The sequence below is a fragment of the Plasmodium coatneyi genome, chromosome 10 (genome assembly GCF_001680005.1).
Source record: "Plasmodium coatneyi strain Hackeri chromosome 10, complete sequence".
NCBI classification, from domain to species: Eukaryota; Apicomplexa; class Aconoidasida; order Haemosporida; family Plasmodiidae; genus Plasmodium; species Plasmodium coatneyi.
In genome coordinates this window covers 591,964-1,149,743 of record NC_033565.1, presented here as the reverse complement: position 1 = coordinate 1,149,743, position 557,780 = coordinate 591,964, and the positions used below count along the sequence as shown (strand labels likewise).

The following is a 557,780-nucleotide window of genomic DNA, read 5'->3' as shown; positions in this document are numbered from 1 at the left end:
TACGTTAATATATAAAAAGTGATATGCATGGTGAGGGAAGGGGTTCATATAATCTCGTGCACATTCCACATGTAAGAAATGAGTTTACACTATATTTATCAGGGAGAAAATAAGAACGAAAGGAAGAATTATTATTATTGAACAATTATGGAGGAAAAAGGCGGTAGCGTCTACTACACAGAAAATGTTATTATGAGGATTCGTAACATTTCTTCTTCTCTTTTTCACACATATAATGAATGTAATGTTTCTCCATTATTTATGTATGTATGACTTATTTGTATATATGTGCACGCTCCACTTATTGAATGATAAGGAATATGCACATTTGGAAGGGGAAAAAATACACCGTGCATAAACTGTACTGTGTGTGAGAACAAATTTCAATAATCGTTTTAAATATCAAGGAGCGAGATATTAATATTGGATACTGAAATTTTTATTCAGGTAAAATTACACCCCTCCTACGAACATAGTAGGAAGAAGTGCTTAGTGAGCAATATAACGTTAGGAATAGGAATATATCGTTTAATAATCAAGTAAATGTATAAAGAAGTAACGTATATGGAAAAATTTTAATTTCTCTCACCTCCCATTATTCTATTATTTCATTTTCATTTTACTTGCACCGTTGTTCCTTTTACATCTTCTCTTTTTTTTTTTTTTTTTTCATTAAAAATACATGTTTTAACATTGATACGCAGATGTTTTAACTTTGATATACATATGTGATAACTTTTATATACACAGAGATGTGTGTGTATTTAATTTGTTATGGTTGCTCTCAGAAGAAATTGGAACAATGTGTATTGTTCGAAAGAGGAAGAAGTGAAAAATTTTTAGCGCGGACATTTTGTACTTTCCTCCCTTTTTTTTTTTGTGTTATAATCCTTGTTAAAGAGACGAAATTCTAATATGTATGGTTTGTTCATGATGTATGAACACATATATGGAGAAAGCACATTTTATACATAAATTTAATATATAGAGGAAACACACCTATACACCATGTCAGAAACTGCACCAGTAGCACCAGCAGGAACGGGAACATCATACCTACATGTACATTCATTTCTTCGTAATGTACACATATACGTATTGAAGGAATCCTTATTTATGCATGTTCTAATAAAAATAAAAGTGTGCATGGAAAGAACACATATGCATGTACATTCCATGCCCAACCACCGACATTTACAGAAAGCGAACTTAGAGACGTTGGAGTCAAAGTTCCGTTTCTATGGAGGATTCAAGAGAGGGTCAAAGAGGTGCTCCTACACTGGGGAAGATGGGGGAACCGAAGAACCCGAAAAGGCAAAGACCAAATTAAAGTCATGCACTGGAATTGAAGATAAGGCCGATGAAATTACCAATGTATTGTGTTACGTAACTCAGAGGAAGGAGGAAGAGGAGGAGGATGAATCATTCCGTAATTCCTGGTGCCCTTTCCTGTATTATTGGTTAGGGGACCAAGTATGGAATAAAATAGGGGAAGGAAGTGTGAATGATGGTTCTAAATTTTTGAGTGCTATGGAATGTATATATCAAGCACTTTCAGAATTCCGTGTTGAAGGCAATTGTGAACTTTTATACGCCGACAATAATAGCATCACCAAGAATATCTTTGATCAAAGAAAAATTGTCCACGGCATCTCTAATGACTATGAAACTATAAAGCAGAAACTAGAGGGCTCCGACAACTCCTGTGATGAAACATATTTCAAACACTTGAATGACGCTCTTATAGCATTTCAAGCGGTAACTGATGATTGTAAGGAAAAAATGAATAAATATTGCCAAGAATTCAAGGGCAAATATGAAACGGGCAGCAACAATAATCAGAACCCACTGACTCTAACATATACACCACCACAAACATCTGGACAGGAAGTTAAAGTTTACAAGAACGTTACCGTAGAACTAAAATATACAGCAGATTATACAGCTGCTGCTGCTACGAAGAAAGCTAGCCGTAAAGCACCAACACAGGACAGTGACGCACGTCACCAAAAGGGTCCTCCTCCTCCTCATTATGCTGCTACACTTAACCAGGTCAGTGCAACATCAACAATAATAATAGAAAATAAATCCTCCCACTTTTTATTTCTAGTGTGAATATACATACATACAAACATATTATGTTCATGTAATACTTAAGGTGTACAATGAGGATGGAAGGGTCTAAGGGAGGAGGGGTTTAGAAGGAGTGGGAGTTAGAAGGAAGCGATCTAAGGAGGAGGAAGGACGGGGTCTACGGAAGGAAGGAGTCTAAGGAAGGAGGGTCTAGGAAGGAGGAGGAAAATGGTCTAAGGAGGAAGGAAGGAAAAATAGGAGAAAGGAGAACATGGAGAAATGAACATGGAAGGAGGTTTCCTCCCTTCCTTTCCCTCCTTAGACCTTTCTTTTTTTCTTTCTTTAGAGTGAATGAATACACACGCACATTTCTATTGTGTTCGTGGAATATTCAATGTGCACTAATTAGGGGAAGGGTTAAAAATAAAAAGAGTACTCGTGTGGTCATATATGTATATATTCCACTAATTATATTTTTGTAGGATCCAATATTAGGGAGTTTGCCCTCAAAAGGAGTGTACGGGGACTTCGACACTCAGGAGGGGATATACGGTAGTAGTTCTCATGTGAGCGCAATAAGGAATAGTCTGCAAGGAGTATTACAGGAGCATCTAGATAATGATAAATGTTTGAATAGAATTTTAGGCGCATGGTATTATGTAAACAAAGGAATGAACCCAAGTTTTAGTTGGTCCTATAAGGAACGTTGTGAATATTTTTATTATTGGCTGGGGGATATTATAGCTGGGAAGCTGCAGGTTCCTACTTCATTTAAGGATATTATGGATAAAATATACACAGAATTAGACAAACTGAGTGCTGATGATAAGTGCAAACTTATTTACAATAGTATTAGTAAAGACCAATTCGAGCAAATGAAAAAATTGTACAGCCACAGTCAGGACTACTCAACTATTAAACAACGGCTACAGAATAATGGATCCCGTTGTACTGAGGAACTGAAGAAATATATGGAGGACATCTTTAAAACTTATAATAACGTACATCAGAAATGTCAGAATAAACAGGGTGATGACTACTGCCAAAACTTTGAACAGAAGTATAAAGATTCTTGTAGTAAGGAGTTAGCACAATTATCATGTTCCAACGGAATAACTGCGGCAGCCACCGCAGCTGTCTCTTCCATATTAGGAATAGCAGCATTACCAACAATGGCATTCCTTTCATACAAGGTAATTATCACAATTACCATTACAATATACAGCATAAATAATAGTACTTTTCTTCATATTTAACTTTTTCATTTAAAATGCAAATATAAAATAAGCTGTACATTATATAAATATATATATATGTGCTAATTATACATATATATATATAGGTATGTCTATATATATGTATGTCTACATACATATTTTCCACACTAGCAACCTCCCCTTCCCTTCCATACATCTCCTTCGTAGTATAATTTTTTACCTTCTGGGATAAAAAACACCTTCTTTGGACGAGGAACGAGCAACAATAGAAATAGAACGTCTACCATCCACAACCACAAATTAAGCACGTCCTTATCAGACGGTGGCTCAACATACGGTTCAACAACAACAGAAGACACTTCCACAATAGGAGACTTGTCAACAACAACAATAGACAATTCTACCATATATAATGGTAGGCCAACATCCAGAAGGACAAATAGTGGAAGGAATAGTAACAGGCAAGAACAAAGACAAAGGAAACAAAGAAATATTGGTTATCAAAACATGTAGCACCTCGAATGTAACACATTTGGAATGTAACACCATTGAATGTAACATTAAATGAATGTTTCCCTTCAGAGGGAGCATAAATAATCGCATAGTTTATACAGTGTAAGAAGGAAAATGACATTCTTCCTTCTTATTTACACCTTTTTATCTTTTTTTCCTTCTTTTCATTGTACTAAAGTATTCATTCTAATATGTAACATCAATATAAGTTCAAACAGAAAAAAATTTTCCACTTCATTTTGATTTGTTGGGATAATTTTTTTATTGAAGAAGATCCCAAATATGTTTATTAAAATTTTTTGTTATAGGTTTCTTTTCCTTCATAAAATTTCTTTCAACTTATTAATTTTCTCTTTCCTAATTCCAATTGTGGACATTTGAAAAAAAATGCTCCTCCAAATTTCCCGAGGGTTCGCGAAGGTGCACAAAAAAGAAGAAAAATTGTCCAAAAAAAGAAAAAAATTGCCCTAATATAAATTTTGTCACTCAGAAAAAATTGCACAAAAAAAAAAAATGCCCTAATATATTTGTCCAATAAAAAGAATTGCCCTAATATAAATTTTGTCACACAGAAAAAAATTCGTCCAAAAAAAAACAGAAATTGCCCTAATATAAATTTGTCACACAGAAAAAATTGCAAAAAAAAAGAAAAGAATTGTACAAAAAAAAAAGAATGCCCTAATATAAATTTGTCACATAGAGAAAATTCCGGACAAAAATAATACGAGCCAAGGAGGCAGAAATAATGAGAGCATAGAATAGCCAAAAAGGCGGGCGAACTATTGCGGACACTCCCAGTGTGGAACACTTCCTGAATGTCCATAGTTGGACCTTAGAAAGGAAAAATTATTAAAAGAAGAAAAAAAAAATTATGAAGGTAAAAATTTATAACGACATAAATAAACATTTTAAATCCTCCATAGAAGAATTTACCAGGAGGTCAAAATGAAATAAATAATTTTCTTTGCCCATATTAATTGCACATGGACATGTAAACACTTCCATACAATACACAAAACAAAACAAAAAAAGAAATAGAAAAAAAAATAAAATAGAAATATCATCCTGTTTCTGGGTTGTATGATCTGTGCGTGGTGTTATTTATTGCTCCGTCCGTGGTGGGGGGAGAAACGTTACATTCATTCCATGTTACATCACATACGACAATGTGACGAGTTACATACGTTGATAAGCAATATTGTTCCTATGTTGCCCATTCCTTCTATTATTTGCTTTTCTCCGTCCAGATGGTGGTGATCTATCATATATGGTAGAATTGTCCGTCGAATCTGTTGTGGAATGCACTGTTGAAACATCTGTAGAATCGTTCATCAATGAATCAAAGTCGCGCTCAACTGTTCTTCTTCTTCTATTGCTTTTACTGTTGGTGCTACTGCCTCCAAAGAAGTTTTTTAGTCCAGGAGGTAGAAGATTATACTAATAAAGGAGAAGGTGGGTATAAGGGAAGGAATATATACATATATATATATATACATGCACGCAGTCTATTCTATATATTTATTTGAAATAATAATACAGAATAGGGGGTATTATTATTTATATATTCAATTATAACTGTTGCACTTACCTTATATAGATAGAAAGCAAGTGCTGGTAATCCTACTGTGGCCGCTACGCCTCCAATAGCAGAGGGTATAATAGTGGTGGTATCCACTGCGGGGGAGCTAATAGCACTTGGAGAACTAAGTTTCTGTACACCACTTTGGTGTCCTGTACTACCAGGACCAGGGGGAGGTGGACCTTGGGGTTTGTTTCCACCTTGTTGTGGTGGTCCTTGTGGTTTTCCTGGAGGAGGTGGACCTTGTGGTCTGTTCCTACCTTCTTCACCTAGAGGAGCTAAAAAAGATAATAGTAAATAATGTGTATAAAATATAATGAAGAAAATATTATGAATCTCGGGATGAGACAATGGTGGGAGTGTGGTCGAAGGTCGTAGGGGTGTTAGGTACAAGTGTACCCTATTTAGGGAAGATCTCTTATAGTAGACATTTTATGAATTAACAACTTCTTGTCCTTCCTTCCTGACCCTTATATATGGGGGAATTGATTACCTTCACTTGATACACGTATTGAATCTGGGGAATCCTTAGCAGTTCTAGCTACTCCCCCATCTGATGCTGTTAGATTTTCCTGTGAAGTTGATGGTCGTGCTGGTTCTGGTGCTAGAGGTGGAGTGCACGTTTGTTTTGGTAGTTCCTTCGGTTTCGAGAATTCCCCCTCCTTCCCTTTTTCTTCTTTAAATTTATTACAATATGGTTCTCCCTGAGTGGTATGGCATTCTGTATTTACCGTTGTATATGTTGATTCAGCTTTGCTGTAGGCGTCGTCACATGTTTTATTTTTACAATAATCATTACACTCATTCTTCCCTTCTAATTTCTTATAATTACAGTAGTAGTCGAATAGTATCTTAGCCTGTGGGAACCTTTCTTTGGTAATGTTATCGTACAAATTGGTGCACTTACATGTGCCCGTGGAATCTTTCAGCTTCTTATAAATTTCCGGAATAACCATTGATCGAGAGTCTCCTAATTTATCTCCTAACCAATAATAAAAGAATTTACAACGGTCATAATAGGACGGTTCACCCTGTCCTCCTTTCGTACATGCGTAATCGTAGTTTCTTACAATTCCATCGGCCAAGGTTACATCATTCTTCCACGATGTTAATGTTGTTTCCACTTCTCTCCTTAAGTCTTCTTTACAGTACTCCCCCCTGCGGTCTCCTTTACAATAATTCCTTTCATTGAACCTAGCGTATTCTTCCTCCGAAGGCAATGTAACAGAACTTGCAACCTACAAAATGTGCAATTGGGTGGAAGTGGAATGTATGTACTTCCATACATGTGTACTTCCATGTACATTTCGTACATGTTTCTTCTATTACATTTTTTTTCTTATTACATTTTTCTTATTTCATTGTGCTCACATAGAAAAAATGTTGTTGTATTTCATTCTGCTCACATATAGAAAAAATGTATTTCGAATGGAATGGAAGAAGAAGGAAAGAGAAGTAATGACTAACCTGTGCTATCACCTGTGTTGCTTTTGTTGGTGTTGATGCTGCAGGATATTTCACTGATACTTCGTTGGCAGCAGCATGGCAGTCTAATTTTTCTGGTTTCTCATATTCCTTTTTCTTTTTTGTGGTCTCATTGAATTCTTTACAATATTGATATCCGCCAGCAGTTGGGCAATATGAACTCAATTGCGAATATGCTCTTTGGGCTGTGTTATACAAGGTGTCACATTTATCATTAGTGCAATAATTGCGACACCATCCGTTATCCCTCAGTAGCATCTTATAGTTATAGTTGTAATCAAATAACTCCTTAGCCTGTTTGAACCTGTCCTTGTTAAGACCTTCGTACAAATTGGTGCACGAACATCTAGGACCGAATTTCTCGAGCTTCCCATAAATCTTCTTCATAATCGGTGAGAAATTGTTCCCTGTCTGAAATTGCTCCTTTACTTTGTCACCTAACCAATAATAAAAGAAATAAGGAAGATCCTCATCGCCCAAAGTAGGCAACCACTCCCCCCTTCCTCTGTTACATGCGTGACAATAGTTACTTGCAATTTTATTGGCCAGGTCTTCATTATGTATATTGTACGTTCCTAATGATGTTTTCACATCATCCTCCAGAACAGTAAGTTTCCCCCTCCCTCCCCTCGGAACATACACCTCCCTCCTTTTCCCGCATCGAATTTAGAATATATTTCTTCTGAGGGTAATTTAAATGAACCTGGACCCTACAAAAAAGTAATTGACAAAGAGAATGGAACATGTGTAAAAAATGGGTGTTCTTTCCATATGTGTTCCTTCCTATATTATTATTTCAGTTTGTACAAAGTAATCTATTTATAATATTGAATTCATAATATTTATATATTTCAAATAAGAAAACTCACTCCACCTACCGGTTTCTCTGCCATACTTCTTTCCTTGTGGTAATACTTTGTGGTTTGGGTGATAATTTGTGTGGTATGGATAATAATGTTGTTCTTATTTCAAAGTTACATATATATATGCATGTGCATTGTTCTACGTTGTATTATATACATACATTTCCTTTTCTTCCTTAAACCCCCCTTTGGGAAGTGTGTTCTTGTGTATAGTACTTCCTTCTTCTCCACTTATACTTCTATTTACATATTATATATATATATATGTGTAATATTTATTCCTTCCTTGCCTTCCTTCCTTTTCTTTAAGTACTTATTATTTTTTTTTTATCTAAAGTATAATGTACTGTGAACCTAAACTATACATACGTACACATTTTACTTATATGTTCGTTATATGCGCTTTACATGTGTGAAGTATATTAATTTATTGAATGTATACACAGAATAAGAAGGCGGAAGTAAACGAAAAGAAGATGATAATGATGTTTGGTGATGATGATGCTAAGTTGGCAAGTTTGTAAGTTAGAGAAATCAGGAATGTGCGCGTTCTGTGTTATGTGTGTGTGTGCCGTACCTTTCCTTTATTTATTATTACTTTTGCTTTTTTGGATAAGGAAAACTTTCACATATTTCTACTACTTATTATGTGCTAAATTATTATAAGCAAAGTTAATTAAAATTTATTAACATATGTATAGTACACCTCACATAAGGAGTATTATCCGCCTCCTATTTACGAATTTACACATCCATAAATATATAGTGGGAAGCATGTATTTATAGAATACATGAAGACTATATAACATACCTAGAGCTGAATTAATTTACATAAAAGGGCAGAGGGAAAACGTACTAGTCCTTGTAGAACTATATTCCAGTACACCCCAGTTATCTATTTATAACAGCTAAGTAATAGTAACTTCCTTCCTTAGCTAACATTTTTTTTCATTTTCTCTTCTTTTCTTTTTTTCTTTTTTCCTTCTATATTCTAGACCTTTTCCTCAGGTCTTAGGACTCAGGGATTAGGGTTTGTGCTTCAGAGTTTGTGATTCAGGGTTCAGGATTTAGTTTGAAGGGTTCAGTTTTGACTGTTTAGTGTTTAGGTTTTAGGGTTTAGGGCTTAGGGTTCAGGTTATAGGGTTTAGGACTTAATGTTTCGGGCTTTAGGTTTTAGGGTCCAGTATTTAGGGTTTATGTATTAGGGTTTAGCGTTCAGATTTTAGGATTTAAGCTTCAGGGCTTAGGATTTATGTTTTAGGGTTTATTGTTCAGGGTTTAGGGTGAGCATGTAAGGCTTAATGTTCAATTTTCAGGCTTAGCGCTTAGGCTTCAGGATTAATGATTCAGGGTGTACAGTTTAGGGCTCAGGGTTTAGGTTTAAATGTTTAGGGTTTGGGGTCTAGTTTTTAGGACTGAGTATTTAGGGCATGGGGATTAGGTTTTAGGGTTTAGGGTTCAGGGTTTTAGGGTTTAGGGTTCAGGGCTTAAGGTTTAGGGTGTACGGTTTCAGGGTTCAGCCTTCTAGGTTCAGATTTTCTGGGTTTAGGGTGTAGGCTTTTGGGGTCTAAGGTTTAGTATTTAGGGTCTTGGGCTTAGGATCTAGGCTTTTGAGTTTAGGCTTTAGGGTTTAGAGTTCAGGGTTTAGGATTTAGTGTTTCGGGTATAGGATTTTGAAATTTAAATTTCGGGGTTTATAGTTTAGGGTTGGAGCTGTAATTTTTAGGGTTCAGAGGTCAGTTTTTTTGGTTCATAGTTTATGTTTCGAGGTATAGTTTTGAGGGTTCAGTATTCAGCGTTCAGATTTCGGGTTTCAAGTTTTAGTTTTCCGAATTCAGCATTTAGGTTTAAGGATATAGTATTTTAAGTTTCAGTTTTCATGTGGGAAATGTTCGCTACTGAGGATGCTCTCCCTAAGGAAGAAATTTAGATGTTAATGTTCCTAAGGAATGTTTTCTTAAGGTAGGTGTTACTAGGTAATATGTTCCTAAGGAACAGGTTCCAAGTTCAGATTCCGGGTTTAGGGAGGAGGACATTGTTCCTAAGGAGGATGTTCCTAAGAAACAGGTTCTAAATTCAGATTTCAGTTTTAGGGAAAAAGACTTTGTTCCTAAGGAATGTGTTAATATGGAATATGTTCCAAGTACATGTTTAGGGTTTAGGGAGGATGACATTATTCCTGAGGAAGGTTTTCCTAGGGAAGAGCTTCAACGTTCGTGGTTTAAGGTTTAGGGTTTAGGATCTAGGGTTTAGGGTGCAGGGTTTATGATTCAGGGTGTAGGGTTTGAGGGTTCAGGTTTTGAGTGTTTAGGGTTTAGGGTTCAAGGTTCAGGTTTTAGGGTTTGGGTTTCAGGGTTTATGGTCTAAGATTTAGGGTCTAGATTTTAGGGTCTAGGTTTTAGAGTCTAGAATTTAGTATCTAGGGTTTGGGGTCTATGGTTTAAGGTCTAGGGATTTGGTTATAGAGTTGTGGGTTTAGGCTTTTAGGGTTCAGGGTTCAGTGTTTAGGATTTAAGCTTCAGGGTTAAGCGTTTAGTGTTCAAGGTTTATGGTTCAAGGTTCAGGTTTTGGGGTTTAGGTTTAGGGGTTTATGGTCTATGATTTTGGTTCTAGATTTTAGTGTGTAGGGTTTAATGTGTAATTTTTAGGATCTAGGATTTAGGTTCTAGGGTTTTGGGTATGGGGTTTAGCTTTTGGGGTTTAGGTTTAGGGTTCAGATTTTAGGATTTAGGCTTGAGGGTTAAGTGTTTATGCTTGAGGGTTAAGTGTTTATGCTTGAGGGTTAAGTGTTTAGGGTTCAGCGTTTAGGGTTTAAAGCTCAGAGGTTAGGGTTCTGGGTTTATGGTTTAGGGTTCAGGCGCATTATTTAGGGTTTTGTCGTTTTATAAGGTGTGGGAAGTATTAAAATGGAAGGAAGGGGGTATTAGGGTTTAGGGTTCAGGGTTTAGGTTTTAGGGAAGAGTAATGCAAGGAAAGGAAATCTATGGAAGGAGGTAGGTTCTAATGAGTAGGAAGGAAGGGAATGTTCTAAATAGGGGGAAGGAAGGGTCGAAGGAGGATAGGATGGAAGGTCTATGGACGAGGAGAGGAAGGAAGTTCTAGTGAGGAGGAGAGCAAGGAGGGTCTTAGACGTGGAAGAATGGAGTCTTAGGGAGGGAACAAAAGGAGGTATGAGGATGAAGGAATATTGTTGGGGTGGTGGTTGGTGGAAGGAATGGAAGGGATCTCTCGAAGAAGGAAGTTTTAAAATGAAGGAAGAATTAAAAGGAAAGAAGGAATAAGAAGGAATAAGGAGGAATGAAGGAAGGAAGGTTTCAGGTTTAAGGAAGGGAAGGTTTAAGCTTTAAAGAAGGAAGTTTTATGGATTAGAATAAGGAAGGTTTAAGGTGAAAGAGAAGGAAGTTTTAGGATGAAGAAGAACGAAGTTCTAAGTGTTAAAAAAAAAGGAGGTTTTAATAAGGAACCTTTAAGGAAGGAAAAAAAAAGAAGGATGGTTTAAGTGGTGAAGAAGGAGGAGTGAAGGAGGAAAAGTAAGGAAGAGATATTTGTATATAAGGTGTAACGCGAATTAGGAAGGGTGATAGCTTACTTAGGGTGAAGGTGCATTTAATGTAGATGAAATATTCTTTATATATTTAAGGGAATGGAAGAAAAAATAAAGGGGGAGTGGAACATTTAGAATACCAAATTATAATTTTTTTCGTTAAGCCAAAATTGTGCCATTGAAGAAAAAAGTTGTTCAGTGTGTGCATTCATAATCATGAAAGGGAGGGGGGAACTATTTTAATGTTGTTGTTTAATATATATGAGAATATATAAAGAACACTTCTTTTTATAACATAAATTTCATTACATATACAGAAAATTGTATACATAGGAAAAGTGGCACCAGCAGGAAGGAGAGTGGCAAGAATGTTAATGGTAACGTCCCGTTCAGCATGACTACATCAGTGTGTGAATATTACTTTATTCATAGTGTGTAATATAATGATGAAATAACACATGTGGTCATATAGGGGAAAATATATATATACTCATATAATTCACCTATTAAATTTTCAGGGAGCACGTACAGATGCGTTACCTTCGGAAGAAAGGTACGGGGTGTTCAAGGACAGTAAGGAGGTAACATGCAAGGAGAAGTCCAGTAATCCGGAATGTGATCAAGCACTAATAGCAAATGTGCAAAGAGCATTACGGGGCAACGGAATTAATGATGGTGATGTAAACATAGCCAAGGAAATAGTTAGCAACTGCAATTACGCTTGTACAAAGGAGGAGACAGACACCAGTGGTCAGTGGTGTTATTGGTTTTATTATTGGTTAGGCAATACAGTAAAAGGGAAATTAGTTAATACTTTAAGTGACACACCTGATAAGGTCATGAAGGCAATTTACCAGGAGCTGCAGGGAGAATGCGCATGTAATAATGAATGCACCAATTTTTACGATGACAATATTAGTTGGCAAATTTTTGACGAGAGTAAGAAATTATTTGATTATGAATATAACATTAATTTTTGGAAGGAGGACACAGCGAGTTGTAAGGAACATTCCTCTAATTCCAATTATACCACACTCCGGAAGGAAGCTGTAGAAGCATATGAACTACTATGTGATATGTGTGATGGCAGCACTGATAAGTACTGTAAAAAATTTATAGGGAAGAATGGGAAAGGTAATGAATGTCAACAAGGGAAAACGAAAAACCTACCAGAATTAACGTGCAGTAATGGAGAGCAGGGGCCACGGGAAGACGAGGACGAAGACGAACTTGCGGAAAGTGATGATGAACACGGGGAACAGGGACCTAAACCTCCATTAATGTCGGAAGAAGTAGGGGCACGCACTGTTACTTCCTATGTGGAATGAATGACATAACAGTATATATATATATATATATATATATATAATACCTCACATGTAATATTATGGGAACTGTATGGAAGTATACATGGGGAAACATATATATTTGCGCTAATTACATTTATAGGTAGATTACCTGGAAAATTTGCCGTCAAGGCAAGTTTACGAAATTCTTGATCTCCAAGGTATCGTACCCAAAAATAACGATATCTTCAGCCCAATAAAAAATAGTCTACAGAGTATACAGACAGAGTACCCACATTTAAGTGGTTGTATAGATAAAATTGCAGGTGCATGGTACTATATAACTGCCATAATGAGCAAGAACGATTCATCCTACAATGATCGCTGTGATTATTTTTACTATTGGCTGGGATCTACAGTGTCGGGCGCTTTGGCGGACACTAATTCATTGCAAGATGTTATGAGTAAAATTTACGTTCAGTTGCAGGAAGTTCGTGCTACGAATCCATGTGAAAAAATTAAAATTCCCGTTGATGGCGTAAATTTAATACAAAGGAGAAAAATCTTCGACTATTATCACGACTTTAATGAATTACAAATATTGTTACAGAGTAGTGGGTCTGAGTGTAGTAGGAAATACGAAAATTATCTGCAGGGCATTAGTGCAGCATATACAGCTGTAGAAAACGACTACGGCGGGGGCCCCGATGGTTACTGGCACAAATTCTGGAGCAAGAATAAGAGTGTTATTAGTAATAAACTGTCGCAATTAACCTGCAATCCAAAAAAACCTTCTGTTGGAGATGACTTCGACCTTGGCGATGCCGATTTAGTGGATGGTGTCTCTGGTGGAGAAGAAAAAGGAGGGAGTGACGGTGGTGGTAGTCACAAAAAAGAAGGGGAAGAAGAGTCTGGTGCTAGCACCATCGCTCCTGCTACCATATCTGGTGCATTAGCTGCAGTAGGACTTCCTGCATTGGCTTACTTTTTTTACAAGTACAAACCTTTTTTCTTGAGGAAGCATAACCACTCTGGAAATGGAAGAAGCAGAAGAAAAAGATCAACTTTCAGACATGATTTGAACACCTTCTCAAACGGCGGCGACGACGATATCTCAACAACGGAATATTCGTCCGAATATTCTATTCCATATACATCATCATCGTCTAGATGAAGGAATAAGCGCACTTTTTGAATAAGAAGAAAAAAAAAAGAAAGGGTTAAAAAAAAAAAAAAAATAAAGTAAGAAAAAATGCAAAAAAAGGGTACATAGGTATAATGTATCGGAAGGAGGAAGTGGGAAGATTGCTTCCCTTTCTTTCTTCTTTTTTTTTTCTTAAAGAAATGCAGCGTATAAGAAGGAAGGTTGTTTTATCTCTATTCTTCTTTTTTGAGTACCTTATCGATATCATCTTATTTTGGGTCCCTTTTTACTATTTGCTGAAGCTCCTGTTCTTCGTCTACCTGTACATGCCCCAAGTGAGGGGTGCGGAAACTGTCTACAATTATATCATACGTCCCATCCTGCTGAAGCATGAGAAGACGATAGACGATACGGTGCAGAAGATTAGCCAGAAGGCTACCAGCCACCTTACGCAGATCACGGGAAACCTAACCGAGAAGCTCGTCCATGACGGGATTCGCCGGCGAAACATCTGAACAGGGCAGGAGGATAGCGCTGCGGAGCAGCCACCATTGCAACAACCATCATCGGAACAGTTATAAATGGGGACTCCCCCGCTTGGTCACCATCGATGTGTGAATAAACAGGCACCTATATGAGCATCGCAAACGCAGCATTTATTGGCCACTTTGCGACGGCAATTTTTTTTCATCACCCAAATGACGCTATTTTCGATTGAGCCCACCGGTGTATCGGTGGCAAGATGAAGAACGGTGCGATGTTATGCGACATCCCTCCTCAGGGGCGTGTTAACACAGATAGGTGGTCTCCCCCTCCACCTCGGGGTTGAAACACCCCACCTCTTAACCCCTCAACGCATGTCTCACCCTACGTGCGTCACACATTTTGAAGATTTTAAAATGGGGGGAATGTCTTTCCACATGAGGAGAAGCATGCACACAAACATGTTTTTTTTTTTTTGACACGTATTTTTTGTTGGCCTTGTGCCCCGAGCGCAGGCTAAGTTATTACCACCCTCCTTCCAGCATATAGTGTTCGTCTCCTTCTGCTTCGTCTTCTTCTTTTTTTTTTTTTTTTTGGTTAAGAATATTTCCACAGTTAGGTGTTACCCTTTTTAAATTTGATCTGTCATGCAGACATACATGTGCGCATGCGAAAAGGGGAGGGTACAGCTTGGTAGAGACCAGGCAAGTTGCATGGGTGTTCGTTCCCCCACCTACCCTTGCGCATAAAAGGGCACAGTTCCTTCCATTGGGGGAGTATCTATTATCTGGGGGAAATCACTGAAGAGGGGGTGCCCATGCCCATCGGAAACTCAATGAGAAGGAGTTGGGGGGAGGTGGTGAATTCTATTCATTATATGTCTGCATGATTGGGGGAGAAGCATGAAGCTTAATGTGTGTGTCCAACCCCCGCCCCACATATGAATTATGTTCTCGCCCCTTCCCTTATGGGAACCTCATATTTACCATCTAAGGAAAGATTAGTATATGAATTATTGGAGTATATTTCTTTAAAAGTAGGTGCACACCTAATTTACATATTTCCATGGAAAAAAAGTGTAGGAGAAAATTTTCTAAGGGGAGTAATTCTGCCCATAAGGTTCATATAGAAAGCTCTGTGTTGGAGGGACAATGTAATAGGTGTTCGTTAAGAGGAAATGGGACAATAGACGTCCATTGGAGGGGGGGAATGCGCTGTAATATATTTTCTCCTTAGGGAAAGATGATGGACGGGGGAGGTGGGCGCACATAAATCCATGGGGAAGTAATATAACAGAAGGGGCGGGGAAGCTTTCCCCCCCCCCTAATGTACACATAGTTCACAACGTTGTTGTGTATGTATGAATAAAATACTTATAACATACCCATCGGAGAGATTGGAAGAGAAGGTGTGAAGTGAATTCTGAAATGTGCACATAGATTAAGAAAAGGAAAAGTAGAGAAGAGGAACGCAGATAGTATAATATATTTGTTCTGTTTAAGTTACCTGTAGTGTAATTATGAAGGAAGAAGGAATGAAGGAAGATGGAGATAGGAAGGAAGGGGATGGGTGCAAAATTATTATAACAAACCGATCATACAGGGATGGAATAGGAGAAGGGGCTACTGCATAACAAATTTCAGCAGGTGTGCACACCAAATTTTCACTTTTAAACAGAAACAGAATTTTCACTCTCTCTCTTTTGAACAAAAAAAATATGAGCATATATATTTGTACTGCACTCCTCTTATTTATTCTGTAAATGTGCACTCTTCCCTGAGCATATAGACGAATGTGCATATTGTACGAAAAGGGAGAAGGGTATAGGGAAGTGTGTGCTCCTTCTTTTTTTGGATTGAATTATGCAATAGGTGCATGTATTAACAATTTTTCAATTAACTCCCCTTTAAACATAACAATAAAGCATAAAAGTATGTGGTACATGTGAAAAATTTTTTGTCAAATAGAAAAAAGAGGTGTGCTTATATATACATAATAAGAGAGAAGTGTACATAATAATGGAATACTCCAAATGAACACATACACACAACGTGCACAAAGATATATAATACATAGATACAAATTGAACATGAGAAGTTTGACTCCTTCGATCCATTATTTTCTTATTCTTTGCTTGTTCGTTCATTCGTACGGCCGTTCATATTCTTACCTTAAATTATATATACGTGCACATATGTAATGACTTTGATGTGTATACGTAGTGTATATTATCGTATTCCTTTGAAGAAAGTTAAAGGATTATGCATCTTTATTATGAAAGGAGGGAGGAGTAGTAAAAATTTGGTATATATAACCCTTAACATTCAGCCCCTCTTGGAATATATAATGTGAAAAATCTCACACACATACATACATTTCTTATGAATAAGTAGAAGGCAACTTTCAGTAGAAATTTATTATATACAAAACGAATGTATACATAAACAATGAGTCCAGGGGTAAGGAACAACACTGAAGGGACCTGTTGCTTCCCTTCCTTCCACGAACCATCACCCCTAACACAACCTTCCTTCTTTCTCCCAACATGAACAATTATATATGATGTATATATAATAATTTGTGAATAGTGCAATAAATTATAAATTAGGAATATATATAGAAGCATCCATTTTTTACACATGTTCCATTCTTCCCCAATTATGTTTATAGGGTCCAGGTTCATTTAAATTACCTTCAGTAAAAATATACCATGAGCTAGACAGCGGAGGAATAGGAAGAAGTTGTAAACTCGGGGAGAACTGGGAGAACCTTGGGAATTTAAAACAGAAGGTTGAAGGATCATTAAAGATGTACAGTATATACGATAGAGACCTGGCCAATAAAATTGCAAGTAGCTACTGTGTAGCATGTAACAGTACAGGGGGAGGGGAGTTCGCTTCTTTGCCGGATGATGAACGTTTTACCTTATTTTATTATTGGTTAGGAACTAAAGTAAAGGATAAATTTCCGACAGGAAGCACTTTCTTAATGGTCGTAAAAAGAATTTACGATGAACTCGGGAATTTTGATTCTACATGTAGGTGCAAGAACTTGTACGTGGGTATTACCAATGAACGTTTTGGGCAGGGCAAAATACTATTCGACTACTACTATGACTATAATAAAATACATGGTAACGAGGACTATAGTAATTATCCATGCAATACAGAATACGAGCAGTCCTTAAGGAGAGCCCAAACAGCATATAAAGCATTAAGTCAAGCTTGCCCCAGAACTGCCGAAGAACCATATTGTGAAACATTTAGAGCGAACTTTCAGAAGGACGACGGCAGGGGGGAATTCGCGAAACCGAAGGAACTAACATGCCCTAAACCAACATCACCTTCAAGAACTGACACAGGTAAGAAAAATAAAGGAGATGGAAGGGGTCTAAGGAGGGAAGGAAGGAGAGGGGTGGATGTTGGATTTCGCATTTAGGGTTAGAAGGAAGGGTCTAAGGAAGGAAGTAAGGAGAGGGGTGGATGTTGGATTTCGCATTTAGGGTTAGAAGGAAGGGTCTAAGGAGAGAAAGAACGGGACTAAGGAGGAGGAAGGAAAGGAAAAAGGGTTAGTGGAAGGACGATCTAAGAAAGCAGGGTCTAAGGAAGGAAGGGAGTATTGATACCTGATAAATTCAGGTGTAAACCTTTGCTTATTACACTAAAGCAACACCTCTCTCTTTTTTTTACTTCAATTTTATATGTACAGCAGAAGGTGCTCAAAACCAAGGGAAAAAGGCCGAAGGTGCTCAGAACCAAGGAAAAAAAACAGAGGGAACACCTAACCAAGGAAAAAAAGCTGAAGGAACCCCTAACCAAGGAAAGAAAGCAGAAGGAACTCCTAATCAAGGAAAAAAAGCAGAAGGTCCTCAGGGTCCAGGAGGGGGAGGAACATCAGAAATCCAGCAGCAGCAGCAGCAACAACAACAACAACAACAACAACAACAACAGCAACAACCACAACCTCCACCATTACTAGCATCAGGAGGGGAAACTGACATCCCCATCATTCCTTCCGCTGTTGGTGGTGCAGCAGCAATAGGATTACCAGCACTTGCTTTCTATCTATATAAGGTAAGTAAAGTAATAGCACCATCATAAAACACCTACCACCCCTAACAACCTACCTATCAACTAACAATCATAAGACCCTTTTCTTTTCTTTTCTTTTTCTTCTTAGTATACTTCTATATTTTCTGACTTACGTAACACTTTTGGAGGTAGCAACAGAAATAGAAGGAAAAAAAGATCATTGGTACGCAGGTTAAAGAAGGAGAATGAATATTATTCCTCAGCGCACAACTCAACAACAGTAGATTCAGAACCTGACTTAATGGAGGAGGAGGAAGATGATGATGATACTAACACAGAATATTCTGTTCCTTATGTTAGATAAGTTCCTCATTTTTTTAACAAAAAAAAAAAAAAAAAAATGAAGAAAGAAAGAAAAGGGAATAAAAAAATAATGAAGGGAGAGAACACAATAAGCTGGAAATGAGAACATGCTGCTGATAATGTTCCATCCACGTAAGGTAGTAGAAGCAACACCTAAGAAACAAACTATATGAGCAGTCCCATCAGAGAAATTGCTTAGTTGCCAAAATGTGAATGCTAATCCTTTGGCAACAATGGTGTGTTTTTGAGGAATGTGTGCGAAATGTAAGAGAAAAGAAAATGTGCCTGTGTATCTGTGTATGATAAAGGAATTGTATATATTTAGGATCATCATTTATTACAAAATGTTTGACATAAGTATATAGTCATATAAGTAGAAATAAAATATGGAAATAATATTTGATTTTTTTCATTATGAAACGATGTATATACTGTGCTACAGCATTTGTACTATTTGCTATTTATTTTTCCTTCTGCTTCCCAAAAATTAATGATTTTGTACATTCCAGTATGCTTCTCCTTTCATTTTTCCATTCTTCCTTTTTAAAAGAAAAAAATTCTCTAAAAGAAAAAAAAAAAGTTTTCTAATCTCTTTTTCTTTCTTTTTATATATTCTCTTCTTTAAAAAGAAGAAAAAGAACAAAAAAAAGAAATTGGCCAAAGAAGAGAAAAAAAGGTTTAAAAAAGAAAAAAAATTTTTTAGAAAAAAAGAAGGAAAAAAAGAAAAAAAAGAAAAGAGAAAATAAAGAAGAAAAGAATGAAGGAACGTAATCCCTTTCCTTCTTCCTTCTTTAGAAAGAATGAAGTGCATAAAGGAAAATGCAAAAAAAAGAGGGAGTACATAGGTAGAATGTATACGAAAAGGAAGGAGGCAATGGTTGTGTTTTCTCTCTCTTTTTCTTTTCTTCTTAGGAAAGTGCAATGCATAAAGGAAGGAGAAGGGAAAATTGTTTTATTTATTTTCTTAATGAAAAAAAGAAAAATTTTAAAAAAAAGGAAAAAAAAGGAAATAAAAGGAAAAGAAGGAAATAAAAAAAAAAAAGGAGAAAATATATTTTTCGCAAAAAGAAAAAAAAGAAAAAAAAGAAAAGAAAAAGAAAAGAGGATTAAAGGGCAAATAAAAGGGAGGAAGATAGGAAAGGGCGCATGCGCAGAATTTTTCTTTTTTTGTTGAACAACTCACACTAATATATAAGAGCAAATTCATATAGGAATATGCTCATTAGGGAATAAGTTGCGTTAAGTCTAAGTGTAAAATTTCCATATAAAATGAGAAAAGAAGAATAAGTAGTGTGACCAAAGGGGAAATATATATATATATATATATATATATAATGTACAATGAAGTTCTGTAGAAATATATGAAAGAAAAGAATGAAGGAAAAATGAATGAATGAAAGAATTCCCCACATATACTACTTCCTGGAAGTGAGCAAGTCAATCCATCGAAGAATAACATTATAGGTGGAAAAAATGTGCTGCACGCAGTATTTGAGGAAGTACTACGTCCTAATTCGTTGAATAACGTAATTATTGAATAATGTGGTAAAAAATGGCTGAAGATGAAGTATTCGGTCCGTTAATGGAAAAATGGCTGGAGGAAAATAAATATGTAAAGGGAAGCAGGGGCGCAGGGGAGGTAATACAATATAACATAGATTATATGTAAAGTACTAATATGTCCTTGCGCTGAATTATATTTCTTTCCCTAAATAATCATGAATATATCATATATAGGAAACATATATGACTATATTATTCTAATTCACAGACAAAATTAATGACTGAAATACCAAAGTGGACTGATGAAATGCTAGGAAAAATGGCAAAAAAGGAAGAAGGTGAAGGGAAAACTTATGAAGATGAATGTGAAAGAGTGAATGTAGGAACAAAAAGTATGACAAATGAGGAAAAGCAAGCATGCGCGTTTATTTTAAAAAGTTTGGTTAAAATAATAACAAGAAGTCCTGGTCCATGTGATAAAAAGAGTACTGATGACAAAATAAAGGATTATGTGTATTGTGCTGTGCTCAGTATGTGGTTATATAAGTATAGGGAAGTATATTGTGAAAAAGCTGATAATGTTATGAACAGTGCACTTGCTGCAATGAAAAGCATGGGAAGCCAATTTCGTTCAGGAGGAAAGTGTGAAGAATGCGAGTATGAAAAGTTAGAACTTATGATGGTAAAAAAAGGAATGCCCATGTTAGGGTATATTAAGCAAACTATGGAGGCGAATGACACAATTATGACATTAATAAATAATATACCAAAACCAGAAAAACCATGTCCAAAACAGCAACAACAGAACAATGTTGTATCGCAATTAAGTCACTCAGGTAGTAGTGCTGGTAGCGGAATGAGCGCAGGGAGTGGACATCCACCAACAACACGGATTCCAGCACAACGTCCGCCAAAGAGCAGGCAGAACACAATGGCACAAACAGCATCATCCAACGGAGAGGAAATTTGGAAGCAAATACAACAACAATGGTTCCAGAATATAAGGAGATTTCCCCATTTGGAGGGCGTTATGAATGTAGGATGGTGTAATTGGGAGTGTGTAATGGAAGTAGTTTGAGTATGTATATGTGTAGTACTCTTTCTAAGTATATACATGTACTACTTGTAGATTTATATGTTCATTACTGGAACGCATTGTAGGATAAAATATGGGGTAGAATGCAAGAAATATTTATTAATCTTATGAAAACTCTTAAGGGTGAGCAACCCGGAATAGCAACTAACTGTGAAACGGGAATGGATAAGGATGGACAAGATTATGAAGTTTGGGGCAGTGAAGAAAAGGAGCTATGCAAAGCGATGTTAAAAGTGATGTTGTACACCAATGGACTAACGCAGAATTTTGCAGTAAGGAATAAGGTCGATGGTGAGGATATAGTAGACACTTATTTAAGATGTTTAGTAGGGACGACAGTATTAGTAGATTTATATGGAGAGCACTGCCTGTTTAATAAAGTTATTGAGCATGTGTCAGGAATGGTAGGGGGAACGGTGAAGGACTTGCACCAGAGGCAAATGACGGATGAAGAATGCAGTAGGTTCAGTGTACAGAATGCACAAATAGGAGGAAAATTAATTAGTAAGACTATTGGAGATTGGATAGAAACAGGGAGATGGAAGATAAACGGGAAAGTAGATAAGTATGGTTTGGTTATGAAGGACGCGAAAAGTTGTAACGGTAGTGAAGCAAGTGAAAGAGCCAGGAAGGAAACAAGAGGAGAGAACATCAAGAAGGAACGGGAAGACATACAAGAAAAAGTAAGCGGAATAAAGGAAATAATGAAGAAAGGAGAAACATTATCCAAGGAAGCTGCAGACCAAGTAGTGAAGAAAATGGATCCTAATGATAGTGAGGATGAAATGAGGAGAAAACTGGAAAGTGAAATTCAAAGCAGAGTGAAGGAAGATAAAGCAGAAACTCAGAAGGCAGCACTATCGAGTAATCCAAAGCAGGTAGGTAAGTAATATTATTAAAAGTATTATATAAGAAAAGAAAGAAATGCAGAAAGGAATAAAGGAAAAAGATAAAAAAAATGGGAAAGTAGAATGGAAAAAGAGAAGAATGAAATGGAAGGACAGAATAAAAAAAATAGAAAAAAAAAAGTGGAATGTAGAAGAAGAAGGAATCTATCCTACAGTCCATATCTTCACTCACTGTTTTCTTCCTGTCTTCCTCCGTTCTTATAGGTGAAGACTGTAAGGGAAGGAGTGGCTTATGTGAGAAGGCAAAGTGTGTAATAGGGAAATGGAAGACAAACGGACGAGGGAAAAATGAGGTGGGAGGAATTAATACTTACCACGGATGCTTGAGCATATAGTATAGACATGGAAGAATGTATATATATTCAGGGGAAGAATACACTATGGTTTTGTGTTGACAATGAATGTATGTACATTTCCCTTTTTCCCGCTCTCTACTTGTAGGATGAATTATGGGGTGACATTAGCAGGAGCGCCACAAATATGTTTACTGAAATATCTAAAAGTGGCACAAATATTCCAACTTACTGCACTGATTCAAATCCAAGTAGTAGAAGAGTTACTGCCCCAGAAAAAAAGGCATGTCAATATATTAATTCAGGATTAGAGCACATATACAAACTTCAAGAGGAAGATGAGGACAAAGAACACAAGAAAGACAACAGAGCGTTTAAACAAACTATGTTATGTTTCGTTTTGAACGTTTATGCAGATATGCTGAAAAAGGAGGTGAAATCCCCCTGTGAGGTGAGTGAGCAAACAATACAACAAGCATTTAAGGAAGGAATTAATAAGAAGGGTGAATGGTGTAAGGATAATTGTGTTAAGTGTGAAAGGTATGAAAAATATACAGAGTGCCAAATAAACAGTGGGAAGATAGGAGACAAATTAAAAACAATGATCGGGGAGGATACCAACGTAAAAGAAACTCTAAATACTATAAGTTCCATAAATAACTTATGTCACCGTTCACAATGTGTAATAACACAATGGACCAGAGACAAAAGGGATGAGAGGAGCAAAACAATGGGTCAAGGGAAGGGGACTGCTTGGGAGGTTTGGAAAGGATTCATACTTTGGCATGAAAATCTAATTGTATAGCATTGAAATTGGACGATTATATATATATTTTTTCACAGGAAGAAAATGGAAAAATTTTCCATATAAGTACTATTTATATTTTTATGTGTTCCCCTCCTTTTTTCTTACTTCTGTAGAGGGAAAGTTGGGACGACATAAAATTAAGGATCAACCCATTTGCCACCGCCATGCTTCAGACAGAACCAAGTGTTGACGCTTTATGCAAAAAAGTTCAAAATGGAAACGAGGAAGCGTGCAAGCAAATTGTTGCAGGACTAAAACATGTATACAGCACTCAAGGGAAAAAAAACGGTGAAACGAATGCAAAGGAAAATAATAGACTATTTAAACAAACTATGTCATGTTTTATATTAAATGTGTATGCAGAACTCATTAAGGAAAAATGTCAGAACATAAAAAATGACATGCAGGAGTTCTTTAATGTAAGAACAGATCTTCATACAACTGAATGTAAAGGGGGAGATACATGTAATCAATGTAAGTGGGAAGAATGTAAAAATATAAAGGTTGGGAATGGAGAGTTGTGGGGAAGAATAAAAGGGGAGCTCCAGAACAATGGCCAAATAACACAAGCTCTAGAGAAGATATGTCCGAAAAATACAGATGCTGCAGGGAACAGTACCCAGGACACAACTCAAAGAGTCCATATACCCTCCGCAGCTCCTGCTTCTGCAGCTGCGGGACCGGTGGCCACCAAAACATCTCCGGAACCGAATACAAAAACGACTGAAAGTACTTTGGGAACGAAGGATGATGTAACTTCACAAGGTAAGAAAGCGAAGGATGCTGATGGTCCCGTGGGTCCACCTCTCGATGAAGACATAAGTGTCCTGCACACGCGCACTAGTGAGGACGAGCAGGAAGATGTGTGGATTAAGATGAACTCAGGTGGATCACGTGTTTCTGTTGTTACCACCATTACTGCTACCCCTGTAGATCCAGAAGTTCCGAACTCTGTGAAAGGCCCGGAGGGGCAAGGTCCAAATGGACAAGCTAGTCCCATTCCTACTAATCAAGCTCCAGGTATGAATAATAAGGGTGGGAATAAAGAAAAAAGAAAGGAAGAAAGAAAGGAAGTGTTCGCTCCCTTTCTCCCCTTCCTTGCTTCTCCTTCCTTCACCTCCTTCCACCTTCCGAAGCAAGTGTGCACCCTTTGGGTGTACACAAAAGAAAAAAAAAAAGAAAAAGAAGAAAAAAATTAAAAAAAGAAAAAAAGAAAAAAGGAAAAAAATGGAAGGAATGAAGATGTTCCTTCTTAACGCGGGAAGGAAAAAAAAAATAATTAATATTAGAAAAAAAAAAAGAATAAAAAAAGTTTTAGGGTTCCGGATTTAGGGATCCGGGTTTAGCGTTCCGGGTTTAGGAATAGTGCTACAGGGTGTGAGAGTAGTGTTCAGAGTTTATGGTTCCGTATTTAGAAATAGTGGTCCAGGGTATGGGAATTGAGGTTAAGAGTATGGAAGTGTTTAGGGTATTGGAGTAGGGTTCAGGGTATCAGAACAACAATGTGGCCTGGTGTTTAGCTGTTTTAGGGTGTATGAACAGCCACGTGGCCTGGTTTTCAGCTGTTTTAGGGCATATTAAGAATAATGTGGCCTGCTACTTAGCTGATTAGGGAAGGGGAACGAGAGAAGGAAAAAAAAGAAAGGAATGAAGGAAGGAAAGGAAGAAACAATGGACGAAAGAGAAAGGAAAAAGTAAAAAATATTACAAAGTGATAGAAGTGTAAAAAGGAAGTGTACAAAAAATTTAGGACGCGTAAAAAAAAGTTACAAAGTGAAACAAGTGTAAAAAGGAAGTGCAAAAAATAAAAAATTAGGACGTGTAAAAAAAATTACAAAGTGAAAGAAGTATAAAAATTAGAAAACGAAAGAGGTATAAGAAGTAAAAAATTAGGAAATAATAAATTACGAAGTAAAAAATTAAAAAGCGAAAAATTTTTAAAATTAAAAATTAAAAAATGAAATAAGGAAGTGTGTACAAAGGTACATATAATATTCAGGATGTCCCTACTTTCGATCATACTGGAACTACCTTCTTCACGTACTTTTCAGGTGCAAGCGATGAGAAGAGTACTAAGGTAGATACTAAAGCAGGCGAACCAGGTACTCAAGGTAGTCCAGGTGGTAGTCATACTAGTAATGATAGTGGTGCACCAGGTGGTGTTGTACCTGGCGTTCCAGGTGCTGGTTTAGGTGATAGTGAAGCAGCAGCACCTGGTCCAGGGGGTCCTCATCCACCACCAGGACAGCAACCAGCACCACAAGGTCCACCTCCCCCAGGGAAACCACAAGGACCACCAGCATCATCATCAACGCAGCCACCAATACCATTACCACCAGATGGAGCTGGTGTTTTAGGAACAAAGGGTGGACAAGGGAAGGGTGCCCCAGGCACCCATCTTTTTCCTCTTCCTGTCCCACTTGTCAACGAAATTGACCATCTCTTCTCTCCATACCTTCCTACAATTCCCGTCTTCATTGGTACATCTATCATAAGTTATCTCCTTTGGAAGGTAAAAAATAAATAAAAATAAAAAAGAATTAATATTAGAAGAAAAAGGGAAAAAATAAAAGAAAACGAAAGAAAGGAGGAACAGAAAGTAAAGAAAGGAAAGAAAGAAAAAAAAGAAAGGAAAAAAAGAAAGAAACAAGGAAAGAATGAATGAAAGAAAGGAAGGAAATAGTGTATGAGGGTGTAGAGGTGGAGGGTGCAGGATTTCACACTTTAGGGATGTGTGTGTAGGATTTCACATTTTAGGGGTGTTTGTAGGATTTCGCATTTAAGGGTGTTTGTATAGGATTTGGCACTTTAGAGTGTGTGTGTAGGATTTCGCATTTTAGGGTGTGTTTGTATAGGATTTTTCATTTTAGGGTGGGTATGTGTAGGATTTCGCAATTTAGGGGGTGTGTATGTAGGATTTTGCATTTTAGGGTGGATATGTGTAGGATTTCGCATTTTAGGGGGTGTGTATGTAGGATTTCACAACTTAGGGTGTGTATGTAGGATTTCGCATTTTAGGGGTGTCTGTGTAGGATTTTGCATTTTGGGGATATGTGTGTATAGGATTTAGCTTTTTAGGGTGTATGTGTAGGATTTCAGACTTGGGTTTGAAGTTGTGATTACTGTTGCATGAACAAAACATTTCACACCCCTATTAAAAAAATTTTTTCTGTCTTTTTTTGCAGTATTTTGCACTAGGTAAAAAACGACGACGTCATAGAAGAGCTCATCAAATTCCTGGTTCTCCCTCCTTGGAAGAACAACTCCTTGATCACGTGGACGACCAGGCAGATGGTCCACATGAATATACCTTAGTAAAAAAACGCAGACAACCAAGATCTGTTCCAACGGGAAGAACGAAGAGGCCAAAAAAACAGGGCGTTGGTCATCCTGTTGGTCGTCCTGGTATCGGTCACCGCACCATTATTGATATTCATTTAGAAGTCTTAAACGAATGTCAAAAAGGGGACCTGCATTCGACAAAGGAAGACTTCCTCACCATTCTTGTTGATGAATTTATGGGAAGCGAATTTATGGAAGAAGAAAAGGTTCAAGGTTCAGATTCCACGTTTAGGGTTGATGTTCCTGAGGAACGGGTTCCAAGTTCAGATTCCGAATTCAGGGTTCATGTTTCTAAGGAAGATTTTCCAAGTTCAGGTTTCGGGTTTAGGGAAAGAAGACTTTGTTCCTGAGGAAGAAATTCCTATGGAACAGGTTCGAAGTTCAGGTTCCGCGTTTAGCGACGAACACTTTGTTCCTAAGGAAGAGGTTCGAAGTACAGATTCCAGGTTTAGGGAAAGAAGACTTTCTTCCTAAGGAAGATGTTATTAAGGAACAGGTTCCAAGTTCAGATTCCGGGTTTAGGGGAAGAAGACTTTGTTCCTAAGGAAGGTGTTCCTAGGGATGATGTTCCTAAAGTGAAAGTTCCAAGTTCAGATTCCGGGTATAGAGTTTAAGGAGGAACATGTTTCTTAGGAAGAAAGAATTTGTAGCCAAATTGTGGATGCTTATTTTGGGTTTGGTGTTTGAGGAATGTGTGATATGGAAGAAAATATGTGTAATAAAGAATTGTATTGGGGCAGCCTGTTACAAAATATCTGACATAGGCATAGTGGCATATAGGTAGAAATAACATATGCGAATACTATTTCACCTCCTTCCATTAAGCGATACACACTATGTATTATAGTGTCCATATTACCTCTCTAATTTTTTTTTTTTTCTTTGTATTGTGCTAATGTGTTCATGCTTATGTGCAATTCATATAAGCTAAAAAAATCTTCTCAGTTCATTGATTTGTTGGCAAACTTTTGACTTTATTCCTATTTCCTTGCAACTTCTTTACTGAAGATGCAAAATGTTTATTTCCTTTTTTTATAAACTTTTATCCCTAAAATTTTTATTTTAATTTTTTTTTTTTCGTGTATAAATATTTTTATCTTAATAATTTGTTTTTTGTCTTTCCTAATTCCAATTAAGGATGTTAGGAATGTGTTTCAAAAATTGTGCGCGAGCGTTCGCGGAGGTTCGCAAAGATGTTCGCCCACCTTTCTTCTTCTTTTATGTTATACACATCTTTTAGATGTGCAGTTCACATATGAAGCAGGAATAATGATGTTTACATGAATAGAGGAAGAAAGTTACGTCTTCAGCTTTATTTTACTATAATTTATGTATAATATTAGCCGAATAAAAAAAAAACTGACCCCAATATAAATTTGTCACAGAAAAAGTTGTTAAAAAAGAAATGCCCTAATATAAATTTTGTCACAGAAAAAGTTGTTAAAAAAGAAATGCCCTATATAAATTTGTCACAGAAAAAGTTGTTAAAAAAGAAATGCCCTAATATAAATTTGTCACAGAGAAAAAATTGCAAAAAAAGGAAAATTGTCCAAAAAAAAAAAAAGAAATTGCCCTAATATAAGTTTTGTCACACAGAAAAAATTGCACCAAAAAAAAAACAGTGTAAGCCAAACCCCCTTTTTTTTTTGGTTGTGCTTCCGTCCCCACTTTTATTGTGTGTGTGTACTCTTCCCCATTCTTTTTTTTTTTTTTAAATTTTAGAAGGGTAGACGGATCTATTTTTTTTTTTCATTTTCTACTTTTTTTTTTAGTATTATTAATTAATTCAATTTAATTTTTTTTTTTTTTCTTTCTCTTCCTTTTTTTTTTTTTTCCTTTATTTTCCCTCTTCCTCTTTTTCCTTTTTTTCCCTTCTTCTTTTTTAAAAGAAAGAAATTATCTAACATATGGGACAGAATATTCAGATGGGTCCGTTATTGGACCTGTTGTGGAACCAATGGTTGTTGAATATTCGGTAGAATCGCCATCAAAATCATTAAATTCTCTTCTAATGGATCCTACTCTTTTTCTTCTGCCCCCTCCCCCAGAGTGGTTATGCTTTCCAAAGAAAAGTGGTTTATACTAAAAAAAAAAAAAAAAAAAGTGGGTCGAAGGTGGTAGGAACGTTGTTAGGTGGTAAGTGTTGTTATAGTGTTATTGTGGTTGTTAGTGGTAGGTGGTAAATGGTTGGTGGTACTTACCTTATATAGATAGAAAGCAAGTGCCGGTAATGCTATTGTTGCAGCGGCAGCACCACCACCAATACCAATATTGGTGGTACTGTTCATTCCTTTAGAGGAAGCAGGAGCAGCTAGAAGTGTTGGGTCCTGTGATGGTTGAACCTGTGCTCCATTACCACCTTCGGGAGATGGTCCCTCTTTTGTGGGTAATGCGCGTGCTGCTTCCGCTTCACCCTCTGGCCCTGCGTCCCCCTTCTCTTTTGCTGCTGCTTCGTCTTTAGGACCTTCTTCACTTTCTGTAAGTGAAGAGTTGAACAGTAATAAATGTGCACAATATAATGAAGAATCCTTACAACCTGAAAATGTTGTTTTCATAACGAGAGTGTCGTTTCTTCCCTATAGTATGGGACCACCCGTTCGTTCATTTACTGAAGTAACTTTTTAAGAGGAGGTAATGGGAGGGTGTAAAGGCAGAGTAACTATATATAGCAGGTGGTTTAAAAAGGATGTTCAGAGGTGGAGGGTTCAAGTAGGAGGGGAAGGAGTGTAAAGGAGTAACTTCAGGAGTTATTTTATTAAGGTGTGTATATAGTTTTTTTACTCTATAACATACTTACCTGCCCTACTTCCTCCATGTGATTCACCTGGTTCACCTGGTCCAGGTCTAGATTCTGGGGGATCTGGAATTCTTGCAAGTTGTGCAGGTGGTGTAGTGCATGGTAGTGGTTGTGGTGAGTTATATTGCTCCTCCTTATTATGGGTTGCGGTAAATTTGGTACAATATTCATATCCGCCAGCAGTTCCGCAATATGTACTTAACTCCGAATGTGCTGTTGACGCTTCGTTGTAGACGGTAGTGCAATTTTGTCCTTTACAATAATCACTACAATCGTCTTTACTGCCTAAGTATTTATAGTTATAGTACCAATCGAATACCTTCTTAGCCTTTTCGAAATGTTCCTTGCTAATACCAGAGTACAAATTGGTGCATTTATTACTACATGTACTCCAGAAGTTCGGTTTCTGCAGCTTCTCATAAATTCTCCTCATAACCGATGAAAACTCCCAATCCTCAGACAATTTGTCTTTTATTTGGTCACCAATCCAAAAGTACAGAAAATGGCAAAGATTATAATATTCCCGGTTGCCTGTGTTCTTCGTACATGTGTAAGAGCAATTATCTGCAATTCTATTTGCTAAGTTCGTATCTTTATTTTTGTATACACTAAGAGCGTTCCACACATTTGTCCTTACATCCTGCTTACAGTACTGCTCCCACCCAGTGCCCTTTTCACAGTAATTCTTCTCTCTATCGAAATCATCATATACTACTTTTGAGGGTAATGGAAGTGAACCGCCTGCTTTCTCCTAAAAAAAAATATATAGAATTGATAACAGGCAGGGAAGGAAGTGGAATATTGAAGTGTTTCCCCATATATGTGTGTACATTTCCTTCACATATGTACTTCCATGTGCTTCCATACATGTTCCTTCTAATATATTATGTGCACAGAAAATGTTGTATTTATTGTGCTCATATATTTCGAGTGGAAGTAGTAATGACTAACCAGTGGAGCTCCTGGTGATGATGTTGATGATTCTACAGCTTCTGGTCGTACTGCTGCTGCCGTGGCAGGTTTGCATGTCAATTTCTGCGGTTGCCTATATTCCCCCCTCTCCCCTTTTTGGTTGTTAAATTTGGGACAATATTGATCTCCGGACACTCCTTTGCAAGCTCCCTCTACCTGTGTATATGTTGACCTAGCTTTCTCGAAGGGGGTGTTACATTTGCCACTACGGTAATATTTATCACAGTCTTCACGCCTCAATATAGTCCTATAGTCATAGTACCAATCAAATAATATTTTAGCCTTCTCGAAAAGGGTTTCGCTAATATAAGGGTATATATGAGTGCAGTCGCACTTATACTCCGGTTTCTGTAGTTCATCGTAAATTGCCTTCATAACCATTGTGAAAGAGACTTGCGTCCTCGATGCTTCACTTCTTATTTTATCACCCAACCAATAATAAAAAAAATAACAACGATCATTATCGCCCAAAGGATCTTCCGCCTCCCCACGCGTCCCGCCACATGCATAACACCAATTTCCTGGAATTTTACTGACTACATCCCAATTTTGCCCACTGTATGGAAATAATGATATTTTAAGTTGTCCTCCCAGTTCATCAGCGTTCCACCTTCTCCTCCCTCGGAACATACACCTCCCTTCTCTTCCTTCTTCGAACTTAGTGTATATCTCCTGTGAGGGCAATGTACCTGAACTTCCACCCTCCTAAAAGTTTAATAAACAAAAAATAGAACATGTTTAGTTGGGTGTTTCTATATACCTTTATATTCTTCTTATATTACGTTTGGAGTATTGTGTGTTCATCATACTTATATATTTCCTAAATAAGGGAACTAACCAACCTGTGCTGGTTTTGCCATCCTTTCCTATGGTATATTTTTATTATATAATGGATTTGTGTTAGAAGGCGTGTTCTTCTCCTACTCATACAAAATGCATATTTATGAATTTTGCCTGCTTCCTCCACAGGAATTATAATTAGCAGAGAAATATCAAATTTTCATTTTCCCCCTTTTAAGAATGTGCATTCCTTAACTCCAGAAACCTTGGTGATACACTATATACGTATCTGTTGAATCATCATAGGCTTATATAGTTAAGTTAAAAAAAAGTATGTAAAAATATAAAGAAATTACCAAAGTAAAAGGGAAAAAAAAAAAAAAGAAAAAAAAAAAATATCAAATTAATAAAAATTTGTTTATGTATATGCACTTTATTCCACACACACAGACTACACTACACTAACGCCACCCAGTACGATATACCCTATTTAAAACTGTATATATAATTATTCCTAACATGTCAGTACTACACAATGTATTTATTCTTCTCTTCCCTTCCATCTAATATTTTTCTTTTATTGATACAAATGTTGCCTTTAAAGAAAGAAAAAATTTTCATTAGGAATATATTAATATTCCTCTTTTCCCTTTCCCTTTCATTAACTATACCAAAAATGTTTTATTTACATTATTAGGTGCACACGTTACCTTATTTAAGCTATCCGTCCCTGAATTCGCATTACACCCTACACACTAATTTTTCATTCTCTTTCATTCTCTTTCATTTCTTCCATTCTTCCCTTTCTTTCATTTTTTTCCTTTCCTTTCCTTTCTTTTTCTTCCTTTCTTTTCTTTCTCTTCTTTCTTTCATCTTCCATCTTTCTCCTTTACTTTTCTTTTTCTCTTAATGAACCTACTTCAAATACCATACATCCCTCAGGGCATAAGGTTTACGGTTCCAGGTTTAGGGTTTAGGCTTTAGGGTTCAGGGTTTAGGATTTAGGTTTTAGTGTTTAGGATTTAGAGTTCAGGGTTTAGGGTTTAGGGTTCAGAAATTTAGGGTTCAGGATTTAGGGTTTTATCCTTTATGGTTTAATGTTTAGGGTTTTAGGGTTTAGTGCTTAGGGTTTAGGTTTTTAGGGTTACTGGTTTATGGTTCAGGGTTTATTGTTTTTTGGGTTTAGGGTTTTACAGTTCAGGGTTACCTTTTTAGTGTTTATTCTTAGCATATAGATCTAGTGTAGGGAGGGGAGTGCCTGATGAAGGAAGTGGTTGGCATAATGGAAGATTGTTAGTGTTGTTAGGTGGGTGGTAGGTGGGTTGTTAAGTGGGTGGTAGGTGGGTTGTTAGGTTGTTAGGGGTGATAGGTGGAAAGTAGGTCTAAGGAAAGAAGGAATAAGATGGACGAAAGAAGGAATAAAAAGGAAAGAATGAATGAAGGAAAGAAAGGAAAAGAATGAAAGAAGGAATAAGAAGGAAAGAGGTAAAGTTAGGATGAATGAGGCCCATGTAAGCTTAAAAGTACAACATGAGTTGAAGGAGGGAGGGATGTAGTTCCCATAATGGAATGTACAGGTCACACATATATATAAAAATATGCAGGTTGTGCATGTTAGGATGGAAGGAAAAGGAAGGGAAAGTGTGGGTAAAAAAAAAAAAAGATGAACTTGAATGTGCACTAAAAGGGAGAGGGGAGCTTATATAATATGATATACACACCGGATGTTTCAATAAGTTCATTTGTGGTGTAATCATCAAAAAAGGCATAAAAGTAAGAGAAGAAATTATAATTATGTCGTGTTCATGAATGCAAGAGGAGAATGTGTGTATTGCACCATATTCTTATGCGCAATTTTGCATAATTCAGTAATGTAATAAATATGAACGTAGTAAAGGGGGGGGAGGGGAGGAGGGTAGAGCTCGTTCTTTACTTTTTTTACTTTGTTACCTTTCTCTGTGTGTTCATTGCCATTTTCACTTTAATTATGTGCATGATAATTCACAAAATGTATACGGTGGATTATCATTGTTTGAAAAATTAAACATTGTGTACTGTGAGGGAAGGGAAGAATAAAAATTTCAATACCTACACATTTCATAATCATCATAAATCCATTAGAACCTTGATACGTATTTCCAAACTACATGAACACATAAACACATGAGCACATGAACACTATCTTTAACATAAATTAATTATATATACGAAGGATATACACATCTTAACAATGGTAAAAAAGAATAATACAAAGTTCATTCCATTATTAAAAAATGTGTATATATACAGAAAGTAGTATATGTGTATGTGTACACACACATAATGTTCCGCATGTATACCATATAATAATAGTGTAAATGTATGGATATATATGCATATATTTCAATTCTATATATTTTGTTTAGGGGAAGGAAGAGGAAGATACAGTTACATTACCCTCAAAAGAAATATATGCTGAACTCGAAAATGGAAGAAAAAGTTGTACACTCAAGAAAACATCGTGGAAACACGGTTCGGCGGAAGCGGATATAAAATTGTCATTGTCAGGGTATGGTGGGGATAATTGGACTTGGATCGATAAAATTGTGAAGAACTACTGTTTAGCATGTAAGGGGACTGGGAACGAAGGGTTCGGTTCTTTGCCGGATGATGAACGTTTTGCCTTATTTTATTTTTGGTTAGGGGATAAAGTAAGAAATGAAACATGGATAGGGAACATTTTCTCACCGGTTATGACGAAAATTTATGATAAGCTGAAGGAAATCGATCCTGAATGTAAGTGTACTAATAAATATCCTAATATTTTGAAGGATCGTTTCGGAGAGGCTAAAATATTATTTGATTGGTACTATAACTATAATAAGCTAGTGAAGAATAGAAACAAGTGTAATGATTATTGCAATAATAATGAAAAATGTAATGCCCCCTTCGAGAAAGCCCTAACAATATATACAACAGTTAGTGATTATTGCGGAACAAGAGACGGAGATTCCTATTGTCCCAAATTTAAGCGGGAGGAAGGGGGGAGGGGGGAATATAAACAACCCAAAAAATTAGAATGCCCTCCTGCAGCAAAACCACAGGTTGCTTGTACTTCCCCTTCTTCCATTCAAAATATATAAGCACAATGAGTACAACATTCTCTGTGTGCAGTGAAGTGAAAATATGAAATCACATATAGAAAGCACCCATTTATACGAAATTTATTCTTTGCTTATTTATATTTTTATAGGTCACAGACACAAGTAAATTACCTTCACAGAAAATATACGATGACTTAGACAAAGGAGTAGGGCAAACAAGTTGTGAACTCAACGGAAGCAAATGGAACAACAGTAGTAAACTGGAAGAGGATGTGAAAACATCATTAGGATTGTACCATATTAAAGAAGAAAACTTGGCCAACAGAATCGTAAGGAATTACTGTGTAGCATGTAGGGGGACAGGGAGGGAAGAGTTCGCTACTTTGTCCAGTAGTGACCGTTATAGTTTTTTTTTTTATTGGTTAGGTGATAAAATAAATAAGGAAGAATCTAAGGGAGGAAGCAAGCTCTCAATGGTTATGGGGCCAATTTATGATAAGCTGAAGGATTCCATGTATAAATGTACGTGTAATAATATATATGAAGGTATGAACAAAGACAAGTTCGAGAAAGCTAAAATACTATTTGATTGGTACTGTAACTATAGTAAACTACACAATAACGAGGAATGTAGTAAATATTGCAGTAGTGGAAAATGTGAGGACTCCTTCACGGCAGCCAAATCAACATATGAAGGGTTAAATTCAACTTGCTATAGCACTTCCGGAGAACCATATTGTGACAAATTTAAGGGAAAATCTAAGGAGGAATATAAGGAGCCGCAAAAATTAGAACATAAATGTACTTCAGCTCCTGCACCACCACCTCCTCCGGAACCAGCACGACCGGCATCTCAAGAGGAAAGTCGAACAGCATCGAGTACAACGTTACATAGGAGTGACGATAATGAAACTACTGTAGTAAGGGGATCTATATCAGGTAAAGAAGTAAAGTGTTCCTATGTAGAAGTGAATTCATACATTCCATACCTAAGAAAACTCCCCTCCTAAAAGAACTCCCTCCCAATCACGGTACATGGTACATGGTAAACACATGTACCAGTACACCATTGTACCATCCATCCTGGGTTGATAATGTTTTTCATTAAATTTTACATATTTCTTATTACTTATTTTTCATATTCAGTAGGTGACAAAGGTCCAGAACAACAACAACAACAACAACAACAACAACAACAACAACAACAACAACAACAACAGCAGCAGCAGCAGCAACCTCAACCTCCACAATTACCACCACCGGCCGGTGGACCACCATCACCAAGAGTAGGAGCAGCTGCTCCTGTGTCCTCTGAAGGAATGGACAGTACCACCACCACCACTACTATTGGTGGTGCTGCTGCTGGCGCAGCAGTAGCATTACCGGCACTTGCTTTCTATCTATATAAGGTAAGTACACTTAACACAGGAAATATGTATAATAACACTTATTAATTTTGCTGTCTATGTAAAAAAAGAGTGCATAGAATAAATGTAAAAAATGGAATGTAGGAAACAAATGGAATGTGTAAAAAAAAATGGAATGTAAAAAAAGAAAAATGGAATGCTAAATTAAAATGAATGTTTGAAGTGGGCAGTAATGTACATATAAATATTCTGCGCACACATACGTGCTCATCTCCTCATTTTTTTCCTTTTTTAGTATACGTCCTTATTTTCCGACTTACGTAACACCCTCTTTGGAGGAGGAGGAAGGAACAACAGCAGGAACAATAAAAGTAGAAGAAAAAAAAGATCATTAGTACGAAACTTGAATATGGAAAATGAAGATAGTTCTACATTGGACTCAACAGCATATTCAAATTCAGAACCTGACTTAACAGCAACGGATCCTTCAGAATATTCCGTTCCATATATTAGATAAGTTCCCTTCCTCAGTATCCTTCTTTTTTAAAGAAAGAAGGAAAGGGAATAAAAAAATAATGGAGAAAAGGAACAGAATAACCTGGAAATGAGAACATGCTACTGATAATGTTCCATCCACGGAAGGTAGTAGAAGCAACACGTAAGCAACAAACTATATGAACAGTCCCATAAGAAAAATCGTTTAGCTGCCAAATTGTGGATGCTAATCCTTGCATTGTTGTTTGAAGAATGTGTGCGAAATGGAAAAGATTCTTCATGATAAAGAATCGTATGCTTAGATCATTTATTACAAAACACACTTTGACATATTCGTTATAAGGGCATATAAATAGAACTGTAATGCGACAATAATATTTGATTTTTTTCATTATGAAATGATGTATATACTGTGCTACAGAATTTATACTATTTGTTATTTTTTCCTTTTCCTATTTTTTCTTCCTTCTGCTTCCCAAACGTTAATGATTTTGTACATTTCAGTATGCTTCCTTTTCTTTCTTTCTTTTTCATTCTTCCATACTTTTTAAAAGAAAAAATTCTCCAAAAAAAAAAGAAAAAAAGTCTTTTAATCCCTTTTTTTCTTTTATATATATTCTCTTCTCAAAAGAAGAAGAGAAAGAATAAAAAAAAGAAATAGGCTAAAGAAGAGAAAAAAAGGTTTAAAAAAGAAAAAAAAAATTTTTAGAAAAAAAGGAAGGAAAAAAAGAAAACAAAGCAGAAAAGAATGAAGGAACGTAATTCCTTCCCTCCTTCTTCGTTCTTTCTTCTTTTAGGAAGAATGTAGTGCATAAAGGAAAATGCAAAAAAAAGGGGAGTACATAGGTAGAATGTATACGAAAAGGAAGGAGGCAATGGTTGTGTTTTTTCTCTCTTTTTCTTTTCTTTTTAGGAAAGTGCAATGTATAAAGGAAGGAGAAGGGAAAAATTTTAAAAAAAAGGAAAAGAAGGATATAAAAAAAAAAAAAAGAAAAAAAAATATATTTTTCGCAAAAAAAAAAAGAACAGAAAAGGAAAGCGGATTAAAGGGCAAAAAAAAGGGAGGAAGATAGGAAAGGGCTCATGCGCAGAATTTTTCTTTTTTTTTTTTGTTCACAGATGTAAAAACAAAGTAAGGAAGAAGGAATAACTGTGGACAGGGAAGAAAGAATGTTAAAAGGAACTTTCCGTGGACGAATTAATGGAGCTTCCATTAGTACGTAGTACTCCAATGTAACAATGAATCATATAGTGCGGATGTAAGGATCACCATGGCGGATTATTTTGGTTATATACTAAGAAAATGGTTCCTGGACGGAGGAAAATATGAACAGGGAAACTATTGGGTAAGGGACATTATAAATAAAGGAAAAAAGAAATAGGGTGTGAGCAAGAATAAATGGAAACAAACTATAAGTGAATGATTAAAAGAAGTATATATAAGAATAATATGCACTTTCTCTTTATTTCTTGCCGTTTGAAAGATATATAAGTAAAATAATGTTAAACGCACTTATAACTCATACAAAGGGTAGAATAATGAAGTAGCCAATATATGTGTGCATTCCCCGTTTTACACTGTAGGGTGGAATATGGAAGGATCTGGAAAAACAGTTTGACGAATTAATGAAACGCCTAGAAGGGGATACTTCAGAAATAGCATCCCTTTGTACTGAAGTAGACAATAGCAGGAATAGATGGGAAACAGTTAGGAAAGAATTGTGCAAATCTTTAGTGAGAATAAAATTCTTCATGAATGGAATTAAGGGAAAGGGGAAAGAAGTAGATGGGAAGGCGGAAATAGAGAACCTCGGAGAAGTGCAATCTTATTTCAGGTGTATAATAGGGAATATGGTTATGGTAAAGTTATATGAAGGACACTGTGACTTAAATAGAATAGCTAAATGGATAATGGAACCAGCAAGGGTAAGTTTAGAAGCACGTCAATTAATAGGAGCACATGAGAAGTGTAAAGATCTACCGTTCAGTGGAATGAAAATAGGTGCTAATTTTATAGGAAATAAAGTGAAAGAATGGATAGAAGAAAAGAAGAATAGACTTCACTGGTGGAAGATTATAATGCAAAATAAAGAGTGCCAACAGGGAAGGCAGGAAGATGGTAGAAAAGGTATGGTCGAATTATTAGGGAGGAAGGATGAAAGTGAGTTACAGGAGCTTACGGATGATGCAGCGAATTTACCAAGTAATAAGTTAGAAGAAGTATTACAAAAAGTAGGAGAAAGAATAAGAAAAAAAAAGGATCCCTCCGGGTGTATTCAACCGAAAAGCAACGGATTTGTGAATGGAGAGGAGTGTAAGGGAATTTTTTCCTTCCGTTGTTCAAGTGGGAACAACGCGGACAACATGTATTTATATGTGCACTTTGGGTTTATATAACTGAATATTCTTAGGAAAGTATAGTAAGTATATATAATATGCATATGTTTAATATGCCACATTCCCATGCAGTTCTTATTGAAGAATGGTTTACAGCATTTTCTAAGAATGTGTCCGATGCGGACAAAATGAATTATAACGAGTGGGAAACTCTAGATGCCCTATGCAATGACCTAGATAGTAACCTTGCACAGGGAATGAATAAATATAAAACCTTCTGCGAAGTCTTGGTGAGGAATATAATGTTAGTGACAGAAATAGAAAAACAGTATAAGGGAAATAAGACAGGTTGTAAGGACAGTGTAAAAGGTATTCCTTTATGTGAACTCTTAAGAGTGTGGATGTACTATATGAATGCTTTTTGCGTTCCTAGGAAGGTTATAGAACATGCCATTCAGGGGGTGAAAGAAGTAAGGCAGGACATGGATAATGATGGGAACTATGCGGAATGTTCTTATGATGGTGTACTTAACATTCCTGAGCGAAAAGGAAATGATATGGGAGATGAATTGTACGAACTATTTGACACAACTATTATGCTTAATAAAATAATAGCATTAACTAAAGGGAAATGGTGCGAAGGGGGTCAATGGAAATACATGGGAAGGGCACCTGGGGGTCCGAAGCCTGCACGTGACGACAATGGGGCGGGTGACAGTACAGTTTTAAATAATACAGAATTTACCACATTAAAAAGAACTATTGAAAAAATTGAGGAAGAAGTAAAGAAGGAACAGGAAGAAGAACAGAAATTCTTGGAACAGGTCATTGAAAAAGTCCTACCACAACCCCAACAACCACCCCCACCTGCACCACCACCAAGGAGACCATCCACACCAAGGCAGGGACCAGCAGCTGCTGCCTGTGCCGGCAAGAATCCCTTCTGTGCACGTGTAAAGTGTGTAACAGAACACTGGGGAAAAGACAGACATCGCCAGGATCAGACGGATAAAAAGCATATCGTAAGAAATAACATTGTTCACTGAAGTTTAGGGATATTCTAATGAATAGTATGTCTTATATATAATGAAAAAGAAGAAGAAACGAGCATGAACCTTATGTGTGTACAAATTGTATATATATACGTACTCTATTCTTCCTTTTTTTGGCACAGGAAACATTTTGGGATAAGGACATCCAAAAGAGAGTGGGACAACTATCTGCGGCTATGACTAATGGGGAGGAGACAGAAGAAGAATGTAAGGGTCTTCAAGAAGATAATGATAAAAAGGATGGTGTAAATAGTAAAGTGTGTAATTATATTGTAAAGGGGTTAAAAAAAATATATGGTGTTCAAACTACAGGTAGGAGTGCGATGGATAGGAATAATAGACTATTTGATCAAACCATGTACTGCCTGATGCTAAATGTATATGGTGAACTCCTTAAAGAAAAATCCTGTATAACGGGGGACACTGTGGAGCAGGCCTTCTCTGTCAAGATGGATCTTCATAAAGATGATGCATGCAAGGAGACTCCATGTAATAAATGCGAATGGGACGCTTGTACAGGTGACACTGTTTATGGTAAAAGTCTACGGGGCGAATTGAAAACAAAGCTCCTACATAATCCAAAAATAAAGGATACTCTGGATAAAATATGCCCGAAGGTTACACAACCGACGGCTGAACAGGAACCTATTACAAAGACAGCAGAAAGTGCTCAAAATCAAGGGGTAAGTGAAGGTTCCTCAGTTAAACCTGCTCCAGAAGAAGCAGCTGCCGCAGCACCTAAAGCAGAACCGTCTCAACCGGACCCAGCAGCAACATCACCTTCCCCGAAGACTCGAACAGCAGAAGTAGCAGGCAGAGCGGAAAAAGATACAGAAGAAACAGGTAAGAAAGGGAATGATGCTAATGAATCTGATCTTCCACCAGATAAAATTGATCTTCCATTGGACGACATACCGGAGGGAGCCAGTCGTGGTCCGCTTGATGAGGAAGAAACGAAGTACAACAAAGGTAAATTTTCAGTCCCAGGAGGGAAAGCGGCCGACGTTAGCATAAACTTCATCTCCACATCCACAACTGCAGGTCCAGGTACAAATGGTAAAACTTCAGGTCCTGAAGGTAGTCTAGCAGACTCCCATACCCCCAGCACAGAAACAGACACAGAAACACATGCATCTTCCAGCTCGAGTTCATCTAGTTCAAGTTCAGGAAGTTCTTCCAGTAATTCCAACTCCAGTCCTACTACTCCAGATGTTGGTGCTGGTGGTTCTGGGAGTGGAGGAGGTGGTGGTGCTGCTGCTGGTCCCCAGGGTCCAGATGGCAGTCCAACTGGTTCCCAACGTGATCCAGGTACACCTGCTGTTCCAGGGGTAGGTGGTGTCCCAGGTGGTCCAGATAAGCCCGGTGTTGGCGGAGGAGGTGATGGTGTTGATCGAACGGCAGGACAAGCACCTGGTCAGGGTCCAGGTCCAGGACAACAACCTCCCCCTCCTTCACGAGGTAAAACATCAAGTGATCCACGAACACCAACAGGACCACTATTACCTAAGGGTGCCTCAGCAGCATCAGTTGTTCCTGCCCGAGTTCATAACAAGATAGACAACCTTTCTGATCTCCTTACCCCATACCTTCCTTTGGCTCCTGTGTTCCTTGGTACTTCTGTCATAAGTTATCTCCTTTGGAAGGTAAGTAAAAAAAAACACCAATATAAGAAAAAAGAAAAAAAAAAAGAAAAAAAAGAAAAAAAAGAAAAAAAAGAAAAAAAAGAAAAAAAGAAAAAAAAGAAAAAAAAGAAAAAAAAGAAAAAAAAGAAAAAAAAGAAAAAAGAATATAGGTGAATGAATCAGTTGGGGGTGGTGTGGAATTTCGCATTTAAGGGTGTGTGTAGGATTTTCGCATTTTAGGGTGTGTGTAGGATTTCGCATTTTAGGGGTGTGTGTGTAGGATTTCGCATTTAAGGGTGTATGTGTAGGATTTCGCATTTTAGGGTGTATGTAGGATTTTGCATTTTAAGGGTGTGCGTATGTAGGATTTTGCATTTTAAGGGTGTGCGTATGTAGGATTTTGCATTTTAAGGGTGTGTGTAGGATTTCGCATTTTAGGGCTTGAAGTAGTAATTACTATTAAGTGAAGAAAAATTCGCATCCCTATTACAGAAACATTTTTTTCCCTTTTTTTTTTTTTTTTTTTTTTTTTTTTTTTGCAGTATTTGTTCCTCGGTAAAAAAAGGAAACGTCACCGAAGAGCTCATCAAGTATCTGGTCCTCCATCATCGGAGGAACAGGTCATGGACCATATGGACCAGGCAGATGGTCCACATGCATATACTTTAGTAAAGGAACGAAAACAACCAAGATCTGCTACAACGAGAACGAGGAGACCAGAAAAGCGTTCTGGTCGCCTCATGATTATTGATATTCATTTAGAAGTCTTAGACGAATGTCAAAAAGGGGACCTGCATTCGACGACGAAAAACTTTTTTGAAATTTTGGTTCAAGAATTTATGGGAAGCGAATTTATAAAAGAGGAAAAGGTCCCTAAGGAAGATGTTCCTAGGGAAGAAGTTCCAAGTTCAGGTTCCGCGTTTAGGGAGGAAGACTTTGTTCCTAAGGATGATGTTCTTTATGAACAGATTCCGAGTTCAGATTCAGCATTTAGGGAGGAAGACCTTCTTCCTAAGGAACAGGTTCCATGTTGAGGGTTCAGGGTTTAAGGAGGAAGACTTTGTTCCTAAGGAATGTGTTCCTAAGGAAGATGTTCCAAGTTCATATTCCGCGTTTAGGGAGGAACATTTTGTTCCTAGGTGAAATTTTTCTAAGGAAGATGTTCCAAGTTCAGATTCTGGGTTTAAGGTTGGTATTCCTGAGGATGATGTTCCTAGGAAGGAAAAAGTTCCTAAGGAACAGGTTCCAAGTTCAAATTCCGAGTTTAGGGAGGAAGACTTTGTTCCTAAGGAAGATGTTCCAAATTCAGATTTCAGGTTTAGGGAGTAGTATAAATATTTTTCTTTTCTTTTTTTCGTTATTTGTTTTTTCTTCTTTTCTCTTTTTTTTTTTTTTTTTTTTTTCGTTTTGTATGAAAGTGTTTACATGTTCCTATGTAATCAATATAAGCCGGGAAAAAAAAAAATTGTTCCCACTTTATTTTGATTTGTTTGGTAAAATTTTCTTTATTGATGAATTAAAATGATTATTAAATTTTTTTACAAAAGTTCTTTGTAATTTTTTCCGTCCTTTTTTTTAAGTCCAATATTGGATGCTTAGAAAGCGTTCCTAGTTTCGCGGGTTCGCGAAGGTGCGCAAAAAAAAAAGTAGTGTTCTTACAAAAAAAAAATAAATTGTACAATTACAATTTTTACCATGTTACACATGTGTGTGTATGCGAAAAGAAAATTAAAATTATATAAGGACAAATTGGCACATTCAACAAAAAAAAAAAGAAAGAAAAAAAAAAAAAATTAAATTAATTCATAATATTAAAAAAAAAAAAGAATTAAAAAAATATCCATCTATCCCCCTCTAAAAATTAAAAAAAAAAAAAAAGAAATTGCCCTAATATAAATTTGTCACAAAGAATTGTAAGTATAATATTAGTCAAAATAAATTGTTGAAGTTGTCAAAAAAAGAAAAAATGCCCTAATATAAAAATTTCACGAGAATATTAACAAATAAAAATTATCCAAAAGAAAATTGTCCAAAGAAAAAATGCCCCAATAAATTTGTCAAAAAAAAAGAATTGCCCTAATAATTTTGTCACAGAAGAAAATTGCGAAAAAAAAGAAATGCCCCAATTTGTCACAGAAAAAATTGCGCAAAAAAAAAAAAAAAAAATTGCGAAAAAAAGAATTGTCCAAAGAAAAAAGAAATGCCCTAATATAAATTTTGTCACAGGGAAAATTGCAAAAAAAGAAATTGTCCAAAAAAAGAAGGAATGCCCTAATATAAATTTGTCACAGGTAAAATTGGGAACAGGAGTTCTCCAAAGAAGTTGCCAAAAAAATTGCCCTAATATAAATTTGTCACACAGAAAAAAATTGCAAAAAAAAAAAAAGAAGCAGTGTAAGCCAAGCCCCCTTCTTTTTTTTTTTGTGGTTGCTGCTCCTTATTTGGTTGCTTCCTTATTTGGGTTGTTGTGCTTCCGCCCCCTTTTTTATTGTGTGTACACTTTCCCATTTTTTTTTTTTTTAAATTTTAGAAGGGTAGACGGAATTATTTTTTTTCTTTCTTTTTTTCTTTTTTAATATTATGAATTAATTCAATTTAATTCAATTCAATTTTTTCTTCTTTTTTTTTCCTACATCTTTTTTTCGTTTTCTTTCCTCTTTTTTTTCTTTCTTTCCTTTCTTTCCTTTCTTTCCTTTCTTTCCTTTCTTTCCCTTCTTCTTCTTTAAAAGAAAGAAATTATCTAATATATGGGACAGAATATTCAGATGGGTCCGTTATTGAACCTGTTGTGGAACCAATGGTTGTTGAATATTCTGTTGTTAAGGTGTCTTCGTCGTCAGATAATGGTGTGCTTATTCTTTGTCTGAGGGTGGACCTTTTTTTCCTTTTATTGTTATTTCTGCTGCTGCCTCCAAAGAAGATGTTTTTTATCCCAGGAGGTAGAAGATTATACTAAAATAAGAGGGAAGGTATAAGGGAAGAAATATATACATATATATATATACATGCACGCAGTCTATTCTATATATTCATTTGAAATAATAATACACAATAGGGGGCATTATTATTTATATATTCAATTATAACTGTTGCACTTACCTTATATAGAAACAGAGCAAGTGCTGGTAATGCTACTCCTGCAACTCCAGCAGCAGCACCACCACCAATACCAATATTGGTGCTGTCCATGCCAGCAGAGCCTGGACCAGCTAGAGTTATTTGCTGGGTCGGTTCTTGCGGTCTTCCTGGGGGAGGTGGTCCCTGTGGTCTGTTACCACCCTGTTGTGGTGGTCCTTGAGGTTTTCCTGGAGGAGGTGGACCTTGTGGTCTGTTCCTACCTTCTTCACCTAGAGGAGCTAAAAAAGATAATAGTAAATAATGTGTATAAAATATAATGAAGAAAATATTACCAACGTAGGATGGATAGTACGATGGTATGCTGGTACGATTGTGTACCATGTACCATTTCTTTAAAAAATGTTCGTAGGAAGTGTTATATGTGAAGAACTCCCTGTCCTTACATGGGAATTTTTTACTCTTTTACCTGGTACAATTACCAAATCTTCCGGATCCTGAGCACTCCTACCGGATGCTCCCGATGATGCTGTTGTTAGACTCCCCCCTGGTGTTGCTGGTCCCGCTGGTTCCGGAGGAGGTGGTGGTACAGTGCACTTTAATTGTTGCGGTTTCGCGAATTCCCCTTCCTGCTTCCCCTTTTCCTCGTCAAATTTTTTACAATATGCTTCTCCGCCAGTGGTATGGCAAGTTTTACTTAACTCGTTATAGGTCGATTGGGCTTTTTGCAAGGAACTCTGGTATTCTGCTCTACTGCAATATTTCTTACACTCCAGGTCCTTCTGTATTTTATTATAGTCATAATAATAGTCAAATAGTATTTTAGCCTGTTGGAACCTGTCTTCGGTAATACTAGGGTATATCTTAGTACACTTACATGTATGATCGAATTCTGTCAGTTTATGATAAATTGCATTCACAACTGGTGAAAACTGCGAATCCGTACGCAATTTTCCCTTTATTACTCTATCCCCTAACCAATAATATAGAAATTTGCAAGGATCAAAGTGGGGTGACTTCTCCGTGTCCACATTACATGCATAGGTGTAGTTCCTTACAATTCCATCGGCCTCGATCTTATGAGTATTCTGCCACGATGTTAATGCTGCTTCTACTTTTCCCTTTAAATCTTGGTTACAGTCGCTTTTCCCACGGCTTTCTGTACAATGATTTCTCCCATCGAAATCATTGTATATTTGTTGTGAGGGTAACTTAACTGAACCTGCCTGCTGGTCCTATAAAAATATATATAGAATTGGTAACAGGAAGGGAAGGAATAGTAAAATATGTATGTATATAAGTAAGTGTTTTTCCCATATGTACGTTCCTTCTATATTCTCCATATATTGTATATGGAATATTGTATTTATAATATTTATATATATTTTGAATGGAAGGAAAGGAATGCATAACCAACCTGTAGTTCTAGTTCTGCTGGTGCTTCTGCCGCTTTGGAAGCAACAGGTTTTGCTGCAGAGCAGTCTAATGGTTGTGGCTGCTGATATTCGCCCTTATTCGGGTTCGCATTAAATTTTTCACAATATGGTTCTCCGCCACTGCTTCCGCAAGTTGAAATCAACTGCTGATATGCTTCTTGAGCTACTTTGTGGGCGGTAGTATAAGTTCCATTTTTACTCCAATAATTGTGACACTCCTCGCTGCTTCGTATTTTTTTATAGTTATAGTACCAATTGAATACCTTCTTAGCCTTTTCGAATCTGTCTTCGCTAATATAAGGGTATATATGAGTGCACGGCCATGGAAAATTGAATTTCTGCAGTTCATCGTAAATTGCCTTCATAACCAATCTGAAAGAGACTTCCGTCCTGGATGTTTCACTTCTTATTTTATCACCTAACCAATAATAGAAGAAATAACAGCGATCATCATCGCCCAAAGTATCCAACGATCCTCCCCCACGCGTCTCGCCACATGCATAACACCAATTTCCTGGAATTTTATTGACTACATCCCACTTTTGCCCACTGTATGGCGATAATGATAATTTCAATTGTTCTTCCAGATCAGTGGGGGTCTTCTGTTTTTCCCCCACTCGGAACATACACCTTTTTCCTACTACTCCTTTGTTTAACGCATCGTATATTTCTTGTGAAGGTAACTCATCCATACTTGCTACCTGCTAAAAGTACAATAAACAAAAAGTAGAACATGTGTAGATAGATATGAATATATTATCATGTGTACATTTCTTATATATTTTTATTACGTTACGTATACAGTATTGTATTTATAATATTTATAATATTTCAAATAAGGGAAGTAACCAACCTGTGCTGGTGGTTTTGCCATCCTTCCCTATGGTATATTCTTATTATATAATGGATTTATGTTAGAAGGTGTGTTCTTCTTCTACTCATACAAAATGCATATTTAAGAATTTTACCAACCCCATAGCAGTTATAATTAGTAGATAAGTATAAAATTTTCTACTTTTCCCCTTTTAAGAAGTGCGTAACCTTTAACTTCTTCAAAGGAATGCTATAATACATTATACGTATCTATTGAATGAGCATATATAGTTTAGTGCAAAAATATATACAAATATTATGAAATCACAAAGTAAAGGAAAAAAAAATCAAATTTTTCTTGTATTCTTTATTCACACACTACCCTATTGCACTTTGTATATTACTATTCGCAATGATTCACTACTACACTATGTACCTCCCTCCCTTCCATGTATTATTTTTTTCTTATTGGCACAATTTTTGCCTTAAAAGAAAAAACAATTTTCATTAGGAATATATTAATATTCCTTCTTTTTCCTTTAACCTTTGTTAAATGTACCATAAATATTTCATTTACATTATTGCGTGCCCACTTTCCCTTATTTGAGCTATCCTTTCCTTGAATGCACATTACACCTCATATATTAATTTCTTTTTCATCTTTGTTTCCCTTCTTTTCTTTCTTTTTTTTCTTTCTTTTTCTATTCCCCCTCTCCAATTTCCTTTTTTTCTAATACCTTCCTTTCTCTCTTTCTTTTTTTCCTTTCCTTTCTCTCTCTCTCCTTTTTTCACTTGTTCTTTTCCTTTTCTTTTAATTAATATACTACAAATAGCACACATCCCTCAAAGATTAGGGTTCCAGATTTAAAGCTCACGAATTCATGCTTCATAATTTAACGTTGAAGACTTAGAGCTCAGGGTTTAGGTTTCACGGTCTAGGGTCCAGGGTTCATGGGCTCCCGTTCATGGGTTCATGGGTTCATGGGTTCATGGGTTCAGTGTTCAAGATTTAGGGTTTACTGTTCAGTGATCAAGATTTAGGGTTTAGGGTTCAGGTGTTTAGGATTGACGAGTTAGGTTTCAGGGTTTTTGGTGTGGTAGGTGTGTTGTTAGGGCGGTGGAAGGAATGAGGAGTGTATGTTCCCCCTTGGGGGGGAAGTACACCCGAAGGGTGTATAAAAAAAAAAAAAATATATTATATTGAAATTACCTTTTTTTTTTTTTTTTTTTCTTTTTAGGTGGGGATGACGACCCACCACCACCAAAACCTAAACCAAACCCGAATCCAAATCAAGCCGGTATTAGTGGTTCTTTTAGTGATGCCGATTTAGCAGATGGTGTCTCTGGTGGAGAAGGAATGGGAGGGAGTGACGGTGGTGGTAGTCACAGAAAAGAAGGGGAAGAAGCTAATGGTCTTAGTAGTATTGTCCCTGGTGCTGTGTCTGGTGGAGCATTAGCTGCAATAGGATTACCAACAATTGCAGCTTTCTTTTTTTACAAGTATAAATCACACCTCTTCTTCCTTAAGGGGAATAACCACTCTGGAAAGGGAAGAAGCAGAAGAGAAAGGTCCCTTAGGAGAAAATTTAATGAGTTTGAGGGGGACGACGACGACAATTCTTCTACAGAATATTCGTCCGAATATTCCATCCCATATACCTCATCATCATCCAGATGAAGAAGTATAGGGATCTAAGGAAGGAAGCGTCTAAGGAGGAGGAAGGGAAGGAAAGGAAGGGTCCAAGGATGAGGAGGAAGGAGGTCTTAGGAAGGGGTCTATGGATGGAACGTGTCTAAGGAAGGAGGATGTCTAAGGAGGAAATGTCTAAGGAGGAAATGTCTAAGGAGGAAATGTCTAAGGAGGAAATGTCTAAGGAGGAAATGTCTAAGGAGGAAATGTCTAAGGAGGAAATGTCTAAGGAGGAAATGTCTAAGGAGGAAATGTCTAAGGAAGTACGGAAAGGAAGGGTCTAAGGAGGAGGAAGGAAGTAGGTCTAAGGAGGAAGGAAAGGGGTCTAAGGGAGGAGGATAGTAAAGCAACGCTCTAAGGAAGTAAAAGGAACAAAATTCCTTCCTTCTGGAGGAAAGGAACAACAATTCCTTCCTTCTTGAAGGAAGGAACAATACCTTTCGACCAAGGGGACAAGAACATTACCCTTCCCCCCAATGGAGGAACAATACCTTCCCAAAAAGGAGGAACCTTCCCAAGGGGAAAGGAAGGGAACAAGTCGTCTTTGAGGAAGTAAACATTACCTTCCTAAATGGGAAGGAAAAGAATGGAATACACCTTCCCTCTCCTCCTTGAATGAAGGAAGGGGGAAAGGGGGAGTCATGAACACCGAATAAATATAAAAAAGGCAAAAATCAAAAAAGGAGGGTACTAATTTATAGGGACACAAGTACATATTTCTGTTCATACCACACGGCAGCAGAACTGAATAAGTGAAATTCACTTCATACATTTCCCCTTTATAAGTGTATATGCAATAGGAAATATTTATAAGCACTTAAGGACGGTGGAAAAAAAAAGTTGAGTGCTTAATATAAAATAGGTATATGCACTATATAAGAAAGCTCCCATAGAAATTTTAAGTGTAAAACATTTTTTTCTAATCCAAAGAACATAATTCTAAATTCTTCCCTTTTTTAAGGTGAAGAATAATATGTTAAAGGGAAATGAACAAATCACAGCAATAGAAAGTAATATAACAATGAAAGCAACGCACACCATTAATAATAATATAAGAAAAAAGGAAGGAAAAAAGGGAAGTAATAATAAAGGAAATGTGTGCGTGCACACCAACAGAAACAGAATTTTCACTCTCTCTCTTTAACAGGAAATATGAGTATATATATTTGTATTGCACTCCTCTTATTTATTCTGTAAATGTGCACTCTTCCCTGGGCACATAGCACAGAATGTGCACATATTCCGGAAAAGGAAGAAGGGTATAGGGAGAGAGTGTGATCCTTTTTTTTTGTTTGAATTATGCAATATGCATATTAACAATTTTTCAATTAACTCCTCTTTAAACATAACAATAAAACATAAAAGGTATGTAGTACATGTGAAAATTTTCGTCAAAAAAAAAAAAAAGGTGTCCTTATATACACATAATAAGAGAGAAGTGTACATAATAATGGAATACTCCAAATGAACAAGCATGCACACAATGCACAAAGAAATATAATACATGAATAAGGAATACATAAGGAACTTAACCTCCCTCCATTATTTCTTCGTTCCTTGTTCATTTATTCCTATCCTTGCATGAACTACATACATAAAATAATTTTGATTTACATATGTACATGTGTGTGTGGCATACTATTATTATTCAAAAATTAAGGTATATGTTTATTTGCTTAAAACAAAGAAGGAAATAAAAATCCAATAATCAAGCATAAGCACTATAGAGCGGGCGAAAAATCTTACATGTGTGTTCTGCATAAGCATATGTAACAACACATCTTAATATAAATTTATTGTATACAATAGAACACAGAACAATGGCACAGGCAAAACTAACGGTTAACACTTCTTATTTGAAATATTGATATCCATGTTATATATATAGTGCTCTATGCATAATATAATAAAATTATAAGGGAACACAGGAATATATATATATTCTGCTCTTTTCCAATTATAACCTGCAGGAGAAAGAAATGGGAAAGTGGCCATCAAAAGCATTGTATAGTAAATTCAATGCAGGAAATGGTGAACATGATTGTGATCATCCACAGAAGGACAGCGTAAAGGATGAAATAGAGAGTATACTGAGTGATCATGACTATGATGAGGGGGAGGATGCAGGGAAGATTGTAGCAGCGTGGTGTCTTGTAAATAAAGGGACCACAGAGAGGGATCCATACCATGCGGGACGTTTCAATTTTTTCTACTTCTGGCTGCGATCTACGTTGTTGGAACATGGAGTAAGTACTAGTAAAATTCCTGACCTTATAGAACAGATTTATACTAAAGTGAGGGAATTGTATGTGGGTCAGGAATGCGAAACTATATACACTACTAATGATGAAATCGACTTCAGTAAAAGGAAAACAGTATACGAATACTCTGCAGACTACCCAACTATAAGGGGGCAGGTACCGTCTAATGAGACTACCTGTGATAAAACGTATTACCAACAGCTCCAGGGCATTGTTTCAACATATAACAGTATACATGCAGGATGTAAGGAAGGTAATACAGGAAGGGATGTTGCATATTGTACCGAATTTGCAAAAATGTTTAAGGATGAAAGTAATCCGAAACCATCGGAAGTGAAATGTACGAAAGTGGCGGACACGGAACCTACAGAACAGAGGGAGCACCAGGATCCTATCCCTCTCCTTACCGATACCGACGACGAGGTGGATATAGAGGAAACAGTAAAAATTATTTTCTTCTGTGTTTCGCTATTAAATAAATTAGAATGTCTGTACACATATAATATTTTGTTCCATAGTGTAACGAATTGGGAGGTTCGCATACATAGGAATATACCTCTTTTTCCATAATTACTATTTTTGTAGGACCCAATTTTAAGTAAGGTACCATCGTACTTATCCTATTATCAAAGGTTGAATAAAGCAAATAATCAATGTTATGAGCTTTCAAATCTAGATGTAGAAGAAGGAATAAGGAAAAATTTAATAAGTCAACTAAATCAATATGACACAAGTGGGAAATGTGCAAGAAAGATTGTAAAATCATGGTGTTATGTGGATAACATGAAGAAGGGCACAGACCCTAATGATGAATATTGTTATTTCTTGTACTGGTGGATAGGGAAGAAGTTATTAGATATTCCGATAGATGATGAATCACTCCCAGGTGTTATGGAAAAAATTTACAAAGAATTAGGGCAGCTGAAGAAGTATAATAACTGTGACAATATATACAAGGACAGTAATATTGTAAAAAGTCACTTCAAGGATGCAAAAGTAGTATATGATTATTTCACAGACTACGGAACCTTGCAACAGCAGTTACAGCAAAATAGTTCTTCCTGTGAGCAGGGGTATAAAGATCATATGGAAGCCATTGATAAAGCATGTACTGCAGTTAATGCACAATGTCAAGATAAGAATGATGGTAGTGATCCCTATTGTACCTGGTTTAATGGGAAAAATAAGGTGAATGGGGAAAAGGGGTATTACTGCGGCAGCAAACTGAAAGGACTGGAATGTAATACAGGAACTGCACCAGTAGATACAGTAGACAAATTACATAGAGATACCTATGTGGCGAGCAGATTACCGGAGGAACCACCTCGTCCAACAGGCGAAATCTCCCCTTCTGGAACCAACAACAGCATTACTACCACCTCCGTGTCCACTATTCTTCCCATGACGGGACTTGCATTCGCTTCCTTCCTTTTATATAAAGTAATAATAGCCACTATAGTAGCAACTGCACTTACAACTAAAGAAAAATTGTGTGTTCACATATAAATAATATAATTGATGAAATATTATTTCTATATGAGTAATAAAAAATATAAAAGAAGATTCTGCTGTGTGTGCATAAAATACTTATTCTTTCATTCCTTCCCTTCCCCTCCTTTTCCTCCCTTCTCTTTTCTTTTTCTTTTTTTTTTTCAATTTCTTTTTTTTTTTTCCCTTCTTCTCTTCCGTTTAGTACAATCTCCTACCTTCCTGGTTTCTTAATAAATTTGGAGGTAGGAGCAGAAGAGGAAGGTCAACTGTGCCCAATTTCGATACACTCCCAGAAGACACCTCAACAATAGGAGGTGACACTTTTACCGAATACTCCACAGACAATTCAATAGCAGGAGATGGTTCTACCACAGTATATTCTTCTGCTCCATATACCACTACTCGTTCTAAAGCAGCAAAGAATAGTGGACCACAACGAAGAAACGAAGGAAGGAGGAAGAATATACGTTATCAGAACATGTAAAACACATTAGAATGTAACACATTGAAAGAATAAATGTCTTACCTTCCGTTAATTGTAAACAGTGTGAATTGTCTACCTCTCCCTGTCCATCAGGAAATATAAATGATCACTGCGCGAAGTCCGCACACAGTTTATATGTGCAGTGTACGGAAGGATATTTCTTTCGTATTTTGCTCTATTCTGCTTTATTTTGCTTAATTCTTCTTTTTTTTCATTAATTTTTTTACTTCTTACTACCTTCTTACATTTGTGTATGCTTTTGAATGACTCTGCATGGAAGAGGGAAAGAATATACTCCCAACGCAGGGCACACCAAAGAAAAAAAAGGACAAAAAGTTAAGGGCGCAAAAGGTAAAAAAGTAAAAGAAAAGAAAGGGAATAAAAAAAATAATGGAGGAAGGGAACACAATAAGCTGGAAATGAGAACATGCTACTGATAATGTTTCATCCACGGAAGGTGGAAGGAACACCTAAGCAACAACTATATGTACAGTCCCACAAGAAAAATCGTCTAACACGGAAGTTGTGGATTCTAATCCCTTGGCAACAATGGTATTGGTCTGTTGTTTGAGGAATGTATGTGCGAAATGGAAGAAAATGTTCATGATAAAGATGTATATTTGGATTATTGATTACAAAACACACTTTGACATAATTGTTATGTGGACATATAAATAGAACTGTATTGCGACAATAATATTTGATTTTTTTCATTATGAAACGATGTATATATTGTGCTACAGCATTTGTATTACTTCCTATTTTTTCCCTTTTCCTATTTTTTTCTTCCTCCTGCTTCCCAAATGTTAATGATTTTGTACATTCCAGTAGGCTTCTCCTTTCTTTTTTTAAATTTCCTTTTTGCTTTTTTTTTTTCATTCTTACTTTTTAAAAGAAAAAAGAAGTCCTCTAAATAAAAGAAAGTTTTCTAATCTCCTTTTTTCCTTTTATATATTCTCTTCTTAAAAGAAGAAGAAAAAAAGGACATAAGAAAAAAAAAAAAGAAATAGGCTAAAGAAGAGAAAAAAAGGTTTAAAAAAGAAAAAAAATTTTTTTAGAAAAAAAGAAGGAAAATAAAGAAAGAAAAGAAGAAAAGGACGACGGAAGGTGAGTAATTCCTTCCCTCCTCCTTCCTTCTTTCTTCTTTTAGGAAGAATGTAATGCATAAAGTAAAATTCAAAAAAAAAGGGGGTACATAGGTAGAATGTATACGATAAGGAAGGAGGCAATGGTTGTGTTTTCTTTCTCTTTTTCTTTTCTTCTTAGGAAAGTGCAATGCATAAAGGAAGAAGGGAAAATTGTTTTCTTTTTCAAAGGGAAAAGAAAAATTTAGAAAAAAAGGAAAAGAAGGAAATAAAAAAAAAAAAAAAGGAAAATATCTTTTCCGCAAAAAGAAAAAAAGAAAAGAAAAAGAAAGAAAAAAAAGAAAAGAAAAGAGGATTAAAGGGCAAAAAAAAGGGAGGAAGATAGCAAAGGGCGCATGCGCAGAATTTTTCTGTTTTCGTCTTTCCCTAAAGAAAAAAATAAAAAAACAAGAACAAAAAAAAAGGAAGAAAGAATAAAAAAAGAACAAAAAAAAAAAAAGAGAAAACAGGAGAATAATGAATGGAATTAGAAGAAAAAGGGGGGTTTAAAAAAGAAGAAAAATGTTTAAAGAGGAAAAAGAAAAATTTCAAAGAAAAAAGCAGGAAGAAAAACTAGGAGGAAAGGAACCATAAAAGGGGAAAAAGACGACAAATGTGAATAAAGGACGATTATAGAGAAGGAAATGGAAGGACGGAAGAATTGAAAGAAGGAAAAAAATATGGAAAAAGAAGGAAAAGAAGCGAAAGTAAAAAATGAAAAATTGCGCACATAGTACTTCCTGGAAGTGAGCAAGTCAGTCAATCAAAGATTAACATTATAGGTGGAAAAAATGTGCTGCATGCAGAATTTGACGCAGTGCTATTCCTTATTTATTGATAAGTGAACCAATTTCTTTGAATAAGTTGTGGTAAAAAAAATGTCTTCCACGAAAGGTGAAGATCAAGATAAGGTTTTTGGCCCGTTAAAGAAGGAATGGTTGGAGAAGAAAGGATTTAAGGGGAACGAAGGCGTGGGTGAGGTAATATAATATGATCTCCGTGTAACATATGAATGTGTTACTGTCCTGAGTTATGTTATTTAATTGTAATAAAAAATGCATAATGTACAGGGAGAACATATGTGAATATATGATTCTAATTTATAGACGCAGCTGTACCAGGAAATAGGAAAGTGGATTAATGTTATTTTAGGGGAAATGATAAAGGAGGAGAAGGATATTGATGAAACCTATAAGGAACAGTGCGAAAAAATGAATAAAGGAACAAAGAACATGACGGAAGAAGAAAAGAAAATTTGCGCGTTCATTTTGGCGAACCTGCTGAAAATATGGACAATGGACAAAACAGAAAAAGGGGAAGAGGAAATTGATAAAAGAATAAAAGAACACTTGTATTGTGCAATGCTCAATATGTGGTTACATGAATACCAAAATGTAAACTGTGAAGCACAAAATATTATGAACAGTGCTTACGGTGCAATGAATTATTTGTGCCAGCAGTTGGGTATAGAAGGCAAATGTAAGAATTGTGAGTATAAACAATTAGAGCCTATGATGATAAGGGAGAAAATACCAATGCTAGGAGTTATTCGTGGTGGTATGAAAAATAAAGGGAAAATTATGGGAGTAGTATTTGATGCAGAAAAGAAAAAGGATTGTCCAAAGCCGAACACCGATCCATCAACAGCACAACCTCCAAAGGTAACAGGAGCAACAGCAGCGGATGGGGAGACGACAGTCCCCGTCCCCGTCACCACTTCCACCACGGCAGCCACTGCAAAACCATATCAATTCCTAACCAAGCTATTAGAACTGTGGATACGAGCACGCGGTGTGGAGAAAGTGGACCAATTTGGGGTAAGGAACTTTAAATCTTTGAGGGAAGTAGTTGCATAATAATAATATGGGGAAAAAATATAAAAAGGATTCTAAGGAAGGAAAAGTCTAACGAAGGAAGAAGAAGGATGTGTCTTAGGAGGAAGGAAAGGAAGGTCTAATTAAAGGAAGGAAGAGTATAAGGAGGCTGAAGGAAGGAGGGTCTAATGGAAGGAAAGGAGGTCTAAAGAGAAGGAAGGAAAGTGGACAAGGGGGGGAGGGAAACCGGGCAAGGGGGAACCTCAAAGTGCACCTGAAGGGTGTATTTAAAAAAAAAAAAAAAAAAAAAAAAAAAAAAGGAAGGTGTTTGAGCAGGAATGATTAGAGGGTCGTGGTTTAGGGGAGGAAAACTATATATATAGCATACATATATATATATGTGTACTTACGTTAATTCACTCTTATAGGACCTTATATGGAAAGAGTTATATGATGTATTCAATGATATGATGTTAAATATAGAGGGGGATGCAGAGGATGAAAAGGAAATGTGTGAAAGTGGTTATAGTAGTCTGCGAGGTAGAGATCCAGGGAGCGGCAAATGGCATTATAGTAAAGAGGAAGCAAAATTGTGCAAAATTTTATTAAGATTACATTTCTGGATCGATGGATTAAAGCAGGATGCCGTATTTGTAGAGAAGAAGCCCGAAGATGGGTACTACCACTGGGTAAAAAGAGAAGATGGAGGAGGAAAGAACAGAAGAGAGAAGGAGTTACAGTCCTATTTAAGATGTTTAGTTGGAAAGGTCACCATGGTACGAATGTTAGGACAACATTGTAAGTTAGGGGAAGTAGCTCATTTTATTAAGGACGGTGTGAAGAATATGAGGAAAGAACACAAAGTTAAGGGGAAAGACAGAATATGTGACGAAATAGATAGTGAAAGTGTAGGTGTAGGTGGAAAATTAATATGGGACGAGCTAATCCGAAGGTTAAATAATTATGAGAGGAAGGAGGAAAATACTAAAATGGATTTAAAGAAAGTAGTGGCAGGGAAAACTACACTGCACGAAAGAAAGAGGGAAGGGAAGAACAGGAAAAATTGTCCGGCGCAAGAAAAAAAAGAGAAAATTGACAAAGACACCTTAGCAGACTTAGAAATAAAACTCCCCCCAGGGAAGGATGGACTAGACATAGGGGAAGACAGTCTACCTTCAGGGAAGGAAGCCTTAGGGAAAGTATTGAATAAAGTATTGAAGGAAGCAGTAACGGAAGCAAAGGAGGGCACCGATGACACTGAACTTGTACTGAAGATAATGGCATCATTGGAGAAAAAACTCCAACAACATATAGGAGATTTTCAAAAGAAGAAGGCAACACTAGCAGCACCTAACACAGGTAAGTAATATTATTAAAAGTATTATATAAAAGAGAACGAAAGAGAAAAGAAAAAATTTAAAGAATTTGAAAAAAAAAAAGGAAACAGAAGAAAAAGAAAGAGGAGTTCTGAGTAAGGGGGAGCTTGAAGGAAGGGTTCAAAGAGAAGGGCTTAAAAGGAGAAAGGGTGAAGGAAAGGACAAGGGGGACAACCCAACAAGGGGAAACCGGACAAGGGGAAACGGGACAAGGGGTGAACTGGACAAGGAGGATGAACTGGACAAGGAGGATGAACTGGACTAGGGGGAATGAACTGGACAAGGGGGTGAAGTGGACAAGGGGGTGAAGTGGACAAGGGGGTGAAGTGGACAAGGGGGTGAAGTGGACAAGGGGGTGAAGTGGACAAGGGGGTGAAGTGGACAAGGGGGTGAAGTGGACAAGGGGGTGAAGTGGACAAGGGGGTGAAGTGGACAAGGGGGTGAAGTGGACAAGGGGGTGAAGTGGACAAGGGGGTGAAGTGGACAAGGGGGAAATTGGACAAGGGGGTGAACCGGAACAAGGGGGTGAACTGGACTAGGGGGTGAACTGGACAAGGGGGTGAACTGGACAAGGGGAAACTGGATAATGGAGTGAACTGGACAAGGGGAAACTGGATAATGGAGTGAACTGGACAAGAGAGTGAACTGGACAAGAGAGTGAACTGGACAAGAGAGTGAACTGGACAAGAGAGTGAACTGGACAATGGGTCCAACCGGACAAGGGGTCCAACAGGACAGGGGGGAAAAACCTGACAAGGGGGAAGAAGTCGATGAAGGGAAATCTGTTGAGGGGACAGACGAATGATAAGATGGATGGGGGAGTGTTATGGGCCATATTCCATTATCCTCCTGAAGGGAGGATATAAAAAAAAGTAAGAAAGAAAATGGAAGAAAGAAGTAGAGAAAGGACTAAAGGAAAGAGTGATAAAAAGAAGGGGGAAAAGGAAGATAGAAAAGAGACGAATGAAAAGGAGGGAAAATGAAAAAAAGGGGGATGTAGAAGAAAGGAATGAATCTACCTTTCCTACTATTCATGTCTTCACTCACTGTTTCTTCCCTTTTCTTTCTTTGTAGATGACGACTGTAAGGGGAAAGCTGACTTATGTCCGCGTGTAAAATGTGTAGCAAAAACGTGGACAAAAATCAGGGAGGGGAGCAGCAAATTCGGGGAACGCTGGGTAAAGATTCGTACTATTCATTCTGGTCAAAAGGATCATAATGAATAATGCACCATTCCTGTACTGGCGCCAATATTTGTGTACACATATTGTGCATATACTTAGTATATGTATATGTTCCTTGCTTTCTCCTTTTTTTAGCCAAGCACATTTTGGGATCATGACGTCGCGAAGGAATTGGAGAGATTGTCTGAGGCTATGACTAATAATACTGGGGACACTGATAATCTATGCGAAGAACTTAATGGAAAAGGAAAGACATCGACGGAGGCAGAGAAAAAAGCATGCCAATACATCACTAAAGCTTTACAGCATATATATACCACTCAGGAAGATAAGGATGATGAGAACGTAGCGCGCAGGAAAAGTAACCGACCATTTAAACAAACTATGTCATGCGCTGCATTAAATCTATACGCAGATATGCTTATAAAGAAGACAGAGGGTCAGCCGTGCCCCATCACAGAGGATAAAATAAGAAAAATGTTTGGGGAAGGAAATGGAAAGCAGGGTGATTGGTGTACGGGTAGGGAAGGTGAAGACATGAAATGTGATCTGTGTGAAAGGAAACCTAACTTAAATTGTGAAATAGAGTATAAAGGGAACGGCTACGAAACCAAAGATAAGGTAGAGAGGAAGGTGAATGACCTGCTCCAGAAGGACACCAACATAACGAATACCTTGACTGACATAAGTAATGCAACTACCTTATGTCAACAAGCAAATTGTGTAGCGACTAATTGGTTTATAGACAGAAAGGGGTACACGAGCAAACAAAACTGGGTAAATGAACAATATATTATTCTCTACAGTTTGGGTTCCTGTAATAAATAGTACATCCTTTATATATAATACAGAAAGAAAAGGGGGCAACTGTGAAACTTATGCGCATGTCTATAAAATGCACACATATATCTTCCTTCCCTCTTCCTTCATTTCTGCAGTGCAACTTCTGGGAGTGGGACGTCAAGAAGGAATTGGAAAGACTATCTGAAGCTATGTTTAGTAATAATGAGGGGGAAGCTCATAATTTATGTGAGAAAATTAATGGGGCATCCAGTACCGTGACGGAAGCAGAAAAAGCAGCGTGCAACGTTATTGTTAAAGGATTAAAACATATATATGAAACTAAGACAGTAGAAGTAAACGAAAAGATAAAGGACAGGGCAAAGGAGGAGAAGAAGCATAAGAATAACAGACAGCTTTATCAAACTATGTCATGCATTTTTCTGAACGCTTATGCAGATAAATTAGAACAACTGTCGCCTTGTCCCATCGGGAAGGATATAATAAAAGAAGCGTTTAAAGAAGGAAAAGGAAAGATGAGTGAATGGTGTACGGAGCCGCCATGTGTTGAGTGCAAAAGGGATGATAGTTATAAAAGTTGCCCATTAAACGTGGAAGGAAGTCTATGGACAGATAAAAAAAAAAACAATGTAACGTGCGATAAGAACGGAAATAATATGAAGAAAGAAGTGGATAAAATGCTGGAGGACGATCTAAAAATAACACAAACTTTCACTACCATAAATAATGCAACTACTTTATGTGATCGTGTGAAATGTATCTACCATAGGTGGGGAGAAAACCGAAAAGTCGGGGAACAGAAACAGGACCCGGTAAGAATCACTATTGTGTGCTGTTCCCAAAAACAAAGGAATCGATAGTGTGCATATATTATACGCCCTTATATTGGGGAAGTGCAACCTCATGTTGTGTATATATATAGTGTATATAAATATATGATATCTATATGTATATATGTTCTATCTTTTTCTTGTATATAGGAGAAGTTTTGGGATCCCGACGTTAAAACTTTATTAGTTAAATTGTCTACTGCTATAACCAAAACAAATGGAACGGCCGAAAGTTTATGTGAGAACATTAAGGATGGAAGTAGTACAATTTCAGGACCAAACAAAGAAGAATGCCAATATATTGTTCGGAGTTTAAAACATATATATCAAATTGAAAAAGGACAGGTAACACAACAAGATATAGAAAGAAGAGGGGCAAAGAACGAAGCGCAAAGGGAGAAGGAGGACAACCTCATATTCCACCGAACTTTCTCTTGTATCTTATTGAATATATTCGCAGATGAGATGAAAAAGAAATGTCCCAACGTAAAGGAAGAAGAAATAATAGAAATGTTTAAGACAGGGAATACAAAGAAGGATACTTGGTGTTTGGATAAAGATAAGGTTAATGGTGATTGTGTACAGTGTGATAGGTATGATAGTTATACAACTTGCAAAATAAACGTACAAACAGACGGGGACACAATAGGGAACAGAATGAAAACAATGCTCCAGCAGAATGGCCAAATAATGGGGACAATAACTACTGCATGTCCAACCAAACCAGCATCAACACAATCTCAACCAGCAACAACACCAGCATCATCAATAGAAAGTCGAGCTAGGTCTGAATCATCAGGTGCGTCAGAACCAGCAAAGTCCCCACCAGCACCAGCATCTGCACCAGTGGAACCTTCTCAAGACAGTCCAACTCCCTCAGTTCAGCCAGGTAAGACAGGAACTGTAGATTGTAAGGGTGGAGTAGTGCAAGGTGGTGAAAACGCAACTCTTCAGTGTCTTGGTGTGGACGATGATATCAGTACTCCAAAATGTCTCGGTGAAAATTGTGACCATAACGATGATGTCCTGAAAAAGGGTACTTTTTCCGATACTGGTGTCGCTGCAACGGTCACTACTACTAAAATTACTTTTACCAATGCAGGTCCTGACCCTAACCTTGCAGACAGTGATCAACCTAGAAAGACTGTGGATGTGTTACAACCTGTAACTCCTGTTCCTACCCCTCCTCCTGCCAACACCCCCGATGGTAGTGGAGCAGGTGCTGCTGCATCTGCTGGTAGTGCAAGTGAAGCTTCTGGTCCAGGTGCTAACGCAGCTGGTACTGGTGATCAGAAGGATAATAAAGATACTCTTGACCCCAGTTCCAGCTCCTCTGCTCCTACTGCTCCTGGTCCTTTACCAGGTGCAGGAGTTGCCCCAGGGGTAGCAGTTCGTCCGAATTTAGGAGGAAGTGCCAATACTCAAAATCCAACTTCATCAGGAGGTGGAAGCGGAGGTAAATCTGTTCCAGAAGTACGGAAGGTTGTAAAGGTAGTGAGTGTAAAGAAGAAAGGAATTATTCCTTCTGATTTTACCCTATACCTTCCTTCAATCCCAGTTATAATCGGTATTTCTGTTACGAGCTACCTCCTTTGGAAGGTAAAGAAAAAAAAAAAAAAAAGGGAAAAAAGAAAAAAAAGAAGGAAAAAAAAAAGGAAGAAGGAAAAAAAGTAAGAAAAAAAAGAAGGAAAAAAAAAAGGAAGAAGGAAAAAAAGTAAGAAAAAAAAAAAGGAAAAAAAAAAGGAAAAAAAAAAAGGAGAACAAAAAGGAGAAAAAAAATGAAAAAAAAAAAAAAAAAAGAACACACGCGCCTCCTACCCCTTCCTTTTTCACCTTAGATGCACATATTGCTCTTATATTATAATAGCTATTATAATCATAATATTAGCATTTTACACCTGAAAAATTACTTTTTACCCCTTTCTTTTTTTCTTTCCCTTTTTTTTTTTTTTCCCATAGTATTTTGCCTTGCCTCATAAAAGAAAACGTTACAAAAGAGCACATAAAGTACGTGGACCTCCATCCTTAGAAGAACAAATTATGGACCATGGTATGGACAACTCTGGTCTACATGAATATATCTTAGTAAAGGAACGCAGACAACCAAGATCAACACCACAGAAAAGAAGGAAACAAGTTGGTATGCGTGGTGTAGGTCATCGCACTATTATTGATATTCATTTAGAAGTCTTAGACGAATGTCAAAAGGGGGATTTACATTCCACGAAGGAAGACTTTTTTGAAATATTGGTTCAAGAATTCATTGGATCGGAATTTATAAAAGAGGAGAAGGTTCCTAAGGAACAATTTTCTATGGTTGATGTTCATAAGGAACAGGTTCCAAGTTCAGATTCCGGGTTTTAGGGTGTAATAAATATTTTTCTTTTTTTTTTTTCGTTTTGTGTATTAAATTGTTTACGTATTCATGTGTAAGAAATATATGTGAAAGTGAAAAATTTTTTTGTGTTATAGATTTTTACTTTCATAAATTTTCTTCCTAAGATTTTTTTTTTCGTGCATAAATATTTTTTTTATCGTAATAATTTTTTTTTTTTTTCTTCCTTTTAAGTTCTAATTATGGACATATTTGAAAAAAGTGTTTCAAAAATTGTGCGCGAGGGTTCGCGAAGGTGCGCAAAAAAAAAAAAGTAGTCCGCCCCCGCCTTCTTTTATGTTACACATCTTTTAGATGCATGCAGTTCATATAATAAAGTGCAAAATTACACAATGTCTTCACAGAAGAGAAAGGGGAAAGCTGCGTCCATTCCTTGTATGCTTATTGTAATTTAGGTATAATATTAGTCAAAAAAAAAAAAAAAATGCCCCAATAAATTTGTCACACAAAAAATTGCACGAAAGAAAAAAAAATTGTCCAAAAAAGAAAAAAGTGCCCTAATACAAATTTGTCACACAGAAAAAATTGCAAAAGAAAGAAAATTTCCAAGAAATTGTCCAAAAAAAGAATTGCCCTAATATAAATTTGTCACAGAGAAAAATTGCACAAAAAAAAGAAAAATGTCTTAATATAAATTTGTCAAAAAAAGAGGAAAGGAACCATGTTTTTGTTCGCGCATCCGAATTGTTTACACTGTTGAACTGTACCGCATATATTTTTTTTTACGAACACACCTATGGAAAAAAAAAAAAAGAAGGACGAGAGAATTAAGCAACGTAATAGAATTCAAATCCAGTAAGATAGAATAAAAAGGTTCAGTGGAATATTTTTCTTATGTAATTTTGCAAAAGTTAAAATTTTCCTTTGTATAATTTATTCTTAGGTTTTCTTAACAAATGTGGCGTTCGTAGTCTCTCTTTACAATGTTATTAAAGTAGCTTTAATAAATGGTTCATATTATAAGTTCACTCTTATGCATAAAGTAAGGGGGGGTCACTTGGAGGGGAAAATAATGGAGTAAGAATTACTTATGCCCATACGGAATGAAATATACACTATTTGCCTCTGTTGCACATTACTCCTATAGCATGTGTTCACAAAGGTGGGGCATATTTCGAGGTTTCGCTTATATACAGTGCTATGGAAGTGAACATGGAATTTATATCAAGTTAATTGTTTATAACAGTGTAGGAGCTCACACAAAGTGTAATAATAAGAGGAACAAAGGAAAAATAAATAGCAAGCTCGCCGTATAGAGCATACCACAGCACCATCTCCTTCCCTGAACTTACCATCCTTCCATCCCAACGTACCATCTTCCTTTCCCTATGTACTCAATAATTACTACATTTCTATTTATACGTAAAATATACATTTATATAACCGAGGACTAATTTAAAAAGTATTTAATAAAGGAAAGAGCGGTAAATACATAAATGGACGGAGGAAAAATTATATGAATTAACTATTATAGGGCAAAGTATAAATAAGGATTATAGAAAATGGTCACAAATGAGCGCCAGCCCATGGAGCAGGATCCATGTAATGAGGTAAGGAAAATAAGAGCATGGGCAGAATATCATATCTGGCGGAAGGTAAAAATGAAAAATTAAGGATGTATAGAATGATGCATACTATTTCTCATGTTCTTAGGGAAAATGTTTGGAAAAGTTAAATTCAACAATGATGTTCACTACACTGGAATATGGAGGAGGAAGCGGAAATAATTGTAATAATAAACGCACAGAAATGATAGAAGTACAGGTATGAGGTGCATTAAAAACATATGGGGATCTTGCAGGTTATAAGGATAGGATTCTGAATGCTTTGTGTAGAGTGAGTTCATTGTCTATAGGGGGAACATGGAGCCACTAGTCTCTTCTGTTATATATTCTATATTATTGGCTGGGAGATATAATAGCAGTGATAGGAGCGGAGGTAACAACCCTATCCCACCACCATCACAACTGTTGGAACAATTAGGTCTAAGTGCAGTGGCTACGGGAAGAGCAGTAAGTCCAAATACCATGGGGACAGAGTCACATGGTCTGGCACGAAGTCAAGATGAACCAGATTCCATGTGGGGCGCGACGAACAGCATCCCTACCATTCCAGTCGTATCTGCAACCCTACCCACAATAGCAGGAATTGGTGCCATTGTTTTCTTTTTATATAAGGTACAATTTCCCTTATTAAGCGGCAAAAAATTTGTGTATATAATTTATAGGACACATACTCATATTTTCCCCCCTTTATATATTTTTTCCACGTAAATATAGAATGGCTACTCATATGCCCTTGTACACATGTATTACATGCTCCTGTATTTCCTCTTTTTCCTTTCCTCAGTATACCCCATTATTCTCTAAGGGAGGTAAATCCTCTAAAAGAAGAAGAAGATCAGTTACACGTAACCTGAATATGCAAGCTGAAGATTATACCGAATATTATACAGAAAATGTCTTAACAGCAGTAACTTCCACAGAAGTTTACGCAGAATATTCAGCAGGAGCTCCAACGGAATCTTCAATAGAACCTTCAACAGAACATTCAGGGGATGACTCAACCGAATACTTGGAGGAAGTTTCAACAGTAGCTGATTCCACAATAGGTTCTATGGAAGAAGTTAATTCTACTATATATGGTAGACAACACATAAGAGGGCAAAATACGCCGCATCACCGGAACAATATAGGTTACCAACGTATTTAACATCGCAATGAAACAAATTGGAATGTACCACATGTAGAATGTAACATTAAATGAATGAATGTCCCCCCCTTTTTAGAGGAGCAATAAATGACCGAACAGTTTATACAGTGTAAGGAAAAAAGTGACACTTTCTTTTTTTTCCTTCTTATTTTATTTTTTCTTTCTTTTTCTTATATTTGTATGTATGAGTAATTATGCATTGAGGAAGGATACTCCCCACGGGGCGCAAAAAAAAAGAAAAAGGGAAGTACTAACCTTCTCGAAAAAGTATTCATATATAAAAGAAGAAAAAGAAATAGTAATTTCTCTGTAAAAAAGGTCGCGTGCAGATAAAATCAAATAAAAATTAGTGTTCAATAGTGTTATGCTTGTCCAAATCACATCCGATGGATATAAAGTAATTGCCAAATGAAGGCAAAACTGAAGAGAAGGGGATGAATGCCCATTTTTACAGGTGGCTCTAATGGTACAGTTAAAAACAGAAGTTAGAAAAGTTCCCCCTCCCCCTCTTTTTTGAAGATCACTATTGTATTAAGTATATACATTCCTTTGACAAGCTCCCTTGAGGAGCTTTCTCCTTGAACTTTTATACGAAATCGCATTTCCTTTATTTTTTTTTGTCCTCTTTTTGTCACTTTATTTTTTTATTTTATGATGAACTGAAATTTTTTTTTTTTTTTCTTTTCTTTTTAAATGTGCCCGTTTTTGTCCTCATAACTTCGTTCTTTCGTATACACACACATGTGTGACATGGTAAGAAATTTGTGTAATTGTACCAAAGTTCCTTTTTTTTTTTTTTTTTTTTTGTAAGAACACTCTCTTTTTTTTTTTGCGGAGGAGGAGAAGCATGCATTGTGATACATGTGATGTACTGTTGGGCGCTATAAATGGACAACTTTGCGCGCAAAAAAAATCAGTGTAAGCCAAGCCCCTCCTTTTTATTTTGGTAGTAAGCCCCTTATTTGGGTTGTTGTTGTGCTTTCCCCTTGGTTGTTCCCCCCTTTTTTTATTGTGTACTTCCCTTTTTATTGCGTGTGTACACTTGCCCCATTCTTTTTTTTTTTAATTTTAGAGTGATAGACGGATATTTTTTTTTTTCTTCCTTTTTTTTCTTTTCTACATTTTTGTGTTTGAATAAGCATATAAGGAAAGAATACTCCCAACGCGGATGCGGAAAAAGGTCCTGACATTTTAGAAAAAATACTTGTGTATTTAAAGAAAAGAGGAAAAAAAAATTATAAAGGTAGAAAGTTGTAACAAAAAAAATTAATGAACATATTTTGGATCGTCAATAAAAAAATTTACCAAACAAGTCAAAATGAAGGGAAAATTTTTTTTTTCCCGCCTTGATGTTAATTACACATGAACGTAAACAATTTAATACAAAAAAAAAAAGAAAAAGAAAAATATTTACTACAGCATAAACCGTGAACTTGGAACCTCTTCCCTAGGAACACTTTCCTTAGGAATATCTTCCTTAAGAACATCTTCCTTAGAAACTTCTTCCTTGGGAACAAAGTCTTCCTCGCTAAACGTTAAACATGAACATTGAACCTGTTCCTCAGATGCATCTTCCTTAGGGACATTAACCCTAAACCCGGAATCTGAACTTGGAACCTATTCCTTAGGAACACGAACCATAGAAACTTGTTCCTCCGGAACATTTTCTTCTTTCGTGAATTCGCATCGCATAAATTCTTGAACCAAAATTTCAAGAAAGTCCTCCTTCGTCGAATGCATGTCCCCTTTTTGACATTCGTCTAAGACTTCTAAATGAATATCAATAATCATGCGGTGACCAGCACAACGACGATCAGCACCACGTTTTTTTGGCCTCTTCGTTCTTCCATCTTTGGGTGCAGATCTCGGTTGTTTTCGTTCCTTTACTAAGGTATATTCACGTGGACCATCCTGGTCGTCCACATGATGGAGTTGTTCTTCTAAGGAAGGTAGACCACGTACTTGATGAGCTCTTCTGTAACGTTTTCTTTTGCCAGGCAATCCAAAGTACTGAACGATAGAGAAAAGAGGAAAGATAGAAAATGTTTTTTTAAAAGGGTCGAAATATTCTTTTAAAAAAAATAACTACTACCTTCAACCTAAGTGCGAAATCCTACACACTTTTTTTTTTTTTTTTTTTTCACTTTTTTTATTTTATTTTTTTTTTTCATCTTTTTTTTTTCCTCCTTTTTTTACCTTCCAGAGTAAGTAGGTCGTAATTGAAATACCAATGAAGACAGGGGCCAAAGGAAGGTATGGAGTAAGATCAGAAGGGTCAATTCCTCCTTCCCTTACGCTCCTTCTACCATGTGGTCTAATTCTTGGTGGTGCTGTTGGACTTCTTCGTGAATGAACTGCTGGTGTTAGTTGAAGTACTGATGATGTCACTTGTTGTGGTGGCCCTTGTGGTTTCCCTGGTGGTGGTGGACCTTGGGGTTTGTTACCACCTTGTTGTGGTGGCCCTTGTGGTTTCCCTGGTGGGGGTGGACCTTGGGGTTTATTACCACCTTGTTGTGGTGGTCCTTGAGGTTTACCGGCAGGTGGTGGTTCCTGTGGTCCCGGTCTGGGACTACCAGTGTTTTGATTACCAGCTGCACCTGAACCGGTACCAGAAGAACCTGGATTCCAGGTTCCTGTAGAACCGGAACCAGAGGAACCAGGATTCCAAGTTCCCGTAGAACCTGGTCCAGAGGAACCAGGTTTCCAGGTTCCAGTACTACCAGGTCCAGAAGAACCTAAGAAAGAAGTAAGAAAAAGGGGTGGTTAAACTTATCTTTCTTCCTTCTTTTTTTTTTTTTTTTATGTGCACCTTCCGGTGCATACACTTCCTTATTTTACTTTTTTATTTTTTCTTTTCTAATTTTTTCACTTTCTAATTTTTTGTACGTCCGAATTTTTTTACGTCATAATTTTTAGATGCATCCTTATACGCAGCGCACATTTGGACAGGAAGTGTTCACTCCTTTTTTTTTATTATTATTACCTGCAGCTCCAGGAGTTGCACTTATGGAAGCAGAACCACCTGCTTCACCTAAGAAGTATGTAAGGAAGGAAAGAAGGACGGTTAAGTTTATCTTCTTCTTTCTTTTTCTTTTCTTTTCTTCTTTTTTTTCTTTTCTTTTGTGTACACCCTTCGCGTGCACACTTAGACGGGGAGTGTTCATTCTTTAATTGTACTTACCTCCTTTAGTTTGAGAGGGACCTAGGGATCCTGATGGTGTTTGAGTGTCTGTTCCTGTGCTTGGAGTTTGAGCTTGGGGACCCTTAGTTATACCTGGATCTGCAGTAACAGAAGTAGTGATTGTGTTTATGTCAATATGAGCCCGCTCAGTACCTGCCTGACCAAGTGGACCGGTCCCCCTATTGGCTTCGTTCTTATCGTCCACATTGTCCTTAGATACTGGGAGATCATTATCAATAAATTTCAGACATTCGTCAGCAGCATTTATACCACCATCTACTTCATTCCCATTACACTTTGTACTTTCGGACTTACCTTTCCCTGCTTTTTCTTCTTCTGTATCATTCGGACTCTTTACAACTGACTCATTTGGTGATTCAGCCCTTCCAACTGATTCTGGTGTTCTTGGTGCTGCTGGTGATCTGCTTCCACCACTGGAGGATGATACTCCTGTATTCTGGTCATTAGCGGCTTGGGTGGGTGGTTTCGGACATATCTGTTCTAGAGTTTTTTTTATTTTGTCATCATTGTCAAGCATTCCGTCCACTTTGGTCTTTACGTCCTCTTCTTTAGTCTTTTGGCCTACTTTACAATCTTTTAAGTTAGGTACCCTTTCACATTTTTCACATTTCATGTCTTCACCCGTATTATCCACACACCAGCCATCCTTCTTTGTATTACCATTGTCAAACATTTTATGTATTTCAGCTTCCTCCACGTCTGGACAAGTTGTTCTTATTTTATCTGCGTATGCGTTTAATAAGACACATAACATAGTTCGCTCGAATATTTGGTTGTCCACAGCATTCTGCGGAAGCTGGGGTTTCCCCTTTGGAATTTTATATATATGTTTTAACCCTTTCACAATATATTCACAAGCTTTTCTATTTTCTTCTTCATGCTGTGTATCCTTCTTTCCTCCTTGCCCAATGCCTTTGCATAGATCACGGTCGTCCGCTGTGCTCCCTTTGGTCATAGCACTGGACAGTTCGTCTAATCTCCTTTTAAAATCACCCCAATATCCACCATTCATATTCTAAAAGAGGAAGGAACATATATGTATATTCAGTAGAGACATATATGGTTAGTTGTCACCATGCTCGTTAATAAAGAAAAGGTGCAGTGCTCATTAAAGTTCACATAACTGTAGTGCATAATGCTATAACTTACCCAATCCGTTGGATTGTTCTCTTGACGTTCCCTGCTGGGGAACCACTTCGTTGTTACACAGTGTACGCGTTCACATAAAGTAGTTGCATTATTTATGGTAGTGAACGTTTTTTGTATGTCGTTATTCTTTTCGAGTAAGTCATCCAACTTCACTTTTATATTTTTATTGTATGATAGGCACTTTGTACTTTTTTCTTTATCAAACAGGTCTTCCTTCACGCTCAGTGCGCAACTTAGATTAGGTTCCCTTGTGCAAGTAGCACAATTATTATTCAGATTAGTCTTCTTATCCTTACACCAAGTTTCCATCTGTGTATTTCCTTTACTAAACATATCTTTTATTTTTTCTTCTGTGATAGGACAGATGAGTCCTGCCGATTTCTTTATAAGCATATCTGCGTACGCATTCAAGAATAGACAGTACAGGGTTTGTTCTGTTAATCTATTATTTTTCGCTTTTGGTATGTTCTTCTCTGTTTCACTCACTTGATGTTCATAAATGCCCTTTAAACCTGCAGTAATAAGCTTGCAGGCCTCTTTTTCTGCAGCACTCCATGCAGTTCCATTCCCATCAGCGGTTTCGCACAGTGAACTAATGTCTTCGCTCCCTGTCATCATTTTTCCAGATATTTCTTTCAGTCTATTTATGGCGTCCTTATCCCAAAATGTACACTGCGTACCAAAGGGAAGGAAAAAGGAAAGGAGGAAGGAAGAAATGGAACATATATATGTAACCCTCATGTATATATATAAAGGGTTTGTCGTTGTTATTCAGATTTTTAATTATGTATTGACAATACTGCTCTTTCCAGTGACGTTAATAACAGCGGAAGGTGTTGTTTCCCTTACCCAGTTTTGCATTTCATTTCCATTTCTGTCATTAAACCAATTAGTCGCTACACAATTTGCACGTTCACATAAAGTACTTGCATTACTTATGGCAGTCAAGGTATTCGTTATGTTGGTGTCGTTCTTGAGCAGGTCACTCACTTTCTCTTCTACCTTATCTTTGGTTTCGTAGCCTTTCCCACTATACTGTACTTCACAATCGAAGTTAGCTTTCCTTTCACACTTAACACATTCCAAGTTACTACCAGTTTTCTCATCCTTACACCATTCACCCTTCTTTCCATTTCCTTTACTAAACATTTCTTGTATTTTGTCTTCTGTGACGGGGCAAGCATGCCCCTGTGTTTTCTCTATAAGCATATCTGAATAAAGATTTAATGCTACGCATGACATAGTTTGATAAAATGGTCTATTACTCTTCGCTTGTTCTGTATTTTTATTCTCCTTAACCACCTCAGTTTCGTATATATGTTTTAATCCTGCAGTAATATATGAACATGCCTCCTTATTTGCACTGCTCATGCCAGCACATTCCTTGGCAACCTCCTCTTTCTTCTGGAGCATGTCTTTAGAGAGTCTTCCCAGTTCATTCTTCACATCATAACCCCAAAATGTGTTTGACTAAAAAAAAGAGAAAGCAAGGAACATATATATCTACTAAGTATATGCACAATATGTGTATACAAATATTGGCGCCAGTACAGGAATGGTGCATTATTCATTATGCTCCTTTTGACCAGAATGAATAGTATGAATTTTTACCCAGCGGTCCCCGTATATTAGTCCATTTATCTCCCTGACTTTTCTCCACGTTTCTGCTACACATTTTACGCGTTCGCATAAGTTACTTGCAGTAGTTATGGTAGTGAAAGTTTGTTTTATTTGGTCACTCTTCTCCTGGAATATCGTCTTTATTTTGTCCCCTATCACTGCTTCGGCTATTTTACACTTCGAATAGTCCTTTATATCACAGACCTCACAATTATTACCCACAGGGCACGCATTTTGCTTAATTTGTCCTATAGATTCAAAGGCCCTGTTTATGCCCTTATCTATAGGACAGGGTAGTTGTTTCGCCTCTTCCTTTAACTTCTGTGTGAACATATTTAATGCGACACATGCCATAGCCTGTTTAAACTGTTGATTATCCTTGGCCTTCTGTTGTGCGTCCTTTTCTGTGCTACTTAAATCACCCTTATCTATTTCAATACCATAAGTATACTTTAAACCAGCAGCAACAAACTTACATGTTTCCTTCTCTGCTCCGTTCAATGTATTACCTGTCCCTGCAGCGTTATTACAGTACTTGTCAACATAATTGTGCTTGTTAGGTATTTTATCAAGGAAGTTTCTCCATTGAGTTTCGACGTCAGTTTTAATTCTATCCTGTGAATACAACAGATGGATGAACATATATATATAGAGCCCCAGCGCACATAAAATTTGTGCTCACTCTTCCTGCTGTTGCATATATGCTATAGTACTTATTGTATTGTTCTTCATTATTGTACACAATGATGTTTCTTACCCAGGTTTTGTTACTATCATCATTTCTATTTGTGAACCATTTATCTGTTACAATCTTTACAAGATCGCAGGGATCATTACTCTTTGCAGCAGCTGCCGTTTTCTCCTGATACCTTTTCTCCAAGGATTCCATTATCTTCAGCACAAGGTTAGGGTCATCTTCGCCCTTCCCTCCAGCTCCTTTTACTGCTTTCTCCAAAACGTTAGTCAACTCCTCTTTTGGAAAACTTTTATTGTCATCCTCTAGGGACAGGTCTTTACTATCGTCGTTGGAGACTGTTATTTCTAAATTCTGTAAGGTTGTGTGGTCAATACTTTCTTCCCCTCCGTTTGGGCAAATTTCCTCGTTTTGTACTTGGTTCCTTATTTTGTGCAGTTTGCTCCCTTTTTTTTTTACTTCCGATAACCCAACACCTTGTTTGTCTTGAATAGTAAAATTATCTATCCATTCTTTAATTTCATCCCACATGAACATTTTCCCCAATTTTAAACTCCGGAAATCCACATCACTACAGAGTTGATTCCCACCCGAAATTTTCATCTTCTCCCTCATATCTTCTCTACGCTTCTTAACTGTTTCTGATACTTCCTTTAACTTACAATGCTTACCTAACATGTTTAATATAGTAACCTTACCGATTAAACATCTATAATAAGAGTGCAGTTCATTTTCTTCCGTTTTTTTTTCCTTCTTTTCTCTTTTTTCCTTCTCTTCTCTTTTTTCCCATTTGAAGGACCCAATGCCGTAGTTGTTCCCTTCCCATGTTTGAACAAATCCATCCATCCAAAGAAATATTCTTGCTAGAAGTTTGCATAACTCTTGACTTTTAGTGTCCAAGCCCTTCAACGTGGAACACATTTCTTTATCCTCCGTTCCATCCACCTCTATATTATACATCATGTCTCTCCAGAAATCCTTCAACTCACCCCATAGAAGTTTCTATAAGAGTCAATTAACGTAATTAAACATATATATATGTCTGATATATATAGTTTTCCTCCCCTAACGACGACCCTCCAAACCATCCTGCTCAAACACCTCCCTTTTTTTTTTTTTTTTCTTCTTTTATACACCCTTCGAGTGTAATTTCCCCCCTGGGGAGACTAACTAGCAGGCCATATTATGGGGTCATTAACCTACAAAGACCCTACCCCTACACCCTAAACCCTTCATTCTAACACCCCTAACAACCTTCCTTCTAACACCCCTAACAACCTTCCTTCTAACACCCCAAACAACCTTCCATTCTACCACCCCTAACAACCTTCCATTCTACCACCCCTAACAACCTTCCATTCTACCACCCCTAACATCATCGTCCCTCCTTACATCCCCTTTAGACCCGTCTTCCCTCGTGAGATCTTCTTCCTTCCCTTCTTCCTTAGACCTTCTTTCTTTCCTCCTCGTTAGACCCTCCTTTCCTTCCCTCCTTAGACCCTTCTTCCTTCTAACACTAAATGCGAAATCCAACATCCACCCCCCTTCCCTTCCTTCCTTAGAGATCCTCCCTTAGGGACTACCTTTCCCTAGACCTTCCTTCCTTAGAACTCCTTTCCTCCTCATCCTTAGACCTCCTTTCTTCCTTCTAAGGAAGTTTTCCTTCCTCCCCCCTTCTAAGGAAGGTTACTTCCTTTCCAACCTCCATAGTAAACTCCCCCTTCCATTATATATATATTTTTTCGTATATATTATTATTCTACTAATCCCCTCACACATTTAATGAGTTCACTTACATCAAAGTTGCCCAACTTGGACTGATCCATTCCCTTTGCGATCATCCATTTTGTTATTAATTTGGATAGAAAGCGGAAATCCCTTTCGGTCATTTTCTTCCCCTGTGCTCCCTCCCCCATCTGCCCAGAATTACGTGCACTCGCCATGCTCACTATAACTACCACTATTATTGTTCGAAAGACCTAATGTTCATAGAACATTGTTTTGTTCTGTTCTGCTGTTCTGCTCAAGGGAATGTACAATCTTCCTTTCCTCCCTTCCCTTCCTATGTACAATTGCATTCTTCTTCTGAAAAAAAGGACGAAGAAAGGAAGGAAAGGAATTACCCACCTTTTTTCTCTTTTCTATTTTTCCTTTTCCAAGAAAAGATTCCTTTCTTCCCCTTCCCCTTCTCCTTCCTCCATACACTGCATTCTTTTAAGAAAAAAGCGGTGTTCTTTATACATCTCTCATTTTCTAAGGAATCAAAAAAAAAAAAAAAGAATAATCTTCCTTCTCTTTCTTCCTTATACACTTGCATTCTTCGCAAAAAAAGAAGAAAGAGTAAAGAATAACCGAAACCTTCGTCCCTTATTCTCCCCAATTTTTTCTTCCCCCCCTTTTTTTCTCTTTCTTCTGAAAAAAAAAGAGGGAGGTATTATCCACTTCTTCTTTTTTCTTTTTTTTCCTTTTCCTTTTTCTTTTTTTCCATAACTTCCATTTTATTTCTTTAAAAAAAAAAAAGGTGATCGAGAAACCTTTTCCTGTTTCCTTCTGCTTCCATACCATGCATTCTTATTAAAAAAAAATAAAGAAGGGAGAAAAGAAGTGAGCGAAGCAACCTTCCCTACTCCTTCCTTCCTTACATACTCTTACATTCTTTCTGAAAGAAGAAGGAAGAAAACATTATTCCTATACATTCTTTGCCTTTTTTTTTAAAAAAAAAAAGAGCGAAGAAAGAGGAAAGGAAGGTGAATAAATTTCTTTCTTCTCTCCAAATTTTTCTTTTTTTTTTCCTTTTTAAACCTTTTTTTCTCTTTTTTAGCCTATTTCCTTTTTTTTCTTCTTCTTCTTTTTAAAGAAGAGAATATATAAAAAGAAAGAAAAAATGATAAGAAAACCTTTTTTTTTCTTTTAAAAAGTGGAAGAATGAAAATGAAAGAAAGAGGAGGAATGGAAAAAAAGAAAGGAGAAGCATAGTGGAATGTACAAAATCATTAACTTTAGGAAGCAGGATGAAGAAAAAAATAGGAAAAGGGAAAAAATAGGAAGTAATACAAATGCTGTAGCACAGTGTATACATCGTTTCATAATGAAAAAAAACAAATATTATTGTTGCATTACAGTTCTATGTATATGCTTTTATAAGGGTTATGTGAAAGTGTGTTTTGTAATGAATGATGATCTAAATATATACAATTTCCTTTATCACACACACAGACACATACGCGTTTTCTCTTCCATTTCTCAGTGTTCAACGACCAACGCAAGGATTACCATCCACAATTTTATGGCTAAACGATTTCTCCTATGGGACTGCTCATATAGTTGTTGCTTAGGTGTTGCTTCTACTACCTTAGGTGGATGGAACATTATCACCAGCATTTTACATTTCCAGCTTATTCTGTTCCTTTTCTCCCTTATTTTTTTATTCCCATTACATTCTTTCCTTCTTTTTTTTTCCCTTCTTCTTTTAGAATGAGAGGAACTTATCTAATGTACGGGACAGAATATAACGTAGAATGTTCTGTAGTATCATCATCGTCCTCCTCTTCCGTTAATTCAGGTTCTGAATCTACTGTTGTTGAGTCAAATGGAGAAGAATCATCTTCATTTTCCATATTTACCCTGCGTACTAATGATCTTTTTATTCTTCTACTTTTATTGTTGCTCCTTCCTCCCCCTCCTCCTCCAAAGAAGGTGTCACGTAAGTCGGAAAATATAGAAGTATACTAAAAAGAAAGGATAGGACAAGTGTAAAAATGTGTGCGCAGAATATATATATGTCAACATTACTGCTCATTTTAAGCATTCATTTTTTACATATTGAATTTTTTTTACATTCCATTTTTTTTTTTTTCTACATTCATTGTAACGTTCATTTTTTTACATTCCATTTTTGTTTACATTTATTTTATGCATTCACTTTAACATTTATTCTACGCGCTCTTTTTTTTACATAGACAGCAAATATTAATAAGTGTTATTATACATATTTCTTCTGTTAAGTGTACTTACTTTATATAGATAGAAAGCAAGTGCTGGTAATCCTATTGCTGCTGCACCAGCAGCAGCACCACCACCAATAGTGGTACTGTCCATTCCTTCAGAGGAAACAAGAGCAGCTGGCGATACTGCCGTCCCTGCTGGTGGTACCTCAGGTTTTTTTGGAGGGGCCACTGGAACTTTTTTCTCTGGAACAACTTCCTTTGGTGCTTCAGGAACTTTAGCAGGTGGTGCTTCTTCCTTTTTTCCTTGGTTAGGAGTACTTTCAGCTTTTTTTCCTTGATTTTGTGCACCTTCTGCTTTCTTTCCTTGGTTTTGAGCACCTTCAGCTTTCTGTTCTGAGCCATCTCGAAAGAAAGAGGAGAAATATAGACATCGTGCAATCTTCCATTTTTTTGCTTTTCTTTTCTTTTTTTTTCCTTTCTTCTTTTCTTTTCTTTCCTTCTTTCATTTCTTTCTTCCTCTTATCTTTTTTTTTTTTTTTTTTATACACCCTTCGGGTGTACTTCCCCCCCAAGGGGGAACATACGCCCCTTAGGTCTTTCCTTCACCTCCTTCCTTCCACCCTACACCCTTAACAACCTTCCCTTCCACCTACCACATCTAACAACCTTCCTTCCCTCCTTAGACCATTTCCTTCCACATATCACCCCTAACAACCTTCCTTTCACCCTACCACCCTAACAAACTTCCTTCCACCAACCACCCACCTACCAACACCTAATAACCCACCTACCACCAACCTCCCCTAACAAACTTCCTTCCACTTTCCACGTAACACAACCTTCCTTCCACCAAACAATCTTCATTGTACTACCCCTAACAACAGTCATTCTATGCCCCCTAACAACCTTGCACCTACCGCCTTTACTCTTTGTCCCTCCCCACCTCCTCCTTTTTTGTGTAATAGTATATATATTTCTAAAGTATACATTTGGGTTATAGATATTATTTGTTATTATACATATTTGTTAGTATGTGTTCCCTTCACTTTCCTCTCTTTCCTTTCTTCTATTTTATTTGTCTTACCTGCTTCCTCCTCGTCACATTGCGCTTTACGTCCGAGTTCCTCAGGGCATGTTAATGGCTGCGGGGGCCCATATTCCTTCTCCTCCAGTTTTTTTTTTTTAAATTCTTCACAATAGTTATCATTGCCAGTGGTTTCGCAAGTTCCACTTAAGGTTTTATATGTTGTTTTCGCTGTACATAAGGACTTCTTGTAATCTGCACTGTTGCAATATTTAGTAAGCTCATCGCTGTCGCTTCTTTCCATTCTTCTATAGTCGTAATAATAGTCGAATAGTATTTTAGCCTGTGGGAACCTCTCTTTGGTAATATTAGGATACAAATTATCGCACTCACACGCAGGGTTGGAGGCCTTCAGCTTCTTATAAATTTCCGGCATAACCATTGAGCGAGAGCCTCCTAATTTATATCCTAACCAATAATAGAAAAAATAACAGCGATCACTATCGGACAGATTATCCATCCAATCCTCTCTTCCTCCTCCGTTACATGCATAACAACCGTTATCTGCAATTTTACTGGCTAAATGTTGAATATCTGGGTATGACCATAATGAACTTTTCACCTCCTGCTCCAGGGTATTACGTTTCCCCTGATCCCCCGCGGATCTACAACCTTTTATTCCATTTTCGAATTCATTATATATTTCTTTTGAAGGTATTTTAAATGAAGCTGAACTACCTTGCTTCCCCTACAAAAAATATATAGAATTGACGCAAAACATATATATATGTATGTACTCCTAACACTTTACATCATTGTACTATGCACGTAAAATATTATGCACACATAATATGTAACCGTTTATTTTAGACGAGGAAAGGAACAACAGATCTCTTTAGTGTGTTCCTTACCCTTCCACTCATGGTTTTATGTATACATTCGCCTGTACAGAATCAAATTTCTATTGAAGTTGCCTTCTACTTCCTTTCTTATTTATTCATAAGGAATGTATGTGTGTGAAATTTTTCACATTATATATATTCCAAGTTGGGGAGTCCCTCAATGGGAGGTATATATATATATCAAAATTTTATTACACTTCTTTTTTCTTAATTTTGTGAATTTCTTCACTTCTAATTATGATTACACACACTACATAAGTACGTGTTAAATCATTAGGAACATTTAATTAAGGTAAGAACAGGTATGAACGGGCGTACGAATGAACGAACAAGTAAAGAATAAGAAAATAATGGATCGAAGGAATCAAACTCCTCTTTATGTTCAATCTGTGTATCTATGTATTATATTTTTGTGCACATTCTGTGTGCATTGTGTATATGCTTGTTCATTTGGAGCATTCCATTATTATGTACACTTCTCTCTAATTATGTGCATATAAGCACACCTTTTTTCTATTTGACGAAAAAATTTTCACATGTACTACATACTTTTATGTTTTATTGTTATGTTTAAAGGGGAGAGTTAATTGAAAATTGTTAATACATGCACGTATTGCATATTTCAATCCAAAAAAAAAAGGAGCACACTCTTCCACACGTCCCTTATTTATACACTGTACTATTGTATGGTGCAAGAATGTTCGGAATATGACGTTAATATTTACACGCTCTATCTACTTTACATATATATAATAATATGATTTCCTTCGCTTTTTTTTTTCATAAAGAAGACTTTCACATATTTCTACTACTTATTACGTGCCCAATTCTCACAAGAAAAGTTAAATAAAAATTGTTGACATATATATAGTGCACCTCACATAGGGAACATTCTCCCATGTTCATTACGAAGGTGCACACTTATGAATATGTAGTAAAAGGAGCGTGTATTCCTGGAATACAAGAACAATGAATATAATATACCAACAGTTAGAATTCATTATACATCAAAAAAGAGAACCGCACGAGTCCCACTAATAGCATTCCACAGTACACCCTCTATCACCTATAGTCGCTAATAATAACTTCTTTCTAATTTTATTCCTATTCTTCTATTCCTCCTTTCTTTCTTCTCAGAGAAATATCACGAATAACTCCTTCATACTGAAAAACATACATTATAGACTATTTGAGTTACTTCACACTCACCCTCTAATACACATTACACTTTATACATTAGTGTACTAATCTTTTTTTTCCCTTATAATAAGAACATTATATAAATAACTTCCCTATACTAAGAATATGTATCATGCTACTGGAGCTTTTTTCTCTCCCTTTTTTACTTTGTACAATACATTCCTCGCATTAATGTGCCTTATTTTTTTTTTTATAATATAAAAGAACCCTTCGAGCTAACACTTTATTCACCTCAACTTATATATCTTCTCGCCTAGGGTTCAGCGCTAAGGGCTTAGGCTTTAGAGTTTAGGGTTCTAGGTTTACTGTTCAGGTTTAGGGCTCAGCTTTCAGGGGTTAGCTTTCAGGGTATAGGGTTTAGCGTTTAGGGTTCAGGTATCAAGGCTTCAGGGTTTAGAGTTCAAGGCTTAGGGTTCAGCGTTCAGGGTTGAGGGTTTAATGTTCAAAATTCTCGTTTTGCGTTTAATGATTGAGTGGTTTAGTGTTTGGGTTTCAGATTCTAACTTTCAGAGGAGCGTAATACCTTTTTGGATGTTCATAATATTCTGTAGTTAATGAAGACCCCAGTCCTAAGGCTTCTTCCTAGGAATGCATTCCTTGATGACAAGACAATATTCCTAGAAAGAAAAAGTTAAAACCAAAACCCTAAATCCCGAACCAAGATCCCTGAATCCTCAATACTAAAATATGAACCCCAAACTCTAAACCTTAAATCATGAGCCCTAAAACCTGAACACTATACCCTAAACCCTGAAACATACATCCTTAAATCCGAACCCTAAACCATGAACACTAAGCCCTGAACACTAAATCCTCAAACCTGAAATCATAAAAGCTGAAAATTAAACCCTGAAACCAAAACCCTGAACCGTGAACTATCAACTGTTAACCCAAAACCATTAACTCTAAACTGTGAGCCCTAAATCGTGAACCCTAAACAGTGAACCCTAAACGGTTAACCCTAAAAGGAGAACACTAAACATTGAATCCTAAACCGTGAACCTTAAACCGTGAACCCATAAAGCCCTGAATGCATAAAGCCGTGAACCCATAACCCCCTGAACCCATAAATGCCTGAACCCATAAACCCCTGAACCCATAAACCCATGAACCATAAATCTTAAACCCTAAAAAGTATACCTAAAAACCTGATTCCTACATCCTGAAAACCTAAACCCTAAACCCAAAAACCTGAGCCCAAAACTAGAAACTCTGAAACATAATCCCTAAAACCTAAACACAAAGATCTAAAGCCCGAACCCTAAACCCTAAACCTATAAACCTGATTCCTAAAACCTTGAAAACCTAAACCCTGAACCCTTAACTCTAAACCATTAATCCATGTACCCTAAACCCTGAACCATAAACCTTGAATGATGTGAACTACTGAAAAAATTATAAAACACTTTTAAACATTAGAACGTTTAAAGAATGGAATAGTGGAATGCTTATTAGTCGTGTAAGGTCCCTCCGATACTGTAAGTCATTTTAACCCCCAATTGTTTAAATTTGATTAACCTCTGCTAACCTTTCTGAAGCTTACTAGTAGTGTAAAATAAAAGGAAAAAGTTCAAAAGGAGCGTTTGCATTAATATATAAGAGGTAGTATGCATTATTGGGAGAAGTAACTCAAATAATCTGGTGCACATTGCACATATAAGGAATGAGTTACAGCACACTTATCAAGGAGCAAAGAAGAACGAAAGGAAGAATTATTATTATTGAAGGACCATGAAAGGGAAGGGAGGAGATGTTTTGTAATATATTGTTATAAGGATTCATGCATTTTAATCTTCACACATGTAAATAATGTATGTTTCTCCATTATTTATGTATCAGTTATTTGTAGAAGTGGTACCTCCTTTATGGAATTATAATGAATACGCAAAATTGGAAGAAGAAAAGGTGCTCCATATATAAATTTTACTATATGTGTTAACAAGTTTTAATAATCATCTTTAGAGTGTAATGGAAGCTTAAATTATTAGGGTATGTTAATATTTTTTAGTAAAGTAATTGTACCCTCGTACACATAGTAGCAGCAACTGGCGAACTATAACATCATTTTTCGAGCAGTCCCATATACAGAATACAATAATGCAAAATACAATAATGTGCAGTGTAGTAGTAAGGTGGCCACGACATATAAGGAGGGGGAAAAAAAAAGAAAAATGTAGAAAGAGTGCATATATCACAGGAACTCTGCGATTTCATTCCTTTTCTTTCCTTAGACTGCTGTTATGAAGAATTTATTCATATTTTCAATTTAATTATATATATGCAAGGACATAATACGTGTAAGGTATTGCCATTATTACCATATGGAAAAGAAGAATAAATAATATGTGTATATATACATTTATTTTAAGGGAAGGAAAAAAGAATTAAGTGAACAACATCGATGCACAATATATAATGATCCTAAAATGTGCCAAAATTTCGCACCTATTTATTCTGTACGAACCTATATGAACAACATCTCTAAATTTAATTCCATTATATATACATAAGAACACACACGGAGAAATGGCAAAACCTGCACAGGGAACATCACACCTAAAGGTATGTTCTCTATGTTTAAAAATGGATACATGAATATTGTACAAATAATAATTTATGAACATAGTGTAATAGAAATAAGAATAAAAGTACAGAAATGAACATATGTGTATACATTCTATGCGGAACCACCACATTTACAGAAAGGGGACTTACAAATGTTAGGTTCGAGAAGACTTTTCTATAAGAACATCGATGGAGACGCCGCTGCGGGCGTCGAAGTGAAGGTCGATTACTGTAAACTTATTGATGCTGATGGGGACCAAAAAAAAGTGCAAGTGGAGACCAAATTAAATTCATGTACTGAAATTGCAACGTCTGTTGAGAAGATTCTGGGGGGTCTATGTTATGTGACCTCAAAAAAGAAAGCAGAACAGGCACTGGCACAAGCAACCCAGGCGGGACCATTGGGGACGGGGGGTCCCCCCCCCCCGGCCCGTTGGACCAGACGAGGTGTTAGGGGAGGACGAGGATGACAAACGTCTGTATGAGGCACTTTGTAATTTTTTATATTTTTGGCTTGGGAATGAAGTATGGGGTAAGGGGGAAAGTATGGATGGTACGAAATTTTTAAAAGCCATGCAATGCATTTATAAAGCACTTCCACAATTCGATGTTGAGAACAATTGTACACTTCCATACGCCGACACCAACACCGACACAAGCACTACTCACTTGAACAAACAGCTTTTTGAGCACCGTAAAACGGTGTTTGACTTCACCTTCGACTACAAAGGTATAAAAGACAAACTGAAGCAATTTGACAACTCCTGTGATGAGGACTATTATAAACACCTACAATCAGCCGTTACAGCATTTAAAGAGGTACTTCATGATTGTAATGGCAAAGGTCCCAAAGGGGACAACAACAAATGGGACAAAGATCCCTATTGTATGGAATTCAAAAATAAGTACGATTTAAGCAGAAGTAATAATCAAAACCCACTCACCTTAACAAATGGCGGATCAGAAGAAAGAATTGAACAAAGAACCTCACAAAAAGTTACAGTTTATAGCAACGTTAATTTAGAACTGAAATATGGACCAAGAACGAGTGCAGCAATTCCCGCTGCTGCTTCTGCTGGTACTCTAATAGGAATGTCACTTGTAACCTTCCTCTTATATAAAGTAATTCCCATTATAGTATATGTGTCCATAATAGCACTCTACTCGTATTTAAGTTCTCATTTAGAAGTACATATATAAAATAAGTTCCTTCCCATATATTTTTTGTGCCCCCTTCCTCCGTTCCCTTCTCTTACCCTCTTTCTTTCTTTTTTTTCTTCAGTACACTTCCTTATTTTCTGGATTACGTAATTCTTCTTCTTCTTTTTTTGGAGGAGGAGGAAGAAGCAACAGTGGAGGAGGTGGAAGGAACAATAGAAGCAGCAGGAAAAGAAGATCAGCTGCAAAGAACTGGAACACATTAACAGCAGACACATCCACACTATATTCAACAACGGACGACTCTTCCACACTTTATTCAACATACTTATCCACAACAGATGCATCTACTATATATAATAGTGAACAACCTAGGAGAAGAACAAATAATAAACAACAACAACAACAACAACAACAACAACAACAACAACAACAACAGCGGCAACGGAGGCAAGAACAGAACCAACAACAGAAACAACAAGGAAGACCAAGACAAAAACAACAGAGACAAACAAAAATAGGTTATCACAGTACGGAACATGGAATGTAATGTTCCCCTCTATTTATCATAAATAACATGTAATGTTCCTTCCCCAGCAGGAACTATATAATAACTTACAATGTGTGTGTACGTTATCAGCATCAAATAATTATGCAAATGTGCCCAAAAAAGAAGGGGAAAAATTTTGATACATGCGTATATGAACTGATATATGAAAATTACCACAGGAACAATGCAATGCATAAAAAAAAAATTTTTATAAATGTGCACATGAATAACATTTAATATTAAATGAAAGAGGAAGGAGAGCAGTGGAAGTATAGTAGTAGGAGCGAAGGAAATATGTGAAAGGGATACCACAAGAAAAAAATACTAGCATTCAAGGGGAAGAAGCAACCAAATAAGGGCTTTGGTACGGGCAGTGTTAAAGCCAGGGAAATCGTTACATGTACAAAAGTGGACGAGCCAGCGCAACAATTAGAACAGCAACAATTGTGTAAAAATTCGTATGAGCCGAACAATCGTTTAACAGTTAAGTTGTGGATGCTTATTTTAGCTTTGTTGTTTGAGGAATGTGAATGGGAAGAAAACTTTGAACCTAAGGAGTAGGTTCCATGTTCAGATTCCGCGTTTACAGAAGGAAGACCTTGTTCCTAGGGAAGAGGTTCCTAAGGAACAGGTTCCAAGTTCAGATTCCGGGTTTAGGGAGGAAGAATTCGTTATTAAGGAAGATGTTCCTAAGTAAGGTGTTCCTAGTTCAGTGTTAGGGTTTAGGAAGGAAGACTTTGTTCCTAGTGTTGATATTCCTAAGGAACAGGTTCCAGGTTTAGGTTTGGCGTTTAGGGAAGAAAATTTTGTTCCTAAGGAAGATGTTCCTAAGGGAGAGGTTCCTAGGGTCGATGTTTGTAAGGAACAGGTTTCTTGTTCAGATTCGGGGTTTAGGGAGGAAGACATTTTTTTTGATGAAGAGTTTGATCCTAAGGAACAGGTCCTTACGGAACAGATTCCATGTGCAGATTCCGGGTTTAGGATTGATGTTCCTAAGGAACATCTTCCTTAAGTACCTTTTCCTTAAGAAGAAGCAATTTGTAGCGAAATTGTGGATGCTAATCCTTGGATTAGTATTTGAGGAGTGTGAAATGGAAGAAAATGTTCATGACAAAGAATTGCATTTAGATCATTTATTACAAAATACACTTTGACATAACCGTGATAGGGCCATATAAATAGAAGTCACATATTGGAATAATATTCCACTTTCCTCCCATTCAGCGATATATATAATGTCATATATCGTCTATACTACATTTTATTCTTTTCTCTTTTTTCCTTTCCCCTTTTTGAAGTGTATTTCTTAATTCCTCCTTTGCTTGATTCAGAAACGTCTGTTCTTCAGGTCCACCACAGCTGCAATAGCGGTCATGATAATTCCACAGAAGGAAATTTGAATAGATGGGGACGCGCACAAGTTCTCGAAAACAAGTTTGTAGTTCCGGTTCTGCCTGCGATGTGGGAAGTAGATGAGTGCTTGTGTTGGAGTGTGGTTGATGTGGTTGTGGTTGGGGTGCGGGGAACCATGATAAGTGCGGCAAAGAGTATCGCCATGTACGATGGCGTTGGTGGTACAGCTTGAGTAGAGGTATTGGTATCCCCTGGGAGGTGCTTGTATCGCACTTACAATTTATAACTGGAGGTGTAGTAGCTCTCCCCAGGTTGCAAAAAGGAAAAGCCATTCTGACAGACGACCTTAAAAGGGTGGTATCGATAACGACTCAGACAAAGCACGTCATGCTTCTGTATGGTGAACTCCTTCTGGAGTTTGCGCGGGGTCCATGTTTTTTTCTTCTTATTTATTTCGCACTCTATGGATTCTTCCTCCACCGTTTTAACATAATCCCGGTGTGCTTCTTTTTCTTCTTTGTTTTCTTTTACGAATGGCAGGGGGTTCCGTTTTCCCGTGAGGAGGACCATCCTTGTGGGGCCCGCGGCGAGAGAGGGTAAAGCTAACTTGCCGTTGCGGCCACATCACAACAGTGTTTCCCCCAGTGGGAATGCTCACTCCCTCTTGAAGTCACGTGTATGGGGGGGTAGCGCGGTTAGCATGCACCAAAAATTGTAAAAAATCGGCAACGCAGTTTTAATTCTCGGAAAAATTGGTAACTCCTGCCACGCTTCTTCGCGCGCGGGAAACACACCGAACAGTGCCAGGAAAAAGAGAGGTTGAGACCAACTGCCGAGTAGGGTTAAAACCGCGCAAGGTGGAAGAAAAAAAAAAAAAAAATAAATATAAAAAAAAAAAATTAATAAATAAAAAAAAAATAAATAAATATATATTAAAAAAAAAAAAAAAAAAAAAAAAAAAAAAGGGAATGGGGTGACCACGCCTATGAGCCGCTATTCAGTTGATAGGGGTGCCCCAAAATATAGCTATGTAACTGCTGGGTGAACGGACACAAATTGGTATACACATCTTCCTCAGGGACGCGAAAAACGGCAGAAAAGCCCAAATCATATGTTAAGATAAATGGTGGAATTGAACTCCGTGTCGCACCTTTTAAAGACGATGGAGATATCGTACCCCCCCGCATGGTCCGACTTCTTCAGCTCCTCTTCTGAGGAAAATCTACGCAAAGGAATGTCTGTGTCGTTCTTGATGGCAGGATTTAGTGGCTGTGGCTGGCTCTCAGTAATGTTCGTAACTTTTATTTCATCAAACAGCTTGGGATTTTCTCTAACAAGGGAATGCACAAATGACTCATTTTGATATTTTTTGATAAGTGGTCTGTGCTTAATAATTTCATAAAAGTTCCCTTCCTGTTTTACAATATCATGTATTTTTTTTTTTTCATTTTCAAATATGATAACATTATTTTCTTCTATGATTTTTTGATTTTCCTTTTCGTATTTTTTAATGTATGCTTCGATTATTTTTCTCTTTTTTTCGTCCGCTTCGTTTGTTAACAGGTAGATGATGTCTTCAATTTGCTCCAAGTAGTTATTGTACAGGGGGGTACTTTCAAAGTTGTGTCTTTTTTTGTTAAAAATTTCGGTCAATTGGGATCGGATGTTTTTTTGATTGGAGTAGATTCTCTCTTCGATGTCAAAGGGAGTCACATTTTTTTTTGACACACCTATTTTGCAACGTGGGCAATGTTGCTTGCTATGCTGGCTGAGGTGGTTCTCCAGACATTCTCCGCAGATCTTATGTTTACAAATGTCAAAGTAGAACAGCTTTTTTTCGCTCCTCGTGCACACGTCGTCTAGGCAGCTGCTGCATTTGTATTCATCCATCGGGGGGGGGCGTTTCTACGTGGCGATGTGTTAGAGTAGCGATGCGTGTGTGGGCTCCTACACGTTTGTGCTCGTTGGACGAGGCGAGCGGGGCATCCGGTTCGGTTCTTTCCCGAAAACTGGTCCACTCCTCCTACTTTTCACGACTTCACCAAGCCGTACGCACCTTCTGAAATTACTGCTACGGATGAGTAGCTGCTTTGTATGAACATACCAAACTATCTTGCAAAATTTTCATTTTTGGGAAAAAGAAATTGGCCAAAAAATTTAAAAGCATGTATATTCAATCCCACTGATTACGGCTAATCCCACAGGGGGCGTGTAGGAGGAAGAACTGCAAAAGGATTACTCCCTCCACTTAACATTTTGCTCCTGATATTCGCAAGTGGGTGAGAAATTCCATTCGGAAAATTTGTTCATGTGAGTGCGAACATTTGTGCAGTCGAATGTTATAATTGTTTAAAACGTCGATACAAAAAAAAATTGATCAGTTTTGCATCGGCCTGAACGTTCGCTCGCTGATAGCGCCTTTCGTAAGCCTTCTCCAAGGGGGTTACTCTTTTTTCGACACTTTTCTCAAATTTTCGCCTCCCTTACATGCCATTTTGTTAATTTAAGAAATGCCACAGCTTAGCTGTGAAATGAATTATTTTCCTCTTTTATCCATTTTTTTTTTTTTTTTTTTAATCATCTCATGTGCAATTGGTCAACACCTGTGTATGTTCGCCACATTTAACGGCAACACCTTTTTGATCGTTTTCAACCGAGCTGCACAACTTTGAATGTTCCTTTTTTTTTCTGTCTGTTGTCGTTCTCTCAATTGATTGGATTCGTGATTACCTTCTGTAGGGTCTGTTCTGTCTCCCATTGAGGTGAATATTCCCCCCCCCCCCCCCCACAGAAGGTACATTGTACACCATTGGTTAATCCCCAACATTACCGTTTCAGTGGAAACAAACGGAGGAATACATTTTGGAGAAGTCTTCCCCTCCCTTTCGAGTTATGCCCATTTGGCGAAAAATGTCCTCTACAACTGGATGCCAATGTAGGAGACGCACGTAAAATGAATGTTTTGCCTTTTATTTTAGCGATGGGAGAAGTAGACTTCTGTGGCTTATCCGTAGCTGCCTTTTTTTTTTTTTTGTTCATTGCCCTATCCTTAACTTTAATAATCCGTTTGGGAAAAAATTAGTTAACAGTACACACATACGGGAGGATTTTTTTTTTTTTTTTTTTTTTTTTTTTTTAAATGACTCGCCAAATCGTACATTTTTGTATGAACAGTTCATGCGATATTTTGAATTGCTAGGAGGTTCCCTTCTCGATCTAGAGACAAAAAGAAGTCTTTCTCACATGTAAACAGAGCAACTGGGTAACGGTTTTGGTTTTTCTCCTTATCGCACATCGTATATAAGGGTTTCCCTTACCCCCTTTACATGTTCGTTCTTACAGTTTGCATACAAAAGCGCAGCTGCACAGGTAGGTAGCCATTTGTCCGTTTTTCTTTTTCTTTTTTTTTTTTTTTTTCTTGTTCATATTTTTCACAGCGCACATGTGAAATGCGTTTTAGTTTGGCTACCTTGTGACGGTGATTTGTCCATTCCGTCAGTACTCATTACCATTTACTGTCCCCACTCCCAACTTTGTGGAGGCAAAAGCTTTAACAATATTTTTTTATGTTTTCTCCCCTGATGTTGCCATAATGTGATACTTTTTTTTTTTCCTCCTGGAAACTGTGCAAGCGAAAAAATAAGGCTTCCCGCTTTGCGATAAAAATGTAGGATTACTTCGATTCAGTTGCTTTTTCTTTTAATACCAGGACAGATTAGAAGTTTTGTGCGTCTCTGGCAATTTTTTACAGTTTCCACATTCATTTTGTTCGCCATCGGAGAGCACCACTTCCGACGCGGCGTCATGTGGATTGTCCCACCCGATAGCACTTGCGTTAAATCGGTGTACGCTATTGTATTTTTTGTTTCATTACTTTCTTATTTTTTTATTTTTTTTTCGAACCACCCCTGCTGCCTATGCGCTGGAATTCCCCTTTTTGGACGTGCTGCCCTTTCGCGAAAGACGTCTGAGTGAGGCAAAAATTCCCCCCCTTCACAATACAAAATGGACAGACTGACCCAGCTAAATGAGTACGCTAAAATTTCCCAAGTTGGTGCAGATGAAAGGCGACGAGAAGAGAGGCGCAGTGGAAAGAAACACGACGCAGAGTACTCCGAGAAGGAAAGGCATTATTCAAAGGTGAAAGAAAAAAATGCCTTCATATTGCCGTCAAACCATGTGGAAGAGAGAGGCGCATCCAGAAAGTTATACCCGTGCAGGGAGAGCAAAAATGAATACCAGACACAGAGAGTACGGAAAGCAAATGAATACCACGACTTCGGGAATGAAGTACCTTCCTCCAGCTTGAGCTTAACGCCAAAAGGTGACAAATCTGTGAACCACCCGTATTATGAAATGAAGAGGAGGAACACCAAAAACACCCTAAACTATTATCTCGAACAAGTTCGTATATGCAAAAGGTGTTACATGAACGAGTTGCATGAAAGGAAGAGAAGGACTGCAGTTTATACGTTAGAATTTAATAACTTGGTCGACTGTGAACCTTTGAGTGGACATCATTCAGTGAAGAAGAATGCCACCCTTGCGCGTGACTTGAAACGCAAGAGTAAGTATCGTGAGGAGCTCTCTGCTGGGGAGGGAAACAAACGAGCAATGATCGTGGAGAAGCTGCCAGAACAAATCCCGCAGAAGAAAAATTTGTTCCAATTTTTGAACTCCATTTTTAGCGTGAATTAGACATGGTCCAAGTGGATGGGATGGGAGGAATGTGTCGTCTGCTGGGTAGGAGCGTGGCCGCATTGGGGGGGTAAGGAATAGGGCTATGGCTAATGGGAGGGTACCTTTTTTTTTTTTTTTTTTTCTTCCCCATTCTGATGTGACAACCTGTTGGTAAATAATTTACAACTATGTGGTTAGAGGGGCATATCGGCGTCGCATTGTTACCAGGATTTGTCTTTAAGTTGATGTGTTCTGAAGGGCGGGCAAAATGGCACATGCGTCGTCGATGGCACTATAATTGCAGCGCTTCTCCTCACAAGTGTGCCCCTACATACATTTCCTCTATATGGATACTCGTCTGCATAGGGACCACTGCGCTGATATGTCTGCCTGGTTTTAAAAGTGCGCCCACTCTTTCCCGACTGCCCCTTTTTGTGCCCCCGTCCCCGTGTCGATTTTTTACTCATGCACGGGGTAAACATTTGGGGGACAAAAAAAAAAAAAAAAAAAAGGGGCACATAATTATGCCTTCCACTGCTTTTCTTGGCATTTTTTGTACCCTCCCCTTGATATGAGAATTTTTTTTTTTTTTTGTCACCTGGGTGAGGTAGCGTTTGGCTTGGCACTTTTTTGGTTTCACTTTTTTGATGTCCCTTTTGATGACACATTTTTGTACCTCCTTGTTTTGTACTACCCATTTTTGTGCCCCCTCGGGAGGGCAATTTTTTATTCCAATTTGCCTCGCCTGCCCCGTCTTCCCCAGTTTCTTGCGTATTTCCTTTTAGTGGCAGAGCGGGCTTGCGCTGGTGCAAGCCTGTTCACCTGTCCAACTTGCTTTAACTTGTGGCCGAGCGGGGTTGACCCCTCACCAGGTCAAAATTTGCATTTAAAAAGAAAGAATCATTCCGAGGGATGACCTTTAGAGAGCTGTCCCTATGAGCGGAATAAGGGCGCTGTACCTTTTTGCCCCTGTGGCAGAGGGAGGGGAGCATGCCTTGATTTATGAGAGGCACTTTCCCAACATGGAGGTGTACGCGAGATGTGTGCAGGTTAGAGAAGGAGAAAAAAAAGAAGCAAAGAAGGTGGAAAAAGAAAGGACTGGCGTGAAAATGCTCACCTTCGTGTGTATCGATTGTCCACCCCCTCTTCGCAGACACACAATTACGTGAATGTTTCCAAACTGAGGAAAGTGGAAGAACTACTTAAAGAGCAGATAATAAGAAGAAGCTTCCAAGTGGTAGACACGCACTCCGAGTTTGTCCAACTGAACAGAACAATATGTTGTTATTCCGTACGGGTGAAGAATAAAGTTGTTTTCCCCTTCTTGTTGATGAGAAGGAACAGCTTCCTTTTGATAGTCCTTCTACTGATGGAAGGTGAGAACAGTGAAAGTCCCCAGGTGGAGGCTGCAAATAATGCCAATAAGCTACTCTACTACAACTTTATGCAAGATTTTTTAACCTACATGGAAGGTAAGATGGTCAAGCGGGGTTCTTGCCTATTCACCCATTACAGACAAGGGAGCCACAACAAGGTAGTAGTCCTGCAAAAGATTCGCACCATGGGGGATGCATACATAACGTCCACCATTCCATTTGGCAGACATATCCGACAGGGAAGCTCTCCCTTTATATATTATCTAGAAGGAGATATGTACAAAAGGGGGGACGTTTTGCAGAGTAGCTTCTTCCCCTTTTACAACTTCTTAATGTTGGCAAACAGGGATAAGAGTGTTCACCTGGGGGAAGATGCACCAACTGTGTGCAGTAGTTATTTGCCACAGGGGAGGGTCCAATTTACCTTCCCGAGTCAGCAAAGCGAGAGCGATAAGGACAGCATATTTAGCAACGATGATTTGGAAGACGCAAACAGTTCAATGGGGACACTGGAAAACCTCCCCTCCGCATTTGCCAAAAGGAAGGAAGCAAATGATGTTCTATACGTAAATGCCAAGCCTGCTTTTGTATCACCCACAAAAGGGACTCGCACGAACAGGAAGACAAGAGAGACCTTCTTCAAGCTACTTGTAAAATTCTACACCTTGGCCAGGAGGGACAACCTTGCCATGGGGGAGACTCCACTTCCACCCAATGCAGACTACCACTTATATCTTTTCTTCTTATACAATTACTGCACCCGTTTGGGGAAGCACCAACAAATCCCCATCGAAAACCACTTTGCTGAAAATGAGAGCGTGAAGATTAGCAGGGGGAATATTCAGACCTACGTCCCGGTTTATGTCCACGAGTAATGAGGCCATCATCGAACAGATAGAGTTTCCTCTCCACAAATGAGTACGCTCGTTGAAGAGTGGGCCAATTTGGAAGAGACACATTTGCTATGTGTACCGTTCTTAACTCCCCTCCCAGGAGAAGCAAGCGGGCACCCACTCACCTGCTCATTAGGGAGGAGCTCACCGGTTTTGTAACAAGTTTGGAAAATCGGAGCGCGGAAGTGAAGGTTGGAATGCGTTCTGCGTGTGTCCGTTACTGAGTAAGCGTGTTTATGCTTGTCCGTTAACGCCACTCCCCCCTTTGCAGGGCGAAATAATACTGCAGTGCGACGACGAGCGGTACTTGGACGTTGACCTGACGCTCGAGCTGGACGACCATGTCTGCGATCTGTACGCAGCAGATTTTGCCAACGTGGAGAAGAGGTACTCAATGAGAGGGGAACGAATAAAGGGAAGAGTTACCAACTGTTTCGTGTGCACTCAATGAAGTTGCCTCTGAATCGCGTGCAACGGCATACACCCGCGTGAATGTACCCTCCACTCATTGCACACCCGTTTTGCGTCGATCAGGGGGAAGACCCTACACATCCAAGTGGCTACCAAACATACGAGCAACAAAGTGCTCACGTACTACTTCAGGGATGTACCTTCTCCCCTTATCGGTAAGTGCACAGTAAAAATCGGGCCGAACCAGCTAACACGATAATGATGCGTTCCGATTGTACTTAGAAGAAGACGCAACGCATTAGTGATAACACAATTCGAACCCCCCTCAGGTTCCTACACCCTTAAAAGGGCCAGCGACAAATGCGCACAAGTAGACCTTGCCCTGCAATGGAATAAGAACGCGCCTTCCATAAGTCTTGACAAGAAAATAACGGAGCCCTTTTTTGTGCGACTACCCTTTCACGGCGAAATTGTTGGACACAGTTTGAAATGCAATTTGGTAAGGATCGCCAGATGGGGGTATACACATGGCAAAGTGCCACAATGAAAAAAAAAAAAAAACACACACACACAAATCAACATATCAACAAATCAGCAACAAAAAAAATTGCAGTGAAAGAACAGCTTGAATGCAGACGGCACGCGCCAAATGATTCATTTTCTTTTCTTTTTTTTAATTCCTCCTCCTTCCTACTTAGGGAAAGATAAAAATTGAGGGCAGGCAGGAAATAAAGTGGACGCTTCTTGACCTTCCGAGTAATCTCCTCCGCGAGGGGAAAAAAAAAAAAAATAAACATAATGCAAAACAAAGGGATGGGCTCAAAGTGACTACCTCTACATGGAGGTTGTTGCCATTCCGTTTCGTTGCTCATGCATGTAGTCACTTTCTCCTTTATTATTTTATTTTATTTTTTTTACAAACTTCGTTGCAGGAGAATCCCGCGCATGCCTGTCTGGAACGGTCCAAATGAGCCATACGGGTAAAAATATTTCTTTTCCAAAAGTGCACTGTAAGAGGAGGTGGCCAACCTTGGGAAGTAGCCCCTTTTGGAGTTTCCTCACGGGAATTTGCGCAGAGAGGAGTTTCCTTATGTTTCCTTAATTTGTTCTGTCCTATGTAGAGGAGCGGCCTACATGTAGCTTATGCTTACGTTTGCGTGTACTGCCTTTTTTTACTTTGCTTGTTCGTGTAATTTTTTCCATGTTCGATTTTTTTTTTTTTTCAGACGTGGGGGCAAAACAGCTAGCTGCGGAAGTGCACCTGTTATCCAAGTGTTCTTACTCCAAAACGGCGGTGATCACTATGAGCGAGGAGATACACCCAGAGCAGTTCTTCCACGCAAGGGGGTTGAAGTTGCTCAGTTCCTAGATTACTGACACCTTCGCCTATTAGCAAATTAGCAGTTCACGTATTTGCGCATTTTCCCAAACTTTACGTGCCGGTTGAAATTTTTTAAAAAGTGATTTAAGTAAACGTCCTGCGGAGGGGGGGGAGGTATACAAGTGTGTGAAACATGCCAGTGGGTGACATCATACGGTGTACAACCCTCTCTGGAGAATGGAGCAAAGGGCCCTTCCTTTATGAACCATTTCAATGGTACTCACCGAGTAGGCCGTGTTTGCGCAGGACAAAATGACCTTGTACAGACGTTCGCTTTTGATGTTAATAATTTTTTTTATCAGAATTTCAGACAAGATTTTGTAGAGGGCGTCATTTTCTGTGTGCTTCTCCGCTTTGGAGTACCCGTATTTGTTTCTGGTGACCCTTCCGTTTTTGCATCCCTGCAGTGGGTGTGTGATCAACATGTGGTGAGGCGCAACTGTTGTTATGTTTGGCTAGGGCGTGTTGGGGGAGGGTAACAATCCGCATAACCGCATAACCACATAACCGCATAACCGGTGGCCCCCCTGGGTGGCGTTTCCCTTTACCTGAACAACTTGAAAAATTGTGAGGGCGTAGAACAAGTCGGCCACGTTGTTCACGTCGAGGCGCACCAGGCTGTTCGCCCAGAGCGGCAGGGCTTGGAGGCTCTCCTTCAGTATGCGCTCTTCCGCTTCAGTCAGCTGCAGGGGGGAGAGCGGCATGTGTGCAGTGGGCGAAATGACGGATGAGTAGAGTTAGCCACGTTTGCAGTGTACGAACCTGGACCTGCCACAGGTGAGAAAATATGTGGGCGAAATAGGTTCCATCCGTGAGGTTGAACTTCACGTCCGGCTTGGATTTAATGAACTCGTTTATGTCATCCATCGTGACGGATCCTGGCTCGTCTCCATAATTTCGATAAAACAGGAAGTTCAGGTTAGAGTCGTCGAAGTGACGCTCCCACTGGTGCGGTAGCGGGTGCACATCTTGTTCCTGCATGTCCCGTTGCCCATTCCTTCGGATTAACCGTTCCACGAGCGCCTGCTGCTCCGGGGTCACATTCTGCGCATTATACTTGTGGACGTTTTTCTCTCGATCCGCTTGGAAGTTCACCCGTTTGATAAACTCAATTTCAGCTGGGCTCTTTTCACACGCAAAGGGGAAGACAGAGAGAAGTTTCAATTCGATGAGGAGAACGATGTGCTTGATGGTGTCCACCAGATCCATGAAGGTCTTCTCGGATGGGTGCAAGTCATAGTCGTGACTTACAACTAACATTTCATCGTCCAGCTTCAGCTTCTTTAGGTTCCAGTTGGCGTCACAGTTGAAGGGGGCCAAGGGTTGGTTCCTCTCCCCAGCCGGTTCGACCTGCCTGTGCAGATTTGCACTTGTGTCTATGATCATTTCGTTGTTGTCGTTTCCACTTGCATTTCCATTTTCGTCTTTTTTTTTTTTTTTTTTTTTAATCCATTTTTTCCCGCTACACCCCGATAGGACATAACTCGGGGGAGAGATTCCACCCCCTGAATGTTCTCCCTCCGTTTCCCCCTTGTGGTCATAAATTTCCAGCGTCGCTTTGTGTGCATCCACATCGAATTTTGTGCCAAACTGTTTACTTATAGCGTAAAACGATTTTAGCAGAGGGACGAAGTTGGCGTCCCCCCTTGGTGTGTCCTTTAGGACTTGCTCAAAAATGTAGTGGAACAATTTGGAGGAATAGGGCCTATCCAAAAAGGTGTAAAAATGGATGAGTTGCGTAAGGTGATACAGCGTCTGGGCATTCCTCAAGTGGCCATATGCCTGATGGCCGCACGCGTAAAGCAGAAGGAGCAGCAACTCTGCGTCGATCATTTTATATTTTCTAAAGGATAAAGATAAGGAGGTAATATCGTCTGAGTGTATCTGGATGAAATTCACATGTGTGTCCTTCGACTGGGACTCATCTACCACCGGTTCTTCTACAGGAGAAGAGTCCGACCGAGTGACAAGAAGGGTCCATTTATTACTGTGTGTGATCAAATGAGTTAAATACTTGTAAAACTTACTCACGTAATAATAGTTGAAAATGTTAAAGTGCATGAGGAAGTCCAGAAAGCGTGTCACCTGATGGACAGTCCTGATTTTGTGCATGTCAAGACATACCTCTCTACATACTAGTTTGCAAAAGTAGGGGTGGTAATAATTTAACTTCTTCACCTGCTCTGTTAGTAGTAACACGTCGTTTATGTTGTACAGGTCTCTTTTTTTTATGACAATTTCGATGAAGTGGGAAAGGACAGGAGAGAGCAAGTGGATGTCCACACGATTCTTGGAACAGAACTCAAACAACTCCAACTCATTGTAGTTTTTTACCATTTGAAGGAGACCATATTGTGGCAGATTATTTTTAAACGCGGGGTTTGTATTTTTGTAAATCTCAAAAAAAGGAAAATCATGGTTGCTTAAGTTCCCTTTTTTTTTTCTCCTGCTCTTGTCTATTTTATGTTTGTAGTACTTACACAGGTTGTTTTTCTTCTCTACCTCATAGCTGTTCACAAAAAATCTATTATACTCAAGTTTCTTTCCATTCAATTCTTTAAACTTCGTTTTGTGGTTTACGAAGCGGATTTTCTTCCCAATTTTCTCATTTTCCCGCTTTATTTCGTTCAGGAAGGCCTTGTACCGCTCCATTATGTGGACGCCTCCCCAGGCAGTAGGCAGTGAGCCGTAACTGGTGTGGTATGCAGCACAGTGTAACTCTTCACGTCACTATGTGGAGAACCATCACAGGGAGGATGTTTCCCCTGGATCTACCACGGGGAGTTCCAATATCTCAGCGCGCATGTAGGGCATCCTTTCCGTTAAGGGGGATTTTTTTTTTTTTCCTTTTGGCATCCCATGATCAGATCACTTGGCAATTTTATTCACCTTGTTGCGCACCGCGAGATATTCTCTAACCCGGCGCTTGTGGTTCCCCCTACCTGTGGCAGAAAGGAAAAATGAACCAAAGGAGACGACCACACAGAAGGCCCTTCACCCCTGTAGCATCGAACTTGTGATCGCCCCTCCGATGAGTAAGCGACCTCTCCGGTACGGAAGCAAAAATTCGATCACACTGGAAGAATCACACCCACGTCAGGAGGGAAAAAGAGAGAAAACAATGGATCAAAAAAAAAAAAAAAAAAATCACTCTGCTGGTTCCGTACACCCTCCGCATAACTCAAATGCTGCTTTTCCTCGACGTCCGTTTTTCCGCCTTTTTTTTTTCTTTTTCTTTCCGTCCCTTTTGATGACAACGCATTAGACTTTTAAGGCTGATCTCAGCTAGCCATTTGGAATGAAAAAAAAAAAAAAAAGTGCACACAAAAGGGGACTAATTTATACACCCGTGAGTCAGGTAAAAGAAAGTGTAACGAATCAAACGGAGGGACAAAGGAAAGTCAGCGTTGACCTACCAATTGGAGAATATTCCCCCCGGCGGAGGAGCAAACACCTTTTTTGAAACCGTTCGAATGCGTTTATTTCCCATTTGTGGGCGGGCTTCACCATCGGCAGCGGTTGACGCGGTTACCAGTCTGCCCATCACCATACCAAGGAGCAGCAACGAGGGGGACGTGCTCCATTTCGTTTGTTTAGCCTATTGCACTCAGTTTGAGAGCATCATGTTTGTTCTCCCCCCGTTGCCTACACATAATCACTCTGTCAGGGAGGGAAGGTAAATCGACTGAGGTGACCTCATTTGTGTGAAGAAACCTATGCAACTTATACAAACATCGGTGTTGCCCCTCCACTGTCTTAAGAATGGTGCCCCCTTAGGGTGATCAAACATTCGCACCTAGAGGGTCCGCGAAACGTTTCGCACGTTCTACACGGACGGTCGAGAAAGTCACTAGATCACAGCTCCTACCATGCAGCGCACCCTGCCGCGTGTGCGTCGTTAATCGTTTCGCCTAAGAATAGGACACCTAAGTGCGGCATGCTCCCTCAGTTGACCGTCGCCGTTGGTTTTAATCGACTTACGAGGAGAAACTAAACGCGCGTTCGTGTTCGCGTGCACACATGTAGGTACATGCACAGTGCAGCGTTGCGAACTAGTCGAAGTATCACCCGTTCTTTAAGTCACCCTTCCAGAAGGGAGTTCCTCTTACGTCATGCGGATGGATGTATCCCCCCCTGTCGCAGCAAGCATACACAGGTATACGTTGGTACGTACGCATGCTCATTAACATGACCGCACTTCCATGTCCATTCTGCTGAGGGGCAGGGGACATCCTTTTTTATTCTCCCTTCATATTTTTTCATGTCTGTGACGAACCATCAGCTTAAATGTGCAGCATGCAATCATTTTAAATCATGACTGCGTTTTTTTTTTTTTTTTTTAAACTGTCCGGTCATACAATGGGTTACATTTGGGGACGCCTTCCTTGGGGAAAACCGTTCTGTTTTTTTTTTTTTTTTTTTTTTTTTCTGTTTAGAAGGCACTTGTAATTTTGTTTCGTCCCGCCGTCCCCATCGCGGTGACTCGTCCACCGGTCAATGGTCATTTCCCATTTGTCATTGGTCACTGGTAGCTCGTCGCTGACCACTCGAATTTGTTAACTCCGTCATCCAGTCCTTTCGCCGCTCTGCTGCTTCGTTTTTTTTTTTCCCCTCTATGTATACAATACATATGCCGCACCAGCGCGAAAGCTGTTTTTTTTTTTTTTTATAAGAACGAAAAAAAGGAAAAAAAAAACGCTGAACCGTTTCAAGCCCATGTTTACGTAGCTGACGTATGCTCGTTGCCCGTCCCGGGTTTATATCTTCACTCTGCGTTTAATTCTTCCTTTGCATTAATGCTGACATGCATGTTCGCACTAGCATTCGCGTTCGCATTTTTCTTTGCGCTCTTCTGGTTTATCGATTTTCCCATTTGTTTTAGCCTTACCCCTTCGTTCGCTTACCCGTTCGTTCTTTTTTCTTTGCGTATTTTCCCTCCCCACCCCCATATTAGCGTTTTTTCTGAGCAGCACGTATGATGGACCAATGCCATTGAGCCACCTCCCGTTCATTTATTCAGATAAAAACGCTAATGCGTATGCATCATGTATGTCCCCCCACCACATGTGAACAGATTTGTGCCCTCCTTCATTGAGGATTATTTTATTATTTTTTTTTTTTTTTTCAAAATTTCTTTCTTTTTTTTTATTTTTTTGTACCCCCACCAATTTCCCACCGTGAGCTTTGCAAAAGTTTCCTTTCCATTCATATAGAAGATTAGGCATCCCAAAATGAATGATAGCTAGTACGTGTTCGCGCTTCATTGTACCTCTCTTGCGCTAAATTGAGGGGTGCCACTCGGGCGGTGCATGCACGTGATGGTGTCGGCTCCCTCTTTTGTGTGTTGCATGACGCACGTCTCATGTGGTGTCCTTTTATGCGTGGTCTTATATGTGGCTTACACCTCAGTGCATGAGCCATCCCTCCCCCGCCTCATTGGGACAGCTGACTCGTCACAGATGTATAGGGCTTCCTGAATCACACCACTCCCAATGTACTTCCCCCTTCCTCATCATTTTTGCTTCACCTCTACCCCCCCCTTCACAGTGATAGTTTATTTAAAATTTTACTAATTGGAGACAGTGGCGTTGGGAAGTCTTGTTTGCTCCTTCGTTTTGCCGTAATGCCCGAGTGTCAAGAGAGAGCAATCTGAATATGCCCAGGCGCATGGGCGTGCTTACCTCATTTCTCGTGCATAGTTACACCCCTGTGAGAGGCATCCACATTGGGCCTCCTCACTTCCCCTCCTATGCAAAGAGCAAAAGGGGCAGATAAAAATATACCTAATTAATCGTTTCGAAAGAGAGAATGGCCAAACAAACGTTGCACCGAATTTTGTCGTGGTGTGGAACCGCATGGCTTGTTGAAAAATTGGTAATGACGTAATAACAACGCTGCTTCTTTTTCCCCCCTTGCAGGATGATACCTACACGGACAGTTACATCAGCACAATCGGAGTGGACTTTAAAATAAAGACGATAGAAATTGAGGACAAAATTATAAAACTGCAAATAGTGAGTTAACATTTGGCTAGCCACCCCTTTGCGCCAAGGCCATATCCAAAGTCGCTACCACCATAAAATCACTTATGTAACGATTTCTTTTTTCCCTAACAACTACAGTGGGACACAGCTGGACAAGAGCGATTCAGGACGATCACGTCTTCCTATTATAGGGGAGCCCAAGGTACCACTCATTTTTTAAAAATACTATGTTGTGCAGATGTTGCCGCGCAAATGGTGCACCTCCTGGACGCTGAGAGGTGTGTTCCTGCAGACAATTACATAGGCAAAACCAGATACACACGTACCGCCAACTACACCTTCCCCCCCAATTACAGGTATCATCATAGTGTACGACGTGACCGACCGGGACAGCTTCAACAATGTGAAAAATTGGATAATCGAGATAGAAAAGTAAGTCCAAGGGGAGTGCTTCTTTACCAGTATATCCATCTGCGCGGATGTTTTCGCTCCATTTCCACGCGTATCCACTTACGTGCCGACCTACCGTTTCTTTCCCCCTCGCAGGTACGCATCGGAGGACGTGCAGAAGATCCTCATAGGAAACAAAATTGATTTAAAGAACGACCGCAATGTGAGTTACGAAGAAGGAAAAGAGCTAGCTGACAGCTGCAACATTCAGTTTTTGGAGACTTCAGCCAAAATAGCCCACAACGTGGAACAAGCCTTTAAAACCATGGCGCATGAAATAAAAAATAAATCTCAGCTGGAGAACCAGCAAAAGGGAAGGGCCAACATTAATTTGAACGCCAAGCCGATAAAGGATAACAAAAAGAAGTGCTGCTGAAGTGGGGACCATAAAAGTGCGCGCTGTGCAGTATATTATGTATAGTGTGTAATGTGCACGTGGGTCCGATGGGTTCCAGCGGGAATGGAAAAGTGGACATGCAAGAAGGATCGGTTAACATTCAAATGTAAATCGTTGAATGATGCGCCTTCGTCGAGTCTTCCGTCTTCACTTCGCCTACGTCACCAGGTTATGCTTCGTTCTGCTGCGTCTCGCCGGGTTTTTCCCCCCCTTTTTTTTTCCAAGTCATGTATTGCGTGGACCCCAAGGAATGGTACAGAAGATCAGACTCCATTGCCCCTCCTTTTCACGTTTGCAAAAGATTTTTATATGTTTTAAAAAATGGAGCTCGGCAGGAGCAAATATATATGCCGATATGACGCTGCGCAGTATGTGCATCAAAACATGTCCATGTGAGATGGCCCACGGTTGTACACACGTAAGTGCCCTCGTACATAGCCAATTCGGGCACCTGCACGTGCTAAAGTGCAGTAATTATGAGGATAGTTTTTTTTCTTTTCCTAACCTAATGATTCACTAATTTAAAATTTTTGTTTATCAATCATTTTTTTTTTTTTTTTTTTTTTTTTTTTTTGCATCACCCCATCTTCCCCTTCATGTTTTATGTTCACCATTTTATTTACTATATTTATTTATTATATTTATTTATTTTATTTCTTTTTTGCCTAATAAGCTTTTCATTTTTTCCTGTCTTGGTACTCACCACGCTGTATTTATTTGTGCCAGTTGTTCTTTGTTCACCTGTATGTGGGCCTACACATGGGAAACACATGGGCTTGCACATTTTTGTGTGCATTCCTGTGCCCGGGCGCACCTGGGCAGTGCGGGGGGTACAAAACACTCATGTGCATATTTCTGCACGGACAAATTATATTTTCCAAATACTTTTTTGCGTTTGAAGAATTGTGAAATGTGTGAACCGCCCCGGGGGGGAGCGATGGCCAACGGTTTGACGTCTACCCCATGAGAGGTTCCAGGTCCTCGTTGTAACTGAGAATGCTGTAAAGAGGGATATTCAGTTTCTGCTCAAACAAATCTTTGAAATACACCTTTTCATTGTGCTCATTCAGTTCGTACTCATTTCGGTTAAGTAAAACGATGAAAGCGACAACCTTCAAGTTGGGGTATGACTTTAGCTTGTTCATTATCTCCGTCAAGGCAGTGCCACAGGTAAAGACGTCGTCAATTATGATTACCTTTTTTTCGCTTTTGTCTTCCTTCGCATTGTGTACATCGCCATTAACTTCTTCGTCCAAGTTCCCCACAATGAGCGTCTTGTCACCATAATCTTTTTTTTCCTTTCTATCGTACAGGTAAAAAACATTTGAAAATTTATTTGACTGGAATAAGAAGTGGCTAGTTAGGGTTGCTATTGGAATGCCCTTATAAGATGCCCCCAACAAATAATCAAAGGGAATTTTTTCCTTTAAAATTAAATGAGAAATTAAAAACGAAATAATGTGTGCAGAAACGATGTTATTTAATACTCCACTTGAAAAAAAATATTTTGATTTTCTCTTTGATTTTAAAATAAAATCACCAAATTTTATGGCCTTATATTTTAACAAAGCTGTGATCAGCAATTTTTTCATTTCCTTCACGTGACAGCTGTCCACGTCATCTTTTTCCAGTTCGATGCATTCTCGAAGCTGGACATATTTTTTGTGTAAATCTTCATCACTGGGATAGTTCGTTTGGTTAATACTTTTCTCTCCTTCCATTTTGTTGAGTATTTTCCAGACAACAAAAAAAAGTTACTTTACCTATATCTTCAATTTGAACGACTGGGGCTGATATGCCAGGGGAGGGGGGTGAATCACTTGGTGTATTTTTCTAAATGCGAGGAAAAAAAAGGGTTGGCACAAGGTAACCCTTATCGGAATATACAAACAAATAATCGAATGAACAGCTTGCAAAAACGCCTGCTCTCCTTGGTCAAAAAAATCTATGAAAAAATCTGTGCTTGCAGCTGCTAATAAACAGAGTATTTCCTCTGAATCTATCTATATCTAGGTACACTCTTCTGTATGTTCCTCGTGGCCACGCGTTTATTTACGCCCGTTTTCCTTCTGCTTTTTCTACACCATCTGGAAGTGGAAGAAAAGCAACCCTTTGAGGAAGATCCACCGCTCGTAAATGTTATCTTCTATAAATGTATATTATATATATGTTTTTTTTTTATGACTTGTTCATATTTTTTTAAACCTTTTGGCTAGATTTTTTTTTTTTTTTTTTTTAACTGTTCATATTTTTTTTAATTTTTTGGTTAGATTTTTTTTTTTCAAACGGGGGGCACAGTATCACTCTAACATGAGATAAGCGCGGTAACAACACCCATCAGAGTTAGGAATCGGGTATCGATATGGGGGGTGGATATGCGTGAATACGCCGCAAGTACGTATACGAGTAGCGGGTTGTCGGGCAGGTCTGTTCCCTTTCTCTGCAGTTTCAGCTGCCGAGTTGCCGTTCTGCACAGGCATACGCGCATGCACGCGACGGGAAACCAAAAAAAATAACTTGGGCAAGAAGTTGATGCAGAGTGGCAAAAAAAAAAAAAAAAAAAAACTACAAATTGTCCACGAACTGCGGGGGAGGGCCAACGCGCCAATTCGCAGAACCTAAATGAGCGGTTCAGCCAAAAGGTTGGTTGGGGGGCGTATTCCACAGTGAGAGATCCACGAGTCTGCACCCCCGCGCCATGCTCTACCAACAAAACGTTTCCGACACGTTCATGCTTAATGCGACTTTTATAGCCTGCTCCACGGACTTCTTACGTGCAACAAAATTACAAAGGATGCTTTTATCCAAATGGTGATCTTCACAAGTTGACATGCGCTTTATCAGTTCAACCCATTCGCTTACGTCTCCGGGGTTATTTTGTGTTGACAAGTGGGAAGGGGAAGTCGTGCTGTTCCGAGTTGGCTCCTCCTGCACTGTACTTGTGCGCAAATGCAAATCGTCCAAAAGGTCTTCCTCCATTAGGATGGAATAATTTTTCGTTATCGCATAAAGGATAACTTGCATTAATTGTGTGTCACTTGCTGTGTTCAGTATGAGGCGGTGAAGTGGGGTTCCACTTCCGACCAGTCTTTGTACAATTCGCATATCTTTCCTGCTCCTATGGTGACGTAAAACTATTTTGTGTTTAAGTAAAAGGAAAAGCAGCAAGGGGTTCGTATACGTTGTGGCGGGACGGTCAAACTCGGAGAGGCAGATTTGTTCAACTTGTTCTGCATACACTTTTAACAAATTTCCTACAAAATGCTTATCATCATTTTTGTTAAAAAATATATTTTTTATTTTTTTATTTTTCCTCGCCATGTTGCGAAAGCAAAGTAGACACACGTAAATGAGTAGACTCCTTTCGTCGTTCATAAAAGTCCACCTCTTCAACGTGGTGCTCGCAATATCCACAAGGATTCGCGCAATAGGGTTGCCTTTCATAGAATGGTAATTCATCTCATTTTTTCCTTTTTGCAAAAGTGAATATAAATAGAGAAGACTGTGCATGATTAGTGAGTACACGTGCTTCCTCCGCATGCTGTCCACATGTGTGCAAATATAAGTCCTACTTAGCACCATCAGTTTGTTCATTACATCATTCGAATTTTTAAAAAAATATATATTTCTTTTTTTTTTTTTTCCCACTTCATTCAGGTGCAAATGCGTTAAGGCGGTTTTAAAAAACAACATAAAAAAGTTGTTATCCCCTCTGTGAACAATCCCCCCATTTGACAGCAACAAATTTGTAAAGAGGTTCCTCAAGAGGATAGTTCTCCTTTTAAAGTTGTTTCCGCTATAGAGGTAGACCTTCATCAATTCTTCGCAATTGAAGCCGCTCATTTTTTCCTTCACCGTGTGGGTTATTTTGCTGCACAAGGAATGATTTTTTTGCCTGACCATGTTCATACAAAACTTTGCTTTTTTTTTCTGTCCAGCTAGTCTGTTCATATATTTGTAACTTTTGAGCAGAAAAAAATTATCCACGTTGTTCCAGTTTAGCCCTTTTAAAATTGTCAAAATTGCTACGTTTAAAAGTTGCAAATTGGTCTTACGTGATGGTAACGCATTTTGTTGTCCGTTTGACTTAACGTTGTTTTGTTGTTCATCGATTTGGTCGTTCGTATTGCAGGATGGGAGCTCATCCACATTGTTCCCCTTGTTTGTTACTCCATTTGTTATGTCCACAGTCTTCGGTACAACGTAACGGTTGTCTTCACGTGGGGAGTTTAACATGCTTAGCAGCTTCAGAGGAGGGATTAAAAATTGAGGGGTGACTTGTTCAGGCCGACACGTTGAAAAAAATTTGACCAAGAACTCACTTAACGCTTCGGTCAAGGGGTCGTCTTTTATTTTATTTTTCAAAACTTGTATGTAGAGGATCACAACATAAGCACATACGTTCTGAGCACACACGTCGGATAATACGCCCGCATTTTTTAAAGAAATATATCTTCTGCATTTGTGGAGAGCAGAGGTGTACAACGTGGTTAGGAAATTGCTACATATATCTGCGTCTCTGACAACGCTTACAATCTTGTGGGTGTAAAAAAAGTGAAGATTCGTAAGGTCACTCTTGAGGAGTACATCCCTGTACAGTTTTGTCAATTTTAAAAAGTCATCTTTTTTTTTTAAAAATGCGTAATCATACTGAGTCAGGTGGTGAAGAAAAATTGCCATGGGAATGACCTCCTTTTTGTAGAAACTTACCCACGTGCGCTGCTTGTTGATGAAGACAGTGGACTCGGGCCCATAATCGGCTGGGGAAAATGCACTCCTGTTCTCGTTGGGCGTGTTATCACACGGGCCGTTCTTCCAACTACTTATGCTTAGCTGGACCGGCTCCTTACGCATCGGTAAGTTGCTTTCTCCTCCCTCCTCTCCATTCCCGTGCAGCCAAACTCGATTTGCAAAGCAACTTAGGGGCGTCTCTCTTCGACGGGCAGCACGCTTACTAATTCTATACAATGCATAAAGCGTCAACATGTTACTCCTGTTTTTGTGTCGTTTCCTATTTGCATAGAGGGCGCTACGGAATGCGGGGCTTGTTAGGAGCATATTCTTTTGCGAAACAGTATCAGCGTTGAAGCTTTCCTTTTTTTTGTTCACAGATAGGGAGACACATTCCCCGGGGTTACATGCCTGTGGTCTGCAGTCATCTCTCCAGAACAAGCTTGCGTATCGTAGGATCCTTTCAACAAAGTGATTGTCCTTCACGTCGTTCCTGTTCAGCACATACAAGTAAGTCAGAATGTCTTTCAAACTGATGAGTGGCAATTTTTTTTTCTCCTTTTTGTGCACATCGAACAGGTTAACATGTTTTAATTTCGTTTTTTTTTTCTTCTTCTTCCGGTTTATGAGCAAGTCTTCCCCTTTCTTTGTCAACTTGTCAATTGTCTTTGTCACAAGGGAGGAGTACGCATGCATGAACTTGACGCTGTATAATTCCCACTTTTCGAGGGCCAAAGCAGCTAGCGAAAAATATTTTATATTTTTATTTTTTTTCATGTCCATGCATTGGAAAATTTTACGAATGAGTAATTCCATAAGGGCATTGTCCTTCACAGAGAAGTATGAGTAAACGAAAGCGATCCTGTTTAGTGTGTTCAGGTCATCTTCACAATGCATGTGCGTTTTCACATTTCTCCATAACGTTATGAGGAGATTTCTCATCAAGCTGTTATCCACCGGCATATCACTTTGGTACGTCTCCCCCTTATTCGGGGGGGTCACAAAAAACCCATCGTCAACAACGTAAAATAACCTTAAGTACCATTCATAGTTAGAAGGGTTATCCTTTCCGTAAATTTGTTTTACTACTTGGATGAAGAAGTACTGGTAGAGGTTGTAAATAATTAAACTCACCTGTCGGCTGTTCATATAACTGTGTGTGCGTTGTAATTCCTTCATCATTTTTAGGATTGCGTGGTTGTGGTTTTCCTCGTGGTATATATTCATTAGGCTGGCTCTAAGATAGGTGTTGCAAATGTCTTTGTTCCTCCCCAAATGGACGATGCTGCTCAGCGCGGTCGCGTTCTTGAGGTCTTTCTCTCTCCTGTCTTGCCGGATTGTTCCGCGCGGGAAGAATCGGAACGCCTCCTCAGCAGTGCTGTTTTTCACAGTAGTGCTGTTCTCCCCAATTGGGAGCAATTCACCAATTGGGTCGTCTTCCCCAATTGTTGCTTCCCCATTGGGGGTAATCTCTCCCCAGGGAAGCTGTGCCTGCCCCGAGGGAGGAAGAGCCCCCCTTAGCAGCGAAACGCTCCCCCTTTGCGCAGATTGCACTTCCCCATGTTTAAGGTGGCAAATGAAGTGAAACTGGGAAGAAGGCACATCCTTCAGCTTCCTCCTCTTTATTATATTAAAGCTTCTTTCCTCATCCGCCTTTTTCTTCTTCTCGAACACATAGTTGATATGTTTCGCCGTTTTGGAGCTTAGCTTCTTCTGTTTCTTTGTTCCACCTACTCGGCTGCTTATTACAAAAGCTCGGTGAAATTGGTCACCCCTTTTTTTTACCTGACCGGCAATGACACCTCGTTGCAGAAGGGGACACAACGGGTGATACGCCGCCATAAAAAGGAAAAAAAAAAGTATACCTTCAATTTGGCTGATTATTTCTCACCTTGCTTTTAACAATACAGGGGTGTATGCTTCAGCGGAAGGGGTGCCAAGCACTTGCAGACTGTTCGTGCTTCCACGCCATTCTGGCTGTTTCAGGTGTGAACCTACACCCGCAAAAAAAGCGTGCCGATGGACAGGTCAGTCAGGTCAGGTTAGTTGCTTTCCATTTGCTTCATAAAGGGGGAATGATCGCGTCAAACAACATACCACAACATAACATTCCGTTGTGCCGCTTTTGCGAGGCAAACGGGGGAGCGGAGCGAAAATGCAACTACGCCAGAACAAGGCCGCTCACCGGTCGTTGTACTTCCCCACTGTAGATGTTTAAAAAAAATGGTGAACCGTTTTGACGCGCTTCTTCCCACCCCTATGTGACTAGAACAAGCGGCACACCGGAATGCCCACCATTTTGGCAAAACCGGAGTGACATAAAAAAAAAATGCACAACAACTTCAAAAAAACAACAAATGAATGTAAGAAAAAGCATCTTAAATTATTTAATACTGCATAGCAGCATCGTCCGGAGGAACCATCACAAGAGCTACCACAAGAAATGCAGCCACCACGGCAGCCTCAACGAGATGGAAAAAAACAGCAAAATGAAAAACGTGAGGCCCAACTATTTTGTGTGCATCCCCCTGTCAGGGAACAAAGCCTTAGTGGAAGAATTGCTCAAAGTGCAAAACCACGTCGCTTCGAAATTTGAAATTCTCAAAGAATGTGCAATTGAAAGAAACAAGTTTCACATATCTCTCCTCATTTTACACGTGAAGAAGTCCCAAATGGAGTCCTCCAAGGAGGCCTTCCACGAAGCCATGGAAAAAATTAAAAAGCTCAATCATCAAGCCATTTCGTTCGACACATTGGAAACGTTTCGGAACGACGTTTTGTATGCAGGGCTGCAGGAGGACAGCCGGAAGTATATAGTGAATATGACAGCTCTCCTGAGGGACTCCTTCGCCAAGAGGGACATACACATCTTCAGCAACCACAAGGGTAAGGAGGAAGCCCGGGAGAAGAAGCGCCCAAGCGGCGCAATCGAAAAAAGTGTAACGAACCCAACCGACAAAGGTGCAGCCCCCCCCAGCACACACCAATGCGCAGACAAAGAACAAATAACCCCCCACGTGACCATCATGAAAAACTCCTACCTGAGAAAAATATACGCCAACAGGAAGCCCCAGATTTTCCCCGACTATTACGCCGACTTCAACTTGTCCAAACTGCAAAATGAGCGGGTCGTTCCCAATAAAATACAGTTCCTCGAAATGGACACAGACTCGGCAACTTCGTACTATAGAGTCATCGCTGAATGTGACCTTCCTTGAGTTGGTAGGCACTCCTCCAGTGGGGAGTATGCGTTTAAACTTTTGCAACTATGGCAGCTAGCCATTTGTCCGTTTTTTTTTTTTTTTTTTTTTTTCCTGTTCATAATTTTTTTTTGTTCATATTTTTTTTTTTTGCGTGTGCAAATTTGCACACATGGAACAGTGGTGGTTAGTGTTTTGCTCTACATGTTTGAAGGGACCCCAAATGGTTGTCCAACTGGTGGAGTGAACATGCCATTGTAATGTTCCTCCACTTGGGGAATGACAAAAGGGGCACCAATCGATGTTTCCCACATGTGATTGACCGAAAGAAGGGAAAGGAACAGCTAGGGACGTCTTCTTATATGTGAAGAAGCAACTTTGGGGAAGAGCCTATGATGTGAGGGTGCACCGTGTTGTGTACGTACAATCCGCTCGAGAGGCACTCACCTGTTCATGTATTTATGATGAAAGCAATAACTACTTATTTTTCACACATTTTTTCTTTCTGACAGTTTTTCCTCCATTCCGTGTTGTGATTTATTCAAGGGAGTGTTTCCACCGCGTTAAGTCTTTTCCTTCACGTTGCAGTCACTCCGTGCATGTCATTGCTTCCGTTTGGTTGCCTTTTCCCCCTGGCTGATCAGATTAGCGACTCCCCCCTCAATTGTGTTTGTTTTACCGTCCGCCCCGTGATCACAATGCTGCGTAGGCTCCTCCGCATTGCAGTACTGCTGCCCCTGTTGGGCGCCCAAGTGCGCAGCGAAAACGACATCTCCGTGAAGGGCAGCCTAACCGTGGCGAACCTCAAAATTTCCTCCAAAGGTAACAAAGAAAATGGCATCCTTTTCCAGAGTAAAGAAGTAGAATACAAGATGGGGCTGAACCCGTTAGGGCAGTTTATAATAAGTAGGAAAAACAAGCCAATCATAAGTATCGATGAGCACGATAATATGAACCTCCTAAACCAGGACCTAGTTGTGAAGGCATTAACCATCGATGGAACATTTAAGGTGCGCCATGTAAACCAATTCCAAATGATTGTGCACGAGACGTTCAGTAGCAGTGAAAGTACCAACGGGTGGTCAGGTGATAACTTTAACAACTTCACGTCTATATGTGGTGGAGTCAATTTGTTAGGTGGCTATGGAAAGCTCTCGAAGGGTAGGATTCGCAAAACGTTTGTGAATATCCCAAGTCATACGCAGATTCGAATTAAGGCAAACTTCCATTTCATTGATGAGTGGAATTTTCATACGGCTTATTTAAAAGTTGGAAGGGATGATCAGGAGGATCTTTTCTACGTCTGGACAGATAGCCATTCCCAGGTTGGTCTGGAAAATGCAGTGAACATTTGTGGCAGTGCCACTGGTGAGTCGAAATTCAGCTCCGTGATAGATGTGGTTATACCCCACAACTCGAGCAAACTCATTGTGGAGTTTGGCACCACCATTCAGGTCGATGACCCGAAAAGCGTTTCCTGGGGCGTCTCCAACTTTCAGCTGTTCATCGTGTGAAGGGTGCGAATATATATATATATATATGTATGTGTGTGTCCCCGTTAAGACGTGATGTGTTAATACGTGTGATGGTGGTTTCAGCTGGGGAGTACGCCCCCCGTGCGCATCTACACGTGTGTGCGCTTCTCCCCGTGCAGTTTGAACTCAAACCGGGCAAACTGCCCAAATGCTTGTAAAGACGGTTTACCAAAAAAAAAAAAAAAAGTCCGGTGGAGGCAACGAAATTGGAACCAAGGTGGTGGTTCACAGTGGCAACGAACTCAAAGTGGCACCTCAAATGGGGGAAGCCTTTTTAAAAATTCAATTAAAAAAAAAATGCTTTTCTCTTCGGTTACCCACCCACCCCGCAGGGTCACAAAAAAAAAAGGAACAAATGGCACATGTGTATTTGTCACTACAAACGAAAAAAGAACGAACACACATGGAGAGTGTGTATATATGGGGTGCTAATTCAGGGGCTCTATTTTGAGTTTCTTGTTTCCAGCTCGTAGTCTCGATCCGACATCTTCTCCTGCGAAGGGGTGGTGCAAAGAACAAATGGGGGAGGTATGCATCCAGATAATGGGGAACAAACCAATTCGACGTTAGCCTTCTGTTCGTCCCACCTAATGGATGAACTTACCGTCCAGCACGAGGACCACCCTGCCAAGGGAAACCGGGTCGGTGAGCTCAATCCTCTTCCAAGCCTCATAAATGGCGGAGGCCAAAATAGCAACGAGCGTCATCGTGGCCGTGTTGTAAATAGCCTGAGACTTCCCTGGAACATTTCTTAAAACGACTAACACCTCACTGGTGCAGATGGTTAAGAGACATTTCCTCGTTGCTTTCCTTAAGTCCAATAAGGTTAGTGACTGAGGTAAATAATTCTTATCGCTTGACGAAATAAGTTGCAAAAAATTTACCCACATATCTTCTTCTCTCTTCCATAACCTCACGTTTAACTCGATTGTATTTTTGTTACTAAATTCGAGGAGCACTTGTAGGGAGGATAAAGGGGTCCCCATCTGGCAGGAGAATAACCATGGGGTTAGCAAGTTTTCTTCGTTCTCTATTTGCTGGTGTATTTTTTTTTCCACTTTGTTTTCTCTTCCCTCCCGGTCGATGGTTATGTCTGTTACTTCTAGTTTGTCTAGCAGGACGACCACTTGTCTCTCCAATTTCATCAGCCTCTTCTCCAGGCGGTACTTGTCTGCGGGTGGTAAAACAGTGGTTAATCGGTGGTTACGCAACGGTTACACGACCGTGTGGATATGCAACCGTGTGTGCCCTCCCCTCTCTAACAGTACCTTTTTCCGAGTTTTGAAGCTTATCATTTAGTTCCTTCACGATGGTGAGCAACGGGTCATACTTGGTGACGATAAAGGTCTGCAGATCGCTACTGAAAATGGCGGCATTCTGGTTCGTCGTCATTTTGGGGAGGTTCTGTTGCGGGGTGAAGCGGTAAGGAAACCTTTGATCTTCAATCTGTGCGTGTATTTTCTGTGCCTTCCCTCCCCTGTTTAATCGCTCTGCAAGGGGGGTGGAGGAGGGAAGTGTTCACCCCCGTGTGTGCGATGGTGAGCGGTTGACCTGTCCTTGGGTCCGTCCAGCGATCTGTCCACTCAGTTAGAGACCGCCCAACCGCACACCGTCACGATACAACGCCGCTATCGCGATTGCATGCACAGACAAATCCGCGTGGGAAAAATGCTGCGCGAATAAATTACACTGCGTTGCTGAGAAGCGGCAAGTTTGGAAAAAGGAAAACCAAAAAAATAACCAAAAAAATAACCAAAAAAAATAAAAATAAATAATAGTCACCTGTTTATTCATTTTTTTTTTTTTTTTTTGGTGGAGAAAATTCCACCCGTTCGCATATTTTCAGGCGTGGAGGGAAAAGCATACACAGACGCGAAATGGCTTTTTGCAACGCAGCACATGGGGTGGGCGCCTAACCGGAAGGCCAAATGCACTGCAGCGGGCACGCTGAGGTGACAGCACCGTGACTCCTTCCAACGGGGGGAAACAAAAGTAGCCTCTCTCCCTCCCCGTTTTAGGGGAATCCCCAAGGGAGGTTATTTCCTACCAATGTATGTTCGCTTCACCAAGTGTATAATACACTGTTGACTTGGTGTGAAAAAAAAAAAAAAATAAAATAAATAAAGTAGAAAAGAATAACTTGTATGCAGGGGGTGACGTTCTGTTCGCTCGTTCTTGTAGGTCAACTTTTGTCGCCTTTTCCTTTGCCCCTCATTTTGCTTTCATAAATTGAGGCAAAAGCACAGGCTGTTTTTTTTTTTTTTTTTTTTTTTTTTACCGAAATGGTAATTATTTTTATGTGCTAGCTTTGTAGATACTTCCTTAGTTGTTTAAGGGAGTTCCTACCCAAGGAGGCTGTCATCCGGACGGGGAATACCTCCACTCGGTGGGCTCACAGGTCGTGAATGAGCCGCTCCGGGGGGGTATGTCTCCACCAGGGGGAAGAGCCAAAAACGGAAAGGAAAAAAAAAGCAATAAATGAAACGCAGCGAAATAAAGCGCAATATCCTATAGCAGAGTAAATAACCCCAGCTGCACTGGAGGGGAAGTCTCCTCTGCAGGACCGTGCGACCAATGCAGTGTCTGCTCCAGGGATGATCCACGTTTATCTTCTCCTCGGCGCAGAATAAGGGCCACACGGGTCAGAAGTTGGTAGAGCGTCCACCTATGACCACAAAGGTAGGGAAGAGCGTTCTCATCGGACAGCAGCTTAGCCCTGCACACCGCATATAACCGCACCGCATCTGATTGCACCGCGTTGCCCCCCCAGAAGCACCATGATTAACCTGCAAGTGCACCAACTGCGAAGCCCCAGCGAGGTGGACCACTGCGAGTGCGGCAACCTGCTGCACGAAAAGAGCCTAGAATTTGTCCTAGTGAAAAATAAAAACCTAAGCATATATACCTACCAAAAGGAGAGAAAAAAAAATCACCTTATATACGAGACAAAGCTAAACGCACCAGTTGTGAAGCTCCTAATATTAAAGAATGTCTTTCTGCGAAAAAACAAGGAAAGAATTAGTGGTGTTTTGCTTGTATATAAGGGGATGCATTTCGTCCTCTACCGATTCAACCGTCATTTGAATACCCTTGTGGTTGTTTTAAAACACAGCTTTATAAAGAAGGTAAACTTTCAGTCGCTTTTTTACTCATTACCGGTTTCTGTTAATTATGTGCACAAGTATGATAAGGGGGGAGGCAGCGCCGCGGGGAGGAGAATCCGCATCGGCGGAAGGAAATCCGTCATGGGCATCACCAGGAGGAGGAAATTCAAATTGTCCTCCAAACGGATGAAAGGGTGTATTCCAGGATTACGCCAAGGAGGGGAACTCCCCCAGCAAGTAGTGCCCACGAAAAAGCGAAAGGGAAAAGGAACAGGTCGAAGGAGGAAGGCAGCTCCGGTTGGAAAGCCCACCAAATCGGAACTCAACTCACAAAACGGTATTAACGACGAAACATATTTTAACCCTTACGGTGAGAGGGGAAGAAGTGACGACATGGAAGACCCTTTTTGGCTAGATCGACCCGTTCCAGAGGACATCAACATTGGGGATACTTATAAGCAGACCCTCCGAATTGGCCAAAATGGACAAGCCAAAAGGAGGAAGCGAAGTTTGAATTTTTGCGAATTCGTTGTTTCCTTCTCGAGTGACTTCAAAACGATTTACTTCCTTTTCTACTCATCGAGGAGACGGAGGAAAAATGGTTTGGACCCGACTTGTGCTGGAGAGATGAAGACGATCTACTTTGGGAAGGGCCTCTACCTGTTTAACGTTATGAAAGTTAACCTGCAGGACCTCTATCGGCATTTTATTTTTATTAAAAAGATTTTTTTCCATGGCGGGAATATCCACGTGTTGCTGCAGAATGAGCCGGTAAGTCTTCACGGCGCGTCTGTAACTGTGCTACTCACCATTCCACCTTGTCACTATACCCTATCACTATACCTTATTTGTGCCCACCCCTGCAGGTCAACGTGGGACACGCCACACTGGAAGAACTGAGCCTGAAGATGCTAATCCTACGGCAGGAGGATCACAAGTTTGACGCGAACAAGCTGATCAAGGGGTTCCCAAACGGTACTGTAGACCTCCTGCGGGTGAAGGAGCTCCTAATATGTCTCTGCCAGGATTATATCTACCTACTAAACATGAAAAAAAACCAAAAGGTAATTTATATTTTTAAAAAAAGTGGTTACACCAATGGGGTTCTTCACTCGCAAAGGAAGGAAACTCTGTTCTGTGATTGCACAGATTTTAATGTGCGCTTCAAACAGAGTAGTAGCAACATGTGTTACAAGAAGGGGAAGCTTTTTATACTGACCAGGAGGTGTGTCCTGGAAGGGACCCTATCAAGGGATCATAACAATTTGGTGAATCTGATAAAATGGAGGAAGGTTCACACGTTCAAGTATGATTTAGCTAAGTTCTCTGTTTATTTCTTTGGAGGGAGAGTCCACTTTGTGTGCTGCTACAATGGGCTCTGTGGTAGAGCCGACGTGGATTTGCTCGTGAGGAAAAGGCGGGGAAGACCCACCAGGGGTGAACCCATCAGAGGATCCTCGAGGAAGAGAAAGGCAGCTCCCCCTGCACATGCAATGAAGAGGAAGAAGTGTGATGAGGGATCCCATATCAGGGACGTGCCACCCGATATGGACGTTCTGTCTACAAATGAAGATCCCCTAATTGCGCCTTCCCCCGTTCTAACCAATCGTGGAAACCCACCACGAGGGGCCAAGAAGGAACGACCGAATGACAACTTCCTAATGGACCTCCTAACCTACCTGAACAAAAACCCAACGGTGAACGAACACACGAAAGGACTCAACCACAGCAAGTACGACTTCCTATTTCAAAAATATAAAAAAAAAATAAAAATTTTGGAAGGAAATTATTCCTTGATAAATGCCCAAGGGGGGGTCGAGTACGTACCTTCCCTTTTCATCCTTAAGAGAAGGAAGAAAAAAAAGCGGGAAAAAAAAATGGGAACCCACCTCCCCCAAGGAAATAACCCCCCAAAAAAAGAAGTAATAACCATAGTGGATAAAATATGCTCCAAAGGGATGCTGACAGATTTGGTTAAATCGAATGAGGAACCCAACCTAATCAACAACAGCGGCTACTTCGCCCTTATAGGGAATAAAAAATTTAGCAGCATTCAGAAAATTTTCTTCAAAGTTCCTTTTACAACTCTCTTAAATGTGTCCTTCGGAGGAATCTGTGTAAAGAGTGTGTGTGCCAGTGAGGGAGGAAGAAGGAACAGCATCCGTCAGTATGTTATGATTAACCTAGAAGAATGGAAACCCGAGGAGGGTGAAGACAATGGACTGATAAGGAGGAGCCTCCTCCTATGCGTAGACAACCTTAACGCATGGAGACAGAAAAAGGGGACAATCACAAAAATGACTCCTTCGAATGGGAACAAGGAACTACCAGTGGATGAACCAACAAGTAATGGGTTGCACTCGTCTGACGTGGGGGACAACCCAAGGGGATCCCTACTTTGCAATCATCGGGCCAAAGTTATATATACGCTAAGGGGAGACAGTCTGCAGGGGCAACCATTCGACCACGTGGAGTTCCCTCCAACGGGCACCGCCAAGGCGAACGCCTTTCTTGCCTTTTTTAGATCCTACCCGTTTGTTCATTACAGCAATAGGGATGTGAAAAGATACCTGGAGGAGGGGGGTTCCAACCGTGGGGCGGACCATTCCGTTGGCCGAGTAGACGAATCGGATGAAAGGATCAGCAGTCACATCGAAGCTGAATTAAAAGAAAAGTACGTGCAGTTTTTCCTCATGGAGAGAGAAAAAAATACTCACTTAAGTATGGAAGGGAATTGCATAGCTCTGTTAAGGTTTAAGTCTTTACTAGTGCAGGTTTGCCAGAAACAGATCAACGTGTCTCTTTACGCCAACACGTGCATGGTGCTTCGCAACATCTGTTTGGAGGACGCCGTGGTGGAGTGCAAGCTGGTGAGGAAGTTTTTAATTCTTCGACACGAAAGTGGTAGCTGCTCTGTGTACACCTTCCACATAGACGCAGTGACAGACCTGTTGCTGCGGGTGGGTGAAGTCACGTCGTTACTTAACATGTGTCTGTTACGTTGTCTAGATGTGGACAGTGGGGAACAGGAAATTAACCTCCTCCAGTTTGCAACTACCGTCATGGAGGGAGAACCTTCCCCCTGGAATTGCACCAACATAAAGGAGCAAGACCTGCTTTCCATTTTTCTGACCCAAACGCCAGACCTGTTTTGCGAAGTTGTAAAAAGGATGGGTGACTCAAACGTAGGAGAAATTATCTCCTTCTACACCCAGTTGGACAACGTCCGCTGTATTTCCACGGTGAAGAGGAGAACCCAGAGTCTTCTCGCTTTTCTGGATGACTCCAACTGCACCCTGCGTATTTTCCACCTGGAGAAGAGACGCACCCTTTTTATTAGCAACGCTTTGTTAGATGTGCCCAAGTATCTGTACAACGCGAAACGCTACAAACGTCACAAACGTTACAAACGTCACAAACGCGAGAAAATAAAAACAGAGGAGGGAGAGGTGCCCCCCGGGGAACTCCTCCTCGACACGTATAAACTGGAGGAGGTAATAAATGTGCTCCTCTTCCCACTAGGCCCCAACTACGTCTTAATCGTTTTCCTAACGGGGAGACCCATCCTGATCTACAAAAGCGTTCGCGAGGTGAGAAACGTAATCAGATTGAAGTTCCAGGTGGTCACACACAGGTATACACAACCCCTACTCAGTAACGTTCATTTTGTGAAGGACCCCAATGGTGGAAACGCACAAGTTGTCACCATTTCGCGTGATAAGGAAGAGATGAACAACGGTTTCTTCCTCCACATTGATGGGAAAAACAAGGGAAGGACTAAAGAGGACAGAGTAGGACTTCAAATGAAGGAGAAAAAGAAGAAGAAAAAAAAACTATCCAATTGCATAGTAGGTTATCCCCATGTGGACATCTCCAAGGTGGACTTAAGTCACGTGACTGGCAATCAGCAAGAGCAGCTTTATCAGAAGGTCCGTTCGTACAACGCATCCTTCCCCCCTTTACTATTGTCCAATTGTAGGGGGAAGCTATTTGTTCACCGCTGCGGTGGGGAGGGCGAAATCGCACCGGAGGGACAACCCAAGGGTATGGTAAAAATTGACGGTAATGCGTTCCTCAGGGTTGAACCAACGGGCCTTCGCATCGTTACAATTGGGGAAGAAGAAAAAGTATGTGCAGCAGGTTCGGAACGACCTGGCCTAAATGACCTCCTTCAGCGCGAATCACAGTTAAACCGTGACGTTGCGCAGACGCTAAGTGGGGCTTCTCCCCCTTTGGAGGTGATCTGCCACCACAGCAACGTCGACAAGGTACAAGTACAGAAGGAGGTGTTCCTTGTGAGAAGACCCCCTCCGAATAAACTCTCCTTCAACGACGACTTCGTCTCGAAGCTCTTTTTGTCCTACCCGTACGTTTGTAAGATTGCCGTTTCGCAGTTTGAGTACTTTCTGAAGAGGGGGAAACGACACCAAAAAAAGGGGGCGAACAAACCAACGGAAGACACGGAGCAAGACAATCACCCAGTTGCACCTAACCAACAGGGCGAACCCACCGAAACGGACCCACCCTTGCACAGCACCACCCGCGGAAAGATCATCTGTGCCGTGGTCCGAATGAAATATGAGGAATACCACTGCCTGAAGAAGCTACAAAAAAGGAGACTAAATTTGCAAAAAGACGAATTGCGAAATAACGTTGCATATGCAGGGGAGGAAGAAGTGCAGTGCGTGCCAAATGTGCACTTGCAGGACAGCATTAACAACCAGTACACGCACAAGCTGAAGGGGTTCCTCTGCGGAAACGACAACGAAAACGGGGAGGACGTAACGACAAAGAAAGACGAGCAGATGATCAGGAAGAACAACAAACTGATTTGCTCTGCGAAAACGAATGCAAAGTTTAGTAAGTTACTCCTCCTACACGAGTGTAATAAAAAACGAATCTATGGATACTACACCTTTGAGCACAGTGAGGAAGTGCACTGTGTTTCCTTCGGGTGTCTCCACGGAAAGGAGTACATTTACGTGAGCACCAGCTTAAATATTGGTGAGAGGGTCGAAACGCAGGGGAACATCTACGTGTTTGACTTAAGCGGCGTGTTCGTGCGGGTGGGGGAGGATCCCATCGGGGAGAATCCCAACAGGGAAAATCCTACCAGGGAAGGAGAAGCAACAACGGAAGGAAATGAAGAGGGCGAATACCCCCCCATTGGGAAGAGCAAAAAAGGAAAGCTATCCCTATACATGAAAAAGACGTATAACAGCTCAGTGACGCAGATCCACCCGTTCTACATGCACAGCGAGGGTTTCCCAAATGGGGGGTTGGATAGTGCCCTCCAAAGCGTCATCCTCAGTAATGGGGGTGACACGAACCATTATGGTAAGTACGGGGAATTACTCTCACCAGCAGAGGGGGAAGTGCCCTATCCCCACGGTAATAGGATTATAACAACGGGAAGGACGAACCGAAAAAGCAGACATGTCGACCCAAACGTACACTGCAACATCCTGCACTGCATGAACTCGAAGCTTTTTATTCATGAGGTGAATCAAAACGACTTTACCAAAGGTGCCTTCCTGGACAACAATTTCTACATCAGTGATGTAAAAGTCGTAAAAAATTTTTTCATCATAGCAGATCTGTATAGAGGTATATTCATAGACATGTATAAATATGAGCAACAGTACGATAGTAGAAGTATCATCCCTATAGCGAAGCCTTTTTTTAGCGCAAATTTAAATGTCCTCTGTTGTCAATACATCGTTTTGGACTCTTCCATGTGTATCCTCGCCATGGATGTCTACAACAACGTTCTCATCTTTTCGTTCAGGAATTACCAATCTGTGGATACTTTATACATTTTTAATTTTTTCAATTTTTGTAGAAGAATACTTAAATTTGTGAATGCTGTGCATCCAGATCGGAGGTCCAACTCTGCTCTGTCCATTTCGAACGACGGATCTATGCATTTGTTTCACCCGGTTGGAAGCAAATCGTTTACCTTCCTGAGGGAAACTTACAAATTGGTTAGGACGTCCCTCTTTCCCCACTTGGCTGTCAATACACACGCGGATTTGACCCCTGATGTTTTCACCCAGTCGGTCAGACTTAACCTCCACAGGAAAACCGACTCCTTCTCGATCAAAAACGTCCTCTTCGATGACATGTTACGGTATGAGGAACTACTACGATGCAGCTACTGAGACGGATGCACACCTACCCTTTTTGACCCGCCCCAATGGGCTATATCACGATTACACCCAAACGTGTATACACATGCATATACATTTCCCCCCTTCAGGCAACTCCCCTTTTACTCCGCCCAAGTGCTTCACGAATTATTCCTCAAAAGGGCCAACCTCCTGGACCACATAACGATAGTAATGCCAACTGCACGGGTGACTCCTTCCCCATCGTAGAGGAGCAGCCACCGCAACAACCACGCGTTCATTCCCACGGATGCATGAGATGCGTATTTATGCCATGCATCTTTTTTCCCATTTCGCAGGGGGAACTCCTAATCGAGCTGAGTTCCTTGAACGAACGGTAATCCTCCTCACGCGCAAGGTGATCTGAAGAGGACAAGCCAACCTTTTCCATATGGGAGCCGCAACAGCATGTGCACCGTGGCACGCAAACCATTCGTAGTTTATTCGTAGACCATTTGGGGGGTCTCCTTCCCCCCGCATGGCATATCAGTTTTCCTTTTTTTTTTTTTTTTTTTTTCAACGATAACTAGCCACCTTGCGCAACACGCATTGACGCCCTGTCGTTAAGCTTTTCCCCCGTTTGACCACTTAAATGAGTTGCAAAAACGTAGACCCGTAGGACGAGCGAGAAATGTCACTTTGGTTGAATGTGTTGTGGATGGTCAGTTGGGAAAACTGATCGGTGAGGGCAGGCGCACAGAACACATGTTCCTATGTTGCTACGTACCTGTGTTTACGCGTGTGTGAAGCATGAAAAAAAAAAAAAAAAAAAAAAAAAAGGGCACTGCAGCGATGCTCTGCAGGGAGATATGCAAAAGGATCGTCAACGATACCCCTTTACAATTCGTACGTTTTAACATATGAAAGGAAAAAAATAAATAAAAAATAAAACACGTTTCTATTGAAGGAGAAATATCACACATACTGGCAAAAAGCAACTTCCTCTCAGGAATGCTTCACCTTCGCGCAAACGGACGTGCGTAAAAATGAATCCCCCTACACACGCATCCACTGATATACTTCGATTGACGCACTTACCCGTTTAGTACTTCTTCGCCAAGCGGGCACAGGTCTCCAAAGATACCTTGATCATACTTTCAAGTCTCTCTGGATGGAGGTTGTTGTCAAAGTCCCCTTCGTCCCACTTCAATGGGCATCCATCGACGATGAAAATGCCGCCTGTTTTTACCTTTCGTAGAGTACCCATAACCATTAACGTGGCTACTTCCATTTCGACAACAGCAACATTAGCCTTTGAATAATCCTCCAGTCTTGTGGGTATGATCTTGTGTGGGTAGTACATGTCAGAGGATAAACTAATTCCGTTAAAAACGGGGACCTTCAATTCTTGGGCAACTTTATTTAACGTGTCGTAAACTTCAAAATCGGCCACAGCTGGGAAATCGGAGTAGATCATAAGGTGAGATACTCTGTCCTCCCTTACGGCTGCATTACATATACAAATATCTCCTCTCTTCATTAGACCTGGTTGGAGAGAACCACAGGAACCAGCACGAATGATTACCTTTGCTCCGTTATTCATCAGCTCCTCAAAACAGATGGCACATCCTGCTGAACCCACTCCGTGACTCACACAGAGGAACTTCTGCCCTTTGTATGTACATTCAACACTTTTGTATTCTCTGTTATATGCCAAATCTACATACGAGTCACATAACATCTTCACCTTGTCCACTCGACCTGGGTCCCCTACGACCAGCACAACGGGGGTCGTCTGTGATGGGGTCAGCTTAATATGCCTTTGCATTTCTTCCTTCATTGTGTGGGCTAATTGGTCAGAAAAAAAAAATTTTCTTCGAAGGGGTGGCTATTCGCAGTAACGGGGGGGAACTCCGTCGGTAGGCAGGTTTGCCGGTTTGCAGGTTTATAGATGAACAGCTTTTTAGCTTTACAGTTTTTGCAGGTTCACTTTTGCACTTGTGTGGTGTTACTCCGGTGGGGCTCACGTCAATTGTGAAAATGAAAGCCAAACGACAAACGTATAGAGAGAGATTCTTAATGAGAGTGTTGTTGCAAAAAAGAAAAGAAAAATGTTTCAAGTGAAGTAAAAAGAGAATTGTAATAAAATGTGATTCAAAAAATTCTCGGTAAAATGCTTCACAAAATAATGCTTGGCGAAAGTGTGCTCGAAAAAAAAAAGAAGCCACCAATTTTGTGCTACTTACCACCGCGGTGAAAAACGCACCTCACCAAAATTGCAAAATATCGTCGGCACCATCCCACTAACAGCAGCTGCACCGGGGGAGTCGGTTGTCAAAGGGGGCATATACATACAAGTGCCTCCACCCGACATCCACAAAAAAAGGAGCACTCCCCACACACACGAGAAGTGCTACATCGTCCCCATCAACTGCACTCACGGCGACGTTGTGCCGATCCAAACATAAACCACAAAGTTGAGTTTTTTAAAAAAAAAAAAAAAAAAAATGCAAAATAGGTATGCACAAATAAGTGTGCTGCTTTGTTACATATGCTCAAAGTGGTTAAGGCTGGTAAAAAGGGGGCATACATTTCGACGCGGCGTCGTTTCTCAAAAAAAAAAAAAAAAATGGTATGCTAAGCCCCCGGTGCATAATGCACAATGCACCATGGCTATATTCCTCGTTGTCACATAACACGCATATCCGCAGAGGTGCCTCTCCCCGAGTAGGAAAAATGATCCCATTAAACCATCTTCAGCGAACTATGGTATATGTCCCCCCATGAAGGTGCTTCCCCCTCACGGTCACTTCCTCATGAGCAGGTTGTCAGTTGCTATTAACCCCAAGTGGGCCCTCAGCTGCTGAACGCCAAAATTCTTCAAACTGGATACATTAAATAAGTAGCTATTTATTTTCATGTCGTAGGGGGTCGTCTCCTTTTGGATACTTAACCCCTGCTTGTGCGTGCGCTCGTTAAAGCATTTGACTTTCTTCCTGTAATCGTCAATCACGGAGAGGACTTTAAACATGAGCTTGTGCAGCTCGTGTGCCTGTTCAGTTGTAAGGATGGAATGGTTGGAATGGTATAAGGTGAAAGCACGTTTTTACAGTTACATATAGGAAGTGTGTATACTTATACGAAAAAACATTCAAACGTCGCCGATGGGTGGAAGCGCTGAAAAGGTGAGAAAAGGCAAGCAGAGTTATATTACTACTCCCTTTTCACTTGACATACCTTAAGCCTATCCACCTTGGTGACGACAATTTGGAAAGGCACCCCCTTCGTTATTAGCATGTCCAGTAGGACAAAATCATGTGGAGTGAAAAACTCTGTGCATTCGATCAAGCATAAAGCGCGCTTCAAGTTGACCGCCCTCTTCAAATACTCCTCGATAAGGATGGACCAGTTGTCACGCATGTCCTTAGAAACCTTGGCGAACCCATAGCCAGGTAAGTCCACGATGGAGAGGTGATTTAGAAGGTTGAAAATGAACAAATGCCGGGTACGCCCCTGCGTGGAGGAAAATGGGGGATTTGCACACATAAAAAAAAAAAAAAAAAAAAAAAAAGGGGGTGCATACTCCAACACATCTTCATCACAAATGTTTACGTCCGCTTGGGAGCAGCTGGGACGCATAGATGGGGAGGATACTCCTGGTGGAGAGGAAGGATGGTTCTATTCAGTTCAACATCAACGGGTGAGTTTTGCATATGCCTGTGACGGGTGAATAAAATGTGCACCCCCACTTTGCATGTTTTTTTTTTGGTGTAAAATTACCGGCGTCTTTGAGGCCTGCGCGACTTCCCTATTGTTCAGCAGGGCGTTGATTAAACTCGATTTGCCGACGTTGGACCGTCCGAATATGGCTATCTGCAGTTTGGAAATTCAAAGGGGGAAAAGGGGTCCTTTTGCCGCGAGGTTAGTTTGTGCATGGTGATGAGTTTTTTTTTTTTTTTTTTCTTTTTTTTTTTTTTCCCTTTTTGGCTACCTGCGGGATGGCTGACGGCTTATACTTATGAATTGTTTGGGCTACATAAACTGGGTAGGCAATAATTTTCGAGTTGAAAATCGAGTTGCACTTTTTAATCTGCATTGGGGGGGAATTGGGTCAAGTGGCTAACTGTGATTTGTTCGTTCAGGTGCGGGTTGCTACCACTGCGGCGAAGACGTTCTCTATGGGTCGCTTTTTCCGAGTGCAACTTGTCACGTGGTGACCATGGGGGCAAGTTCGATGCGCCACAGATTGCATTTTTTTGCGAAAAAAAAGAAAAGGGAAAACGAAAAAGAAATCGCCATTCGCGCACATCACACATCAGGTTTAAGCACACTTTCGTAAGACACCATTTAGGCACATCTTATGTAAAAAATGGGATAAATTAAGCTGTTCTATGCTCTCCCCATTTGGACAAGCAAAATTTCCACGCCATCATGCGGCCGCACTTGGATGTGCTCGTTGGTATCCGCACGCACGTACATGTTTCTCATCGGTCAGCCAAAAGGGAAGCTCTTCCTCGTTTAAAAAGTTGATATTAAGGAATGGCTTTGCCAAGTACGGTGTTCCTGGTGCTGTCCAGGGGAAAACGGTGAACAGTCAAGGATGTAGAGGAGGAAGGACACAACATGCAAGGAACTATGAAAGCTCGCACTGATATGTGTATGCCTCACTATGTGCATAAATGCCTCCGCATTTTTCGCTCAGCCTCCTACGCGTAGGAGTTTACACAAATGCGCTTCTACGCAATTCCACCCATTTGAACTCATTTCCACCTACGTGCGTCTTCCTTGAAGAGGGATCGCGCAGCCGTCCTTATCATTTTAACAACGTCGGTGTTCCATCGGTAGGGGAAATATGCTCACGTGGTGGAAAAAAAAAAAGGCCATACCAATCCCGCAAGACTCACGCACAAGTGGAGCAATGACAACAGAAAGCGCGGCACGGGCACTTAAAAAAGGAGCAAAAGAAACCTACAACACATTGTTGGCAACTCCGAAAAAAAAAAAAAAAAAAAAAAAAATACTAATAAAATTACATGTATGCAGTTAAAATTTGACCAAGCGGTTTCACGCTATATTTACAGCACAAAACGGCGTGGATTTTTTTTTTTTTTTTTTTCCTTTTTTTACCTTGCCGTTCATACAAAAAAAAAAAAAAAAAAAAGAATTACCTTTCCGTAAAAATGGTAACATGGCGTTTTTCCGCTTTAAAGGAGTTAAATAAAAAACATTGCAGGTCCACTTGGTTGAAGTTTGTAAATTTGGGAGAGAGCATACAGTTATTGGATAAGCTATCAGCCAAGCAGGCAGCAACCGTGCAAACGAGTAGAGATAGTTACCGATACAGTTATAGGATAACAACGCGAAGTCGTGCGAGAGGGCTGGGAAAATGAAGCCAAGGTGAATGTCCAGGGGACGCGTAAAACACCATATTGAGGGAACGCTCGAGGGTGGCACGTTGAAGCGAGTTGCTAAGTTGGTTTCGCACTATAAATTGGTTTACTTCAAATTGGCTAGCTGCTTGGAACCACGCAAACAGATCCGCCAATTTAAAAAATCATCGAAAAAGGGAGAAAACGTAGTGAAGAAAAAAGGGCAGGAGAACACTCATCCGTGATCCCAAACGCGCTGCAAGCAGCTCACCCATTTTGGAGCTGAAGAGAAACAAAAAAAGACCCACGGGAAATAAATAAACTGAAATATCCGACACGTAGATCCCTGCACGTATATATATAGATCGTGCAATTTGAACTGAGCAGATACCCATTTTATAGGGCCCCCCGTGTTGTCAGACTTTTCTCCTCAGTACAAACGTTTCTAATGATGGAAAATGCGTGCAGTTGCAACAACTTTAAGAGGATACATTTGAGTTTTTCTTTTTTCATAGTGGGATAGGGGGAACGCACACATCGTCTGACGATATTTGCTTCCTTTGCCCCGTTTGCCCAGTTTGCCCATTTTTTCCTCCCAGGTTGAACCATTTCCTTTTATTTATTTTTTTAATAACGGGGGTGTTTAAAAATGTTACCCTTTAGGCCCCTTAGCCAGTTCGTTTTTCAGTTCCTGATCATAACGTCGACTGCTTTGGGCAAGGCCTTCATACAGGTAGGACAGACGCCATTGCGGGGGAGGGGACTCCCTAGCTCACTCAACCATGTGGGCATACATTGCACATTTGTCACACCGTGCATGTGTGCACTCGGCGATTGAATTTTCCCCGCTTAAGTTATTTCCCTTGTTGCCATTTATAACCCCCCTACAGGCGTACAAGGAAATTATAAAAAACAAGAATACGCACTTTATCAAGGAAAAGTACAGCACGTGCATGAACGTGGAGGAGGCGCTGAATATCCTGAACGTGGATAAGAGCAAAATTTGCAAAAATTTAACAAGAGAGGAATTGAATGCCCTGCGGGAGGAGATTCACAACAGACACATGATACTGAGCAAGTTGAATGAGAAGAGCGGGCCGTATAATGGCTCTGCCTACATTCAGAAGAAGGCAGAAATTGCCAGGGACGTGTTGCTGCAGAGTTTGAAGCAGCAGTGATCGTGCGTGGGTTTGTGCACATGCGCAGCCGTGCGTGCGTTTATAATGCCAGTTTGCACACCTTTTTGGCATTCCATTTTTTTCCCCCCCCCAAGTTTACTATCTTATCGCTATCATTATCGATATCGTTGTCGCTTTGTTTCTTCCCCCTCTTTGTCCCATTTTTTCACCATTCGAGCAGTTTTTCTTTTTTTTTTTTTTTTTTTTTTGTGTCCCCTCCGCAGATATGTACACACACATGCACACTTACTACATGTGTGTAATCCCCGGGCGTGTATGCCCCCCCCAACTTTTTTTTTTTTAATTAAATCCGTGTAGGAATTTGTGGTTAAGTTGTAGTTTGCCGAGCAGTTATCACCAATTTGTTTTTTATTCGTTGATCGGTTGAATCCTACTACGTTTGGAAAATTGTTGCGCGTTAAATGTAGCAGCGTGCTGTCATATGTGCAACGTTGCAAGGATTGTTCAGGTGTGAGCATGATTGACTGACTTAATTTTACGCCTTTTTTTTTTTTAAACATGTAGCATTCAGCGTACTGACCAGCGCAATGCCTGCTTATCAGCTGACGGGCCCCTTGCTGCGAATCTTCCGTGTGGGTTCCTCAAGTGGAGTGGTCGGTCCATTTTTCCGCTTCTTCAAATAACTGGCAAAAGTAATGGTGGGAATTTTCTTCACAATGGAAGCGTTTTCCTTTCCCTTGGGATATTTTGACATGAACATGTTCAGGTCGAAATTGCGTTTACATCCGTTACTGTTTATAAATCGAACTCTCCCAAAGATGTTTTTCTCGTTCCAACTTTGGTCATGGACTCCCATGATAGACCACATGATGGAAACGTACCCACTGGGCGTCTTCCCATCAATCGACAATTCGTTATTTAACTGCAAGGCGTATTTTAACGCAGTCTGCGAATTAGCTGACCAGTTCAGAATTTTTTTCGCCCAGTAAACTTTTAAAAATTCATGCATTATTCCTTCATTGGTAAGTTGTAGTTGGCAACAATTCCACATGTCACTATGCGTCTTGGCACTCCTGAAGTCTTCATAGTCGTACAAATACTCCCTCTTATCTGCGTCGTGTTTTTTCAAACTTTCCTTTGCCCAGTCTTTTCCACCTTCGAAGTTGTCATAATTTTTGTTATAGTAGCAGTAATTGTCGGCCAATTCTTTGCGCATGATAAAATCGTCGCTGAAGGATTCTTTTCCGCTTACTGCATTTATGGACGGGTTGCTGTACGCGTGTTTGTGCACCTCCAGGACGCACCTACAGGGGGGAAAAACGTAAAACATGAAACGTAAAACATAAAACGGGTGACAAATCTGCTTGTAAAACAAGCAATCGAATGGGCTACACGGCACCAGCGCAGCAGATCGTACAGTCCACTTGCTGGGCACTCCACGCTGCTTCCACGCCGCTTCCGCGCCGTTTCCACGTTGCACCCGTGCCCGTTTTGTTTTCCGTACCTCTGGGCAGATATGACCCCCAAGTTAACATACGGCAGCAACACACTGCCGGCGTCGCTGTTGGGGTCGTTCCTCTTCACGTTGTACTTATCCAACACCTTCCTACAAAAATCGCTGAGCAATTCCTGTGCCTTTTTTTCCGTGAGGACAAAATTGGGAACCTCCGCACAAGTGTTGGACACGCTGAGTTTGCTCATCACCTCGTCTATGTCAAACGGGTCCGGGAATTTTAAATTCTGCTCAAAAGGTTCTATCGATACGTATTCAGTTAGGAAGGTTGGTAGGAGAGCCTGTATCTTTGGCTTGATTGTCCTCACTGAGCATTCCTCTACTTTGGAGGTGACCCACATGGGGACAATATTGTGTGAATCTACTTGGAACATTTTAACCTTCCTCTTGTTACACAAATGAGACAGCGACTTAATGAATGCCTTCTCCTCATTCAACACATGCAGATCACACGTGATTACTTTTACTTGATGCGTTTTTATGAATTCACTAAACTCATCTATCATGTAGAGAGGTAAGAGGTAGAAGGGGATGTTCACTTGCTTCAGTGCATGCTCTAAATTCTTTAGAACCTTCAACTTTGTGTGAATAAATCGGTTCGTTACTTTTTCTTTCCTGTTTAGACATGTGCAGGCGATGAGGGCGAACCCCTTCTTTTTGGCCATCTCATATGCGTATGTCAGTGACCAGTTGTCGTTCACGCGGAAGTCCCTCGTTAGCAACAGGAGTAGAGTGTCCTTCTTCTCATTCACTGGGTTCGGAAGGTTAGATGTTGCATTGGTAGCATCTGTTCCTTCCCCTTTGATGCTACACTTCGGTCCTACTACTGCACCTCCTCCATCGTCACCGGTAGAACCCCTCGGGTTGGCGGCATCTGCCCCTCCACTGCTTTCAGTCCCGCTTTCAAAGGAGGTCAAGCACCGTACCCTCTTCACCAAAATTGTCATTTTTTTCTCTCGCGATGTTTCATATGGGTTCCTTTTCCGTTTGTCTTCACTCCCCCTCAGATGCACAGATGGTAAACTCGTTTTGCTTCTGCATCCGTGGAGAGTCCATGGGGGCACCTTCTTTAGTGAGGCGCACTTTCCGCGGTTCAACGAGAGGGTGCTCGCGGGGCCACTTTGCCGGAGGTGCGGCGCGACGGTTGGTGCATAATGCAGTGTTGATTTGGGTGCAGATTTTTGTGCCAATTTTGAGGTCAATTTTGGGGCCCATTTTGATGTCGATCTTGGAGCAGAATTGGGCGAGAAGCCTACTGAGCTGTTTGGGGGGCCACCGCGGCTTTGCGTTAACCCGTTTGGGGTGCACGTCGAGCCATTTTTACTTCCTAGGGAGGCATCCTTGCCACTAACTGGGTCACTCCTACCTGTCACTTCTCCCTTTTTGCCCCCCGTTTCTTGCATCAGTTTGGTTAGTTTTTCTGGCTTTGACCTTTCCTCCCCATTTGATGTTTCCTCCTTGTTCGTGTCCATTTTAGACGCAGGTCCTTCTCCGGCTATCCATAGCGGGTCATCACTTGGCGCTTTCTTCACGAAGGCCTCTTCATCCAGATTTGCACTTTTGCTGTCTGGTCGCTCAGGTCGATTCATTTTTGCATTCTCTGTGTTCGTCTTTCCTTCGTCGACGTCACTTGTTCGGTTCTTCAGCACATCTTCTGTTTTTTTTTTTTCTTTCTCTTCCGTGATTGTTATATTACCTGTTGGCACTTCTTGTTGGAGGGGTTGTTTCTTTTGGTGCGTTTCACCATGGGGGTCAGTTGGACATCCTTCACTGTGCACGTTTGGTTCTTTGTTCCGTTCACTGACCAGCAGGGTTCCCTTCCCTTGGTCGTTCATAATCCCCCCTGGTTGGTTCATTTTGTTTTCCCTTCCGTGTAGGATGGTCAGATAGCGCTGCTTTCACCAAAAAGTTCCTTCACTTTTATCTCACAGGGTAAACTTCCCCTAGTGCCTGCACATGCACGGGCTCACTCCTGTGGTTAACAAATCCTCTAGTTAACTGGTACACCACTTGGTTGTGCCTCACAGATGCTATCATACAACGGGAAGAAAACTCCTCCTCACACGTGAGAGCAACCACACACAAAAGGAAAGGGGGTAAAGGTGCTTCCTGACAAGGGGAAATATTGTTCTGTTAAAAATGTGCAGACAGTAGGCTCATCATCGTGAGAGCCACCCTTCTCTCCGTTTGTATGCCTTTCGTGTGGCTCCCTTTTTGCTAACCAATTTGAAAAGAGCGTTCTTACACTTGCACACCAGCTTGGGGATTATTCCCTTTCTCATTTCAAACACACGCGGTAGGTATCAATTTAAAAGAAAAAAATAAAATAAAATAAAATAAAATAAAATAAAATAATAGTAAGCAAGTATGCACAGGAACAGGAAGGAGGGTGAAGGAAAAGGTGAACAGGTCAGAGGAAATAAAGTTGGCAAAATTGCCCTTCCATACTGAACCAGTAATTATCGCAACAGGAAAAAAAAAAAATGTGTGAATCGTTTGGGGCGACCTTTTTCCCCATTCAACTTGTTCCGTTTTTATCAGGATCCCCCAGGGAGTATGACACCTCATTGTGCACATTCCACGGAGCAACTCGGGTGAACAAGAAATTCGGTGAACAGAAAATAGGGCGAACAACTGGAGGGGGCAAAAAGAGAGCAAAAAAAAAAAAATGCGGCGAATGGAAGGGAAAGCAGTCGAAGTGAGGCACGACTTCACAGCTTTGCAAATTCACCTCTGTTTGCTCCTCAACCGCCCGAACGAAGGTCGCCAAGCTTTGCTAATCTTATAGAACGCTAACCGGCGTCCTAATCCATCCCAACACACTACCCAATTGACTACACAATGTGAGAGATCACAGGATAATTTTCTTTTTTTTTTTTTTTTCACAACAAAAAGAAGGGAACGCTGCAACGTAGCGTGTTGCTATGTAAGCAGTGAAGAGGTGGTCATAGTAACCATGGGACCATCCGGGAACGGACCCCACACAGGTGGAAGGTCTACTATGATCATGGGAAGGAACGCTCATATAATGCCGCCCCTGGACCTTTGCGCAGTTCGGCTAAGTGAGGCAATCAGGGTAACCTAGTCAACCGATACAATAGAGGTGGACAAAATGGACACACCCGGGGAGAGGGCCGATCTGCCAAGTGTCATGAAGGAAGAGCCCCTTCCGTTAGGGAAGACTACAAATTAGACACCCCCTTGAAGAGGTCCACCGTGAGAACATTATAACAACCCTACATGTGATGGAAGGTAGGAGGAGCCGCCCGCATTTCACTTCTCATAAATGGGGAATGGATGTGGACGCATAACAGCTCGTTTGAGTTGCCCCACCCAGCTAGCATTAAAAAGAAGTGGCGAAATGGATGCATCCAAACGGAGGCACACTTTGTCTGGTCAACAGTGTGACAAATGCCCCACTTTTTTTTTTTTATATACGTGTGTAAGTATGTCCTTCAACGTTAGCTTTGTCATCGTTTGTTTGGTATGCACCGAGTTGGGTTGATGAGGAAAAAAATCACCTGACTTGTCAGGTAAAATGGGGGATGGTCAGGTGAAGGGCAAAAAAGGTTGACCACCTTCAAGCGGACCTTTAATTACAGCAGCTCCACATCCACAGAGGAGTACATACAATGGGGTGTATCCTGTAAAAGTAAATTTTCCCTGTGGGAATGTGTTCCCCTGTAGAGCCTTTTTTAACCCCATCCACCCATCCGTTACGTGTTGCTGCCCTGTATATACACCTGTCGAGTTACCCTTCCAAAGCCAACCAACCGGGATATGCATACACAGGTGAGCTTTTTTTGTTTCACCTGGTCTATCTGAGTGAGGTTTACCTAAATTGCCGATCTTCACATGGTTTGCGCGTTGAGTTGGGGTCTGCCTGTGTGCTCACGACATCGAAAGGTACGGCCTACTCCGTTTCGTTTTGTTTCCTTTTATTAATTTATTTTATTTATTTTTTTTTTTTTTTTGAAAGACGCATAGGAATATGGTCCCTCCACGAAAGAGCACGCACGACTTGCGCTTCTCTGCCGTTCATTCGCGTATTCTATCCTTCGATAGGGGTTTCCTTTTCTTTCTTCTCGCGAAGAACATTTTCTTTTTTCCAACTAAGGTGGTATCCCTGCGGAACGACCTCGATTGGGAAGGAAGGAGTGTGTAAGGAACGGATCGGAGCGAAAGAGGGGGACAAAAAAAATAATGACACGCCCTGCTGACCCGTTGACGGTGCACGCGTAGTGGCAGCCAAGAGGTACAATCACCCACGTGTATACAACTGCATGCAATCGTAGTCACAAAAAAAAGCAGTTACAGTTACACACACAACTGCACAATATATATATATATATATATAGTATAGGTGCCCCGTTAGCAAAATGGCTGCTCTGGGTTCGCTGGTCGGCCTCCTCCTATGGGTGTGCATAGCGTGCAGGGGGGCACGTGCATTTTACTTTAACGTGGAAAATGAGCTAATATCCAAGGACACCAATATGAAGCAGTGCTATCTGGAGCACTTTGTTCATTTCAAAGGGGAAGTTGTGCAGGTATGTCTGGACAAGGTACCCTCCGGTGTAGTGAATAAATACAACATCCTGATTAGCTCCTACGGGGAAGACAAGAAGTGGAACCTGCAAAGCAAAGTCCTCGATAGTTATACGTCAAAGCTGCTCAGATATTTCTACAGTTTCACAAATGACGAACAGCTAGTCGTCGTCTTCTGCTTCAACAAAAGTCTCTCAAACCAACCATACGAATGTTTCAGAAGCATCACTAACGATTTAAAGACGTTGCAAACAGACAAGATACAAATAGATTTGCGCATGTTCGAACCGTCCTCCTTCAGTGACTACGCACTGAACTCCTTCGACCTCTTCGGCGTGGGTCACTTCCTAATTTGCGGCGTCAACAATAAGCGTAACTCCAGACCGAATGTAGGGTTGCTCGTCATCTGCCATGCCAGCTCCGATGGGGGATTCACCTGGGGGTAAGCAGCAACCAGACGGTAGCCAGTGCTGCGTAGACTGTGCCACACTTAACCGTTACTTGATCCACGTTACTCATTCCACCGTTACTTGTTCCACCGTTACTTGTTCCACCGTTACTTGATCCACGTTACTTGTTCCACGTTACTTGTTCCCCCCCTCTCATTTGCAACCACGTTGTGTTTTTCCCAGGAAGAGGCTCCACTTCTACCACCCCAACATGGACAAGCACACGACGTATGAAAGTCTCGTGCCGAAGATCAGCGGAAACGAAATCGGCTTCCAGTATCTGGCCTCCAAGGTATCCCTCACAAAGTACTTTAAGTGCTACTACAAGAAGGATCACGACTTTGAGTGCCAAGACGTTAACCTGGTGAGGGAACAAAGTTACCTTTGGGACATTGCCAAACTTAGGGGTTACTACATTTCCCCCTTGTCTGACGGGAAGGTTCCTCCGTGCACATTATACTACATGTATAATAACACCTACTTGATGCCGTTGGAAGTGCCAAAAAGTATTGGAACAGAGTACCACCGAGGAAAGCTGTTCCAACTGGACAGTAAGAGGTTGATCTATAACTATGCTAATGAGAAGGAAACCTACACGTATGTGTTGTCCCACACGGGGACAGTCAAGAACTGCACCCTCATGTATATAAAAAGGGACTACATGAATGCAGGATTTGTGAAACGAGGCAACAATTACTACTGTGATGTAAACTACGACGACTTAACCGTCGAAGGGGAGGACCGATTCTTCACCGTCAGCATATACAACGGAGTCAGACAAGACATACGAAAATGCTTCTACCTGAAATACGACAACATGTTAGAACCCGTAAATATAGTGCACAAAATAGATAGCGTCTATGAGTACAGCAACTTTTCCCTCTACACTTTATTCATCAAAAAGGATATAGAAAAATATTTTCTAAAAGATATGACCCTGCAATGCTACCTAGGAGAAGACTTCTACCTCTCTCTAAACATTAACTTTAAGAGAAATTTCATTTTAGACAACACAGATGTGAACCAATCTGTTGTAAACCTCTACCCAAACAATATTATATACTTTAAACTACCAGATGCACGCTCTCAAAACCTGATCAGAACCGTTTCTTTCCCTCCTAACACTAGATACATTAAGGTAGACGACTTCTACTACATTTTTAAGCTTCCTTCTTTTATTCCCGCCCAGTCTTCTACACAGATGCTTTTCCTTAGTAACAATGGGTCACAGAAAACGCAGAACAAAAGTGTGACTTTCCATGCAGGGGGGGTACAAGAACAAATCTTGGGGGTGGACTTTTCTAGGAAAACTAAAGTCTGTGCATATGCCGGGGTTGACAGTAACTGCGATAAGGTAAAGGTTAGGGGGAATAAAGTTACCGTCACTGTTAACATGGGGGTGGCAACTGAACAAGCAACTACGCAAATCACCCTGGGTCTCATCTGCCCCGTTAACAAGAAAAACAAGAACACCTGCTTCAACGAAATTTACGATAAAAAGAAAAAAGTTTTCATTCGGGATCACCTAAAAGACAGCAAGGGCTTCCTCACCATATATCCGAAAACCTACGTCCACATGCCCACCCCAGGGGACGAAGTCTTCGAGGAGTCCATTCTCGTCTTGACGCCTCAGTTTATCGACCTCTACAATAGCAACCCATCCAAGTATAACAACTCCTTCCTCTGCAAGTGCTACGCGAATAATAGGGCTTATGAAGTCACCTTCAGCTTCGCCTAACCTGAGGTGTGCCGACCAAGGGGGAATTGCCTCACGCGCAATCCACGCCGTAAAAATTTTTTTTTTTTTTTCTACACACATGGAAAGTGTACTTACACGCCACTTTTTCGTGTCACCCAGAACAGGTCCCAACACACACGCGAGAGGCAACTTCGCGGGACGCCCGTAATTTCGCCTCCATAGCAATTTAATCACCACGTAAGATGAACGGACAATCGAACGGGCGAGCTTCCACCACTGAGCTTTGCCGAGCAGGTTTGCTGGCTTGTGGAAAATATCACCGTGTGGATTTGCCGAGGTGGCTAATTAATCCTAAGGGGAGATCTCCCCTGTAAATTCATCACCCACCGAATGGGAACCAACTTCGCATTCACAAATAAGTTTTAACGGGGAAAACAATAGCTATGCTCCCGATCCGCGTTTACAAAAAAAAAAAAAAAAAAATACACTATACGTGTGCACGCCTAGGCCTACACAACAATATGTGCAACTATTTGCATGTAGCACTCTGCCGTGCAAGGGCACTTCTCTTTCCTTGGTAGACTTATTTTTATATGCTTATGGGGGCGCACAGAAGGCGCAGCGAACACATTTAAAAGGGAAAAAAAAAAAAAAAAAAAAATTAACTTCATCAATGGGGGGGATTTACTATTAAACTAAGAGTGGTTGCTCATCGCCCGTGCGGACTTTCACAAACGGGGTCGACTGGTCAGTTGGAGTGTCTCCCTAGAAATAACAGTAGCAAATTTGGTGGGTGCACGTCGACCGGGGGGGCAGTGTGCCACCTCACGCAGCGGGGTAGATACGACTCCGTTCGGCACGCATCTGGTTCACCATGTTGCCCCCTCAACAGGAGCAGAGCGCGCCCGGGCTGTGGTCCTCGCCAGACAACTTCACCTTGGATTGCTGCACCCCCAGTGAGGAGACGTTCTTCTTCTTTTTCTTTTTAATCAGCTCCTCAGTTATCATCGTAAAAGCCAACTCAACATTCGTAGCGTCTTTGGCAGACGTTTCTATAAAAGGAATACCTAACTCCTTCGCTTTGTTTTCTCCTTCCGTGGTGGTGATCTCCATTTCGTCTTTGCAGTCTGACTTATTTCCAACGAGCAGTTTGCACGTCTCCTCAGTTGTGTATTTGTTTATTTCGTTTATCCATTCCTTTATGTGAAGGAAGGAGTTCCTATCGGTCGTGTCGTAAATTATTATTATTCCATCGGCTCCTCTATAATAAGCTGACGTGATGGTCCTGAAACGCTCCTGTCCCGCTGTGTCCCATATTTGTAGCTTTACCATTTTATCTCCCACTTTTATTCTCCTAAAACGGAAGTCCACTCCGATCGTGGTTATGTAGCTTTCTGTGAAGTGGTCATCTGAAAAGCGTAACAGGATACATGACTTCCCCACCCCACTGTCTCCAATGAGAATTATCTTATACAGGTAGTCGTAGTCCCGTGACCTGTGCTCGTTCATCTTGTTCCTCTTTTGGGGGGGTAACTGCTTGATTGAAAATGGCACGGCGTACCAGGGGGGGAGTATATACCCACGTTATGTGCACGTATGCTCGTCCTCCCCTGGCCACTTCACCGTTTTACCGCTAACACAACTGAGTGGTTTGCGTAACACATCCTTCCGCCGATGAGCGCTTCTTCGTCGAGCCTCAACGTTGCAAATAATCACGGCAGGGGTTCTTCCTTTGGTGAAAAGTGGAGCAGGATGACTAGCTTAAGCGACAAAAAAAAACGTGCACGCTGTTGGTATAATGCGCGCGTTGAACGAGTATGCTACACTTGGTGTTGCTTCCCTTTTACTACTTCACCCTTGTGTGTTTTTTTTTTTTTTTTTTTTTTTTACATGAACCGTTCAGGCAAAATTGCGCCGAAGCCGGTTTGAGAAAGACTGAACAAGGCGCAATTTTGCCTGAACGGTTCATGTAAAAAAAAAAAAAAAAAAAAAAAAAAGTACAATGCAATGGAGCGATGAAGGAAATACCTGCACGCGAAGTTGCGCACCATTCGCATGTCACTCTGCAAAAATAACATGTTATATTTTTGTGCCCAACTGGGATTGTGGAAAATGCTCAGGGGTTCCTTCCCTTTTTCGTCCGCTTATCCATTTGACCACTCTCACACGACGTGACCTCCCTTTTATGAAGTCACCCAAGTAGGCAAAACCCCTACTCTACAAGAAGCCTGTCAACCCAATTGGGAAGATAAAAAGGGGTAGCCCCCATTTACACCAAATAGGATAGGTACCAAGTACAATTACCCCCTCGTAAGGGAAAGCTTAACTCTGCGTCGCCGAAGGGGATAGGTGATGCTACACGTTGTGAAGTAGTTAGGGGGATGCCCCATGGAAGGGCAAGCAAATGAAGAAACAAATGCAAGGCGAACGTATGTACCCATGTGGACCCGACCCCATCACGCAGAAACCTCCGCAACGTAAAAAATGGAGAGAGGACATTTTTACTTAAAAGAACAACTGGAGAATGACCAGTTTAACAGGAGCATACAAGAGGAGTACAAGCAAAGGTTTGGAATAGCTACTAAAAATGATGACCATGTGGAGGAGACCTTGGTGGATGCTCCTTCCAGAAGGGGTGCCCCCACCGAAGCGAAGAAACCACCCCTGCAGAAGTACGTTTCCCCATTTATCGACTTAGGAAAAAGATTCTACTCCTCTCTGACGTTGTTCTACGAACCCAAGTTAATCCACTTGTCCATTTTGTTAACGACCCTGTGGGCTTTTAAAAGCATTAAGTGCATTAACCAGTTGCTTATCCATAAGTATGCCGACCTGCACTATCAAATAACTCGTCCCGACTCACTCAGGAGTAGGTACAAAGCATTCAAGGTGTTAGCCCTAGGGGGGTCTGTTCTCCCTGGATGCTTTATCGGTTTTAGTCTGTATGATTTCTACTGGGGAAGGACCAACTCGGTTCTCATTCCAAAAAACGAGGGGTCCTCCCCGGGGAAGAATGCTTCTCCTCTTATCCCATACACCCTACGGAGGGACATATCGAGAAAGGTTAGTCTGGGCGCATCAACGCATCGAAGCATGACGTGAATACACGTAGGCATAGGCCCAGTTAGAGACACACGTGCAAACGTGTATACACCCTTGTCTGTTCCCCCACCGTTTGCAGATGCGCCTGCTGAAGGAGAAAACCCTCTTCTTCGCGAAGGACCTGGCCGAGAATAACAACTTGAAAAGGTTATCCAAGGAATACCACAGAAGCCTCGACCGGCGTCTGCATGGCCTCAGCGTAAAGAAGGACCCGATGGAATAACCTGCTCCCTGTGACACAGTATCACACCAACAGGATGACACATCTATACGTCTATACTTTTTTTGTTTCATGTGGTTGCACTTTTTTCGTTGTCCATGCCCCGTTTGATATCCTTTGCCATTTGTTTTAGATGCTCCGTTCCGGAGAGCTGTGCCCCTAAAAGGGAGGAAAAGTGGGCGTCGATAAAAAGACGCTCATATGCCAGAGGTGTCACCACGACGCCTACTACAACTGCTTCTACTGATACTACTTCTGCGTGTTTATTCCTTTTATGGTCACCTACCCAAGTGGGAAGAAAAGTTATACGGCTGAGACGGGACAACACGACTGCCCTTCCGGTAGATGCAGTCGAAGTCCCCAACTCGGTCCGTCTCCGGTAAGTTGTACCCCTCTAAGTTAATTAAACTCATCAGCTCATCCAGCATGTTAAACTTAAGTGTGTAATCTTCCTTCGTGTTGGCCGAGAGAGAAGGAGAGGAGTTCACCTCGATGAGCCATGGCTTTAAATTGCTATCGATGAGGATATCGAATCCGTACAGCTCAAAGCAGTGTCTGTCATTTATTATAATTTTGTGAACCGCTAGAAACGACTGAATTATGCAGTTTTCTATGTCCCTGATTAACGTGCCGATTCGGTCACTTCCATATCGACTAATCAGGTAGAGAAATAACTCTCTCACGAACCATTTACCTCCCACGGTGTCATCATACCCTTCTGCATTTTTTTGTATAGACACATTCGTTAAGTGCATCGTAATATCGGTCATGTTGTTTTTTTCGTTTTTAAAATAAGTGTGTGAAAATCTAGCGAAGCCACTCCTGTAGAGGTATATGGTCAGGGGGGAGTAGGACACGATCAGCACGTAGAGGCGGATATCAAACTTCTTGCCACCGATGAGGAGCGGGTTCGGGATATACTCCTGCACGATGTACTGCTCTGGGCGGTCTCCTCGGTCTGCTTCTTTGTCTGCTTCTGTTGGCTTATCCACTTCGGCAACTTTGCTTCTGTGAGGGTCTTTTCCCCGATCGGGTGATCTTCCCACTTCGAATGCTTTGTTTCGGTCCACGTCTTTCCCCCTACCGACGCTCCAACTCTTTATCTGGGATATTTTGTTGAACAGGAAGATCCCCTTGCCCTGGGACTTCCCAATCGGCTTCATAATCCACGTGCGGTTGCCCCGTCGCTTGTATTCCTCGAGGAACAATTTGTATTCAAGTGGAAGGACGAACGTTACGGGGGTTATGTCTATCAGTTTTAGCTCTTCCTCATTTTTCACCTTCTCATTTTGCTTCTTCAGCCTCTTCATGTTTTTCGCCAGCAGGTCCTTCCGGGTTAGCTGCAACGGAGGCGTGAAAAGGAAAACAATAGGGTGATTGCGCCAAATGATGGTATTACGTGAAACAATGCAGTAACACACGACACACAGGCCTACTACGATCATGGAGTGGACACTTAAACTAGCTAGTTGCAACAACGCATGTAGTAGACGCCCCACCTCGTAGTAGTTCCTAAAATGGTTGACGTATTGATTGTTCCTCAGGGATAGCGTGTCGTACACCTCGTTTATCCAGTCCTTCTCCGACCAGCACATGTTCCAGTCGGTTTCGCTGTTGGGGGGGAAGGCAAAGTGGACAGATATATAATGCAGTTGCCCTTGGGGGGGAAGAGAAGAGCTACACGAAGCGGCGTTGTTGGTAAAGCGGCACTCCCTTACTGCGTGGTGAGCTCCCATTTTCTATGCAGGAACAAATCGTAGATTGTGTTACGAAAGTCGGTTCGGAACTTTATCACCCTGAGGGGGGGGGAACGTCGTAGTGGAAGCGGGACAACATCGTGGAGGGTCTACCAGCTGGGCTGGACACGCATTTACGTGCATTGAACCAAAGGGGTGGTAGACAAAACTGCTGTGTGCACATTGCACATGCAGACAGGTCTGGCAGAGATGGCTTGTCAGTACTTGTTCGATGGAAACAACTCACGGAAGTGCACAGACATTTTGCGTTTCCCCGGATGGTCTGGTTCAGGCGCAGCGGAAGGGATGTTACGAATGGGAAAGAATTTAAAAAAAAAAAAAAAAATCCTTCTACATTTTGTGGGCACACATTGGACGCTTATACAAAGGGGGGACACTACAGTTGGTGATGCCTTTCCCACGTGGAAGGATTCCTGACAGATGGAAGTCGGCACAATAGTTTCCGTTTCGCCACTCCACCGCAAAAAAGACGGAAGGGCTCCCCCCCTCAGCACAGCACACACGCACGCGGGAATGCCCAACGTGCAGCGTAGCTTTGCTAAATCATGGAACTAATTCAACGCGTCATATCATTCTTCCTATTCCTGCCTTGTAATGACACAAAAAAAAAAAAAAAGGCTCCTCTAAAAAAAGGCGATAAAACGCTATTGCGATATATGCCGCCCTGAAGGTCGGCTTAAATGGCCATCTGACTGACGAAGCGCGAAACGGTGTTCCTCTCTGCCGTGTGATTGTTCTGCAGGAAGCAGAGCAGGTACAGGAAAAACTTGGCCCTAGTAATGCCTACATAAAAGATTTTCCTCTCCTCAATTATGTCCCTATTATTTTCCGCCGTCTGGGGAATTTCCCCTTCCATAGCGTTTACAATGAAGACCACCTTCCACTCCAACCCCTTCGACTTGTGTATCGTCGTCAGGGTTACCTTCTCTACCAACATCCTGTCGTGTATGTCATTTTTAAAATCGTTTAGAAAGGAAATCAGACAGTCTGAACATTTCTCATTTATCTCATTCGGCTTGTATTCCATTGTCATTTCTAAGAGGACAAATATGTTCTGCATTTCCTGTTCGGCAAGGTCTTCCTCGCTCAGTCCGAAGTACGTGCGGAGGTCCTGCTTGATCTTTAGTTCGTTCACGAGGTCGGCGTGGCCCGCATCCCTCTCACCCGTGCACTCGTCGAAGGAGCGCTTCCTCCGTTCATACTGCTGATCCGGTTGGTCCGGTTGGTTCGGTTGTTCCATCTGGCCGCCCCGTCTTCGTCTTATCCTTCTGAGAGTCCTGTTCACGAAACCCGTTTTGTTCAGCATTTCCATCACCAGGCTATACACAGAGTTAGCCTTTGATGCGAATTTTAAAAAATAATTTACGCAAAAAAAAAAGTCTAAAATTTTTTTTATTTCCTCTTCTGTGAATATGTCTAACTGGTGGATCTCGTTTCCGTCCAATTGATTCCTCTTCCAGAGGATGTACCAGTGGCTGATCCTCTCGATACGGTTAAAAAGGGAGGGGCTGCTTTCCTCATATGGGTCTGTCCCCCCCGTGTCGGTTGACGATACTTCTGCATCTTCCGCTCTACGGCCAACGTTGCTGCTTTCCAGCTTTTCCAATATGCCCCTAACCGCCTTGTCATTTTTTATAATTTTAAAGGCCTTCTTCAATATGATGTCGTCGTCCACGTTGAGGAGGAATCTGAGAACGGTTATCAGTTCTACGATTTCCTTCGACCCGAAGAAGGACTTCTTCTTGTTCAGCTCTTTGATTGGTATTTTGAACGTGTCTGGGGTTACGTCCGTCCAAGGGTGGTCTCCCCCGGGTGAAACACATCCTGCCGCATGCATCTCAACCTTGCTCATTTCGTGAAAGAATTTGACGGCCCTCCTCCTCACATCCACGCTGTGCATGCACTTGAGGGTCTCCTTCAGCGTCCTGTTCGTCCTGGACAGAATGACAAAATCGCCAAACTTGTAGCTGTACTTTTTTTTTAAAAAAATTATTTGGCATAGGATAAAGGACACCTGGTCATTGTTCGTTCTGAACGCATGAAAGTTCACCTTCTCTCCCTGCACATTATTCGTCTGTAGCTGCTTTTCTATTCTACAACTGGCATTATGCAGGATGAGGTTGCAGGAAACTCGTACGATTTCTTTGGTGCTTCTAAAATTTGTACCCAGTTTGAACAGCAGGCAGTTGTGTTCTTTTATGATTCTGTCGAACACGTTAATGTGGGCACCCCTGAAGGAGTAAATGGATTGGTCGTCGTCCCCGATGACGGTGAGGCCCCTATCTGGTTCGTAAGAACCACTGGAATGCTTTTCCCCGTTGGGATGGTTTTCCCTGTGTGATGACCCGATCCCCGTCGAGTATCCGTCACAATTTGCATTCGCAAAAAACTGCAGAATGTTAAACTGCGTTGTGTTGATATCCTGGAACTCGTCACAAAACATGTAGTTCCATTCGGCCAGTATCCTATCCCGAATATGCAGATCCCCCTTCATCAGTCTGTACGTCTCGATAAGCAAATCATCGAAGTCGTAGTAGATATGTTTGGCACTTTGCAGGATCCTTTTGTACTCCTCGTAGAATTTTTCCTCCACAGGGTTCATCTCCACCTTCAGGCTGTACAGTTCCACGTATTTGAAAAGTTTTATTTTTTTTTTCAAAAATAATATGTGTTTTTTTTTCAGTATACTTGGTATGTCTGCATGCTCGAAGCGGTCCTTCTGCCCGTTCGCGTGGTTGACGTGGTACAGGTAGTTGTAAAAGTGGTCCCCATCCTCATCGTCACGATCGTCCTCCTCACCGTTGTCATCGTCACCTTCTTCGTTTTCCGCCTCGTCCTCGATCTCCTGCGCGTCCCTCTTACTGAACCCTTCCTTCAAGGTGTTTAGAAAGTTCAACAAATCGAATGACCCTTTCTGGTCATCCCCTGTGTCTTTGCCTGACCCAAAACAATTCCCTCCAACACCCTGTGTGGATTTCCCCTTCAGGAAAGACGCGTAAAAATTACTAAAGGCTAATTTAATAACATTTGAACTGATAAAATCGGTTAATATTTTAAAGGGCCCCTTATACTTGAACAGGAGATACCTACAGAAGGAGTGAATCGTTCCTATAAACATGACTGTGTGTAGAACCTTCAGCTTAGTCCTACTGTGGATGTTGCTACTCGTGTCACACTTCTTCCTAGACGTTTCGTCGGTGAAGAGTTTGCACCTTACATCTGCGTCTAAAAATAGGTCTATCAAGCAGTTCACCTTTTTTGTAATTTTTTCCTTCAAATCGTTGGCTGCATAATTCGTGAACGTTATACACACAACAGATTTCTTCTTTTCGATGATGCTCCTGATAATGCGTGCCGTCAGCGTAGACGTTTTGCCTGACCCTGGACAGGCAATAATGCATAAATTCCTATTCAGGGGAACCTGCACTATTTTTATTTGTTCTGTAGATAAGTTGCTGTAGAGGATGCTATTAAACATGCTTTCGCTGCTCCATGACTTATCCTTGATTAGACTGAGGCGTGCATTTGGCGCATTCGGCGAATTCGTTGCATCCAGCCGATCGTCACTCGTGTCACCATCACTTCCCTTGCGGCGTTTCATTTCAACAATCTTTTGGAACTCTCCCCTATGCATTTTTCCCCCCCTAGCACGTCTACTTGGGCGTTCACCAATGTGTCCCCCGTGGCAGTTGCTTCACCTGCGCCGTCGCACAGTTCTGCTTTCCACGGGGTATTCACACCTGGGAAGGTTCTCACAGGAGAAGGCCTCCTCTTAAAAAATCCACACACCGTAATCATATCACGCCATCTGGCTATCTGCTCACGCTGGTTCAGTCAAGCTGAGCAAAAAATGGGGCAGAAAAAAAAAAAAAAACTCCAGTGCGGCAATTAAGCTTGTAAATTTATGCCAATTAAAAAAAAAAAAAAAAAAAGCCTTTAACCCCATTTGGGGAAAATAAACACCTCTTCATAGGTAACACACACTGACATTGCAGATTCGTTTCGCCCCCCGCTCATTCGTCACTCTTCCCCAATGGAGTATGCACCATGTGCAAATGTCTCATTTTACGCGAAGTGCATGGGTGTCCCATTCGACATGTTCTTACACTTGGCAGGGTTGCCAACTTGCAGCGAACAACGCACGCACAACAGCGGCCAAAAAAAAAAAAAAAAAAAAAAAAAAAACGACGTAAAAGAGTAACGGGTCCTCCTCGGCGTGTAAACTGTGCATCCTCCGCAAATTTACGTAGGACCATTCGAAGGCAGAACGTTACGGTATTTCCCTTTTCCAGGCGTGAGAGAGTATTCCTACCGGAACGCCATCCAAATTGACACCTTTTTTTTGCCACAAGAAAAAATAACATGATGGGAAGGTATGTCCTCCTCCACTTGCACACAAAAGGAGTAACCAAAAAGGGGGAGCCTCCAAATTTTTGGTTGAACAAGTTAGTTTTATTACACCGATGATCCATGTGTGATCGATCACCCCCTTTACATAGCAGATGATAACGTCCTATCGGAGTGGAACATTCACGTCGTTTTTTTGTTCCTTTCCGTGCCTCAGTTTTTTTAAAAAGTGGTGAAGCTTCCCTCCCTGTCTGATGAGGTCACCCCAAAGGTTACCCACCTTTTGGCAGCCTTAATTTTTGCCTCTTAATTTTTCCAAACGGGGAGATACGAACATCCCCGGTGGCCACAACATGGGAATTGTTTCGAATTTGTTCCGCTGAGAGATGGTGTAAGAAGGGATCCCCTTAGGATCTTGCACCCCAAGTGGTGCTTATGCCATAAAGACACGCGCGTGGGGTAGTGCCCCGCAGCCACGCTGTGAAAAGAGGTGAGCAGTAATTCTCCCCGATAAGTATGCACTTATATGAGTATCCATCCAGTGGCTGATCATGCAGGCCGCGGCACAAGATCCACCAGCTGACACTATTCCAGACGCTAAAATGGTAATACGAGGTCGGATGAAAAATTGAGTGGTATCAAGGTACACGTGAATGTCATATGACACGACCTAATATTTCCCTTTCCTTTTTGCGTCTCCTTTTCGTCAAATATAAAAGCGCCCTCTGTGCATGCACGTTACCCCATGGGCACAAAAGGAGAGCAAAATGCATGCTTTTCTTTGTTCCTCCAATGCTTGCTAAGCGTCCCCTCCCCGAAGCTTAGTGCTAGTTATAATTTTCCCTTTTGTAAAATTCCTACCGGTAATTTTGCCCATACGGAAAACTTAACTCGCAATGCTTTAGCTAGCTATTTTTGCAAAAAAAAAAAAAAAAAAAAAAAAGCCTTAACGGCAAGGTTATTTTTGCGCCAAAATGGGAACATAGCGATATATAATATACTGTTTGCATTGTATTGTACTTTTTTTTTTTTTTTTTTTTTTTTTTTTTCTCTTTCTGTTCATACAGCTTTGTCATTTCGGTCGTCTCGTTTATTTTTTGTTATTCTGGCGTCCGTCCTTGGCATGCATACCTTACAAACATATCGTTTGTACAGCTACAGATGGAGTTACTAATGGTTACTTTCTTTTTGCAACTGTTTGGCAACTCTTTTCTAGTACATTATTTGCCTTGCCGTATGGCATATTTTCCTCCCCTCCTTGATGCGTATAAGCAGGAGGGAAGCCCTCATGCGGCAACGTTACAACCAATGTTACCTTCTCAGCATGGTAGCATAGCAATATTGCAACCGTTTTTATGGTACCCCTTTTGAGCAGGGAACATGATTAGAACTGTTCCCAACAGGATGATTTTATCCATCACAGGGGGGTTACGCTAATGGGATGGAGGGGATCCACAGAATGGCAGCCTTGATCAGTTAGCGACTTTTTTTTTTTCCGTCCAAGGAGGAGCCGTATATTATCTCATTGTGGCATAAAGAACGATACGCTTGGAAGTAGCTATATACCCCCGTTGCACATCCACAGGGTACAATTTTGTACATATGCTGGACTGTAAGCTATTTTTTTTCTCCTCCATGTGGCACGATAAAAGCCGTTTGGAGGACACGTGATGTATGCCGCCGCTTTAAGTTTTACGCCAACAGTTGTGGTTTTCATAACCGTTGCGTAGGTTATTTTTTTGTTTTACAATTTTGCTATTATTATTTTATTTTTTTTTTGCGTACTTGCCTGTTCATCCGTTAAGCACGCACGCGCGGAGGTAGAACAAACCACCTTGTGAGACCTTTAGAACGAAAACGTTTGGGAAGGAATAACAGATCACAACTGGTTTTGCTGCTGTGCAGGAAGAAGTGACGACCGGTGGTGCTCACTGTCGAATACGTGACAGTAGCGAATTGATTTCGCTTCTCCAAAAAGAGTGCCAACGTGTTGGTGAAAAGATATACCCCGTATATGTATCTGCTTATCTACACATCTGCCCACCTGCAAAAACCATGTACCACAGTGGCAACAGCGTCATGCCTGGAAGTGCCCCTCTGTGCAACGTAAACGGCGCGCCAATCTACATGACCGGCGTAAAGATACGGACCTTCTCCCCCGTCTGGAATGGCAACTACACAAACATGAATATAAGTGCGAACAAAATAAGGAAAAATGTCAACGGGTACTTAAGTCCGGTTGTTCATTTTTTGGGTCAAAGGAGATTTCAAAGTGGAGCTAAACGAATTGGCAAGAAGGAGTATGTAAGAAGTACGGGGCAACCGAACAGGTTGAAGCTGCTCAAGCAGTACAGGTGCGTTGCGAAGGGGTTCCCCTGCTCCGAGCATAGCGGCGGTATAAACAACTGTCCAGTCAGCTCTCCAATCAGCTGTCCAGGTGGAGGTCGAGGAGGTAGTCGAAGTGATGATCGAGGTGGCCGTCTGAACAGCTGCCCACCTGCCGATTTAAGTTCCAACCCGAGTTGCGACCCCGAGGAACCAGAATGGCAAATAGTTTCGTACAATCACCCTCCCCAAGACACCAACCCGCCGGTAAGTAGCCGTTTGTCAGACAAAACCAAGCACAACTACAAGGCGGCAGGATACTTTATAGTGATGACCGAAGTGGAGCAGAACCCTGCAAATAACGCCAACCAGGAAACAAACCGACGAAACATCAATGTGAAAATATTGCTGGGTTATGACCCTCTGAAGAAGCAGCAGAACAAGGAGCCCTTACAAACGGATGCGGGATCACGAATGAAGGGTGAACTAAGCGTTCCTGGAGGGAAGAGAGATCGAGGGGAATACAACCCCGTGGTGACTGCCTACAGGGAATTCAGCGAAGAGACCCTTTATCTGTATAACATGTTCGTGTCGTACTTTAGCCACTTGCATTACGTCATGAAGGGGATCACCCCGGGGGGGGAACCGACCCAAGGGGGGGTGAAATCCCAAACGGAGGGACACGCCCCAATGGAGGGTGACCCGTATGAACTGTTCCTACAGAGGAACTTCCTAAATGACATAACCCAAATGAGCATCCAACAAAAGATGAATGCAATAAACGTGCACATCAACAATTTTATGCTGTACTTTAAGGAGGCGTGTCTAAATATAAAAGAGAACCACGAGACCATGTACCGGTGTTCCTACCCCCCGTCCTACCATCAGAGGAGGAGTGCCATGTTGGAGCAGATCCACAAGGAGATCAGTTTATTTTCCTCGATAGAGGATGACGAGGTTAGCAATTTTAAGCTCTACTACCCGCAAGGGAAATACTGCCTCTTTTTTTACAACGTAATTCAACACCACTGTAAGAATATGCTAGACTATTTGAGAAATTACTTCTGGCATAATTACATGACCTTTTTTAATATCCTGTTGAGTGAAAATATGCACTTCTTAATTAGATGCAGAGCGAACAGTAAAACGGATTATGAAACGTACTTATTTGATTCCACAGAAATAAGGAAAAGAATTGATCCCGATTTTTACTACAACTTAATGCACGTAAGGAACTTGATCCCATCCAAATATGAGAAAAATAAAAAGGATACTTTTTATGGAGAAGGAACTAGCCAAAAGGGGGAAGCAGATAACCAGATAGATACTGGCTATATGAACGACATGACTTGGCTGGACCTTTCCGACATGCTTCTGTACTTTCTAAGACACTGCAACCACGTACCGATTGTGCGTCATGTGTGGAACCTTTTTGATGAGATCATGCGAAAGGGGGGTAACCCTGTTTGTCTTCCCCCGGATGAACACCACAGAGAGGACAACCAAAAAGATGCACCCCCGTCGAAGTTCATTCTAGTCGATAAAGGTTCCCTAAAACTACACAGATGCGTTGCCGCGAATGTGTGGCACCTCTACAAAGACATACACACCAGACTACGCATGCTAATCCAGCAGGAGAAGTACGAAGCCTTTTGGGCTCTGTTCTTTTCTCCTTTTAATACGAAATTAACTGAGCATAATGTGGGTACCCTGAGCAAGACCTGCAACGCCCCCTATAGGAAGTTTCTCAGGTGCTTGGTCACCAGCCGCGACTTTTGGGTCTTCCTCTTTCTGAACCTGGTGGGGACCATTCCGACAAGGTAGCAACAGCGTAGCAGCGCAACAGCATAACAGCATAATGGCGTTTTAATAACTCTATGTGGGATCAAAGGGCGGAACCCCCCTGGGAGAGCTCACTACCCCGTCCACATGATCACGACGCGATGTCGCCTAATCATTGCCTCACCACACCCCTGTTAGTTCACTCAGCTTTTTGATATTTTTTTTTTTTTTTTTTTTTTTTTTTCGTGATAATTCCATTTGACTCCACACCAATGATGATGATTTCCCCCCCATTTGTGTAACAACTAAACTTACTGATTGTAACTTTTTTTTTTTTTTTTTTTAAAATTTTTGTGTAAACGGGGGATGGTATTACCACCTATACGGGTGGTCCCTGCCCCCTTTTCGTGTAGACCCGTTGGTCAAATAATGTTAAAGGTGAAAAAAAACCTCTTGCGGGGTCTCCAATTTTGTTCCGCGTGGTGTTTATTTAGGTCGAGGGGGTACACAGATCAGGCAGAACTGCTCAGTGGGGAACTCAGTGCACTTTTTCTTCGTCGTACTTGGCACCTAAAACACTCTCCCCTTCTACTTGCGATGCTTTTTTTTTCTCCATCCCATTTTGGTGGCCAAACAACCATAATGGAGGAAGTGACGACAGGGTTAGAGCTCCCTCTTTGACCCTTCCCCTCAGGTGTGCATCGTGGAAGCGGTAAAGCGGTAGAACGGTAACGTGGTAACGCGGCAGAGTAAGCGATGGCGGAGGGTGACCCGATGAAGCGCCAAAATGAAACTTGCAAGGGGGGTACTCCTCCTATGGCGCATATATATGATGACGTACCTGCAGGAGTCCATCCTCTGCTACAGGCAGAAGGGAAACTGTAGCATAAATTTAAGTCGAGGGACCCCTAGGAGAGAACAACTTGCCTATGTTAGAAGTTCAGTGGGGCGGAGTCCAAGGCAGTGCTTTAGTAACAGCTGCCTCTCCCCAAGTAGGATACACAAAAGAACGACAAGTCAATTGAGTAGCCTTTTCGGAGGTGACGTCTCACCACCAGTAGGCTTCCTTCACGTGAGTGATAAGACCAGAAGAGGACTCCCTCATGGGAAGAGAAAAAAATATATACATCCCTTTTCCTGTAGGGAGAATCGCAGCTCTGCCGTTTATATTGCCAAGCTGAATGGGGAGGGACAGGAGGAACACCCTAGGGAGAGTGATCACAGTGGACATGCCCCCCTACTGCACCTCACCCAAGTGGGCGACTTTTCCTTTTTCTACGGAACTGGAAGTAGGCAAAATTGCTATTCGACGTATGAACAGATTGTGCACTACATTGAGCAGCACGGAGGGGAATTCTCCTCGTGTAGCAGCCCCCCCAGTGAAGCTACTCATTCAGAGGGAAGTACCAAGAAGACCATTATCGACCAGAATTACACTCTCATCAGAGGAAGAGTGGAACAGAAAGTGAAGCAATCGAAAAGGATTTTCCTTCGCCTCAGACAAGAAGGGGGAGTTTATCTCACCTGTGTGTATGAAAAAAAAGGAAGAAGCACCGAATGGGAGGATCCTCTGCACAGCTATATAAAAAAGATACGGAACGAAAGTGTGGTAGACATTGTTGGACATGTGAAGGTACATGGGGATTTAAGCACAAGTGGGGTTCCCTTTTTGGAGAGCATACTGAATGAAAAGTGCATAGAGATCGTCGTGAGGAGCATCCAATGTATTTCGGAAGCGTTTGATGATGTGCCTGTTATGGTGAACGAGGGCAGGGCGTTCTGGGCGGCGCAAAAATGTGGCGTCATCGTCAGTGATGGTAATAAACATGATGGTAATAAACATGATGGTAATGAACATGATGGTAATAAACATGATGGTGCTAATAAACATGATGGTAATAAACATGATGATGATGGTAGTACCGATGGTGTTGCTCGCCGACCCACTAAACTAAACACCAGCGAAGTCATCCTGAAGCTGCAACACCCCAGCCTCCACCACAGACACCCCATGAACCACCTCGTGTTTCAAATGAAGAACCGAATTGCACAACAGTTAAGGGAGATGCTTCGGCGGGATGGATACACAGAGGTGTTCACGTCGAAGTTGGTTGACCTCGGTGGAGAACACACTGCAGGTGATGCAGGTGATGCAGGTGTTGCAGTGGGCACCACTTCCGCTTCGGTGGATGGCCGCCCCGGTTGCCAATTGAACGGGTCGGAAGGAGGTTCCAGGTGCTACAAAATCGAGGGGGAAAAAGTGATACTAGCACAGAGTCCCCAATTCTACAAACAAATGTTAATAAACGCCGACTTTGAGCGAATCTACGAGATGAACTACTCCTACAGGAATGAAAAGTTTAACACGTCAAGGCATCTGAATGAGTTCCTTTCGCTAGACATAGAGAGAGTCCTCTACCAGAATTACTACGAAATAATTATCCCCATGTATAATCTGTTAAAGCGGCTAAATGGGTATATGCTTAACACCTTTGGGGAGGAGTTAAGTTTAATTAGCTCCTTTTTTGGAGGTTACCATTTAGAACCTAGCAAATTTCCCGACGTTCCTTTTGTGCTCTCCTTTTGCGAGGCAAAAGACATACTACACAAATATTACTCAAGAGACCTGAATGCTACTACTGGTTGCTCTCCCCTTGACATGCAGGAAGGAGGGAGGAAGAAGTCACACGTAGGAGGTAACTTTGCCAAGGAGGGTGTAAGAATTCTCACCAATGAGGAAAAGGAAGAATTAAAGAAAAGACTATCATTTGAAGCACCCCCTGGTGACATGCTACACAACGTGTACTTTAATCAGAAGGTGGAAAACACGTACCGTATATACCAGGGAGGTGTCCCCATCGACGGGAAGTCATCATCAGGACAAGCGAACCAACAGGAGGAGAATGTTTACGCCTTCCTAAACAGGTTCGACCGGGATGAGCTCTACAAGAGGGTACTCCTCTTTCTTAACCGCCTGTATGAGGGAGGTACCACGGCAAATGCGCCAGTTGGCACAGATGGACAGGTCGAATGTAAATACTCCATGCTGAATCTGCTACGCAAGAACCCACATGAAGAAGGAGACGAAGTGTATGTAACCGAATCGGCACATAGCGCAGCGTTAAAGGAAAAGTACCTGCACTCTCCCGACTTCACCAACGAAGAACTACAGTTCCTACACCAGTTTCTGAAAAAAAACTTTGACGTCGACCTGTTCATAATAGATCAGTACCCATGGCACCTCAGACCATACTACACAGCACACAACCTCTACGACATGAGGTTTACGAACAGCTTCGACTTTTTCTACAAGGGAGTCGAAATCATTTCCGGCAGTCAGCGAATCAACCACTTACCTATTCTCCTATTCAAAGTAGTGAACACCTGTGGGTCCGTAGAGAATCCACAAGGAAAATTCTCCTGTGCATTACCCGTCACGGAAAAGACCAACTTTTCCCTCTCGGATTACCTCAAGAAGTGTGAAGATTTAATAGACAGCAACTCCACTTTAAGTAAATACATAAATTCGTTTCGTTTTGGTTCGAAGCCCCATGGGGGCTTGGCGCTCGGCTTCGAACGGTACCTGCTTGCTGCGCTCAACCTGGGGAATGTGAAGCGCGCCGTTTTTTGTGAATAACCGGGGGGATCACTATGAACAGGTGCAATTGTAGCGCCCAACCCCACGTACTTATTTTCATACCCCTAAAGGAACGCCTTTTTATTTTTCTCCTTTTTACCCATCCGAACAGTTTAACGGATTCCATTCGTTTAGCCTCCACTGGTTCAATTGGCCTTGCTCGTTCAGGCAAACCAGGGTGGTACCTACTTGAGGGTGTTGAGTCACAAACGTGGAAAAGCCTTCCACCTTCCATGTTCTCACCTCTATCCAGCCAAATGAAAGCATCCCCTATTAATATAGCCTTTTTGGAGGCAGATGCCTCGTACGAGGGGACCCAAAGCGGTGAATTAACCCAATGAAGGTAAAGCTCCAATTATCGGCTACTTCAAAACAAGGGGATGAACCTACGAATGGTTGTAGTATGGGAAAAGTGCCCACTATAAATGCATATGCAAAAAAAAAAAAAAAAAGAAAAAAAAAATGGGGCGAAATGGTCAAATGCGAAAGATGCGCAACTTTTACCAAGTGGCAGTTAAAAAGGATAAGTTTTTTTTCTTTTACCTTTATTACGCTTTTACAATTCATAGAAAGGGTAAAAATGAATTCATATTTTTTTTTCTCTTTCCCTGTTGAGAAAAAATGTTTGTTTGCCGTGACCAGGGATCGAACCAGGGACCTTCAGATCTTCAGTCTGACGCTCTCCCAACTGAGCTATCACGGCTGATACTTAGCCTTCTTCTCGCTCACGCCTAGTAAGAGGTGCTTCTCCCGATCACGGCGTACCGCTTAGTAGAAACCCCAATTGCAGCGCGCAAAACGCCCCTCTGCCGATTCGGAGTGAATCCCCAAATGGGGCATAAAACTCCCCCACGGTATGCCACTTTTGCGAAATTGAATTGATGTTCCTTCAGCACGTTTGTTCCCGCCGACGATACACTACCAGGCAATACTCAAAAAAAAAAAAAAAACTTTTACTTCCTTAGCGTAGCCAGTAGCACACGCTTAACATTCTCATCAGTGCCATAGGAAAGTTGAAAAGAAAAAATAACGACGATGTTGTTCCGGCGGAGTTGCGCCAACAAGCGGTATATAGCTACATACCAAAAGTCGCGTAATTTCCCCACCTCAGGGGTAGCGCTAAAAACTTACGACGGTTGCGTCACTTCGCAGCTTCACAACAATGCTAACTGATGGGCCATCCGCCTATACGTATATTATCTTTAAACGTCTACCTCCGCGAGGTAACCCTTCGGGGGCAGGTTACGTATGTAGGTATGTCGGTAGGTTGGTAGGAAGTCAAAAAAAAAAAAAAAAAAAAAAAAATATTCCCCCTAACATTTTCACCTGAACATGTTCAGGTGAAAAGGGTAAACAAATTCATCTCTGTTGATGCTCTCCGTTTTGTTTCTTCATAAAATAATTCAGTTCCTTCGGGAAGGTCTTTCACACAGGTGTGTACATGGCACAAAAGGATATTCTTAACCCACCGATGGGTGGGGGATATCACTCTCCCTTGGTCAACCCTGTCCATATAATTTAAAAAAAAAACTTGCCACAACTGTGCTCGTCCATGGAAATTAAAAAAAAAAAAAAATACACTTTATATGTACATGTTAACAGGAGAAAAGTCCGTCGGGTGTCCACACAGCAACTTCTCTCCAGGACCGTTAAAGAGAGGCCTTCCAAAGGAATAAAATGAGAAATAATATTGGGTAGGCAATTACTCACTTTTCCTATGTTAGTATATAAACTTCCATGCCTTTTTCACAACGCAGAAGATGTCCTCCAGGATGTTTTTAACTATATATCCCCTGCGATGTTAAAGGGGGGATGTGCATGCAAGTTGGGAAATATGCCCACGCATATGCTTGCTGGTTAAACAAAAACTCCTGCCGTTTACACTACTCTGAAATGGACCTCCCCTTCTACTCACAAATATTCCACTGGGTGGTAGGGCATAGATTTGAATGCACAAAACTGAGTTATGGCGTACAGCCCGATGTACGAAACGGACGTAAATTGCGTACCTGCGGGAGGGGAAAAAAAAAAAAAAAAAACACAAAGGGTGCAGAGAAAAACGCACACAACACAGACTGTTCAGGGCAAAATAAAGGTCAAACAGTGGACAACAAAATGGGGGAGACACCCTGGGATGGGTGCTGCTTCCATGATGTAATGCTCATGATAGGCTCATTACTGAAAAGGCTGATATTCTCGTTGTCCTTCATGTGCGGGTTGTCTAGGCATACATAAAGGGAAAACAACGCTATGGGGTGGGGAGGAAGAAAAGGCACACAAATGTACTTACTCCTACTCACGTAAGGTAGCAGTGGAAATGCTAATCATAGAAAAAATAAAATAAGCTTTTGAAGGGTACCCGTTAAAAAGGTGAGGAACACCACAATAAGGAAAAGGTAGCACTGAGAAGGGGTGGTGGTGGAAGTCGAATCATGTGAGGGTGGTGAAAAACAGGCACCAACGTAACATTCACTCTATATATAGTACATCTCATACATAGTTCTACATTCCCGCGGGTAGGAACACACCAGGAAGATGTCCAGCACCGAGATCGTGACCGTCCCTGTCACCAGCGATACGTCAATTAAGTCCTTAAAGGAAAAAGGGTACATCTCGACTTTGGCATAAATGTAGGTTCCACTTTTTCTTCTCAGGATAGTTAGGGACAGCAGACAGAGGAGGAAAGATGCCACTGCGAGGATCTGCAGCAGGTCTGTCATGCGGAAAAGAGGAAGCGGCAGCATAGTGAATTGATGGACGCACCCAACATACATGTAGGAGGTTTATGCAAACCAACGTACGAATGCCCCACATGGGAACGACACGTCAAATGGGCCATTTTTGTGCACACCTCTGTTGACAAAAAAGGTCCGATCGAAGTACATGGTTAACACAGTTAGCGAGAGCAAAGCGAAGGAGACAAGGAAGGTGGCCCACAGGATCCCCTTGCAGACGCTTTGTAGCCGAATAAGGGGTGACCCCTTATCATATTGCAGCGAATTGACAATGGAGTCTTTGGCCTTCTTAAACAAATACATGATTCCAAACAGCGGTGTTGGAGTTCTTTGGAGGGGGAAAATAAAAACGATGATACGAACGCAGTGGGGCGAACGACCGAGTGGGTAAACTGCACTAGCGGGGTGACAATGGTGAACTGATTAAAAATTTAAGACAAGGGTGCATGGCACGTGAAATGGTTAGTGTTGTGTGAAAACAACTGCACGCTGGCAAACGGTTCACATAGGACGCCAGGGACTTCAAACACAAGTGCATGTAGACTCATAAGTAGACATATGCTACCTTGGGTACATGTACATACACACCTTCGAGGGGGACAACATAACAGGGCAAGAAGGCCCCCCAAAAAACACATACGAATAAGCATAAAAGCAGAGGCATACACACATGCGCCAGTGACGAAAAAATAAAAAAAAGGGGCCTAAGTTTTTAGGTACTCCTTTAATTTTTTAATTAAAACAAATGATGGTGCAGCTAGCGAAATGTTTTAATTCCGGCTGCTGCCATGTTTTTTTTTTTTTTTTTTTTTTTTTTCCCATTTTCACCTGAACGGTTCAGAAGATTTTTCTGCAAAATGGGGGAGGAAAAAAAACGCTGGCTAGCGAAGTGGATGACCAAAATGGATAGCCACATTGTGGAATGCTCCTCAATTGCCTGCATGTTTGTCCAACTTCAGGACCGTCCCGTCCTGTTTGCTTATGAGCGCCACGCTCGTCATGTTTACGAAAATCCCGTGGTCTACAACGCCCGTGGTCTGCAAAGAGTGAAACGGTGAACAGGTGAAATGGTCAAACGGTCAAGTGATTAAGTGGTTAAGTGGTTAATCAAATGGCCACACAAAACGGCGCGCTCACCATCTTTATCCTGTTGCATGTGTCCAGCAAATCCTCGATCGGATTGGCGAAGTAAAAGTCGACGATGAAGTTCTTGTTGTCCGTTATGTACACCTCCCCATTCTTCTCCCGCAACTTATACTTGCAATTTTGGAGGGAAGAAATTTGGAGCAAATTCTGAATAATCTTCTCATGTCCAAAGGAGAGGATTTCAATTGGCACTGGTCCCTTCGTGCCCAGGCCATTCGTGCAGAGTTTGGATTCGTCCACAATCTGCGCAGGGGGAGAAAACAAAAAATAAAAAAGGGATGCAAAATCGGATTGCCCATCGAGCGTAACTGGGATACACCACGTGGGCACTTTTCAAAGAAAGACGAGCCTCCCTGTACGCTTTCACATCGTCCACTGGTGTTCGCTCCTTACAATTATAAGGAAGGATGCACAGGAGGCAACCAACTTCTCCCTCACGAGGGCTCCACCTCGACCTTTGACCAAATTCAGGTCCATGTCAATTTCGTCTGCACCATCTATGGCTATGTCTATGTGGGAATTTTTTCTCAGCGTCGTCAGGGGGATGCCTAAATTCTTGGCCTGCGTGGGATCAGGTTGGAATATATGGTATAGGAAAGTTCAGACGTGGACACGAGCACTTAGTGTTCGTTTGGGAAGGAGGATAAGTAGGCCCTCACGTGTAGAAACTTTTTCCCTTGGTAAGGCATTGTTCCCTTGTGCTAACCTTTATCTCCGTGTCGATACTGGTGGGGATACACACCACATTCTTGATCTTCCCATTTCTCATTAAATTCTCGATCCTCTCCAGTACATAAAATACAGTGGTACCAGTCCCAAGCCCGATGGTCATATTAGACTGGACGTAATCGTCGACCGCTTTGTAGGCCTGGGGGTGGAGTGCAAGTAAAGGGAAGGTATAGGTTTTACACGGCCATAGCAGAGAAGAAACTCATAAATAAACACTCCGGTAGGTACGCTAATGCATCAGCTCGTTGGTTTCCACCCTTCTGCAGAATGTACTTTCCGCACAGATAATTTCGGACAAAAAGGAGGAGAAATTTAAACAGAAGGAGGTGGTCTCGGCTTCTTCCACCAAGGCACAACTTTAACGCCCTGCACAAACAAACACACGTTAGCTGAGTAGTGAAGACTTACCACGCGCCTTTTTAGGTTGTCCATTGGTCCGCTCATCGATGGTAACGGTTAAGAAGGGGAGGAAACGGATACCGAAACGGACGACAAAACGGAGGAGGGGAATAACTGCCCGGCGTGAGCTTCACAGTTGAGGCCAAACAACTCTAAGCAGTTTAGATTGCCCCTCTTGTGAAGCGCTCCTCCCAACTTATGATAGGCAGTTAATCCGGTTCGTTACAGAAATGGAAACATATATATTTGCAACCCCCCGGAGAGACATAAAAAATTGGTTAACAAAAAAAAAAAAAAAAAGAACAAACAAATAAACAAATGAACAAACTATTCAGAACAAAGAACAAACTAGGTACTCCGTTTCACACTCCCCATGATGGTTCACATAGGTAGGCATGTAACAATGTATGGCAGAATAGGAGGTCAGAAGAAAAAAAGAAAAAAGCAACACTAAGTAGTGGGTTATACATTTATACGTGTTCGGTAAAATTCTGCCTCTTCTACATAGAGGGGCCGGGGGTGAATCAACTATAATATGAACTCCGCGAGGGGCAACCAGCAGATACCCATTCGCATATCTTCATATCTACCCATCTATCTGTATAGCTGCAATTTTCCACGTCCCTGCCTGGGCATACACGGGGAAGGGATAATGTATACACTTGGATGGAGAAGGGGCGTGATGTAGTAACAGTGAGTAGAAAAAAAAAGGAAGCAGCGGGAGGAAAAAAAAAAAAAAAAGATGCAATACGACACGATAAGATCATAAACGAAACGAGGCATCCACAAGGAGCAGAAACAAATTCAAAGAAAGGAAACGGGAAAAAAAAAAAAAAAAAAAAAAAGCACCGGCACTCGTGCACCACATGACAACTGATTTTTTTTTTTTTTTTTTTAATTCGCGGCAGAACGGAAAGAAGAAGCCAAATAGCCGCAACACCAGGTGGGACAACTATTTCGTTGTAAACGTTGGGGGGACATCCAAACTGCGATGTCTTGCGTGGAGGAGTCGTTTCTTCTCACCACTCGTGGGACAATTCGAATACGCCAAGTTGGCAAGGTCACCTAATATGTGCACAGAATATATCTCCAAAAGGGGAAAAAAAAGAAATCCCAGACGAAGGGAAGAAAGCCAAACAAAGCAGCCACAACTAAGAGAGCAACCTTACAGGAAAGCGCAAAGTCTACTCAAGTTTAGAAAAATTTAAAGAGACACGCACAATGGGATAATGCTTGAGAAGAGGTGGAAACAACGGGGGAAAGTGCTCTCCTTCACACAGTCTGAATTGGGATGGGCGGGACAAAAACGGGGCAAACTTTTTATGATGTTGGAAGAATGAGTTACCCTCCCACCAACGTAGGGACATACAAGGAGGGGGGTAAAACCGACTACTACATTTTTAACCAGACAAGGGAGAGCAACCCTGCATGTAATTTTTTTTTTTTCTTTTTCTGTACCATGTCGGAGGGGCCATTTCGCGCACACAAAGACAGAGGGGAGGCAACCCTCCCCCCCAAACTAGCCCTCAACAGCGTGAAAGTTTGAAAAAATCATTTTATAGTCATACCAGGAGATGTACTTTTTTTCCATAGGACATGTACATATCGGGGGGGAGCCAAATGGGTATCCCCCTCACACCTTTTCTACGAACGATGAATGTGCATTTTTTAAAAAAAAAAAAAAAAAACGCGACGAACTGGTATGTATACGCGCGTTATTAATTTTGCGTCCCCTATAATTGTCTCCTCTTCCGCATTGTTATTTGTATGGTAAATGGAGACGACGCCACGTGGAGGAGCATCCTACTGTCGAAGTTAAAAAGATATTTCCCCCAGTGAGGAGGCACTACACAATTACCGTCTCAAAATAATTGCGCGTTAATTGGAGAGGTGTAGGAAGTACCATCCCCCCAAAAGTGAATCCCCCGAACATGCACGATGGAGGAAGTCAACCACCCCCCCTGGGAAGCTGCCTTCTGGAAAAACTTCTTCACTAAAAAGAGACACCCCCAAAATGGTCTACAAAGCGACTCCTCCGTGGAGATTAAACAGCCCGCTACTCTACAACTGAAAAATGTCCTCATTAACCATTGCACAATCAGTGGAGACCTCCCACTGGACGAGTTAAGTTGTGTCCACCTAGGGAAAGACGTGGTCATCCAGAAGGGGAAGGAAACATATATAGGAAACTTTAAAGGTAGAAATGTGGATGGGTTTGGAAAAATAACCACACAGCAACTTGTGTATGAAGGGCGCATACGAAATGGTGAGAAATGTGGTCAGGGAAAAGGAACTTTCTTTTTGGGTCCTTCCGTTGGTGATGCTCAATCCAGCGTAGTGATCTACAAGGGGGAGTGGAAACGAAACAAGCGTAACGGCTACGGAGTTATGTTAATAAGGAAGCATGTAAATCACCCCACTGTGAAGACATACGAAGGTTGGTGGAGACAAGACGGGAGGCACTTCTACGGTGTCCAACGGTATGTGAATGCCGTTTATTGTGGCTTCTGGGCGAGGAACAAAAAGTGCGGGTTTGGGAAAATGTGTTGGTTTGCAAAATGTAGGGAACGCACTAAACCATGTGACGACATCACCTCTAGGAGGTCTCCCCCCAAAAAAGGCAGCACACCCAAGAAGATCATACAAAACGTATACATGGGGGAATGGCAGAACGACGAAATGCACGGGTACGGAACGTACTTCTGGTTCGTTAAACGCACAAATAGGAAGAATACCCCCTATCAAAGTGAACGATACGATAAGTATGAAGGCTACTGGCAAAGGGGCGAAAGAAATGGGTTCGGCATTTTCCATCACACATGTGGAGATACCTATTGGGGTTACTGGAAAGACAACAAAAAACATGGACAAGGGTATCTCCTAAAAATAAATGGCACAGTTTACAAAAGCAACTACCTCCATGGGGAAGTCACAGCTCAGGTAGAGCTCAACCAGACCTACGTAATGAATCACTTGTATACGAATTCCATCTGCCAGGTCGTCAACTTAGGGACTCTCCTCCAGGAAGATCCCAACTTAACCAACAGGGATATAAAACATTTTTACAAAATTGTGTATGACCATTTTGACCTCCTAATGAAGGTATATGGTTTGTACTGGCGGAAGGAAAACCGCATAGCAGGGGGGAAGAAGAGGGACAAAAGAAGTATTATCAAGGAGACTGCCCGTCCCCCCATCGGGAGCTTCAAACTTAAGAACCTCTGGCTCATGTTCTACGATGCGAAGATTATCCACAGCAGCTTCCCCCTTAGCTCACTAAACAGGTTAGTAAAGGACGACACGTCCATAGGTGAACACGTAGATTTGGGTAGTCTCCTTTGTGATAATTACAGCTGGGTGGATGATAATACACCACTGAATGAAGAAGAAATGGTCAGGAGCTTCTTCCAGTCTGGCCACTTATTAACCGAGCACTTTTGTGGGACACATGACGCACCAAGTGGGGCAATCCATCCTGTGAACACCCCGCCATACGGAACTAACAACCCCATGGCGCACGTCCTTTTCAACAAAGACCTCTTCATGGTGAGAGGCTTTGCAAAGTTTTACAAAAAACAGTGGAAGAAGCAGCGGTGTTATCATATGAAGGAAGCAAAACTCCTGTTAAAAAAAATTAGCCTTTTCCTTTTTACAAATAAAAGTAGACACAACAACGGCTATCTGTTCTACGTCCTGTTTAGTGTGTTCCACTCTGCCTTCCCTGTCTGGTATGCGTTAGCGCGCATGAATGGGGCGTGCCCGGTTGGCCGCACAGGAGGGGCAAGACAGAATGGCAATATGGGAAGCCATCGAAGTGGTGACTCATGTGTGGATGCCAGTAGGAGTGTCCACTTGAAGAGACACCTTGCCCTGCTAAACCTAGGCAGATATAACATTCACGATGAAAGGAGGAAAATCTCCTTTAACTCCTTCGTGTATACATTCGTACGCGTGTCGTTGCACCTAAGAGATCTTCGAGGCGAGCACCACACGCGCGTCATGCTCAGCCTACTTAATGCGCTGAAAGGGTGTGTGCGCAATGTGGACGGGCAGAAACCACACCCCCACAGCGGTAACATCAAGGGGGGTTTAAAAAAGAGGAAGAGAAGAACGAAGCGGCCTCCCAACAAGTGTGAAAAAAAGGCAGAGGAGGAGAAGTGGGCCGTAAATGGGAGAAAGGCCAAAACTGAGAACCGTGAAAATGGTGTCTGTCCCAAAAAATACACGCATCCTGCGGGTCGCCAAGGATTAGCCCCCAGTCAAGCGGGCGAAACGCGGCAGGGGGGAGGAAATTTCCACGAAAAAAAAAAAGTGAAAAAAGTGAAGAACGCTACGAAAAGGGCGAATGCCTTGCCCAACTGCGCCATCTGCTGCCACCGTGGCGCACCGCCAATCAAACCAAATGAGAAAAATAAAAACGGTTCCCACCCGACCGGCAAAGAAGGCCTTACCGTGTTAGTGAACATACTGGACAACTTCGTCTACTACTTCATTTTATACTACCTTCTGTTCAACTCAACGGAAGAGCGTTTTTCACTCCTCAGTGCAAAATTAAATGTGTCCCTACGGCTGGGAGATGTGCTAAAATTTTTACTAAAGTTGAAGCTAACAAGGAAGGATGAGACAACTGGGGGGGACGCAAACAGTATCAATTTGGGCCCGCACCACCACTGCGATGACTACCGGCCAGTTGGCAGGGGGCGAACAAAAATTAAGGCGAAAAAGTGGAAACCCTTGCACATCCTGAATTGCGCAGATAAAAAGGGAGAAAAAGAAGGAACAACACTTCCTAAGCGGCAGACGAATAATAACCACTATAGCGAGGGGGGACATACAAAGTCAACCGCAAAGAGGAATAGCTACATTGCACACACAGCTAGCCATTTACAGTATATGCGCAAGAAAAAAAAAAAAAAAAAAAAAATCCCAATTTCACCTGAACCGTTCAGGCAAAAACGACAACAAGAAGAAGAAAGTCTTAAAAAAATTCTCGCGTATGTTCTGCTTATCCTTCGTCCAAGTGTTGGCAATCTTTGCAAAAACGTTCAACACACCAAACTTGCATTTAACAAATGAGTCTAATTTGCAATTGTGTCTCCCCCGGCCAAACGAAAGGGAAAAAATCGACAAACACCGCTTGCAAAATAATGCGCTACGCTACATTGTCCTATTAAATGAGGAGAAAAAAAAAATTCTGAACAAGTTTGCCACATGCGCAAAGCGGAAAAGTTACTCAGAGGAACTTCTCCCCAATCGGAGAAATGGCGAGACAAAGGAAGAAGCACCCTGCCTTGTGCACACCAAGGGGTATAAGAACAAACTGCTGAACGAACTGAGCGAACTGATGAAACAACTTGAAGTGGAAAATTTGGAACAAGTCGGAAACACTTCACCCCCTTCTGTGCAACATGAAAAGGAAAAAAAAAGAAACAAGAAGGGGGGAAGAAAAGATGAAAAGAAAGGTCCAAAGAGGATCCATTCGGATGTGGAGGAATGCCCCCAGGTGATGTCGCATGAGGGGGGACACGCACATGTGCGCATAAAACGAAAGAGCCAAGTTGAAGTGGCATTGCATCGATTGAGGAAGCGGTTCGCTCACTCCCGGAAGAACTACATGAATGTTCTCGATTACTATAACACGTGCGTAACTCCCTACGAATTGGGTTTGTTTTTTTTAAGATTCGTTCGAGTGGTAAAGCGGAAAAGGGAGATCAACAGTTCGTACAGCGACGTGCTGTTCTTTTTCGTTTTCCACGTTTTGCTCCGAAGGACCTTCCGACTGGCGCGGCAGGCGGGCGCTCACCCGTGAGGTGCTCATAAAAAAAATTAAATTAAATAGAGTAAAATGAAAAATAAAAACTTAAAAATACAGCATGCAAAGTGAGAAATAAAACTGCTGGTCAATCTCATTTTGAATGAGACGGCCTCGGTTGAGCAACTTCGCGCCGTCTTTTTTTTCACTGTTCCTTTGTATGTATAGCTGGGCCGTTGAACGGCATGACAACGCAAACGCGCCAATGTGGCGCAACTCAGGGAAAAAAAAGTAGTGACACAGGGGTGGCATGATAACGCAGTGAACGTCTGCTCACTCTGTGGGGGAGGAGGAAGTAATCGCAGCGCAGGGCTACATAATAAACAAGTGGGTATCAAACCGGAGTCCCTTACAAATGCATGCGCATGCACACATGCATATCTACAAAGGTGCATACAGCTAGCCAAAAAAAAAAAAAAAAAAAAAAAAACAAAAAAAAAATAGTGAGTCAAACTACGGGTTAACTTTTGGCTGGTCGTGTATCCCAAGATGGGATTGCTTCCTTTCACCGCTCGACGGATACGATGGAGATGGCGGTACTTCACCATCAGAAAACACCGTTCTGCACAATTTAATTAAATTATTTACGCCAAGAAGGATGTCCAAGTTCAGTCTCTCACGTTTCATTTCTTCACATATACTTGGAGACACCGTGTTGTCAAAGGAGTAGGTAAAATCAATCCACTTTACGTCACACGTCTGCGGGTTGCTTCTGTCATATATAATTAACAGGGAAGTCGAGCAGAATGAATAAACATGTTGTTCTTCTAGCCACACTTTCAGGCTTATCAATTTGGGGAGAACAATCGAAACGATGCTTTTGAAAAAATAGCTCAGTGCGTACACCACGTGCTCTTCCCTTAGGTGGAGTCCGACGTCTCTGCTGATTTGCAGCTTGTTGTCGACGCGGTCGTAGCAGTGGTCGATGCTGGGGGGGGTTCTCGCCCCGTCGTGCTGCAAATGGTTGTGCTGGTTGTGCTGGTGGTCCTGCTTGCCGTAGCAACCCGCACCACCATGGGCCAGCGATCCATACTTTGCCACAGAGTCCACGTAGAATTGCCGCACCCCTTGGTCCGTCAACACGTCCTGTTGCTCCACCCCGCATACTAGCGCGCATATACGAAATCCCAACCTCCTCTGTGTCGTTATGCGTGCAGTAATTTCTTGCTTCCACGATTTTAAGAGGCAATAAATTTCATGATTATCGTAGTTGAAAAATACAGGGGGTAAGTTCATGTCCCTGGCAGATAGATGTATAATGTGCTCGTCACTTGTATTTAGGTGTGCACTTCGTATGTCTTTTTTCATCCTCGACCACCTCTTCACGTATTTTTCCTTTTCGCTCCACGGGATCGAGTCGCTCTCTTCCTTCAGTCTTTCACTAAACTGCATGTCATTATCCTTCAGTGTGTTGTAACCTAGCTTTAGGTCAAGCACGTTCTGGTTTCGGGGGTTAATCGTGTGGCAAATTTTTTTCAATTTCAGCGCTAAGTGGACTGTGCGTTCGGGGGGGTCTCCACTTGGAGTCCCTTCGGCTGCCTTCACGAGGTCGCTCAACTTTCCGACCCTCCACTTTTCGGCTTCTTTAACAGGAATATCTTTTCTCATCACTATGTCGTCACGTTTACCGTTAAGGGGTGGCTCTTCTTCATGCGGCTTGTTTCTCCTTCCCTCCAGTACGCAGTCCGCATCGGAGCCTGCACTTTGGCTCCCACTTTTTATTTTGTGGGTCTCCCCCAAATAGGAGGACGCCTCTTTCCCCTCACATCTATACACAGGTACTATGTTGTAAAACTTTGGAATGAGCTTCTGTCTGACCAAAAAGGCCAAGACACGGTGTTCGCCCAGCGCACTGGTGTTTCTGTTTTTCGTGTAATGACCGTTTCTCCCTTGCAGGTGGTGACAAGATATGATATCGCTTCCTACGTATGCAGGAGAGTCTGCACTGAGAGGAAATCTTGTCTTTCCTTCCTCTACTGGACGTTTATGTTCATCCAGGTTCTGCACAGCGTAGTGGCTACTACTTCGTATTGTTCCATTTGTGTCCTCCTCCCCTCGACGTGGAGACTTCAACGTTGAGTTGGGTTTGTCCAGCTGGGGATTATCACAGGGGGGTCGTTCCACTTCGGGGCTTTCCTCTACGTAGTTTTCCCTAAAATGATCCCCGTTCGTATTTGCACTTGTGGTGGGGATACTTGTACTGGTCGCTGTACAGTTGGGAGGATGCTCCATCGCATCGTGCATTTGGCCCCCTTGAAGGGTTCCCTTGCACGGGCTGCTTCGGGGTGGCCTGTTCCGGGTTGCACTCATCACCTTCTCGTTCATAAGGTAGAAGTAGGCCATGGCGCTCTTCATGCTGGTGTGCAGCTCCCCGAGGCGATAACGTTTGCCACGATCATCACGTTCGCAACGCTTGTCGAGCCCCTCGGGGGCCCTCCTGAACTGCCCACGCAGTTGGTCATACGCCGTAAAGGCATTCATGTAGAATTTTGCCTCCCCGTTCTTAAAAAAGGGAACTAGTTTATAAATGTATTTGGATTTCTCCCCCGTCAACATGACGGAGGTGCCAGTCAACTTCTGGTTGGCCATGTTGTGCAACACTTGATCTGACTCCCTCTCACTGGCCTGTTCGTACGTACATTTTTTTTTTTTTTTTTTTTTTTTCCTTCTCCATCCATAATGTTCCAAGGTAGTACCGATCGTGCGAGCAGCTTGGTTGTTGCTGGGGGAAATGTTTTCCAGTGTGGTTCCAAAGTTTACCCCTTGGGCAACATCCTCCTCACCTTCCCCACAGCTGTCATCCTCTGCATCCGAGTTTTCAAAGTTGGTGTAATCCGTGTCATTCCAACTGCTACTACTGTGACCATCTCCTTCGTTAGCTCCCCCTTCCCTTATGTGATGGAAAATTTTCAAGGCTTTAAAATGGGGGCAATTCTCATCATGTCTAAGTAGACCGTTAAGACTACGTTTTGTGTCTCTCTCCCCGTTGGTGCGATTCCATTGGGGCTGTTCACATGTGCGGTTACTCCTTCTGTTGTTTTCCTCCTCACAGCACTTTGGTAACTCTCCTTGATGGGGTCTGCCGTAAAGGTTTGCACATCCTGGACAGTTCCCCCCTTCCAAGTTAGCAACGACCATTTGTCCATTTAGACGACTACTCATATTTCCATCCATTTTGTTATACTTTCCATTCGAGGGATGCTTAGTGAATGCACCTCCCTCCATGGGATACTTATCACGCGTGGAATGCTCTGCAATTACTTCTTCCTCGCCGTGACCCAAATAAGTTGCACTGGTTCCCTTCCTGACAGGGTACCCTTCTGCAATGTCACAGCTTTTATTTTCTTTGAAGCTCCTCTGACGGGGGCACTCCAAATGGAGGTCTCCGTCTAGCGATATCTCCCGGGTTTCCCCTCCCATTGGGACTAACTACCCACTCGATAGGGGGACATACACATCGTCGTATGCACGTGGGCATGCGGGTTGACCCGCCTTCTCCCTCCCTTGAACGATTCAAATGGGTACAAAAAAAAGAAGAAAGAAAGAAGAAAACTTTAAAGCGTTTCTCCTTTTGTCTACAATCACGTGGCCTATCCTCCAAAATTCTTCCTGCAAATCATCCTGAGATGACACCTTGGACAAGCGCAAATAAACTTCACACCGTAAGGCAGTTCTGTGCCGCCTTGCTCAAATGTTCACATAAAAAAAAAAAGTGGTAGACGGGGTGATCATCGTATGGTTACTTAAAAGGGATGCATCTCTATATGACCAACGCACTTTGAGTCGCAGTGTCTGTTCACATGTATGACCCCACCCGTGCAGGAGAGCTGACCGTTTGGCAATTCTCGGTTGGCCCAAAGCGTACGCATTAAGGAGGGGGATCCATTCACTTCTTCCTTTTCGTCGTGGTGTCAAACGGTCAGGCAGATGGTGTGTCGCTTTTAACGACTTAACAGATGCTAACTGCGGAAAGGGAATCCACAATGGGCAAAATAAGTATACTCATTAAAAAGCGGCAGAAGAGGTGGAGGAAGGGCTGCCGCCAAACTGATAATTGCCTTAAAATAAAAACGCAAACATTTCGATGAAATCGTAAATGGGAAAGAAGTCGACGCGCACGGTAGGAAAGATGATCGATCTCAGTTAGAACTTCACGGCGGATGGTAAATTCATTTGTGGGATGAAAAAAATAAAGTAAAACAGCACAACGTAAAATAAAATGAAGAAAAATAAAATGAAGCTAAAAAAAATAACACTTCACTTACGTTCTACATATGCCGGGGGCAGGAGAAGGCCACCGCGCAGACGCAAAAGTCCGTGGGCAGTATGCCTCAAGGATGGCCACCTCCTTTATAATGCCCGCAAAAGTCGGTCGCTAATTTTTTTTCCTAGAAATATAAACACGCGGTGCGCTACCCCCCAGCTGGAGTAATAAATAAAAATGGGGTTAATGGAGAACCGCCCGATGGGGGAAAAAAAATATAAAAAAAAAAACATCAAAATTAAGAAGCAAAATAACCAAATGACGCAACGGCGAAGCGCGAAACGAACTTAGTCACCACGACTTCGCGCAAGCTGGTCCATTACCAAGGGAAGGGAAAAAGGTCCCCACGCACTTGCTTCAACATTTTTCCCCCAATGGGGATAGGCCCTTTCCAGGGAAGGAGACACAGCCAAGTACTTTCGCATGCCATCTCTCAGAAGGAGAAAAAAAGAAAAAGAGGTTACATCCTAGTGTAGTACTTCACAGTACGAAGGAACCCTCGGAAGGAATCCCAATTGAGCCAAACAGAGCAAGGGACAATTTATTACAACCTTCGTACCACCCCAATCTGCGCACCTGCACAACTGAACAGAAGTATGCTCCCCCAATGTGAATGAAGCTCACGATGCCTTTTTTAAGTGACGTTCCTTTATATGCGTATCCGCCTTGTTTACTGTTTCGTGTTTTCCTCACTCTGTTACCACCCCCCCTGAGGCTGCGGCAATGCTGTTAGTTTAGCCGAAGGGGGTGCACTACTTGTCTGCGCATTTATTGTCAAATGGGGGAAGATCTCCGTTAGCACGCAATTGGGTAAGCCGTACATTGGCGCTGTAGCTGAGCAGTAATTTTAGCAGTTGTTGCGCGCCGCGAGACGGAGCGGAAGAGAACTGAACCGAAGGTGTTCTTTAACCCCGCACCCATACCCAGTGGTGACAAAGGAAGTCCATTATTATCACTACCGTTCCGCTGTTGAGCCAAACCAAATGAAGAAAGACAACAGCGCCGTACAGACAAGGGGAAAATCCCCAGACAAGACGCATATAGAAAAGTACCATGCAAACCCATTCACAAACTCGAAAGAAGATTACTACAATGAAAAAATATTGCGAATAATATGTACCATACTGTTGCGTAAAAATATAAAAAGAGCTGACTGTGTAGTGTTAGATTTGCTGTTTAATTTTTTTGTAAAAATGGTTAAAACGATCGGAATGAATTGCAGGAAGTTCTCTTCCCTCAGAGGAAGTGTTGTTGTGAATTACATCGACATAAAGCATTGCATCAAATTGGCCTTAAATAATTTGTACGGGGAAATTTACATGGTGAGCAATTTTAATGACCTCTTTGAAAAATCCCCATATGAGGTTGAAGAAGAGGAGGATGATGCTGTTAAAAAAAAAAATCATAATTATATAAACGTTTTGCAGAACTCGTACTTATACTACAAGCAACTGTGTATGAAGCAGAGAGAAAACAATGACTCGATAGAAAACTTGGATGGTACCAACCCTTTGGACAGCCTGCACAACATGACCAACTTGAACTATCTAAACATTGGGAACAACTCCTCATCAAATGAAAATGTAAACGTTTTATTTTTAAATGAAAATATCGATATCGAAAAGTACAAGGAAATTATGAAATTGAAGAAAAAATATGTGCATGATCATATGCCCATTATTCCACTGTCCCTAAATCGGAAAGAAAAAAAAACGGGACTTTACAATGACAAGGCGGATTATTACGTGGACTTATCATCTTCCTATAGCTCCTCCGCCAAGTCGTCCATGTCTTCTTCATCCGAATCGTCTCATCCCTGCAGTGATGATTCGGACTTCTTTCACCACATGAACGAAAACGGCTGCGACGGAAAGAAACTTGAGAGTGAAACAAAGGAAGACATGGGACAGGAGAAAATGCAGGTGTTGAGTCTCCTGCCCAAGTTGAGGGACATATATATGCAGAACGCAGAGCGAAAGCGCCAAGGGGGGGACCCACAGGCCCCTGCAGAGTGCTTGTTTAATTCGTTGAATATTTTTGAGGCCCCAGATGGGGGCGACCGTTAGCCCGTTACAACGGTATCCTTTTTTTTTTGTTCTTTTTTTTTTTTTTTTTTAATTTGTCGAAAATAGCTAGCTGACTAGCCATTACACCAATTTGGAGTAACCTCCCGTGTGGGCATTTCAGACCTGCCATTTGGCACGTAGACAGTAGCGGTTAATTCCGCCCTGTGTGTGCATTGAACCCCGTTTTACGCCGCCTGATGAAATTGCAAAAAGGTTGATAATCGCCTGAACAGCGTGAAAAAAAAAAAAAAAAAAAATCACCGTTCAGGTAAAATTAAAACTACAGTTATGCCATTCGACGCTTGAAAAATGTGCATCGATTTTATGGCATGCTTGATGCGCTGATTCTGAGAAGTGGGGCGATCACGGAAGCGCCGTAAAACAGGCCACCAGGGTACTGCATCAGTACTCGCGCTGTGCATGTGATGATGGACGGGTAACACTTTCACACATGACTTTATAAATATGCAATGGGCAACGCAAAAATGAAAGCTAAACCTCAACAACTTCTTTCTACCCTTGGGGCGAAACGGGAGGGATAGTCTATGGCGCCCAAATTGGGGCACCTCCAAATGGTTAAAACAAGTAAACGAATAATGCTTAAAATGCATAAACGAATAAATACACGCACGAGTGCATGAATGTAGGTAGGTTATGTACGCCCCCAGGAGTGTGTCCGGGCAGACGAGGAAGAAAAGTGTCCCCTCCCCACCTTATTTCACCCAAATGGCCAATGCGGCATGTCAAACATGTGGTCCATTTGGTTCAGGTTGCCATTAAAACTTTTGCTCCTGTTCTTCATTTTTTTTTTTTTTTTTTTTTTGCTATGCTCGGAAAGGGCGCGGTTATCACCCCTCCCAAGTGTGTCTATGTTGTCGCTGGAAAATGGAATTGAGCGATTCCGGCGGACAGAACTATGGAGGCGGACAGAACTATGGAGGCGGACAGAACTATGGAGGCGGACCAAATTGATGGGGAACCCCAAATTGAGGCGGCGAGCTGAACTGCTGCGGGGTATATTGTTTCCACGTGGACGAGACCAAGGGGCTCTGGTTATACACATACGGATTGGCATAATGCTGAAAGGAGTGATGAGGGGTGTTCTTCAGCTCGAAAGCCCACTTGATGGTTAGCGCCGTGGAGTGATTTTCAATAGGCTGATCCGACATGGCTACTTTGGCAAACTCCGCATTGACTCTATACGAATATTGAACAAAGGCAATATTTTTAAAAGGCACATACCTTACATATTCAATGTTTCCAAAGTTGCTAAACTCATCATATAAAATCTTTTCGATTAAGTGAACTTGCTCGAAATTATCGATGTGAATGCTTCCAATGAAGAGGGTTCTGCATTCGCTGTTAAAATTCCCTACCCCACCCATGTCTTCTTTGAAGGTACTGAATTTTTCCCGTCCAAAAATATCGATGGTTTGTTCAAACTGTAGTTCATCATTTTCGTTTGGAATTCTGTGTCTGTAGAGACAGTTATGCCCATAAGCACAACAACCGCGTGCAAAATAAATGCAAAAAAATTGTTTGCTTGTCAAATTCTTATCTGCCTTTGTGTATCCTGAGTCGGTGGATGGATTGCATTTGAACCTTGCCACAAAGCGTTGTACACCACTGCTACTGCCAGTACTGCTGCCTTTGTCGAATTTGTCCGGCACGTACTTTCCGAACCAGATGTTGTACTGGTCATTGCCTTCTAAGTATTCCACTTTGTTCAGCTCCTCTTGGGTCACTTGCAATTTGGCTGGCCGCTTCAGGATTTCTTTTACCTTATCGTTCTTCTTCATTAGTTGGATGCTTTTTTCCAGTAGGGAGGAGAACTCATAGGGCTTCCCCCCCATGTCCTTTTCCATCCCACGGTTGTAGTCCTGGCACATACCATAGTAATTGTAATTGTACTGGTAGTAGTAGTAATTGTTGTAGTTTACATGGTTCGTGTTTGTTGTGTAGGTTGCGTACGTTGTGTACGTCGCGTTTGGCGCGTTCACCATGTTGATCATTCCTGGGGGCGCCATCGGTGGGACTGTCGTGGCAGGGGGCATGCCCGCCCCACCGGCGTAGCCACAGCCGTACATGTCGTAGTAACCATTGAAGTTAATCCAGTTCTGCGGAAAGCAGCTTCCACCATTAGCATTATTGTATGCCCCTTGCGGGTTACATTTATTTCCCGCGCCCTCGCTCTTCCCCTTCTGCGCCCCGTTAACACAGTCGTGTGATTCCTTATTGTGATGGTGCTTATAGTCGCCTCCACTCAGGCGGGTGTCATTCTTCGGTGCACTCTTCTCCTCTGCTTTCTTTGTCGTCTCTCCTGAGTTACTTCTCATCTGTTGTTCTCTCCCCTTCTTTGCTTCTCCTACTTGTGGCGCTTCATTCGGCGCACCCCTTTCCACGGTGCGTCTATCGGCATTCCTGTTAGGATTACTGCTCCCATTTTGCAGGACCCCATGTGGGGTCTCTCCGGACGTGTCCTCTCGGCTACAGTGATCCCTTCCTTTCACCTTGCTTACTTCTTCGCTATCTCTTTCCTCTGCCTTCAGAGGGTTAGACGGGGCCGCAGCCTCATCTGAGTCTTTTTCCGCTAATCTGGTACCCTTCGCATCACCATTGGCTTCCTCCCCGGTTACTCTATTAGCTTTTAGTGCATTGGTTAACTGGTCAGAGGGAACCTCAGTGGTGTTCTTTTCCTTCCCCTTGCACACGTTCTCATTTTGTGTCCCTTTGTCAGGGATTACTTCACTTTTCGCTTCCACCCCTTCAGCACATCTCTCGCTTATGTCCTTCTGGTTGGCCTTGACATCGTCCCCTAGTGACTGCCCCCCTTGGTTGGCCACTTCTGCGGCTTCTTCATTCTTTTTCAATCCAGGTACTTCCCCTCTTCTCGCGTTAACTTTTTTTTTTCTTTTCTCATCATCGTCCTCTGCTTGGACTATATTAAAAAATCGTTTCACGCTCATCTTCAGCTGGTGAATGCATCGAGGGCGATGGGGGGAAGAGACACATGGAACGATGGCATATGGACAGGAGAAGCCGCGGGGAATTTGTAGCGACGTTGCGAAATTCCTTTGAAGCTTCGGCAGGATCACCTTGTGGTCATTTTTTTCCCCTTTTGTGTGGGTACCCACGGGGCATTGCTTCACTTCTTCACATCGCTGCTTTTCACAGGTTGGCGCGCCCTGCAGGGAAGTAGCGAAATGTGCCCCACCGTGTAGGTCACTGCCTCTAACGGAAGCTTGCGGTAACTTTTCTTTTTCTTTCTTCCCGCCCTCTTGTGAAAATTTCAGAAATTGGGAAGTGGGAGGAAGAGGAAAAAATAAATCGTCACGGGGTACCTTCTGTTGACGGGGAACCGTACGAGTTCACTATTTTTTTTTTTTTTTTAACCTTTTTTTTTTTTGGCACATTATACAGAAGGAAAAAAAAATAAAATGACAAAAAAAAAATACAACAAAATACAGCAGAAGAAAAGGTGCTTTCACTCCACTGCCAGCGGAGCTGCTTCCCGGAAGTGAAACTCCTCTTTTTACACAATTTTGTTACAGATGGATCTTTTAGGACCGCATTGATGAGGCTACGCGCCATTCATCAAGTGGCAAATTCAGATCATACAGAAAAAAAGAAAAAAAAAATTTTTTTTAAAAAGTACAAAAAAAATGGGGACCCACATGACGTTATATTAAATAGGACAGAGTGGGGGGAAATTCTTGGAAGGGAACAAACCCCTCCCTATGAAAAAAAAGAAAAGAAAAGAAATTTCCCAAAGGGGGAAGAAGGGCCCCCCCCCTGAGGCATATACTTTGTGTCTCCCCTCCGTTTTGGGATACCAAGAGTTCTCTATCAAACAGGGGGAAACTCCCCATGTGAATGGAATACGTGTGTGGGTGGAGGGGGTATGCGCATGGCGAGGGTAGCATAAGGTCAATTGTCTTATATGTACACTTGGTGCAGCGCATCGGCAAGGGCGAAAACGGAATGGCTATCACCTCTGCGTGCCTGTCTGCCTGACACGCTAAAAGGCAACTCTCCCCTTGACGTAAAAGTAGTAGTAGAGCATTCCCAGGAACATCCCCGTGAGGTGTGCCACGTGGCCTGCCGAGAGGGGGGAAGGGAAAAAAAAGGGCATGTTGATGAAGGAACATATATGTGCAATGTAAAGCGTGCACGCGTTCTCAGATGAGATGCCGAACCTGTGTTGTCGTTCTTGTCCGTAAGCACGCAGTAGACCTCGTTTGCACAATACAGGGAAGTGAACAGGGCCTGCGGAGGGGAAAACGTGGCAAGGAGGAATGGAAAAAGGTAAGCGAAGGCAAAAAAGGCAGAGTGGTTCAATGAATGAACGAACGGCAAACAGGACGAATTAAGCGCGGCGGCACAGCTTCGCTACGTCTGAGCATACCAGGGGAAGCCCTAACACCCCGTAGAGATAAATGCTGCTGCTAGGGAACATGAGCGTATACGTCGTAAGAATGGAACTGATGCTACCGCTTGCCCCCAGGACGCAAACATTTCCATAGGAAGAGGAACGCCCACTCTTATGGTAACAAATCTGTACATACGAAGATATCATCCCACTAATAAAATAAGTTAAAAAAAAATTCCTCGAATTAATAATCATCTCGAAGGACCTCCCAATGTAGAAGAGCGAAATGGTATTCAGAAGAAGGGACTGCACAGTGTTGTGGCTGATGAGGTTGGTTATGAGTGTGTAGAGTTTCTTCTCCCTCAGCTGTTGCGGCCCACAGCAAAAGTGGTTATACATAAATTCTGTGGTTAGGAAGTTGAACAGCCCAAAGGGGAAGGACTGACCGGACGATGCATTCTTAACCCCGAAGGGGGTATACACATTCGAACTGGGATAGTAAAACCCTCGGGGCATTGAAACATAGTTGTATGTATCCCCAGGCTTCGCACTCATCCATAGGAGGAAGACCAAAAGGTGCAATGACATCAACGTGTACGTCACAGGTGCTCTCCTATAATGGTAATGAATTAGATTTCTATAGTATGGTATGTTTGCGTCCCGATAAAAGTGCTTCAGGTTTTTTAAAAAGAATTTTCCTTCAAGGGAAATTTTGTGCAGGGCAGTTTTTACGTGTCTTCCATCAAATGCTACGTTTTTCATTAACATCCCCTTTAAGAAGTGAGGGGCAATTCGTTTTCTAATTTTCGTTCTTTCGTCTCTCCACATGGATAATGTGTCCTGATATTTCATTCTTACCTCTTCATACTTGACACGCAATTCTTCAAATGTCCTTTTTACCATTTTCCCCATCTCCTTTTCTTTCTTGTGGGCATGTTCCATCGTTAGGTCGTTCCATTTGGGAAACATATTGCGCAGCGGGATGCCCCGCATAGTGCCTAAAATGGATTGACTCCTCTTCTTCTCCTTAATAGGTTGCTTATGCGAATACCTGGAGAAGCCCCGAGCCCAGTGGCCGCACTGGGACAAGTACCTCTCCACCTTTTTCATCTACACGCGGGGCTGCCAGGGCACGCTCTATTAAGCAGTATCACACTGGGTCATGGTGGTTCATGCCTACTGGGGTGGTAAATCACTCTTCTCCTGCCAACGCCGCGCATCAGGGGGAAATACTACACACGTACGTACTGCTGTTGTTCCTACCTTGTGACATTTCCGTTGTTCGAAGGGGGACCAAATTGGATAATTTATTTTTTCCACCTGTGCGCACAGCTTTTTTCTGACGGCCCTTTTGGAGAAGGTTTTTTTTTTTTTTTTTTTTTTTTTTAATGTTGACTAGTGTTGATCATTTTATTGTGTATTATTTATTTTTTTTATTATATAGGCTACTATGATATGTAATTGTTTTGATCATTTTATTGTTGTATTATATTATTTATTTTATTTTTTTTTTTCTCCTATCTTGCGCGGTTTTAACCCCGTGCTCACCAGTTGGTCAACCTCTTTTTCTTGGCAAGTTCAGCGTTTCCCGTCCGCAGAAATGGCGTGACAGAAAACTTACCAATTTTGCCGAGGCATAGAAACCGCAATACCAAGGCTTAGAAATCGCCTAACCGAGGTCTAAAAACCGCCTTTTCCAGGGTTTTTACAATTTTGTAGTGTACCACCCCTGGAGGGTTATTTCCCTCATGAAATTATTCAAACATACAAATGTAGGGAAAAAAAGAGTGAAATATTAAAAAAAGAAAGAAATGGGCAGTAGGAAAAATGAGGTGAAAGGATTAAGGGGGAAATGTCATTCCATTCTGTTTCTTTCCCCATACACAAACTGTATGAAGTACACTGTATATATATATATACTTTGTGGTTACTTATGTCCCTTGGGGGGACCTCATGCAGCTCACATACGGCCATAACTTATATTTCCCTGATGACCCGTTGCATCATTTGTTCTTGCTCGTGTTCTTCCTCTGGGTTGTCTTGTAGAATGCCCTGTGTATCCAGCAGAACGTACTGCAGAATCATTCTCTCCTGGACCTATTGTAGAAGTTTCTGTGGAATAATCTGTTAAAGTATCTTCTGTGGAAACATGCAAGTTGTTTCCGGTGGATCTCTTTCTTCTTCTTCGTCCATTGGAGCTGTTACCGAACCAAGAGGATAATGGCGTGTACTGAGAAGGAAGAAAGGGTGGGTTAAAAAGTTGAAGGGTTAGAAGGAAAAGGAAGGGACTGGTCTAAGGAAGGAAGGGTCTAAAAAAGAAAGGATGGTCTAAGGAGAATGAAGGTTGTTAGTGGGTGGCAGGTGGAAGGAAGGTTGTTCGTGGTGGAAGGTTGCAGGTGGGTTGTTAGGGTTGGTAGGGTTGCTAGGGGTGGTAGGGTGGAAGGAATGTGTAGAGAAGGAAGGTGTAAAGAAGGAAGTTGTAAAGAAGAAAAGGTGTAAAGAAGAAAGGTTGTTATATGGGTGGTAGGTAGAAAGAAGGTTGTGTTACGGGTGGTAGGAAGGAAAGAAAGGATGTGTTAGGGGTGGAAGGAAGGTTGTTAAATGATTCAATTTTTTTATTTTTTAAATTTTGGAATTTTTGGGTGCTTACTTTGTATAATAAGAAAGGGGCACCTATGGTTGCTAAGGTACCAAAGATGGAAGAAATGGAAGAAGTGGTGGTTGCTTTATTTAAGATTTCTTCTGCAGTAGAGGCCGCTGCGGCAGCTTCAAGCTGGTGATGTCTTGTTATTAGTTCCGCCATCATTTGGTGGAGATTAGCTGTTTCACAATGTAAAGCGTAGGTTTTCTCAAAGTCTGTACAATATGGTTTCCCCTTATGCTCACTAGCCCCTTCTCCTCTGCATACCTTTTCCATAGCTTTACATGCTGAAGAAACTGTTTCCCAATAGGTGGACCATTCTTTCGCACAGGTGGTACCACTGTACGTATTTAGTAACCTCGGTAGTTCCTTATAATCGTGGTAAAAATCGAATATGATTTTCATGTTGCGAAAAATGGTGTGGTCCTCAAGATCTTTGTACTTAAATTCACACTTCTTTCCACCACTACTGATAAAAGATTCCAGCGTTTCGGAAATTTTATCCAAAAGGCTTGACAATGGTTTAACACCTAAGTCGTTCCAGTATTTATGGCCGAACCAATAATAAAAGAAATAGCAAGGGGAATCCCCGTAATCCGGTTTCCCATTCTGCATACATGCGTATACGTAGGCGTTCGCGATTTTTGCAGCGTTCGCAATAATTTTCGTACAATCCTGGAAGCTGCTCCTTAATTCAGCCGTCAATTGTGTACCTTCGGTACCCCCGTCGACCTGCATCCCTGCAGCAGTGTCGAAATTTGTATAGAAGGTGTTATATATGGATAACTTCTCAGTAATTGATACTGATGAACACGTCTGGGGGAGTGGGTGTTATGTGTGTGCAACATAAATATATATGTTATACATACACATATATATATGTAAATATATGTATTACACATACATATATAAGGAGTTGTATGTATATTCTTTTTTTTCCTTCTTTATTAGACCTCCTTTCCTTCCTGCTCCTTAGACCCTTCCTTTCCTTCCTTAGAACATCCTTTCCTTCCTTCCACCTACCACTCCAACACCATCTTTCTTTCACCACTCTAACAACCATTCCTTCCACCCTACCACCGATCATCCTACCACCTAACAACCCACCTATCACCAGCCCTAACACAACATTCCTTCCACCCTACCACCTAACAACCTTCCCTTCCAGCAACCACCCCTAACAACTTTTCTTCCTTAATATTATTCCTTAATATTCTTTTTCTTACCATTGGTCCTCCTGGTGCTATTGGTGCGGTTTCGGACATGGTTAATATGTATGGGCTTCTATATATGTGTGTATAATGTGAAATTTATATTAAAAACTTTACTCTATCTATTTGAAAAAATAGGGGGAAGTTTATGTATGCAAGGAATTGTGCCCCGTCCGACAGTGTTTCTTGATGAATATGAAGTTCTTTGTTTCTGTGAACAGTACACATTCCTTCTAATTTTTTCCAAAAGTAACAGAAAGCAGATTGTGCATACATATATACATCAAAGTCATTATATATGTGCGATCAATACTAAGAACAAATGTATTGAGTAAACATAATAAGAAAAAAAAAAAAGAAATGGTTAAGTTTCTTATATATATTCCATACATATATCAATTATATTATTCAAATGTGTAAAACTACTTCAGAACCCTGCTATTACTATACACATTCTTCCTCTAATGTACACAATAAGGCGGGGGCGGGGAGAGCATCATTTTTTCTTTTTTTGGAGTAAGAAAAATTTGAGCATGTATTCTATTCATTTTATGTTCTACTATTGTTAAAAAAAAAATTATTAATAATTTTTAACGTGCACATCTATCGTATACATTTCACGTACATGCATATGTTCACAGGAGCACACTCTTCCTTCCCTCCTCCCCCCTTCCCTCACCATATGTGTACATGTGTACATTGTGCACATGATTTTATTCATATGTAATAGGTAGACTATGCACGAACTCATAAAATAAATGAAAATTACATAATAAAATGAATTACATGAGTGTTATTTGTGTGAAGAAAAGAAAAATTTTCACACATTCCTTATATAATAACACATTTTTTTACACCATACCTACCACTCCCCTCCTCCATTCTTTTATTCAGGACTTCGCAGTAGTAATAAAAGTTCCTTCTACTTTTTTTTTCACTTTTCTTTTCTTATTTCATTTCTTTTCTCTTTTCTTTTCTCCCTTTACTTCATTTCTTTACTTATTTCTTTTTCCTTATAATTATGATACAAATACCTTATGCATATGGGGTAGATGTGTACACCATGTTACCTGAGATTTTTTTTCACTCCTTTACTTCATATTATATTTTAATTATTAATGCTACCCTACTTTTTCTATCTTCTTTTTTTTTTTTTTTTGCATCGTTAAAAGTGTTTGCGAGTATATGGTTTTTATTTAGTACGCATTGGGAATAAGGTTTCCAGAATTTTTAAGGGATTGGGAAAGTTCTAAATGATTCAGTGTTCTTTACTTTCGCGTGTATATTATTTCACTTTATATATATAGAATGTTATATATGTGTATGGTCAGAGTCCTCCATACAGATATTTGTTACAATATATGGTGATGGGTTACAAATAAAATGACTGTGACTCCTATAACCACACATACATATATGTACCCCTTTTTCTTCTTCTTTTTTCCCCTTTAGCTCAAGTATATATAACATAATACAAGTTTAAGGGAGATGTAAAAGGGAGGAGAGCGGCACTTTAGGTGGTTTTGTATTATTATGACCTGAGTTCTATATTTTATACTGTTGAACTAATATAATTCCTTCATATTTATGCACATAGTACCCACAGTATCACAGGATATTGTATATGTATGACTGTATTAAAAGCTTATTATGGAGTATTTACTATAAAAAGAGGAAAATGCTTATGCAGGTGTCCTTTTTTTTTATATGTTAGGGTGTAATTCTCTTTATATTTCCTTTTAATTAACCTATTCCCGTGATTATTTCGCTCTTGTATTTTTCTGTACATCCCATGTGTAAATATTTTTGCGCCTTATCTGTATGGACACGTGTAGAATTCTTACTTTACAGTATAGTACTATTTCATTATGCACGTGTAACCGTTTCCGCGTTCAGTACGTATATAGTCCCTATATTCCTATGCAGTAAATAGATGCTGCCTTCTGTTCAGATTCGGAGATAGTGAATAGTACGGTAGCCCATATATATAATGCTCCCCACCTACTGTAGGAGTATTAAGCAGCACCGTACCCTTTACTCACAGTATTGCTTACTCAAAGGACGAACATTAAATTTAACAGTTAACCAGTACATAAGAATTTGGTCTATTATACAGCGCCCTCATGGAGTACATGTAATATCCTATATTGCATGAATGTCCGCTGCATTCTACGTCCTTCTAAGGGTTATACGCGTACATATTAAATGGGAATACAGGACAAATGCGTAGTGAATTCTTATTGGGCACCCACAAATATGCAATATAAGCGTTCCATCTATGAGTTATCATGGTTCTTAATGAATGGTGCAGAATTTGACTTCCATATAACATACTGAGAATCATAGGAACAGACACTGCCACACCCAAATTAGTGCTCATAAGCACTTTTACTGTGGTCCGTATAAGCAATTTTTATTCGTAAAACACGGACATCATCTATGCCACTGGATGTCTCCGTCCAAATTCGGTTCAGCTACCGGAAAATGTACTTCCTTCCCATCCTTGAAGGGGGAAGCGTTGAACATGGCAATAGACACATGGACCATTTATTGTCCCCCACAATATTCATAAGTGTAGAATACCTGAGGGGGGTTTCACATAAGAATTTAGAACAGTAGTTCCACGTAACACTAATTTATAAGGAATTATATAAATTACTACTTTGTAACAATTAATTTATGGGCTTCCTATCCTTTGGTAGCTTATTACTAATAAATTTCCCCAAGGAATATATGCGAACAAATTTTTACGTAACAATTTTAAAGGGGAAACATTTTCTATACTAATTTATCCTTAATAATTTCATTGTTCCACTTTATGCCAGGAATTCTATATAGGGCCTAATATAGGCAGATGCACAGTAACAGTTGTTTCCCATGGAATTCGAGCAACAGATCTTATAAAAAATTCCGCTTAACATTCGTTCAGTAGATATTACGAACAACTTCTTTGTTCTTCGAATTCTTCTAATAGTGTTTTCTAAAGTTGAATGGAAGTAGCAGTAGGGGGTCAGTGCAGTGGGTTCCTTCTCTTCACTGTATTAGTAACACTAATGTATTAATAGTTCTACTGTCCTCAGTAACTATGCTGTCTTTACTATCACTATTGCTCTTAGTAGCACCAACAGGGGAGAATGAGTAAAATTGAAGTAGAGGTCATTCATTTTTCCTCATTCCCTTCCTTCCCTAACCACCTTATTTTCTTTTCTTCTCTTCATTCTTCTTTTATACTTTATTTCCTTTCTTTTTCCTTCTTTTCATTCTTCCTTTCCTCTTTCTACTTCTCTTTTTCCTTGCTTCTTTTTTTTTTTTTTTAACGGGAAGAATGCAAGTGTATTTAAGGAAGGAAAGAGAAAGAGGAATTACCCACCTCTCACTCTCTCTTTTTTTTCTTTAATTTTTTATTTTCTATTCTTTTCCTTCAATTTCCTTTTCGTTCTTTTTTCTTTTTTTTCTTCTGTTTTTTTTATTTTTCTTTTTCCTTCTCTTTTTTATTTCCTTTCTACTATTTACTTCTTGCTTTCTACATTTTTACTTTTTCCTTTTTAAAAGAAAAAATTTTCCAAGGAAAAAAATTTTTCTAATCTTTTTTTCTTTTATATATTCTCTTTTTAAATATAGAAAAATAAGAAAAAAAAAAAAAAAAAGAAAGAAAGAAAAAGGAAAAAGGAAGGCGGGTAATTCCCTCTCTTCTTTCTTCTTCCTTTTTTTCATTAGAAGAAGGCAGTGTATAGGGAAGGGTATAAGGGAGAATGATTACACGCAGAAAAATTTGGCTTTAGCCTTTTTTAAGAAGAAAAGAAAAAGAAAAAGAGAAAAATTTAGGGAAAAAGAAAAGGAAGGTTAAAAAAAGAAGAAGATAAGGTAGGTAATTCCTACCTCGTTTTTCTTCAGAAAAGTGCAATGTATGTAAAGAAGAAAGGTTTAAGAAAGAAGAAAAAGAAGAAGGAACGTGTAAAGAAGGAAGGTTTATGTAGGAAGAAAAAGAACAAGGAAGGTATAAAGAAGGAAAGTTTAAGGAGAAAAAGTAAAGAAAAAAGAAGGTGAATAATTTTTTCTTTCTTTTAGAAGGGTAGTAGTGCACAGATAGAATGTATAAGAGAGGTTGGATTATATCTTCCTCCCTTTTTTTTTAAAAAAAAAGAGGCAATGAATGTATGGAAATATTATTTTCTTCTCTCCTTTTCGTCATAAAGAATGCATATTATGATAGAGGGAAGGAAGATTATTCTTTTTGTAAGGAAAAAGGAAAAATTAAGAAAAAAAAGAAATAAAAGGAGGGAAGGTGGATAATTCCTTTCCTCTCTTTTTCTTAAAAGAGAACGAGGAAATAAAAAAGAAAGTGGGAAAAATAGGAAGGTAGGTAATTCCTCCCTTTCTTCTTCTCCCTTCTCTGTTCTTTCTTTTTCTTTTTTTCAGAAGGAAAGTGTTGTACAGGAAAACGGGAAAAGAAGGCGCATGCGCAGAATTTTTCTTTTTTTGTTGAACAACTCACACTAATTTGAAACGAACACATATAAAAGAACATTACCTCATGGGGGAAGAACATTGTGTTAAGCCTAAGTGTAAATGTTGTATAATAAAACAGAAAAGGGATACTGTGTTGCATGACGACGAAAGGAACGGAATAATGTCCTGCATGACGAAAAAAGAAGAATAATGTGCTATGCCTAAGAAATGTATATAAAATAGGTATAATGTTCTTTTAAAGATGAATAAAGAAAGAGAAAAAGGAAAGGAGAAAAAAACGAAAATGAAAAATTCCTCACATACTAGTTCTGGAAGGAATAAGTCAAGAAAGGAATACTATAGATTGAAGAAAATGTGTTGCATATAATATCTGATGTGGTATTATTTCTAATTAGTAAATAACGCAGAGAATAAGTAGTGGTTAAAAAAAAAATGGCTCCATCGAAGAAGAGTGAAGATAAAGATAAGATATTTGGCCCATTAAGGGATAGGTGGCTGAAAGAAGTAGGGTCTGAGTGGAGCGAGGGCGTAGCAAAGGTACAATAATATGGTGTAAGCTATATGTAAAACATGAGTAAGTTCTCATATAGATTATGTTGTTTTTCCTTAATAACAGTAATTATATATTACACACAGAACATATATGAATATATTATTCTAATTTGCAGACAAAATTATTCCTAAAAATAAGGAATTGGATCAATGAAATGCTAAAGGAAATGACAAAGAAGGATGATGAGGAGGTAATTGCTCAAACATGGTGCGATATGATTACAATAGATGATAAAAAATTGACGCTTGAAGAAATGGAAGTATGTAAGTTCATTGTAAGAAATTTACTGAAAATAAAGACAACAGACAGAGGGAAAAAGCTGAGGAAACAAGTTGATATAGAAATGGAAGAGCACGTGTATTGTACGATGGTAAAAATGTGGTCATTTTTATACTTATCTGAGCATTGTGATAAAGGGGATGTTATACACAAGGCATTTGGTACAATGAAAAATGTGGGCACAGTACTTAGTGGGGGGGTGATGCATAAGGAATGCGATTATAATGAAGTGATGGAACATATGAAAGTATTGGGGCAGCCCATGTTACAACATATTCGAAGTGGTATAATGCACAATAGGGTAATTATGGGAATAATAAATAATGGAAAAGAGAAGAAGAATTGTGGGGAAGGAAATAAGAATGCTGTGTCAACAGTGTATAATTCGAACAGTGAAAGTATAAGGAGTATGGCGAGTGGACGTCCACCACGAACACGTGTTCCAACAACAAAACAGATTCGGCAACGTCCTCTACAGAGCAGACAGGGCATCATGGAACAAGGAGACCCATCCAACGGAGAGGAAATTTGGAAGCAAGTACAGCAACAATGGTTCCAGAATATAAGGAGGTACCCCCATTTGAAGGAAGTTATAAATGTAAGGAAATTAACTTAGGGTTGTGGAATAAGGAATGTATGAACAGATATATACGCAGTACTCCTGTGTACAATATATATATGGAATGTATGTGAACAAATATATTGGTTCTTTCCACGAATTATAGAAAAGAATATGGGGTAGAATGGAAGAAATATTTAATAACCTCATTTTAACTCTAAAAAATGAACAGCCGGATATAAAAGTTCACTGTGAAAAAGGAATGAATAGTAACTACGAAAATATAGAACCGTGGAATAATGAAGAGAAAGAGTTATGCAGGAATATGATGTCAGTAATGTTATATACAAATGGGTTGACGCAAAATTTAACAGTAAGAAATAAGGTCGACGGTGAGGATATAGTGGACACGTACCTTCGGTGTGTAGTGGGAAATGCAGTATTAGTAGAATTATATGGAAGCAACTGCCGCTTTGAAAAGGTACTTCCACATGTGTCAGGAATGGTAGGAGGAATGGTGGATGCCCACTTAAGGGATAAAACGGATGAAAAGTGTAGTGCATTCAATCGTGAAGATGCAAGAATAGGAGGAAAACTAATTAGTCAAACCATAAAGGAATGGATAGACGAAGGAGGGTGGAAGAGTGATAAGAACGTGCGGAATTACACTGCAATAGAGAAACAAGGGGAAAATTGTAATGGGCAGGAAACAAGTGGAAAAGGCAGAAAGGAAACAGAAGGGGAGGACGAAAATGAGGAAGGGAAGGACATAGAAGAAAAAGTAAGCGGATTAAAGGATATAATGGATGCAGGAAAAACAGTATCTCAGGAAGGAGCAGACGAAGTAGTGAAGAAAATGGATCCTAATGATAGTGAGGATGAAATGAGAAGAAAACTGGAAAGTGAAATTCAAAGCAGAGTGAAGGAAGAGAAAGCAGAAGCTCAGAAGGCAGCACTATCGAGTAATCCAAAGCAGGTAGGTAAGTAATATTATTAAAAGTATTATATAAGAAAAGAAGGAAAGAGAAAGGAAAAAAAAAGGACGAAAGAAAAGGAAAGAAAGAAATACAGGAAGGAATAAAGGAAAGAGTTAAAAAAAATGGGAAAAGGAAGAAAAGGAAAGAAAAAAGGGGAATGTAAAAGAAAGGAATGAATCTACCGCTACTCATTAGTGTCTTCACTCACTGCTTCCTTCCTCTTCCTTCCTTCTTATTAGGTGATGACTGCAAGGAGGAAAACTTATGTAAACGAGCGAACTGTGTAACAACACAATGGTTTAAGATTCGAAAAGATGCAAGCATAGGAAATCAGAACTGGGTAATTGAGAAACAATATATTATCCATTGTAATTAACGGCACCACTATAAGGAAGAATAGTATTCCTTCTACATAAGTGCAAGGTGGGGGGGGTACGAAATCACAAGGACGAACCCTTTGTGTACATGGAGTGTACACATATATATTCAATTTTCCGTTCCCTTTTGTGCAGTGTAACTTTTGGGATTATGATGTCAATAATAGACTGAAGCAATTATCTAGTGATATGACTAATGGAAATGGGAGCGATGATAACCTATGCAAAAAAGTTAATAGAGAAGGGAAGGTCGCGACGGAAGCAGAGAAAACGGCTTGCCAATATATTACGAAAGGTTTAAAGCATATATACGAAGTTCAGGTGGATTCGGAGAATCGAAATCAAGATCAAGCAAGAAGTAATAGACCATTTTATCAAACTATGGCATGCGTCCTACTGAACACCTATGCTGACAAATTTAAAGAAAAGAATCCTACTTGTATCACGGAATATACTATAAAGAAGGCATTTGAAATCGGAAATTCAAAGATGAGCGCATGGTGTGTGGATACTAATGGTAAGAGTAATGATTGTGTTACTTGCACAAGGGACACGAGCTATGTAAATTGCACACTAAGCGTGGACAATTCTCTATGGACAACAACTAAAAGCACAGGTGGAACATGTAAAAAAGACGGAAATAATATAAAGGAAGAAATGGATGGTCTGTTCCAGAACAATACCGAAATAACAGCATCTCTAACTAGCATAAATAATAACTTCTGCACACGCATAAAATGTGTAGCAGAGAAGTGGAGGTGGCATAGGGAGAAAAAGGGAAATGCATACCCAGACTGGGTAAAGATCATTATTGCTAATTGCAGTTAGCAGTACAATGAATAATGCGCCATTGTTCTACGGACGCAGGAAGATGAGCTCAAATATTGTGCATATACTTAGTATATATATATGTTCCATGCTTTCTCCATATTAGCTGAGTAAATTCTGGGAACCTGACGTCAAGAATGAATTAGGAAGACTCTCTAAGGATATAGTTGATAAAAATAAAGCCACAGACGTCGATGGTCTGTGTGAGAACATTAAAAATGTACATAATGGAATGGAAGAATCAAACAAAGCAGCATGTAATTACATTGTTAAGGGTTTAGAACATATATATAAAATTACAAAGGGGAAGGACAGCAGCGACCACGAGATGGTTCTGGACAACCAAATATTCCATCGAACTATGTCTTGCGCCTTATTAAATGCATTTGCGGATAAATTAGAGCAGCTGAAACCTTGTTCCCCCAAGGCAGGCGTGGAACACGCATTTAATGCCGGAAAAAGTCTCTTTAATCAACTATGTACACAGAAGAATGACGCTAATTGTGTTGAGTGCACAAGGGAACATAACTTTAAAGGTTGTGAAATAGTCGATACGACGAAGAAGAATAGGAAAGATAAGGTAGAGGAGAAGGTGAATGAACTGCTCGGGAAGGATGACAACATAAAAAAAACTCTGTCTACTATAAGTTCTCTAAATAAAACCTTATGTAAACGTGCACAGTGCGTAGCACATACATGGAGAGAGATAAGAAAAACTTCTGAGGGAAAATATCCAGAGTGGGTAAGGAGGAATGATTCCTACTACAGTTAACGACAGTTCAGAGAGAGGAGTGCGTCCTACGCATATGTTTCGGAAATAGGACCATAAACCTTGCGTGTATGCACTGATTACATATCTATTTCTTCCTTTTCATCCATGATTAGAATACTATGTGGGGGAATCAGGATATCGGACGCCTACTGAGTGACCTGTCTAATGCTATGAACAACAAGGACGCAACCATAGATAATCACTGTGAAAACATTAACGGGACAGATGGTACAGTCTATAAGGAAGCAAATAGAAAAGCATGTCAATTCATTGTTAAGGGATTAAAAAATATATATAAAATTGGGACAACAGAGGGTGATAATAACCCTGAGGAGAACAAACAATTTAATCAAACTATATCCTGTTTCTTACTAAATGTGTATGCCGATATATTGGAAAATCAGAATCCATGTAAACCGAAGGAAGGTGTGAATAAAGCCTTCAGTTTCACTTCACAAATTAAGGAAGGAACAAAGTGCGAGGATGATCCTACTTGTTTTGAATGCACAAGAGATACCAGTTTTAAAGACTGCAAAATAAACGTAAAAACAGACAGACAAACAATAGCGCAGAGAATGAAAGGAATGCTGAACAGTGATGGTGGAATAAAGACAACTCTGCAGGATCTATGCCCGAAACCACCATCTGAACTTCGTGAACGATCTGAAGAGGTCCAAGAACAAGTCCCGGTACCAGCACCATCAGCAACAGATCCAGATAATAGTCCGGCAACAGTACCTAAAACAGCAGAAAATGGGCAAGGTAAGTGTACAGGAAGGGACAGCCTTGATGGAGGTGTAAAACTTTGTGCTTCAGTTCCTATTGGTGTTAAGGATACTAGGCCTGCAAGCGTTGATATCAGTACTCCTGCTGTAGCGCGAAGTGATGATAACGATCTTCCTCCAGGTGTTGATATCTCCATATTCAAGGACAGCAGAATAACTCTGGACCAACCTCCTTTAGACCCTTCTTCAGGTGTTAGTGCAGCTGTCGACACCCAAACGCCAACCACAGGAACAGACACTCAAACTCCATCCGGTTCCGCAATTCCCACTCAGCCAGGTAATCACACTATAAAAGAAGGAACAACATGCTTTGGAAGTGTGTGCACCATAGCAGGGGTGAACATACAACATCTTATATAATATCATTCATAATCATATTAAAAACACACACCCTTCTTTCCTTACTAACCCTTTAGGTACAGTTGGTCCTACGAGTGACAAGGGTGATCCAGGTGTCCCTGGGCGTGCTACTCTTAGTTCAGGTGGTGGTAATCCCGGTGGCCCTAGTCAACTTGATGCTGGTCCAGGTGGAGGTGATGCTCCTGCCTCCGTCGGTCCCTCTACTCAACCTTCCCCTGCAAAACCGGACCCCGCCCGTTCTGGCCTCCCTCCTAGTTCCGATCCAGTTCAGGGGGCTAGTGCCTCAGGTGGAAGATTAGGTAGGAAGGGGGGAGGAGGAGGTAAAGGTGCTTTAAAATCACCCCAGGTTGTAGGAGTAGGGAATGTGTTGAAGGAAAGGGTTGACCTCCTTACCCCATACCTTCCTGTAATCCCTGTCTTCATTGGTATTTCTGCTATGACCTACCTACTTTGGAAGGTAAGAAAAGAAGAAGGAAAAAATATGCTCTACGCAAAAGAAAAAAAAAAAAGAAGGAAAGAAAAAAAACGAAGGAAGAAAGAAAGAAAAGAAAGAGAAAGAAAGCAAAAAAAAAAAAAAAAAAAAAAAAAAAGAGGAAAGAAAAGACAAAAAATATAATAAAATAAAAATAAAGGTGAATGAGTGCCTGTAGGATTTCGCATTTAGCGTGGTACGTGGTTAGGATGTAGCATTTCGCATTTTAGGAGTGTTTGTGTAGGATTTCGCATTTTATGGGTGTATGTGTAGGATTTCTCATTTTAGGGGTGTAGGATTTAACACTTAAGGATGTGTAGGATTTAACACTTAAGGATGTGTAGGATTTCACACTTATGGTGTAAGGCGCTGCATTTAGGGGTGTACGTGTAGGATTTCGCATTTTAGGTTGCACATTTCGCACTTAGCTTAAAAGTAGTAGTTATTGTTCGTAAAAACAATACTCACCTTTTTAAAAAAACTTTTTTTTTTTTTTTTTTTTTTTTTTTTTTTTTTACCTTCTGCTTTAAGTATTTTACCCGCGGTAAGCGAAGACGACGTCATAGAAGAGAGGAACACTTAACCTCTTACCCCTTGGAAGAACAATTCCTTGATCATGTGGATGACCAGGATGATGGTCCACATGAATATACGTTAATAAAGAAACGCAGACAACCAAGATCTACTCCAACGGGAAGAACGAAGAGGCCAGAAAAGCGTGCTGGTCGCCGTGGTGTGGGTCGCCGCATGATTATTGATATTCATTTAGAAGTCTTAGACGAATGTCAAAGGGGGGACACACAATTGGCCCAGAATGACTTTTTTGAAATTTTGGTTCGAGAATTCATGGGAATCGAATTTATAAAGGAGAAAAACGTTCCTAATGTTAATGTTCCAAATGAAGAGGTTCCAAGTTCAGATTCCGAGTTTAGGGTTTAGGGTTTAGGGTTTAGGGTTTAGGGTTTAGGGTTTAGGGTTTAGGGTTTAGGGTTTAGGGTGTAGCAAATATTTTTTTTTTTTTTTTGTTTTGTTTTGTTTTGTATGAAGGTGTGCACGTTCATGTGTAATCAATATAAGTCTGAAAAGAAAATTTTTCCCCCGTTCATGGACATGTTGGGAAATTCTTTTTACTAAGAATTCAAAATGTTTATTAAATTTTTTTACAAGCTTCTATTTTTGTAATATTTTTCACCTTCAAAATTTTTTTTTCTTTTTTCCCTTTTACGTTACTATATGTTTTTCAGTATTATGGCATATTTTTTCGACTCGCACATAAATATAGAGGTGGTCCACAGTTCGCATTTTCATGATTCTGTTCTATTCTACTCTTCGGCCATCTCCCCTTATTTTTTTGTTTGCCCTCAGTGGGTCAGCGCATCCACACTTTGAATAAAACAACACACACACGTACTTCCAAATTTGCGAACATTCATTTTGTTTAATAATGATATTTTTTTTTTCCCCCTTTGTGGACAGCGCAGGGGGGGCCACCTTCCCCTATGGACTGTAACTTATGTATTATCGTGGCGTACTTTTATACCAAGGCCCTTTTACCTTTTTCCTTTCTATTGATTTTCTTCTGACAAGACATTTAGCACTTTTTCTCTGAACAGTAAGTCTGTAATCCCACCCACATTCGCGCTTCACATTTTATTCTGGAATTTTAACTCATTTACTGAATGTATGGTGCTCAGGGGCGGAAAGGAAGCCGCGTGCTTATTCTCAATACAACTGCATGCAGCTTCTCTTGAAAGGAACATCCTCGTTCTCGCGAGATCTTAGAACAAACACGCCGTTCCAAATAAGCCACTTTCGCAGGAAGATGTAGGAGGGGTATTGTACATACATATAATATACGCGTTCAGCGGCAGGAAGGAAGACCAGTTCAGGCAGTGCACTATATAATTGATCTGCGCAGGGATAGGTCTTTCTCGTATTTCGTATAGGCTCATTACTACGCCTCATTTGTATGGTATATTCGTGCAGGGTACTTTTTGCCTATGACATATATGCTATCTCCACTCCGCGCAACTGTTTTAACAAGGGAAAAACAGCCCTTTTAATAGAGCGTGCTATCGTGGAAACCAAGAAAAAAAAAAAAAAAAAAAATGTCCTTTCCGGAAGTCCCACTACGCGGCAAAAACGTTAAAAAGATGCTCCCTATGGGAAGGTTTGTTTTTACACCTTCATCTGCTGCGCTTTTGTTCAAAGCCAAAACCATAACGACTGTCCGTGCGATTACACCCACCAGCTGGGAAACTTCCACGGGGATGAAAGAGCCCACATGGCAGAGCACACTGGTCTAGGGGGGAAGTCAAAAAGGAAGGAAAGCCAAGAGGAAGGGGAACCCGTGCCGCCATCCCTTATTGACATTCTGTAAAATAAGAAAGAGGCCTTTCCTTTCTTCTTCCTATCCGTAAGGCCCTACTGAGAAAAAAAACAAAAAAAAAAAAAAAATCCAGTTGGATGGAATCCCCAAAGAGAGGTGAAAAGAAACCCAAGGGTACATACATTTTTGTATGCTTTTGAAAGTGAGAGAAAATGTGAAGCCCCTAACTCCTCAGAAACGCAAGATGAATAGTGTGAGCATAAAGGACGTCAGGGATTATTTCTCCGTAAGGTTAAGTCTCTTCACAGTTTTCAAATGTGGGCACGGAAGTGATGTCCAAGGGAGGAGCAAGCGGCGTAGTCATGGGGCAAAGGACCGAGCCGTCTCCCCCGGAGAAGCGGCCTCTTCCCCCCCAGGTGAAGACGCAAACGATAAAGCAAAGAACATCGCTATCACGGTCAGTGCCCTGAACGGGGAGGACAAAATGGTGTTGCTCCGCAAAATGAAGAGGCTGGAAAAATTCAAGTACCTCCAGAGGAAGAGGAAAAAGAAGCATCTGAGTATGCCATTGGATGGCAAGGAAAGAATCCGTCCAGGAAGGGGGAACTCAAAAAGGAGAGTGCCCCCCATTCAGTCGAAAGGAGCTACCGCCAGAGTGCGGGCAGGGTTAACAAGTGGTGCAGGCTCCAAGTCAAATCAAAATAGAAGAAGGGAACCTCGAGATAGTAAGTATGTGAACGAGGAGAAAATCCTGAGTGATGAATTTGAAGTCATTTGCTATTTTCTTATGGACAAGGAGTTTTATAGCCACCCAGTCAGCGTCAGGTGTGCAGCCCCCGGCAGGAGGAAAAGCCACCGTGCCAGACAGCTTAGTGACAAAAGTGTGAACCATTTGGGGGAGGACTTGAGAAGATGCACACGCATAAAAAAGGATGAGTGCCAAAATTATGATGATCGAATTGCAGAGGATATGGCGCAGATGTTGCTCACGCAGGATAGGAACAGTTTCGCGTTAGGGAAGAGAGAGACAGGGGAAGGTGAACAACTTTGTGAAAATCCAATGGGGTGTAATAATCTGTCCAGTGGAGGAGAGCCACCCGCAGGTGCCTCTGTTAAGTGTGACAGTAGCCGTGATAACCACTCTGATGACTCCCCGGAGGAGGACTCTACGATGATTCCCAGAAACAGAAAAGCCAAGGCCATACGAAGGAACCTGTACACAATCAATCGAACCGTCAATTATCCTATTAGGCACTCCCAGCTGAGTCCAGACAGCTACGTATTTTTTCTAATCCAGCATAGGAAAAAAAAATATCAGAAGTTTTACTCCTACTGTAGGGTGTTCTCCCCCAGTGGAGTTATTAAACAGGGATTGCAAATTAAGAAGTTGTACCATCTGGGAAGGAAGGAAAAAGTTCAGGACGTCATTACCTCTGTGTTGAGGAAGAAAATTGCTCATGTGGATGATAACAATTCTAGGAGGGGTACTTCCTACCAGGGTATAATTTCCTTTTTGCAAGAGAACAGTGTTTACCGTGATTTGTTGTGTTTGTATCGTCGCCCCCGAAATGGAAGTGTGCACATGAGGAGGAGGCAGGTCAGTGGGGGGGTCCTCAGTGGAACATCCTCAGAAAGGGGTAGTCATCACAGTATACTCCCCTTAAGAGAGGAAAAAAAGCAGAGAAATATTTTTAAACGTGTGTACGAGGGTGATGGGATGGGTGACCAGGACGGCATACTGATAGGTACTACCTCCCCGCGTAGTGCCAAACGACACGACCAGTCCATATGCCCTACAGGAGGAGGAAACTCTCCTCCTCGACAGCGAAGTGTCAGCTTTTACCAGTCGATGAAACAGTGTAGTCGCATTGAACGTTACGTGTGTTCGGTGAGGAAAATTTTTTTTGGATGGGGTGTCCCAGTGGAGAATTACGCCCGTGTATGGGGGACACCCATGCAGAAACAACAACGGAAACACAACGGTTATGTTTCCCCCCGTGTGACCAACCTTGGGGAGAAAAAAAAAAAAAACAATTATGACAAGTCAGGTGAAACGATTGCAGAGGAAGTTGCGCCAGTACGAAGGGAAATTGTTTTGGATGGGGAGAAGGACACGTTATGAATGTGGCAAACCTGGTCATCTCCTTGAGGAGACCATACCGAAACGGAGCCGTGTGGCGTCATCCTTGAGACGAATATCAGAAATGTACAACCAGTGGAAGACAAAGGAGGAGAGGCACATTGCCGGGTTCCTTTTTTTCCACTTTTCTTTTTTTAACAAACGTTGCGTATACTATGGCGACAAGGGGGGTATGGACGATCAGGGGGGAAGCGATCTGGGGGAGCCGTGCCCGATCAGTTGCCGCCGCGATAATCGTGATGACCGCGATTATGGAAGTAGCTGGTTTTTCAACTCTTTCGACTATGTAGGGGAGGTGGATGGCGCGCCGGGGGAGGGAACCAGTTCAGTCGTGCGGGACTTCCTGAAAAGAGTGAAGAGGCCTCTCAGGGGGGAAAAGGTGACACTACAAGAGAACGAAATCTTGGATGTGGGATCAGTCGAGGAGAAACCCACGGGGAAGGAAAAAAAGCGAAACGACATATTCGAGCATATGAATAGGTATGCAAGTCGCATCAGCAAGAACATCCACCTGGCGAACAGAAGCAGATACGATGATTACCCGTTTGACTTTTCCCCCCAGAAAGGGGAGGGCGCATGGCATGGTACAGCCGACGCAGCTCCAGCGATGGAAGAAATAAAAACGATAAACACCATTTTGAACATACCAGTGATTAAGCTAAATGAGGCGGAGAAAAGGTGCCTGTGGAAGTTCCGCCTGCAGCTAGTTAACAGGGAAGAAGCTTTGGGGAAGTTTGTCAAGAGCGTCAATTGGGACAATCAGCAAGAGAAGGATGAAGCCACGGAGTTACTAAACTATTGGTCCAAGCCATCTTTGGAAAACTGCCTTGAGTTGTTGAACACCCACCTACAGCGCACAGTAATTAAGAAATACGTGATGCAGATAATTGCACAGGCGAAAAAGGATCAACTGAAATTGTACCTGTTCCAGCTGGTACAGAGTCTTCGAGTTTTTAACCACCAGCCAATTGATGATCTGTTTATTGACACCTTAATTAACAAGTGCATTACGTCGAAGAAGCTGTCCATTTTTCTCCACTGGTTTTTGTTAAGCGAGACCAAGGACAAGTGCAAAGGAAACCTCTACATACACATTCATAAGCTGTTCATTACCAAGTTAATGACGTCTAACTTGAGGAAGAAGAGAAAGATTCTGTCTATTCTGAAAAACCAAAACCGATTTAGGAACCAATTGCTGTACCTCACGAAAATTGCAAAGAGCAAATCCGACCGGATCTATAACAAAACGAAGAAGCTCAGGCAGTTCCTCTTTTGCTACCGACAAAACTACGGCTGCGTTGTGATTAAAGACTTCATAAAGAATAACATCTTCGTGTCGGACAATGAGGTGTATGACTTTATCTCTCCCCGGGGTGTACCCCAGGGGGCAGCCACGGAAGGAGTACAAGTGAAAGAATCGGTAACAGAAAGAGAAACAGAAGAAGACCACGTTGCGACGCAACATGTGAACGAGGAAGACGCGAAAAATGACGCCGCCGCTGATGCCGACTCCGATTCAGTGCACCACCAGAGCGATGTGTGCAACTCCGTGTACTACCTAAACGGCGAGCTCAGCATCCATGCCGACCCGGAGGCAGACGCATACTGCTTCCAGTACGATCCCGGGGGTGCACAAACCACGGAAGAGGCACTTCCCCCCGCGCACAGATCAACCTCGGATGTCAGCACAGAGGACAGAAAAACAGTCAACTACATAGACGACTCCAAAGGGGCCCCTATCGAGAGAAACAAAGATACCTCCTTCTTCTCCAACCTCCTGCAGCTAAATGACAACTTTGACTTCTTCCTGAGCGCAACGTACAGCGACGAGGACAATAATATCGACATTCTGGATGATTCCATAAGTCTCGTCAGGAAGCAGAAGATAAAGAGAATCAGAGCTCCGCTAATTTTACCCATCGATCCAGACATAGAATTCTTGAGCTTCCTACCTGAACAGTCATACGTTTTGCGATCCTCTCTCTACCCAATTGTAATAGCTTGCCTGGTCAGAAAAAAAATAAAATTGGCACATGAGCATTTCCACAATTTGATAATAAATGAGCAAAAATATTTGAAAAAAAATGTCAAGAAAAAAAAAAACTATTCCATGTATTATTCGTTCAATTCTAAGTTTTTAAAATCTCTGTATAGCTCCTTTGACTGTGCGTCTGATTTTGAGCGTCATTACAGAAAAGTGAAGTGGAAAGGCAAGAACATTTTTTATAATGGCAGGAAGGTGGAGAAAGTGGGGTTCCAAAAATGGGTCCCCCGTAATGGTGAAGAGTCTCCAAGGGCAGAGTCCCCAATTTCGGGACCCCCCAACGCAGGAGTGGTGATCCACCACAAGACGGAAAGTACCTCACACAGTAAACAGCGCGTAAAGAAATACAACGAAATTTACGAACTCTCCATTAAAAAATACATTTACAAAGCGGGAGATGACTTGAGACAAGACCATCTGGTCATACAGATAATATGCATCATTGACAACATATGGAAACGATATGGACTGGATTTGAAGTTAACTCTTTACAAAGTTCTTGCCCTCTCCACAGATGATGGTTTTATCGAGTTTGTTAACTACGCAGAATCTATATCTTCTATTAAAAAGAATTATAAAGGAGAAATTAGACAATACTTTATGGAGAATGCCACCGATCCGAAGTCTCCCCTCGGATTTGATGCCACCATTTTGGAAAACTTCATCTCCAGTTGTGCAGGATATAGTGTTATCACTTACTTACTTGGAATAGGAGATCGACATTTAGACAACCTCATGGTTTCACGAGATGGATGCTTCTTCCACATTGACTTTGGGTACATATTCGGGGAAGACCCCAAGCCGTTTTCTCCACCCATGAAATTGTGCAAAGAAATGATCGAGGCCATGGGTGGAGCACATAGTGTCGGTTATGAACAGTTTTTGAAAAAGTGCTGTCTGGCATATAAGTACCTGCGCTACCACTCCAAGTTAATCATTAGCCTGCTAGACTGCATGTGCGAATCCGGATTGAAGGACATGAAAATGAGCCCCGAGTTGTGCGTGCTCAAGGTTCAGGAAAAGTTCAGACTGGATTTAAACGACGAGGCCGCGGAGGTCTACTTCCTAAGTGTCATCAACACCTCCGTTAAGACGCTTTTCCCCGTCGTGGTGGACAAGCTACACGAGTGGGCCCTCAACTGGAAGTGACAGCGGAGAAGCAGCTCGCCTTACTGCTGCAATTGCTTACTCCCTTTTGTACGTTCCACGGGCGTGTGCTCCTCTTTTTTTGTCATTTTTAAGGTAGGTTGATCCTTCTGCGGCTTTGCCCCGTTTGGCCGCCTCACCGCGCTGCCACCGCGCGAATGCTTTTTTTTTTTAAGTTTCATCTACACAAACACATCCATGTACATGTGTAGTAAAAATGAAAATTTACCTCCCCGCATAAGCGTGGTAGACGGATATAAAAACCCCCTTTAAAACCAAGGTAATTTGTCCCTAACCAAAAAAGTGCCTATAACTGTGTACAGAGTGGTGATACATAGCGCTAATTTTATGAAAGGAAGTTCACCATTAAGAGAAAAAATATGAAAAGTGTGATGGGTATGCGCAGAACTTGTAACAGCATGGTTACTTATGCAACTCTTTTTTTTTTTTTCCCTCATAACCCCCTACTCGTGCACATTTGGATGTTACCATTTTGACGCACCTTTTTTTTTCATGCTCATAGTAGCAATAGTGAAGGGGGGTCGCCCCACTTAGCAAAACAAAACAACATGATAAAGCCTGATACAGAAGAGTGTAAGCAGGATTACCAATGTGGTGTTGTCTTCCCAGCCGCATCCTGCCACAGGGGGGGAAGACAAACCCCTGCACACACTAAAGTGTGTAGGCTTCTTAAGCAGGTCAGCCATTTTTACAAACATTGCAGCTGTAGGAAGTGGGAATTAAAAAAAAAAAAAAAAAAAAAAAAAAAAAGCTAACCTGTTCAGGCAAAAACGAATTTGGCAGTGTTGCATTTTAGCTCGAAGGTGAAATACGAAAGAAGGAAGAACAAAAGTACGAACATTTTGGAACGCACACATTCACACATCCATGCTGCATAAGCATTATGCATCAATTTGGCAGTCTTCCTTCCCTGTTACTATCGCAAAAATGTAGAAACTGTGCAGTGGGAAGTTAAAGGGTAGCTAAACTGAGTCAGAACAAAGGTTGAAACAGTGCAGAAATCACGGTGTGTGCAACTTGGACAAAAAAAATATGTGCACACTTTTACCTTGCCATTCTGAACAAAAAAAAAAAAAAAAAAAAAAACTTGTACAGCCATTAATATTAGAAAAGTTAAAGCCACAGCAAGGTGATAAAAACACACCACTTTGGGAACTTTTCATTTTGAAATTATTCACCCTAACTGTGCATAATTATGCACACAAGGATTAACGTGGAAATTTGTTTCCCTGTCTACATAAGCATGTTCATGTCTACATGTAGGTATACCCGTTTGATGGCAGAAGCTCGTACGTTGTACCGCGGAAGGAGTTTTTAATTTTTACTTTGCTTTGTTTCTGTTTTATTTTTTTTGCTTTATTTTTGTTTTATTTTTTTTGCAATGTCTGAGGGGGGACAGAAAGGAGTAATAATCGGCGAAGAGGCCAAATGACCAGCGGGTAAAATTGCGGAGGCGAGTCACCAACAAAGCCCCTGCGATCACCCACGTCACGTGCCGTGCTGTGCCACGTGGCTTCACCTTTTCTCTTTTTCAAAGGGGACGTAACAAAAAAATTCCGTCCAAAATTTTGCCCTCATTTGTTCTAAATTTGTTGTCTAAATTTGTTCATCTAAATTCATCCGTCTAAATTTGCCGTCCATTTTGCTGCCCCTTTCACGCCGAATAAAAACGCAGAACTAACATTTCTGCTAAAAAATAAGAAAAAATGTTGGCAAAATAAAAAGGAAGAAGCCCTCCAGCATGTAGAAACGTGCACACCGTACATGAAAAAACTACTTCGACCTACGTTGTCCAGTGCGCGCAACGTGAGGGGCATTTGTTTGTAAATCTCACGCGTAGAAAAGGGAGGTGCACGTTCTTAGTAGAAACGGACAAAGCGAAACCCCCTTTGCGCGTCTTTGTTTTTCAAATTGTTTTGCGATACTTAAGTGCGCCTACCCCTACCCACACTTGTTTGTGCGAATCCGCAGCGTAGGAAGCCCTTCCCCCGTCTGTGTGATTGCATGCACATTGCGTCGCCCCATTTGCCCACATGCATTGTGCGTAATTCCCTGTTTCGCCTAGAATCGCTGCCCATTTTGAACTCCCAGCGGAGTTCCCCCGACCGTATGCGTAGCATTCTCGCTCCAAATTAAAAAAAGGCAGGAAGAAATCCCCCCAAAAAAAGTTAAAAAAGACAGAAAGATAGGCAGCCTCAAGCGCCTTCTTCGTCAGATTCCTACCTGCCGCTTCGCTCATCATAAACGGAGCCACAGCAAGAATTAGAAAATAGAAGTGAAAAAGGTCGCAGAAAGGATACCCCCTCGAAATACCCTCCCACGGCACATCAAAATGAACTCCCTAAAGTAATAATCAAAGAGATGTACGAAAGGCGCTGCGGTGAATTCGCTGCAAATCAGCGGCGTAGACAACATCTTTCAATTATACCTCCCTTCTCATTTTAAAATAACTCGTTGTGGCCGCTTCAAATTTGTTTCACCCCCTTGTTTCTCCCCTTTAAAAGGAAAAAGAAGCAAGACATCCTCTGGGGAAAAAAATGGAGAAACGTAAGTTCAGAAAAAATTACCAAAGCGGGTTCAATTGTGCATTAGTTGTTATCACCCAATAGGTTGTACACCTTTCAATATGTTCCCCTACCTCTTTCCTCGCTGTAATAATGGGTGCTGCTGGGAACGTTAATATGGGAAGTGCTTGATTCACCCTTGGATGCTCCACCCATGACTATTCCTCCGTCATCCACGCAGCTTATACAGCAAAAGGCAATTAAGGAAGAAATGAACAAACAGCTGAAGGCCTCTCTGGAGAAGCAGTAAGCGAGACCCTGCCAAGGGGGCACAAAAAAAAAAAAGACACGACAGCACAGGAAGGGGAAAACCCCCTAGTTGGCGCATCCATCAGAGGATAATCATATATGTAGTTACGTCCTTTGTTTGAAATGGTCCATTCCCCCTCCTTGCTTCTCATCTCTGTTGCACTTCATTGCTACGCTTTGGAGGCTATCCCATTGTGTTTCCCCTTTGTCTTCACCTCAGAAAGCAGGAAGAGGAGGAGAAAGAGTGCACCTTCAAGCCACAAACCCTGTGGAACCAGAGCTTTAAGAAAACAATTTCCTTCGTGGACGAATTTTTCGTCAAGTTGAAGCCGTACATAGAGCAGCAGCAAGGTGATTACCTCAGTTGCGCGAGTGCATGTCCCCCCGGGAGTGGCACATTTATGCCCACGTCTGCTCCTGAACCCTAAACCTGCCCACTGTGCCCACTTCTGATCACCCCCGTAGCCTACCTGAACCAGCTGAAGGAGCTCGATCGGGACGACGAAATATTCGCGCAAAAAATTAAGGTAAGCCAAAAGAACACACGCACAAATATGGACGTGTGTATTTTTGCATGTGCGCCATTTCATACCTATTAACCGTTTCCCCCTACATAGGAAGAACTGAGAAGCATGTTGGCCAAAGCAGTGGACAAAGAAATAATGGAATCCATCATCGAAGGATATAAGGGAGTACGCACCAGAGGAATCAACAAAGTGAAAAGGGAAAGACTAGATATCCTGTCTAAAATGATAAAACTAGAGAGAGCATACAACTGTTTCATGGCCAAAGAAAATGTTGACAAGAAAGACTTAGGAGAGTGTGGGTTCGACTGTGACTTGGCAGCAAAGTTAAGAAATGATATTCTCAAAAATTCCCTGTGTCCAAATTCGCTGAGAGATTTTGCTAGAATACGATTGGAGATTAATCAAGTGCTAGAAGAGGAGCTTCACAAGAGGGAAAATGAAAAGGATAATTTGACCTACTCTACTGGAGGAGATAATAATGAATTATCTAGGAGTGAAGAAGATTACACGGGTCGGTACACCGCCTTTGTTAACAGCTCGGGGGAGACTTCCCAGGAGAGTCTCACCAACACGAGTGACAATAGGGTGGCAGATGATGGAGCTATGCTTATGGGGGAGTCGTACGAAGGGAACTACGAGGGGAATGCACACGCGGGGGGCAAAGCGACTAGGTTGCAGGATGGTCGTCTGGAGGCATATGTCGGGGGTAACTCCAGTGGAAACTTGGATGGTGCCTTCCGTGGCAACTTCGCTGGGCCAACCCCCCAGGAATGGAGGTCAGTACCACATGTCCCCCCTTCAGATAGGTGCCAAGTGGTGACGCCCACCAGGAATGTCCCCAATGGCGGTTCTGCCTTTTATCAGGATGGACAAATGGAGGAGGCGCGGATAGGAAGCCACGAACCACAGGGAGCGACGTATGAATACTCCCCCCCAATGGAATACATTAACTACACAATGAATACTGTGGACACTAAGCAAAGGAACAACAAAAATGTCTACCTCAATAGTAACTACACGGCAATTTTAAAAAACGAAGACGCACACAAATACGTCTCGTCGCTCCAAAAGGATTTGAGTTCAGTCAATGTGATAATAATGAATAATAATGCAGCGAAGAGCGTCATCAGTAGTGGGGGTGCTACGATGCAGAGTGGCGCCTACTATGGGAGGGACAAGCCAACCTATATGGATCCAAACAATATTAATAGGCCACGCAATTTTGACCAAGTGCAGCAGGGAAGAGGTAGTGTGCCCCAAGTGTTAACCCACAAAGGGGAGTTCCCCACTCCAAGTAGCAGGGATGGAAGAAATGCCCAACATGCGGGGGAAAGCCCTGAAAGGAAGAACACCAGGTATGTGGACAAGAACACTTACGTAATAAGGAATGGCAACAACTTTTACGACGTCGATGGGATGAAGAATAAAAAGGAGGAAGTTTTCCACCAAATGAACCCTTTTTTCCGAAACGAGCTGGTCAATATTCCGCGGGAGGATGTCGTTCCGGTTGGAGTTACGGGGGGAACAACTACCCTCGGCACGTCTGCGCATTTTGGGGGTAACTCTCCCACCCAGGGGGTAGACCCCGGCAAGCCCCTACTTCGAAAGATAATGGACAAGTTTGCCATTTTGTAGGAGCGTTCCCGCAGGGGTGTGTGGGGAAAGTTACCACCACCAGGTTATTGCTCCCCCCCCGTTGCGTGCATCCATCTCTCCATCTGCGTTACACCCAACGTTGCGTCTTTAATTTTTGTGCCCCGTTCGTTACGTTTGTGTGAACAAAAAAAAAAAAAAAAAAAAAAAAAAATTAATTAAATTAAATTAAATTAAAAAGGGGTAATCTCAGGGCTGGGGATGCGTCCATACCTGATTGCACCTCACTCACGTTTGAACTCCTCAAAGAGGAGATTCCGTCTCGGCCGCTTGGGCTCCTCGGAGCATATGGGGTAGTCAAGAACGTTAAAGTTGTTGACTCGAAAAAATTTGCGCCTCTTAATCATCTGCAGCAGGGGGACATTGATGTAGACAATGTAGACGTAGCAGAGGAAGAGGAGAAAGAACAGGAGGTAGGGATCCGTCTGCAGGTGGACATTTTTCTTTTTAAAAAAATTTCCTTTTATGGAAAAAATGCTGCTTCCCACATGGACAAAGCACATGAACACGAGGTCTATCCCCAGATATTTGCAGAAAAGTATAATATAAAGGTTGAACCACTTGGCGCTTTTGGACGTCTGGCTGAACTCGAGTTGGATGTTCTTGGACTTGTTGGTGCACTCGGTGGCGAGCTCGTAGGTGTCCGTCTGGGGGAGGGAGCAGGGTGGAATGGACAAGGGTGTAGAATCAATTAACATGCAGAACTAACGCACCAGTTCGCGCAGTGGGTGACTTACCAAAATTTGCCTTACGCCTCCATCCCGCGGTTCCATAGGCCCCCCGAACGAAATGCACCTTGATAGCAGCACCGACACGAGGGGAATTATACAAATGTTCACAACTTGTCGCACCAGGTAGAGCGTAACCCGGTTGGGAAGACGAAAAATAATTTCAAAGTAGAAAAAAAAAAACTGATTTAATGCAGTCAGAACAATTTGGCAGATGAGGGGATACTTGCCGAACTTTTCCATCGTCTTTTTAAATCCACGTACCCAGAAGAAGTTAAAGTTAATGTAGAATAGAATGAGGAGGGTAATAATTTGAGACATCTCTGTGAAGAAGAGGTCCAGGAAGGTTATGTCAAGGGAGCTGTACAAATAGTAAAGTAGAAAGAGGAAGATCCACCTCACGTCGAACCATGTGTTCTTTGGCTTGAAAAAATAGATGTCGTCAAATGAGAGAAACAAAATTTCTATCCTCTTCGATGCGGCCAGTAACATGAAGGTTAGGAAGATTATCGATATATTGATCCCTAGGAAGAAGGAAAACTTGGAATAGAAGTTATTCCCCACGGGCACTAAAATGTAGAAGACGTTCCTCTTCACCAGCTTGACTAGGTAGGAGTAGTTCTTCGCTATGTCCTTTATATGCATGCCGATGATGTTCGAGAAAGTTACGAAGAGGAGCATGTCCAGGAGGAAGCAACACAGCACGACGAGGTAGGTGCACCGGATGACGTTGATGCCGAGCCTGCGGGGGGGAAAACGGAAAGGAGGATAATCAGAAACGAGGTGAAGCTGATTGAAGGGGATTATTTTTGGTGCCCTTCTTTCCCCCATTCGTTGTGCACACCAACCTGAGCCCCTTGGAGGTGTAGAAGTACATCCCGGAGTGCAGTGACATGCTGATGGTGCAGTGCATCATGCAGGCAATCCAGACCTCGTGGTTGAGCAGCACCCCCCTGACTTTGTCCCAGGTGAAGTCGACGAGGAGAAACTCCAGCAGCGTGAAATCACGCATCGTAATTATGAAGGCGGCGAACACCAGTATCAGGATGGACAGGTGGATCTTCAGGACTTTGTGTGAAGTCTTATACTTGGAGAAGGTGTTGTAAAGGATGAGGAGGAGGAAGGAGAGGAGCACCGTGGTGTATGCAAACTTCTCGCTTTTCGGTTCGGCGTACTTGCTCAGCAGCGTGTCATAAATTTTGGTGCCCTGCAGGGGAAGGGTGGGAGGAAGTTTCATGCGGGGTGAAGAAGTCACTTCAAAGCAGTTTCAATCATTGTATGGACTATCGCAGTTGTCTCTTTTTCTCATCGGCGGTACCCCCCAACACACGCACCAACTTAATCCGGTTGAGTTCACACACAGAAGTAGCCTCATTATAGTAGCAGATGTTACGAGCGAAGTCACAAATGCTGCGGCTGCCGTTGAACTTGGAGCATATTTTTGTGTCGACGTTGCGGTAAACCCAGGGATTATTAGGGGTAAGGTAAAAGGAAAAATAAATAACCTGCAAACATATAATGTCAACACAGTTGATAATGGAGAGGAGGTACGAAATGAGGAGAATAATTCCGATGGGAAGGTGGTAATAATCGAAGGAGACAAAGAAAGACATGCATCCATCCAAGAATAAGCGACCACAGTTTATTTCTTGTAACAAAAAAGGAAGTGATAAAATCATATACGTAAAAAATAGAGGAAAAACAATGGCCAACGTTCTATATTGAAGAAACAAAGCTAATGAACACGGGAAAGTGGACAAAGAATACGAAACACAATGAATGAGAAAAGTGGTTATATCAAAGTTATGAAAAGAATTGAGCTTTCTATAAATCCATGGTAACATATACAAATTACAATTCTTCAGGTGTTCAATATTTTGGAAGACACTAGAGATGAGTATGATATCATTGTAAGACACACCCATGCTGATCAGATGGTAGAAAAAGTTGTCCCTCTGTGGATCCTCTAAAAGAGCTTCAGAGTTTTTCATAACCTTCTCCATTGATGGCTTCTCAAAATATATTTTGTAATCACATAACGCCTTCAAGTTTGAATACGCTTGGTATTTTATTTGATAATTTTTTAGCATATTGAGAAGCTTCAATCTCTGCTTCTCCTTTTCACCCTTCATATCGATACAGGCGTTCCACATATTCCATTCGTTCAACTTTAACTTTAACTTTTCCTGCTTGTCTTGTTTTTCCATTTGAATGAGCTCTGCATTTTCGTACGCCTTTAGGAAGAGCGAATATCTGATTTTCTTTTGGTCATTTTTGTTTTCCTTCACACACCGGATTACGCTTTCGTAGGTGCTTTTCGTGCGCGTCGCTAAGGGAGTCCGGCACATAGACTTGGTTCTCTGCACTGCCACATTTCGTCCGTCCTCCATGGTGGAAAGTATAAACGGGGTGGAGAAGGAGGTTTGTTATGGGGAGGTTACAACTTGACACACACCTACTCTACACAATAGAGCTGATTTGCAATATCTATGGTGAAGGAGTCAATCCCCATTGGCAGAAACGTTGCCTCTCCGGGGTGAAAAAAAATGCTGTGCACTTAGAAGAAAGGGTGACCTGTTTGCTAGACCGGGTAAGCACATCCACACCTTCGCGTGCATGAATCCTACACTCCGGATCGAGGGAACACCATGACTACAACGGAAGGGAGAATTACCCAAGGCGCAAAATCATCCCAGGTAAGGTGAAAGCCGTCGCGTCCCCCTTCAAAAATGCGATGCGAGATTTAAATTGGGAAAGTTCCGTCCGATACATTCACGCTCGACCCAGATCAGCTCAATTCAATTCGGCAAGTCATTAACTGCGCCCGCAGGTGTGTGTACGAAAGGAGTGCAAAATGCGGACACCGCGGAGGGATGAGAAAAAAAAAAAAAAAAAAAAAAAAAATGATGTCCACATTGTAGAGGCCAAATGGCGAAGGAGCAATGACGGGGAAAAGGCGGGGGAGGGAAGGAAATCCCGGGGAATTGATAGGCCTAGGCAGAGCACATTAATAGGCATACGCGGTGAATACTTATCGGGATGCGTCCCTCGGTCTATTTCAGGACCTGGAAGGGTTCTCACAAGTGAGTAGCTAATTCGTTTTTAAATCCGATTTTGCTTTATTTATCTCTTTCTATATTATTTATTTTTTATTATTATTTTTTTTTTTTTTCTATTTCATGGTGACAATAGAGCTTGTCGCACATTATAAAATCAGAATTCCCATTTCCCCGCTCTTACTTTGATGGTGCCTATTTGCGAATGAAGCAAGGCAGGAAAGGTCCCCGAGTTGGCCCCCCCGCCTTGTATTACGTTCATCCATTGGAGCTATTGTCAGATTGTCCAGGTGTGTGTTGGTGTCCCTGTCCATCTCCACGTGCACACAAGTACAACCGCGACAACAACATCGGAAGGAAAGATTAAGCATCAAGCGAAGCGACTTCTTAATCAGAATGAACAAAAATAAAAGAGACATATGTCTGTCCGCAATTAGTTCCTCCTTTTCCTCACTGCAACGCTGCACACATGTTTGCACGGCATGTATCCACGAGATTGGCTCAAATTGGTCCGTTCAGTCCGCTCGGCTCTGCTCAGCAATGCCCCCACATGTGTGCATTCGCAGACGGGGGTGTATCACCAGTTAGTGAATGGCAAGAAGGACAAATAGGGTGTACATCCCTACTACGAATAGTTGTCCGTACAAATCATTATATGCAAGTTGAGAGATTACCTGCGAATTCTACATTTAGCGTTTCCACCGCCACCCTCCTCACTTCAGCATTTCGTCGTGCTTTTTGCTACTCATTTTTTATTTTTTTTTTCCGACTTTTCCTGACTTCCCATTTTAGTAATTTTTTTTTTTTTTTTTTTTTTTTTTTTTTTTTTTTTAAAAATACAGATCAAGTCATACAAAACATAGCTGGTCTTTTTTTTTTTTTTTTTTTTTTTTTTTTGGCTCAGTTTGGACTGCGACTAACGCATGTGTGTATGCCTGCGTCAGTGGACAAGTTATTAAAAAAAAAAAAAAAAAGATTTTGTAAAACGAACTGGTAAAGCAACCCCGCAGAGAAAACATCCAGACACTGCTTTTATGCGATACACTTAAGCGAACAATCTACGCAGTCCCACTCCTCAAGGAGGCACATAGCTAAACCCGTTTTGGTGAGTCCACTTGACCGACGTTGACACTCTATTTGGACATAGAAGGTGAGAAAATCAGCGCGCAAACTAGCGCTACAGAGGACATGTCGTGCGTACGTGTTCCTATACCTGTATTCGTTTGCATGCACGTGCCTATCACCCGTGCAACATGCTCCATGTGTCAGATCGGCGAAGCGGACGAGTCTACAAACTGTCTAGCAAAAAAGCAAAGAACAAATAATACAAAAATAAAAAACAAAGAACAGGAAAACGTGCGACTAGCTTCAAATCTGTGTAGCTCACATTTGAAACACTCCACTTGTTGCAACAACGGCTTGGCTGGAGAGAGGCTGAGAGGATTATGCCACACTTTTGTATGTGCAGAGTTGGTAGCTAGCTAATTGGAACCTTTACCTGACCTGTGGGGGTGAAATGAGGGAAAAAAAAAAAATAATAATATAAGAAATACAGAAAAAATACGAAAAAAAAAAGCACACACTTTATGTTTGACAAACGTGGCAACCAGCGCTCACGAAACTCAACTTCGCTCTTCACCCAAAAGAAAAATGCAGGAAAACGTAATGACAAAAATAAATGATGCCAAGTCGTGCCTAATGGGCTTCTTGGGCAGCACTAAAGCGACAAATGTTCTACAGGAGGAGTCTGGCCAGAAAAACATGAACAAATCGAAAGAGGATGTAGAAAGAGCGGAGGTGAGTAGCTTGAGTGGAAAGGTCCAAGAGGATTCGTTATCTGCTCACCAAGATTCGGATGTTTTAAAAAAAAGGAAAACCGGGACTGTTCTGAGCAGACGAAGTGACAACTGCGAGACATGCATAGGGGAAAGGTAAAAAAAAGGGCAACATATAAAAAAAAAAAAGAAAAAAAAAGAACAGATTAGCGGGGGAATTCACCGAATGAGTGGTTAGCAATTCCAGGGCGTTTCGTTTTCGTCTCTGCTCTGTTCATAGCAGCTGAAAAAACAGCATCGGCTGCTTCGACTCTTTCGCAGCAAGGAAGAAGATAGTATTGCAGCGTCCACCGGAGGGAATGAAGACGCAGGAAAGCAAGTAAGCAAAAAGTACATTCCTCACTATCTCCACCATGTGCATAAATTTATATTTTATCACGCCACCTCTTTGTGTCGTGTGTTCGTCTGTTCTACCCCCACATGTATGCTCAAGCAGAAAAGAAAAAAAAAATCATGCGTCTTTTTCCCCTCTAGGTATGCGAAACGGACGCAAAGGAAAAGGATGATTTGGGAAAGGAATGCTCTACATCGGAAAAAAAAATAAGTATACATTTGATGGGTGAGGCAGGGAAGCTGCTTTAACACAAGGGAGAAATGTTGTGTAATGGTTGCAACTAATCTCCCTGTTCCTGTCACAATTTTGTAAACCACCCCTCCTACTTTTCTACCCCCTCTACACACACGCAGAACGAAACAACCTCTCGGACGTACAATACATGGAAAGTCTGAAATGCGAAATTGTTGAAAAACAAGACGGACAGCCTATCCAAAAATATGAGTAATGATCGCTCAAAATGTTTCATTGACACAGCGCACTGCTTCGGCACACGAAGTGGCACTTAGCTTGTACATCACTTTTTTACACCCCTATGTTTGCACAGGAGCAAGCTGAACCCAGTGGCCCCTGAGTTCAAGCCGCAGAACTCGCTCTACGTGTATCAAAAGATGCAGCAGTGAGTGGAATGCCGGAGGGGCATCGAAGCGTTGCATCACGCTGCGACCGGAAAGTTCCAGCGAACGCAAGACAACTGATCCTGCACATCAAATCACCCCTTTCTCAGACACACAACGAAAAATCTAGTAATGCTGATAAAATCCTTCGGGTACCAGGGCATCAAGATGGAAAAAATTTCGGGGGAATACTGCAAGAAGTACAACGCCCTCCTCAATCTGAGGCACGCAGGATTTACCAACATTTACAATATGGTCAGGAGCCTGGACCACTGCTTGATTTGTGAGGAGGTGGAAAAAACAGCAGATAAAGCAGCGAACACATCGACGGGAAAATGTGAGGAGCCGCATGACAAGGAGTCCACCCCAAATGAACCAAAGGAAACAAATCACGACTCAGAAAAGAACCTAATCATAAAATATAAAACGCCAAAAATGAACGAAGACAAACAATTTTTTCTAAAAGTCATTCTAGGCACGATAGGAGAATGCACCAACTACAATTCTAACTTAACGGAGGAAGAAACACCAGCGAGTTGTAGTGTCTCCTTGACGAAGCTGCAGCAGGAGGTGAAGAAGCTCTTCGGGTCGTCTTTCAATTTAAAAATATTGCAAACCAGATGTGGAATAGACAAACTTCAAGCCTTCCTAGAAGAGGTCCAAGAAATAGAAATAATATCACTTCCTAATGATGTGAAACTTAGAATTACTCCACTAACTTATAGTCATAAGATTCCGGATCTGAAGTCGATAAGGTCGTTACCGAGCAATGAGTTCAAAGTTAGTGCACCCTCCAAAATGGGTAGCAAAAAAGTTCCCGTCTCGACACATTTCAATGATCAGGATTTTAGGTCGAATTCATTTAACGGGGGGGACAATAGTATCCTTAGTGCACTAAACAGCAGGGGAAGAGGATCCCTTAGCAATGCACATCTGGGGAGTGTACTCACTGCGAACAATGACGCTAAGAAGAAAAAATTTAATTCCAATGGGAGTTTTATTTTGCCGACTTCCAAGTCGCATGAGCGTATCTGGAAGGGTGTTAGCGGTGGGAGTATACATCGAAGTGGTAGCAGCCTGGTTAATGGCGTATTTTCTAACAACGTGCTTGGTGACGGCGACGGCGATGGGGACAGTGAGTCGGCCCTCCAAATGAAGGGGAGTTTTTCCCAGGAACCCTGCACCAATTTGATATGCAAACTTAACAGACAGAGTAGCCATGACAACTCGTGCATGTACTCCAGCGACTGGGTAGGCATCCAGGGACAGAAGCATCATTCAAAGGAGTACTCAAAGGGGAGTCATAATCTGAGTCAACACCACAGTCGTAACTTGAGCCACCACCCAAGCCACAACCAGGAACAACACCCCTTCATCAAAATGCTAACGAAGGCACAACTACATATTCTGCTGTACCAGCTGGTAGTTGTCCTCACGCAGAGGCAGAAGATGGAGTGGGAAGACATAGTAAAAATAAAGGAGGAATTGCTCCACCAGGGTCAGTCTTCCTACCTGCGTGTGCCATAACGAAGGGGAAGCACCCTCACATGGAGAACATATTGGGTGGCATGATTATCCATCTATAACAACCCGTGGAATGATTTCGCTTCATCTACGTCGTGCACTTCTTCTTATCACCTTTTCCACCTCCCCAACCTGCAGGTAGTAGCAAGACATACGAAAATGAGAACTTGGGAAGGAGCGAACTGGAGGTCAGCAGGGATGAAGTGCATGTTAATAAAGTAGAGGTAGATGGTGACAGTGCAAAGGAGAGTAGCATTGCAAAGGAAGCACCGAATGCAGTCCAAACTGGGGATGACAAAGTAGAAGAGCAACAAAACAACTCAACCACGAACACGTCCGATTTTGTGCATGAAATTTTCATCACACAAGAAACGGCCAAGCAGAGCATATCGGACAAGACACCATCTGGCGAATATTCGAAGGACCCACTATCGAGTTCGCTTGAGAAGGGCACAACCGAAGATGCATCTCAAAACATCATCGGCGTGTTTGTTTCCTCCATTAAGAGTGAATGGAACAAGGCCTACTCGGAGCAGTACCCGTTGAGCTTCTACCTAAACCACTACAAGGCAAAGAAGCTGAGGAGACTTCTGGAGGAAATTCCGAACCTTGTTATTGCCGGGTGTAGTAGGAGCATACAGGTCTTCACCCTAGATACTGCTCAGTATTTTTATGACAATTTTTCTTCCGAGGAGCTTTCTAGTTTGAAGCCGTTCGCCCGGTCCAAGTTCACCCCGATGAGTGCCTCACACTACTTCAAGGACGCTACGTATAAGGTGCGTTACTAACGTTAGCAATGTTAGAAGCGATAGCACCGGTAGTGGTGCCCCCGTTTACAGTAGCAGTGACCGATTTGGCAACCCGCCGCCAATCTACACATGCCGTATCGTATATGATGATTTTCACCCCCACTTTGCAGGACGTCGCTGAGGAATTCGCCAGAGGGGACTGCTCAAAGATGATGAAGGTGCTAGGACTGGATCATCTGAAGCCCCCACGCTCAACCGTCAGCAAGAGCTATGAAAAAATTATGAGCAAGTCCAGGAAAAACCGCAGCAGTAACCGCATGGACAGTTACATTCACTACAGCAACAAAAATTTCGGGCGCCCCCATGGGGGAGGTTCATTTGTGAGCAGTGAAGGGGGTCCCTTCCTTCAGGGTGTACCATTCGTGCAGAGCAGTGGAGAGCAGACCAACCTAGAAATGCTACGGTACCACCTGCACAAGCTTCTCTACAACCTAGTAATCCACGTTTGCAAAAATCAGAACGCGCTATACCTAGCATATAAGAAAAGTGGAGTTATCCTGAGCGAGTATGAAATGAACAAACAGATGTGTGGCCCGATCTACTACTCCTCCGACTTAACGTATGAAGATTTCATAACAGACAGACAAAGTTTATTTGAAAAGGAACAGGTAGCCAAGACACTCTTCCTCCTCTCTCAACATGGGATCTATGGAATCAAATTCATACATCTAACTAATGAGTGGTACAAGCTGTACAGGTGCGAGTTACGGCCCCTCATGCGTATATGTGAATACAGTGAAATCGGGAAGATGATCTGTAGCATGCCTAATGTGCTTGTCGTAGGAGAGGGGTTCGACACGAAGTACATTCCCAGCATGGACCTCGACGGGGAGGTACTCTACACACGGCTACGAAACGGTGGATCCGGACAGGCCATCACATCGATCAACACGTCCGCTACCATTTACATGCTCATTTGAATGCCCCCCCATCATCGCCCCTTTTGCAGCGAAACCAGTTGGACGAATTTTCCCCCGGCAGCCTCGCCAAAATGATCTCCAACAGTAATGTCCAGACGTTCCACCGCATCAACACATCTGTGCATTCCCCCTTTGGAAACATTCCTGAGGAACTACGTGCAACCCATTTTGTATTCCTCCCCCCCACACCTTCGTAGATTTCCCGCAAAACCTCCCCGCTGCCTTCCCAAGAAGATCGCATGCCGGAGAACCCACTCAGACGCATAAGAGTGGGCCCTATGAAAGCATCATGGAGGTCCTATTCCCAAATATAACATCCCAGAGGAGTAGGAACTTACAAAAAAGCCACAGCGGAACTGTTCCCTTTTTTAGGAACAACATCGGCAGCTATGGAAAGGACACGTCTTCCTTCTTCGGCGCGTCCAGCAACTGCGCATCCAAGGGGGACATAAATATAAGTAGCTTATTCAGAAATTTGTAACGCCGCGCGTTTGCCGCTACTTATGCGTGACGTCCACCGGGACAAGTTCACCTCTTTTCTCTTTTGCGCCGGCCCGAACAACTCCACCCTTACGTAGTACGTAGTATAGTCTGTGGGAAAGCACATCCCAGTACGCTAACAGAGGGTATCAACGCGAAAGCGAAAGAACGGGGTGACGTGCAGGGGTGGAGGTCGACCCGGAGGGGGACCCCTCCCAACTCTTCGATATCCAACGAGGGATGGCCACACATGGGTGAAGTCCATTTTTGCCATTTCGATGCGCACTTTAACCTCCTAAAATAAAATTAGAAAATTTTCGCAAAAAAAAAAACTCAAATTTTTGCCAAACATCACGTTAGACGATAACATGTCTAAGTGCAGCTAACCTTACTCCCTGCTCTCTTACCTGCATTACTTTTCACATAGTTGTAAAATCTCTGCATGTGTGGGGTCACATCTCAGGATTGCATTCCTGTTTAGGTAACCCTCCAACGGGTTGTCCACCCGTATCGCACTACTCGGCACACATTCTGGAAAAAGAAATGTTCTAGTCATCTGGTCGTACAGTTGTCCCTGTCTAATCACATGGACAACCTGCCCATTCCCCTGCGCGCACGATCGGTATAAGACATAAATGAAAAAATTACCTGAAAAATGGCTCAATATTGCCTCAATTGACTTACCCAAAAATGTGCGGTAACGCATTTTCCCTTTGACGTGACAATTCACCACCGAGCGGTGAACCCTGGTCCCACAAATACACATGCGCTCAGGTGTCTGTGTTATTTTTTTCTTTTTTTATAAATCGAAAAATTTAACAAAAAAAAGGGAAATAAATCATAGCACTGGCGGAAAAAAAAAAAAAAAAAAAAAAAGGAGGCAGGAGAGGAAGAAAGGAAAGAGGAGGAAAGGGGGGACGGTAAATGCATTCTTGGCGGACTACACATGTGTGTTTAAACGGGGGGGCATACACACACGCTACATACAAGCGTGCGTAGGTGTGTGTGCGCATACATACTTATATTCATACGCATATTTATACTCATACTTGTGTTCGCATCGGCTGAGGTTGCGGTTCCGAGTCGGAAACGCAAACGGGAGGAACGCGCCACGACAAATCTGAGGGGCGCGTCATTGGTGGAGACTCATCCTTCCATTAGCGATGCCATGCTGGTGGGAAAACATCGCTACGCTAACGATGCAACTACAAGGCTAAGCCTGCGAGTCGACAAGTTCCTGCTTCTTGGAGGAGTAGTTCCGGGACAACTTGGACTTGGACTGGAAACTGGCGCCAGGTCCACTTCCCTTGGCGTCACTTATTTTGCTTCCCCGTCTGCTCTCATCCCCGGAAATTCCTGCGTGGCTTGTTTGGTTAGAAGAGCTGTCCATTCTGCTGGTTCCCTTGTGGACACTATACTGTTGGGAGCTACTATTCACGCTGTCCTTATCGTCGTAGTCCTGAGACCCCTGGTAACTTCTGCTGTCATTTGAGCTGAAGGAACTTTCCTCCTCATCGTCTTCGTTATCCCCAGAGTACAGGAAGGGCTTCGACGCCTGAGTCCCTTGTCTGCTCTTGGCATAATTCGCTTTGGACGTTTTTCTCTTCCTCTCGTCTTCTGCCACCATATAGTCTGATGCATTCAGCATGACATCGAAGGCACCCAAAGAACGGCCAATAATTACACACACTATGGCAACGTATCCTAAAAAGGAAGGTGCATTGTACGTCATCCCGATAAGGAAAACTAACACTATAGAAATTATTTCTAGAAATCTCCATGGGCCTTGTCCTGTTCTTCTAACCAACCTATTAGAAATGACATTTTTTATAAACGGCAAAGTACCTACAGTTATTAAACAACCCCACATCTGCCAAGTATGCAAGGACATAATGTTGTATGGCATGTGTCCAAAAACGGCCCATTCTCCAGACAGCACAATCAGTATAGGTAGGAGTAGAACTCCTAAAAGGTGCTGGTTGTTGTGTAATGTATTCCCTTTGCCATCTACAAGGTGCATTATTTTCTGCATGAAGCCTGCTCTGAAGATAGCTGAAAATAGGGCATATAATAGAGCCCACACTATTACTCCTTTCCCTGTAGTCTTCGAATCGAAACAGCCAATTACAAAGGCCGCTAGGAGGAATACTATGGACTTCCACCTTAGAGGCATGTACTCCTCCCCGCATCCAACAAAACGAGTGAGGTGGTGAAACACTACCGTAAAACTAACAAGCACTGGGTAGGACGCTATACAAGGGGTTTTGAATAGCAAATAATTAGACAACACTAACATTAGACAATAGAAAATGGACGGGACAAATAACACCTTGAGCATATTCTCATTTATTTCCACTTTTGGAAAGTAAGCAAACTTAGGAAACTCCTTTCCTAACTCCCCACATACATAGGCAACCAACAACCCCTGCGCTAATTGCCACCAAGTCACAAAAATGGGGAAAGGAATCACATCTAGGAACAGGCGGTACATAACGAATACGTTACACAGGGTTAGACCTACAAACAAAATTTCCGCCGTGATCAACTCCGGGTCTTTAAAATATCTTTCGATATCGTTCCATTCTGGCAGCTGTAACTTTTCCATTTTGCACTTCTCGGGGGGTGGAAGGGGAAAAACACTGTGCGTGTCTATGTCTGTATCTGTGTGTATGCGCGGCGAGGCAAAACCGGTTTACACTACGTGCTGCGTTTCACCTGTCTGTTCGCTTCAGTTTCGCGCTTTTGCGCTGTTCCACTTGTCTGCGCCTTCCACGGTTTACTCCCTTTTGGCGGGTTTCAACTAAAATAATTAGTTGCCAATGTCTACAGGGGGAGAGGAGAATTCAGTGTGTCGTTGGGGATGTGCACTCAAATGGGTCACGCGTTTGGGCGGTCACCCTTTTCGCTTTCACTTTCGCCTTTCTTTTTTTTTTCTTTTTGGATGTCTTTTGGACATCTTTTGCTTTTCCTTTTCCGGATGCTTACCGTTTCACAATGGTGCACACACGAACGTACAACAAAATAAAATCGTGTTCGCTTCCGCTTCTGGACACGCTCTGCACGTGCGGTGGCCTTTGGCTGTACAATTATTTTTTTAATTCACTGGCGTGTGTGAATGGGAGGTGTTTCGCGCGGATGAATGGATGCGCGATGAGGGGTGTGCAAATGGAAAGTATACATATGCGAGGTGAACATATGAAAATTGTGCACGTGTGAAACATACACATGCGAATGCGTCCCCACGATGCGCTGGCGATGCTCACTGCGCCTTCACTTACGTGTACGCGTGTGCCAGTGCATGCGTATGCATACGGATGTGCGCGGAACTCTCGGGAACACTGCGAATATGCTAGTCTTTAAAAACGAAAAAATAAAATTTACAAGAAAAGAAAAAAAAAGACGAAAAGAATGAAAAAAAGGAAGGAAAAAGGAAGAACCAAAAAAAAAAAAAAAAGAGGAAAATAAGGAAAAAAAAAAAAAAACTAAAATAAAATGAAATAATTTTTTGTGTCCGCAAAAGCACGCAAGAAAGCTAAACATGGATGCATACACATGAACAAATTACATGTGCGTTGAATTTTTTTTTTTTTTTTTTTTTTTTTTTCAATTCCAGTTCGCTTGTGTTATCTTCACGCGTTTTTTTGTTTCTTTATCTGTCTGTTTGTTTGTTTTATCCTTTTTGCCAATTTGTCTGGTTTGTCTGTTTTGTAAGTATTGCCTATTTAGATTTTTTTGTTTCTTTTGCTTTGCTTCTTTTTTTTTTTTTTTTTGCTTCTTTCCGTTGATGCGTTCACGCGTTTCCACTTTCTATGTTTCACTTTCTGTGTTCCACTTTCTATGTTCCATTTTCTATGTTCCGTTTTATACTTTTGCTTTTCCGAACGGCGTAGAATTATTTTCCGCTCGCTTCGCATTCGCGCGCATTCCTTTTCCGTGCTATAGCTGGTTACTTTTTCGTATTGCCTGTTCATATATTTTTTTTTTTTTTAACACGCCAAATAAAGCCAAAAGTTAGAGATTTTAGCTGTCTGTTTCTTTCTTTTTTTTTTTTTTTTTTATTGCTTGTTCATATTTTTTTTAATCCATAATTTGTAGTTTGTGTGTGTATTTTTGTTGCACGAGTGGCTTTTTCTAGCTTTTTACAGTTGGAACGCTTTTTTTTTTCTTTTTTTTTTTTTCAGAATTTCCTTCCACTGGTGTTTTTCCATTTGTCCTTTTTAACTTTAACGTGCGAAGTGCTCCACAAAAACGGTGGAGCATATTCTACACCAGCATGCAGTGGTGGCCAATGAGTGAGTGATTACAATTGCTGTGGCACCTGCGCAAACACACAGGGGTGTATGCAACTTGTACGCACATGTGCACGTGTGGGGTACGTTAAAATGCACGCACGTATCCCTGCGCATTGGTGGCGAACGAGCAGAGGTTATTTTGCTTCATTTTGCTTTGTTCTGCTTTACTTTTGATCTATTCTTTTCCTGCTTGTTTTTGTTTCCGCATAAGAAGAAATCTGTGCAGTGAAAAAACACGAATGAACGGGAATAAAAATTTCTGAACGACTGGCGTGAAAAATAGACGCCTCAAGAGCTTGCCACTAGGGGCCGTGAAATCGCTCTATCAATCCCTCTCAACACGGCTGAATCGGGGAGGTGCACCAATGCGTGGAAATATGTAGAATTATAAGGACACGTCGCACATCGGTGTGCAACTTCCAATATCAGAAGGGGAAAAAAAAAGCCGAATAACTGCTTTCACGGGAGGTACCATTTATGGTACCTAGTTCCATGTGTGACCATATTTCTACCCGTTGACGCCTTCCTACAAATTGGTATGTACTCTGCAATTGTGCCTGCATGTAGGAGTACCTGCGCACCCATGTGACGAGTCCCCTTTGCTCAATCCGCGTTGTGCAACGTGGTGCTGCACAGACTCGCTCCTTTATCAGTTCGAAGGATGAGCGGGAAAAGGAAAAATGAAAAAAAAAAAAAAAAAAAAAAATGTAGCCCCAGGAGGATGGTCGCATGTTGGCATGTTCATACATTTCACGTGCATTGGCATGTGTTTCCTCTACTCATATGCACTATTTTTTGCGTAATGCTGAAAAGGATTAATCCCGTAAGAATTAACTAGGCACTAAAAGAAACTTTCCACACAGGACAAAGAAAAACTAAGCAACAACATGTTTGGGAAATCAAAAAATGTTAACCCACATGTGTGGCAATTGCAGCCTGTATAAATGAGAAAACGCACAAAGTGGAGTGGACATGATGAGTGCACGGATGGATGAACCAGATGCAGTTTTCTATGCAGAGGAACTCTGTGGTGTGCTCTGCTAAGGGAAGGAAAACTGCCCATATTGGAACTGTCCTGTAATCATTAAAGAGCGTAACATGCGTGTGAATCCGTTTCGTCTCAGAATGGGGAGCAAGTGTGTGTGCCCCTCCAACAACACTGTGCCTGCGTCTGCGCCTGCACATGGAGCAGGGTGCACATCTTTAAGAGGGACAAATAGCTCAACAAAGTGGGGGCTCACATTTGAGCAAAAAATGTCATCCCTTCACCCTAGGTGAGCATAATATTTCATAGAAAAGGAAGAAGGGGGGATGTCTCATTCAAATTATAAGGTCAAAGGGATAAAGGTGAAACAGAGTTTTTTTCATTTTTGCTCCTGTTAAAGGAGTTCCATACGGGGTTGTTAAAAAAAAGAAAAAAAAAAAACTTGACCACCCTGTGTATTCTACATATTATACACTATGGGCGTGGAGCCACACTTAACGTGACCAAAGGGGGGAGTCACTGGACACGCTAAAAAAAAACATTGATCCTAAATACTTAACATTAAAATGTTCTTTCCAAATGGAGATGAGGGGTGTGTTGCTTCTGTACGAGGGTTCCCCACGGATAACCACCTCATGTTTGGTTCTTCCTCAACTTCTCAAACTCGGTGGGTGTGTGACATTTCATAGAGAAAGCGTGTATGTTGGGCAATTCATCCTTTATAACATCGTTAACAATTCTATGTCTGTCCAGCAACCTCTTACTGTCGAAGTTACTAGACACTATGACTGCATCGAAGGCTGTTCCGCAGCCACAGGATTTATCCACCAACTCGAGGAAGGTGGGCTTCAAGGCTGAGCTTAACTTCTCTTCGATCACCTTCTGTACGCTCATTTTGAAAACGCTCAAAAACATTAGTTTTGTATTGGAGGGGAAGAAGTGTCAAAGCAGTAAACAAGTTGGTTGCTACGCGCGGGGGGGGAAGAAGCAAAATGTCGCCACGGCAATGATGGGGAAAGGGGAAGGATAAAAAGAAAAAAAAAAAAAAAGAAAAAAATTTATTTGAGGCAATCTGACACCGTCGATGTAGTGTACTTGCCGCTTCTTTAAATGGTGCCCTTCGCAAAGGATGTTAATCTGAAAATTGGCTGAGTTACTTTTTCTCCGAGGGGAGTACTAAGTATACATACGTACATATAATACGGCATGTGACCAACAATTTATAGGAATGTCGCGAAAGAAGTCACGGGGCACAGAGCCAAACGGTGGATTTATCCGTGCGCAAAAAAAGTTGCCTCTCGCCCCCTCAATGTTGCATTAACAGAGGGGCAAACCTTAACACACAGGATCCAAGTAAAAATTTAAATGAGCCTCAATTTTTTTTTTTTTTTTTGCACGATGAGTGGGATGTGTTTGCGGGACCTCAAAAATGGTTTGAGAATAAAAAAAAGGGGGAAGGACAAAATTAGCGAAAAAAAAAGAAGGTAAGAAAAAAAAGTGAAGGAAAAGTAGGAAGATCCTTCTTTGATAACGCGCAAAACCTGCGGAGAGAGCCGCCCATTCTCAAAAGAGGGGGGAAGCCAAACCAACTTGGGAACAAAATTTGTCCCTCTTTTAAGCTACTTTTTGGCCATGGAAACCCTATATATTTCGCTCACCCCCCAAGCGGACAAAACAGATAAAGCAGGACGGGAGGCAAATCAAGATTATTAAAAGAAAAAAAAAAAAAGAGAGAAAAAAAAAAGAGAAAGAAGGGTGGAAAAAGAAGAGAAAAAATGTCACTTTGTTTCTTACACTGTATATAGAAACTGTGTGCGGACTTTGCGCGATGTTATTTATTGTTCCTTGAAAGGAAGGAAGGGAACATTGCATGTTCTATTCAATGTTCCATGCTCTGGTAACCAATATTCTTTTTCTTCTGCACATTCCTTGTTCTTCTAGAATGAGTAGTATACGGGGCAGAATATAATGTAGAATCGTCCATTGTGGAAGTGTCTGTTGTGGAGTCATTTGTTGTTATTGAGCCTAATGATGAATCGTCCTTTATTGTACGGAAATTGTGTTCGGCAAATCTTCTCCTTCTACTGTTGCTTTTCCTTTTATTATTATTGTTGTTCCACCCAAGGAATTTTTTTATCCCAGAAGGTAAAAGATCATACTACGAAGGAAAAAAAGAAGGAAAGTATGGAAAGGGAAGGAAGGGTCTAAGAGAACTGGAAGGAAGGAAAGGAAGGTCTAAGGTGGACGGAAGGAAGATTCTTAGGGTGGTTGGTGTAAGGAAGGTTGTTAAGGGTGGTGGACATAAAAATATGTGTAGTACATATATATATTTCAAATACATAATGGTAATAATTATTACTTTCAATAGTTATTACTTACTTTATATAAAAAGAATGAGGCGGCAGCAGCCATTCCAATTGTAGCGAGTGTGCCCGATACAGCGGGGGTGATGTTACTCCCAGATGGGGAGGTTATGGCCCCGTATGCTGCGGACGCAGCTTCAACTTGAGATGGAACATTTATAGTACAGTCTTCCCCTAACAGTTCCTTATATTTGTCGTCACTGAAGATTTCTCTAAGGTCATCACAATACTTCTTGCCTTTCCCTTTATCACGGGTACATTCTAATACCATATTTGTGTATGCTCCACAAATGTCATCCAGGTGACCGTCAACATCATCTTTACAGGAAATATCGGATTGTAATTTCCCTTTTATAGTTTCATAATCCTGTTGATACTCATATACTCTCTTCACTCGGTTGAAATTGGTATCGTCCATGCCGTCGTATATATTCGTACAGGTAAAATTCGTTGAAGATGTTCCTACATTCTGGTAAATCCTTTTCATAACTTCTGGAAATTCATTATCACGGACGGTCTCCAATATTTTGTCCCCAACCCAAAAATAAAGAAAGTTGCAATATTCACCGTTTCTTCCTCCTTCTTCTACCTTCTCGTGCACGCAGCATACTACTTCCGCAGCTTGTTGCGCATACTTTTCAATATCCCTACTTCCCTCTGATTTTTCATCCACCTTCGGGGGCCACAGACTACTCCCATTACAATTAGCCACGGCTTCCTCAAATTTCCTATAGTGCTCTTTGCTTGTGAGTAAATCATCCAATTTGCAGTCCTATAAACATAATTAAGGAAGAAATACATATATTTTCCCATGTAATTTTACAACTTCCCTATTGCAACACACATACATAATTGTGCACATGTACAACAGGGACATATATGTGTTCATTTTGAACGGGGATGTTGTTCCCTTCCTTAGACAACCTTCCTTTCCTTCCTCCTCCTTAAACCCTTCCTTCGACCCCCCCTTTAGTTCTTTCCTTAGACCCTCTTAGATCTCCTTATTCCTTCCTTCCTCCTTGGACCCTTCCTTAGAACCTACTTCCTTACTTAGACACTCCTTTTCTCCTTAGACCCTTCCTTTCCTTCCTTCCCCCTTAGACATTCCTTTCACTTTCCTCCTCCTTAGTCCCTCCTTCCTTCCTTAGATTCTCCATTCCTTCACTTCCTTCCTCCTTAGACCATCCCTTCCCTTCCTCCATTAGACCTCCTTTCCTTCCTTCCTTAGATCCTGCTCAGAATCTTTTGTTCCTTCTTCCTCCTTAGTTCCTTCCTTCCTTAGACCCGTCCTTTCCTTGCTCCGTCCTTAGACCTTTTCCTTTCCTTCTTCCTTCCTTAGACCCTCCTTCCTTGCGCAAATAGTGCCGGTTCCTTTGACCTAAATTACCTTCTACATGTAGAGTGAACAAGTTCCATACCGCACATAAATGATACAAACTTATTCATAATGCACACAGAGGGAGGACACAGAAATGGTGCACAGGAAGGAAGGGAGGAAGGAAGCCTTCCTAAGGGGAAGGCTAGAAATAGGAAGAAAAGTTCCATAAGGACAATGAATGTGGATGTTGCTCATTTTCCCTGTCTGCTTATAGGGGAAACAATTTTTTTTTCCTTTGCCATTTTTTTCGTACCTGCTTGGAGACTCCTAATCCAGAAGAGGGATCTTCACACTCCTCCTCGCGCGCTGTAGTGCATGTTAATTTCAGAGAGTCCCACGGTTTCCACGTACTCTTATCCCAGTGATTCTTAGTAAATTCTTTACAATATGTATTCCTAGGTGTCCTACAATGATTACATAAATCTGAATATGTTTTTTGAATTTCAGTAAGATTTTTTGTGTCATACTTCTTCTGGAGGAGATCATTCTTACACTCCGGTTTACTCTGTAGAGCTTTAATGTTATATTCGTAATCAGAAAATTTTTTAACCAATTCACAGAAATCTTTGGTAATATTACGGTATATATTACCGCACTTCCTTATATAGCCACTCTTCCCAAATGGGTATTCCCACAATCTATCATAAATAGAGTTCATGGTATCCCGAAAATCTGCACCAGGATACATTTTTTCTTTTACTTGAGTACATATCCAAAAGTACAGGAAGTGACAAGGTTTATAATAACCTGGGAGGCCGCTCCTCTTCTGTGTACATGCATAATAATAGTTGCTCACAATTTTATTGGCTAACTCATCATTAACTATTCCCCCTACACCTAATGCCCCTTGCATTTTCTTCACTGCTCTCTGGTTGCATTCTGGTCTCGTATGGTGCCCTGTACAATCATTCCTTTCGTTGAATTCAGCATATACTTCCTCTGATGGTAATTTATCTGGACCTGCACCCTACAAAAAAGTAATTGACAAGAAATGGAGCATGTGTAAAAAATGGGTGCTTTCTACATGTGTGTACGTTCCTTCCTATATTATTATTTACTGCACTATGCACAAATTATTATATATACATCATATATATAAGTGTCCATGTTGCAGAAGGAAGGAAGGTTGTGTTAGGTGTGGAAGGAGGAGGAAGGGAAGCAACAATCCCTTCAGTGTTATTACTTACCCCTGGACTCATTGTATGTATCTATATTCTTGTATATAGTAAATTTCTATGGAAGTTTTTTCCTACTTATGCATAAAGGTCGTACATATGTGAGATTCTTCACTTTATATATATTCCAAGTTGGGAAGTTCCTCAGTGGGAGGTATATATATATCAAACTTTTTACACTTCTTCTTTCTTAAAAATACGTATTGCTTAATTGTTCAAAGAACGATAATATACACTACATACACACACATACACATCAAAATCATTACATATGTGCACATATATAATTAAAGGACCAAAAAATACATATGAGAAACGTATATGTATATATAGGTATATAAGTATGATATTATTCCCCACTCCTAATAAGAATTTTAATATGTGCATCATGAATTTATTCTCAATTGTTATTATTAAAAGAAGGGCTTGTTATTAAGGAACTGTTAATACATATATGTAGTGCAGTTCATATGTACGGAGTACCTATTCCTGCTAAGAAATGTGCACACATATATGAATATGTAGTAAGTGGAGCGTGTATTCATGGAATACATGTAGAGTATATAATGTGCCAAGAGTTGAATTAATTACACTCAAGAAAGGAGGACCACACGTGTCCTCAGAATATTATACTGCAGTACACTTTCTATCACTTATAGTCGCTAATAATAACTTTCTTCTGTTTTTTCCTTTTTTTCTATTCCTTCTTTCTTTCTTCTCATAGGTATATTACGAATAAAATCTTATTACTGAAAAACATACATTCTGTACTATTCGATCTACTTCATTCTCTCTCTTTTTGATACACATTATACTTTACATATTATTGTGCTACCCCTTTCTTTCCCGTCTGATAAGCACATTACATAAATAACTCCCCCCTATACTAAGAATATGTATTCTATTACTGCAGTACTTTTCTCTAGATTTTTTACTCTACACTAAACATTCCACGCATTAATGTGCCTTATTATCTTCCTTTAACATTAATGAAGGTTTTGAGCGAACAATTTATTCCTTTTAATTTATATATATTCTAGTTTAGGTTTAGGTTAGAGCGCTTACGGTTCAGGGTTAGGAATGTAGCGTTAGGTATTTAGGCTTAGGGAATTAGAGTTCAGAGTTTAGGGTTTAGGTTTCAGGTTTTAGGGTTAAGGGTCCTTGGGATTCAGCGTTTAGGGTTTAGGGTTCAGGTTTTAGGGTTCAGCATTTAGGATTTATGTTTCAGGTTTTAGGATTTCAGAGTTTAGATTCACGGTTTAGTGTTCAGAGTTTAGGCTTTAGGAGTTTATGAGTTCAGGATTTAGTGTTCGGAACTTAGGATTCAGGGTGTGGAATTCGGTGTTTCGGGGTCATGTTTTGGCGTTTGAGGGTTTAGATTTTAATTATAGATTTTAGGGTTTTAGATTTAAGAGTTGGGGACCTCCGTTTTCAGGATTTAGGGTTCAGGATTATGTGTTTACGATATAGGTTTTAGTATGTAGGTTTTTGAGTTTAGGATTTATGAGCTAATGGTTGAATATTCAGGACATTAGGATTCAGGGGTTACGTTTTTGGTTTTGAGTTTCAGCACTTAACGTTTTAGTCTTCAGTGCATAAGGTTTAGGGTTTCACGATTTAGACTTAAGGTGTGAGGGTTTAGTGTTCAGGTTTTAGCATTTAGACTTAGTGTTTCAGGGTTTAGGTTTTTAGGGTTTTGGAATGAGATTTTTAGGTTTGGGGTTCAGGCTTTAGATCTTTGTGTTTAGGTTTTAGGGATTATGCTTAAGAGTTTCAGATTTTGGGCTCAGGTTTTGGGGTTCAGAGTTTAGTTTTCAAGGTTTAGTGTTTAAATATTTATGGTTTACTTTTTAGAGTTTAGGGTTTAGGGTTTACGGTTTAGGGTTCAGGGTTTAGGGTTTAGGGTTTAGGGTTCAGGGTTCAGGTATTAGGGTTCATAGGTTTAAGGGTTCAGGGATTTATAGGTTCACGGCTTAGGGTTAAAGGTTTAAGTTTCAGGGTTTAACCTTCAGGCTCTAGGGTTCAGAGTTTAGGGTTCAGGCTATTGGCTTCAGGCTTTAGTGTTCAAGTTTTAATTTTCCGTGTTTAAGGTTCAGGGTCTAATGTTCAGGGTTTAGGTTTTAGCTTTTAGGGTTCAGGGTTGAGGGTTTAGGTTTCAGGTTTTATGTTTTCAGAGTTTTATTTTCACGGTTTAGAGTTTAGGGTTAAAGGGTTTAGGGCTTAGGGTTTAGGGTTAAGTGTTTAAGCTTTACTTTTAGGCTTTAATACTTATGGGTGACGTTTCACACTTTAGGTTTTACGTTTTATTCCTAAACTACTAGGCTTTAGATTTTAGGGTCCCCTTTTGCGAGACCTAGGGTTCGACGTCTTAGAACTAAGACCTATCTAGTAGGAATATATTGGATGCTGATGCATTTAGGAATGTTTCTCTTAGGAAGAGAATACATAGGATTATTTCGCTAAAGCGTATATACACACAACTCGGGACGTGCAATCCGGAAATCCAAAAAGGTGAATACTAAAACGGGAACACTAAACCTTTAACGCTGAACGCCCCATCCTATACCACTGAGCTCTAAGACCCTGAACCCTAAATCCTAAGCCCTAAATTCATTAAACCTAAACATTAAACTCTAAACCGTGAAACTTAAACTCTGAAACTCTAAAACCTGAAACCTAAACCAAAAACCCTGAACATTAAACCCTAAACCCAGAACCCTAGACCCTGAACCATACACCTTGAAAACTAAACCTTGAACCCTAAAGTCTGAAGCCGAAACTTTGAAACTTAAACCGTGAACCCTAGACCCTGAACCTTAAACCCTGAAACCTAAACCTTGAACCCTAAGCCGTGAACCTATAAATCCCTGAACCCTGGACCCATAAATCTCTGAAGCTAAAATCCCCTGAAACCATAAACCCCTGGACCCTAAATCCTAAACTGTAAAAAGTAAACCTTAAAGATTTAAACACTAAACCCTGAAAACTAAACTCTGAACACCAAAACCTGAGCCTAAAATGCGAAATTCTGAAGCATAATCCCTAAAACCTAAACACAAAGATCTAAAGCCTGAACCCTAAACCTAAAAATCTCATTCCTAAACCCTAAAAACCTAAACCCTAAAAACCTAAACCCTAAAAACCTAAACCCTGAAACGCTAAGTCTAAATGCAAAAACCTGAACCCTTAACTCTAAACCATTAATCCATGTACCCTAAACCCTGAACCATAAACCTTGAATGATGTGAACTACTGAAAAAATTATAAAACACTTTTAAACATTATAACGTCCAGAGAATGAAATAGTGGAATGTTTGTTAGTCGTGTAAGGTGCGTCCGATACTGTAAGTGATTTTAACCCTCGAATTGTTTAAGCTTGATTAACCTCTGCTAACCTTTCTGAAGCTTCCTGGTAGTGTAAAATAAATGGAAAAAGATGGAAAGGGCGTTTACATTAATGTATAAAAATAATATTCATTTTTGTGTATATGGCTCAAGGAATCTGGTGCACATATAAGTGAGATACGATATACTTATCGGAGGAGAGAAATGAAAAAGGAGGAATTATTATTATTGAACAATTATGGAAGAGAAGGGGTAATGTGTACTGGAAAGAAAAGGTTTATTATGAGGATTCGTAATATTTCTCCTTCTCTTCTTCACACATGTAATTAAAGTAATTTTTTTCATTATTTATATATGACTTATTGTATATATGTGCACGCTCGACTTATTGAATAATAAGGAATATACACATTTGGACGAAGAAAAGGTGATCCATACATAAAGTCCACTATATGTATAATGAATTTTTAATAGTCATCTTTAAGGTGTAAACGATGTTTAAATTAATAGTGGATGTTTGCATTTTTCGTTAGGGAGAGTTGTACTCTTATATGCAAAGTAAGGGGAACGTGCACACCGAAGCATAATTTTTCAAACAGTCCCATATACAGAGTGCAATAACACAGAGTGCAGTAATGATGTGTAGGAGCGTGTAGCGTAGCAGGTGGTCCATCATATAAAGCGAAAAAGAAAAAAAGAGTGCATATATCACAGGAACTCTGCGATTTCATTTCTTTTCTTTCCTTACACTGCTGTTATGAATAATTTATTCATATTTTCAATTTAATTATATATGTGCAAGAACTTAATACATGTAATGTGTTGTCATTAGTACCCTAAGAAAAAGAAGAATAAATAATATGTATACACTTATTAAAGAGGAATCCATGATATTATATACAACTATTAAGGGAATATAAATGTACAACATGCACGTCCAGGGTACAATCATCCTGAACAGTTTGCAAACCATATATATATTTATGTACATTCTAAATGTATACATGTATACATATGTGTGTTCTACGTATATATATATATATCTATATATATGTATTGTTACTATAAGTACACATTTTATAGCACAAAATTCACATTATATACACATATACACACACAAACTCACATTATATACATATATACATTACATATATATACATAGAAGAAACACACAAACACATTAACAATGTCAGGAGGGAAATTATACCTACAGGTTAGTGCTTACTTTATTTAGAATGTACATTTCCATAAATATATGTCTGTGCGAGAATAATAATGCATGCATATTTTAATAGAAATGAAAATAAAAAGTAAAAGTATAAAAATGAACATATTTGTAAACACATGTACATTTTATACTTCCCTATGTTTATAGAAAGGGGATCTGCAGTTCTTATATTCAAGAACAAAGTTCTATATGCACGTCGATGGGGTCGACGGTGCGGGGGGAGTCCCCACAACGGCTAGCACTTACTGTAAACTTATTAGTGAGTGGACAGGGGTAAAAGAAAACGTGAAGACTCAACTGCAAGGATGTACTGAAATTGGATCTAATGCTGAGAAGATCGCAGATGGTCTATGTTATGTCTCTTACAAGAAGAAGACGGAAGCAGCACAGGCACAAACAAACCGGTCACAGGAACTAGTGCCTGGGCGTCCCCCCCGGCCCGTCGTACCAGGCGGAACGGACGAAGAGTCGGCCGAGTCAGAGGAAATGGACAAATTGTTCAATAAATTTCTTTGTCATTTTCTCTATTATTGGTTAGGGGATATCGTATGGAAAAGTAACGGGGGTGGGAAAAGTGTGAATGATGGTCCTACTTTTTTGAACGTTATGAAAAAAATTTATGGCGCACTTCCACTATTCGATGTTAAGGACAATTGCACACTCCTATACGGGGACAAAGACGAAGACGTTACTCACTTGATCAAGGACCTCTTTGGTCACCGAAAAACAGTGTTTGACTTTTCCTTTGATTATAAAGGAATAAAGCAAAAATTGAAAGACTATGACAACTCCTGTGATAAAGACTACTACGACCACCTAAACCAATCTAAAACAGCATTTCAAGATGTATTTACTGATTGTCAAAACAAATGGGACAAAGATCCATATTGTATGGAATTCAAGGACAAATATGATATTAGCAATAATCAGAACCCCCTAAAATTAACGAATGGTGGATCACCTACTTCAGAGCAGGGAACTACAGGGACTACTCAAGTTTATAAGGACGTTAAGTTAGAATTAAAATATGCATCTAAAGCAAGTAGCTCAGCACTTCCCGCTGCTGCTTCTGCTGGTACTCTAATAGGAATGTCACTTGTAACCTTCTTTTTATATAAAGTAATTCCTACTATAGTAGAAGTGTTCATAATATCACTCTACTGATATTTAAGTTCTCATTTAGAAGTGTATATAAAATAAGTTCCTTCCCATATATATTTTGTACCCCCTTCAACACTATTTTTTTTCTTTTCTTCCTTTACCTTTCCATTCCCCCTCCTTCGTAGTACGGTCTCTTCCCATCATGGATAAGCAACAATTTTTTTGGAGGAGGACGAGGAGGAGGGAGCACCTCCGGTAGAAGCAGTAATAGAAAAAAAAGAACATCAGGTACAAGGAACTGGGATACATTAACGAACGATTCTGCGGACCTTTCGACAACATATTCAACAATAGCTGAATCTTCAACAGATGAATCTACTATATATGGCGCACGACGACCCACAAGAGGAAGGGGAATAACGAATAATGGAAGACAGCAACGAAGGAAGAACATTAGTTACCAAAACATGTAACAACACATTGTGTGGAATGTAACGCATTGTATATAACATTGAATGTAGTGTTTCCCCCATCAGAGCAAGCATAAATTAACGCAGAGCTTATGCAGTGTAAGGAGCAAAATGACCTTTCTTCTTTCTCTTTTCTTCGTTCTTTTTTTTTTTTTTTTGTAACTTCTCATGAACTGAACCCCTTTCTCTAAATCTTCCCAAATTTTCAATTCTTCAACTTTCAATTTTCACCTTTAAAAAGGGAGTTTGCATATTTTCTATACTTACAAGGTGGTGAGGGAGCTACACCCACCTTTTATTTTGTGTGTGTACTCTTCCTATTTTCTTTTTTTTTTTTTTTTAATTTTTAGAAGGGTAGACGGATATATATATTTTTTTTTAATATTATGAATTAGTTCAATTTAATTTTTTCCTTTTTTTTGTTGAATGTGCCAGTTTGTCCTCATAATATTGATTCTTTCTCATACAAACACATGTAACATGGTAAAAAATTTGTGTAATTGTGTACACAGTTCCTTTCTTTTTTTTTTTTTTTTTTGTAAGAATACACTTTTTTTTTAAGACACTTCTTTTTTTTTTTGCGGAAAACAGCACATATATGTGACGCTTCGCTAAGTTGACCTTACGCAAAAAAAAAGCAGTACGCCAAGTCCACTCTTTTTTTGACAGTAAAAAGCCCCTTCTTTTTTATTTGGGTTGTTCCTTATTTGGTTGTTGTTGTTGCTTTCCTCCCCTTCTTTATTGTGTGCTTCTCCTTTTATTGTATGTGCATACCAATCCCTTGGCAAGAATGGTGGTGTGCTTGAGGAATGTGTGTGAACGGGAAGAGGAAATGTGTATGTGTGTGTGTAATAAAAGAAATTGTATATTTAGATCATTTATTACAAAACACTTTGACATGATTGTTATAAGGGCATATAAATAGAAATAACATATGATAACAACATTCTTCTTTCTTCCATTATGCGATATGCATAATTTCTTACAACATTTGTACTATTTGCTACTTTTTTTTCTTTTTTTTTTTGTATTGTATGAAAGTGTTTACACGTTTATGTGTAAATCAATATAAGCCCAAGCAATTTTTTACATCATTTTGACCTTTTGGTAAATTTTTTTTACTGAATATCCAAGAAGTTTATTAATTTTTTTGTTATAGGTTTTTCCTTTTATAATTTTTTTCCTTCTCTTTTTTTTTTTTAAAATGCATAAATACTTTTTTTTGAGAACGTCCCTGCTTTCTTTTTTTCCTTTTCTCCTTGCCTCTTGTAGGAATTATCTTTCCCCGACCAGCTATTTGAACATACAAATGGAAGAACAAAAGTAAGAAATGACAGAAAATAAAAAAAAATAAATAAAAGAGAAGAACAAAAAAGAAAAAAAAAAGAAAGAAAGGGGGTTAGTAGGAGGATGAAAAGTGTAATGGTATTAGAATGAAGGATTCGGAGTGGTAGAATGAAGGATTCGGAGTGGTAGAATGAAGGATTCGGAGTGGTAGAATGAAGGATTCGGAGTGGTAGAATGAAGGATTAGGAGTGGTAGAATGAAGGATTAGGAGTGGTAGAATGAAGGATTAGGAGTAGTAGAATGAAAGGTTACGGGGTGGTAGAATGAAAGGTTACGGGGTGGTAGAATGAAAGGTTACGGGGTGGTAGAATGAAAGGTTACGGGGTGGTAGAATGAAAGGTTACGGGGTGGTAGAATGAAAGGTTACGGGGTGGTAGAATGAAAGGTTACGGGGTGGTAGAATGAAAAGTTACGGGGTGGTAGAATGAAAGGTTACGGGGTGGTAGAATGAAAGGTTACGAGGTGGTAGAATGAAAGGTTACGGGGTGGTAGAATGAGAGTTTAGGGGTGGTAGAATGAGAGTTTAGGGGTGGTAGAATGAGAGTTTAGGGGTGGTAGAATGAAAGGTTACGGGGTGGTAGAATGAGAGTTTAGGGGTGGTAGAATGAAAGGTTAAGGGTGTAGGGCTAGGGTCATCCTACGTTAAGGAACAGCAATATGGCCTGCTACTTTATTATTTAGGGGGTTGTAGACCCGAAGGGTGTATAGAAAAAAAGAGGAAAAAAAGAAAAATAGCAGAAAAAGAAAGAAAAAAGATAAAAAAAAAAATATTACAACAGGAAGAAGAATGAAATCATTGCCGAATGGAGGAATAGCAAAACGGACAAGCCATATTCTAAATAAAGGAAAAAACAAAATAAGGCGAGCGTAGTATTACATCACTGCGCTAAAACACAAAATGAGGGTGCCGCGGAAAAAAAAAAAAAAAAGAGGGTTCAAAATGGAACATCTGTTTTAATAGTTCAAAGTTCTTCCTTTTTGTTTGTCATGCCCTTTTAAAAAATGATATGTTGTTTTAAAAGAAAGAAAAAAAAAAAAAAGGCAGCTCCTTATATACCTAAGCGTGTTCATCTTGCTGCAAAGGGTTAGTACCTTTGATGACCCATTTACCTCCTTCACATGGATTAAAAATTTAAGTACACATACGGTGCGGGAGTACTAGGATAATTTTTTTGGCATTCTCCTCAGTGGGGGGTTAAACAAATTTTCTGTTCACTGTCCTGCCATTGGTGCTCGTTCCCTCCGGCTGCACATAAAACAACTGTATTGTTATTTACACAAATGTGTGTGGTGGCTTTTCAAACACGTTCCAAATGGTGCTACCTTAAATATTGCTCGAATATTTCCAAACCTGGTGGAGGAAAAAAAAAAAACAATCCGTTTTGTGCCGACGAGTTGTATGAAATGAAATTACACACCTTGGTCAAATTCATCCTAGTGATCTGTTCCCCTCTTTTGCCCCAACACCAATGCTACAGAAGTAGCAAAACCTTCCAACTGCTTGTTCCTAAGGGGGAGAAAGGAAAAAAATCCACCTCTTTTGTGCACCTCCCCACACAAAGACATGATTCGTTCGATAAGCAAACTTTCAAATTAAAAGGAACACATTCATCATCCATGTAGGGGTGACGTGATTTGGTGCATCCAACAAAATGGTGCATTAAAGGTATAGAAGAAAAGGGTTGGCACACAACTGAATATTCGCGTAAAAATAAGATTGTCCCTTTGTGCGACCTTTCCACATAGCCCCCTTCACAGCGGGGTTGCGTTTTTCCCATAGGTTTTTGTCCCAGATGGAGCTGTGGAGGGGCATCTGAACGGAGAAACACATTTGAAAAGGCGCTGCTAACGAGGTGGTAAGTTTTAATTATGTTTCATGAGTGTGCACATGCGCATCTACGTGGTTTGCGCGAGTTTCCTGCCCACGCACGGGGGGAAAAATCTTTTCATGGTTTATACAATGGACAAGTGCACTGGTGGTGGCGGCACAGCGGCGGCGGAAGTTACACACGTGATAATTAAACTGGGTTAGTATAGATAAACGTTCGGAGGGGGACCCTAATTTGAAAGGCGCTGTTTGATTGGGCACTCCCGCCGGGTTGGGGATGGCCTCTTTTTTTTTTTTTTCTAATTTTCCATTTCACGAGTATAAAGCAGTGCATCCCCTAGTGTGTCCACACGGGCTGCCATCTGCACCGCCACCACGGAACATTCACATATACACTAAAAAACAAGGCTCTTCCAAGCGGTTAACAGGTCCGTCACCAAAGTTTTGACCGCTATTGCTGGACCTTCTTGGGCGCGGGCTTGCGGTGGCGCTTGCGATGCTCGTCGTCACTGGAACCCTTCAGTTTGGACAGCGAAAAGGGGTAGGACTTCAACTTACTGTTGATCTTCTTCCCTAATTCATTCCACTGCTTTTTAGAGCTGGCATACCTGAACCGATTCATAAATATTTTCAAATAATTGATGGCTTGAAAGGCGAGAGATGGTGAATACAAAAAGTTACTGCCCCGCTCAGTTAGATACTTAATATGCTTGGAAGGAGCCGTTTGCAATAATTTGCTAATCTCCTTCTGAGACCTTAACCTGAAGGAACACACAGATCTGACGTCTCTCACTTTTTTCAAGTTCAAAAAGAAAGGGATGATATCCAGCAATTCTGTGTCATTTAAATCCCCTTGCCATTTTTTTATGGGGAAATAATTCTCGGGGTATTTCAAACCAGATACATTAGAATCATCAATTAGCACCATTTTGGAGATTTCCTTTTTTATGCATTGCAAGTTTTTTATATAAATTTTCTGGCTCACTTCAAAGCAGTCTTCTCTGTAAAATTTCTTATCTATGTAGTGATCTACATCTATTATGTTGAGCACTGTATCGGCGTAGGACTTAATAGAGGTAGTAAAAATAACTATTTCGAAATAAGGGTTTAAAATGGAGAAGAAGAGGTCTATGTATGGCCTCTTACAAACATATAGGGAGAAATACCTCCCGTTTATTAACACATCTACCTCCTTCTGGTGACTAAACTTTTTTTTTTTTGTACAATAAATGAGTGTTTCATCTAGATCCAATACTAGAGTCATACTTGGACAGATCTTCCTCTTCCTATAGGTTCTAAAGTGCAGCTTTTCCCTCAGGATAAGGGTTCCAAACACGTACCTGAGGGCATCCTTTATTTTTAGCCATATGTTTACGTAAAATGTTAGCTTGCTTAAGAGATGAGAGATACATCGTCTTATTCTTCTCCTTTTCATGCTGGTACTAATCTATGGTGTAGGGTGCAACATGGGCACTTCATTTTACGCGCCTGCGCGGGGCAGCGGCTGGGAGAGATGGCCTGATCGAGACGCTGTCTCGCACTGTGCAGATATATGCTACCTCTCCTCCAGTGGGAACCTTTCCAGTTGTTGATTCCGAACGTGGCCGTATTTTCTGCCTTTTCTGAAATAACTCCTTTTGGGCATTCGGAGGACCCCCTCTCACTCGCCGACAGGTTAGATGCTTCGTTGGGGTTACGTTGGTCCAACTTTCCACCGCGTACCTACAGATTCACGTGCAACACTCGCTGCTAGTGTGGGCCCTATTAAAGTTGCACTTCACCTGGTTCCCACTTTTTTAGGCACTTCCTTGGGGTAACTTCAAACTGGTAATTCTTTCAATCAGGGATGCGCGGATCACCTGCTGCTAGGTAGGGGGACCAACTGGGGCCCACAATTCCTTCCTCCTGTTTTAAGATCGCCGCGAAGCAATTCCTTTGCGAAGCGGTTGCCTTTGCGGCACGGGTGTGTACTCCACGCGCGGACGCAAGAGCTGCCAAACAGCTGAGCGGAACGTAGGCACAAACAAATAGCTAGAACAAAGGGGCCTCCCTTCCTAAGTTATCCGTTCTTCACCTTTCTGGTAGAAGGTTAACGAGGTCAGGTTGACTTGGTCGCGCGTCGATGCCGTTTGGGGGTTGCCGTACTTTAGCGTTTTTGCTCGGTTTTTTTTCTTTTCCTCTTTTTTATGCTTTTACACTTTTCACTTTTTGCTGACGCGCTGGAGGAGCTCCCTTTTAATATCTTTTGCAATTTTCGGGGATGGCAAAAATATGGCATTGCACAAAATTGGGCTAGCAGGCACCCTGCGGGGAAAAACATTTTACGTACGCGGGGCAGGGCGACGGCGCACCGTTCACATTCAACGCAGTAGGCCTTCTGCAGCTTCATCCTTGCGAGGCGATCAACGCAGTACTCATCATCGCCAGGTCACGCACAGCACTACTCATGTGTATTTATATGTGCCTACGCGAACACACACCTTTGGAAGAGCTAAGCAATTTGACTGTTCATTCCCCCAATCAGGGCACCATAAGGTGATACCAGTTTTGACCCCTCATGTTGTGAACATGAAAAAAATATATAAATAAATAAAAAGAATAAACACCTATCCTTTTGGTTCATTTTTTTTTTCTTCTTCTCCTTCAAATTATTGAGAAGGCCAAATGCCATAAGAAGATTATTTATTTTTTTTCTTTTCTCCCCTTTTCCACTCCCCAAGAAAATGCCCCACCTCCCTGTGCCACATCGAATCATTCGTGTAGCTGTAGGGTGGCACACTGGATTGGTTAAGAAGAGGTAGGAAGTTTGCCTTCGCAGACGTAACCGAACGTGGCTTTGAATATCCGGATGCACCCCAACTTGATATACACCAAGGGGATTACCCTTTTGGGAAGATCTCCTTTCCCTTCCGTCACGAACTTCCCGTTTGTGCCAGACTGGACAAACTGTTTGCCTCTCGACTGTCATCTGGCTGCGCTTCTTTCGCTTGCATATTTTTAACCTGTCCATTTTTGCTTGCTCGGCGGTGGAGAAGAGGCAGCCCTGCAGATGTGCCGCCGTCCCATGTTCCACCCGTCTGATGTGTCACCTCGCCAAATGAATTTCCAACTCACCGCAGAGATGCACCCCGCACAGCTCCAACCCGTTTCCTACGTTCCCGAATGACTGCTGAATGAGCAACTGCTTCCACAGTTAAACTGATAACGCAACAGGGAAAGGCCAAAGAGGTTTCCTACAACATCGCTGTGCATATGTGGACCCCCTTGTGTCCGCACCTAAGATGAGTGGCATGTTAAATCGGGTGAGTCTCTCCCTTCTGCGTTCATATTCGTACCACTTCATACGGTCAACGGTGCAAACAGGTACTAGCAGTCGTAGTGTTGGAAAAATCAGGGACACACCCCAACAAGGTGCAGCACCGACGGTTTTTTCCCCTTCACCTGTTGTTTGACCAAACAGATGTATGCACACAACCCTCATCACACGAACAGCTTCAACTATGAATACATTACAAGTTGGTCTCCTCCTCCTTATTTGTCCCCATGCTATGTGCCTTCCGTTCGTTCCTCGCCTAACATAGTAGAGGAACATCGATGCAGTGCACATAAAGATGCACTGAATAAACAGGCCCGTAAAAAATTACAGCCACCATTCCCCCACGTGAAAAAAAAAAAAAAATGAAGCACGCACAATTGTGGCATGTACTTGTGCAGAACGAACAAATTTAGGGGCGCTCGTGTGGGAGAACAGAGAAAGTATGCTCTCGCGCAGGAGGCAGTACCTTCACGATGATGTAGGTATGTTTCTTTTTTTTTTTTTTTTTTTTTTTTTTGCTGCTTTATTTTGCCAAGCCGCGAACGAAGTTACATCCACTTTTGGGATGATTCCCTTGTAGGATTGCACAGTCGGCCAGTTCGTCGTTTTACTTTGCAGAGGCACCCAGTTGCCTGTTACCCGGTTGGCCGCCTCACAGCAGAATGAAAAGACTCCCCATAAGGAGCCTCCGGGCGAGGCTCGTTCAGTACCCTGCCAGCAGGGTCCATTTGACCAAGTGTAGTTTCTCCAGCAGTAATAATTACGAGCCGTTCGCGAAGTGGAAAGATAAAGGGGATGTGTTCGGTACTCAACACGCCAACGCCGCGGGTGAAAACGCCCCATTTAGCAACGCCCCTTTTGACAGCGTCGAGTTTGACGACAACGTGGCCACGAGCCTCACCTTCGACATCAGCGTAGACGAGGAGAAGTGGAAGGACCAGGAGGAAATGGAGTACCAAAGGTTTATGAGCAGTGTGGGGACAGAACCTGCACACTCCCTTGGGAGTGCAACAGTGGGGAATACCGATGTGGAGCTCCTAAAAGGGCTGCTCAACAATGTGGAAAAAGGCGCCAAGTCCGTAGCGGACGCGGTGACCCTGGTGAATAATAAAAGAAACATCCTTCTCAACTTGGAAGAGAGACACGCAAACAGCTTCTTCAACCAAGTGGGTGAGCACGTCCAGCAGATAGACAGAGACAGTCTGATCGATCTGATAACGGGACTGAGCCAACTAAACATGAAAAACAGGATCCGTGATTTGTGTTACGAGATTGGTAAGATGCTCAAGGGGGGAGAGATATCCACAGATCAACAGGAGAACCTACTCGAAACCAAACTTTGTCTGCACTGTGTAACCGTGTTGAATAAGCACTCTCTTTATTTCTCCGAGTTCTACGATTATATGGCTTCCAAAGTGGGGCACCTCGACACAGATGCACTGGTGTCATTTGCAGAGGAGTGTTACAAGCACAGCTTGAGGACGAAGCATTATCTGGACAAACTAGTTCCCGTGTGTGTAGCAAAGGTGGGAGAGTTCAACATGGACCAGCTAAAGAGTCTGTTCCACTCCTTCCATCGGTTCTGCAAGGAATACTCCACTTTCTACGATAGCACTTTAGATGCAGTGGTGAACGATGTCCCCCACTTCGACTTGCCCTTTTGCCAACTCGTACTGAAGGTCGCCACGAATTTTAAACACTCCGAAAGGTACGTCAGTTTGATTAACTTAGTAAGTTCCCATTTAAGTTTGCAGGTGAAGCGACTGGACTGTGAGCAGGTGGGTTTGGAGAGCAATCAGGGGGGGGAATCTTTACTGCTTAACCAGACAGTCCCATCAACGCAGCAACATAGTGGTTTTTCCAACGTGGATGTTGGTGTGATGCCAACGGGGGACAGATCAGAGACACCACTTCATCACCACGTGTGCAAAAAAACCAAAGCGGTCAGCCAAATAGCGAAATGCTTGAAGTACATGGAATACAACAAAAAAAACGGAGGGCAGGTAAAAGAAGCAGTGAACGACATCTGTGAGTTACTACAGAGGAGCAGTCAACTGATTGGCCTCCTAGACGTAGAAGATGTGGTGCACGCAATAAACTGCTTCTCCTCGTATAACAAACGAATCGTCCTGTATAACAACTTCCTAGATGTGCTATGCGAACGGTCGAACGATCTCCTTCATGCGAAAAACATTTCCCTATGGATACACCCCATCATAAGTTTGGCCAAAATTTCTTGGTTCCACAAAAACTACATACAAAATGTCTTCGACTATGTGAAGGACACCTACGTCCTCAGTCGATTGAGTGTCTTCCAAATTTTGAAGGTCCTATCCTCCATCGTGAAAATGAATGTGTACGATGAGCACGTATACAAAGTACTCATCGAACAGGTTTACAAAGAGTGGGATATAATAAAAGGAAAAATGGTCGACGTGGCCACCTTTCTGTGGTCCTGTGCTTATGTGAACATCATTTTTAAGCCCCTCTTTGATAGCTCCTACAAGTTACTTCTAGGCTCCTTAGAAAAAGAATCTCTCAGTGCAGACAATCATATGATGAGTAGGAATTGCCTCGTTAACATCACCTGGTCGTACATTGTAGCGAACTATCATAAAACCAATGAGAATTTTCACCACATTTTAAATGCCACCTTTGTGGGAAGAGACCCAGATGATTCGCAAGCTTTTAAGAGACTCCACCAAATTGCCGATGCATGTTTTACAGAGATACCCCACTGTTTAGTCAACGTAGATGCAGTGGATTGTATGTACAAATACTGCATGCATGACAAGTGCAAAACACTGAGGAACGATTTTAGCATTTACAAGAAGGAAAAGGACGCCTTGAAGATGAGGAACAGAATATTAAATGAACTAACACACATGCTAAAATCTTTTGAAGTTTCCTATGAACTCTACTTTGAACCTTATGACAACTCTCCCTACATGATTGATATTCTTCTGAATGAGGAGATGAAGATAGGCATTTGTGTCTTTGGGAAGGAACATCTGATGCGCACTTTAGAAACAGCTAGCTGGGATCACATGAACAGTGGCTTCGTCTCCCTACAGATGCGCGTCCTCCACGCGCACGGCTGGAAGGTGAGTTGCTCAGGGTAGGATACCTCACCCGTCTGTACACACCACTGATCCCACACCACCTGCGCATATTCCCACCCACTGCTAATTGCAAACCCTTACTTGTCACCCCTGCAGATCATCCCCATCAACGGCGGCCAGTGGCTTCAGATGAACTCCGAGCAGAAGAAGACCCTCCTGCGCGAAAACTTCCAGCGTTATTCGATACTCATATGAAGGGGCGGAATCAGCTACTCAATGCGGAGACCCCTGCGACTGACACTATGGCACATTCTTCCATGTATCCCCCCATGTGTCTGCATTATTTTCACGACTCCCTTCCCATCTTCCTTCCTCCCAAGGTGAAAAACTCAGTCACCTCACAAAACAGCAATTTTGAGTGTTTACGTGAAGTGTGGCTACACCTTACGTCAAGTAGGCTTGAACAAAGAAAAAAAAATCACTTTTTACCTGCACATGTTCGTACAACTTGTGCGGCTATTTGTCAAAAAATTTGCCACGTCGTTATTTTTTCGATGTCCCTTTAGACAGTCGTGCATTCTTCGGGTGGTCCTTAGCACACCTTTTTAATCTGTCCCCTCAAAATGGGGTTTTTCCCCGAAAAGTTTCTCTCATCACTCAATTCGGGAGGCATTTCGTTAAAGCCGTTTCTATGTGCAGCCAACCATATATGGTGTGCACATTTGGCGGGGTTCGCGCGAGGAGCGTTTTCCCTTTTTACGTAAATATGGTTAACCAATAAATTGGCATACCTTTTGGAATTGCAAAGGGGAGGGGTAGTTACTGTTTATGTACACACGTGGAAAAGAGGAAAAAAAATTAAAGTAAAAATAAAGAAAAGGAAAAAGTAATGAAAAAGAAAAAGTAATGAAAAAACTGAAATGAAGTAAAATAAAGCTAAAAGTTGAGGTGGATCCGCGAGGCAACTGGGGTTAAAGCATACATGCTTCTCATTCGCGTAAACACAAATTGCGCTCCTCTTCTGGCGTTGTGTTGGTCTGCAGCCACTTCGTGACAAAAGCGAGACAACATCCGTTCTTCTTCCTTTCCAGTTTGGCTTTCTCTAATCCCCCCGTCGCTCGCTTTCTTATTATCGCATAATCACCCTACGCGCGGGTACATATACATACGGCATACACAAATGTGGACGTACACATATGTGTCCTCTTCGCGATGGGGCAGGTTCTTCCTTTTCCGGGGACCACGTAAACAGCTTTACAAACGTCTTCCTCTTCTTCCGGACTTTTTCCTTGTGGAATCGGTAGGGATTGGAGTCACATCTTCTATTCTGCCTATTTTTAATCCAGAACGGGCTAGTGCTCTGCAGGGGTGGCAAAAGGTAAAAATACACATGTGCGTAATGTGCTGGTAAGCACTTCTCTCATTATAACGTACATCCGTTCTCTATATATGTATATATATATTTTTTTTTTTGAGGGGGGGTCCTCCCCTTTTCTTACCTTAGGGCTGACTGTGCACCTGGACCTGGGGTCTTCGACTTGGTACCTCCTGAGGCTCTTAACTTGATGTGAATGGCTGAGACTCCCAATTCTTTAAGTCGAACTGCCACATCCTGTGCTGCCATCATGGCTGCGTACGGGCTGGACTCGTCTCTGTCAGCCTTGACTTTCATTCCACCTGTGGAAGTATTCAAATGGACGGGGGTAAAAATGAGGTAAAAGCGGTTAAAGGGTTAACAGGGCGGGGGGGTTGCGACCAAATAGGAGAGCCTCCCTGTAGTGACATCACTACCCCCCGTTTGCAACATCTCCGCGATGTGGAAGCAGGAAGAACGGTACAGGGCACGTGCACAGTTGCTACACTTCGCGGGGATGTTGAGAACAGGGGTGATGGTGCTGTTTATCCCCCTTCGCGCGTGCATATATACATATGTATGTATTTTTTTTTTCGGTGTTTTTTTTTTTTTGCGTTCCAACTAACCTGTAATCCTGACGAGGGTTTCCCTTCCACTTAAATCAGTGACGTGGATAAAGGTATCATTGAAGGAGGCAAATATGTGCGCGACGCCAAAAACCAATTCTCCTTCCTTGGGCTGAGGGCCGGAAACAATGGCCGTTTCCGGTTGGGGGGTTTTCACCTTTTTGGATGCCATCTTGTAGTGAAAATTGAAGCGTATAGCTAGTCGCTGCGACAGTCGTATATAGTAAAAGTTTGCTCTAGTGCGAAATGATAAAGAGTGGATCCCTCTTTCTTGTTTTACAAAGTTGAAAAACGCCGCACGGGGAGGTACTTATAACGCCTCTGGCTTGGAGTTATTTTATTGTATTCCTTTGTTGGAAATTTTTTTTTTTTTTAAATCCTCAGCGTGGCATTATCAAGTTGGCTTCAATTTTTCTTTTTGTTGATTTATTTTACTTCAGTGGGTGGAGTTAAAAAAAAAAAAAAAAATTCTCTGCAAAAAGGGGAGTCGTAGTCGTATCATGTCGAGTCGCGTATCGTGTCATGTCATGTAGGGTTTGCCAATATAATTGCGAAGAGCGCTCTTCAAATAATATACTATGCTGTTGCGGGAGCAATTTTTCTTCCCTCAGTATTTTTTTTTTTTTTATGCCCCTCCCAAAATGCTAGAGTTTGCTTTACCTTCGGGAGGGAACAATGCGCCTACGGGTCCCTCTTATGTGAATGTTCCGTTCATACACTAACGCACGAATGGGGTCGTATTGCAAACAAGCACTGTTCACTTTTTCCTTTCTGTTCCGCCAAAAGGGGGGTAAAAAAATACAATCACCATTCCTCGACCCGCCATTAATAACCCATATGATATTGTGAAGCACCTTCGGATTTCCCTAAAAGGCCAAGTGTACCGGGTTGAGGGGGGTTGGTAACATCTTTGTAGATTACCTACGGTCCCCACTTTTACAGTGTCGCGGTTCCACTCACGCCAAAAGGGCCCCTTGCAAGAGAAGGAGCTAACATGTCGTGTCGCGGAAAAAAAATTAGCAACCTTTTTTGTGTACCTTTGCGCCTGGTGCACTGCGGATGGGTCCAAACGGTTAACAATTATATGTATCCCCACGCACCCTCTTACAAAGTACCTACTACGAATTATACCATTTTGCCACGTTTGCCCCGCGAGAAATAATCACCGCCGTGTAGCAAGTTTTTTTTTTTTTTTTCCCCAACTGCATATACCCACAGTAAAAAAGGGTAACCACCAATTCTTTTAAAAAAGTAACTTTAACTATTCGTTTTTTTTTTTTTTTTTTTTGTGAAGATACCCACCTTGCCAGTTTTTTTTTCAAAAAGATATACCTCATTGGGATATATTGGAGTTCGCAATTTCCTGCTCCTCCATTTTAAACTTTATTTTTCCCAGTTTGCACAAAAAAAAAACCTCTTTAATCACCTCACAAGGAAGTAAAGGCGGGGGAAGCACACCCCAAGGCCTGCAGTGTGAATTTTTAAGTAGCACCTCAACGGAACGACAGATTTGCCACCACAACGTATGCAAAGCAACGGAGTGCGGGGCATCAAAAAAATGGAAATAACACAATGGACCTATATAGCTCCATATATTTGGCTAAGTATGTAGTTTGCTTCTTCGTCCTTTCGTTTATTAATATTAAAGAATGGCAGAAGTGGAAAAAGAAAAAAAAAAATAAAGAACAGCAAAGGAGAGTAGAACAGCTGAGAATGCGCCGTTGGGGGGGATCGGCTTAAAATGAGAGTACAAAAAAAAAAAGAAGCAACAAAGAGACAAAAAAAAGTACTGTAAAAGGAACGAACCAGTTAACGACTGTAAGAAGCTCAACTAAGTTGGCCCCGGAGCAGCAGTGGAAAACGGAAAGCATATTTACGAGTATACCCTCCTCACATGCAACGTCGGGTAAGCGTAATCTTCGCACCTGTACAGTTAAAATGTCCTTGCAAGTTTGCTTTCCGTTATTGTCTTGTCCTACCATTTTTTGACTTTGTAAAAATGCACACAGATGATTAAATGGTGACGAATCACCGTACCCTCCGTTCGCGTTGTCGCTTCGCAGTGATTGCACCCCTCCCATGCGCACACGTGTGTTGAGGCGGGTAAAGCTGTACCGATATAACGCTTCGGTTATTTTTTCGGTAGAGGGTCCACTTTGCAAGTTAGTCCTCGCGGGGAAAAATCCTCTGAACGACGCCACAGGGGTGAGTCCTCAGGCCACCATTCCAGGGATGAGGAAGAGGAAAACTACGCGAGACATTTGCGGATCGGTTGAATGAGCAAGCGTTGTACGCACACTCCCCAAAGGGTTACCTTAATTTTTCTTTTTTTTCCCCAAACGGAAGTAGACAATTATTGCTTCCCCATCGCACCACTCCATTTTGTACCATTTAAATTTTCTTGTAAGGACTTCATTCTCCAGCAACACATGTAGAGTGTTATTTATCCACCTGTAGAGTAGTACCCCAGAGTGAGCACATAGAAGAAGACAATCACTGGTACCGACTCGAATATGAATTCCGTCCTTTTCCTTCTCTATCTGAGTGTCCTTTTAAAAATAGAAAGCAAAAGGGTCTGTAAAAAGGTCCTCAAAGGGAAGGTCACACATCGGGGGGGACCCTTCTTTGTGCGAACCAAGTCATTTTGTGTGATAAGAGTGAAAAGAAACAAAATGGCGTTGCACACCGTTGGTGATGAGGCAAACCCGAGTGAGCTAAGTATCCTCAAGGAAGAACCTCCCACAATTGGTACAAATGAAGCATCCGAGGTAGGTAACTTCCCAAATGAGGGGACCCCCCCAAATCGCCCCAAACTGACGAACATCCTTCTCATCGTTGACTACGACGGCACGAACTATAGCGGCTGGACGGGCATTGAAAACTGTAGCGATATCTACCTACGCGCAACGAGGAATTACAAAAATGGAACGACTGAAAAGAGGAAGGCGCCAACGGGGGACTCAAAATGTGATACAGTACAGAACACCATCTTAAATTGCTTGTTGCAAATTCATGGGTATGGATATGAAATGAAGAAACAGGAAGGGGAGGTGAAGTCCAATTTGAAGGCCTTTGAATTTATAGGGGTAAGTAGAACTGACAAGGGAGTCCACGCGAAGGAATATGTGTGTCAGTATGTGTCTTATGAGAGGCCCCCCCCGTGTGATGGTAACTTGCATAAGGTCAAAATGGCACTAAATGGATTGCTAAATAAGGACATAAGAATCCTGGGCGTTTTAAATGCACCCTTCCCTGACTTCAATGTAAGGTTTAATAATTTGGGAAAAATCTACACGTACAATTTTGACGTTCGAGTTCCGAGTCAGCCTTTGGAGAGGAACTACGCATGGCAGCTGTATGATGACCCGAGGTTTGCATTTCTCCTTCGGGGGAGTGCGAAAAAAAAAAAAAAAAAAAAAAAAAGAACAACTGGAGGAACCCACCTGTGAAGAAACCATTCGTGAAGAGGTCATCTCTGACGATCTCCACTGTGGGGGAGAAGCGGCCGAACCGCCGACCCAACTGTCAACCGAATTACCAACCCAACCGGACGTCTCACACTGCCTGCACATAATCAACCGCCAGGGGGGAAGCAACCCAACCATCCCCTTTGACATGGAGAAAATCAAGGAGTGCTGCAAGCTGTTCATAGGACACCACAACTTTGAATTCTTTCGCGGAACGTTGAAGGGGACGGAGAAGCAAAAGAAAGTGGACCCATTTTGCAACATCTACTTTTTAGAGTTGCACGAATTAAGGAGTAACATTTACCAGTTTGTTATTCAGGGAGATAGGTTCCTCTATCACATGATTAGGATAATCGTCGGGACTCTGCTTCAGGTCGGAGTCGGACTGTTGGAGTACGAGGACGTACGGGATGCCCTTCATTTTAGCAAGCCACTGAAGGTGAAGCTCTGCGCCCCCGCACAGGGCCTCTGCTTGACCAAAATTTTGTTCCCCCCTAATATTCAGGGGGATATTTCCGCGGCGTTGCTGTCGTGATAGGGGAGGGCTTGCAAGCACGCATATACTTATGTGTTCACCTATCCGATGTAACATCAATTCTTACACGTTTCCTTTTTTGCGAATGTGTGCCTATTTGGCGTGATATGTTTTTTTGTTTGTTTGTTTGTTCATTTGACGGGGGAGACCACGTCACTTTATCATTCGAGGCGTGCGTGTGTCTCTCCCCCTTCCCTCCAACATGAAACTACACCCAGTTGTAACAAAAAAAAAAATTGGGGAAAAATGTAGGCAGGAAAAATAGCCAGCAAAAAATGGAGTGCTCCTTCCCCGAGGACGCAACGCATACGTCGAAACCGAAGGACCCTTATTCATCAGTGGGACGCCTCCCCATACAAGTGCACACATGCTTTGCCCCACTTAGAGCTCATTCCGACTAACCTTCCGGTCCAGCATGGAGGAGGCATAACCCTTTGACTTCAATCCCCCCTCATCAGAGGAGTAGTCCTCCCCACTTGTGTACTTCCTACCAAACATATTAAACGAAGTGTACTGTTTATGTGTTCTAACGCGGGTGCCTTTTTCAGCATACCGACCTCCATCCTCACTCTCCCCATCACTAGAACCAACCGTGTGGTCACTAAGACTCTGTCCAGTGTGCATCCAACTTGAGGGATACCTCAAAACATTATACTTTGCCAAAAACTGTTCAAAGGTTTTAAGAGTTAAGTTCTTTACTCCTCCTTTTATGCTGTTCAGTAGGTTACAAATTTGGTGTATGCATGTACCATTGTAGTAAATGAGAATAGTAGGCAGCTTCGCCTCGGGGTAATTTTCCACAATTCGATTGTATACACCCTTGGTGAACTTTACGTATTTGTGTTTTCTGGCCAACTGACACAGTATGTTGTTGATCACTTTGCATGCTACAACGTTGTCTGAGTAGAGATGGATGACGACGTGCGTTCCCTCTGTTCCGTCTGCAACTGCTGCTTCTTCCTCCTCTTCTAAATCCTCATCCCCCCGTGTGCTTTCCAGCGACCGGCCGCCATGTTCACCCAGGGGGTTCCTCTTACTGGCTTCATTAACTTCGGTTAGAAAATTATCCTTGGAAATTTCGTACACTTCTCCAAACACATCCAGCGCCTTACTTCTGTTTATTTCTTTTATCCGATTCGCTTTGTGCTTTTCGATGATTTTCAGGTACTCCTCGTCGACGCAGTTCTCCTCCAACAACGTCAGTTCGTGCAGGTTCTTTTTCTCCAAAGGGTTGATTCCCTCGAGTTTTTCCAAGTTCCTCAGGTATATTTCTTCCTCCTTCACCTCCTTCTCCAGTGGGGGCAAATTTCCATACTTCCTTTGCAGGTCGTCCCACTCGGTTGTTTCCCCCGTCGGGTTCGTGGTCGACATGGTTCCCCACGGGGGCTTAGCCAAAAGGGGGGGCACGCTCGGCCTAGGTAAGTACTGCCAAAAGGTAAATATATATATAGCTATATGTACGTGCTTGGATGCACCAACTGCGCCACGCAGAGCATCTCCCGACCTCACTTTATCTCTTCAGGAAAATGAGACGGTTGGGAATTACCCATTCGTTTTGGTACACCGCGATGGGGGAAAAAAAAAAAAAAAAGAAACAGTAAAAAAACACTAACCAAACAGTAACGGAATGCACGAACATATCCTGCGGCGTCACCGCAAGTTCACTTGCTAAGGAAGTACAAACCCGAAAGGGAAACAAATCCACAGGTCGGTGCAGCGCGCGCGCGTTGTAACCCCTCACACAATGCTGCACTATGCAACGCAGTAAAAATATGAGCACAAAAATTACAGGGGTCATAATGTCCCAAAGTGCTATTTGATCACAGATGGGCAGCGAATTCACATATCAACTTTTTAAATTCATCTTCATTAATTTACCAAATGGGGAAAAAAAAAAAAAAAAAAATCCGCAGGGGGGAAAATCCGACTGGCGAAGGGTAACCTTCATCACATGACGCATGAGAATGAAAGGACCACCTATGTGCTGCACGAGTGGGTTGCCACATTTTGTTCGCACCTCTTGGCGCTTTATTATTTCCCCACCCACCCCCTCCAGGAAGCACTTCCCCCGTTCTATGCGTCCAAGTGGCCTTTGGCATGGTGCGACCCTACGCAATGCACCGTCATTTGGGGAAAGGAGGAAGAAGGGAGGATAATCAAAGAGGGAAGGAAAGGATATCTAAGGAAGGATGAAAAAGTCTTCTCCCGCGCCGTCCTTCGGGTGGTCGCACACCCCCTAGTTCAGCCAATCTCCTTTGTTCTCCCCACTGTCAAGGCTTCCTCGTTCAACCGAACCCAGACAACGTGCGAACGTGTAACCTCATGAATAAGGACACACACGTATGTACTCACGCATGTATTGGAACGCCGTGCCGCCCTCCTTTGAGCAACCACGGGAAGCGTCCCCAAAAGATGATGAGACTTAAAGTGAACTCCATGCCGACCGCCCCTTGGAGTACGTACACCTCTTCTTCCCTTTTTTAAAAGGACAAAATATGCTTCCGGAAAACCACGTCACTGTAGACGTGCGTTACATTATTCCTTCAATCGTCTAGTAAATGCCACACGTTCATTGGTAAATTTTTGTAAAAAAAAAAAAAAGAAATTTCCCCAAAGAGGAAATTAACACGTTCACATTTTGTCTGTCCCGCATCATCCAAAGTGATTGTCTTGTCGGTGTGCTCATCCATTTCCGTTTGAGAAAATTGACTGCTTCTTTGCGCAACTTCGCTTCGCCCCACATAACGAAAAAGAAACCCAAATAGAAAAAATGGACGTCACTTCCACCCTGCTAGACAAAAGCGACCATGTCGCAGGGGACCCATCTGAGGTCGTCCCGGGGGAAAAGAAGTTTTTCTTCTCATCAATTGGTAATGCCACTGGGTTGTCCAACCGTTCCCGCGCGTCATACATAGGGGATCCGCTATTAGCAACTCTCGCATTCGGTAGATCCCGCCCCTCTGGGTGACCATAAAAATGGTGACCCCTTCTCCTCCTTCAGGTAAAGCTCATTTGATAAACGTTCTCTACGGGATTGGCTATACAATACAAATTGCTATGCTACCCTACATGGTGAGTAAGCATGTGCTTCCTTGAAAGGAAAAGCGGCCTCACGTGTCACTAGATCAATCCAGCTCCCCCACCCCCCTTAGTATACAAACGCACATCTGCACATATTCACCCGCTCTACACAACTACACGTAGTTGATCAGCTCCAACGCCGGCATAGAACACAATGGATACCTCTTGACCCTTTTTTCCCTACTCCAGTTTTTGGGGTCCATGTTTTTTGGGAGGCTCGCTGATATGTTAAAATGAGGGCCCGTTGGAACGTCTACCCATCCACACATACACACCGTGCATACGTGCATACATACTTCCGCACACGACCCGTGGCACCCCTCACCATGTGTTGCCTCCCCTTCCTTCCGCAGATGGGGCGTGAAGAAATCCTTTTACTTGTCCCTTTGCTCCTCCAGCCTGATGTACCTCATGGTGAGGGTCGCGCACAACCGCCATTGGGTTCTGTCCCACAGGGAAACCGCACCTGTATGTCTGTCATGAAATTTACGCACATTTTGTTCTTCTTGATCATCCCCCCTCGGCAGCTCCCCGCATGCAGGGACACCTGGACGTACTACGTGAGTTTCCTTCCCTCCTTCTTCATGCAAGCTTTCCAAGCCTCCTCCCTGCTTGTGTGCCTCAAGACAGACAGCGAAAACAGGACGGCCGCCATCGGGTACCTGAACCTCAGTTACGGCATGGGTATCATCCTAGGCAGTCTCATCGCCGGTTTTATGGTAAATTTTGTGGGTCCAAGAGGCAACCTGTTCATCGCACTGGCATCACAAATAGCAGCATTGTATGTAGCCAAAACGTTGAGTGAGGATCCAAAGCTCTTAAAACCAGTCAACCTAGGAGAAATAAAAATAAAAGAAATACTCACTAGCATACAAAAGGAATATATACGTATCTTAAATCTTTTCCGGAAGACCTATGGAATGTGTTTGCTAATTCTCTTTGGCTTGCTTCCAATTCTAATGACAAAGTTTGCCTTTGCTCCTGTCGTGGTAGATATGTTTAAGCTAACTCCATCACACACATCCTACCTAATGACGTATGCAGGACTGCTAACCATTATTGCAGAGGGAGTGTTCGCACCTTATTTAAGCTCCATCCTAGGAGATATGACCTGCTGCAAGTTTTCTATACCTTTAACGTTAGCTGGATTTCTGTCACTTTCTTTATGTGGGGCAAATGAATACCTCGTCCTTATTTTCATGTCCATTCCTCTTTGTGGAGGTGCCCTGCTATACATATGCGGCACTAGTCAAATGACAAAGCGGGTAGAAGAATCCGAATTGGGAACTGCCATTGGGTTGAACACGTCCATTTTTTACGCGGTCACCATAGTGGCTCCGTATTTGGCCTTCAAGTCGTACATCGCGTTGGGCTTAGGGCTCTACTGGTAAAGGCTAACAAAATATGAAAATAAAGGGGGGAACATTATATATATTTTTTCCTTTACCTTTCCTTGTTTGTTTCCATTCATGATGCTACCCCCTTTCCTCAGGTTACTCTGCGCCTTCATCTGCCTAGTCATCACCACGTACATTTTCGCCCTGGACAAATCCACACTGCAAATTTTTAAGGAGGACACTGACAGCCTGGAAACCATGTATTCCAGCGTCAAGGTGGCCTAGTAAAAAAAAGGACATGATCATCAAATCAGCGTACGTGTGAATATCCACTTGCCGCTTCGCACAACTCACCTTGTTAACTGTTTTTGCACAAACACATTTGTGGCTCCCAACCATTTGCACGAAGAGTATATATGACAATTTTTTTTAAAATACTGAACGAATTGTTTTTTTTTGTTTCTTTTTGCTTCTCCATGTGGAATGCAAAAAAATGTCCTCCTCATAAACGAATAAAGAGTTTTGTCTTAATAAAAAGCGGTTTCAAAGGTATGTCCTTGTATAAATTAAAAAAATAGTGACACAGTTGACAAATGAGCAAATAAGTGCACATGTCTGCGGCTGATTGGATACGCTTAGCCACACGCATACGGGTTCCCCCTTCTACACGGAAGAAGGACGAAAAAAAAAAAAAAAAAAATAATAACAGAGAAAGGCAGACACGCCGGTGCAGCCCCCACGAGAGCATTTTGTCATTGAGGCTTTACCCCTAGATGGTGGGCCCTAAAGTTGTATATCCCTGCTCTGTTCACGAAGCAGCAAATCGAAACGCCATCCACACCGATAACCGGGCCTACTCCTCGTACGACTCGACCGTATCCCCCGGGAGAAAATCCACGAAGTCCTCAAAGCCCATGCCGCACTCTTCGCCCTGTTTAACTTGCTCCTTCTCCTCCTTGCCAATCTTAAGAGATACAATCTTTCCAATGTGGATAACTTGGTCGTTCCTCAAAATTCTCACATTGTTCTGATTGTTAACGGTTCCACTGTTGACCACACACCCGGCCACCTTGCCCAGTTTAGACACATTAAAAACTTTTAAAATGGTTGCTTTCCCTTTGTATGTGCCTTTCGGCTTGGAACTCAGTTTCTCCTTCATTACCTTTTCCACCTGGTCAATCAGATCGTACAAAACATTCACATAAATAATTCGGCTGCTGGATTTTGCAGCGTTCAACAGATGTTTTACATTTTTGGGGCAACTTTTTGAAAGCTTAACGTTAAACCCAATAATAATGGCGTCGAAACTTTGAGCATAAGTAATGTCACTGGCGGTTATGTCTCCGATGCTGGAGTAGACAATTTTGTTTCTAACTCGGTGCAGTGTATCCATGACCTCTAACTTTTGGAGGCAATTTTTTAAAACATCAATCGTCCCCTGTTTATCACATTTGACGAAGTAATTCACATACACTGTTTTGAGGTCTTTTTCTCGAAAAGTGTTATCCTCCCTTTCGTTGTTGCTTTCTTCTGTGGGGGTCTCTCCAGGGTTATCTTCCATTTGGGGGGAGTCTCCCTCCGTTGTGTTTTTTTCAAACCCTGGGTTGTTTTGACCATCCTTTTTTGGTTCCTCATGGGGGGTAGTAACGGCGTCCTCCTTAATGATGTACTCCCGGTAGCGATCCAGGCTTCCTTCCTCCGGCCCGTAGTTAAACCCCCGCATTTGTGAAGTCAGCAATTCACTCCTGTGGTGCTGCGCAATTTCTTCCGCGACTGCCTCATTCTGTACGACATAAAATCTGTCTCCTGCAACAGGCACGGAATTCTTCTCATAACCTACCACCATGACCGGGTCGGAGGCGCATGCAAAGTTTACCTTCTTGTTCAGGTGATCCTTCATCATTTTCACCTTTCCGTAGGATGATCCTGTGTAGAAATAATCATTCACTCGGAGGGTTCCACTCTGGACCAAATTAATGGACACGATTCCATTTTTATCAACGTAAGAATCTAGGATAACTCCCTGGCCATTTTTATTCTCCTCTAATGGTAACTCCAAAAATGCGGACTCTAAATATACTGCATCTACTAGCTTATCCATGGTATCAGCATTGAAAATCGAACAAGGAACCACCTGCACATCTCCACCATTCATTTCGGTATATATTTCATGATACACTAGGTCGTTAACAATTCTATCCACCGATACGTTAGGCAAGTCCATCTTCGTAACTGCGATTACAATTCGGATGTTATGCTCTTTAATCAGCTTTATACATTCCACTGTCTGTTCTTGTATTCCTTCCTCTCCGGAAATTACTAAAATGCTCAGGTCTGATATCTTCACTCCTCTGCTTCGAATGGGCATAAAAGCTTCATGTCCTGGCGTATCAATCAGTGTAAATGTGAAATCATTGTTTTTCGACTTCACTTTGAAGGCTCTTATATTTTGGGTTATGAGTCCCTTTTCCTTGTCCCTCTCCTTCGTTTTACATATATAATCGAAGAGCGACGTTTTTCCGTGGTTGATGTGCCCGATGAAGGTAACCACAATGTTTCGCTTTTTACTTTTCTCGGTTGGTTCCTCCGTGGGGGAAGCAATACGTGGTTTGTTTGCCACACGGCTATTGTTTATCCCCACTTTGATTTCCCCATTGGAGTTTGCCTTCACACCGTTTTGAACTTCCTCCTTTTCGTTGTTGTTTTCCTTCCCGGGGGAGCTTTCCAGAGTAACTCCCACGTTGTCTCCACCGCTGCTTTCCACCGTTGGGCAAACATCTTGGGTAATTGCTTCCACCTTTTGGGCGTCTTCCACTAGGTCGCCCCCACCAACGTCGATGACACAGCTGACGTTAAAATGATCACTCGCTTTTTTCATCTGATCCGCACTGAGTGGATGCCCCGAATGGTACTCCCTACTCTCGTTAATTATAAAAAATTTTTTCAACGAGGATAAAGATATTTTTGTAATTTTCGCAAAAACGGACAAGCTTGCATTTTCGGGCACCCGGCACACCTTCGTGGATGCTTTATCCTTATGGAGTGCCTCTTTGTTTTTTTTTAAAAAAGGGTACCCACGGGGGGGGGTGCTCCTCTGTTCATCACGAGTTTTATCCGTATGATGTCCCTCCTTTGATGGACTTGTTCTACTTCTCCTCTTCCTGTGGTCTGCTGCATCCCCACCGGAGGGATCCTCCAACGGGATACTCCCCCCTTCATTCACTAATAGGTCCGCCCCTGCTTGATTCACTAATGCGTCACCTCCTACCTGATTCACTTCCCCTTCATGTGGAAGCCCCTCCGACAGGGAGTCAAAATAGGCAAGCACTTTACCAAACGTCTTGGACTCCTCCGGGATGGTTAATATAAAATTGGACTTAAAGTTTTCATCCGGCTTCTCATAAATTTCGACGTCTATAATATCCCATATTTTAAACAGCTGTGTGAATTGTGTCCTTTTTAATAAGTCGTTCCACCTGTGGTTATGTCTCCCCGTCTGCTTCTCCCCCACAGGTGGTACAAATGGGGGAAACAATTTCGACCTGTGCAGATACCCAGTGCTGCCATTTTTCAGAACCTTAACAAATATGTACGCCTCGCACAACTTGGTGATCAACCCCTTTGACGTGTCTCCTTTTTTCAACTCCACATCTGGATTGTATTTAATTATGTTCCCTAAGTAGTACAATTTTTTTTTTGTATTTATTCCTAAAACTTTTACGAAAATTTTCTGCTTCAGTTTGAAGTACTCATTTAGATCTGCCACATCGTCTCCAAAGTTACATCTCTTTTTAAACAGCATTCCAAAAAGGTTTGTATTTTTTATTTTCACTAGAACTGCATTCGGACTGACTGAGTATACTTCCCCTTCGAAGGTTTTCCCGATGTTGTCTTCACTGGGCGTGTCTCCCTCGGGGGTTCTCAATTTAGAATGGCTCTCCTTTAGGAGGGGGTATCTGTATGCATCGGTTGTGCCGCTCTTTTGTTGGTTGTCTTTGTAACTTGCCCCCTTTTCGTTTCCCCTCTTTTGGTAATACGACGCTGGTACGGTTTGTCCATGTACGCCGTGGGCACTCGCACGATCAGTGGTGTGCACCGGTTCATTCTTAATCCTTTGGTTACTCCTCACTGGGTTGGTGCTTCTTCTAAACGAATCATCTTTCATTGCCTCCGTCGGATCACTGGTCTCACCACGTATTACCTTATTGCCAAGCTTTGTCACGCCTTTCGCCCGCTTCGCATCCTTTTTCTCCAAAGAGGTGTCCACCCCAGTGAACTGCTCTCCATGATCGTTTGGCAAATTTTCTTTTTTTTTTTTTTCGTCTTTCACTTTGGCGTACTTCCTCTTTTTGTTGTTTTCCCCCTGGGGAGTTATTACTTCGGCATCTGTAACGCTTTCACTTTTAACTACTCCTCCGTCCCCAGTGGGATTTGCTTCCTCCTTGCTGTTGCGCTCGACTTTTTTTGGAGGTCTTGCACAGATGGCGGAATTCCGTCCCTTGGCCTTTCGCCCAGTGGGTGGGTATTCACTATAGTCACTCCTAAACAGGAACAGGTATGTATTTTTTTTTTTTCTCACACTTCCCCAGTTGGTGTTCCCGATCTGCCACTTCGCCTGTGTCACCGCTACTCTTTCGCTAAAACTACGTGCCGTATTCCAACCACGGGATTTACTCCGCCCCGATGGGGAACCCAAGAGGTCAACTCTCCCAAGTATATCCCCATAAGAAATGCTAACCGTCCTTTTAGCTGCCAAGAAATTATTCCTACCATCGTAGTTCCCTCGAACGAGGGAACTTTTCCTTTGTCTTAATTGCACACATGGGTTAAATACCCGAGTGTTGACTCTTCCCGTGGGTAACTTATAAGCGTAGCAGCAGTTGGGGTTCACGCACAGAGAGCTATATAGTAATATGAGCAATATGGTTGGTGCAAGCAACCAGCCGCCGAACATCACTGAGTGGTGGGCGGTCAGAGGACGGACAAACCTTGTCGGATTATCATTCCAGGTTTTCCGGGTTTCCTCTAACGGTTAACTTTTGTGGGGGTACCTTCCGCTGCTAATTTCTCTCGTCGCACCGTGTGCTCACATCTTCCTCCCGAGTGGCTTCAGAATGACCTCGAGGACTGGAAGACTGTCCCGGCATTTTCCCACACGTGCCGGAGTGCTTACTCTTAAGCTTAAGCAAAGCAGGGTCTTCGCTGTGCAAACATGCTACACGCAAGTGTACACGCCAAAAGATAAAGAAAAAAATTAAGAAAAAAAAGGGAACACTCGACTGATGCGTAACAGCCCACGCGCTACGTCCTCCGCGAGTGCATGCCAATTTGTCGGCATTTTAACGGCCACCTATTTTAGCAGTTTATATGCCCATTCTTTTGCCGATTTGCTTGACGATTGAGTGCAATTTTTGCGCTACGCTGTACACGGGCCAACTCAACCTGCGCACTTCTCGGGGGAACAGAATAACCAAAACGGCGTAGTTTAAAAAAAAAAAAAAAAACGGAAAAACGGAATACCCATCAAAATGGAGAAGTAACCAACCAGAAAATGTAACCCCCGTGGGGCGGAAAAAAAAAAAATTTCCAAATTGTGGAACTACCTTTTTACGACGCGGCTGCTAAAATTTGCCTACACCCTGATGTGAAAATCTACCGGGTGGGGTGGGAATGCCGAACTGATCGACCAAGCGTTCGACCGGACAAATGTAAATCACCTCAAATTGATTACGTACTTTGTAGCTTCGTTTATACCTTTGCGTTATAGTTTTCCCGGGCGCACTTGAGAAAGTGATGAGGGTGTACCCATTTGTCAGACCGCACAGGCATAGGGTACTCCCTACTATGCGCTTGCAATAATTCTTACACGGAAAAGAGAAATGCAGACACGATGACCCAGGACCAACTTGGTAAGAATTAGGAAACCTGCCCTGTGGCACACTGAACTGCTGGCTACTACTTTGGGAACACCCGGGGAATGATCAAAAACATTGTTTTACAGCCAAAACGTGGTGAATTTCACGAAGTCCCAAAAAAGGAAAAAAAGGAAAAAATAAAATAAAAAAACGCAAGTCTTCAAAAGTGACACACTTTTTTTTTTTTCATTTTAAGCGTAAATACGTTTAACACCCCATCATAGGAAAATATTTTCACCATCCTAGGAACCCCATATGTTTCTTTTATGGCATTATTGTGTTCCCCCTTTTTTTACAGCAAGAAAAAAAAAAATAAAAATAATATGGATTGAATGCTTCAGGTCGGGAAGCGCAGCGCATTTGTTGTCGCAAGGCGATGTAGGCAGGGAAAAGTAAAGGAAAAAAGAAACGGAAAAAAAAAATAATGGGGAAAAACGAAAAAGTATACAAACGCCAACTCGGCGAATGCGCGCATTGGCTGACTGAATTTTCGCAGCGTGTGCCGTGCAGGCTTAATTAACCGCGTGAGGAACGGTAATCGGGCAACGGGCGCCCTGTAAATATGCGCGCGAAAGGTACGCATAATGGGGCCTAATGAGCGTACTCATATGTATGGTATATATATAATTGTATAGGAATTTTTGAACGCGTGCTCCTCTCTCCTTGCCCCGGGGATTTAAAGGTGCCAAGAATATGGATAATTAATTTTTTTTTTTTAAAAAAGCGAAATAAAAACCGCAAATTGGTATATGAAGCGTTAAGTGCGGCCAATTGCTCAAAGGGTTTTTTCTTCCCATTTCCGGCTTTCTATTTTCCCTGCTGATTTGTTGTCGGCTTGTCGTTGGCTTTCTGTTGATTTTATCTTATGCTGCGTTCTTTTCAGCCTGCTTGTCCCCGGAGTGATCTTGGCGCGACGCTTAGCGTAGAGTTGCTGCAATTTCGGCACAGCATCGACGGACCGTTCACCCTAATTTTCCCTTTTTTTTATTTCCGTTTTTTCCCGTTACCCGCGTCCCGCACTTGGTGAAATTATTGCATTCCCCTGTCGTTCACACTCTGCAGTTTTTTTTTTTTTTTTCCTTTTTTTTTTCTTTGCGTGACGTTTGCCTTACACGCCGATATTTTTTTTTTAATTAAAAATATCACATTGTAGGAACGAGGGGGGCGCAACAAGACCGTGCGTGGACCAGCCTCATTATGCAGGCATGTCACCAGCAGCTGTTGTGTTGGTCTCCAGCGAACACAGAGGGGGAAGTCTCCCCTCCATCAGTTGCGGAATCACCAAACGGTGTTAGCAACATAAGTAAGGAGTACACGCGGATATAAGGGGAGTCTGCTACGTCTCCCCCCACTGTCATTGTCTACAAAGTTAAAGGAGCCTTCCTGGATAGTTTTTACACAGAGGTTGAGATGCCTAAGTGGGGAAAAACATGAGAAGAGCGGCACAAGAATAGAAATTCGGAATATACCAAAGCGGATTGAAGCGAAGCTCAGCGAAATAAAACCGTCCGGGTGTGGCCGACGCCCCAGACGAAGCGTCCAAACGGGGATATGTCACCTCACGTGAACCGTAACCTGCGAGCAGAAGGAGAACTCGTTTCGAAATGACAACACAGCAGTTACTGTAGAGGCGTGTTATTTGTGAGTTTTTCACCTTTCTGGGGGGGCGGGTTTCATCCTGAGATATCCTCCCATCTGTTATATTATCCGATCTATTTTTCCGCCTACTTCCTTTTTTTTTCCTTCCAATTTTGAACAAAATGGAGTCCCCAGTTACGTCGAATTCGCCCAGCAAAAGCTTAACCCTTGATAAGATCCAAGTTTTGAATTTGTTTAAGCTGTTTGATAATCTGCCCTTCGACCCAAAGAGCGAAAATGAGACATGGTGAGTGCATCGAGCGAAATTGCGTGAGCGTTATTTTTTGTCGCTAAGGAGGTAGTCCATGTGCATTTTGTTTTATTATTTTGTTCTATTATTTTTATTATATTATTTTTTTTTTCCCACCCCACCGCGCAGGTATATCGTGAACAAAGAATTCATAGACAGCCTGAAGAACTACGAAGAAGGGAAGGCCAGTCGGTACCAAACTCTGATCAACAACAAAATATTTGTGGAGGACGCCAGTAACGTTACCACCAGGACCAGGCTCCTAAAGGATTACGAAAATGGCAACGGAGTCAACTTCCTCCTCTATCCGGAGAAGGCCATAGAAGTGTTGGAAAAGCATTTTCACTTTAACCTAAAAATCCCCAGGGCGGTTTACCCCTATAAGGTTCCCAAGAGGGAGAGGATAATTTATAAGGTTGACATCCAGCCACTGAAAATTGTGGTGTACTCAAAAAACCCGAACGAGTTCAGCAGCCCGTCCAAGATGAAGATCGTCGTCCTGCGGAACGACACGGTGGAGGACGTCCTGAAGGAGGTAATATGCCCGCTTTAGCGGTGAACCAAAAGAACGGTCGACCAGAAGGGTGCCCAACGGGAAGAGTACCCCCGTTTGTACCCGCTTCACTACACACCTGCTTCTTTCCCCCACGCAGATCATCACCGACTTCAACCCGGCGTGCTTCAAGAAGAACCTATTCTACGCAGAAGAAATGAGCGGCAAGAGGGAGTACAACTGGGAGCGTCTGTACCTGCACGATTCGACGGAGTATCCCCTGAAGAAAAAGATCCACGAATATGACATCGATGAGAGGACCTGTTTGTTAATAACAAATGAGCGAGCGGACATAAAATGTCTGACGAATGAGAGTGACTATGGGTATACACGGCGGGAGGCGAGTTTTAGGAGGTCGGAGAAGGAGGAGGATTGTATGAGGGGCTACTCCAGTGGACGCACCGGAGGGTACGGTAGTACTACCCACGCCCAGGGATACACACACGGATATTCCCAAGAAAGCATGGTCAAGCAGATAGGCTATATATTCGAGCACGGGGGGGACCGAGGTTTGATCAACCTGGGGAATACCTGCTTCTTGAATTCCTCCCTGCAGTGCCTTGCGAAGATAAAAAAATTTTCCAATTATTTCCTAAGTGGAACGTTTTGGAATCACATAAACTACTCGAACCCAGTGGGTCAAAATGGACGACTAGCCAAAGCGTACTACGAAACGTTGCTTGAGCTTTGGAAGATAGGTAAGAGAAGCGAACCGTACGCACCAAAGGCATTAAAACAAGCCATAAGTGAAAAGAGGGATGAGTTCTACGGGTACCAACAACACGATTCACAAGAATTGTTAGCCTTCCTTTTGGATGGGCTCCATGAAGATTTGAACCTAATACAGAAGAAGCCCTACTACGAGGAAAAACTACAAGGAGGGTTAGACAAACTGGATATTGACGTAGCGGAAGCATCTTGGAATAGACACAAAGAAATTAACAACTCTATCATAGTGGACCTGTTCCAGGGACAGTACAGATCTCGCTTACAATGCCCCAAGTGTAAAAAAGTTAGCATAGCATTCGACCCGTTTATGTATTTGTCAGTCCCCTTACCTCCCAAAAAGAACCACCGCATTTGGTTTCACGTTATCCTAAATAGGGACGTACCAATTGGCATGAGATTTTCCTGCTCCTTCAGTGGTTCACAGGAGGTACTAAAATTGAAAATTTTCTTTCTCACGATAATAAAAAATTTAAAAGTGAAAAGGAAAAATATCCTACTTCATAATAAGTGTATAATAAAAAATAGCAAAGAGACTTCCCATGAGGGAAGAAGTAACCACGCCAATGTACCTATGTCCAGTAGCAGTGGTAGCAGCTGTGGTGGTGGGACGGGAGACACCACCAGCAGTAGTGCCTTCAATTTTCATTACAAATATTTGGATGACAAAAATGAATTCTACGAAGATAATGAGGACAACTGCACTAATGCGGATATTGCGAATTACGTGAGGGCTATAAAAAATAAAAGTAAAATAACAAGCACGTTGAAGGAACAAGATATCTCCACCGTCCATGAAAGCATCTGTGCCATGTGTAACATTCAATCTATTGAAGAATTAGACATTAATAATTTGAGCTTTCTTTCTACAAAATTTAAAAATCTTGCTTGTAATCAATTTTTTCAAGTCTTAAATAATTCTGATTTTGTTACCGAACCGCATACAAGAAATGGAAAAGGCATCAGCCACATTTTTGTTTTTATCCTCCCCAAGTTATATTCCCACCTGATCGATAAAAACATGGATGCCAATGTTGCTGATGAAAATTTGGAGGTGCTTACCAACTCCACCGTCACCACAAACAACACCAGTCTCAGGGATGAAGAGATGAACGTAAAGAACGAAACGAATAGTATTAATAATAATAATAGTACGGTTGAGAAGAAATCCTTGAAAGAGAAGAACAACCACTCTAGCAAGATTCTTAAAAAGAGGAAGGGTCTGCTCGGTTCCCCCAACAGTAATGGTAGCCCTATTCGCAAGGGAGAGAAAATGCACCCTTTCGGAGCCGAGGAGGACGAAGACGACGAGGTCACTTCGGGCACTGCACCCCCAGGGGGATTGAATGGTAACTCTGGCGGAAATGCTAACAGCAGCGGAGGAGAACCCTACGACGAAGCAATGGAAGAGTCAAACGATGTTAACACGCAGGAGAGTTGCTCAGAGGTAGCCCTACATGATTCCCCTGGAATGAACAGAAGCAGAACGAACTGCGAGCAACACATATCCTACAATGAACTCCTTAGAGATCGAATTATGTTTACCCAAGATGTATACAACCTGCACGACAAGTACTTCTCCCTCCTAATTGTACCCCTATGCAAAGATGAGCAGCTTTTTTACAAAATGAAAAATAATGACTTGCCCCTCCTGTTTAATGTCCCTTTCAATTTTACCCTCAATGACCTGTACGGCAAGGTAGAAAATGCCTACCGGAAGGGACCTGCGGGGAGTACGGTACCCAGGGGAACTACCAACACTTCCAATAGGAACAGTAATCAAGCAGACTACAACAATCCTTATGGAGAACTCTACGCACATAACGGTAATGCAAAAATTGGAGGAGAGGAGGAAAGTGCAAAGAAGGATAGCATGTCCAGTAGCGACGTGGCGAATAAGGCCGTCACAAGTGAGTACGACCGGCTGTTGGAGGAACAGGGAGACCCAAGGGATGTTCACGGGGGGGACAACTGTGTCAGCAAGTTCACTCTGCATCTGCCCTGCTACAACCTGAAGGAGGAGTGGACGCCCAAGGATAACCTCGGGCTCGAGCTCAAAAGAGACGAAACCTACCTCTCAGATTACATAAAAAATTCAGAAGAAAAGCGACTCATAATTATACACCTTAACAGCGTGGACATAGATTATGAGTTGTCCCTGGACATAAAAACCATCACCTTTGTGGACTTGGAGGAACGATACGGCATTGATACCTGTTTGAAATTATTCTCAGAGGAGGAGCACCTGGACGAGAATAACACCTGGTACTGTGGTAATTGCAAGCTCCACGTACAAGCTTATAAAAAGCTGGACCTTTTCCGAATGCCAATTATCCTCATTCTACACTTAAAAAGATTTAACAACACGAATAGGTGGCTGAGGACAAAGATTGATTCCTATGTCTACTACCCTCATAAAGAAAATGAGTACTTAAATATGACCCCCTACATCCTGGAGGACGGTTTAAAACACATGACAAAAATGGATCCTCATTACTCTCCTTTGTATGAGCTAATTGGGGTTAACTGCCACACGGGTGGTCTCTGTGGGGGCCACTACTTCGCCTACGTCAAGCTCAATGGCCAGTGGTACAACTTCAATGATACCTTCGTAACCATCATTGAGGAATCGCAGGTTAATACGAAAAATGCCTACCTGCTGTTTTACCAGCTGCATACTCACAAGAACGAGACCTTCACGGGCGTGGCGGAGCAGAGGAACTTGGCCGAGGAGGAGGCCATTCGTATGGCCAACGCGAGTTACTACAATTAGGCGGTAAAGCGGCCAAGTGGAGTCATTCATCCCATTTGTGAGCTCACGAACGGAGACAACCGCCTCACTTCAGCAACGTAGCGCCACCTCCCCAAGTGTGTGAAGACCCTTTTTTAAAATTTTGAATTTCCGCACGAGAGGAAACCCGAATGATAAACCAGAGTAGGGGCATCCCCTATTTTTGACACTGCTGACAAGGGTCTTCCAATGCCCCCTTAATGTGGGACCACCTTCCCTTGCGTTTCCTTCCGCAGTGTTCCCCTCCCTGCGTTCGCCGCTTCTCCTTTTAATTAAACACTTTCTACATTCACCAAATAGGGGTTGCCGGTCCATTTCATTGGCACTCTGTAAAGTGCTCCCCGCAGGGAATTCACCCCCGACTGCCCGAACCAATCTTGTATCATTTTCAACCATTTGCCGCGTCAGTTTTGCACCACACGCATTAACCCTACTTTAAATTAATTGTTTGCACGTAACAAGAAAAAAAAAAAAAAAAAAAAAAGAAGAAGCGTCTCTAATTTCTCCGTTCCTGTTGGCCGTTTTCACCTTACTTATGTCTTATGTATGTAGGCGGGTATTAACGCCGCCGAACTTTACCGCTTTTTTTTTTTTTTTTTTAACGCATCCCGCATATCGCTTCACTTTTTTAAAGAGAATGACCCCACGCTGTGCACCTTCATATTTAATCCCCATTTCATTTTTTTTCTTTTTTTTTTCACTCCTTTTTGTTCCAACCCCTCATGTGTTAAAATCAACTCAGTTTGTCAAGGTAGCCATTTTGCACTTTGGTTCCTTAAGTTGGGAAACCCCCCAGTAGGCAATCAATCAATCGTATAGGAGCGTTTTTCCCCTTGCAGCTGGCATGGGTGGATGCCTTTACAGTACGTCCGCTTATACGCTGTGTCACCGTTCGTGCGAAATTGTACCAAGGCGTCATCCCACGTTGGAGCTCCACACAGGGTTATTCCCGCGTATTTCTCTGTACGGAATGCACATATGAAACAAATGCACATAGAAACAAATGCACATATGGAACAAATACACATGTTCTCCGTTTTGTGTGCCTTAGATATTGCACTTATCCAGGTGACTTTATGCTACGGATGAATAATTAATAATATGACATTTAGAGTGTTTTTTTTCTCAAAAATGTTTCAGATTCCATTTATATAAAGATATGTTTCACAAAAGAAATGTATTCAGTATAACATAGTTTAGGGTTTTTATCTGCTATCATGTCAAATTTTATTTTCTTTATTAAGAAATAAATCAGGGCTAATATGGAAGCTGCACCTAAGATTTGGGCTACTAATACATGGAATGTACCATATACAATTAATAAGGAAGGATATGTTGTGAAAGCTTCTGTTGCATATGCTATTGCTGGCACTATTGTTACTATCAATTTAATTAGGACAGGGGAAAATATAAAAAGCCCATATCTTCTGAGCACTTTTTTTATAAACAGCTTTTTAGTCATATTCGGATCCTTTTTAAGGTTATATAAATATGATAAATACTTGAATGTTTTCTTCTCACCATATTTGTCTATTTTTTTCAAAAGTTCCAAAATACGAGTTTTAATTTTTTTTTTTTTTGTGGATTGTATATTGCTACTTGAAGCAGAATGTTCTTTCAAGGTTTTACTTGTTGATTTCGTTCCATTATTATTACATTTTTCTTCACTACTTGAATCAGAACCAGAAGGCACTTGTTCATGCTCTGCTGTTTTCGACTTTTCTTCTGGATTATTGGTTAGTAGACGTTTATTTATTGAGTTTGCAGCATGGACCAATGTGCACTGCATCCCCCGGGGATTATCATGATTACACTGAAAAAGAAAAAATGGATATTTATATTATGAGCAATAGTGCTATTCATTTAAATGTAGAGGTGCAATTTTATTGTTAAAACTAAACTAAGCACAACATAGAAGAAATAAATATTTAATATTTTTTTATATTATACCACGTCATTGTAACACCGGCGTCTTATAATGAAAATGATGTATATACAAATTTTGATAATAATGAGAAATTTATTTTTTTTCATTTATATGGGGTTGTTTTGTTCCTTTGTAATAATTCCATCTCCTTTGACAAAAGAGAAAGTCATCCATATTTTTTCTGTTATACAATCATTAGAAAAATGGATTCTTTGAATTCATTATTTTTTTTTTGATATCTTCATTCTTTCCTAATTTTTGTACATTTTAAATACATGAGAAACATTGTATATAAGTAGAATGAATCATTTCAAATGATAAGCATTAGATATAAAAAAAATAGTAGGTTATTTAGTGTTCTGCATAATATGTCATTATTATGTATAAAAATACGTTTGTCAAAAAAAAAAAAGTCTTTATTATATGGGTTCATGAGAAATAATCATACTTCACTATTAATTTTTTTTTTTACTATGGTACAGATTAATTACAACTTTTTTAAACTATGCACTTTTAATATGGGCTATCGCGAAGTGCATAATATTAAATTACGTTGATATAGGAATGTTTAACACTTCAAGAATAATTCTTGCGGGGAGAAGGAAGCGGCTTCCCCCTTTTTTTTTCTTTCGGATTTTTCTCATATACACTATATATTCGTTGTAAAAAAAAGAAACGTCCTTCTTTTGCTTTAATGGCAATATTTTCGCTTTTTTTCTTTTTTTATTTGATTTTTCCTTATGTGCTGCTCATGCTAGAAAGAAGCAACGTTTTTTTTTTTTTTCATGGCGAACTTTTCGTTTTTCTTTTTTCTACTCTTTTTTTTTTGCTTTTTTTCTTCCTCCCAAAAAATTCTTCATTCCTCTTTTTTTTCTTTGTTCTTTTTTTTGTTCTTTTTTTTCTCCTCTTTTTCGTTTGCTTCCTTTTTTTCCTTAAAAAAAAAAAAACCATCCTTTAATGAAGCTAAATACCAGGCCATATTGCTGCTACATAACCTAGAAAAAAACCTGTTCCAATACCCTTAACCCTAATCTCACACCCCTAACAACCTTTCCTTCCACCCACCTAACAACGCACCTACCACCCAACCACCTAACAACGCACCTACCACCTAACAACCCACTTACCACGTAACAACCCACTTACCACCTAACAACCCACTTACCACCTAACAACCCACTTACCACCTAACAACCCACTTACCACCTAACAACCCACTTACCACCAACCATCTAATAATCTTCCACCAACCACCTAACAACCCACTTACCACCAACCATCTAATAATCTTCCACCAACCATCTAATAATCTTCCACCAACCACCTAACAACCCACCTACAACCCTACCACTTAGCAACCTTCCTTCCACCCTACCACCCCTAACAACCCACCTTCCACCTGCCACCACCCTAACACAACCTTCCTCGCTACCACTCCTAACACCCAAATCTGCACCCCGCTGCACACCTTCCTCCCTTCCTTCAATTTTTTTTTTTTTTTTTTCTTCTTTTTTTCTTTTAAATACATGAATATTATTTTTTTTAAGGAAGGGTAAGTACTGCTTTCCCTTCTTTCTTCTTCAATTTTACGTATAATATGGGCCGAAAAAAATTAGCAAAGGAAAGGAACAAAGGGAAGGAAAAGTGTCATTTTGCTACATTCCGTTTCCGCACTGTATGAACCCTATGATTATTTATACTCCTCCCTCCCCCTTCAGGAGGGGGCGGGGAGGGACACACTGTTCTAATGTTACATACAACGGTGCACTACATACGGTACACTACACATGCGATGTATTACATACGATGGTAAGCTATATTCCTGTGCTGATCTATATTATTTGTTCGCTGATTTTTATCTAGATGATGATGATGTAGTGTATGGGATGGAATATTCGGACGAATTGGTTCCTGCTGTTAAATTTGTTCTTGAATATTCTGTAGAAGTGACATCGTAGTCGTCATCATCAAACCCATAATATTCTCTCCTAAGGGACCTTTTTTTTCTGTTGTTCCTAGAGCGCTTATGCTTCTGAAAGAAAAGGTGTGATTTATACCAAAAAAAAAAAAATGAAAAAGAGGTGTTATGGTGTTATTGTGGTGTTAGAAGGGAAGGTTGTTAGGTGGTATATGGATTGATAGGTGTGGAAGGTTGTTAGGAGGGTGGTAGGTGGGTTGTTAGGAGGGTGGTAGGTGGGTTGTTAGGAGGGTGGTAGGTGGGTTGTTAGGAGGGTGGTAGGTGGGTTGTTAGGAGGGTGGTAGGTGGGTTGTTAGGAGGGTGGTAGGTGGGTTGTTAGGAGGGTGGTAGGTGGGTTGTTAGGAGGGTGGTAGGTGGGTTGTTAGGAGGGTGGTAGGTGGGTTGTTAGGAGGGTGGTAGGTGGGTTGTTAGGAGGGTGGTAGGTGGGTTGTTAGGAGGGTGGTAGGTGGGTTGTTAGGAGGGTGGTAGGTGGGTTGTTAGGAGGGTGGTAGGTGGGTTGTTAGGAGGGTGGTAGGTGGGTTGTTAGGAGGGTGGTAGGTGGGTTGTTAGGAGGGTGGTAGGTGGGTTGTTAGGAGGGTGGTAGGTGGGTTGTTAGGAGGGTGGTAGGTGGGTTGTTAGGAGGGTGGTAGGTGGGTTGTTAGGAGGGTGGTAGGTGGGTTGTTAGGAGGGTGGTAGGTGGGTTGTTAGGAGGGTGGTAGGTGGGTTGTTAGGAGGGTGGTAGGTGGGTTGTTAGGAGGGTGGTAGGTGGGTTGTTAGGAGGGTGGTAGGTGGGTTGTTAGGAGGGTATTGTGATTGTTTTTTTTTGTGTTTTTACCTTGTAAAGGAAGAAAGCGGACAAAGCTGCTGGTAGGGCCAATGCTCCTGCAAGAGCAGGAATGGCTGTCGTAGGAACAGACAGAGCAGAAGCTAGGGTGGCAGCAATTCCTTCACCATTGGGATAGTATCCAGCTACTGGTGATGCTTGTGCTAGTGCTTGTGGTTGTGATGGATTAGATCCCCGTATTTTTTTTTGAACTTCCTTCTCTAAATTCTTTATTGCCGAATCTATGTCTCTACTCTCATTTGTGGCTGGCGCAAGTGCTGCTTCAAATTCGTCCGGTGATAAGGTGTACATAGAATCATCATTATTTGTTAGTATTTCCAATGGATCCAAGTTATTATTTTTTTCCAGTCCTAAGAACTTTGCCATACATTCCAAGTTCTTATTGAACTGCTCCTTTTGAATCTGCTCCTGTTTTTCCTTCTTACAATACTTTTCACTCACCGCCATCACACTTCCTATTCTTCTAATTGCACCTCCTCCATTTTCTTGCGCCCTTGCCTTCGCCCTATCTTCTTCAGCCCATTTTCTAATTTTACCCGCAACAATTGCTTTACCGATAATTAAATCCGTGGTGGTAATGTTTTTACATCTATCACACGTTGCACCCATACTTTTATATTTTTCTTTTACTTGGCCCATTTCATTCTCTGAGTCCCTAATAATATGTTCGAACCTACAATGATCTCGGTAAACCTCGAATGCCGTGAGGGCGCCGATGACACACCTTCTATACGATTCTGCTTCACCAATTATCTGCTCAACAGTTCCGCTTCCTAAAGGTTTCTGCGTGCTGTGCGGCTGTATTCCATTCATGAAGTACAATATTTCTGCCATACCTTTACACATTTCTTTCATATCATTTTCCTGCGTTTTATCGTTATTCTCCTGAGTCCACGTGACTCCACCACAGAATGTACATACTTCTTTCCCTCCCACTGGAGTCAACCTTTTGACCAAAGCATCATATGTTCCTTTGAAATCAGCCCATAATTTCTCCTACAAAAGGTATATAAAGAGGTTAGACATACATAAGAATGAATACATAAGGAATTACTGCAATGTGTACCACATCTTTATACCAATGGTTACTGTGCGGTGAAACACATATATATTTATATATATTTGCCCTCTTTAGCTATGCTCCTTTTTTCTTTATATTTCCTTACGTGAACCTTCCCCTTCTCAAGTTTCCCAGGATTATTTTTTAACCAATCCTCTAGCCATTTCTTCCACATTTTTCCGTCAGAATCTGCCATGATGCTACGTTTACATTACAACATACTTCTCTTCCTTTAATTTTCGTTCTTTCTTCTCTTCTTTACACCTTAAACCTTCCTTCCTTACACTTTTTCTTTAAACTTTTTTTTCGTTTTTTAAACATTCCTTCTTTACACTTTTAATCCTTCCTTCTTAAACTTCCTTCTTTACAACTTAAACCTCCTCTTCTTTACACCCTTAAACCTTCCTTTTCTTTACACAGTTTCGTCTTCTTTTTTTCTTCCTTAAACCTTCCTTCTTTTTTCTTTCTTTGTAACACTATTTATTCAATGAATGAAAATCAACCATGGAATATTCATTCAAAGGAAAAAACAAAATCGTTTTCCTATTTAGGTAATAATAATACATCATTAACTACTACGCACGTATTGCGTACACAGAACCTACACATTTTCCTTCTTTACTTTCTTTTTCCTCAATTCCCTTTCTCTTTTTTTTTTTCCTTTTTTTTTTTTTTATTATTTTTCTTCCTCTTTCTTCTTTTAATACACCTTACTCGTGTGCACCCCCCTAAACAACTAAGTAGCAGGCCACATTGTTGAACCTAAACCATGAACCTACTTTCACACGCTGAACCTCAATCCCCCTCACACCAAACCCCCACAATCACCTGCCACAATTACACCACACTTAACCCCTCACTCACTATCATTTTTTTCATTCCTTTTCCTTCATTCTCATTCCTTCCACACATTTCCCTTCACTTCATACACTTCCTCCCGCCTTCTTTCTTCCTTCTCTCCTTTTCTTTACACCTTTTCTTCTTTTTCCTTCTTCCTTAAACCTTCCTTTTTTTCCTTCCTATTCCTTTTTTATTTATTATTTCCCTTCTTCCTTTTCTTTTCTTTTCTTTTCTTTTCATTATACCTCCCCTTATATCTTCATACCCTTTCTCCCATAGGTACACATTACTGCACACTTCCCCCAACATTCTTCATTCCTTCTTTTTTTGTTTTTATCTTCTTTTTTTTTATTTTCTTTTTTTTTATTTTCTTTTTTTCTTCCTTCCTTTTTCTTTTTTCCTTCTTTTTCTTCTTTTGTTCTCCTTTTTCTTTTTTTTCACTTCTTTCTTTTAACAGTATAAGAAACGAAAAGAAAAAAAGAAAAGAGAAGGAAGAAAAAAGAAAAAAAGAAGAAGAAGAAAGGAAGGGTAGAAACATATGTATCACCCATGCATTTTTTCTGCGTATGTATAAACGTGCATCTTGAATGTGCAGTTTGAACAACAGAAATGATGAATATATATTTTTATTTTTTTTTTCCCCGTCCTTTTAAAAAATATTATAAAAGGATATATTAGTGTATGTATATATACATATATATATATAAATATGGACATATACATATATGTAGTTATATATATCTATGTATATGTGTGTATTGTATATACCATTCTAATGTTCTATATATATAATCTACATTAGTAAATATAGTTATTACACTGTACAGGAAATATGCAACAGTCGTTGCAATTCCCACACTACCTAGTGTACCCAATATAGCAGCAGCAGGGGCGGTGGAGGTGTTGTTGTTGTTGGTTGGACAATCTGAGGTGTATTTTAATTTGCACTTTAATTGTGATGGTGATAGAATGGAGGTGGTGCCACGACCTAACAACCTTTCTTCCACCTACCACCTAACAACCCACATTCCACCTAACAACCCACATTCCACCTAACAACCTTCTTTCCACCCTACCACCCCTAACAACCCACCTACCACCAACCATCTAATAATCTTCCACCAACCATCTAATAATCTTCCACCAACCATCTAATAATCTTCCACCAACCATCTAATAATCTTCCACCAACCACCTAACAACCCACCTACAACCCTACCACTTAGCAACCTTCCTTCCACCCTACCACCCACTTAACAACCTTACTTCCAACCTACCACCCCTAACAACCCTTCCCTTCATCTACAACCTAACAACCTTCCTTTCCTTCCACCCTTAACACCATCCTTCCACCTACCACCAACCACCCATCTAACAAGCTTCCTTCCAACTACCAACCCTAACACAACCTTCCCTTCCATCTACCACCCCTAACACAAACTTCCCTTCCACCTACCACCACCCTAACAAACCTTCCTTCCACCAGCCATCCCTAAATAACCTTCCTTGCTACCACTCCTAACAACCCACCTTCCACCTCGTCCACCACCAAGGAGACCATGAGCACCATCATCACCATCAACATCGCCAACAAAACTAGTTGTTCCTGCCTCAGTTGTTAGAAAGATTGACAACCTTCCTGACCTCCTTACCCCATATCTTCCTACCATTCCTGTGTTCCTTGGTCTTTCTGCTATGAGTTATCTCCTCTGGAAGGTAAAAAGAACATTAATATAGAAGAACACATTTTAACAAAAGAAAGAAAAAAAAAAGAAGGAAAGGAAAGGAAAAGAAAAGAAAAGAAACATTACCTTCCTAAGTTGAAGGAAGGTATTTCCCTGAAGAGGGGGGAGGAAAGGAATGGAAGAACATTCCCTCTCCCTTCAGAAGGAAAAGGAACATTACCTTCTTGGGGGGGAACGGTACACTCTTAGGGGAAGAAACAACATCACCTTCCTAAGGGAAGAAAAGGAAGGTGTATGATCCTGAAGGGAAGGAGAGGGAACAACAATTCCTTCTCCTTCAAAAGAAAGGGAAAGAAGGGAAGGAACAGCTTCCTTCCTGAAAGAAAAGAAAGGAAGAAAAGGAATGGAACATTACCTTCCTGAAAGAAGAACGGGAAAGAACAACTTTCCTAATGGGAAGAAAAGGAAAGGGAACAACCTTCCCTGAAAGAAAGGAAGGGAAAGGAAGGAATGGAAACAACATTCCTGACCTTTCAGAAGGAAGGGAACAACCTTCCTATAGGGGGAGGGGAAGAAATAAACCTTCCTAAGAGAAAGGAAGAAACAACTTCCTTCCTCCTTAAGAGGGGAAGGAACAACATTCCCTCCTTGAGGAAGGTACGGAACAATACTTTCCCTGAAGCAAGAGAACATTACTTTCCTAAGGAGGAAATGAAAAAAGATACTTTCCTGAAGAAGGGAGAGAGCAATTCCACCTTAGGGGAAGTTGTTCCTTTCCTTCAGGGAAGCATGCAACCCATTTATATAATGTTCTTTTCCTCCCTTTATTCTAAATTAGAGAAGGTTCGTTATTATACTTTACATTAATTATAAATTCCATTCTTTAGTTAAGTAGCACATTATTTAAGGTGAAAATTCTCTTTCATTAAAAAACAGAAAAAAAAAAAAGGGGGGTTTCACACTTACAACTTGCACACTTACAACTTATAATTTCCAACATTTATGATTTTGATTTGGATTTGTATTTGGACTAGGATTTTGTATTTGTATTTGGATTTTGGTTTTTATTTGTATTTTTTTGGATTAAACTTTGATTTTTTGATTATGATCTTGATTCTTTTGATTACAACTTTGATTACAACTTTGACCTTTTGATATTCTTTTTCCATGCTATATAATAATAAAATGCTAATAAAGCAATTAATAGGGCGACTAATAGGAAGAGCCCCACAGGTATGAGAGTTACGAGTTCCATTTTTTAAGGTGTCCGAATAACCGAAGGTGGTGGAAGTAACAGCTACCTTCAGTTTGGGGAACTTTTATGGCAGGGTAAACCAAAACTTGAAAAATATATAGCTAGAAAATAAAGGCTCAGCATCACTAATATAACAAATAACAAGGTCCAATGTCTATTTTTACGGCACGTTAATTTTTTCCATAATATTTGGAGGTGGTCCTTTAAGGTGTTATTTTTCTCCTTTAGGGTGTTATTTTTTTTTATTATTCCTCTTCCTTCTTCTTCTATAAGGTAAATTACGTGAACTTATTCCTAAATTTGATTTTTTATGTGGTTTATTTGGAATAGCAGTGTTCCTAAGGGGGTCTTTATAACTTTTATAATAAAATGGGCTATGTTCTTGTGTTTCTATACTACTTGTACTTGTTAATGATGCTCCTGTAGAGCTTGCATCTGACGAATCACATTGGGCGCTTGTTGTTGTACTTTTTCCCTATGGGGTTGCGTGCACCATGACTTAACATAAGTAAAAAAAAAAGGGGTAAATGGAATGTGTTCATTTAGAATTTATATAATGCGCAATTTTTACAATAAAAAAAGTGAAAATTTCCCTTTTTCAGCAGAAAAAAAAAAAAAAATTTTAATCATAATGAATGTGCGTCAAATTTTAAAAAAAATGTAACAGTAGCTCCTATCTTACATGGTGGTGGTCGTGGTTGGAACGTTGCGCCCAGAAGTAGAGTATCAAGCTGAGTGTAAAAATTTTCGCAAGGAATGTCATTTTTTGTTTTTGCTTCCTCTTTTTTTTTAATTTTTTTGTTTTCTTTTTTTTTCCCTTTCTCTTTTAATGTAAAAAAAAAAGATGTTTAAAGTGAAAATTTTTTTTTCTTATGTGCATTAATATGTTACGTGATTATTTCCTTTTTTTAATGTGAAAAGTTTATTAAGTCATTTTAAGGCGCTTATGTGCGATTCGCGCGCTGCGCTCTAAACACTGCGCTCTTCTTCTTTTCAATTTTTAGGGTGTGTGTGTGTACATACATATTTTAAAATAAAAAAGTTAATATGAACAATAATGCATATAAAAATACATGTTAATTTAAAATAATGAAAAACTATTTCATTTTATTACCTATTATATGAGTTAGTATTAAGTTAATGTGTTCAGTATTCGGAACTGAAATAATGTGCATTTTTCTATTATATGCCGCGACCCGTTCCTTCTTTTAACGGTGTAATAAGAGGAGCGGATTGCATGTCTTAAGCATTAAAATTTATATATGCACTGCACATATATATATATTTATGTGCCATAGTATATGTGTGCAGTGCATATGTGCATGTTTATGAGCTCAAATTTTTTGCTCCTCTCCTATTTTACTTATAAAGGGTGAATGAAAAGCAGTTAAAGAAAAAAAACTGTTAGAAGAGAAGGAATGATGTTAGTTTCTTTTTTGCACGTGCTCGAAGGGTGTGGAATTTTTTTTTTTTCCTTTTTTTCTTTCCTTTTTTTTCTTTCCTTCCCTTTTTTTAATAAAAAGCATAAAATTAATAACAATAAACAGGTCAAAAATTTTTTTTACAGTGGTGTCAACAATTTCTATTATCTCAGACGTAGTTAGGGTAGTGCCAGATGCACCAAACAAGGATTAATGTAAGAAGTTTTGCAAAGACACATATTCACGCAAGGCGAGCACAACCGTGTCGAGCCAGCTGCACGATGAGTAACTTCATCTAGCGAGTGGACGCATCCAATAATGGACACTCTCTCGACGACGATTGTATAATAGCAACCCTTTTTACGAATCCCCCCGCGGGGGGACGGGTCATCAGGGGAGAACCTTAATGCGAAACGATAAGCATGCCACTCTTTTGAACGGATCACTTCTTACTAGCCCCTGTCTGTTAATTTTTTTTTTTTTTTTTTTGCGAAAAAACCTTTCCAGCAAAGGTGTGAAATTGGAAAAAGATTCGAATTAGGCTGAACGTGTTGCAACGCAGGTTGAAGGGCGAACGGGCTGTTACCGCAAGCCCAAAAGTGTATAGACACACACACAAACGTACGCACGAGTACATTTACCTCTATATATGTCAAACACGCAAACACATTGCAACCCTCCACAGGGCAAAAAAAAGGGCGTTACAAAAAAAAAAAAAAATAATAAAATAATAAATTGAGATCACTCAATGGAAATAGATGCGCAGAAGACGAATCTGTGCTGATGGTGCGGAGTGTGGATCTTCTAACGGGACGCAACCGCTACATCGCTACTGAAATATGATGGAGGAAAACCGGTCGGACGGCGACATTCCAGCTGCCGTTTCCCCCCCTTCACTGGGACTACTCCTCACAGGGTCGGGGGTGAAGTACGAATACCCACTTTTCATCTGCTTGGTGATAACGGTCAACGAGTTTAGCAACTCCTTCTGTTCCTCTTCATTATACAAACTAGGTATCTTTCGTATTTCTAAATTTTTGGCTAAAATTTTCAACAGAAAAAATATATCATCGTAGCAGTTGGAGTCTTCCACATATCTGTTCAGGTAATGTATAGCCATGTAATACTCCTGAAAAGTTATGTTCTTAATATCGTAGGCCAGATTGGATAAGCAGTTGTCTCTCAAATCTTGTAGAATACATTTGATGGTTCCCTTCTGAAATTTGAGGATGTTTTCTGAGAGGTAGTACAACGAAAGAAGGGACGACACGTTTTGCGCAGAGCATCCGTTTGACGCCACTTGTTGTCCCTCTTCATTCATGACATTGCAACAACTGTCCTGGAAAATTCCCCCCTCATTGTATACTCCTTGTAGAGTGCTCCATTCCTCGTTTTGCTCATTCTCCATGATGGGAGGGGTGGCACCGTCAACATTTCTCACGGGGATGGGGGCCGTGGAATCTACCTCTGGGGTTGTCATTGCAAGGGGGGGTTGTGACGCCTGAAACCCTTCACTCAGGTATGATCCACCTGGGTACGCCCCCATTCCCGCCATTTCCAACTGCGCGACGGAGTAGTCCTCGTCCTCCTCCTGTTGGTGCAGTGGAAGTGTAAACACATTGCAACCCTCCACAGGGTCCACCACCGTCCCCATGGACGCATAAGTAGACGCTTCGCCGTCATTTTTCCTCACCATAAATTCATTCAATTGGGAAAGATCCTTATACTTGATGTTGGTAATTTTTTTCAACGCCTCATTGTAGTGCCTTCTCTGCTTTTCGTTGTTATCCAAAAAGGGGCTCTTTTTCCCCGTCTTTTTGTTCTTCTTAGGGTTCCAAAAGTAGCCATCCTTCTTTTCATCATTTTCGAATAGAGTTATATAGTACTCCTTGGGGAAAATGGTGCTATCAAAGTTGAACTCTCCTTCTTCGATGCCATTTTCTGGATCCTTCTTTAATTTCTTATACGCGTTGTATGCCCTCCTACATTCTATGGCCATTTTCTTCGCTTCCAAGTAGCCGTACTGTTTTATGGGGTAGTACTTGGCGCACCTCCTTCCGTGAGATGTATACCATGTGGCCTTCCACCTGTACTGCTTTCTGTCGTAATGGACTCCTACTATTCTCGAGTTTATGTCGTCTTCGTTATTTTCCTGGGTGAGCTCTCCCCCGTTGAGGATGTCCTCATTGGGCACATCCCCCTCGTTCATAATATTAGCGTCAGGGGCCATTTCTCCCATGGTGTCTTCCTCCCTTATGTCGTTAATTTCCTCCTTGATGCTGTCCTTACTGGCACCCTCCGTATTCTCCCTCTTGAGATGTACCCCCCCCAAGTGAATCAATTCTCCCTCCACTTTTACTCCCACCTGGTTCATTCTACTGATCAGGTTGTAGTTATCCAGTCTGTTCACTATTTCACTGTACTTGCTTATGTTGCGTATATCTTCCATTTCGTTGCCGTCATTCTCTATCTGTGCTTCTGTCTGGTCTCCATCCACCACTGTGCTGGTGACTACACCATGGGGGAATATGCTTCTCCCTACGTCATCGCCTGCAACCTCAGATACTCCATCAACAGAGTTCAAATGGGTTACCCCCTTGTCGATGTTGTCTTCGTTTGGCATTATATTTCTAACTGCATGTCTAATTATGCCTCTCCCTCTTGGAGCGTACTCACCGGGGTTCACATCTTCTCCTTCATCTGCGTCGTCGTCAGCTTCGTCTTCCTCCTCTTCGTCATCATCGATTTCGTCGGGCTCTTCTTCCATTCCAGATGGTTCTCTTCCCGCATGCAGGTAGAACCTCTCACTATTGTCATCACCCCTGTTTTCCATCATGTTGGCAGTACTGATCTTATCTTCCTGAACCCCCTGAAGGGTTGGTACATCTCCCTTTTCTGCCTCCCCGTTCGTTGTATAGTAACTACCCCTTTCATCATTATAACTGGAAGCACGTGCGGCGTCTGCTACGTCTGCCATGTTTGGTACATCCGAGGTGGGGTCTCCTTTTCTCCATCTGTGCGCCTCCCCCATGTCATGTAACGGCCCATTGGAGGACAAATACATTTCCACGTTTTTATAGCACGACGAGGTGGACGAAATGTGAGAGGAGGATGACTTAAAGGAGGACGTCCCTGTGGATGTGCATACAAAATGGTTCTTTTTTAATTGCCCTTTTTTTCTTCCTCTTTTTTTTTCACCTTTCTCTACAGTCGAATTCTTCCTCATCATATGAGGCAAATTACCGCTGCTAAATTCCCTACCATTTTCAACCGCATCGTTTGCACCATTGGGGTGATTAAAATGGGTCGACATGGGTAACGGATTGTTGCTATTTACAGGACCTACGCTACTAACCATGTTGTGCATACAACTGTTGTTCTTCTCCCCATCCAAATGAATATCTCCACTTCCGAAGCGTCTCATTTCGTTACTGGACTCTCCGATGGGGTATCCCACCGTGGCATTTCCAAAAGGCATGTACTTGTTCGCATTCGCTGCTTTTCCCTGCTCAAGCATCATCATCCTCTGTCTCACCCGCATCATGTTCTCCATGTCGGTTCGATCAGCATTGGCATCTGTACCTGTGCTGTTCTTCTGTTCTTTCTTCACGTGTCCGGTGCTGGGGTTCACACTATTCGACTCTTCACCTGCTTGATTGGCGCTCCTACCATCTTGAAAATCGCACAGGAGGGAGTCGCCCTCGAGCAGGTACCCCTGCACGTACTGTTTGTCTTGATCACCATCGTTTGATGCGGATGTCGGGTTAGTATTTCCAAGACCCCCCAAATGCTATGCAGGGTATGCTGATTATTCTGACTGTATTGACGATTCAACCCGCTGGAGTAATTCTCCCCAACTTTTTGCGAACCGGGCAGGCTACCACCGGGAAAGTAGGAAGACATCTTGGCGCCGCCGTCGCTTCTGTAATTGGAATCCTTCCTCTCACTGCTATTGGTGCCACTATTGGCACTACCAGAGTAATTGCTACACAGGGGATAGTTACTCGTGGATGATATCTGTCCTGGGCCAAGGTTGCCGCTTCCATCCATTGTGCTGTCCATCTCCCCACTTTGGTAGGTTTTAATATTTTTCCTCCTCTTCCCATATCCGCTGGTAGACTTGTCTTCATTCGAATTGTCCTGCTTTCGGAGGCCCCTCTTTTTGTAGCCTCTCTTGGGTCCCCCTCGTCTGAGCTTTCCTCCTCCATTGATGCTACCATTCGCACTGGCATTCCCGCTTCCGTTTCCACTTCCATTTTCCGTCACCCCAACGTTGATTCCACCTCTAGTCACACCGTTTACGCCCTCCGAATGATCATTCCTGTGTTTGTTGCTCTGCTGGCTTGCCCGGTAGGCCTGCTCAAATATGAGTGCCTCCTCAGGAATCTTCTGGTAATTTTTACAATAAATGGCTAACCTCCGTGCATAGTCGAACCCAAATAATTTAATAGGAAAATATTTTGCCACTCTCTTTCCATCCTCATTCCAGTTAACACTCCATCTTTGCTGGTACCTATCAAAGTATACTCCCTGAACGAGTGGGAACTTTTTTGCCCTCCGAACCATTTCCTCTGTTAATATAGCCTTATGCAGCTTATACTGTGCACCTCCCTTCTTACTTGGTAAGTGGCGCAACAGGTCTAGATATTTAAACATCTCTCTTTCATCCATGGAGTCATTAAAAAGGATGGGAATGTTCTCCTGGTCCTGTCCTAAAGACGACAAGTCGTTTTTTTTCCTTCCTCCTTTTGTTCCTCTTTCGTTGGCATCATTGGCTAGTTGATCAGACTTGATTTGGCCACTCCCGTAAGCTTCATTTCCTTGGTTCCTTTCTCGTACCTTCGGATCGGTATGGCTCCCTGTTCGTTGGGGTGGTCGCCCCCTTGCCCGTCGGTGAGTACCTTCCTGTCCTTCTTCGCTGTACACTTTTCCGTTCACTCCTTCGACGCCTTCCCCACCCTCGGCTCCCTCTTCTGCCACTTCTTCCTCCTGCTCATACTTTGCTTCTTCTCCCTCTGCAGGATAAATTCCGTTCGAATCGTCCTGGTCAAACTTCGTCTCCCTTTTGGTTTCCCCTCTGGCCCAACCTCTTCCACCGTATCCTTTCGCCAATCCTCCCCTGAGCATTACCTTAGCTCCATTTTTTATTACCTTCTCTTTTCTCCGAAGGGCCCTCTCTTCCTTTCTTTGGTCACTCATATTTTTGCTCCTCTCCAGTGCGGCATTATGCTTTTCGCTTTTCTTCTTTAACTCCTCAGACCATAAGTTAATGCATTTCTTGGCAGCATTTCTGAGGGGCCTCCTCGCGTAGGTTCCATTCGTACTTCCATGCTTTGCTCTTCCTCCATCGTTACCATTTGACTGTTCCTCTTCTATGTTCTCTTTCGAATAATCACGGTTTGGGTCATCCATGTGGTCTTCATCCGGTTCGCAGTCTCCTGTAGCATCGACGTCACATCCATCAGAGGGCTTCAAACTGAATCGTCCTCTCCCCCTCGTATCACCGTTCAACTCTCCAGACTTATTGGCACTATTTTTACTCTTCCTCCCTGCCCTTCTGCCCACCTTTTTGACCGCTCCAAATGTTTGGTCGTACAGATGATCTGTTTGTACCCCCTCCTGTGGTGGGGTTTCCTCCTGGCGGCCATGATTTTCTGCGTCTTTCTCTCCACCGCTGTTCAAAGCCACATTCGATGAAAGTGTCTCACCACTGGAACAAGCCACATTGCTGCCATTGCTGTCTCTTATCCGACGAATGGTGCACCCGCTGGGGTCCTCCCCATCGCTCATGCGTAGACACTCCTCATACAGATGGGGATAATCTGTACTCACGTCCACATTATTCTTCTCCTCTTGGAAGAGAAATTCTTTACCCTTAGAATCATTATGCATTTCTTCTTCGTCGTTCTCTTTCCTCTTATTTTTGTTTTTTTCCCTAAGGTGATTTAACAGTTCATACTCTTCTCCGTCTTCCTCTTCCTGTTCATTTCCCCGATCAAGGTACATATGGCCCCCCGCTGAAGGGTCACTCTGGTGTGAATCCTTCTGTTCATACAAGTGGGAAGTGGCTAACAAAGCTGCCTTGTCCTGTAGATTATCCTCCGGTTCGATTGTTACTTGGTCGTCAGGTTGGTAGAGTGGACTCTTTCCGGAGGTCGCCTCTCCATCATTCTGAATTTTACTGCAAAATGTACTTAACTTACTTGTTATTTCTTCATTTTCCAAAAAGGCGTAGTCGTTGTGCACTACTTCCTGTAGTTCGCTCAGGTGGGGCTGATCACAAAAATTGGGGTTCACTCGGTTAAGCAATTTGTCCTCTTCGCTTTCCTGTTCGTTTCCACCAAAGGGTTGATCGATGTTTAGAGGCATTGGGTTGTTCATTTCGGGGGTGAAAATTTCCTCCACCAAGTTGCCGCATTTATGCTCGCTTCCATCCTCGTGGAAGGCACTCTCCTGGTCGGCTTTGCACTCCCCCCCATTCTTTAACCCCATCTCGTCTGTCTCCCCATTTTTAAAAAAATTAAGGTGGTCGCAATTCTCTAAATAGTTCGGCTTATCGGTTGGATCCACCATCTCATCGAACTGGAAATGAGGGTTGTAGTTGCTGTGGTCAGTAATGTCTGCTTCATTGTTTAGGAAACATATGTTGTTTTCATTGCTCATGTAGGTGGTACTGTTGTCGTTTACTTTGCTCAGCGCATCCTCCGTGTTGGTGAGGTCACTGTCCATCCTACTTATAATGGTGTTGATTGTTCTTTTGTTACTTGCGTCTCCATCGTCCAAAAACTCCGTGGTGTTCCCGTCCAAGTGTTTCTCATCATAATAGTAGGAGTCGCATTCGTTGTTTTTGCCTTCATCGTTGTTCCTCCTCATTTCCCCTCCGTTATTTTTTGCTACATCTTTCGCGCCTTTATCCTTCATCTGACTAATGTACAAATCGTAGTCCTTTTTGTTGATGCCAATTTTTATTCCTCCCGTCGGGGTGGTGCCATTTTCCCCACTTATCTCCTCCCCGTGGGGGGTTTTCCCTGGACTGGCTAAAGCGCTTACGTCATCAATGGGGTTGATCTGGTTAACCTGGAAAAAAACCTCGTTAATAGCACCAATTCCGCTTTCTTCCTCCCGATCCCCCTTTCCTCCACCCCCATTAACAGGCACGTCAGGCCCTACATCCGCTAGGATGTCTCCCTCCTCTGTTTCCATTATTTCGTCTGTGTTGTCGCACTGAGACTTAAGCTGTTCTCCCAGGTTGAGGAAAAATATACTTACAAGTTTTCTTCTAAAGGTGACTTCACAAAATATACAGTACGAGCCAAAGGGAATAGGATAAAGGGCGAGTCAGTCCAAACAGTCGCTGGAAAGGCCTCCTCAGGGTGCCCGGAATGTGCAGCGAGGAGATTTGGGAAAAAAAAGTTGTGCAAAAGAAGCAAAAAAAAAAAATGCATCCAAAGGGACTCGGTCTCTGTCCACAGGAGCCCAAATATACGACAAATAAAACTGTATGAGCCACTCGTCACAGGTACTATGAACTCAAATAGGAAAAGGCAAAAAGGAGAATAAAAACAGATGCACGATTACACAAATGTGTACGCACCCACTTATGCACTCACGCTAAAATTGGGTAATCAAAGGAACTTCCTCTTTTGCTTTACCCGCCTGGCAAAACAGAAGATAAGCGTAGCTACATCATCAATTTCTATGTACTCACGGCGCACAAGACCTCGCACGAGGAAGTTGCCGGCATACACAGAAAAATTAATTAATGCACAGTGCAGATCCTATTGGGAAGGACAAACGGGCAAAAAGGGGGTAGAAGAAAGGGAAAAAAAAAATGATAGGTACCTTGATGCTCCTGAATACATGCGTACATGCACACATAATGGTAGCGATGGTGGCGCTGTTGGTGGAGCTCCTTTTATACTACAAAGTGGGTAGTGCGTCCAGGTCGGGTGATGGAACCCAAGGCGAATACACACTTGTCTATGCGTAATATCGCTTTTGCGCAGTGGTAGATTCTCCCCTATGCAAATAGATTTGTTCTAAAAATCATCATACATAAAAATTTATGAAAACAAATGATGAAGGTGTAACCGCCCCGTGGGCACAAGCCGAGGGGGGAAGATGAGGAAGAGGACGAGTGATGAAAACGACGAGTGGATTCTTCCCACGCGAGGATTCATATAATGTATATATAAGGTTTCCCAAAAAAAAGGATGGTGGGAAAAAATTACGAGGAGCGTACAAAAGGTGCAAAAAAAAAAAAAAATTAAGGATTTACTAAAACACATGCACTAAATCGTATGCTACTGAGGGGTTAAGGGGCATCGTAGCAGGAGAAAAAAAATAATAAAATAAAAATCGTAAAAATAAAATCTTTAAACACAGGGATACCAGCAATGCATAACCGGCAAAATGATAATCATTTCACAATTCAAGTGAATGTACAAAAAAAAAAAAAAAAAAAAAAAAAAAACGGGGGTAACTATTAACCAGTTGGAATGTTTACATGAGGATGTACACACATGAGATGAATAATTAATACGTATGAAACAGCTAAATGAACTATGCTTAATGTATACCCCCCGGGTTGTGCAGGCCTGCGGGCGCGAAAGGGATACTTAAGAAGATAAACACATGCAACTATAACACATCATTTATATGTGCACACTAGGAGGCGAATTATTTAAACTACACACGAACGTCTACAGTCGAGGCCTTATGCAGTAGTCTCTACTAACACCACAAATGTACTCACTGCCTGATCTGGTCAGCATATTTTTTCATCATCCTTGGTGATGAAACGAAGGGCAGTTACACATGTCTTTTAGGGAGTGCCGCTTCTAACACTTCAACGGTGCAGCGCGTAACTAACGTTAGCATGGGGTAAGGACGTGTATGCCTGAAAAATACTTCTCAACATGTTCACACGTATGGAAAATCACAACAGTTCATCTAGCACCAAGCAGAATGATACGTTCATCGGGCGCGCGTCCTGCCTTATTACTATATATTGCACGAACTCAAAAAAAAAAAAAAATAATAAAATAAAATAAAATAAAAATACATACGTATGGGAAAAGAAAAAAAATTACGCGTACGATATACTTCACTATATTTACACTATGCGCGTTATGCAAACGACTCCATGCTGACAGTACACGGAGGATGGGGGGCGCATTTCACCTGTGCGTGGTTGTAGTGTACACACTTATTAGGGGGCATATAAAACGCAACAGTTTGTAAGTGAATTTGTTCCACTACAAAAATTGCTACTCTGTACAGGGGGTATTACAACACATGCACATCTGCGTATCTCCACACACGTGCTTAGGAAACATCACAGAACAATGAATAAAAAAACGTGGGCAGTTGTGCCTACCAACATGTGGCTACGCGCGTGGGTGCTCAAGCACACGCAGAAGGAGTAACGAGGGTGTACGTCTTACTTTTTTCCCCCCTCCTTAATTCCACGTAAGGAGTGTAAAAGGACTGTTTACGCAGGGGGGGAAGGAACATAAAACGGTTCGCATCACTGATTATCTTTGCAAACAAAAAAAAAAAAAAAAAATTATCTTTACACATTCAGATTAACATGCACATATTTTCGTACACCAAAAAAAAAATAAATAAATAAAATAAAAAAAACTTAAACCGTTAATCTGTCAAACATACAATGAGGTGAAAATGAGAAGGCAGGTACAATAAAAGGATTTTTTCATGTGTGCAAAATGTAAAATCATTAATGTGAAAATGAAATGAATAATATAATTCCAAAAATGATACTTTTTATTTTCCAGGTAACCACATTTGCTTATTTGCAAAAGGTTAAAAAAAAAAATAATAATAATAATATAAATAAATAAGTGTATATTCGTATCAATCGTGTGTACATATGGAAACGCGTGAACCTTACGCAATCCTACGAACACACACACGGAAACACGTATGCACAATCTCGTGCATCACACAGCAAACGTGCTACTAGTGTTACACATGCGCGCGCGAAAGGGATCACGCTATCGCTCATTGTTTCTTCGCCTAGCACAATGGCAGAAGTGTTCATTCCTTGTGGAGCAGTTCGCCCTTTTCTCTGTATATGTATGTCCCTTTGCGTAATTTTTCTTACCACTATTTACTTGCATGTACCAAAAAAAAAAAAAAAAAACAAAATGCACGTGAGAACAAATGAGCAAATACAAAAGTGCTCGTATGCACAGAAAAGGTTTTCCCTGTTTCTATTTTAAGTACATATTGGGTGCTCACGCCTTCGCGTACTGCATATACACTGAGCGATGTGTAGCATACAGTTAAGCATCTACCACTCGTTAACGAAATTCGTTCGTTCCTGGTTTTGAACAAAAAAAATTATCCTTCAAAAGGCGTATGACTAAGGGGGGAAGGAAAAAGGGAAAACAGGAAAAATAGCAAAAACAGCAAAACGAAGAAAGGTAGCAAGGCGATGCAAAAAATGGCAAAACGATGGAAAAAAATAACAAAATGATAAATAAAAAAAAACGATACCTTATAAATTTCGTAAAAATAAATTTCTTCGCATACTAGTGTCTTAAGATTTTTTCTTTTTTTTTCGTTACTTTTTGTTTTTTTTTTTTTCTTATATTTCTTACCTTCTTGTTTTTCCTATTTTTGTCTTTGCTTTTTTTGATGTGTATGTTTCTTAACCTGTGCTCAGCGCATACATATCACATGCGTGCACTCATGAACGCATATGCACAGTTACATACGCATCCATATATGCATGTACATACATAGGGGTGGGTGTGCATGTATATACACGTGTACATGTATATGTGCACATGTTCAAGTTACTACGTATGTATACATGTTCGCTGCGCGTGTTTATTCTTTTTCTGCATGTATTGCGTGCACGCATACACGTAACACATGGTACGTTTGGTCGAGCAGCTAGAGAAAAAAAAAAAAAAACAAAACAAAACAAAAGAAAACACAAAAAAGAAAGCAAAAAATGTAAAACATGAAATGAGATATATAAAGTGAGCAAACGAATAAACAACCTCGAAGGCTTCTCCCCAAACTTGCATAACCAAAATGGCGTAAAACTACAAGTATTAGAGGGAAAGAAAAAAAAAAAAAAAAAGGGGAAAAAACACATATCAGTATGGTGAAGAAAAGGAAGAAGTTGACATAACATAGTAGTCACCTTATGTGTTAACTTTTTTTTTTTTTCCTTTTTTTCATCTTTTCGTTCTGTCATGAAACCTATCTGTAAGGATGTAATATGCGCATACCAGAAAAAAGTTCACGTGAAAATGGGAAATTCTTCTTTAATTTTTTACGCATACACGTATTACACATGGAAATGCGCATAACCGTGCAAGTGTACATGTGAAGAAGGCACGCATGTGCTGCATATATTTACATCGGTACATATATACACATATACGTACCAGTGCACGTGGAAAATTAAAAAAAAACGTATAAAGGGAAAAAGAATATAGTTCAGCCTACCGGATGAGGTGCTTTTCTTTTCGTGTGCATGAGTTTTAAAAAAAAGCGTACATATAAAACGTCGGAATTGTTTGATGCGGAAAGGGTTGCACGCACATCAACAATATTGGGGACTTCCATGTGAGGGGAACCTGAAAGTGTAAAACGGGGGAAAAAAAAGGGATGGGAAAATGGGAAAAAAAAACGCGAATAAGCGAGAAAGGGAATTTTTTGAAGTTCCATATGAGCACATATTTATAACGAAAAAAACGCATACAAGAGCGCGTAAAAATATACATAACTATATATGTATAATACATGCGTGTATACATGTGCGTACATATTTATACTATACGCAAATAAGCCATTTGACTAACGCGTGGAAAATAAGCAGATGCGTTTGCGACTATTATGCGAGTGAGCACGTGCCCTCGCCGAGCCTGCTTGTTTGTTTGGGAGTTCACTCTGCTATTACATATTACTGCACAGTGCGGTTACTGTGAAAGTTTCACTCTTTCCGATTTTTTTGCCTTCAAAGGTTTTTCCATTTCCGAGCGCAGTTTTGCATCAAACTTCAGCGAAATTATGTGACTCCAAGGCATGCACACAGAACAGATCAAATTAACCCTCACTTTGGAGGAGAATAAGCATTTTCTCACATTTTTGCAGCAACTCTTTTTTTTTTTTTTTTTTTTTTTCCAGTTAGCTATTTCAGCCATTAATACTGAAATAGCTACTTTTTTCTGAACTGTTCAGGTGAATTCTAAAAAAAAAAAAAGAAAAATTCTCAAAATGGCTATTAAGCGCTAAATTAGCAAATAAGCCGCTCCGCATGGTTAAAATTAGGAACAACATGCTGCACAATAATAGTGAATAAAAAAGAGGGAGAAAATAGGAAAATACTAAACGCTGTATGCTGCTCTCTGTACATAAGCAAAGGAAGCAGTTCATCCTAAAAGGCATACCACATTGACGAAGTGGGTGTTCCATCAAATCGCTCATATGCAACATGGGTAATTATAAAAGTTCGTTCTGTCTGGCTAGGATAAGGTATGTTTATTGCGGTTTCTTTTTGTGAGGAACGCCACTGTTCGTGTATTAATCCTATTCTCCATTTCAAAGCAACGAAGCGTGGATTATTTTTGCAACAGAACGGGCATGTACACGTATTTGTGATTTGTGCCTATTTATGTCCATTTATTTCTATCATCTCTGTTTGTCTTTACAACGTGTGTGGATAGCGCGTATTCACCTCCACGTGAATTTAATAGCAACTTATGGCAATCGAATGTGTCCAAATTTTGGCAGAACAAATGTGCTCTCCACGTGTCAGCATTATTTATGAGGTAATTTCTTTCAATGAAATGGCGATTCATATCAGTGCTAATTTTTTCATAATATTCGAAAAATGCATGCAGTGTAATTATCAAAGGGTTAGTGTTCCCCTGCTGCAATTTTTTTCTATAAAAATTTGTGTGTAAATTAATTAATTCTCCTTTGTCCGTTAATTCCTTTGCTTTGAAGCAACCTGAGTAGGCATGACTACAACGCGTAGCAGCCTTCTCAATATGAAGATGTCTCAAGACATACCAAAAGTAAGAACGATTCTCCTCTTACATGAATAATGCCCCCATAATTGAGTTCCAAAAGGGGAAGACAAATAATGCGCCCTCGCAACTGATCCGCATGCTTGGAAAAGGATGAACTTTAAAAAGGGGTACTATCCTTTAAAAGGCATATGATCAAAGGTTTTTCTTCCCAGGGGAGTTATAGTTTTTCCACATGGATTAAAACGATTTATTAAAGCGTTTCCTCATAGCTGCAACCAATCAAGCGGGGCAATCAAATCGGGAAAAAATGTTCCCCCTCCCCTTTTTGCACTCGTGTGATATCTTTTCTCCCAATGCGCATTCCACACTGATGGTAAAGCGTTAGCAACTTGGGGAAAAGGGAAAATAATTTTTTTTTTTTTTTTTTTAATTTTTTAAAAAAAATGGTACGTCTGTTCGTTTTCTTGTAATACCTCTTAACACTGTATGCATTTTTATAAAAATGTGAATAAATGAAAAAAAAAAAAAAACCACACACCTGGGTAGGCACATGATCAGAAAAATTACATGCATTCCGTTGGCGCATTCATCGTATAGACAAGAGCAAAATGAAAAGACCGAAAAAAAGAGTCTATCGAGGAATCTCTCCTTCGGTCTTTCCATCCGTTAATGTCCCTCTTTCCAAAAAAAAAAAAAAAAAACTGCACAAGAAATTATATATCACTCTTCCTCTAGTCATGTTGGCGCCGCACCCTTGGTCAATGCATATCTCGTTCTCCTTAACAGCATGGGTGTATCACCCTTCTGACTAGAGCGGCTCTGGTGGGCATTTCCTGCAAACGTAGTAGTCTCAGACGTGGTGCGCTTACACAAAGTATACTTTCGACGTTCTTTTTACGTGTGCGCCTTTTGGCAGTTTTTCGACAGGTTTTTTTTCAATTGAGTTAAACCATACACAGGTTTGACAACGATGCAACGGCACATGTGCACATCAGATGGGTGCAGGTTCCTATCAACTATAATTCAGAGCACCTCATCCCTGGGAGCAGCCATTTTTTAATCCTCCGTTTTGCCAACCAGCTTGGTCTTCTTGGCACCTCTCAACAAACCAGTTCTTCTAGCAGCAATGAGACCAACCTTCTGTCCAGCTGGAGCGCTTCTCGAAACGGTGGAAGGATGACCAATGTGTTGGTGATTACCACCACCATGAGGATGGTCTACTGGGTTCATAGCAACACCTCTGACTTTAGGCCAGCAGTTACGTTTAACTCTGTACTTGTGGTGAGCAACACCAGCCTTCAAAATTGGCTTGTCAATTCTTCCTCCTGCACCCACAACACCAACCATAGCTCTAGCTCTAGAATCAATGGTCTTTTTCGCACCAGAAGGTAAACGAACTTTGGTCTTCTTTCCATCCTCCGATTGACCAACAACCGTGGCGTAACATCCAGATGCTTTTACTAACGTTCCTCTATTTCCTGTGCGGTGCTCTAAATTGCATATTAAAGTACCTTCAGGCATTTTTCCTATGGGTAGGATGTTTCCGACGGATAGGGGAGCTTTAATACCACAGGAAATGTACTGACCGGTGAACATTCCTTCTGTGGCTACCATCAGTTCTTCCTTCTTTCCATATTTCTCTGTTTTTTTAAAGACGATTTTTGCCAAGGGGGCTCCTCTTCCTGGGTCATGGATAATGTCCTTTATAAGTCCCTTAATGTATCCCTTCTTTTCGCAGAAGTCCAAATGGCGCAGCTTGGCTGCTCCCTTTCGATGGTGGTTGTGGGACTTGAAAATCGAGCCTCTTCCTTTCCTCTGGCCTGCACGGGGGAGAAGCGGTGGGGAGTGGCGTGAGTGATACAATAAGCGTGCAGTATGCCACGCAGGGCAGCGTGCGGCACATAAGCGCATAGGCATAAATTCTCCAACCTCCGCACGCAAAAAGAAGCAAACGCGCGTATGTGCTTTTTCTTAGCCCCTATGGGGAAAATATGTACCTCTTATAACTCTTCCCATTTTGAAAAATCTCTTCTGAAATTATAAACCGTTTTGGGGGGTTTTCCCTAATTGTGGGGCTTTGAGCGAGCTCTACACTTGGGTAAATTTCGCGAAGGAAATATCCTACTGATGTTTGGCCCTGAAAAAGGATCTAACTTACATTCACGCGCAAATTCGTCGCAGCGTTTGGCCAAAAAATTTCGTTCTTTGTTTTTGGATGGTTATCCTGATCGTGAGGATTGTTACCTTTTACTTTGCTAACTTTTTTTCGCAACTTTTTTTTTTTTTTTTTTTTTTTTTTTTTCCAGCTATTTTTTTGTGGTCATTATAAAAGGGTTTTTTTCTTTTTGTCATTAAAATGGATTTTTTTTTTTTCTTTTCCTGCACTATGGAAGAGTATACGCGGTTCCATATGGTATGCATCTCCCATGCGTAATTTGTTGTGTATACTAATCATCCATCGCGTATTCCGTGCTACAATTTGTATGCCGTAAAATTATAAAGTAAACGGAAAAAATGGGGACAATATATAGTTGGGATTATAACGCTGCTTTTCTCTTTCTAACCGGTGCTGCACGCATTCAACAGCACGTATATGTTTGCGTTGTTTTTATAGAGTTGACCCACTGCGGGGTGGCTAACAAGGGGTGATTTAAGAGGTTACCCCCTAAGAATATATGCGTATTCGCGGCGAGCCTTACCGGGGCAGTTAACCTGGGCCTCTGTCCCGCCTTGCCCATATGCATACGAAGAACGTGAAAGGGGGAGCCCTTCTCTGCGCACTACGAAAAGCCAACCCGCTTTTATCGCGACTCCCCAAATGTTACCATTATTTTTGGTGCTCTCACTTCCCTGTTGGGGGAAAAGAACAAATGGCAGAAAATTTAAAAGCGAAAAAAAAAATGGGGATTTTTTTTACTGGGACAACAACAGCTATATGAAGAAAATGCCGAAAGCTGCGTCACAAAACGCAAAAAAAAAATAAATAAATAAAATAAAATGTAAAAATATAAAAAATATAGAAAAAAGTGAATTTCCCAACATGGAAAATAATAAAACTGTCAGGGCGACAGCGCCAACCCGCGAGAGAATGCACAGGTTTACTGTGCAACAACAAATTGGAAAAAAAGGACATTTTTTTTTTATTTTCCTTTTTTTATGCTAATGTATAGAACGCTGCAAACAAAGGATGGTGATACAGGGGGAGCAGAAAAAGATGGATACCTACAATCAGCCCTGTGGAAAAGGCGTGTCCATTCGAATTAGCCATTGTGTTGCCCGTATAATTGTGTGAAATGGTGGAAAAAACCTAACTCCCTATTGGTTGTCATGGCTGCACTATTTAATTCGGTCCCCTCCACATCCAGTAGGGGAAAAAAAAAGTGTAGTATTTTCCCATAAGTATAACCTGGTATGCGTTAAAAACGGTTTACTACGTACCCATCATGGGGAAATTTTTTCCTGGGGCTTCCAAATTAGGTAACTTCCAAAGTGTGCCTCAATCGAGGTGCCCCCTTTTTATTAGTCGCTCCACCTAGACGGACGAACGAACTGTTATTTTATGAATATAAAAGGTTTAAAAGTACACTTTTTTTTTTTTTTTTTTTCTAATATCCTTGGAATTAAAAACTGTTGCAAGTGTTAATTTAAAAAAAAAAAAAAAAAAAAAAAAAGGAAAGATAAATGTGCATACACGTATATACGCCCGTATCTCGAAATGGATGATGAAATGTGCATGTGAGGAAGGGGGAGAAGGCTTCCCCAATTTTCTTTCATTTGGTCTAATACGGGTTCGTACGCAGTCATGACAGTCTCAGCTTCGTACCACTTTGCATAGCCTGATCGGGCCTCTGCTTTTCTTTTTCGATGGCAAAGTCGGTATGGCACAAGTGGACTCACTAAGGGAGGGGGGGTCTGCTGTCTCCCCGACAGGCTTTTTCATCCACCATCACCACTTCCCCCTTTCCATTTTATTCCTTTCCTGGTTGCAATCCATCCATTATTTAACAGTCTGGTACATCGATCTCCCCGGAGTCAATCATCTCTTGGACGGTGGTTGGCTTCTTCCCATCGACGGTGCAACCAATGGAGTTGCAAGTTCCTAAAATTTCTTTTACAGTTCCTTTGAATTCTTTGGCCCTCGACTTATCCTTCATGGTTCTTGCGATAGAGTACACTTGCTCAATTTTTAAATTTCCGTTGTGTTTAATATTTTTCACTTTTTTTCTATCCCTGGGAGCTTCATTCAATTCTTTTAGCACAAGGGAGGCTGACGTTGGCACCACTTCGATCTTGGCTTGCCTATTTTGTATGGTAAGTTTTACGCAGATTTTCAGCCCCTTCCATGATTGCGTTTCTTTGGCTATATCGTCACCAATTTTCTTGGGGGACAATCCAAGGGGACCTAGCTTGGGGGACAACACTGACGAGGCTCCCACTTCTCCTCCAACCTGTCGGATGTAGACTGCGCGTAAGGTAAAAGGGGGAACGAAAAATTTATGAATTATCGTGTTTGGTATATTCACGGGGGGACAGTGATAACCATGGAGGGGGCTCGTGGCGTACACAACGCAGGAGCAATACACCCACGGGGATGAATCTCTACAAACAGGAGAAGCTCATAGGATGGGGTCCCCAAATTGGGAGCAGGGAAAAGAAGGGAACACTCTTCACAGGAATAGTACCCCTCCTTCCCCTAACCAATTTTCCCATCATTCGAATAAGTGCCTCTCTACCACTTCCACTTTGAGGGGGACCCCACCGAATGTCACAAGCATGAAACACGTACATATACGTATGTAAAAATTATTTCTCCACAAAAAAGGTATGCAAAGAAAACTACTCTCGCCACGTGATGAGGTGAAATGAATCAACAACAGAAAGCGCCGGGCGGGAGGCATACGTCCCCCCTCTCTGCTGCTAATCCATTATGCGAATTTAAAAAAATAAATGAATAAATATAATTACCATATTTTATCTCGTTAGGATCTGGTCTTTTGGCCATTTTGAACTTTCGCGTTTGTTAATTCAAAGGGAGTTTTGTTCCAATTTGCGGATGAGTGTTGTTCTTCCGAAGCAGGGGGGTTTGCAGTTCAGTCGCTCGTACGTTCGTACGTTTGTATATTTATAAATTTGTGTATTTATTTATTTTTATTTTTTTTAATTTAATTTTTTATTTATTTATTTTTTTTTTTTTTTTTTTTCCGCCGACTCGGCCAACATGATAATTTCCTCAGCATTCGGGGGGAACGATTTTAAACGCCGACGCGCAAGGAGTGGATTGTAAGCATTTTGCAATGGGGCATCATCGCAAGATGGCACGTTCGTTATGCTCGTTTATACTGGTCCTTGCTCATCCTGTTTTCCCCCTTTTTCTTGCACTTCACTCGGTGCTTAAGCCTATACGTAGCTTGGTTCACCTTATCGCGTCGCCCACCGCGCATAGGCAATGCCGTCATTGCGCACTGTCGGTAGAAGGTGGGCATACATCCAACTCGACCTCGCTCCCCCAAGGTACAACTATAATACATATAAATACACATATATATTTTTGTACTATTGTTGTTCACCCCCCACAGGAGGGGCAGAGTCGCATTGCTTCTTAATTTCGGAGGCATACAAACGTGCAGAATTTGCCTCTAGGGTTTTACCCCTTCCCCGCGCGAGTGCTTAAAAAATTCGCATACAGATATATGTATGATTTACCCACGCGCGGGGATAGCAACAAAAATAGGGACAAAGCATGGAAGGGAAAAATTTACCCCAACTGCCACTATCAAATTTACAGAAAAAAAAAAAAAAAAAAAAAACACTTCAGCCAAGAATTGGAGTTGCACCTTTAGCGATGCAATACGGTGAGTTCGTGGTTTGGTTCCCCCGGCACAGCCGCTAAACGGTCAAGTGAGAGGACGGCCCTAATTTTCCGCGGAGGGTACTTATACCGAGCCCTGAATACCTCGGCGCAGTTGGATAAAATCTGGTCCAGCATATGGAGAACAAATTTTCTCTCCGTGTTTGACGTGGACGCATCTGTAAGCACCACCCCGTCGGCTGAGTGTGCATTCCGCAGCTTCCTAACCAAACGCACAAATTTTACTCCTTTTGAAAGGCCCAACTGGGCAAGGTTATTCTTTATGTGGAAGATAATGTTCTCGAGGCTATCATAGTTATAGTAGTGACTCTGCACTGCTCTCTCCAGTATTCGCAACTCGTCTTCCACCCGAACGTCGGTATTGTGGTTGTTGTAAAGATGAAATAACTTTCGCAAGGTGGGGTTCACCACGGATAATCTCTCCACGTGGGAATTCTTCCCCATGGAAAAACCATCATTATTTCGGGGTACACATGCCCCATCAAAGAGGAAGGTGTTAATCCTAAAGAGGCTTAAAATAATATTTTTTATATCCCTTGGGGAGTAAGCCAGTTGGGTCCTCTCTACATATTCAATCGACTTGGTATAAATTTGCCACCGTTCGTGGAAAGGCAAAACACGACCATATATCGAAAAAAGGGAAACAAAGGAACACATCTCCTTGTGTGTAAGGTCGAACTTGTTGCGCACAATGATTTGGAGGAGCTTCCTTTGGCAATCATCCGAGAGGGAAACTTCTTTCCACTTCCATTTCGGACTCCTCTTTATTCTGCATCGGTATATATGATAAGAACGTAGGAAAAGTACCACGTCAGAGGGTATGCAGAAATCCCTGTTGTGCACTACCTGTCCCATCAGTTTGTAAAGAAGGGCTGGTTCAAAATGGTTGTTTTTTATAAACATCCTAAACAGGAGGATGGCGTCATTTATCCTTAGGTGACTCCAAAAATTGTATAGCGTGTCGTTCACGGAACCTCGCAGTAGGTAGTACTCAATCCGTTTTAGGATGTTATTTTTTTTTCTCTTTTTTTTTTCATATTTTATTTTTTGCAGGGCATGCAATAGTCTAATGATTCCACTAGGACCCAACTCAGGGAGAAGAACCACAGCTTTGTTAAACTGCTCATCCACTTGGTCGAATAATTTACTCCTTCCTATTGTCCCGTTGGTTGGGATGCATTCCCCCTTGTTCCTGTCCACCCTTTTTATGTACTTACTGATGTGTCTCCTTCGTGTTGACTTCCCCTTGGTGTACCTCCCCACCAGGGCTATATGCTCACACACATTTTCCAGGTGCTTCAATAAATGGGTACCATTTATTTTGTTCAAACTTACACTCGGGATGAGGTTCCGGATGAGGGGAATTCGCAAACCCTTCATTTGTTATGCGGATGAGCTGCATACTTAAGTGAGGTGACACCAATTTGGGGAAGTGCGAAAGGTTGGGGTGCACATGTGTATTACCACAATGTTTGGTAGTCCCTCATGAGGAGGGGTGTAACCTTTTGCGAAGTGGACCTGCCGCTCCTGTTTTGCCCTGCATCCGGTAAGTGGCAACAAACCATGGGATTAAAAAAAAAGGGGAAGCACATTACATATGGAAAAATAACACGCACTGAAACACAACTCCAAAAAGGGTCCCTCTCTTACTTGACCATAATATAGAGGGGCAGTTTTAACGATACGATGAACAGATTAGAGGGTTTAGGGTTCCCACCCAATTAGAGGCGAATCCAAGCTACCTTTCTTCCACTTCCCCCAGGAAAAGGTTAGAAAAAAAAAAAAAGAAAAAAGGGAAAGTTACAAATCGCACAGGAGCTTCTACAAATTTAGCTCCGAAAAAATGCACAAAAAAAGGAGGCAAAAATAACAGCGTCATGAATTGCACAAAAGGCACATGCACAACGCGCAACTCCTCGCCTGATCAGTAGCACAAATGGAGAAAGGGCACATTCGTTTAGAACAAAGGTTTCCCTTCCCAAAACCTATTCGGATACCGCGATATTGCACTTTATTTAGGGGAAGAACCCCCCTACAAAACTCATAGGAAGACAAATACACACCAGGAGAGGGCAACAAAAGGTAGTGTGCCTTCCCAAAGGTAACGAGATTGATTACAAAGTGTAAAATTAGCTCCGTAAATTTCCTAAACGCAGGGGGAAGAATTCAACTAAAAAAATGCATCCCCCGGTGGGGATTTATAACCCCCTCTGCGGAAACCCTTCGTCGGGGCTATTTTGTCATGCCGAACGGGTGGTCCCCCCCTGCCTTCCTCAAAAAGTGCAAACTGGAAATTTTCATTTGTCCTAACATTCCGCACTTCACCCATCGGCCATTTTTACAAATTTTTATCATCCCATCAGAGGTGAGGGCCACCAAAAAATTATTCTCGTTAAAATCAAAGTCATTTATCTTTCCTCCTCCCCTGCTGGCATCACTGTGGAGCATCCAATTCTTACGTTGTGTGTTGAAAATGTAAAAATAATTCTTCTCATCCAGAACCCACAGGTGATCATTTCTGTCAAAGGCCAATGACTTCAACTTTGCTATTCCATAGGCCTTTTTTTCCTGCACCCATTCGTATTTATCCCATTTTTGTAAATCGCCCCGAAGGTTTATTGCCCACATTTTATTCCTCCCACTAATGGCCATTTTTAAAAAGAGAGTTTCTCTATGAGTATCTATTTTTTGGAAGCACCTATTGCTCATTAGAAAACCCAGGTTGAAATCTGTATTGATGCAAATGATGTGTCCCCTTTTGTCAGTGCATAAGGACACGAAACATTCGTAGAGGATGTTTATTCTCTTCCAGTGGTAGCCATTCCATGAATACACTTCTCCTGAGGGACTTACTCCAAGCATGTTTTCAAATAATGGTAATCCTTGTTGGCTACCCATTTTCCGTAAAACCATCTTTTTATCCTTTCTTAATATTGGTCGGTTTTTCCGGTTGGCTACTTTTTCATTGGGCCCCTTTCCGTGGTTAGCGTTGCCCAAGTTCCCATGCTTGGTTGAACTTCGCCTCAAATGGATCGGAATATCCCCTGGCTTTTTCCCTACCGACTTTTCCAACTTTTCCAACTTTTCCAACTTGATCAATTCGTTCCCCCCCTTCTTGGGCAAAAACGGCCCCAAAACCTGCACCTTTTCCGAAGGGGGTTTCCCACTTTTCGCAAACGATTGAGTGTTCCGCTTCTCCCCCATTTGGAATGACTTGATTTTATCTGTGCTCATAAACCTTTCAGCTATTTTTAATATCTGCGTCTTGGCCCTGATCATATTTAGTTTCCTTTCCGCATTTATCTTTCTCGCTTTATTATACGGCGAGAATGAAGTATAGGTCACGTTCTTGTCTACTTTCATGCTGAAGGCTTTATTGGGTCCCCCGTTTTTCAAGGCTGCTTGGAGATTTTCTGTGTGCAGCTTCTTCAACTTTGGACTTACGTGTCTGTAGCTGTTGCTCAGCGTGTGCGTCGTGGCTAGCCGCTGGAACACGGACACTTTTTTCATTGCACTTTTTGCTGGTCCCTTCGGTTTGTCTACCGATTTTTCCTCACTCGAGTTACTACTCCGTTCCGTGTCAGGGTCATCCGAGTTTCGATCATCATCTACGCTGCTTTCATCACCTTCGTTTTCTCCTCCCTCCAGCGTCACGCCCATTTTCGACGTGATACCGTTAAGCGGCCCCTCCGAAGCGTCGCTACTGCTCACCTCCAGTGGGTCCCCCTCCACATCTTCACGTTTGAAGCTCACCTGTTCCAAAGTACTTCCATCCAAAGAGCTCTTCTTTTTTTTAAGGGATGACTTTAATCTTGGCGCATTTTCGCTTGTCTGTCTTTCCTCATCAGATGGATCATCTCGGTTGGATCTTTTCCCTTGCACGTCTGTGTGCAACTCCTTTTTGAGCGAAGTGTTTGAATTTTTTATGGCAACGCTGCTGTTACTCAATTTGTCTGTCGATCCCTGAATAACCACCGTTTTGCTCTTTACGTAGTGCATGGCTAATGTATTGGACACTCACGGGGTAAATTTTGCAGAACTGGGAAAAGCAGACCTGAACATGTGTGTCTAACGTATGTAACAAAATGGTTATCCTTTTTTTTTTTTTTTTTTTTTTTTTTACATCCAACGGGCAACCTGCTTACGGCTGCACGTGGTTATACATATGTACATATACGTTGTGCAAAAGGAGAGAAAGAAGGACAAGTTTAAAATAAAAATAGTGAACATATAATGCGGTTAAATGAAAGTCCCCTCAAAATGGAGAACTTGAACCATCAAGCAGTCTCCATTAAAATGAAAAGTCACAGTTTTTCCGAATTGATGAAGTAATTAATTATATTTTGTTTGTGTCAAGGTTGAAGCATTATCGTCGAAAAGACTTTTTTTTTATGAACAGCCATACGAAAAAAAAAAAAAAAAAAAAAAAAAAAAAAAAAACAATAGTAATAACAATAATAATTACAAAAAATAGCTAGCTATTTAGTGGCTGTATGAACAAGGGAAATTTTGTAAATTCGGAAATGTGTGCAGATTGACATATTGGATCGTGCCATGTATAGATATAGAAACGTACGTACTAGTGTATGCTCTCCAGGGGGCCATATCCAGGCAGATTAATCCATCCCCTATTGATACAGAAAAACGCCCGCATTTGCCGATGTTGCGCAAAAAAGGGCTATATTGAAAACGGTGAACGGAGCGAAAAAGACAACTCATATTCTTTTTTCTTATAACTGTTAAGGCTAAATCCGGGCCTAAACGGCCTTTCCAACAGGGAGTCCATGTGGGTCATTTTTTCCAATTTGAAGCATCCATTGTAGCAGTTCCTCCAACATAATGTCGTCATGCATTTGTCTTATGTGTAACACTGGGTTATGCGGTAGTGTGTTTTTGTGTACGTTCAGCGGGGGCTTTTTTTTTTTTTTTTTTTTCCTATCAGATCACAGGGTTTAGCATTCTGGGTCTCCCAAGGGGCTGTGTGTAATGCCGAAATCAGCGCTTTCCGTATAATAATTTTAAAAAAAATTGCAAACAACTGGTTGTTTTATTTTGCTACACTTTATTTCGCTATATCTTATTTTGCTATAATTTATTTATAAATAATTATTTAAAAAAAATTTATAAAACCGTCCAATGCCGTGCGGGCTACTTGTCCCTGTGGTGTGGGAGCACGTGAAGGCAAGATACGTTTACACACGCGCATGCAAACATACGCATATGTACACACAGCGTAGGGGGAGGGGAACACATAAATATGTAGGTGAGTGGCTAAAAAAAAAAATAATAATAAATAAAATAAAAGTAATCATGCACCTAGATAGTGAAGTGAACTGAGGGAAGGAGGACACACATCTATGACATGTATACCCATGCGTGTGCATATGTAGCGTGCCTACTAATTTGCGTTATGAAGAGGATAACCTTTAAATAATGTTAAAGGGGAAGAAACACCTAATTTAAGAGATAAGCACGCGAGTGGGACGAATCGCAACGATAAACTTCCTCATTCTGCGCGCATACAAGTACATACAAGTAAGTGCAAGGACGCATGGGCACAAATACACCCATGGTGATGAACACCTAGACATTTAGCACGAAGGTATACAAATGTAAGTCGATAAGCACCCTTCCGTGGGAATATCATTCTCACCTACACATAATGCAGACGACTAATGTCTTCTCTTACGGGACCACGAGGTGGATCTGGAACGTGACCTAGATGGAGATCTGGATCCAGATTTTGATATGGATCTGTTATTTTTTTTTCTTTCTTGGTAAGACAAACTTTTGGAGTAACTTCTTTTCTTTTCATATGCATCTCTTCTTCTATCCATACTTCTACTTCTGCTGCTGCTAGATGTTCTGCTTCTACTCCTGCTTCTGCTGTGACTTCCACTTCGGCTTCTACTTCTGCTCCTGCTGTAGCTTCTGCTACTGTAACTCCTACTTCTGGTGTAGGACCTTTTACGGCTCCTGGAGTAGCTCCTGCTAGAATAGCTCCTATTCCTGCTACGGTATCTACCGTACCCTCCATCTTCCCGGTGCCACGATATTTTTTTCTCTCTAATGGTTATTTTGGATTTTTCACCTTCATGGGACCTAAATGTAGATCCGTTAAATTTTTCAATCGCTTCAAGCATGTCTTCCTTATGGAAAAAGGACACTTCGCCAATTCCGTTTTTAAAAACATCTGCATGACCGCACTCTCCTGCTTCTCTAAGATGGTCCTTCAAATCTTGCCAGCTGCCTGAAAGGGGCAGTCCGCTGACCTGCACGTGTGGATGGGTGAAGCGGGTTGAGTGTGAAGACGCGCTGCATACAACGGTGACATGTTGTAACATGGGCATTATCATTAATACGCAAAAATGAGGGCAAACATAAAAAGTAAAAAATGCTACACGTTAATGTTGCACAAAGTGGTATTCCTTTTATTTCATTTTTCCCTTACCTCAACGACGTATCTGCCTCGCCTGGCCCTCATTCCTCTTCCCATCATCCCTCTACCCCCTCTGGGGCCGTACTTCCCATTATCCCTGGCGTTAAAAGGAACTTCGACCCTTAACTTATTACCCCCATAATCAGACCCGTCCTTTTCTTTTATCGCATCGGCTGCATCCCTTGCATCTTCGAATTCGATAAAGGCAAAGGCAGCACCGGATACAGTTTTTTTCACGTCACACTTGAGTATGTTTCCATATTTGCGAAATTCATTTTCTACGTCCCTTGGCGATACGTGAGACGGTAGGTTTCCCACGTAGATGCGTGAAATACTCTCACTCACAGACATTTTCTTGGACTTTCTTTTGTTTCGTCGTTAGGCGCAATTTGTGTTGTGCGCAATTAACGTAGGGAAGCGGATAGGCAACTAAACCAGTTACACGCGCACGTATCGAGTACAACTGTCACCGTCGCGGGAATAGAACCAAAGCGTGCTCTCCTTCTCCCGTATGCGCCTGCCGCAAAACGCAACGTTGTAGCTTCTCAAAACTGGAGAACTGCAGCTAGCTGTTGGCCGCAAAGGCACATGTGAATATGTTCACTCTACTACGTTTTTTCAATGTCAGTTTGGGAAGCAAAAAAAAAAAAACAGATGTATGCAATAGGTTTTTAAAATATCAAATAAAATTATGCCTTGGTAAAAAGGGTTTGAATAAAAGGCAAGTGGTCATATTTTCCTCCTTTTCTTTCTTCCCTTCGCATTTGTTTTTTGTATTTCTATATTTGCGTTCCGCTTTTTGTATTCCGTTTTATTACCATCGTTATAGTGCTTTCGTTTTTTTCGTTTTCCGTTTTCTTTTCGCCTTCTGCCGTTTCTTTTTTTTCTCTTTTTTTCTTTTCTTTTTGCGTTTGTTTTTTTTTCCTCCGTTGACTATACGGCTGACACCGAATCACCCTTCGTCATTTTTATTTTGTAGATCCCTCTTTTTATAGTAGGTCGAAAAAAGGGGCAACAGTTGGTACTGCGCACGTGTTTTTTTTTTTTTTTTTTTTTTTTAACAATCCCTATTGTCATTATAAGTAGGCTCACTGACAAAAGTTTAGCTTGCCTTGGTGCGTATAGAAGATCGTACCCGCAGGTATTCTCTCGTATTCGCGCCGGCATTTAAAGCATCCCTACACCTGGGGTTCATTCTTTATTGTAAGCACTTGCTAAAATTCCGACGTTCAATTTGGGGGTGCGTGGTGGGTAAAAAAAAAAAAAAAAAATATGGATAAGAAAAATTGCATGGAGATAAACGCGTGCTCATAAAAAATTAGTAGTACGCACAGCGAGCGCGGCAAAGTTGTTGTGTTGAATGCGTCCCCGTTGGCTGCTTCAACAGAATTGTGCCCCTCTCCCTCCCTTACCTAAAGAGCATAATTCTTATGTACCTCTCATTCTGACAACAAGGAATGCATAAAAGGATGAAATTAACATCAGTGCGCACATGCATGTATACCATACAAGTTGTGTTTACGTTTGCCCTTGTATATACACCTATTCTTCGTGCATATATTAGGTGGGGGCGGAAGGAACAATTATGTAAAACAAAACATACACAGTCGTATGGACGTTTGCATAACATATGCATCGTGCCAGTTTGGGGATTCCCTTATCGCCCATCAGGTAAAATTTAATCATATCATCAAGTGCGGACTCTTCCTCCTTTTTTTTGTTTTCCTTTGTCAAAATGAGGGACACAAATTGTAGGGGGGAAAAAATGTGCCTCATTTGGTTCGCACCAGTTTGGGGTAACACACGGGTGAAAAAGAAAAACCTGTTGACAGGTTTCATTCGTAGAATTGTACCCACCCGTGTAGACCTTCCCATGCGCTAACGAATTGGTCTCTACTGATGGCCTGCTGAATTTTCATCGCCTCGACGTGGTCGGACTGTTTTCCATCCCCTCATCTAAGAAATGCAAAGCAGTTCGATACGTAAGTGCAGACCAGCAAGCAAATTGACCTGTCCTTAAGTTCGGTTAACATTTTTAACATATGACCCTTTTTAGTTTTTCGGTTCAAGTTTGGATTCGTGTAGACATTATGGATCGCCTGCCTACACACAACTGGAAAGGTGTGCATGTGTAGGTAGGTAAGTAGGTACGGGGGGGAAGAACATGCGAAATGATCATTCGGTTTAATCTGCCCACATACATATTATGCACTACATGGGAAGGACTGTCCATTTGGGGTTCCTCCATCGGAATGGCATAATGGTGTGCACCTGCATAGACCTTTCACTGGGTGACATCCTCCGTAATGCGCAAAAAGGGGGGTCTGCACATCTGAACTTTTTATGAGCGGCAATTTTGAAGGAGGCCCCTCCCAGGCGGTGCACAAGGCTGTTACGCTCATGCGCGCCATACATGGGAAGTAAAATGGGTGAAACAAATATGTGGTAAACTTCACCGTCATTTGAAGGCAGAAATGGGCCAAAATAAACATTCAAGTATAACACACTTGCGGTCATCCCTTCTTTGGAGAGCTGACAAGGATTACTAGTCTTTTTTTTTTTTTTTTTTTTTTTAAATAATTTTGGATTTCTCATCACCCAGAAGGTTTGTCCCGTGTATTTAGTGATGAAGTTTTCATGGCATCCGCTCATGTGGGGGGTTCTCCCACTTTGGAGGGAGATAGACCTGGCAAAGTACGCTCCGCAGGGAGGTACGCAACGAGAAAAACCCTACGTTCGCAATACATGCAAATATACTGATATGCATGCACGCGTGTGTATGTCCATCTGGTTCCGCGCATCCCCATGTGGAGACGCTTGGTGAATGTCCATCCTTCTGACGTGCTCGCACAGGGGAAGCACTATACTTAAGTGCCCAACTCAGCATGAAGGGATGTCCGAGACACAAACTAATGATGCAGGTGAAAGTCCCAAAAAAAAAAAAAAAAAAAAAAAAAAATGTTAACCCGCGTTTGGTCGTGCTTGCTAAGACAATCCTAAAAATATAAGCGCAGCGAGGAAGAAAGCCGAGTGAAACAAAACGTAAGCTAAATAATGCTTAGCGCGACACAACATGCGGAACACCCGGCAGATGTGCCACACCTAGGAAACGCATCACACCCGGCAAACGTATCCCACCCGACTGGAGCTTATTCCTCTCGATCTCATTTAGGCACCCTCCCCTTTCTCCCCAGCTCAGTGCATTAGATCATTCGCCGCATCTGCCTTCGCACTGCACACACCCCTTTAAAGCTCCAATCGAGTTACACCGCCTGGGTTACATCTCCAAAACGCATGTGCAAACACATACGAATCATACCCACACGGGCAGCTTCGTCTGGAGCATTTGCCATTTCGCACATGGGGAAGTGCCAATTTTTTCTAGTCCGCCTACCCGTGAGCACATACGTATAGAAATTTGTATGCAGTAAAGCAAGCCTCTCTGCGGAGATGCATCATTCATCCCCGCGTGGAAAAATATGCTCATATGCTCTTGCACATTCGAATGTGTTTGCACATGAGCAGGCCAGGGCCGTAAATCAACCAAAAGGTCGATCCAAAAAAAATTTTTTTTTTTTTTTTTTTCTCACAAATCTCCAAACGGTAATTTCTTTTTTCCCATATTTTATTTTATTCCCTTTTTGGGAAAGAGAAAATATTTACTTTTTTTTTTTTTTTTTTTTTTTCTCCAACGTGTTAATTAGGTTCGGCATTTTAAATCTCCCCCTTTGCATTTCTCAAGAGGGAATAAAATCCCCTTGGTGAATTGCCGAGGAAGCCAAGCCAGCCCTTCAATTTGCTCCTTAAAGTAACTACCCCAGTGAACGGAGAGCACACCGAACGGAAGGGAAGGAATATGCCCCCCCTGGCTGACTAATCCAAAATAGGTGGTATATGCACGGGTGCCTACCGTGACTGTAACGCTGAGAATAGAAACAACCGGAAGTGGAGCAACGCACAATTGAGCATACATTCGGTAGTCCACTTATATTTACTCCACCGCATAGAGGGTGAAGTGATCGGCACGCAGCTCGGTTGAGGCAAACCGGCAAGGCTCCCAAAGGGTCCGTCCGTCCGACGTGGCCATGAGTAGGAGCAGACCCCGTGTCATCAGAAGAAGGTGCCAATTGTGCTGATCGCGAAACAAGTTTCCTTTCTACTTCCTCACCGCCTTGCCAAAATGAACGAGTCGCTGGACATTGAAAACGCAAAGGCGAAGCTGAAGCTGGTGTTCTCCTTCTGGGAGAGTTCGGAAAATAAAAGTTTTTCACAGAGTAACGCATTCTGTGTCCTCTCGGGAAAGTCGAGCAAGGAAGAAAATGCCACGACGCAGGAGCAGTTCCAGATGTGGCTGATGGGCTACCAACTGACGGAAACATTTTTTCTCTTCCTGAATAAGGAAAAGCTAATCATCCTAACGAGTGATAAGAAGAAAAAGTTCCTGCAGCCGCTGTTGGACAGCGTGGAAAACGTACAAGTGATGGAAAGAAGCAATGACAATACGGAAAATTTTACTAAAATTAGAGAAATGATAAAGGATGCAGGGACGGAGGAGATAGCCATTCTGAAGGATAAAGATGCCACGGGAAATTTCTTCGAAAGTTGTTACAGTTTTGTAAAAAGTTTAGAAATTCCGCAGATAGATGTGAATAGCGAATTGAAGTTTCTGCTAAACTTTCGATCCGAATCGGATATGAAAATACAGAAAAGTGGAAGTGACATTGCCTGTATCATTTTAAAAAATATTTTAATAACGACAATTGAGAATGCTCTAGACAGTGAGGAGTACCAAAGTCATGATAAGATAAAGGATAAAGCGTTAAAATTTCATGAAAATAAAAAATGCGTTTTAAAATTGAAGGAAAAGCTAAAGGTAGATATAGACGATATAGATGTCATTTACAGCAATGTTCAGAGTGGAAATCAGTTCACCTTAAATTACAAAAATAGCAGCAATAAAAATTACCTCTCCCAGAATGAGGGTACAATACTGGTAGGTGTTGGAGTCAAATATAAGGAACTCTGTTCAAACGTGAATAGGACACTTTTGCTAAACGCAAAAACGCAACATAAGGAGTTGTACAGTTTTACCCTGGCCATCGAAAAGTACGTCATTAAGGAATGCCTTCAGGTAAATAGCACCTACTCAGATGTGTATAAAAAGGCCCTTAGTTTTATAAAAAGGAATAAGAAGGATTACTCCACTTTGAGTCAGATCGATGTAGAGGACTACTTTGTCAAATGCATTGGTCACGTCATAGGAATTGAATTTATGGAAAAGGATTTTCTCATCACGGAAAGTAACAACAATGGGATGATACAGAAAAATACTTCCTACAATTTATCCGTCGGTTTTGAAAACGTACCCGCGGGTGACAAAAATAATTTTGCCATATGGATCAGCGACACGGTGTGCATAAATGACGAAGGAGAAGTGAATATCCTCACCGATTCCATCAGCAAAGAAATCAACACCATTTCGTATGAACTGGAGGACAGCAAAAGTGAAGACGAAGTGGAAAATAACGTGAAGAGTGAAAAGAAGGAACAAAATGGAGAATATAATAAAAAGAAAACGGGAATTTCCGCTAGCATTCTTAACAACGCAGCTAGTGTCATCGTTTCGGACCGACTCAGGAGGAGGAACAAAAATTCACTAGCCCACAATAATGAGCAAGAAATGGAAGAGCTGAATAAAAGACAAAATGAACTGAAGGAAAAAAAAATGAACGAAATTAAGGTTCGCTTCTCCAAGGGAACAGGCGATTATACAGATCCAAATAAAAAAAATGTTAAAAAGTTGGAAGATGTAAAAGCGTATAACGATGTGGATCTCTTTCCGAGAGATTTACGACCAAACATAATTTCTGTAGATAACAAACATGAGTGCATTTTACTCCCTATAAATGGGGCCCACGTCCCATTCCACGTTTCCACTGTCAAGAATCTCAGCTCCAATTATGAGGACAACAATGATATATACGTTCTGCGTATTAATTTTCAAGTGCCTGGCGGACAAGGAGTCCTAAAAGCAGACGTCAGTACCTTCCCCACGCTGCAGGAAAAAGAAATATACATAAAAGAGCTAATATTTAAATCAAATGATGAGAGGCATTTCCAAAACATTGTGAAGCAGGTGAAGGAACTCATTAAACACGTCAGGCAGAAGGAGGTGGAAGCCGATGTTAATGACACGCAACACACTCAGGAAAAACTTGTTCTGAACAAAAGTGGAAGAAGAATTATTCTGAGAGACCTTATGACTAGGCCAAATATATTCACAGGAAGGAAAATCCTTGGAACGTTGGAACTGCATACCAATGGGCTTAGATACTCAGCCAATTCTAGAGGTACCACGGAATATATTGACATCCTCTTCGACGACATAAAGTACGCGTTCTATCAACCCTCCGATGGGCAGCTAATCATTTTAATTCACTTCCACCTGAAGAGGTACATAATGGTGGGAAAGAAAAAGACGCTGGACGTGCAGTTCTACTGCGAAGCGGGAACACAAATCGATGACCTCGACCGAGCCAAAGCAAGGAACGTCTACGATCCCGACGAAATGCATGACGAAATGAAAGAAAGAGAACAAAAAAATAGACTAAATCTGATATTTAAAAATTTTGTACAACAGATGCAAGATACGTCAAAAATAGAGTTTGAAATTCCCTACCCTGAATTGACCTTCTCTGGAGTTCCAAACAAAAGCAACGTAGAAATTTTTGTCACCGCAAATACCATTAACCATCTGGTGGAGTGGCCTCCTTTTATCCTCTCCGTTGAAGACATCGAAATTGCCTCCCTTGAAAGAATCCACCATGGGTTACGTAACTTCGATATGATCTTCGTATTTAAGGACTACACCAAACCGGTCAAGCGAATTGACGTCATCCCCACTGAATACTTAGACACCATTAAGAAGTGGCTGACCACCATTGACATCGTCTACTATGAAGGAAAGAACAACCTCCAGTGGGGAAATATTCTGAAGACCATTTTGGCCGACATAGACTCGTTTGTCGAATCCAAGGGTTTTGACGGATTCCTTGGCGACGACGAGGAGGAGGAGGAACAGTCAGCAGAGGATGAGGATGATGACGATGAGTACGAGCTGGACGAGTCGGAGATGGTATGGCGTAGTGTCAACTGGATAGCACATCATCCACATGTAGTTTGAATCTCCCAGTTGGAGTGAGAACCCGTTTTCACACGTGTTTACCTTTTTCACACTTATTCACTTTTTCCATTTTTGCACGTTTTTTACACCCCACTGCAGAGCGCCGAGGAAGACAGCGAATACGACGACAGCGAAGATGAGAGCCTTGCCACGGAGAGCGACGGCGAGGGGGAAGTCGAGGAAGACTCCGATGATGAGGGACTCTCTTGGGACGAGCTCGAGGAGCGGGCCAAAAAAGGTACACAAAGAATCACTCACCTACGTGATTGACCAATATGCTGATCGGCCGATATGATAACCTCCTTGTAACCAATTTTCTTTTCTTCCCCTCCCCTGCAGATGACAAAAAACGATTCGCCTACAAAAGCGACGACGAAGAAGGATACAACAAGAGGAAGAAGAAGAAAAAAAATTAATTTCAATTTTCCCCGAACAAATCGTTTTGGCAACATTTACGTGGCTTCTTTTTTTCACCATCCACCAAATTGGCTTCACCATTTTATGCCCCTCTTACTTCCTCCCCCTGAAGGGCGCATACAAATGTACAACCATGCAGCACCACTTTGTGTGCCGCTGATCTTTTTCTGCCCCCATTGAGCAGCAAATTTTGGCTCGCTGGTATATCCACCCCGACGCTGCAGTGCACTGTACCTATGTCTTCCCAACAATTTCTCGAAGAAGAGTTTGGCTTTTTCGTTCACTCGCTTTGGCGACCTATCATGTGCCACCACAATAGCAACGAACAACACTACTGTTATTATCTCCATGTCGAATGTGTTGTGGCAAGGCCTTTTTTCCCTCTCTCCCTCAAAGGGGAGCTCGTCACACCATTTGACATCGTTCCCAAAAATGAAATTGGTGGTGCACACATGTAGTCCTATCCCCTGGCACATAATTACCAAAGGGTGATTTCCTTTTGCATTTTTTTTTTTTTTTTTTTTTTTTTCCATTCGGCCTATCATTACCCTTCCGACTCATCCTGTAACATTAAGTAAAAATAATCGAACGAAATGTAATGGGGGGAAACGAAAAAATTGGTGGACCCACTACATCCATAAGGAAGCTGCCCTGCCGTTGCTCCGTGGTGGAGCCTCCACACAGAGTAAGTAGTCTCCACTTGCATGAGTCAATCAACACAGAGGGAAAAAATGATAAAGGATTTGCATACACCCAGGCATACGCACCAAACATGTTTGTGTGTACGCACCGTTTATATAATCATCGCGGCGGGGTGACTACTTAAGGGCACACATAAAACATCACCTCAATGGTGCATTCATCAAGAAGAAGAATCCTCCACAAAATGAATTCAAAAAGGAAACACATTTATTAAGTACCGTCCTTGTCCCCCTAGCTGTTTATCATTAGGACCTCCCTTTTTACTAATTTATACCCCCTAATTTGGAGCTGCTCGGAGTTCTCTTCCCCACTGTCCGAAAGGGCAATCAGCTCATCCCCCCTGTTCCGCACACACAGGTTCTCTTCCAACACGACAGGGAGGGAAACACCATCTTCAGAATTACCCCCTCCAATGATGAGTGCCCCGTCCAGATGTAAATTTCGAATGAGTGCATCTGACTTCACCCATAAGGTGGAGTTCCGCCTAATGGATATATTTCCTGTGACTTTTTTTACCAGATCGGTTAGGGTAAAGGCAAATTGCGGTTCTAATAAAACCTTGGGGGGAAGGAAATAGCGAACCCCGTTAAACGTCTTCACTTCCAATTCGTCTAACTGGAACAGCTTTCGATTGTATAGACAGGCTAGCTGTAAAAAGGCGCAGTTGCTGTAGTAGAGGTCTGCTTCTGCGCTGAACATGCATTCTGGGTGTATGCCGCTTTGCACTTTCCTCTTCGCCTTGGCTGGGTCATTCTTCACCGGAGAGAAGCAAAGACACCTATCCAACTGGGTCGCTCCAACTCTCCCCCGTTTGCATACATAGCTTTCCATGCTGTTCACAGTAACATCGTGTGACACGTCACCTGGTCCTTCCTCCCCCACACAGCAGTACAGAAAGGCGAAGTCCTGCATCATGCTTTCCACTCTGGCAGCCCGAACAAAATGCTTCCTCTCATGGTCAGCATACTTCGGATTAACATATTCCGGAACGACTCCATTAGTTCTTTTTAGCAACTCATTGTATGTCCTCATTTCGAAGAGAATAGAACTAGTATTGCCAGGAAAGAAGGAAAACCCATCCTCATCCACCAACTCCTGTCCCCCCGAACCAGTCAGGATAGACTCTAAAAAATTATATTCAATGTTTACAACTCTTTTACAACCATCCGTGTTGATTAGGTTGCAAATGGCTCCGATTTCTTCCCCTGGATTCCTCGAAATGGCTAGGAAGTTCATATGAAGCTCCTTCTCTATGGACACCCCCAAACATACAAACAACACCTTCATGGATAATGCGTTCGTGTCTTGGAAAAAATACAAGTATCTGTACCCTGCCTCTATCAGAGCGTCCAAAGGAACGTTATTTCGAATGAGAGAATGGATGTCCCCATGACCATGTGGTTTCCTGGAAAGGATAAAGGAGCCATTTTGAAAAACAAAATCGATATGCGCTTCGCTGTCCTTAAAGCATAATACCTTCTTCTGCTTTAAAAAATACATTTGGTTCTCTTTAAGGTTGAAAAAATTGTTCCTCCGTAAGAAGGTGACTGTCTGTTCGTAGGTATCATCGGATAGCATAATAATGAAGGGGATATCCACCTCTTTGTTTTTTTTCCTTTTTATATACTCTTGGAAAACTTTCAAATAATTACAGTAGTATTCAAGGTACGTTTTTTCTGAGACTAAATTTGTTAGTAGCTTCAATTTGATGTCGCTGTGATTTAATCGTTCGCCCAACCCGCCCGCTAGCAACACGAAGCATACTTTGTCTATTTGGCTCAGTCCTATCTGCTCATAGTGTAGGTACTGGTCGATTTTTGCGATAATTCCACTGGCTTGGGTTACCTCCTTCTCTGTGTTTGTTTTATTTTGTTCCCTCCCTTTTGGCTCATCACTTAAGGAGAGGTAACTACTTCTGTACAAATTCGCGTCGTAACTTTCGCCATGGGATGAAGTAGAGGAGAGTGGCGTGGTGGAAATCCCTGTAGTGGATAACCCTGTAGTGGATAACCCTGTGGTGGATAACCCTGTGGTGGATAACCCTGTGGTGGATAACCCTGTGGTGGATAACTCCCTGGGGGATAGCGTCCTTTGGGACAGTGGAGTGGTCTCACCCTCCTCCGGGGAGACGAAGTTGCCGTTATGGACAAAAGTGCCATTCGCGTAGAACTCCACACTGCTCTGGTTCGACGTGCTTGTCGACACATTAAAAGGGTCCTCCTTTCCATCGGGCTGCACATCGCAGTGAACATCGCACTGCCCATCCGGTTCATATATTATCTTCTCCTCCCTGGTACCTCCCCCCAATTGGTGCATCATATCACCCCAGGGGAATTTTATTTTTATTAAATTATCTGGTCTTTCTATCACACAGTGTGCAAAATTGTGCATTTTCTTTTCCGATTTTTTCATCAAAGTTTTAGCTCTCTCCACGTAGGTGCGCAGCCCATCTGGGTACACCAGTTCGAATTCTTTGATCTGTTGAATTATGTCTAGGATGTTTCTCTCGTTTATTCCTTCATGGTTCAGCAGCTCCGTTTGCCCCGTTTCAATCAGGTCTGTGATGTGTCTTTTGTCTTCATCGCTGAGCGTTTTTGTGAGCTGCTCTATTTTATGCATCCTGGCTAGCGTTAGTGGTGCTTAGCGAAGTTATCTGATCGCGTTTGCTCACTGGGAAAGTGATCCTCCCTCCAAAGCAAGCACGTTGGTACGAAACCGCTCGATTTAGCAAATATAATATAGTGCGCCAGGCAAATGATCGCTACGGAGATGGTGCTTAGTGGAATGTAGACCGGGCCGGTCACCCAAAGTTATGACTTCCCTTTGCAACACGACGCAACTACCATGTCTATTTGTGCATCGACGCTGAAAGAGGGTTATCAAACTACTCGCGTTCACTGAGTGGTGACCTAGTGCACAGATGAGAAAAGAGAGCGAAACAAATTTGCTCACGCTGCCCTTTTCTTCATTTTTTACCTTCCCATTTCGGGAAACATAATATTTTCTTACTTTCGCTGTATTTTTTTTTTTTTTTACCCTCTTAGTCTTCCAAGGGGGATACAAAACCTGGCGTAACTGCAACCTCACTACGTTGTAAAGAAGAAAAAAGTCGTTGTAGCGAATTGACAAGCGAGTTGAAAGGGTCTTAAGAGGAAGAAACGGGGGTTGCCAAACGGGTGACTTTCACCGTTGGGCCCATAATAAAGAGGCCAAAAAAAAAAAAAAAATACGACGGAAAAACGCTAATACCTGTATAGACATGTTCGTGTGGAATGTCTTTTTTGTGGGTGTATGCAGAGTTATATAGGCATTTCCTCAACTGTCCACCCGTTTGCAAGAAACAACAGGTCTACGTTCTTTTCCCCTAAATTGTTTTTCACCTTTCCGTTGCACTTTTTTGGAAAAGTGAAATACACGCTGTCCAATTAGTGTAGAAGGGGAAAATACCAGACAAAATTTTTTTTTTTTTTTTTTTTTTTTTTTTTTTTTTTTTTTAAGCACAAACCTGTACACCTGAAAAAAAAAAAAAATAAATAAGAACAATTTGGCTGTTTTTTTTTTTTTTTTTTTTTTTTTTTTGTTCAGGTAAAAAAGCCAACTGTACACCATTTCATCCGTTTGGCAGGAAACATAATAAATCGTTTTTTGGAAAAATTGGAAAATTACAAAAGGGTAGACGACTGCGCTGTGGGGAATATCTTACACAGATCCTCCATTTGGTGACTTTTGAGCGAAAGAACAGAAGGGGGACAGATACATGTAACTGATGTGTGTATGCAGAAATGCACACACGGGGGGGGGGATACATGTGTACAGATATATTCTGTCTGCCCTACAGTTTGATACATTTTTCACACTCATTTTGAGCAAGCCCCTTTCATATGCGGCACGCGAATGTAGAACGATACACACATGTTCTCAGTGTAAAGGAAGGGATGATCACTTGGCCTCTTCACTCCATCTACTCACGTCCGAAGGGAGTACTCCGCCCCGGTGTCCAACTCTCTGCTTTTCAATTTTTGTCTCAACTCGTCCTGTATACTCTCTCTTGACAAAGCGATGTTGCTCGAAATGGCGCGCAAGTTCTGATCAGCCCGACGATCACCATTATGCAAACCAGACGAAAACGAATCGTCCATCCGGATGGAATTCAAAATGTCGTTCATTTTTGGTAAGTAAATATATTCAATACTTTTCCTCAGCGAATTCTCTATACCTTCAATCATTTTTCCCATGTTGTGCATGTGGAAATATTTATCCTTCACCAAATTAACGTTGGACACCTTCTTGGGGGTTTCCAAAGCTTTATTGATGGAAGCAGACAGGGTCATTTCGTTTTTTTTTTTAATAAAAAAATTTACAGTGGTGGAAATTTGGTAGTGAATTGTTACATGAGTTATGCTTACTTGTATAAGGTGTGTACCTTCCCATGTCAGACTGGTGCATGTGTCGTAATTTTCCTTTTTCTTGATTAAAAAACATGCGACAAATCCTTCTTCGATTGGATTTGGCCACAGATAAACGGAAGACAATCCACCTATGTAGTATGCTTTCCTGTACCGGTCATACATTTCGTTATACAACATTTCCAGCGTGCGTAAGGATTCCGATGGGATGTATCCATTTGGGCAATGTTCAGGGTAGTACCTGTTACTGTAGGGAGACCTATATGAATCCTTCTCTTTATTGAACATATTCCCAAGGTAGTGTTTATTTTGTTCGCTATCGAATTTTATTTTTATAGGCCCTTCCTTGTTTATCAAAATATTGTTCGTTAAGTTTTGGTCAACTTTGGATAACAGTTTGATCGTCTCCTCGAATAAGTGCGCCGGGAGAATGTTGCACATGTGCAGGGCGGCCTCGATTTTCGCTTCCTCCATTTTGTGCCTCCTTGGGGTTGGGATGCGGAGCAGCGGGGGGTAACAATGTAGAAAGTGCTACACTTGCAGTGCAAAGGGGAAGATCAATGAGTGTGCGCTTCTCCTTGTGTCTACATATGTATATATGTGCACGCATACAGATATATACCCTTCTGTACACACCTGCGTGGGCAACGATTCCCGTCTGGGAAGGTCCCGCAAAATGGGAAAATGACGCGGAAGCCACCCTGACCTAGTTGGTCCTATTCTGTCTCATCGCAGAATGTTCTGCGTTTTTTCGCCGCAAAGTGGTCAGTTCATTTGATCATTTACTCACTTGCCCATTTGACATTTTTGGAAAAGTGAAAATCGCCCTTCCCGTGCATGCCAAATGGTAAAAAATTAAAATTGGGTATGGGAAAAAAGATCACCCCCGTTCGCACAATGCGAATGCATAAAGTGTGCAAAGTGGTCAGACCAGTATCATCCCTTCGCCATTGCGCTTTTTTTTTTTTTTTTTTTTTTCACGTGAAAGAATGTTCCCTTTGGAAAAGCTCAAACGGGGGATAATAGAATAAATCACAATGACCCTAAGTTGGTATGCGTAGAACTCGGAGTGGCTAACAGCATTTCCTTTCACCAGCACAAATGCCCTTATTTTTACAACTATGTTCGCGTGGCAACAAAAATGCAGGGAAAAAAAAAAAAAAAAAAAGAAGCTGGCACGGATAGGTCACCTTAATAATTTGACTAAATGTACCACACAGATGAGCTCCTCCGATTGTAGGAAGACAGCATAGCTTCCCAGATTGGAAAAACGAACTGGACGAAGGATGATTTTTGGAACATACCTCCTTCGGAAATTGTGTGAAAGGACATACTATGTGATTTCTTGCTGTGTGGTCACCCCTTCATAGGAAGTGCTCCACATGTTTTTGCCTAACCGTGCAGGTAAAAATGGGTCTACATATTCTGCCCATGTGGGAACACAGCTCCCCTTTTGGCAAAATTGCAAAGAAAAAACACACTTTTGGATAAATACCAAATGGGGTACCCTAATGGGAATAAACCTGAGCAACAGGCCAAACGGGCTCGGTGACCTAGCCCTGTTAAAAAGGGGTGTAATGTCAGGGATCACCCCATTCCACTACGCAGAGCTATTTTGCCAAATTGCGCAATTTGTCAGTCCGGTAAAATTTACCCCGTGTATGACTTACGGTTTAGTTATTTTTTCCCCATTAAGTGGAAAGCAATTTTGCGGCATAACTTGGTGGCATCCGTCCGGGAAGGAAAAGTTATTTCCCCCACTTCCTCCCAGATGAGAGGATTTTTTTTTTTTTTTTTAAATCATCGCATTTTTCGAAAAATATATTTTTCTCCCCTTTGCAAAGTCCCTATAAAATAAATCCGCAAAAAGGTGTGGGTTCTGCAAGGCGCCTCCCTGACTGAATTCCCGCGCCGTATGCAACGTTGCCGAATTTATAGGGGAAAAAAGTGCACCACGCGGGTATGCAAATGCACATAAAAAAAATATATACACGTGCTTCCCATTTTTACAACGCATGGGAAGAACAATCATAAAGGTTCACTTCGCCGATTGGCGGTGCTCTCTCGAATGTATGCACTGCTTCTCTGCATATGCGACGACCTGGAAAGGCGACAGTACCGGTGCGCAGCAAAAGGGGGGCCCAAGGCTTTCCGGCGTGGAGTTACTTCCTACCCCACAGAAAAAAAAAGAACCAATTTTTAAGCGGCAATAAAAAGGGGAAAAAAAAAAAAAAAAGTTAACCGACACGTAACTTCGAAACAGCGTAGCAGTTAGAGGAGAAGCATCCCAGCAGCGAAGCGTAGAAGAGAGTGTAAAAAGAAATAGAAAAAAAATAAGAAAAAACGGAAAAAACAAAAGCAGCGAAAAAAATAACTCCCTCTGCAAACTCACCAACGCTTAGAGGCGTATGCAAAAATATAAGCTTTTTCCTACGCAGCATATTTACGCGCAACGGGAATTTTTATACGCTCAGGAAAAAAAGTAGCTGCTATACCTCTGTCGGGAATTCGTGAAGAGAAGGAGTTTGAAGGATATTTCCCTTTGACCCGTGCCAGTGACAACGTTAGCAAAGCCATTGAATTGAAGGTGATCCACTTGAAAAAGGGATTAGTCAAGCCGGCACGTGGCATCTCGTCGGGGGGCCCTGTAAAATATGTACGCCGTGGTTCCATTTTGGCTAGTCGCCTGAAAAAAAAAAAAAAAAAAAAAAAAAAAAAACAGCACCAATTGTGACAAAATCAGTAATAGTAGCAGTGACGACGCTAGGATGGTGAAGGTCCCGGAGAGCGAACTGAGCGATAGGGAGCTGGAGGAGTTCCTGTCGGACGACAGCGATGAAGGAGATGAGGAACTGCTGAACAAGAAGTATGCAGAGAAGGAAGCACTGATCACGCTGGAAACCCAATTCCCCAAAATAGTGACCATACTAGGCATTCCAAAGGTAGAGGAAGAGAAGCACAGCAGATTAGCGGAGGTGTTAAAAAAATTGTTCATAAGACATTTGAACGCCAAAATAAGTGATTCCTCTCTGCTGAATATAAAAATATACATGCCCGTGGACGATGAGAAGAAGACGAAAGGGATATGCTTCGTCACCTTTAATGACAGTTTCCAGGCAAATGAAGCAGTGAAAATTCTGAACAAGCTAAAGCTGGATGCAAAACACGTGTTAACAGCTTCAAAAATGGACGACATAGAAAACATCATAAGTAGGGATGAACACGTTATGCCAATTAATGTGGTTGGATTTACGAGAGAAAAAATCAGGTGGTGGTTATACGATGAAAGGTGCAGAGAACAATTCATCGTTAGGTATGATTCCCACTTTGAAGTGCACTGGTTCGATCCTCTCGAGAAGGAACCACAACTTATTTACACGACGTATAAGAAGAGTGCTCCATTCTCCAGTGTCCAGTGGAGTAACCAAGGGTCCTACTTAGTCAGTTTTCACAACCCAGGTATAGCCCTTTGGGGGGGAGACAACTTTGAAAAACTCATTCGACTGCAACATAAAAGTGTAAAAGAGATTAGCTTCTCACCCAATGAAAATTATGTCCTCACATGGGATGGAACCCCTGCTTCGCTGAGAAATGAAAAGTCCATATGTATTTGGCGTGTCATAACGGGAAAGTTACTACGTTCGTTTATTACGCCAGAATATAGCGCCAGGGATAAGAGCTACCATTACTTCTTGTGGAGCCCAGACGATAAGTATATTGCTTGTATGGGAAAACAGAAAGAGGTCTACGTGTATGAACTGCCAAGTATGCTTTTGATGGAAGACCATGAGAAGAAGAGGACACCCCTTAAATACACCTTCGTTAAGGAATTCGATTGGTCCCCTGTAGATAATATTATGTCTATATGGATTCCAGGCACGAAGACTACCCCAGGGACACTTATCCTGGTAGATATACCCTCGAGGAAGGAACTCGTTTCTAGAAAAATTTATGACGTAGTCCATGCGTCGATTCACTGGCAAAGTAAGGGAGATTACTTGTGTCTAAAAACTACCATCGAGAAAAAGATCAGCAAGAAGAGCAAGAAAGAATTCACCCAGTTGGAAATCTTCCGAATCAGAGAAAAGAACATCCCCGTCGATAACGTCCAAATAGATGGAATAAAGACGAAGCAGTTCCACTGGGAAGAATCCAATAGTAATAGATTCGCCTTAATCGTCAGAGATGAAGCCACGAGCAGACAACAAATTAGGTTCTACAAAATTGAAAACAAAGGAACGGCTAGAAATACCAAGTGGACCAGCACCTTCGACATTAACAGCCAGATGAACTTCATGCGATGGTCACCACAGGGATCCTACTTCATCCTAGCTTCCCTAGGTTCGGAAGGTCTACTCTACTTCTGCTGTCTCAATACGAACGATGAAGTGGAAGTCATACATAAGGATGAACACCTCCTGGCCAATTCCGTCTCATGGAGCAACTGTGGAAGGTATCTAGTCACATCCGTCTCCAGTATGTCTAACGCAGCCAGCTCCAGTTACAGAGAAGAAAACAGCGAAACGGGATTCTTCATATGGTCCTTCCAAGGCAGGTGCCTAATGACCATTAAGAAGCCCTCCTTCTTTCAGTTCTTCTTTAGACCACACCCCAAGTCCCTCTTCAGTGACAAGCAAAAAATGGACATAAAAAATAACCTAAAGGATTACTCCAAAAAGTTTGACGTCATGGATGAGAAGGTTAGACAAGCCAAACGAAATCAACTCATAACAGATCGAAAAGCTGTAGAAGAGTCATTTAACGAGAGGATAGAAAAAGTCACGGAGCTCTTCCACTCCTTTAAGGAGTATGAGGAATTCAAGAAGAATTGGGAGCAATTCGAGAGCCAATTCGAGTGGGAGGAGAAGACCGTCGTCATTGAGCACGTCCTCTCCGTCAAGCAGGAAATATTCGCATAAACCTTAAACCGGGTGGTGAAAAAAAAACTATCCGACCTGTCCCTTTTTTTTTTCTTCCTTGTAACAATTTACAAATGCTCTGCATGAATTGAATACATTTGTGCTTGTTGCACAGTATAATTTGGGTCACCATTTGCGCCCACCTTCATGTCCATCCATCAACATGTAAAACTACTCACAGAAAGAACTCGTAAAAAATACCCTTTTTCACACATAACATATGCAAGGTGTATTTCCGGTATGCCCACTTCGTAGGAGGTGATCCGCAGGGAAGAATTGAAATACCCACATTGTGGTGTATGTTACGCGCCGCGTCCATAACAGAGTATAGCTGGCAATTTTTTTCATTTGTGCTTGAAGCGTCCTTAATAAGGCTAGCACAGCTACCTGATCAGTGGGGGTCATTGCCGTGCATCACCCAGGGACTGAGGAAGCGAGTCAGCCTGTCCAAACGCGCGGGGGGTTCCCCAGATGTACAAAGGTATTTCTCCCCATCGTTCAGCGCTGCGACTGTGCGAACCTGGTGAAAGTTCGCGTTGTAAATAATTCTAACAGGTCCAATGGTGGGGTTTAGCACTTTGGTAATTTCGCTCAGCAGCGACTTCCAATTGTGCATGTGTGACTTGACTAGGAAAAGCAGCCCTTCGTGGTGTTCATCTCCGTTGCGAAACAGCCAAATATTCTTCGGCTGTGCAATTTGAATTCCATACTTTTGCACCCCCAGCGTCCCCGGCGTGACAACGGATCTTTTGCACTTCTGAAAAATCGTCCCTGGGTATTGTTCGATGGGGGGACATCCCCCCGTTAGTAGGTGGTTAGGGTTAAAATTTGGAGAAGTGCCTTTCGCGGCTGCCCTGCTCCTTAACGTGTCAAACTTCTGCTTGTGCATTCCTGTGTAAAAGTTCTCATCCGTCAATCGGTCAAACACATTTTCGTGCCTTCTCCTCTGCTTCTCCTTGGGAGTGCCTACCTCCAGGGGGAAATTCAATTTTGCACTTTCCGTGAAATTGGTGAAGTGCTTCCTGACAGACTGTAAGTCGCCATCACAGCGAAAGTGGGGACTGCCCCTCAACGCACCGTCATACAGGTTTGTTGTGCAATCCATTGGGGGAGGTTAGCCACGTGGAGTCCCTACAAAGGGATGATCATCTCACAAAACGGAACGAGCAACTGTCGCGTTGCCTCCACGTTGAGTTACTTTTTTTGGGATGTTCAAAATTGTAACGATTTTTTTTTTTCCTGACCGGGCGCTCAAACAGCCAAACCAACCGAGTGGACAAAATGGAAATGCCTTCTCAACAAAAGGGTGAAAGCCGAGTTTTCCTTCATAACAAAAGTTTTCTTAAAAAAATTATCTTCACGTAACGGTAAGTAAAGGTACTACGCACGGGCACACACGCATGCAGTTCCTATGCATGTTCCTATGTATGTTCGTATGTTTGTCCGTGTGTGGTCGCCGTGCTGGATTTTTTTTTTTTTTTTTTTTTTTTTTTCCGCTAACCTGTACATACACACAAAAAAAGGCTAGCTGCGCGGGGGATACCTTTAAAGAGAAAATAAATAAACTGTGTAATAGGCATGGCGATGTTCTCATACCAAGACAATAACAACTGTTGTAAAAAAAAAAATAATAAAGCAGAACGATGAAAAATGCTCTAAAAGGAGGAAATTTATTCAAAAAATTGCAAAATGATAACAACACACTGACGCAGTAGTACAATAGTGTAACATGGTGTCCACTCCCCAAAATAAAATAAAAAAAACGCATATAATGGGAACCTACAGACTTATATGATCATACGTGAACACCAGATCGAACCAACTGACTAATGGTCCCTGTAACTTTCCCCGAATGGGCGAACGACTAGGGGTAACTCCACCCCGTCAGGCACACATGCTAACAAAACTGAATTAACTCTTCCGACAAAAAAAAAAAATAAAATAAAAATGTTGAGAAAAAAATAATTGTGGATAAATGTGTTGAAAAAATCACATGGAAAGTTTCTTCCTCACTTTGAGCATTTTCCGGCACAAATTGTAGTAGTAATAATTTTCCAAAATGTTCACCAAATAGTGCTCGTCTTCCCCTTGGATGTGTATGTCTTCCATCAGGAACAAGGCTCTATCCTTTTCATTGGAGAGAAAATTTAATAGCTCCTTCTCACCACATGTGTGCATTTCCTTCAGCTGGCAGTACTTTCTGTTGTGGACCGTCTCGTACAACTTTTTCAAGTCGTTTCCGTTTTGTGTCGTTTTATTTTTCATTTTTTCTTCTTCATTCTGGGAGTGTCTCCTTTTGTTTGTCGGACCTTCATCATCCGTTCCGCAATTCATGGTTCGCTCCTCTTCGGCGTTCGTTTTCTTTTTTCGCTTCCGCCCTCGTTTGACCTCCCCCCTGCTCCCCCGATCCATCTTCACAGGATGACCATCTTCCGAAGCTCCGTCCGGGGACCCACACGGGGCGTTCAAGTACCCCTTTTTTTCTTCCTCCCCGGGGTTGACCACGATGCTGCTAGTTGGTGACCCCCCTTCGCACGTACCATCGAAGGAGTTGCCTACTTCATTGTCCTCCACAACTACATTTGCATGAAAATGTCTTACGCTCTTTTCCTTGCAGGGGTTATGTTGCCCACTGGGTGAGGGCAAATCCGCCCCTTCAATTACGTCATCGTGAAAATTAGATTCCACCCTTTTAGAGTGATCTTCCCCCACACTGTTCTCTCGAAAAAGGTATCTGCTCCCCTCCACGGAATCCTCCTGAAGATGCCTCACAAAAGAGCAGCTCCTACTTAGCGTCTCCTCATCACCTTTAAGTGGTCTCCTTGTATTCAAATAAATGGCCAACAGAAGACCCAGCTTCCTAGAATACATCCACCCATACACACCCACGTCAAAATAATAATTTTTCTTATTCAGCTGATTAGGAACGTATCTAGAAATTTTCCAAGCATGTCTTTTACTATCGTACTGTAAATTGGCTACATTCACGTCGAAGTAATTTTTCAGAAGTTTGTGTTCTGCGTTCAGGTAGTCATAGACAGCTATACACTTGCCAATTATGTAGCCATACTTTTCTTCTGAATAATAGATTTTTTCTCTGATAAATTTATTCTGTTCTTTTTTCACAATTTCAATATTCCAGCTTTTTTTATTTTGTATCCATTTTACCTTGTTTTTCCAGTGTTCTTCACTTACGGGGTTTTTCAGCAACCCGCAGCAAAACTCAATCAGCTGTTCATGGTGTAGTTGTTCTTGGGATGCCACCAATGTGCATGCATCCAACCTGCTGCCTTCTTCCGGATCGCTGCTCAGAACTTCCCTAACGTAGGTATCATATTCAGATACGTTATTTAGGATAAAATTCACTCGGTCCCTTTTGTACTTTTCCGCCATCTGCTTGGCTTCCTCAAAACCGTAATCTTCAATTGGGAACCTCTTCCTGCACGTCCTTCCGTAGAGGACCCACGAGACTACCCAACTGCCCGTATTCCCCGGCGAAGCGTGATCTCCAAAATTTTCACATTCATCTCTTCCTTCACCCCCACTTGCATCATCACCGTAGCCTCCGTCCAGGTAGACTTTCCCCTGAACAAGGACATTCTTCCGCATTACCTTCAACACTTTTTGCTTCTTCTCCAGAAAGAGTCTTTTCCTTTCCTCCTCCTGTAGTGAAATTTTCAAGACACTTGCGACCAAATCGGGGGTGGAATTGGTCTCCCCCAGTTTGTTGCAACGATCTGGGCTATTGCCTTCATCCTTCCCGGGGGAGGAGTTCAACTTGCTTGCAGAGGTGTTCCCTTTGGTGGTTCTCCCATCCTCAATGATGGGATCCACGCTGTCTACCCGATCAGTCCGATCAACCTGGGTTGACTTCCCCTTGGGGTTCAGTCCTTCCGTCCTGTCTAAACTTTCCATCATTACCAACTTGTCTAACCTTCCCTGCCTTTCCAGCTTTTCCTGCCTCTCTATCCTTTCCCGCCTCCCTAATCTGCCTAGCTTTTCCATCCTTTCTAACTTTTTCATTTTTTTCCACCTCTTCAGCCTTTCTGAATTTTCCCACTTTTCCAACTTTTTTAGCTTTCTTAAGTTAACTTTCTCTTCCCTCATTTTTATCTTTTCCTGCTCTTTCAGTTTTTTCTTTTCTTCTCTCATTCTCTTTTTCTCTTCCTTCATTTGGATTTTTTTTTCCTTTTCTTCTTCTCTGCGTAGTTTTCTTTCTTTCCGTGCTAGCTCTTCCTTCAATTTCTTTTCTTGTCTTCTTCGCATCAGTTCTCTCCGTTCCTCCGCATTTGCCGTTGGCACTTGCCCTGTGGGTCTCCTCAAGGTCAGTCCTTCTTTCCCTTTCGACTGCCTCGTTGGGGTCTCTTCCGTTTCGCCTATCTGAACGGCACCTTCTTTCTCCTGCCCAGAACCCCCTTCATTGCTTCGACCCTTTCTAAACTTCCTCTCCTTTTCGCACTTGAGAGATGAATCCTCACTTGATTGGCCAAATGGAATAACACTTTTCCGTTCGACGTTGAAACTTTTCCCACTTTCTCCTTTTGTATCATGACCCATACTGCAAATCTGTTCACACTTAACACGGTTCCCATCGTTTTGTGCCTCCCTTAGCTTCTTTCGCATTTTCAAGACAAATTCAGCGATGGATTCAATACTCACGTCTGATTTACCATATTGCAACTCTTGCGTTTTGTTCTTTTTCTCGCTTATATTTCCATTCATCCGATCATCGTCTTTTCCTATAAAAAAGTATTTGTCTCCAAATTTTTTGTAAATCTTATTTCTCATGAGATCCCACGTTTTCTCAGGAGTGACGTTGTCCACACCGGTGGTTACTTCACCATACAGGTTGTTGATGCTTTGCAGATCGTTCAGAGCTACATGCCTAGATGCAGAACCGCCGGCATCTATGCTGTAGCTTTTTATAATCGATACGCCTCCGTACTTCCACAGGATGTTCCATGTGTTCGTAATTTCGTCGAACACTAGGAGGCTTTTCACGGGGGATGACTCTTCTTCCTTCTTGTCTTTCGTGTGGGTGTCCCCGAACGATTCGTTCTTTTCTCCCCCTATGCATATACTGTTTGCGCTTCCTACCATTTTGCCTCTTTTTCTCCTTTTGCCCTCTTCCACTTTTTCATTCCCTTTACAGACGGGTCCGCCCCCCGATTGGCATGTAGTTGATCCCATCACCATTTCACCCTTTTGGCTTTTTGCAGGGAGTCGCTCCCTTTTCACGTTACTTTTACCACTACCATGTGGTGCATATTTCGCGATTATTGCATCCCCCTGGGGGAGATGCTTTCCGTGGTTCCCCTCTAACTGGTTCTTCCACTCGCCAACGGAACGGGGATTCACTTGTGTGAGCCTCTTCCCATTTTCACTTTGCAGCTGCACTCTTCCTCCCTTCGTCTCAATTAACTTCGAAAAGCATCTATGCACATTTTGTTCCCCCTTCGGACGGTTTTCTCCTTCCTCAGCCTTTTCACGATGGTGGAAAATCGCCCTATTCCGTGTGCTTCCACTGGTGCTACCTGGAAGAATAGGACCATTTTTCCCGTCGACAGTCGATTCTGCTTCATACGCGTGGGGGATCATTTCCTTTCTATCTCCTTCTTCCTCCTTCCCTCCTCGACTAGGATGCATCCGATCCTCCACAGGGGTGGAGAATGCACAGTTGGGTCTTCCCCCCTTCCATGAACGAGGAAAATAAATGTTTTGATCCTCCCCACCCTGTCCATTCGATGTATACTTACCACCCCTGTTGGGAAGAAATCCATTTGGGGGGTTCACCAATCGGGAGTGACCACCATTAGAAAAATTATTTTTTCTCACTGAACAGTTAGAATGACGGCAAGGTGGTGATTCGGCGTCTTCGCTACGTTGGTACTCTGTTGAAGGTGTTCCGTTTGTTCCTCTTCCCCAACAGGGATTGTTCCTTCGTGTTGGACTTGTCTCCTTTTCGACGTTACCCTCACCAATGTGCACAAATCCCGTGGTGTTCTGTGGACGACGGACATATTCACGACCACCCACGGGGGTACTTCCTCCGGTGTTACTAGAAACACACGAATTCTCCTTTTCCCCGTGGGATTCATTACTGCGTAGGAGATTTACACCACGGTCACGGACGAACTTTTTCTCCAATGGGGAGCTAACCCCCTCGGGTTTCTCACAACCGCTGATATGCCCATTAATGTTGTCCGTATTGTAACCCTCGGGGGGGTCTCCATTGGCCTTACTAATCTGTGCAATTTCACCCTTGTGAATGGTTACGATTTTCATGTTCCACTTTTTTTCGAGGATGTAACTTGTGTCTATCCTTTATGAGAAGGGAATAACATGTTAATTTTTTTTTTTTTTTTTTTCCTACCCCCTCTTTTATCGTGAGGGTTTTTACCCGTACTAGAGGTTAACCCGTTTGGTGTGTCTGCCCTCCTACATGCAAATCGTCACGACATAGATAGAGGGGGGGTGTACAACTTCTGCTACTCTGCACTATGGCGATTTAACAGTTCTGTTTCATTATCGTCATTGTGCAGGGTTATCTCGAACAAAAAAGGGGTGGACCTAGGCGTGTTTCGCAGCTTTGGATGGTCTTTGGGGTTTCCTATTTTTTATGTTTAACTGCGCCACAACTGGTACGTCACCCCTATGTGTGTGTATCACAAGTGAATATACTTTGTGCACCCTGGGTCGGTCTACATACACATCCGTTCAACCCAGTTTTATATGCACAAAAAGGGGACAATATTTTTTTTTAACTGCTTTTCTTCTTGCGCAATCCAGGGAATGGAGCAGTAGAACTTGTTCTTCAAAGTCGCTGCTTCCTTTTTCCCACCTCACCGAATGGTGAAGCGGAAAGGCGAAGAAAAAGCATAAACAAGTAAACAACAAAAAGGTGTACAATGAATTGGGAAACTACAAAAACTTAAACACAAAAATGTAAAAAATAATTATAAATGGTGGTAAAAAAAGGGAAGAGTTTTTTGTTGGTATCAGTAGCCACAAGGACACCTACTTTTTCTTTCCTAATTCTGGAAAGGAAACTTTTTTTTTTTTTTTTTTTTTTTTTTCATTTTTTTCTCATGGTTACTTTTGGAAAGCTGCCTGCCTGTACTTTTCGTTGTTTCGTTGTTTTGCCATTTTTCATTTTTCCTTATTTCACGAGTTTGCGATTTCACGGTTAGGCTACTTCGCCGTGTTATTTCATGTCGTTATTTTACAATTTCGCCACACTGCCTTTTTGCGCCTCACCCCGTGCTGTTTTTCCACTTTGTCAAGCTTGTACGTTTCTTTTAATAGAAAATATTTTTTTTTTTTTTTTTTTTTTTTTTTTTCGCGTACACATTGTTAGCTTTTTTTTTCTGAACAGCCTTAACGGTTAAGGTATTTTTTTTTTTTTTTTCCGTACAGTGGCACTATTTTTTAAAATAAATTCAAGTTGGGGACCTACTTTTGTGTTAAAAAAAAAGAGCAAGTGGAAGTTTAAGTCGAAATTGAGGCCAGTTTGCAAAATGTGTACGCATTTTGGATACTTTTGAAGGAACTCGCCTAGGCATACGCGTAAATTGTGGAAGGTACCCATGAACGGAGGGCATGTACTGCCGAGGTGGAATACCACCCCACTTGCATGCATGCAAGGATACACTGACCTACTGATGCCACGTGATACCGCTGCTAAACGCAGGGGTCCTTTCCCCTGAGGGAATAATTCGCTGCCCATGCGGAAAAGCATTTCCATGAACATTCAAGAGAATACGCAGGGGAATACACAATCGTCGCTGCAGAGCAAAAATGCATGCCCCCAAACACACAAAAAAAAAAAAAAAAAAGCATCGTTACATCCCGTTTCGTGATCCCAAACGAGCGTTTATTTTTACCGCCCATCATTTGGTGTGAGAAGTTCACCAAAATAGGAAAGGAAAAAAAAAAAAAAAAATCCAATCTTCACAACATCAACATGTTGGAATGCTCCTTTTTCGACGTTGCAGTGGGTGATAGGCGAATGGGTCACCACCAAAGGGGATACCCCTCCTTGTGTCCATTTGTGCGCCCTTTAAAGGGGTTAACTTGGGGGGAAAAATAGCTTATATGTGTACATGTCCACACGGTTGCGTTGAAAATACGCCAACGAGGATCCAAAGGGCGATGCGATGCGTCCTGACCAGTGGAAAGTCCACCTAGGGGGAGTAACTGGTATATAGCCTCCCCCATGGGGGAAAACTCCAACAATTGTTGCCCACATTTAGTGCTGTTTCCCCTCCGCGTGGCGCGCAGACTCCTCCGTGACGACGTTGATATTCCCCCGAATGCACATATCAGGGAACACGAGGGCGTTCGGCCTTTCTGTGTACGCCGAGTTTTTTTCAATTTCTTCTCTCACCAAGCAGTGTTTAAGCCAGGCATTCATAAAATCGGCTGGAGGCAACACTGTTTGTAGGTAATAGAGAAAGTTTTCGTTCCATGCAATTTCGCAAAACTGTCGTTTCAACTCATATTCCTCACTTAACACTGCACACATTTTCTGGTCAGTAATTACATGTAGCTGTTTAATGACATCCTCTAAAATGGTGTACACATGTTTTTCCGTATCCTTAATATTTGACCTGACTTGTTCATATAATTTATCCACTTTTTTCAACACATCATTTAATTTTTTTTTTTCCTCTTTGATTACATTTGACGGAATGGCACTATTTTTTATAATAGCTTTATAAGCTAAATTTAGCGAAATTATTGCATCGTTTTTTTTACTTACCCAGGGGCTATTTTCCCCGCATAAATCTGTGTGTGCATGGCTGGAAACGCATTTATTGCATATGGGCAGGTGACAAATTGTACAAAACATAGTGACACGTTGCTCTACATGTATTTTGCACTTGCCTGATATCGTTTGTGCTTCGTTTAGCGTTTTCCGGATGTGTTTCCTTACAAGTTTATTCTGCGTGTGTATCATATGATCACACTTTGCACACAACTTTACCTCGTCCGATTCGCAGTAAAATACAGAGGGTGCGTTTCCACAGTAGTCACATAAAGGCAGGCTGAAATGTTCCTCCCCATTTGGGTCACATTCAAATTGTATTAAATACCGAGGCAATATTTGGGTGTTATCAAAAATGATGTACTCGTGATGAAATGTATAATGTGGTAACACTCCACATGATGCCATGGTGTCTCCTCCCAAGGCTAAGTTTATCCTTTCGCTGTTTTCATCCTCTCGGTTGGCTACCCCTACAGATATGCCACAACCATCATGTCCATCCTTATCACTATAATGGACCGTTAACGAATGATCCAATGCACTCCCTTTTTTCTTGTCAATAAAAACACTGTCATATTCTATTGGTACTGTATCCCTGTTGTACATTTCTGCGTCTTTTTCGCTGACTGATAAGGAGAGACCCACCCCCACGTCACATAGGAAAAATTCAAACACGCTTCTCTCTCCGGATAACAACACCGTTTCGCTGTGCTTTAGGATGTTCTTTAGAGTTTTCTTCGCCTTGTGCGTTGTGCCTGTCTCGCCGTCCAACTCGTTCGGGTTCACCATCTCACGCCCGGCGTCTAGAGAAGTTAGGGGAAATCCGGGGATGCTACGGGGGGTGCCAAAGGTTTGGGTGGTGGTGGGCAAATACAGGTGGGTTGCCACAACGCAGAATCGTTGCATTGTTGCATTGTTGCATCGTTGCATCGTTGTACCGACGCGTTATTGCACCGACGCGTCATTGCACCGATGCATCATTGCACCGTTTTATCAGCGCACCTACTTGAAATTCCCCACGGAGAGGCGCAACCCCCTGCGTGACACGGAAAACCCCCTCGTGCAAACATCCTGAATAGAATTATCCATGTCCAAAGAAGATACGTCAATAAAGCTCTTCAAAACCAACTTGTTCGAATTCCTTTTTTCAAATTTGTTTATCAGGTGCACTGGAGATACGTGCCATGCCTGCACCAGTCGGACCCTGGATGTCCGCACATTCATTTGTAGCAGGTACTCCAGCGTTAGCCATTCTTCTGAGTCTCGAAAGATCTGTGTCAAGTTATTGTCCAAAAAGCTTATGTCCGTTCGTAGCGGGTCCAGCGTCATTTTTGCAAACGCTACGGGGTTGCAAGGTGAAAAGGGGAAGCGCTTAATATAAGTGACATGAAAAGGGTTTAACTTCCCTTACGGGGCCTTCACCCTAAACCGCATAACATATTAACGATTGGTGCGCTTTACTCCTTCACGTGGAATGAGCTGCCTGAGGAAAAATAGCCCCCCTGGAGGCTGGGAAAAAAACCTTTTTACGCTTCGTGTATGCACACGCGGGGTGCCTTCTTCGGATTGTTGGGGGGGATGTCACCAATTCGCTACTTAGCGGTTTAGCAGTCTGCCTGCTTAACATTTTAGCAAATAGCAACTTTGCACTTTTTGCTAATTTGCAACTTGGCCACCTCTCAGCTGGGACACAACACAAAAATGAACTGACATACAGTGCATGCAAAAACGGCTGTGCGTGACCATTTGGAGTTGCGCGGGCAGACGGGCAGGGTGTCCATGTCGGTGCTACCATTTTTGTGTTGCCATTTCGGTGTTACCCTGTCCGAGCGGTCATCGAGAAAAAAAAAAAAAAAAAAAAAAAAGCCTAACAAGAGGAAACGCGACCCGTTTTGTGCGTCCAAAAAGGGGGAGAGCGGTTCCGCCCACTCGCCTAACCACTGCACGTTGAAAATGCGGAACTGACTTGACAAAAAAAAAAAAAAAAAAAAAAAAAAAATCCCCCAAGGGATGGCCCTCCTCACCGCACCATCAGCTTTAGCCACAAACTAGCATAGAAGTCGCAAAAAAAAAAAAATAAATAAATAAAAAAGAAACTCTATTTTGCTATGCAGTTCCTCACATCCTGAGGTAGGAACGGAACATACGCACCACTCAGTTGGTTACTCAAGTGGCCACATTGAATGTTGCTTGGAACAAGCCAGGAGAGCTACCTAATGAGGAAGAAGGAAAGAAGAAACGACACAACTGGTCAGCTCCCAAAACAGTGCCTCCATGTGGAAGTGATTCCCTACCCCGTCCTGAACCCTCCCGATAATGAATCACCCCAATAAACGAAACAAAAATGACAAGGCATAGCAAAAATAACACCGCCAATCCTATATTCACTTACCACGAAAGGAAGAAGGTATCAGGTGAGGACTACCCCCAGCTTTGTAGTGCTCATTTGTGTGTTAATAAAAATTTGGCTCCATGTCACACTATGTTATTTTTGACGAAAGGGGGGCCACATAGAGTTGGTCTGGGTGGACCCCCCGCCAACATGATCATCTCCGTCAATTCGTCATCCATCCACCCCCTTCCTATTTCCCCCCCCTAGATGTGGGAACCCTGAAGGAAAGACTCGGGAAAGACTCCATGCGAAGATTCGAGCAGTGCTGGATATGCCTGCGGAACGCCGAGACACCCGTGAGTACCCCGTATGGACACATATTCTGCAAAATGTGCATCGTCAATCATTTTTTGACGCAAAAAAAAACCTACGCAAAGAGGAAGAAAGAATACGATGAGTACGTTAAAGATTTGAAGAGGAGAAAGGAAGAAGAGGCTTCTTATCAGATCGAAAGGGAGAAAAAAAAATTCATGCAGGAGTTGGAAAAAATTGATAATTCTGAACATGTGCAGGTGATTTTGCACTCCCTGGGGGGGGACAAAAAAAACACCCCACTGGTGCTGCAGGCGTAGGCCTCCTCCATGTGCCTTACATCGATATTGTTCCAGTGAAAGTGTGCAACATTTTGGTGGCACACCCCTAACAACGTGCACGTCTGCTTCTCCCCCTCCGTAGAAGGAAGAACAGAAGAACCTACTAGATATATCAAACAACTTTTGGTTGGCCGGCAATGCAAAGGTGAAGAAGGACTTGAGTAAAAAAAAGCTCAGTCGTCCTTCGAAGGATCTGTCGTGTCCAGTTAGTGGGAAGACGCTAAAAATGGGGGATCTAATAGCCATTAACCCGGAGGTGTCCCAAGAAGGTGACGTTCTCAGCGGGAAGTAAGTTTCTTCCGTTTGATCCCTCTGTGATCGGGCGAAGTGCATGCGTGTGTTTATGTGTTTATGTGCGGATTTGATAGAGCAGGGTACGATATAATTTTTCATGACATTACGCCCCTTCATCAACACAGGGAGAGCTGGGTTTGCTCCTACTCCAAGAAGAATATCGATCACCAGAGGGCCGTTCTCATTAAAAAAACGGGACAGATAATTATAAAGGTGGGTAGGCGTGGCAACTGCGGGGGAAGCGGTTCGCCAGTTGTTTCGCCGTCATCTCTTCGCTTTCCTCGCTACAGCATCTTCATGCCTTTTGCATGCCTCTTGCATGCCTTTTGAATGCCTTTTTTTTGCCTCCCCTTTTAGTCCATTTTTGAAAAGTTCATTTACGGGAAGAATACCCTGGAAGTTCCCGTCGGGGATGGGGACTTCATCGATTTGCAGCCAGGCGGAACGGGTACACACACAGTTGCCTCCACAAGAGGATTTGCTTCTGCCACGTTTGCAAGGCGCTGTTTGTATGCGAGTTCGTCTGTAGATGTAGAGACGACGCAGGGGCGATGTAGGACCCACACAAAAGGATGTAACGCGCAGTTATTCACTTTGAAATGTTTTTTTTTTTCCCTTTTTTTCCCCATCTTGCAGCCTTCTGCTCGCACAGTAATGTTGAGAAGACCATGTATCGGGAGTCCCTTCTGTGATGTAAGTGTATGGGGGGAGTATCCGCTTGGCTCACCAATCCGTTGGACACCCCCTTCACCGTGCATTACCACGCACACCGCGTCATCACGGCGTTTACTTTTTTTCTGTATTCCCATGTGGACATGCATAGGTACATGTTTGCATTCCCGTGTTGTATTTTTTTTTTTTTTTTTTTCTGTAATTGTTCCTTTTTTTTTTTGTGTAATATGACCTCCGAAGTTAGCCACCCTGTGCTGGTCAACCATGAGCATGATTCGGGTGGAGTGCACCCATAAGGACAGCTCGAAGCCGATGCACAATGCAACGCAGCAGGGTTAAACCTCGGTGTAAACGTTCGAAATGGAAAAACGCATGCATATTGGGGTGTGCTCCGTTTCGTTGTTGCCCCGTAGCGGCAGTAGGAAGGCTTCATCGGGGTGACACGCAGTCATCACTGACAGGTCATCGCCCAGCAAGTGTAAATATACGAGGAAGTTACCTATTGGGGGTCTCTCCTTGAAGGTGCATAGAAGGAATGCTCCTCGTCATGTCAGCCGCCCACAATGCACACCACACGAGTGGTGCACGCCTTTAGTTTGTCGGCACGTTTTCATATTACCCGTTTTGTGATTCTTCCAGTGGACCTGGCACAGCTTAATTGACACCTCCCCCTCATTTGTTCACCCTTGGTTTGCCGCTTACCCACCTGACGGGCTACGCTCATTCCTGATTTTTTCTCCACATTTGATGGCGTCCCGCGGGGTTCCCATTTTTTATTTTTCCACCTCTCGACACGCCTGTATGTTCGATCCATTACGCGGCAAGCTTGCCCAGGTGAATGACTCACCAAAAGTGTATGTACAGGTCAGGCAAAATTTAAAAAAAAAAAAAAAAAAAAAAATTGGAACAGGCCTGATGAAGAAAACAAAGCAAGAACATTCGACGTAAAACTACACGAGGCACATGCTGCAATGTACACAATTGAAAGGATGTAGAAAATCGAAGGAATTGATGTTAAGACTACTCACCATTTTTTGTTTTTTTGTCAAACTGTACTTTTTTAAGAAAACAAATCCCCGAAGCAGCAGTCATTATTACCTTGCTCTGTTCAGGCGAAATGGGAACCTTCCACTTTTACACCAAAATTGTGGAAAGCCCTTCACCAAGAGGTATAATTTTGGAAGAGTTACCCACAGGTGTAACAATGGATGTGTCCACCAGGGTAACAAAAAGAAAATCACCCTTTTTGTGACTCGTTTTAACCTAGCTACTCATACCAATGATGGAAAACAGGGGAGAAGCATCACGAGGGGACTCCCACGTGGCACCTGTTTGAAGCTGACCAGCGGGGAGGAGCAAGGTGGTTCACTTGGAGAAGCAGCGGAAAATGAAGTCAACGTAAACAGAGAAAGCAACAACGGGGGAGGCGACAATGGGAAGAAGGACGATCCCCCCGATGACCAACCCCCAGTCAGTCTTAGCAGAAAAAAAAAAAAAGTTAAATTTCAAATTTACCTCCTGGAATAATACCAACGAAATGAACAGCTTCGACCTGGAGAAGTATAGCAAGCACAACGAACCAGAAGGTAGTGAAAACTTCTCCCCAAATTTTCAGTCTGCCTATTATTCTGCCAAGAGTACGTCCGGAAAACACAGTGCCAATCACTCGAACATAAGAATCAATCAGGAGTTAGTTAATGCCCTGTCAGTAGAGGAGATCTTCGACGTCCTTAACAAGCACAGTGAAAGCGCCAAAACGGACACAGAAAAAAAAAAAGTTTTTAATGAAGTAAACATCGTGACGGCTTATCACCGTATAGCCAAACATGTGAAGAATAAAAATTTCTGCTGGAGGGGAGAAGGCAAAGGCAAACAAGAAAGCGCAGCAAGCAGCGACTTTGACCCGGTGACCTTCAGTCTGTTCGAGACGTATTCCACGGTGGGGGGGGGGCAGACAAACGGGGATCGGTCAACAGAGGAGCGACAAACAGATGAGCGGCCAACTGGGGAGCAGTCCATCCGGGTATCTCCAACGGACGAACAGGTCCGACGTGAAGAGGATCACCCCCCCTGCAGCAATCACGCGAATTTACTCACCAGACGAACCTACAGCAGCATCTACGCACTGATGAAGCAAACCCTACTCACCAACGCACCTGTAATCCCAAAACACGTGGCGAACATCGCATGGGCGTCAGCCATCCTGTCGAACAGAGAAGTAGACATATGGAAGAATATAAAAAAAAGATTTTTCGAAAATTCCAACAATTTCAAGGCACAAGAAATTTCCATCATCCTTTGGTCCTTCAGTGCAATCAAGTTCGAACTGATCACCACCAAGGAGGAATTAATCTCTGTACACAACTGCCTGATGAAATACCTGAAGGAGCATAAGTTTAAGGCCCAAGAATTTAGCAACGTCATTTGGGCGATAGCAACATCCAACTGTTGTAACTACGACCTGTTAATAAGTCTCTACAATTATGCGCTAGACATTTTTGATTCTCTTCTACTGAAGGATATAGCCACCATTTTGTACAGTCTCTCTATTTTTGCAGCCGACTCTGCTAATAAGGACATTCTCGATATCATTAGGGAGAACCATCTGAAAAAATTTGGCATAGAGGAAGACTACCTAACGATTAGTAAACTTAACCCGGATCCCACAAATGGGTCGAAAAACACACTCGGAAAATTTTTTAGCTATTTTGAAAGATCAAGTACGGACCCACATTCGGACATCACCATTAACAGTTTAGTGATGGAGAAAAATACAGCTAGCGATAAAAAATACGCGGCTTTTCTCCTGTTTGAAAATTTTTTGTTATACTCCCTGGAGAGAATTGCCAAGGAGAAGGACAAAATGACTATGCGCACGTGGTCAAGCATTTTTTGGCCCTGCGCGAATGTAGGTTTGGGTCTCTACAGGGACGTGCCTTCGCAGCACAGATTGCGCTACTACGCGTGTGGTGGTCAAGGAAATTCCCTTTATGGCAACGGGGAGGCAAACTCGGCCCCCCAAACAGATGCCCCCGAGGAAGGCGCTCCACCTGCCCAAAGCAAGCCGTATGTTCGCATCACCGACGGGGAGTACGTATTCCCCCTCATGGAGGAGAACCCACACCTGGAGGTATGTACCCAGTTGAACCAGAAAGAAATGGCGGACCTTGGAATAGGCGTCCCTCTAGACATATACAATAGGAAGGAGAACAAAGTGGGTCATTCTTCCGTTAATAAGACTAACGCGAAGACATGGCATGGTAATCATTTCGAGGCGACGAACAATCAACCAGTGGGGAAAAGTGACACTATGGAGGAAACGCACAATGGGCAGCAGTCTAACAATGCGAATAGTAAACTCCCTAAGGTAGATCCAAACGAAACACAACACGATGACATACTAACCAGCGAAATGAACAAACCGATTTCAAACTCACCCCTTGGAGGTAGCGCACGAACAAGTGTAGTAAAGGAAATCCCAGAAGAGGAACCACACCAACAGAAAAGTAACCTCAATGGGGGGGGACAAATAGACGAGGCGAAATATGCCAACTTTATGAATCACATAAATGACAAAAAGGAAGACGAAAATTTGTATAACGACACAAACAGGAGCATGGTGATGATAAAGTTGCTAAGGCTCTTCGAATCCCAGTTGAAAGAAAAAAGTATAAAGTGGACCAAGTGTGAAGTTCAGTCTATTGCTAACATCCTGTGGAGTCTTTCCATCTTGAATCTCTTCCCCAGCAGCATTTTTGAAAATGCCCTACACGAATGTAATAAGAGGTTTATAAAATATGGGAAAAAAAAAAATTCGAGCAAATTGCAATTTTTCATCTCGCAAATACATCAATCCCAGTTGTATCAGGCCTCCTTTGCTTACTGCTTATTTTTAATGAGAAAAAATTCAAAGGGGAGTAAACAAATGGACAAAAGATATGAACAAATGGTACCTCCAAATGATCATATCGATAATACTGCGTCGCTGAAGAGAAAAATACAAGCTACATTTGACAAATATTTTAAAGTCTCCTTGAACACGTTAAATATATGGAAAAAACAGCTAGCTAGAAATCAACGGAGAGAAGAAAAAAACCAAGTTTCTTCATCTGTACATAAGAAAATTTCGAACGATTTGAGACACCTTAGTATTTTTCACCACAACGAGTATTTCATTTTGGACTCCCTTCTCGTGGATGTTTACCTGCCCAACGCCAGGGTACGTTGGATATGTTTCAACATTGCAAAAGTGTGGCGCTCCTCGGCCAAGCGGCTCCTTCGCAACACCACTGCCATCCTACCACGTTAACACCCTTCCCCCCTCCCCCCGCAGGTCGCCATAGAAATAGACGGACCGAGCCATTTTCTCCAAAAGGGGAAACTCATTCTGTACAACCCCAATTCGCTGTTCAAGAAGAGGTTGCTCAGGGCGCTTGGCTTTTCTGTCATTTCCATTTCTATTAGCGAGCACACCTTCATGTTCAGCGCCTTGAATACGTTCAATTTTGTGAAGAAGTTCCTGAGCAACGTGAACTTTAGCAGAGACCGTTAGGCGCAGCCTGGATGTCTCCCAATTTTTTTTGTTCCCCTTTTCACAGTTCGGCGCATTTGCCGCGTGGCCAATTTAGCGGGCCCCTTTCCGCCCTGTTTATCCACCTTTTTTACTTCCGTGCACTTCTATTCACCCCTAAGGCGTCTGCACACACGTGGGGAAAGATCCCCGCAACGGATGTCTAACCATTGGAGCAGAACAAAATGTTGCAATTTTTTTGAAAAAGTTGCCTAACCTGTTCATATTTTTTTTTTTTTTTTTTTTTTTTTTTGCACACACAACTGCCTTTTGGCTAGCTAATCCGAATTGCTAAAATTTCCATTTGACTTATCGTATTTACAAAAGGGGATGAGATAAAGTTGGGATGAAAAAAAAAATTACAAACAGGATATGGGGATGCGTCCCTATATGCATCAACCAACTCACCAGTGGTGGATCTACATTTGGTAATGTCTTCCCATTGATAGGGGGCGCGTCGTTCGTTTTCGCGGCTGGGGAAAGCGACTTACACACGTGCGCACACTCAAGAGGAAACCTCCACGTTCACATTCTGTTGGAGTAAAACATGCAAAGCGAAAATACGGTATGAGGGGGCTGCTCATTGGGGAATATCCAAAAGCAAGCAAAGGGGTGAGGTGAAAAAAAAAATGCCAAAAATTGCGCGCAGACACAAGAAAAAGACGAAATGGGTACTGCAATTTTGCGGACGTTTCATTAACTTAAAATGTCTGTGGGAAGCTTGTGCAAGGTGAATGGGTAAGCTGTGGAATGCTCCCCGTCGAAGTTAACACTACCTGCATACGCAGACTGCACATGTAGCCCATACATACAGTTTCACTCCTTCCTTATGGATGACATATGGCGGAACAACAACTTGGGCACCTCCAGCATATCCACTTCATCCTTTTCGAGCACATTCTTCAGTTTTTCATCTGGGATGATTTTCCTTTTCGTGTTTGGATTTTGCAAATTATTATCCTTAATGTACTTCCACGCATATTTCAGAACAAAAACTCTGGACGCAGTGTCCGTATTTAAGAACTCCTTCAAGGGACTCTTTATTTCGCAGTCAATTTGTAATCCATTTGGTTTTTTTTCCTTGGCGTTTGCGTGTTTCCCTTTTGTTTCACCGTTCTCTTCATTGTCTGTACTGAAGTGATTTTTTGCGTAAAATTTTGTGAAGTCCCTTGGTTGGAATTTTACCCCTCGAGTGGTGCAGAGTCTGCCGTTTAGTATGTTCCTTCTGAGGGAGTCCATTTTGTTCGCTTCGTGGTGGTCAAGAGGTGAACTTAATAAATGCCTAGTGGTGATGTAATGCGGGTGAGCAGTAAAGCAGTAGAACTATGGTCAGTCTGCGTAAGAACACACACTTCTGGGAAAATATATGTGCGAACTTGTCCCTCGTTCAGTTTCTTTCACACACTGCCCGATGTGAGCATATTAACGGTAAGTACGTCCTGGTTTTATGCCAGCAAGTGGAACATATGGTGTGAACAAGGGGGGGTGTGCGAACTCCTTCGCGTTTAGCATTTGTGGTTTGCTTTTTGCACCTTTTAAGCTGATTGTGTTGATTGCGGTTTGTGTGCCTTTTATTTTGCTGTCCTCTTTAGCGATTTTTTTTTTTTTTTTTTTTTTTAATCTCTTTGCAATTCCCTCTTTTGTGTTCACTCCTAATTGTCCCTCATCGGGGTGGAGGATGTCCAAGGGAACAAGCACCCAAATCCGTCCGGATGTGCGCACATGCACATGTGTGACGCGTTTCCGCACGGAATACACGCACGCTCAGAGCATGCTTAATTACACGGGGTAACCCACTCGGGGGTGGCAAAAACACAAGTGGCATGCGCCCTTTTCACCTTTTTTTTTTTTTTTTTTTTTTGCATATCTTACTCCCCTTTTGGTAATCTTAAAGAATGTTTTTGCCTCCCTGCGCATGAGTATTCACATGGGCGCCCCTTTAAAGGGTTATATGACGAGGGAAAATTAAAATGGAGCATTTGCTTTCAACATGAAATTTTTTTTTTTTTTCACATGGCTACGCTTTTGGTTTGTTATCCCTCCGTATGCACGCTCCACAGTTAAAATTTTGTGATTATAAAAAACAGAAAAATACGAAAAACACAGCTATATGCAACATGGAAACAATGGTAAGGGAAGTTGCATACTTTTGTTGTGCCCCCATTTTTTTGACAAGCTTACGTAGGAACGGGGCAGCGTTCTTCGCGGGGGAAAAAGCCACAGTCACAGTGTTAACCCCACATGGATGAAGCCACATGGACGGCTAGCTGGTCACCTAATCCTGCTTCAGGTCCAGCGTGGTCGTTTTGACGCCCATCTGGTCGATAATATATATCTCCGTTTTGTCTCCAGTGTATATGTCCCTCTCCGTGGCTGACGTAATGGCATCTTTAACAAAATCAATGTCGTCCCTCAGGTTGAAGTTTAGGTTCTTGATTAGCTGGTTCTTCTGTTCCATTCGGTTGTCTAAAATTGGAAAGATCAGTGCCGCTCCGCTTCCAACGCAAGAGTGTGTGGCTTCGCAGTAGGATCCAATGGCATCGTAATTGTAAAGAACTCCCTTGTTATCGTTACTGACACCGGCCAACAGGTTAAACGTGTAGTAGGGGAAAAATCTTCTGCTGTAGAGGATCACGCAGAGCAGCCTTGCTATGACGTGAATGTCCGGGTAGTGCCCATGCTCCAAGACGAACAGCTCAATTTTTTTCTACACAGGGGGGTGGGTGGCGGTGAAGGTAAGGTCACGTAGGGAGGGGGAAGGAAGTGGATCGAGCCTTCCGCTTAGCTCTTCACATATCCTCTAGCATGACTGTTCGCGTAACTCCCTCCTCTTACCTTCAACAATGAGTGCAACGTCTTAATGTCGGATTGCATCCCAGAAGAGCCGATAATGCACTTATCCGTTCTGCGGGTAGGGGAAAGGAAGAGCAATGCGTCATTATGGGTGGCCTCCACAATGCTCACTTGTCGAAGAGGCTACTCTCCGGTTCGCCCTTTCGCCCAATCAACAGAAGACGAGCAAATCATGCATCTTACAGTTGTGATATTTTGGGACAGTGTCTCGTGTAAATTGAGTAGGACAGGGACAGTCTCGTGTCTGCGGCCAAGATGACGTAGTCCTTGCCGGTCACTCCGATCACCGTTCTGTTAAAAAGGAGGTATTAAAAAAAAATAAAGAAGCGAACATTCACGTGTAACGTTTTGCTATGCGTATGATTCATCTAGTTTGTGAAGACGACGTTGCGGCAACACCCATTATGGAGGGGAAAACCGGTTGGGTAATTCGTTCGCTAAGGTTTGTTGCTCATTTAACTAGGGAGAGCCCACTGTTATGTCTCCTTGGTGTAATGACCGTGGTTATATCCTTTTTCTTTTTCACTGTGCCCTGTTGGGGGTATCATTCCCCAAGCAGTTCACTCTCCCTCCATGACCGATATTCTCGGACTAGGTGATTATCCACTTTGGCATACCCTCCATTGTCCACGTAAGGGTTCCACCTCTTGAATCCGCGGCCATGTTCCACTGGGCCTTCCCTCTCCTCTGGCTTCTTCTCCCCTGAGTAATCACTTAGGGGTAGGATTTCCATCTTGGCAGGTGGGAGTATAAATTGGAAGAGGAGAAAGGGTTATCTGCTAGGCAGCTGACTTTTTGCTAGTACTTCTCACGCGCACATGTGAATGGGTGAAACGGTAATCCGCTGGAATGGGATTTTCATTTGCCGCACAAAGCAAACACCTCTTCTGAGATTTTTCTTTTGTGATTCCTCTTATGTGAGGCTTTTTTTTTCGCAGTGCAGTCAACTGCTTGGAAGCTATTCGCAGCTGGGATGATAATTTTTTTTTTTTTTTTTTTAAACCCTCAAATTAATGCCCCCATTACTGCGCAAAGTTTTGCAATGCTCAGTTGTACACATATGACGTGCGCGCAGTGGGGACGATCACCTTTTTTACACGCTACGGTGCGATCCCAGGTTGGTTGAATTTCTCTCGAATAATGCCCCACTTTTGTTTTTGCCTTCGCGGAGCTAATGTAAAGTGGAGTCAGGGCGAACGAAACGGTCAGTGCAGAGGGTACCTCCTCTTATGGGTGGCAAGGGTTGGTAAGTATTGTGTATATCTCTCTCCCCAATGCAGAAAGGGACACAAGTCACGTGAAGAAGCAGACCCTCCACCTCGTTTCGCTATGTATACATTTCGTGCGGGAAGGACGAATCGGTATGAGTGTTCCCACTCATTGCGCAATATGTTAATATAACTACGATGATGCTTTTCTTTTTTTTCCTTTCCATTTGATCCACTTGGTTGGACATAAAATTGGGGAGACTCTGCGTAACGTGGGTTAACTCCCAGGAACGAATAACATTGAAAAAATAACCGTCTCGCAACGCGGTACAGGTAAAATAGAAAAAAAGGAGCAAGTGCAAAGTTGCCAAAGCAGGACATATACATTCGTAAATGCACAAATGTACACCTCTGCGTGCATGTAGGGGGGGGATTACAAAAAAAAAAAAAAATAATAAAATAAAATAAAAAGGACGGCAAGTCAGCCTTCAAATAAAAGGGGGGCTCCTCCCGGGGGAAGCTACCCATTTGGGGGGAGGCGGATTTGTTTCTCCTCTTCGACCGCTACCCCCCGCGAGGAGGCTGAAAATGGTGATTGCCATTCCCCTGTTTCAGGAACATAATGTTGGTCCTGTGTGGAGTGGTGTAGTTAAACAAATTATAGGGCTTCACAACAGGGGCTGGACGGCTGGCGCATTTGGTCGTACATTTGCTGGTACATTTACCCCTATGGTGATTCCCCCCGTGGGTATGTCCTCCCTTCTTATCTGCCCCTATTCCGACTTTCCCCTCAACATGGGTTCTGTGCAGGTACCGCTCCACGGCCAAGGATATGGAGTGTCTATACAGATTGTACTCCTCTGAGGAGACGAACAAATTGTAATCGATCAGGTGTAGAAAGGTACCTTCCAGTTTGTTGATCTCTTCCGTAGAGACCCCTCCGACCTTTGCATAGAACGCATTGGAGTAATATAGGTCATCGAAAAATTTCGCTGCAATCATTATGGCTGTTATGAGCAATCTATGGATACAGAGAAGAGACAAAGTTATGTCTGTATTTATTTTTACAATTCTGTCTAGGTATATCATTAGGAGGACGAAACATTCATTGCTGCATCCCGTGTATTTTCCAATCCGCTCCATATAATTTTTAATAGATATATCAGGCACTTTGGATGCATGGAAACTTGTGATTTTTCCATTTCCTCTGTTTATTTTAATCATATTTTCTAAAACGATTGGAAGGTAGGAAATGTACTTTTTGTCTGTCCTCGGCACATCTGCTTCTGTGTCATAGTCTTCCATATTGTTCCCCCGTTTAATTCATGCTTTTACGTTTACACACTATTGTGGTGGGCACCCTCGTGGGAGAGCTAGCCCTCATATGGCAAGACCAAACAGTTATATCGACAGGAGAGGGGTGACACTGGGCACGCAACGCGATCATCACGAGGGTGCGTTTGCAAATTGGCGTGATCGCATCGGTTAACCGGTTGGCTGTTTAACCGATTGACCAGTTATATTCGCTTAAAAAGGGTCATCTACACACGCCCCGTTTTGGCAAATCGAATCGTCACTTGGAAGAGCTTACCGCAGTTGCGCATGCGCCGCAAAATAAATAAAAAAAAAAGATAATTAAAGAACGAAAGAATGAAAAAAAAAGAAACACAAACGCATGCATACACGCATACAGGTATACACGTGTGCACATAGGCAAGCTAACATCCCGCGGGGCCAACTCCACCGTGCGGCGCGTTCATAAAAAAAAAAAAAAAAAAAAAAAAAAAAAAAAAAAAAAATTCTTTGCAGCGCGGAGTTGCGGGGGGGAACCACAACGGCATGCAAATGCTTAACCCGCACGGAGCATCGCCATAGGAAAAGGATACAGCGGTGTAGGCACGTCCTGTAAGGAGGCACCTCCCTCCATGTGTAGGTAGGCTCAGTTCGTTTGTTCGCACGAGTTTTATCCCGTTAGCCGCCCCACGGTAGGTACCCCTCTAGGGAAAAAAAAAAAAAAATCACGACGCCGTGATATTGCTTCCGCGAAACGGTAGAATGCACACAAAGGGGGAACACACACCGTAGTGCTCTACGTGAAGGCATATCCACCACACACACACCCCTTGTTCTGTTGGTACTTGGCTACCCCCGTGTTACCCCTTAAACACGACCGGGGCCTTCTTCGGGGTGTGCATGACCGAGCCAGGCTTGACCTTCGAGGCAGGGTTGTTGGCCAGCTCCATGGGCACGATGTTATTCGACGATATGAGGAACTGCTTCAGGTCGTAAAACAGGTGAGAATCCTGCTCCGTTATAAACGAAATTGCCAATCCCTTCTGTCCAGCCCTGCCAGTACGTCCAATCCGATGTGTGTACGATTCGATGTCTTTGGGCATATCAAAATTTATAACAAGTTTGACTCCCTGCACATCGATACCTCTTCCAGCAACATCTGTTGCCACTAAAATATCGAAGTCTCCATTTTTAAAAGAGTTCAGTGTTTGTTCTCTCAATTCTTGTGCCTTACCACCATGCAGAGCAACTGCCCTGAATTTCATTTTACTAATCGACTTTGCAATAATGTCTGCCACTTTTTTTTGGTTCACAAAAACGATGATCGGAGGTTCATGCACTTCTAGAATTTCCTGCAGTTTCTGCTTCTTCTTTCCTTCCGTAGTGAATTCTAATTTTTGTTCTATGGATCGTTTACCAGCTCCGGGGTCTCCAATGGATATATATGCTGGTGCTCGCAGGTACTTCCTAGACAATCTTTCCACCGCTGGTGGCATCGTCGCAGAAAACATTTGCGTCAGTCTGTAGAGTCGATGCCCAGCTTTTGCCATCATTTCTTCCTGTAAGGCTAACGCCTCATCTTCTGACTTCAAATTGGACGTTGGTATTTTGTCTAGAATAAAATGCACGGATTCTTCAAACCCCATATCCATCATTCGATCTGCTTCATCCAGGATTACATAGTTGCACTGATTCAACACGGTGTATGCTTTTTCTAAGCAGTCTTGTATTCTTCCCGGGGTCCCTATAATAATTTCCACTCCTTTTCTTAACTCAAATGCTTGTGCCTCTGCGTTCCTTCCTCCCACCACTGCTACGGTTCTACATGAGCAATACGAAGCAAACTTGTTCGTTTCGTCGAAAATTTGGATGGCTAGCTCCCTGGACGGCGCGATAATTAAAGCGTAGGGCCCATCCTGCGACGTTTCGTATGTCAATGGGGGGAGTTGTTTCACGTAAGAAAGCATAGGTAAAACAAATGCGGCTGTTTTTCCTGAACCCGTTTCTGCGATTCCAATTAGATCCCTCATTTCGAGGGCTATCGGTATAGCTTGCATCTGAATCGGAGTGGGCTTTTCATACTTTGCTTTTTTAATAGCTTTTAACAAATCGTTCGAAAGGTTGGATTCTTCCCATCGTCTAATAGGTGCTGGCACGATTCCTCCTTTTATGTATATTTCGTTGTCCTCTCTAAAAATGCGCCAATCTCTGTCTGTCATTTCTTCTCTCTTCTTCTCACTCCAGTGCTTGTTGTGCACATCTACGATGATGTTGTTCACCTTCGGTTCGTAGATGAATTCCCCTGTTTTGCTTCTACTTAGGGAGTGATTATTTGGGTTCGTTAGATGCTCCATTGGGTTCGGTGTGTTCGCCAGATCTGACATACCTACATGGTTAGATGTGGCATGCTCGCTGTTGCTACTGGTCTTTGTGCCGCCCCTATGGTGGAGATCCTTCTTGAGGGAACTATCCTCCATAGCTCCTTTCTTCACACTAAAGTTAATCCTATTTTGCACTAACTTATCGTAGAAATTATTTTTCTTTCTCTGCTCTCTGACGTCTATACCTGCAATGTACCCCCGTCCAAACAGCAACTGCGGTTCCAGTCTATTCTGGTATAATGGATTCGTGTCATTTCTGGAGGTGTCCTCCGATTGATCCCATTCAAAGTTGAAAATGTTCCTAAACTTTTCCGACGGTTTTTGCATTTTCTTCTTCTTTTTATTTAATCCTAAATATTGCTGCTTTATTATTTCTAATTCCTTTTCCCTTTGGCTTTCCCGTTCGATGGCGCTTATGTTAAGCATGTTCAGCTCCGCCAGGGACGATTCAACCTTCGTGTATGTACTGGTCCCGCTGAAACGGCTCTCCATAACCGTTTTGCTTCTTCCATCGTTTTGCTCCTCGGTAGAATCCCCATTTGGCAACTTCCGCCTCCTTACCTCCTCATTCGATTCGGAGTTCCTCCTTACCCTATGCCTGTCATCCTTCGCGTCGGTCTTCGTATCGATCTCCCTCTTCCTCCTCTTTGCGTCTTCGACCTCCTTCCCCCGGAACTTCCCCCTTGGATGGTCTTCTTCCTCCATAGGAATTTTTTCATTTTCTCTTTTATCCGCCTTTCTCTTCATTTCTTCTCTGTCCCTTTTTGTTAAGAAAATCAGTTTCTCACCCCCACTAGCGACGTTGGCAAAAATCTTGCTGTTACCACTAACTGGGTTCGTGGTAGTGGTACCATTACTGACGTGGTTGTCTCGTTGGGATTCCTCCCTTCTGTCCTTCCTACTTTGGTTGTATTTCCCCCCTTTGAGGGTCTCCATTTTTCCTTTACTTTTACCGATAAATAGGTCTTCATTTGAGGAGGCGTCTGACGAACTGGATGAGCTATACAGGTTGATTTTTTTCTTTTTCATTCCGGTGGGAAACAATCTGTATGTGTCTCTCCGGATGTTGTTACTACTAGGGGGTGTCCCTTCTTCTCGTGCAACTTTGCTGTGTGTTGCTTGTCCGTTTGTATGTTCACTGTTTCCGGCTTTCCCCACTTGGGTGGATAGCTCTTTCTCATTTTTCTCCCCTGAGAGTACCTTCCCCTCTAAGCTTTTTTTATTTTCTTTTTTCTTTTTACTTTCGCCTTCATTTTCAATGTCATGTTGCAGCAAATCGTTTTCTGTCTTCCCTTCCTGGCTACCCTTTTGGATGTTCTGAAAGGGGTTATTAACTGGGGCCTTTTCTTGGGTTACCACATCATCCTCCTTGGCCTTTTCTTTTTTCTCCTCCCCTTCTGCCCCCTCTGCGGGGGTTTGCTTCTTCCTAAAGAAGAACATCTGTGCGGCGTCGAGGCATGGGCTAAGTCGGGAGGGGAAAAAGGGGAACTCCCCCTTGTTAGTAGGTTAGCTTACATATAACACGTGTATATATGTAGCCTGCCCGTAGGTACAATGACAGCTACGCTCACACGTATGATCATTCGCGATGGGCCACTTCCCACCTTCACTAGTTTCGATTATATACAGAAAAAAAAAAAAATAATAAATAAATAAATCGTCACAGTTGTGAGGAATGTGACATCCCCATCAGTCCACGCAAAAATCAGCAAACATGTAAAAAGAAAAACCTTTTACCAAGTGCTGAGACCATAACATAACCTCCCCTGGGTTAATTGCAGAGGGGGAATAAACACAGGCGCGAAATGGAATGTATGTTCTGGGTAAGAATCATGCGGGAAGAAATCGCCCACCGGAAAAAAAAAAAAAAAAAAAAAAAAAAAGGGAAGCCATATCATCACTACCTTTCGCCACAAAATTAGCATACCGTTCACCTCCAAAGAAGTAGTAAACTCCGTAACGATTATCCAGCCGAAACATCCCATTTTGCGACACCCACAAGGGGGACATATTTGTATTCCATTCTTTGCACTTATTTTTTTTTTTCTTCACACGCTTACCGTGTTAAATGTATAGAATGGATTTTTCATGGACGTGGGTGAAAGGAGGGTTCCTTTCTTCCTTTTGATTCTCATTTTGGGAATGATACCCGTGCAGGTGGAAAAGTCCGTATAAATCCTCCTCCTCCTGCTCCCTCCCAGGGAACCCTACAATGCGGTGTAGCCTCACGACCACCAAGTTAGACAACGCAACGGTAAAATGTTAACTGGGAGGTAAGGTGAGTTGGCAAATTTCCTTTCACATTTTTCGGTTTAAAAAAGGGGAAATAAAGTAAAAGGGGCTCTGCCACCAAATGTTTTCCAAAATGTACCATACCTCTGTGCACACCATTCATGAGCAGCTTACCCACCAGCTAAATGAAAAATGTGAGCTGGGTTGACATTCACCATGGGGAACAACCCTCCCCCAAATAAGGATGCAATTTATTTTGAGGATGCATCCGAATTGTCCCCCCCAAATGATGCGGCATACATTGGAAGGGAGAGAACAATTTTGTGAAGGGGGAAAAAATTGGGTGAGACATGTTCCTTGAGTACATAAGTTGCAGCGAAAGAATGGTAGTCTAGTGCGCCAAAATTTTGTGCTCCAGCTCGGCAAAGCGCATGTAGCAGCTCCGGTTGAATGTCTGCACATGTGTTGTTGGATCGTTTTCCCCGCCCATTTTACTCTGTCTACTTTCTTTAACCCCCACATGAAAAGATGTTTGCGCCCAGACGGAAAATCTGGCACATCGCAAAAGCGCGCCATTTGTTGTCCTTCCGCACCCGTTCACTCAAAAATGCACTTTGCTCCTTTTTCCTTTTATATTGGCAAAGCAAAGCAGTTGTACCTATTTGTATGGCACATGGGCAGTGCGTTTTTTTCCCTCCTGTGTGCGCAAAAAAGGGGGAAAATAAGAAGCATACTTTTTTTTTTTTTTTTTTCTTTTTCTGTCCTCCCCCCTTTTCTGTTCACTGTCATAACCCTGATGAATGGTAGGACCCCATCAACTTCCCCTCCACCTCAAACGCGCGAACAGATGGTGCTTGCCGTAACGCACATATACTGATGCATGTAGATATGTGCAAACACACATTCATTTAAATGCAAGCATAAATGTGTAAGCCTCTTCGTGCTCAGTGGCACTGGCATATGACCGCATGAGAAGGGATACGTCCATGTGCACACATACAGGTGTACACGTAAAGGTGTATACGCGTGCGTGTATGAAGGTGTGCGCATAAGAGCGTATGCACGCCGAGGAGGGACACACATTTGAGGGTGTGCCTAGCTCATCCTTACACGACATTAAGCCATGCTAATTTGAAAAAAAAGTCCACGAGCGGGAGGAGGAAATTGATGTGAATGTGGAAGGTAGAAGAAAGAAAAAAAAAAAAAAAAAAAAAAAAAAAACTTATATATAAAGCAGGTATAGCTAATAAGTGTAGCGAATGAGCGAATCGAACGAATAAAGGCACCTTGCCCAGCTGACGAGGTAAACTTGCCATTCTTCACATTGTAAAGAAAGTCCAACCGGCAAAGCTCATAAACAAAAATTACAAGTAAACAAGCACAAACGGAACGAGCAGAATAAGGGAAAACGCAAAAGTCCCAAATGAAACCATACACAAAGGGAATAAGGAAAAAAAGAGGTGGTGTAAAGTGAATTGTAAAAACTAAAACTTGCCTACGGTGAAGGGCAAAGGAGCCACTTCTCTTGCGCCTTTTTCTTTTTTTTCTTATTTCCCCTTCGTCTTGTATGTTTTCTTACCAAGCATGAGTAGCACGTACACACGCGTCCCTTTTCCCCCTTTACGTTTAAGCTTCTTCTTATTGATGCTGCACCCAAATAACGTTTTTGCCACTTCGTGCGTCAAACGAGTTTACAGCCGTTAACACATCGATAGAGTAAATTATGTTTATTACATGTGTTGCGCTTTTTGCCTGTGTTTCTTGTGTTTCTTTTTTTTTTTTTTTCGACAGAGCTTATGAAAAGTTAACCCTTTTTGCCTGAACGGTTAAGGTAAAATATCGTGATTTCTAGCTATTTTTTTTTTTTTTTTTTTTTTCGTTTTTTCCACAATTTTTACACCTCCCGTGTAATCCTGTCGGCAGTTCCTGCTGCAAACGCGTTTTCCATTTTGTTCAATTGTCCCTTTCCCCCGTTCCTTTCGCGGATCCCGAGAGGTGGCCCTAGAGAAGGCCACAACTTCGCACACTTAATGCCTGCCAACGCACACACATATGTGTATAGCTATACAGCGCATTAATGTGACCCTCCACAGCAGACAATAAATACATCCCCCCCTCTCATAATCGTTATGAATGTAACAAGTATCATTAATCGCGAAAAAAGAAAAAGACAGGAGGAAACAAGTCATGTTATTAAGAAAAAATTCAAAAACTGGAATATGTTAAATTCTTTGGAAGGCAATACTCAAAATGGAATTGCGTCCACTTCGTTCCGCACGAAGAAAGTACATACAAGTGAGTGCACACAAGAGGGGGTAGCCAACATATCAAGTAACAACTTTGCAAAGTATGATGATCCTATCATCTTAGACAAAGCGACTTCCAGTGGAATGTGCGCATACCCGCAAAATGGCAGTGCCCATTCTCCTGTTTGTAATAATCCCGACTTGAGTTGGGCCCACCCGAACGAGTCCCAGTTTCATTTGGATGTCGCTGTGGGAGGTGGGGAAGAAGTATACCGACAGGATGAGAAACGGGAAAAGCAAAGCTGGGAAAATGGTGTAGGCGTAAACGGGGTGAATAAACTGAAAAGGATCCGGGGAAAAAAATCCACAAAAGGAGATATCAAGGCTAATGAGAAGAAAAAAAGGGAAAACAGAGTGGGTGGTAGGGATAGTGATCATAGCGGCATAAGTGGTGGACGCGGTGATGATGGTTTCCGCAACAGGGGGCACACGAGCAGCTGGAGCAGTCAGAGCAGATGCTATTGCAGCCCGTCCAGCAGTAGCTGTAGTAGCAGCTGCTGCGACAACGGAAGTAGTGACTTCAGCGAGGGCCACTCCAGCCACGGCAGTTACGGTAGCTTAAGCCGCGCCTCCAACAGAGGAAGAAACCACAAACGCAGAAAAGACAGCGAAGGTAATAACAAACCGAGCAGAGGCGACTCCCTATGGGAAGGACTCCTAAAAAAAGACGTCATCCTCCTTCTAATACAAGCCATAAAAAACATGGGTTATAAAAAATCAGCCAAACATTTGGAGTTAGAAAGTGGTATCGAATTGGAACAACCAATAGTGAAGGAAATGCACAAGAATGTCCTTGCAGGGAAATGGAAAAATGCAGTCCGTAATTTGAAAAACATAGGTGTAAATAAAAAAATCACAAAGGCAATTTCGTTCCTACTATATGAGCAGTGCTTTATAGAGTACCTATATGAAGGGAAGCACTTTGCTGCTCTGAGGTGTCTAAGAAACAAGCTAGCCAAGTTCTGCTTCGACGAGGATACCTACAACAGATTACACGAATGCACAACTTTTTTTATGTCCTTGAATAATGCTCACTTGATAAGGAAGAGAAAACAAAATTACCAAACTAAAGTGAAGAATTCACGTAAATTGTTGTTTGAAAAAATAAATCGCTTGTTACCTGAACACGTTATTCTTCCTCCGAGGAGGTTAGCCATTTTGCTGCACCAGTCGCTCAAGTACCAGGTGGACAACTGCTTGTTCCATAATAACTTTTCCGAGGTGAAGCTCATAAGGGCGCTCCTGCAGGGGAAGAAGGGACGAGAAGAACTGCACACCATAAACGAAGCGAATGTTACAAATGGAGTAAACGTTACAGACGCCACGGACTCAGCCGATCCGAACGGCAAAGCGCAGAAAATGGCCCGAGTTAAACCCACCACAGCTTACAGCGCAGCGTGCCAAGCTAAAACATTTGAATTTAAAAAACAGAAAAAATCGGATGTCAGTAACCAAGTGGACAATTCATCCAACTCAAGTTTGCATAAAAGGAAGAATACCAAACAGGAGGATGAGATGACCTTTTGTGTGAACGACTTTTCTAGGTACCACGATAACGTGACGGGGGAGTGCTCCATGCACTACCAGAAGGCGAATCCTAAGAGTGGCCCTGCAGACTTCGGAGGGTCAGACGACGCGGGTGCAGATAAGGGAATTCCCTGCGAGGTCAGCTCCAACGAAACGACGCTTAACGAAAGGCTGCTTAACGAAACGCTGATGAACGACCCGCCGCCCGATAAACCAGACAATTACACAACCACCCTCCTGTGGGATGACGAACTCGAAGGGGAAAACCAATTTAACGTAACCAGTGGCCAACCTGTAAGAAAAAGCACAAAGCTCAAGTGTGGGCAGCTACCGAGGGGGGCAGTGGCGGTGCACCTTGCGCCAGGCGGGAAGGTCCACACGTCTCCAACAAGGGAAAGCACAAGCAAACGCACGAGCAACAGTGCGGATGCCAGTGCCAACGTCAACGTGGCCACCGCAGACACACTGTTCACCAACCCCTTCCCCTGCCTGAAGGAATCTATCATGAAAAGCGCCAAGTCCACGGCATGCAGGAAGTATGCGAAGATTACCAGTAGCGGCGGACCCAAAATATGTACCCTAAAGGGGTCAGCTTCAGAACAACGGAAGGGAGAGGTCACAGTGGGGAAAAATCCAAATGAGCTCATCGTTGGAAAGAATAAAATGCAGCAGGGCAGTAGGATATCTGGTGGCAAGAATGTGATTAATCCGAATGACGGATTTGTTAATGCGCAGGAGAAGGGATTCTTAATCGGGCACCATGGGGGAAATGTAACTGACGGAGGTACTGGAAAGGGGGGTAGCGCTCCCCTTGAAGGATGCGTGGGTGACGATTATGACAACGTGCGCCCAGAGGGGAAAGACGACGAAAGTGACGTGAGAGAAGCTCGAGAAGAGGGAAGGAGACAGTTTACCAGACAAGACAGAACCCACAGCGGCATCTACGAGGAGGATGGAAGAAGAACATTCACCCTTTCATTGCTAAAAAACCACCAATGTAAAAAGATAAAGCTGCCTTACTATTGCATCAAGATTTTACAAGGTCATAAGGACGAGGTGTGGTACGTCAACGTATCGAAGAATGGAAAATACATTGCATCAGCCAGCAAAGACAAAAGTATAATTCTTTGGAAGGGACTTTACCCATTTAACAAGTTAAGGGAATGGAATGGTCATTTAGACGGAGTGAGTTACGTCATCTGGAGTCACAACAGTAAGTACCTAGTGTCGGGTTCTAACGATTCTAACATAATCATTTGGAGTCCAAAAAGTAATAAAAAAAAATTAAGCCTAACAATGCACAATGGGCCAATCACGTCGATTTACTGGTCCAAGGACGACTCTACAATCATATCATCTGCCTTCGACAAAAAAATATATTGCACCAAGTTGAACAGAGAATTGAAGGGTTTTTCCGTTCTCTACGTCTGGTCCTTTAGCACAAGGATACAGAACTTCGTTTTTACCAACAATGAGAAGTACCTAATTGCCGTTCCGTCCGATAAAAACGTACGAGTAATTGATTTTGCTGTAAAAAAGGAGTTATACATTTTGCCTGAATATGATACCATTACATCTGTGTGTGCCTCCAGTTTGTATAATCATATTTTGGTAAACATAGCTGACCAGAGACCCACTGTGAAATTATGGGACGTGAAGCATAGATACATTATTCAGACGTATCGAGGACACAAGCAGGGGAGGTTCATCGTGCACTCCACCTTCGGGGGGAAGAAAGAGGATTATGTTATTAGCGGCAGTGAAGACAGCCTAATATATATTTGGCACAAAACGAAGGGCTTCCTTCTAGACGTGATAAATGGTCATGCGTCCACCGTCAGTATTGCTATATGGCCGCTTGCCAGTTCCAAGTTCCCCTACATGGTTTCCGCTTCGGATGATCACACCATCATGGTTTGGAACGTGCACCCCAAGGCAACGACTATCCGGAGGGACTCCCGAAGACGCCGCAAAAAGTTCGTCCACCCCTTCTTGCGGGAGCTCACCAAGTTTCGCCCCGTTGTGCGGTGAAGAATTGTCATGAACGGATGCTCTTTAGCTTTACGCAGGTGCCCACCCGACTGGCAATCAGAATATCCCCCCACGTATCACCTTTCGCATTTTTTCAATTTTGCCCCATCTTCACGCGTCTGAATATATGTAAATATGTATAAATATATGTGTATGTATTTTTTTTTTTTTTTTGTTACCTCCCCCGAGGCGCACGCGCTGTTCGCCAATGTCTATATGTGTAGACTCCTGGGGGGGAGGGAAGTTGCTGCTCCAAGAAAGAATCAAAAATTGCGTAAAGTGTAAAAAGTAAAATGTTTCATGTGAGTTGCATTTTGTGCCTATCTAGTGGAGTCACTGCGAATACAATTACATTTCTGCGATAATTGCTGCCGAAAATGTAGCGCGTACGAACAAGGGGCGCAACCTCCAGGGAAGGTCCAACTGGAGTAACAAAAGAAAGAAAAAAAAAAAAATCCCTTTTGTTTTCCCTCATACGTTAAACAACTTTGGGGGGGCACACCATAACGAATAACTCCGCTGGGCATTGCTCCACATGGATTTATCACTTAGGGACTCTCCCTAAGTTCCTTCACGTAAGACGACGAACAGAATTGTTGTTCATTTTTAACCCCATATTATTAGAACCATAAAAGGGTGAAACATTTTTTTGTACACATGGGAAGTGTCCTAAGGTGCGAATTTGCGCCGCGTGGTGGACAGAATAAAAAAAAAAAAAAAAAAATGGAAGAGGAATTGGAATAGAAATAGGAAACGTAAACCACAAGACAAACCGCAGGGCAAAGGACCATCCCTGCGCAGAAATATAGGTTAAGCCAGCAGGACAGCAACTGCTATTTCTCCATTTTCCCCAAGAAGAACTACTCAGAGAGACAGGATGGCCGTCCTCGATCCTCACGCACATATGTAAGCACATATACATATATGAACATGTGCAAACAAAAAAATAAGGCACGCTTTGTGCCTCACTTCTGCCAGAAGAACAAAAAAAAAAAAAAATAATAGGCGCGTTTCATTTGCACGTCTTTTGCCCCTCGCACATCACCGAGTTAGATTTAAAAATGAAACAAAAAAAATATAACAATTATTCCTCCTTGTTCATGGGTGACTGTTCCTGCTACACACCAGTTGTTCACTCATGGTCTTGTTATTGGGCCTAATTGTTAATAAGGATGACAGATTGAAGGAGGAAGAAGGAAAATGTACGAGGGTGATCATGTAGGAGGAAGGGAAGCCAGCCGATGCACAAAGGTATAGGAAGAGCAGCGCCAGTAAATCTACGCTAAACAAAAGTACCATTTCGCAGAGTCTTCTGACTGAACCGTGTACCCTTGGCTGTATCATTTTGAGCATCCTCCTCATCTTCCTCACCGCCAAATTGTATATTGTATGATTTACTTTTTTGCTGCGGCGTTATGTGGTCTTCCTTGTCCAGCTAAAATGGGGGGACAGTGGTGCGGGTTACGAAGCCCATTTGGTAACTAAATTGTGCAGATGCTTGGTGCAACCTTTTTGACGCTGTCCTTTTCTGAGCAAAAAGGCAGTTCACTCAATGTGCGTTGGCCTCACCGTGTTTAGGGAGTCCAGCATGTTTTCGATTTCTTCTCGTTCTTCCTCCTCCAGGCTGTCCATCTGCCAAAAAAAAGGAAAAAAAAAAATACATATATATGTAAATGCATATGTATATTGCCCGTTATGTGCTGCTCCTACCAAGGGCAGGACCCCCCCACACATGCATCCCACAACATGGGCACCCCTCATCCATCTATAAACTCTTATTCTAATTCGCTGCAAGGTTCTTTCTCTCCTCTCCATCTGAAATGAGGAGCGGGTAACATACCTCCTGAGTATTGTCTACTAAATATTAGGAACAAGAAGCATAAAAGAGATGTTTGTTAAGAGGGGGGTTCGGGGAAAATGGAAACAAAAAGGAGAACATAGCGAGAAAAAGTGTTGAAGGAAGTGACACCCTGAGTTACGAACTTCTGGTATCGCGCATACGCGAATTAGGCTGTACCACTCTCTTCAGGGGAGTAAACAGCCGAATGGTTAACTGTCCACAGGGAAGAGGATCTTTTCCTCATTCTTTCCTTTTCCTCAAGCTCGTCTGATTGTAAGGAAAACGAATACACTGTGAGTGGATGTTCTAGCGAAAGCGCACGTTTTGCTTTTTCGCGGTCATTTTACGAGGATGTCCTCGTGCGATTCGCTGGACGCACCTTCCAGGATGCTAATCTGCAAAGGAGGCCCCAAAGGAAGGATAGAAAAAAAAAGAGAAGGTGATTGCTTCCAGTTAGCCTAAGTGTGCACCACGACTCGGTCTGTTGCACAACTCAACTTGGTTCCTCTCACCTGTCTTCTAATTTCTTGTCGTATCTCCGACATGAGGAACATCAAATCATTTTTTGTGATGCTCAACTTTTTGGATGGAACTATTTTCAAATTGATCCTGCTGGTAGATGCGGCGACGGGATCAACAGAGGCGTTTTCCTTTTTAGGCGTAATCACATTGGCTATGTCTGCAACGCCCGAGAGAATCTCACCGAATGGTAAAATTTTTTCCTTCTCACAATAAATAACAGGCAGCAGCAGATTTACAAAAAAAAACAAAACGAAGAAAAGCAGACAGTGCATCTTGAATGAGGGTAGCGGAACAAACGGGGCAGCCACGCTTTGGGAAGGCACTTCTCTAACGAGATGACACTTATCTTTTTTTTATTTTTTTAGGAACAAGTCTAAGCTATGCTTTGTTACTCTATGCTGCAATGTGCGAACAGAACGTGCTTACAGAAGTCATATTTACAAGTGCAGGTGAACAAATCGCAAGTGAAGATTTAACCGAGGACAGAGTGGGAACGGGCGTATTTACAAATGTGCGTGGAAAGGTGTTATCTTCTGAAGGAGTAATGGAAAGGGGGGGTGGGTAAATTCCCCGTCTACATCCCATGCGCTCGTGCCATTTATTGCTAATCGTGTAGAAGGTATAAACGTAAAAAAAAAAATAAAATAAAAATTATGTGTAAGTACACTGGACAACCACAGCAAAACCCCACTCACGCAGCAGGTGGAAAAGAGAAGTAAACCCTTTTTGCCTTGACGGTTCACCCAGAGGAAGGGAGAAGGAAAATTAGCTGCGCGATTGGATGAATTTGTGGCTCCCCCTACCCTTCTAGGTTCTTCTACATAAAATGCACTCTCTCGCTGCTTGCATGTCGAGAAGGACAACGTGACCAGGTAGACAAAGTTGATCACACCAAATCGAGCTCCATAGCGATTAGCCAACAAAGCAGTAATGACTTTTCGAACAAAATTGAAGACGCGGATGTGATATATATATATTTTTTAAATAATCAAGTTTTGGACATTCATTAAAAAGTATTCCCCCGTGCAAGTCGAAGGCGTTGCGCAGGAGGTACGGAAAAAAATAAAGCAAAAAAAATAAGGCGAAAAATTAAAGCAAAAAAACGGATAAGAGGTGAAGCGTCCACAAAGGGAAGGAGATTCACCACTCCGAAGGAAGAGAAGCGAAACGGTGAAAGTTAAGGAATAATCGAAAAAAAAGGGAAAAAATTTTGGATGAATAGGTCAGGCTGAGGCTCAGTGGTAGCCTTTTATAGTATACGACCCAATCGAAGGAGGCAACCAATTGTGATGTCCATGCGGAGTAATGCTCCATTTCGAGGTGGACACAAGTGGTGCGCAAAAAATTGGGGAGAGCATGATGGAAGAAGGAACAGCTAGTCAGATTTCCCTATCTCGCTTGTACTTCACCCCACCGTGTCCTCAGTTGGCTAGATCCAGTCGATGCACTCATTCTTATACTGGCGAGCCTTCACCTTTGCCGCCTTTACCATTTCTGGCGTAACCTCGTTCATCTTGAAAACCCTGTCGGCCGGAGCGCAAGTTCCGTCTTCAAAGTTCACCTGACTGTGCATCATGAGCAGGTTTATGTTCCCAATTTGTGTGCGAAAGGGAGTAGAGTAATAGTAATAGTCGACGGTCGTGCCTGGTGTGAGTTCCTTTAAGTTTGGAGTGGACGTCTTGGTCGTTTTGTAGTAATCGTAGACCCTGTAAAGGGTGTCCGTGCGAACAATACGTGAGAGCGAAACGGTAGAATGCACAGATATCCTCAGGAAAAATGCGAATGTGCACGCGTTTCTATCTGCGCGACTGCGTATATGGCCGAGGAGAGAAGAAGTGCGCCCTCCACCCCCCATTCAGCCATTTGTCCACACAGAACTTACCATGAGCATGTATCCGTCGTCAGCATCCTCATGCCATTATCTGAAATCCCATGTCTGCAAAAGGGGAAGAAACAAAATATGGTAATAGATGGAGAAAACAGTGCCACATATAAAGGCCCCAAATGAGAAAAAAAAAAAAAAAAAAAAAAATAGGAGACTCAAATATCAGTCCAATCTATTATACACTCATAAACAGAACTATAGCTGTTTCTATAAATCCCATGTGTTCCTTTTGTGTGTGTGTGTGCGGATTACTTTAGAAACCTTTCCATCTGTTGAACTGTGTACTGGTCGCTAGAATTTTGCAGAAACATTCTGTACTTGTTTGCTTTGTCGTCGTCCACGCCTATAGTAGCAGAATCCATGTCTCCCATGAATAAGGCGTCTGATGTAGCGGGGTTGTCCGATGCGCCCGCTGGTTCGAGCTTGGCCGAATTGGAAGACCCTTTAGACGCGTCCGCCTTCTGTTCCTTGCCCGACGTGTCAGATGCACCTCCCTGGGGGGAGTCCACGTTATCTGCGGATGAGTCCATCAAGAGGGAAGAAAATGCGGTAGAAGCGTTTATCCGAGAACGAGAGAGCATGTAGAAAAGAAATGGCGTGTAATGACTTTCCATGCTCCGTTCAGCCGCGGTTGTTACCTTTATCCGGCGAGTTTGCGGCATCCATTGTGCGTAGTAAAAATGTGTAAAACGAAAGGGCTATATGCGCAAGTGTTGGCGTAACGGCAAAAAAGTAGGTTAAAAAAGAGTTGGCACGAAAAAATAGACTTAACGATTGGGCATAAAGATATAGTACTCAAAAAGTCTGTCTCGATGTATGAGTTTTTGTTATCCCTCCGTAGAAAGAGAAGAGAGAATTATCGCAATAAGACAAAAAGCGAGTGATTCACTATGCGTGGTGAGTGATGGATGGTGTAGCCTTTAACGCGTTAAAACGGAAGGAGAGAAGGAAACATTCTTCGGATAGATTGATTCGTTAATCCTTCTGTTGTTCAATTTTGTCTTAGTTGAGGAAAGAGCAAAAAATATAACTAAAAAAGGGGACACATCATAACATGTGTTATTTTGTGGTTGTTTGTAGGTGTGACAAAAGTAAAAATAAATATAGCTATTATTTTTTTTTTTTTTTTAAAATAATTTGTTTATTAGACCATTTTTTTAATTTGAAAAGGAAGAAGCTTTTTTTTTTTTTTTTTTTTTACCTGCATGTTCAGGTAAAATGTACGAAAAACAGAAAAAAAAAAAAAAAAATGGCTAGTTGACTACAACTGAGAGTGCTACCAACGCTTGTTTAGACAAGCTTCTATTTTTAATTCGCCTCTCGCAAGGATGAGCGTTGTGCGCTTAGGAGCGTAGCAGAACGTATTGTTCTTTAAGGACAAGCCACTAGTTAGCTGCAAAACGGTAGAGCGTCTGCACATTTGCATGTGCGCTGGCAAAAAAAAAAAAAAAAAAGGCTTTCTGTTTGCACGTGTGGACATGTGCGTTTAGCTGAACGGACAAAATGCTGTGCAGTTTTTTTTCTCATTTTGCGTATCCCTTTTGTTTTGCAACTCTTAACGTGGGTTCCAGCACGAGTAGTACATTATTTTAAGGAAGTTGCACTTTTTGAAGTGAACCCTCTTCTGAATTGTGTGCACATGTGTGGACAGCTGCCCCTCCGCATGGGCATACAACATGTAGGAGTGAACCATTTGCTCCTACGTGTGCATGTACGGGAGGATGCACACAAAGTGGGAATTCCCGGGTTTTTATTAGCTTTGCAGGTGGAACCAAACTAGAGAGGCTTCGTCCGCCCCTTTGGCAAGTGGTGGAGAAGGTGGGACACAAAAATGTCCTTCTGCCGCTTAACCGTTTCATAAGAACGAAATTGTAAAGTGATTCGAAGTTTCCGCTTTTTTCTGCATATGATCATGTGGAAAGTCACAAGTTCTTGAAAATCGGGGGCAAGAGGCGCGTCCCTCTTGAAGTCCCTACTACCTACTTTTGTCCCTTATGCGCGTTAACGCAGGGATGAGCATTATCACAGTTGATATGCATAAAATAATTAGAGGCTGGACAAAAGGGAAAAATCTCCTTCGTGTGGCTGTCAAGTGCACAAAATGATATCACTACTTTTGGAAGTCGCACCAGCGCGGGGTTCTCTCTACAATATTCACCAAACATAAAGCTGAACGGTCCTTATTTCTGAGTTTACGCCGGAAGCGTCGGTTTAGGAAAAAAAAAAAAAAAAAAGGGAGGAAGAAGAAAACCTATATTTTGGCACACGTGCGGGTTTCTCCTATGAGTACACCCAATTTTGTTCAAAGCTGTATGGTGTATTTTTTATTTTATTTTTTTTTTTAAAGTTCACCTTTTTTGCGTCCTTTTTCGACACAGCGAAGATATGCAAGAAAAAAAAAAAAAAAATGGGGTTAAACGGTTAACTGCCTAAGTAGTTGAAGGGGGCCGCAGTATGGTAGACCAAAATTAATGTGAAAGGTAAAACACACTTTTGAACCAAATGTGGAGTTACCCTGAATGCCTCGCCAATATTTCCCCAGAGGCGAGCGCACAATTTTAAAGGAAAAAAGAAGCATGGCTTGACAAGCAGTCAAAACTCGGCTAAATCCGCTCCTCCTTTAAAGAACTGGCACACACGTACAAAAGGACCTATTTACGTATGTACGTAGTTAGGCGTGCCCATCGTCTAATCTGCCCCACTAGAAAGTCGCCATGCAGGACAGGGCGAGCTTCCACAGCAACAAATCGCAGGGTTTGAAGAACAAACTGAGTCAAGCGCAAATTAACCAAAGAATTAAAAACATCAATTTGACCAAGCGGCTAATATCGTATGAAAGGTATATCAATGCTATTCCAAAGGAAGAGAGAAGAAAAGATATGAAAAATGATTGGCACCCTGAGACTCCACGCATTAACAGGAATCTTAGCTTGTCACAGTGGAATGGAGAAATGAAAAAATGGAGGAAGCAGGTACATGCGTGGGGGAACATGTCTGAGGAGGTCCACAAATACATCTGTAATTTGCCCGCTTCGGAAAAGTATAATTATTTATCCAAGTTAAAATTGCCTGAACTGAGTCAGGTAGAAATTGCCAAGTTAAGAAGGAAAAATGAAGAAATTGCAAATAGGATGTTAGAGGATATTGTGCGAGTGAGAGATGACCACGATGGTGAGGGGCACCCACAACCCCCCGGTCATATAATCGATAGGCCGCTTTTTTTTTTGCCTCACAATTTTAGTGGCACCATATTAAACAACAAATTTGTTCTTATTAAGCGGGGTGCCTTGGAAGACTCCCTTCAGTCGATGAGGAGGAATTATGAGGGAAAATATCACCCCCTGTATGAAAAGTATTGTGCCTTGTATCTGACACCCGTTGGTGGTGATAGCAACCAGGATGAGCAATCCCAGACGGGCGACATTACTGTTTTTGACAGGGGGGCGAAAAATATATTAGCTGCTAATATGATGAATACGTACATGGAGAACCAGAAAGAGAGGGCGTCGCAGTACCTTCGCCCAGTTTATGTAAAGTATACAACTGGGAATAACTACGTGGGGGATAAAATGAAAAGAAGGTTTTAAATGACCAGTATGCAGAAAAAGAAAAAAAGAAGTGTCCTCTAGGAAAGTGTCCCCCTTGAGGATTGTATCTTCTATTTTGTCGCACTTCCACGGGGTGGGCGTCTCATTCTATTAATGTATCCACGTTTGGGTTGAGCATGTTACTGTCGGCGTACCTTACCCGTACATGTCCATGCGTTTTGATGAACATACAAACCTAGTGTAAAGGAAAAAACAGAAGGTTTAAAAAAGTAGACTAAACAAGGAACCCACTGAACGAATGATCAATAAAGCTCCATATGCAATTTTCGATATTTTCTCTGCGTTCCGCGCACTCGTGTGTCCATGCACGGATTAACTGTTCAGTTGCCCATTTTATTTACGTGTACCAAAAGACAAAAGATGTACTAACAGGAAGAAGGACAAGGCCCACATCCTGATTGCAGCCCAATTTTCTTTTTTCTTTTCACCCTATCATAACGTGTCGTACAAATAAGAAGAGTTGAGAACAGAAAATAAGTTAAAGAATTATGCTATGCTGTGATTTCTTTCAGGGGGGATTAATTTAAAATTCTTTTTTTTCCTTTCTTTTCTTTCTTTTTTTTGTTTTGTTTTATTTTTCCTTTTTTACAGTTAGATTGCGCGGTACATGCGCGGATTATTTATTCTTTAGGAAAATTTGGCAGGGTAGTTTGTTCTTGCTTTTCTCTGCCTGTGTATATGTGTGTTTTTTATACGGCAACTAAGAAGGAGCATTTTAGAAAATGTTCCATTTAAGGAAAGAAAAAAAGAAAAATTCATGTACAGATAATCTTAATATAAGCACTTAATACATAATTACAGTCTATTCAGGAACAATGAAATAAAGACGAATTAATAACTAAAAAGTTTGTGAGATGTAAAAACACAAGTAAGAGCAACCTTGATTTTGTAAAAGGGACCCTTCTCCCTACTTTTCCCAGAATGTCTGATGCACAGTTAGGTGCTCCCGGGAAGTGCGCATATTCTGGGGTTCTACTACTCTCCACAGATGAGCATAAAAAAAGGGGAAAATCGAAAGGAGTGGAATAAAATAAAATGGGAGTAGGGCAAAAATGGAAAAATGGAAGCGCGGTTAATGGTACAGGAAAAGGGCGATAGAAAAAGTAGGGACGCAGGCACTTTGAAGTACTAATTATTCAACACATACACAAAATTGGAAAATTAAATGAATGGATAAAATACAGATTATGTTCCATGTTCAGGGTGGGAACAAAATTTATGTAAGGTAAAGGGGAAAAATATTTTTACCATGGGAAAAGGGAAGAGCGTAGTTCGAATGCTACGGAAAAGGGCGAGAGGGCAAGCTTGTCTGTAAGCACATTTTCCTTTACACCTTTATTAGGAGATTCGAATTAACATTTTTTTTAGGGACGTTGTATAGGATGCTCTTAATTTGTTTATTCGTCGTCCTTATTTCTCATGGTACTTAATTTTTTTATATGTTTCCTTATGTGTCTCATTTTCTTTACTTTCCGTTTGTAATAAGATACCAGGCGACTATATCCACCACAAACCAAAGCAATGGTCATAAGGGGCAGTAAGGAAAACGTGGCAATGAATTCCAATGTTAGTAGGAATACTAAAAGTATCACGGGAAGTGTTCCGAACACATCAAGAGGGACAAACACTCTGTACTTGCTAAGAAAATTAAAAAGTTTTTGTGTCCCTTTTACTTTTCTGACTGGGTAATTTTGTTTTTCTCTCTCCTTAATGTCCAAATAACGCATAATTTCTGACTCGACCTTGGCATCCATTTTGTTAAAAAATTTACGCATCCATGGTATATGTTTGTATATTTTCTGCTTTACACTATTTCTCTTGTGTAAAATTGTAGGAATGTTACAGTATTTATATTCTTCTATAAAATGTTCATCCAGCATGGGCAAATGTACTCCTGCTTGTGCCTTTGCTCGTTCATGTTCATTATTTTGGTCCACTACATGGTAGAGATTCCCATACGAATCGTAGTAGTCCGTACCAGTATATTCACTCTTGCATGAGCAAGTGCCAACGGATGGATTAACTCTCCTATCGTCATAAGAAAATCTTCTCTGTTCTTTAAAAAGAGTGTCTACACTGCCAAAGTTCGTAGACACGTTATCAGCATAATCATGGTGAACATAAGCAACATCATAGCCATCATTTGGTTCGTTAAAAATACTCTCCACACTGCCAAAGTTCCTAGACATGTCATCGTCATAATAATGGTGATGGTGACGATGATGGGGTATTGTGGTTTGTTGCTCCTTAAAAATGCTGTCAGTACTACCATAATTTGTAGATAGGTCATCATCAAAACTGCCAATGTTGTTATGGGGAACTGTGGTTTGTTCCTCTTTAAAAATGCTTTCCACACTACCAAAATTTGTGGTTAGGTCATCATGGAAATGATCTCGCTCTTTTTTAAAGAGACTTTCCACACTGCCAGTAAATGTGGTTAGGTCATCATCAACATAGTCATCGTCATAATAATTATGATGATGACGATGATGGGGAAATCTAATCTGTTGTTCTCGTTCAAAGAGACTTTTCACACTGCCAGTAAATGTGGATAGGTTATCATCAACATGGGCGCAGTCATCATCAAAATAGTCCAAATTAAGAGATTCGTCTGATTGGTCAAAGTTTCGTGAGCGTTTTTTCCTATTAGGATGCGTAAACTTTCCTGCAGCATCTTTCCTATCTGAGGAAAAGGAAAGTTTTTTTATGGCTTCTGCCCAGTCTGAGCTGGCATCATTATTCATAAAATGAGACCCATTTAGCACACCCTTTTTTTTTAATTTTTCATGATCAAGGATCATGTCGGAAAAAATCTGCGTGAATTCATTGCTTTGGAAGAGGCGTTCATATTGTTTTCTAAAATTTTCATCTTGTATTAGCGCGTTCAATCGTTTGCTAAACAAATCGGTGCTACTCTCATCAGATGTGTTCATTAGTTTGTCCTTTAGGTTGGTATACATGGGTGGAGACTGTACCGTGGTGGTGTCTCCGGTTAGTATTCTGCCTAATTGCATGGTTGGAACATTTTTTGGGTTGCATCCTGTATTGAAAGATTTACCGAAGGTAGGTGACTGAGGAAGAGGGGAGAGGTGGTCAATGAATCATACAGATCTACGTGTGGTATAAAATAAGGAAGGGGGTAACCACAAATGTGGTTACTTGTTAACATACAAAAGTAACATGTAACAACGTGGCAACCATTTTCCGAGTGCCTTTGCTAATTGACTTACCTCGAAAGAATATTTCTTCCAGGGGTAAACTAATAGAAAAAAGGTAAAAACCCTCATGGGAAGAACAAGTCGTTTAATTGTTTTTTCTTTCATGTTTGAGGAAGGTTCAAAAAGGGTGGTTGTCCAAAGTAGTTAAACCATGGGGGTAGTAGGAAGGGTAACCTTTTTTTTTTTTTTTTTTTAGGGGAGAAAAAGATTTATTGTTAAAGCGCCCTAAGGGTAAATATATGAATAGAAGGAAAAAGCAGGAGGACAAAACAAATAAAACATTAATTTAAGATATATTAATAGAATTATCCCCTATGGAGTAAGAACCTGCAAGGATGGTCAAGTTCAAATAATAGAAAATGTTCATATAGGAAATATTTATGGAGAAAATAATAATATAGAAAAATATTCATATAGAAAATATTCATGTATTATATATTGAATATTTAGTAGTTAGGGTAAATAATTCCTTTAATATTCATTCATAAGGTGGTTGTTGAAATAGTGAGTTCCATGAATTTGCGTACATTGTCCTTGTTTCATTTCTCCCTTTTCGCGCGGTTCTTGTTTATGCGATTCTTTCGCGTTGAATATATACGGAACGTAAAAAATCTTTTATTCATAAGGATCATTTTTTTTCTTTTGACAATATGAGCAGAATATTATTATTCACTTTACTACTGAGGTTTTTATGCATTTTTTATAAAATTAATATATATTCTATGTTGTCCAAAAATATATATTATTTAAATTGAGAATTTAATTTACGAAGAAGAGAAAGAAGTAGAAAAAAAAAAAAATGAATGAAAGAAGAAGTAATTTTTCCCCATTAGTCCCGTACTTTTCAAGAACCGCGTAGTTAGTATAAAATTAGAATAGTTCTCATATGAATACCACAAAATATTTTTAAAAGGAAAAAAAAAAAAATTAAAATATACTATATAAAACATAACTCAGGAGTAAACTATAATTATATACATTATAATTATTTCTGAATATATTAGCATCAAAGTAGTTAGAAATTTTTGTGCCATGAATAATTTTAATATTATTATATAATAGGAACTTACCGAATGAAGGACAATTTTTGAAATAATCACGTGAATCCGTAAAACCTATACAAAAATTTTCGTAGAATGAATTTTTCGGAATATAATAAATTCCTCAAAGGAACAAGTTAGACCTTTAAATAAGAGGAAGAATGCGTGGAGGTATAAATATTGGTGTTAAGAAAAATTAAATAGAATAAATAACAACGAAGCACGTAAACTTAAATAAATAGAATAATAAAGGGATGCATTTTAGTAGAATAATATTACTCTTAATTCTTTATGTGAACAGTGAAGAAACCCATACTAGGAGAAAAAGGAATTATTAAATATAATTCCCTATATGATAATTTCTGTTCTAATTATTGATGATGAGATCAGCACTACAACCCTGTCCTTGTGCTTCTTTCAAATATTTTGTAATAGACTGTAAGTATAAATTTCCTTCATCACACACACATTTTCTTCTCTTTCACATTGTTACACGACTATTGCCAAAGAATTAGCATACACACACAATAAAAGTGGGTGGTAGCTCGCTGACCACCCTCGTAAGTATAGAAAATATGCACCCTCTTTTAGGGGTGGAAATTGAGAATGGAATTGCAAATGGGAAGATTTTAAAGAGGGTTCAATTTATAAAAAGGTACGAAAAAAAAAAAAAAAAAAAGAAGGAAAAGAAAAGAAAATTACATAAAAAAAATTTTTAAATGATTATCATAGGCGAACAGAAAAAAGGAAAATTGTGTATGCACGGAAACAAATTATGCATATCACTAAATAGAGAAAAGTGAAATATTATGCTCATATGTGACTTTTATTTAAGTGCCCCGGCGTTTCGCTTTTTCAAACATTTCGTAATAAATGATATAAATACAATTCCTTATCCACGATGTTTTCTTCCATTTCACACTCCTCAAACACACCATTGTTGCCAAGGATTAGCATCCACAATTTGGCTACAAACTGTTTCATCCTAAGCAAAGTGTTCTTAAGGAAGTTGTTCCTCAGCAACATCCTCCTCAGGAACACGTACATTAAGGACATTTTCTTTAGGAACAAAGTCTTCCTCTATAAAATTGCCTCCCATAAATTCCTGAACCAAAATTTCAAAAAAGTCTTCTTTCGTCGAATGCAGGTCCCCCTTTTGGCATTCGTCTAAGACTTCTAAATGAATATCAATAATGGTACGGCGACCAACAGGGCGACTAACGCCCCTTTTTTCTGGCGTTTTCGTTCTCGTTGGAGCAGATCTTGGTTTTCGCTCCTTTACTAAGGTATATGCATGTGTACCAAGGTGGTCCACATCGTCCAGGAGTTGTTCTTCCAAAGTTGGAGGACGACGTACTTGATGAGCTCTTTTGTAACGTTTTCTTCCTTTACCGAAAAAAAAATACTGCACAAAAAAGGAGGGGAAAGAATTAGTTTCTAGGGTGCAAAATGTTGCTCCTAAGACCAGAGCAACCAGTATAAAACAAGTGTGAAGTGTTCATCTAATGTAAAAAAAAGAAGAGTTAGAAAATGTGTGTTCCCTTTCTTTTTTCCTTATTTTTCTTTCCTCTTCTTTTTTTTCTTTGCGGAAAATACATTTTTTTTTTTTTTTTTTTTTCTTTTTTTTCTTCGTTTTCTTCTTCTAATATTAATTTTTTTTTTTTTTTTTTTGTATGCACACCTTAGATGTATACCCCTCCCTAAAACAGCTGGACAACAGGCTATATTGTTGTTCACACACCCTGAAACAGCTAAATACGCCAAGCCACACTGTTGTTCTTATACCATAGAACAGCTAAAGACCAGGCCACATTGTTGTTCTTACAACCTGAAACAGGTAAAACACCAGGTCACATTGTTCTTCCCTAACCTAGAAACCCGGAACTTTAAACGCGGGTTCCTGAATTCTTTTTTTTAATTTTATTTTTTTTCTTCTTTTCTTATTTTTTTAATTTTTTTTTTTTTAATATTATGAATTAATTCAATTAAATTTTTTCTTTATTTTTTTCTTTTTATTCTTATTTAATGTGCCACTGTTTGTCCTTTATAATTTTAACTCGTTCGTATGCAAATGTGACAATGGTAAAAAATTTGTGTAATTGTACACACAGTTCTTTTTTTTTTTTTTTTTTTTTTTTGTAAGAACACACTCATTTTTTAAGACACTTTTTTTTTGCGGAGGAGAAGAAGAAGGGCGCATTGTGATACATGTGATGTGCTGGTGGTGGGCGCTAGAAATGGACTCTCTTTGCGTGCAAAAAAAAAAAAAGAGCAGTAAAAGCAGTATAAGCCAAGCCCCGTTCTTTTTTTTTTTTGTTGCTCCATATTTGCTTCCTTTTTTCTTTGTGGTTGTTGCTTATTTGGTTGTTGTTTTGCCTCCCCCCCTTTTTTTTTATTATGTGCATCCTATTTCTTTAATTTTAGGAATAGACGGATATATATATTTATTTTTTTTCTTTCTTTCCTTTCTTCCTTTTTTTCTTTTCTTTTCTTTTCTTTTTTTTTCTTTTAATATTAATTTTTTCCTTTTTCTTACCTTCCAGAGTAAGTAGGTCATAGCAGACATACCAAGGAAGACAGGAATGGTAGGAAGGTAAGGAAGGAAGGAGTCCATTAGCCCTTCCTCCCCCGCCTCCCTTGCCTTCCTAGGGAGGGACAGTGGTCTACCTCTTGTCTCTGTTCTTGTTGGTCCTGCTGGTGGTGGTGGACCTTGGGGTTTGTTCCCACCTTGTTGTGGTGGTCCTTGAGGTTTACCGGAAGGTGCTGGTCCCGGTGGTCCTGTTGGTGGTTGTGTTTGTGATGTAGTAGATGTTGTCTGACTGTGTACTCCCTGTTCAATGGAGTTACCATTATCCTCCTTACCTCTAAGTTGTGGAATAACTGGGTTATCGTTATTAGAAGTTGGACCACCTGGACTACCACCACCAGCACTTTTGGGATTAGAAACTGGACCAGAAGAACCAGGATTCCAGGTTCCAGTAGAACCTGGACCATTTCCTTCACCTAAGAAGGAAGTAAGAAAAAAGGGTGGTTAAATTTATCCTTCTTCCTTTTTCTTTTTTTCTTTATGTGCACCTTCCGGTGCATACACTTCCTTATTTTATTCTTAAAATTTTTACTTTTTTATTTTTTTACTTTCTACTTCATATTCCTTCTTTATTTTTTAATTTTTAATTTTTTTAATTTTTTACGTCCTAATTTTTTTACACTTGTTTCACTTTCTAATTTTTGTTTGCGTCCTATACTTTTTTTTACTTTTTAAATTTTCATTTTCATCCTTAGTGTTCTTACCTGGAGCTGGACCAGGGGTGAGAGAACTGTGTGATGGAGTTTGATGTCCAGGATCTGCTGCTGCACCTGCAGAAGGAGGATCAGAAGGAAGTTGAGCACTACCTTTAGCTACATCAACATTACCCATTGTAGTACCTGCAGCGCCAACGGGACCCTGCCCAGGCTTAGCTTCATGCTGTTCGTTGAGGTTATTAGGAGGTGGTTCTGTTGGCAGATCTTCCAGACCATCGAGGCATGCACTTAGATCTGCACCCTCATCAGCTAGTTTGTCCTTACAATTTACACTTTTGGGGGTACTTGTAGAAGATGTTGTACTCTTACCTGTTCCTGCTTCATGGGTTGTTGAGGTACCTGGTGATGGTTGCCCTGCTGGTGGTACGGGAGGTTCACCTGCTTGTGGTCCTCGTGGTGCAGATGCTGATGCAGGGGGTCCCATTGCGCCTGTTTCACTCCTACCTCGTGCAGCATTACCATCAAGAGGTTGAGGATGTTGCTGCCCTCCTGAAGTTGCTGGTTTAGTGGCAGCTGGTTTGGGTGGACATGCAGTAGTTATAGCATCCAGAGTTTGTTTTATACCATTATCCCCCCTCAGCATATCTGTCATCCTTTTCCCTATTGGGTTTTCGTCATTTTCGTTTATTTTGCAATTTTTATAGTCGCTCTGCCTTTGGCACACTGGACACAAGTCACCTGCAGTCTTGCATCGGGATATTCCTTTTTTAATGTCTCCACTTTTAGTGAAGGCATGGGTTATGCCTTTTTCTATGTCATCCTTCTTAGTCGGACACTTTTGCTCCATTTCATTAGCGAATATATTCAATAAGATACAAGAGAAAGTTCGATGGAATACGAGGTTACCGTTTATCTTCCTTTCCTCCTTTTCTCGGTCTTTCCCCGGTTGCGGTATACCCTTTTGTATTTCATAAATATGCTGCAACCCTTTCACAACGTAATTACATGCTGCTTTGCTCACCCCTGGAGTTGTGCCACCTTTATTTTCAATGTCTTCACATAGTTTTTCATCCGTTCCATTCTTCTTTGTTATAGCTTTAGACAGATCATTCAGTCTATTCTGGACGTCGTGTGTCCAAAACAGTTCCTACATACAAGAAAAAGATGGAATATAGATATGTATGTATATATATATATATGTTATATATATATGTTAATATATAGTTGTATATATATGTGTTCATATATATATACGCTCAATATATATAGTCACAACATGTGATTGTACTTCCCCAATATAAGGGCGTATTATATATGCACACTATCTGTTGTTCTGTCTGTGGGTGCAGTAAACAATAGTGATTCTTACCCAGTTTGGATACTTTCCGCTATTTTCTTTTCTGTTTTCACCCCACCTATGGTATATACACTTCACACGAGCACATAAGGTATCATTTATCTTATTTATATTAGTTATAGCACTCAGAGCTTTCTCTATTTGCGGTTTACTTTTGTCCTTCTGCCCGTTGTCGAACACTTTCTCCAGTTCTTTTTCTATATTTTCATTGTCCTTATAGCATTTTTCATTTTCATTCCGGAGGGAAGTATCCACGCTTAGTGTGCAATTTAGGTCAGGTTCCCTTGTGCAAGTAACACAATCACCCTTACCATCCTGACCCTTATAGAAACACCAATTATCCCTCTGTGTATTTCCGATTTGAAACACACTCTTTATAGTCTCTTCCGTGATATTACAGGGGCGTTTAACCTGCTCTTTCAACTTATTAGCATATGCATTCAGAAACAAGCAATACATGGTTTGACTTGTTAGTCTATTATTCCTTGCAATCTTCCTGTTCTTGTTCGTACCCTCTTGAAGTTGATAAATGCCCTTTAAACCTGCAGTAATAAGCTGGCAAACCTTTTTTTCTGTATCACCCCATGTATTGTCCCTCCCATCAGCGGTTCCACACAGGGAACTCATGCCTGCGTTTCCATCCACCATTTCCTTAGACAGTTCATTCAGTCTACTTCTGGCGTCAACATCCCAAAATGTACACTGCGCAAAGGATAAAAGGAAGAATGGAACACATATATATGCATATTCCATGTGCATATACGGGGTTCGTACTTATGGTACCCACTCCCATTATGCGGAAGGTACAGTGTTCATTGGGAATGCCCGTAACAGTAGTGGACAATATTGTTCCTTTACCCAGGTTTGCTTCTGAGACTTGTCTTGAAACATTCTGTCCGTAAACCAATTCGTCGCTACACAATTTAGCCGATCACATATTGCAGCCTTCTCGGTGCAATCCTCATCTATAAAAGAAGGAAACAAAGTAAATATGTGTATGAAGAAGTGGTGGTTGCGGTAGATTCCATTCTTCCTTCTTCTATCTTCCTCTTCTTTCATCTCTTCCTCATTTCATCTTTTCCCCTTTTCCTCTTTCATTTTCCTCTTCTTTTCATTCTCCTTTTTTTTTTTCTTTCTTTTTTTCCTGGATGCACACTTTCCAGGGTCCACTTCGAGATTTCCCCACTTGTCCGATTTCTTTCCCCCTTGTCCGGTTTCTTCCCCCCTTGTCCGGTTCCTTCCCCCCTTGTCCGGTTCCTTCCCCCCTTGTCCGGTTCCTTCCCCCCTTGTCCGGTTCCTTCCCCCCTTGTCCGGTTCCTTCCCCCCTTGTCCGGTTCCTTCCCCCCTTGTTCGGTTCCTTCCCCCCATGTCCAGTCTCCCCTTTGTCCAGTCTCCCCTTTGTCCAGTCTCCCCTTTGTCCAGTCTCCCCTTTGTCCAGTCTCCCCTTTGTCCAATCTCCCCCTTGTCCAGGTTCCCCTTTGTCCCGTTGGACCCCGGTTATCCTACTCCACTCCCCGTGGCCCATTACTCCTTCTCCGGTTCATCCAGCATCCGGTCAACCTGTCTAGGAGGATATTTTTCATACAGGCATGAGCCTCTTTTCATTTATCGGAGGTTGCTTCGTCTGCAAGGAATCATTCCCATAACCAAACAAACCATTCATACTTCAAAACACCAGGCCATAAACCTTGAACCCTAAACCCAAAATCCAAATCATATATACCTACACCATTAACCATAAACCCAAAATCCGAATTCCTATACCGCTTAACACTAAAACCAAAATCCAATTCCTATACGCTAAACCCCAAGCCCTAAACCCCTATACCCTAAACCTTGAACCCTGAAACTGAACTGTGAACCTGAACCCTGAACCCTGAACCCTAAAACCTAACCGTAAACCCTAAACCTAAATCCTCAGCCCTAAACCCTGAACCCTAAAACCCTAACACTAAATCCTCAACGCAGAACCCGATATCCTATTCCTATACCCAGACTTCCTGAAACCTAAACCCGAAATCTAACATCCTATAACACTAAACCCGGAAACTAAACTAGAAGTCCAATTCATATACCCATACCCACTAAATCCTGAACCCCTAAAAACAGAACCCCTAAACCCTGAACCCTAAACCCTAAACCCTAAACCTTAAATACTGAAGCCTAAATCCTAACTCCTGAACCCTAAACTCTGAAACCTAAACTCTAAATCCTGAACCCTAAACTTTAAATCCTGAACCCTAAACTCTAAATCCTGAGCCCTAAACCCTAAACCCTGAACCCTAAACGCGAAATATTATTCCTATACTCTTACAACTTTCATTCTAGTATCCCTTACAACATCATAGCTACACGCTCACAACCTTCCTTCTACCACGCCCTAACAACCTTCAATCCACCTATCACCCCCCTAACAACCTTCCTTCCTCCTCCTTAGTCCCTTCCTTCATCCTACTTAGTCCCTTCCTTCCTCATCCTTAGACCTTTCCTTCCTTCCTGCTTAGATCCCCTTCCTTCCTTAGACAGTTCGTTCCAGCCCTAACAACCGTACTTCCTTAGACCCTGTTATTCTTCTCCTTTATTTTATTTTTGTAATTTACTCTTACGTTTATATTCTACTTACCTTGTGGTGGTGGAGTTGGTGCTGCTGGTAATGGTGGACCCAAAGGTGCAGGGGGGAGTTCCTGTGCAGTAAATTCGGCTCTGCTAAGGGATGGTCCACTTTCAGTTTGTCCTTTTTTTTCAACTTCCTCCTTAGATTTTGGATACTTCCCCCCAAATTCATCATATATACTTCCCATTATTTTCTGAAGTGCATCAACTTCCCCTGCATTCTTCGCTTTCTTCAGTGCTTCCCCTAAAGCGTCCTTCTTCCAAGTTTCATTATCTTCCCTTATGCTTGGTACTTTATCACTACCACTAATTCCTAAAAATTCTAAAGTCTTGGAGCTATCTTCTTTCTTCGGTCCTTTCTCCGGTGGGCAAGTTGTCCCTTCCTGTTTTCTTCTGTGCAGTGCGGTATTCATTTTTGAAACTGGCTGCAATCCTTTTATTGCATTATATGGCCTGCTATAATCATTTATCCACTGTTCCAACTCTTCCCATATTAACCTACCTCCCATTCTTACACTGCTAACATCGACGTTTCTACATTTTCCATATTGGTCTACCTCTTCCACGAAATTTATATAGCTGTCTACAGCCTCTCCTACATGTTCTGCTACTTTATCCAGAGCACAGTGCATTCCTAACATTCTCATCATGGTAACGTGGCCCACCAGACATCTTAGGTAGGCCTGCAATTCTTTCTCATCATCACTTTCCCTCTTCCATTGTTTCGCTTTCCATTGCCATCCTACGTCACTTTTGCGTTCGTATTTCAATTCTAATCCATTTATCCAGAAGAAGATTTGTATTAATATTTTGCATAATTCCTTCTCTACGGGCCCTTTTAATCCACCTAAACCATTGTCTTCCTCCATACCACAGAATGTATTTTCTGTTTCCGTATTTTCACCAATATTCTCCATCATGTCTTTGAATATATCACCTAATTTCTTCCATATTTCTTCCTGTAAAATAGATTATTAGGAACATATATATAAACATTTTTCCTATTTAAACTATACTATGAACTCCTCCTTTTCTCTTTTTATTACTTCCAACATTACTATTCTACTTTTTCTTTTGTATTTAAAGTTCCTTACCCCAAATTGGTCCACCTTAGACATATTCCCTGCCATAATCCATTTTGTCAATAACTGGGTTATGAAGTGAAAATCCTCTACGGTGATTTTCTTTTCTGATGGTTGTACTCCACTTGTTGACGCTGTATTCTTCGTATTTATGTTACTAATATTATCCGGAAGTCCCAATTCAGGTCCAGAACCTCTCTGTCGCTCACAGTTCTGCAGAAATGGTCCTTTATTTATTAATGCCATAATTTTCCCCTTCCCTTTCATAGTTCGAAGAATATAATTCAGCATGCTCTGCCCCCTTATTTCCATACGGTCCATTATTCCGTACTCGCACTCCTTACAGTCAGCCCCCATATTAAATCCTGTGCTCAGATTCTTCATTTCACGAAATACCTTGTCTATCAGACCTCCTTCATCGCAATGATCTTGTAGATACAAATAAGACCACGCTTTCATGACCTCGCAGTATAAGTATTCTCTCAAATCCTTATCAATATTTTTTCCATCGCATTGACCCGCATTTATTGTCTTCATGTTCCATAAGTTGCTTACAAGGAATTTGCATACTTCCTGTTCGTCCGCTGTTAACTGTTTCCCTTCTACTCTAAGATCCTCACATGCATTTTCAGCAATATGTTCATACTTATCATTATTCATTCCTGCAAAAATTCCTTGTATCCAAAATATTATTTTACTGAATAGTTGCGTCTGTAAATTAGGATAATGCATTTATATATATATTTCTTATATATTTATTATTATTAAAGGAAAGTGACATAATTCGGTGGAGTGACACATTTTTACTTTACATACAATCCATATTATATTGCCATACCTCCCTGGCGACTGCGCCTTTCCATTTCTCTGTTTTTTCCTCTATCCATCTGTCCTTCAATTTATAGAATTCACCTTTCTGAGCCATTTTTATCACTATTTAATAAAGTCGTCAATTAGCAGATAGAAGTAGTGCCTTAGCAAATATCACACGCAACACATTCTTTACTTCTGTATGCACATTAAAACCTTTTATAAGTAATTACTTCCAGCAGTGCATAATTTTTCATTTTCCTTTTTACTCTTATCCATATTTACAAAAAATTATTGGGCATATCCTTTACGTACATTTCATATACACGACATCTATTCTTCTTTTCCTTCTGCCATTATAATTTTACACTTGCCTCAAGCATGTTTTTTCGTAGTAGGTTACACATCAATATGAATTTGTTCCAAGTTAAAATAAGTTGTTCACCAAAAGAAAAAAAAATTTACACAGAAAAAATTACCGTAAAAAAAGATAAAAATTCCACAAAAAGTTATTGTCAGGAGAAAAATATATTACAGGGAACTAGGGGAAAGTGGAATCCATGTTACCACCTTTCCTTCCCTTTTTTTTTTCCTTCCTCCTTATTCCTTCTTTGCTTCTTATTACTTGTTTCCTTCTTATTCCTTCTTTCCTTAGACCTCCTTCCTTATTTTTTTCCTTTTTATTCCTTCTTTCCTTAAACCTCCTTCCCCTTTCATTCCTTCCTTATATCCTTTTTTTTTTTTTTCCTTTGTCTTTTTAAAAAAAAAAGAAGAGAGGAATTACTCACCTTCTTTCTATATACACTGTATTTTTCTACCAAAACAAAAGGAGGTATTACCCACCTTCAACTTCTTTTTTTTTTTTTTTTTTTTTTCTAAACCCTTTTTTTTCCTTTTAATCTTCTTTTCCTTTTCCTTTTCCTCTTTTCTCCTTTCTTTTTTTTTTTTTTTTTATTTTTCTTTCTCCCTTTCTTTTTTTAAAAAAAAAGAGGGACGAATTATCAACCTCTTCCTTAATTTTCTTTAATTTTTGCTTTTTAAAATTTTTCTTTTTTTTTTTTTTCTTTAAAAAAGAAAGGAAACGAAGGAAAGAGTAAAAAGTAAAAAAGTGAGGCGAGAAAGAGATGAAAAGAAAAGAGGGAAGGAAAAAATAGAGGGGAGGATATAGGTAACTCCTTCGTTTCCTTTCTTTTTTAAAGAAAAAAAAAAAAAAAAAAAATTTTAAAAAGCAAAAATTAAAGAAAATTAAGGAAGAGGTTGATAATTCGTCCCTCTTTTTTTTTAAAAAAAGAAAGGGAGAAAGAAAAATAAAAAAAAAAAAAAAAAAGAAAGGAGAAAAGAGGAAAAGGAAAAGGAAAAGAAGATTAAAAGGAAAAATAAGGGTTTAGAAAAAAAAAAAAAAAAAAAAAAGAAGTTGAAGGTGGGTAATACCTTCTTTTGTTTTGGTAGAAAAATACAGTGTATATAGAAAGAAGGTGGGTAATTCCTCTCTTCTTTTTTTTTAAAAAAGACAAAGGAAAAAAAAAAAAAAAGGATATAAGGAAGGAATGAAAGGGGAAGGAGGTCTAAGGAAAGAAGGAATAAGAAGGAAACAAGTAATAAGAAGCAAAGAAGGAATAAGGAGGAAGGAAAAAAAAAAATGTTATATGCACACTACTGTTTACTCTATATTTAGTATTCCAGAGAACAGTCCTCGACACTTATACTGTATGGTTACTCCTACCATATTGCTTATTATTTTATAAAGGAAGACGGGGATTCCAGGGACTACTACTGCTGTCAGTATACAAGGGATAACAGTGGAGAGGGGTGGTGAACCTTCTTTATTCTTTGTTGTAACTGTTGCTGGTCTCTGTGGGCCACTGTACCTGTTGCATTATTAATGTTAGGTGTCCCTAGACTAGTGCCAACATGTAATGTGTTATCACCAGCACACGTGTCAGCTGTACTTCAGAACTACTTCGGAGAAAGCGGATTCAGTAGTTCTTTCGCCAGCTCTAAGGACATCCTGGTTATCACTTCCCTCGCTACAACTCGGCACCCCATTCCGGTTCTCACTGGTACTGGCAGCATCAGTACCGGGAATATGTGCTTCAGCAGATAAATCATCGATCGGCATATTTTCTATAGAGTTGTGCTCATTCTCTGAAGACCCTGAACCTTGCTTATCACCAGGTTGAGCTTCACCGGGTGCTCCTGAAGAGGCAGACTGTATTTTATCAGTCTGCCCGAAGAACCTATCTCCTTGATCCTCCCTCTCTTGACTTCGAGTACCTTCTACTTTTTTCCCCTGACCACCTGAGGGACGATCATCTTTCGTTTCCTTATCCCTGTTATTTTAAGCACCTCCTGCCTCTTCTTCTTCTCCTATTCCTTCTGTCCATATTCAATATACTCCTCCCTTCAGTATAAATATATTACAACTGTTCTATTCTTTGACACAGTAAACATTATAGTGTAGGTTTATTATGATGCACTGTCAGCTACATAACGCCTTTGGTTTACTGTTAAAAGGTGTCTATCGAGCAAATAGTGCATATAACGAACTAATCCGCTTATTACTTATTATTCATATTGAAGGTCCATACGTCCATGTGTAATACACCCTCAGCTCCAATTTAGACATTTGACCCTACACCTGAATGGTAGCCACTCCTATGGTATGCATATTCTACATGTGCACACATATATGTGCACAATGTGTATAGGTATTTTTTCCTTATATGCGAAAAATGGAAATTCTTCATACAGAATTCATTCCTTCCCCCGTACTAATATCGGTATACTGTCAAGGTTAAAATATAAGAAAAAGTGGTAGCAGTGGGAAGGAATACTTTAACCGTATTCTAAATGTACTCTAATAATATTTTATAATTTTTTTAAGAATAACATTGCAGGGACGCATAGCATGCGACATATGTACCGTGTTAATTATATTCTCCTCTTATGTAAGAAATATGAAGCACATGGAAGTGGTATAATCCGGAACATTATCCCTGCACCCATGAATAAGGTCACACAAGGGAGTTATCCGTACTTAGAGATCGCGCACACAATTCTTTCATTGATCACCCCAACTTCCTTCTATACTTGTTTGCACCCTTTATATTACGAATATATAAGAAATCGTGTTACCCGCATCGAAGCGTACTACCGGTCTATACACACCTCCGACATTTCACAGTATAATTCTTTTAAGAAATGTGAAGAGGGTGCATGGATTCATCGTTCGCATTTTTAGATCGCGGACTATATCCGATCAAGGCTAAATTTTCGACTGTTCGGGAAATAAAATAAATGGTAGATTAGTTTGGCACCCAAACATTAGGTGTTCAATTAATTCTCATTATGAAATAATTCTAAGAATATTACTCATAATTTATTTAATTTACGCAGTTTATATTGTAAATTATATGCCCATCCTTTTTCTTGTATTTTATTTGCCTTGCAGGATATTTAAAAAAATATGAACATACACAGAATTTACAACCTTCTATATAAGCGCGAACACAATGATATGAACAAAAATTTGCAAAAAAAATTGCCAAAAAAATGGCAAGAAATATTTTTCCGCTCGTATTGCGATAAGAAAAAACGACTAAGGCTGCTCTAATTTGAACAACGGTTCCTTCAATGGACGGAGGAATGCACACAGACGGGCTTCCCGTCGACGTTCCTGAACACACCCTCCCGTACCTTCCCTGCGGATATGCTATTACATATGTATATAATTATCTGCTTCCGTGTGATGCATATTTCTTCGCCGCAACAACTTTACATCTTCCTTCCCCACGCATCCATTCACTCGAGAAGTCTTTACCACGGTAATGCTATTTTTACCATGTAACGATTTTCAAAATGACTACATTCGTCCCTATTTTGTTCAATTAATCGCTTATTTAGAAAAGGAAACCAAAGGGGGAGAAAAAAAAAGCTACGTGTCATTCGAATACTAGGGTGTGTAATCGAAATGGTAACAAAAATCTGCACAGGATAGAAGTAACCGCTTTACTGTTCACTACACTTGGTGCTGCTGAAAGTGTGCATATCTGCATGCAACGAAAATGACATGTGCGTTAGCCAATTAATTAGAGGCACCCAAATTAGCGTAGCACTTCCTATTTTATTCCCACCGGTTTAGGCAAGGCAGAAAATTTGTTCTGTTTATACCAAGATAACAGGGGAAAAAAGCCACATCATGAGCCCTTAAAAGGAGTTCTTTTATTGTGCTTCAAAATGTCGTATACCTTCGCATGGTCATATTGGGGTGTACTTTCTTCATTGCCGTTGTGCGCATGAAATTGATGCAAAGTTCCATTCGAACCGTTTCGACTTTGTGGATGTGAGCACTTTAAGCTTTCCCAAATTTTGCTTCTTTCCTTTTTTTTTTTTCTCCCCATGCTAAGGTCAACGTGCAGTAATATTATTCCTCCTTTTTTTTTTTTTTTTCCCATGGGCACATTCCTCCACACACACCATTGCGCGGGTGCACGTACGAAACAGGCGAGTAAGGGGAAATAAGCTCAACCCATGCACACGTTCTAGGTGATACAGCTGGGAGTCCAAACCAAACGACTGTGGTGAAGAGAACAAACGCGGGTTTACCCATTTGTGCGCAGGGTGTGCGGAAGTCCCCTTGGCGGTCCGTTTGAAGGGTAGTAAGCACATGAATTAGTGAAGGGGACCACCCCCAAGCTACGCGTACGCTTAAGAAAAGATTTAATCCCATGTAGGCAAACACCACTGTGTGATCTTTTCCCCAACTGTTCACCCCTTCCAAATGATGCAACTAACGCAGGTCCTGAGCGGACTTTGGAGACAGTCCATTGTCCGAAGCGCAGACAACAGTGGAGTAATCAAAGCATGCATAATCGGAATTGGCAAGAACAAGTGGGGTACGGGAAAAATAGGAGATCGAATTCGAGTTTCTGTACGAGACAAAACAAACGATTGCACCATTCAGGAGAAAACTCCCAAGGGAATCATCGTTCGGAGGAAAAAAGAAACGAAGAGGAAAGACGGCAGTTACATCAAATTCGATGACAACGCTTTCGTTATTATATCGAAGAATAAACTTAAAGCAACCAAGATAAAGGGCCCCGTTGCTATGGAGACCAGGCATAACTGTAAAAACCTCGCCAGGTACATTTTCTAACCACCTGCATGGAACGGGGGAATGTAAGGGGGGATTAACAGGCACAGAAGGGGACCCCCCTCTTCGCATTCCCTACTCAGCTGCAAAAAGGAAAAAACATGCGGTCCCGCTCCTTCACACTGCTCTTCTTTTTTTTAATAATTTTTCACTTTTTTTTAAGAACTGTTATTTTGGGCATATAAAATGAGGGGGGAAAAATAGTCATGCATATATATATGTATACATATGTAAAAAACATAAGCGTCATGAATAAGACTGTAATTCTGTTCGCACGTATGGTGAAAATTAGTAGTTACGCTGTTTTAAAATGGGCATCCTGTCAAAGGGGTTGCGCTCTCAACATACGGTTCAGCGGCGTTCCTTGGTGTGTTAGTTAACTGCGCTGCTCGTCTGCGTCCTGCGCCACCTGTACGCCTCGCCTTCGTTCATCCTACACACACACACCCCTCAGAACATGCACCAAAAAGTGGAAGCTCGCGCAAATAAACGCCGCCTGTGTTGCTGCTCCATGAGTGCTCCTTTATCAACTTAATTATGTGGCAGGTAGCTTATTCCGTTTGACGTCAAAAAAGGAAAAAAAAAAAAAAAAAAAAAACAGGAGGTTCATAGTTTATGGGCCCGATAAATGGGGCGAATCGCATGCATGATAAAGAAAAAGAAAAAGGGGGGAGGAACTTTCCCGCGAAAAGGAACACGTAAAATAAATAAAATTTGGGACATCCTAAATGGTTGTATAGTCGGCACAAAGCTTCGGAGTGTCGGAGATGGAGATGTAAATACCGATAATTAAACCTGCGGGAGGGCGAAGAAAGCACAGATATGTTGTGTGGATGTGTATGAAACATACTAGGGAACAGTGAACAAATATGCGTGGAAGGCGAGTTAACGGACAGCTAAGCGTGCAGGCATAGGTCGGAAAAAACACCCACATAACATGCACATGTGCGCCACCCAGTTCCTGTTAGGCATCCATTGCGGTCAACCGCGCATAGCTGTTCTTACCATATAACGCCAGGGTTTCCGAAAAGACAAGAATTAAAATCATTCCGATGAATAATCTGTTTTGCTGCGCATTGGCTCTTACTCCAGCGTCTCCAACAATTCCGATAGCCAGTCCGGCGGCCTGCAGAAGGGGGGGCGAACAAGGGAAAAATGAAAAATGGCTCACGTGTTCCTCCTTTCTTGGGGATCCACTAATGCGATACACCACACTGGCATAATGGAGCAGTTCCGATGGGACGGAAAAGTACACCTTTATGTACACACCACACAGGATAAACCTTTCGAAAATTTTTCCCTTACCAATGAACTCAGTCCAACTATGAGTCCAGACGACAGGTGAGTGTATCCGGAAAAAGTAGAATATTCTGCCGCGGGGGACACTGCCGGGAGAAAAAAAAAGAAAAGTGGGGGGGATATAGGTATACTCATGGGTGTGCACTTGCGTCCGTATGCATCTCTGCGTAGGGGCTAACAGCAGCAGATCGACTCCAACGCGCTAACACGTATGAATCGTATTCTTCGCCACTGCTTGCGCACACCCTTGCTTGATGCATGGGTATGTGTGTGCCACTCACTTTTTCCATATATAAGGATAGACATAATGATTCCGTAGATTCCAAGAACACCAGCCATAACAACAGGCAAAATCGATTTCATGATTAAGTCGGGCCTCATGACACCAACGCTACACACCCCAACGCCACTTTTCGCCGTTCCATAGGCGGCCCCGAGATCTGCAAAGGGAAGGAGGGTGAAAAGGAATGAAAAAAGAACAAATTACATGATAAGTGGGCACAATTTCTCACACATGTCAATATTGCACACAGGGTCGACAACATAAATCCCCCCAATGTTAGCAACTGAACATGCATAACTTGATCACGCAGGTGGCTGCAAAACCACATTCATGCATTGGCATCGTGGAAATGAATTCCTTCACCAAAAAAAAAAAAAAAGGATTACTTGAAAAGATGGAGGACGCGGCTATCCCCATAAACCCAAAAAAAGCTGAATTAGGATCACATGGTCGCATTTTCGTAACAAAAAAAAAGTAAAATAAAGTGGGTTAAAATGTGATAATGTTTGATGCTCTTTGCTAAGCTTCGCAAGAGAAATGAAGGAGGGAGCCCTTATGCAACTGAAACGCTTCGATTAAGAGGGGTCCGGAGGCACGAACAGCGAGTGGTAAATGAGCGATCAACGAGCTGTTACTATGAATGGTCAGCGCGGATGACGGAGTGACGAGATGGCGAAACAGAGAAATGGCCCAACAACATAAACTTTACACAAGGGGGGGCATGCGCAATAAATACACGTATGTCAATATGCATGCTAATGTCAGCACGTATGTTTTCCAAACGTATGGTTAACCCGCGTATCAATAATGTACAGAGAGTGATGTATGATGAAAAATGCGTATGTTAAAATGCTAACGCGTTGGCATATACATATACACGTAAATATACATATCGAGGGTAAAAGGAAAAAAATAAAACAAGGAAAATGCGAAATATGTTTTAAAGGGTTTTTTCGTTTTAATTGTGTTTATGTAATTTGAAAAAATAATTTAAAAAAAAAAAAAAAAAAAAAATCCCCTTCTCGCATGCATATATTGAGTTATAAAATTGGCAGAAATTTAAAAAAAAAAAAAAAAAAAAAAACAATTCCAATTTTGGGGAAAACCTTCTTAAAGCCTTCTTACATGTAAATAACTAAACAAATACGTATATAAGTGATGTATAACACCCCATGGGCTGGCAGAGAAACACACCAAAGAAAAAAAAAAAAAAAGTGTCAAAATGGCATGTTGGGAAAATGTATGTAGTGGAAAGTACCATTTGTGCTACCTCCTCCTTTTCTGTGCTTCACGTTACGCGTGTCCCTTTTATTTTATTTTTTTTTTTCTGAGTTCCACTGGACGAACAAATGTTCACCCCCCTCTGTACAGACAACTCAGTCAGAATGGGGAAAATGTTAAAAGGAGGAAAAAAAAAAAATTCACTTTTTTGCCTTCTCCCAAATGGCAGTGTTATGTTAACATTTTCACGTTGTGTACATTTCTCATAAGGTATATGCACATAATTTTGTGCACCTCCACCCCGGGGTGTCACATTAATCGCGCCTGGAAAATGAGCAAACGGATAATTATTAGTTGGGGCAGGCAAATCTCTATACAATACGGGTGAAGCGTCCCCCATGAACAGGACCAAACGGCTAAGAGAAGCACATTTTTCAACCCTGCCGTGAATGATCCATTTGTGCGAACATATATATGTGCTTACGCAGAAGCGTACACAGGGCGTATTTAAATACACACACTTGGATGGGTATTTTGTTTATATCCTTACTACACATTTCGTTACTCCCTTTTGAGGGTGGTTACCTTTTTCATCACCGTTACTAAATGTTGGCAATTTAAAGGTAGCCCATTTAGCTTACCTCATTCCGTTAATTGCACTTCTTTCCTGCGCCTCAACTGACCGAGGTGGTCTGTTCTTATTAAGAAAACGCATATTTCTTTAACGCCAAAGTGTAAAACGCTATGTGTATTCCTGTCCGACGTCCTTGTGTATGAGCAAAAAAGGGCATCAGGTAAAACAAGTTCACGTTAACGCTGCGTTTAGTAAAATTGTGTGAAGTTTTACCCCCCATATGATGGGTCAACATGAAGAGAAGCAAAGCGAACTTTTCTTCGAGGGGCAACCAACGGATAGACTTCCGCAAAATCGGATGTGGTTGATATGTTCTTTTTTTTGGGGGGTGAAAGTTGTGCATTTCTGTTCAGGCAAAACAAAAGTATGGCAATTTTAAAAAAAAAAAGAAAAAGAAAATGAGAACCGTGCAGGTGAATAACCACGTACACTTCATCCCCCGTATTTCCTACCCGCCATCTCGTACCTTTAAACAACAGTTGCACACACCACATGCGGTTGAATCATCGAATGAACTCCCTCGTTTGGTAAAAACGTACTGCACTGTTAACCGAACTGTACAATGAATTGACAGCCTTTTTAATGTTTTTTTTTTTTTCTTCTTTTGCATACACATTTTGTCTGTGTATCAGTCGAAAGACGAAGCATACAATACAAATGTTCCCATTCGCCATCGTGGAAGTAAAAAATGCGGGGGCCCGTGTAAGCATTGTGTATAACAATTTGGTCCATCACTGCATATGTGGCTCTGCCTTCACGAGTTCATGAGTGACTTCACCCATGGGGTGGCCATTCCGCGTAACGCTTAAGAGGGAAGCAAAATGAAATGTGAACTGTCACGCTGACGAAATGGTGACTCTAAGATGCTTTCCCTGCGTTCCTCCTAGGACATCCTGGCGGGCTCCCAATCAACGCCATTGCACACTTTTGCTAGTCACCACAACGGTTTGATATACTGCAGCGGAGCAGCGTCCGCTGTGGGGTGCATTCCATCTGTGCGGCGTGCGTTGTAGGGTGTGTCCCACGAGTTCCTGCAGATGGCCCGTTTCCCAAAAAAATGGACACCTTCTGCCGTTTTTACCACTTCACCGGGATTACATAATTAGAGGCAACCACATATGCCTAGTTGCCAATGTCGGTGTGCGACGGGAACGCAAAGGGGCACAGGAAACCCTCTCATTCGCTACTTCCAACTGAGTTACGCGAAAAAACACATTCACCACGCACTTATTTTGGAATTCACAAAAGAGGGAAAGGACAGCAAATAAAGTATGTGACGCTGAAAAAAAATGTTTCGTTCGAGCAGAAACAACAAGAATGAGTTGTCCCACTTTAGCGGCTAAGCAGCTGACGCGGATAAAAGAGACGCATTTTCTCCTGCTTCACGAATATACATCGGCTTGCAGGAAAAAAAAATTTACGCGCAGATCGTTTATACCATTTCATTCATACCAGATAGTATGAAGCTGTTGATGGCGAAAATTGAGGGAACGTCGAACGAGCAGGATGTGGGAGGAGTGCCCAATAAGGGTCGTTTGCCTGACGATATACTTCGTGCTCAGTTCACCTTAGCGCAAATTTGATGGAGAAGTAGCGTAAAACTACCCTTCCGTATTCTTATCAGCCTGCTATAGGAAATTCACTTATTCCATGCGCGCGTAATATGTGTTGGAGTATGTTCATTCTTTGCAGCCCCAAGGGGGGAATTCACCAAATTAAAAAAAAAAAATAAATAAAAATAAAAACCCGGATCCTTTTTAATACAATTTCATTTCCCCCCTTAGTATTCCCATTAGGGGAGAATTCGCCAAACAGTTCACCATTTTTTCTTTTTAATTTCCATCACTTTACCCATTCGTATTTACATACTTGCACGACGTGCTTGGGTGCACATTTTTCAGGAGCATATGCATCATGGGAAGGAGGAAACCAAACAGGATCTGCATCCTCGTTTAATAATCAACTAGTTACACCTGTTAAGGGTTGATCCGTCTCCCAGCTGATACCCACCATTCAGTTCAATTAGGCCGACCATGATATAAAAGCAGGCGCATTTGATGGAGTATGCCCCCTTTTGCGATTTCCCTCCCCCGCTCCAATTTTTTTTTTCTAACGGAATGATAGGAAGAAAACGATGCTTGGAAGAGGGTGTGTACTTAGCACGTATGTAGGGAAGGAGTTTCAGTCGGGGGGATCTAAGTTCGTTACAATTAAGAGACCATGCAGGTTGTTCCTCTGCGGTAATAGTGGAACGCACTACTATACGTGTAAGGGGGCTGACAGCCATACGGAGAGGAGGGACACAACGAACAGAAGTGCCCAACTAGGGTTAGTACACTTTTACAGAAAGTACTTATCGCTAGATGGTGGGGGAAGGAAGCACAATGGCACCTCCAAAATGGTAAATGTGATGAGAGTGCACACAGCTAAAATGGTAAAAATTAAGAAGGCAGGCAGGGTGGAGCAAGACACTGTCTCTGTGACAGAGTCAATCCATGTCGAATTTAGCCCAGTGAAAGAGACCAGCGAAGGTTTAATTGCCCTTACGGGTGAAAGAGAAAAATGCAAAAGGTATGAATTCGCCAGGACGGAGGATATCCCCATCTGCGGAGCTGCCAGCGCTGGGGAATTCATAAAAAGAGGGGAACAACTCCAGGAGACAAACAATGGTCATACCAATCAGAAGGGAAGTACCCACCTGGGGATCTACCCTCACTTCAGTAGTTATCTCGAATTGTCAAAGTTTAAATTAACTTTGTGGGTAACCATGAGTAGCACGTTTGGCTATTTCATGCTAGGGGGGTCGAACTTAACCCAACTTGGCTCCCTAATAATAGGTGTATATCTTTGCAGCTCTAGCGCCAATACGTTTAACCAGATTATCGAAAGGGACATAGACAAAATAATGCAGAGAACTAAACGAAGACCACTGGTATGTAATAATAACCAACTATCCTTGAGGAATGCAAAAATGTTTGGTACTTTCACAGCCATCACAGGATCGGCAATCTTATACCATTTAAATAACCCCATAACAGCTCTACTTGGCATATTTAACATATTGCTCTACGCATGTGTGTATACTCCCTTAAAGAGGAGAACACCATACAACACGCACGTAGGGTCAATCGTGGGTTCGATTCCGACTCTAATGGGTTGCACAGCAGTGTCGCAAAACTTACTTGTCCCTGAACCTTGGATCTTATTCATTACACAGCTCTTGTGGCAATTTCCCCATTTCTACTCGATAGCCTACTTATATAAAGACGATTATTTAAAAGGGAAATATAAAATGTTTCCCCTGCAGGATAACCAGAATGGATTATATACAGCCAAGTTGTGTAGTCCCTACTTAATTCTTTTATCATCATTACCTTTTTTGTTTTTTTTTTGTGGGTACACTTCCTACATGTACATTTTAACCTCCCTACTGCCGAATCTTTACATATTTTATAAGTTCCAGGCCATTTTTCGAAATCCTTCCAAGGGGAACATTCGCTCATTTTTTAAGCACTCCCTTTGGCACATCATTATTCTGCTAGCCCTGACTTCCTACCACACGCAGATCCCAGATAATAGCAAAAGGAGCGGGGAAGCGGGTGCAGAGCAGATTGAATGTGACATTCCCAGAAGTGAAGGCAAACCAGAGGAGCTTACAGACACCCCCGAATACGCAATTACCAAATTTAAGAAGCGGCTTCTTAAATTCTGCATAGTTTTTTCATAACCGCCCGTTTGTTGAAATGCCATCCTCAACATCAGCGGTGGAGACAAACCGTTGCATCTATGCAGCATGCACCGCAATGCATTGCATTGTTATGAATTTTTTTTTTTTTTGTCTTTTTTTTCGAATTGGTTCACCCAGAAGGGAACTTAATTTGTAAAGCTCCATCTGGAGTGCTCCGCAGCGAAGCGGAAAAAAGTGAAAGAACAATTCCGGGCAGGTGCTTGCACCATTCGGGTGAGCTGACTGTCGTGTCGTACGTGCATGTGCATGTCGTTTTACTGTATTCAATACGGGTTGCCTTTGCGATGGGGAACTTTTTCTTGGCAAAAAGGGGAACAACTATATCAACCCTAATGCGGAAAGTAGTCCCTGGAGCTTAACCTTTCAAGAGAAAAGGACTTTCTGGATACTTCATCATTTTGGCAACCCGACGCGTAATTTTTTTTAGCCACACATTGGAAGTGCTTTGCACATTTGCGATTTAAAAATTTCTTTACTTTTCTCGTTTTGTTGCTGATGATGTCGAAAGCCGTAACGGCTTGCGCAGCGGCGTGTTGTTTTTACAAGTAAGTTAGCATGTAATGGTTAACGTTAGTGGCAAAGCAGAGGGCAGAAAAAAGAAGTGTGGAGTGGGAAAAAAAAAAAAAAAAAAAAGGCCATTACAGGGAGATAAAATAAAAATCATAAACATCCGACTGTGTAACTTTATCGAAACGAAACACAAAACTTTGCAAGTACGAATACGCAAAAGTGAGGGGGCAGATCCGTTTACTTTTTCTTCGCTCCTGAAACCTTTGTCTTGGCCGTGCCACGTACCTGGTGAAGGGGAAAAAAAAAAAAAATAAAATAATCAGTGGGTGGGCCAGAACATGTACAAAAAAATATATTGCCTAATCAGGCAAGAACAGAACAAATACCACACAAAAAAAAGTTGCACGGCGCACAGTTTCACAGTTGCAGTCGGACAGTCGCGCGGATATACAACCGAGTTGGCGACTAGGTGCTGGGCGCGCCCTCCGTGGATGACACATGCGTCACGTGGAAAATGGCACATTGGCGTAACCGCTGTGCAAAGCAAACGACGGAAAGAAAAAAGCATACCTTCTTTCTTCGGTTTTTCAATTCCTTGGCAGCCCTTCGTCCTGGTTTGTTCTCCTTGGTTATTAACCCTTCCCTAATTTGTCTGTATTTCTTTTCAAATTTTTTAACAGAATCCACGCTGTTGTAAATCAGGCCAAACCCCTTGGTTCTTCCACCTCCGAATAGGGATTTAAATCCGAACAGTACAATTGTGTTAACATTGTTCAGCTTGTACATTTTTGCTAACTTCTCTTTTACGTCCTTCTTCGACACTGAGCCCTTATTGGGATGTAGTATTTCCAGGGCGAACTGCTTCCTTTGCAGCAGGGGGTTGCTCATATATTTCTTCACACGAATTGTGAATTGTTCCGCCATTTTGTTTTTCTTCGTTCAGCACGATGTAGCAGAATTGCGAAAAAACTTTCCAACTGAAAATGCCGTTCCTACGCAGATTTCGAAAGAGGCACAATAAAGTGTAGGTATCCCCGCGGAGGTTGGAGAATCACTCACAGATGCCGCGAAAACTTTTGAGTTTGGTATTTCGGCCGAACGGGACTTACTTTTACGATATATAGCGCTTGGTTTAGCTACTCGATAAATCGTTAAGTCACTAAATTATTGTTTCGTTAACTCGTTAATTCGTAATTATTTTTTTTCTTTTTTGTTTTACTTATTTTGTTTTAATTTATTTATTTTTTTTTTTTCCGGTAACACGTTTACGTAGAAGTATACCACTTGCGGCGTACGCAAAATGTTGACTGAGCCACAATTTTGCGAAAATAAAATTTTCACCTTATACAAAAGAAATCGGCTCACTTTCTTTTTTTTCCTCTTCTCATAATACAACCGTGCAAAAGTGCCCCACAAACCGCAGGCGTATTTTTTATTTCTTGTTTCCCTTTTCCTCTGTCAGTGCCCCGTGAACGTGTACCGACTGTGCGTTCATTTAGCTTACGGTTTGGAGGAAAAAACAGTATGCCGTATGAAGGTGAGAGTATATATACATAGTAGCTTGGAAGGTAGAATTATCATCACCTCGTCAATATCAGCATATATTTTTTTTTATGCGTAAGCCCATTTACCTATAACGGGTGACAAGTATTATTTATATACCACCCCCTATGCACGCCTCGAAGTCGCAGGGGAACGAAATCACCTTTTTTTTTTCCTGCGCCTTGCATCCTTTGGCTGTTCAAAAATACGGCGTTGCAAAAAAAAAAAATTGACCGCGGAAAAAAAATCCCGTCGTGAAGTGCAAGAGGGTCCCATTTTATTTGCACTCAGCAATTTTTTCCAAAAAAAAAAAAAAAAATACATTAAAAGAAGGGGTGGAAAAGAAATGTATACGATTCTGGAAGGCACGTAAAAATTGGCCAAAATCCGGCTAAGCCATTCCTATACATTAATAGGAACAAATTGTTGCCTTTGCGCGGTGAACAGATGATGCCCATATATTTAGGGTTTCCCATTCTGCTTGGGTGCAATTTTGCGCTTCGGTTGCTCCATACTGCGGTACCGTTAACGTGAAGTTACGCTATAGCTAACTACCTTTAGTGTTTCCCCCCCCGCGAAGTGATTAAGGTGCATTGACCTTAGGGGGGGTGGGGAGGTTCCCTCGAAATGAAGTTGGGGAAGGAACTTAGTGAAACACTAAATGAGAGCCATGAAGATAGATTCGCTTCACATGGTTGCTCGCCTGTTTGGTACGTTTTGTAGATTTGTTTGTCCTAAGGGAGAAGCCTTTTTTTTTTTTTTATTTATTTTTTTAATTGGCGAAGATGTTCACGTGGCTCTTGCATCACCACGCGCCGTTGTAATATCGTATCACCGTCGTGCTGAAGAAGGAACCCCATAACAATACGCGGATACAAGGGGTAAATTCACATTTTATATTTTTTTTAAGCGGATATAGGGAAAATCCATTTATAAAAAAAGTTTTATATAGAAGGGAAAAAAAGGAACATACACATGCATGCACATATATATATACCCATATACATTAATGCATACATGCGCACTTCCTTCTTGGTACAAATAAATTACGAACAAGGACACAAAACAAGGGACAAAAAAAAAAAAAAAGGCGAAGGGCAGGGGCATTCATGTGCACACGTGCTTGCGCAAATACATCCTCGGGTCATACATATACGCTGCGGTAGCCTGTGACGGACGCGTGCGTATACTTATGTTGCACTTGGACCAGCACATACACATATGCTATGTACACACGGGGAGGGGCAAAGCTACGTGGACATATTAAAAATGAAAAAATGCACGTGAAAAACTGTTTAAAAAAAAAAACACTCACTTTAAAATTATCTATATTTAAAAATGTAGCATAAACGAAGGGGAAGAACTCCTATGCGTGTGCCAGAAGGGGAGGAAATATGCAACATACATGGAGGGAGAATTGCGCAAGGAAATGCACTGGGGTAGAACGTGCCTTGTGCATTTACCACTATTCGTATTAATTCTTTAATAATGTAAATAAAATTAATTACAAAAAAAAAAAAAAAAATAATTAATACAGTGGGGTGAAGTGAGAAGCACGGCAGCACAGTTTGATACGATAAAAGGGGCGTCATCAAAATTGGCCACGTTCACAGGGGGTCAAAATTTGCTGTTCCCATCTGAATTCGCCAACCGACGGTTTGGAAATGAAAACGGTTTGCATAATCTGGGGTGACCGTGGTTGGGCAAAAGGAGAGGGGTTGTTCCTTCGGGAGGGGGTGAATTCGCCAAAGGATCCTTTTTCCCAATTGGCTACTTGCTCCGCGGGTAAGCTCTTCATTCATCACGAAAAGGTAACACAACACATAGTATTCACACGTGTGGGGATGTTCCTCGAGATAGAAACGAAAGGTGGGAGGTGGGGGTTGAAGCCCCTACTCAGGACTGTACCGCTCATCTGCGAATGAGCCGCTCCCCTGCACTTCAGTAAATCTTGAACTCGAACTTAGCAATGAGGGGCAGGTGGTCGGAGGGGCGAATGGGGCTCGGTAAAGCGCAGTTGGACAGCTGGTAAATGTGCGCCTCCTGCATCAGCTGATTCTCGTCAGCAATATTGACGGTGGAAATAATATTCAAGTTTTCGTCATTGTAAAAAATGTAGTCCAAGCATCCTATGAAGTTCCCGGTGTAGTTGGTAAACAATGGCTCGAAGACCTCCAAGTTGGATGTATACTCTTCCGGGTTAAGCTTCTGGGACAGTAGCTTGGATATAGCGTAAGCTGACTTCAAATTTAAGTTGTGCCCAAGTGGCAGGTCTGTCAGTAGACTGTACTTGTCTGAACTGAAGTCTTCATGACTCCTGCTGCAGTTTTTTTTATATATCAACTGGTACACTGCACTAGAAGGGGTACTGTTAAAATCTCCACATATAATCAAACTTGGAACGGTTTCATATTTTTTTATAAAATTTATCCTCAGGTATTCAACTACCTTGACCAATATTTGTGCTTGCCAGATTTTCACGTAATTGGCTTCGGGATTTGCTACAATGTGCGTGTTGGCAACAATGATAAGGTTTCTATTTGGTTTTTCCTCGTTGTTTTCCTCCTTACTGTCATACATTTTTGAATACTGCTGTATGTATTCGAGCAGTATAACCAACGCCACGTTATCCTTTAACAGTCGCTTCACCAATGATGGGTTTTTCTGAATATCCTTTGGCAACGTAAACACTGAGGCTTCCTTGATCAGCTTGCTAAACTCTAAGGCGTAGGTTTCCACAAACTTCAACTTTTTTTTGTTGTAAAATATAGCGCATCCGTCTATGGTGTACTTTCCTCCTCTTCTCTTTCCCGAGGGGGAAGTAAATATTTCCTTCGTCTTCTGTTTGTAGACGCCTTCGTAGCCGAACTCGCTCAACGAAGGTTTGAAAAAGTCCAAGAAGTGTTCATTTTGTATTTCCTGCGGTAAAAAAAAGGGGGGACGTTAAAAAAAAAAAAGGGAAAACTTAAAATACTGACATGATGAGCATAGGCCAATTGACGGAGTAATCACCGCACAAGACCCACCTGCAGGCAGACGATGTCCGGGCTGTTGTTCAAAATTTCCTGAATGATCTTTGTCTTGCGATAGGACCAAGCCAGCATGTACGGGTCGCAGTGGGGGAAGGCCTCAACAGTGCCGTATATTTCGGCCAGCACATTCCATGTCATTATGGTGAACTGGTTGTTCGGATTGCTCACATTGGAATTCTTAAAACACGTTACGTTATAGTTCGGGGAAATAGTCACATTGGGGATACAACAGCCTGTAATTATTTTGTGATAGATGTTGGGGTCCCTTATGTTGTTCCACACTTGGTCATCCAGTATGTAGACTTTTTTCTTTTTCCGCTTCTTCTTCTTCTTCTTCAACTGAAGGGCGTTTTCCTGGGTCGGCTGGATTTGATTCTTTTCCCTTTCGAGAGTGAGTTTTTCCGTGGTGGTTTTTCCCTCCACTTCTGCCGTTGCACTTTTACTAGGACTAGTGGACATGCCACTTCTGTCACCCTCATTCGTTTGCTTATCCTCGACGTTTTCTACAGAGCATCCATTTGCAGGCGTCGTCACGTTGTTCTGCTTCAATTCGGTTAACCCATCCTTTGAGTCACCACTCTGGGGGTTTAACCCATTTGTTGGTTCTCCTTCACTATGTACAAACATCGCTTCATCGTTACGCACAAAGGTATCGTTGTTGCCCCCGTTGTCCATACAAGTAATGCCAAAACTGTTCATTCTATTTTCGTTTCCTTCGCTTTCTTCATTTACGCTGTGATTAGGGACATTCTTGGTTGTGTACTCTCCCTTGGTTGGGTCCTTACCCTCATCTGCTGGTGAGCTACACACATTATTGTCCTCATTCAACGTGCCATCAATATGCAACGTTTGCTTCCCGTTTGCCTCCGTCGAGGTGAACACCGCGGAGGTTCCTTCATCGTTCAGGTTGGTAGTGTCTGCTTCCCCATTGACGATGCCGTTTCCGTCGGTGAACTGCCCTGAGTAGGTGTCCTCCTCCTTATGGCTATCAACATACTGCATACCACTGAAACTTTCTACCTGGTCCGACTGCACACCTGCATAACGCGAGCACGCTGCGGGGCTTTGCTTCTTCTCATCGGCGGAGGACAGATTGAAATCGCTGCCCTGGTGCACTTCGCCCTTAAGAAGTTCGTTAACCGGGCCAACTGTGCAATTTTCTTCCACCTGACTGGCATCCCCACTGCTATCCTCGTCGACACTACTACCCTCACATTCGTCAGAGCTGGTTGTCCCATTCTCCGATGACATGGTATTTTTATCGAGCAGCATAGTCTCCAGCATGATTTGGTGACCCACGTCTTTCAAGCAAGGGATGTAGTTCCTCTCGTTGTTAATTATTTCCCACTTTTCCATGTCCGGCGAGTTTAGCAACCCAGACTGTATTAACGAATTGTAGTGCTTCTCATCGAACTCGATATTCTTCTCATAATTATCCCAATCGAACGGTGAGCAAGGCACACCATAGGTATGCAGATTCGGGTGGGAAGGAATATTAATGAGACCATTGCTTCGATAATACTTGTGCAAGTGATCGAATCCTTTCATGAAACATTCATACGAGCAGAAGCATCTAAACGTGACGGTGCATTGCAAGCAAGCAATTTTTTGTGGGTGGAAGAAGCAAACGGTTCGAGGAGGTCCTCTACTCCATCTGTAGAAAATATTAACAGTTTTTCCTATGGGGTTGTTCTCATTGTCTTCGTCGTCATCGTACAGATGTCCATATTGATCTTTTATTATAACAACAGGGTGTAACTCACAACTCTCCACCGGAGTTATGGGTTCTTTATTTTTCGTGGGTCCCCAAATGAGTTCACATCTGATAATTTCCGCCAAATATTTTTTCTTCTTATTTTCAAGAAGGTTAATTTTGTTTATATTTATTTTAATATTTTTCACGTGGGTTCTTTTTTCTTTCTTTACCTTCTTCTTTATTGTATGGTTTTCTTCTAAGCACTTCATGTGTTGGACGCTAGTGCCTGCCCCACTGGTAGACGTTGCAATAGCAGTTGCTATGGCTGTTGTTAATGCGCTCGCAGGATCATTCTCGTTGATCCGTTCTGTCATTTCGCTATTATGTATATATTTTGGTCTCCCTGGAGGAGGATCCTCTAGTACATAGTTTATGCCCCCTCTATCGTGCAACATGCCACTTCCGTTGCTTTCCTTCGTAGGTGATGTCAATTCGTACTTGGCAACTTTACTTTCTAACAACTCTTTATTTTTGTTTCTTTTAATTTTATTTCCACTGGAATTTCTGGTTCCCCTCCTCATAACAGTTTTTAAAAACAAATTGGACGCCTTCTTAAATGTATCGTTGATGTAATTCATGCCGAAGTTTCCCTTGGAGCTGCTCACTGTGTTGTTCATGCCACTCAGCAACAAGTTATTCTTTTTCCCTACCATACTGTTCAGCATATTCCCAGATGTGTTACTAAGCTCGTTAGAATACTGACTGATGTTGTTTATAGAAGATGTGCCTCTGCTGTTGTTCAGTGTCGATGTCATTCCTCCGTTTAGGTAATTCATAGGAAGGTTGTTCATGTACCCATGGGGGTAGGACTCCCCACTAGGCCCGACGAAGGTCTCCACATTCTGGGGGGGGAAACTCTCCCTGTTGGGTGAAGCGAAATTGTCCACATTTGGGGTGGCAAAGCTGTCCACATTTGGGGCAGCAAAGTTATCTACATTGGGGGCGGCAAAGTTGTCTACATTGGGGGGGGCAAAACTGCCTATGTTCTGGCCACCGTAGGTTTCCATGCTTTGGTTTGGATAGTTCTCCATGTTGGGGTTCATGTAGCTGTCCATAAGGGGATTCACGAAGTTGTCCATGTGCGGGGTGGAATAGTTCTCCATGTGGGGGCTCGCGTAGGTGTCCATACTCTGGTTTGGGTAGTCCACATTCGGGTTTACATAACTGTCCACATTAGGGTTAGCATAACTATCCACGTTCGGATTAGCATAACTGTCCACATTAGGACTTGCATAATTGTCCCCATTGGGGTTCACGTAGTTATCCACGGTGGGGTTGTCATAATTGTCCATGCGGGAGTTGGCATACCCATCCATGGCTACGTTTGCGTAGCTGTCCATAATTGGGTTCACGTAACTGTCCATGACGGGGCTGCCATAGTTGTCCAAATGGGGACTCCCGTAAGTATCTATGTTGGGGTTCAGGTAGTTGTCCATGTTGGGGGTGGCATAATGGTCCACACCTTGGTTTGCGTAGTTATCCACATTCTGGTTGGCATAGTTATCCACGCTCTGGTTAGCGTAATTATCCAAGGTCTGTCCAGAAAACGGGGGTACGTTGTGCCTTGCGTAGCCATTCATGCTTCCAACCTTTCCATTATACATAACACCTCCACTGTCGTACAGTAAAACATTGTTCACGTAGCTTTGTCCACCCGCTAGGTCGTTCATGTGATTCTTGCTACTGTTTACTCTATTATTTAATGTACTGTTGGACTTGTTCGTTTGGAAGGTTGTTCCGTTTAAGCTTCCTACGTTATTCATGCTCTCGTTAAGGTTCCCCTCCCCACCCCCACTGTTGTACACCTTGTTCCCACTGGTAACCATGCCGTTGCTGCTGTTTAGGACGTTGGTAACGCTCGCATAGCTGCTGTTCAGCAAATTATTATTTTCTCCGTTCAACATGGGGTTCATGTTGCTGTTGCTCAGCATGTTGTTGTAGGTTCTGCCCCCCAATAGGTGGCTCTCATCCTTCAGTACGTTGCCCACGCTGTTGCTGCTCCCCAGGTTGCTGCTGCTTACGTTGCTGGGCAGGTGATAACTCCCCAGGTTATTACTTCCTATGTTATTACTTCCTAGGTTATTGCTTCCTATGTTATTACTTCCTATGTTATTGCTACCCAGATGATTACTCCCAACGGGGTGGCTAGCCATATGATACGCAGACATATTATTCCCCCCAGCGTTGCTTCCACCCAACGCACTCCCCCCTACCTCACCGGCGTTGTTAAAAATATTCATCTTGGAGCTCATGCCCAGATCGACTCCCTCACTGGAGAAGTTCAACTTATTATTATTATAGCTTTGCAAATTTTTGCTACTCGTGTATTTTTTCCCTATATGATTGTTACTGGGGTGTATAATATTGCTAGGCGTTCTCTTATCACTCCCTTTGGTAATGCTTAGCCGATTATCCTTACTGCTCAGATTGAGGTTCATATGATTGTTTCTGTTGGTACCAATAGCATTGTTCGTTTTTATATTGACGACGTTGTTGTCCTTGACATTTTTCACTTCACTGTGACTGCCCCAAGTTTTGTTGTGGACGTATCTTTTGCCCGTCTCGTGGTCGAGAAATTCAGACATGGAGGTCGGGTCGAAGGAGCCCTTATACTTGTCATACGTGCTGCTTAAGTCTTGAAAATGGTAGTTCCCCATTTCGTGCGATTTGAAGAAATTTTTATTCATGTGGAATTTACCGCTCAGGGATAGTCCCCCGAGGTTGCCCAGGCTACTGCCAAGGTTGCCATGATTGCCTGCACTACCAACAGGACCAGTGTCACTGCCCTGACCACCGCCACTGCCGATGTTGTTATTGCCCAACTTGAACATATCACTTCGAGGCTCCTTCTTATAGCTGAAACTTTTGTTGTCACTGGAGTCCATCATGTAGCCCCCACTACTATCGCAGTAGAGATCCAAGTGAACTTTATTGAATGCCCCCCTTCTGGAGGTACTCATCGTGGGGATATCACTTTTGTTATTGCTGTAATAGTAACTGTAGTGTGGGGAAAAGTTTATCGAGCTGTCTATATTTTTATTCTTCCCAATCATACTACTTTCGAGGAGTAACTCATTTTTGACCATTTTGCCATCTCCTTGGTCTAGCAGGCAGTTTGCATTCGCACCTGTGATAAAGTCTTCCCTTTTATTCTTCCTATTGTGAGGAGAATCATTTTTCCTGTTTTGTGGGGAATCGTTTTTTTTGTTCTGCCCCGATTCGTTCTTCCTATTTTGAGGCGACTCGTTCTTTCTGTTATGCCCTAAATCATTCTTCCTATTTTGGGGAGAATCCATTTTTTTGTTTTCCCCCTGATCGTTCTTCCTATTTTTCGGGGAATCCATTTTCTTATTTTGCATCATTTCATTTTTTTTGTTTTGTGGAGAATCATTCTTCTTATTTTGTGGCGAGTCGTTCTTCTTGTTTTGTCCAGATTCGTTCTTCCTATTTTGCGGTGACTCGTTTTTCTTGTCTTGGTGCTGTTCCCCCTTCTTGTTCTTGGCCTTTTTATTCTTTCCGCTGTTTTTGTTGTCCATATTGAGGATAATGCTTGGACCGCTATTCAAGCCGCCACCCAGAATGACGTTAATGCTGCTGTTTGGGGTGTTACTCGGATTGCTATTCACGATGTTGTTTTGGTTGCTAATTGGAAGGTGCTCCTTCTTCTTGTCATCCTCCTCTTGATCGTTGGAGTCAAACTCCTTGGCTTTCCCCTTCGAAATGGACTTATCCTTCTCCCTTTCGCGCTCTTCATTTTTTCCTTTCGCTTTATTGTCTTTGTTTTTTTCCTTATTTTTCCTCTTCCCCTTTTCCTTTTTCTCCTTTGCGTTGTCTCTTTTGCCTTCCACAGAGCCTTCCTCTTGGCTACTCTGGTCCTTCTGTACATGTTCGTGGTGTTCTCCTGGAGTTGCTTTATCACGCGCACTATCTCGGAGAGCATACCTGCTGGAGTTGTCCCCCCACATCTGGTAGTAGTCCTGGTCATACGCCTCCTCTTCATCTTCGTCATCATCATCCTCATCGTCCTTATTTCCTTTCCCTTTTTTTTTTTTCTTTAAATTTTCCTCTATCCTCAAATTCTCCTTTAGCAACTTGTTCAACTCCAGAATGTTGCTTTTTCGAATTTTAATATCCTTCGACATGCTGTTCATGTTGCTCTCCTCCTTGTTTGGATTTTTTTTATTCTTATTAAATTTGGGCTTAAATTGTTGGGTGTTTTTAGGGGGTTCTTTTGAGCTTTCCGTGTGGCTGCTCATCCCGTGACCGCTAACTTTGTAATTTTTCACTGTGTAATTACTCATCCCGCCTGGAGTTTCCTTCTCCTCCATCCCGGGTATCTTTTTCATGTCTACGCCCCGATCGGCAAAAATGCTCTGCACATGTTCGGAACTTTTTTCACCCATGGGGGAAGAGGCCGGCAAGGCCCCAGTCACATTATCATATTTTTTGCCAGTGTTTATGTTCTTATCTAGCATACCCGGTGGAGTATTCATGTAGATGTTAACCCCTTGATCCTTCAACACAGGTGTTACACCTTTGTTGTCTGTGCCGCCCCTTTTTCCACTTTTCTTTTCCTCTCCTTTGGCATACATGGTGTCTTCAAATTTATGACTCAGTTGATTGTCATTACTTTTATTCTTTTGAAAGAACATGAAGTTCCCCCTTGGGGAATTATCCATGGTACAAAATTGAGGAGGGAAGATAACTCTTTGTTGGATATGCACCACGCAAGCTCAGGCACAACGTCCTAACAGATGTACGTACCGCGTGTGCAACAAAAAGTTTCGCTGATGCGTTGCAACTCGGTAGAGAGGAACGAGTCAGTGTTGTATAAAAGGTACAAGTGTTTTGCTTTGCAGTACATTCAAAATTTTGAAGTAAAAAAAGAGAAAAAAAAAGAAGCATGAAAAGGGGAAAAGCACGAAAATAAGCAAACGATGCTCATCATTTGAATAACACATTACACGTAAAACTCTCTGTTTCTCATGGGGTTCGTTTCTCAGTATACCCTGAATGGTTTTATAAGAAAAAAAAAAAAAAAAACAGCAAAAATTATGAACAGTTCACATTTTCACTATATATGAATATATATATATATATTTGTGTTTCCTTCGAGAGAGCCACGTATACACACATTTGGTTAATTATGTGTTCGCAATGGTACCACCAGCGCCATGCGTACGATCAGCAACAGTCTGTACCAACGCGCTCGACGCACGCATCGCGCATACCGGTGTAAACCTGTACACACATATGCAAACACACGTTTGTACACACCGTGCTTTCGTAGGTAATAGGGCATGCCGTTTTGTCTGCATGTGCCCGGTGAATGCAACTCATAAGTTAAGCATCGCCACCGTACACATGCATACTTGTTGCTGGTGACATACACACGTAGGGGAAAGGTACTTCTCCTCCTTCCGACTTGTGAAGGGGAAGCAACCAAATGGGTGTATATGTACACGGGGGGATGCGAACGGGGGGTTGTGTGGCTAGTTGTAAGGCGCGTTGTGCTTCGAATCGTACGGGAGTACGCGCCAGAAAAACTATGTTAAAAGTGAATAAAACAAGGCGGCCGAGTAAACGTTCGCACAATTTTCAAAAGGTTTAAATAAGTCATGCGTGCAGGGGCGCATAGGTTGACACATACGCACATACGGATGAATAAGCTAAGGCACGAATATACGCCCGCACGAGCGTATTCAGGTGCGTACACGTTTGTGCGTATATGCATGAGTGAGCGGCACGTGACCGTTGCTACACTCACGGATAGGAATAAATGAGAGGATCATTTCCGTTGGTACAATCACCGATGGGTATTATGCATACGCAATCGTTCGTTTAATCGTATGAGGGCGTGGATGCGCGTGTAGTGGAATGCACTTATACGCGTATTCACTCCCAAACGTACTTCCATCCGTACTTTTAAAGTACCCTGTGCGCACTTTCAAACGTACGTACCCGTGCATCCGCCCGTACGCTCACGTATATTCGCCTCTTCGTACATTTCACATATGTACATGCTTTAAAAGGAAGAGGTTACACAAAACCAGTGAGTTCACATACTGGGTTAGCACGAGGGGATAAATTTGGTTATATATAAATGGGGGAGAAAAATTAGGAAAAAAAAAAAAAAAAATTCAAATTGATCGAACGCGAAAATCTCCTTATAGTGCCACTCTGGTTAGCGTTCATTCAGTACATGGTATCACAGTGCGCAATGAACAATGCACAATTTTTTTTTTTTTTATTTTTAATTTTTTTTTTCTTTTTCTGCAGTGGCAATTACTCTGTATGAATTATTTTTGGAGGCTGTACTCCATCACGTTAACATATAGAAGAGGAGTGTACACGTTCGTGCGCATCTGTGTGACTACGCGGATTTATGTAGCAGAACGTATGCGAAGTGGGAATATTTTACATTGTGGAATATGTGCGGCGAAATATGCAAAGGTAATGTACATAATACTTTTTGTCCGATGCTTGATGTGGTTAGCACGCCTCGTTGCATCGCTTGATCGCTGTGTCACACCTTGGCACAGGGAAGTAGCACGCCCTCCTACGCCAAACAAGGGAATCCGCAACACGCGTAATAGGGCGATTATGCAATAATTGCGCGCTAACTTTGCAAGCCCAACATTTATTTGAAAGAATACCTTGTGTACATTATATACGTGAGTCCGCACACCTGCTCCCCCATCTCTTCTGCTTTAACGGATTGCAGAGAGATAAATGGTTCCCTGGCGATGTCATGCGTTGGGAGGTGGAAGAATCACGTGGCCCCATTATCCCAACCACCACACCGTCGCATGGTTCCACTCCTTCTGGGGTAAAAATAAATCCGCGCAAATTTCGCCGCACCGGGGAAAATACGAGCGACGTTTTTTTCATTTTGGTTCGCCCCATGTGTAGTGCTCCCATGGCTACTTCCGTAAATGTGCACATCGAGTAAGAGTCAGGTATTTATTAAAGGATGGAACGTCGAAAGCACGGGGCCACGTTGGGTGTATGCAACTGTTCCGACTTCACCAGGGGGAAGGCGTCTTTTTGTGAAAGATGCAATCACGGTGAACAATAAGGCAGTGTATATCGGATGACAGGCGGCAGAACCGCAGAGCCATAGCGCGAAGTTTGCACAGCAGTAAAAATACCAAAAGATGGTGCAAAAATGGGGTGAACGGTTTCGCTGAATGTACACGCACATGCGTAATGGCTTTTTACATAGTGCAAACCGCGGGAACAAAAAAAAAAAGAAAAAAAGCACACCTGTTTCACGCCCCAAAATGTTCATCACTCGCTCCCTTTGACGACACGGTATGAACACAGCTAAGCTACTTTTACCTCCTACTTACAACCACTTCTTTCCATTTCTCCAGCGGGGTATAAACATTTTCCTCTTACAATCAGCTATAATTTGTAAAGGTACGTGGTGGGGTTATCTACCTTTCAGTTTTGTATCCTTTCGGAGCAATCTCCAGATGTATTGTTTGTCTTATATCTGACATGAATACTTTGCCAAGATTGGTGAAGCACAAGGGGAAGGGCGTTCTTAAAAAGGGGCATTCAGGGGGTGTTCCCCAGCTCGGTCATTATTATATGTGAAGGGATGTGCATTTACCCAAGCAAGTGTTATCCCAATACGGCACTTGTTTTCTAGGCCATTTTGTATGCATCCTCATTTTTAGCGATTGTGAGCGGTGATCTTTTCCTTTTCATTCTTCTCAAGTAGTCAATACACCCAAGCGGAGAGTACACCGCGGAGGAGGGGGTGCAACTTATTTTTTAAAAAATGATCCCTCGTTTGGTAGGATAACCTTCCTTGCGAAGGGAGAGGGGTTCCTTTTCTTCCGCTATTCTCCCCCGATGGAACTTCACCTATTAGCATTTTTTTTTTTTTTTTTTTTTCCACCAGTTCCCTTTCAAAGCACCACAATTTTTTATCAACCCGTGAAATGTCCTCTATATGCGAAGGGAAAATACACCCGCGCATATTTTGTTCAAGCGTGGGAACATCCCGAATTTAGGAAAAAATATGTGAGTTTTTTTTTTCCTTTCAATTTTTCTGCCCCACGTGCAGAAGCTAAAGGAGGAGGGGGCGCCTTTTAGGGTCGTAATTACCGCAGGGCGAAGCGTAAGATAGGCGACCCGATCCGGTAGAAGGGATCAACTTGACGGGCCCATGTTGCCAGTGCGATTGAACAGCGGCAACTATGGGAATTCCGAATGAGTAACTGCAGCAGAGATTTACAAACATTTTTGGAATCCTTCTGTGTGGGATTAGCCAGGCTTCTCTCTTTACCTACCAGCATAGTGATTACTGTCCAGCTGGTTCACTAATTGGGGGACGAGCCCAGATGAATGGCCCTTTACCAGGCGAAGCAACTGGGGTAGACCCGCCAGAACCCCCAAATGAGGAACTCATAAATGTGAGGAAAACGTTTCTTGGAGAAGAGGAAGATGAATACACAAAGAGCAGTCGTCGGTACTTACATGACCAGGAGAACTACGTGAATAGAATAAAAACATACAACGTATGGGTAAAAAAACCTGCACATCTATCTGCACTCCTTTTGGCTAGGAACGGGTTCATATGTGAAAATGAAACCACGGTAAAGTGCGAAATGTGTGGATGCAAATTTGTGTATGAAAAGGACACGTATTCTATGTACACAAAAATAAATGACCTATGTTTGCTCCATTTGAAAAATTGCCCCTGGAAAGGGAAGTTAATGGATCTGCAGATTCTCCACCTGGATGGGGAGTCTTTAAAAAGGGACAACCTACTTAGGGAGTACCAAAATGTTATCACGTTCATGCAAAATGGTACACACGATGTGCCATATATTGACATAAAAAAAACGATTAGCGACTTTCTCCTAATTGTTAAAAAGCACCTGATGAATGAGGACTCGAAGAAGAAGTTTCTGCTCTTCAGTTGTTATGTAGAATTATTCAAGAGCCACTACGTGGAAATATTTAAGAGTCACAAAAATCTGGTCGACCGAGGAATGCAGCTTATTCGATCGAATTACAAACATTTGAAGAACCACCTTGTGGATGAAGCCTTTTTGAACAACCTGACATATGACCCCCTAGACGTACACACGTACATAAACATCGTAGCAGATGCGAATGGCAGGACACAGAGAGTGAGCCACCCTAATGAAGACCTCAACATGTACTTCAAAATTGTAAAGCAGCTGAAGAACTGCGAATACGAGGATATCAATATTTACAAGCTCATCGCGTTGTTGGGGTGGACATATAAAACGCCTCCTCAGGGGGAGGACTCAAATGTCCCTTCGCAGATCCTCTACTGTAGGTACTGCTTTAGGGAAGTTAATTTGGCTGAGTATTCTACCCTTTCGAGAAAGCACAACAAGTTGGATTTGTTCAAGATTATCGATGTACAGCCCTCGGGGGAGGTCCCCAACCCGTCGGTGGACGACGCTCGGGTCGCGCTGGAACGCCTCACCGGGTTGGCGGATGGCTGGATTGAAACGGACGAGGAGGAGGAGCAAGAGGAGGGTGAAGAAAGGGATAGTGAAGTAAGAGTGGGTGCGGAAAAGGGCAGCGAAGAAAAGGAAGAAATAGAAAAAGAGGTGATAGAAAAGAAGCAGGAAGAAATTAACGGCCTGGCAGAGGATGGAGGAGAAATGCCAGGGAAAGAAAAAAAGGAGGAAGAAAATAACAGCGGTGAAAAGGAAGGTAACGAAAATGTAAGCGACGACACGAAGGGCGAACCCAATGAGGAAGGCGGCACAAAAGATCTTCCCACCGAGGACGAAAGAGACGGCCAGGAGAACGCCGAGGAGCAGGAGGGGTTCTCCTTCAAGTGGAGCATCAAGCAGTTCTTTCGCGCAAAAAAAAGCACCGATGACGCCTCGCCAAGTGAATGCCCCCTGACGAGCGTCAACCAGGACGGGTTAACCCCAAATAAGAAAGGAAACGCACTGTGTGCAAAGAAAAGAATAAAAAAAAAAGTGCAATTGGAAAATATACTTAGTCGTGTATTCCTGGAGGTAAGTAGCTACACAGAGGACGAAAATTTATTTAGCAAAACTGCGCATGATTGTTACGTATTGAAGGGGGGTCCCCACTTGGCCCATTTGGATAAGGAGCGCACGGTATCGGAGGACGATACGGATGGGGCCAACTGTACAAATAATACTGTGGGCTACGGGGACACGGTTAGCAGCACACAGAAGCGCACCATTCGAGCGTTCAACTTGATTGAGAACCATCGGGCCTTCTGTCCATACATGACGGAAGACCTGTACTCGTTCTCCAAGATAACGAGACTCCTCTTCGAGTTGGTCATGTCGGAGTTTCAGCGGCGGTACGTTATGAGGTAGTAGGGGTAAAAAAGAACGCCCTTGAGCTGCATAAAGTTTAGACCTTCCTTTTATTAATTAATTTTTTTTAATTTTTTTTTTTATAATTTCGGCTTCCATTTGTTCCACCAAGATGCGTAACTCACATCCTAGTTGCTAAATGAAGGGATGGACTTTCCATAAAGCATCCACAAAAAATGTCCAAAGGGGAATTTCCCTTTTGTCAGTAATTCCACTGGTCATGTACCACAAAGGGGGGTTACTTTTTTGTTCTTCTCCCTCTGGTTGACATGGCAGTTTGCACGAGTTATTTTCCCCGACCGGCGGTTGCAACACATAGTTTCCTGCTCATATGTAAAAAAGGGAATCTGGAAGCAACTGCATGGATAAATATGCACATCGAGGGGGTGAAGAGAGAACGCCAATAGCGGAATGGTCAAGTTGCTAATCGATCAACCAATTGGAAGTTTGAAAAAAATGGAAATTTTGTCAAAGGGGTAAAGCTTAAAAGCGAGGGTCCGTAGCTGCTCGAATTGGCGACGTGCACACGTTTTTAGGCCTTATCAAACCTGCGCGCAAAGGTAACCCCGGCGAGTGACATACCTACACAGGGGGTATATTACCCCTCTGCATACATAATACGTATATATTTACGCCGTGACATGGGGGCCGGAGTGCTCCCCAGGAATGACATTAAAGTGGCAAAAAGATAAATCCCTTGGTGGGAATAAAATTTGTTCAAAGGGAGTTTTTTTTTTTTTTTTTTGCAACATGGCTATTTGGAACTGCTGGGGGGGCAAAAAGGGGGGATGCATATATAGGCATATATATACGTTACATATATAACTGCATATATATACATACCTACATAAATTAAATACTTACAATATGTACCACCGCTTGGGCGAAAAGGAGGCGCTGCGGAGGGGTAATTGCGCAACAGGAAATGCATACGTAACGCGAGTAAATAAAATACGTATATAGGGGCAGCATATATTGTTTACATATAGCGGCCATTTTTACGGCATTACGCGACGTTTTTTTTCCCGCGCGCGTTCGTAAAATTGCGTTATACTTTTGAGAGCACCCTCGCAGGAAAGTACCATCATCCCCCCACCTCTTTTCTTCCTTGCGGAGCTGGCCAGGGCGCAATTATCTGTGCCGACGTGTACATGTACATACGCCGGCCGCGCGAATACGCCGCGTATTAAAGTTAAATACGCACTGCATGTATTTAATATGCGGAAACAGGCGAAAATATGCGGTACATATGCGTACATATTGCGTACAATATGCGTGGTTAAAAAAAAAAAAAAAAAACGCAAAAAAACAAAAAAGTAAAACATACGCTTTCGCAAAGAAAAAATACAAAACGTCCGATCGGCCGAATTAACTAAATAAACGAAGCCGAGCAATAGCAATTTTACTTTTTCGAAACAAAAAAAAAAAATATCCAACTGAGAGAGCCAAAATTGCCATGCTGAGTATATTTAAAAATATTTGCGAATAATTTAGCAAAATAAGAAAAAAAAATAAAACAAAAAAACAATCGAAGAATTGTTTGTACGCATATATTAAATATATGTACTCATTCCATTTAAGTATATATTCACCAAAGAGCATATAATCCCGTGTATATTAAAAACACTGCAAAGGAGTACCCGCGCCCAAGTTACGTTCTTACGTACGTTACTTTTATGTGGTCAGAAAGTTAACCATTTGTGGAAGAAGAGCGAAGAAAATCAGACCAAGAAGAGAAAAAGAAAAAGTAAGCGAAGCAAAGGAACAATTAATAATTGCCTGTACCTGCGAGATATGACGCCATTCATTCGTGACTTTCTTTTAACGATCGCCCCCCGCGCACAACTCAATTCGACATATAAACAAATACATGATGTCCCTGTTCATGCTCACCCCTTTTACAAAGAGGCACCATGCATTAAAATGTTTGACGCGTGAATAAGAGCAGCTAATTCTACAGCCACTCAGTGTCAGTACTGATTCGTTTTAATACTCACAGCACCAACATATTTTGCAGTTTTATTTATTCCCCTCTCCTTTTTTTAAGTGCGAACGTTATGAAAAGCATGTTTTTCGTGCAGCCATATTTTAAACACACGCGTAGTGCTGGTTCATGTGCAACTATCCTTATGCACACACTGGAGCACCCGCGAATGTACACAATTACGCATACGAAATTGCAATAAGCCTAAGTAATATACCCCCCATTTAATTTATCATTCAGTTGAACGCATTTGCTGCATCGTGCACAAGACTAACAGTCCCAGCGGAGCCGAAACAGATCAGCCCCCGCTCTTACAAACGAGAGAAGCAATAATTGCGCAGTTCTCACGAAGAAGAAGCGAAGCAGTAGACCTAAAAACGTCTAAACGAGTCATACGGAAGGGTAACCGACACATACATGTGAAGACAGCAGTCAGACAAACCAGCATACAAGCACACAAATATTTCCGTGGGGAAACGTCCACACGAGCATTGCGCGTACGCAATTTGCTAAATAAAATTGGCAACTAACGCACTGCGTGCAAATACGCTTATTCCAGTGACTACACATATACATATTTAACTGCACAGCTGTCTAACCCCCCAAACCCGAAAAGATGGCGAAGATGGAGAGAGGCAAAATTCAAAAAAGAACCAAAGATGCCAAAATCATAAAAACGAGAAAAACTGGATTCTCCAAGTTCTCCTACCAACCAAGTAGAGGTGCGTAAAAAAAAAAAAATAAAAGAAGCAACGCAAAGCGAAATGGAACGAAATAAAACGAAACAAAAATAGACGTTGCGCGAAATGGTGTGGGCCGAGAAGGGGAATATGCGGGCACAAGGAATGGGCGAACCGAACGAACCCCACCAATGAACCCCAAATTTATCCCATCTTAGCAATTATAATTAAAAAATATATATATATATATAAGCCATTTCGTGAGTAAGAGCATACTAAAAGTTAATCATCTGTGTTCACAATTTATGAGGAGATGACTGTGTTGCGGGGAAAAAATTAATGAACTGCTGAATGAACGAGCGAATGAATACATAGTTGAACGACACGGTTTAAACCACGTGCACATGTACATACATACGTACATATATATATACATATACATATGCGCACAAAAGCACCCACACATACATGAGAGTACATATAAAATAAAAAAAGGGACATGCGGACGACGATGGAATATAGCGATGCTTAGTGACACTGCGGATGGTAATCGACGAAGGTGGATTGGTTATAGGAGCATAGTCAAGCTTGTTAAAAAAATGTAGAGTCACTATCCGCATTTGTATGTGCTTTCAGCCGTATATGGGTCTCTTACATAAGTATATAAATGTGTGTCTGGCGACGTGATCAGTGGGGCGTTCTAAGTTGGTGTCTGTTGGTCCGCACGACAAGAAGAGGAATGAGGGAAATGAGGGATGCCAGTCCGCTTCATAGGCCCACATAGCACAGGGATGGTTGGTGACCTGTACTGTTGCTATTTAAATTGGATAGGATAAAATCAGGCGAGGTGACAAGGGATTATGCACAGGAAAGAAAGGAAAAAAAGAAGGGGAAGAAGAAGATGAAGGGGGGTGGGCTGTTGAACGAAGCAAAAATGCGGGGTTGTCTTTTTTTGAAGAAGAAGAAGAACCAGCACAACGATGGGCATATTTATTTGTACCTAGCTATATATACACATGTGCATGCTTTATAAGGACGTTTGTTTGTTGCAGTAAATATGCTTCCCCCATTTGTGACGTGTCTAGAAGGAAGGCAATTTTATATTCAGTGGGCCCTATCGAAGATACGTTGGAAACAAATTAAAATGGAATGATATCCAGTTCGTATTTTGTGATAAGTTGAAATACAGAAGGAATTACAGAGAGGGTAGTTACTTACCAGTGGTTGCTGTGTGGGCTAGTTCAGCAGGAGAGCGGCTTCACCCCCCTTTCGAAATCTTCTACCCCAGGAAGTGTACAAATGGTAGTGCCACCTAACAGCGTTTAACGAAGCTTACTTTACCAGTGGAGGGGGAGGCATTTTTGCCGGATGACATATGCAGGGTTGAGCTAAACAGTTTGTAATAACATTTCCATCTTCCTTTTTATCGTGCACTGTGATTATTTATCGCCAAAAATGGGGACCTCTTCTGCTAGTCTGTCGTAGCATGGGTTACTGCTTATTCACGTGTATGCATATGCGAAGGGGCGAAATGGAATGAGGACAGAAGGGGAAAATTGCTTTGTGCTTGGCTACCATAGGAGGAAAAGGTTACTTATCAAGGTGAACTGGCAATTCGGAGTTTTATGTTCTTGGGGACATGCGGTCATGTAGGAGAGGACGGGACAACTAGTGTAACCCATCGGAGGAATCACATCACTTGTTGTGCAATAAATAGGATGTTCACACATATATAAATTCATACATGCACGAATACACACAAGCATACATTCACACATCTATTGTTCAATACGTTTGTAAAGTAGAGATGGGGGGGAATGTCACACGCAACAGTTTTTTCGTGACGGAGCTAATGGCAAACATATACTTCATGGTAACGCGTTGCACCCTTTTTGATGGCACCCCCCCCAGTAAAAATTGGAGAGCTATTTGGAAAAACAGGGATGTACAATATGAGTACTTGTATGTACATGTGTGGGTGCTTCGAGTTTGCAGTCGCAGTGCAGAAGCGTGGAAAAAAATATATATATATAAAGCAGAAAGAACAATGGAAAGAGAAAATAAAATGCCAGCCTGCGCTTAGCACCGCTCCACTACAGCGGCACCTGTTCATTTTGCATCAACGTGTACACGTAAATATTCCCGCACACATGTCAGGCTCCGAATATATTACCTTTTTGGTTTACTCTCATTCTCCACCCATTCACCCCTTTTGTTTTTGTTTTGTTTTTGTTCTTTGTTTTTGTTCTTTGTTTTTGTTCTTTGTTTTTGTTCTTTGTTTTTGTTTTTTTTTTTTGTTATTTTTTTTTGTTTTTCATTTTTTGCCCTCACCGTTCGTCCAAAAGCACCTCCCTTCGGCCCCACCAGATTGATTAATCACCCGCTCCCACACCCTCCTAATTATTTTCAACACAAATTTTATTTACAGGAAAAATATTTAAATTCACTCCACAGAAAAAAAAAGTAGACGTGAGAAAACACATTTTTAAACAGTACGGACGAAGTAATTTATCCATGATGAATAGAAAGTATTCCAGAAGAGTAGGAGGAATTAACTCCTTTTACACAAAAGGGAAGAAAAGAATCGGAGGGAAGTATCAGGATAGGCCTTTTGCCAGTGGGCACAGGGGTTTTGTTAGAATTACCAAGGTAAAAAACTTCAGGAATAGAGGAACAACAAAGTATCGAACCACCAAGAGAAGAAATCACTTCTTTAAGAAAACGCAGAATTTGCATGACAAGATAGGAAAACTCACATCCAAGGAACTGGTAAGTGGAGAGTGCCGTTAGGAGTACGTTCTTTGCAACTGAACGTGCTGGTCAATCGGGTGGGTATAGAAAAATTGGGTGATTATTACTGTTGTATGCGCAAAGAATTAGTGGGTGATTTTCGCCTTTCTTTTTTCTTTTTAATGCTGCCAACGCACACGAATACATCTACTTCAAATGTTTATGAGAATGCGATTATGACTGCCATTTTTGGTACACTTGTCGTCAACACGGAGTAGAGGCGCCTACCCCGCAAGGCACCCTTGAGTGAAAAACCCCGTTTAAAATTTTACCCCCTCTGCCTCACCACCGCAGGACGACGAATTGGACAATTACATGGGCTCGAGCAATGTGAAGTCGAGACTAGACAACGACTTAGAGTCATATTTTAAAAACAACGAAATGTTGCAAGGGGATGGAAATAAAGGATTAAACAAAGTGGCCGAGTAGGCGCCATGGATAGGGGTGTGTTTGTGTTTGGGTATGTAATAGGGGGGGATTGAGTTAATATACTAATTCCTTCCTTTTTGCCCAGGGAATAGAAGCGATGTCGCAGTAAACAGAGCCCACGATCTCTTCCTATTTCTTCTCAAATTGTAGCAGAGAAGCACAACCCCATTGTATAGGAGTACCTAAAAATATTTTTGCAATAACAGGAGCTTGTTCAGCCAACTGTTATCGACGGATTAATGGCCCTACTCAAGCACTATGAGGAAAACTGCAGGCACCAATTTGGAACATCCAAAATGCTACAGTGGAGTGAAGTATTTTTTTCACCCCTTCTTCAGCGTGCACATTCCTTTGTGGATCAAGCAGAGGTGTGCGCAGGATAGGCACACCCAAACGGGAATATACATAATATGCATGCCTTTTATTTCCTTTTGCCACTTTAAGCTATTCATCACAGTTCCACGCGCCATTTCGAATTGGCACTCATCTCTCCATGCCAACTGTTCCTCGAACATAGTGCGAATTATTTTGTGCTCTTTTTGAGTCCCTCTTTTTTTCCATTTTTTAATTAATTTTTGCGTGCTTTATTTTTAACAATTTTTGGGGCAGAGAAACAACCTCCCCCTTTAGAGTTGCCAACAACAATTTTAAGGCGCCAACAGCTGCAGTTTAAATGTTGCACACACGTGCTTGCTTCAGCATGCACAGATCGGCACATCCGTTTGTTTGCCACTCGACGTTTGAAACGCAGTGCGCAACATCTACGACGTTATCACTTAGTACGGGGGGTCTACCCATCCTCCCCACAGGGGGGAAAATAAAATAAGTGCCTTTGTATAATTTTTAACTGTGAGAAGAGAAGACGGGAGAAAGTTAAAAAGGGAGGTGGCACTAAGTAAAACGGAAAATGGCGCAAGGTTTGAGAAGAGAACTATCTTGAAAGTTGCCAGACAAACCCTTGCGAGTTGCTTTCCCACGAGCTCATGAATGCCACTAAGCGAATGCGCAGCTTTGTGCCCTCTACAAATTTAATGATTTTATTTAAGCTCACTCCGCCATGCTTCTTACCGTACAAATATGCATATGTTTATGTGTGTACATTTGCATACATTTATGGGAGCCTCGATTACACCGTCGCCCCTGTTGTGAAAGCTGGAAGAGTAGGGCTTCCTAACGCACCGCCTGTAAAATATATACCGCCTTCTTTGCGCCGCTTTTCACCGTGCACCACGCGATGTTATTTTTATTTTATTTTATTTATTTATTTTTTTTTTAATGTCCAAAAGGTTGAGACTTAAAAAAGCGCACTTGTGCAGTTGTCATAGACGTGCGCGACAAGTTTGGAGAAAAATCTTTTATTCGAAAAAAAAAAAAAAAAAAAGAGAGATAAGCCAATAAGGCAACAATCCGATAGCGGAATGGAACATTTTAACAGGGAGGGGAGAATAAAATTTAGACAAGCGTGCATGTATGTACCCTGTGATTCTGCGCGTGGGGGGTAGTATCAACACAGACGCGTGCATGTGGGGAGGAAAAAAATGAAAAGCGTAGAGGATTTAAAAAAGAGGTCTATTAAATCAAATAAAAACAAAAAAAGGTAAAAAGGGAGAAGAAACAGAAGAGATAGGTGGAGTGGCGCAGAAGGAAGAAAGGACGAAGCTGTTAAAATGTTACAAGAATACGTGAAGAGGTCAATTAACTCGGTGCATTTATGCGTCTTTTCCCATGTTGCTCTGTGTACGCATGTCAGTAAGGTATGTGCTCACGAAGGGGGAACAACTCTACTCGCTTTCCAAATGGTGCCTATTTTGTTCGTCTACACTTGGACGTTACCACCGTCACGTGATCAGCCCTTTAGAGGGACAGACTCTGGCACATACAACATGTTCGTTCTCCAGGGGCACCGCAAAAGTGATGTGAAGACATTGAGCCTATTTCGTAATTCCCCCCTTTCTTCTGTCTCTTTATGTGCACGCGTAAACGACAGGAAGAATAGGCTCATAAAATAAACTGGTTATAGTCCGAGGTAGTCTCCTCTACAAAGCCCCTTCACTGACATAATATATACACACACGCAAGAACGCGCCAGAGTCACATTTGAGATGGAAAAATATTCCCCTGATTTGTTCATACTTTTTCTTCTTCTCCACTTGTAACATCATCTCTCTTAAAGCGGTGTGGAAATGTACACTCAGAAATAGGGAAGGGAAAATCTGGTTCTAAATGTCATCACAAATGTAGGGGGGACGGGACACAGCCGGGAGAACGTTTTGGGAAGCATTCAAAGCTGGAACACCGCTTGAAGGATATACAGGTGTACCACCAACCCAGGGAGGTGCCATGCCAATAGCGTCATCTCAGGTGGTAGCCACTAATGTGGTGCCTCTTCGACAGGTACGTCCTTATAGTTAGGGGAGACGGGAAGGGGTTCTTGGAAATATGTTCCCGCTTATCCTTTGGCTTCCATTTGTTCTGATATTTTCTCGTCGGAGGGTCCATAATTTTTCGAAAGGAAAATTCCGAGGACTTCATAATGCTAATAGCTTTATGTGGATCGTAATTTGCGTAATGCAATAATTTATATGCATACTCAGGTGAAAAAGGGACCCATTCGTCTATATTTGACTTCCAGCTTTTTGCACACTCCTGAACATATGCAGATAATTCGATTTCATTTTTTATGCATTTATGGTAACCTCTGCTCTTCAAGCATTTGTCTCGAACCCTTTCTAACATTACTGGTGAATATACTAACGTCGCTTCTCCTACTCGGCAATGACAAGGCAGGCCTGAACATGTCAGGCAGACCTGATCGTTATTTGTTTCCTCCACCGCTTCGTAATTTCTGTACATTAGTTCTGAGCGGCAGAGGAAGAAATTCGGCAGCTTGGGCACTTGGTAGTTGTTCCCTACGTTGATTTTGCTGCTCTCCTTGGAGCCTTCCTCGGTGACTCGCTTTTTCCGTTTCTTCGGCTCTGATAGGGGGGAAGACAGGAAAATATGAAATATATGCGCAAACAAAAAATTTTCGCTTTATCACTCTTTCGTTAGCAGATCAAGGTGAGTGACCAGGCCCGCCTCTCACATAGACCTACCACCGTAGTTCTCCTCCTCGGAGTAATCTTCATTGTATCGAGCCCCGTAGTTATGCGAGCTGCTCTCGTTATTCATGTAGTCATTGTCGTTGCTGTCTTCATAGTCCTCCTTCGCATTACTGTGCCCATGGAAGTGTGACCCCGGCGAACTTCTTACTTTGTCAGGGACTGCATAATCCTGACTGTGTTCACTTGTGAAAAAGTCTTTCTTTTCAAGGTTTTGCGAATGGGACATAGTTGCATTTGTTGAATGACGAAATTTCGCTTCACTACTTCTGTTCATTCCTTTTATGATATTCATATTTGCATGTATCCTCTGTAATGCTCTTCCTTTTTTCTTATGCCGATGGCCCTTCATTTTAATGCCTCCTCTTGTATGTCCAAATGAGGGTTCTTCACCTGTTTTTACAGATATTTTTGATTGGACGGTGGAGTTGTTCAATCCATTTCTCTCATCGTCTGCCTCGTCCAGGTTGCTACCCACCATTCCCTGTGCTGCTCCGTTGTGGTTATTTTGTCCAGTGCCATTTTCGTCATACGTTTCATACTCGTTGTTACTCTGCGCATTGTAATTTTCGCATTCTTTTGAGTTTCCATCCGCCATGGAAGGGGAGCCCCTCCTCAATTTACTTACACCGGTGAAGGCATTCCTCGCCATGTAGACGGCACGTCCCCTACGGCTGCCATGCTCATTAATCCTCTCATACCTTTTAACTTTAACGCCGAAGCTGTTCGTAGATCCTTGCTCCTGGTTTCCATCTCCATCAGGCTTAACCCCCCCGTTGCAGTCATTACGGGATATGCCAAAACGATTTGTGATATGCTTCCCCTCAGCTCTTGCAGTATCATTAGGGGGGGTCATTCCTTCGTGAGTGTTCTCAGATTTAACATTGGTAAAGTCATGCCTGTCTGTACCCCGCTCGATCATTCCGTTAATGCCTTCGTTTTCTGCATACCTGCTGCTGTCATCCAAATTTTTTCTCCTCCTCTTTCTATGTACTACCACATTATTTGCCGCACCCATTTCGGCAGCGTATTTCTTGGACACCCTGTTAACTCCTTCTCTGTGATCAGCAAGAAGGTTGTTCTTCTGCAGATTTCTTAGCAGCCTTCCTCCCTTAATGTTCTTCGTACCGTTGGTGGTACGGCTGGTCGTACCGTTCTCCGCATCATTGTAAGCATTGTTACCGTTGGGATCGTTAGTGATATGCCCATTGTTACCCGCATCGTTCTTACCAATACCGTTATTACATTCGTATGCCATTTTGAATGCATTGGCGTCGATAAATCGTTTTCGTTCTTCCCCATTGGCATTTTCCGACTTGCCTTGGCACAACTGTGCTCTGCTTAATTCGTTTATTGCGTCAGTTCGATCAATGATTGGGTCCTGATCCACGTGATGGTAATTTCCATGCACCCGTTTGAGGAGGTTATGTTGTTCATACTGATCGTAATTATCACTTTCATGATTAGTTAAGCGTGTTCTATCAACGACTGCTGCTTGGGATATTGTTACTGATGACGCTTTATCTCCTCTTTCGATTTTTTTAAATTTCTCTTCATCGTTCTTCCCCATTCGTAAGGAACCGTCACTTAGCCTTCTATCCCTGTACCTTTCCAAAACGTCCATTTCTTCCAGTTCCTCCAGTTCCTTTATCTGTTCCTCTATTTGTTCGTTCTTCTCATCGTCAGACAGATTTTTCACAATTTCGATGTGATCAAACTCGTTAACGACATTGTCGTATTGTTTTTTTACGTTTGTATTTTCTTCTCCAATTAATTGTTCCCTCTGTCTACTATCCTCATAGGCATACCTATAGTTGTAACTGGAGTAGTACTCACTGTTGCTACCTCTATGGTTTGCGTTGTTTCCGTTTTTGATTCCACCAGCCCTTCCACTGTTGCTTCGGACGCTACTACTTCTGATACCACTACCTCTCATTCCACTTCCTCTCATGCCGCTTCCCCTCATTCCACTGCCTCTCGCGCTTCCACTTCGCATGCTCCCAGTTCCCCTAATGTTTCCTCCATTTCTAACTCCGCAGGTGTTGTTACTTCCCGTATTAACAAGAACATCTGTGTTATTATTCATTTTGTTGTATTTTCTCTTTTCCTTCTCAGTTGTAACACCTGTTTGTATCAGTTCTTGATTTCGGGTGCGCTCTCCTGTTTTGTTCCAAAGGCTGTAATCGATGTTCCGCATGTAGGAGCTATCCCTCAGCCCGAGGTTCTCACGTTGGGCACTACTACCACGCCGGTTGCTATCCTCAATTACGCTTCTACTGTCACGGGTTCCGCTGCTCTCTCGTACTGTGCTATTACCACATGGAGCACTACCCCCTGCTCGTGAGTCGCTCCACTCGGTGTAGGGTTCGATTCTTCTCTCCCTCCTTTTGTTGTATTTCCTCACGTAAATGGATTCCTCCTGATCGTCCTCCCCTTTCTGCTGACGCTGCTTCCGTTCTTGTCGTATCTGTCTCTTCTGCTTCTCTTTCTGCTGCTCCTGTTGGAGGTGGTGATGATACTTCAGTATTAACTCCCGTGATACAGCAGATGATTCTGTCTTGTGTTGTTCCTGTCCTGTCTCTTCCTTCTGGCTATCTTCCAAATGGTACTGCTGCTTGTTCTTGTAATTCGAATTCTTCGACTCAGCACTGGATCTCCTTTCTCTCTCCTTTTCACTATTATTCTGTTTCTCCTTTTTTAGCAATTCATTAATTTCGTGGATGTTATCGTTTGACAGGCTGTTAATGTCTTTTAATTTTATGAACAAGCCAAAGTCAAGCGAATTCTTTATACCATTTTTAAAATTAAAAAAGTTGTGCTCGATGTCTCTGTGCTCTTTCCCCACGTCGATGGAGTTTCCCGGGTGGGAGGTACTTCTCTCAGTGGGGATACCGTTACCAGGATGGGTGTCACTTTGAAGGTCGACTCCGTTACGGACTGCCAAACCGCTACCGATAACGAAACCGTTGCCTTCGCTTCTTCTATACTTCAAATCGTCTTTTTTGACACCGTTAACGTAATCTCTCCTGGAACTTACTGATCTTGTTATAATGGAGTCGTTTATTTGGTTACCCTTGGAGGAAATATAAAATACCATTATATATGTTGTAGGACGGAAATCTCGGCGCGGACAAGGATGGAGGGGCGCAAAAGTGTGGGCTTGTTTAGATGCACCCAAATGGGCGAAAACAAAATTGCAGTATAAATGTGGCACACAAAACGATGATTAAAGATTGGCCAAGTGGACCAAATGCATAAAACTGGGAAAAACGTTCAGTAGGTGAAGCGATGAGACGATGTGACGATGCGACGATGTGACGATGTGATGATGTTACTAGGGGATGTGGCAAATGGCGAGGACGAAAATAACTGAATGCAGAGGTATCAAAAAGACTAACAATCCGAATGGAAAAATGTTAAAAAGCTAATGAAATGCGTAATTAAAAATAAGAGAAAAAATAATTCCTTCTTTTTTTTTCTCTCTCTCTTTCTATTAAAAATTAGGGAAAGACGTAAGGGCGTTCATCTTGAAAAATATGGAACACAAAGGGGGTGAAAAAGAAAGGGGTGGAGATAAGGGGAAGAAAAAAAAAAGAAGAGGAAGATACGGGAGTGACAAAAAATGGGAAAATAAGGATTAACAGCAAAAAGTGGGCACATAAGAATGAAGAGTAAAATAAGGGGCAAGTAAATGGGAAAAAAATATGCAAGAAAGGTACATATGAAAATATGTAAGATAAGAGTAAAAAAAATGGCAGATATAAAATATAAGAAAAAAATTCGAAAGTAAAAAAAAAAAAAAGATGAGGAAAAATTCAAAAATTCCAAGCAAAAAAAATTCATAAAAAAAAAAGCAATAAAACAGCTGGGTGGATAAAATAATAAAATAAACAGGACGATTTCCGCCACGTACTTTTTTCACTGATATTTCGAAGGGCGTGGGCATGGGCTGTCTTCATAAATAAAGGTAGAAACCATTGCGACTAGGTATATAATTTGGAAGGAGCGCGAAATCGGTGAAATATGGGCTTAGGATGAGGAAAAAAATTGCTTAGATGGGGAAAAAAAAATTGCTCACATGGGGGCAGAAAAATGGGCTTAAGGTGGGGCAGAGAACTGACGCAGTGTGGACGCAACGCGGCCCAGCCCCGAAGACCCAGAATAGACGCAAAGCAAACGTTTAACGCTTCTTTTCTCGCATGGGGATAATATGAGTAGTTGGAAACCCGAGTCCCCACTGGAAATGTATAAATATGCGTAACCAACACCGTGGCTTTATAAAAGGGGAAAAAAAAAAAAAATCTTATACTAAAAAAATGTACAATTATGAAAAAGAGAAAACGAGGGAATGTTCAAAAAAAAAAAAAAAAAAAAAAAAAAAATTAACTGGTTGACTAATTGGTTAACTAACCGGTTAACTAACCGGTCAACTAACTTGATGCTTGATTTGTTGCGCATACAAAAAAGGCTTTGCAAAGATTCGCGTAAAAAAAGGTGTACTCTGTGGTTAGTACCCTTCGCGTTTTAACAGAGTTATGGAAAAAATAAAAGGGGCATGTGTATGCAAAATAAATAATATAAATGTGTGAGGGGGGAAGGACCTTTGTCGTCACATGCGACCCGCCATCCGTTCATGTGTCCACAGAGTCCGTAGGCATAAAATATGCCTACCTGATCCTATGCACGTGAAAACAGGAGCGTCCAAATATATGAGACCCCCAAAAGTCATACACAAAGCAGAGCAATATGCTTGCTAAAAGAAGGCACCAATAGTGGACGTGAAAACCAGGTCAGCGATACAAAGAAAAAGCTACAGCTGCAATGACTACCACTGCCTATCTCGCAAAAAAAAAATATGAACAATGTATTTATATATGATTCCCATCCGGACTTGCACTGCACAAGTGTAAGCTGCACATATGGATAACTTAGAAAAGAATTCACGAACACGTTTTTGCTTCGTGTTCTCTGGAATGCTAAGGTGGAAATAATTTCCTTCACATGTTCACTTTTCCCCCAAAGAAAAAAAGATATATATACAAACATACAAATATACGAATACACAAATGTAAATTTTGCACATATGGAAGAGTGGAGTCTGTCCCTCTTTTAATTCCTTCGCTTTTGTTCTTCTTTATGCCTCTTAAATGATAAGGACCAAAGTGAACACATAACCATGCATACGTGATGCACATCAGAAAAATTATCATGCACATTTAAAAGAGGTGTAACGTAAGAAACAGTTTTCATGTGGAGTTAAAAGAATTAGTCTCCCATATGGGTCATTCAAAAAAATAAAATAAAAAATATAATTTCTTAGAAAAGCACTAGAACAGGCCAAAAGAAAGAAAAAAAAATGCAAAATTTCTCAATTTGGAAGGTGTCATATTTAATCTATAAAAGATGAGCACAATAATTCTGGTCCGCTTCTACTCATGTATGAAAGGCTGTACATGCCAGTAGAGTGTGTGCTTAAAACGATTTGCTGCTTCTTTTTTTTTTTTTTTTTTTTTTTACACCCGAGATGTGAGGATATACACTTCCTCTCCGGCTGATCCCGTTGCCGTCGCTGGTGCAGCAGTGGCAAGAGAAAAACTACCTCTGGCGGTAGCCGTGGGGATGGGGCCACGCATGTATAGCCACCCTCACAACCTCAGCACGGGGAAGGCAAAAGTTAAATTGCGGACGCGCAACTGCTGGAAGTGCCCCCACGCGATTAAATGGTAAAGGAAGAATATAAAACTAATGAAGCATCAAAAATTATGAAATGGTGGGTCCACTTCCCAACAACGTTGACCTGAAAAAAACTACTTTATATGCACCCTGCTTCGCGTGCGTAAGTGCAACATGACGGAAGGTGCGAATGATCCACCCGCCACCAACGGCACAAATGTGCAAGCTTAGTTGTATCTGTTGTTTCACGTGATAACTGACGACGAAGTTTGCAAACCATGGCCTTCTCCACCTTATAGGGAAGGAGTTGCTACACCTATATGGCTAGGTTGCATAGTACATGTGCACTTATGTGTATGCATAAACGCACATAACGTAAGCGCTAAGTGGCGCAGCGAATCAAAAACGAATTAATGAGTTATGTAAGATTACGCAGTGGTAGTCCCGACGCATCACTGATGCAGAGAAATGATCGAGGGCAAATGTAACCGTGTTATTAAACCTGTTTTAAAAAAAAAAAAAAAAAAAAAAAAATTTGTGAAAATTGTAGTCCCTCGTTTATGCTGAATTGAGCCGTTCGAAGTAATGACAACTTGCGAACCCCTGCACACCGCATTTTTGTAGAGAAATTTCATCACCTTCCCTAGAAGCGTAATCGGCGCTTTTGCCCCATTTTTTTTTAATTTCCACTTTGGGGCATCAAAACGGTGCAATGTCAATTGCAGAAGTGTGGCTTCCTCGGGTGGCAGCAGAAAAAGGAAGATCTCACTAACAGGCCCTTGCCCCGTTTAAGGGGTGTATGCTTTCACGCAGGCAGAATTGGGCTAGTGGACAAGGGGGGGAAGTGACAACTGAAAAGGGGGGATCCACCCCACACCCGAACGAATGGTTACTTGGCCAACATACCAGTTTAGCCACTTCACCGTTCCCATTTTGACACAATTTCTGCTTTACCGTGATGTTGTTATTGCTTTTTTTTTGTTTAGTCTATGTGTAAAAAGTGAGGGGAAAATCCCCCATTATTCGAAACAAAAAAAAAAAAAAAAAAAAAAAAAAAAAAAAAAAGTTTGCACAAATACAATATGAGTGGAAAAAAATACAAAAAAATTAAAGTAATATGCTCACAATGGAAAGTTCAATGGGTTGTGTTTCTCTTCCAATCCATTTTACAACCAGTTGTGTGATCAAATGTAGGTGAAGTCCTCTTCTTCCTCATCCGAAATGTCACACTGTGTCGAAATGGAAAACATTTTATCGTCATACGTGTTTTCCTCGCGAGTGTCTAAATCCACTTTGCGTCTCAACGAAGAATTCATTAACGAAGTTTCCAACCTAATCAATTTCGCCCTTACATAATTCACAAAAAAATCAAAGGCAACTCTTCCGTAGGAGTAGGTCTGTTTAGCCAAATAAAGCTTCAATGGCAAAGTCGTATGGTATACGTTACACCAGACGTTGTATACAAGGGGGTTCCAAATAATTTCGCTACTCAATAAGTGTAGAACTCCTTGGTAAAAAACATCAGTCAGAAGGTAGCCACAAGATGATAAACAAAAAAAAGACAACGCATTGAGAAGGTAAGGATGGTCAATAAATCTGCTAAACAACAATGTTATGCAATTACTATTTCGATATATGTGGTCAAAAGTTATTTCATGTTTTTTAAAATAAATATTTTTTAATATCTCTTTATTATTCCTTCTGATATCATTTAAAGCATTGATGGAAATTAAAAACTTTTTTTTTTTGTCGTCTACCTTTTCTGGCTTTAACATTACTGTTCCTTCTGGCACATCCACGTAGACGAAGCATTTCAGGGGGGTATTTTTGCTATTCAGGTAGTAATTCCACTTTACACAGCTGTTCGTCTTTCCGTTAAGGCTACTGCTCGGTTTTGCTTTCTCCTCCTGTTTGTCTTTTTCCCATTCGTTCTGTATTTTTATAAGTTCGCTCGTTAAGTGTATTAACTGTCGAGTGATGTACCGCTCGATTTGGGCGGGGCCGGTGCACCTTCCTCCGTCACGCTTAGCCTCCATTCGTCCTTCCCTTTGGCTGCCAGTGCTGCACGTGGTGCGGTTTACGCTGCTACACATATTACTATCCACATTAATACCCACATTACTGGTCACATTACTGTCCACCCTACTGTCTTCCTTGTCACCCTCATCAACCCCATCGCGTGACGGGAACGTGTAGCACCTGACGGCCTTCTGCACCTCATACGGGGGGTATAGCATCCCGTCGAGCGTGTTACCCAACCCCGGCCTCCACCTTTTCTGCCCCCCTACCAACATTCCATGGCCACTCTCCCCAGGCAGAATTTCACCCAAAAGGCTATTTAACCAACTCTTAAGGTCATATAACCTTTTGAAACGAGCATCATTTTGCTTCTCCTTTTTTAAGAAGAACAGCCTACGGGTGGAGTGACTCCTATTCCAACCATGTTGCGCAGATGCAGTCACCTTGTTGTAGTGAGCACCTCTAGGGGGGGTTACTATTTTCGATGTGTGCGTTGAAACAATGAGAAGAATTAAGGCCAGCAGAAGGGTACAACAGTGGGGCAGTGTAACCATAGCAACTTTTCTTCAGTTTAGCATGAGTTTGTTTTGTTGTCCTATTTATGCCGTTTCATTTGCAGGCCGGGCAGGTAGACGCACAGGTCGGGATGGTGACACATCCGCATATGTGCGCATGCGAATGGCTCTCCAAAATTTGCTGTTCATAGGAGGGGCTATGGAAAAGCCACGCGCATTTTGTGGTACCACGCATTAGCATACTTTCGCATGGAAACGGCCCTCCTTAATTTTGTTTAAACTGGTTAAACGGCAATTCGCAGAACGAGTTAAGCGTATCCCCGCGTTGGTGCTGCTTTTTCAAAGGGGGTGAACAAAATTTTTTCGCACATTTTTTTGCGAATTTTTTAGGCACTTGTTTGTGCATTTTTAAGAACTTTTTTGTGCTTTTTACGCACTTGGTTTGTGTGCCTTTCTTATTTTTTTCTGCAACTATTTCCTACCCATTTGGCTTAAAACCCTCGCAACACATTTCCAGCGCAGCGTGTTGCTCCCATTTGGAAATGAGCCTGGCGCCACTGTAGGGTGATCAAAAGGGAGACAAAAAAAAAAAAAAAAAAAAAAAAATGTTAAGCCCCTCAGGGCTATACGACATGTGATTATTGCGGGTGTTTCGTTTAACAAGTCGGAAAAAAAAAAAAAAGAAAAAGGGAAAATTAAACCAATGGTAGGGTTACTTGGGGGTACAATTCAGCACAATCCTTATCCAGGCGAATTTTCCCTCTTTGCTCGCTAAAGCAGTTCTTGATTGGCCAAAGCCTTTAGCGGTGGGGCGCCCCTAAGGCCCCCCAGAAAAAGTGCCTTGTCAAAGGGGCGGGGGGAAACATATACAACGTGCATTACATTATATATGCCTCCCGGTGGGGAAAGAAGCGAAACTGCCAAGTGCATACATAATTAATATATTATATACATATGAATATTTATATGTCAAGAGGGGGATATTCGCTACGTTGAATGAATTACATAAACCCGGTGACATGGGCAGCGGAACCCCGTTTGGTTCGCCCAGGCAGCCCCCAATTTTTTACTCCGATTTGTATGCACTTCGAGGAAGAAGTTATAAAAACGGAATGTTCCACTTCTGATGGATAGCCATTTACACTCATTCCTTGCGTTTGGCCTTGAAAAAACCAACAATATTTTTGTATACCCACAATGCGCTGCTCCTCAGTTTACCCCTCCCCCTCTGGGTAAAGCCCACATGTCATATATTGTATACGCGATACGTGCAATATGGTACCATAAGCGAGTTATAATTTTTAAACCCCGTCGAGCTGCGTAAAAAAAAAATATAATTAGGATCCTCAAAAGGGGCCAACATATAGATGGGAAATACGCGTTGCTATGTAAGTAATATTACATGATATAAAAAAAAAAAAAAAAAAAAGGAACACTTAGAGGTGACGAAAAAAATTAGCACAAATTTGAGAAGATATAATTTAAAAAAAAAAAAAAAAAACCAATCCTTTAAAAGCAACGAAAGAGGAATTAACAACAAATTTGCGAAGCGGCAAAATTGCAAAGTAACAGTTGCGAAGTGACAGTTGCAAACGCTTGACCATCCCTTTTGCGAGCCAAAAAATAAAAACGTAGAAGAAAATGCCGAAGAGTTACAGGAATTACTCCAAAACGGCTAGGAACCCAAAGCGTCCCTTTGAAAAGGTAAAAATGGAGCCCTCACAATTTGCGCTTATGCGTGGGCGGCATGCATATCTTGCGCGAGCCTCTCCTGCAGAGTACACCCCCAGGGGGGGAGGAGGAGGTCCCCGCGTTCGCAGTCGCGGATACTCCAAGGAGGGATATTACCCAAAGGAGGAGGAGCAGATTTACGTGTCGTGCAAGTGTATTTGTATAAGTGCGCTCTTGCATACGTGCTTATTTGTGCGCGCTTTTTTCATCCGAAACTGCAACTAACGCCAACACTCCCACTTTCGCACAACCACAGGAACGTTTAGACCAGGAGTTGAAGCTAATCGGTGAATACGGACTTAAGAACAAGAGGGAAATATGGAGGTAAGTTTCCGCCTGCGTGGCGCTTTTTGGGTCCCCTTATGACATAGAAAAGAAGTGTGATAAGGGACCAATCTGACTGTCAAACATATCAGGAAAAGAACACGTTTGAATGTGAAGGGGAGTGCCCCTCGTATTTGTTTCCCCATCTGATAGGAAAACATCACTCCCATTTCATGTAATTTATTTCACCCCTGCAGAGTGCAATACCTTCTAGCAAAAATCCGATCAGCTGCCAGGTATCTGTTAACCCTAGACGAAAAAAGCTCCAAGAGAATATTCCAAGGAGAGGCCCTACTAAGAAGAATGGTGCGTCAAGGATTACTGGGAGAAAATGAAGAAAAGTTAGATTACGTGTTAGGGTTGACTTTACCTAAATTGTTGGAGAGAAGATTGCAGACAAAGGTTTTTAAATTAGGGTTAGCCAAGTCAGTGCATCATGCTAGAGTACTAATACGACAGAGACATATCCGAGTGGGAAAACAAATGGTGGATATTCCTTCCTTCTTAGTTCGTGTGGATTCTGAGAAGCACATTGACTTCGCCACAACGTCTCCCTTTGGAGGTTCCAGACCAGGAAGGGTCAAGAGAAAGACTTTGAAAAACCAAAAGGAGAAGAATGAGGAGGAAAATAACTGATCGTAATGAGGGTCACCGTGTGCCCTACCAGAGATTATTATGCATGTGCAGGGGGATATACAAGAAGGAAAAACAGCCAATTGGCAGTCACGAAAACGCACCCCTTTTTTTCTATTTTATCGTATTATTAATGCTAACCATATAGTGTGAACAAATTAGCAAGTATGCATATATAGTCCAAAAAAATAACTTTTTTTTTTTTTTCAAATGTTAAAAATTCCTGCTGTATCGAATTGTAAAGAAAATATCGCAATTAAATAATGTCCCAACTGCTTTATTTTTTTTTTCTCTTTAAAAGATAGCGCAAGAAAAGGGTGGAGTGGTGTATCCTAAAGTGATAACGTGCGCGTGAATCAATTCCCAGTCGTTTATTTGGTCTATACGCTCATCTGCCTTTTGGTGAGACCTTGAACGGCCAAGCGCCCTATATATAGGATGATACTGTTCCAGGCGCGCAGTAAATGCTACGACAAAGGTGTTTGTGTTTGGGGTAGTTACCCCTTGGCCGTAACGTAACAGAGTTTTGCAACTTTGGAAAAAAATAGAAATTGTAACATGTGTGTATAATAACTCTGAAAGAATCATCTTCCGGGTAAGGAGTCACAAGTGGGTACATTCGCACATGGGAAAGTTTCTTTAATTCTTTAACCAGTTGGATCATTGCAGATTCGTGTGACATATTTCTACATGCTGATTTATGGGGGTAATGAGCACTTTTTTTTTATGCGGTGGAAAATAAGAAAAAAAAAAAAGGGGGGCAGCGTAGCAATATGGTGCGTCGGGGACATATCATATCGCGAAGGACGAACAGAGTGGCGCTTGTCTGAGGGTCTATTTTATGTCCCTCCTCAGGTTGACCAGCCAACAGGGAAAAGGCCCCCTTTCACCCCCTACAAGTTAGTAAAGAAAAGCTACTTCACTCTGAGCAACCAAAAATTATGCCTCTTTCCACCCCGCAGTTTTCCTCCGTGCAGGTCACTTTTTTCTTTTTCGTGGCAATTTCTACTGTCATTAGGTTTTTCCAAAGCTACTTCGACTTACTATTGTAAAAAAGTTAAGTGGTAAAGTGACATCCACTAGTTCACAACGTGGGTGCTTACCTTGGAGGGGCAAAACGTATCGCGCTCGTGTTCATTCGGACACGCGTTCATCCGCTCATACGTGCATACGTTATAACGCCCCGTTATTGCTACCTGCGGCTCGTGCTTTTCCCATGATACCTTAAAACAATTGGACGGACCCAATGGTCTCAGGCTGGCACATGCGCCAATGGGCTTCTATACAAAGGGGCTTACATCCGAGAATGTACTTCTACTTTCACATAGCCTTCAACTTTCTAAAGTGCCCATAACCTAAAGTGGAGTTGCCCCCTCTTCGCATGTCCATATGGAATTGTGATTACCCCGCGGAATTTTATCCTCCCCCTTTTTTTTTTTTTTTTTTACTGTTGCTTTATTTTTTTCCCATTTGTTTCCACATTTCTTTTTTTTCCTTTTCCCAAAAATTCCCTTCTTTTTTTCCCTTTTTCTTCCCCAAAAGGTGTAGTATACCATACCCACCTGTTCACCCCACGACGGTTTTCCAGGTTCCCCTGCAAAGAACATTTCTTCCAACAGAGTACAGGGCTACGCATCCCATTTTGTGAAGTTGATGACATTACGTCGTCCATGCGTCACGCCCCTTCATTTTTGTAAATCCTCATATTTTCCACTATTCCTTTTTAATTTAATTTAATTTTATTTGCGGACTTCATATTAAACGGACCGCTTCGGGTAAACACCCACTTCTTATTTTACTATTCCATCATTTTACCATTTTGTCATTTTTTTTTTTTCGTGTTTTGATATAACGTACAATTTTTTCATTCTGCTGCCATGCGCATGTGTGCTTATAGGCACATAAGCATACATGTATGTATGCCTACACGTATATGCATATGTATGCTTATACAAGTCGCGGCAACGTGAAATCAGTACATATAGGCACCTGTATGTAGGTGTTGAAGTGGCATTGTAATATGCCATGAGAAAGTTAATGTCGTTGTTGTCGCGTAGCTTGCACGTTTCGTCATTATCGTTGACAGATAAAGGGAACCATTTTTTTCTTTTTTTTATAAAAATATTCACCCTTGCATGATGTTTTGAATGTGCACATAAAAACACAAGAGGGAGTCCATACAAGGCGCAGAAATGTACCACTGTAAACACATGCAAGCACACCGTACGTTTTTGCACATATAATTGTATGTGATACACATGCACGTTTATTTTTGTATACATAGAACTGCCTGTATGTGAGCATGAAGCGGCGGCCCCTCTGCAGTAATGCGATTTTCCCCTTTTCCCCGCACTCGGTCAAATCGTCCGTGTATATACATATAAACGTAGTATCACGCGTGGGTATATATAAACATACCGAACTTCGTGAGAACGACGTATTTCGTCGACCAGGATGAATCCCAACGAGGGATCCGAGGAGAAGGCAGCCCAAGAGGGCGCACAGGGGGGTGAACCAAAGGGGGTTCAGATGGGTGAGCAGAAGGACCCATCAAAGGTAGCCCAAAGCAGTGAACAGAATATCACACCGCAAGGTACCGAAACGGGTCCACAGAAGACTGATCAGAGGAGGCCCTCCCAAGGTGACCCCAAACAGGACAATGCTAACGCGAACAAAGAAGACACGGAGAAAACCGTAAAGGACTACAATAACATTAATGACATGATCAGCTACATTATTAAAGTCGGAGTGTGGGAAATGTATACATACGAGTGGCTAATGAATAGGAAAACCTTCCTTTACTACAATACGTACGTAGAGAATTATTTCTTTTACGACAAAAACAACAATTTGACGCCATTTAATGAGAAGTACTTTTTTTTATATGTAATTACATTTGATAACACCGATTTTGTAGCTAGCTTTTTTTTTAAAAAAAATGAAAAAAAAAATAACGTAAAAAAAATAAAATTAAGTAGTTACACAAAAACCATGCAAGGAAGGAGAAAAAAACAGGAAGATAGGTATACAGTCATTAACGACATGACAAAGTATATAGATGCTTATGATTACAAAACTTTATTTTTTTATAAGAGAAATCCATTTTATTGTTTTTCCGTAATTGATGGACACCGAGGTATAAAGGCGTGCGAATATTGTATGACTCACATTGTGAAAAATATTATTTACTACTTTTATAATCAAGACAATGTCAGACAGGATGAATTTAAACTTGGCTCCTCGTCTGCCACGAAGGATAATAAGCAGGCTCCCTCTGGTGGTGAAAGTTGCGCGGAGAAGGGCAGTACGCATAAAAGGGAGGTCCAAGGCACGACGGCCAAAGGACAAACCCAGGAAGGAATCCAAAAGGATGAAAATAAAAGGTGTGATGATAGCAGTTCCACAGGCTGCTCCCGCCAGGACTCTTCCACAGGGGATGAAAAGAAAGACTCCCCGTCACGTAGCAACACACAAGAGAGCGAAAAGGAGGAAGGTAGAAGCAAGGACAAACGCGTGATGTCAAAGGAACAAATTTCAAAAACTAAGAAGAGAAGAATAGACAGCAGCGACATTACAGAGAGTGAAGAAAATCCATCAGAGAGGGAAAGCGAAGATGACGATAAGAAGCGTAACGGAGGAAAGGTAAGCCCCGATTCTGATGGAAACTTCAGGAAAGAAAAGGACGAGTGTAACCCTACCTCCATAACGGAGGATAAAGCAAAAACAACAATCGCCAATACCAGTGCAGGGGGCCAAAAAAAACTTGTATTTTTAGAAGACCTCACAGATGAAGAAATCATGAATTGTATAAAACTCGCCTTCTTAAGAACAGACGAACAGTTCCTTAAAATTTCCAAATTTCCTAATCATGGCTGCACGGTGATTTCCCTCATTGTTATAAAGAACAAAATGTTCATTGCCAACCTTGGGGATTGTCGGGCCATAGGCATCGTCAATGTGAACAACACGTTGGTAAGTGCTGGTGAAGTGGTGGAGTGGCATGGCATCATTACCGTGAATCTTCCATACGCATGTGCAGATGCCTATACAAATACGTATGTATATATTTCTTTTGTGTTTATTTGCACTTACACATGGCCTCCATTTTCTTCCCCTTGCAGAAAGCGGAAATGCTATCGCAGGACCATAAGCCTAATGAACCCAGGGAAAGGGAGCGGATAAAAAAAATGGGAGGTGAAGTCATCTGCATGCAGAACGTATTCAGGGTTAAGGCTAACGCGAAGAAGGTAACCCCAATGATGAAGCAGAATAAACCTTGTCTGTGTAGTGATGTGCTAATAGGAAAAGCATATCGAGAAATCCGGACGCAAGGAAGTATTTCTCCTACCGCAAATACTTCCCTGTTTGAGTATCATACAATGAACATTCGCGTGCACACCTTCGTGTAGACCACTTCGGACCCTTCCAATTTGCTGGATCGTTTGCCCATGAAGGAGGAAGTTTACCTTGCGGGTACTACGGATGAAATGAACCCTGAAATAGTGTGACGCCCAAAGTTGTGCATGTCGGTTTTAAATTTATATATGTGTATGTATTTTTCCCCCTGCTTACCTTTCCTCTTTCCCCTATATTTGCAATTTTCCACTGTGACATGACTGCAGTTTCCAGAGCCATAGGAGACAAGGACTTCAAAGAGAACAACGTGGTGTCAGCCCTGCCGGATGTCGTTTGCAGAGAGCTGTGCGACGGAGACAAAGGGAACAAGGAATCGGAAAATGAAAACGAAAATGAAACTGTTGAATGTTCCGACCCGACGGTAAGAGTCCAAGTGGAAGAAAACTATTTCAAAGAAGGTGAACCATTTTTCTTTTCCCCGGACGAGATGAATTACCTGTTTGTTGTTTTGGCTTGTGATGGAGTGTGGGACACCCTGTCCAATAAGGTACGTCTAGATGGATTCCCCGGTTTTCACTATGCGCTATGCGTTTCTATAAAATGTTATAAAAGGGCTCATTCTGATTAGATGGATATATATGTACATAAACCGTTGTACACGTGTTCCCCGCTCTGTTCCTTCGTACCGTTGCAGGACGTGGCCCAGATTTTGCAAACCTACCAGCACGACCCGGACAAGGCCTGCAGCGAAATTATAAAAACGGCGTTTGCCTGCGGAAGTCAGGTAATTTGAATAAGACCAAGTTAGAACTGCTCGTGGGTGAACCCTACCACGGTTGACATTGCATCTTTTTAATTAACCTTCCGTTCATGTCGCTAAAATGCGTACGTGCTCATTTTTCACTTTTCCGCAGGATAACATAACCGCCATTTTGTTAAAATTTTACTGAGGAAGAACTGGGCTTGAGTTTTCTTTTTAATAAAATGATCTCCCTGTGAGGTGAAGGGAGATGTCTTCGAAATTTTTTGTACGAATCACTGTGCTGTGTGGAGCTGAGATGGGCTACCCTTTTTCCTCTTCTAAGGGGAAGATGAGCAGCACAAAGTGAAGGCGAACATATTGGGACATTACAAGAAGGGACATAAGGTGGATCAATAGTCGTGGATAAGGCAATGAGGGATAGCCAACCTCCTTTTATTAACCACGTACGGAGTAGCACAATGAGATGGGGTGTCCCTTTTTTTTGCGTTTGTAAAATTATTTAAGGGAGAACGTAACAGATGGGAAGTTATTTCAAGACGTTTATGTCGAACTTTTCTCCTTTTCCCCCTTTGGATTGTACAGTTAAATTTTCCTTTTAAATTTTTTCACCTTTTCAATTTGTACTGCGCACCTTTTCAATGACTATTTTTGGTTACGCTGGAATGGACCCCCTTTCAAGGTTACCCTGTGGAAAGAAATACTAGGTAATGGAAAACACGGGGGACTCTCCAAGCGGATAGCGAAATCGTACCAGCACACTAATGAAGAGAAGGTAGAATGCTAGCGGAGGGACAAAAGTGACTGCCTGTTTTCTTCCCAGAAACTGTGCTGATAGCCCCCTTCCTGGATGGAGTGCCTTAAAAACAGTAAAGCTTCGCAAATTGCAGAAGGCACATTTGTTGATGAGCCTATTACAGTTCTTCCGAATGTGACAAACATAGAAGAAAAAAAAAAAAAAAAAAAAAAAAAAGTTAATAGACGACCAATCGAAATGGCAAAAGGGCATACCTTCAATTTTTTAAGCCCCTGTCCATTCCCCATTTTGGCCTTTTTTTAAACGCGGTAAAAGTGTGCATAAAAATGTACACACCTGTACTTTTTGGTCCACCCCTCCTCTGCTGGGGGGCACAGACATGATGGGCAAAATGCATCTGCGCTTATTTGGTGCCGCCCTGGTACGCTTTTACCAAAATTTTTGTTTTAAAATTGTTTTTCATCTCTATAGCATCTGTAAATTAATTTTTCCACCCGCTGTGTGTGTGTGTTTGTGTTTTTGTGTGCCCCCCCTTTGAAAGGCCACCAAGCGTAGGCCCACATGCACATCTACATGTACATATCTGTCTGTATTCCTACCGTTGTAGTTTTTTTTATACGTAATTAAAACAAAATTTTTTGCGGTCTGTGCAAGTGTACATTCGCAACAAAATGGCGCACGCACAAAATGAATTGTGGCTTTAATTAAAGTAAAACATGTTTGAAAAAAAAAAAATTTGTAATTTTGAAAACTTGGATGACGCGTATTTGTGCGAAAGTCACAGTTTAGTCAACCAACCGACGTGCCCCCACTAGCGCGCAAATACTTCTCCATGGACGCAATGAACCATGAAAAAAAACTGGTGATTAAATTGTCGGAGCGCGGGTCGGGGAAAACATTTTGGTAAATGAGCGGATGGATGTCTGCAGAGTAGTACGGCATTTCGAAGGAGAAATATTTCCATGAGGAAATAAACAAATCCCTTATCTTCGCGAGGGACAAATGAAGGAACAATTGCACGAGTTCGTAGTCCAGCGTGACTTGGCCGTTCCGTCCGTCACCATTAAGTTGGGTACGACCAGGGAAATCATCCCCATTGGGCTTGCCACTGTGGTTGGCACTTCTTTCCACCAATTTACTGTGAACCCCCTCAGTTGGTTCATACATCACGGTGAAGCAAAAATCCACCGGAATGGATTTACTCCCAATGGAGGGAATCGGAACGTCGCTTATGAGGAACTCCAAACACTTGTGATTTATGTCTGTGCAGTGAATTTTAATTTTCTTCCCTTTCCCCGTCAAGCTGGGAAGGTTTAGTGAAAGGTTATTATTTCTGTCTTTCAAATTATTTGCTTGTTCGGCTAGAATGTAGAAAATAGATTTATCTATCAGTACCCACTGTGCAGTTGTCAATTTTGTGTGTATCTTTTTGGCTTGTTCAAAAAAAATATTTTCTGGAATTATTCTTTCTGGAAAGGTGTTTCCCCCAGATGCGGGGTTTCCCATTGTGTGCGTTTTTAATTCATTCTTTAGCTGTACGTTTAATGGAGACAAGTCAAATTGGATGGCGTAGTTATTCTCGATCAAGTGAGCAGCTATTCCTTCGAACTGGATGGAAATGACGCTCATCCTGTCTAGTATGCTAAATATTTTTAATTCTTCTTCCTTCACATTTGGGTAGTAAAAGTTATAACTCTGTTCAGTTGTTTTATATTCATCGTTAATGAGTGTGTGATCTCCATTAACTATACCTCCATTCGGTTTGTAGCTCCTGTGTCTATTTTGTAGACCGTCTGTTGGATCATTAAAATTGTACTCCTCACCAAAAGGAGGAAACATTTCATGTGCGATGCCCTGCCTTTTGGTGGGTTTATGCTTAAATGGAGCTTCGTCAATAGTGCAACCTGTAGTCTGATTATGTATTCCCCCCTTTATCTCCTTTTCTAACCCACCCAACGAAAAAGTGATATGCGCATACTGCGATTTGAAGGGAGAGAAGGAGGGGTAAGGTGGCCAGGAGAGAAATATCGGGTTGGAAGAAAAGTTCCAAAAATGAGAAGGCAAAAAAAAATATTCAACAGAGACCTCCGTAACGTAGGGGAAATTATTATCAAGTTGTAAATAATCTATTTCGGAATATTTCTTATTTAATACTTTCCAGTATTGTATAAGTTGGTTGATAAAATGTAAAAAATATTTCTGTGCAACAATACCGTTTATGGAATTAATTTGCTTTCTTGTTTCTTCACACAATTTTCGCAACTTCTGTAGGAGTTCTTTCCTGGTCGTAACGGCGATGCATATGTCCTGCTTGTTAGCTTTTATATCCCTTACATAGTTACACTTATTTAGGGTTAAATACCTTGTGCCCTTATCATAATTCAGTGTTCCTAACATCAGGTCAAATAAAACCATCAATTCTTTTAGTTCTTCCTCCACCATCACTCTGTACTCTTCTCCTTGTGTCCATTCTTTATTATTTTTCAAATTCTGGTCATTACTTTTTATCTGGATCGTTTTTTCCATTGCAGAACAGAACAACTGTGCATACTGTTGTAAATTTTTCATATTTTTATTTTCTTCATTTGGTACTTCTTCGAAAACGCAGGATCCATCTGGTAGATATCTGAGCAGTCTGTAGTCCCCCTCTGCATACGCCTCCACCTTCAAGTCGACATCGCTAAATTTTTCTCCATGCTTTTCATTCCCCTTCTCGACTTCACTGTCGTCCTTCATTTTGCTGTCCTCAAGGTGGAAAGGGGGGAAACGATAAATTCGTCTCGACGTTACGGGTATGTTGAACTCATCTGTGCTGTTTTAGTTTTCCCCTATTTTTGGTGTGTCTTCTCAACTTGGATTACCGGATCAATGGTAGATGTAGCTTAGTGTTAAGACAACCTTCGCGTAGGTGGACTATATTTACGCGCCGAACTGTTTACTGTCGCTGGTAGATTGAAGGCGCAGCGAGAGAGCATGGTGTGCACAGATGTACTTACAAGACGGTGCGTGTGTATGTGTGAGCGAATAAACAACCGCCCCGTCAGAAACTGCGCAAATGATAACCTCACTTCCCTCGAAACGAGTGCCCATATATATAAATACACCTACGCATACATGTACGTACTCATTTTAAGAATTATTTCTGTGCCAAACGAAACGCACTTTTTTCCATATGGGTAATGACACGAATGGCGGAATCAAAGCGCATGTGTAGGAGGGGGAAGTTGTTCGTAGACATACAAGAGGGAGAAATAATCTGGCACGCCTCCTTAACCGTTTAGCATTTTTATATACACATTTCTGCAGAGGAGAAATTGCCCACTTGGAAAGAAATGGAAGAACGGATTAAATGCCTGATGCAGCAGCTAGCGTGATAAGCCGTTCCATATGCATAGGCATAATTGGATGGACTATTTAGGCGCACCTGTGGGAACAAATTCGCGGAGCGCCACTGGGGTGTTGCATTCGCAGCTCTGTGTATGATGGGGATAGCGACTGGTAGGTAGCGGTTGTGGGTCTCAAAATTTTAGTCCCTCCGCTTGCTCACCCTTTCGTTCTGTTCACACGGTTCACGCAAACGTTTTTTTTAAACTCTCTATTTCGCGTTCCATTCAAGAATATGCCATTCCATCGTATCACCTTGCAACATTTTCTTGTGCAGCATATCACCTGGCAGTGTTTCCTTTTGGGGCTGCGAAATTTGACGCTGATTTTTTTTTTTTTTTTTTAACCCACCTAAAAAGGGTCGCTAAAGGAGAGGGACATGTTTCCTATGCACAAATTCAATTTCAGCTTTGATGAAATTTCTGACAAAACTTACAATTACAGTTTCATTTAAAATTTATTTTGTTCTCCCATCTATTTTGCATTCACCAGTTATTCAGAGGAACCATGCCAAGATTAGCACCCATGCGATAACGACAAATTTAAAAAGAGCTAGCCAACCGTTTGTGAGGCATACACTCCGACAGGAGGTAACAAAATCAACACAGCTAAGTTCTACTCCTTTAGGTTAATTCATCTCTGTAATTGGCTACCCTCCCGCGCAGTTGTCAAAAAACGTACATTCGATCCTTTTTGTCGTACTCGTGAAGGAAGTAAAAAATGGTAAAGTGAAAAAATGGGATAACAATCAATGTCGCAGGAATTGCTGAGCGATGTTTTCAAAACAAGTGCATGCTGAGCACCCCCGCTAGAGTAAAAATCAGCCTCCTTTGGGGGCGATGCGAAATGGGGGCTACACACCTCATGCGCCATGTATAGCACTGCATACCCGTAGATATATGAGTAGATATTTCCGCCTGTCCCTCCCCCGATTCGCAGCTTTTTTTTACCTTTTTTCAACAACTGGCAGAGAAAAATCACCACGTGACGGTCGAACTGAAAAATGACTTGCAAATATCTGGGGTCTTGCACTCAGTAGACCAATATCTGAACATAAAATTGACCAATGTAACTGTGAATCACCCGGAGAAGTATCCTCACTTGGTGGGTACCCCTGAGGAGACGCTTCGTCTGCCTATTCGAATGGCCAAATGGGGCAGCCAGTGGGTGTCCCAAGGATGCAGAGCCGCCTCTCGGAGGGTTCCCACAATACGGTTTTATTATTTTATCGCCTCATTGTCTCACCGCTCCCCCTCCCCTAACGCAGCTGTCCATCAAGTCCTGCTTCGTGCGGGGCTCAGTCGTGAGGTATGTTTTCCTGCCATCCAAGGAAATCGACGTGGAGAAGTTACACCATATGTGCAGGAAGGAAGCCAAAATGACTTCGGAGAAGGAAAAGGAGAGAAAGTGATGCGGCGACGCAGGTAGGTGGGCGCATGAAGATACGCGAAGAGCGATGTCGCTCCTCCCCCACTTACTCAAAATGACGACCACAAGGAACACGCACCGCAAAGTGGCCAAACTTTTGTAGCAAAAAGGGGTCAATCATCATTAGCAGCGCAAAGCAATTTTGACACCCCAGTTTGGCCCCACTTATGTGATTTTTTTTGTCATTCATTTTGCACATTTTTTTTTTTTTACAATAACTTTTAAAAACAGCGTCCTTGTTAAAATGGTTTGACAAAAGCAACCTTTCACGTCGGCCGCCATTATGACATACGGAGCGTACAAACAGGTAAACTTACGCATGTAAAAAAGTTTACACGGAAATGCAAACATATGAATGTACGTGTGCATTCGTGCAAACTTTGCAACAGAAAAAATGAAGGACAGTTAAAAGGGAAGAAAAAAGGGTCTCTTCTTTTTCACCTTTCGACAAGTGACCAAAAAGTGTGGCTTCAGTCATCATATTCCTCTTCCATAATACGTGGGCTACCGAAACACTTCACCAGTTTCGTTAATGTGTGTATTCCATTTGTAAGAATGTACTGTGCATGGTGATATGTTTCCAGGGGGTCCGATTTCCCTTTCGAAACTACTCCCCCGAATAACCAACGTATATGCACACACGCCTACACACTCAGTGATGCCTAGCCCAGCCAAGCAACTGCGGGAGCAACAAATTTGCTGCCTTCTGAAAAAGCTGAAATTCAGAAAAAGGAGAGCTCACATGCAGTTCCTCAAAATTATTTTTTTCCTTATCATTCAAATTGTTTATCTGAGGACTTTGGTTTACTTCCATGTCGAGGTTATTCATTTCGCCCAAGTTTCCATCCTGATTGGCAGACGGCAGATATTTGTACCGTATAACTATGTGGTCTTTCTTCTCCTTGTGTTTATCGATGATTAGGCTGTTGTTGTTGCTGCCTTTGATACATATGGGCGTCTTTATCTGTTCTGCGTCTTTCAGAGAGAGCAAATGAGCCAAACTGTTGATTTTTAGAATTATGCTCATTTTATTATTTTTGTCGTACTTATTTGAGTTCATGTGTTTTTTCATGAAGACAAATTGAAATCCCCCCTTTCCGTAGATAGTCACTTTATTTTTATTAACGATGTAGTCTGGATATATTGGCTTTATTAGGCACATGGCTGTGTTGCCAAAAATGCTAAAGTATTGGTAAGTCGTGTTAGCCGTGGCGGAAGCGGCGGCGGCAGGATTGTTGTCCACACCTTCGGCATTTACACCATAGTTGTACTTCAACGGGTAATATCTGTTCTGCTGATTTTCGTAATTTAAACTCATCCCGTTTGGTGTGCCAGTCGCGTTATTTTCATGACTGTTCATTTGCATGTTCATATAATTTGGGGGAACATTATTGTACATCGCTGGATTGAAAACCCTATTTTTGTATGTGTTGTAGTGGCCCTTTTGGGTCAGTTTTGCCAAGTCTGTGCTGCTTACATGGGTTCTCTGCATAGGATTGGGAACTTCCCTTTTTGTTCTACTCAAAACCCCAGGGGTGAGGCTGCTGTACAGCTTTGCCTGCACATTGGCGTGCAGCCGCTTCTTTAGGTAACTCCCCTGCATGGTGTATCTTCCTCTACGCAATCGTAGTGTGTGGGTACCTATGCGTAGGTAATTATACTGGGCAAACCAGTTGCGCTTATAACTGCACAAACTGCTAACACCTCGCTGGGGAAAACTTTCTAACGGTGGTCGAATGGCAAGAACCTCTGCACGGATAATTCCCGCCTGTATTTACGGATTTGCAAAGTCCGGTTGGGGGGGCTACTCAGAAATGCTCCCTCCTCCTAGCAACGTGCCGATTTTCCAACATATCAATATGTCCCCTTTGCGCTTTTATTTTTCTGCGTTTGGTTTGGGGCGATTGGTCGGATTTTATTTCAGGTGAGGAGTGGAAGGCTAAATGGGGTTAGGAATTTTTTTTTTTTTTTTTTTTTTTTTTTTGTGCCTCTTCCTTTTTGCACACTTAAAACGTATTTAAGTTGATGTGGCTGAACATGTTGGTTGGGCAAAATTGCCATTTTGAAGACTTGGCCCGGTTGCATTTCCCACATGTGTATTTTTTTAAAGGGGCTGCTTTTCCCCAACCGTGGGGAGCAGCATAGGAGGGGTTAAGAGTATCCGTTGGCCAGTTTTGTCCCTCCCTTTTTTATAAGAACAAAGGTGAGTGCGCATGGTGTGACACGACAAAGTGGGATTTATATGCACACATGGATGGAACAAACAGAACGGTGTGCAAAACTTTTAAGCCGATCTCCCACCAAGCAGAAGCGTATCCACGATGAAAGGTTAAGGGGAAGTGAAACGCCCCTCTAATTTATTTTGGGGAAAACGTTCGGCTCACCCTACAGAAAGGTTACTCAAATAAAATTTTTGTTCCACAAATGGAGAGGAAAAAAAAAGACCCACAAGAGGGACTACAAAAGTGTGGGCAAAACATCCCACGGGGAGAAATTATGCCGTGAAAAATAGAAAGAAAAAAAGAAATGCCAAATGGGTATACGTACACATTTGTGATGATATATGGTACACACACATATACACATTTACATGGTGAGCAAAAATGGAAAACCCCTCCCTGTTGAGAAATAAAAAAGAGGTATAATAAATTACACGTAAAAAATTCAGCCCCTACCCCCACCAGCGTAACCGCTCTAAGGGGAATCCTGAACAATGGGTATAACGTCGAGGTCCGTAAAAGTTGGCAACTCCTGAGATGCCTTCAAATGATTCAACCCCGGACTTTTACTCCCTAACGGGTAGGCATATCTGATACAGTTGTAAATGTACTTTTTGGACTCTATGCAAGATTGCAAAATGTTATGCTTTTTTGCCAAGTAGCACGCTATGGCTGTGGATAGGGTACACCCCGTTCCGTGTACGTCTAGCCCTGGCTTCCTCTTAGACCTTAGTTTGTACACATCATATAGGTAGGTTACTCCCCCTGGTGGGGATTGTTCCAGTAAACCTGCATCCCTCTGTACTACTTCCCCAGCAAGTGTACTTCCAACCTTCCTGATACACAAATGGTCGACTGCATACACCTCATTTTCCTCCGTGGAAATTTCCCCCACATTGCAGCTCTTAAACAAACAGGCATTTATGTCCAATTTGTCCGTCACCAATTTGCACAGCTCAGTCATGTTCGCCTTGGATAAATCGACTCGGCAATCTAGTGCCTCCAGAATGACTTTACACTCGTAAAAATTAGGGGTAATTATACAGCTTATTGGACATATTAAATTAAGGGCAAATTTTATGTATTCCAGATTTTCCACTAGCAGGCATCCAGAACTTGATACAAACACTGGATCGAAAACTACAAGCAGTTTTTTTCCCCTCTTTTTGTTCACATCTACTATGTACTCACAAACTAGTGAAATAATTTTCTTTGAATATAAAACTCCTAGCTTCACCACGTCGATGGGCACATCTGTAAAAATGCTATCCAACTGCTCCACAATGAAGCTTTCCTCAATTTCTACAATCCTTTTAACCTCCTTCGTGTTCTGGGCTGTTAATACGACCAAAGCAGTACAACAGTGGCATCCTAACCCCATTGCAGTTTTTATATCTGCCTGTATGCCCGCCCCACCACAACTGTCACTCCCCGCTATGCTTAAAATGTTGCTTACGCCTTCCATGATAGATAGGGTAGCCAAATGTTGGCATAAAAAAAAAAATTGCTTCTCCTGTGGATAGATTTGCACAAATTGAGGCGAATAAATTAGTGTAGTGCCTGCAAAAGTGCAGTTATTTTAAGGGGGAGAAAGTTTCACACTAGGTGGGGGTGCCACAGTGGCGATGCAGGCACACATTTCCTAGCACGGTCGCCATCCCCATCTAAACGTAGTAAAGCACGGCGCATTGTAGGATGGAAAAAAAAAAAATTTCCGCTGCAAATTGGAACAATACTCCTTTGTGATTCACATGGTGCACTCTCTTTTTGTGCAACTCGTTGTGGCTAATTGCTGGTCAATGGCCAAGACGTGCCATTATTTGGAATCCCATTCGGAATTGCACAGATATGCTTTTTAAAGAAACTATCGGTCAGTTTTTACGACATGTTTGCTCGGTTGTTCTTTCACGAAATGGGAACGCATGGGGAGGGAAGGGGCAGAGATAAACGGGAAGTGACAAACGGGGAGGCGATAAATAGCGAAGTGGCAAACGACGGAGTAACAAATGGAAACGGGCAAATGATAAAGATCCACCAAACGCGCCTTCAAAGATTTCAACGCTCGGTGGGAAATGCATGCAACGTGAAAAAAAAAAAAAAAATTAAAAATTGTAAACCCCCACTCCCCCAAGTTTTCCCATTCTTCAAACAAGTGTGAAAAATTAAAGCAGCAGATGCGTCGTCAAAATGGAAGACACATGCACCTTAGATACATTGTGCGCAAATAGAATGTGCAAATTTTATCGAGTGGCCCACTGAGGCAGATTTATTTTGCTCATTAGCGAATTATCTCTCTTTTTTTTTTTACCATCCGTAGGAGAGCATCGCACTGCTATGTGTGCATGCAAATTCTTCAGTCCACAGGCGAGGTCACGTCCAAATTGTGCTCCGTTGGCTAAACACAAGCGGGGCTATGGGCACCTTTGAGTGTTACCCATGTGCCCATAAAAAGTCCAACCCAACCTGTGTATGCAACACATATGCAGTCACAATCACAAATGGGGTGACTTGCAAAATTACGACATGATCATCTCTCCGTTGTTCTTCAAAAAATCCTCGGCGTTTATGAGCAAATCGGTTAGAGACTCGGGGAGGGAATACGTGACAGACTCGTCACTGTGGATCCACCTGTTGGGAGGAAAAAAAAAACGCAATGCAATCGTAACAACATCGCAATGGAATAGTAACATCATTGCTATCGAATGGCCGTTCAATCGACCCGCTAGGCAGCTGGTCCAATTAAACGCCCTGCCCCTGCTACAATCCCCTCGATTTCTAAGCGCCTTACTTATAATCCGTGTGTTCATCTGATAAAGTGATGCATTCCTCGTTGTTCAGCAGAAGCGCCAGATAATAGGTGGTCTCCTTTAAACTATCATCGACCATATATTTTAGAGTCTAAAAAGGAGAAGCAAAAATAGACCAATTGGAACAAGTGCACCATGCGTGTAACAACGTTGTCATATCGTTCCCTAACCAACGTATGTAAGCATACCTTTTGATAATTTAGTAACTTGTACTTGTCCTTATCCAGTCCCGTTTCCTCCAGCGTTTCTCTGAGGGCAGTGTCTAACCCATCTTCGTTATTTTCGTGCAGACCTGCGTATTTGGAAGGAAAAATGTGAGATGTAGGATGGTCATTGAGCGAACCATGTCGGGTATAAGTATTTCCCGAAAGTGTGGCAGCAGGAATCGTAAAGAAGTAAAGCCGTGTAACCCTCCATACTGTCGAGAAAACCCTGCGCAGGATACCTTTTGGAGGAGTCCAATGTTTTTTACCGTACGATGCCTTTAAAAATAAAAACTGAATTTTTGAATTATCATCTAAAAGTTTTCTTGTTCCACTGTACAGGACTCTACATAGCAGAATGCCATAGGCTTTTATAATGTTGTTCCTGTGTGTGTGTGTATGGGTAGGGGGGCATTAGGAAGAAGAAGAAAAAAAAAAATACTCTTTCATTTAAAGGCTTTACAATTAATTTGCGCTCTATAAGGTGCTTTATCCGTTTGCCCCCTTTTGTTGGGTTCTTTTAACAATATTTTACATCTACAGTAGTAGAAGACCCTTTCAAAGGAGGGAACAACTGCATACGGATTTTTGCAAAAAATATAAGCGCGCTTCTGTCCTTTTTTTTCATTACCTCATTTTGCTATACTTGTGGCTTTAAAGAGAAGGTAGCTTCGAAAGGCGTCACGCACGGATGTAGAATCTCTGCAAAGTAGCCTTCTTGTTTAGAAGAAATTAAAGAGTATGTACTACATTATAAGATACGAACATGTGGGACGACTTTCACATACTTTTCTATTTATACTCGCATCTACAATATGGTGTGGCGAGTTCATACATATATATATAAAAGGTACAAGCGTACTTTCGCATGTGGCTGTTGAGGATTGCGCCACTTCGGCTCTGAGGAAACATTACCCTCTGAAATATGTCCTTCCCGTCACATCTGGGCGGAAAAAACGGTATCAAAATGGGATACGGCAAAATCGGGATGTTACCTTAAGTGCACATGCAGCGTTGTACATGTTTGCACGTACGCACTGGTAAGCTGGAAAGAAAACGTGCAGTCAGTCATCACATAAAAAGGAGAATATAAAGGTGGAATTATAATTTGAGGTTAATGTTAATTAGCATGTCATGGTTCGGATTACCCCTTTTACGATGTAAACAGGTGTGCATTCATTTGGGGAGAGAAATATGAACAAAAAAAAAAAAAAAAAAAAAAAAAATCGCATTCGACAGCTTTTCGAATGGAAAATTAAAACGTTAGCACATTAGCAGCAAGTGTATAATTTTTTTTTTTCTCTGTTTCAGGGAATTATTCACATGTATTATTACACGCCAACAATCGCACACAATAATACATTCAAAAAGTGTAGCTTCACCAATTTTGCATTTAAAAAAAGGTCACCAAGGTTATATGCTCTATTGGGGGAAAAAAAAATTCAATAGAGTAAAAATAAAGGGCAAATGGCAAAAATTAACAAAGCTAAGTTTCGACGGAAAAAGAAAAAAAAAAAACTGCGACCGATGAGCGAGCAGTAACTTATGCGCGGAGTGGCCATCTCCCTGCACGGGCCGTGTAAGTGTAGTAACACAATAAGTACACACACAGGTATACATAGTTGTACACATGTGTACACGTTCACAGGGCAAGCGCCGCGCGGGGTTAGGACTTCCTTTTCCGCGTGTAGCAAGACTTGTCCCGTCTTTGCAAAATGAACTTTTCAATGTTGGTCCAAAATTTATTAACGGCGAGGTAATCCTCCTTCCTGTTGTCCCGACTGAGTCTGATAATATCGACATTCCCACCTGTCAACAAATCAGACGGTATCATAACATCATTGAACATAAAAAAAAATGATTTGAATGGCTGAAAAAGCGCAGTAGGAATTTCAAAAGGATATTCATTTAAAATGTTTTTTAGCGACTCCTTAGATTTTATGATAACGGCAATGACACACTTCCAGTCTGTTTCTGTCAATTTGGAAATTTGGTCATTTTCAATGAACGAAAATTTTATGCTTTTTTTTTTGTTAAACATTTTGTAAATGATGGGTATGGAATTGTAAGGCCCCGTTGCTGCGCCGTCACCCCCACCGGTCGTGACATGAGTCCCTTTCGAATTGACGCCAGAGTTGTCCAGACGATTATGCACAAAAAACGACTCCACATTGTTCCTGTTAATTATGTGGTTGCTGCTCTCTTTTTCTATCAGTATAATTGGTCTCTTCTTATACGTTAAGTGAATTTCGTCGATAAGTTTTAACGATTTTTTTTCCACCCCTTTTTTCATATGACCATCATCGACGATGATATTTTTCTTAATTCCATTTATGTATACATTTTTTATATTACTTTTGTTTAGAAGTTCCCGTTCGAAAAGGTTATATATGCGACTGAAGTCACTGGCGTTTTTTCCTATCTGGTCATAGGCGTCCTGCATGTTAACTTCTTTAAGAAGTACCGACTTGGTGATTTCTGCATTCGCTGTAACCTGCTCGTCTGACAATTTCATCTTCGAGATGTTTTTCCTGTCAAGTTTGGTCCTCACTACAGCGCAGTTGTTTTCTGTGAATGGGAAATTGTTTTTTTTCTGGTCATCCTTTCCACCCATGGTGGTGGTGACTACCTCATCCTGTACCGAATCGAAGAGGAAGTCTTCCGCATCGGATGAGAATAATTCCTCTAGGGGGAGGGGGCAACCTTGCTCTGTATTCACCCCCCAGTAGAGATTCTCCTTAAGGGAAAAGTCATTAACAAAATTATGCACGAAATTGACCTGTGCCCTATTCGCATCGTAGCACTGTTTGTCAGTTATTGCTTTCACATACTGCGCCAGCAAATCGTGAAAGAAAATTATCTTATCGTGATCATTGAAATTTTGGACCACTTCTAGGGGGATAAATTGGCCAACCGAAAATTTCGCACCTTCTCCATCTAGTGAATAACCATTTTTCCAGTCAACCTGATTGGTCGAATGTTTTCCCTCTTCATTATATTCATTAATGCTCAAATCGAGGTCCAGCATGTCGTAATCTGCAAAATTTTTGTACAAATCTCCCTTCTGGTAAATATCTGTGTAGTTATGCGTGGAGTACCTTCTCAGGAAATCATTACAGTTGGATAGAACCATGTGTTGTTTATTATCCATGTATTTTATGTAATCCCTGTGGAACTTGCTGACAATTAATTTTACGCACTGATCAATGTGCACTTCATTTTGTGTGTTCGCAAAATATGTGTTTTTTAAAACAGAATATAAATTCATATTTTGGAGAAAAAAGTTTTTGAAAAAATTGTCCTTCCCGAAGTAATGCTTCATCATATTTTGCAGGTTGCTATCAGGGGTGTCCTCATGGTGGTTACCCACTTGTGCTCCTTCCTCTATTGGAACTTCTTCCCCAGTCTGGGCACTTTCGATGGGGGATTTCCCTCCCAAATGGTCTTTCCCAATCGCTGTGTCCTTAACCTCCACTCTGAAGAAGTCATAATTGTTGCTGGCATCGTTGGCAAATTCCTCCAGGGCGTTAACTTCGTTACAATTGAAATAGATTAACGGGTCGTACTGTTCGGAAGGGATATCTCTCTGCAGGAAGTTGTAATCCCCCATTTTCACCCATGGGTCAATTTCGCTGAGGATATGTCTACTTTGGGGTGTTCCCTTCGCCATATAAAGGATTAGCGAGTTGTCCATTTTTTCTGTGTCACATACGGTTCTTACGCTATCGAAGGAGACGAAATTTTCCTTCGCATCATCGTTGGAGGTACCTTTGTCGAGATTAATGCTGCTTTTTTCGTGATATGAAGGAATTGTGTGATCCCCCGTTTGGGCGCCTTCCCCTTGTTGAAGTTTCCCCCCTTCTTCTCGCTTCCTCTTCCGGTGGTCAGGGCTAAATGTTTCTCCCCCTCCTTCGTTTTGCTTCCCCCCCGTTGTGGCACCTTTTACATGGCCCTTTTCATTCTCATTTTCGCTATCCCTGTCGACATCCCCCACGATGTCCAAATGAAAGAGGTCCACCTGTATCCCCTGATCCTTATCTTCCACGTCCACATAGTCATGCAAGTCCAAATTTCTCTTCAAATCATACACATAAATATTTACCTTAATTTCGTCATTATCCTCATTGTCTTCGATAATTTTTATAATTTTGCTTTTTTCAAGAATGCTTATATATTTATAGCCAACAGAATTTATATACGAAAAGGTGTAGTTACTCTTTGGCAGGCATAGGAATAGGTAGATATCCCCAACGTTGTATTTTTCTTTCTTCCTGCTTTCAATTCCACAGAGGATATTTGCATGTATGTAAAAGTTTTCCTTTTCGAAAAGTATGATATCGCTTTGATCTTTATTCACTAATTTTATGTACTCCTTCTCCTCGCTCAGGAATTTCTTCATCAGGATTTTTAAATTAAGTTGTTCGCTCCCCATTTTGTGTTCTTTTTTTTTGTGTGTTGTAACTCCGCATAATATATGGGGTGGAGACGTGGTTGCTGCTTCACTTGTCACTCGGGATGGCTGGTGCTTGATGCGTCACGCGTGGTGGGCACATGCTTATCGATCGTCATTGCACATATTTTAGCTTGTCATGCGTCGGGACTGATTGCCTTGCTCGTCTGCTGCTCTGATGTAGTGTCACTCGGACGGGAAGATGATCTCCTTCCTTTTTCTACGTTTCCCATTTGGCCATAACCTGCGTTTTCCCTGCGCAGATCTACCGCCCTACACAAGTCGACTTTGCGCGTGTCCCTTATGGGTACGCACAAACAAGCATCAGGGATGATAACATGCGCAGGCGTCAAACGCATTTCCGATCGGCTCAGGGATGTTGGCCCGTTGTAACAACGAGTTAGGCTTCCATGCGGCGGCTACTATTTAGGCTTGCGCGTCGTGATTACCAATTAAAGCTTCCACGTTCAGCTACCATGTTATGCTTTCGCGCGAGGGCTCTACGCTGGCGCTGCGGGAAAACCCCCATTCTATCGGGAACTCACAAGGGGGGAAAAAAGTTATCCGCTTTTTGCAGGCGACGGTCGCGTGAAGGAGACGCAAAAACGGTACAAAAATAGAACAACAGAAGGCATAAAAATGGCGCGAAAATAAGGCAAAACTACAACGAACAGATGGTGCGAAAAACATTGTTCACAAAATTGCGGTACGATCCCCGCCGCACTGCTAATGCGCTGCATCACATAAATGCTTACTGCTGAAGAGTTTTGCCCCTACATTAACAGGTATAGGAGGCACAATTTTTGAGCGGGACTCCAAATGATGCCATGTTAACATTGCTTGCCTTTGAGCATTACACCTCATAAAGGGCCACCTTTGGGGGGCAAACCTTTTCACATCCTACACTGTATGCACCAAATTTGAGCTAGCCAAACGGGGGAAGAAATAAAAATGTATACAGAAATGATCTGCGGTTTTTGTGCCGCGTTGGAATTAAGCGCTATGGACCTTCATCTTCGGCATAACGTGTAGGTATTGTGTTGAGAATAACCAAAGTGATAATTATTGGAGTTCTACGCTTCATGGTATTTCCCCCTGTTCGTATTACCAATATTGGGGGATAAAGTAATATTCCTTTTTTTTTTTTTTTTCGTCCACATTCCGCCAGTGGCTCCCTTCCCGTCCGCTTATTAAAGCGAAAAAGATGCCACACATCGGATCAACATTGTAAACCGAAATGGGGAATGCCATCACTTCCAGATGAGTAATTCCCACCGGTACATCACCACAAATGGAAAAGAAGCAGAATATCGCCTTTGGGAGGAGGAACTTTCCAGTATGCTAATAACGGCCATACAAATAACAACGCTTCTAGGACTTAACTACAAAGCGAGGGGGGAAAAAAAAATTAACAAAACGATTGAACAGAAATGGAAGTTATGTGGTTAATCGAGTGTCCACTTTGCCACAGTAGAGTCAATAAAGACAACAAATGGAATTAAAAAAAGGGAAAGGGAAAAGTAGCGAAAGGAGGCAAAAACGATTTGTCGAGAAAGTACACGGAGAGGGATGCGCCCCTTAACGTGAACAAAAAAAAAAAAAAAAAAAAAAAAAAAAAAGGGAAACCATCCTCGGTAAATAATACCTACGTTGTTGTGGCTACACTGCCTGGGTTGGTCATCTCAGACGCCTCACACGGGCAGTACAGCTTACAAATCCATATAAGGCCCCCTCAACCATAAGGCAAAAAAAGAACTGAGCAAACAATCCGGTGAAAAAAAACTGACAAAAAAAATATCACAATTGTGTGAGTAGTTATACGAATAAATTATTTCGGGGGAGATGCGTCACGGAAGGAGGGGACTGCACCCAAGTGTCTGGCGCTGCGTCTCACTTGTACAACGAGTCGACGTCGAAGTCATCGGGCATGTCCAGCTGACTCATGGCAGACAGTATTTCCTGCTTCGAAATGTTGTGCTTCTTCACCAAATCTTTTAAATTGTCAACAGTAACGCTGTTGGGGTCTAAGTTCCTCGTAGCATTGGCGTCGTATAGAGCATTGTACTCTTTTATAACGTCCTTAATATCTTCGTTCGCATTTTCAGGGGCATCAGCATTTAATATTTCCTGGGGGTCTACCTTTTCGAAGTTTTTTCTCCTATTTTTATTTATCCACAGGACGAATTCATCGAAGCTTTTTATGGCATCGTTGTCTTCACTGCGAGATAGGGTCCTCTCCACCAGGTCGTCCTCGCTGTTCCTTTTTTGTAAGCTACGTTCTAGAATTTCCAGGGCCCTCTTCGACGAACAGGCTTTGCTATTAATGAGTAAATCGTACAAATGTCCACTATTATTTTTTGTGGAGTAGACCAAAATTTTTTGATTCTCCAGCTCCGTCAAAGCGTTAATCCATTCTTCGTTTATTTCGTTAAATGCAATGGGGAATTCCTTCTTTTTAATCACGTATTCGATGTATTTATACATATAATTGAGGTAAATACTTTTGATGTCGTTTGGTTCGAAATATAATTCCATTGCGGGGTCCATGCTTGGCGTTGCGGGGTCCGTGCCTGGTGTTGCAGGGTCCACACCTGACGTTGCAGCGTCTGTACTTGCCGTAGCGGTGTCATCCGATTGTTCACTTTTTTCTTTTTTCTCACTCACCTCAGGTGTGCCGTACTTAATGGTATTCAACTTGTCGTACGTGTATAGATATTCCTCCAGACACTTTTGCACCTCTGCTTTGTCATTATATTTCTCCTTTCGGAATTCTAAAATTTCCTTGAACATTTCTTCATGGTTGTAGTTTGCGATTCGGTCGATCAGGTTGTCGATGTCCATTTTGTCCTTCTCGGCGATGAGTTGTTCTTTCTGCGGGGGGGAAGCGCTTATACCCGGGGTGGTTAATTGGCTTGGAAGGGGCACCACTTCGTCGTTTTGATTCCCCTCTGGGTGTTCCCCCTGTGGATGCTTATCCCCTGTGTGTTCCTCCCCAAAGTCGAAGGGCGTTTTATTATCCTCCCCGCCCTGGAAACATTTGGCATACTTAAAAACGACGGGCAGGTAGGCGCTCTTGAAGTCCTTCTTCAAGTAAAGTTTATTTTCCCTCTCGATTTTGTTCTCATTATAAAAGTAGAAAATTTCGGCCATTTCTTTCAGCAGTACGTTCGCCAGAATGGTAACTGAATAGACATTTTCATTGATTAAAATTTTGGGACTTTCAAAAGAGTTAACAAAATTCAAATGCGTGGAAAGTGTTTCATCATTTTTGACAAACTCAATTTGGACATTTTTTATCTTACCTTCAAATATTTCTTTGTTGAAAAAGTGAAACAGATTCTGCGTAACGGTGGATCTGTTTAACTCCGTTGTGGAGCCACACTTCTTCCTCTCAGGGTCATATAGGAAAATGAGTTCGTCAATTTTCTCCTTCGGTTTTGTGTCCTTGGTGGTATTTTCAAGTTCGCTCTCCGATTTAGTCTTGTTGGGGAAAATGCCAGATATCAAATTGATGAGCGTGCCAAAAATATCCTCCTTCTTAATCAAGCTGATTAAAATAATTTTCTCCTTTAGCTTGTCAAAATAATATTCTATCGAACTTACATTCTCGTTGTACATGGTAAAAATGAGATTATTGTTGGATGACTTAAGCTCTTCCAGTCTTTTATAGTAAACAATTTCGCATGCATACTTGCACTTGTTCATAATTAGGTCAATTTGATCTAGGTTCATATTTAGTAGCACCTTTATGCCTCTTTGGAAAACCTTAAATAGATTAATGTAGTTATTTGTGAATAATGCAGAGACGATATGTTTGAGGGGGATTTTCTTCTCTTCCCATGTGTCTTTGCAGTCCTCCCTTTTTATGGCACTTTGTATAATTTCCATGATTCGCTTCTTGTCTATGTTTGCTTCTTTCAGTTTTACGAAAAAGTTATTTAGGCTGTTATAATGCTTTACGTTCTTTAGCATGTCTAGCTCTTCCCCGTTTAGGTACGAATCCAGGTTGATCGTCTCATCTAGGAAGAAGGGCCACTGGTTGTATTCGACTACAAACCGAATGAACTGCTTTATTCGATTTATTTTGGCGTAGTTGAAGATATCCACATGTTCGTCGTCCACAGGTTGGTCATCTGCGTCACCCTCGGTTGACGATTCTGCTATGCTATCCACCTCTTTGATGTTGTCCAAGTTGATATTATCTGCGTCGATGTCCTCCTCTTCCGCATCTAGGTTATTCATTTCTTCCTCGTCTGGGTCTTCATCTTCCAGAACTTCCTCCTCCCACTTGGCGTCATCCTTTGATTGGTTACTTCTTGACTGATCATTTTTCCTTTCAATGCTATTTCCCTGCGTGGTTGCCTCATCGTTCGGATCCCCCTCCTTTTTTAGCTTGCTCTTGGCCTCCTTGACCGTGTTGCTATCTGTATTCCCGCCATACTTGTGCACATACGTGGTGTACTTCTCATACACGTTCAGGCATTCGTCTAGGATGACCCTGGACAGCACGAACGAGTTAGTAACATCGTTGTGTATATAAATGACCACATCATTCGATACGTAGTCAAAATTGTAATCGTAAAAACTTAGCCCAGATATTTTATCCGTAAATTTTATTACAACATTGTTTGGCAAATCAAAACGGAAAAGGTACTTGGTGTAGTAGTTCAAAAAATAGTAGGCAATCTCTTCTCTATTTTTTCGCGTCAACATAATGTTGCTTTTCATAGGGTATGCAATTTTCAAATTATTCATCACGTAATCCATTTTGTTAATATTCATATGTTCATCGTACACGCTGACGTCTTTGTATATATCTGTAATGACGTCTGTCTGTAGGATTCTTTTAAAAAAGTACTTCTCCTTGGTCCTCGCTTTCCTGATGTTTCGGAAGAGTTCCCCTATGACCACCATCATTTGCAGCGTCATAATATTGTTGGTCGTTTCTACCTTTTCCTTTTTTTCATACTTTTTTAAAAGGCTCTCCACATCTTCATTTTCGTTACCGCTTTCGTGTAAAAACCGCATGCACGCATACGTCAGGGCGTTATGTACGTAGGTTAAGTCGAACTCTTTTAACTGCTTCAATTTTTCGATCCCCTGTGTTAGAAGTTTCGTGCAGTTGTTCACATCGCATAGGAAGAGGGAGGACGCAAATTCATTCAGCGGTATTCTGAACCGTTGCAATGCTGGGCTGTTCTCCTTCAATTGGTGAGGGGTCCCTGCGTTGGTTTTACCAGTGTCTGCTCTTACTCTTAGCGCGTTCCTCACTTCTGCTTCGTTCGCTTCTGGGCTTGTCACGTCCGCAGGGCTACCCCACAGGTGCCCGACGTTTTTCTTCCTGTACACGTTGGTGGCCAACTGGATGGCTCGATTAATATCGCTGACGGCGTTCGACTTAAGGAGCAGCATTGTGAGGTCGTCCTGGTCGGGCTCGTCATCATCCAGGGGGATACCATCCGGGGGAAAGTCTTCCAGGTTTGCCACTTCCCGGTTGGTCACTTCCCGGTAGGTCACTTCCCGGTTGGCCACTTCCCCGTTTGTGCCATTCACATTAGTGGTGTTCACATTGTTGTCATCCAAGTTGTCCCCCCCCGGGGAAAAGGAAAGCTCCTTGTTGTATTCCAAAGGACGGAACATCTTCCTGTCATCCCCATTGATGTCCTTAACGTAGGAGTAAAACTTGGCTGCCTCCTCGTTGTCCAAATTGAGGTCCCCCAAATAGGGCGCATAAAAATGGAAGTCCATATTCTCCAATAAACCAGCAATCCCATGAACGAACTTGATAATTTTCTGTTTCTTCTCATCAATTTTTTTGGACATATTATAATTCTTTACTTCCTTAAAAGGTAAAATATCCACACACAATAATTTCTGATACTCATACATGACCTTTAAGATGGTGTAATTTAATAAAAGGGGGGACGTTTTCAAAGCACAGTGGAACATAACATTGGGTAAATTTAAAAAGTGCTTATTTCCAATTCTGTACATTTTCATATTTGGAATTTTTTTCAGTTTCTCCACTTTGTCCGTTATCCAGAAGAAGTTTATGGAGTCAAAATTTGGCAATTCATTGTTGAAAATTTTAAAATTAAAATAATTCCACATGTTCATAATATGTTTTTCTGCTTCTTCATTATTTTGTAAAACATATGGAGTTGAATAATTTATAATTTCCTTCCTCTTGGACAAATAATCTTCCAATTCTTTTTCTCGAATTTTAAACATTTCTTTCATTTTTTCAATAAAATGTGTTAATATATTTATGATTTCTTCAAATTCTGATGCTAGCTCTATGTACGTTTCGCTACTTATAATTTTGTTGCTTCCACTTGGCTGTACATTGGAGTCATTTTCTATCTCCATTTCGTTGCTTAATTTAACTTGGAATGTTTTGTATACTATTTTTAAAATGTAATTTTTTATATACCTCAGAATATACATGAGGAAGATTTTGTCGTCCAAGTTACTCTTCAGGTTGTGTCTATAGTAGTGATGCAAGTGCTTGTTCATGGCTAACTTGATGGACTCCGTTCCCTTTTCGAGAAAGTCATTGAACGCCTCCTTCCCAATGTATATGGAGCTGCGTAACGACTCCGTCGGGAAAAGCATGTTCGCCCGGAGTGCGAAGTTTATGTCGGACAGTTGCCCCACTTGCTCTTCGCTCAGCGGTATTTCCTCGTAAGAGACTCCACCAGCGGCTTCGCTATTTTGCGTTAAACTACTTTGGGAAGGGCAGCCTCCACTCCTCTCGTCACAGCTGCTTGCTTCACCTGTTGCCGCCTCACTAGACGCACCCCCCTTTCCCCCCACGAACATATCATACGTCATTTTTCCGCTAAAATTTTTCGTCAGCGATTGACACGCCTGTTCGCTCTCCCTCTTGTTCAAAAATGGGGTCAAATTCACGGAAGACCTTTCACTCAACATGAACTCCCTTTTGTAAAAGTTAGAATTCACCTGATATATTTTATAGTACTTTTTTGTACTAACACACTCGTGTGCTACGTCATAGCAGAAACTGTCTTCCTCCGAAAATTGCAATCGGTCACTCCATTGCTGAAACCTCATGTTTTCATTTATTTCTTCTTCGTTTAATATTTCCCCATTTAGGTACTCTCTTTTGTCTTTTTGCCCTTCTAAGGGGGGGCTTCCCCTTGGGGGGGGTTCCCCCTGTTGGTAGTTCGACACATGATTATGATTGTTCACCACATTATTCCCCCTGTGCTGCTCCTCCAGCAGAGCATTTTCTTCACCAATGGCTGAAGTGTTACTACCTTGTGTGTGCTCTCCATTTGGGGAACTCCTTATCTTAAGGAGATTCCCTTTCTCTATTCTCCGCACAAGGTGAAGATTGGGATTTATTTCATATTTGGAGGTGCCTTTCCAGATGGCTGGTTCGATAAAATTAAATGCATCGCTCAGTCTCTTAATTTTTATACCCGCATTTTGTGGAAGGACGTGAAGTAGAAGGAGGATTATGCTCGTTACGGTTGCATGGGTGCGTTTTGGCATTTTCTGCTTCGCCGTTGTAGCGGCTATTACGCATCTACGCTACTGCTGCTTCTGTTGTCACCGTGGGGCCTCTTTCACCTCCTCCGATTCGTTGCAGTTATGGGCTCCCCTGCACTATTCGCGTGTGTAGCATTGGGGACGACGGTGCAGGAAAACGCGGCTGCTGCGGGTAATGCCGGTGGGGACTTTTCCGGTGAAGCATTTCTTCTTTCCCTTCCCACAAAAAGTGAAAAAAAGAAAAAGAATCTTAAATTGGCTTAAACGGAGTATGGCCTTATCTAAACAACTGGCAAAGGAGTAAATGTAGCAGTTTGCCTTTCTTTGCCCTGTTTAGAAAAAAAAAAAAAAAAAAATATCTACTTGTAAAAGTTCCAATTTTTTTAACTGATATACGTTACTTTCCACGTGGCAGCAAGAAGCACACACCTTTTGTTTGCTCCCCCAATATGGCCTACTTTGTGTTGCCCTGAATTGGCTCCCAGCACTGCATAGGATTTGTTAAACAGGCATACTGTATACACATATATGCTGAATGTAGTATTCATCCCTCGAGGGTGCTCTTTGGTATATAATACACTCCGCGAGGGGGAAATATTCCCGCGTTATTTTCCTTTTCCGGTGGGAGGAACGTGGGGACAAAAGGGTTACCCCTAACGTAACTGTGCATACTCCATTTACCTAAATGTATTGCATTTTTCAGCCAAATGCAACTGTTTTATAAAATTGGGCATCTGGGCTACCTCTTCGCGAGAAACGGAAACGCGGGGTTTACGCTGAGAGCATTCTGGAATAACTCTTTGTCAGTCTTAAATGCAACCAATTGTGATGTGCTTTTCTATGTAGAGAAGATTAAATAAGGAGAAAAAAAAAAAATCTATGTGTTCACCGTTTGGGGGATATAGCACCTGGGAAGGAAGAATATTATAATGCCCCACCATACAGTCGGGTCACCCTACATATGCTTTTTTTTTTTTTTTTTTTTTTTTTATCTTCACCAAAGGGAAACTTTTTAAAACAACAAAGTATGCTACCCAAATGCAAAGAGAAAAAACAACGCGCTTCCACTTTACAACGCGAGAATGCGTACTTTACCAAATTCGCAGCAACCGAATACAACGCTAATCCCTCAATTTGGCGAGCGCTAAAATTGGCTTAGGCAACTTCCTCCACTTTTCGACCAATAGGTATTTTTTTTTTTTTTATTTCCCACTGATATTCTCACTTTGGAATGCACACAAATTTGCACGTACATGTAGATATATCCTACGTTTATGAATGTGTTGCGCGTTTATTTCTCCACACGAATGCGTTTTCCCATTTCCCTCGCGTAGTTCCTCCAAGGAAGCGGCAAAAAAAATAAAATAATAAAATAAAATAAAGCCACTTCATCATTATTAACATCATAACAGAAGAAGAAGCTAAAAAGGATTTTTTTTTTTCTAAACACTCCACCATTTCTCCTCCAAAATGTATGAAAACAAGAGCAAGGTAAAAGATTTGAGCTTGGCCCCCTTTGGGAAGCTCCAAATGCAGATCTCCGAAAATGAAATGCCGGGAATTATGTCCATCAGAGAGGAGTACGAAAAGTTGAAACCCCTTAAAGGTGCGAAAATAACTGGCTGTTTACATATGACGGTTGAATGTGCACTGCTTATTGAGACACTACAAAAGTTAGGAGCCCAAATAAGGTGGTGCTCATGTAATATATACTCGACGGTAGACTACGCAGCTGCCGCTGTGAGCACGTTGGAAAATGTAGTAGTGTTTGCGTGGAAAGGGGAAACGTTGGAAGAGTATTGGTGGTGTGTAGAAAGTTCATTGACGTGGGAAAATGAAGAAGGACCAGATCTCATCGTTGACGATGGTGGTGATGCAGCGCTGTTAGTACATAAAGGTGTTGAATATGAAAAGTTGTATGAAGAGAAGAAAATTTTACCTGACCCGGAGTCTGCAAAAAATGAAGAAGAAAAATGTTTCCTCAGTTTGTTAAAAAAGTCCATTCTTAAGAACCCCAAAAAATGGACAAAAATTGCCAAGAAAATTATCGGAGTGTCTGAAGAAACCACAACAGGAGTGCTAAGATTGAAAAAAATGGAAAAAAATAACGAACTCCTTTTTACAGCCATAAATGTAAATGACGCAGTGACGAAGCAGAAGTATGATAATGTATACGGCTGCAGACATTCCCTGCCAGATGGATTAATGCGCGCAACGGATTTCCTCATTTCAGGAAAAATTGTTGTCATATGTGGATATGGAGATGTAGGAAAAGGTTGTGCGTCCTCTATGAAAGGCTTAGGTGCAAGAGTATACGTCACGGAAATTGACCCCATTTGTGCCATTCAAGCTGTTATGGAAGGTTTCAATGTAGTTACCCTAGACGAAATTGTAGAGAAAGGAGATTTCTTCATAACCTGTACAGGCAATGTTGATGTAATTAAATTAGAGCACCTACTGAAAATGAAAAACAATGCAGTGGTGGGAAACATTGGACATTTCGACGATGAAATACAGGTTAACGAATTGTTTAATTGTAAGGGAATACATATTGAGAATGTGAAGCCACAGGTAGATAGAGTAACCCTTCCTAATGGGAACAAAATTATCGTCCTTGCTAAGGGAAGACTTTTAAATCTTGGATGCGCTACTGGCCATCCTGCTTTTGTAATGTCCTTTTCCTTTTGTAATCAAGTTTTTGCACAACTAGATTTGTGGGAAAGTAGAAACAGCTCCAAGTATCAGAATAAAGTCTACTTGTTGCCCAAGCAGCTCGATGAAAAGGTTGCCCTTTACCATTTGAAGAAACTCAATGTTTCTCTAACGCAGTTGGACGACAAGCAGTGCGAATTCTTGGGCGTCACCAAAGATGGCCCCTACAAGAGTAACTCCTACAGGTATTGATGGAGGGATAAAATCCGCCATTGTGCATTCATCCAGCGCATCACCATTCCAGCACAAACCCCCCTCATGGGGCATCCAAACGGGTTATCGTTTCCCCATGGTTGCAGTTCACCATACCGTCAGTCGGTTCGCGTGGAAAAGCATATAAACAAGGGAAAAAAGTATACTTATAACAAAAAAAAAAAAAAAAAAATTACACAAACAAGCACAACAAACGGGTGAAGAATGCGCGGAAAAGCAACGCAGCTGGGGCCCTACCCACCGCGTAGACGCACCTGTATCAGTATATTATATCCACTTTCCATGCCCGCTTACCCACGAAAACATCCCCGGCACATGTACGTCCCCCCCGGTGCCGCCTCAAATAAAAAAAATAAAAAATTGCCCATGAGAAATGGTCGCACATAATTATTTGCAGTCGAGTGTGTTTGGCCGTTCGGCAGATTTGCTATGTTTTTTGTTTTTTTTATTTGTCAGCCCCCCGGAAGATGACTCCGTTCCGGGAGGCGTTCGTACGTATGTGCCTTTTGCACGCGCGTTTTTGTGTACCTTCTGGCATGTGCCTCTTTGTATGCTCGTCTGGACATACCGTCTGGCAGCGCAATTATGTGTACCTTCTGACATGCACGTCAAGTGTACTTCTTTGGCATGCGCCTCCTCGCACATGTGTGTGCAAACTCATATTTTAACAGTTCACCCTTAAACAGATCTTCAAACACAAAGCAGCAATCTGCGCACCGTCCCCCGGATGATGTAATGGTAGGGAATTTTTTTATTTACCTACTAATCATCCACACGGGACGTGACTTAAACAAACCCTAGTGGCAACCCCAGCGATTCCATAATTTTCTCCTCCTCAAGTTTTTCCTTAAGCTTCCTATCAATTTCTTCCACTGTCTTGTTCTCCAACATTTCATCCTCATCGCTATCGGACATTTCTGCGTTTTCCAATTTGGCCTTCTCTTCAGTTCTTACGTCACTTGGTTTATCATTTGTATCTTCCCCTTTATCTTCACTTTTTTCAAAATCGGGGATACTTTTATTTTTCAATTCCTCAACCGTTTCGTAATGGCAGTTGTCTCTTAGTTGTGTTCTTCTGTAGCGTCCTCTTCTGTTGTCTGGCCATCCATGTCGATCCCATTCATTCAAATGGCTCCTCTGCCTAGGATGATATCCCTGGTCATTTTCATCATGGGGATGATCATAATGTCTTCTGTGATATTTCCTGTTATGGTTATAATTGGCTTCATTCTCCTGGTCAGAGAAATCCAATTCTTTCCTTTTCCTTTCTCCATCTCGATCCCAGTCCCAATCCCTGTCTCTATGCCTGTCCATATGTCTGTAATTCCTTCGATCGTGTAGGGACCCTTCTCTCCCATCCGCGTCATCTTTTCTGTGGTGATATCTGTAAGATTCGTGTCTGCTACTTTTGCCTCCTTCCCAGCCTCGTCCCTTCCTGTTATCATTGCTATTCTCACGATGGTGCGTATGCTCATGTCGAGTTCGGGTACTGTGCCCATGTGTACGATCATGTCTGTTCACTCGCTTATCCTTTTTAGGTTCCGAATTTTCGTCATCACTTTGGCTGTCCTCCCCTCCTCTTGTATCATATTTATTGTTACTTCTTTTTACCTTCTCAGAAATGTCAACGTATTGAAGTTTGCTCAGGTCGCTATCGGAGGAAATCGAGTCCTTCCCATTTGCGTCAACGTCACTGTGTTCGTAGCTGTTTTTTTTCTCTGGTGAATTGGCATTTTCCTCACCGTTCTCGGCATTATGTGTATCGTCTTCTTCACTAGCGCTGCCATCCCCTTTCGATTTTTTTTTTCTTTTTCCCTCTGTGCGGCGCATCCTTGCCTCTTTTGCAACTTTTGCATCTTTTTTGTATTCCCTCCCTCGGTCATCATCATAACTATCATCATCGTTGTTGTCATCACTTCTGTGCCCCCTTTTACTTTTTTTATGAATTTTTTTCTTTTTTCCCTCTCTTTTCTTCCTGCTGGACCTCTTGGTGCCACTTTCGCTGGAACTAGTCCTGTTCGTATATGTGCTAGGCTTTGAATCAGCACTGGCACTGGAAGAATCCCTTTTGGCACCCTTTCTGATGGGCGTTGAACTGACGGATCGCTTCCTTCGTCTTTTCTTTTGAGAAGATTCTCGTGAAGAGCTTGGCGATTTTGATACCCTTGAATGATTTGAGGAAGATTCACTACTCGATTTGTTTCGCTTCTTACGAATATGCTTTTTTTTTTTTTTTTCAGATTCTCCTTTTTTATCTCCCCCCGCTATACCCTTTTTTGGGACCCACAGTCCTTTTTCGTTTTTCATGAGGTTGTTGCTTTTTCTGCAAATGGAAGATGGGGAAAAAAAAAAAAAAAGGTGAACACGAAACGTGTTTGCATAGCATGTAGAGGTAAGTTTTGCTTATCAAGAGTGACAGTGTTGTAGCTGGACACATGGGGGGTGGTTAACCAGACGACGCGGTCATAAGAGAAACAAAGCAGCTTTCCCCAATTTTTCACTCAATTCTGTGTCATACCTTAGGTGTACACTGCTATCATGTGCATCACCGTCGTTGTCAGGCCCCTTCTTTTTCAACTTCACCAATGAGTGGGCGAAGTCCCAATTTCGATGTTTTATTAGCTCCGTATCATCCTGCTCCTTCAGCGACTTTTCCTGATTGTAAACGGGCACCAATTGGGGCATCTTTATTTTGAGAAATGCTGCACTTGTGTGTCTCTCTGAGGAGACTTTCCTCTATGCGTCGTTCTCCCTTTCTGGTTTACGATGAGCAGGGGGAACTTTTCATTATGCGGAAAAATCACTGGGTGGAAGGTTCCAATTCTGTGGGATATCGCCAAACAGTGGGAATAACTCTATGTGAAATTTGTTCCCTTCTAAAAGTGTTTTTTCCTCTCTCTGAGTTTTCCCTTTTACGACTGGGTGGGACGCAAAAGGGGGAAAATGGGAAAAATGAGAGAAAAAAAAAATTCGAAATGGTCCAAAGGTAGAGCTACTTTTCTAAAATAAATTAAAAAAATGAAAAAAAAAAAAAAAAAAAGCTTTTACAAATTGCTTTGTAGCTTGCCTGTTAATTTGCCTTCACAAATTGGTTAAAAATGGTATCGCGGAAAAGCATGCCAATCGGGTGACGCGGCTGGGGTCGACCAGTTTATAGCACAAGAGTAAAAAAGTGAAGGGACCTTTCTCCTAATCTTTTTATAATTTTTTTCTTTTTCATTTTTTCCATTTTGAAGGTAACCAACATGAACCATTATAGGAAGATTTTATAACTTTTTCCCGCCCCGTTGAGTAAGGTCTACCTTTATAAAACGCTTATATCACTGTCCATTCATGTAAGAAATTTTCCCTAACGTTTGCGCTGTTATATTTTTTCGGGTATCACAACATTGTATCATCTCACGGCACATTAAGCAACATGCATAGGGAAAAGAAAAAAAAAAAAAATTGAGAGAAAAAGGAAAATCATTTGGATGATATATTTATAAGGGGGAAGTCCAAAGCGAAATGTACTTATCGTAAAAAAAGCAGCGAAATAAAGTGAGCAAGTGTTTACATTTAAAGTTAACGTGTAATTCAGGAGAAAAGGGGGTGATATGTTTTCTTTTTAAGCGTTTCGCGTGTGTTTCCCCAACCCGATTAAATGGGCAGATATATGGATCGAAAGGGGGCGGTCTACTTCATTAGCATCCGTGTGATGGCCACATCGCCAGAGGCTTAGCGCAGACCAGCTTGACCCGTCACAAAAACGTGTTAATGATGTTGTTGCAGACGTCCAGCCGTTTAACGTGCTTGGTCCTGGTGTATGTTATCTTCAAATTTTCGAGGACGTCTAAGAGGCAAAAATTTGCAAGGTGCATGTGTCTGCCGTTTCTCGGTGTATGTATGTCCACCTCCCCCTGCAAGCATTTAGGGGAAAATGGGAGGAGGTGTAAAAGGACAAAGTGGGTACCTCCATAATTGACGCTTAGGACCGACAGCAAGAAGCTGAGACATCCGCAGAAGGACTCCTTCACCAGGTTTTTTTTTTCTGCGCATAGGGAAGAGGGCCAAGCGAGGGTTGAAGTAAAAATGAATGCTTCTATCTGTACACGCAGATAAAGAACGACATGGAAGGGAGGAGACCCCTGAACAGAGGGGGCAGATCTTTCCACCAAAATCGTTTACATCACTTACCATAATTGAAAATTACATTGTTCACTATATTGCAAAATATGCCTTTATCAAAGTTGGCTGTTCGTTCTGCGTTTTCGTTGCAGTTCATTTTTACTAAGGCGCCGCTAATCATGTCCTCGTTTTCTAGATACAGCTGCAGGGTGGTAGGAGTAAAAATGAGGTTGCTCACATAAGGAACAAGCAAACTATTTTTTTTTTAAATTAGCATGTCCAGGTGCCAGACAAAGCGACTGCCAACTGGAGTGGCATCCACCCAGGTACATATTCATTTCTTATATAACCAGAATGACCAAATTGAAGAGGGCTATCAAATGGTTTTCCCCAATTTGGAAGGGATTCAAAAAGAAGTCCTTCGAAAGTCCCACACTGGTGCTGGACAAAAAGGATGACTCGTCGTCATTCTGTAGAACGCTTATTTGAAAAAAATCATCCACAAAAAATAGCAAAGAGGAATAGAGCAAAATAATGAGAGAATTCTTCTCCAGGACGCGGAAGGGAATGTGATAAACACCATGTTCGAGTATTAAAAAAACGAGGTCATGAGATTTAAAATAATTTTCCAAATTGGTGTGGTCATATTTGATACCCTCTATATTGTGTGTCTCTTCCTTCTGAAAAAATGACTCCATTTCTTCTACGAAATTGTTTTGCTTCTCACATGGGTTGTCATCACTGTTGCTATTTGGTCCTTCCTCAATTTTGTCGCTAGCAGGTGGAACGTTTTTTTCTGTGGAAAGATTCCCGGACTTATGACCGCTTAAGGGATTTACATCGGTCGAGCTGATCAACCCCCCATGGTTCACTTCATAAAAGTAGTGAAGAATAACAGGGTTCAGAAGAAACATGTGAACCTCTTGCAGGAGGGTAAAAGTGTATCTAAAATAGATGTGGGTATTCAATATGAGATCATTATAATCGGGGGAGTTTAAAATTTTCTTCCTTAATAAGAATAGCTCTGAAAAGTTGTTTTTTTGAAGGACCATATCTTCAATGGTTCTTTTATACAAATTAGACATGGTATAACTTCCCTGTTCTTTAATTTTTAATATTTGTAGAACCCGCTTCTCTGTGCCATCAAAAAGGGTTCTAAAAGCTTCATGTATTTTTAGGTGACCTATTTCATCTACCTGTTCCTTCAGCAGCACAGACAAGCAGGCTAACGACTTGTAGTATATTAAATAAATGCAGGTACTTACAAAGTAGAACAGAATATCCACCTCTGCATTTACTTGCTTTCTGAGGCCAACTTTTTTCCCTATGTTTATGTGGTCCAGATATTTTATGTCCCCATCGTTGTTCATATATTTTTCGTAATTGATGTGCAGGTCATTCAGGACCTGTTTGCAAAAAAAGATGCTTTTCGCTTCTCTGCACTCGAGTATATCGCACAGCTTGCTGAGGAGGCTGCAAGGGGGTGGTGGTAATGGAGAACAAAAGAATTGTCCAATGGGGCACCCTAGGAGGGGGTGGTAGCCCGTTCAATAGGCAAAGATGTAATTGCACCGAATTGACGTCACACCGGTTCATTTCCACACATGTGAGTCACCTCTCCTACCTTGTACGCTTAACGAAGAACAAAAAGGAATAGGGATTCTTCACCTCAGTGAGGAGGTGCAACACCAATTTACAGGTTCCAACAACGTTACCAAATGTTTCATATATATTCACATTTCTGAAGATGAACAGTAAAAATATTGTACAGGCGTGTTCGAGGAAAACGTGCTTTACCTGTTTAACATTCTTGTCTCTGCTTTCCTGGTGAATATCATATAAGGCTAGCTCTTCGTTGTAAAGTACCACTTTTATTATGTTCCTTTTATTTTGGTTCAGGTTAAACAGTTTTATCATAATTTTACACAAAAAGATGGAAAAACTTTGGTCATAAAAAAACGTCTGTCTTTTAATTATGTACTGAATTAGGAAGTACACATAGTGTGAATTGTAGAGAAATTCGTCTGGCAGGATTTGCAAAATTGCTGTCTTCTGATTTATGTTGTCATCTGACAGAGTGAATATTTTGTAAAGTATTTCTGACCCGATGCTGATGTTTATTTGCTCTTGGCTCATGTCTAAATGTTCGAAGTTTTTTATCCTTTTTATTCTGCGTGGAGGTGAATACAGGATGAGGATAGGGGCATGTTTACTATGTGTTTTTTTTTTTTTTTTTTTTTTTGTACGGCAATATTTCCCCACAGGTAAATGCTTTCACAGCTTGCAAAATTTGTTTTCTTTTCGTAGAAACTTTCGACCAGTTGGTCAACACCAATTTGTGTTGGGAGTGAGGAGGCCGATTTGTTCTATTCAACCTATTTTGTGCCCACCTGGTGATGTAAAAATGAATGTCCAACACATCGACCGGGATGTAGAAGTTCCTGTTCAGGCAAATTTTGTCCTTTCCTTTGGTTAGGTTTTCCTTAACATCCTTCACCTTGTTGAATATAATGTACAGTAGTATTACCAACTGGGTGATGTGCCTTTCATCCAGCGTTGCATATGCACACTCGCTGCTCAGAATGGTGTGAATTATCTGGATGGGAAGTGTGCGGGGGCGGAAAAGGGTGTGGCAAGGCAAGTAAGGTGGTGCAACAAAAGGGCATACACCTTATCGCAGCAGCCTAAAGGAAGTAACCCCCTTGCGCATGACCAACACTTTAGTCTACCTCAGGGTCGCGTTTTTCCGAATTTTCCGCTTTGACATACCTGCAGAACCAGGAGATACCTCTCCACATGTTGAGCCCCATTTATGACACTAAAAAAAAGGCCAATCATTTTTTCCAACACGAGGACGAAACTAAGATGAATCCCATCGCGGGTGAGTCCCCTTTGATGGATATCCTTATACGTTTCTATGGTTCCCGTGCAAATTTTGTCTAGAATATAAAGACACGTGAGGGTGACATTCTTTTGATTATTCTCCTTTACATTTTTGAGGTAATTTTCTAGGAAGAAATAGTAGTTGGCTGGATTAACGTATGAACCCACCAAATAAAGGCAGTTCATATAAATGAACCAGCGCTCTTCGTCTAGCTTCTTTTCAAATGCAAATAGGAGATGTGTAAAAAAGTGGGGAAGATGTTCCGTAATATTTTCTTCAATGAAATAAAATAGTAATAAAATAATTTTGGCGTTCTCCAGTGATTCTAATTTATTCGATTCATCTTCCTTTTTCGAATACAGATATTTGAAGTAGGCATTTAAAATGGTGAAGGAGAGTTGCTTGCATTGTTTGTTCATTTCGTTGTGCGTAATTTTTATTTGAGTAATTTTGTTTTCCCGCAGGATGTGCATAATACGTTGATTGCTTTGGAGAAAATTTTGGAGCAACTTCTCGTGGTACTCCACCGAATATTCGTCTTCCCTTATTTTGTCATCTTTGTGCTTTATGTGGGGATTATCATCTGCTTGGTTTTTCTCCTCACGGGGGGACTCAACAACGATTCCACTCCCACCTGTGCAAGAAGGACGTTTAGTAGCTACATTTAAGGTGTACATATTTTTGTTCACCAAAAAGGAGCTACGATAGAAGGAAGGGAAGTAATAATCCGTCAGAGGCAACGGCAAAGTGAACGCCGTCTTGTAGGACCACTCAGGGTTAAACTGGTAAATAATTTCATCGTTCATATTTTTGTCCAACTCGAAATTCTTCCTTCTGCAAATCAGTTGGATATACAAAAAAGACACCAATCTGAAAATTTTGTAATTATCAAAACAGGCCGAAAAGAGGTAAGGCAATAAAAAGGTAACAAAATCATTTGACTCGTTAAATTCGTACAGCAATATGAAGACGAAGGAGTAGAATTGGAACTTCACTTTTGTGCTTCTATCATTATATAAGTTGCACAAGTAGTTAATATTCACATAGGCATTGTCGTAGAAACTTTTTATGGGAACCACGTTGGGATCCTTATACCCAATTAGCATTTCTATAATTTTATAATTTTTTGAGTTGCTATTATTTAGAATTAGCTTCACCAATGTGTTCATGCATTTTATTTTCACCTTACTGTACTTGTTACAGAGGCACTTTAATAAGCACGTACTGATGATGTAGTGGTAATTCACGTAGTGGTCTTCTACTTGCTCGATAATTTCCTCTATGAAGCTCATCATTAGGCAGTTTATTTCGCAACAGTGGTCGAATAGACCCATTAGGCATACGCGGATTATCTTGTCTGCGTGGTTCATGAACTGAGAAAAGAGGGTAAAAGAAAAGCACGCCACTATGTTGAATGTGCAGATTAGAAAGAAGTTCACGAATTGGGAACGTGCTGGTGCCCTCCATGTGAGACTCGTTAACCCGCTCCTCCCCAACCTGCTGCCTGGAGACATCCCTCACGAGGATGTAAAAATACGCGAACAGAAAATATCTGGTGTTTTCATTCACGAGGTAACTTGTAAGAACCATCGGCTTGTGGTCGAACAGTCTCACGTTCTCATTCGTCTCTCCAATGGGTAACGTGCACTCATGCGCGTTTAAAGTGGCAATCAGAGCATCAATTAGGTAGGTGAAAAACTTGCTAATATTACTCTCCTCTAGAATGACTAATAAGGTGTACAAAACGAGTAAGACATTTTTTTCTTCTTTTTTCTCAAACACGAGGAGTAGACAGTGGAACATTTTGCTGAGCGCATAATCCTTGTAATCACTGTAATCACTGCAATCCTTATTATCATGGTTAATGCTGAAGAAGAAAAATAAATCTTCCAAAACGAGGAAGTTATTTTTTTTTATTTCATGTATGTACTTTTTTAGCAGCCTTTTCTTATCACCGCAGTTGATTATTTCGCTGCACTTTGCCTCCTGCACATCGCCCACATATTCATTAATGTACTGTTTCAGCGCGGTTAGAAGTTCCTCCTTTTGGAAATCCTCCGAAAAGCACAAATTGGAGTCCAGTGAAATGTTCTTCTGACACTCTTCACTAGGTGGACAATTCGGTTTGCTCTGTTCAGCATCATAATGGCCGTTTGTTTGGCTGTGTGTGCTTCCTCTCCCTTTTGATTCCAATATTTTCTCCACACCGTTTTGTGTATCATTTCCCTTCGAGACGTATTCCTTACAGCTTAGTCTGTTTCCGCTTTTGTAGTAAAGCAAAGCCTCCCTAATGACGCTGTCGTATTGCTTTGCTTTCTTTTTTGCATTCACGGGGTTGAGACTGTATTGAATCATTTTCCTATTCGATAATGTTGTGAGAAATTAAAATAAATGGAATGAAGAAGAAAAAAAGGAGTTACTACTCCTAGGACTGGTAGAAACTTAATGGGGTGTGTGAAAATGTGGAGATGTTACAAGGGAGGGGTAATTCTCCGGGGAGATGGAAAAAAAAAAAAAAAAAAAATATATATCCAATATACGTACATACATATACATATCACAGGAGAGGAAAGTTCCCCAAACAGCTCCACAGTTAAGCAAACAAACGTTGTGCCTTTTTCCAATTGGGGGAAGAGCCTCGCGGAGAAATGTACTTTCAAACCGATTGTGGTAACTGGGACAGCGAAGCCGCGAAGGTAATTGCACCTAAACATTTCACTGTCGACGGGGTACCAGCCCCCTGTCTGTGCATGCACCGGTGTAATATATACGCTTTTTCCGCGGTGCAAAAAAGGCTAGCCTCACTGCAGTTAACCATTCTCCTGCGTGAACGCTTTCTATACCGCTGCTAGCCGTTGGTGTCGTTTTCCAGTGCCACCCGCACACGTACACTTTGGTGAAGTGGCTGTTTGAAGGACCCCTGGTGGGCCTACCAGCCATATGCCGAACGCATGTTATTATATCATTTTGTGTGCACTTTTTTTGATCGTTTTTTACCCGTTACACCACAATGTGGGCTCTCGCCGAGGGGGTATTTCCCTCGCCGTTGAGTAGCTTGGCTTGACGCACCCCGGTCCAATTTTTCATTTTTTTTAATCACAAAAAAAAAATCCCCACAGTTACTGAAAAGGTGTATGTGGTGATCCCCATTTGGAGTCTTCTCCTGGAAATAACGTCCCCCCAAGTTTGCGCCTCATTAGCAAAGTGCCCACTCCGGGGTGTAGAAAAAATGGGGAGCAGGAGGGAATAACACAGCGGGGCGAGCGCTCACCTAGACGTTTGTACACATGTGCTTAAATAAGGATGGATTTCCGAAGTGTGCAGTAGTCCCTACCCTGCGGATTCGTCACACAGATGTTGCGTTAATATTTTTTGGGGTCAAAAATTGGAAGGTGTATTTTTTCACTCTTTTAAAATTATGCATTAATGGGCTTGCAAAATGGCCCGCAAAATTTATGCCGCCGGTTAGCTTTTCCCTTACGTGAACTTGTTTTCCTTCTTAGCATCCCTCTCTTTTTTTTTTCTCTCTCTCAATTTATATAATGAGCTAAGCGTGGTACAAGCAGCGCACATGTTAGCAATGTGCCAATGCAGCCCCTTCAGCGGACTCGTCCTCGCTAGCGCGTTACCTCTTCAATTTTGGGTGGCATATTACTCTCCAATTTAGCACATACACGTGAAGGGTGTTTTGCTCATTTTTCATAACCAGTATATGCCCCTACAAAGAGGGGGCACAGCTTGGCACGTCCCGATTCTGACACACACCAAATGAGCGTTACGGCAAATGTGTTAGTTCTGTCCCCCTTTTTTGAGATGCGTTTCCCCCAAAATGGGCATAGAGAGCTACTTCCTAAAGTACGTTAAGGCGACGTACATAGCGAGGAGGAGAAGCGAAATGAGGAAAACCATAGAAAATTTGAAAAATAATATTTACACATACAACAATTATAGCTGTAAAAATATAAAGTATCACATGGGGGAAGAAGATACGTGCGATGGGAGTAGCCACTACAGCGTCCAAATTGATGAGCAGATCCAGAAGGTGATGCGTTTTGTTAATCCTCTCCGGTTTGATGAGGAGAATATCACGTCAAGCAGCCCTCCCGATTGGAGTTACAATCAGACGGAATGTCCAAGTGGAGACAATAATGAAAGTTTCAACACCGACAGTGGGGGGAAACCTCACAGAGAAAGAAAAAACAAGACGTACATTTTAAATTATAGAATAAATCACATCGTAGGAAAAAGAGGAAAAAGGGAACAATACAGATACACCTACTTGAAATCCCCATTCAAATACAAATATGCATTAAGACATTACGTTTTCGAAAAATATAAATACCATTTCTATTTTTACAATATAACTCACTTTAATATACATATAATTTTTAACATAATTTTATCCTCCATGACAAGCCAGACTTCTGTCAAGTGCAACATCCACTGGTTCTACCCTGGGAGGAATTTATTCGATTCTGAATTTTTGCGGAAGTGTTTTCTTCCCCTGATTGAGGGGAGGCACGATGGGCATGCGGACCAGTCAGTAATAAATTCGTGTGTGAGGAAACACATCGAAGAGGCATACAATAATGCGGTCCATAATGAAGAGGGGGGGAACAAATTACTTCCTCCACGGAACTTCGACATCAACTTAGACTTGACAAAATATAATATACAAAATTTGCTCCCCCTATTTTTTGAAAATAAATCATTCAGTCAGAATTATAAAAATTTGCTTCTTCTGGAGGAGAAATGTTTCAAACAAGTCAAGAGCAAAATTAGGAAAAAAAATTTCCACTGGTTTTTGAATAAAAATCCAAATGGATAGACAGTGCGCGTTGTAGTGGTGGGAAATAGCCACCGTCACGGAAAAGTGGACACACCAGTCGGCTGGCGTAAGACATGCACAAATTAAATGCGAGTTGGAGTGTGCCCAGCTTGAATATCCCCCCAACTGCTCCAACCTTATGAACCAATTGAAGGGCGCGCCAAATGCCCATTCACACAAAAAAAAAACAAAAACAAAAAGTAGCCACAAAAAAAAAAAAAAAAACACATAAACAAATATAAACATAAACATTAGTATGAATACGTTTGTGTAACCACGATCCGCAATGGAGTAGTGGTTGCCACCCCATTACCGCTTCTTGAATCTGCTCTTCGGAGTCATTTTCTCCCCTATAATGAACGACGAATTCTGAAAAGGCAAAGAAGGATCCCACATAAATATGCACAAAGATGACCGCACAAATGACGCACATGAAACTGACTACAGCGCGATGTAGCGGAAGCAGTCACATTTTCGCCTTACCGTCATTCCAGAAGTTTGAGAAAATTTCTCCGTTACTTGTTTATGGAAGGATAAATCGGTGATCTGCAAAGAAGGGGGGATGCAAACATGGGAACAGATTAATATACATAATGTAGAAACGCACCAACACACTTCGAACGTGCAAGAATGGAAGCTGAGTCAATCTACACACATACATATACACATAGGTGTGCCTTGCTAACTCCATACCTGCTGGTTTAGCTCGCGTATAATTTGCTGCTTCTCGCGTATTATTTTTTTCTTCTCCTCGGCCATAGCTTCCTTGTTATGAATTTCTTTCTTCTGATCTGCGCACAATTTTGCATTTATAATTTCGACGTTCCTGAGCTGTTGTAGCAGTTCTGCATTTGTTTTGTCCTTCCCCTGAAGAATGCTAATTTTTTTTTTAACTTGGTCTTTCAACTGTTTGTTTCTTTCTTGTGCCCTTTTTAACTCCTTCAAACATTTGCTCGCTTCCCTGGAGTTGTTCTTGTTCGCATTTTCATAATTCAACTTCAAGTCATAAATACAGGACATGAAATGGTCTCTCTGACTTTCCAACAAAGCACTTAACAGTTGATTAAATTCGTAAATATACATGATGATATTTTTTTTGTCTATAATTTCTTCCTTCCCATTGATATTTATATTTGCTGCGTAAATTTTTTTCAAATTTTTTTTTCCACTTTTTAAATTTATTAATTTTTTTATATACAAGTTACTGCTGTAATCGAACACTGAATTTTTGGAAATGTCGAAGAAGTAGTTGTGCATCGTTTCGCAAAAATGCTCCTTTGCGTGGTCGATGAGTTTTTTCTTTTTCCTTTTCTTAAGGGAATCCTTATTTGTGTTCATGTCTTTACTGAAGAAGTCGTACATGTTGAAGGAGCCCCCCTCGCGCCCGGCTCGGCCGCTTTGTTTATACGTCGCACGTCTCCTTCTTACTCCACTTGTGCTCTCCTTTTGGCGATTCCTTCCATGCCTGGCGTTTACCTGATTGTTTTCACCTTTTTTATGCCTCCACCGTTGTTTGGTACCTTTTCCCTTCTTACTGTCCATCCGTATCATTTTTCTATATCTGAAAAAGAAACTGACCAAGCCATGCCTCGAAAAGTACCCCCTATTCATCCCACATGTAGGGTACGCAATAGAGAAGTCTAACCTTTCGATGACATTTTTATTTTCTACACACATGTGCACCTCAGAATTAGCATCCTCACCGCTTGCACTACGCATTTGCAAATGGGGGTGGATTCCATCTTTTTCTGTTGAGCTAGGGACAGGGTCATTAATTTTGTTTACATTTTCTCCTTCACCTGGTATTCCTCCGATGGGTACTGTCAAATGGTTGGATACTCCCCCCTCTGCGGTGCACTTTTTCGCATTTTCCTCCCTTTCAAAAATGGCACTACATGTAGGTTCACTAATATTAGTTTTTTTGCTTTCCACCCCTGACGGCTCGCCACAATGACAATGACGATCTCCACTTGCAGATACAAAGACAGGCACAACAATGTAGTTGCAGTTTCCCTTGTTTATAAAAAAATTTACGATTCGGAAGAAGGTGTACTTAATATATGCACTCAATTTTTTTTTTCTTCTGAGGAGTTTTTTTTTTTCCTTTATCTTTAGCTCCTTCAGTCTGCTCAAGCGATCATAATTCACAGAACATCCAATGAAGCCACAAAATAAACAAATTTTTGCATTCTGGTTTTTCTCACATACATCGCAATTGGCTATCTGATAATTGTACTGTTTATATCGGCAAATGGGACAAGACGTGAAACAACATTTTTTAAGACAGCTCGAATGGAATATGTGACCACATAGGATATTAATGCAGACGTTATTAAAAATTGTTTTGCTTTCACTTTTTTTTTTTTTCTTCACTTGATTGTTGTACTTTTTTTGCACATTATGGATAAAGGAGATAACAGATAGGTAGTAGCTTTTCCGGTAATCATTGGCGTAACTACTCAACGTCTTAACGCAATAATACTGTCGTTCCTTCGTTTGCTTGCCCAACGCTTTTGTTTCATACGGGCGCCCGTTCCTGCGAGTACTGCTGCGTGAACTGCTACTGTTATTGCTATTGCTCCTACTTATTTTTTCGCTTGGCTCATTTTGACCGTAATATGTTTCTCCAAAAATTGCAGCGCCCGTGTTAGCGGCGGGAAGAACAGAGTATTCAGCGCCATTCCCATCGCCGTTGTCACTGTCCTGGTTCGGTGGGGATGGGTCCTTTCCCTTGGGTTCCCTCCTTTTTTGCGTTCCAAAGTTTAAATTAAAAATGTGCGATATTACCTTACTGAGGCTGTCCGAGTACAGCGGCTCCAGGCAGACTGCACAGGAGAGCTGTAATTTGTTTTGCGAAATGAGATATAGAGGGTTGATGAATCTGCTTCTGCACGACGGTTGCATGTTTTCATGTGTGTGTTGCATGCTATTCTCACCGTTATGGTTCGCCTTCGCGTTAATATTCGCGTTAGCATCCTCCTCGTAAAACGTTTTCACCCGTACCATCCGTTGCGTGTTCTTCTTCACCCTGGACGTGGCATTCATGGTGATGTCCTTCACGATGTAAACTTTTAATCTTTTCTTTTTTTTCATGTTAAAAAAACTAATCCTCTTCGCCTTTTTCATAATTCTCTTTGCATACACATCGAACGTTAGGAAGTAGATCATATACTCTTCATTGTTTTTTTTGTTTAAAACTTTTAAAAAAAATATGAAATTGTCAAAGGGGTGTAGGAGCTCAAGGAACTCCGAGGGGGATAAACAGTTGGACACGTTAACGCAGAGCAGAACGGAAATGGCCACTTCGCCTGGGGTGTAACGTTCCTGGCTTAGCTTCCTCTTCAAATTGTAACTATCGTGGCTGCCGTGGTGGCTGCTGTGGTGACTGTCGTGGTGGTTGCTGTTCGTGCCGCTAGCAGTTCCAGAGTTACTGCTGTGTTGTCTGTAAAGACAGTAACCCTTGAAGCAGCGGATGTAGCCCGTGATGGACTGAATTTTGGTGTTCCCGCAGTTGTAATTGAATATGTAGTACTTCCTCTTTGTCCTCGATATGGATCCTCCTTCAGTTATCATGCCACACACGTCGCTCACCACTTGGTAATGCTTAGTTCTTATTTTAATTTTTTTTTTTTTTTTTTTTTTAATTTTTCTTTTTAGTCTTAAAAACAGGTGTCCCTTCATTAGCATATCGTAGAAGTTGTATTTTTCTTTTTCGGAAGGGGCACATCTGAGGTGAACATTGCATTTGCCAGTGTTTTTATTCGCACCATTTGCCTCTGCACCTGTCATTATCAGCTTCTGCGATCCCCTCTTTTCGCCCTCTTTCTTGATAGAGTAGTTACTACTAAAGCTGTGCCTGTCTCTGCGCACACTTGACCGCACGTTATCATCGTTAAATTTTTTTTTAAATTTTTCTATTTCTTTGTTTAGCTCCCTTAAAAATTCATTTTGATCATCTCCGTTTTGTTCAACCAAATAATACATCGCATCGACGTCGATGTTTGGAAAGAGGCTGCTCGTTTGTTCTTCCGCGTCTTGGTCATTACTGGGTATAGGAAAATCGTCTACATCTTCTTTAACAGACTTGAATTTGCCACTTTCGCTTGCTCCTTCGTTGGGAATATTCGCTGGGGGCACGCTTTTATTTTTCCTTCGCTTTGTTCCTTTCCTTTTGTCTATGGCCATTTCGGTCACCCCATCGGGGTTGTTCCCCTTTTTGTCTTCCTCCCTATCTGCTTCATCTGCTCTGGTAGGGCTTCTGCCCTTCTCCACAGTTTCTCCAGTAGGAGCACTGTTACCCCTTTCTTTTTCCCCCTTCACAGTGTCACTAACTGGACCATTTAGAGGGGCTGAGTTATCCTCATTCGGTCCGCTTATGTTGAGTCCCCCTCCTCGATCTGCTTCCTCCTCCTCATTCAACCCATCGTCATGTTTGGCACATGTATTAGATGAGGAATTATTTTCTCTTTTTCTCCCTTTGGATTTTTTCTTCTTTTGATTCTTTTTGCTCATTTGGGAAGCGGAAAAAACATAAACGGGGCAGCAGCGGAGTAATGGAAAAAATCAACGTAAAAAATGGAAGGGAAAAAAAAAAAAAAAAGAAATTCAAAAGGGGGAAAAAGTATGCATCATAAAGAGGGAAGAAGGAATGGCTCCACTAGCGTTACAAACAAATCTAAAACGAGCTGCGTTTACGGGACCTGCTATGCATGCGCATGATGCGATTCGGTACATTTTGCAAACCCATATAGAAGTGCTATTTTATCTGCATGTGCGAATTCCCCGTTTCGTGTCATCCAAGCATCTACGTATGTAAGTGAAGGATGCTTGTTCTCGCATCAGGGCGACAACTACACTAAGTGGCGAATAATGACCCGTTCGGATAAGGACATGAGCTACACCACTGGGTTCGGAAGGCATGCAAGTATAGGCATATCTTACGCGCATGATGCTGTCCCCCCTTTTTTGTAAGAACCGCAAGAGTCTGCACCTGCTCATAGCTCATATAATGTCGAAACAGAATTGACGAATGAATAATGTGAGTCGGTAAGCAGCGAAGTGCTATCATTTCCGCGACTAGGAAAAGATCCCCAATTTTTCATAGAAGGGGAGGTTTCTACTTTCACGATATTCCCTGTCAACCAAACGGTTACATTTGGACGTACAAAATGGCATAGGAAAAAAATAAAATAGTTTAAAAAAAAAAAAACTAATGTGCGAATAAACGAACGAATGGTGATACATACAAACGATTGATGATATTGATGAGCAAATGATGGCGTAAAAGTGAAGGGGAATGCTCGTACGAAATCCCTCTGCACGTGGACACTACTGTTGATGGTACATGGTACTGCAAATCCATCAAATCAGTAAACAACAAAAAAATAAACGTGCTTATCTCTACTTAGCATAGCTTAGTGTACATCTGAATTGTGCCAAGTGGGCATCGCGAATGAATGAACATGCTTACCTTACAGTTGTGCATTGCCTCCTTATGCGAAAGTATGAAAAAAAATACTTAACGAAGTAGGTACTTGTATGGAAGACGCCAAGTGGTATAATGATTAAATTTTGGGGGGGAAAAAAAAGTAAGAAAAATTACACCTTACGTTACTCATAAGCATATGTACATTGTTCCCCCACTTGGGCGTGTGAGCCACGATAACCTTCTTTTCCCTCCTGCAGAAAAAAAAAAAAAGCGACTGAGCACGTCCACAAGGGAATTTACTAAAAAGGTGAAAATTGTCCCTACGTGCAAAATGAACAGGCTTTTTAAAAAGTTGAACGCAGATTAATTAGGGGGAAGCATATCCATTCCGTTGATTCAGCTTTTACTTGCCTTTTTGTTCCCGCTTTTGACACATTTTTAATTTCATTTCCCACAGGTGCGTATTAAACACCGACCAACACTGACAAGTTATACACAAATTGCATATAAAAAAAAAAAAAAAAAAAAAAAAAATTTCACAAATTTTATAAGCACAAAGGTAGGAAAAAAAAACATTTTAAATATAACTCAAAGGAGGTGTAATTATACACACCTCTCTCCAATGTGGTGAAGAAAGCATGTCTAGTTTTATAGACCCATTCGCATTTTAAGCTGCTGACACAAAAACGTTTAGCCGCATGCTGATCAATCGAATGAAAGTTAAAAACGGGCCAATGCCAGAAAAAATGCAAAAAAAAAAAGAAAAATGTTTGGGAAGTAATTCTCGAGCTACTTCAGTTTTTTTATGGGGGCAAAATGGACCGCGTGAAACGTAGTAGTCGCGTTTTTGCAACCTGGCAATGCGTCTTTCTTTCAGCCCGTAAACCAATCGGGGAAATCCACTGCAGGTGATCCATTTCCGGGTGACCCCCTTCTCGCCGCATAACCCCGATCGATGTGCGCCCCTCACAAACCCCTCAATTTAACCTTCATCTCGTCATATATCTGCATCAAAAATTGCTTGACGTTTTCCAGACGCAGCTCCGTATTATCCGTGTACATCATCTGCAGCTTGGTAGGTATGGTGGCGTGAATGTCCAGCGCCAAGAAGGAAAAGTATTCCAAATATAAGGAGGTGAAAAAATTCAGTTCCTTGTTTCGAAAGTCGATGGATTTATTAACATTAAGAACGTTGACATACTCATCAATCCTATCGGTGATTTTCTCCAGGTGTCTAAATTTTTCATTTTCTTTCGTATCTCCCATTTTTTCGGTATACTTTATTTTCAGTTCTAATATTTTATCGTACAAATTCATAATAATTTTTTTGTTCTCTTGTGTGAGTTCGAAATTGCTCAGGTTTTTATTATTATCGAGGAAAAGCTCAGCATTTACAAGGAAGTCCGTATTGGTGACATTATAGCTGTTTATTTTAAATCTATACAAATTTAACACGGATATTTCTCCACTTTTATCCAGGAGGGACAAATCTAGCGGGTGTGCAATAATGCCTATCGGAAACATATTATGACTTATGGCAGCTTCGTTCGTATTCTTCCCCTTATTATCGACGAAAATCATAGCAACACACACATTCCTGTTTGTTTTTATTTTTTTTAAAAATTGAACTTTTTCAATTTCGGAAAATTTAATTACTGTCCTTTCTCCGGGGAGTAAATTTGAATGTTCTGTAATTTTCGACACGAAAACGGACAGGTCAAGATTTTTCCTTTCTTTCCACACGAGCAGAAAATTGTACATGTTCAGCACGTGATTATTATCGTACACCTTTTTTAGGTACTTTACTTCATGCTCCTCCAACGTTTTTTCTGTGTCAAAAAAGGACAGATCATTTCCGCTCAGTTTTTGGTCCATCTTATCTTTTATTATTTCTTCATTCACTACATTTATGTAGTCATTACTGTCTCGTATAATTTGCAATATCTCCTTGGTGAATCCTCCTGATGGTTTTAGCTGTGTTCCTATTATGGGCATTTTCAATTTTTTGATTACTTCATTTTTTTGGTTTTCCATTTTTTCCGAAATGATATCCTTAGATGCAAGTTTGTCGTTAAAGTCATAATCGAACACATTCGGTTTGAAGTCTTCCCTGTTTATTGTTTCTGTTGGTGGTTCTTTCGATGTGTCTGCTGCGGCTGCTGGTGGGGATATACTTACTTCTCCGGCCCCAACCGAGTCATTGCTCTCCTTAATAGGTTCTCCATTCACGCTTCCGTGGAGTACATTTTTGCCATACCTTTGGTGATACTTTACAAACTTACGTTTTGTCAACCCTACTCTCTTTCTACGCTTGAACGGTGTAAGAAGGGAGTCATCATTCTTCCCTAGGTGGTCATTGAATGTTCCCAAGAAATGGTAAATCGAAGAGCTTTTCGTCTTTCTACCCACAGCAAGGTTCAACAGGGTGAGTACCAGAAGAACCAATTTGCTGTTCCTTAACATAATCGTTACGTTGTGTTGTGTAGGAAGTACCGCTTATTTTGAGTCTCTCTCTCATTTGCCTCTTTGTTCATTACACGTTCACAACTGGAGGAAAAAAGAAATGCTTCCCTATTTTTAGTATATGCCATACTACGGCAAGGTGTCGTGACGTTTGCCGCAAACCTACGTGGGGTGCTGCTTTGACGGTGTGCTTATTTCTTCACAACTCCCTGTCATAAGCGCGCCAGAGTTTGGTTTTCCCCTTATCCGAATGACGCATTGGGCGCAGCAGTTACACAATATCTGGGCTTAATTTTAGCGTTTTTCTGGCGCTTTTTTGGCCAATTCTGATTAATCGTTCAAACGCTTTACCGCTCCGAAGTTGTCGCACGTCCGCCAAATGGGGCAAAAATATATATCTCTTATTTTTACATGAGAGTCACATACGGTGCCTCCCCCCTTATGATCGGAAGGGAAAAAAAAAATCAGCACGATGGAGAGTGCAAGATGCAAACTGCACGGAAAACAGCTGACTGCTTCGAATGTGTGCCCTCTACCAGGGCAGGCAGAAAAACACTCCTCATAATGGGCCTCCTCCGAGGTTACAGCATACATAGTGCGGTTACCTTATATTTCTTCTTGCCCCTCTGCAGGAAAAGTATGAACGAGCATGTTAGGGGAAATTAGCATAAAAAAGCCCTTCCGAACAAAGATGCACCATGCTATTTAGCAACATTTTTTACAACGTATCACGGCGGTGTAAAGAGAAGAACATTTTATACCTCATCAAAAAAGGGAAATTTTTCTCCACAGAAAGGAGTGTTTTGCCAGAAAAACGCAGAGGCATCATGGGGGAAAACCCTCCCCCCGTTGGTAATCCTCAACCGGTATATAAAAGCTACAAGGGTCATGATCTAAGCATAGTATATGAAAATGAGTTCTTCTTGGTGGTGAATAAGCCTTATGACATAAAGTTGGAAAAGGGGAAGCTGGACGATATATACCCCTCCGTGGAAACGCTTCTTCGGCAGAAGACCAACTTGGATGTGTTCAGGTGGGTAGAATGGCACGACCACGTCCATTTATTTTGCCCCGTTGCATGTTTATTGAGAGGGCGTCTTCGCGTGGACAGCTTTGTGCTAACTGTGCGTAATAACTCCCACGTGATAATTCCACGTGATAATTCCACGTGATAAATTCAACGTGATAAATTTGACGTGTTAACTTTTCCGTGTACCCCCTTTTTACGCGTACAGAATTTGCGGGCAGCTGGACTACGCCACGAGCGGCCTCCTAATCATCGCCAAAGACAAACTCAGCTGCAACATCCTAAACTACAACATAGAAAGCAAGCGCATAAGCAAAATATACCTAGCCATGTTGTACGGACACCTACCCCTAGGAATTCTCCATGTAAATACACCTATAAGTAAAGTAAAGAATAATTTTAAAATGAAATTATGTTACAACTATAATGACTACTATGACAATGGAAAATATTGCTACAGTTTAATTTATCCGTATAAACAGTGCTACTTAAATAATCAGAAGGTAACTCTGTGTGAGCTTCGGACGGTTACGGGGAGGAGGCACCAGCTAAGGCTTCATGCCCTTTGTCTAGGCAGCGGGATTGTGGGAGATGAAACGTACTTTGAGGATATGATAAGTAATAAGTATAAAATTAGTTGTACTTCCAACCCGCGTGACGTACAAATAGGAGCGTTTACTCAGGGTGACAAACAGGAGCGGTTCCTTCATGCGGAAGAGGGAACAATCACCAAAATTGACGCCGAGCGGATGATGCTGCACTGCTGGATTATCCTAAAAAATAAAGAGGACCAAAAGAAGGAGCTTAAAAAAACAGAAGACATAAACATGTTGGAAAAAAAAATATTCGATAGGGATTACATCATCTGCTCAGATGAAATAAGTAAATTTGTTAATGAGGAAGAAAGGACGTATGAACAGTGTGTTCTAAAAAACGACGACATAATAAATGATAATTTTGTTAATTACAATGTTAGGAATATAAATAAAAATATAAAAAATATTGATAGAAGGTTAAACAGGGGGAAATATGACCCCTTGTTGAGGAGTCCCGACGCAGTGGAAAAATTAAACAGATTGGACGGCTCACATTTCTTGAACAGGGAAGAGCCAGACGAAAATGGAAGGAGAGAAAATAACTCACAGGGGAAGGGAGCTACTGAGAAGGGACAGCTGCATCAGACAGATAATATTATACCTACAGAGGAACACACCGAGCAGCCTTCACACCCAAGCAATGTGCAAACCGTTGATGTAACGGGCACCTTTATAAATGCCCAAAAGGTTGATAAAAATGCCATTTATTTGGTGAAAAATGACAGGTATGAAAATCCAAACCTCTTGTTTGACGACATTCACGACAGTGTTAATAAATTTAATTGGGGCTAACTTTAAAAAAAAATTCCCCATGCGTATGTCTTCTTCCTTACTGTTCCTGCCACGATGCAGTTTGCAGCAGACTACTTTTTTATTTTATTATTTTATTTTTTTTTTTTTGTCAACTTCGCGTGAATGCCGCATGCATATTTCCCCGTTAACAATTTGTTCCCATCAAAAATGGGCCTTTTAAAGTCGCTATAAAAATTAAGAAAGATCTTATCAGGTAATGCCAATTGGGCGAGTATACACACAAAAGTGATGTTACGCGTCTGCCTGTTTAGGCTTGTATACATGCATGTAGGGTGAATTACCAACGAAAAAGGTATATAAAGCTGTATAATATGCAATAGTGGGGTTAAAAAGTTACAATCAGTGGTGTGGCGCATTATATATTTGCACACACAGAGGTCTTTCCCCTTATGGATAGCAAAACATTTTGTACGTTCTCATGCCCATACACCCGAAAATTATAATTTTAAAGTCATCTAGGACGGATAATCCGTCGTGGATTCTTCCCCGGTTGGGCTTCACATGTATATCGTTATGGATTGCACAAAAGTCTTCGCTTTCCAATTTAGTTGGCACGGCCTTGTGCTTCCTTTTCGCCAAAATCGTGTCAGCGGTCTCGTCACTGGAGCACGTCGCTTGTTCGTTTATGCTGCACTCTGAGTAGGTATCGTTAAAGCTTCTGTACTTCATCTTTGAGGTCGCAAAGGAAAACTGGTCCTGCCCAGGGGGTTCCTTCAGTCAAAACGCGGGAGCGCACACGCATTTGTGAATATGTGGACATGCATACGTGTGTACATATATACATATGTATACATAAATGTGCTTTCTTTTTCCGCTTACCTCTTTTATGGGGGCTCTTTACAACTGTTCAGGCAATTCGCAAGTTGTCCTCCTTAAAGAAGAAAAAGGGGGACGAAAGGTGGCTCACCAACGCGTTCCTTTAATTTTGCCTTCGGTAGATCTGCATATAAATGCATATACACTCATATATACACATATACATATGTATTATTTTATTTTGTTTTTCCTTTCAGTTTGCTAATGCTGTTGTTATGGCACCCTTTTTACGCATTTGCAACTCCATTTAGTGCGTGAGCCAAAAAATGGGGCTAAATTGTTGCCCCCCAAAGTGGTAGACACATGAAAGCAACTCAAATAGGTCTAAAAAAAATGGTGCAAAGAGGCATCCGTCCTGATGAGAATTTCTTCCCCCGCTTCGTCCTGTACAGCAATTTAAGTATAGGTATGCATATATATACCTACCTATATATATATATATATATTTTTTTTTAATGCATGCGCAGAAAGACCAGGTCAACTTGCGCTTCCATTCTGCCCTGACCTTTTGCCCTCTTCAATACCTGTCTGGGGAACATTCCATTTTGTTAAAATGGCCTTTTTTCTTGCTTTGCAATTTAAAAGAAAAAAAGTGGGAAGTGTGATAACTGGTAAAATTCTTCCAATGGGGAAAAAACACCTTTAAAAAAATTGCCACAGCTTTGTTAATAGAAAGAAAGGGGACCGAAAATACATCCCGCGTCGACAAATTCGGTTGACAGAAAAAAATAGTCCCCTTTTTTAAGGACGTTGCAGTTGCTTATAAAAAATTAAGAAAAAATGCGCCACTCGGTATTGTAATCACGTCACTTTTTACTCCCTTAATGAAGTGACAAGATGGACATAAGTGAAAAGGTCTATACGTAAGTAATAGGCCATGTGGGTGAAAAACGAAAAAAAAAAAAAATAATCCAATTGGCACAGGCATGTTCTGTCTACTCCTTTGAGCGCATCAGCTACATCACCGCACCGCAAAACGGAGGAAAAAATGCGACGTAAAGGAATTAACACAAGCTGAAAAGGAAACAGCAGTTGTCCGGAATTTTTTTTTTTTTTCCCACTTCGAGGGGATTTAATTATACTTATAAAATTGTCACCAGAGGGGGTCCCTGTTGAAAGGTTTGCACTGTGATAGATGAACGAACGGAGGTTCCCAAAAGGAAATGCCAAACGTGAGGAAGATGAACTTGTTGCCATATGACCAGTGTGCGCATAACGTGTATTTATATATCCATGCCTACTTTTTTTTTTTTTCCCCTTTCTGGGGAAGGATCCCTCATGAGGGCACACTCATTCGTTGCATTTCTCCAGAAGGGCAAACTTTCTTTTCCTCGGCACAGAACTTGTAACTGTACAGGTAAGCGTCGTCTTAGGCTCCATTTTTGTGGCATTAAAGGAGGCAAATGTGCACATATGAAAATACGTAGGCCACGGTAAATGCGCTGAGGAGGAACCAACTAGCGGTTGCAAAGAACGAGTGAACAATAAAAATATTTTGACGGCCTACACATGCACGCAAAATGTGGTGCGGAACAATTCGTCGACTCGCTTTACCAACTTGTAAAATTGCCCTATCATTGCAGCGCCGCACTGAAACGGTAGTAATTAAAAAAAAAAAAAAAAAACAGAATCGTCAAAGTGCTGCCACAATTTAACACATCCCAATGGGCGAAATTCATTTTTTTTTAATAAGCTCCCTTTTGGTGAGGAAATAGTTGGTTGTAAAAACGGTGTTCTCTGTTCAGAAGTGCGTGATACGTACACGTAGGTATGAATTTTTGGGGGGAGAGCGAGTTTCCCCGCAGGCGTGCCTCTAACCCTATGTGCTACAGTTGCAAATGTAGCGGCTACTAATTTGCCGCAAAAAAAGAGGCACATATTGAGATGCTCAGAATTGCTTACCACGATAGTTGATTCGACCATCTTTGAACCGTTCCATTCTCCCCCTTTTGGTACCCCTGTTTTATCAACCCCTTTTTTTTTTATTGCACACCACACTGCGTATGTGCGATATAGGCACACGCATATTTGTGACCTTGTGGAGAATACCCACCTGGGGACACCATCCTACAGCGCATGAACCATGTCTGCCTTCGAAGAACTAGGCCTGCATGGCAACTTGTGCGAACTGCTAGAAAAGAATGGAATAGATTTACCAACCGCTATTCAGCAAGAGTCCATCCCGCTCATTTTAGGGGGGGGAGATGTATGTGCATCAGCTGAGACGGGTACAGGAAAAACGCTAAGTTTCATTGTGTCCTCCTTGCAAATAGTGCACGAATTGTTTAGGAATATAGGAACGTACGAGTCGAGCAATTCTAGCGTAGCTATAGGTGGTAGTACCAAGAGGGATAATGATAATGGTGAAATTGCCAGTGAAGTGAAAAAAGGGGGTCTACCCCTAAAAGTCCTAAGCGGCAACAATTCCAGGGTCACCCTGAACAATGCACTTGGAGAATGCACATGCAGTGGTGAGTATTCCAGCTCGTTCGAAGAAGTCAAAGTGGGGTGCGAAATAAGGAGTGGAATGTACGCATACGAAATTGAAGTACTAGGAAGGTGCTTCCTGAACGTTGGCTTTTGCCCCTCAGTAAGAGAAACGCTAAAATATAACTACACCTACTGTAGTAATGGGAGCAAGTACACCAATGGAAGGGAAGAAAATTATGGCGACGTCTTCTCAACCGGTGATATAATAACTTGCTTGATAAATAAAAACACCAACGTAATTGCTTTTAAAAAAAATGGGAAATTTTTGGGAAATGCTTTTAAAATATTTTACAAGTATAATGATCTGCCTTTTTTCCCCTATATATGTGGGAAATACTTCCACGTGAAGTTCCATTTTGCAAATTTGAAGTACGTCGATGGGTCTTACGCAGAGTTGAATGAAGTTATCAGCTCAGGACAGGAAGACAACTCCTTTACGAGGAAGGTATACTACGGTGAAGAGCCAGAGGGGGCCAACACAACATCGAGGATGGGGATAAAGCAGATGCAAAGCAGTGGCCCTCCTGCTCCTAAGGGATCTTTATCAAGCGGCAAGATCGACGCAGCGAATAGGACAAAGCTGTACTGCATCGTTCTATGCCCTACTAGGGATCTAGCAATGCAGACGTATAATAATTACCTCATTTACGCTGAAAGTTTCAGCAGCTCGTCCATAAATATCGGGCTGCTAGTAGGAGGGGAACAACCAAACAGGGACAAACGAAATCAGCAACAGTACAGCAACATCCTTGTGTGCACTTGCTTCAAACTTATGGAATGTATAAAGAAAAACACAATATGTCTGAACGATGTAAGACTGCTAATTTTGGACGAAGCGGATGAGCTTATCAATAATGATGAGAAATCCGTTTTGCAAATTAAGGACACATGTATGAAGCACAGTCAGCATGTACAGACATGCTTCTACTCAGCCACGTTACAGGATCAGAATGTAAAGGATTGTATTAACAAAATTACGAACAAACCCATTTTCGTAGATTTGAAGTATGGGAAAAATAGCATCCCCTCGCATATATATGTTTGCGTCTACTACGTTAACAATAAAAATGCAAACATAAACTACGCAGAACAAAACAAGAAGGAAAAAATGTATGATGATATAATTTACAATGAAAAGCTGCACGCAATGAACTACGAAATGGTTTATGAATATACAGACAAAGTACACTTACTCAATTGCGGAAAAAATGAAAAAGAAAAAATTTCCCTGGATGTTAAGATTAACAAATTGAAAAAATTAATTCACATAATTAATGTTTTTAACATGCAAAATGGAATAATTTTTTGTCGAACAAATTTAGACTGCGATAATGTGTACAATTTTTTAAACCACCTTGGAGATGGAAAAGCTTACAAAGGCACAGTCGAAACGATGAAGGAAAATAAATACTCCTGCGTTATTTTGAAGGGGAAAATGTCCAACATGGAAAGGAAGAATAACCTTGATGCATTTAAAAAGGGAGAAGTGCGCTTCTTAATATGTACCGATGTTGCTGCCAGAGGTATTGATATACAAAATTTAAGATACCTAATCATTATGACTCTGTCTGATAATATAAATTCATTTTTTCACAAAATTGGGAGAGTAGGAAGAGATGGAAAAAACAGCTTATGTATTGTTTTAAGTGCAGAATCTCAGGAAGAGAAAGTGTGGTTCCATACTTGTCCTAGCAGAGGCGTCAACTGCTACAACAGAAATTTGAAAGACAACAAAGGGTGCACAGTCTACATTAAAGAAGCCGATTATATTCACACCATCAACAACATGCTGGAAACGCCCATGCATGTACTCGATTCTAAGTACTATTACGCAGAGAATGTGGTGGACCCACTGAACTACCTCAAAAATAACCCCGTTTCGGACAAAAGTAGGAGAAACAAAAGTCAGAGCGGCAACACCATTTTCTCGGAGCCTCTCCACACCGACGTGATAGGATGCTTCGGCCCAAGTATTGAAAATATAAAAAAGTTGCAAAGCGACATCTGCTGCAGGTACTATGAGTCGGCCAAGTTTGCTTTGTGAAGGAATAGCACATGTCGATCTGGTAATTTCCCCGAATGTGTAGACATACTACTTGCGTATTTGCTCGTTCGCCACAGGAGTAGGAACGCAACGGGGGGATATGGGTCAATGCCAGGTCAATGCGCCGTTACCCACACTACTATTATCGTGTAGCCCCTTAGATCGATCTGCACACCGCAGAAAAGGGAGGGCTCAAATGTGTGCAGTCAAAAGGGACACTTTATGTGAGCATTAACAAGTACCGCGCAATTATCACTAAACTCTTTGGGGGTAAACCTTTTGTTCCTCATTAAACTTGACGAGGGGTCGTCCCATGCGGGAAGAAGAATATTCTGCATGACACGCCATTTGTGTTCCCCGTTCTGCTATTAAATTGCTCCTACCACGGCAGCCTTGCCTCATAGATTTACCTACCCACACGTTGGTACTTTACATGACCAGAATGGCGCTTTCTCGTATAAAAGGGACTCCGCGTAGTTGTGCATTTTACTTTATTTTGATGATTCTTCATTCGCCCCGTGGCGGGAACTGACAAACGTGGACGCCAGGTGGGAAGCACAGGAATTGTTTCCCAAAAGTGTGTATATACGTACGTGAGTACATACGTATGTATTTTTTTTTTTTTTTTTGGGGGGCCCTTTTTCTCAGCGCGAAAAGTGCTCTATTTATATTTCCTCCGTATATTTCCCCCCTTCTTGCTGGACCCGCTCACGCAAAATATGTTTACCCAATTTTACAATTCCGACATGTGCGTTTTGTTCACCTTGGGAGAAGGAACAAATTTTGCTGACCAGGAACATGTGGGCTGATGTCAAAACGGGGCATGTACCCATTTGAGTTTCCATTTTTTGGGTCACTTCGGAAAACATTTAGCACATTGCATGAGAGTGTAATGAAAGCAGGTTATGTGTTCTATTGCTGTTATGGCGGCTGCGGCTGGTGAGTCGTCATAAGGGGCATCCTTCCTCTACGTCCATTACGGAAGGAATTTATAAGCAACTGTGCCAGGATGAATATGTTCGTCCACTCAAGGGGAGGCATAAAGAGCCTCCGGCAAGTTAGAACCACGATCAGCCACTACAAACGGAAACTTTTAAAATTCCAGCAGCAGGCACAGTTCTCCTTATTCAACACTGAACAGAGGAAGGTAGCCGAAAATGACGTCACTAGCAGCAGTGGCAACACTGGCTTTATTCAGCTGTATCACGATTTGGTAAAAACGAACAAAATTGAGCAGGACCCGTTTCAGTACAAATTGGTTCTGATCCTGCAGGTAGGACTGGAGATGTAGGATCGCACCTACTTACGTATCTGCATGTGTAAGCAGTGTGATACTTGTTCTTATGTGCAGTTACCAGCACAGCACCCACACACAATTGTTGCGCACCATCGAAATGGTGAACTCACACCGTTGTGATCCCTTCTTAACGCAATCGCACGCAGGCCCTAGAGAACAACCTGAATGGCTTCTACGACAATGTTGAGAAGAAGCTAGCTAGGGGGAAAACTCCAAGGAAGAAGTTCTTCAGCTCATTATTCGGGATGAAGAAAAACGCACAGGGGAAGGGCAATGCAGGGAGCAACAAACTGGCTGATGACGCAGAAAATGGACAAGAAGTGGAAGACGAACAATCGCTGGAGAATTACCAAAACGACGACAATTTCTTCATCTATGAGGAGGGAACAAATACCAAGGAGAAGGAAAAAAGACTACATTATGACAGCATAGAGAGTGAGGATTATTACCTCCAAGGAAGAGACTCCTTAATTGAGGGGGAAAACATTAAGTATATCAGAGGCTTGTATGTGTACGGAAGTGTAGGCAGAGGGAAGACCTATTTCCTGAACCTACTATTTGATAGGATCAAATTAGGGAAGCTAAAAATTCATTATCACAATTTCATGCAAGAAGTACACAAAAGTTTTCACGAAGAAAAAATGAACAATTCAGAGGATGCCATTAAAAGTATCTCCATAAAAATGAGTAAAAAATATAAATTAATTTTTATCGACGAATTTCAGGTGGTACACATAACGGACGCAATGGTGATTAATTCTCTCTTTAAACATTTGTTCTATCAAGGAACGGTTTTATTATGTTCCTCCAATAGGAACCCCAAGTATTTATACCACAATGGGTTAAACAGGGAACGATTTATCCCCTTCATAAAGCTCCTTTACAAATTTAATTACATTTTCGAAATTGACAACTACCACGATTTTAGACTTCGAAATAACAACGTGGATAATCACATTTATAGCATACCCACAAAAAAATTTGAAGAAATTAAAAAAATGTGCAACGACATGTACTGTCAAGTAAATAAAAAGGATATTAGTCACGTCAGACAGGTGGAAAAATATAATAAAGAAATTGCCGTCTCTGAATTTAAAACTTGTGTCATTCCATACAGCCTAAATAATTATGCCATTTTTTCCTTCCACGATATATGCGGGCAAAATATCAGCATAGACGAATTTAATGCAATATCAAAGGATAGTCATACTTTATTTATTTATGACATTGAAAAAATGAATGAAGAAACGAAAGGGAACGAAATGAGAAGATTTATTTTGCTCATAGATATTCTCTACGAAAAAAACACAAAAGTATTCTTTTTTAGTGATGTGCCAATTTTTCAAATCTTCCAAATACCTTCCATTATCTCGCATTTCCACACCTTCATTGAACGGATGAAAAAAAAATATAACAACTTTAACAGCTTCAAAAATGATGCCAGTGTGTATCTCAAGTCGGGAAGTTTTAACAGAGAAATATTTACAAAAATTGTCTCTCATTTTGACATGGACCAGGAGTCAGTTTTTCTTATTTTTTTCGCCTTTTACATTTTAATACGCTTCATTTATGGTGCGTATACCAATTTATCACAATTATGCACAACGCATCAACAACGATTTCCTTTCGTCCTTTTGTCCCCCCTACAGAATCGGCATTAAACTCTTCGACGCCATAAATTTCAACATCAACAAGGAGTACATCCCCATAGAATATTTACGGTGCGCATTTTTACGGCCCCATGGAGGACGAGCAAAAAGCGGAGCATTATCAACCGTAGCAGGACGCCCCCTAAATAGTTCTATGCTTACTCAATTTGTGCGTCCTTCTTCCTTGCCTTCCATGCAGAAACGTCCTGACCTTCCACATCACCAATTACGAGATCGACGTGAAGAAGCACCTCAAATATTTGGAGGATAAGGATGTCCAGCTGGAGCCAATCCCCTACTCTCTATTTGAGTAACCCAAACGAACTCCTCCGAGGGGGATCCTCTCCTCCCCCGAACTGTATTAAAGCATGTCTCCACTGACACATTTCTACAATTCTTATAACCCTTTTGTACCTTCTAACGGTTATTATTCCCCCTTGCAGTGAAAATGAGATTGACACCAACCAGGAAAACGCCTTTGCCTCAATGAGGACTCTATCTCGGTATGTGCTGATGAATAAGTACCATCGCTCAGCAATTGGCTAATTTTGTCCAGCTCTGAGGAATTCAAAATGGAGGAGCACTGTCGGGGTCGCCTAGCAAGTTCACTACTTACACGTTCCTGCGTTTTTGTATATCTCCAATTTTTTCTTTTTTTCCCCGCAGGATGAAGCACATGGGAACCGTGTCCTACCTGGAGAAGCACAAGAAAATATACGAGAGCAGTGCGTAAAATAAAAAACGTACACGCAGAAGCGCACACTTTCGCAAGTGTTTTACCTGCCTGTGTAGTGTGACCGCGGCACTTACGCAATTACCAATGAGTGTTTTACATCAGGTTTGAAGAAACTAAAAGGATATCCATTTCATGTTTTTCGTTTTGTCTGCATAGCCGTTTAATTGGAGGAAAGTTTTTCCGTAAATTCTGCGTGAATTTTTTTCACAAAATTATGTTTTTTTTTTTTTTTTTTTTTTTTTCACCGCGCCTCGTGCACATAATATACGCGCTTCAATAACGCATTTGCCATTTAAGAGGAAGCGGTCATTGTCACCTCTATGAGTGCGTATTCTCATCGCGACTTCTCCCCTCTAAGAAGCTCCTCCGTTTCGTAAAAACTTCTCAATGGTGAAAAGTTGAGAGCTGTAACATCAAAATGGTGTAGCGGCTACTTTTTTTTTTTTTTGTCTGCTTCGCGTTTTACCTCCGTGTCTGCTCCATTTTGTCGCCGCTTTCCCACCCTCTGGGAGGCAAACTGAAGGGCAGATAAAAAAGGGCCACTGAAAAAGGAAAAACCAAAAGAACGCACAGTGCATGGTGAGAAAGGGTGTTCAGTGAGGAGGTACACATTTTGTCAACCTTACCATCTACGTGCTGTCTTTAATTAGGACTTTTGGTGCATTCACAAGGGGGGTTATCATATCCCTGTTGGTAGAGACTCCTCCGCAGGGCAAAATGAGCACGGTAAAAATGTCGTTCCAGTCGGGACATCCATTTCGAGCTGTTCTATCGTAAAAGTGCAGCACTCATCATGTGGTGAATTTTTTTTTCCTTTCCACATGATCAGAGAAGACGCACGAAGGAGAATTCGAAAAGCTCCAAAAAGAAAGAAGGCAAGAGAGAGCAAAACGGGTTAGGTAAAATAGGAAACAAAGAATTACATTATGTTGTTAAGCTACACTCGGACGAAGAAAATAACAGGAACAGCACAAATAAGAACAAGTACAAACATGCAAAGAAGAAGAACAATAAAAGACGAAGCTTATCAGTACTGGTCCCCAATTACCAAAAAGACATAGTAAATAATATCAAACTGGCTGACAAGCTGTATAAATTAACAGCTAATAAAAGCTCAGACGAATCGGAAGACGATAATCGTATAAAAAGGAAAAACTCAAAAAGGGACAAAAAAAATGACTCGAAGAGCAAGAAGAACAAACATAGGAGAAGCCTCACCTGTGGAAGTTACCACTCCGATAGTGAAAACAGTGTGGACAGCGCGAAAAATAACAAGAAGGTCGATATAAATATTAATGAAGTACAGACAAAGTACAAAAATAAGAACATAAAAATTATTTACGACGATGGGTATTCGAAGAGAATTGTCGTCCGGGGGGATAAAAGGAAGGCAGGGAGCAGCGACGGGGAGGACGAATATGAAGACGAAAGTGACAGCGATGAGCAGAGTGATGACCAAAGTGATGATCAAAGTGATACCCAAAGTGATCGTGAAAGCGAATCAGATGAGGAACGTCGATGTGGAAGCCAAGGGGAGGAACATTCTAAAGGCTACAACAGACGAGCGCGCAAAAAAAAACACAGTGGAAGAAAAAAACACAAGGAAGAAAGCAAACCAACCAAGAGGAAGAAAAAAAAATTCGCCAAACGACACTCCACAACGTTGAGTGACAGTTACTGCGAGGAAAAGAGGAAAAAAAACATCCACAAGGGGAGGAGGGAATTCTCGACTCAGAAGTTCGTAGGGGCGAGAAACAGAAAGGAGAGCAGCGAACCGATAGACAGGAATTACAAAGAAGATAAAAATTATGGACAAAGGGCAAAGAAGGACTACTACCCTAACATGTATGAAAGAGAACATAGTGAAAATAGAAATAAAGACAAAAATAATAACACGTTTCAAGATGTAGAGATCTTTAATCCATGCACAGACAGAGGCAGAAAAGCGATGACGTACCAAACATTGAGCACAAGGAGTGACCAAGTGAAAAACAACTTTTTCCTAAACATTAAGGACATAGTTTTTAAGCTGCACCTGAACTTACAAAACATTAAGGAAATACTGAAAAACAAAAATGACTATATAACGAGCTTGCTAGAATCGTCATACAGAAATATTCTTGAAAATGTAAAACGCAACGCAATAAAGCAGGACAATTTTTACAGGATAATTTTTCACGACTTGTTTAATTTATTGAATGAATTTATCATGGTGGATGATTATACAAAGAAGTTTTTCTTCAGCATCGAGACGGAGGTAAGACAAAGGTGCTTGGAAAATATTAAGAACGAGTTTTACAATTTCATCAATAGGTACTTGCCCTCGGGGGAGAGGAGAAGTGTGTATAGCCCCAACAGAGGCGGGAACGAGTTGAATCCGCAGGATATGTACAAACACATCATGGATATGCATCAATCTGCCAACAAGCGGAAGAGCCTCTATTCTGCCCTGGCGTCCTACAACACTGGGGTGGGGCCCACCGGGAGTGGCTTACCCGGTGAATACCAGACCCACCCCGACATGCAGAGCATCTTCCCCCTCAATAGCCTACAACGGATGGAAGGTGGGAGGAACGAGCTGGGAAAAATCGACACCATGGGAAACAACCTCCCACTTAAAGTAAAAAACGCAAGCATCTTGCAAAATATAAACGAGCAGGAAGATGCCGTGGATTACCTAAAAGGAATTGTAAAAAGCGAAAAGGAAAAAAACATAAAATTGGAGTTGCAGTATGATGAACTGAAACAAAAATACGATCTGTTGAAGAAGAAAAGAGAAGAAGACATCACCAAGGAAGTTAATATGTCTAAAAGTATCGCAGATGAAGAAGATAATTTTTTTAAAAAATTTTATCAGAGTCAGTCATTTATCAAATTGGAGGAAAAAAAACTGGAGGACTCATCCAAGAGGATCGTCGACGAAAATGTTCGTCTGACCAGGATGAAGGAAATGAACGAAAACAGCAAAAGGGAAATAGAGAAAGACATGAACGATATCGAGGTTAGGAGGAAAGAAATTGAAAAGGACAAAGGCGATGTCGAAATTCAGAAAAAGGAGATCGAACTTGCAAAAGAGGAGATGAACAAACAAAAAAAACAATTGGAAGAAGAACAGGACATACTAAATCGGAGGAAGAAAGAATTGGAGGAGGAAAACTCCATGCTAGATAACACCAAAAGGGAGGTGGATGAACAAAATGATTTGATAAAGGAAAAAAGGGCGCAGCTGGACGAGCTGAACAAGTTACTGGACGAAACGCAGAAGCGCGTGGAGGAGGCAGACAACACACTGCGTCAGAAGCAGAAAGAAATTGACGACACAGATGTGCTGCTAAACGAGAAACAGAGCACCATGCAGAGAATGTGCACCTTAATGGGAAGGGACAGCCAAAATCAAATAAGGGAAGAAGGGGACACTTTGGAGGGGACAAATAATAAATTGAAGAGGGGAAGTACCCAAATGAAGTCTAACGAGACGGAGCACAGCGTACAAAATGATGACCCAAATCAGCAACCTGACAGTGGGAACGAACCCCACAAAAGAGAAAACGAAGAGAGCAACACATTCTATATGCAATGTGATAACCCTAGTTATACACCCAGTGGGGGGGCTATCACGGATAAGCAGGGCACTCTCACTTTAGAAAAATCGTCAACACGGATGGTGGAGAACGCCAAACGAAGCAGCGTTCTGTCTTACTTAGGGGACTCGAAATTTTCTCTGAAAGATGCTTCGACGAGGAACAGCAACATGTCGCCATTAAGTGGTACCCCCCAAAATGGTCAACTTGCGCTAAATGATAAAAACGCCCTAATGATGGAGAAGGAAATTGCGGAAAGGGAAAAGGCCCTTTTAAGTAGAGAGGAAAAACTCAATGAGGAAAAAGAACAAATTGCTCAGCAGATGAACGAACTTAGAATTTTACGGGATAACATTTCGAGCAAAACGGAGGAACTCCATATATGGGAAGAGGAACTAAAAAGGAAAGAATTACACCTACTAGGCATGCAACAAGAAGGAGACGGTACACAGCAGGAGGGACAACCAAATGCCCCTTCAAACAGAACCAACACCCTCCTTTGTAACGCAGAAGAAACGAACAGTTTGGGAGGAAATGACTCTAATGGAGGAGTCGAAAATCATCAAATGAGCCACGTGGGAACACCTCAAACTGAAAGCGATCATAAGAACACCAGCCAACCGCATGACGAAGCTGAAATAAACGAATCACTACAAAAAGGGGATAGCACACATTTGGAAGGTACCAATTCTTCACAGGAGAAAAATATCAACGACAGTTCTTCCAACCCGTGCGGATCTTCTTCCCCAACAGGTGACAACTTAGACGCAATAAAAAGCAACCTGAGCAACTGTTTGGATGAAATAGCTAAGTACAAACTATTGCTAAAAAGTAGAGACGAAGAAATTTGTTCATTAAAGACACAACTGGGAAGGCAGCAAGGTGAAGCCAACTGGAACGGAGATGCTACACAAGAGGGGAACAACTCGGGGGATAATTCAAAAATGGGGGATTCTCCTAGCAATACGGGTAATGCGGCGGGAGGGATAAATGGACAAACTGATTCTTCTTCCCTGTCGGGTGATTTGGGTAATACAGCCATGGGTTCTTTGAAGCAGCCAATCGGATTTTCAGGCCCCGAGCCTGAGCAGAGTAAGGTACGCACCGAAAAAACCCGCACCAACCCAACGTAACGCAATTGCAGAGACGCAGTTGCTTGGATGTAGTTGCCTACCCTTATGTGCCAAAAGAAAGGTGCCTCATAAATATTGACCAAAGGGGAGTAAAATAAGTAGGCAACTGGGCACAAAGAGGCAGCGCTTATCCTGCACAAAGTGCAGAACATGGCATCATTCCATGGGTGGAAGGACAATGAATACATAGCACAGCATTCCGTTTTGCATTTGAAAATATAAGTGGAAACTATAACAGATATACCCACGTTTAAAAGGGACGATCGGGACGATTGCCCATATGTGCATATATAAATGGCAAACGTATCTGTGTGTGTATATATAAGTGCCTACCCGCATGTACAAATCCTTTCCTTTTCTTTGTAGCCAAACTCAGAAGGGACCGAATTAAACGCTCAGAAGACGATGAAAAGTGTTATTAGCAGCGAGCTAATCACGTTATACAAAGAGATAAGCAAAATAAAAGAGGAGTACAACAAGAGCATCCTTAAAAAAAATGAGTTCATAGGGGGCCTCCTGCACAATTTGTAAGCACATAAGCGCATGTACATACATGAGGGGAGGTGGACCAAGCACCTCTATTACCTCACTTTTTTTGCATTCCACCTAGTAAACATAATTGGGTCAGATGACGCAGCTCTCATCGACCTGCTCATGTACGATTGTCTAACGTGGGACTGAAAGTGCATTCACGTGTTCACCCAAAAATGCACAATCGGGACGGAGTTGGGGACAAGATATGCGTCTTTTCCTGGCGCCCTTTCTTTGTATTACCCCGCGGAGTTAACCACGCTACCCGAAATGGAAAACGTCATTTGGAAGGATAGAAAAAACATTCCGTTTTTCCCGCATGTCCAACTCTCTCAATTCACAAAATGGACGAACTGCTTTTTCCATTACACCCTTCCCTTCAGCTTTAACGAAATGAGAAACAACTACAAGTTGAAGGAAAATTTTTACCAGAAGGAATCCATCAAATATCAAGCCCTCATTAGCGATAAGGAATGCTACATAAACGAACTTAAGTAAAAAGAGGGTTTCTCCTTTTCGCTGATTAGCCACTCGTCAGGTGTTCCCGCGCGCACAAGAATGATGCCCTCCTTTCTTTCCTTATTCACGTCTCACTCGCTCTTTTTTTTTTACCCCCCGTAGAAATGCGTTACAGGAAAAAAAAGCGAAGGAGGTGTCCTACAAAAAGATGCTACTCAAAATGAATCAAATAAACGATGCGTACAAATTAAAAAATAAAAGAAGCTTGTCCACCGTGGAAATGTTGAAGCAAGACATAAAGCTGCTAAATCAAGACGTCTTAAAAAAAAAAGAAATGGTAAGTTTTGCATAATGGTGCCTATATGCGCAAGAAAGCGTTATGCGTGCGTACACTGGTATGTACACACATGGGTAAAAAAAATGGCTTGAGCAAATTTGACCCCGTAGGGGCCACATCACCTTGTAGAATCGTCACGCACGTGTGAGGAGTACATATTCGTGTTATTTTCCCCACGCGTATACGCATGCAGTAGCCATGTTCCATACGCGCGCATATTTCCGCGCACTTGAGCATATATAAGCATACGTATGTGCGTATGCATACTTACGAACATGCCGCTATCCAAATGTACACGCCCGCAATTCACACGTACATATACATATGTTCCCCTTTTGAAGATTAAAAAATTCGAAGTAGCTCAGTGATGATATGGGTAAATTAAAAAAAAAAAAAAAAAAACGGCTTTTTAAAAACATGCACGGAGCGAAAATTAAAATTGACGAGCGTGCAAGTGCTGAAGTGAAAAAATCCCCCTCCCCTTTTTACAGTTTAAATTTTACTTAATTTTACTTAATATTGCTTAATATTGCTTAATTCGATTCAGTTGTATTAATTTGGTTTCATTTAATTTTATTCACTTCATTTCAGTTTTAATCCACTTCAGTTTGATCCATTTCAGCTTAATGCAAGCCAATTCGATGTAATTAAGTTTGACTTCAATTCACTTTAATTCACTTCAATTTGCTTCATTTTAAGAAATTAAAACAAATTGAAGTGTCATCGAAGCGCGAGCACGTTATGCTGAGAGATTGCCAAGTTATGTAAGGCCAATCATTCGCTCGGCATTTTGAAGTGAAGCGCGGCCTTAATTTGTGCCCCCAACGTATGACGACTTTGCCCACATACGAACATACATGCGAGCATGCATACATGCCCTCACGTGTGCAAAGTTTGAAATTGAAGATCCTCGAATTTTCAGCCCAACCCTTTTTTTATGCCTCCCGCCATCGGCCTACATCCCCCCAGTACACATTCCACATACATACGTACATACCACGCCAATATATAGAGTCCTTTTTTCCCCCTTTAAAAATGCAAAAGGGAGAAGCAGCCCCCTTTACCCATTTTTAATAAATAAAAATAAAAAGAACATTTTTGCTGTAAACAATGAAACAAAATTAATTCCCACATTTGTAGTGTCCATTTTAGCATGTACAAATGTGGTAATACACACCAGGAGAAAATACACCTTTCAAATGAACATGCTTATTTTCCCATTTTTAACAAAATAAAAGACTAGCTGCTTTGCTTTCCGCCGCCTTTTTTTTTTTTTTTTTTTTTTTTTTTTCGTCAACTCGCTTTGATAAAAAAAGAAGAAAAAGGAGAAAAAAAAAGGGAAAGCAGTTTATTTTGTATAAATCAAACAAATGGGTAAAAAGAACAACAAAACTCCAAAGAATCTTCACCAGGTTGTCAACACACAATTAAAAAACAAACCCTCCTTAAAAGTAATACTTTTTCAATAAAACAGAAAAGACATGTCAGGAAAATCAATACAATTGTACAATTATGAAAAATGCGAGCATTACATGTGATTATCCTTTTGCAACATTTCCAAGTCTTTTCGTTCATTTTTTTGATTTAAAACTTATCCGTGCGCACAAATTATGAGCGTCATCCTATTTCGCCATTTAAAGAAAAAAAAAAAAAAAAAAAGAATGCAGTAAGATTATTCGAGTTCCCACTTCAAAATATTTGTTTTTCCCCCTCCTTGTTTTTCCCATTAGTGGCGTTTAATTAATAAAGAAGCCAACTTCTTCGATAAGGCGTTTGAAGAAAACCTATTAAATGTAAAAAACTGAGAGTTTGCACTTATGCGCGTCAAAGGAGTGTCACCGTGCGAACATATGAGCAATCTGCAGTTTAATCACCTCCACACTACAACACACGCATAATTATAAACACACCTACGCGCGAACCCCCCTGAGCGGATGCAAACTCTGGCCATCGGCTGCGAAAATCTGAGCCTTTAAAAACGCTGCCACAAATTTTACTCCTATTTCCCCCCCCCCATTCTTAAACAGTTCCAAAAAATGTCCTTAAATGAAGATGATTATTCATCAAAAAAAGAAGATCATGTAGAAGAAAAAATTATACAAAAACGTAAAAAGTTTAAAAAAAGAAAAAAAAAGCGAAAGGTAAAGGTAAAGGTAAAGCAATACATAACAAGGAATGTGTTAAACAAAAATCGGCCCTTTGCTTTTTTTTCTTTTTTTTTTTTTTTAAATGTGTACACAGTATAACATTCTATGCCATCCAAACGAATAAATATTTGAACGTATTTCTGCGCAATTCCGCCCGTTGATTGCTAACATTGCTTACACGAAAAGATACATCATGCGTGTGCAAAATGGCAATTTGTTTCACCACTGAAACGAAGGCCTTTTATTTCGTTTTGCTTTTTTACGCGCGTAGAAGATTCATCGATTAGACCATTGCATGTGTGTCTATATGTCGCATGCTCCTACTTGCGCGCACATATGTATGCGGTGTATTTGCTTAACCGCGTAAACAAGGCCTTTTGCTTTTATTGTAATTTTTGCGCTTATTTTTTTTTTCCTTTCCCCCCCTCTTCTGCTTTTCAGGTTAAGGGCAAACCGAGGAAGATCTTTCACAAACCAAAAAAAGGAAAATTCACTAGAGGGTGACCTTAATTTGTCTAATTCAGATCATTTCATTTTTTTTCATTTTCCTTTATTTTCTTTTATTTTTTTCGGTTAAAGATTAGTGTGTATTTTGTTATATTGCTTCTACTTAGATGCCACTCGGCTGTTCCCTGGCTGTCATTTTGTCACCATTCCTCCCTGATGGTGTATAATTAAAAGTTTTTTTTTTTTTTTTTTTTTTTTTTTTTCATTCGCGCTGCTTTAAAAAAAATGTGCTAAAAGAAAACTGGGGTTTGGTTTAATTTTATCATCGTTTTCATTTTATGCATAATTTTATGCCAATTTACGTGCCCAGTTTTACGCCCGAATTAGCGTCTAGCATTAACTTTATAATTAAGCATAAATGAATTTCATAGTCCACGATTTTTCCCAAAACGGGGGGAAAAAGGGCCGTTAAAGCGGGTGCAATCATAAGAGGCGTGTTTTTACGCACACTCTGGTGGGGGCGCATGCGGGAGGGTTCCTCTCCGTGATGATAGCACTCACACAGCGTCACATGAATTGAACGGTAATTGCCAGCTGAGCCAACAGATTCGATAATAAATTTAAGCCCTCTTTCCCGTTAGCATGTCTAATGCACAACTTCGCGTTGCTTTTGCGTCTATTACAAAGGAAGTCATACTCCGGTTCATAGGTAACTACGAACGCGCCGCTCTTCCTGACAGCATCTTTTATCTCATCATCTGATACGCAATCCCTTATGTTATGGAGAATGAGGTAAGTTGCTTCTACATGATTGCAGTCTTCCAAGTTGTAGTTAACACCGTCGTGTAAAATAGACTGCATATGTACTCTGAACAAAGCCCTGGAACCCTTCTCTATTGCTTCTTGAAGGATTTTCTTCTTTTCATCATCATATACTTCTTTTCCAAGAAATGACTTCCTGTTAAAGTTTCCCTTTTCACAAGATTGTAAATAATCGGACGAATTAAAGGACTGTTCCGAGTACTTCCTGCTGTCGATGGGGGAATACATCCAATTGCAATTCAAAGTAGTTGGCATGATTTTTTCACATGGAGCGTTGTGGTTAATATCTGGTGTTTTCCTTCCAAATAAATCACTATACAGAGGGTTCACCTTCCTTTTTTCCTCCTTCTCGTTGTCCACATTGGTTACATCTTTGCTGATGCGATGGGTCACGACTTCGGTTGTGTTTTCGCACCCCTTCTGATAGGGTTGTTCCATTTTATTATCATAACAATCAAAAATATGACTGGAGTTCATATAACTTCTTCTTTCCTCTAGGGAAATATCAGCATTATTGTTTTTATACGTATTTATATAGTTAAAATTTGTAGGGTATAACTTTTCCAAGCAAGGGGGTCTATGTGCTCTTTTCTTTTCTTCTCCATTTTTTGTATCTCTGGAAAGATGAAATGGATATACATCTGGTAAGGCATCTTCATTCTTTTCGGAAAATTTGGAAAGATCTAACTTCATTTTGTTGGCAGCTAAAATAGTTATGTTATCATTCCCTGCGAGGCTGTTAAAATGGATTTCCTTGGCTGACAAGTTATTGTACTTTGGGACAAAGGTATTCGCTTTACCTTTCGGATTGGTAATTTTCTCCTCCTCACTTCCCTCATAATTGAATATCTTTGTATGACTCATTGCTCTCTCTCGGTTGGAGCAGAAATTTTGATACCGTTTGTCTACATCGTAGTTGTGCACGCTTAGCTTGTTCCCATCACCGTCATTTTGGGTATGTCCCTGGGGGGAACACTCGGCTGCTCCTACCGAGGCACAACTGGCATTACCATGTTCATTTGGCAGTCCGTTTGGTGAATCGCTTCCTACATCGCATCTTACCCCGCTTCCCGACTCCTCCTTTTCGGGACCCCAATTAGAGGCCCCTTTCCTACCCAAGCGGAAATTTTCCAAATTATCCGGTCCCCACATTGACACTCCTTCATTTTCGTTTGGCCCCCCTGCACCGCCCTGATCGAACATGCTAGGATGCTGCGTGTTGTTCTTCTCGGGGGTGCCTCCACCACTGTAATTGTTCTGTTGCTGTGCCCCGTTATCATACTTCCTATTCGCATTGTCCGTATGACTAATATTATAGCTATGGAGAAAGGGATAACTATCTGGTACCCCATTATTATCATAAAAGCTACTTTTTTTTTTGTTGAATTTTGTTCTTTCTTCGTAGGATTCTTCATACTGTTGTGTGTAGCTAGCTACACTCAACTTAGACTTTTGCGGTGACGAGTCATTGCTATTACTTTTTACGTTTAACTGGTACAATTCGTACGTGTCATCATTGTTGTGATTTTTCGGAAGAGCAGCGTTCGCTGCACTATTTGACGTCGACAAATCGGGGGAGGGTACTTCATTGTTGGGGTTGCTGCTTCTAGTGCTATCGCTGCAGCTGTTTTGTGCAGCCTTGTTGTGAAAACTTCCTCTTTGGCTATTACTGGCACATTGCAGGGGGTCTTTCACGTTGTCACTATTTTGTACATATTCCCCTACATGGTTGTTGTTGCCATGGGACAGGGCAATCGTCCAATCGGGGCCAGCACCGGGCTTATTGGCATTCACATTTGGCATTTTGAGATAGTTGCTACGGGCGCGCTTCTTACAGTTGCTGCCCTTTTGGGCCTCTTCTTTCCTCTACAGGGCGGGGAACACTTCCGCACCTACTTGCCGGTAAAAGTGGATTTACCCGATGTCGCAAAAATGTTCCGCCCTCCCTTTTTCGATATATACTATTTTGCTTATTTAGACAACATGAACGTTAACAAGAAGTGTTGTTTAATTTTTTCCGCTACGTGAACGTTGTTAATTTGTGCTGCTATTAGTGCAGAATGTGTGGGCAGGGAATTTTTTCTTTTTCATTTATAATGACAAAAAAAAAAACATAATAATGGTTACGTTTTTGGTGTGTAATGGTGAACGGAAAAAATTGTTTTATTTTTTCCTCATACTTTAATTAGTGATTCTTTCCATGGTTGCAGAAGAAGAGGGAATTTAGGAAGCTTAAATAAGTCGAAAAATTGTAATCGGATGAGTGTACATTGTTTACATATTATGTGTATATTTCTTTTTTTTTTTTTTTTTTTTCCCGTTTTAATTTGTTCTATTTTAATTTCCTTTTTTTTAACCGAGTAGACTGTCATATGTGTAATTGATTTTTAACTTTTTTTTTTTTTTTTTTTTTTTCTAAAGTGTATAACGCGCAAATGCATGTGCACTGCTTAGAAATTACGTAAAACTGCTATTTTGTGAAGAAGAATCCAATAAGAACGAATGAGGAGGGGAAAAGAGGAAAATAACTATTCTCTGTCAAATGACTGTGCAGCGTACAATTCGAAGTGTGTTCCCTGCGCAATCGATCTTTTCACCAAAGAAGAAAGAAAAAAAATGTTATAAAAAGGAATTGTTAAGTACAACTGGGAAAGAATTGCGAAATTGGGAAACAAAGGAATTTTCAGCTGATTGAAAACATGTGAAAAGAGGGAAATTTTTTAACAGGGGTTTCAATCTGTCCGCGTTCCACGGCTCTGCTTTGTTTCGAGATTCAGCTCCTTTTGCAGAGGGGAAAATGGGTTAAACTTCTTCATTTCGCGCTTTGAGCGTAATTTCATTACACTTTATGTGTAATTCCCATTTAGCAAAACAAAAGGGAAAGAAAAAAAGCGGCTAATTTGCAAGTTGGCTATTTAAGAAAGAAAAAAAAAAAAAAAGTCACTTAAAAGGTGGACCACGTAAAACCGCAAAAAATGACCCAAAAAAAGGAAAAATAAAATGAAAGGGATTACCAATATGTTCCACCAGGTAATGCTTGCTTGTTCACGACTAGGTTCCTGTCGAATGTAGCACGAGAGGAATGTCAACGCGGCTGCTATGAGGAACGCCGGGAAAAGGCAAACTGAAACGCATAGGCCAAACGGGGGAACTTTAAATGCATGCAAAAATACGCTTCATAGTTTCTTCATTCAGTCGTGACATCCGCGGGGTGGATTTACGAAGCTAAACTAACTGAAATATATATATATATTTTTTTTTTTTTTCGGAAGGATTGCTTCTTCCTGACCCATGTTCAGGGCACGAATAATTCATAATCGAATATTTTCACCGTTTTGAAATTACCTGTTTGCATATTTGTGACAGTCCATGTGGCTGGTTTGGTTGGGAGGGAGGCGAACCTCTGCCAAGAATTAGGTTTTAACTTATTCTTTTTTCCTCCTGGTGAATGGTTAAAGGAAAAAGGGGAAATGAATTATCACTCTTATTAATATTCGTGTTCTCATGTTCATGCGCAAAAAGCACATTGTTGAAATATCTGACTACGCAAGGTTGCCATAATGGATGACAACTTCGTAAGCGACAAGGATGAACAGTTGTTGAAACTGCTGCTGAAAAATAGACCAACGGTAAAATACTATGTGTCATTTTGGTGATTCGCTCCATTGGGAAGTTTCCCAAATGTTCTCGCTCAGCGTGTTCACACGTGTATGAACAAATTTTATCTACCCCGTACGCGTGCGTATTAAGTACGTATGCAATATTCGCGTATCGATAGTACCAACCGTGCTGATGATTTTTCCCCGCCCTTTGCTCTTACCCATACCAGTTCAGCGAAGAATTGATTGACTACTACCTTTCCTACAGCGGATGTAGCGTAACGGAAAAGTCCTGCCTCAGATTCATTTCACTCATTTTGCATAAATCGATAGACAAAGTAATGGAAAGGAAAATCGTGCAAACTAACGTGAAAGCAATGTTTTCTTGCAATGTAACGTGAAAGCAGTGTTCTCTTTCTTAACAAGGAGAATGTTCACCTGCTTGAAAGAAATTACCCATTTATGATTCCTTTTCTTGTAGCTAATAGATCAGTCAACGGTTGTGCTGCCCAACGAAGCGCCCCATGGTAACGACAACCAGAAGTGTAAAGACAGCAGGGGTGAACTTAAGGTACCCATACATATGCACATACGCACATACGCACGCACATACATAATAATGATGCAAAAAATAGAACATACGATGGATCCTTTTTCTGTACTAAACGCATAAGTGCACAAAGGAAGGATTATTTTCGCCCACACACCTCACAGCATAATCGTATACATAAGATAACCCATATATGTCTGCCTTTATTTCCCCAACCCCTATACTGTAGAAGGAGCTGAACTGTGAAAAACTGATCGAAGCATTAAAAGAATTTGACCAAAACTATCAAAGTGAAGAAATAGTAAAGAATTTCAATCTGCTTAAGTAATAGCGAGAAGGAAAGCGAAGCAGAGTGGTGTCCATTCATTTTCTTTTTCCCAAGGCACATGGTACTTAACACGTTGTGCTTTTTAATTTTTTTTAAGTATTCGTCCAAATTGATCGAAATTTGTGAAAATTTCGTTCCCGCTTTATAGCGTCTTTTCAACCTGCCGAAAGGTACATTTCAGTTTTTCTTATTTTTTCCCTATTTTGAGGGGGAATTATTTTACAATTTTTTTTTTTAAGTTCAGCGTTAACAAAAAATTTTTTATTAACACTTATTGCGTGTATATCGGTATGAGCAAATAAGTTGCACACAAATGTAGGGCAAAATGCCACAAATTTTTTGAGAAAAATAAAAAATTCAAATGTTGTAAAAAAGAGATACACAAAAAATAGTAGGAGTAACGTAAGAACAAATCGAGGGGAATGTTCGCTTAAAACTTCCCTTTCCTTTTCCTTCCTGTGTATTTGCTGTCCCTCTTCACGTCCAGTCCCTAAAAAGGTGTGTGGAAAAAAAAAAAACAAACGAATTGACAAATATCCACATGACCATGTAAAAACGGTGAGCAAAATGGTATATAGGTTGGCTGCTTAATTGAAAATTGGGAAGAGCATATTATCCGTTGGCTTACCTTCATTCTTCTCTGATTCTTTTTCTTCAAAATCCATTCCTTGTTTTTTTTTATTTGTTTTTTTGTTTTCTTATTATGTCTGCGTTGTGGTGGGGAAAAAGTTGCTCGTGTGTAAGTGGTCATCTTAATACTTGCACAATTTGGGGGATATAATTGATGGTATAAAAAAAAAAAAAATGAACTAAGGGGCGTATGCAAACACATCATTCAAGCGCACATCGTTTCCACACACAGCTAGCTCCTCCTTTTGGCATTTTTACCTCCTGTTTGTGTTCGCAATATCATTATGTTCCTCGTCCTCCAAAGGCTCCGGAAGGTGCGAAACGACGGCGGTTCCTATCCACAAGCACAGGTAATATCTAAAGAGGAAAAGTCAAGACACATTTGGGAAGCATTAAGGAATGAGAAAAAATGTACGCATAAATAAATATGTGCATTTTATCCCTGAAAGGAAGTTTAATTTTATTACTTTTTCGACTTTGCCGAATTTGGAAAATCCACGACAACACCACCACCGAAGCCAGCCTTCATGGCGAAGCTCGTGAGGGTTTCAATTTGTTCTGCGGAGTCTGGGTAAAACTGAAAGACCTGCAAGAGGGGGTGATGAATGCACGCAGGTAAGTACACCCGTTCGTGAATACAACACTAATGAGGAATGCGTTCTTATCTGTCATGCGTAATAGATGCCTTCTAGTACCCTAAACAGACGAACATCTGTGAGGCGCGCGCACTACGAGTTGATGCTTACCGCCCTGGCTCCTCGTTTCATGCAGTTATATAGCCACTTAAAGAATGTGCTAATTCTGACTTTGGGACTTTCGTCCTTCTTGTCCCAGTTGCATAGCCACTGAAGGGCAGATATGCTGAAATAGGGGTGGAAAAAAACATACAAACATTTTTAAATAAACGCTCTCCGGTGTGAAGAAAGAAGTGCATTGAACGAATCAGTAGTAAAAAAGGGATTGTCTACCTGACTACTCCGTCGAAAATGCACGGCTGGAATCTCATCACTGAGAAGGTCGGGCGGGAAATAGAAAAACAGGGAAACGGTGAAATGTGAAAAAGTCGGTTAGGCGTGCATAAGCCGCTTAATAGAATATGCAGTAGTGTACTCATCCCATGGATGTAATAATCCCAATGTGCAATTTTCTTTTTCTTTTGCATGTGGGCACATCGCGAAGGTTACGTTTTCCCATGTCGGCTAGGATCATGTCCCCTCCGTGGTGGGCTTCATTCTGCAATCCCGCTTCTGCAAAGACGAAGAAGCAAAATGTTACATGTTGTTTTTATATGCACATGCGAAGCGGTATGGACCCATAACTTGGGACATAGGTCAAAATGACGGGGAAGAAAAAATTGCCAGTACTTATCATATGAATGCTGATGTCAATTCCTATCCAAAAGTGATCGGATTCGTTCAGGGTCATTCCACTTATTCCTGATCCGCATCCAATGTCTAGCAGCAAGCAGGGGCTCTAAAAAGGGGAAAACCAAAAAACAGCAAAATAGTTAACGCGAAAAGTGGAGAAGGCGTGGAAAAATTCTGTATGCGCCTCATTCGAAATGGCGAACATGCAAAATTGAGTGATGCCACATTTTGACTTACTTCCGGGAGTACCAGCAATTCTAAAGCTCGCTCAGTCATTTGGGACTGAATGTCCCTGATTCTGGAATTGCGGACGTATTTTTTGGCTTCATCCTCGTTATAAAACTGTAAGGGGTTTTTTGGGCGTGTGTATGTATATGCAAAATGGTCTTTGTGGTGAATATAGAACTACATATGCTTGTACGTATAGGGAGACACAGAATGTAGATCTAGGGGTCTACAATTTCATCTATCATGATGGTAAATCGTTATGCCTTTTGTTCGACTATTTTTCTTAATTACAATGTCAGGGGGGGAAGAATACTCTGGCCTAACCATCTCCTCTAAGATACTTTAAGTACAATCATTTAGAAAATATTTTTTCTTTTTTCAATTTTGAATTAAATTTTTAAAAGTTTTTTTGTTGCAACAAAAAAGCGGGTCTACATGTAATGACAGGAGAATCAGTAGGTACTCCTGTGGAAGTAAACTCTTTGTATGTTCCTCTATCCCTGCGTTCGTACGTATGTTATTGGCATGCCAATTTACGTGAATTTATGTGTTCCTCTTCAATATGTATTTGACGTCCGTTGCAGCATAGCAGTGGTAGGATACTGCTGATTCTTTAACATAATTTCTTCAGCACAGCGACAGGATAAGGCGACATAAAAACACGCATAGTTAGGATGATACAGATTTTACGTAGTCTTATAGAGCTACAATAATACGTTCATTTGTTGAAGTCGTCCATTCGCAATTCCTGGGGTACAATTTTATGCATACAAAATTAGAGAAAAATCTACCAAAAAAAGTTGGAACAAGGAAAAACAGTTTCCAACGAGGATGTCAAAATTTATTGTTATGGGAAATATCCGTTTGTGCTATGCTTTGATTACGTGTGGCGGGAGGGAATAATTAAAAAAAAAGCAGCTAAAATTCTACTACCTCCAAAACGCTAAAATGGTTCATTTTGTGGTTTTTAAATGAAAACGTTTTACATTTTTCGTTCATGTTCAGCGCGTTTGCATATTTAGCATTATTCATATGCTATATTTTTTGCCGCGTCCGTTGCCATTTTTTTTTCCCCCGTTCTGTTACAATTTCCGCGAATTGGCTACAGAGGTGTAGCAGTTGTAATTTGATCAGGTTAACGGGTTATTCGCGGATTAACAGGTTATGTTGTTCATTATTTAGAGAATTATTTGACGGGTTATATGGCGTATTATTTATTTTATTTTTTTTTTTAAATGGTCCCATTTTGTTGCCAAGCGTGAAAAAGTAAAATGGTGGCGCTTCGAAAAGACTACACAAAGTGGCAAACGGACAAAGCATGTTGGAATATTCTTTTCGCTGTTCTTTTTCTTTTTCCTTTTAAAAAAATGGCACAACAGTGGACAAGCGGCGAACAAACGGCGGATTCACGGCGGACATTAGACATTTGCATTTTCGAGGCACAAAATGGGGAAAAAAAAAAGGGCAAATAATAAATGGAAAAGTGAGAAATTTCCTCTTATAGACAATGGCGTGTATATAAAAACTCGCCTTCATTTTGACGTACCTCAGAAAAAACAAATATGATAACGGTTGATCAGTGCGGAGATAAAATTTCGAAAGGGCGTGGCGGCAAACTGGGTGAAAGTTGATAAAACGAATGAGACGAATTGACCATAAATAAATGCATGGTGGGGGCATACGTCTACCCCTCTGCGGTTTCGTAATACATTTCCTATGCTTTATAGTGGCATCACTTTATGTTCCTCGAACGCATTCAAATGAGTGTACGCACGTATGTTCCTATTTCTGAATGGAAAAATTGGCCTTACCGCATTTTTTTGCAAAAAAAGGGAAAAAATACAAAACTGGCATTTTAAACTTGCTACTCGAATTTTCGTTTTGTCTGCCCTTGGATCATTTCTTTTAAATGGTCACTTTTGCCAAGTATAAAAATTTTACAGTAGGGCGCACATAAAAAAAAAATTAATTCACGCATGTGTACAAAAAGTGGAAATTAATCGAATGAGTGGAAATGAAGAGCGTTTCTTCTGCGATACGCTTTTAGCCATGTGCTAAAAGGAATATTATTCCTGGGGAATTATTTTTACATGCTACGTGTTCGTGAGTATTTTTTTTTTTATTCTTCCAGGCCGTTTGTCCATTTTGACAAGCAGTAATGCTTAGCAGTGCTTCGTCATGCTTATTACCATTTAGCAATATTTTCAAATGCAAACATTCGAGTAATCTTTTCCCCCTTTGTGCCACTTTGTCGCATGAAGTGCGCATTATTTGGGGGCCCATACACGTAGTGTTTCACTGTACTTTCCGTTCTTCGCAGTTTGTTTTAACTTGGTCGCATATACACTTATATGTATATATACATATGTATGTATTTTTTTTTTTTTAAATCTTCGTTTGTGCCACCCCTGCACACGCTTTTTAATCTTTCCGCTCTTGCCCAACTTGTTTTCAAAGCAATGTTTGTGGTGTGGATGCATAATGTGTACTTGTGAATGCATACATACCAGTGCACGCATGTGTGCCCCTTGATCAGCTTGGCACAAATTTCCGAACTGGATGCAGTAACATCATCCATATTTGTGTATACAATACTGTGAAGTATACTTTTTTATGTGGTTTTTTTTTTTTTTTTTTTCTTTGTTCTATAATTTGGTAATATCAAAGCATTTTATAGATACCCTTTTTCTCGCATTCCTGACTTAAATTATTCCTTTTGAAGAACATGTTACTAGTTCACTATACCACCCTATATTTGTGAAAGTTATTTTGAAGTGATCTGAATGGCCCGTGGATGCCATGAACATTCAGTAAAAGGTAAACATAAAGGGGAAGACAAAAAACATGCAAGATAATGCAAATGTCAATACAATCAGACGCCTCCCCCATTTTAGCAAATTTGTGTTGGCTTCACATTCTGCACAATTTGGTGCACTTCTTCGCCAAAGTGGTGGATAGAAATAGATTTTTATTTGATTTTTGCCCATTTTTTTTTTAGAATAAATTAATGTGAGGAACAACGTCGAGACAGGTAGAATTGTGCGTCTTCTTGTCCAGGTGTAGTAATGCATCCATGTAGGTGAATGCCTCTACTCCGTTACTCACACAGCTTAATAATTTCTTCACTTTTGAGCTCTTATCGTGTATACGCAGAAGCGCGCACGTACGTACGTACAGATTTACATGTAGGTACTTTGGACAGGGAAGGCGACCTCTCAAGATAGAACTCCAAATTGTGCTAGGATCAGTTTTTTGTTTTTCCGTCACCGCACTTTATTTCTGTGCGGGTTCACCGTTTGTTTGCTGCTTCTTTGGCTGTTTGTTTTTTTTTTTTTTCCCGTTTGTGCCCCCTGGCGGATGACCCCTTAACGATAATGTCGCCACAATGAATATGATAAAAAATATAATTAATCAATTTATCAAACTTTTCGGACAAGAGTACTTGGGAGAATGGGACGCCATACAAAATTTGACGATCAATTCTGTGACCTCCCCGGAAGTAGGCACTTATTTGCTGGAGCAGCGTTGCTCTAAGTCATGACATGAACTCACGAATGAGCTGTTAGCCACATCGGTTAACGTAAATTCCCCGTCCCCTCATCACACAAATACACAAACATACAATGATACACACACACACCTTTGCAGATCCTGCTGAAGAATGTCCCATTCCCAGAAAAACTATTCGAACTGATGGAGCTGCCCTTCGAAATAGTCTACTCGAACATAAAAAATCTGCGCATAAAATTTCTGTGGTCATCAATTTTTTCAAATAATATTAGCCCCATAAATATTTACGCCAATGACCTGTTCCTGGTTATAAAGTTTTCCTACCCGAGTTTGTGGGACACCAACAAAATTATGAATCACCAGTACAAGCAGAAAAAGACGAAACTGCAAAAATGGGACAGCATTAATATATCCAAGGAAAAAAAAGAAGAAAACTTTTTAAAAGCACTGCCAGTTAAGCTAGTCAACTCGCTAAGAATTTTAGTGCAGAATATCAAAATCGTATTTTTCGATAATTATATTCATAAAAATCCTTTTACGTTTGAATTTTTGATAAAGAATTTTAAGATAGACGAACTGAACAAGTACAACGTTAAGCTGACAGAGGAAGAGAAAAAAAATATCAAGAAGAACTTCCTAATTAACATATGGATAAGGATGATGGGACTTCATATTATTTACAAGGAATACAAGAAGAAGATAAAGTACAAGAAGCAGATGAAGAAGAGGAAGGCTGACCTACTTCATAACAGTGAGAAGGCTCACCAGGGTGCGTTTAAGTCGAAGGGGGGAAGCGACGACGGAAGGGGTAAGTGCGGCCCCATCGGGGTTAATAAAATAATAAAATAAATAACACCAAAGTGTGAACAACGTAGCCGTACCAAATGATAAAAAGTTGTCCTCTCTGTGGAGACAATCCGCTTTCACATGCAAATGCTCACACTTACCACCTACATTGCCCAACCTTGCAGAGGAATACTTCCTGACGGCCATCGAAAACCTGTTCAGCGAGAGCGCCAGCTCAGTGCACCGAGGCAAGAGGCACAGCTGGAGGAGGGCGAAAAGAAGGAGCTCCTTAAATAATCACATACTGGCAAAGGAATTCCGTTCCTTCAGTGACTACGACATCGATGATAGGATAAAAGATGGAAACTTAAAGAGAAAGGTACGCAGACAGATGCGAACGGGGCGATTTGGCAAAAATTTGACCCCAAGCGAATCAGCGAGTAAGCAAAAAAATAAAAAGAAAGGAAAAAGTAATTACAATTTTGAAATTCCGAAGCATGACTTAGGGTTCAGAATAACAGCGAAAGATGGATTAGACATGCACGTCGTTTTTAAGAAGTATGACATGAAGGCACTGAACGAACTGAAAAATGATTTAAAATGTTTCAAGAATGTGGAACTCTCCTTTGTTAAGCATATGCAAGAGAATATTGAAGATGACTTTTACAATAATGTAAAAATAGAGGAAGAAGAGGAACATGTGAAGGGAACCTGCTACTGCTATAACTATGGCAATAGTAACTTAACACACTTGAACAATGATGCATTCTTTATTTCAAATAATCCAGACGGGTATGAATCCAATGACCATCTTTGTAACTCCGAATTGAGAAACTACGATGAGATAATGGAACGCAGTTTCAAGAATGACTATCCCCCCATTTTTAGTGACATTTCTGCGTTTGAAAGTTTAAACGTCTTTTTTACCGCCTCCGCGTTGGACTCTTTTTACAACTTCATTAAGTACATAGAATTCTGGTTCCTATACAAAGGGGGGTGCAACAAAATTTTTAACATCATTCCAAGTATAGAAAATTGCATAAAATATTCCGAATTGAGAAAATTACGAAATGAGAAAAATTACGTTTACGATAGGGGGACTGAGGATTTTCTGGAAATGTTTGAAGCTTCGTGTCCTATTCACTTGCTAACCAAGTTGAGGATACTCTCCGATGAGTGCATATACAGCAAGGAATATTTCAACAACGATAATGTGAAGAGAAGAGAGTGGAAAAAGTTGTTGTACAATTTTATTAAAAATCAGAAAGGGGCAAACACCTCCATTATCAATGAAAATTTAGAGAAGTTAGACAAATGGTTTTCCCACGACATGTTATTCAATTTGGTTATTCCAAAAATTCAGTTCACCTATATACCCATAAAATATAGTCACTTCAGTAATTCCAGAGTGAAGTCCAATAAGTGCCTCCTGTCCTACACACTAGCCTGTTCCTTCCTATTTAAGCAGGAAAAACTATCCACCATAAAGAAGAAGATGGGCATTTATTTTCACAACGTCGATATACATTCCCTTTTTGTTCTTTTTAAGAAAAATAAAAAATTTCTCATGAATAAGAGGAAGTACTGTATTCACTATGTAGAGAAATTACCCATGAGAAATTTCTGCCTGTATCATGAGCCGAATAGCAACAACGTAAGCTTTTACCAGTTTGGACATTCGAATGTTGGGGATGACTGTGTTGACTCGCTCGAGAGGATACATTCCAAGGAGGAAAGAATTATAGAGAAGAATTTCGGGCATATGATGAGTGGTCTAATCAGACAGGGAGGAACGGAAAAGGGGGTACTGCTTGAAGGTGCAGATTATTACGCAGCAAGTGGGGACCCACCGAATGGGAGTGGTTTTCTCCCCAATGAGACATTAAAACCATGTAATAGCGCCAAGCGAAACAGCCTAGCGCAAGGAGATCGAAATGGTTATGAAAATTATCTTAATGGGGAAGGTGAAAGCGCGAATGGAATTCTGTACAACTCTAGCAATACGGGGAGCGACCAAGACGGCAACCTTTGCATGAACAGTTTTAATAATTACAAAATGTGCAAGCTGTTTGGGAGAGGATATTTTGACGAAAAGCATCTCCAAGGGGAAGATGATGGAGAAAAAATCCAAGTCGAAAATTTGCGAAGTCTTGAAAGTGAGCATATCAAAAATGAGCGTGAAGAAGGTAGATGCCAAAATAACAACATACCAAATAGGAGGAATAATCGAAATACATTCTGGAAGTTTATTCTAGGCAAGCAAAAAAAAGAAACCCTAAATAATATGAAAAATCATAATGACAAACCCATTGAGGACAACAATTTCGATCGCATAATTAATAACCAAGTGGTCCTAATCCCAAACTGCCTAATTATTATTATTAATGATTACTCGAACAATGTAAGGGATATTGACATAACCATTTGCAAGTACGTAATTAATGTGAATAATTTACTACCCCTTGTGAACTTCATCCCCACGAGTAATACGTGTCTTGAGCTTTTCCTGAAATATGATAATTACATCGACAAGGAAGTTATAGAATGTATTTGCTTATGCATAAGTAAGAGCGTAAGGAAGAAGAAGATTCTGCGTCTTCGCATGGATGAGTTGAAGTTCTATTTTTATCACTCCTCGTATGTACAAAATGAAGTGGTTAATTTGAGAAGCTTCCTTAATAAGACAAGGCGAAGCAACAACACCCGGGGGAACTCACGTTATCAGGAAAAGTTCATCGAACATGATCTTCTTCTCGATCCGTTTAAATCGTTGCCGGATGAGAAGCAAAGTGAAATGAAAATGAAAGGCAGAAAATTGCATAAAGGTAATATGACCACTGAGGGGAGTGACTACGTGGTAAGGAAGCACCCAAATGGGGCTATTACGAATAGTAGTGACCATCGTGGGGATGTCAACAATGATAGTACTAGTGAGACCACCTCCATTAGTTCCGAACAGTCGGAGGAGGACCACAGCGGAGACGAACTGGAAAGTCATAAAAAGAGTAACCTCCACAGAAGCAGAAGTCTAGATCATTTTGTAAAAACGCAGGAAAGGGACATAACCAACATACATAACATAATTTTTAACAACCTCTTTGTTGCACATAGGAATTTCTATCATACAAAAGTGAATAATACCTTTTCCTATCTGAGGAAGAGAAATTTTCTTTACTCTATTAGAAGCAGATATTATAGTTTTTTATGGAGGTACATCCAGTATAATAACAATAGGAGTAAGGTAAAGAATCGAAATTTGTTATCCATTGGGGTTTTCGGTCACGTGAGGAATTTGTTCTTGTTCCAGGACAAGACTGATTCGTTGCTTTATCTGAGCGCGAGGGGGGTGAATGTGGATCACATTTTTCACACTTCCTTTGGCAATGTGAAGAGTAGCTATCATTTGTGTGACCGGACGGATTCAGCCCAGGGCCTGCGGGGTGAAATGCATTTGGAGGGATGCGACCCAGACCAGGTATCCACCGCGGATATGGTAAGAAATGGACCAATTGGAAGTATCTCTAGTTGCAGTATCATCAGCACAAGTGACCACCGAGCGGGAAAGTCGCCTAGGATGACCCAAAATGTGACGAACAGATCACCTCTTTTCAGCATAAAGTCGGTGAAGCTGAAAAAAAATGACAACGTCTTGTCCCTCACGGTGAATCTACTAAACTGCAATCTGAACGAAATGTGCGTGTCCCTCATGGGAATACACAAACATGTACTCCCTTTAGAGCATGTCGAGTTGATAAAGGGGAGAATCAACAAACTAAAGAATATCAAACAGTTCCTCCTGTCTAGCAATAAAAACACTGTGCACTTGAATAGGATCAACGTGACGAATGAGTTGCTCTACAAAGTATTAAACAGGTATTTCAAGTTAAACCATATGGTGAGGGAAAAGGACACGAACAGTGGTGATCATCCTGAAAAGACGGAAAACGAATTTACGGTTAACAAAAATTACGAAAAATATATAAAAAAATTGGTCATCAAAATTTTGGACAATGAAAAAATTCTGTACAATAAAGAAGATTTTGAAAAAATATTTTACATGATTTTGAGGAAGAGAGTCACACAACAGGATAATAAGGAGGGTTCCTCCGTAGAAGGGAAAAAAGGCACTCTCCCAGATTATATGACACACCATAGGAGGAGGATGCTCAATAGTTACAACTCGGAAATGCTACACTCCTTCAGCAGCAATAATGACATTGTGCAGAATTACTACACGAAGAGGAGGGAGAGATATGCGAACATGACTGGAACTTCCAAGTCGCTCGAATGGGAGTATCACACCTGTAAGGAGGGCACCATGATGAGCAACCCTGAATGTGAGGAGAGGTCCGATTTGTACAACAATTCGAATTACTTCAACTTGGATACAGCACGGGATTCGTTCTCCAAAGACTCTGAAGGAGGTGATCAAGGTAGGTGTAAATGGAAGGATCATCACGAACAGGGCAATAACAACGAGGAGAAATTATTCATGCAAGACAGGAAGGAACAGTATAAAGACCTTGCTTCGGTGAAGCCATCCAGGAGGTACAACAACGAACACTGCAAATATATGAATCTGAGAAACCTCTTTAATTTTGATGAGATCCTAATCGATACGGAAAAAATAATGGGCGATGATATTTTCATTCATAGTAGTATATCCAGTGTGGAATTATCACAATTAGACTACCTGAATGGGAAAGAAGTGGAAGAGAAAGACACCCCCCAGAAGAAGACATCCCTTTTCTTCTTCCTAATAAGCAAAACAAACGTTGCCATTAGTAACAAAAATGAAGGCATATTCAAAATTGTGTGCAATGACTTTATGAGCGAGTTGACTCGTATGGCTAGCTCTCTAAATATATCTTTGAAAATGAACACGCTGTACTTTTTCTACATTCTGACCATTTCCAGGAAGCCTAAAGGGGGCAGCCTTCCCAAGGAGAGCAACGAAAAAGCGACCAACATTTTTGATGAGGATAAAATTTCCAACGTGCGAAACAACACGTGTAAAAAATATGTCATCTTAACCGACTGGATAAGTAACATATTGAGTGTTTCCAAGTCGAATCTCAAAAAAAAAAAAAACAGCGACCTCTTTAATCAGTATTTATGCATTTTGGAGAGAAAAAAGTTTAAGCTTTTTATCGACTACGATAGGAAGGTGAAGAGTCCAAAGCCGCAGCTCCATTTAGACCTACACATAAATAAACAGACGAATAGAAAAACTGTAAAACTGTCTCTCAGCAATTTCAACCTTTTCTACAGCTCCACCTTATTCGTTTTGCTAAACAGTGTTGTGATAAATTACTTTTTAACGTACATCCAAGAGAAGGAAAAGGTCAGCATTCTCCTATGCAGATATGGGACCGTCTTGCGGAATAAAGGCAGCCAGTCAAACCATGTGAAACATGGCCCTGTCAGGGGGAAAAAAGAAAGGAGAGACGAATTGGTTGTTGTATCCCTCGAGAAATGGGTAAGCAGTCACGAAGTGGTGGACACGCTGCGTACCTCCAGCAACGACAGTTTTATAGACGAAACGTATACAGACAATGACATTAGCTATAACATCTATGATCAAAAAAGGAAACACACGGATGAGCTAAATGAGGATACCATCAATTTAACCAATAACACTTTTTATTACGATTTTTCCGAGAATGAAAATGGGACACAAAGGAATATCCAAAGGAACGCGTTTCATCAGAATGAACAATGTGAAGATAATCCCCTGTGTGATGTCACAAGGGGAGTGGTAAGCGAAAATGGGAGCAATGCTGTGAGTAGAGGTCTCTACAATGATCTGTACTACCGCCAAAAGGTGACCAATTCGGGGAAGGCGAAAAGAAAAATTACCGTGGATGACACTTGTGGAAGATTCGCATCGAAGAGAAGGTTCAACGACACGAGTGGCAACCTTCACGGGCTCGCTCCCAATGTTAACTCGAACGAAAATGTTAACCCGCACGATAATATTAACCAAGATGATAATGTTAAGGCCCAAAAGTGGAGAAAGAAAAATCTCAGTTTTTTAAAATCAGACATGAAGCGAGATGTCATTTGTACAGGCATCTCCTTTGCGAAGGATGACCCCTCAGAATGTGATCTCAGCAAAGGGAGGCACGAAGGGGGTTTCATAAATGAAGATAACACGTTCGTTGCACAGTCTGAGGTGTTGCCAAACGACCAAACTTCCAACAATGCCTATCATGACCAGTTAGCGAATAATTGTGACACTCCTCCGAGTGTAATAAATTCGAAGGACGAAAATTTGGAGGTGGGGGGTGACAGTCCGAAGGAGGAAGTGAGCCAAAAAGTTATCAATGTGGATAATAATAGAACTAGAATTAATACAGTACCGAAGAACATATTCGCTAGGCACAATTCCAAACGAAGACGCAGCACCAGAGAAGGGCAGAACGTTACCGAAAATATCCTCAGGAGGAACAAAAAAGTTTGCCATGCAGTGGCTCAGCACCAGGGGGAAGTGCCGTCCTCTAGGAGGAACACACACAATATTGAAGAAGAAAAATCTCAAAATAGTGCTGGAATTAACCTGTTCGTATGTTCCGAAAATGTTAACATATGCTATCTTATTAACTACCACCGATTCAAGTATGTCTACAAGAAGAACCACAAGGTGGACGCCTACATGAATGACTACATGAACTTTATTGATAGCTGCTCCAACTACAGCAAACAGGAGAAGAAGAAGGAAGGAGAAAATTTGGACCATATTGGAATTATGAACAAAGATCTCTACAATTTTAATTTAAATTTTTTATTTAAACTGGAGTATAAATGCACACAAAACAAGAAAAAGTCCATCAGTGCGTTTTTTCCCTTTCTCTATATTATCCTTATGAAGAATTGCAACTACGTCATTTCGCATTTAACTATCGTGGATGTCAAAGTGAGTGCTCACTTTTTATGCAAATGTGAGGAGGAAGAAAAAAAAAAAATAAATAAAAGTAAACATTTACAGAGAAAAAATACCCCACAAATGTATGACAAGGCAATGTTGAATTATTTGCCCGAAGAACAATCCTATTTCGGCCAGGAAGAAACTCGTGCTGCAGAGAAGTGGAATACGAGTGGAAACGCACATAGAAGTTCACACAGCAGCTGCGACAATTTGGCTATGAAATATTACGACAGGGTGAGTGACAAACCGGAGTGCACTAGCTCTAACGGGGAAAACTCCCTCACGGACAGCTGCATAATAGCAAGGCATATGAACAGCAGCTTGTCCATAAACAAGCGGATATCCCAAAGTAGGAACAATGAGAACAACTCCGATTTGTTGTACGATCTAACGGTGAAAAAGGGGATTATAAGGAGTGGGAATGATCCGTCCCCCGAAGGGACCAGCGAATGCACCGACCATGATAACAGGGAGAAGCATGACGCAGAGAGGAATAACTCCTTGAACCTCACTGGTGGGATGAACCAAGCGGAATCCATATCTAGTGAGAGAAAGATGAGCAAACAGAAGTCCTACATGAGGTTTCTGTTTAATTATAAGAAACCTGACCTGGCGCAAACTGGGGAAGGTGAACCGACTAGCGCTTTTCGGGGCAGTAGTGCCAACAGTGGCAGCATCACTAACAGCGTGTCGCGCAGAAAGAACCTGCTCAAGCACCTAAATTCGGTTGTTAATTTTATGGGAAAAAATAACAGCAGCTCGAAGTCTATACTGAAGAAGGACAACACTACCAGGCGATCTCTGAGTCTATTCAGCTTCAAGACCCCCGCTTTTTTGCACAAGAAGGCCGGACGATGGAATAGCAACACGTTGGAAGTTGTGCGCACAGAAGGTGGTAAAAATAATGCATCCTACGACTTGGGTAGCGTGAATACACAAAAAAGTGAGTGCATCTCTGAGGAGGAAGGAAAAGACGGGAAGCATCAGATGGAGGACCGATTAAAATTTGCCCACCACAGCAGTGACAACTTTGTGAGCATTTCCCAACAGGGAAGTTTCTACCACGTTGGGGATGAACAGTTCATGGGAAATTCCACAAAGGGAATGAACAGAATGGCAGGCGACCATTCCAAATGTAGGAACTCCCTTGAAAGTGTCCCCATGAATAATGAGCAAGACGAATTCAACAAAAGAAGCCAAAAGGAGAAAAAAAAATTCCAACAATTAGAAGGAGATAAAAAAAAAACAGCCATGTGGAAACTCTCGAGATGCAACTTATCTGTGTATAACATAAACCTATTCAGCTGCATTTATTTGAGACGATTTAAACGAGGCAAGCAAAAATACTTACAACCGCTGGTGTATAATTATAAGCACGCTAACGGTGTACATTCTTTTCAAGGCAATAGGAACGCAAACGAGTTTTGCAATCCCTCCTTTGTACAAAGCAGCTTCGAGACGTATGCCAATTTTAAGACCACCAATTATGACAAACTAACAAGAAACAACTATGTTCTGGAAAAGGATTTAAAATTTTTAGAATATATTAATCAGGTATATAGTTTGGAATGGTTTAACAAATTTAATGTCCACCATTTGTGCAATATCAACAAGATCCACTCGAGTGTTTCTAGATTTATGTGCCTGAATGGTAGAGGTAGACCCGACTGCACCGCTGATAATATTGTGTGTTGCTATGTGCCCATATTTTACAAGCACATTTCAGCGTCCTACAGAAATGTTTACAAGTTTTTGTTACTTACCAAATATTACGAAAGTGTGCATTATCTACCCAGGTTGTGCGAAAAGGGAGGGGTATCCCATATCAACGGTGGGGGTGATCTTTATAAAAGAAGCAGAAACGGGATCAAGAACCAACACTTAGATAGGAACACCCTGAAGGAAAGATCTTCAGGGGTGCACGAAATGGACGAAAAACTTCTACAATTAAATACCAATGGTGCGGACAGGCACAAGAGCGACACGAAAAAGGCCAAAGCGCGCAGCACTGATAATCATACGAACAGAGGGAAAGGGAAAAAGAAAAAGAAAGCACACATGTTTGGGGGGAATGATAAAACCTTCAACGTGAACAAGTACCAGCTTCTTAATTATGAGGGAACATTACAAAAAAAGAGAAAGACCAATGGAACTACCAATTTTACTCATCCCCTGAATGACGTAACAGACGCATCTGTAGCGGAAGAAGGAAAAGCATTTTATTATGACGACGCAAGTGATTTGTTCGAAAATGATGAGATGATAACAGACCCACTAGGGAAGTGCACCCTTCCTGGTGACAACAATTTTAACAGCTTCAATAATTACTTAATATATAAGAGAGACTTTTTAAAATACAGCTCTTGGAAGGAGAACCACCTGTATGTCTCACTAAAGCAGGTAGAATGTTACGATAAAGGGAAGGACAATACGAATAGACATTCAAAGAGAAGCGTGAAAAAACATGGGAATAAGAGTAAGAGTAAGAGGACGAAACAATGCTTCAATTTTTACATTCACATGCACGCTTCCAGCATTAACCTGGATCCATACTTCATTTCGACGTACAACTTTTACCTAGTGAATAATTTAAACAAAAATTTAATAGCATACGATATTAAAGAAACGAAGGATTATTTTATTCATAAATATAAGGAAATGAAACAGTACTACAGGCAGACAATTGGGTGGAGTGAGCATTTGGAGAGTGGAAGAACCGAATTGAGGGCGAGTTCGTCGGAGGGTGAGGAAATACCGGGAAGGGTAAAGAACGTTCCTCTGGAGAGAAGACATAATGAGAATAATCTCCAAGGGGGAGGTCCCACCAAATGTTGTAGCATCTACGATGAGGAGGAGGGGAAAACACCGGAGGAGCTGTTCTCCTTCGGCCCACCAAAGACGCTAAAACTGTTCCGCCTGATGAATTCCCTCAACAACCTTACGAACAAAATTAGTGAAAAACTGAAAAATAATAAGGTCATAATTAATGTGGACATAAAAAACGTAGACGTTAATGTGCTTGACTGCTCCTATATTTATGATAGTAAATATTTGCTCGTAGATCATGTGCACCCATTTTACAATAACCAGTATGTGTACATGTCGAAGGAAAAGTATGAACGAATTAGGAGAAAAAAGGGGAATCACTCCAACGACTTTTCAAATCTTGAATCGATGGAAAACAAGCATTTTTCGAGCACTATTAATAATCTCATTTTTAATAGACTTACAAATTATTATAATGACAACTCTTTCTACATCGTTTCTATTAATGCTAGTAAAGTTAAGAGAATTTCTATACAGCTGTATACAACAGTTATTTTGAACAATTTTGTTAAGAAAGAAAATGTGAAGGACGTGCTGAGCGTGATTGTGTACAACTACAGAATGAAGTTTTCAAGTCTTAGGATAAAAAAAGTGAAGAACATAATGAAGGAGGGGAAGCAGGACATAATCAAGATGCTTGATGAAATGGGTCTTGATGAAACGGAAGATACCACAAAGAGAAAAAGGAAAAAACATAGAAAAGGAAAAGGGAGGAGTTCTAGACCTGAGAGGAATAACCACCTTAATATGTACAAACAGTTCAGAAGGAGCAACAGTAAGCTGCATAACTTCGGGTGGTTCGTGAGTAATGATTCGGCAGAAGGGGGTACTTCGTTTATACCCACTCCTCCAACTGCGTCGTCCTGGTCGTCCTCCGAACCTACATCTGTTCCGTTGTCAGCGGCGACTTCTTCCCAGTCCACGTCGATTAACTCCCTCCTGTCGTACGACTCAAACGTCGAAAGGGCAGTCCCACAAATGGGTTACGAAGTGGAGAAAGGCAGAAGGCACAGATCGACCTGTGAACCATTTCGTCTATCGAAGAGGAGAAAACTAAAAGAGGCCGCTTTACAATTAAGAAGAAGACACAGGAGAGAGAGCAACAGCTTCTCAGACAGTATATACACAAAGCATTCCACCTCGCTAAGAAAGCAAGTGGACATGTTTAATGACGAGAATGGAAAGTCCATGAGTTTCCACAATTTTTGGACTCACAGTGGACACGAAACAGATAAACATGCACAATATGAACGAAGAATAAAGAAGAAAAAAGTGAAAAATAAGTTTTATAACTATATTAGGAAGATATATAACAATATGACGTCCAAACAGAAAAAGAAAAAACTAATCCTAGACAACATCGTTGAGAATAATAAGTGGTCCGTTAGTGTAGAAAATCTGATTTTCTATTTACCGCAGTTTAAAAAAGGCTTTAAATTTTACCTATATTTGAACAAATTTATTATATACGACTATAACCAAATAAAGATATGTAACAACATTTCTCAGTTTAGGTTATTCCTTGGCAATAATGCAGAGAGGAAATATCTCCAGCTATGCAACAAAATAATGCGTACGTTTAATCACCTACACTTGAATAAAGATTTACTCAAGGGAAACTTGAGAAGAAAAATTGTGTTGAAAAAACTGAACCAGGAAATATATAATAATCAGCTCTATATAATAGCAAATGAGGGCATAAACAATATCGACTTTATTTTGGACGTGAAAAATACAAGACTTACTTTGCACAACCAGACAATCATGGATTTAGTGAACTACTTCACCGAACTGTCCATCAGCATTTTTTCATTCCTTTATGTGTATACTATCTACCCAGAGGTATCCTTTTTTGCAGTTTCTTACCTGTCTTCTTGCATGAATGTGGACAATTTTCAGAAGGGACTCCTCCTATATAACAACCTGCTGAAAAACTACATCGGTACTTGTAAAAGAGGAAAGCCGCAAAATGGCAGCCTCATGAGCATCTCTTCTTGCAACAACAGCAACAACAACAATAGGAATGCATCGTTCGCAAGTGGGAACAACATGGTGGATTTGGAGAGATCCCCCATTGAGCAGTCCAACAGCTGTGAAGACCCAAACCGAAGCGATAACAACAGTGTGAACAGCCTGGACCGCTTGGAAAAAGCGAATCCAAGTGGAAAGGCAAACGCAACCCACAAGAGACGACAAAACGGAAGCGAACACGCCTCGGATATTAGCAATATAAATATACTGATGGAAAAAATGATTTCCCACAAAAATAAAATAAATTATAAGTACCTAATTATGAACAAATTCGAATACCAAACGAAGGCGCATAACTCTCTGAAAGAATTACATGACAAGAATTACTACTTCCTAGCGTTTGTAAGTAACAACTTGCTCTTCTTCCTATATTTCTACACCAAGTACAGAACCGTCCTGAATTTTGTGTCCACCGAGGATGTATTCAATCTCAGACCCAACTACGTTTATCCTATCAGACGCATTAAACACCGCCCACTGGTGAAGGTTAACAAGATTTGCGAAAATATAAGAACGAAAAAGAAGTTCATGCATGTGGGGAAAAAATATATGCAGAGGGAACAACTCAAAGTTTCTACCTCCAAAATAATGGAAAAGAAAAAGAAAAGAAAGAGGAAGCTGAAAAAATACATCAGGTATAATAAGCAGGAGGGGGGACACAATGCACACAAGAAGGTCAACCCTTTATATGAACCCAATGTAAGCTCACCTCTTTCCTGGAAGGAACATTCCTATCGTCCTGGGGAGAAGGAAAAAAAAGGGAAAAAGGAACCGTTCCCTGTAAAGCACCTTAAGATGGAAAAGTACAACACGCAGGATAATACTAACACTGATCCTATAAGAAACGAACATGAAGGGATCATTCCAGGTAGCAGCTTAGGCAGCATGACAAATCAAAAAACAGTCGTAAAATCCGGATCAGTTATTTATGATAAGATAAACAATGACGAAGCAGAGGAGTACAAGAAGAAGGAAGATAGCAAGGAGGGTGCCCACGAAGTTAAGGGCTTTTCTACAAAATTAAAAACTACCATAAGAAAATTTTTTACCCGAAAGTTATCCTCCCAAGGGTTGGGGAATAAGAATCTCAGGGATGAAAAAAAAAGAGACAGCATGTCAAACACGTCGAACGAGTTATTCTACACGGACTATAAAACAGTGCTGCATGAATTAAGGGACAAATCCGACGTCAGTGCGTCAAAAAAGCACCTAACTTCGCTCCACAATGTACACTTTTTTCGAAATAAATCCATTTCGTTAAGGATGAAGGTGACCTTGTTCGAAACGTGGGTTATCCAAGAAGATCTGTTCAATGTGGACAATGAGAAGAAGAAAAATGTACGGGTCAGCTCATTTTTGAAAAAAAAAAAAAAGAAAAACTTTTTGGCGTCCTCCTCTCTGGACAATCATAAATCGCCAAGGGGGGAAAGACAAATGAGAGGTAAAAGACGATTGAGTAGAAACATGATAAATGAATCGAACAGCTGTGGGGAAGATAACCTATATGAGGAAGTGGAAGAAGCCCAAAACTTGAGCATCAAATCTGTTAGCTCCACCAACTCTGGCAGTAACGTAAACATCCTTAACATTCTGGAAAAATCAAAAAATTATTTCAACACATTTATGAATAAGAAAATCAACAAGCAGATTTTTTACCTTGCCAGAAGGAGGGCCTCCAAAAATGATTTAGAAGATTTTAGCGAAAATGCCAGAACGATCATTAGAGGGAAAAAGAATAATGTTAAAGGAAGGGAGGTGGGAAAAAATATTGTGAGATTAAACCAGGGGAATACAGCCGATTCGCAAATTGAGGTTGAGTCTTCCTCCCTCAGTGACTACACCTACCGTAAAGACAAAGCGATGTCACTCATTTTAGGCGAATCAAATAGCAACATGTACATACATGCTGATAGATATGTTGGGGAGAAGGACCTCTATAAAGCCATGGCAAAACAAAAAATAAAAAAATGGAATGAGTACCACAAGTGGGAGAAGAAAAAACAGAAAAGGAAAAACATAAGAGAGAATAATAGGAATATATGTCTTTCCATCATTTTTAGTGTAGACACATATTACAAGGAGCAGCAAAAATTGGACTACTCAAAGTTTAAGATAGAAGTGAATAACCTAAACATAATGTTAGGGAAGTGCTTCAGCTTTAGTGACATTTATGACCAGCTGAAGTTGTACAGGAGCGACAATAACTTCAGGGCATCTGTCTATGCCTCGGGAATTTTCGACTTAAATCATCTACATGATGCCTTTAACAGGGAGAGGAATTATGCGTACGTGAAAAAACTCCCCAATCGGAAGGATAAAGTTTCCAACAACGAAATGGAATATGCCTTTTATGATAATACCAACTTTTATAATATATACTATAATGAGATGAGGGATGTGAAGGTAGCCAGGCGGATGATAAGAAGTGGGAAGAGGAAGAGCCATAGGAGCAACAATCATCACCATGTGCAGGGTGATCTCTCCCCTAGGGGGGATACCTTCAGTGGAGAAGAAGTGCCTAATGTTGGAACAAGCAGTGTGGAAAAGCAATCAGACAGATACCTAAGCAGTGGAGGCATAACAGATGATCTATCTAGCGAGGGAGAAAACGAGCCATTCAATCCGGCAAAGAAAAGCATAACGTTCAGCTCTACGCACGAAGCGGAGTTGTCTGAACATGCGAAAAAAAAGCGTCACAACTTTGAAGGGGACATGTCCAAATGGAACAGCTCCGAATTTTATGGCAACCGATCGCGAAAGCAAAACCAGGAGAAGAAGACACATGTGAGACGCAGTAACCTGTTTATACTCATGAATAAGAACAGAATTATTTACAAAGACAAGTTTAACATTTTTTTAAATCATAACAATAATATATTTATGCCAAACATTAAGGACGAGAACGACTGGCTGCTGAGCATCAATAGTGTGTATTTGTTTGCAAATTCACTAAGCGGGAAGAGATCCTTTAATGTGAGTTGCCATGAACTGCTCATAAACTTAACCATAGACAATATAAAAGAGCTCTATAAACTGCACGCCAATTTTAACTACAATATATACTACGCAGGGTTTTACAGAAATTATCTTTCCTTTGTGAAGAATATTTATGTTCTTCCATTTCTGCACAAGGACAAAACGTGTACCGAAAAATCAAACGAAAAGTTGAAGATAAATGGGGTGTACCTAAATAGCATGAACAGGCTCAAGGTTACGGACAAAAGTACACTACACAACAAATTCAAGGTAACGAAACGGATGAACTCAGCTGACAGCAGTTTGTATGGAGTAAAATATTCCAAAGAATTCACTGACTCTTCTGATGAGTACCCTCCTATCAGTCTTAAGAGCCCACGTGGAAAGGAAGACCCATATGACACACTCCCTAATGGGACAACCAATCACAGGAATGACCGAATGGACGGACACCCCTCAGAGGCTGCCTCACCAAATGGTAGTAACAAATTTGGCATATTGTCCAAAAAAAGGGAAGGCGTATTAATAAAAGATAAGTCACAGGGAAGAAATAAATGTATCTCCTTCAATAACATGAACGAAATAATTGACGAGACTGACGAGGAGAGGAACGAAAAAAATGAGCAAAAAAAGGACGAGCAGGAAGGAGACGTGTATAACCTGATTAGGGAAAAGACGTTACACGTTCGCGACATGGAGGAAGATGAAAATTACATCAACAATGATATCACAACGATGTACACAGTTCGTAAATATTTCCTCATTCAAAATTTTAATATATACAAAAAAATGGTCCATTATTATGGAAAAATGCAGACTTTTATCGACCTGGATGGGAGAAACGCCAAGTATAGTGAAATTATTCATACGTTGAAAGAAACCTATGTGAAGATAGAACAATACCGGGAGAATCTCTACCACCTGTACAGTCAGCTATTTTCCATAATTAGAAATATTAACGACGAGAAAAACATCATATGCCATGGACTTGTCTTCGTAAAACTGCTCAATTGTCTCTACTCATATAGCAATAAATATGTCACCAACTTGTTTTACTACTTGTTCGTTTTTTCGAAATATAATAAATTTGCAGAATATCTGTGTAGTATACAGAAATATTTTGACTACAAGTATTTTACCTACTTCACCAACAAGATTGGAAATGTGGATGCGTGTAATGTTCGTGAAAGGATGAGTAGAGAGATTACACACGGGGTCAGTTACAATAACAGTGGCATGTCCCCTCATGAGAAGGGCATCTCCATGCTACCCAATAGTGGAAATAACCCAATCATGAATGAGGATTTTGCCCTACATAAGGAGATAAACGAGAATATTAAAAAGGAGGAAATGCTAAAAGAGAACGAAGTGACCAAAAAGAATTTGTCCTGTTTTATTATTTCTTCCCTTCTTTACCTCTACCGGCCGTACATGTACAGACATAAAAAATGCGTTCCCATGACAAATAGGAAGAAGGAAAATTTGAAGACAATGTTCAAACGGAAGCAGCGCCTTTCGTCCCTCTCGGAGGAGGATGGTCTGCTGGAGCGTCATAGCAGCTCCTTTTACCAAATGGGCAAAAGTGAGGAAACGAAACATACACACGTAGGGAACCAAATGAACGACATATACAGGATGGACGGCGGAATGGAAGAGAACATACTGACCAAGTTCAATGCGCTCAGCCAAAAGGAAGGCAAAAAAATAGAAATAAGGAAAAACAAATCGTACATGTTTCACAAAAAGGGAATTAAGATAAAGATAAAAATTCGAGTAAACAATGTGTGCCTTAAAATACACCAGCTAAACAAGGAAAATATATTAACGCTAAATCTGTACGATTTGAATTACTACATGTTTACCTGTCTATATCAGTATCATTTTTTTTTTCACAAAACGAATGAGCATGTCGGCTTTTACCTGAACGACAAGGTGGAGAAAATTAAATTTGAAGATATCTACGCTATTACTGAAAAGAGCGAAATGAAGAAAAGAGTGAACAGTAATTTGTATATGGACAGTCTATGGTACGAAGTGTCCGCTGAAGAATCCGCCATTCAGGACAAACTGTACAACATCCAATGGGGAGATAAAAAGGAGAAGAAAAAAAAAAAAAAAAAACTGTATTAAAATGCACCTGACGTTTAAGGTATGCTTAAAAACGTATGACAATATGTACAACATTCAGGACAATATAATCAACCCCATAACCTTTAACTTTCTGATAAATGAGAAGTTTAAATATTTTCCTATTTTGCATGTCCACTTTTACACCACAAGCATCAACCTGAACATCACCACTTCGTTCCTCTACCTGTACAAGTATTTGTATGCAAATTTAAATTTTAAGAAAGACTTTAATGACGTGAAGAACTCCAACATTGAGATTTACAATGACCTCCACTCGGAGATTATCATTTTTTACAAAACGAGGACGAAGAATAACAACTACACGTGGAAGCTGAACATTATAGACAAGAACGAATACCACCAGTTTCCGTGCGAGTGTCTCTATTTTTGCATTAACAAGAAAAAGGAGAAAAAGAAAATGAACTCTGAAATTTACGATACGAATAGGAACTCCGAAGATTTCATGATCACCAATGAGCATGATCTAAATAGCATTTTCAGGGACATTTGCAAAATTGGTTTTAAAAAAAGGAACCTACACAACTCAGTGGCCAAGCATGAGAAGCACCTCCTCTATGACAACACACAGAGCGTGTATGACATCCTGCATCAGTTCACCTACCGGATGCCCTTCCTATACAAGAACCACGACAATGACAACAAAATTATCAATATAATAAAGAAGAAGCCCTCCTGGATTTATATAGGCGTGCTATACACGGACGATTTGTACTCTCGCGCGTATAAGGTTCCAAATGTAAGTGGAGAGTTAGAATGGCCGAATGTGCTCCCCAGGGATACTTCCCAAAAGAGCCATCAAAATTGTACCCTCCGTGCAAGCTGAAAGTTGCTGCTGTTTGGCGCAACGAGGGGGGAGACATCACGTGGGTATCTTTCCTCTTACTAATGATGCTGATGCGCGGTGTCTTTTCATCATCCCCCCAACGTGGTAATTCATTCCGCGTGTTTACAACATGGTTGTCATTTTTTCCATTTTTGCAGGTCAAACATAATTTGCTAGTCGAGCCGGAAATCATAAGAAACAAGTGGTGCCTCTCCATTGGTACGTGCATACAAATAGAGAACAACTCGGGGCTGTATTTCAGAATATACAAAGAAGGTAAGACGAAATATTTTTCGCGTGTAAATTTCAAGTGGAAGCTAGGGAAAAACAGAAAATCGAGCGGGAACTACTCCGAGTGGGAAACCTTGGATGGAGGAACAAAAAATGAAAAACATAAAAAGAAGACCAAAGGGAAGTTAAAAAATTACCACCACCAGCACGACCAGCATGACCACCACATTCACCATCATCGTAATAATAAACATTTCACAGCACATGTAGAAAAAAACAAGAAAAAGGAAAGATCGAAAAATGGAGACTACATAAACATACTACCCTTCAGCAAGAGAGCCATTCCGCTGTTCTGGTTGTACGATTGTAGTTTGCCATACATTAAAATACTCAGAAAGAAGGAAAAAAAATATAACATGAAAAATTTAAGAAAAAGCAATAAAGAAGAAGAGGAGAACTTAGACATCGAAGCTGTTCCATTTCATATCCTTTACAAACTACTAAATAAATATGCCCTTAATAACAATAATATTTACCAGAAGAAGTTAGACATATCCCCATGTGAGATAATTTTTCAAGGCTTGCTAATGTTTCACTGCTTTGTAAAAGTTAAGGATGTGCCAACTCAGCATATTAAAGACACTTCTTACAATTACACCGTTGTGATAGAACCCATGGTTACGATAAAGAACAACCTTCCAAACCCTATCACGGTCATTGTTAGAATGAAGAAGAAAAAAAGATTTTTCAGCATTAGTAAAAATAAGCAGGAAAATGAAGTGGAGGAAAAAATGCTCCACAAAAGTAACTACGAAATGAATGATGATATTACTAAAATTTTGAAGAAGCAAGAAATGTTCGCTTTGGTGCCTCCCCATCATTATTGGTGCTTGCCCATTTGCACACAGGCGTTTTACATGAAGGTCTTTTACCATGGTTTGCAAATAGAGAAGATGAATTTCATATACGACTACGCGAATGAAATTAAGGGCTACTACGATTTTAAGGATGTGAAGCTGCCCGAGTGGAACGAAGCATTCTACGGGGGTAATATTAACAGTGCAATGAAGAAGGGCGACCAGGGAAGCAGCGCGGCAGAAAACAGCGGCGTGAATGTTACCAACCACCGTGCAAATGATGACCGAACGGGCGATAACGACAAGAACCTGCACAGCAACCACAACAGCAGCAATGGGGGAAGTGTGTGCAACATCAAGGAGGAGCACGCCAAAAACGTGAACTACTGGCAATACAGAAGTAGAGGGGCGTCCAACGTGGTGAGAGACAGTCGACTGTTCTACGAAGAAATGATGAAGGAATTTCAAAACAAGGAAAGGAATGGAGAAATCACCAGTTGTAATAGCCCCAACCGTCAAAGAAAAAAAACCATCTATGATAATTTGTTCAGAAATAGCACAAACAATATAGGCAGTTTTGATGAAAACGAGGAAAATAACTATCAAAGTAGGAATAATTTCATGTACAATTTTTTATACGCAACGGAAGGGTTTTTTCACATTTATATGCCAAGCACTGATACGATTACGTCGACAAAAGTGCTGAATCACAAGTTCGGTCTAATTGGAAATATCTTTTCCTATGAAGAATTGAAGTATATTTATTTCGAAAATAAAATAAGTCAAATAAATAAAAAGGTTTATGATAATCTGCACATTTTTAAAAACATCACTGTTTCTGCTGATGTGTCTAGGAGAAAAATAGACTTTTATTTTCCCTTCTTTTTTGAAAACACAACAAATGTGTGTATCTACGTGAATAATAAGTTGTTGCCGCCAAATAGCCGTTTATACATGACGGAAGAGGAAGCAAAAGGTGTAAGGATTAAATCTTACAAGCATGATCATGCCAACAATGTAATTCTGTGCAGTAACGTCAGCGGGAAGATTGACTGCACCAGGACTAACATGATACGACCTCTCATAAATTTGATTTATAGAAAAATCAACAGAAAGCAGAAGGTACGATTTTGGGAAAAATATGAAGAAAGGAAAAAAAAATACAGCAACATGATGAATACGCCTGCCTTGGAGGAGGAGGAAGAACACACTTCCGGGGATGACGCAGATATGCTAAAACGAACGAGCATATTCAAATTAAAGGTTGTGAAAGACGTCGATGATGGGGGGAAGGACAAAGATGATAATTTAATTAATGACTATGATGGCGAGGTGGACAAACAGGGAACGGATGGAAAGAAAAATACGAACGGCACGAACTATCGGAACGATGTCACAGAGGTGGTTTGCGCGAAATCTCTCACAAATGAGACAAACAAGGAAGAGAAACAAAACGAACTGGGTGAGCACACCCCAGGGAAACCCTCAGAAAAGACAGAAGAAATAAACTCCTCGGAAAACTTAAGTGACACGCATTACCTCCCCCACAACAAGAATGATTTATACTATTGTAACTCCAAGTTCTCTGAAATGTCAGCACACCAAAATGAGGAAAATGGCAAAAGCACCAAAAAGTCCCCAACACACAAGTCGTATAAAAATGCATTCAAAAATATCCTCATGAGTAATAAAACACTCTTCAAGAGAAGAAGAAAAATGAGTGAGAAATCTTCAGAATCCATTGGAAATTTTAAAAAAATTAAAAGATTTAGATTATTTCATAAGCATAAAAAAGGAGGCAAAATAAATGCAGAGAGAGATGAGGAAGAATATTCTGATAACATAGATGAAAGGGGAGAACCCTATGACAACGACGGAAATGAAGACTCCGTCGATAGCAGTTACTACGATGGACATGAGAATGATAGCAAGTTAAGAAAAAAAAGTAAGAAGAGGAAAAATATGAAGAGGACGAATTTTAGCTACTCCAGGAGGGGAAAAGGACACAAAAAATTTTTCAGCAAAAATTTGTACTCACTTGATAAGTTGGGACATAAGTATTTTAGCAAAGAGAAGAAAAAGAAGAAGAAGGATTTGTCATCCCAGGGGGGAAGAGACATACATGATTCCTTCTCCTCGGAAAATGAAAAACCAACAGGAGCTTTCCCTGCCTCGCAGGTAAGTTTTAGCATTTTCCAGCTGTTCAAGGAGAAGGAAGAAACAGGGAAATGCTCCGAATTTGATGAAGACATTTCCGATGATAACGTGAATGAGCAGATCGAAATGGAAAAGGAGGAAGAAGCAGATGAGGTGGAAGCGGAGGAGGAAGAAGAAGAAGACGAGAAGGAGGGCGACGAAGAGGATGAGGATGACGCGTTCCATGCGAGCAAGAAAAGGAAGAACAAGCGTGACATTTTGAAGTTCCGTCTGATGAAGAAGGGAAAAAAGAGGAAAAAAGAAGGCGAACATGAAAACGAGCTCGAAAATGAAAGCGAAAAGAACAATTCAAAATTTAGGAAAGGCAAAAAAAAAACGTACAAGAAAAAGCGGTTCAAAATGGCCCCTTTCTTCAGCTCCGTCGACAGGAGACACAAGGGAAAAGTGCCTATTGGATCGGCCAACCATGCGAAGTATGAAAAGTTATCCTCGGGAAAGTACAATTTGGAAGGCAGTTCCTCAGAGAGTGGCAATTACAACAATGTCACAAGCAAGGAGAAACCTTTTGAGCGAGGACAAAAAGGAGGTGCCTCCCGTACAAGGGTATCCTTCCGGGAGAGGAACCTACAATCTAGGCGGAACGGAAACGATGTTCAGGTAGAAGTTGTAGGCGAAGCTGGTGATGAAGCGGCCGATGAAGCGGCCGACGAAGCGGTTGACGAGGGCGTTATCCATGTGAACCACGAACTTGGTGTGAAAGGAAGAAAGTCACTAAGGGATATCTCCAGACATATGAGAGAAAGCAGAAAGTCGAAAATGAAGAAAAAGGATTATTACGAAGCAGGGTTCCTGTCCTTAGGAATCTGCGTCAGATATGCCGAGGAGCCATTTAATAAATCTAAAATTGTTACCTTTGTCAATAGCTACATATTCATAAATAGGCTTCCATTCGACGTGAAAATAGCTACCGATTCGGTTAGAAAGTCAGACAGTATTTTTACAATCCATAATGCAACACTTCACTCAGATTTTAACAACCCGTATAAGGAAATGCTCCCATTAGATGCCCTCACGATTAGGAAAAGTGCGAATAACATTAAATCGTTGGGAGACACTATGATGGAAAAAGATGTGTGTGCAATTAACGTGGGTGATGGGTCCAGGGTGAGGGAAAATTTCAAACTGGATATATGTAAAGACCAAGTGGCAGACATAGACGCCTTCCGAATTGGGGATACCAAAATGGAGAGAAATACGGCAAGCGGGGGTGCTAAAAAAACGTCCACCATAAACAATAACAGCTTTAACGAACATGGAGGGCATATAGAAGGTAACAGTAACCTGGTTGTGAATAGAAGCTCTACAAATTATGACCACAGCGAAGCACCAACTGGGGAGGCAAACCAGACAGAACAACCATATACTGCCATTAGTAAGAACGCAAATGATGAAAAAATTGGAGAGAATAATGAGACGTACATAAGAAGCGGAGAAATCACAGCTTTCCACTATAATAGGAGTTACATAAAGATAAAGGACAGCAGTGAGGGGTACAGCTCACAACCGTTCTCCCTAATCCCGAAGAATGTCCCATCCAATTTTCAGATCGAATTATTCAACATGAATAAATCACAGATTAATAACACAAACAATTTGCTGGTGGAGGTAAATGTGTGCAGTGGCATTTTTGGAGACAAGCAACAATTGCCCTACACATACAATGGGTACTTTTACATTCTCAGTTTGCCTGTTAGACCCCAATTTGAAATAATTAACGCCACGAAATTTATCATAGCATACGCAACGGATGTAAATAAATATACTAAGAAATATATGAACAATAACTACGATACATATTTGAGGAGAAGCACAAAAAATGGAGACTTTCCGGTGAAGATGATTTATCCGTACAGCTCCATTTACTACACGCTTAGGAACAATAACGAAATTGAGTCTTCTAAAATTGCCCTGAAAATTGTGGGCGTCCAGAAAAGCTCCTGGTGTATTAATACTATAAACTCCTTCATTGACAATGTGGTCATGTTACCTTATAGAATCTACGGGGAGAATAAACTCTCATCGGAGAAGAAATTCAAGGGTAGGAGAAATAGCCACAAAAAGGATGATGCATACTTTATAACAAATAGAAGAAATTCACAAAAAACGCACCTGCAAGGTAACCGGGGGAATGTCGTTTTGGGGGAATTCCACTCGAACGGTGGCTGTGCAGAGGTAGACAATGAAAAGCACATTCTTAACGGGGACGGAGAAAAGGAAGATAATGTAAGAAGAGAGAAAATCGAAAAGGATAACATCTTCCTAGGACATAACTTGGTCAATAAGAAGTTATACTCCTTTTTAATTATAAGGGATAATGGAAGCAGAGCTATTGTCATCACGGAAAAGTATAACTTAGCAAGGGAAATTGTGACAACCAAAAATTTCAGTAAAATTCATAGGCTAATCGCTATAAGTAGCAGGAAAAAAATACTACTATCGAATAAAAACGCCAACAGGAAGTACATGTTGGATTATAAAAAAATGAATTTTGTATATTTCAATTTTCCAATCGTTCCAGTGATATATAACTTTAACATCCCCAGATTGACGGTCACGTGGATTCACAGACAGGATGTGATAATAGCCATTCATCTGTCCAATTTGAAATACAGTGGGCATATATACCCCAAGGAAATTATAAACTACGACATAAATCACATGTTCACGCCTATTAACATATTAAAGAGGAAAGAAGTGGAAGAATACGTGCAGTACGTTTTTCTGAACAGTTATGTAGACTCGATTTTTCTGATCGAGCAGATTCATATAGACCACTTCGTAAAGGGGGACATCCCCGTTATTCTGAAAAACACCAACATTGAGGAGAATGAAGACATATTTTTGTATATTCACGTGAAGCAGTACTGTGTGGATTCCTTTAAGCAGGCCCCCATATATCAAAGCATAATGATTAAAATATCTCCAATAAATGCGAACATCGAATTGTTGGTTATTGAACAGTTGATTGAAATTATAGAGAAGGAAAAGCAGCTATTATTGCTGTACGAAAGGGAGGAGAAATCATTACCACCGCTCATTGCCACGTCGGAGACAGCGAGGAATGCCATTAATACGACGCTTAAAATATTTTCCGATGCGAACTTTCTAAAAATGATATACTTGGATGATTATATCAGGAGAAAAACGGAGAACGACTTCATCCTGAAGAACAACCAAATTGTGAACAATAACATCATCCTTAATTCTACAAATAGAGACGAAAATAAATACAAGACTGTGCGTAACTATGAGCGCAAACATGTGAAGGAAAGCGAAGCGGAAATTAAACCAAATGCCTATTCCTACTATTTTAGCTCCCCCCAAGTTAGAATGATAACACAAAATAGAATAATCAACATTAACAATATCAGTGAGAAAATCTGTTCGGAGGATTCTACGAACAGCTCCATATCAACAAATCCCTGTAGCAAGAATAAAAACGGCAGAAATGTACATAAGAAAATATGCAAAATATTAGTAGGCTATTATAAGTACAAGAAGGTGCACAACCTGATCAATAACACCTACTACGATATTAGCAACATGAATGATGAGCGTGTGTTGCCAATAAAGATCCAGTACTTTAGAAACCAGAAAATTTTTATGAATGCATTTTCTTCTCACCTATTTTTACACCCAAATCCGAGATGGATGGACAATAAGAGCAAACCTGTATATATCAGGGAGTTTAAAATTAACCCAATTGAAATTATAGCCTCTATAAGGACATCTGAACATAGGATATCAAGGAGAATACTACACATTGTGGATGCACTACCTGTTGATACGCCCTCCATGAGAATACATTTGATTTCGCAAAAAAGGAATTATATCGTATGTACGTGGGATGGCTTATTCCAATCTTTAAGGGTTTCTTACTTTAGACAACTGTTAAGACAGTCCCTACCCAGCGCATGGCTATCCAACCCCTTTGCCTTTATCAAAGGGTTCATAAAAGGAATCACTGCCCTGTTTAAGGAAACAGTTAGGGGAGTTAAAACGAGTTCAAACTTCTTCGATGGATTCATGTCCGGATTTAAGTGCGGAATTATCATACTTGTTGTGAACACCGTTGGAGGGTTATTCCAATCTTTAAGTCATATGTTAAATGTGTGTCATAAATTAATGGGAGGCTCAAGGCCAAGACCACCAAGTATCTTAGATTCTATAATTCTTGGCTTAGATGGATTGCTTCTAGATACATTTTACAGACCCTGGGTTTCGTTATTCAATGACCCGAAGATATCTCTGAACAAAGGAAACAGCACTCTAAAAACCGTATGCATCATAATTGGCTGTATCCTCAGGTGCATATTTGCTCCAATTTTTGGCCTGCTGAACCTTTTTGCCTCCATTACGGAAGGATTTGCCAATACCCTCATCGGCGACTTTGAGCGATTCTCCAGGGTTCAGGAGCGCTCGGAGTTTGAAACGGAGAAGGTGCACAACGCGGTTGCCACCATGAGACGGGGCAAAAGCATTATGAAGAAGACAGCCAGACATGACAAGGGCGCGTAATTACAGCAGTGAAAGCAGCTTCGTGGATAGTGTAATGTTTGTAACAAGAGAGGAGGCTTACCCACCTTACAAATGTTGGATCACTCGGGAAATTCCCCCACCGGGGAAGTTACTAAAAGGAGGCACACTTGTATTTTTATATATCCAGCTGCGCAAAAGCACTTCTTCATTGAGGGGCCTAGCCACGTTTTATTCCTCCGCTTCGGCAGTGCAGTCCGTTTTTTCGTTTCCTTGCTATGCCACGGGTTGTCAACTTCTTCGTTTGTGGAATATGCTCACTGGCACATGCATAAGAATATATATATATTATGTATCACCCACCTATGCTTATTTGTTCTTACGCCACATTTGTTCTGCGCAGAATTATGAATGAAGCAGCAAATCGTTTGCCATTTTATGGGCGTTTTTATGCTTGTGGTAATCCTTCCATTTTGATGCCACACGAACAGAGGGAACACGTTCCCCACAAAAAATTTTTTCTTTTTTTGTGACAATAAATTGGCTTATTTTTACCCATGAGGTGTGCGCACAGCTGCACAAAAAAAGTTTCCTTTCTGATTTTTTTTTTTTTCTTTTTTATGTGTTTGTGTTTAGGCCTCTTTTTATACCAATCGTTTATCCATGTGTTTGTGCGTACATAAATATATATTTTTAATTCCCTTTTAAATGTTGTTTTCTTTTACCAAAACGGTAAGCACAATTTCCTGGTGCTAAATTTAACGAAATAAAATTTAAGGAATTTTTTCCCGCCACTTACACATGGGTACGGTTATTACCCCAAGAAAAGGAGTCCCTTTTTTTGCGAAATTTCATTTCCATTTTCGCATCAAGCGTTTTTTTTTTTTTAACTTACTAGAAGGGGTTAAATTAATATCGCCTTTAAGTGCAGGATGGAGGGGTTAACCATTATAATTTACACTTTTCCGTAAAGTGAAAGGTATAACAAATTCTGATGCGACTTTTTCGCTGCCCACATTTAGCTGCAATGCTGTGTAAATCATCTTGAATTTGCATGTATGGGTCTGTTTCCAACTCTTTGAGGGACCTTTTATACTAAGTGAATTGGGAAAACTCGAAAGGTCCAGCCGATGCTGTATTACACCACTTCGTGATCAACGTTCGGCCTACCATAAATTGGTGTACCCCCATTTTTTAGGCGCCTTGGCAACATTGGTCCTGTTTTTTTGGGGGAGGAGATACCTTCATATTGCCCCTCTGCACATTTGCTACCCTTGAAGAGCTTTCGCTTTTCCACCCAATTTTGATTTCCCGCTCATCGTCATTCTTTGCCTAAAATGAACAAATGAAGATTGCCGTATTGTTCTTTTTTCTGTGGAAGAATTTGCTGGCTTATGTGTTAAAGCAGAATATGTCAGGAGAAGGTATACTAAATAGAAGCAGCTTCAGAACGGTTTTGCATAATAGAAGTAACTCACTCCTGGCACATACCAACAAGAATTTCAGGAAATTGAGTAGAGACAAAGCGCAAAGGAGAGCCCTGCTTAGAGCCCTAACCACCAGTGTACGTTTCGTATTCCCACGTTTTTATCGCCCCCAGTTTGCACACCTCACATGTGTGTAGACGCCTATGCTCAATGGACAGTTCAAATAAGTGCACTGGTATGCCTGAATACGCACGAAATATGCTAACGCATGAACTTATTTTCCCCACTCTTGCGCAGCTTCTCAGGCACGGTAAAATTGTAACAACCGAGGCCAAGGCAAAGGAGGCCCGAAGGAAGGTGGATAGGATAATAACCTTTGCAAAGAAGCATAACGATAACAGGCAATATGCGTACCGTCTAATTGCAAATTACGTCTACGACAGGGAATTGGCTCTCAACGTTGTTAAGCAGGTATGACACGAGAGTCCTATACGTTGTGCATGCCTTCCGTTTTTTTATTTCCTTCCCTTTTGTGATATTATAATATGTTGTACCGTTGTGCTAAATGGCTTTACTTTTTTTTGTTTATTTTCCCGAAGGCGCCAGTCCGATATAAAGAACGGAACGGGGGATACACAAGAATAAAACTATTACCGAAGAGCCGAAAGGGAGATGCGGCAAGGATGGCCACGTTGGAACTTGTGTAGATTTGCATCTCCCTTTTATTTCCGTTTTGCACAGGGTGACGCAATTTTTTGCGCAAAGTGTTTTTTTTTTTATCCGAATGATCTACCATTTGTTGTTTTTTTAAATAACTGCTAAGTGTATCTTGCAGTAAATGCGACGTGCCATTTCGAATAAATTTATAATGCCGTGGAGAGGCTTTTATGTATGTCTTTTTTTTTTTTTTAGTGTGCTTGTTCGTTTTATTCGCCCATGTAGTCAAGCGGCGGTATAAGACATCCACAACATATACGTGTTCTCATGAAATTTAAGAAATTTTCGAAATATGGAACAACTCGCTTCCGTTATCCGCAATTTGAAAATATTTTTTAAAAAGATACCACTTAAGACATGCATAAGGGGAACGATGCATATATGACCTCTTTTCCCCCCCTCTTGTTTGGATGCTGCAGTAGATTGCGGTATGTATATGTTGTGCTGTGCAGTTGATATTCCTTTAGCTTATTTCTCCGTGCAGGAGCTAAAGGTAAGAGGAGACAAACTCATCTACACACAATCCCGCGTGTGCGTAGTTGTCTATCTTGCCATGTTGCGTTAGTTGTAAATAATTATGCGACGTGGTAAGGGGGTGTGCGGTAAAAATTACGCAGAAGGAAAGGGAGCGAGAGGAAAGGAAGAAAAAATAAATCCAGTGGGTCCATCCCCAAGGATGAATTAACCCTTTTTAGCCACATGAAACAAGGGCATACACATTCGTAGTTGTGGTGCCCCATACGGAAAAGCGTAAAATTAAAGTTGAAATTTAATAACAATGTTGCATTCGTAAAGGGTTTTCACTTTTTGTTCCATTTTTTAAACAATTATGCCACTGTTTTTTCTGCTAACACGATTTTTATGAAATGGAGAGGTGTAAAAAAATGCAAAGGAATGCTGAAGAACGCCAGGAAAACGCCGGGAAAACGCCGGGAAAACGCCGGGAAAACGCCGGGAAACTGCGAGAAAAAAACGCAGTTAATGGCACACTTAAACCATTTCGGACATGACAATTTCACCACTAACAGTTGCAAAACCGCAAGGCCATTTGCGCGTGTAGGAAGTTTTACCACTTTGCTTCATACAAAATAAAAATACGTATTTTTTTACACTTTCCTGGTTTGCATGTGACCCCCCCCAAAAGAAAAAAAAAAAAAAATACGCAAAATGTAAAGTATGAATAGCAGCATTGATTGGAAAAATTGGAAGAGGGAAAATAAAGGAAAAGGAAATAAATGGCCAAATTGCGAACCATTCGTTCAGCGCCGAGTCAATGGAAGCGGCAAAGTTAGGAAAACGCGCAAAAGGAAATACATGCAAAGCGTATGCGTGGAACACTCCTTACACGCATACATTTCTGCGCAGCATTGAAAGCACACAGAGCGACAAAGATTTGTTAATTTTTTTTTTTTTTTTTTGCGCACGATTGGCAAAATTTTGAAGGACCATTCAGGGATTTTATAAAAATACATTTACAGGCAAAAGAGAAAAAATAAAAAACATTTGTTTTTATTGCATCCTACCCAATTTACGAAAAGACAATTTTTATGTGCACGTAGAGACCTATCACACTACACACATGTGTGTGTACGCTCGAGCAGGCCACATGTCACGAATGAAAAAGCTAGTTTGCCCAAAATAAATATGTAATTGCAAGTAAATGAGGGGAGGGTGCACCTTTCGCGAATTTTCCGTAACATATTAGTAAGCACAGAGGAGTTTTCCATTTTCTGCGCAGACTGTGTAAGTGTGAGGGAGAGGCAAGCGGGGGAGAGCGCGAGTGAGAAGTGATGCGCACCGTTGTATGCGGCGATATAGACACATTCAAACGCACGCACAGGAAAATAAGTAAATATAAATAAATATATATATATATATATATATATATATATATATATGTACGCATATACATGTACGTATATGTATTTACGCTTAGGCGCAGAAGAGCCGGCTTTGTTAGCATAACTGCACTGGCCAAAGGAACACTCCGTACTACGCGCATGTGTGTGTTGGCCAACCGGCATACAAATACAGTAAAGTAAATACGCATTCTGAAGAAGTAACCACATAAACGACGCAAAGCAAAATGAGTATGTTGCACCTGGAGATGATACACCAAATGGACAGCATGATGAGCCTGATCATGGGCATATTCCTGACCGTAGTGGGGTCGATATTTATGGCTATCGCGAACACGTTCATGAAGCTGGGGCTGAGCGACACAAAGAAGAAAAAGTACATGTTCACCAACTATTCCTGCGACATGAAATGGTACATAGGATTTATCGTGTACTGCTTTGGATCCTTCTTACACATAATTGCACTAGGGTTCGCTCCAGCCAGTACCCTAGCACCAATGAATTCATTTGGACTAATTGCTAATGCAATTGTTGCGAATATTTACCTGAACGAGAAGTTAGGCAAAATCGAGATAATATCCACGATGGGAATCTTCTTTGGAATTAGCATTTGTGCATGCGCTTCTTTCTTATGTGATCCTAAGGATGACGTGCACTTTAATCCTATTAATATTATTGAAAGCTGGAAGAACCCCTGGTACATTTTCTACATTTTCGTTTCCATTTTTTTATCTTTTTTTACGTTAATATATTTAAATCATCAGGAAAATAAAATCATATCAGAAAATGAAGAGATTTACGCAACTAAGAGATACATAGAGCTGAATATGTACGATGAGAAGAAGGACGATGTAGAGAATGGAAACAATTTAAACTGCTCGTTAAATACGAAAAGATTAAGCGAAACTGTAAATGCGTATCCAAAAACGATTGGGTTGTCATATGGCTTCTTAGCTGGGTTGATAGGATCTCAGTGTGTGTTAGAAATTAAAGAAATTGTGGCGTTTTTAAATATCGGGTTGACGAATAAGCATATCTATAAAACTCCACTACCCCATTTATGTTTTATCTTCCTCGTGATATCAATTTATCTACAAATACATTTTCTAAATTTGGGTCTAACCAGAGGGGATGCCACTTTAGTTGTGCCAACCTACTACGTCTTCTGGACCTTCTTCGGCACACTGGGCGGTTTGGTAAAATTCAACGAAATTGAAAACTTCAATTTTAATTCGATTATGCTATTTATAGCTGGTTTTGTGTTAACAGTTTTGTTTATCTCTATCTTGGCTGTTCAAGAAATTGCCTTCTTAAGAAAGTACGTCGATAAGGAAGTACCAGATATATCGCTAGACAATTTAGACATCAACGCTCAGGTCTTGCAGAATAAGAAGCTGTCAAAACAGGTTATATTAAATATGGGATTGTTTCCCGTTTCGCTGCTTGGCACAACAGTAGGAAGAAAAAGATTTCGCCCTTTATATGAACGATTCAGGAGAACAAGGAGCATTCTCTCTGACACACACATAGGGGACCAACACTGCGAATACTCCGTAGACACCAACATATACAATGCCTACACATTGCCGTACGATATATACAACACCAATAAGGACTCCTTTCACTCCAAGAAGAAGAAGTTCAGGAACATGGACCAGAGCGTGGAAAATACGTACGTGTTTTGAGGAGATTGTTTGGGGCAAGTGAGGCCGGTGCGGATACAAGCCTCCGTTGCGATTTCGCTGTGCCGCCGGTACTTTGCCATTCTGTCAGTACAGTGCAACATTTTTCTTTTTCCTTCCATGTGACACACGTGTATGTGTCCCCCTCCTCCATTATGGGCAAATTAGCCCACCTGGATTTACCTCCCGTCTGTCCTGCACGAACACACAGGCACGTTGGCAACACCATTCTGTACATCGCTGTGTGTAAATTAAAAAAGCACCCTTCCGTCACACGGCGCCCACACAATTTGTTTCTTCATTGCACAAAATAGTAATCACCTATTTACCCACAAGTGAACCATTCATCTGTCCACCAACGTGCCACTACGTATCCATCAATTTTTTTTTCTTTCCTCCTCTCCTCCTTTTTTTGTTTTTCCCCTGACCACCTTTTGTTCTTTTAAATATCTTTTAAATATTCGCAGTTTTTTTTTCTCCTATTTATTTTCCCCAATTTAAATATGTTTCCCTCATGCAGCAGTTGGGTCTCGGTTCTTTTGATTCCTCCTTTATTTATCTGTGCATTATGTAACTCAAGTTTTTTGGACTCACCATCGTCGTTCGTTGCTTGGCATTCGTCATACCGCCTCATCGTTGACGTTCGCCTATCCACTTTTCCCTTTTTTAAAACTTCACCCGAGTTGATTATGATATTTTTTCCTCCAAAAACACCCAATGTACAAATGTTACGTATATCCAGAATGAGCAACATTTTGGTTGCCACCATTTTTGCTTCTAGGTGATCACTTTTGAAGCACCTACTTTATGCGTTTTATTTGGGGAAGTTCCTGCGAATGCCACTTTTTTAATGGCCATGTATTAGGCTATATTTAATTGTATTGCTATGTGCGTGTTGGAACCCCCCCAGGGTGTGCAAAACAAAATAAGGGGTCACATCAGAGACACTTAAATTTTTCGTCAAACAGCATACCATTAGGAGAACGAATTAACTGTAAACTGTAAATTTGCCTATCTGTTCCCACCCCACACGCAAAGAAAAAAAAACATATTAAAAAAGAATTTTTTTTTTTTTTTCGAAAATGCCAACTTCGAGCCATTTCCAAAGCCTCACTTATCACAGGTCACAAAATGATCGCGCGAGCTCTCCCACTTTTGTTTCTCCTAGCAGCAAGGATAACAATGGCAACGACAAAGGTCTTGCACCTATCTAGGTGTACCTCTTATTTGGCGCCTCCGCACCAACTGGCCAATAATAGGCACACACATGGCAGTAGGTTCCGCGGGCGGCATGTGGACAGACTAAGGCTCCTAGACGAATCAGTTAAAAGTATGGCCGCGTGAGGGGTGTTTCCACTTGACCATTTTAAGGATAAATAAAAAAATACGCAAAAAATAGGCATAAAAATAAAAATATACGCAAATGTGTATGCCTACTTTGCTGCCCTTTTTGTAGACAACGAGCACATAATCAAGTTAACGGACAACGCACAAAAGAAAATCAAAGTAATGTGAAATAAAATGGGTTATTACGACTAAAAAGTTTTTTTTTTTTTTTTTTTTCCTCCCCTGTGGCACATATGCCATAAAGGCCAACCGCGCATAAATGAACAGTAACGTGCGCACACCTCACATTGTCCACATTTATGACTCCCTTTTTAGCAACTGGTAGCAGAAGCTGAAACAGAAACTCTAATACTGAAGCTGTCTGTAAAAAATGGAGGCTGCAAAGGGTTGAAGTACCAAATGAATCCCATCAGGAAGGTATGCATAGAAATGTTTCCACCACAGTGCAACCGAGCAAGGGGAAAACTAATTAAGAAAATTTAAAGAACCCACTGACGGTGCTACTTATGTAGTTATGTTGCGATATCCACCACCGTCATCATCATTACAAATTTGGCTACCCTTTTCCTCCTCTTTTTTGAAGGACGAAATCGAGGCAGATGACTATGTGCAGCAGTTCGAAGAATTAAAGTTCATTCTGTCCATTGATGCAACTAGCGTTATTTACATTTACAACAATATACTGGATTACAGCTACGACTTAATGAATGGTGGATTTAAGTACGTTTCCGCTATAGGATTAGTAGCATCGTCCACATTGCGCCTTCACCCCAAAAGGTTTTATGCCAACGTTTGCGATGCACAGTATATAAATTTCCCCCTTTGGAATTATTACATATGTCTTTTTTCCCCTGTAGGTTTATAAATCCAAATGCCACTAAAAAGTGTGGCTGCGGGAAGTCATTTAATGTTTAGCTGCTGAAGATAAGACAATTTCTCTCCTTTTTTTGTGTGACATTTTTTTAAAAAGTAACGCATTTTTCGCGTATAATTTGTTGACAAAAAATTAAGTTTAAATGATTAAAAAAAAAAAAAAAAAAGTGTTTCTTTTTTGAATTAAACAAATTGTATCGAACATATGGACAAATAAAAATTCAAAACATCGGGACGGTCCTCACTTGAGGGTGGGGAGGAATGGTCTCCATAAAATTTAAGGAAACTCAATTTGTGTTCATTTATCCCCGCTAGAGCATCCCCTGCATCCACAATTTACACACTGCAAAACCTGCGGAATAGGAAAAGAAGCGCAATAATAACAGTGTAGCAAGATAGACATATCACTGGGGTATGTAATTCGCGCTGCTATGCTGAATTAACATGGGGGAAAACCTATTCATATATAAACACATGTGCGCAGATTTGCACATGCATACAACTGCACATTCCACTTTGCAGTACTTACCCGATCGCCCAGATTACTTTTGGGCACTCTACAGATGCAGGTGTTGCTGAAGTTGCTGTCTGATACCTGGATGCACTTGAGGCAGCACAGGTTTTCATACCCCTGCTTCCTCCACTTTGATATGAGCGCGCCGTCCACGTATTTCTCTTGCACCAGGTAGTCGTACAGTTCTCCTGTGGAGGGGGCAAAGTGTGGAATGCACATGGGGGTACATACATATGGTACATATATATATAAATACATATATATAAACGTGCGCTCACACCGCGTCACCAACTTGACTTGCGCGCAAACGGAACAGCAACAAACGCAGTTGTCAAGCGCCCACGCAAGGGATCGAGTTAAGCTGGGCAACTTACTTGATATTTCCTTCCGCTTGTAGTACAACTCGTATATGTAGCGAGACGTTTGGTGGTTGATTTGAAATATGGGCCACAAAATTTCACTTTTCCTTTTCTTAGAAGTATCTTCGTTTTCCAAGCTGCGCATTTTTTTGTTCATTTCATCTAAAAAGGATTCGACTTTACTCCACCCCTCGGGTGGCTTCCTTGAATTCATCGTCCTGATGCGCGGCATGTTCGCAGATGCATATTTAACGAACAGGTTGTTGCATTAGTGATCCAGGCGTTTGGCAGCTTGGCTACTTCGCCACTTGGCTGCTTAGCGTTTTACATGTTAAGTTTGTTTAAAAAGTCTCCACTTGGGGAGCGTTACTTTTCACGTACGCGTTAATTTAAATAACGAGCGGGACCTTAAAAAATTGTTTACGCTAAAAAAAGTGCATCCGAGAAATTTTCCCCGCTGGAAAGCCTTTGCGTACACTTCAGAAATTTTATAAAATTCGCTTTTACCGTAGCGAGAAAAATTTCGTCACTGTATTTATTCTTTTTAGGAAACACAAAGTGGCCAGTTTTTATCTTTTAAATGCTTGTTATACCAAACCGTATGGGTAGCTTTACGCGAGAATAAAAATGGAAAAAAAAATACATTACACGTTTTACTCATCACGCATTTGAACGTTCTTCCGTTAAAGGTAGGAGCAAAAATGTGGTACACAAGTGGCAATTATGTAGAGTATAAGAAGGAATGGCTCCTTGCGGTTGTTTGTGGTACTTTTTTACTTGACCCGTTTTCAACTGTTCGAATAAAAATGTATCATATGTGGGGATTAGGGTGGGTTTTCATAATTATTCCATTCTGCCCATGCGCACCTGAACATGGAAAAAGGAGAAACAACCTCACGAAGGCGAACAAGGGGAACGGAATGACTAACTGTTGTCAGGGTCTATACTGTCTTTATTGAGCCCCCCACTGACTAACTACCTGGTGCTACGACACAAATGCAAACTTGTAGAAGGACAAATGGCAACGAGTCATTGAAAGGTGTGCACAATTATTTGCTCCTTAATTATAATGGGGGAAAGGGAAGCAATGTCAAAACATGAAATATACATTTTTACACATATTGTTACCCATTAAAGGGGTAAAAAAAATACGGCAACTTGTGTCTGCATTTATTTTTATGACCAGATGGGGATTTCAAATTTTATGAACGAAAAAGCGTTTATCCTGAATAACATCAGTTCTGCATTTTCGCTGGTGAATTTGAATGCGTACATTCTGAGAGGAACAATAGCTATCCCGAAGTGTTGCCCTGAAATATAGTCTTCTAAAAAGTTGTGATGCATATGGAGGGATGTGCGTCGTCAATTTTGCTAATGTAGGAAGTAGCCCCCTTTATGTCATTTTTTTTTTAAAGCTAAGATGTTCATGTTAAAATAAGAGGAAATTTGCGGACCTCCCTTTTAGAGAAGTAATGACTGGAGTGGACACGTGCCTGGTTCATTCTTTTGTCAGAAGTCGGTGAAATGTACAAGCAATTCGTACATTTATTTCTCTTTTTTGCTAGGTGTTTTTAAAGGGGAAACAGTGGATGCGTGAAATTACGCGTACATATTATTGCGGATGAATGGGGTGTGGAATTCTCACGAAAAAAAAAGAAAAAAAATTGAACACGTATTAAATGCTCCTTATATTCAGTTTTCACAGTGTATGTAATAAAAAGAGGAAAGACCTTTCGAACAGGCGTAAAATATTCGTTTTATTGCATTTGTTCGGACCTTCCTATGTGCTTGTTCGGTACGTGAAAAAAAAAAAAAATACTTTTCCCACGTTTAAGAAAATGCTCTATGAAGAAAGTATTCACGATAATGCTGACGTGGTGAGCAAAAAAATACATATACACATTCTCTCGTGAAAAAAAAAAGAAACCATAAAAATATGAATTCAAAGTGGTCGTGATGTCATGCACAGCTTGGAAAAGGAGTATGAACGAAGCGCCTTTTACTAAATGAGCTAACTGTACTTAAGACCACTACACACGCATTAAAGAGTAACATGCTCGTCACTCTTGTAAGTGAATGACAAAATTGGGAAACCACGATAATGTATTGTTCCTATATGCCCATATATATGTGCTGTGGGCACTGCGAATATGCTTCTACGTTGTTTGCGATGTACTCCTCATTTTATACACCACTCCAACCCATTAAAATAACGTAAATGTGCGCCCATTTGCTGTGACTACATGTTTGTGAAAATATATTCGGCTTCGCTGCTGAATGGTGACTCCAGACGAATGACACTCACTTCAGAGGGGGGGAAAAAGAACACCCTTTGATAGAAAAAAGCGGTATGCTTTTAGCCCACCAATTGACGAACGCACCAAAAAATAGACCTCTTTAAAAGTGCAAAGTATTTTCCCGCCCTGTAGGAGGCCATTCGGTTTTGTTTATTTTGTTTCACCTGAACAGTTTTATTTGTTTGGTTCGCTTAGGCTTTAATTTGCCATTTTTTTCACTTTTTTATATATTTTTATTCTGCTTTTATTCTGTTTTTTTTTTTTTTTTTTTTTTTATATTTTCCTCTAGCTATATTTTCGCCACCATTTGGCTACTTTTTTATTCCAAATAGCCAAAATTGAAAAAAAAAAAAAAAAAATTGTCACTGTCATATGTTTTTTCCTCTTTTTTTCCTTTTTTTCCCCCCTTTTGATGTGCTTTTTTCCATTCCATTTTATATTTCGTGTGAGGAAATGTGCAAATTGTGATGTTCTAAAGAGCCACGCCAAAAATGGTAAAAAAAGCTTACCTCAAAAAATATTCATGTTTTTTTAAGTGAAACAAAAAACAACGTTAGAAATTTACGTAAAATTTAGAACTAAATAGATGGTATCTATGAGAATAGTGAAATCAGCAAAACTGATATTTTTACACATGCCGTACTTTCATTCTGATTTTTCCTTCTTATTTCCCTATATTATATTATTTATTTTATTTTATTTATTTTTTTCTTTTCAAAGCATGTTCTTGTTATTTTAAAACAGCATTGTAGTGTCGTTCATGTTGCATTTTCACTACATACTTCATTCATTTTTATTTTGCGCGAAAAGGTATCATGATTGAGATGCTCGTGTATCCAAATAATTTCGAGCAAGCTTTGTTGGGATGCATTCTACGCAGATGTACACATATGCGCCGGACAAATTTTGATGTTTGTTCGTACGTGTTTGTACACGGCTTTTAAGGGAGCGCTAGCGTAATCGTTTAAGTGAACCTTATGCGCGATGCTTGCCTTTTTGAGCATGCGTATGTACCTATACACGTGAAGCTATATATATGTGTATATATGTATATATTTCCACCTTCAGTTGCCCGTCCTTTCTGCGTGTTCATTCACACATAGTACCTTTCTATACGCCGTTCACGCAACAGGCTATTTGCATGTGTGTTTATATGCTGGTACATATGCATACACATGAGTATATATTTACACTTTTCACTCGTGCGGAGTCAGCAAAAAAGTAATCCCATTTGTTACACCGTACGTAGGTGTGTGCCTCCGTGTTCATCTAACATTACAATTTAAGAAGAAACGAAAAAACAGTGGTAAAATATATATCCACATATATGAACACTCATGTAAAAATTGAAAAAAAAAAAAAAAAAAATTTACACGCACACAAAATTAGTAGATGATTCCCCCCATTTTTAATATACCCATCTATGTTATGTTAACTTTTACACACTTTTTGCGTAGCCCTTTTTTTTATTCCCCCCCCTGCATGCGTATACATACACTGTTTGTCTGAAATTTCCATTGTGCTTTTACGAAGAGTGTAGTTGTAGGGAAAGGCAGGAAAAATAAACGCCTCTTTTGTGCCAGAACGCGTCTATGTGTACTCGCGTACGTATGTTGTGCATGCCCTGTGAAGTCCCTCATTTTACAGCAAAGTGCAAAAATTGTGTGTTACACTTTCTTTTTATGTGTAAGGGGTAAAATGGAAAGAGGCAGAACCGCTTTATTCCACAATCATCAGCTATTTTTATAAAAATAAAATTCACCTTATGACTTCTATTTCGTATCGTTGATGAGCCATTGATTAAAATTTATTTGTATTGCTTGTCTGATTTGCAAACATATACGTGCTTGTGTGCATTTATAAATTAAAAGGAAGCAGCCGAACGAGCGTCTTACCTTTTGTCTACACGCAAAGGTAAACGTGCGTAATAGCTGGTTCATAGAAACTGGTTGAAGTGGTCCCACCTTTGTTCCTTTTCGTGCATCTCTACTGTGCCTATAAAAATTCGATCATTCATATGTGTGATCTTTTACGATAGGGATGTTGTACGTTTGAATGATGTATAGAATTGCAAATTAAAAAAAAATATAGATACATATATATACATACGTGTCTATTCGCATGTGATGAGTTCATGTGTCCATATTATCACCTCTCAATATACCCACTGACATAATATAATCCACACCGTAGTTGCCCACCTGAACCGCCATTCAATCGAAATAATGGAGTGCGTTTCGCATGACAGCCGAAGCACAAACGGCGCAATATGCACCAAGGAGTTAAGAAATAGCAGTAGCAATTACAAATCGATCGATATGCATGCATATAAGAATAAATTCGAAAAAAGCCCCAACTGTGAGCAAAATGGCCAAGCAGCAATTAGGAAAAGTAACAAGAAGAAAGAAGAAAGGAAGAACCAAATGAATTACTGTACCGATAATGATCAGGTTGACAATTTTAAAGTGGTGCACACTTATTCAGGTACCAGTCAGAAAAGCAAAAAATTTGGGCGCACAAAGAATTTTTCAAAAAATAAAGCAGATTTCAATCATTTCTTTTATGAAGAGAAATATTCCAATAGTAGTTATGTGGAGAAAGGGAAACGCCCCGATAGACATTTTCCACATGGGGGTTCGGGAAGTAATAGGGGATTTAACGACAATCACCTGAGAAAAGGCACATCATTAGGAAATTGCAGCAGTGGTAATAATAATATCGGGGTTCACAATCCGGTTGAATCGTTTGGGAAGAATTATTCAGGCTCAAGAATGAATTGGGCAAATGGTGTAGAGGAAAAGTTCTTTAAACGGGTGGCGAGCAATAACGAGAACATAGTGCCAAATGCGGGTAAATCGAACCTGGGCATGGTCGATAGTAGAAGTAGGAGAAGAGGTGCAAACTCAGAAAAGCAGCCATTTGTCTTTACGAACAGACGGGGGGCAAATGGAAGTTATAATGATCCAAATGGCAGCATGGTAGAGTGCCCTAACGACGATGATCATGTCGTCGCGGAACATTTAGGCGTGAGTGGAAGCATGTGTTCTGACCTCTGTGGTGACGTTATCGATGGCGAAAGGAACAGCCACAAGGGTGATTTCCCCAACGAGGAAATCCCCTCCAGCAAGAAAAACAGCTTCCTGCGAAAGAGTAAATCCCTGAAAAGAAATAACATTTACGAGGGAGAGGAAGACGACAGGGGGGTGGTATCCATCATGAATAGGGACACCCCGGAAGGTACAGACTACACGAATGTAGGGAAAAAAGCTTGTTCTAATAACGAATTAAAATTTAAAGAGAAAAAAAAAGATGAAGCAATCTGCACAAGTAGGGAAGGGAATTACGATTTTAAGAGCGCCCTGAATGTCCAATTCTCGAAGACAAAAATGTGCCCATATATGAACACCAAAGAAAAGTGCAAACGGTTTTTAAATAATATGTGCCCCTATGCACACGACGAAAGTGAGTTAAAGCCATTTCCTGATTTGTATAAAACAGCCATGTGTCGTAACTACATGAAAAATTTATGTAGTAAGTCGAAGATTGAGTGTAATTTCGCACATAATGTGGAGGAGCTCAGATCCACGGATGAGTTTTACAAAACGACGTTGTGCAAGTTTTTCCTCAACGGGTACTGCAAGGCGGACACGAACTGCAGGCACGCGCATGGGCACAAGGAGCTGAAGTGTAAGGAGGCCAAGGGTAGTGAAGCAAAGTGTAGTGAAACGGAACGTAAAGAGGTGAACTGTGAAGGTATGTACTGCGAGAGCGACAGGGTGTGCACGGAGAAGGCGAATAACAATGACGACGGAGAGCATTCACACCAGCCTGGTGAAAGGGAACTGGGGGAAACTCTTCCAAACGGGGAAACAATGAACCAGTTCAAGTCGTCGGAAAGCTGCTCCCTCAGCGAGGGGAAGGAGGTAAAGATTGTAAGAGAAGGGGAAGACGTTGCAGAGGAGGATCTCTTTCCCGAGGATGATATTGAAGTGGACGTTATCACTGTGGAAGGAAAACGCATATCAAACACACGCGATAGGAAAAAAAATGATAGCAAAAAGAAGAAGGACATATTCTACAACGCATCACGCAAACTCATGTCCATTAGCACGAAGGATACGTGTTGCTTTCTGTCCAATGGGCTGTCCAAAAATATGGAATCGTCCGAAAATTTGGATGATGAAAATAAGAGTGTAAGGACGAATGAAGATTCGACTCTCGCCCATAGTAGTGGGGACTCCAAGGTAAAAAGTTCGGACAGCGCAAATAGCTATTTTAAAGGGGATCCCCAAGCTGAGTATCCATTCAAGTCTAACGAAACGATTTACCGAATTGAGGTAAAGGATGAGGAAGGTAACCCCTCCTGTGACGCAAGTGGGAGGGAAGCCAAAAACGGAGGTGACACCGAGCAAGGGTGCAATTCGGTGGATCATAATGAGGACGTGACCTCAATTGGACACTTTGGAGAAAGCCATAATACAACTGATGCAAAACAGGAAAGAGATAATAATAACAAATTCACATATTCAAATTCGCGCAGGGGTAGTAACGTAACACTGAATGGAAGTTTAGCTTTGAAAAAAGAGGGCAGGAAGATCTTTAACGACGATAATGCGTATGCACATAGGAATAAAGTGAACGTCGGTGGGGGTAAAGGTTCGAACGAAGCGACCATTCATCCAAAAATGGAGAGGAACAAAAATGGAAGGGGCTACATGAACCCTAATTTTACCCCCATGGGTAGTAAAAGTGGCACAAGGAATTTTCAGGACAAAATGGGGAACGGAAAATTCAGTCGAAATGTGCAAGTTAATACGATCGGTGTGAACGATGAAATGCGCCCCCAAGGTGAGATGCACTTTGGCAGATTGTGTGAGAATGGCATGTATGGTTATGATGGAGCCGTGGGACACAGTGGGTATGTGCAGGACAGGGGGGAGAATTACACATGGGGGGATAAAGCCGGGGAGAACCACGCCGGTGAATACAATAGGGGCGGTTATCGAAGCAGGGCATTTAATAATACCGACAGGGGCAATAGCAACTTCCACAGCGGGAGTAACAACAACTTTAACGGAGCCTTTGGTAACAGCGCCGATAACTACGGCAGCAGCGTGAGTAAACATTATGGAAATGGGAAAAGGGCGAATGGAGGCACGACAAGATATGGTGAGAACATGAGCAGTACGGACAGTAGCAATAATGGAGTGGCGAATGGGGGCCTTGAGGATAACGCCATGGGGAGTGGTGACTTCGCAAGCAACCTGGTCAATAGGAACATGGTGAAGAAAAACTTCAGGAGTAACAACCCAAGGAACACCGCCCGAAATGTGAGAAACAGCACGAGAAACAATATGCAGAGTGGCAGCATGGCGAATTATGGTGCATACCCTAACGACGTTGTGGAGAATAATATGCGCACCGTGCATTGCGAAAATGGGAACACCTACAACAACAATTTCAGTTGCTACGGTGTCAGCGAGGGGGATGCAAATGGTTACATGGGCGTGAATAATTTTCCCTACAAGAATGTGACCCAGGGCAGCAATTGCAATGTTGTTGGTAGAACACCCAACAAGATTGACCATACCAATTATGGCGATCACTATGGAAACGTTGGTAGCGGTCCAGTCGGCAACAACAACAACCCGTACCATCCACAGGAGTATGCTTCACCCATCTGCAACAATATAATGAAGCAGAGTAAAAATTATAGAGGTAAGAAAAAGGGTGTGCAAAATAACCTGTCATACGAAATGAGCAACAATGGAAACTTTGAAAACAGTAGCGGGTATGATCGTAATGGAAACATATATGATCGGGGTGGTATGAAGAGGGACGGGAATTACAACGCTCATGGGTATAACCACAGTGGTACGATAGGCAGTATGAATAATGACCACGTTGATGGGAACATGTATGGTCATATGTTCATGAATAATGGTCCAAGGAACAACCACCATGGAAGTGTCAATAACATCTACGGCAGTGGCAATGGGAATAATTATTACCCCTACGGCTACAATACTAGTGAGACGCATGTAATGAACACCCCCTTTGAGAACAGTGCAGATGTGCGCAACGGAGGCATGGAACAGAGTGTGCACAGTGGCCACATGTACAATACGGTGCGTTCGTATGGGTTTACAGATGGACAGAGCGGCACACATGACGGAATGCAAAACGACACACATCGATCCTTTAGACAAATGGACAAAAAAGTCCATAGCGGCAATAACGACCATGTGCATGGAAGCAGAAATAGGAAGTATCTTATGAGTAACAATGCTTATAAGGAGACGTACAGGAGTGGTGGCGAAAATTATAGTCACGCTGTTAACCGGGCGGATGGAGCGAACTTGGGTCAACCCTTTGCATGCGACCCTGGTGTGCATGATCAAGGCAGCCTGGAAGGTGGCAGCTTCTTATGGAGGAAGCCAAGGGGTTGCCCCTCGAATAGGTTAAAAAATGGACACATGGAAGAAGCAGCGGAACGGAGAAGAAATAATTATGATGGAACCAATTTAGGCACAAATAAATCGGACCACATGGACAAGAGGGAAAGGGAAAATAGGAAGGAGGGTCGTACTGAAGAACAAGGCGAAAACGACATGAATGGCACTGCATACTGCACCAACTTTAAAGCGAAAGATGACATGAGCAAGTCAGAACGAAGCGCGTATTTGCAAAATAATAATCGTGGTCACAGCAAAGAGTGCAATACACGCCGAAACCGAAATGGAAGCAAAAATGGAGGGAGAAATGATAACGTGGTGATGCACAATTTACATGACAACATGAATCAGAGCACATGGAGGACACTCGCTGCGTGCATAAGCCCCGTGAACGGACCAGCGGATCAGCCATCATTATGCGAAGATGGACAAGTGGAAAGTTCCACCCTAGAAAAAATGAAACCAAAGAATTATGATTCAACGGGTGAAAATTTCAAAAGGAGTAACTTAAAAGGTAGGAGTCCACGAAGAAGGGGATCGCGAAGTAGGAGAGCACAACATGGGGAACACCAAAATAAGGGCGAGCACACTGGAAAGCAGCAAAACAGAGGAGGGAAAAATCAGGAAGAGTTACACACAGAGTTACAAATAGCTGACCATCAGAGTAAAAATGGTATGCTTAACCAGGATGACAGAATTGAAAATTTTCTAATTGATGAAGAACCCCAAACGTGTGTGTCTTGCTATCAGTACATTACAGATCCGACACCGGGGGATATTACACCAACAAATCCATGCTGTTTAAAATGTGGACAGATAATAAAAAAATCGCTCTCTTTGATGATCATAGAGTTACTGCAGCCACAGGTGCAACACCTACTTTCGGATGTCAACTTTTACGTGCAAAATTATCACGACTGATGAGGTTCTCCGGGGAGGGCGCGGGTTGCAACGAGAGTGTATGGTTATAGCTGTATGGGGACACAACACAGTTATGTGCATGTGTGGGGTACGCTCATTAGGACGGACGCACGGATGAGCGAAGAAGCTCGCGTTAGAGGTGAAGCACACTGTGAAAATTGATTATCCTTTTAGACAGCGAGTCAATGGAAAATGAAAAACTCCGATTGTGCGTTGCTGTTCATTTCGCGTTTATTTTGTTCCTACTCGTTCATTTAGTTTCTTTTCATATCGTTTCATTTCCCCTTCATCCATGTGACGGGCCTTTACTAATTGTGTACTCCTTTTAAATTTTTAATTTAACAGGAGTTTCCCTGCTTTAAATATAAGATGTCTCCCTCCGGTTGTCCCTGAAAATTGTGTGGCCCTTTTTTTTATTTTTCCCTTAAGTCTGATTGTATCGATTAGGAAAGAAGACTCGGAGTGTCTGTATATTTTTGTATGGGCACCCCAGCGCGGGGAGGGACATGTTTTGCCACACCTGCGCATTTAACCCATCACGCTTTGATTGTTCTCCTTTTTCCAGCGTTACCATCCCAAACCGGAGCGGCGGTGCGCAGTTGTATGTGGGCACAAACACGTATCAAACAGAACGGAGAACACACATCACACAGCATGTATGACTGCAGTGTGTATTTGTTCATTCTTTTTTTCTTCTTTTTTTTTCTTTTTAAAACACTATAGCATGTTTTAGAAAGACGCAGAAAAGAAAAATAACTTTGGATTATTCGAAAGGAAATAACCATTTTGATCTTTTTTTTTTATTTTCCTTTTTTCTTTTTCTTTGTGCGAAACGCAAACAATAGAAGGAGAGAGAAAAATGTCAAGCTTCTGCAAACGTCCGTCGCGTGTGTGTATACAACAGAGGGGCTCCGTGTCAAGGCTTTTGCAAACATCCCCCCTTCTTTGTTAAATAACATCACAAGTACAGGAAATTTCAGTCTGCCACACAACACAAATGAAGAGGTTCATTTTTTTTTTTTTTTTTTTCCCAACGTCCAATTCTGCTTTAGCACAGTGACATGAGCTGTGTTCCTTTTTCTTTTCTTTTCTTTTATATTTTATTATATTTTTTTTTTTTTTTAGTAATTTTCTTCTTTTTCCATTTTACCTTTTTATTTCCTTTATACTAATTTAAAATGCACCCTCACGGTGCCTCTCCCAATTTCACAAGTTTCAGGTTTGCCTGTCTTGGCCAGGCCAAACATTCCATAGGACTTCCCATTAGGCACGTGCACCTTTTAATTAAACGCACTTAACCCGGTCTGCGAGGAATACTTCCTTAACCAAATATACCAATAAACCCTAAAACCCTAAACCCTGAACCCTAAAACCTGAACTCTGAACCCTGAACCCTGAACCCTGAACCCTAAACCTTATAACCTGAACCCTAAACCTTATAACCTGAACCCTAAAGCCTAAACCCTAAACCCTGAACTCTGAACCCTAAAACCAGAACCCCAAACCTTGAACCCTAAACCCTAAATACTAAACCCTGAACCTGAAACCTAAAACCTGAACCCTGACACGTAAAAAAAAAAACTAAATCCAAACCCTAAACCCCATAATCCTAAACACTGAACACAAAACCCTGAACCCTGAAACCTAAAAAAAAAAACCCCAAATCCAAACCCTAAACCCCTTAATCCTAAAACTTGAAATGTAAAACCTAAAGCCCAAAGAATTAACCGTAAACCCTAAACGCTGAACCCTAAACCCTAAACCCTGAACCGTAAAGCATGAACCCTAAACCCTAAACCCTGAACCCTGAACCCTAAACTCTGAACCCTAAACACTGAACCATTTGATTCTAATACCATGTAAGCTATTTTCAAAACATTTCTCGAAACGCCCTTTTAAACTTTAGAACCTTGAAATAAGGAAGGAATATGATAATTCTTATGTGTTATGTCCTTTTATTCCTTTAATTCTTTAAACTCGTTTGAGAGCACAGAACCTACTCAATTTGTTAATCTTATGGATCAGAAATAAAAGAAACGAGAGAGATTATGCACTAATATGTTAGGAATAATATGTACTACAAATGTAGGATATCATATAATATAGTGTATATTCTGTAAACGTCCGTTATTCATGGTATACTTATGGGAATGGGGTAGAGATAGAAATTATTATTTGTGTGTGATGCAAAATGAGAATGAAAATAAAGTGAACTGCACGAAAGATATTATTGTACATGGGTACTCGCTTATTCCTACTAATCTGTATAAAGAGCGTAATTCTTTTTGCATATTATACTCCCTTCTGTGTATTTCTTTTACTAATGTACCCTCTGCGTATTACATATTCATATGTGTACACACGTTCCGTACCGGGAAAGGAAATATTCTACATGTAAAAGGTACGCAATATTTTTCATTATTTTTTCAGAATTCTGCAAATGATAAAAGAACACTACTTAGTACTACATATGTAAAAATTTTTGATAATGGAAATTTCGCTCTTGTATATGTGTAATAACTGTAGTGTACGAATAGTAATGTAATGTTATAGGTAGCAAAGTGCAATTGAATAATACAACGAGTGTATGAAGAATGTGCAAAGAATTCATTCATGCTTTCCTTTTCTTTCATATTACTATTCTATTATATTTGTTCCTACATATATTCTTTGCCTTAAATTATATATATATGTGCACATATAATCATTTTGTTATATATGTGTATAGAGCATTATCGTTATTCCAAAATTTCATGAATATGTGTAAATTATGAAAAGGTAAAATAAAAATTTATTGTTAATAAACAAAAAGGAGGGATGGAGTAAGCAAAAATTTTCCTATACATTGTTCTTATGTGCCTTTATTCTAAATACATAGGAGATGCAGCAACACAACACACAGAACATTTTATAACATGAATTTATAATATACATACCAAATAAATGTACACATACATATGAACCATGGTGAACGGGCAGGTAATACGATTTCTTCCTTGGGAAGTGTGAACTCATATTTATATAATATTCTATGTACATTATTATGGATATGTAGGAGTACATGAACTTTATAAATTATGTTTATAGGAACCGTGCAAGGTGGAAGATTTACCTTCACGAAGAATATATAAAGAATTTAAGGAAAATGCAAATAGTGTTCATTGCTCTTCTGCAGGAAAAGTGAGGAATGAACTGCAGCATTTTAGGGTACCATTAGGGGATTATTGGGAGAAAATTTTGAGAGCCTCCTGTTACGTGGAAACAATTAGCAATGGTCATCCGTTATATGGTGCACGTTGTAAATTCCTATATTATTACCTAGGTGATAATATTGAAGATGGAAAATTCCAAACTTTAGAGTTCCCGAATATCATCTCCCTAGTGTATAATGCACTGGGGAAACTGAAGCCAGAATTAGAGTGTAAGCATATATACAAAAATATTAGCAAAGATCTGTTCAAGAATACTAAAATATTATTCGATTTCCTTCAAGACAATAGTACTATACAGACTGCATTAAGCAAGAGTAACTATATCTGTAGTGAGGGATTTAAGGATTATCGGCAAAAACTTGAATCAGCATATAAAAAAATGGAAAGTATGTGTACTAGTGATAGTGAAGATCAGTGTTGTGTGTATTTTAATAATACGAATAAAGAGCTAGTTAGAATAGGAATATCAAATTTTAAATGTGACGATCCACCACCAAAACCGAAACCAAACCCGAATCCAAACCAAGCTGGTAGTAGTGATGCTTCACCTGGCCCTGACGCCTTCAGTGGTGCGATGGAAGGAAAAGGAGGGAGTGACGGTGGTGGTAGTCACAGAAAAGAAGGGGAAGAAGCAGATGCTAGCAGCATCGTTCCTGTTGCTGTGGGTAGTACGCTAGCCACAGTAGTATTGCCAACATTGGCATACTTTTTTTACAAGTACAAACCTTTCTTCTTGAGGAAGCATAACCATTCTGGAAATGGAAGAAGGAAAAGGTCCCTTAGGAGAGAATTCAACAGGTTCCCGGACGACGACGACGACTCAACAACGGAATACTCGTCTGAATATTCAATTCCATATACCTCATCATCCAGATGAAGAAGGAAGGTTGTTAGGGGTTGTGGTAGGATGAAGGTTGTTAGGTGGGTGGTAGGGAGGAACGTTGTTAGGGGTGGTAAAATGAAGGGTTAGGGGTGTTAGAATGATGGTTTAGGGGTATTAGAATGAAAGGGTCAAGGGTGTTAGAATGAAGGGTGTTTAGGTGTTGTAAAATGAAAGGTCAAAGGCGTAAGGGTAGGATATTTCTAGTTTAATGCCCCATAATGTGGCCTGCTACTTTAGCTGCCCCAGGGGGGGGTAGTACACCCGAAGGGTGTATAAAAATGAAAAAAAAGAAAAAAAAGAAGAAGAAAAAAAAAGAAAAGAAAGAAAAGAAAGAAAAGAAAGTAAAGGAAGAAGGAACGAAGAAAGAAGAAAAGAAAGAAAGAAATGAATGTATGGAAAGAAGTAAGGTTAGGAAAGAATGAGGCACATGTAAGCTTAAATGTATAACATGAATTAGAAGGGTGGTGAAAGGAGTATGTCCAATAATGTAATGTACACATCACACACATATAAATAAAAATATTCAGGTTGTGCATATTAGGATGGAAAGAAAAACGCACAGGTAGATAAATCGAAGGAATTTATATGTGTATTCAAAGGGAAAAGGAAGCTTAGATAATATGTTATACACACCTTGTGTTTGAATGAGTTCATTTGTAATGTACTCATCTGGAAAAGGATAAAAGTAAGAGGATATATTATAATTATGGCATGATCATGAGTGCAAGAGAAGAATTATTGTATATTGCAGCATATTCTTATACGCAATTTTGCATAATTCTGTAATATATAATAAAGGAGAAAGTAGTAAAGGGGGGGGGGGAGGTGAGTAGAGCTCGTTCTTTACTTTTTTTACTTTGTTATCTCCTGTGTGTGTTCATTGCCATTTTTACTTTAATTATGCACATGATGATTCACAAAATGTATACGGTGGATCGTGATTGTTTGAAATGTTGAACAATGTGTGCATTATTAGAAAAAAAATTGGAACTTAATATTAGCTTATAATTATTACTAAACGAGCAAATTTCTTACATATGTACTCTGTATGAATATATGAAGGGCACATTTCGATCTGAATTTATTATATATACAGAGTAATATATACACACATATGAACAATGGTAACGCAGAAAATCTTTGATAATACAACCAATTCATTCATTCCACTATCGGAAAGTGTATATAGTGATATGTGTACCTATAATATTCCATCAACCATGTTATAGGGGAAATGCATGTATATGTATGGATGTACACACATATTTCAATTTTATACTTTTAGGGAAAGGATGTAGTTGCAAATGAGTTGCCCTCAAAGGACATATATGCTAAATTCGAAGAGGGAAAAGGAGGGAGGTGTATATTCCAAGGAAAACAGAAGAACCCTAGTGAACTGGAAACACAGCTGAAAAATTCATTATCGCCGTACGGTGGGAGTACTTGGGGTGTAGCCACTACAATTGCAAAAAACTATTGTTACGTTTGTAGGGGGACAGAGGACTGGATGAATACTTTGGGCGATGATCATCGTTGTAAATTTTTTTATTACTGGTTAGGTGATAAAGTAATAGGGGCAGAATGGAGGGGGACGGAAAAATTATCACCGATTATGAATAAGATTTATGAGAAGCTGACGAAATTCGATTCTAAATGTAAGTGCACTCATATATACCCTTATATTAGCGAAGACAGATTCGAAAAGGCTAAGAAGGTATTCAATTGGTACTATAACTCAAATAAAATACAAAATGGCGGGGACTGTCATGAATACTGCGGAAAGGATGAATGTGACGCTCCCTTCAAGGCAGCTCAAGAAGCATATACAGAGTTGATTTCAACTTGCGGAAGCAGTGGCGGAGAATCATATTGTAACAAATATAATGAAAAACCTAAAAAGCAGGAATACGCGAAACCGCAACCATTATCGTGTTCAACCACTACCAACCAAGTATCAGTCAAGCCAGACAGCACAGCAGCATCAACACCAACATCAGGACTACCACAGGTTAGTCATTACTTCTCTTTTCTTCTTCTTCCATTCTATTCGAAATACATTTTTTCTATATATGTGCACAATAAATACAACAACAACATTTTTTCTTTGTGTGCACAATGAAATAGAGAATGTAATAAGAAAAAAAATGTAATAGAAGGAAAATGTAAGGGAAGTGTACATATGTGAAAGAATGTACACATGTAAGAAATGTACATATGTGGGAAGGAAATGTACACACATATATATATATATATATATATATATGTGGAAAATCACTTACTCACATATATATATATATTTTACTATTCTCTGTTATCAATTCTATATATATATTTCTTTAGGGGGAAGCAGGAGCTTCAGGTCCATTACCTTCAGAATTGGAATATCGTTACTTCGATGGAAGGAATTATTGCAAAGGAGACCGTGGAACGGCGGAGTACTGTAAAGATGAATTAAAAGGAAAAGTAAGAGTAGCGTTAAGCACGTGGCACAATGATGTAACCTTGACCCCTGGAATTGTAAGCAACTATTATCATGCCTGTAACGAAAAGAAGAACAAGGACAGCTCATCCTACTATGATCCCTGTTATTTTTTCTACTACTGGGTAGGAGACAAAATAAAGGATAAATTTTCCACAGGAAACCAGTTTTCACCGCTTATGGAGGCAATTTACGAACAACTGAAGCATTTCCAATGTAAGAATGAATGCACCAATTTGTACGGAAGTATTTTGAAGGACAAGTTCGAAAAGGCCAAAATACTACATGATTATTATTATGACTATAATAAAATAAAAAATAATGGGGAGCAAGCTAAATATTGCAGTAGTCAGAAATATAAAAGTTCCTACGAAAAAGCTGAAAAAGCACATCAAACATTAAGTTCACATTGCGGAAGCGCTGCCGGATATTCATATTGCACAAAATTTAACAATGGGAAGGACAGCGAGGACGGGGAATTCGCGAAACCGAAGGAACTACCAAAAGAACAATGCCAACCTCCACCACACGAACCAGCACGAACACCATCTCCTGAGCAGAGTCTATCAATATCAAATGGAAGAGTAGCTAGAACGAATGATGGAGATCAGGATAGAGTAACTTTAACAGGTAAGGAGGGTAAAGAACTTCCATGAGAATGTGCTTAGCACACACAACACACTCCCTCCCTACTAACACATTTCTATAAAAGAAATGGTACAACTTGGTATACATGGTACACATGTACCACGCACCTCCTACTCCACCATCGTACTATCCTATACACCCCTCCTAGGTCGATAATATTTTCTTTATTACATTTTACGCCTTTGCTGCAACTTTTTTCTTAGGAACGCAAGGTGATAGGGGTGAAAGGGGTCCAGTAGGACCATCTGGTTCACCAGGAAAACCGCAAGGTCCACCACAACAGGGTGGTAACAAACCTCAAGGACCACCCCCCCCAGGCAAACCTCAAGGACCACCACAACAAAGTGGTAGTCTAACCATCCTGGGGGAGGACACCTTCTCTGGAGTGGACAATACCACCACCACTATTGGTATTGGTAGTGGTGCTGCCGCTGCAACAATAGGATTACCAGCACTTGCTCTCTTTTTATATAAGGTAAATATTACCTCCTTGTATAGATAATGTTATTTATTCATATTAATTTTTATTTGGAACAAATATAAAATAAGCTAAAATATGTATGTGCAGCACATATATTTTTATGTTCTTCGCCTTCCCACCTTAAACCATCCTTCGTCTTCCCTTCCCTTTTCTTTTTTATTTTAGTATACCAATTTATTCTCTGGAATACGTGGAACCCTCGCTGGTGAAAGCAACAGTAGAAAAGGCAGGAAAAAAAGGTCCATAGAACGTAGATTGAATATGCAAAATGATGATTCCTCAGCATACAACTCAACGGAATACGATTCAGAATCAAATTCCAACTTAACAGCAAGTGTAACGAACCCATCAGAATATTCTGTTCCTTATGTTAGATAAATTCTTCTCTTTTTTTAAAAAAAAAAAAGAAAGAAGGGAAAGAAAGAAAAAAAAAAGAAAAAGAAGGAATGAAATATCATCCTCCTTCTGGATGGTATGAATTCTGTTCCTGGTTATTTATTGTTCCTTCAAAGGGGGACCCATTCTTTCAATGCTACATTCCACAATGTGTGTGTTGTTACATGTTTTGATAACTAATATTTCTTTGAGTTCTATTTTTCCGTCTTCGGCCAGGTGGCCCACTATGAATGGTAGAGTTATCTTCTTCCATAGAACCTACTGTTGAAGCTTCTGTGGAGTATTCGCTTGAGTCGAACGTTGAGGAACTTTCTGTGAGTGTATCGAAATTGCTTTGGGCGAATCTTTTTTTTATCCTTCCTCCAGGAGGTGGGTTATTCCCCTTAAGGAAGAAGAAGTTTGATTTGTACTTGTAAAAGAGGAAAGCAACAATTGTTGGTAATGCTACGGCGGCAAGCGTACTACCCACAGCAACAGGAACGATGCTGCTAGCATCTGCTTCTTCCCCTTCTTTTCTGTGACTACCACCACCGTCACTCCCTCCTTTTCCTTCCATCGCACCACTGAAGGCGTCAGGGCCAGGTGAAGCATCACTATCAGCGGAAGGTTTCTGTGTGAAGCAATTATCCAGATTCTCTTCTTCCGATGGAAGTTCTCCTTCTTCGGACAGTGCTTTAGACTGCAGTTGTGATGGTTTGGGGATAGTGTTGTTACTATCTTGACCATCACCATGATCACTCCCCTCGAACTTGTCCCGAAAATTGGTACAGAAGTCATCCTTATTATTTGGATTTTCCCCACTCCCACAGTTTGCTTGCACTTTTCTATAAGCGTCTTTAGCTGCCTCTAAATAGCTGTCAAATTGGGTATTACAGGAGGGGCCGCCAGACTTAGAATCTTTTAGTGCCCTCCATATGGTTTGGTAGTCCTGGAGATAATCAAATATTAATTTTCTTTTTTTGAATATGTCCCGGCTGACGTGGTTGTCCATAATTTCATATTTACATTGAATGCCATGTTCGTTCAATTTAGTGTATATTTGTGGAATAATAGTCTGAAGGCGAGTATGTTGCTTCAATATGTCACATAACAGATCTCCTAACCAAAAATAAAAGAAGTCACACAACTTCTCTGTGCATGAAGACTGACTAGTTGCTTTCATTGAAGATAAGAGGCACCATCCGTTCGCAATTCTTGTAGCATACTTCTCGTCAGCAGTTACCCATTCATTTTGCAATTTACTATCCAAAGTATTACTTAATTCTTCTGCCACAGAATTGCTATGGTCACATTGATGTTTGCCATTTTCCTTGCTTTTCTCTTCGAATTTGTTATATATTTGTTTGGAAGGTAAGTCATCCACATTGCATTCCTATGAACATAATTAGGCAGAATAAATGTTCTAGCATGGTCCACATTTTTCAATTGTAATACACTAAGGAATAGTACTACGTACATACATTAGTGTACGATTCATTTTAGAAAAAAAAGAAGTAAAAACAAACCTCCTTTGCTGCTGCTACTTCACGTGTCATTTTTCCTTATACATTTTAATAAATAGCAAATTTCTATTAAAATGTGTTTATTATATGTTCATAGAGAATATACATGTGAGAATTCTTCCTGTTCGATAATGATTATGAACGAACATATATTGAATTTCTCCTACTTCCCCTTAAGGGAATACATATTATTTAATTCCTTCTAAGCGGCAGTAGTACACTACATTTATGTGTACATGCATCAGAATCATGATATGTGCACATACAATAAGAATGAAATATAAACAAACTTACTCAAACAACAAAATAGGGAATGGAAAGAGCTAAGTTTTCCTTATATCCTTTATACACCCCTCATACATTTATTCTACTATTGATTTATATTTTTCTATTCATAACATTATATTACTATTCGTACCTATTCCGTTATTACATATATAGCATCTGAATTCCCTTTAACAAAAATGTTCACATATATACTACTAAGTAGTGATTCCCTTCCATTTGTAGGATTCATAAAACATTTATGAAGAATATTGTGTAGTTCATATATAGAGTATTTACTTCCTGCATAAGGGATGTGTGTAAATTTATCCATACACAGTGAGGAACGTATATCTCTAAAATTAATAAAAAATACTATAACAGAGAGGGTTGCATAAAACATATGTCAAAAAAGCGTGTACGCACCTTGATAACAGTACCTCCTGCAATATATCCTTCTACGTTTATGTTCCATCGTAATAATAATTCTCCTCCCTTACTCACTTCTGCGACAAGTATACTGTGAACAAGTCACATAGAATATACATTATGTCATGTTACATATACCCTCAGTAATATATGTTATTTCTTATATATTAATGTAGACTTCACCTTTTTCTTTCTTCCCTTATGCTCTACACGATTACAAAGTTCAGGAGGATCCAAGGAATCCAAAGGTTTAAAGGGATCGAAGCAGTCTTATAGGGTTAACGATTATCCTACTGTCACACCATTTAGAAATTTCAAAATTTAAGGGCACTTGAAAATATTTTGCACAGCTCAGGCTTTATGGTTCAAGGTTTAGGGTTTAGCGTTTAGGCTTTAGGGTTTAGTGTTTAGGGTTCCGGGTTGAAGGGTTAAGGTTTTAGGGTTCAGGGTTTAGTATTAAGGCTATGGAGACGTATGGTTCTGGGTTTATGGTTAATGGTTTTAGGGTTGTGGGTTCAGGGTTTAGTGTTTACGGTTCTGTGTTTAGGGTTTAGGGTTCAGGGTTTGGGATTAAGGCTAAGCAGGCGTATGGTTCTGGTTTTATGGTTACAGGTTTTGGGGTTGAGAGTTCCGGGCTTGGGGTTCAGCGTTTAGGATTAAGGCTAAGGAGGTGTATAGTTCTGAGTTTATGGTTACAGGTTTTATGGTTGAGGGTTCAGTGTTTAGGATTTAGAGTTTTGGATATAGGGCTGAGTATTAAGGTTTTAGCCAAATGCGTAATTTATTCGGGGTTCTCAAGTTCTTACGGAGGCTAGAACTATAAACTCTCCTTTACTCATTCAGCACCAAGTCCTGAAGCGTGAACTCTAAATACTAAACCCTGAACCCTGAACCCTTAACCCTCAATCCTATAACCATAAACCCAGAACCATACGCCTCCTTAGCTTTAATCCTAAACCCTGAACCCTAAGCCCGGAACTCTAAACCCTAAAACCTGTAACCATAAACCCAGAACCATACGCCTGCTTAGCCTTAATCCTAAACCCTGAACCCTAAAGACTAAGCCCGGAAACTTACACTCTAATCCCGGAACGCTAAACCCTAAGCCTCGAACCCTAGAGCGTAAGCTGCGAGCCCCAAAGCGTAAGCACGAACCCTAAATCCTAAATCATAAGTCCTCAACCCTGAAGTCTCTATCCCCAACGCTAAGTTCTAAAAAGTAAGTACTGAATTACGAACCATAAGCCCTAAATCCAGAATTCTTAGTCCTTAACATTATACACTGAACACTAAACTCTGAACCCTAATCCGTGAGCACTAAACCCTGAACTTCTCTAATCCATTAAATTTCCATAATCCTTTGAGCAGTTCGAAAACCCTTAAGCTCTTCAATTGTTCTCATTTGCCAGAATGATAAAGAAAATAATGACTTACATTATTATACATAAAATATAATGTGGATGTAGTAGGGAGGGAAGTAGATGAGGTGTTATAGTGCACATTTGCAGTATAAATGTGGTATTTTTAGTGTACTCACCGGGTTAAAAAGGAATGGGAGTTGTACCAGTACCACATATTCGTGAAGAGAAGAATGATCACTCAGTACGAACCGGCATAGGAGAAAAAAAGTAAAAAGAATGATGTATTGCAGGAAGTGCTCTTATGAGTATGTGCACTTCCTCCTGTGTACAAAATGAATGAACACCTCCGTATTATATCGCTCTTTCATTGATTCTATAAATACACGTCCTCCTGACTAATTATGAAATAGTGTAAACATTTCAGAAGGAGACGTCCATAATATAGTGAACTACAATATATATGTTAAAATCCCATAATAAATGCCTTAGTAAGGCTAAAAGAGAAATTAATGATAAGCACCGGGATCTCTGTACCAGAAAGGGAATTACGCTCTCCTATATATGAAGTAGCACAAGCATGCATGTAATAAAGGAACATTCCGAACAGTCGTACACAATTCAATAGTGTAATGAAAGAATATAAGTGGAAGGAAATTTTTATAATGTCCCGTTATTTATTCTACAATATCAATATACTTATTCCAATTATTAGGCCTTAAGTGTACACATATGTTTTAATTCACTATATGTGCACTGTGTTAGCATTGTTCAAGGAACTGTACAGTATATATATAAGGTAAAGTTTCGGTTTGTTTTGGTTTTGATGCACATGTGTTCTTGCTAATTATAATTAATATGAAACGAACAGAAGTCTTATATTCCTTTCGCGAAAATACAAAAACTTATCTCCTGTTAAGAGTGTGACCACATAGATAAGGGAAAAAAATTCCTAACTTAAATGCACATTACATATACATAGAAGAATCTACACATGGACCATGTCAGGGGAAAAGCCAGAACTGACGGTTAAGTTCTTCTATTCAAAAGGGGGGGGAAGGAACCTAATAGTGTATACACACATATATAATACATCATAAATAATGTAATAAGTAATAATAAAGGAATGTTTAGTAATACATATATGTATTTTGCCTTAATTACCTTTATAGAAAGAACATTTAGGGCAGTTACCTTCCAAATGGTATTTCTATGGAAAATTACAGGGGAAGCAGCATTTAACCCCCTGTACTAATCGGGCGGAGGAAGAAAATGTTATAAAGAAAATAGCCGTGTTTCCTGGTATGCAGGAGTATGCTCAAGAAATTGTGAGGGTATGGTGCAATATACATAAAGCAGGCCACATCGGGAAGTCGGATCATGATTGGTGCTATGCTTTTCACTATTGGTTAGGGGGAATATTATCGGAACATTTAGGGTATTCTAGCTCCTTCGCGCACACCATGGGAGAAATTTACCGGGAAATGCGGACATCAGCTCTTGGGGGTGCATGCCAAAAATTTTGTAATAATATTGGAAAAGATGAATTCGACCGAATGAAAATAGTATATGATTTCACAGAGGACTATTTAAATATTGAAGGACAATTAACTACCCCGAATCAATCATGTAGTGAGGAATATTTCGAGCACGTTCAAAAAATTAAGGAGAATTATGCATCCGTTTGGGGGAGTTGTACAGGGAACGACAATACTGCATGTTGCAAAAAATTTAAGGAAATATTTGATAGGTACAATGCTGAGGGACCATCAAAATTAACATGCAAAAAAGTGGGAGATTCTACGGGAAACCAAAACACAGGTAGTCCAAGACCAGGGTCTACTGTAACATGCCATTCGAATTCTGATGGGGTAAGTGGTGTGTAATTGTGATGTGACGCATGTGGGGAAAAAGAGGAGAAAAGAAGAGAACTGAGCAGGTTGCTTTTTTTCTTCTGCCGTGCGTATACGTCAATTCGTGTCTACATATAATATTTCATTAATCGCATAGTGAAAATGTAAAGGCGGAACCCTTTTTTTTTTATAATTGCGTCATCTGCAGGATTCGGATAAATTGCCTTCACAGGAGATGTATGACAAATTCACAGGGGCCCAGTGCACCAATACTGATGAAGCCGTGGGCGCTGGTCTACAGAGTGAACTGAAATCACTCCTAGGTAATGATGAGAACAAGGTAAAAAAAGTTGTAGATGCATGTTATTACGCCTCAGAAATGGGAGATAGTAGTAATCCATTATATGATAAGCTTCAGGGGTTTCTGTACTTCTGGATAGGGCATATGTTCCCAGGCACAGGGGAAGATAGTTCATTTGGGCACCATATATGGGATATTTATATTGCCCTGAATATTGGTAATTTGAGTGGTAAATGTCCCTCTGTGTATACTAAAGAAATTAGCAAAAGTCTCTTTAATGATAGGAAAAAAGTGTATGATTATTACCATGACTACAGTAGGATAGGACAGAAATTACAGGACAGTGCCACAACTAATGAGGAGGAATATTGCGAGCGCGTTCAGGAAGCTGCCGCAGCTTATGAGAAAGTGCAAGAGGATTGTAGGATAAATAGTAATCACAGATATTGTATAGAATTTAACAGAGTGTATAGAAACAGTAACCCTCAGGAGTTACTAAGCTCGAAATGCGAATCAATACTTGCGGCTAAAGCTAAGTCACACCTGCAGGAGCATTCTAAGGACAAATCAGCAACGAAACTCCCCGCTGCAATTTCTTCTGTATTAGGAATAGTCGGTCTACCAACGGCTGCATTTTTCTTATATAAGGTACAGTTATAATTATAATTGTAATTAAAGTTATAATTATAATGGTAACTGTAATTATATTTGAAGTACAATAGTTATTATTGAATTAAAAATTATAAATAATAATAACAATTACTATTAATATATATATACACACACCATTTTTCTTATATAAAGTTGTAAATATATAAAAAATAAACTATACTGCACTATATATATATATATATATATATATATATATGAAACCTTCCAACCTAACACCCCCTCTTTCCTTTTTTCTCCTTAGTACAATATCCTACCTCGTTGGTTTGATAACCTTTTTGAGGGCAGAAGCAGAAGGAAAGAACGATCAGTTGAACACCATTTTGATGCATTAACGGACGACGACACCTCCACCGAATATTCCACAGAACAATCAGTAAGCGAATTAACGGATGCTTCTACCTTATATAATGTCCCACCTAAAGGAGGAAGGGCAGCAAATAATAGAAGACCAGGAAACAGGAAGAACATTAGTTATCAACGTATGTAAGACCTGGAAAAAAATGTTTTTTCCCCTCAACAATTATAGTTCCTTATACCTAAGGAACAAAGAACCACTTTGGGGTATGAAATGCCAGAAGGGAAGAATTTTTATACATGTGAATAAATATATATAATAAAAAAAAAAAAAAAAGAAAAAGAAAAAAATGAAAGAAAGTAAAAAAAATATATTACTATTTACAATTGTGTCCTCCAACGCTCAAATATGGTGTTCCCCTTTTTTTTTTTTTTTTTTTCTTTTTTTTCTTTTTTTTCTTTTTTTTCTTTCTTTCCGGTTGGCTAATATATAACCATTGAGTTCATTTATTTTTCTCTTTCCTTCTTTCTTCTCCTTCCCTATGCGAATGTGAGTGTTGTGTAGTTCGTGTCAATTTTTCCTTTTCTTTTTTTTTTTTTTTCTTATAACCTTTATTTCCGCCAGCTCCTGCTTTGTCTGTTCCATCCGCTTCGGGGGGGAGCGAAAAATATATGAGGCTTCCATGGCCACCAAAGAGTAGCTTAAAAGAGGGAAAATTTTTTTCCCCAGTGGGCTTGGCTTCCCCCTCCCTTTTTGAGAATGGGCGGTTCTTTGCGCAGGCTGTGGGCGTTCCCAAGGAAGGATCTTCCCATCTTTTCTCCATTTCCTTTTTTCACCATTTTTCTCCCTTGATTTTATCTTTCCTTTTTATATTTTTTACTTCCAATCCACTCTTTCAGCCCCGAAAAGTCTCACTCATTGTGCACAAAAAAAAAAAAAATAAAATAAAATAAGGCCAAACAAATAGTTTGCGTAGGTATGCACAAGGTCGCGCAGGGACACACACGTGGTCGCTCTCATTGGAGCAAACAAAGTCGTGGTGTTCCAAGTTTTTTTTTTTTTTTTTTTTTTTTTTTTTTTTCGTCCATTAAAAATAAAAAGAGAAGGAACTTATCTAACATAAGGAACAGAATATATCGTAGAATGTTCTGTAGTATCATCATCCTCCTCCTCCATTAAGTAAGATTCTGAATTTGAATACTCTGTTGTTGAGTTGTATGCTGTGGAATCATATTCATTCTCCTTATTTAACTTGCGTACTAATGATCTTTTTTTTCTTCTGCTTTTATTATTGCTTCTTCCCCCCCCTCCTCCTCCAAAGAAGGTGTTACGTAAGTCAGAAAATAAGGAGGTATACTGAAAAAAAAAGAAAAAAAGAAAAGGAGGTGAGCACGTATGTGTGTACAGAATATATATATGTACAATTACTGCTCACATTTTGAAGCATTCATTTATTTTTTATATTCCATTTTTTACATTTGTTCTATGCATTCATTTTTCACATAGGTAGGAAAATATTAATAAGCGATATTACTCATATTCCTGTGTTAAGAGTGCTTACCTTATATAATAATAGTGCAACTCCTGGAAGGCCTATTGCTGCTGCACCACCAACAGCGGAGGGTATAATAGCTGATGGTCTTTCCGCTCTTAATGGTAATTGGGGAGGTTGAGGTTGCTGTTGTTGTTGTTGTTGTTGTTGTTGTTGTTGCTGTTGCTGCCGCTGTTCGTGATGACCATTCTGAGCACCTTCGGTTTTTTTTCCTTGGTTTTGTGCACCCTCGGTTTTTTTTCCTTGATTTTGTGCACCTTCGGCTTTTTTTCCTTGGTTTTGTGCCCCCTCTGCTTTCTTTCCTTGGTTTTGAGCACCTTCAGCTTTTTTTCCTTGATTTTGGGCACCTTCTGCTGTACATATAAAATTGAAGTAAAAAAAAGAGAAAGTTGTTGCTTTAG

At 41.1% G+C, this 557,780-nt stretch overlaps 119 protein-coding genes and 1 non-coding gene across 120 annotated transcripts; 55 read left to right on the top strand and 65 right to left on the bottom strand.

The window, feature by feature from the left end:
• Positions 1–4,979: 4,979 nt before the first annotated feature.
• Positions 4,980–7,440, bottom strand: PCOAH_00030510 (KIR protein; the record flags this gene model as incomplete). The annotated part of the gene is made up of 4 exons (XM_020059852.1): positions 4,980–5,240; positions 5,499–5,651; positions 5,889–6,620; positions 6,850–7,440. Coding segments are annotated over 4 exons (1,737 nt in total), but the record flags the coding sequence as incomplete, so codon positions are not given.
• Positions 7,441–13,812: 6,372 nt separating this feature from the next.
• PCOAH_00030500 (Uncharacterized protein) lies at positions 13,813–14,219 on the top strand (the record flags this gene model as incomplete). Its single annotated transcript, XM_020059851.1, has 2 exons — positions 13,813–13,825; positions 13,903–14,219. 2 exons carry the CDS (start codon positions 13,813–13,815, stop codon positions 14,217–14,219), a joined length of 330 nt encoding a protein of 109 aa, XP_019915403.1.
• Positions 14,220–21,263: 7,044 nt separating this feature from the next.
• Positions 21,264–24,388, top strand: PCOAH_00030490 (SICA antigen; the record flags this gene model as incomplete). The annotated part of the gene is made up of 6 exons (XM_020059850.1): positions 21,264–22,062; positions 22,293–22,381; positions 22,530–23,141; positions 23,303–24,074; positions 24,123–24,262; positions 24,326–24,388. The coding sequence occupies 6 exons, from the start codon at positions 21,264–21,266 to the stop codon at positions 24,386–24,388; spliced, it is 2,475 nt and encodes an 824-aa protein (XP_019915467.1).
• Positions 24,389–25,846: 1,458 nt separating this feature from the next.
• On the top strand, positions 25,847–26,881 carry PCOAH_00030480 (SICA antigen; the record flags this gene model as incomplete). The annotated part of the gene is made up of 2 exons (XM_020059849.1): positions 25,847–25,873; positions 26,375–26,881. 2 exons carry the CDS (start codon positions 25,847–25,849, stop codon positions 26,879–26,881), a joined length of 534 nt encoding a protein of 177 aa, XP_019915218.1.
• Positions 26,882–38,550: 11,669 nt separating this feature from the next.
• Positions 38,551–42,365, top strand: PCOAH_00030470 (SICA antigen; the record flags this gene model as incomplete). The annotated part of the gene is made up of 5 exons (XM_020059848.1): positions 38,551–39,384; positions 39,537–40,383; positions 40,456–41,057; positions 41,579–42,058; positions 42,192–42,365. The coding sequence occupies 5 exons, from the start codon at positions 38,551–38,553 to the stop codon at positions 42,363–42,365; spliced, it is 2,937 nt and encodes a 978-aa protein (XP_019915412.1).
• Positions 42,366–54,288: 11,923 nt separating this feature from the next.
• On the top strand, positions 54,289–61,779 carry PCOAH_00030460 (SICA antigen; the record flags this gene model as incomplete). Its single annotated transcript, XM_020059847.1, has 9 exons — positions 54,289–54,390; positions 54,523–55,227; positions 55,653–56,583; positions 57,675–57,778; positions 57,920–58,561; positions 58,723–59,397; positions 59,566–60,871; positions 60,974–61,014; positions 61,375–61,779. The coding sequence occupies 9 exons, from the start codon at positions 54,289–54,291 to the stop codon at positions 61,777–61,779; spliced, it is 4,911 nt and encodes a 1,636-aa protein (XP_019915304.1).
• Positions 61,780–65,935: 4,156 nt separating this feature from the next.
• Positions 65,936–66,693, bottom strand: PCOAH_00030450 (SICA antigen; the record flags this gene model as incomplete). The annotated part of the gene is made up of 3 exons (XM_020059846.1): positions 65,936–66,139; positions 66,161–66,532; positions 66,667–66,693. The coding sequence occupies 3 exons, from the start codon at positions 66,691–66,693 to the stop codon at positions 65,936–65,938; spliced, it is 603 nt and encodes a 200-aa protein (XP_019915260.1).
• Positions 66,694–83,099: 16,406 nt separating this feature from the next.
• PCOAH_00030440 (Pvstp1) lies at positions 83,100–83,687 on the top strand (the record flags this gene model as incomplete). The annotated part of the gene is made up of 3 exons (XM_020059845.1): positions 83,100–83,226; positions 83,247–83,521; positions 83,562–83,687. The coding sequence occupies 3 exons, from the start codon at positions 83,100–83,102 to the stop codon at positions 83,685–83,687; spliced, it is 528 nt and encodes a 175-aa protein (XP_019915355.1).
• A 173-nt stretch (positions 83,688–83,860) lies between these two features.
• Positions 83,861–84,456, bottom strand: PCOAH_00030430 (Uncharacterized protein; the record flags this gene model as incomplete). The annotated part of the gene is made up of 2 exons (XM_020059844.1): positions 83,861–83,987; positions 84,164–84,456. 2 exons carry the CDS (start codon positions 84,454–84,456, stop codon positions 83,861–83,863), a joined length of 420 nt encoding a protein of 139 aa, XP_019915390.1.
• Positions 84,457–84,993: 537 nt separating this feature from the next.
• PCOAH_00030420 (CDK-activating kinase assembly factor) lies at positions 84,994–85,776 on the bottom strand (the record flags this gene model as incomplete). The annotated part of the gene is made up of 1 exon (XM_020059843.1): positions 84,994–85,776. One exon carries the CDS (start codon positions 85,774–85,776, stop codon positions 84,994–84,996), a length of 783 nt encoding a protein of 260 aa, XP_019915507.1.
• A 2,115-nt stretch (positions 85,777–87,891) lies between these two features.
• PCOAH_00030410 (Uncharacterized protein) lies at positions 87,892–88,584 on the top strand (the record flags this gene model as incomplete). The annotated part of the gene is made up of 1 exon (XM_020059842.1): positions 87,892–88,584. The coding sequence occupies one exon, from the start codon at positions 87,892–87,894 to the stop codon at positions 88,582–88,584; it is 693 nt and encodes a 230-aa protein (XP_019915258.1).
• Positions 88,585–89,501: 917 nt separating this feature from the next.
• Positions 89,502–92,615, top strand: PCOAH_00030400 (Uncharacterized protein; the record flags this gene model as incomplete). The annotated part of the gene is made up of 9 exons (XM_020059841.1): positions 89,502–89,615; positions 89,720–90,813; positions 90,936–91,026; positions 91,107–91,222; positions 91,370–91,461; positions 91,576–91,745; positions 91,945–92,002; positions 92,179–92,226; positions 92,473–92,615. The coding sequence occupies 9 exons, from the start codon at positions 89,502–89,504 to the stop codon at positions 92,613–92,615; spliced, it is 1,926 nt and encodes a 641-aa protein (XP_019915300.1).
• Positions 92,616–92,643: 28 nt separating this feature from the next.
• Positions 92,644–95,279, bottom strand: PCOAH_00030390 (Uncharacterized protein; the record flags this gene model as incomplete). The annotated part of the gene is made up of 4 exons (XM_020059840.1): positions 92,644–92,724; positions 92,852–93,028; positions 93,176–93,310; positions 93,390–95,279. The coding sequence occupies 4 exons, from the start codon at positions 95,277–95,279 to the stop codon at positions 92,644–92,646; spliced, it is 2,283 nt and encodes a 760-aa protein (XP_019915267.1).
• A 2,517-nt stretch (positions 95,280–97,796) lies between these two features.
• PCOAH_00030380 (Uncharacterized protein) lies at positions 97,797–99,466 on the top strand (the record flags this gene model as incomplete). The annotated part of the gene is made up of 6 exons (XM_020059839.1): positions 97,797–97,872; positions 98,175–98,247; positions 98,546–98,641; positions 98,750–98,813; positions 98,968–99,043; positions 99,158–99,466. 6 exons carry the CDS (start codon positions 97,859–97,861, stop codon positions 99,435–99,437), a joined length of 603 nt encoding a protein of 200 aa, XP_019915244.1.
• A 948-nt stretch (positions 99,467–100,414) lies between these two features.
• PCOAH_00030370 (Orotate phosphoribosyltransferase) lies at positions 100,415–101,179 on the bottom strand (the record flags this gene model as incomplete). The annotated part of the gene is made up of 1 exon (XM_020059838.1): positions 100,415–101,179. The coding sequence occupies one exon, from the start codon at positions 101,177–101,179 to the stop codon at positions 100,415–100,417; it is 765 nt and encodes a 254-aa protein (XP_019915429.1).
• Positions 101,180–102,161: 982 nt separating this feature from the next.
• PCOAH_00030360 (Uncharacterized protein) lies at positions 102,162–106,031 on the bottom strand (the record flags this gene model as incomplete). Its single annotated transcript, XM_020059837.1, has 1 exon — positions 102,162–106,031. One exon carries the CDS (start codon positions 106,029–106,031, stop codon positions 102,162–102,164), a length of 3,870 nt encoding a protein of 1,289 aa, XP_019915342.1.
• A 515-nt stretch (positions 106,032–106,546) lies between these two features.
• Positions 106,547–107,407, top strand: PCOAH_00030350 (Uncharacterized protein; the record flags this gene model as incomplete). Its single annotated transcript, XM_020059836.1, has 1 exon — positions 106,547–107,407. One exon carries the CDS (start codon positions 106,547–106,549, stop codon positions 107,405–107,407), a length of 861 nt encoding a protein of 286 aa, XP_019915345.1.
• A 680-nt stretch (positions 107,408–108,087) lies between these two features.
• On the top strand, positions 108,088–108,903 carry PCOAH_00030340 (Uncharacterized protein; the record flags this gene model as incomplete). Its single annotated transcript, XM_020059835.1, has 1 exon — positions 108,088–108,903. The coding sequence occupies one exon, from the start codon at positions 108,088–108,090 to the stop codon at positions 108,901–108,903; it is 816 nt and encodes a 271-aa protein (XP_019915491.1).
• A 449-nt stretch (positions 108,904–109,352) lies between these two features.
• PCOAH_00030330 (Uncharacterized protein) lies at positions 109,353–110,316 on the bottom strand (the record flags this gene model as incomplete). Its single annotated transcript, XM_020059834.1, has 3 exons — positions 109,353–109,417; positions 109,529–110,095; positions 110,193–110,316. 3 exons carry the CDS (start codon positions 110,314–110,316, stop codon positions 109,353–109,355), a joined length of 756 nt encoding a protein of 251 aa, XP_019915331.1.
• Positions 110,317–111,701: 1,385 nt separating this feature from the next.
• Positions 111,702–118,536, top strand: PCOAH_00030320 (Uncharacterized protein; the record flags this gene model as incomplete). Its single annotated transcript, XM_020059833.1, has 4 exons — positions 111,702–112,799; positions 112,895–118,158; positions 118,288–118,366; positions 118,495–118,536. The coding sequence occupies 4 exons, from the start codon at positions 111,702–111,704 to the stop codon at positions 118,534–118,536; spliced, it is 6,483 nt and encodes a 2,160-aa protein (XP_019915393.1).
• Positions 118,537–119,237: 701 nt separating this feature from the next.
• PCOAH_00030310 (nucleoside phosphorylase) lies at positions 119,238–119,975 on the bottom strand (the record flags this gene model as incomplete). Its single annotated transcript, XM_020059832.1, has 1 exon — positions 119,238–119,975. One exon carries the CDS (start codon positions 119,973–119,975, stop codon positions 119,238–119,240), a length of 738 nt encoding a protein of 245 aa, XP_019915206.1.
• Positions 119,976–120,941: 966 nt separating this feature from the next.
• On the bottom strand, positions 120,942–122,952 carry PCOAH_00030300 (GTP-binding protein; the record flags this gene model as incomplete). Its single annotated transcript, XM_020059831.1, has 6 exons — positions 120,942–121,187; positions 121,373–121,648; positions 121,916–122,008; positions 122,127–122,225; positions 122,613–122,704; positions 122,910–122,952. The coding sequence occupies 6 exons, from the start codon at positions 122,950–122,952 to the stop codon at positions 120,942–120,944; spliced, it is 849 nt and encodes a 282-aa protein (XP_019915314.1).
• Positions 122,953–124,153: 1,201 nt separating this feature from the next.
• PCOAH_00030290 (Uncharacterized protein) lies at positions 124,154–124,682 on the top strand (the record flags this gene model as incomplete). Its single annotated transcript, XM_020059830.1, has 2 exons — positions 124,154–124,237; positions 124,395–124,682. 2 exons carry the CDS (start codon positions 124,154–124,156, stop codon positions 124,680–124,682), a joined length of 372 nt encoding a protein of 123 aa, XP_019915243.1.
• A 559-nt stretch (positions 124,683–125,241) lies between these two features.
• On the bottom strand, positions 125,242–128,012 carry PCOAH_00030280 (the record flags this gene model as incomplete). Its single annotated transcript, XM_020059829.1, has 2 exons — positions 125,242–125,947; positions 126,148–128,012. The coding sequence occupies 2 exons, from the start codon at positions 128,010–128,012 to the stop codon at positions 125,242–125,244; spliced, it is 2,571 nt and encodes an 856-aa protein (XP_019915344.1).
• Positions 128,013–130,535: 2,523 nt separating this feature from the next.
• Positions 130,536–132,888, top strand: PCOAH_00030270 (Uncharacterized protein; the record flags this gene model as incomplete). Its single annotated transcript, XM_020059828.1, has 2 exons — positions 130,536–131,143; positions 131,334–132,888. 2 exons carry the CDS (start codon positions 130,536–130,538, stop codon positions 132,886–132,888), a joined length of 2,163 nt encoding a protein of 720 aa, XP_019915445.1.
• An 846-nt stretch (positions 132,889–133,734) lies between these two features.
• On the bottom strand, positions 133,735–134,358 carry PCOAH_00030260 (Rab1 protein; the record flags this gene model as incomplete). The annotated part of the gene is made up of 1 exon (XM_020059827.1): positions 133,735–134,358. The coding sequence occupies one exon, from the start codon at positions 134,356–134,358 to the stop codon at positions 133,735–133,737; it is 624 nt and encodes a 207-aa protein (XP_019915192.1).
• A 975-nt stretch (positions 134,359–135,333) lies between these two features.
• Positions 135,334–136,174, top strand: PCOAH_00030250 (Uncharacterized protein; the record flags this gene model as incomplete). Its single annotated transcript, XM_020059826.1, has 2 exons — positions 135,334–135,912; positions 136,031–136,174. The coding sequence occupies 2 exons, from the start codon at positions 135,334–135,336 to the stop codon at positions 136,172–136,174; spliced, it is 723 nt and encodes a 240-aa protein (XP_019915289.1).
• Positions 136,175–136,241: 67 nt separating this feature from the next.
• PCOAH_00030240 (Uncharacterized protein) lies at positions 136,242–138,170 on the bottom strand (the record flags this gene model as incomplete). Its single annotated transcript, XM_020059825.1, has 5 exons — positions 136,242–136,330; positions 136,458–137,511; positions 137,671–137,782; positions 137,890–137,967; positions 138,133–138,170. The coding sequence occupies 5 exons, from the start codon at positions 138,168–138,170 to the stop codon at positions 136,242–136,244; spliced, it is 1,371 nt and encodes a 456-aa protein (XP_019915397.1).
• Positions 138,171–138,604: 434 nt separating this feature from the next.
• On the bottom strand, positions 138,605–141,529 carry PCOAH_00030230 (Helicase; the record flags this gene model as incomplete). The annotated part of the gene is made up of 1 exon (XM_020059824.1): positions 138,605–141,529. One exon carries the CDS (start codon positions 141,527–141,529, stop codon positions 138,605–138,607), a length of 2,925 nt encoding a protein of 974 aa, XP_019915495.1.
• Positions 141,530–144,330: 2,801 nt separating this feature from the next.
• PCOAH_00030220 (Uncharacterized protein) lies at positions 144,331–146,424 on the top strand (the record flags this gene model as incomplete). The annotated part of the gene is made up of 1 exon (XM_020059823.1): positions 144,331–146,424. One exon carries the CDS (start codon positions 144,331–144,333, stop codon positions 146,422–146,424), a length of 2,094 nt encoding a protein of 697 aa, XP_019915248.1.
• Positions 146,425–147,169: 745 nt separating this feature from the next.
• Positions 147,170–150,019, top strand: PCOAH_00030210 (Aspartyl-tRNA synthetase; the record flags this gene model as incomplete). The annotated part of the gene is made up of 1 exon (XM_020059822.1): positions 147,170–150,019. The coding sequence occupies one exon, from the start codon at positions 147,170–147,172 to the stop codon at positions 150,017–150,019; it is 2,850 nt and encodes a 949-aa protein (XP_019915347.1).
• A 630-nt stretch (positions 150,020–150,649) lies between these two features.
• On the bottom strand, positions 150,650–150,722 carry Phe_GAA (the record flags this gene model as incomplete). The annotated part of the gene is made up of 1 exon: positions 150,650–150,722. It is a non-coding gene; the product is annotated as a tRNA-Phe (tRNA).
• A 619-nt stretch (positions 150,723–151,341) lies between these two features.
• Positions 151,342–153,082, bottom strand: PCOAH_00030190 (Uncharacterized protein; the record flags this gene model as incomplete). The annotated part of the gene is made up of 6 exons (XM_020059821.1): positions 151,342–151,812; positions 151,935–152,028; positions 152,199–152,267; positions 152,379–152,421; positions 152,548–152,732; positions 152,871–153,082. The coding sequence occupies 6 exons, from the start codon at positions 153,055–153,057 to the stop codon at positions 151,740–151,742; spliced, it is 651 nt and encodes a 216-aa protein (XP_019915505.1).
• Positions 153,083–153,683: 601 nt separating this feature from the next.
• Positions 153,684–155,061, bottom strand: PCOAH_00030180 (Ribose 5-phosphate isomerase A; the record flags this gene model as incomplete). Its single annotated transcript, XM_020059820.1, has 5 exons — positions 153,684–153,791; positions 153,892–154,143; positions 154,294–154,461; positions 154,607–154,768; positions 155,038–155,061. The coding sequence occupies 5 exons, from the start codon at positions 155,059–155,061 to the stop codon at positions 153,684–153,686; spliced, it is 714 nt and encodes a 237-aa protein (XP_019915410.1).
• A 1,905-nt stretch (positions 155,062–156,966) lies between these two features.
• PCOAH_00030170 (Uncharacterized protein) lies at positions 156,967–160,837 on the top strand (the record flags this gene model as incomplete). Its single annotated transcript, XM_020059819.1, has 2 exons — positions 156,967–159,866; positions 159,919–160,837. The coding sequence occupies 2 exons, from the start codon at positions 156,967–156,969 to the stop codon at positions 160,835–160,837; spliced, it is 3,819 nt and encodes a 1,272-aa protein (XP_019915250.1).
• Positions 160,838–161,293: 456 nt separating this feature from the next.
• On the bottom strand, positions 161,294–164,260 carry PCOAH_00030160 (Uncharacterized protein; the record flags this gene model as incomplete). Its single annotated transcript, XM_020059818.1, has 1 exon — positions 161,294–164,260. The coding sequence occupies one exon, from the start codon at positions 164,258–164,260 to the stop codon at positions 161,294–161,296; it is 2,967 nt and encodes a 988-aa protein (XP_019915497.1).
• A 1,827-nt stretch (positions 164,261–166,087) lies between these two features.
• Positions 166,088–167,170, top strand: PCOAH_00030150 (Uncharacterized protein; the record flags this gene model as incomplete). Its single annotated transcript, XM_020059817.1, has 1 exon — positions 166,088–167,170. The coding sequence occupies one exon, from the start codon at positions 166,088–166,090 to the stop codon at positions 167,168–167,170; it is 1,083 nt and encodes a 360-aa protein (XP_019915473.1).
• A 950-nt stretch (positions 167,171–168,120) lies between these two features.
• On the bottom strand, positions 168,121–170,136 carry PCOAH_00030140 (Uncharacterized protein; the record flags this gene model as incomplete). Its single annotated transcript, XM_020059816.1, has 1 exon — positions 168,121–170,136. The coding sequence occupies one exon, from the start codon at positions 170,134–170,136 to the stop codon at positions 168,121–168,123; it is 2,016 nt and encodes a 671-aa protein (XP_019915370.1).
• A 1,052-nt stretch (positions 170,137–171,188) lies between these two features.
• Positions 171,189–172,649, bottom strand: PCOAH_00030130 (Rhomboid-like protein; the record flags this gene model as incomplete). The annotated part of the gene is made up of 3 exons (XM_020059815.1): positions 171,189–171,268; positions 171,367–171,436; positions 171,576–172,649. 3 exons carry the CDS (start codon positions 172,647–172,649, stop codon positions 171,189–171,191), a joined length of 1,224 nt encoding a protein of 407 aa, XP_019915213.1.
• Positions 172,650–181,436: 8,787 nt separating this feature from the next.
• Positions 181,437–186,762, top strand: PCOAH_00030120 (SICA antigen; the record flags this gene model as incomplete). The annotated part of the gene is made up of 8 exons (XM_020059814.1): positions 181,437–182,232; positions 182,469–182,569; positions 182,742–183,404; positions 183,541–184,176; positions 184,320–185,183; positions 185,408–185,524; positions 185,623–185,808; positions 186,355–186,762. 8 exons carry the CDS (start codon positions 181,437–181,439, stop codon positions 186,760–186,762), a joined length of 3,771 nt encoding a protein of 1,256 aa, XP_019915463.1.
• A 1,634-nt stretch (positions 186,763–188,396) lies between these two features.
• PCOAH_00030110 (Phosphatidylinositol 3-kinase) lies at positions 188,397–190,005 on the top strand (the record flags this gene model as incomplete). Its single annotated transcript, XM_020059813.1, is given in 2 exon segments — positions 188,397–189,897; positions 189,917–190,005. 2 exon segments carry the CDS (start codon positions 188,397–188,399, stop codon positions 190,003–190,005), a joined length of 1,590 nt encoding a protein of 529 aa, XP_019915400.1.
• A 351-nt stretch (positions 190,006–190,356) lies between these two features.
• Positions 190,357–193,485, top strand: PCOAH_00030100 (Uncharacterized protein; the record flags this gene model as incomplete). Its single annotated transcript, XM_020059812.1, has 1 exon — positions 190,357–193,485. One exon carries the CDS (start codon positions 190,357–190,359, stop codon positions 193,483–193,485), a length of 3,129 nt encoding a protein of 1,042 aa, XP_019915309.1.
• Positions 193,486–195,835: 2,350 nt separating this feature from the next.
• PCOAH_00030090 (Uncharacterized protein) lies at positions 195,836–198,478 on the top strand (the record flags this gene model as incomplete). Its single annotated transcript, XM_020059811.1, has 7 exons — positions 195,836–195,849; positions 196,008–196,050; positions 196,249–196,313; positions 196,537–196,667; positions 196,782–196,843; positions 196,934–197,463; positions 197,650–198,478. The coding sequence occupies 7 exons, from the start codon at positions 195,836–195,838 to the stop codon at positions 198,476–198,478; spliced, it is 1,674 nt and encodes a 557-aa protein (XP_019915208.1).
• Positions 198,479–198,720: 242 nt separating this feature from the next.
• On the bottom strand, positions 198,721–201,614 carry PCOAH_00030080 (Uncharacterized protein; the record flags this gene model as incomplete). Its single annotated transcript, XM_020059810.1, has 4 exons — positions 198,721–199,143; positions 199,234–199,966; positions 200,073–200,431; positions 200,559–201,614. The coding sequence occupies 4 exons, from the start codon at positions 201,612–201,614 to the stop codon at positions 198,721–198,723; spliced, it is 2,571 nt and encodes an 856-aa protein (XP_019915302.1).
• A 2,316-nt stretch (positions 201,615–203,930) lies between these two features.
• Positions 203,931–208,800, top strand: PCOAH_00030070 (Uncharacterized protein; the record flags this gene model as incomplete). Its single annotated transcript, XM_020059809.1, has 10 exons — positions 203,931–204,211; positions 204,377–204,434; positions 204,590–204,674; positions 204,803–204,893; positions 204,997–205,050; positions 205,177–206,564; positions 206,729–207,366; positions 207,510–208,232; positions 208,349–208,403; positions 208,517–208,800. 10 exons carry the CDS (start codon positions 203,931–203,933, stop codon positions 208,798–208,800), a joined length of 3,657 nt encoding a protein of 1,218 aa, XP_019915253.1.
• A 1,212-nt stretch (positions 208,801–210,012) lies between these two features.
• On the bottom strand, positions 210,013–211,404 carry PCOAH_00030060 (Uncharacterized protein; the record flags this gene model as incomplete). The annotated part of the gene is made up of 1 exon (XM_020059808.1): positions 210,013–211,404. One exon carries the CDS (start codon positions 211,402–211,404, stop codon positions 210,013–210,015), a length of 1,392 nt encoding a protein of 463 aa, XP_019915351.1.
• A 3,305-nt stretch (positions 211,405–214,709) lies between these two features.
• On the bottom strand, positions 214,710–214,991 carry PCOAH_00030050 (Uncharacterized protein; the record flags this gene model as incomplete). The annotated part of the gene is made up of 1 exon (XM_020059807.1): positions 214,710–214,991. One exon carries the CDS (start codon positions 214,989–214,991, stop codon positions 214,710–214,712), a length of 282 nt encoding a protein of 93 aa, XP_019915404.1.
• A 13,771-nt stretch (positions 214,992–228,762) lies between these two features.
• Positions 228,763–229,746, bottom strand: PCOAH_00030040 (Nif-like protein; the record flags this gene model as incomplete). The annotated part of the gene is made up of 1 exon (XM_020059806.1): positions 228,763–229,746. One exon carries the CDS (start codon positions 229,744–229,746, stop codon positions 228,763–228,765), a length of 984 nt encoding a protein of 327 aa, XP_019915500.1.
• A 2,543-nt stretch (positions 229,747–232,289) lies between these two features.
• Positions 232,290–234,944, top strand: PCOAH_00030030 (RAP protein; the record flags this gene model as incomplete). Its single annotated transcript, XM_020059805.1, has 2 exons — positions 232,290–234,731; positions 234,846–234,944. 2 exons carry the CDS (start codon positions 232,290–232,292, stop codon positions 234,942–234,944), a joined length of 2,541 nt encoding a protein of 846 aa, XP_019915320.1.
• A 776-nt stretch (positions 234,945–235,720) lies between these two features.
• On the bottom strand, positions 235,721–237,107 carry PCOAH_00030020 (40S ribosomal subunit protein S14; the record flags this gene model as incomplete). The annotated part of the gene is made up of 4 exons (XM_020059804.1): positions 235,721–236,049; positions 236,189–236,366; positions 236,670–236,874; positions 236,980–237,107. 3 exons carry the CDS (start codon positions 236,839–236,841, stop codon positions 235,944–235,946), a joined length of 456 nt encoding a protein of 151 aa, XP_019915414.1.
• A 2,075-nt stretch (positions 237,108–239,182) lies between these two features.
• Positions 239,183–240,671, top strand: PCOAH_00030010 (tRNA pseudouridine synthase; the record flags this gene model as incomplete). Its single annotated transcript, XM_020059803.1, has 2 exons — positions 239,183–240,062; positions 240,121–240,671. 2 exons carry the CDS (start codon positions 239,183–239,185, stop codon positions 240,669–240,671), a joined length of 1,431 nt encoding a protein of 476 aa, XP_019915451.1.
• A 381-nt stretch (positions 240,672–241,052) lies between these two features.
• On the bottom strand, positions 241,053–242,042 carry PCOAH_00030000 (Uncharacterized protein; the record flags this gene model as incomplete). The annotated part of the gene is made up of 1 exon (XM_020059802.1): positions 241,053–242,042. One exon carries the CDS (start codon positions 242,040–242,042, stop codon positions 241,053–241,055), a length of 990 nt encoding a protein of 329 aa, XP_019915201.1.
• A 1,393-nt stretch (positions 242,043–243,435) lies between these two features.
• On the top strand, positions 243,436–245,374 carry PCOAH_00029990 (Uncharacterized protein; the record flags this gene model as incomplete). Its single annotated transcript, XM_020059801.1, has 6 exons — positions 243,436–243,541; positions 243,673–243,743; positions 243,876–243,979; positions 244,106–244,166; positions 244,280–245,139; positions 245,245–245,374. 6 exons carry the CDS (start codon positions 243,442–243,444, stop codon positions 245,372–245,374), a joined length of 1,326 nt encoding a protein of 441 aa, XP_019915328.1.
• A 568-nt stretch (positions 245,375–245,942) lies between these two features.
• PCOAH_00029980 (MB2 protein) lies at positions 245,943–250,043 on the bottom strand (the record flags this gene model as incomplete). The annotated part of the gene is made up of 1 exon (XM_020059800.1): positions 245,943–250,043. One exon carries the CDS (start codon positions 250,041–250,043, stop codon positions 245,943–245,945), a length of 4,101 nt encoding a protein of 1,366 aa, XP_019915424.1.
• A 2,721-nt stretch (positions 250,044–252,764) lies between these two features.
• Positions 252,765–256,944, top strand: PCOAH_00029970 (Ubiquitin carboxyl-terminal hydrolase 2; the record flags this gene model as incomplete). The annotated part of the gene is made up of 3 exons (XM_020059799.1): positions 252,765–252,889; positions 253,022–253,427; positions 253,546–256,944. The coding sequence occupies 3 exons, from the start codon at positions 252,765–252,767 to the stop codon at positions 256,942–256,944; spliced, it is 3,930 nt and encodes a 1,309-aa protein (XP_019915479.1).
• A 1,165-nt stretch (positions 256,945–258,109) lies between these two features.
• PCOAH_00029960 (Uncharacterized protein) lies at positions 258,110–258,996 on the bottom strand (the record flags this gene model as incomplete). Its single annotated transcript, XM_020059798.1, has 2 exons — positions 258,110–258,775; positions 258,913–258,996. The coding sequence occupies 2 exons, from the start codon at positions 258,994–258,996 to the stop codon at positions 258,110–258,112; spliced, it is 750 nt and encodes a 249-aa protein (XP_019915375.1).
• Positions 258,997–268,780: 9,784 nt separating this feature from the next.
• On the bottom strand, positions 268,781–275,154 carry PCOAH_00029950 (Uncharacterized protein; the record flags this gene model as incomplete). Its single annotated transcript, XM_020059797.1, has 2 exons — positions 268,781–271,623; positions 271,677–275,154. 2 exons carry the CDS (start codon positions 275,152–275,154, stop codon positions 268,781–268,783), a joined length of 6,321 nt encoding a protein of 2,106 aa, XP_019915285.1.
• A 6,869-nt stretch (positions 275,155–282,023) lies between these two features.
• Positions 282,024–283,289, bottom strand: PCOAH_00029940 (60S ribosomal protein L8; the record flags this gene model as incomplete). Its single annotated transcript, XM_020059796.1, has 2 exons — positions 282,024–282,787; positions 282,965–283,289. The coding sequence occupies 2 exons, from the start codon at positions 282,981–282,983 to the stop codon at positions 282,024–282,026; spliced, it is 783 nt and encodes a 260-aa protein (XP_019915527.1).
• A 1,679-nt stretch (positions 283,290–284,968) lies between these two features.
• Positions 284,969–285,969, bottom strand: PCOAH_00029930 (60S ribosomal protein L12; the record flags this gene model as incomplete). The annotated part of the gene is made up of 2 exons (XM_020059795.1): positions 284,969–285,429; positions 285,933–285,969. The coding sequence occupies 2 exons, from the start codon at positions 285,967–285,969 to the stop codon at positions 284,969–284,971; spliced, it is 498 nt and encodes a 165-aa protein (XP_019915441.1).
• An 834-nt stretch (positions 285,970–286,803) lies between these two features.
• PCOAH_00029920 (Uncharacterized protein) lies at positions 286,804–288,216 on the bottom strand (the record flags this gene model as incomplete). The annotated part of the gene is made up of 1 exon (XM_020059794.1): positions 286,804–288,216. The coding sequence occupies one exon, from the start codon at positions 288,214–288,216 to the stop codon at positions 286,804–286,806; it is 1,413 nt and encodes a 470-aa protein (XP_019915341.1).
• Positions 288,217–289,068: 852 nt separating this feature from the next.
• On the bottom strand, positions 289,069–290,835 carry PCOAH_00029910 (Uncharacterized protein; the record flags this gene model as incomplete). Its single annotated transcript, XM_020059793.1, has 1 exon — positions 289,069–290,835. The coding sequence occupies one exon, from the start codon at positions 290,833–290,835 to the stop codon at positions 289,069–289,071; it is 1,767 nt and encodes a 588-aa protein (XP_019915377.1).
• Positions 290,836–292,416: 1,581 nt separating this feature from the next.
• PCOAH_00029900 (Splicing factor) lies at positions 292,417–293,626 on the bottom strand (the record flags this gene model as incomplete). The annotated part of the gene is made up of 2 exons (XM_020059792.1): positions 292,417–293,108; positions 293,288–293,626. The coding sequence occupies 2 exons, from the start codon at positions 293,624–293,626 to the stop codon at positions 292,509–292,511; spliced, it is 939 nt and encodes a 312-aa protein (XP_019915271.1).
• A 3,829-nt stretch (positions 293,627–297,455) lies between these two features.
• On the top strand, positions 297,456–300,874 carry PCOAH_00029890 (Uncharacterized protein; the record flags this gene model as incomplete). Its single annotated transcript, XM_020059791.1, has 3 exons — positions 297,456–300,410; positions 300,558–300,696; positions 300,798–300,874. 3 exons carry the CDS (start codon positions 297,456–297,458, stop codon positions 300,872–300,874), a joined length of 3,171 nt encoding a protein of 1,056 aa, XP_019915363.1.
• Positions 300,875–301,808: 934 nt separating this feature from the next.
• On the bottom strand, positions 301,809–304,196 carry PCOAH_00029880 (Uncharacterized protein; the record flags this gene model as incomplete). Its single annotated transcript, XM_020059790.1, has 1 exon — positions 301,809–304,196. The coding sequence occupies one exon, from the start codon at positions 304,194–304,196 to the stop codon at positions 301,809–301,811; it is 2,388 nt and encodes a 795-aa protein (XP_019915468.1).
• Positions 304,197–305,542: 1,346 nt separating this feature from the next.
• Positions 305,543–306,457, bottom strand: PCOAH_00029870 (Capping protein (Actin filament) muscle Z-line; the record flags this gene model as incomplete). The annotated part of the gene is made up of 1 exon (XM_020059789.1): positions 305,543–306,457. The coding sequence occupies one exon, from the start codon at positions 306,455–306,457 to the stop codon at positions 305,543–305,545; it is 915 nt and encodes a 304-aa protein (XP_019915480.1).
• A 2,294-nt stretch (positions 306,458–308,751) lies between these two features.
• Positions 308,752–310,902, top strand: PCOAH_00029860 (Eukaryotic translation initiation factor 3 subunit B; the record flags this gene model as incomplete). The annotated part of the gene is made up of 1 exon (XM_020059788.1): positions 308,752–310,902. One exon carries the CDS (start codon positions 308,752–308,754, stop codon positions 310,900–310,902), a length of 2,151 nt encoding a protein of 716 aa, XP_019915231.1.
• A 391-nt stretch (positions 310,903–311,293) lies between these two features.
• PCOAH_00029850 (Uncharacterized protein) lies at positions 311,294–312,007 on the bottom strand (the record flags this gene model as incomplete). Its single annotated transcript, XM_020059787.1, has 1 exon — positions 311,294–312,007. One exon carries the CDS (start codon positions 312,005–312,007, stop codon positions 311,294–311,296), a length of 714 nt encoding a protein of 237 aa, XP_019915329.1.
• Positions 312,008–312,891: 884 nt separating this feature from the next.
• On the bottom strand, positions 312,892–317,187 carry PCOAH_00029840 (Uncharacterized protein; the record flags this gene model as incomplete). Its single annotated transcript, XM_020059786.1, has 1 exon — positions 312,892–317,187. One exon carries the CDS (start codon positions 317,185–317,187, stop codon positions 312,892–312,894), a length of 4,296 nt encoding a protein of 1,431 aa, XP_019915426.1.
• Positions 317,188–319,150: 1,963 nt separating this feature from the next.
• On the bottom strand, positions 319,151–320,998 carry PCOAH_00029830 (Uncharacterized protein; the record flags this gene model as incomplete). Its single annotated transcript, XM_020059785.1, has 2 exons — positions 319,151–320,501; positions 320,676–320,998. 2 exons carry the CDS (start codon positions 320,996–320,998, stop codon positions 319,151–319,153), a joined length of 1,674 nt encoding a protein of 557 aa, XP_019915443.1.
• Positions 320,999–322,013: 1,015 nt separating this feature from the next.
• PCOAH_00029820 (Nitric oxide synthase-interacting protein-like protein) lies at positions 322,014–323,640 on the top strand (the record flags this gene model as incomplete). The annotated part of the gene is made up of 6 exons (XM_020059784.1): positions 322,014–322,083; positions 322,269–322,573; positions 322,737–322,942; positions 323,074–323,161; positions 323,306–323,396; positions 323,585–323,640. 6 exons carry the CDS (start codon positions 322,014–322,016, stop codon positions 323,638–323,640), a joined length of 816 nt encoding a protein of 271 aa, XP_019915529.1.
• A 1,436-nt stretch (positions 323,641–325,076) lies between these two features.
• On the top strand, positions 325,077–328,172 carry PCOAH_00029810 (Uncharacterized protein; the record flags this gene model as incomplete). The annotated part of the gene is made up of 2 exons (XM_020059783.1): positions 325,077–327,839; positions 327,954–328,172. The coding sequence occupies 2 exons, from the start codon at positions 325,077–325,079 to the stop codon at positions 328,170–328,172; spliced, it is 2,982 nt and encodes a 993-aa protein (XP_019915287.1).
• Positions 328,173–329,006: 834 nt separating this feature from the next.
• Positions 329,007–329,429, bottom strand: PCOAH_00029800 (Uncharacterized protein; the record flags this gene model as incomplete). The annotated part of the gene is made up of 1 exon (XM_020059782.1): positions 329,007–329,429. One exon carries the CDS (start codon positions 329,427–329,429, stop codon positions 329,007–329,009), a length of 423 nt encoding a protein of 140 aa, XP_019915378.1.
• Positions 329,430–330,465: 1,036 nt separating this feature from the next.
• PCOAH_00029790 (Proteasome subunit beta type) lies at positions 330,466–331,776 on the bottom strand (the record flags this gene model as incomplete). Its single annotated transcript, XM_020059781.1, has 4 exons — positions 330,466–330,897; positions 331,026–331,095; positions 331,227–331,334; positions 331,661–331,776. 4 exons carry the CDS (start codon positions 331,774–331,776, stop codon positions 330,466–330,468), a joined length of 726 nt encoding a protein of 241 aa, XP_019915406.1.
• A 1,039-nt stretch (positions 331,777–332,815) lies between these two features.
• PCOAH_00029780 (Cyclin2 related protein) lies at positions 332,816–333,556 on the bottom strand (the record flags this gene model as incomplete). The annotated part of the gene is made up of 1 exon (XM_020059780.1): positions 332,816–333,556. One exon carries the CDS (start codon positions 333,554–333,556, stop codon positions 332,816–332,818), a length of 741 nt encoding a protein of 246 aa, XP_019915313.1.
• Positions 333,557–334,404: 848 nt separating this feature from the next.
• On the bottom strand, positions 334,405–337,935 carry PCOAH_00029770 (Snrnp protein; the record flags this gene model as incomplete). The annotated part of the gene is made up of 2 exons (XM_020059779.1): positions 334,405–337,387; positions 337,853–337,935. 2 exons carry the CDS (start codon positions 337,933–337,935, stop codon positions 334,405–334,407), a joined length of 3,066 nt encoding a protein of 1,021 aa, XP_019915522.1.
• A 2,351-nt stretch (positions 337,936–340,286) lies between these two features.
• Positions 340,287–344,021, top strand: PCOAH_00029760 (Uncharacterized protein; the record flags this gene model as incomplete). Its single annotated transcript, XM_020059778.1, has 1 exon — positions 340,287–344,021. The coding sequence occupies one exon, from the start codon at positions 340,287–340,289 to the stop codon at positions 344,019–344,021; it is 3,735 nt and encodes a 1,244-aa protein (XP_019915291.1).
• A 1,282-nt stretch (positions 344,022–345,303) lies between these two features.
• Positions 345,304–346,890, bottom strand: PCOAH_00029750 (Uncharacterized protein; the record flags this gene model as incomplete). Its single annotated transcript, XM_020059777.1, has 6 exons — positions 345,304–345,456; positions 345,591–345,653; positions 345,862–345,878; positions 346,039–346,128; positions 346,241–346,256; positions 346,374–346,890. 6 exons carry the CDS (start codon positions 346,653–346,655, stop codon positions 345,304–345,306), a joined length of 621 nt encoding a protein of 206 aa, XP_019915209.1.
• Positions 346,891–347,812: 922 nt separating this feature from the next.
• PCOAH_00029740 (Uncharacterized protein) lies at positions 347,813–348,934 on the bottom strand (the record flags this gene model as incomplete). The annotated part of the gene is made up of 4 exons (XM_020059776.1): positions 347,813–348,089; positions 348,266–348,319; positions 348,521–348,782; positions 348,907–348,934. 4 exons carry the CDS (start codon positions 348,932–348,934, stop codon positions 347,813–347,815), a joined length of 621 nt encoding a protein of 206 aa, XP_019915458.1.
• Positions 348,935–350,982: 2,048 nt separating this feature from the next.
• Positions 350,983–351,855, top strand: PCOAH_00029730 (Uncharacterized protein; the record flags this gene model as incomplete). The annotated part of the gene is made up of 1 exon (XM_020059775.1): positions 350,983–351,855. The coding sequence occupies one exon, from the start codon at positions 350,983–350,985 to the stop codon at positions 351,853–351,855; it is 873 nt and encodes a 290-aa protein (XP_019915492.1).
• A 1,418-nt stretch (positions 351,856–353,273) lies between these two features.
• On the bottom strand, positions 353,274–355,199 carry PCOAH_00029720 (Uncharacterized protein; the record flags this gene model as incomplete). The annotated part of the gene is made up of 2 exons (XM_020059774.1): positions 353,274–354,947; positions 355,107–355,199. 2 exons carry the CDS (start codon positions 355,197–355,199, stop codon positions 353,274–353,276), a joined length of 1,767 nt encoding a protein of 588 aa, XP_019915203.1.
• Positions 355,200–370,019: 14,820 nt separating this feature from the next.
• Positions 370,020–370,394, top strand: PCOAH_00029710 (50S ribosomal subunit protein L14; the record flags this gene model as incomplete). The annotated part of the gene is made up of 1 exon (XM_020059773.1): positions 370,020–370,394. One exon carries the CDS (start codon positions 370,020–370,022, stop codon positions 370,392–370,394), a length of 375 nt encoding a protein of 124 aa, XP_019915395.1.
• A 721-nt stretch (positions 370,395–371,115) lies between these two features.
• On the bottom strand, positions 371,116–372,952 carry PCOAH_00029700 (V-type proton ATPase proteolipid subunit; the record flags this gene model as incomplete). The annotated part of the gene is made up of 5 exons (XM_020059772.1): positions 371,116–371,186; positions 371,397–371,517; positions 371,697–371,776; positions 371,972–372,130; positions 372,360–372,952. 5 exons carry the CDS (start codon positions 372,427–372,429, stop codon positions 371,116–371,118), a joined length of 501 nt encoding a protein of 166 aa, XP_019915379.1.
• A 3,010-nt stretch (positions 372,953–375,962) lies between these two features.
• Positions 375,963–377,555, top strand: PCOAH_00029690 (Cytochrome c oxidase assembly protein (Heme A: farnesyltransferase); the record flags this gene model as incomplete). The annotated part of the gene is made up of 1 exon (XM_020059771.1): positions 375,963–377,555. One exon carries the CDS (start codon positions 375,963–375,965, stop codon positions 377,553–377,555), a length of 1,593 nt encoding a protein of 530 aa, XP_019915455.1.
• A 565-nt stretch (positions 377,556–378,120) lies between these two features.
• PCOAH_00029680 (40S ribosomal protein S24) lies at positions 378,121–379,356 on the bottom strand (the record flags this gene model as incomplete). The annotated part of the gene is made up of 2 exons (XM_020059770.1): positions 378,121–378,371; positions 378,657–379,356. The coding sequence occupies 2 exons, from the start codon at positions 379,008–379,010 to the stop codon at positions 378,324–378,326; spliced, it is 402 nt and encodes a 133-aa protein (XP_019915205.1).
• A 2,213-nt stretch (positions 379,357–381,569) lies between these two features.
• PCOAH_00029670 (Endonuclease) lies at positions 381,570–389,095 on the bottom strand (the record flags this gene model as incomplete). The annotated part of the gene is made up of 2 exons (XM_020059769.1): positions 381,570–382,547; positions 382,655–389,095. The coding sequence occupies 2 exons, from the start codon at positions 389,093–389,095 to the stop codon at positions 381,570–381,572; spliced, it is 7,419 nt and encodes a 2,472-aa protein (XP_019915398.1).
• Positions 389,096–392,770: 3,675 nt separating this feature from the next.
• Positions 392,771–394,771, top strand: PCOAH_00029660 (Uncharacterized protein; the record flags this gene model as incomplete). Its single annotated transcript, XM_020059768.1, has 1 exon — positions 392,771–394,771. One exon carries the CDS (start codon positions 392,771–392,773, stop codon positions 394,769–394,771), a length of 2,001 nt encoding a protein of 666 aa, XP_019915459.1.
• A 2,609-nt stretch (positions 394,772–397,380) lies between these two features.
• PCOAH_00029650 (Uncharacterized protein) lies at positions 397,381–400,654 on the top strand (the record flags this gene model as incomplete). Its single annotated transcript, XM_020059767.1, has 3 exons — positions 397,381–397,477; positions 399,864–400,204; positions 400,520–400,654. The coding sequence occupies 3 exons, from the start codon at positions 397,381–397,383 to the stop codon at positions 400,652–400,654; spliced, it is 573 nt and encodes a 190-aa protein (XP_019915282.1).
• A 2,352-nt stretch (positions 400,655–403,006) lies between these two features.
• Positions 403,007–406,852, bottom strand: PCOAH_00029640 (Uncharacterized protein; the record flags this gene model as incomplete). Its single annotated transcript, XM_020059766.1, has 2 exons — positions 403,007–403,629; positions 403,750–406,852. The coding sequence occupies 2 exons, from the start codon at positions 406,850–406,852 to the stop codon at positions 403,007–403,009; spliced, it is 3,726 nt and encodes a 1,241-aa protein (XP_019915242.1).
• Positions 406,853–410,612: 3,760 nt separating this feature from the next.
• PCOAH_00029630 (Uncharacterized protein) lies at positions 410,613–412,001 on the bottom strand (the record flags this gene model as incomplete). Its single annotated transcript, XM_020059765.1, has 1 exon — positions 410,613–412,001. One exon carries the CDS (start codon positions 411,999–412,001, stop codon positions 410,613–410,615), a length of 1,389 nt encoding a protein of 462 aa, XP_019915442.1.
• Positions 412,002–413,431: 1,430 nt separating this feature from the next.
• On the top strand, positions 413,432–414,688 carry PCOAH_00029620 (40S ribosomal protein S9; the record flags this gene model as incomplete). The annotated part of the gene is made up of 3 exons (XM_020059764.1): positions 413,432–413,666; positions 413,950–414,017; positions 414,215–414,688. The coding sequence occupies 3 exons, from the start codon at positions 413,604–413,606 to the stop codon at positions 414,651–414,653; spliced, it is 570 nt and encodes a 189-aa protein (XP_019915493.1).
• A 2,416-nt stretch (positions 414,689–417,104) lies between these two features.
• On the top strand, positions 417,105–419,956 carry PCOAH_00029610 (Protein phosphatase 2c; the record flags this gene model as incomplete). The annotated part of the gene is made up of 6 exons (XM_020059763.1): positions 417,105–418,622; positions 418,772–418,897; positions 419,060–419,123; positions 419,273–419,553; positions 419,701–419,790; positions 419,921–419,956. 6 exons carry the CDS (start codon positions 417,105–417,107, stop codon positions 419,954–419,956), a joined length of 2,115 nt encoding a protein of 704 aa, XP_019915210.1.
• Positions 419,957–421,312: 1,356 nt separating this feature from the next.
• On the bottom strand, positions 421,313–423,259 carry PCOAH_00029600 (Uncharacterized protein; the record flags this gene model as incomplete). The annotated part of the gene is made up of 1 exon (XM_020059762.1): positions 421,313–423,259. The coding sequence occupies one exon, from the start codon at positions 423,257–423,259 to the stop codon at positions 421,313–421,315; it is 1,947 nt and encodes a 648-aa protein (XP_019915305.1).
• Positions 423,260–424,699: 1,440 nt separating this feature from the next.
• On the top strand, positions 424,700–425,318 carry PCOAH_00029590 (Uncharacterized protein; the record flags this gene model as incomplete). Its single annotated transcript, XM_020059761.1, has 3 exons — positions 424,700–424,720; positions 424,847–425,011; positions 425,175–425,318. The coding sequence occupies 3 exons, from the start codon at positions 424,700–424,702 to the stop codon at positions 425,316–425,318; spliced, it is 330 nt and encodes a 109-aa protein (XP_019915472.1).
• Positions 425,319–425,987: 669 nt separating this feature from the next.
• On the bottom strand, positions 425,988–426,938 carry PCOAH_00029580 (Uncharacterized protein; the record flags this gene model as incomplete). Its single annotated transcript, XM_020059760.1, has 1 exon — positions 425,988–426,938. One exon carries the CDS (start codon positions 426,936–426,938, stop codon positions 425,988–425,990), a length of 951 nt encoding a protein of 316 aa, XP_019915409.1.
• Positions 426,939–428,029: 1,091 nt separating this feature from the next.
• Positions 428,030–429,019, bottom strand: PCOAH_00029570 (Phosphomethylpyrimidine kinase; the record flags this gene model as incomplete). Its single annotated transcript, XM_020059759.1, has 1 exon — positions 428,030–429,019. The coding sequence occupies one exon, from the start codon at positions 429,017–429,019 to the stop codon at positions 428,030–428,032; it is 990 nt and encodes a 329-aa protein (XP_019915471.1).
• Positions 429,020–430,070: 1,051 nt separating this feature from the next.
• PCOAH_00029560 (BIS(5'-nucleosyl)-tetraphosphatase (Diadenosine tetraphosphatase)) lies at positions 430,071–431,200 on the bottom strand (the record flags this gene model as incomplete). Its single annotated transcript, XM_020059758.1, has 5 exons — positions 430,071–430,182; positions 430,343–430,452; positions 430,550–430,653; positions 430,807–430,949; positions 431,196–431,200. 5 exons carry the CDS (start codon positions 431,198–431,200, stop codon positions 430,071–430,073), a joined length of 474 nt encoding a protein of 157 aa, XP_019915193.1.
• Positions 431,201–432,230: 1,030 nt separating this feature from the next.
• On the bottom strand, positions 432,231–434,996 carry PCOAH_00029550 (Uncharacterized protein; the record flags this gene model as incomplete). The annotated part of the gene is made up of 1 exon (XM_020059757.1): positions 432,231–434,996. The coding sequence occupies one exon, from the start codon at positions 434,994–434,996 to the stop codon at positions 432,231–432,233; it is 2,766 nt and encodes a 921-aa protein (XP_019915303.1).
• Positions 434,997–436,904: 1,908 nt separating this feature from the next.
• On the bottom strand, positions 436,905–442,532 carry PCOAH_00029540 (Uncharacterized protein; the record flags this gene model as incomplete). The annotated part of the gene is made up of 1 exon (XM_020059756.1): positions 436,905–442,532. One exon carries the CDS (start codon positions 442,530–442,532, stop codon positions 436,905–436,907), a length of 5,628 nt encoding a protein of 1,875 aa, XP_019915227.1.
• A 1,467-nt stretch (positions 442,533–443,999) lies between these two features.
• PCOAH_00029530 (Adenosylhomocysteinase) lies at positions 444,000–445,433 on the top strand (the record flags this gene model as incomplete). The annotated part of the gene is made up of 1 exon (XM_020059755.1): positions 444,000–445,433. The coding sequence occupies one exon, from the start codon at positions 444,000–444,002 to the stop codon at positions 445,431–445,433; it is 1,434 nt and encodes a 477-aa protein (XP_019915212.1).
• An 807-nt stretch (positions 445,434–446,240) lies between these two features.
• Positions 446,241–448,139, bottom strand: PCOAH_00029520 (Uncharacterized protein; the record flags this gene model as incomplete). The annotated part of the gene is made up of 2 exons (XM_020059754.1): positions 446,241–447,777; positions 447,973–448,139. 2 exons carry the CDS (start codon positions 448,137–448,139, stop codon positions 446,241–446,243), a joined length of 1,704 nt encoding a protein of 567 aa, XP_019915462.1.
• Positions 448,140–449,194: 1,055 nt separating this feature from the next.
• PCOAH_00029510 (Uncharacterized protein) lies at positions 449,195–454,800 on the bottom strand (the record flags this gene model as incomplete). The annotated part of the gene is made up of 8 exons (XM_020059753.1): positions 449,195–449,286; positions 449,407–449,484; positions 449,631–449,763; positions 449,912–451,034; positions 451,186–451,731; positions 451,952–452,157; positions 452,331–453,818; positions 453,943–454,800. 8 exons carry the CDS (start codon positions 454,798–454,800, stop codon positions 449,195–449,197), a joined length of 4,524 nt encoding a protein of 1,507 aa, XP_019915207.1.
• Positions 454,801–456,274: 1,474 nt separating this feature from the next.
• PCOAH_00029500 (Uncharacterized protein) lies at positions 456,275–457,273 on the top strand (the record flags this gene model as incomplete). Its single annotated transcript, XM_020059752.1, has 1 exon — positions 456,275–457,273. The coding sequence occupies one exon, from the start codon at positions 456,275–456,277 to the stop codon at positions 457,271–457,273; it is 999 nt and encodes a 332-aa protein (XP_019915317.1).
• Positions 457,274–457,582: 309 nt separating this feature from the next.
• On the bottom strand, positions 457,583–461,785 carry PCOAH_00029490 (Uncharacterized protein; the record flags this gene model as incomplete). Its single annotated transcript, XM_020059751.1, has 3 exons — positions 457,583–457,642; positions 457,757–457,819; positions 457,967–461,785. The coding sequence occupies 3 exons, from the start codon at positions 461,783–461,785 to the stop codon at positions 457,583–457,585; spliced, it is 3,942 nt and encodes a 1,313-aa protein (XP_019915389.1).
• A 1,882-nt stretch (positions 461,786–463,667) lies between these two features.
• Positions 463,668–465,164, bottom strand: PCOAH_00029480 (Uncharacterized protein; the record flags this gene model as incomplete). The annotated part of the gene is made up of 1 exon (XM_020059750.1): positions 463,668–465,164. One exon carries the CDS (start codon positions 465,162–465,164, stop codon positions 463,668–463,670), a length of 1,497 nt encoding a protein of 498 aa, XP_019915419.1.
• Positions 465,165–465,862: 698 nt separating this feature from the next.
• PCOAH_00029470 (Ribosomal large subunit pseudouridylate synthase) lies at positions 465,863–467,579 on the top strand (the record flags this gene model as incomplete). Its single annotated transcript, XM_020059749.1, has 2 exons — positions 465,863–466,197; positions 466,400–467,579. The coding sequence occupies 2 exons, from the start codon at positions 465,863–465,865 to the stop codon at positions 467,577–467,579; spliced, it is 1,515 nt and encodes a 504-aa protein (XP_019915513.1).
• Positions 467,580–467,987: 408 nt separating this feature from the next.
• On the bottom strand, positions 467,988–468,269 carry PCOAH_00029460 (Uncharacterized protein; the record flags this gene model as incomplete). The annotated part of the gene is made up of 1 exon (XM_020059748.1): positions 467,988–468,269. The coding sequence occupies one exon, from the start codon at positions 468,267–468,269 to the stop codon at positions 467,988–467,990; it is 282 nt and encodes a 93-aa protein (XP_019915413.1).
• Positions 468,270–470,499: 2,230 nt separating this feature from the next.
• PCOAH_00029450 (DEAD-box subfamily ATP-dependent helicase) lies at positions 470,500–472,950 on the top strand (the record flags this gene model as incomplete). The annotated part of the gene is made up of 1 exon (XM_020059747.1): positions 470,500–472,950. One exon carries the CDS (start codon positions 470,500–470,502, stop codon positions 472,948–472,950), a length of 2,451 nt encoding a protein of 816 aa, XP_019915361.1.
• Positions 472,951–473,959: 1,009 nt separating this feature from the next.
• PCOAH_00029440 (Nucleotide binding protein) lies at positions 473,960–476,629 on the top strand (the record flags this gene model as incomplete). Its single annotated transcript, XM_020059746.1, has 6 exons — positions 473,960–474,223; positions 474,394–475,766; positions 475,897–475,968; positions 476,096–476,206; positions 476,340–476,399; positions 476,563–476,629. The coding sequence occupies 6 exons, from the start codon at positions 473,960–473,962 to the stop codon at positions 476,627–476,629; spliced, it is 1,947 nt and encodes a 648-aa protein (XP_019915453.1).
• A 720-nt stretch (positions 476,630–477,349) lies between these two features.
• Positions 477,350–482,688, top strand: PCOAH_00029430 (Uncharacterized protein; the record flags this gene model as incomplete). The annotated part of the gene is made up of 6 exons (XM_020059745.1): positions 477,350–477,358; positions 477,462–481,342; positions 481,604–481,628; positions 481,713–481,873; positions 482,261–482,371; positions 482,499–482,688. The coding sequence occupies 6 exons, from the start codon at positions 477,350–477,352 to the stop codon at positions 482,686–482,688; spliced, it is 4,377 nt and encodes a 1,458-aa protein (XP_019915216.1).
• Positions 482,689–484,043: 1,355 nt separating this feature from the next.
• Positions 484,044–485,324, top strand: PCOAH_00029420 (Uncharacterized protein; the record flags this gene model as incomplete). The annotated part of the gene is made up of 4 exons (XM_020059744.1): positions 484,044–484,124; positions 484,404–484,466; positions 484,701–484,814; positions 485,262–485,324. 4 exons carry the CDS (start codon positions 484,044–484,046, stop codon positions 485,322–485,324), a joined length of 321 nt encoding a protein of 106 aa, XP_019915311.1.
• Positions 485,325–485,834: 510 nt separating this feature from the next.
• Positions 485,835–487,892, bottom strand: PCOAH_00029410 (Uncharacterized protein; the record flags this gene model as incomplete). Its single annotated transcript, XM_020059743.1, has 1 exon — positions 485,835–487,892. One exon carries the CDS (start codon positions 487,890–487,892, stop codon positions 485,835–485,837), a length of 2,058 nt encoding a protein of 685 aa, XP_019915461.1.
• Positions 487,893–489,380: 1,488 nt separating this feature from the next.
• On the top strand, positions 489,381–490,566 carry PCOAH_00029400 (Uncharacterized protein; the record flags this gene model as incomplete). Its single annotated transcript, XM_020059742.1, has 4 exons — positions 489,381–489,718; positions 489,919–490,026; positions 490,170–490,259; positions 490,468–490,566. 4 exons carry the CDS (start codon positions 489,650–489,652, stop codon positions 490,564–490,566), a joined length of 366 nt encoding a protein of 121 aa, XP_019915380.1.
• Positions 490,567–490,996: 430 nt separating this feature from the next.
• Positions 490,997–493,381, bottom strand: PCOAH_00029390 (Uncharacterized protein; the record flags this gene model as incomplete). Its single annotated transcript, XM_020059741.1, has 10 exons — positions 490,997–491,056; positions 491,195–491,273; positions 491,455–491,553; positions 491,664–491,782; positions 491,943–492,057; positions 492,165–492,204; positions 492,381–492,443; positions 492,561–492,669; positions 492,801–492,905; positions 493,083–493,381. 10 exons carry the CDS (start codon positions 493,116–493,118, stop codon positions 490,997–490,999), a joined length of 825 nt encoding a protein of 274 aa, XP_019915504.1.
• Positions 493,382–496,176: 2,795 nt separating this feature from the next.
• On the top strand, positions 496,177–513,978 carry PCOAH_00029380 (Uncharacterized protein; the record flags this gene model as incomplete). The annotated part of the gene is made up of 3 exons (XM_020059740.1): positions 496,177–496,290; positions 496,440–497,109; positions 497,273–513,978. The coding sequence occupies 3 exons, from the start codon at positions 496,177–496,179 to the stop codon at positions 513,976–513,978; spliced, it is 17,490 nt and encodes a 5,829-aa protein (XP_019915407.1).
• A 1-nt stretch (position 513,979) lies between these two features.
• PCOAH_00029370 (Uncharacterized protein) lies at positions 513,980–522,645 on the top strand (the record flags this gene model as incomplete). The annotated part of the gene is made up of 2 exons (XM_020059739.1): positions 513,980–514,735; positions 514,981–522,645. 2 exons carry the CDS (start codon positions 513,980–513,982, stop codon positions 522,643–522,645), a joined length of 8,421 nt encoding a protein of 2,806 aa, XP_019915354.1.
• A 1,303-nt stretch (positions 522,646–523,948) lies between these two features.
• Positions 523,949–524,737, top strand: PCOAH_00029360 (50S ribosomal protein L17; the record flags this gene model as incomplete). The annotated part of the gene is made up of 3 exons (XM_020059738.1): positions 523,949–524,167; positions 524,328–524,501; positions 524,630–524,737. The coding sequence occupies 3 exons, from the start codon at positions 523,949–523,951 to the stop codon at positions 524,735–524,737; spliced, it is 501 nt and encodes a 166-aa protein (XP_019915255.1).
• A 2,096-nt stretch (positions 524,738–526,833) lies between these two features.
• On the top strand, positions 526,834–528,291 carry PCOAH_00029350 (Uncharacterized protein; the record flags this gene model as incomplete). Its single annotated transcript, XM_020059737.1, has 1 exon — positions 526,834–528,291. One exon carries the CDS (start codon positions 526,834–526,836, stop codon positions 528,289–528,291), a length of 1,458 nt encoding a protein of 485 aa, XP_019915204.1.
• Positions 528,292–529,419: 1,128 nt separating this feature from the next.
• On the top strand, positions 529,420–530,550 carry PCOAH_00029340 (HesB-family member protein; the record flags this gene model as incomplete). The annotated part of the gene is made up of 5 exons (XM_020059736.1): positions 529,420–529,618; positions 529,745–529,794; positions 529,951–530,052; positions 530,219–530,355; positions 530,493–530,550. 5 exons carry the CDS (start codon positions 529,420–529,422, stop codon positions 530,548–530,550), a joined length of 546 nt encoding a protein of 181 aa, XP_019915454.1.
• Positions 530,551–530,586: 36 nt separating this feature from the next.
• Positions 530,587–531,945, bottom strand: PCOAH_00029330 (G10 protein; the record flags this gene model as incomplete). The annotated part of the gene is made up of 3 exons (XM_020059735.1): positions 530,587–530,860; positions 531,038–531,210; positions 531,397–531,945. 3 exons carry the CDS (start codon positions 531,611–531,613, stop codon positions 530,807–530,809), a joined length of 444 nt encoding a protein of 147 aa, XP_019915391.1.
• A 3,958-nt stretch (positions 531,946–535,903) lies between these two features.
• Positions 535,904–541,054, top strand: PCOAH_00029320 (Uncharacterized protein; the record flags this gene model as incomplete). Its single annotated transcript, XM_020059734.1, has 1 exon — positions 535,904–541,054. The coding sequence occupies one exon, from the start codon at positions 535,904–535,906 to the stop codon at positions 541,052–541,054; it is 5,151 nt and encodes a 1,716-aa protein (XP_019915301.1).
• Positions 541,055–557,780: the final 16,726 nt, after the last annotated feature.